Source organism: Moschus berezovskii, chromosome 11 (assembly GCF_049115385.1).
Source record: "Moschus berezovskii isolate FMDL1 chromosome 11, NW_MosBer_1.0, whole genome shotgun sequence".
Taxonomy (NCBI): domain Eukaryota; kingdom Metazoa; phylum Chordata; class Mammalia; order Artiodactyla; family Moschidae; genus Moschus; species Moschus berezovskii.
Genome location: NC_142470.1, coordinates 104,746,457 through 105,180,164, shown reverse-complemented (window position 1 = coordinate 105,180,164; position 433,708 = coordinate 104,746,457). Strand labels below are relative to the sequence as shown.

Genomic DNA, 433,708 nt, shown 5'->3' with positions numbered 1-433,708 from the left:
GCTTGGAGTATAGAGATGCATAAAGTTCAGAAGGGGGAGACTCCACCCTCTGTGGGTTACAGTTTAACACTTTTCAACACTCCAAAAGGAAATCCTGCACCATTTATCAGACATTTTCTTTTCTAACTCCCCTCCCATCCTTGTCCCTGGCAGTCACTAATCTATTTTCTATCTCTATGGATTTGCCTATTCTGGACATTTCATACAAATTGAATTATACGATATGTAACATTTTGTGTCTGGCTTGCTTACTTAGCATAATGTTTTCAGGGTTCATCTATGTTGTAGCAGGTATCAGTATTTTATCCTTTTTAATTGCCAAATAAAATTCCATCGAAATAACTTTATGTAGATACACCATATTTTGTTTATCTAGTTATCAGCTGATGGACATTTAGGTAGTTTCCATTTGGGGACTACTATGAATAATGCTAGGCTTCAGCAATATGTGAACCGTGAACTCCCAGATGTTCAAGCAGGTTTTTGAAAAGGCAGAGGCACCAGAGATCAAATTGCCAACATCCGCTGGATCATGGAGAAATCAAGAGAGTTCCAGAAAACTATCTATTTCTGCTTCATTGACTATGCCAAAGCCTTTGACTGTGTGGATCACAATAAACTGTGGAACATTCTGAAAGAGATGGGAATACCAGACCACCTGACCTGTCTCCTGAGAAACCTGTATGCAGGTCCGGAAGCAACAGTCAGAACTGTACATGGAACAACAGACTGGTTCCAAACAGGAAAAGGAGTACGTCAAGGCTGTATATTGTCACCCTGCTTATTTAACTTATATGCAGAGTACATCATGAGGAACGCTGGGCTGGAAGAAGCACAAGCTGGAATCAAGATTGCCGGGAGAAATATCAGTAACCTCAGATATGCAGATGACACCACCCTTATGGCAGAAAGTGCAGAGGAACTAAAAAGCCTCTTGATGAAAGTGAAAGAGGAGAGTGAAAAGGTTGGCTTGAAGTTCAACATTCAGAAAACAAAGATCATGGCATCTGGTCCCATCACTTCATGGGAAATAGATGGAAAAACAGTGGAAACAGTGTCAGACTTTATTTTTTGGGGCTCCAAAATCACTGCAGGTGTTGATTGCAGCCATGAAATTAAAAGACGCTTACTCCTTGGAAGGAAAGTTATGACCAACCTTGATAGTATATTAAAAAGCAGAGACATTACTTTGCAAACAAAGGTCCGTCTAGTCGAGGCTATGGTTTTTCCCATGGTCATGTATGGATGTGAGAGTTGGACTGTGAAGAAAGCTGATCGCCAAAGAATTGATGCTTTTTAACTGTGGTGCTGGAGAAGACTCTTGAGAGTCCCTTGGACTGCAAGGAGATCCAACCAGTCCATTCTAAAGGAGATTGATCCTGGGTGTTCATTGGAGGGACTGATGCTAAAGCTGAAACTGCAATACTTTGGCCACCTCATGCGACGAGTTGACTCACTGGAAAAGACTCTGATGCTGGGAAAGGTTGGGGGTGGGAGGAGAAGGGGACGACAGAGAATGAGATGGCTGGATGGCATCACCGACTAGATGGACATGAGTTTGAGTGAACTCCGGGAGTTGGTGATGGACAGGGAGGCCTGGCGTGCTGTGATTCATGGGGTCGCGGAAAGTGGGACACGACTGAGCGACTGAACTGAACTGAAAGAATAATGCTGCTATGAACATTGAAATACAAGTAGTGTGGACATATATTTTCATTAGTTATCTGCCTATGAGCGGAATTCCTGGGTCTTATAGCGACTATTTGTAGCTTTTTGAGGAACTGCCTAGTTGTTTTCCAAAGTGGCTACACCATTTACACCATTCCTACCAGCAGTGTGTGAAGACTCCAGCTTCTCCACATCTTTACCAACACTTGTTATTGTCTGTTTATTTCTTAATTATAGCCCTTTTAGGCAGTGCGGTGTGATATCTCATCATGATTTTGACTTACATTTCTCCATAACTAAATATATTAAGCATTTCTTCATGTGCTTGTTGAACATTTGTGCATCTCCTTAAAGAAATATGTATTCAAGTCCTTTGCCCATTATTTAATTGGGTTACTTGCCTTTTTATTATTGAGTTGTAATAGTTCTTTACATATTTTGGGTACAAGGCCCTTAGCAATATATAATTTTAAATTATTTTGCCATTCTGTGGGTTGCCTTTTTACTTCTTGATGGTGTCATTTGATGCCCAAAGGTTTTATTTACTTATTTTTTATGAAGCCCAATGTTTTTTTTTTAGTCCATTATACTTTTGATGTCATATCTAAGGAACCACTGTCTAACCCAAGGTCATGAAGATTTACTCCTATGTCTTCCTCTAGAAACTTCATAGTTTTAGCTCTTATATTTAAGTCTATGACCTGTTTGGAGTTAATTTTTATGAATGGTATGTATTCTTTTACATACCAGCAATATTTGATGAAAATACCATTTATTCTTTCCCTCATTGAGTTATCTTGGCACCATTGTTGAAATGAGTTGATCATAGATGCCCTTAATTAGGTTGAGGACATTTCCTTCTAGTCCTAGTTTATTGACAGTTTTAACATGAAAACGTGTTGGATTTTGTCAAACGCTTTTCTTGTGCCCATTGAGATGAATATGTTTTTACCCTTTAACCTATTAATACAGTGTACTGTGCGTTGTTGTGCTTAGTTGCATCCAACTGTTTGTGACCCCATGGAATATAGCCTACCAGGCTCCTCCGTACATGGGGATTCTCTAAGCAAGAATACTGGAGTGGGTAGCCTCTTCTTTCTCCAGGGGAACTTCCTGACCCAGGAATTGAACCCAGGTCTCCTGCATTGCAGGTGGATTCTTTACCAGCTGAGCTACCCGGGAAGCCCAATATGGTATACTAGGCTGATTAATTTTGGATGATAAGCCAACTTTGCATTCCTAGAATAAATATCACTTGACCATGGTATAAGATACTTTTTATGTATTACTAGATTTGGTTTGCTAGTATTTTGTTATTAAAATCTTTGCCTATTAATATAATCTTCATCTTCTCACATTCAGTTCTGATATTTAAGTTGTTTATACTTGTGCCATGTCCAGGGAATATTGACATTATATAGTTGCTTCCCCTTTCTGTTTTTGAAACTCTGGAATATTTTTATCTCCTCCATATAGGATCACATTCGTAGAAAATAGGAGAGGACTATCAGGTACAATATTTGCACTGTAGAGTTTTGTCCCATCATGGAAATGCTGAAACAGAAGGCCCTTTAGTAATCTACTGGGTCCTGGTTTGTAACTCTGTTCTACAGAGTTCCCAAAGGTATTCTACCTGCATTTTAAGGGCTTTCTAAAATATATATTTAAATATTTTAAAACCCCAAATGAATAGAGATAGTATTGGTTGGTATGCTGTGTTCCATACCTAACTTTACTCTTTGGATATTATGGTCAAAATTAACTTATATCCCACTGATTGTCTTTATAAAAATTATCCTATCAAACATTTAAATAGAACACTACAAGTGAATGTTTTTTGAATTGGGTTTCTGTGGAAGATTTCATCTATGTGCCATAGTCTATGTCCCATTATTAATGAAGAAACTAAAGTGCTAGGTCACATGCCCAAATCTAAGGCTGAGCTGAGATTTAATACAGTACACATGACCTTTCTCCTTAATACAGTACACATGACCACCTATATTGTCTTTCCAATGTCATTTGTTGCAAACAAAGGATATTTCTCTTAATACAGTACACATGACCACCTATATTGTCTTTCCAATGTCATTTGTCGCAAACAAAGGATATTTTACTCAGGGAACTGCTTGAAAACACAAAACCCTTATCGTTGAGTTCATGTACTAATGTCTGCTCTGGTCCCTGTGTTTGTTCTGTGGCTGGCTCACATGTCTGAGTGATTCAGTGACTCAGCGTTAGAGATTTTCCCTTCTACCCTGAAGTTCTCAGATGAAATAGGAAAGAAGGGAAAGGCAATTAGAAGTGTGCTTTAGATAAAAGTTCCAAGGTGTGCAGACTTTGTGGGAGTTCCTAACTTATCTTTGGAGTTTAATTTGACAAAATGAGCCCACCCAACCTCACACTTACTGAGAATTAGCTCAGTGCTTTTTGCCCAGAGTGATGCTAGGTAAGTTGAGTTGTGGAGGCTTGAAATGGCTGAAGCCCAGAGACAGGTTACTTCTGAGAAGATCAAAGACCCCGAGTGGTAAAAATGGTCCCTCCCAGCTGGAGAAAACGGAAGCCTGGGCCAGGTGTGTGCTCAGCGCCACTGCAGGGCTCTCCTGTGATGGGGATCCCCATCTGCTTGGCGTGGCTCTGTGTCCAGACTTGGTGCCTCACTGATCGGACCTGCCGGACCCTGATTGAACAGGAGTCATCACCCGGACAGTGGTCATTCACAGAGGCCTCACACCTCTCTGTTGGTGCGCTACACCCAGCTTTTGGAAAATGACAATGTGTCAGCTGACACACATGGAACCAGGACTGGTTTTCATGTTTAAGCCAGAATGAAAAAGAGGACAGGACATGGAAAATATTTTTTTAGTGTGAGAAGTTAGTCATCACAAGTGGGGACCAAGATTTTTATTTCAGAAGCACATTTCGATTTAAAAAATAGAGCTTTACATGTTTTGACTTCCTTTGTGGCTTCCTTGCACTCTCCCTCCATAAATTCCCCTCCATTCTTAAATAGGACGCAAATGTTCAGCATGACTCATTCACAGAAGTGTTAGGAGGATTAAATGAGTTTAATACAACTTAAGTTATCAAGAAGAGTACCAGGCAAAGAGTAAAGGCTAATAAATACACCGTTGTAATTATCATTGTCATCCTCACAGTTACTTGCCTGGATCTTCCTCCATTTATGACACTACTTTTTATTACCTACCATGAGTATATGATGGGTGTTTCGGAGGATAAAATATTTTGAGTAAAGTTTATTAACTCCTTTAAGTCTTCTGGAGTTAATAAGGGAATGAGAAAAACACAAGAATAGCTGGGCAAGTTGTGTTAGATTCCTGTCCAAGCCGAGAACAGTGGAGAGAGTTAGAGCTATGCACAAAAGACAATCAAATCCTTAAAGGTGCATAGCACAGCGGTTCACACGTGGTAGACGTTGAATAACGTTAAATAACTATGGTGATTGCCCCTCACATAAGGAGTCTTCTCAGACCAGTTAGTCCCCGCCATCTGCACTGCTTCCCGTCACGCCTCTGTCTCTGTTTCAGCGCCTCTCTTTCCTCCCACTGCCGTGTACGTGCCCGTCTCCTCATGCAGTTTTGTGTCTTCAAAGACGGGGACCTGTTTTCTTCATCTTCATACTCCTCAGGGCCAGGTGCAATGTTTCGGACACTGAAAGGATCAGTAAGTGTGTCAGTGGGAAGAAAACACATTGGATTTAGTGATGCTGTTAAAAAAAAAAAAAAAAAGAGGAATTGTCTGAAACAGTGTGTCCTAAGTTCCCCAGTCAAGCCCTGGAAAACACACATGGATCTGGGAGATGATCACAAACCACTCACACCTGGGATCCGCTTCAAGGTCACCCTAGTAGTTGATAGGATGTATCTTCTTCCCATGCTTGAAAATTAAAATTATATTTGTGCACTTCTAATCACCGACTCGATGGACATGAGTTTGAGTGAACTCCGGGAGTTGGTGATGGACAGGGCGGCCTGGCGTGCTGTGATTCATGGGGTCGCAAAGAGTCGGACACGACTGAGCGACTGAACTGAATCTCCTGCAGTGGGTGTGATAAAATAAAACAAACCACAACACGGACTTCTGGGTCAGAGAGACCCTAACCTGCATTTCCTCTTCTCCAAAATCAGCTTCACTATTACCACTTAAGCTTCCTGAGGATGTACAAATAATGGTTATGCAGGTGTCCCACACTCAGGGGTGGATGGAGGTTTCCATTATCAATAGAGCCTCAGTATTACTGATTTTAATTTCATGATCTCATCTGTGAGTTCTCCTGGAGTTTATGGGACCAAGAGATGTGAAAACACTTGGGCAGTTGGGGAATCACTTGGGTTATCATAGCTTGAAAGCTGGTATTAATGGAAAAGAATTAAATGTTTATCCTGCCTTTCCTGGGCTTCCCATGTGCCGCTAGAGGTAAAGAAACTGCCTGCCTATGCAGGAGACTTAAGAGACACGGGTTTGATCACTGGGTCAGGAAGATCCCCTGGAGGAGGTCACGGCAACCCACAAAAGTGTTCTTGCTTGCAGAATCCCGTGGACAGAGGAGCCTGGCAGGCTATACAGTCTGTAGGGTCTCAAAGAGTTGGACATGACTGAAGTGACTTAACATGCATGCACCTGCTTTTCCTGTATGAGTCATATTACTGAGCAGCCAAATAGTGTCAAATTTTCTTTTTTTAAGAATGTTTCAGCTAACTTATGAAGATGGAATGGTAGAATATCACCAATATGCAATTCCTAATGAATCAATGATCACCAATGACTGCTAAAATCACCCAAAGGAATATTCTTGCAAAAAAAATATGGAACCCAAATTTAACTACATCCTGAGTACAGCTACCAATTTACAGGAAACAATGTAAACTTGGAATTGGCAAAAATCCATACTGTGGGAAACTCAATAGTATGAGCAGTTTTGTTTTTTTCCATAAAAAGAAAGAAGAGAAATTCATTGAAACTTTTTAGATTTAAAAATACCAAAGAGATACATCAAGCAATCAGAGTATATAGACCTTGTTTGGATCCTTATTCTTTTAAGTAATTTTAAAAAGACAACCATTATGACATTTATGAAACAATTAGGGGGAACAGATCTTATGATTTATCTTAAACTAACATTTTCCTTTAATTATGTACATTTTGCCCTGTCCTACCCAACCTCGTTCTCTCTCCTAGACAAAGAACACAGAATTAAAAAAAGAGAATTAGATTACATCTAACCCTTGAGAGGTCTGGGTCAAGGGCCCACTTACCATGTCTAAATAACTAAAAAGCATTTTCTGAGTTGAGGTAATTCCCTCTTCTCACCATAAGAACCCACAGAATTTTGGGTAAGGGCATACTGGCAGGCAGCTTTTTGGGGAAAGTAGTTCCAAGGAAGAGAAGTAAGAGTCTTGGAAGAGAAAACAAGGAAAAAATGGGAAACCACCCCAAGTGTAGATTATCAAACTTATCACCACTATGAGCAACTGGTTAGGTCCTTCAAGGGCTTCTCCAAAGAGCCCTGTAGAATATAGGTCTGATTTGTCTTCCGGAGGGGACAAAAGAGGGAAAATCTATCCTTGGTTCTGGGTTCTATTAGTCAAGGGTTGCCCAAGGAGGGTTTGCTCTCTAGCACTTCTGGGTTTGCACGTTTCACAATGGCCTCAGAACATGGTAGCATGGGGAGATTTGAACTCCGGCCTCCCATCCATGGTTTGCTCCATTCTTTTCCCTCTGGGTTTATCCCAAGTCACAGGGGTGACTTTCACACATGCACGTGGACATTCTCCCCACGCCTCCAAGCTCCATTTAACCCTCCCACACTGCTCCTCCTGAGCCACCTGGAAGTCTAAGGGCGTGCACACTGACACACTTCTCAGGAAGACAGACCTGGGAAGAGGCCCCAGCAGGCTCTGGAGCCAGTCCACAGCCTGCTGGGCAGAGAATTTGGGGATCCAGGGCATCCAGAGCATCGCCTAGGGCAGGGGGCAGGGGGCCCTGAGTGGGCATGTCCCCTTGGCCATGGGCTGTGGTTGGAAAGTGGTCAGAGTGGGTCCTTTAAAGAATGGGACTCCCAGGCAGGGGCCCTAATGCTTAGGCCAAAAAGCGGTGCCAAAAAACCTAGTTCTTTTCTACCCACAGGCTTTACACTGTCAGGCTCTGGAATCAGATTTTTGTTCATCTTGGCCCAGGTCGCAAGCAACAACATTAGGGAAACTGCTCACCTGTTCAGTTTCTTCATTGGGAAAGGGAAGGAAGAGGGAGGCTGCTGGGAGGGTTAAAGGAGACAGTGTTACGCAGGCACCCACTCTGTGCCTGGCACGTAGAAGCTCCCCCGAGTGGGCAGGTCTGTGAGGGTCCAGAAGTGCTGCCTCCATTCGATGGCATCAGGGTCAGGGTTTGAGCCCAGAGTGGAGAGGGCAGTTCAGGGAAAGGGCCCAGGCTGGAGGTGATGAGATTTTTCTCTGCCTGGTACAATTTTCCTGGAAATGTACAGAGTAATTTTGATAGGTTTTCGACAGAGTCCCAAACTTCTTTAAGAGTTTCTCTAGATCCCATTATAAGCTCCTTGAGGACAAAGCTGCATATTGTTTTCTAATAAATCCCTAGCTCTTAGCATATTGCCTGGCACATAACTGAGTACAGTCAGGGCTCAGTTCAAAAATCACTGGATGGATGATTGCAAATTATAGATGTATTTCTTTAATGGGAGATTCTTGTTTCATATGTTGGCTTCACAGTTTCCACAGATATCTCAAACTGGAACCATTCTCTTCCTCAGCCCTCCTCCTTCTCCAGTCCCCACCTCAGCGGGCAGCACCACCAACCCCACACCCTCGCAGTCACGGCAGCATGACTCCCTCATTTATCCTTGATCAGTTGCCATGTCCCCATGCTCCTATCCATTTCGTTTTTAAATTTATTATATTTGACTCACTACCACAAACCTAGTTTAGGCAACGATTGTCTCTCCCATGAGATACTGCAGCACTTAGCTGCTCATGTTCCCTGAATATATCCTCCCCATTGCAGCCAGAATAACCTTTACACATCTGACCACATCCCTACTGGGCTTAGAGTAGAATCCAAGCTCTTGACACAACCAGCAGGACTCTTTGGCATCTGTCATCTGCCCCACTTGTAAGTTCCTTGAGAACTGTCTTTGCCTTATATTTCTTTGTATCTCCTGTGGTCAGCCAGAAACTAAGTTACATAAATGAACATAGTTTTCAAAACCATTTTTTTATCTATTGAGAAAACTATAAAATTTTAATTAAATCATGGACTTAAGCTATCAAAACTCAGAGATGAACCAGGACTATCTAAGCCAATATCTTCCCCTCCCTGAGTAACTTGTGATGAGCACAGATCACATCTATGTTGGGTACTTTGGTGCAGTGCTCTGGGCTCCTTGCACTGACCTTCCTTTGGATATGAAATTAATTTAGTTCTGGAGTGAACCACTGGGCTATTTCTGGAAATCACCATTTTTCTCTGGAGTGGTCTCAGCTGACTTCTGACACACTTAAGCCATGCAGCTGCTCAAGAGAGCCTGTGCTCATCTGCCTCAGAAAAACTATCCTCAGGAATTTATTTTCCTCCTGCAGAATTTTGATCAGAAACCATGCAACTGGTCTGCTGTTTCCATCATGCTAGCTGTGCACTCACATCAGTTTTCTTTTCACATCGATCAGAGGGGCACCTTCCAGAATGTGCTGAAGGGAGAGTATTCATGGTCAGATTTCTAGCACTGGGATCTCAATTTAGTCATCTTTAAATAGAGACAGAAAATGTATGTGTCTGATGAGGTTATGTTGAGGATTAAACGAGATGAAGTGTGTATCAGGTTGAACATCTTGTTGTAAAGGTTTTTATAAATGTCAAGTATTTAGGCTTTTTATGCTTTGTTTTAAAACAAGATTTGAGGGAGCTATAAAATGTGCAAAATTATAAGATAAACATAGGCAAATGACAAAGCCAGACTTTTTAAAAAAATTATTTATTTTTGTCTCTGCTAGGTCTTCACTGCTGTGAGGGCAATGAAGTTGCCCTAGTTGCAGTGCAAGTTTCTCATTGCAGCGGCTTCTCCTGTTACAGAACACAGGCTTTAGGTTGCGGGCTTTAGTATTTGCAGCATGTGGGCCCAGTTGCAGCTCCTGGGCTCTAGAGTATAGGCTCAGTAGTTGTGGCACCTGGGCTCAGTTGCTCCACAGTATGTGGGAATCTTCCTGGATCGGGGATTGAACTGGTGTCTCCTGCATTGGCAGGTGGATTCTTTACCACCGAGTCACCACAAAGTCAGAGTTAAGAGGGACACTGCATCATTGAAGAGAATCATGAGGGTTTAGCTTTCTTACATCGGATACCAAGTTCATTCATTTGTTTGATCAGCATTTAATTTTGAGCAGTTCTTGGCATGCAGCTTATACAAAGGAGTAAAAGACCTTGTTTGTGCTTCTGAATGGGAAGAAGAACCCAGAGAGAGCCTACTAAAACACTGTGGCAGGAGTTGTGAGAGAGATGGAGGAGGACATGTGTTCCAGGGCTTGTCTGGGGAGCAGCCCTCCCAAACGAGCTGGGTGTTCAGTTACTTCCCCATCCTGACGACATATCTGGTTCATGTTCATGTTTCAGCAGCCACCTTGGGGTGGAATGTGACACAGCATGAAGATGGCCAAGATTAGCACCCAGTACTCCCACCCCACCAGGACACACCCCTCGGTCAGGACCACGGACAGAGATCTGGATTGCATTGAAAACGGTCTCAGCAGGTAGGATGGGCTTTAACTTTATGCCTGGAACAGGTTGTCCCCATAGCTGCTCTTGACCGGGGAGAAAGAATGCCTTAGCCTGTGGGCAGGACAGGTTGGAGAGTGGAGGCTGTTCACAGCACTCCTAACTGCATGACTCCTCCCAACCCACAATGAAGTAGTTTTTATTCTTATTTTAGAGATGTGGAAAAATGCTCCAAAAGTTATATAGCTTTGGGAAGGCAAGAAAATGAAGATTAAAATGCAGCAGATCAAACACAACTGTAAAAACGTCCCCTCGTGTACATCAAACATTTATCAGGCTCTGTCTGCGCCAGTCACTGTCCTGGGCACTGGGGTGGAGTACCAAGCCAGTGCCCTGCCCCTCATTTCCAGGGGAGGGTCAGGGCTCAGTCATGTTCGTGGACTTGGGGGAAGGGGCCATGCCTGCCAGCAAAGCCGTCAGCACCATCGATGTTGTCCGGCATAAGCAGTCGCCTGGAAATCTGGGGCCTCTCCTTCAAGCCCTGCTCCTAACTTACTGGGAGACCTGGGAAAATGCACTCAACCCTCTTTGCCTCAGATTCTTCAACTGCAAAATGGAGCAGCATTAAGAAATGGGAGTATCTGTTTGGTACAGACGGACTTACCTTTTTTTGATGCTTTTTAAATTGTCAATGAGTTGATTGAGTCGAACCAGGAGAAACTGTGTTTCCAATATTAATGCTATTTTTGTCCCACGTATATAGCACTGAAAACTTCTCCCACCCATGTAAAATTGCACGTTATCCAAGGCCCAGAAATACAATGACAGTCCCCCGTCCTTGCAGCCCCGGCACTGGCCCTCCTCCATCATTTCTCCTCACTCACTTGTATGTGCCTCTTCCTCTCTCAGATGCACATTTCATTTTTTTGTGTCCAGGTTCTTTGTCCCAGGTCATTAGCAAACTCTGCTTATGAGTGATGGACAATAGTTTCCTTATCACTGCAAACTTATGCAGTCTTTGGATCCCCACTTTCTGGGATTGAGGCAAAGGAAGGAAAGTCTCAAAGCATGCCAACAGATGTTTATTCCCTCCTAGTCTTGCAAGTTGGTGCTGAGACCCAGGAAATTTTATATGACTCAGGGGCATCAGAAATTCTCACCCTACTCAAATCTCTCCTTGCTAACTGGCTGACGGTCAATATCTGTGTTCCATAACTGAGGGCACCTTCCTTTAGCTTAAGGCATTGCCCTTATTTAAAAGGAAAAAGAACACTGTTAGGACAGTTAACTGCTATTAAAACTTTGGTATGTATAATAGTTTCTTTCCCACATCAGAGCTGATAAAACTCCCTGAAGAAGGGGCTGAAGAGGGGCTTCAAAGAGGATTGCTTCAAAGAGAGTTGCAATAAAATGGAAAAAAGGCCCAAGGGGAACTTCCCTGGTGGTCCAGTGGCTGAGACTCCCAGCTCTCAATGCAGGGGCCCTAAGTTCCATCCCTGGTCAGGGAACTAGATCCCACATGCTACAACTAAAAAAAAAAAAAAAATAGGTCCAAGCATGGCACACAAGAAAGTCAGGCTCCCTGGAGACATGAGGCTCCTAGAATCTTGGGCCCCAGGGAGAAGGACAGAGGCTGTCAGGATCAGGAGCATATGAAGCAACATGGAACTTCTCCCCATCGCTCCCTTTTGCCTGGGGCAGAACACAGCCAGAGCATCTCTGGGATTCGAGCTCCCTGGGGTCTGTCTGGCTTCTCCCAGTGGGAGAGTCAGGAGACGGCAGCCCCAGCAGGTGGGCTGAGGCTCCTGCCCAGAATGCTGCTCGACCCACACTGCCACCACACGGGCCAGCTCTGCCCGACTCATCCCGGCTCTGCCTCAGCAGGTGGCCAGCAAGCCCCATCTGGTTTGCAGGCTGTTCGAGAGCCTCTGGTTTCCCAGAGCCCCTCTGTGAGCTCAGGTTGGGCCCACGCACACTCAGAGAACGGGTCCGCCACACAGCAGGGGCTCTGAAATGCTGCCCTTGGACAGTCCTCTCTGCCATCTCCCCCGGGTGATGCCATGCCCTCCCCTCCCCTGCTCTGCATCCCCAAGCCAGTGTGGTGACCAACAGCACAGGCTCGGGGTCATTCTTCTGGGTTTGAAAACTGGCTCTGAAAAGCTGATCAACAGCTCCAAGCCTCAGTTTCCTCATCTGCAAAATATGCTAGTTCTGACCTCAGAGAGCAGCAGTGAGGTTAAAACAGGGTAAAGCTCATGGCACAGCCCCTGCCATGCAGTAAGCACTTGTCACCGCTCCCTGCTGGTCTTGGAGATGCTCACCTCCACGGGCCTTCTCTGTGTCCCAGGCTGAAGCCTTTTCTGACCCCTCTGCCCTCCGATCACCCCAGCTGCCCTGATACCTGGACGGGCCGTTTCCTGCCTGTGTCCCCATCAGGCTGTCTCAGCCTGACCACCAGCCAAGTCTCACTGAGCCCCACTGGGGGCCATGCCCCACAACACATGTGGTAAGAGCTTGTTGACAGATTAGTACAGAATCCCGTGGAAACACTAGCAAGATCTCAAAAGGAGAGAGAGGAAAAAAGCTTCCTTCATGAGAAGCACTATCTCACAGAGGCAGGAGTGCATTAACAGAAGTTTCCAGAATGGTTCCTTAGCATCACTGAGGATTGAGAATAGGAGTTCACACTGGGGCTGGTACAGCCTTGGGCCAGAAAGCTGCGTCCAGGCCCCTGCCCTGCTTCTCAGAGCAGCCTAACATCTGTCTATGGACAGGCCAGTTTTCCCTGTAAGATTTATTTGAGCAAAGGACTTTGACACAGTCACATAAAATTTTTAAAGTTTCCAATCACTATTTTGAGGGAGGAAATGGAATCTGAACGAATCATAGATCTTTGCCTTGAAATTCCATCCTTTTAGAAAGCTTTTGAAGAAATAATTACAAATGTGTGTCCTTGAATATGAATCACTTTTTATCCTCAGTGATATCACACAGCTGTGCTGGGAACCTGTATGTTGGTTGGCCCTTTGCTGAGGGCCCCCCAAAGAGGGAAGATATCATCTCCTGTCCCCTGAGACATCTCTCTTCCCAGCTCTTTCACCAAATTAGAGACCAGTTTCCATTTCTCTTTTAAATCACTGAGATCATTTTGCTAGTGAAGAGTCATAAGGAAGGATCAAAGTGTTTCCTTTGAACAACAACAAAAAAATTAAATTTACACCTTGAAAAGACCAGAAATAAAAACATCTTGCATTTTTCTCTTTCTATTTAGATCTGTTTCATTAACTCAATTATTTAAGAGCTCTCTGGCATATTTTTGCAGATAATGCAATAAAGACTTCAGAACCTGCTGCAGAGAATCACAGCTAGCACCAAGGACACCTCAACCCCCAGAGCAATCTCCTGGTGTAGCTATTTTAGATGAGCTGTTGGCCATAGGGGGTCATGTCCTACAGAAGAGGAGACTTCTTCATGCTGCTTCTTGAGCAGAGCCCAAAGCAATTATCACAAAAGAAAACCATTTGCAACCTGCTTCCCCAGGACTGAAAGCAAAAATGCAGTGACCTCAGTTCCCTAGTCACATGCGGCTGGGGCAGCGCTTCCTCGGGGCTTGGGAGGAGAAGAAAAATAATGTGTCACACTCTCCACCCTTGTTCTAAAAGGTCCCTTCTGTTCACTTGCATGTCCCCAAAGTCACTAGAGAAAGACAGCAAATCCACAGAGCACAAAGTTAATTACCGGTTTCCATTCTGATGAGAACCTCTGCTTTCTCCAGTGGACATGAATTCCTCTGTATAAATAAACACAGAAGATGAGCTTTACACGTTGAAAAAGACCTTGTCTTTCAAAACAGTTGGTTTCTTGTGCTTCACCAGTTGTCCTTGTTCTTGCTGATTACCAGCTTCACAGGGCTTCTTCCTGTAGAGGCAGCATCACCACCAGGAACGAGGTTGTCCTGGCCTGATCTGCTCGTTCTATAGAGCCTGAGGCCTGTCAGGTCCTCAGCTAGCTCCTGGCGGGACGGGGCCTGGCCCCCAGTCTCCACCCTCTGTATTTCCCTTCGAGGTTCTGAATCTCTGGTCTCGCAGCGATTGCCAGAAGGTTCTCCCTCTCAGCAGTATGTGTGTCCCTGGGGACTCGAAATGTCACCGCAGACTTTTGTTTCCTCTCCTCCCACCCCATCTCCCCTTCTGTCTACCTTGTGAAATCAGTTTCTCTGAGGAGTAACTCATTGGATTTGCTATTATTTAGGTATCTCCCAGGCATTTAAAAAGGGTGGAGATTCTGGAGCTAGAAGAAAAGCATCAGGGTAGAACTTTGGGCATCAAGAAACAATTAGGGAGATGCATCCAGAAAAAAAATGCCCACTGGGTCCCTTGAACTTACATCATATAAGACCCTTCCTGTTCCTCACAACTAAATGTTTGAACAAGTCATTATGAAATCGATTTTTCCTTTGTTTCCTTTTTGAAGGCCAGGAAAATTAAACTCAGGGAGGGTAAGTGACAAGCCGGCAGTACATCTAGCTAATAGGTGTTGGGGTAGGGACTCAAACCCAGGCCTCCAGGTTCCCCACTCTGCTGCTTCCCTTCCAGTGGATGTCATAGGTCCAGGCCACATGCAGTGGCTCTCACTGCTGCCAGCTGCAGGCCTGCTTTGAAATCTGGGGTGAGTTCTGCCCTTCTCACTCACCCATAAGCCCTGATGTCATGCGCACGGAGTCCTTAGCTGCAGATGCAAGTAAATCTGCTCTCAGGATGTGCTCCCACACAATTAGCAGAAACCAGGCTAGGCAGAAATGCTGGGCTGACTGCCTGGCGCCTGGAGCTCCCTGAGGAGCAGGTGGGGACAGAACACCTTCATCCTAGGGACCACCTCCAGATCCTCCGGGCACACAGGCCATGCAGAGCTCCAGCCCAGCTGCCAGTTGCTGCCCCCACCTCCAGCTCCCCACCCCCAGGCAGGCCGGCTGCTCGGAACCAGGGACTGGAAAGATGGATTCCCTTGTCCCCCTGCCTTCTCCTGTAACTGGCCTGGTGCCTTGGAACATGCATTCCCAGCTTTGTGGTACACAATATTAGAAGGGCAAGGGAACTGTATCTTCCTAATTGTAGCAGGGCCTCTGATAGGGTCTCTGTCTTTAACTTACTTTACTTTTGGTTCCACCGGGTCTTCACTTTGGCCTGCAGGCTTTCTCTAGTTGCAGCAAGTGGGGCTCCTCTTTGTTGCAATGCCCAGGCTTCTCACTGCAGCTGGTTCTCTTGTTGCACAGCATGGGCTCCAGGTGCACGGGCGTCAGTGGTTGCAGCACGCAGGCTCAGCAGTTGCGGTGCATGCGCTTAGTTGCTTCGCAGTATGTGGAATCTTCCTGGACCACGGGCTGAGCCCATGTCCCCTGTCCCCTGTATTGGCAGATGGATTCTTTTCCACTGTCAGGGGAAGTCCTGACAGGGTCTCTTATATGTATAAAGTTGAGGTGTGAGTGGTCTCTTATGAGATTGGAGAGAGAATTCAATTAGGTGCTTTGGCAATGAAAAAAAAAAACATGCCCACATAGTGCAACTAGGGGAATCAGAGTCAGGTCTCTAGTGACATGCTACAGAACTCAGTCCTCAGTTCAGTTTAGTCCCTCAGTCATGTCTGACTCTTTGCAACCCCATGGACTGCACCACGCCAGGTTTCCCTGTCAATCGCCAACTCCTGGAGCTTGCTCAAACTCATGTCCATCAAGTCAGTGATGCCATCCAACCATCCCATCCCCTGTCATCCCCTTCTCCTGCCTTCAGTCTTTCCCAGCATCAGGGTCTTTTCCAATCTGTCAGTTCTTCACATCAAATCGAGAAAGTATTGAAGTTTCAGCTTCAACGTCAGTCCTTCCAATGAATATTCAGGACTGATTTCCTTTAGGATGGACTGGTTTGATCTCCTTGCAATCTAAGGGACTCTCAAGAGTCTTCTCCAACACCACATTTCAAAAGCATCAGTTCTTCGGTGCTCAGCATTCTTTATAGTCCAACTCTCACATCCATACATGACTACAGGAAAAACCCTAACTTTGACTAGATGGGCCTTTGTTGGCAAAGTAATGTCTCTGCTTTTTAATATGCTGTCTAGGTTGGTCATAGCTTTTCCTTCAAGGAGCAAGCGTCTTTTAATTTCATAGCTGCAGTCACCATCTGCCTCAGCCATGTCCTATTCAACTTTTGCTTTAGTTAGAAAATACAGAAGGCAGATTCATGAGTGGGTGACAGCAGGCTTTGAAACAGAATGGAATGGCATTCAAATCTCAGTTTTGCCAGTTGGCTATGTGAATTTGGGAAAGTTATTTAATCTCCCTGAACCTCAGTTTCATCTCTTAAAACGTTGTTATATTATTTAAGTGATAAAATGTATGTGGCTGACGTACAGTAAGCAGTCAGTAAATGGCAGATACTTTATGTATCACTCTGTGTGATTTCAGCAAAAAAAAAAAAAAAAAAGTATCCTCTATATGGGGAAGCTGAGGGAGAGAAGAACCTGCTAGCTATCAGGGCTGAGCAGAGACTGCCTGGAGGAGCCACGGTGTGGTAGTGAGCTCCCCCCATGCTGGAGACAGCAGGGCTGTTGCAGAAAGGAAGAGGCAGCAATTTGGCGGCTGGGTTGTGGAATTCTGACTTCTGATCACTCACTGGGGAGACACAGAGCCTTTACCCTGACAGTAATTCTTGCTTACTTCTTCAGCCGTGTTGCCACCTTGTTAAGAAGGCTGATTAGGTTGGAATAGGTCATGTGATCGAATTAATTTGTCTTGCTTGGACTCTTCAAGATGCGAAGGATGAAGTGCAAATCCTTAGAGGCCAGTGCCTGGATGGCTTTTAATCAGGCTGATTAGACTTCAGCCCCAGGAAGTTTTAAAGGGAAAGAAAGGAAAACCGGCCCCAACAGAGAGATCTTATTCCAGGAAATTCAACAAACACCAGGCTCTGCTAATGCTCAGACTTTTTGCCCTGAATTGCACACGGGAAGGTCCTCCGCCTCTACCTTGGCAAAAAGGCACAACAGAAGTGGACTTTCATTAGAAAGCACTATACAAATATGAAGCCAATTCATTACAATATTTCAGGACCCTCCTGTTAATCAGTGGTTTCCTGCCGCACTTACACACTGGGACAGAGGGCAAGGAAGGCCTCTTGAAGGAGGCAGCACTTTGGCTTTAGAAGATAGGCTTTCAGCATGCAGAGATATGTGTGAGCCAAAATCCTTGTTCTGGAATCCTCATGTAGAAACAACTGCTCTGACTCCAGAGGCAGGCACGGTTCCTCCCCCACCCCAATCCCCGGCCCTCGGTGCTCTAATAAGGACCATTTACTGCTGGCTTGCCCCTTTCATCTAGGCTATGGGCAGTGGCCTCCTTGCCATAAAGGAAAGGCCACATTATCCTAAAAGCCAGGATCTGCTGGCTGAAGTGTGGAGCCCTGGGGTGAGGATCTCTGACAGCGGCGTTCCTCTTTAAGCAGAGCATCTGGCCATCTCGGTCCTCAACATGTCCAAGAGGTGGATGAGCTGGAAATCAATTTCGCTTGCTGTATATCTGATTTCCTAGGACCCACTTGCCATGCGAGGAGACATCGTCAGAACTGCAGGAAGGCATTGCCATGGAGACTAGAGGACTGGCTGAATCCAGGCAAAGCTCCCTCACCAGCCAGGGTCCCACCAGGTAACTGACTTTTCAGCCCTCAGCTTGGAGAGGAGACAGAGGCAGAAGGAAGATAAGTCTTAGGAAGAAATGGTGGATGAGGGTGGGTTTGCAGATTTGGAGAAGAAAGGGGCAGGAGAGGCAGAGTCAGAAATCTATCAGGGAGTAATTTCCTCTTGGGTCAGGTGTTCTGAGCTCAGAAAAATCTAAGAAAAACTGCCTTTATCTGAAATTGCTGTCATAAAAAGTGATATCAAGGTACTTGTTCAATTCTGAAAGAATTCAAGGAAAAAAAAAATGCGAACCAGAGAAGTTTCAGAAAAGAATTCAGAATGAAGACCAGCCAGCCAGGGGAGACTATGGAGTGGACCACGGTGGCAGGCAGATGGCAATGGCGGCTCTGTCTGAAATAGCCCCTGGCAGGTCCTCAGTCATAAGTGTCTAGACTTCATAGCACACATCCTTGCAAAAGCATTTGAAAGATTAACTAGGCTCTGAGCTCTGTCTCCATTCTGATGACATCTGTCCTCCAGCGTCAATAGCTGTACCACATGGAGAGTGTCATTTCACCTTTCAAATCTTGTCTGAAGATGCATCTGGTAACATGAGGGCTGCAGCAGAGCCCACACTGGACAGTCAGCAAATGGTGGGCTCATTAGTTCCTTCCACTGATTTTTTTTTCATCCAAAGCCAGAGTTTCATACAATAGTGTATTCTACAGTTTCTGCTTAAGAGTATTTCAAAAAAATTAGTTTGTCTAGTTATTCTTCATGTTCTTCATAGTGGAGGATAATTTATTTCACTAGCTCCTTGTAGCTGGGCACTTAAGTGATTTGCAGTGGTTTTTTTCATCTTATTAATAAAATGCTCTCTTGAGGCCTGTTGATTATAAGGAAAAGAACACCTTCAGCTGGCTCCAATGGAAAGGGGAAGGCTAGAGCAAGGCTGGTGTAACCTAAGATCCAGGCCACCTCATGGAAATGGAGATGGTGGGGTGGATGAGGGGCCCTGGGGAGGCAGCCGCTTTCCCTGTCTCGTTCCGCTAGCAGCATTTCATGGTCCAGGCGCTCTTTCCTGCGTGCCTCCTCCATGTCTGGCTTTCTCTTCTCTTACCTCAGCGGGTACAGGCTGAAAACGGCCAACCCCATCTTGGAGTGGTTTTTAGTTCAGAGGCTTGAGTGACTGAGTCTCTGTGGGTCAGTCGTCCATTGCCCATCCCTGAGCCTGTTGGCTGAGGCTGGAGCTCCAGGGAGTATGACCTCTGTTCCACCCCTCAGCAGAGGGAAGACCTGAGGGGATGGAGTGTCAGAGCAGAGAGGCTGAGCCAGGCAGGCACCTTGACATTCATCTGCAGCAGCAGCTGTAAGCCTCTCTGTTCTGTTCATGAGATATTCTTCTGCTTCATCTATTTTTAGGCTAGAGTCACAAGTGTGTGATGGGGATCAAGGTATGTGACAATTCATGACTCCATACCAGGTTGCTCAGCGCAGATTTTGGGGGACAGTGCCTTGTACTGTGGGTGCCGAGTCAGGGAAACCAGACACCAAGAAACAGAGTTGAGTCTCTCGGCCCAAACTCCCCCCATCCCCCTTCACCTCCTCCAAATGCCCCCTGCCACTGCTGAGACTCAGGAGGTGGGACTGAGGGAAGGTTTCACAGGGAAAGCTGGAGCTGAGATGAGCTCCAGGCATGTGGGCTGCCTGGGTTCAGGTGCTTGAGGCCTGGACCGAGTCTGCTCCAAGACAGCGGTCAGTGCACATTGCAAAGGGACTTCTGCACAGGCCTGGAGAGAAAATAAGAGTTTGTATGAAAAGCAATTCATAGGACAAGGGTTGGGGAAAGAACCTAGGTTGTATCTGGGTGCTTGCTCCATTAAACTTGTTCTGAATTTTATCCCTTTTGGAAATTGTATTTTTTTTTTTACTGTTCCTCTGCTTACCAGTCATAACAAAGAGCTCTACATAGGGCACAAGGAAAAATGAGCAGAAAAACTTGCTAAGACCCCAGCGGAAGGATCATGCCTTTGATGGAGTCCAGGCATTAAAGTGACAAAGCCACAGTGAAAATAGTATCTCTTATGGAGGAAGCTCCATCCCAGGTGGCAGAGGAGGGAGGAAGAAGCAGTTCTGGGGAGTGGGAGGCAGGGGTGGGGTCAAACCTGAGCCTGCTGCCTGCCAGGGGATCCTGTCCTGCCAGCATCACTGCCCCTGCCCCCACATTCTGGGAGGGGGCTTCCGCCTCCTTCCATTGGCTGCCCATCTGTGCCCTTCCAGGTTGTCACGCCTCATCATCTCGCTCCGTGCCTGGACGGCCAGACACTTACACCAGGAGGACCAGAGGCCCGACTTTTTCCTGGAGCGTTTCCACGGAGCTGAGCTCAAAGAGGTGTCCAGCCGAGAAAGCCATGTCCAGTTCAATGTGGGCAGCCAGGAGCCACCAGACAGAGGGAGAAGGTAAGGGAGATGGGGCCACCTGTACCAGATGGGGCTGGAAGCACTTGCTGCTCGTGTGGTCCATGTGGATTAACCCATCATGTGGCCTGGAACACCGGTGCCCAGGTATTCCCTGAAGAAAGGGTCTGTTCTGGAGGTACACTGCATGCTCTAAGCATTTCTGTCAGACTTCAAGAAGCCCTGCAGGAGATGAAACCCTTTCACCTGAGGCCCCAGCCTCAACTGAGCTCTGAGCCTTTCCTCCGCAGAGGATGGTGCCTTCAGAATCGCACCTTCAGGACGCTGGCCTCACCAATCTCTCCTTCAAAGGACCCTCATCCTACACTGCACTGTGACATATCTTGCTAGAAAACTGAGGCTTTTGTACCACGAGCCTCGGGGAGTACCTACATGGTACCCACTGAACTGAACTGAACTGATAGGTGCAGTCTTCTGGGAAAAAGATCTGAAGGTTGGTTAGAACTTTCAAGGGGAACCTTCCAACCCCAGGTTAGGTTGAGAAAAATGAGGGGACAATAGGTGGGCCTGGGGGGAATGGGGAGAGTGTTTACTTTTCTTTAGGAGAAGGGTCTGCAGAACAAGGGCTCTGAGCACCTTGCCTGGCCCCCTACCCAGTGGGGGGCTTGTGGCTGGGCTGTGGGGTGCAGGCATGCAGAGAAATTTGCAGGGCCTAGACTGATATCCCCTGCTCCCCCTCCCCACACAGAGCTGCTGCCGCCCCACCCCCTCCCCTCTAGTGAGTGCTCTTGAGAAGCACCCAGGTTATGGTCAGTGGGAGACCACTAAGCCACCACGGGTTGAATCAGTTGTCACTTAACCGCAGAAGGTCTCTTTAGGACTCCGTGGCAGTAGGAGAGGTAAGCCCGCAGGGGAAGCAGACCTCGTCTCAGCCTCATAAACAGGAGGACACTTGCTCAGAACCTGCTTTAAAGGAAAGGGGAGCTTGAACAAGATCTTTAAGCTGAATTCTCTAGGTCATGCCAGGATTTAAAAGACATAAAAAGAAGGGTGAAAAGAAGCATGGTTGTCACAGAACCAACAGTCCCTATGTAATTTGATAGAGAAAATGCTGTTTTTGAGTCAAAGGAACAGAAGGGCTCAGATGTGGCATCTCAAAAAGGCAGAGAAACCCCCTGGGGAGTGAATGCTCTGAAGCTTTGGGGAGGACAGGATGGATCTGCTCAGAGCTTCAGTTTTATTTCCAGATGGGGGGGTTATTTTTATTACAGGTTATGCAGTACATTATGAAATGTGCAAGATATACAAGTATGCTTAAGAAAAAATATGACGTTCAAAGAAATGTTTTGCTAGTGACATTAGGAGGCCAGCATTAGTCTTCCCTGCTGAGGAAAGGCATGAGAATTGCTGGCTGAGAGGCAGAGGTCCAGTGGAGCAGCATTTTCCGGCTACTGTTTCACACAAGTTTGGACAACAAACCCTTGGTCTCCTGGGCTGTGAGAAGGGTGCTGTGGAGGGCCTGAGCGCTGGGACATGTGCAGGTTCCCAGAGCTGAGCACCCCTGTGAGGGAGCTCTAGGACCACAAGGCGCACGTGCTGTTCACTGCCGAGCCAGAGAGACAGGAGGGATGGAAGCTAAGGAAGGAGGGAACGTGGAGAAGCAGGGTAGGGCAAAGGTGGCATGTGGCAGGGAGGTAGGGTGCAGGGAGCAGAGAAGGGGTAGGGAGGGAGGGAGATTTGCTAGCAAGTCAACAAACTGGTTCAGTTCCTTTTCGGCAAGCAAAGACTTCCTTGGCTTAACTGATCAAACAAACTGTCATCTCCGCAACTTGAGATTCATGGAGACGAACACTAGACTCTATCCATTCCCCTGTGTGACTAAATAAGTGGAGGGTTGAGCTAGGACCCCATCAGGGCCAGGCCCCAACTTGCCACCAATGCCTGGTTAACTCACTGGAAGGTTCAGGGTGGGCAGGTGAATGCAATGGTGCAGGATGGGAGCAGAGTAATCAGGGAGGCTTCCTGGTGGAAGAAGACCTTGAATTCTCAAGGCCAAGTCCTATTAGCAAAGCAAAATGTGTGCAGAAATGGGTCTTAGTTCTCCTATGGGTTTGGCCCAATGAGATTATGGGCACAGGGGTGTGGCAATCACATGCCATTGCACCCCAGAAACCTAAACCTTCCTTTGTAGTAGCACAGTTTTGATTTTTTGGGGGATTTTCAGATGATCTAAATTAATGCTGAAAAAAGCAATTAGAGCCACATTCTGAATGGAGGGAGGGAGGGAGGCATGGGCAGGGCATGCGGAAGTACCAAAAAGGTGTTTGGCTAGATGTTCGACATCACAGGAGAGGTGCTTTGAGAGTCAGTCTGGAGTGTCTCAGCCACTGGCTTTGGCCCCCAGACCTCCTGTCCTATGACTGGTCTGCAGTGACCACAGACAGCAAGCCGCCCCTAGCCCTGTGAGGCCAGGCTGGCTTTCTTAAACCAGCTGTCACACACGTGAACTGGCAGTTGAGCTCACAGGATCACGCCTTTTCCTAAAGAACACCATCAAGCGCTGCCCAGTTCAGCTTTAAATAAACATCACTGGTTGCAAAACCAGTCCCCACTTTCTACAAGATTCTCACATAGATCTGGATTATGGGCCCTGAAGTTTTAAGGTGAATGTTGGGGATAGGGGTGGGGAGGATGGGCTGAGCCCTGGGGCAGCTCTGCCCTCGGTCTGTTTTTTGCCCTAAGAATCGGAAGCGACCCCTGTGATGGGGTGTCCGAGGGAGGGGCCCTGTGAGAACCTCGTCCCTGCCGACCCTCTCAAAGTGCTGCTGCTGCTGCTCAGAGTGAGCGCCTTGGCCCAAGGCACTCAGCCTGTTCACCCAGGAGCACCCGAGGGCGGGCACCACGCTGGGGGGTCCCTGTGCCCGCCATAGCGTCTGTGCACTGCCTGGCACGTGCTAAAACGTGAGAGGAACTGAGGCCAGGGTGCTGGATGGGATTCAAAGAGGTGCTCCTCATTTATTCAGAATCCCCACGTTACCCACGTGTTCATCCTCTCCTCTACTCCGAGGCATTCACCAGCACAAACTGGTCACACACACAAAAGAAGTGTGTCCCCAACAGTAACAATTCCCTGTGTTCAAACTGCGTGGAAAGGCCCAGGAGACAGGGGATGGGAGTCCCAGAATAACTGCCTGAGGGCACGGGGTCCCCAGCAAGTGGACCGAGTTCAGCCTCTCTTTGTCTCCCCGCAGTGACTGGCCCCTGGCCAGGAACAACACCAACACCTGCAACAACGCGGAGGAGGAGAAGGCGTGAGTACCTCTGCCCTCCCTCCCCAGCGCCCCTGCTCCTGTAGACTCCCCGGCGTCTCCCCCTCAGTCTGCTGCCGCAGCCTCCCCCACCAGACCCTGCTAGAGCCCTGCTCCTGGCATTGGAAACCGTCCCCAAGGACAAACGTGGGGCGGGAGCTAATCTGCGTGACTTCCTCGGGCAGGCCCTCTTTTCTCTCCGCGTGTTGCACTGTTCTTGTTTACTGAGCGAAGGAGTTGGGTGGGTAAGCGTTTTCAGTGCCTCTGTTGCTGTGTATCTGAAGGTGCAAAGCTGGATCCCTTTACTGAGCAGTGGGTCTTCTCCTTCATGATAAGAATGTACTTTTCATTCTACGTCCTCAGGCTCCTGTGTGCCAGGGGAATGCTCTTGTCTTAAAGCTAATTTGGGCCTCTTTGGAGGACGTGATCAGGATGTAATCAGTGGAAAGAGGAAATTTAAATATTTCCAGAGAGCAACCTCTTGAAACACTGGCCCCCTGCAATTGTTTCCTACCACCTGATGCTGAGCCGGCAGAGAAGTTTGATGTGGGATTCTGGTAGCGCCATCCAAAAGCCCAAACAGGGAGTGTGTATGTGTGTGTGTGACCATTTATATGTGTGAGCACATGTGCATGTGTACCCCGTTCTCCAGCCTTCCTTTATGGAACACCACGGGGATAGGTAGGGAAGGGGGGTCTCAGTTGGAGACTAGGAGGACAAAATCAGCAAGAAATGCCAATTTCTTGACTTCCAGTTGACAGAGAACTATGCCAAGGCTTTTTCTTGTTATTTCCCTTTGTTCTGATGGAATTTTTGTTTCTGTTTCCCTCCATGAACATCAGTTGCATTGGGGTATTTTTTGGTTGTTGTTGTCTTTTAAACTTATTTTTTAATTGAAATAAGTTTACAACATTGTGTTAATTTCTGGTATACAGCAGAGTGATTCAGTGTTATATATTTATATATTCTTTTTCAGGCTCCTTTCCATTTTGGTTTAATTACAGGATATTGAGTATAGGTTCCTGTTCTATGCAGTAGAAACTTGTTCTTTATCCATGCTATATATAATCGTTTGCATCTGCTAATCCCAAACTCTTAATACATTTCTCCCCTGAAGTGAAAAAATGAAGGGCTTCCCAGGTGACTCAGACAGTAATAATGCCTACCATGCAAGAAATCCAGGTTCAGTCCCTGGATCGGGAAGACCCCCTGGAGAAGGGAATGACAACCCATTTCAGCATTCTTGCCATGGACAGAGGAGCCTGGTGGGCTGCAGTCTATGGGGTCACAGAGAGTTGACCTGATCTCAAACTCCTAATCCATTCCTCCCCCTCAGTTGCAATTTGTTTACATAAATTGGGACATCAAATCCAGAGACCCAAATGTCAGAAAAACGAAATGATTTAATCTGAAAAATGATAGCTGTTTCGAAATGTGCTTAATGTCAAGGCAAACCTGACATCAAACACCCTTGAAAGTCCTCCAGTTGAGTGAAGACTCAGGACACTGGACGGGGCGGAGGTCCTGAGGGTGGGTCTCCAGGCTTCTCCGACCTGGAGCTAGGATGTGGGCAAGGATGGGGGTGGATGCAGTTGGCTGCATCAGGCTCTGATAAATCTTTTCAGATGGGCTCATACCATGGGTCCAAGGACCAAAGGACAAAACTGGGAGCTGTTCCCAGATGGGGCCACCTGGGCACAAAGATACAAAAGTAATTCTTATGGACTCCTTCCCCTACTCTTGCACCACATTTATGGCATTTTCGCTTAGTGCATGAGTTCTGAAAATTTCTTTCTCCTGATCAAATTGTTCTCAGTCAAAGCCACCATCGATTCATAGCTCTGTGCAGGTCCCCTGGGTCAGTGCTGGGTGCATTCTGGGACACAGCTGGATGGCACGGGGTCTTCCCTAGGCCTCAGCAGGTTGGTAGCCAGAGGAAAAGTCAAAGCTTGTAACCCAGGCCACAAATCCTGAAGAAGGGTGGCAGAGCCCAGCAAGGCTCAGTGTGCCCAATAAGCTTGTGGGCAGCGCCCTCTGCTGGTGTCTTGGCATTAAGCCTTCAGCTGCTGAAGATCAGTAGATTCAAGAGAACAGAGGCTGGGGTGACTGTCCTGGCTCTTCTCATTTACCAATTATGACTTTTTGTTTCTACTCAATTTATTAATATGCTCATTGTCAAAAACTTGGGGAACAGAAAAGCACCCATGAGCACACACCCACAAAAGTATACTCTATGTTAATAATTGAACCCCGTTATCAGAGAAACCCCTCTTTACATATCGGGAAATACACCTCCAAGTTTTCTCTAGGTTTGTGTATTGAGAATCTAGATGGGTAGATAAATACATACATACATACATGCTAAGTCGCTTCAGTCATGTCTGACTCTTTGTGACTCTATGGACTGGCTCCCCAATTCTCCAGGCAAAAATACTGGCGTGGATTGCCTTTTCCTTCTCCAGGGGATCTTCCCGAACCAGGGATCAAACCTATGTCTCTTATAAATCCTGCATTGGCAGGCAGGTTCTTTACCGCTAGCACCACATACATGGAACACATTTAATATATATACTGGTTAAGAACGTTTGTATCCCAACTCAGCTACCTAAGAGCTTTGTGATCTTGGGCAAGTTACCTGACCTCTCTGTGCATCAGCTTCCTGACATTATTGTTATGACTGCAATCAGTAACCTCGCTTCATCCCAGTGTGCTGGAAAGATGCGTTTCCTGCACCGCGCCCTCTCCTTCAGTCACTGTGGCCTGCCCTCTCCCCGTGGTATATGAAAATTGCTAAGTGTCACCCTGTGTCATCCAGTGACAAGGCGATAAAGGAGGAGAAAGAGAAAAAGGAAGAGAAAAAGGAAAACCCCAAGAAAGAGGAGTAAGTACTAAGAGAAACTGCCCCAAAGAGGGGAAGTTCTGGGGTCACAGTACGCCTGGTCCCTCCGCGGGGAGGAGAGAGATGCTGTGGGGCCTCAGGGTCAGCCCTGGAGAAGGGGCTGCTTAGGGCTATGGAAAAGGACTTGGTCTCAGGCAGGGATCAGGCCTGCTGAGATCATGTGAGGGTCTCACTCTGCAGGGAAAGTCAGGGACCTCAGAGTGGGGCTTGTAGGTAGGCCGGGTGGTCTGCAGCCCCAGGTGAGCAGTTCAGGCTTCCCTGGGAGCCTGTTCCGGTTCCCTCTCCTGGGGCGTTCTGTTTGCCCACCAGGTGTCTTCACAGTTGAGGTATGTGGAGCCCCTCTCCCAGGCACTAGAAAATAGCATGTTCACAAACTATAATTCAAACCCAGTGACGATGAGTGTTGGTGGTTGGGAATGTCCAAAGCCCTATCAGTGAGAAGCTGATGTTGCATTTGCTGAGTTGAGGTGCAAGCAGAGAGACAACCCAGGGTGTCCTCTGGGGCACAGGAGCAGCTCTGCAGGCCTAGTGGGCATGGCGGGGAGTTGGCATGATGGAGAAGGCAGGTGGACCCAAAGAGAAGATCTCCAGTACCACCTATAAATTCTAACCCTCTGAAAATCCTAAAAGTGAAAGCAGAAAGCACCCTAAGCTATTTCTTCCACTCAGTCTTGGCTGACATAACTGCAGTGATTCCCAGGTCGGTGGTTTTCAGTGGGAGGCAGGACCCCAGTGCTTGGAAGTGAGGCTTTAGAACATCTGCACAAATGTGGTTAGGGAAGTGGACAGAGCAGCTTCCTGAAGGGGAGCCCTGGGATCCCAAGGTCAGTCCAGAAAGGAGCTGCCTCAGAACTGCCTGGGGTGAAGGTCAAATGCACATTTCCAGACCCCAGCCCTGGAGGGGTCTGGGCGGGCCTGGGAACTAGCATTTTCCCCAAAGCTTCCCTGAGGTGGTTCCAACATCACAGTGCTCCACTTTCCTCCCTGGCATCCTGGAGTGCCTGGATGATACCACAGGGCACGTGGGAATGTCATCACCATGGTTTTAGAGTTACCGTGACTTCCTGGGGCTGGCAGAGATGGCCCTCTACAGGGACACCCACATGACTCCCGCTGAGATTGATAGCACCCTATCTGGGAAGTCATCTCTTCTGCTGCAGCCCACAGCTGCCCTGGGGTCTGTAAGCTAGACCAGGTCTCTAAACCCCTCCAGAACTGCAGACTTCCAACGCAATGTGCTGTTTGTGTGGGCGTTCCCAGGAAGAAGAAGGACAGTGTTGTGGTGGACCCTTCCAGCAACTTGTACTACCACTGGCTGACCATCATCGCCATGCCTGTCTTCTACAACTGGTGTCTGCTCGTGTGCAGGTAGCGGGGAGGGGCAGCTAGGGCAGAGGTCTGAGTCCCTGGTGGCTACCCTCCGGCTGGATGTGCCTCAGTTTCTCTGTCCATTGTCACTCAGTAGTATCCAACTCTTTGCGACCCCATGGACTAGTTCATCAGACTCCTCTGTGCATGGAATTCTCCCCGCAAGAATACTAGAGTGGGCTGCCATGCCCCTCCAGGGCTCTGTCCATAAGGAAGGGCAAAAAAAGGGAGCACCGGTGGGGACCTGTGTTTGAGATCAAAGCAAAGGTCCTGGCACCCTGGAGCCTTCCTAACTGAGTCACAGGAGGAAGATGCAAGAGCGAGTTATTGTTCTCCTGAGGGGAAATGGGAGGGGTGGGTCACTCCTGAGCTGACCTGCAGGACGGTGGTGTTCTCCACTGGCTGTGGGCTTTGGGCTTTCTTGTTTGTTTTCTATTAATTCTTATTGGCATATAGTACATTTACAATGTTGCATTAATTTTAGGGGTTCAGCAAAGTGAGTCGGTTACATATATACATATATCTATATTTTTAGTTTCTTTTCCTATGTAAGTCATACAGAGAGTTGCCTGAGCTATACTATAGGTCCTTGTTAGTTGTCTTATTGGTTATTTTATATATAGCAGTGTGTATATGTCAGTCCCAGTCTGGACCAACCTCACCCACCAGGTGGCAGACACCAGAGGGGGGCTTTGGGCTTTCTGAGCCGTTTGGGGTGCATAGTGAGCTACTATTTTGTGTGGGGAGATGTGACTTGTTCCATTGTTAATCTCTGGAAGTTGTTGTATCTTTGTTGGCATTTGGCCCCAGAAAGGGCAAGTTCTCAGCCCCTTCATCTGACTCTACCACTGAGGCCTGGAAAAACTGCCCTCCCCCCAGTGTGGGGAAGGGGCCATCATATTACTTACTGTCAAGAGGCAACAGGGCCCACTCTTTGGGGTCAGTCTCAGCTCTTCTTAGGAGCTCTGTGACCTCGCCCCGAGGCAGAAAATCTTCTGAGCGCCCGGGTCCCTCATCGAGGCCAGGGTGAGGTGCTGGGTTACAGCCCTGCATGGCGGGATGAACTGAGCCCCGGTTTGTAGCACAGCGCTGCTGCCCACCACGGCCCTCCCCCACATGGCCCTTCTTGCACTTTTTTAGGGCCTGTTTTGATGAGCTCCAGTCCGAGCACCTGATGCTTTGGCTGGTCCTGGACTACTCGGCAGACATCCTCTATGGCGTGGATGTGCTGGTCCGAGCCCGGACAGGTGAGTGGGCCCGGGCCCAGGATTCTAGATCCCACAGCATGTAGCAGTGGGGGGCCCTGGGGCCTGTGGGCAGGTTCAGGCAGATCCAGCCCTTGGGGTTCTTCTTCGTGGACAGTCAGAAGAGCCAGGGCATGTTACCCATGGCTTTCAGAGTAGGTGTAATATACAGAGAACTAAAATCTGAAATAGGGCCTAGGAGGGTGTGACTTCCTTCAGATTAAGACAGCCTGTGAGCTGGGACCCTCTGCCAGAGTGCTTGTGCAGCAACAGAATACAAAGGATTTATGAGGAACGAAAAATAACTATCCCAGATGCAGACCACCTAAGCCACACCCCCACCCCACCCCACAGATCCACCCCCACCCCACCCCACTTTAGAAACCAGCCCAGCCTCAGGGAGCGAGCAGGGACGCCTGTGACTTGTCTCTCTGCCTAGTGCTGCTGCTGCCCGAGCCCCAGAATTCCTGATCTGGCCTCTCACCAGTTTCTGTTGATTAAAGAGTCCAAGGACCCCAGTCAGTAACAAGACCACCTCTAGCTGTGAGCTGGGTCTAAAGCCACACCCATGCCTCAGTCTCCAAGCTGTGCCTCCTTGAGGATGCTCTTGCTGATTTGCACAGAGACATCACATAAGCTGGCAGAGGCCCTGCTTGTCACTTTCAAGGTTTTTAAACTAAAAACTGTGCTGTGGTTGTGGATACAAACACCACCAGATCACAGCACAACCTTGGGCAGCTTTATAATATACAAAGCATTCCAAGCACGTCTTGTTTTCTCGTGAGAACTGCTGCAGGAGACAAGAAGCTTGGGCGAATTATGTCCATCTTACTGCTTTAGAAACCAGGGCCCAGAAGCGCTGAGTGACCGGCCTGTGGGATCCTAACTCCCCAACCAGGGATGGAGCCCACATCGCCTGCATTGGAAGGTGAAGTCTTAACCATTGGACCACCAGGTCATGCCCCATTAGTAACTGGTAAAGTCAATTTGCTAGGCCATGACCAGTGTTTTTAAAGTTTTTATTGTTAATATTTTCAAACATATACAAAACTGAGAGAGCACTATTATGAATCCCCATGTACCCTCATCCAGCTCCAGCTGTTATCAACACTTTGCTAATTTTGGCTCATTTATCCTCCCACACCCTGTTCTTGGATGGAGGTTTTTTAAAGTGAATCTCAGACGGTAACCATGTTAGCATGTAGCTTTAACCAGGACCCATTCTTTAAAATTTAACTTCCATTTATCTCTTAAAATTTAATAATCTTTCTTCACTACTATCAAATACCCAATCCACATTCAGATTTACCTAACTGATCTGTATTTTTAATTGAATAAAATAGATTAGATGATCTGATAGAAAATACCAGAGCACGTTTCCTGTAATAATAGTGAGTATGGTTTTTGGAAATTGTTTCTATTATATACATATAAAACCACATCTTGTGTAGTCACAAGGTAAAATATCTTTCTGTGGGCCATGACCATAAACAGGCAGCTTCTTTGATGCCCACATGATCTGTCTTCTTCCTTAGGCTTCCTGGAGCAAGGCCTGATGGTCGTGGATGCCAGCCGGCTGTGGAAGCACTACACGAAGACCCTGCACTTCAAGCTGGACATGTTGTCCCTGGTCCCCACAGACCTGGCTTATTTTAAGCTGGGCATGAACTACCCAGAACTGAGGTTCAACCGCCTACTGAAGTTGGCCCGGCTCTTTGAATTCTTTGACCGCACAGAGACCAGGACCAACTACCCCAACGTGTTCCGGATTGGGAACCTGGTCTTGTACATCCTCATCATCATCCACTGGAATGCCTGCATCTACTTTGCCATCTCCAAGTTCATTGGTTTCGGGACCGACTCCTGGGTCTACCCGAACATCTCAAACCCAGAGTATGGGCGCCTCTCCAGAAAGTACATTTACAGTCTCTACTGGTCCACCTTGACCCTGACCACCATTGGGGAGACCCCACCCCCCGTAAAAGATGAGGAGTATCTCTTTGTGGTCATCGACTTCCTGGTGGGTGTCTTGATTTTTGCCACCATCGTGGGCAATGTGGGCTCCATGATCTCAAACATGAACGCTTCACGGGCCGAGTTCCAGGCCAAGATCGATTCCATCAAGCAGTACATGCAGTTCCGCAAGGTGACGAAGGACTTGGAGATGCGGGTGATCCGCTGGTTCGACTACCTGTGGGCCAATAAGAAGACAGTGGATGAGAAGGAGGTGCTCAAGAGCCTCCCCGACAAGCTGAAGGCCGAGATCGCCATCAACGTGCACCTGGACACCCTGAGGAAGGTCCGAATCTTCCAGGACTGCGAGGCGGGGCTGCTGGTGGAGCTGGTGCTGAAGCTGCGGCCGGCAGTGTTCAGCCCCGGGGACTACATCTGCAAGAAGGGGGACATCGGGAGGGAGATGTACATTATCAAGGAGGGCAAGCTGGCCGTAGTGGCCGAGGACGGCATCACTCAGTTCGTGGTCCTCAGCGACGGGAGTTACTTCGGGGAGATCAGCATCCTGAACATCAAGGGGAGCAAGTCAGGGAACCGCCGGACGGCCAACATCAGGAGCATCGGCTACTCGGACCTATTCTGCCTCTCCAAGGACGACCTGATGGAGGCACTCACCGAGTACCCTGAGGCCAAGAAGGCACTGGAGGAGAAGGGGCGGCAGATCCTCATGAAGGACAACCTGATTGACGAGGAGCTGGCCAAGGCCGGGGCAGACCCCAAGGACATCGAGGAGAAGGTGGAGCATCTTGAGACCTCCCTGGACACCCTGCAGACCAGGTTCGCGCGGCTCCTGGCCGAGTACAACGCCACCCAGATGAAGGTGAAGCAACGGCTCAGCCAGTTGGAAAGCCAGGTGAAGATGGTCCTCCCGCCTGATGGGAATGCTCCGCAAACGGGGGCCAGTCAGCCGTGAAGACACAGGTGCTGTCTCCTGCCTCCCCGGGACAGCGGTCAGTGCGACGCTGCATGGCACAGGGCTCGGCCGGGACTGAGTTCTAGCTTTCCCCACCCTCTGTGAGCTGCGTGGCCTTGGGAGAGAGCCTTGGTTTTCCTCATCTAGATAATGGGACTTTTTTTGTCTGTCCCAGTTAAGTGACAGGTTGCTGTGAGCCAAGCAGGGTTTTGTGAAGCATGAGATGTATCCAGGCCAAGAGTATGAAAATGTGAGCACGGAAGTTTTTTTGTTTTTTTTTTTTTTTTACTCCGTGGGGAATATTTAGACTCCTGAACTTCATTTTTTTGTAAATGGGAGATTATTTACTTACCCAACCCTCCTGTCCCTCACTCCACCACCTCCTGATGAGGGACAGGTAACAGAAGCTGAGAGTACACGTGGTGACTCAAATTGGAGACACGAGGCAGCTTGGGCATATTTCTGATTTGGGTATCTCCTCGTGTGCTCTTTGATGTTGTGACAGCACAAAGAATGAAGCCAGGTCATCCCAGCTGAGGCCATTTCAAGTCTGAGAAGCAAATCCAGGTGCCCTTCCATCAACTCCTGTGAAACCAGAATCTGTTTCCTGGCAAAGAGCATCTCCATTAGGGAGAGGGACATCTCCTAACTCCCCAACAGGCTTCAAAGACAGCCTCTGTCCCAGTCCCTGAGTCGGGGCCCTGGGCAGCCTGTTCTGGCCTGAAGGGGAGAGTCGTGTTGAGGGAAAAGTTTCCCATGTTGGAGGTCGGAATGGGGTCCTAAGGCAAACAAGCTGACCACTAGAACTTTCAAGAGACAAGACCCTTAGACCATGTCTTTTCAATCTGTCCCTGCACCCTGGAACAGGAAGCCTCATTCTCCCTTGGAATTACATCCTGAGGCAAAGCTCTTAGACAAAATTTTGCAGAGTGTCGACCTGGCTCTTTTTGTTTAATCCAGCATATAAGATCAAGATTACATTCAGATTTTAGAAGGTATCTATAGATTTGGGTTCTATGACTGAATTATTACCTTAATGGTCCATCCTCTGCTTCATACACATTGTAAATTACCCAAAGACAAGTCACTCTCCTGATGCAGAAAAGCCATACATGCAGGTTTTCCTGCTCCTCTCTCCAATCTCGTTTCCCCTTCTTCCTTCCTTCCATCTCTTCTCTTCCTCCTCTTCTTGTTTCTTCCTACCATCTTATCTTCTCAGAAAAGATGCCACGTGTCCTTTGGAAACCTCGAAGTCTCTGTGGTCTAAGTTATAATCCGTATGCTACATAACTGGGCCCTAATGTAGTTCATACAAAAGGTGCTGCCTTTTCAAGTATGCATTTTGGATTTACATGGGTCTGTTCTCGTTTCTACTGTGGATCATTTGACCATTTTAACTTTTTAAAAGAAATTTCAAAGAACTATTAAAGATGTGATCCAAGCTCTTATCATCAGCACAATGTAACTAGCAACGTGTTACCAAAATGCACACATTTTAAAAGCCTTAACTATTAATTTTGCCTACATTCATAGTTACACAGGAAAAATAGAGACCTGGATTTAAAAAACACTGAATGACTCCTGCTTCATGTTTTGTCATAAGGGAAAATTCACATGGTCCCATACCCTGGGGTCTGTTTCTAGGGCGATGAGCCTGGCTTCCCCAAAGGGATGGGCACTGGTGAGCAGGTTTCACAGAGGCACCACGTGAGGGGATGTGTACAAAAAGCAGGTAAGGAAAGGCAAGCAAAGCTGCAACATTCATCAGAGTGAATAACTCAAAGCATTCAGTTATATGAACTGTATATTCCAGGCGGGATGCGAAGCCCATTGGCATCTTTTGTCCCAGGTCACCATGGGGGTGGTGGTCGGGCAATCAAGGAAGACATGGATGTTCAGGAAGCCAGGTAAGCATTTCCGCAGATTTGTCCAATGCTTACACCCAAGAAGTCTGGGTAATAAGTTAGAACATGGGCTTCAGTGTGAGGGGGTTAGGACTGCTCTTGTTCAAGTCATGACTCTTCCCCTCAGGCAGGTTATTTGACCTCACTATACCTGGCTTTCCTTACCCGAAAAATTGGAACTATGTCGCCCACCTGGCAGAGCTGCTGTGAGTAAACTTTAAAATTACACAGTATAACAAGGATGGCCCTTCAACCTCTTGGGTGCAGAAAATGTCACATTATTGTCCTGGAGGAATAAGTGAATACAATTTCATCTAGTTAGCCCTTGGCTGCCTAGATTGCTGGGAAGTTGAGTCTCAGGTTGGTTTCAGGACTTCCATTCACTGTCTTGGAACCTGGGAAAGGGCTTGTGGGCTCCCAGCCCATGTGCTGCCTCTGCACCAGGTCCAGCACGAGGGTCCACACTGGGAGATAGCTTCTCTTTGTGCCGTCTCTGGGAATCTAAACTCATGGAGGTGTGTTTGTGTGTATGTGTTTGTGTGTGTATCTGTCGGTCTCAGGAAAAACAGTCTCTGAGACAAGAAAGGAAGAAAATGCTGGTGAGTACCCCTCCACGTACAGATTGATTGCAGGCTCCATGGCAGAACCCTGGGGAGTGGGGAGCTGGCCAGACCTTGGATGAATGGGCTGGAGCTTTGGGTCTGAGGAACCCAGCCTGGTAAAGGTTCCGATACCTCAAACTTGGAAAGTCCCAAAGCTTCTAGACCTCAAGGAACCACACTGAGCTGGGCACAGGATACCTTGGCAGTAAGCAGTATGAAGAGCATCTGAAATTATTGGTAACTCAATGGGTTCAACATGAGAGAAGGCTGCTCCATCCCCCGGAAGCACTAGCCCTCAAATATCTGCTGCTACCAACGCCCTAAGTTAGGCAGGGCTGGAGACCTATTATAACTTTGTTAAGCAAGCTCTGGTCTCTCTAGAACCTTCTTCCAGAGTTCTGTTAAATGGAAGCCAAGGCAGCTTCCTTTTCTGGGTCTGGGGGTCCAGAAAGTACCCCAAAGAAGGAAATGCAAAATGAAAACTGTGAGGAATAAAATGGAGAAGAAAAATGCTTCTCTGAAGTGCAGGGAGTGATTTTGCCTAGTAAAGTTGACAACTCAAACCTGTGATGTGGCAGCCCTACTTCTGGCTCCATATTACAGGAAAGCTCCCACGTGCGTATACCCAGAGACATACACAAATACACAAATGTTTACTGTAGCATTATTTTAATTAAAGAAAAGGAAAATAACCGAAATACCAGAATCTAAGAACACCCTTGTAGCCCACAGTTATTACATGAGGGAGGGTGGGGAGCCTTTCTCCTTTCAATTTAAAACTGGAAACATCCTGCAGTCTCAGTCCTAAACTATGCCTCGGGACCGTATCATGGATCCGGACCTCAGGTATGCACCGAGACCTGACCTTGGTCAGGATGACGCGTCTGCACCTCGGATCTTAACAGAGAGGCTGGACATGGACCTTGGATCTAGACGTGTCTACTTTTTTCGACATGATGGTGGAAATGAAAGTCAGGGTCAGGAGAAGGTTGCAGTGAGGGTGACGGCCACTGTAACATTAGAGGGAGACTGAGGGCACCAGGGTGAATGAACAGAAGCTGGCGAGTCTGGTGAGAGTGAAGGGGAGACTGAGGTGTGGAGCAGGGGTGACGGTGAGAGTGAGGGCCAGACGGGGTGGGAGCAGCGCTGAGCCTGACAGTGGACGTGACGTGGAGGCTGAGGGCGAGGGCTGGGACGAGCGTGAAGATGGGGAACGCGGTGACAGTCCTGAACCTGGACGCGGACCGTGAGCCGACACTTGGGCCTTGGACCTTCATCTTTGACCTGGATCTGTCCAAGTGCTTACAGTTCACTAGACCAGCCAGTGGCCAAGACAGAAGAAAACTAACTGATAATTCATTGCTATAATTATGTTTTCTTCATCCAACCCAATGAGAATTATGATTTTGGTGTTAATAAACTGTCAGTCCATTTTGAGGTCCTGGGTCCTGGGTATCGATTCCTCCCCATGTCCCCAACATTCTATATTGAACATTTTCAAACAAGTAGCAAAACAGAAATAATTATGTGGTTAAACAACAGTATACCCACCACCTGGATTCTACCATTTATATTTTACTCTACTTGTTTTATTACTATCCATCTATCCATTCTTCTGTCCATCCATTAATGTGCCTAATTTTCAAATACATTTCAAAGTAAATTGCAGCTGCCATTATTCCTCCCAAATACTTCATGATGTGTGTCATTAGAGGTTTGTGCTCGCAGGTTTGTTTGTTTGTTTTCCGACTGAGGCAAAATGCACGTGTGAACTATTAGGTACACAATAAGTGCATGTCCTCTGAGTTTCGATCGTTGTATACCCTGCAACAGATGTAGGACATCATCAATACTCCACGAAGTCCCACACTCTCCTTCCCAGGCAATCTCCATTCCGCCCTCAGAGGAAACCACCATTCTGGGTTGTTTCTATCATAGACTGATGGGTTTTGAAAAATAACAGAGACTTCCCTGGTGGTCCAGTGGCTGAGACTTCTCCTTCCAATGAGGGGCTGTGGGTTCAATCCTTGGCTGAGGAGCTAAGATCTCACATGGCACCTGGTCAATAAACCAAAATATGAAGCAGAAACAATACTGTAATAAATTCAAGAGTGACTTTAAAAATGGTGTACATCAAAAAAATCTTAAAAATAATAAAAATATCTAAGAAAAGTTTTATACCAACCTTTTATAATATATGCAGCCCATGTATCAGTGGTCAAGGCTCTGAGTGGCTTTTTGTGACTGGTGATGGGAAGTGAGACCCAGGATGGCTCGGGCCCTGATGGCTCAGTAAGAGAATCTTGCATTGCTGATGTTGTTCAGTCACCAGTCATGTCCATCTCTTTGCAAACCCATGGACTACAGCATGCCAGGCTTTCCTGTCCTTCAGTATTTCCTGGAGTTTGCCCAAACTCATGTCCATTGAGTCAGTGATGCCATCCAACCATCTCATCCTCTGTTGTCCCCTTTTCCTCCTGCCTTCAATCTTTCCCAGCATCAAGGCCTTTTCCAAAGAGTCGACTCTGCATCAGGTGGCAAAAGTATTGGAGTTTCAGCTTCAGCATCAGTCCTTCCAATGAACACCCAGAACTGATCTCCTTTAAAATGGACTGGTTGGATCTCCTTGCAGTCGAAGGGACTCTCAAGGCTCTTATCCAACACCACAGTTTAAAAGCATCAATTCTTCCATGCCCAGCTTTCTTTATAGTTCAACTCTCACATCCATACATGACTATTGGAAAAACCATAGCTTTGACTAGACAGACCTTTGTCGGTTAAATAATGTCTCTGCTTTTTAAATATGCTGTCTAGGTTTGTCATAGTTTTTCTTCCAAGGAGCAAGCATCTTTTTAATTTCATGGCTTCAGTCTTGATTCGCAGTGATTTTGGAGCCCAAGAAAATAAAGTCTTCCATTGTTTCCCCATCTATTTGCCATTAAGTGATGGAAACAGATGCCGTGATCTTAGTTTTCTGAATGTTGAGTGTTAAGCCAGTTTTTCCACTCTCCTCTTTCACCTTCATCAAGAGGCTCTTCAGTGCCTCTTTGCTTTCTGCTGTTAGGGATATGTCACCTGCATATCTGAGTTTATTGGTATATCTCCCAGAATCTTGATTCCAGCTTGCGCTTCATCCAGTCTGGCATTTTGCATGATGTACTCTGCATATAAGTTAATTAAGCAGGGAGACAATATACAACCTTGACGTACTCCTGTCCCAATTTGGAACCAGTCTGCTATTCCATGTCTGATTCTAACTGTTGCTTCTTGACCTGCATACAGATTTCTCAGGAGGCAGGTAAGGTGGTCTGATATTCCCATCTCCTTAAAGAATTGTGATCCACAGAGTCAAAGGCTTTAGCATAGTCAATGAAGCAGAAGTAGATATTTTTCTGAAATTCTCTTGCTTTTTCTGTGATCCAACGGCTTTGCTGATGAGTGACCCAGAATCCAGGAATGGGAGCTGGCTTAGGACCAGAAAGTACCAATTCGCCTCAGGCAGGCATAGAACTGGTATTTCACGGACCCAGGCTCTAATCAGCTAAGCTAATAGGAAGAGACTGGAGACATGTACAGTAATACTCCCTGACATGTGGAAGGCACCTGCTTGGTGTCTGGTACAACATCAGATGCTCTGCATTTTTTTTCTATTCAATACTTGGAGGCAAGTATTAGAATCCAGTCGGGAGCTGGCGTGAGAGACCCCGCCCATGACAAGGACTTGGCTTGAGGAGCTGGCACGCAAGTCCGTCCAGACCTCAGGGGATTTCTCGGGGCCGCCCCATCATCTACTCCCGGGCCTCCGTCTTTTCTTCTTCTGATGCTTGGTAGTCCTCTGTGCTTTCTAAGAATTCTGACTCCTGCTCAAATATCCCCCCTGAAGCCTTTATATGGCAGCAATGCAGTCCCTGAGGGTGTATGGGCCCTATAAACAGGCCAGGAATGAAGAAAATATTATTACACAGAACATCCTACCCCTTCTGGCCCTGTTGGGGTTATAAATGTCAGTTTAGAATTTGGAATGCTCAAGACTGCACAAAGCGCCCCTGGCATAAAAACTAAGTCTGCTAACAATAGGCCTAAACACTCCACAAGCAAAATAGATACAAAACCTTTCACGAGTTTAGAAGGGCCCCTTAGAGTGAGATATGGAGGGAGCTCATGAGACTCTTGGCCCTCAAGGTCACGTACCAGTGCTTGCTGATATGTCTCCCTGCCCCCTGTCTATGGTGTGCCTGGGAGTACACTAGAAGAAAATATAGAGATAAAGGTTGATAACAAAATGAATAAGCATATAGTATTAGTGTAGAAAATTGTCTCTGCAGATGTATGGGGGTAGAGCCCCAAAACAGATACCACACTCCCTAGGGAGTCACAAAGTCTGCCCAGAACTGAGGCTCCCAAGATAAGGCTTGCTAATAGTTTTTGACTAACTGATACACAAATAAAGCCATTTCTCATGCCTTGTGGCCTTGATGTCTTAAGAGTCCATTGTTTAAGAGTTATGCATGAGGGTATTGACTGTTCTGGAAGATGGTTTATGACTGCATTCCTGGCACAATTTTATCAAGCCAATCCCCCCTCCCTTTTCAGAATTGTTGGTTTTAAGTTATATAAACACTGATGCATAAAAATAAAGCAGTCTTGATTTTGCACTCAACCAAGACTCGACTCGCCTTTTTTTTCTTTCTTTTCTCGCCAACACCGCTCATCCTGAGGGTATCCCTGGACTCTGCTGAGGCTGGACCCCGGTAGAATCCCCATCCTGCAAATCTGGAAACTAAGACTCAGAAAATTTGAATGTCACACCTGGTGTTAAATCAATTGAGATAGAGAAAAAAGCACCAAGTGTTGGCATTGTATTCACTAATATAAATTACCTGCCATCAGAGAATAAACATTTTTTTAGCATATATTTTGTGGTCAATTTTGGATTAATCGATTTTTCTTAGCAGGATAGCATGCCTGCTAACAAAAATGAGGTTAGATGCAGCCCAACAAAAACCAGAACTAAGGAGAGCCTCACAATCTCTTAATGATTTACTAGGAAAATCATAGCATAGTAGAAAGACATTCACCTGGATTTAAAGTTTTTCCTTGACCCAGTCACTGGATGAGTCTGTAGCTCAGTGGTTCTCACCCTCACCCTCACCAAGAACAAGGAAAAGAGCATTTTCTTACATAACCACGGTGCAGTTATCACAAGCAGGAAGTTTAACACTGATTTAAAGATTTTATCTAATTTGCGGTCTGTCTTCACATTTCACTGAGTCCCAAGAAGTTCTACTCTTTCCTGGTCCTCTTATCTAATCCAGACTCGCGGACCGTGTGCGTCATCACATCCCTGCAGCGTCCTTTCATCTGGAGCATTCGGCTCCTTACTCTTCTTTGGTCTTTTGCTCTGTTTTGAAGAAGCCGATTATTCTGCAGAATTTCCCTCCTTTTTGGTTTCTCAGATGTCCCACATATTCTCAGTTGTGCGATTTTGTGTCCTAAGATTTAAATGGTTAAAGGTTGAACATCAAATAGGGCTCTGAGCACCCAAAGAAAATAGAAAACACTGACACATGACTTGTTATCGGAAACCAAGAGAATATGCCATTCTTGTTCAAGAGGCTCGTACATTTAGCATTTTTATGCATTCTGTGTGGGCGCCCTCAGAACAGCTCTCTCAGTGTGTGTGCCCACCTCCTGCCTGAAAGAGCAAAATTTCCCAGCCTTTCCAGTGGTGAGCGAGGTCAGTCTTTAATCACCCATGTTTCCACTATTCATTTCTTATTTGGTGAATGATTTTTTATTCTCTTTGTTCCTTTTTCTATTGCGGTTTCATCTCATTACCGCCTACACTAAATTCCATTCTGATAGATATCTGGCTTTTTTTTTTTTTTCTTACCACTGTATACCCAGCAAAGGACCAAGCATAATAGGTGTTCTATAAATATGTGCTGAATGGTTAAGGGATTAATCTCCTGAGGGTAAATTCCTGGAGGTAGAATCAGTGAGTCAAAGTGTAGGAATTCTCAAAAAGACTTTTGATGCACATTAAGTTGCTCTCCCAAAAGTTTATATCTTTTTACAGTGTATAAGAGTAGCTGGGTATTATCATCATTTTTATTCCTTATCAGACTAATAGTTGGGAAATTACCTTATTTTAACATGATTTAGTTCACTATAAATAAATGGAGCATGTATATAATAATTGGTTATTTATGATTCTTTTAAAACCCCTGTTTATAATTATTCCTATATATCTGCTTTTCATCTCTTTCATATTCGTTTCTGAGGAGATATTAGGAAAACAAATTGGTGTTCCTTTGTCAACATGTGATACAATTTTCCATCTACTTCATTTTTGTTCACAAAGATTTCTATATTTTTATGTTGTTGAAGTTATCAATGTCTTATCTGTTTTGGCCTTTATATCACAATTAAGTCTTTTCATTCAGAATATAGAAATATCCACCCATGTACACCTCTAGGATTTTTGTGGCTTCATTTCTTATATCTGAATCTTTTATCCATTTAGAAAGAATTCATTTTACAAGGAGGTAAATGAGGTTGAGATCTGAAAGTTCCAGACAAATGATTTGTTGTGGATAAGACACACATGGGAAGTATCTTAAATGTAGAGGTTGATACATAGTTACATGTGGATATGAACTCACTCGCATAGAACAGCTCCAGCATCATGGGAGGCCCCCTTGCGCCCCTTCCCAGTCAGTAGAACTCCCTGAAAGATAACCATTTGACTTCTGTCACTAGAGATTAGTTTTGTCTGTTCTCAGACTTCATATAAATGGAATCACATCGTATTTGCTTTCTGTAGCTGACTTCCCTTGTTCAACACAGTTATCAAAACTCATCCATGGTGTATGAGTAGCTGTAGTCCTTATACTCTTTGCTGTCTACTCTTTCATTGAGTGAACACAACATGGTTTACCTAGCCATTCTTGTATTCGTGGGGATTGGAGCTGTTTCTCTTCTTGTCCACAATGAGTAACATTGCTGTGAACTTTCTTGGGATGGATGTATGCACTCATTTCTGTTTGGCATATATACCTATGGACCATACTTTTTTTTATCTCTCAAACTGCCCTCTGCATGCTGGCTAGGATTGTGTTAGGTCTGGCATGCCAGTATCTCAGCTTACTCTGGCTGAGAATCAGAGGAAAGTGTTGGCTTATTTTAAGCGATTACGTTCAGGGCTTTGCCACATATGCTTGCTCTAGTTGTGAAAGTGAAAGTTGCTCAGTCGTGTTCACTCTTTGTGGCCCCCATGGACTATACAGTCCAGTATTCTCTAGGCCAGAATACTGTTGCCTTCTCTGGGGGATCTTCCCAACCCAGGGATCAAACCCAGGTCTCCTGCATTGCAGGCAGATTCTTTACCATCTGAGCCACCAGGGAGGCCCAAGAATACTGACGTGTGTAGCCTATCCCTTCTCCAGGGAATCTTCTCGACCCAGGAATCGAACCGGGATCACTTGCGTTGCAAGCCGATTCTTTACCAGCTGAGCTCTCAGGGAAGCCCCACTGCCCAAAAGTGTCCCTCCTCAAGAGGCATCTTGCCTTGTCAGAATTACAGATTTTTGTTTTTATTATGATGGATTTCCTGCAGATGGCAGCAGAGGGTCTTGTTCTAATAGAGTAAGTATAGTATGACATGGTAACCCACTCCAGTATTCTTGCCTGGAGAATCCCATGGACGGAGAAGCCTGGTAGGCTACAGTCCATGGGGTCGCAAAGAGTCGGACACGACTGAGCGACTGAACGGAACGGAACGGATAGTATGACAATTCCCCAGCAGGGGGAGCGAAAGAGTCTTCTCTGGACAGGGCAGCTGTGTTTCTTTCCCTTCCAAATAACAGAGATGTGAGCTCTTAAGACATTTTTGATTCCGACAAGAGTGTCGCAGCATACTTGCAGCAATGATTTACCTGATTCATTTCTGAGTTCTTTTGTATATATTTATATACAAAATCTTAGCCAATGTCACTTGTCAGTAGAAAGCTTCTCTACAACGCCACAAGAAAACTGACAAAAGGAGTGATCATTTTTATAGAAAAGAGATAAAGGACACACCAGCATTAAAACTGACAAGGCATTTCATTTCCATGAAAGCAATATGTGTATCTGTTTCAAAATTAATTTATCTGAGTGATTTTGAGTTCCCAACTCATTAACAATTCAAATTTTCTTTGATAACTTCATATAATTTTTACTTAAAAAAAATTTCGCTGGGACTCTGTGGTGGTCCAGTGGTTGAAAATTCACCGGCCAATACAGGGGACATGGGTTCAATCTCTGGTCCAGGAAGATCCCACATGCCTCAGAGCAACTAAGCCCGTGGGCCACCACTGCTGTGCCTACACCCCTGGAGCCCACGCCCCCAACAAGAGTGCCCCGCTGCTCCCACAAGAGAGACAGCCCTTAGACGGCAACAAACATGCAATGCAATCCAAAATAAATAATTGTAAAGAATAAAAATTAAGTTTTCTTTACTGAAGTATAGTTGGTTACAATGTTGTGGTTCTGGTGTGCGGCAAAGTGATTCAAATATATAGATGGATAGACAGATTCTTTTCAATTCTTTTCCGTCTAGGTTATTGCAAGATACTGAATGTAGTTCCTTGTGCTACACAGTAGGACCTTATTATTTTTCTATTTTATACGTCATAGTGTGTGTCTGTTAATCCCAAGCTTCTAATTTGTTTCTCTCCCGGCCCTTCCCCTCTGGTAACCCTGTATTTGATTTCTACGTCTGTGAGTCTGTTTCTGTTTTGTAAGTAAGTTCACTGGTGTCACATTTTAGATTCCTCACCTAAGTGACACCATATGGCACTTGCCTTTGTCTGACTTACTTCGCTCAGTATGATAATCTCCAGGATGGTTGCAACAGCCCTCCAGTGTTGCTGCAGATGGCGCTATTTCATCCCTGTTTTTGCTGAGCAGTATTTCATCGTGCACACGTGCCACGTCTTCTCCGTCCGTTCGCCTGTCCGCGGACACTTAGGTTGATTCCATGTCTTGGCTGTGGTAAATAGTGCTGTTGAGAACATTGGGGTGCAAGTACCTTTTAGAATTAGACATACACCTAGGAGTAGGATCGCTGAGTGATATGATAACTCCGTTTTTAGTTTTCTAAGGAACAGTCATGATGTTCTATATAGCAGCTACACCATTTTACATTCCCACCAGCAGTGTAGGCTGCTGTTGCTGCTGCTGCTGAGTCGCTTCAGTCGTGTCCGACTCTGTGTGACCCCCATAGACAGCAGCCCACCAGGCTCCCCCGTCCCTGGGATTCTCCAGGCAAGAACACTGGAGTGGGTTGCCATTTCCTCCTCCAGTGCATGAAGGTGAAAAGTGAAAGTGAAGTCGCTCAGTCGTGCCCGACTCTTATGACCCCATGGCCTGCAGCCCACCAGGCTCCTCCGTCCACGGGATTTTCCAGGCAAGAGTACGGGAGTGGGGTGAACAGTGCGGGAAGGCTCCCTTTTCTCCACACCCTCTCCTGCATGTAGTATTTGTGCCATTCTGACCGGTGAGGGGTGCTACCTCATTGCAGTTTCGATTTTCCTTTCTCTTATAAATAGATAGTGGTATTGAGCATCTTTTCGTGTGCCTGTTGACCATCTGTATGTCTTTTTTAGAGAAATGTCTATTTAGGCTTTCTGCACATTTGGGGGGGCTTGTGGATTTTTGTTGTCATTATTGAATTGTTTGAGCTGTTTTTATATTTTGGAAATTAAGTCCTTGCTGGCCACATCATTTGCAAATATTTTCTCCCAGTCTATAGGTTATCTTTTTCTTTTGTTAATGGTTTCCTGTGCTTTGCAAAAGCTTATGTTTTATTAGGTTCCATTTTGTTTATTTTTGCTTATATTTCTTTTGCCTTAGGAGACTGACCTAAGAAAACATTGCTACGATTTATGTCAGAGAATATTTTGCCTATGTTCTTTTCTATGAGTGTTATGGTGTCATATTTAAGTCTTCAAGCCATTTTGAGCTTATTTTTGTATGTGGTATGGGGGAGTGTTTTCTAACATCACTGATTTACAAGCAGCTATCTAGTTTTCCCAACACCACTTGCTAAAGAGACTGTCTCTTCTCCGTTGTATATTCTTGCCCCTTTTATTGAAGATTAATTGACTGGAGATGTGTGACTTTATCTTGGGCTTTCTATTCTGTCCCATTAATCCCTACGTCTGCTTTTGTGCTAATACCATGCTGCTTTGATTACTGTGGCTTTGCAGTATTGTCTGAAGTCTGGGAGGGTTATGCTTCCTGCTTTGTTCTTTTTTCTCAGGAATGTTTTGGCAATTCTGGATTTTTTGTGGTTCCATATAAATTTTATGATTACTTGTTCCAGTTCTGTGAAAAATGTCATGGGTAGTTTAATATTGTGTGCGTGTGTGCACGCTCAGCTGTGTCTGACTCTTTGCGACCCCATGGACTGTAGCCTACCAGGCTCCTTTGTCCATGGAATTTTCTAGGCAAGAATACTGGAGTGGTTTGCCATTTTCTTCTTGCATTAAATCCGTAGATTGCTTTGGGTAATATGGTCATTTTAAGGATATTAATTCTTCCAATCCAAGAGCATGGTATATCTTTCCATTTCTTTTAGTCATCTTCAATTTCCTTAATCAATGTTTTATCGTTCTCAGCATATAAGTCTTTCATCTCTTTAGTCAGGCATATAGTTTTCAATAATGGCCTTATGTTTGTTATAATTGTTGAGACTGAGAAACAAAAAATCTATTAACTGAAAAAAGTGTTTGCCTTGTCCTGGCACATCAACTGTGCTGCTGAGATGCTCTTGGGATCCCTGCCCACTTCAGCAGCAGAAGGACAGGCAGAATTTCCCACATCATTCAGAGTGCTCCCCTCCTCCCCTCTCTCCTCTTTAGCCCCAAAATCAGTTGGATTTGCAGAAGTTTAATGAGCAAATGCTATAGCTCCACCATGTTTCTGGATGTTTTGTTGAGAAAGGCTACCGTGTTCAGGGCCCCGGGGCCGCAGTGGTCAGGTAATGCTGCTGCCAGCAGGGTGACTTCACAGCTATTGCATCTCTCTGCACTGGGCTTCCCCAGTGGCTTAGCAGTAAAGAATCCGCCACAGGAGATGCAAGTTTGATTTCTGGGTCAGGAAGATCTCCTAGAGGAGAGCATGGCAACCCACTCCAGTATTCCTCCCTGGAGAATCCCATGGACAGAGGAACCTGGTGGACAAATAGTCAGACATGCCTGAAACAACTTAGCACACACTGGGGCAGAGCCCGGGGGTGGGATCAGCCAGTTTCCAAGGCCCCTCCACTTCTGCCCTTCTCTGATCCTGCCAGTAGGAAAAAGGGAGACTGTGGCCCTCTTGTTTTGTATGTAGAGCCTTTGATTACTATTGCCATGACAATTAAAATGGACCTTATGTTTCCAGAAAACATTGAAAACATAGTCATCACAGATGGAAACAGGAACTGTAAATGGTTGACTCTAAATTATCAGTGTCATCTGGGGCAGGACAGCTCCTTCTTGTGTTCAAAGCATAACACTGAGGACATCTGGCCCTTCCCCTGGCCCGCACACTAAGTGCCTTTGGCACCTGCAGTCACCTTGACAAGCCAATACCCTTTCCAGACACCTCCCACTCCCCACCCTGGGATGGGGAGCCTGGTCAAGAACTACTGAAATTTTTAAAAATTCTTTTTGGTGGAAAGTTGTATTTGCTAACTATAGTTTAAGTTAGATTTATGTTGTATCACACAGAGTTCAATCCTTGTACAAATTCACTTTTGTTCTCTACAAGCTATTCAGTAATTCAAGTCAAACACACAAGGAATACCATTTTCATCGAAAAGCTCCCTCTTTAGAAAATTTGCTCCCCTTTAGATCAAGGCCGACTTGTTTTGGGCAAAAGGCAAATCTAAAGGGTTTAGGGTACATGAGAAGAAAGGAGAGGTTGCTGAGGGAGCCCACATCTCTTGCTTGGCCTCCCTTCCCCACCCCTGACCCCTCCTTGGCCACATTTAGTTTCACATCCTCCTAGCTGCCCTCACCCACAACACTCCTGCCACCACCAGTGGTGCAAAGCTGGGGTTGCACGTCTTCCCAAGGCAGACAAGGGTGATGGTGGAGGGTAGAGAGGAGAGATCCTGACTGCTGCAGAGGAGAGAAAGATTCTTATCATCCTGATGGAATTCTGGTTTTATTTTCTAATAGAAACACTGTTTTAATATCAGTGAAATAGAAATATATAGGCTCCCTGGAAACTTTATCTTCATTTGTAGCATTGATTCTCTAGCAAAAGAAACCTAATCCTAACTCCAAAACACTTTCCAAACTTTTCTTTTTGGCAACTCTTTATAGGCTTTATTTGTATGAAGGGCAGTGAAAAAGAAAATGCCTACAGTGAATGACTCTTGTTTTCTTCCCCTAAGGCAGAGAAATTTGTACAGGAATGAGCTTTGCAATGTACCCAGAAGCAGCTTACACAGTCTTCAATGAATGGGATGGTTCTACTTTTAGGACCTGGGAGTTCAGATGTATACATTCAGTTCCCTAGGTGAGTCACCAGCTTTTTCAGTTTGTTCTTTGGGCTCAGAAGCATGTAGCAACAAACCGCCAACAAATGTGGAGGGGAAAGTCATCGACCTGTGCCCCTCTGCCCCCTTTCCTATCTCCTCCACACTGGATAAGAAGCCAGCACCGTTCCATGCCAGGATTCTGGGCACTGCCCTCCAGTGCATTTTCTGGACCAGTCTGTAGCTCAGCGCAGCAAACTGAAGCAGCTATTCAACTGAGTGACGAGAGGCTGCTGCCTGCATTTCCCTGGAGCTTGGCCTCGTGGATAGAGATGCTGGAGCTACCGAAATAAGGGTGAAAACTCGAGTTCACCCTTATTTCAGGCCACCAGCATCACTTATTCGTTCATTCCACATCTCATGATGCTAGAATATAACAGTTTAGAGTGGCTTGAAATGAAGTAGGATAGACAGGCAAGGGCTTCCTCACCTTATTTCTTGGACATCTCCCTTCTCCCGCCTGTCAAAGCTGGCGATGCTCCTTGTGGGATAGGAAGTCATCCCCCTCCGCCAATGTTATCTCCTGAGGATTCATATGCTAAGGAGTTTTGAACTTCGCCTGTGGCAATAAAGAGACACTGGAGGGTTGTGCTGCCTCCTAAATAAACCCCTGTTATGTGGGAGTTGGATTTGGAGGCCCAGAGAGGGGCGTTGTCCAGGCTGGGGGAAGGGTCTAGGTTGGGGAAGGGGATGGCAAGCTGAACAGTGGAGAAGTAGAGACAGAATCAAGAAACAGTTAAGAGGTCAACTAGTCAGCGGTATTTTAAAGCCTGGAAGGCATAACCATTTTTGAAGGAGAAAGAAGACTTGCCTGTGAAAGCTTCAGGGAACTGAGACAAGCAAGTAAGTAGCCGGGATATGGTAAAAGTCAGAGACGGAAACTCAAGGAGGAGGGTGTGATTGATGATGTCATGTTCTGAAGAACTGTGAAGTGTGCACTGAATTTGGAAACACGACAGACACTGGTGACCTTGGCAGGTGCTCCTGTGCTAGCTCCTTCTTTCATTCTAGAAGGAGTAGTAGCTATGACAGCCACAGGTGGAAGGATACATGTGTTAATCCTTGATGCCACTGTCTCCTGGTAGAATGGAAAGATCCTTTTGTTATTTGCTTATCTGTACCATCCAATTTTTTTCAACCCACCAGCATGTATTACTTTTGTTATTATTTATGAAAAAAACAAAAGAGACGTGAAAGAGGCAGATCCTCCGGCCAGGTAAGCAGCTTTCATATTTCAATCCTTGTCTTGGCCAGAGAGGACCCTACACATCTAATATTCTTTAGTCCTCCAAGTCTTCTGTTTTAACACTCTGCTTTAAGGTTGTATTTGCTAAACCATGTCAGGAATACAGAGACTGAATAAGTAGGTAAACATGAATGAAACCATTAAAATTAAAATTATGGACTATTTTTTCTATATGCAAGAATTTTATGATGAACGGGTTTCACCGAAGCACAACAAAGCAAAATTTTTGGAGAAAAAAAATACACATCCATGGCATTATACTTGAAAAGTTGCCTGTCCCCAACACAAAGCAGTTATACAGAAACCAGACTTTGTATCTAGCAATTGCTATACTGTGGCAATTGCAATCCAGAAGAATCTAATGTCAGTGATCTTGAACATAACCATGTGTTTGGCTCCCCAACCTGGGAAATGATACTTCAGATACTGAAGAGCATCTGTCTTGAAAGAGTAGGTTACAAAAACTTCAAAATTCTTTTGACAATTCCTTCAAAACAATCTGAGTTCTGTTTCACTAAGGCAAGGATCTTAAAATGGGAATTTCAAAATGATCTTTGGAAATTTTTGAAATTTCAGATATACTTTCAAATATTAAGATTAAACTTTGGTCAATACATTAATAGATATATCACCAATGAAATTGCCTAAGATTAGACAGTTACAAATGACACATTATAAATCATTTGGGTGGTATTTCCCCCATGGGACTGGTAAAGCCACTGAAGCAAGCCGATATGGCTGCTGGCAGTAGTGGTTAACCCTAGACCCAGATGAAGAGTTGGCTTTGACAGAATTATTTCATTCTTCCATTTAATTCAGGTGGGTATGCGAGGTGCATACTGTTAACAGACATAAATGTTCACAGACTTGGCAATGTTGGACTCTTCTGTGGTTTAAGTATAGCCTGTATCTTTCCTAAATGCTTTAGAAGAGAAGTCGTGTGTGTGTGATTATAGAGTTTAGGTTAATAATCAGGGAAGCGAGGGATCCAGAGGGCACGGCTATCAGTACTTGGAGCGGTTTTCCAGGGAAAGGTTAGGCTGAACTGTGTACAGCCCATACCCAGGAGATCTACCCACGCCTCAGAGACAGAACACGTCAGAGTGGGAGGTACAGGGCTTTCCTGGTGGCTCAACGGTAGAAGAATCTGCCTGCAGTGCAAGAGTGGGAGGGAACAGCTCTTTTCTGTGCAAACGTCAGCCTTCAGGGCTGGCAGCAAGGTATGGCTTGGCCTCTTTAGCACACTGCAGTAATCAAGGTGCCAAAGCACGAATGTGGTCGGAACCATTTGTAGAATTTAAGATGCAGTGACTGATGATAAATAAACTCTTAGGTGTTTGACCCTCTGGGTGGGTGGCTTTTGATGATGGTCACCGTCTCTCCTTCCTCGTCTCTATGGTGATGTCCCGGTGAGGGTGCCCTGACAGACACCAAGGCCTCACTCTGCCTCCCTTGCAATTAGGCTGACGAGGGAACCAGTTGTGGCCAGAGAAGTGTGAGCGGAAGTAGCGTGTCTGCTGCCCCACGCTTTCCTCCTCCTCCTCCCCGTGACCTGCAGGCCTCATGATGCAGAGCCTGTGCCTCCAACCCCACAAGACTGAGGTACAAGTGAGAAATAGGCCTTCACTGTGTGAAGCCAATGACATTTGGGTTTATGTGTAATATTTTATAACGTCTGCCTTTGAATCAGGAAGGAAGCACTGTATTTCCTGTGCCAGCAAGTCGGGGTTCTCTTTCTATAAAACTCGTTTCCAAACCTACCTCCCGGCCCATGATGCTCCTGAGGGTGCTATCTTCATCCCCATATTCCTGCAGTGCCGTTCTGCTGGTGGTGACAGAGGCAACCGTGGGCCCAGAGGCACATCTGTTATCTTGCCATCTTCGGGATAGCCAAGAGTGAACTCAGTTTTAGAAGCGATTTAGGGAGGGGGAAGTGGCTGTCACTATTCCCATTGTCAGATGGGGAACCAAGGCCGAGCAAGATGAAATCACTTGTTAGAGCACACAGCTAGGAAACCAGGCAGGTTTCCGGAAGCCCATATTTTAACCACTTATGCTAAACTACACCCTAGGAGTTGGGTTAGCTTGACCAGTTCAGAGAATGTCTAACGCTTTCACTGCAAATTTACTATGATTCTGTGAAAAGCATTTATTTATTTTTTCAAATTGTGGACTGCAATCCATGATCGGGTCATGAAACCAATCTATTAACAAATTTTAGGGGCGTATAATAAAAATAATAGACTGCATTGGCACCATGCACAGGAGTATGGCTCCATGGAAACCGTGTTTGTTATACTCACATGTCATGTGTTTGATGGGGACACAAATTCAATCTTTTGCTACAGATTGTAGTCAGCAGTCTGATAGCACCACAAAAATTAGGTTTCAATTGTTTGTGAGTGTCATGAGAAAAAAATGTTATATTGTGAATAACCTGTGACTCCTAACCTGCCAGCCCTCAGAAATGCCCCACTATAGTTTTTTAATATAACATTCCTTTTTGGGCTGTGCTGGGTCTTCATTGCTGTACACAGGCTCTCTCTAGCTGTGGCCCACAGGCTTCTCATTGCAGTGGCTTCCCTTACCGCAGGGCACAGGCTTTAGGGTGAGAGGGTCTCAGTACTTGTGGCGCATTGGCTTAGTTGCCCCGCGCATGTGGAATCTTCCCAAACCAGGAATGGAACCCGTGCCCGCTGCATTGGCAGTTGGAATCTTAACCACTTGGACCACCAGGGAAGTCTAACCCGCCATACCTTTTATCACAAATTGAAGTGTAGTTGATTTACAGCATTGCATTAGTTTCAGACACACAGCGAAGGGATTCAGTTATGCATACATACGTATATCTATTCTTTTTCAGATTCTTTTCCATTATAGGTTATTTAGTTCAGTTCAGTTCAGTCGCTCAGTCGTGTCCGACTCTTTGCGACCCCATGAATCACAGCACGCCAGGCCTCCCTGTCCATCACCAACTCCCAGAGTTCACTCAAACTCATGTCCACAGAGTCGGTGATGCCATCCAGCCATCTCATTCTCTGTCGTCCCCTTCTCCTCCCGCCCCCAATCCCTCCCAGCAACAGAGTCTTTTCCAGTGAGTCAACTCGTCGCATGAGGTGGCCAAAGTATTGGAGTTCCAGCTTTAGCATCAGTCCTTCCAATGAACACCCAGGATTGATCTTTAGAATGGACTGGTTGGATCTCCTTGCAGTCCAAGGGACTCTCAAAAGTCTTCTCCAGCACCACAGTTCAAAAGCATCAATTCTTCGGCGGTCAGCTTTCTTCACAGTCCAACTCTCACATCCATACATGACCACTGGAAAAACCATATCCAACCAGTCCATTCTAAAGGAGATCAATCCTGGGTGTTCATTGGAAGGACTAATGCTAAAGCTGAAACTCCAATACTTTGGCCACCTCATGCGACGAGTTGACTCACTGGAAAAGACTCTGATGCTGGGAAAGGTTGGGGGTGGGAGGAGAAGGGGACGACAGAGAATGAGATGGCTGGATGGCATTACCGACTCTGTGGACATGAGTTTGAGTGAACTCTGGGAGTTGGTGATGGACAGGGAGGCCTGGCATGCTGTGATTCATGGGGTCGCAGAGAGTTGGACACGACTGAGCGACTGAACTGAACTGAACTGAACTGACTAGACAGACATTTGTTGGCAAAACAATGTCTCTGCTTTTTAATATTCTATCTGGGTTGGTCATAACTTTCCTTCCAAGGAGTAAGCAACTTTTAATTTCATGGCTGCAATCAGCATCTGCAGTGATTTTGGAGCCCAAAAAAATAAAGTCTGACACTGTTTCCACTGTTTTTCCATCTATTTCCCATGAAGTGATGGGACCAGATGCCATGATCTTTGTTTTCTGAATGTTGAGCTTCAAGCCAACCTTTTCACTCTCCATTACTAGATATTAAATACAGTTCCCTCTGCTACACAATAGGTTTTGTTGTTAATCTATTTTATGTACAGTAGCGTGTATCTGTTAGTCCCAAGTTCCCAGTTTATCTCTCCCCTGCTTTCCCTTTTGATAACCATATGTTTGTTTTCTGTGTCTGTGAGCACCACTGCACCTTATTCCCCAAAGCACAAGATGAGCAAGGCTGCTTTATTTATCCTATCAAGAAAGGCACCAATGCCAGCGTGCTCCCTGGCAACCAGATCTTCTCCAGGCCTCCAGCACATGCAGATCATTCCCACTGAACTGGCAACATCAGACAGGGGTCATCCCTTCCAACAGCCCACCCCCAAGGCCTCCAATACACTGATCTTCAGTGTGCCAAGGAATGCATCCATCCCTCTCTCCAAGGGCCAGCCTCACCTTCCCTCTTCCCTCCACACTCAGGGAATCCACTAGCTCATCTCTCCCTGGCCTAGTCCCGGCCAGCTTTGGATGAGATGTTCCATTTTAGCTGGAGAATAGAATAGACTGGGGTACTCCTTTGCCCGCATGCATGCATGCTGAGTTGCTTCAATTGTGTCCGACTGTGACCCTATGGACCGTAGCCTGCCAGGCTTCTCTGTCCATGGGATTCTCCTGGAAAACTACTGGAGTGGGTAGCCATTTCCTCCTTCAAGGGATCTTCCTGATCCAGGGATCGAACCCACATCTCCTGCATTGCAGGCAGATTCTTTACCACTGAGCCACCTGGGAAGCCCTATGATACTCCTTTACAGGAAAGCAAAGCAGAGTGAATAAGAAGTGAAATAAAATTCACAGTGAGCAAGCATTTTGACATTGTGTGATGGTGACAGCACTGTTTCTCAGAACTCAATATGCATGCGAACCACCCTGAGAATCTTGTTAAATGTAGATCCTGAGCTGGTAGATCTGGGATGGAGCCTGAGACTCTGCATTGCTAACAAGTTCCCTGATGATGCTAGAGCTGCTGGTCCATAAAACACACTTTGTGTAGCAAGGGTAGGTCTCCACGATGGCTGGCACAGAATGGGTGCTCAAAAATATCTGCTAAATTGAATCAAATCTCAGAGGAAGCTGGTTTTATGGCAGGACTCAATGGCAAGAGTAAGTGTGATAAGGTGAACCCATCAATTAAGCCAGTGATGTGCAACCCTGACTGCACATTAAAACCATCCAGGCAGGCCTTTAAGCATCCTAATGCTTGGGCCCCATCCTTGGCAATTCTGATTTAATTGGTTTGGGGGTAGATGCTAGACAACTACAATTTTTTCAAACTCTCCAGATGATCCTAACATGGAGCCAAGTTAAAGAATTTCTAGAATGAAAATTGTTGAACACACACTATGCACCAGGTGCTGGGCCCACTGAGTGAGGCCTTGACATAGGCCCCTGCCCTCTGTGAACCCGTTGACTAAGAGGGAAAGGGATCCGTGTGTGACGATAATGTCGAACAGTGCTGTAGTACCTTTATGTGTACTTGTTTTGGGAGTACAGATGAGAGATGGACTGATTCATTCTTGGGGAAATTGGAGGGGAAAAGACTGCTCAGAGGTAATGATATTTGAACCTTATAGGAGGGGACTGATGCTGAAGCGGAAACGCCAACACTTTGGCCACTTGATGCGAAGAGCCAACTCACTGGAAAAGACCCTGATGCTGGGGAAGATTGAGGGCAGGAGGAGAAGAGGGTGGCAGAGGATGACACGGTTGCATGGCGTCACCGACTCAATGGACATGAGTTTGAGTAAACTGTAAGCTCCAGGAGATGGTGAAGGACAGGGAGGCCTGGCGTGCTGCCATCCGTGGGGACGTGGCTTAGCTCCTGAACAGCAACAAGAAAGGGTGAGTGGGGGATTGTCAGGCAGACGAGGGAAGGAAGCTTTGTGCTCCCTCATTATTAGCCGTAGTGAGATGACGTTTGACCAGGACCCAGGATCCCCACACTGCTGTTTAGGAGCTTTATGAGAAAGATCTCTACACAGGGAAGAAGGTCAGTCAATGCGTGCTCTTTCTTTTTAGCAGTTAGGGATATTTGGAAGAAAGACAACACGTAAGCTGTCAGCAAGGTGCAGTCAGGAAAACAGACTACAGCAGATACTCAATGGAGGGAATCTGGTAGAGCAACTCGTTACATGATTGAATTGCTGGAACTCCAAACATAAGACAACTCAGAGATGTGCAGAGAGCCCAAAAGCTGAAGGGTTGTGAGGAGGCGGTGGAATTATCAGAACCCAGAGGCCATAGTTTCCTAATGAGAGCTGGAAACATAGCATGGATTGCTCAAAGGGAGCTGGGCTGACCAAGGAGATGCAGTCAAGGATGCACACATGGCCAGCTCTGCGCCAGGGAGGGAGGGGATGCCTAGATGCCCCCTTCCTCCTGTTCCTCAGTGTCCCCAGCACATGACATTGGAAACCCAGCTAGGAGTCAGTTGGCAGAGGAGCTTAGGAGGAGTAGTTTTCAGGGGTCAGCCCCTAAAGGGTGGGAAATTAATCTGGTTCCTTACAGGCTGCAGAGGGCCATATAGTCAAAGCTATGGTTTTTCCAGTCGTCATGTATGGATGTGACGGCTGGACAATACAGAAGGCTGAGTGCCAAAGAACGGATGCTTTTGAACTGAGGTGCTGGAGAAGACTCTTGAGAGTCCCTTGGACAGCAGGGAGATCAAACCAATCAATCCTAAAGGAAATCAACCCTGAATATTCATTGGAAGGACTGATGCTGGAGCTGAAGCTCCAATACTTTGGCCACCTGATTCAAGAGCCAATTCATTGGAAAAGACCCCGATGCTGGGAAAGATTGAGGGCAAGAAAAGCAGGCAACAGAGGTTGAGATGGTTGGATGGCATCACTGATTCAATGGACATGAGTTTGAGTGAACTGCAAGAGATGGTGAGGGACCGGGAGGCCTGGAGTGCTGCAGTGCGTGGGGTCTCAAAGAGTTGGACATGACTTAGCAACTGAACAACAACAAAACAGGCTTAACTGATACATTCTGGACTTATTGCCTGAGGCCTATACCAAAATCAGACTGGAAAGACTCTTTGTCCCTCTTTCCTACAACTAACACGTTATCTTGGCCTAGGGCAAAGATGCTCAACTGATGTGCTGGATATACTTTCCTGATGGGGTCTGGGGAGGCCAGAATCCTTAAGGCATTCACCTCCACTTGCAAGAGGCTTTCTTTTATTCACCCCAGCATCTAGGAGGAATGAGTGCCCTGAAATAAAAATATTTGATGTGCAATGCCATGGGAAGAAGCAAAGAATGGAAGGTATGGGAGGAAGCCCACACTTAGGAAGAGAAGGTGCTTCTAGAGCAGAGGCCTGCCTTGAGGGTCTCCAGGGTGAGGCAGCTCCAGGCTCATCGGCTGTACCAGCCAGGAGAGAAGCCATCAAAGGAGGGAGCCAACACCAAAAAGAAGTATGATCAAAATCCACCCCACATTCACAGAATCCTGAAAATGGAAGACAAAATGAAACCGAAAGTTCTCCCACCCTCAGGTTTTGAAAGAAGTAACAAGACCCTGGAATGTCCTGCCTCTTACGTACAGGTTCCTCTCAGTTCCTCTATGCAAAGAAACAGGAAAGTGTGACCCAGACACAGGAATACAAAAGCAAATGAAAAAGCAGGCAATAGAAACTGCCTGGGAGAGAGCCTAACTTGTACTTAGTGGAAGAAGACATCAAAGTCATTATAAACATATTCAAAAAATGGAAAACATGCTTCAGAGAAGTAAAAAAAAGGTTATGACACTGTTTCATGAAATAATGAGTATCAATAAAGGGAAGTTTTTTAATTTTTTCACTTATTTGACCGTGCTGGGTCTTCACTGCTTTGCAGGGGCTTTCTCTAGTTCTGACGAGCAGGGGATGCTCCTCGTTACAGCGTGAAGCCTTCTCATGGCGGTGATTTCTCTTGTTGTGGAGCATGGGCTCTAGAGCCAGGGCTTTAGTAGCTGCAGTGTGAAGGCTTCTCATCGTGGGGCCTCTCCTGTTGCAGAGCACGGGCCGGAGGGTACGCGGGCTCAGGAGTCGACCCTGGGCCCTAGAGCACAGGCTCAGTAGTTGTGGCATACAGGTTTAGTTGCTCTGGGGCATGTGAGATCTTCCCGGATCCGGGATTGAACCCATGTGCCCTACATTGGCAGGTGGATTCTTATCCACTGCACCACCGGGGAAGTCCCCGAGACAGAAACTATTAAAAAGTTAAATAAAAATTAATCTGGTTCCTTACAGGCTTAACTGATACACCCTTTCCCTGCAATAAACTGTAACCTTGAGCAAAACAACTTAAGGGTCCTGTGGGTCCTTCTAGCAAATGATTGAATTTCAGGGTGATTTTAGATATTATAACAGGGTTTTTTGAGGTATCAATTCATACACCATAAAAACTACCCTTTTGGAGTGTACAGTTCAATGGGTTTTACTCTCTGCACAGAAGTGTGCAGCCATCACTGCTATCTAAATACAGAATATTTTAATCACTCCCCAAAGACTCCTCTACATACTAACAGCCACTCCGCATCAACCCCTCCTCCCAGTCCCTGGGAACTGCCTATTTACCTTTGTTTCTGTGGGTCTGCCTATTCTGGACATACTGTAGAAATGGAATCGTACAATGCGTGGCCTTTTTGTGACGAGCTTCTTTCATTTAGCCTGTTATACAGGTTTGTCCATGTATTGCATGTATCAATACTTCACTGTAAATCATATTCTACACTTTATTTATCTATTCATTCAATTGATGTTCTTTGGGTTGTTTCTACTTTTTGACTGTTATAAATAATGCTGCCATGAACAATCCTGTAAAAGTTTTTTCATGAATGTATTTTCAGTTCTCTTTATTACATATCTAGGAGTGGAATTGATGGGTCATATGCTAACTACATTTTGGGAATTCGCTGGTGATCCAGCGGTTAGGATTAAGCACTTCCATTGCTGTGGGCTGGGGGTTCAATCTGGAAACTAAGATCCTGCAAGCCACGTGGTTCACCAAAAAAAAAAAAAAAAAGTCTCAACTACCAGCAATGTATGAGTCTTCCAATTTACCTTGATCATCTTAGAGGCTATGACATGGTGCCTCATTGTGATTTTGATTTGCATTTCTCTGGTGACTAATGAGCTTGAGCATCTTTTCATGTACTTACTGATCATTCATACATCTTTTCTGGAGGAATGTCTGTTTAGATCCTTTGCCATTTTCAGCTGGGTTCTCTTGTCTCTGGGTTGCTGAGCGTGAATCTCCATGATGTACTGTGGATAAAAGCTCCTTAAATATATTTGATTTTGAGATGTGTTCTCCTGTTCTGTGTGTTGTCTTCATGTTCCTGATGACACTCTTTGAGTCACAAAAGATGTTGATTTTGGTAACGTCCAAGCTATTTTTGATGCTGTTGCTTGTACTTTTGGTGTCACTTCTAAGGAATCATTCCCTGGTCCAAGCCTGAAGAGGTTTATTTCTATGTTTTATTATGATAGCTTTACAGTATTATCTTTTACTTATAAGTTTATGATTGACTTCAAGTTAATTTTTGCATATAGTATGAAGTAAGAATCCAATGTCATTTTTTTGTTTTTGGCTACACGTATCCAGTTGTCCTAAGATAATCTGTTTAACAGGCTATTCTGTTGAACTGTTTTGGCATCAATAAAATCAATAACTTAAATATAAGTCTTTATTTTTGGACTCCCAAGTCTATCCTATTGATCTTCATGCCTATCCTTATGTTATCTTGATGACGTAGCTTTATAGTAAGCTTTGAAATTAGTCAGGGTAAGTCCTTCAACTTTATTTCCTTTTTCATGATTGTTTTGACTATCTGGGTTTTTTTTCCCTATTTCCATATACATTTTTAGACCAGCTTGTCAATTTCTGCAAAGAAGCTAGCTGGGATTTTGATAGAGATTATGTTGAACTGAAGATCAATTTGGGGGAATATTGCCGTCTTATAAATGTGAAGTCTTCTGATCCATTAACAAGGGATATCTTTCCATTTACTTGTATTTTCTTTAATTTCTTTGAACAATGTTTTGGATTTTCAGCATATACAATCCTGAACTTTGTTAAATATATCCCTGACTATTTTATTATTTTGGGGCTATTGCAAAGGGAGTTTTATTAATTTCATGTTTGGATTGCTTGTTGCTAGTTTATAAAAAATATTGATGTTATATTCTTCATCCTAGCTGAACAGGTGTACTTTAATTAAAAAAGAAAATGATTCCTTAGGCTTTTCTATATACGTGAAGAAGTGGAAGTGTCAGTTGCTCAGTTCTGTCCAACTTTTTGTGACCCCATGGACTGCAACCTGCCAGGCTCCTCTGTCCATGGAATTCTCCAGGCAAGAATACTGGAGTGGGTAGCCATACCCTTCTCCAGGGAATCTTCCTGATCCAGGGATTGAACCTGGGTCTCCGGCATTGTAGGTAGTTTCTTTACCATCTGAGTCAACTCTGCAAATAGTTTTACCCTTTCCTTTTCAGTCTGGATGTCTTTTCTTTTCTCCTTGACTACTTGCCCTAAATAGACCCTCCAATATGATATTGCATGGAAGTGGAAAGAGGAGACATCTTTGTCGTCTTCATTTTCTTAGAGGTAAAACATTCAATCTTTCATCAAGTGTAATCTTTGCTGTGGGTTTTCAAAAATATTCTTTGTCAATCTGCTTTGTCAATCTGAGGAAGTTCTCTTTAATTCCTAGTTTGTTGAATTTTGTCAAATCATATGGGTTTTTTTGTGTCATTTATTAATATGATATATTTCCTTAATTGATTTTCAGATATTTAACTTATATTCCTGGGATAAATCCCACTTGGTCATGGTATATAACCTTTTCCATTTGTTACTAGGTGAAGTATGCTAGTATTTTCTTTGCAGGGGGGAGGACTGTTTTTTTATATAATAACGAATATAGATTTGGAGTTTTCCTTTATTCTAGTGTCTGTGTCTGGTTATGGTATCTGAGTAATACAGGCCTCATATAAAGAGTTTGAAAGTGTTTCCTCCTCTTCTAGTTTCTGTGAGAGTTTGTAAAGAGTTTTCTAAATGCTTGTTAAAATTCATTAGTCGAGATATCTGGGCCTGAGGATTTTTTTAATGGAATGCCACTCCAGTGTTCTTGCCTGGAGAATCCCAGGGACGGGGGAGCCTGGTGGGCTTCCGTCTATGGGGTCACACAGAGTCGGACACGACTGAAGTGACTTAGCAGCAGCAGCAGCATAAAGTTACTAAATAAGTTTCTTTCTTATTAAAGTTCTATACAGATTTTCTACTTCTTTTCAGTTAATTTCATTTGTTTCTGTCCAGGGATCGTTTCATTTCATCTAAGTTTTGTAGCTTGTTAAAATTGCTCAGTTTTCTTTTATAATCCTTATTATTGCTATAAATGGTCAGTAGTGATGTTTCCTCCCTTACTCCTAATTCTAGCAATTTGAATCTTCTCTTTAATTTGTTTCATGGCCAAGCTAGCTAAAGGTCTGTCAAAATTGTTAATATTTTCAAAAAACCAACTTTTAATTTTATTGATCTTTCTTTTTTTTTCTATTCTGCATTTCATTAATTTCAATTCTAATCATATTTTTTCCTTCTTTTTGTTTTTGTTTTTTTTATTTTTCCAACTTCTTAAGGGGAAAGGTTAGGTTACTAATTTTAAGTCTTTTTTAAAATATAGCTGTTTCCAGCCATAAATTTTCCTCTAAGCACTGCTTTAGCTGCATTGCAAAAGTTTTGATATATTGAATTTCCACTGAAATTTTTCTGAAAATGTTTTCTCACTTCCCTTTTGAGTTCATTTTGACCCCTTGGTTATTGAGTGCTGTGTTTTTTAATTTCCACCTACTTGTAATTTCCATTTGTCGTTGATTTCTATTTTAATATTATGGGTGTCCGAGGACATACTTTGTATGGTATCAAGCTTTTTTAATTTATTGAGACTTTTTAATGGCCTGTCAAACAGCCTATCCTGAAGAATGTTTCATACATAATTGAGCAGTATCTCAGGTCTCTCCAAAGTTCCCCCATGTAAGTCTTCCTCATTCTTTCCTTTCAGGTTAATTGGTCAGCCTTTTGCTAGCTCCACCTGGTATCACCACCTTAGGCGGTTGCACTGTTAAATAATTACTACTGATTCCTTCCAGCAAATGCTTTGTGGATAGGGCCATTTGCACCAATAAACCCTAAGTCGGGTCAATTAAAGACATTATACAGAGCGAAGTAAGTCAGAAAGAGAAAAACAAATATCACATATTAACGCTTATATATGGAATCTAGAAAGAGGGTACTGATGAACTTATTTACAGGGCAGCAATGGAGATGCAGACACGTAGAACAGACTTGTGCATGCAGTGGGGGAGGAGAGAGTGGGACAAACTGAGAAAGTAGCAGTGACACATATATATTACCATTCGTAAAATAGACAGCCAGTGGGAATTTGCTGTGTGACACAGGGAGCTCACCCCAGTGCTCTGTGACAACCTATAGGGGTGGGATGGGCTGGGAAGTGGGAGGGAGGTTCAAGGGTGAGGAGACGCATGAATTCCTGTCGATGTATGGCAGAAACCAACACAATATTGTAAAGCAATTATCCTCCAATTAAAAAAAAAAAAAGACAAGCCCTGAGAATGGAGCTTTCCCAGGCAGCTGTCAGGTCAGTCAAATAGTGAGGACTCCCTGGGGACACGGCTTTATGAAGTGCTCCAAATCCTTTTTTGCCCCTCTGGTGCCTGGGAGGCTGCTGGCTTTCACAGCTACCACAACAGCAGGGCTGTTGGCTTTCAAGGCTACATATATCCTCCAGTGAAAGCACATATAAGCACAAATATATCTTGCTTGAAAGTGAAAGTGTTAGTCACTCAGTTCTGACTCTTTGTGACCCCATGGATTGTAGCTCATCAGGCTTCTCTGTCCATGAAGTTCTCCAGGAAGAATACTGGAGCGGGTTGCCATTCCCTCCTCCAGGAAACTTCCAAACTCAGGGACCAAACCGGGTCTAATGCATTGCAGCGGATTCCATCTGAGCCACCAGGGAAGCCTTCTTATCACGCTTAAAGGGCCCCAGAGAAATTCTCATGTAGGTTGGTTCTAGTTCCCCAAATAGCACTATAGATGATCTAAGTCCACGTTTATCAGAATCCCTGGTCAGTTTGTTAAAATGTAGATTTCTTGGCCCATTTTCAGAGTTCCTGATTCGGTTCTGGTGTGGAACCTGGGAACTTGTGTTTCTAGCAAGTTTGGAGAAGATGTTAATGCTGTTGTTGTTGTTTAGTGACTCAGTCACGTCCGACTCTTTGCAACCCCATGAACTGCAGCACATCAGGCTTCCCTATCCTTCACCATCTCTCAGAGTTTGTTCAAACTCATGTCCATTGAGTTGATGAGGCCATCCAACCATCTCATCCTCTGTCGACCCCCTCTCCTCCTGCCTTCAGTGTATCAAGGCCTTTTCCAATGAGTCGGCTCTTCACTGACATCAGGCGGCCAAACTACTGGAATTGCAGCTTCAGCATCAGTCCTTCCAATGAATATTCAGGACTGATTTCCTTTAGGATTGACTGGTTTGATCTCCTTACTGTTCAAGGGATTCTCAAGAGTCTTCTCCAGCACCACAGTTTGAAAGCATCAATTCTTTGGCACTCAGCCTTCTTTATGATCCAACTCTCATATCCATACATGACTACTGAAAAAACCATAGCTGTTGTTAGGGAACCACATGTTGAGAGTTTCTAAAAGATGGCGAAATCTTCCCACAGATACGCTTCTAGGATACCTTCTTCTATTATGTTGTGATGCTTAGGGAATGCATAGTACCATACTTACTAACAAACTTGGCCCCCTTTTCTCTTGATAATGTTTACTCTACACTGAAACTGCGGTCTCATTCCTTGCCGTACTGAAAATGTAATTAATCTTTGTAAGATTAAAAAGTGAATTACACAGCAATCAAGTGACTAATGTTATTGGAAGCTGGACTGTTTTTAGATGTTTGTGAATTTAAATTTGTTACATTTTAATTTTTTGTTGTTGCTGCTTTCAAGTCAGTGATTTAAACATTCTCTTGGCTTGATTAAAGTTTTGCTTTGCTTTGCTTAGTCGCTCAGTCCTGTCCACTCTTTGCGACCCCATGGGTCTGTGTCCAAGTGGATTCTCCAGGCAAGAATACTGGAGTGGGTTACCATGCCCTCCTCCAGGGGATCTTCCCAACCCAGGGATGGAATCCAGGAATCCCGCATTGCAGGCAGATTCTTTACCAGGGAAGCCCTGATTAAAGTTAACAAGGCCATAAAATGTATTGTCTGAACACTTTTGAGAACACTTTTTAGAATGAAAGGTGTGAACTGAGACTGTCCCAGCTATACCAGGTTTATAATGGTCATCCTAATTTTAGAAAATAAAGTACAGAAGTATTTTTGCATTTCCACAAGTTTGATTTCTTTTTGACTTTAATTTTATACTAAGGTTAAAGTTCTGTTGATATTGCTTTCCATTTATCTGAAGAAATAATAGAAAGCTTTTTGTGAGTAAATTTCTTTTTGGAAGAGAAAAAAGTCAGAAAATAAACTTCAAAAATAGTTTTATATTTACTTATTTTAATTCCAGACTGTTGTCCTCGTTTGGCTGTTGGTGACATAGGGAAGCTCAGATCTAAATGTTAGAGGAGTTTTTTTTTTTTAATTTTCGTTTCTAACAGGTTAACATCTGCTCTTTTTAAAGTAAATTGTACATTGCTTTTATACCTGAGAGATGTGAGCTCCGACTAAGTGTTGTGGTTTATTGAACTAGTTTTCATTAAAGAATTTTTTTTCTGGTAAAGACAAAGATAAATGTTCATATCCAGTACATTATTTCCCTTCCTCAAGAGAAATATTAAGTCTTAAAGTCCTATTAAAGAGAAATTTTTCTTTTAAAACTTCAGACTCCTCTATATTTGCCTCCTACGGAAAAATAGAACTTTGGGAGAGAGGTGTAAGGAGCTGATATTTCGTAAGAGTCTATAAATGTATATTTAAACAATATGCCAGGACAGTCTGGAAGAGTGTTAGCAGCTCCTGTCTTCTTTTTGTTTATGTGCATCATCAAAGTATGATTTTAATTTTTGCTTATTTCCAGGTTGCATGTTCAGCTTCCTAGATGTGGCCGAAGGACCTCGGGAAGCGCGCTCCCCAAGGGGCCAGCGCGGTTCCCGGGGTCGCGGCTCTCTCCGGGGCCTTCTTCCTCGGGAATGCGTCAGGGCCTCCAAGCCTCAGCATACTTGAGGACGAAAGCGCCATCGTCCAATTAAAGTGCAGACGTTCAAGAACTCCTTGCAGGCGATTTCGTCACACCGGACAGCGACTTTTGGAGGCACCCACACGAAACGCCGCGCAGGAGGACCCGCCGGGTGAGGGCGGGGCTGCCGGGAGCCGGGCGAGCGCGCATGCGTGGCGAGGGGGCGGGGCCGGCGGGCCCAGGAGCGGCGGCGGCGGCGGCGGCGGCGGGCTGGGAGCGGCGGCGCGGGCTGCGGGTTCGCGGCCGGGGTGGGCGCCGCGGGCCGGGACAGCGGGACCGACCCCTGGAGCCAGGCCGCAGCCCACCACTTCGCGACCCAGAGGCGGCGCTGCTGCTGCGCGGCTCGGGCGCGCGCCCCGGCGGCACCGAGGACGGCGGGGAGGCAGGGCGCGGGCGCCGCGGGCCCGGACGCGCCAGGTAGGTGGCCGGGCCGGGAGCATCGCGGCGCCGCGAGCCGCCGGAGGCCGGGATGCTCCCCGGGCGGAGCCGGGGCGAGGCGCACGCCTCGACGCCGGGAGCGCACGGCGCCCGCGGTTGTCATGGAAATCGTACAGCCTAGCGGTTCCCGGGCGGTGGCGTCTTCGGACAACAGTCTGACCCCGGCGACCCCCAGCCGGATGCCGCCTCGGGCAGCCTGGGGCCCAGGGCAGCGCGGCGCCGGAGTGGGCGGCGGGGAGCCGGGGTGCGGGGACGCGGCGCCTGCTTGGTGCGTCTTCAGGACTGGATCTAGTGACTCCAGACGCCGAGGCCTCGCGGTGTTTCGGGTGTAAACAGAACCGGGTTAAAATAAACATGCCCCTCGATGTAGGAAATCTGGTCCCATCCTCCCAAACTCTGACCTTTTCTGCCGGTCCACAGCCCCCGACAACGTTTCTGACATCTTTGCTTTTGATATTTTCTTTCTTTATGGCTTTGCTACTCAATGAATTGAGGCCCGAAAGACCTGCAGGGTTTCTGTGACCGGCTCTTGAAAAGCCAGCCCTGAATATGTAGGCCATAGGAGATTGAAACACTCAAAACGTCAACGGTAATTTACGTCTTTGTGGGCTAAGGGAGCTGTGATGGGGTCTGATGGGCTCCGCTCTCCCTCCCCTTGTCGCCTGCCCTCTGACATTACATAATCATGTATTCCTCCTGCCCCGAGTTCATCCATAATGACAGGTCATGAAAATAATCCTCTGGGTAAGAAAAAAATATAGGCAGTTGTAAAGCCCATCTTACCTTCTTGCTTTGCCACTGAATAGGTTTTGTGTTGGGAGACTGCTTAAGAGTGGAATTTGGTTTGCCACCTGCCCATTTGGGCATCTAAACCGAGGCAGCAGGGGGTGGGGTGGTAGTTTGAATGTTGCAGTGAGATTCTGCCTGATTCATCTCTATTCACGGTGGATGGTATGGACTGTGGGCAGTAGGGTTGGCGATGGAACGAGCTGTCTTGTATGCCAGTCCTGCATCTGCCAGTTGCTAACTCTGTTTTTCGATTTTCTCATCTCTGGAAGGTGAGAACAAAACCTACTGTACTGAGTCTGTTTTGGAATCTAGATGCTGTTGGCATTGGTAAGTGCACATAGGCTAGCTATAGGTTGTCCTAGAATGAAGCCTAATTTTTCTTTGAAAACAGGCTTGCTTTATCAGGAATTTTTGCCTTTGGATTTAGGCTAGGACCTTTGTTTGGGAGGGATCTTTGTGGAAATGCTTATTTCTGGAAGAGTCAGTTCACTGGTTTCTTGGAGTAAAGTTGAAATGATGGTGGCCATGTGGGAAGGTCAGTGTAGTTGTGTAGAGGTTTGGTGTCAGGAGGCCGAGGTGCTGTCCCAGGGGTGGCATCGCATGTGAATGGAGTCCACAAGGCCTTGTTCTCTGTGGTGTCTTATAAACAAGCCAAAGTTACAGTTATAGGGAGAGTTTGCACTGAAGACAGGGCTTAAAGAAATAAGTGCTGGAAAAATTCATAGAAAGGAAGGCCATATTTCCACTGAGCTCAGTGGTAGAATCATTTGTATTTATTCTACTAGCTACTTTATTTAACTTTTTCATTAGGCTTAGGCCATCTCAGAATGTTAGTTTGTTCAGGTGCAAGCACTACCTCCCTTCTAGACTCAAAGCCAAGAGTAGAAATTATATTCTATCGTTTTTTGAAAACTGGATATTTTGTTGTATTGCTGTTAGACTTTAAGCCATTAGTAATTAAAAAAAAAGGGAAAGGATGAAATCAAATAACATACATGAGAGGTTGTTGTAAGCTGTAAAGCGCTCGAGAGACAGGTTGTATCTGATAGAACTACTGGCCCTTCAGATCACTTTAGGTAGCTGCCTGCCTGGGAGCATTCTCCTCAGCCAGCAAATCTACAAATGCACCCGAGGAACGGAACTAAAAAGCCCGTGGGACAGATTGACCCTCCCACCCCCTATCTATGGCGTAACATGTCAAGAATTCAGTGAAAGTAGAGGTGGAGACATGGGACCAAGACTGTTTTATCCTGGTTTCTTATGAAAAGCTCCGTTAGAGATTATGTATTCCAGGAAGGGCCCTGTAGCATCATCAGCTGCTCACAGCATCAGGAATCTTTGGCTTTCGCCGAGGAAAGTAGCACATATATGCAGAGAAGAAGGCTTGATTACGTTGTCACTGCTTCTTTGGAACTTGATTAAGGAGCTAGTCCTAGTCTTGAGAGATCCTTCAACACATTTTTTTCCAGTGTCCTGGAGCAGAAGCTTTGTGAGGAGAGCCTTTTCTGGGGGAGACCAGTATTAACACTGGGGCAGGGCGGCTTCATTTTGTCTCTCTGTACTTTTAAGAAAAATACCATCGTGAACTTAATCCCCAGGAATTTACCTGTGTTTCTGTGCATATGCACACGTTGGTCTCTTTTAATGTATTACTTCAGATTTGCTGAAAAATTGTGAGAATAATCCAGAGTTCCCAAATACCCTTTACCCAGATTCTGCAAATGTTGACATTTGCTTTATCCTCTCATGTTTGTGTGGGATCACTCCTCTCTCAGGACTTCCCAGGTGGCGCTAGTGGTAAAGAATCTGCCTGTAATTCAGGAGACGCGGGTTCAATCCCTGGGTCAGGAAGAGCCCCTGAAGGAGGGCATGGAAACCCACTCCAGTATTCTTGCCTGGAGAATCCCATGGACAGAAGAGCCTGGTGGGCTATAGTCTATGGGGTCACAAAGAGTTGGACACTACTGAAGTGACTTAGCACGATGCACGCACTCTTTTCTGAAATGTTTAATGTTGCAGACTTGATACGCTTTTACTTTATTGTGTGTTTCATAAAAATAAGGACATTTTCTTACAGAACAACAGTGTGGTGATTAAAAATCAGGAAATTAAATATCGACGCAACACTAATCATCCGCAGATCTTTTTCAAGATCTTGCCAGTAGCCACTTTAGAGCAAAAGGAAATCCAAGATTATGTGTTGTGTTAAACTCTACTGCCTTTTTAGTCTCCTTTAATCCGCAACAGTTCCTGAGTCTTTCTTTGTATTTCCTGACTTTGACAGTTTTGGAGACAGTTACCTGTGTTTTGGATAATGTCTCTCAGTTTGGGTTTGCATGCGGTTTCCTACTGCTTAGATTCACTTTATGTGCTTTTGGCCGATGCGGCACAGGACTGATATTGCAGGCATCTTAGGTGATGGGAGGCAGATGCTGTTGATGAGTCCCCTTCCCTAGTCCTAATTTTCATCACTTGATTAAGAGGGTGTCTGCCTGTTTTCCTCACCGAAAGTTACCATTTTCCCTTTGTTGTTAACATGTATATCATAGTAAGATCGCTTGCGACCATGTAAATATGCTGTTTTAGAATCCATTGATGATTCTTACCCAGATCAGTTATGATAGTTGACAGACGGTGACTTTCTAATTCATTGTTTCTTTCCATGCTTATTAGTTGGAATTGTACTAGAAGGAAGATCTTTACTTTCTCCCTCATTTACGCTAATTTACATCTCTTCACTCACGAATACCTGTTTTATGCAGCTCATTATTCATTTTTAAAACCTGGCTGTGCTGGCTCTTCATTGCAGCTGGTGGGCATTTTCTAGTTGCCTCATGCAGGAGCTTCTCTAGTTGTGGCTTGCAGGCTTAGTTGCCCCCCGGCATGTGGGATCTTAACTCCCTGACCAGGGACTGAACCTGTGTCCCCTGCTTTGGAAGGCTTGTTCTTAACCACTGGACCACCAGACAAGTCCCCTCTTTATGTATTTTTCTGCTTAAATTGTCCCAGACTTGGCTTGCAGGAGCCCCTTCCAGCTTGCTCTTAGGTCCTTGTGACATGTCCTCCTCATTCTTTGGGAACTTCTTTACTTTCTGGCCCCAAACTGCCAGGACTCAGCTTGTACTTTCTAGTCCTGAATTCAGCCATTTTCCCTGAGAGTTCCAGTCCCCTTTCATGGAGAATGGAATCTGAAACCCAGATCTGGGTGCTGGGTGTGCTCCTTGAGCTTCTCGGCCTCCTCAGTGGACGGATGTTCTCACTGTAAATATAAATGGAGACACATTATACAAAATTTTCTCTGATCTGCTTTACTGCTATGTCCTGGAGACCTGTATGTACTGACGTGAAAAGTTTGCTCTGTATTCCAGAGTGTGAGTGAACCGTAATTTACCTAACTATCCTTTTTGATCGACATTTAGGTTGTTTCCAGTTTTCTGCTCTAAAAATAGTGTGGAATCTGTGAACCACATCATTGTCAACACAAATGTTTCAGTCTTCTAGATTTCCAGAAGTAGATTTCCTGGGTTCAGTTCAGTCGATCAGTTGTGTCCAACTCTTTGTGACCCCATGGATTGCAGCATGCCAGGCTTCCCTGCCCATCACCAACTCCCAGAGCTTGCTCAAATCCACGTCCATTTAGTTGGTGATGCCATCCAACCATCTCATCCTCTCTTGTCCCCTTCTCCTCCTGCCTTCAATCTTTTCCAGCATCAGGGTCTTTTCTAAAAAGGCAGTTTGCCCCATCAGGTGGCCAAAGTACTGGAACTTCAGCATCAGTCCTTCCAATGAATATTCAGGACCAATTTCCTGTAGGATGGACTGCTTGGATCTCCTTGCAGTCCAAGGGACTCTCAGGAGTCTTGTCCAACACCACAATTCAAAAGCACCGGTTCCTCAGCGCTCATCTTTCTTTATGGTTCAGCTCTTACATCCATACCTGACTACTGGAAAAACCATGACTCTGACTATATGGACATTTGTTGGTAATGTCTCTGATTTTTAATATGCAGTCTAGGTTGGTCATAACTTTTCTTCCAAGGAGCAAAGAGTCTTTTAATTTCATGGCTGCAGTCACCATCTGCAGTGATTTTGGAGCCCAAGAAATAGTCTGTCACTGTTTCCATTGTTTCCCCTTCTACTTGTCATGAAGTGATGGGACTGGATGCCATGATCTCAGTTTTCTGAATGTTGAGCTTTAAGCCAACTTTTTCACTCTCCTCTTTCACTTTCATCAAGAGGCTCTTCTTCACTTTCTGCCATAAGTGTGGTATCATCTGCATATCTGACGTTGATATTTCTCCCTGCAATCTTGATTCTAGCTTGTGCTTTATCCAGTCCAGCATTTCTCATGATGTACTCTGTAGGTAAGTTAAATAAACAGGGTGACAATATACAGCCTTGTCGTACTCCTTTCCCAACTTGGAATCAGTCTGTTGTTCCATGTCCAGTTTTACCTGTTGCTTCTTGACCTGCATACAGGTTTCTCAGGAGGCAGGTCAGGTGGTCTGGTATTCCTATATCTTTAAGAATTTTCCACAGTTTGTTATGACCCACACAGTCAAAGACTTTGGCGTAGTCAATAAAGCAGAAGGAGATGTTTTTCTGGCACTCTCTTGCTTGGAGAATTTTGAGCATTACTTTGCTAGCGTGTGAGATGAGTGTTAATTGTGTGATAGTTTGAGCATTCTTTGGCATTGCCTTTCTTTGGGATTGGAATGAAAACTGACCTTTTACAGTCCTGTGACCACTGCTGTTTTCCAAATTTGCTGGCGTACTGAGTGCAGCACTTTTACAGCATCATCTTTTAGGATTTGAAGTAGCTCAGCTGGAATTCCATCACCTCCACTAGCTTTCTTTGTAGTGATGCTTCCTAAGACCCACTTGACTTCACATTCCAGGATGTCTGGGTCTAGATGAGTGATAACACCATTGTGGTTACCCGGGTCATTAAGATCTTTTTGTTTCTGGGTTAATGCATAATATTAAATGCATAACTTTGCCAAATTTCCCTCCTCGCCCCATCCCATTTCCAAGAGGCTTTATCTCTCTTTTCATCAGAGCACAGATGATGTGTGAAATTGCCTTTTCCCCTTTAATTCGGCCAGCACTGAAGAGTACAAATATTGTTAATTTTTGCCAAACTAGTGGATTAAGAATGTTACTTTTTAAGTTATATTTTCCAAATTACCAAAAGTATTGAAAACCATATCTTTCTAGTTTTTATTTTAGCTGTGAGTTACCTGGTCATATCCTTTGTGGGCTTCCCTGGTGGCTCAGACGGTAAAGTATCTGCCTGCAATGCCGAATACCTGGGTTCGATTGCTGGGTGGGGACGATCCCCTGAAGAAGGGAATGGCAATCCACTCCAGTATTCTTGCCTGGAGAATTCCATGGACAGAAGAGTCTGGTGGGGTTACAAAGAGTCGTACATGACTGAGCGCCTTTTTTCCCCCATCCTTTGTGGATTTACCTGGTCATATCCTTTGTGGATTGCCTATTCACAGCCTTTGCCCATTTTTCCTTGTTAGGTTGTTGATCTTACTGTACTGTGGAACGCACTATAAGTTTGGACCTTATTCATGACAGCGTTTGACATCTCCTTTAAGGGCAATGCCTTTTTCATCCTTAAGGGAGAAAGAAACTAATATTTCCTGAGTGCCCCTACATACCAGGCCCTTGGCAAGGTCCTGGGAGAAGGCATATGGTGTCCTGGGGGAGGCTGAGGTGAGGTGTGGGTAAGGCATCACCTGAGGGTGGTTATAAGTGGTTGAACCGGGATTTGAACCCAGGCCTACCTAGATCTAGCACCATTTCCATGAAATTACATAGCTTTCTTCATAGGACTTTGAAATGAATGCCTTTGTGTATCAATGTCAGGATGAACATGAACTACCTGGAGTCCCCAGTAGCAGCAGTTTTGTTTTTGATGTGTCAGTGAAGGATTTTTTGACTCAGTCCTGTTTGGTGAGCATACACATCTCTCAAAACCAACTATTTTATTCCTGAAAATGTTGTGGACCCTCCATTTGGCTGTGTGACTTTGGGGAAATAGTGTCATCTTTCTCTACCTGGTTTTCTCATCTGTAAAACTGGGCTGAAGGCAGTGGCAACCCCAGAGGCTTGTCGTGGGGGTGAACGAGGTAAGACCCGTCGGGTGTGTGGAGTGGCGCCTGACGCCAGCAGAGCTCCCAGGGACTGAAGCTTAGGGTTACATGGTGAGCATGTGCGGGAGCCCACGTGGATCTAGAAATCAGAGCAGCTTCTTGTTGGGTTCAGTCTCTTACCCATCCCTTTCGACATAACCCAGGTGGGAAACGGGAGCCCAGGGCTCCTGGGTGCTCGTCTCCTCTGTCTTTGGACCTTGCCTGTACCCTGTCACGTGCCTGGGCCCCTCATGTCTGCCCACAGTCCCTCACCTGGACCGCTGAGACAGTGCAGGCCCTTCAGTGTGGAATCTGCTCAGTCGGGGTCACCTGGCGCAGGTGTCAGGAGCAGGCAGTGTCTTGCGGGGGCATGCTATGGGGATAAAGATGAGGTGTCCATTTTCTGGAATGGGGTCAGGAAAACAGACGGGTGTCCTCTGGCCTCCAGGAGGAAGGGAGGGGACTGCTGGAGGCGCCAAGAGATCCGCTCCCCCCAGCTCCCTTCCTGAAACCTCTCAGAGCCTTCCCCTCAGACACCTGGTCATTGTCCAGAACCTGAGATCCTGCATTGCCCCACCTGTTCCACTTGCAGGCGGGATGCTGGGGTCTCCCGAAAGCCTCTGTCTCCCCTGCCTGCTGCTCTGCACCTCACCAGTGCCCTTGAGGGCTGTTTCAGCAGCCTCTGGTAAAACCCCCTCACTCTCAGATGTGGGCCTCCTTTCCTTCCCTGTGCTGGGTTGCTCGCATTTCAGCGGTCCTTTCTCTAGCCCATTAATTAGAGCTTTCAAGAAGGATGACCTTGGTGTGCAGATCCTGGGAGTGTGAAGGAAATGCACGTGGGCGGGCGGGTGTTTCTAGAGAGCAGGCCCTCCTAGGAGATGTGGATGCCCAGTTCAGGAGTCTCCCTGGGGTTGTGGATTATGGGCTGTGTCGGTTGGGGTGCTGTTGGTTGTAAGAACGTTGAGTGTCTCATCCAGAGCCCTCTCTAGCAGCAGTTTCATCGAGGACCTGGATTCCACATCCCAGGGTCAGCCTCCCAGTGGTTATGAGATGATCCTTAGGGTCAGCGGGACTGTGTGAAGGAGACATGCCAGCCAGTCCCCAGTCCCAGCGTCTGCCCAGCCCTGCTCTGGCCTGTGGGAGTGGTGAGGGTCACACGGCCTCCCCAGACCCAGAAAGCGAGGCTGCGGGCTGACTGACCTAGCCATGCTTCTCCGAGCCTGGTCTCCAGACCAGCGGCCTCAACATCACCCAAGACTTATCTGACATACAGTCTCAGGCCCCAACCAGCCAACCGAATCAGAAACTCGGGGAGGGCCCTGCGGTCTATTTTTAAACTAGCCCACCAGGTGATTCTCCTAGATCAAGTATGAGAATTGCTCTCTTAGACTAATCAAGGCCACCTCCCACTCCTCAACTGGAAATGGGGCTGCTGTTTCCAGAATCCAGAGAGGAAAGTTCCCAGAAAAGGCAGGCAGCAGAGATAAAGTTGGGAGATCAGCCCATGGTGTCAGCCATGGGGCGTGCAAAGTGTCTAAGGAGCCTTGCCTTCCTTGCTCCCCCCGCCCCAGGGTATGGACCTGGCTGAGTGCCCAGCTCCTGCCCGCAGCCTCTCCAGCCTCTCTGAGTGAGACCCCGACCTTCCTCCAGGACCGTGTTGATAACACCAGCCCGCGAGGGCGTGGGGCCCGGGGCCCTGCTGACTCACTTCCCCAAGCAGGTCCTGGAGTGTTCAGGTGTGTGGGGTCCTGCTTCTCACTCGATTAGGAAGAAGCGGAGAGCCCTGCCATTAGTAGGGGCTTGGGGAATGTCGGAGGAATTGGCCTGCAGGGACAGTGGCCTCGGGGGCCCTCTGAATGGCAGCAGGTCCTCTCCCTGGCCCCCCCATGTATCAGCGTTGTCATCCCCTTGGGCAGGCACAGCCCTGCCGCACGTTTGCGTGAGTGGAACAGCCATCTCCCCCATGGGGTTCCAGGTTTCTCCTGGAGCTCGGGAGCTGAGGTACTTCTGGATCTTCTTGACTTTGCAGGGCTTTCAGGGTCCATCCTAATATGTAAAAATGATGGACAGGAGCCGTCTCAGGGGAAGTGCCACTGCTTTGGTGCTGATGGCTGAGGAAGGAAGAGCAGCAGAGGGGTGGACGGGCTGGGAGGGGCCAGAACGTGTTTGCAGACAGCAGTGGTTGGTGAAGTCAGCCTGAGGTTGTGACCAGGATTTAAACGATTTTTGAAATAGAATACTGAATATCCAAGTAGATTTCCTACAGGGAGGGGAAGCTTTTTTTTATAAAACACCTAGTTATTTGCATGTGGTGAGTGGGTATCGTGATTGTTTCTTCCTGTGGTTTTTTGTTTTTGTTTTTTAAAATAAATCCAAGAGTCAGGCACAGAAAGGAGAGGGCTCCTCTGGACACGTACATACATGGGGTCTTTTCCTGGGGAGGGGGCCGCAGGGGTCCATGGCTCATGCTGGCTGGAAAGCCACTAATCTGAACCGAGAGGGCCCTTTCGGTGGTGTGGGCTGGGGTTGTGTAGCTGGCCGCCCAAGGACGGCAGGGCAAGGGCCTAAGCTTCCTGGTCTTACTCTGGTTTATTTTTTGTGGTGTTTGACCGTCCTAACAATGCTGGGGGTCATCAGCAGGGCCACGCGGAGACCAGAGTTGGGTGGGGTGTGCAGAGGCAGTGGCAAGGAGCGTGTCAACTTGTCAGAGGTCTAAGATCTGACTCTGGATGCCTGACGCATCCTTCCAACAGGGCGATCAGCATACAGCGGCCTTCCGAAGGAGGGAGGGAACGGGGATGGAGGCAGAGATAGATGTGGACAGGTATGAGTGTCCGCCTCGTTTTGAGGCCAGCCCCACTTTGCCTGTGACACCGCCTCACCTTTGTGGCTTGACAGTGACGGGACAACGCCTGAGTCACCGTGGCTGCCGTCGAGTGTCGTGGTTATTTCAGCAGGGGTGAATCTGGTTTGTGTCACAACCTCTGCAGCCATGTCTTCGGGCTGTCTGTGTCTGGTTTCTGAGCTGGGCAAGTTGGAATGTGGGAAGAGAAAGTGCTGGACAAGAACCTGAGTCAACTCTCATGTGTCAAATGGGGAAGGCGCCTGGCTGATGGGGATGGGGTGGGTTGTGGGTTAAATAGTCCAGGCAGCAGAGGTCTGTGCGCTGCAGCTCTGGGCCATCGCCCGTCCAGGGAAGGTACCGTCTCGCAGGAGGCCCGGCATCTTTGCTGTCTTGATAACCCCTCTTCCTACTGTGTCCCTGTTCTAAAACGTGTATTCAAAAGGCTGGAGTGTGTCCCATCTCTGAGTCCCGCTCAGGGCACCTCTGAGGGGAAATGTTGCAGAAGGAGGTGGTTTTGAGAGGCAGGGGACTGCCAGCAAAGGTCAGGGAAGGATGTGGGCAGGAGGAGGAAGAGAGCAGTGGGGGAGGGGTCTGGACTCACAGAGCTTTGGTGGTCACTGACCCAGTTGTCTTCTGCTGACGCTGTTTTTTCCTAAAGCACACAGAAACTTGTGATTGTGTGCAGCGGAATGTTAAATATTTTCACATTTCTTACTGATTGCTTTGACTGTGTTCTGCATAAACACATGTAAAACAGTGATCACGTTGCATAATTGGGTGATAATCAAATGATCTATAAAATGGAATCTTTGACAGAGTCCACTTAGAATGGGGCTGTGTGCCAGGAAATATCAAGATGCCCCAGACTCTTCCAGACATTGTCATTGCTCTGGTTTGGAGGAGAGGTGGCTGAGCTGGTTAGCGCTGGGGAAACACCGAGCTGGTCAGCGCCCACCTGGGGAGGAAGTGAGATGCGGAACGTTCATCTTCTCTCCGCACTGGTGCTGATTAGATCTCGAGGACAGGGTTTTGCGTGAAGTAGAAAAGGATCCCTTTACTGCCTTGCCAGGCAAAGGGGGCCACAGCGGGCTAATACCCCCAGAACCCTGTGTCCCAACATGGGGCTAATAGTGAGAAGTTTTATCGTAATTGTTTGGAGGTGGCGTGATCAGCTTGTGGACATTCTTCTCATGGGTTGGTGGCGAGGTAGGTAGGAGTCAGCATCATCAACCTTCAGGTCCAGCTGGTCTGGGTCTGCGTGCTTGTGGGCCGCATGCCCTCATTAATTGTGAATTCTTTCCACCTGGAAGGGAGTTCGGTGTTTGCCGAACAGCTCCAAGGTATGGTTGCGTATACCCTTCGAGAAGGAACCAGGACCTTGCCGCAAAGCTCCTCTTGCCTGTTTCTCCCTGATCTTGCATCCCCGCTCTTCCCTGATAACTGCTTGAATCTGCCCGTTGGAACTCAGGGAACATCACGGAGGTTGAGTGAAGGCTGTTTCTTATAATCCCGGAGCTGTGGGGCCCACAGGCCTTGTGCTCAGGAGCCCCACAGCGCCCTGCGTGGGCAGCTGAGTTTCGCCCCCAGTTTGCAGGTGACGCGGTGAGGCTGGGCCTGACCCTTATCCCCTCCTTCCTTGTGCATGTAGTGAAGGTCATTCCCAGCATTTCCGCCCCTTGCCCCATCCTGCCTCCCGTAGACTGTGATGGTGCCTGAGGGCGGTGTGGGTGAAGTCTTGTGTGTGCTTGGTTTGGCTGGCCTTGGGCCCAGGCACACATGCACACACAGTCTATTTAGGGAAGTGCATCTTGAGTCTGTGGCCTTGGGAGTCCTCCTCCTGCCTTGTGCTCTCACTTTCCCACCCTCGGCAGTGATTCAGCAGCAGCTTTCTAGAATGGAGAAGCTCCGCGTCAGAGGCCTGGGAGGATGCCTGGCGTGTTGGTGGAGGTGGAAGCTCCCTGTGCGCCATGCAGACCAAACGCCTCCTGGCCCGTGTGGAGCATCTGGTGCCTTCCCTGACTCCTCCCCCTGCGCCCTGTCCCCACACCTCAACTCTGAGGCTCTTTGCAGAAAGCCCTGCAGTACAAGTGCACTCTGTGCTGAAGCCCAGATCCTTGTCGTTCTCGTTGGAAACCACTCTACTACTCCCTAATCGTTTCCTTTTCTCCGATAATTTATGGACTTACTGTCCCAGCATCTCTGGGTTCTCTCTGACAACGTCACATCCTTCCCTAACTTCTCTGACCTCCTTTTACTCTCTTTTAGGGCTGTTTTATTTCTTAGTAGACATTCTTGTCGGACACGACTGAGCGACTGAACTGAACTGAACTGAACTGAGACATTCTTGACCTTTAACTCAAAGGGTACATGGATTTAAAGTTGCCAGTCAGAGCACAGGCTGACTGAAAAGGAAGAGCTTCAGGTGGATACAACTGAAGGAGGACTGTCCCTTCAGAGTCCTCCTCCTCGCTCAGGGCTGCCCCCGCTGGTGAGAGCTGTCACATTCTTTATTTGTGTGTCTTCCTGAAACCCTACAGAGCCCACGAGGACAGGAATCCATTTTACTTGAAAGCACTAATAGTCTTGGAAATAGTTGGTGTTCTGCTAGGACATGTGTTTTGTGATTGTCATTATAGGTGCCTTTGAACTGCTTGGTATTTTGAATAACGCCAGCAGAAGGAGGAAGATCTTTGCATTTTGAGTCCACTTGATTGTTTAATCATTCTTTAAGTAGTCAGATATCTTTACCAAACTGGTATTCACCTTGTTGGTCAAAGACAGAAGAAAAGCCAGCAGATGGGTTGGGAAGCAATGAGGGGCCTTCTGCAGGGTTGGTTCACTGGCTCAGAGAGAAGGGATTCTCCATGATAGCAGTACTGCCATCTTTAAGGAGACCCAGGTTTTAAAGTTAATTCCCATCAGTTTCTAACCTGATAGGCCTTTTGCACTGGGGACTTGCCGGTTGGGCTGTGAGCCTGAATGCGCCCCAGCCCCGAGGCTCCTGGGGCTCAGGCCACACTGTCTGGTGTACAGGTTCGTCCTCCTCATAGCAGCCAGCACAGCCTCAGCCCCTTCCGTGGCAAAGAGGGTTCTCAACTGTCGTCGATATGGTTCATTTCAAACAGGATCGGATGAGCTGGGATGTAATTGATGTATCAACCTTGGAACTGGGCATGACAGGATCTGACCTTGTTACAGACCCGTAGGTTGGCTGTATCATAACCTGTTGGTTGTACCAGTGTTTGTCACGGCAGCTCGCAGCCCATGGCTTAGACTGCGAACCTAATTTAATGGACGAACTGTAATGAATAAAAACAAGGGCTATTTTTACCTCATAACCTAGATTTGTCTGTGCTGAATATGCAAGCCACGCTATTAAATGTTTGGGGTAGTAAACAGGAATTCGGTATATTAAAGCTTTTTAAACTTTCTACTCAAGCAGGCCTGGAAATAGAGTTTGTTAGCTTTTTTAGGATTATAAGTGTTGATTTTGTTGGGAAGAAGCTGTTCTATGAAATAATTCAAACAAAATGAATCTTCTTCTGCTTATAAGTTCTTGTGAGAATACCCAAGCCTGGAGCCCAGGGTAAATTTGAGAATGCTTTGTCTAAAGTTCTTTTTCTGGGAAAATGGGACTGTTAATCAACTTAAATCTGAAATAGTATCCTTCCTTATCCCCAGCTCTTAGCACTCCATGATGGTGACATTGTCCACCATGGATTTAAGTGGGACATGGTACAATTGTTAGGATTAACGTCTAGCTGTGTGTAACGGCAGATCCGAAGGCAGAGAGGCTTAGTCACAGGCGGTGTTTATTTCTCCCTGTACAGGTGTCTGGAGGTGGGCAGTCAGATCGAGTGCCCTCCTGTCCCCCGGCCCAGCCCTCCTGTCCAGGAAGGCAGCTAGAGGCGCACGCAGCCTTTGGGCCTTCTGGGCCGCAGAAAGCTGAACTTCCTAAGAGCTCCTCACTAGTCTCTGTTCTTGAGTCTTGTTGGCAAGAGCTGAACCCTTGGCCACACGCAGGGAGGTGGGCGGCCCCATGCCAACCGAAGTTCAGGGTCCTGGGCCTGTTACTAAGGAGGAAGGGAAGAATTGACATTGGAGGCAACTCGCTGTGTCTTTCTGCAAGTTTTTATCTGCTTTGAAAGATAAGTTTTTGTGCTTGTTGGGAAAGTGTTGGCAAAATGGTGGGGAAATTTCTGTGGGGAGACGAGGTGTGGGTGGCTATTGTAACTCAACTCAAGGGCCTGAGACCTTCCTCTCTTTCACGTGGGTCTTAACACTCGAGCCTGAAATGGATCCCGGATCCTTTGGGCCTTAATTCCTCATTTAAAGGACAGAAATGGTAGAGGTCTCATCTGAGTTCTTGGGGCACCAGGTGCCAAGGCTGTGGGCTGGATCTGCTTTCCCCACTAGGCCCAGTGGGTTTCTGGAGCCCTGGGTGTGTCCAGATGCAAGGGCTGCCCAGGTGGGGGGACTTCAGGCAGGGTGTGAGATCCGACAGGGGCCAGTGGGCGAGATGCCCTGGGTGGGAAGGGGCCTGGTGTGGGGGCCAGGGGGGCAGACTGCTTCTCCCGCCACAGTGTCTCCCTCTGAGTGTGGGGGGCCGGCCTTCCCAGCAGAGCTGAGAGACACCTGGGTCTGCTTGTGTCTTTCCTGCCTCCTCGCTCATCCTGCTTTTCCTTTCAGAGGGGTAATCTCCAGTGCCCTGCCATCTGGCCAGTGCAAGGGATCTGAGAATCAGCTCACTCTCAGTGTCCGTGAAATGGACTGCGCTCTGCTTTTAGAGGTGTTTGCATTTCAAGAAGGATACGTGTTCTTACTTAGTCGCTTCAGTAGTGTCTGACTCTTTGTGACCCCGTGGACTGTAGCCTGCCAGGCTCCTCTGCCCATGTTATTCTCCAGGCCAGAACACTGGAGTGGGTTGCCACGCCCTGCTCCAGGGGTCTTCCCGACCCAGAGACTAAACCTGCATCTCTTGTGTCTCCTTCACTGGCCGGCGGGTTCTGTACCGCTGAGCCACCTGGGAGGCATGAACTACGTTAGTAGTGCCTACACTCAAAGCCTGTCGTGTGGCAGACCCCAGAGCAGGAGAGGCCTGGGGCCCTCCTTGTGCCACAAACCGCTGGGCACGAGCCTTTGTCTGCTGCCCCTCTGGGCATAGCTGGCCAGATCCGCTGCTCCTGTCACCTTCCCTCCATGCAGCCCAGCCCCCGCACGCAGTGTGTGCCTCTTCTGCCTCTCGCGCACTCATGGTCATGCTTGCACACACCACGCACAGCTGCACTTACCTCTGCCACTTGCATCCGTGGATATACGCTCTTCGTACACGCATGCGTGTGCCCAGCCCTCACTCCTTCGCCACCCCCCACCATGGAGGCTGTAGCCCCCGGAAGCTGTGCTCCTGGAGGGGCCGTGCATTGCTTTCTGGCTGGCTGAAACCCCTGGGAGCTCGGAGTCTGGACGTGCACACGTTCAAGGATCTTTACCAGAAACATCCCCTGAGTTCATGCCTCTGAAATCAGGAACTTCCTTTTGCGTTTCTAAAACTCATGATGAAAATCTGCTCATGGGTAATGGCAGCTTTTCCTCACCTTTGGAAATGTGTTCACTTCCCATTTTGAAACGGGAAGGACTTTGGCCTCTCCCACAGCCCTTCCCTGCCTTCTCTCCCAGGGCAGCTCTGCAGGCTGGGGATGAACTCACTGTCTTTCCTAGCACCCCAGCATCGTCGCTGTGTGAGCTGGTGCTGATCTTCCAGATTGTTTTGCCGTCTGGTTCTTTCTCGGTGAAAACGTAATTCTTTTTCTCGTGTTTGAGAGTAAGATATTCGAGATGCCCATCGAACTTGTCAGAGCCACCTTTCCTCCTGGGCACGGGAGTGTCCATCCCCGTGTCACTTGGGACTTGCCTTCCCATTCCACAGGTGCCCTGGTAACCAGATGCTGCACCTGTGTTTGAAGGAAACAGAGACTGCTGGGACACGCTGAGTGCTGAGTATTGCAGGGTGAGTGGGAAGTGTGGCCTGGCCCCGAGGGAAGTGGTTCTGATTTCCAGGTTTCAGCTCGCACTCTTAAAGGGGCAGGCACTGTCATAGAGTGGGCGGCGGGGGGGGAGGGGAAGGTGGAGAGACCTGGAGTCCTCAACAGCACTACTGCCTATGGGAGGTGGTGGCTGGCACAGCTTGTGAGGCCCCTGGCCTGGGCAGCCTTGCCAGGGACACAGCGGATGCTTGGGAACATCCAAGTTCAAGATGGCGCCACTGCTGGCCCAGAGACACCCAGGTGTGAAGGGAGCCTCCAGGGGCTCGGGATATGGCCCTCAGTCAGGGGCGCCTGCGCCCTTCGGGATGGTGCCCACGTGGGACAGAATGGGCGGGGCAGGGGCAGGAGTCTGCTGACCTGCGACCTGGCTCAGCACTCACCCCTGAAGCTGGGGACTAGGCACTCGGATTGGCTGGCGTGGGTCTCCCGCGCACCCCTGCCCCTCGGATTGAGAGAGGGCAGGTGGCCTGGTCACTCTAGTAACAGCAGGCACCTCTCGTTAGGAGGACGGGAGCGAGTGCTGGGCGGTGAAGAGGAGCAGCAGCTTCAGGGTACGACTGTCTCCCGTAGGAACCCTGAGGGGCTGCGTGGGGGTGCTGGGTGGCTGGACGCCTGCCCTGCTCCTCTTTCCTTCTCAGCGTGTAGTTCCTTACCAGTAGCTCCTTATGGATCTGGAGGAATTGCTAAGAGGCTCACTTCTGCTTTGCTGCCTTGTGTGGGGTGTTGTGTTCCGCGTGGCATTCACCAGTGTGACGGTTGTTCTCAGGGGCCATGCGCAGTGCCCATGGTGGGCCTGGGGTGTCCTGGGACATCAGGGTTCTTCAGGGCAGGGCCAACAGCTCAGCTTTCTTTGTATCCCCAGAAGTGTCCTACAGTGCCTGGCACACAATCAGTGTATAATTGATGTTTGTTGAATGAATGAAAGGGAAAGTCACTACCTCATTGTCAGAGGGAAAGGAAAGCCTCAGGCTGTTGTGGGAAGATGGCCGTTTCCCGGAGGTCACGTTGGGGTTCAATCTAACTTAGGAAAGGGAGGTGAGAGCAGAGCCCGTGGTCGTCCCAGTGAGTCCTCAAGGTGAAGCCAAGCCCCTCAGCTTGTCCCCCTGCACCTGATGTATGCTGGGTGCCTGGCCCCCTCACCCACTGATGAACCTGGGGCTGCTTCTGCACCTCTGGGAGGAAGGAGCCACGCCTCAGGGCTTGGTTACCCTGGATGTTTTCTTCCTAAATTTAATCAACCTGAAAGAGGAATTCTGTTTCCATGTGTGCAGGCTTGTGAGCAGACTCCTGGGGACCAGAAGATTGAGAGAAGCTGGGAGGGTGGGGCGCACAGGACAGGGGCCGCCTCCTCTCCTGGGCCTTGGGGACACCACAGGGCTTCACGGAGAGATGAGTTGGATGTCAGGGCTGTGAGTAGGGGCTCGAGCTGCTGGGTTCAGGGAGACATGTGGGCAGGGTGGGGGTAACTCACCAGGAAGGAGGCTCAGGAGGGGAGGCCAACCCAAGATTTGAGACTTCATTCATCCCACACTGGAGTTTCTTCAGACTTTAAAATTCTGTTTTGCTTGTATCTTACTGATTGGTTGGTTGGTTGAATCATTGTTATTGTTTTAAATGATGAAAGCATAGTCTTCTAAATGGTCTGAGGAGGCCCTTTCTTAGATTGCCGTGGTTGTTACGACCACCCCTGTGTCCTAACAACTTTCCTGGCGGTCTGGTCTCCGCTCAGGGCTGGGCCAGCAGGCATGGACACCTGTTCCCTGAGCCCTGCATGGCCTGACCATTGGTGGCCAAAGTGCCAGCCACAGGCAGGGTGTCCCTCAGAGCCTGCGCTGGTGGCACTGAAGCCATGCCCCTGAGATGATGGGAACGAAACCAGCCCTGGAGAAGAATGGGATAAACTGCCTGTGAAGACTGGGCCGTGAGGAGGAGAAAGCACTGGGTGTGAACCCAGAGCTGTGTTCCTAGAAGTGGATCAGTGTTCTCAGAGTCCTCTCTCTGCGGTAAAACAGCTGAGTGGTGGCCTCAGCCTTCGGAGGTCTCCCTCCGCTCCAGGGGCCCGGAGCCGCCAGGAAACGTGGTTGAGCCTGTTGGCCGGAGGCTGCGGAGCGGGGTTGGCTTGCGTCTGCCAAGCTATGCTGTAAGATCCTGGGGCTTCGGGACCCAAAGCATTTGTGTCCCCGTGCCATACAGTGTCGTGATGTGGTCAGGGAGGAAGGCACGCTAAAGGCGCCCAGCTGGAGGAAGGGAAGTGAAGGCAGAGCGAGCGGGGGTGGGTGTACTGCCAGGCACAGGCGCGGCCCTCCATTCCCTCACCTGCTGGGTGACGCCACCCCGGAGTAGGACTCCTTCAACCCCCGTCCTGGTTCTAGTGCCACGTGGTGGTGACGCTTAAGTCGCTCAGTGCTATCCAACTCTTTGTGACCCTGTGGACTGCAGCAGCCAGGCTTCCCTGTCCTTCACCATCTCCTGGAGTTTGCTCAGACTCATATCCGTGAGTCAGTGATGCCAGCCAGCCACCTCATCCTCTTATCACTCCCTTCTCCTTTTGCCTTTGATCTTTCCCGGTGTCAGAGTCTTTTGCAGTGAGTCAGCACTTTGTATCAGGTGGCCAGACTTATTGGAGCTTCAGCATCAGGCCTCCCAGTGAATATTCAGGGCTGATCTCCTTTAGGATGGACTGGTTGGACCTCCTTGCTGTCCAGGGGGCCCTCAGAGAGTCTTCTCCAGCGCCACAGTTCAAAAGCGTCAGTTCTTCGCAGCTCAGCCTTCTCTATGGTCCAAACTCACTTGGTGGGAGTGCTCAAAACCTCCCTGTTCTTGGCTTGGTTTGTCAAATTTGATGGCAGCGTTTCATGTTATGTTTCACAGCAGCTGTTCACTTCGGTGGTTCATAAATAATACGGTGTGGTGGGGTGTATGGTAAAATCAGCCCCCTACCCCCTCTCCAGCCACCCAGACCCCTCCCTGGAGACTGCAGCACCACGGGCTTCTCGTGTCTTCTTCCCCAGGTGTTCCGTGTGCGAGTTAGCACGGGTGTGTCTGTCTCATTTGCAGACAGACACGTTCACAGTTACCCTCGTCCTGCACCGCTGCTGGCCCGCCCTTGCCCACGGGTCCTCCCCTCCTCCCCTGACTATACCCTGGTGCCCTCCGTTCATGGGGACATAGTCTCTCTTTGTTTGGCCCAGCTGCATGGGGTCCCCCTGCCAGGCTATACTGTGGATTCTTTAAGCAGAGCTCCCTTGATGGTGGGGGGCTTTTGCCAGCCCGTGGTTGGCACGCGTGTTAAGTGTGCTGCCCTGCCCTGAAGCGTGGATGGAGTACCCTGGCTGGAGGGAGAGTGGGGCCTTAGATGATGTTTGGATGTTCCTCCCCATTTCCTGCAGTTCTCACTTGGCCTGTAACTTTTCCTTGGTCAGATATTATCATCTGTAAGATAGACTTCTTTAAAATACTGCCGTCTAGTTACATACAGACCTTTCAGACTAACCCATAGCATCCTGAATGAGGCTTGTCAAGGCCACCTGGACCCAGCTTCTAGAACAGTGGTTCTGAAGGGCTCTCCTCTGCCTGGCTCACCACAGGGCCGAGCACCAGGAGCTTCAGAAGGGTCTGGAGGGTCTCTTCTGATAGCCAGGTCCACACTGCATGGGGAGTGAGCCAGTTTCCAGCTGTAATGTCTGCCTGAGGCTGGCCCTGGCTGGGCCCTCCCAGGGTTTCAGCTGCTCGCACCATCATGCTGGATGTCTGAGGGCGGGGCGGGGGGGAGGAAAGGCCTGGACGTGGGCACTGTACACGTGGGTGTCTTGGAGTTGTGTTGGATGGCTGTTGTCAGCTTCCCAGTCTGCAAGCCGGCCCTGGTGGTTTGTCACTGTACTGGTTATGTGGTGACATCGCTGAGGAGCGGCGAACAGGCAGGGGCATCTGCAAGGCCCCCCTTCTGTCCCAGGAGGTGGGGTGGTGAAGGCTTCTGGCACCTGTGTGCCCGCTCATGTTCCCTCCTGTGTGAAGTGGCCCGGAGGTGCTCCAGGGAGAAAGACGTGGGGATTACCCCCCTCAGAGTTGCCCCAGGAGTGTGTCTGGGAGCCTGCATACGAGCCCCTGCGGGATCTCCGAGGAGCAGGCCAGGCTGCGAGGCCTCCCCTGGGAGTGAGGGCGGGCAGGTGTTAGACGCAGGCACCCAGGGGCTCCCCAGGCCAAGGGCGCCGAGGGGTCCCTCCTCCTGCTGGCTCAGTCCCAAGGCCGCCGTCTGCTTTCTGGCCTGGTGGTGGCTGGCCGGGAGCCCAGCCCTTGTGCCTGTAGAGGAGGTCAGAGAAGAGGGGTGCAGAGAAGACAGCTTGGGGCTGGGAGGGAGGCACGTAGGAAGCCAGTGGGGCTCCTCTTTCTGAGGTTTGGAGGCTCCGCCCTGAGCCTGCTGTGGCGGGCTGCTTGGCCCGTGAGAGGGATGGTCTTCCCGTCCCTCGCAGGCTGGAGTCAAGGTGGGGGACTCCTGAAAGGGGGCGGGGAGGGCAGAAACACCCTGGGATCCGGCTTTGTCCGTGCAGAGCCCAGAGAGCGGCCGCCAACGCCAGAGGAAGTAGGATTGCACATCATGCATTTCCAAACTGGGACCCACCCCGCCCCCAAGAAGGAAAACCGGGAGCGGGGCGGCCATGGAGCCAGGCTGCAGAGATGGAGAGCAGGGGAGAGGGGGCCCGGGGTTAACACTGCGTCCTCTGCGGCCCTGCTGGCCCTTCTTCCAGGCTCGCGGGGCGGGGGTTGCAGGTCCCACACCAGGGACCCGCCTCCAGCCGCTGCTGTGGCAGCTGCAGGGCTCATGGCTGAGGGAGGTGCTCCTGCGTTTGTGGAAGGTAAGGGGCCTGATCACCGCTCATGGTTCCAGCAGTCAGGGCCCTCCTCTGTGAGGTCAGCAGCAGCAGCAGCGGTGTGTGTGAGGGAGGTTTTGAGCATTGGCGGGATTGTGGCAGCGTGAGGCTCTGCGCACAGCGCGCAGGACTGACTGGTGGTCCCGGGCGGAGGCGGGAGCCTCTTTGCTGACGGAGGTTGGCTTCCTGCTGGGTGCCCGTGGTGCCCGTGTGCCCGTGGTGTCCTGGCGGCCTCACTCATGGTTCTCATGTCATCCCCTTCGTCAGTGTCCCGGGGTCGCTGTCACCAGTTCCTACCGACTTGGTGGCTGAAAACAACAGAACTTCATCCTGTCACAGCTCCAGAGGTTAGGGGTCCACATTAGCATCACAGGGTCAAGACCACGGAGTCAGCAGGGCCGTGGTGGCTCAGAGAAGGATCCAGTTCTTGCCTCGTCCAGAGAAGCTGCTGGCTCCCTCGGCTCGTGGGCCCGCCCCCATCTAGGGCCAGACTCTGTGACTCGGCCTCCCTCTGCCTCTGTCACGTGGCTCTCCTCCTCTGAAATCTCCCTTCGTGTCTGTCTTCTCAGGACGTTTACACTGACTTTAGGGCCCACCACATAATCCAGGATGGCTTCCTCCCTCAGGATCCTCAGCTTAATCATGCCTGCAGAGTCCGTGCCATGTAAATCGCACTCATAGGCTGCATGCAGGGGCTAGAACAGGGACATCTTTGGGGGGGTAGGGGGCGTTATTGGACCTCCCACACCCCACAGCAACCTGCTGAGGCCGGCACTGCCCAAGACAGCAGATGGAATGAGGAAGCGCAGGCTTGGCCAGCTGAGGCTGTTGGGCGGCTGTGGTTCTTCCTTCTCCTGAGCCCGTGAAGCTGCAGGAGGGCCATTTATACACTGAGATGCACTCAGTGATTAGAGAAGTCCTGTACTCTTCCTGTGCTGTTACATTGGTTTGGAAAAGAAAGAGCTTTGGATCAGGGCCTGTGGTGCACCTCACTGGGGACACGTGTGGCAATGCCTGGATTCACTGTTTCACTGTGGCCAGATGGCCCTGGGCAGCCTCATTCTCCTCATCTGTACATTGAAGACAGAACAGCCCGTGGCTTAGATGATGTCTCCTGGGTGAAATGGCTCAGCAAGGGTCAGTGTATGGGTTTCTCATTCAGGGTGAGTTCCTGGCCCCCACAAGGAGAGCAAGGTCAGGAGACATGAAGGATGGGGTGTGTTAATACCCAAAAGAAACTGCGCTGAGAAGTGTGCAAATAATTGACTCATTGATACGGCACACATTTATCGAATGCCTGCCTGTGCCAGGAAGTTGGGTTAGGGAAGGGAAAGAAGAGCAGATAGCACATAGCCCCCCTGCTGTGGAGGAGGGGAGCCAGAGGACAGACTTGTGACCCATCGTTTCCAGGTTGTGTACTGAAATGAGGAGTCTGAATGCATCTCACACGTATTTATTTATATTTTCATGAGTAATGTGATAAAAATTCATGAGGGTCTGTGTACCTGAATCTGTTCTGTATCTCCAGCTCACCTTCCATTTCTCCCCCCAATTGGTGGCTTGTCACAGGTCCCAGAGCCCCTCAGTTACTCCTTGTAGGTCTCTGAAGCCCCTCAGTGGCTGGGCCTGGGTTCCTGCAGTCCCTGGGGGACGGGGTCCCTCAGTCCCTGAGTCCCTGGCGCTCAGGCCCTGGTTTTAATAAGTGACCAGGCTTGGTTATGTTCTTTCCCAGGGAACAGGCCTGCTTCCTACCCTCTGTGTACGCTGAGCCCCCGCTCCCTTGGGCCTGTGGTTCCTCCTGGTATAGACCTGGCCTCCCCAGCCCTTGGGTAGACAGGCTGCTTGGTCTCCAGGCTGCTTCTGATTCTCTGGCTCCAGGCCCAGGCAAGCCCCTGCCCTGCTCGCTGAGTCCACGCTTCTCCCATGAGTCCTGCTCCCCCAGCTCTGCAGGAAGGGACCTTGTGTTGTTAGGTTTCTCACGCTGACCTTACCGAGCACTCCTTGTGTGCCAGGGCCTGTTGGCTCAGGGGAGCTGACGCACGTCACCCCTGTCACTGATTCCACGAGCCGCCCGTGCTCCTGGGGCCTGGCTGGGTGCCCGCTGCTGTGCTCTGCCTGCGTGTGCATGGCTGCCTTTCACACAGCCCGAGTCACGCGTGTCTGTCCTCCCATTGGGCAGGTGACAGAATCGGGGTGCAGAGAACTGAGGCCACCCAGTGGTCAGTGGCAGAGCGGGACCCACGTGCCCTCTTGCCTCACAGTCCCTCGCTTACAAAGCTACACCGGGCGGGGGGGCAGGCCCAGGGGTGGGCCAGCCACCAAACTCACAGGGCCGTGGGGCTGCCAGCAGGCGACAGTGTCCGCCTGCGTTCTCTCTGATGGGGACTCACGGTTTTGTTTCCCTGCCCCGTCTCCCTCTCTGATGCCGTCTCGCAGCCCCACAGCCCTTGCTTGTGTGTACCCCAAGGACACCTGGTGCCTGTGCGGCGCCCCCGCCCCCGCCCAGACACACGCACACCCTCCTCTGCTTGCGTTCCCCCCTGTGTGGCCTGGATCGCTCCGTCTGCTTTCTCCTTGCCCTTCCCTGTGCTGGCCGGCAGTACTGAGACCTGCCCACAGGGGTGGCTGGTGGAGGGAGACCCGGTGTCTCCCCCTTGGCAGTGAGCAGAAAGGCTCTTCTCAGCTTAGTGGACCCCCTGCTGTGTGCCCCTTGTAAAACTTCTGGTTCTTGAGTAACAGAATTTTTGCATAGACCCCCCACACGGAAACTCACATTTGATTTTCTTGTACGATTATAACATTTTTCCTATTTTAAATCAGCAAAAGGACAAATGTGTTAAGTAAGCATTTGCTTATTAGCTTGGAAACTTAAGTTTCATTTTAATGGTGATTTTATAGGAAAAGAAATACTCTCTAGGTTCCAATTAACTTATAAATGGGCTTTAGGGAAGCAACCTGTTAGTTGAACTGCTCATAAGTTTTTCGCCTTGGTAGAATTCTAGAACTGAGGTTAAAATTCATCATCACTGGTAGTGCTTTGTTTACTTTCTAATCCAGTGAGACCGTGAACTAATTTAACAGGTGAAAACTCGTAAGTCAATGAGATAAATAGTACAATTTTGAGATTGGACAGAAAGGAGGTGAGAACCTTCATTCAGTTCAGTCGCTCAGTCGTGTCCGACTCTTTGCAACCCCATGGACTGTAGCACGCCAGGCTTCCCTGTCCCTCACCAACTCCCAGAGCTTACTCAAACTCATGTCTATCAAGTCAGTGGTGCCATCCAACCATCTCATCCTCTGACGTCCCCTTATCCTCCTGCCTTCAGTCTTTCCCAGCATCAGGGTCTTTTCAAATGAGTCAGCTCTTCGCATGAGGTGGCCAAAGTATTGGAGTTTCAGCTTCAGCATCAGTCCTTCCAATGAATATTCAGGACTGATCTCCTTTAGGATGGACTGGTTGGATCTCCTTACAGTCCAAGGGACTCTCAGGAATCTTCTCCAACACCACAGTTCAAAAGCATCAGTTTTTCAGCGCTCAGCTTTCTTTATAGTCCAACTGTCACATCCATACATGACTACTGGAAAAACCATAGCTTTGACTAGATGGACCTTTGTTGGCAAAATCATGTTTCTGCTTTTTGATATGCTGTCATAGCTTTTCTTCCAAGGAGTAAGTGTCTTTTAATTTCATGGCTTAGGTGAGAGCCTTAGATATCTCAATTTGACGTCTCAGTAAAGAAACAGAAGATGTAAAGGTGCCACGAGGGAAGGGTAAGGATGGAAGGAGAATAAAACCAAAGCAGAGTCAGTTCTGTGTGGGGCGAGGCTGGCCGCTCCCGTGTCTGCTCCTCAGACCTGTGGCGTTTGTCTTTTGCTGGTCTCAGTCCTGACCCCAGTGAGCCTTGAGTGGAATGCCACAGGCGGGTGGTTCCAGACCGAAGCTTCACAGGCTCACAAGCACACAGAGTGCAGCTGAGACAGACACAGAGCTCCTCGAGGGCCCGGGAGACACCACCACGGGGACCTGCAGTGAGTGGCAGAGGAGGGGCTGGTGTCACAGCACAGACGTGGGAATTCCCAGGAAAAGAAACTGTTGGGGTGGAGGTGGGGATTCAGGGGGAAGCAGAGCAGTGATGCGAGCCCCCCCTGCCCCCCACCACATTACTCTTGGCCGGGACTTTCGAGGAGGCCTGCTTTCCACCTCCTTGCCTCCGCCCACGGCTACCGGCCAGTAACACGGGGTGGGGCCAGCACAGGTGACTGTCACCTTTTCCACTCCATGACTCTGAGTTGCAGCTGGGCCAGAGAGGGCTGGGCCCCGAGGTTCCGACCTGGATTGCTCTGTTCTGAATCCCCGCGTAGCTGCGCCGAGCTCTACCTTCCCACCTCTCAGAGACTGCTGAGGCAGGTGAGTGATGTGTCGGGCGCAGTGTGCTCTGCTGGGCGCCAGGGGTTCCATGGCAGGAAAGGCTGACTGGTGTGAAAGGGCCGGTGGCAGAGGGCCTCCCTGTCCCCTCTCCCTGCAGGGTCTCACTGGGTAAAACCGCAGCCCTGGCTGTGACTGCTGCTCGACGTAGTAGGAGGTGGCTGGAGAAGCGCAAGCACAGGGGAGGGTCTCTGAATTCACAGCCGCAGCGTGCCCGGGCCCACGGCTGGCCTTGGTGAGGAAGGAGGGTGCAGGGTCCTGGCTGGGCTTGAACCCAGCGCCTCCTGACAGTACTCTGAAGTGTGTCCAGAGCGGAAAGATCAAGGATGTGGACATCACAGGTGGTGGCACCTGGAGCCTTGGTTCCTAAGGCTGTTCCATACATGACACAGTTACACACTGTCAGGGCATTTCTACCTGTGGCCTCACTCAGACATCACAGGGGTGTGGAGAGAAAACCATGGTCCTCTCTGATTGTCCTGCTCCCCTCTCCAGAGGCTTGACATGTCTGCGCATCATCCTGGGGGTACTGTCTGCCCATATGAGACATATGTCTGTGAAGCGTGCTTCCAGTTAACGAGGCTTGTTTGGAAAGCCATGTACACAGGGTATGAATCACTTGTGGTTTTCATTTCAGTCTCCTATTATTTCCCTCTTCGTATTCATGGTATCTGATATCACCCTGTTAGACTCGAGGTCAGCCTGACGTTGGCTGTCCACGTGCAGTGGGGAGGGCTGCCTCCAGCCTTCTGGGGGTAGGTGAGGTCTGTGCCACATTTTGTATTTTTCAAGCAGGTTGCCTGAACGTAAGAGTGTACTCCAAAGGGGCTGGAGTTGGAGGTGTGTGGTGTGGTGTGGTGTTGTGTTCTGTGTGACCTGGAAATGCCGCAGAGATCTAACTGCATCTGAAGAGCCCCAGGTGCAGGGAGCCCAGGCTGGTCTGGCCTAGCCCCTCACTACACAGAGGTCACCTTGGGGGCCAGGGTGAATCAGGGGCCTGCTGAGCGTCTCCTGGCTGGTGAGCAACTCCGGGCCCGGCCCTGCTGTGTACTGCAGGGCCTGGGGGCTGCAGAGCCCACGCCAGCCAGGCCGCCATCTCCCCGAGTGCCATTAGTGTCATCCTAAGTGAAGTGCGGGAACACCAGTTTCGTTATTTCATAGTCATTTTTGTTAAGGTAATCTTTTCCACTGATAAAAAGCAAGTAATTTCTCTTCTGTGCTGAATTTATCTTGGGGCACTGTGTAAGCTTTTCTGTCATGCAGTCATTTAAGGAAAGCTAGTTTCTTCAACAGATCAGTTTTGTGATCAGCATGGAAGGGTTAGAGTTGAAGATGACGCAGTCCCTTAAGGAGCTGGGGAAAAACAGGGATTTGCAGTGTATTAAAGGTGTTTTCTTTGTGCTCTACAGAGGACTGTATCATTAAGAGCAGAGAATGTTTATTTCTGGCTTTGAGAAACTTCACAGGAATTGCTGTTTAAACATGTCTTGAAGCAGAAGCATGAATTGCCCACAGGACAAGAACAGAAGGGCATCAGAGGAGGGGACAGCCTGAGCAAAGGCCAGGAGGGTGTGTGTTTGAGAGCCTCCAAGAAGCAGTCTGTAGGCGTGGTTCTCAGAACCCTGGGGAAGGTAGGTAGGTCAGCAGGCCCCACCTCTGGGGTGAAGGACCTTGGACTGCTTCCTATTTGTGCTGAGAACGCAGAGAAAGGGATTTAAGCCGGGGAGTTTGTCCCTCAGATTTCCAGGTTACAGAGTGTCTGCTAAAACCCCATGGGTTCGAGCTCCAGAGTCCCCGTGTGTAAATTCATCTCTGTGATCCAGGACGATAGATGAGATGGGAGAGTGAGACTGGCCTTGGACAGAGCAAAATCACAGATAACACGGAAGGAGTCAAAACTTGATACAAAATGAGTTTAATCTGCCTAAAATTACGTGTAAAATTTAGCAGCATGTTGAACTTTTACAGATATATTGTTTTATACTTTAAGCCTCAATATTATATTACGTGATCGAAAATGGTCCTGATGGCCTGTCCTTGGCTGTGGGGCAGGAACTCAGCAGCCCACCCCAAAACCATTTACCTCAGACTGGGACTCGAACCCAGCCACAACCCAGTTTGGGACTTGAGCCCACGAGGCCTGGACTCAGACCCGGCCTGAGAACCCTGCTTAGAACTTGAACCCACACGGCCAGGACTCAAACCCCGCCAAAACCCACAGTCTTCCAACTGAGATCACAGACCTGGTTTCAGGACCAAATGAAATTCAGGTTCTTGATGTCTCATCGCAGAAACAATTCAGTGAGAGACAGAGTGATAGGTAAGAAGTGGATTTATTCAGAGAGAAACACACTCCGCAGACAGAACGTGGGCTGTTGCAGAGGGCGAGTGCAGCCTGTGTGGTGCGGTTGGCGTTTAGGGGCTGGGTGATTTCATAGGCTGATGCAGGGGAGGGTTATTCCAACTGTTTTGGGGAAGGGGCAGAGATTTCCAGGGGTTGGGCCACCGCCCACTCTTTGGTCTTTGATGGCTGGCCTTGAAACTGTCATGGCACCTCTGGGTGTGTCATTTAGCTTGCTGAAGTGGGCTTGTACTGAGGATCAAGACCTAGTCAGGTTGACTTGTCTGGGTTCTTGGACCCGTTTGGCTCTGTTCAGCTTATGTTGTGCCCTTGGGCTGTGCCATGCTTTAAACGGTGTGCCCTGCTCCCTTCCCTCCTGCCCCCCCACCCCTGCAGGGGTGGCGTTGGGGAGGGGTGGCCGTCTCTAGGGGGCCTCGTGTGTCCCCATTTGTGGCCAGTAATTCCAAATAACAGTATGGAGAGCACTTACCTTGGTGATTCCCTTCCTTCCCCCCGCAAGTGCATTTTCCCCACAAATCCACTATCTTCTCATTGTTTCCCAAGGCTAATCCAACAAATGTTTAATCCACCCACAAGTAGTCAAGGTTTGAAGGCAGAATCTTACTAAAATCAACCCTAAATAGCTTGGTGGTAACCAGCTTTCTCTGCAATGAGATTTTGCCCACATTCTCTCCTTTAATGTAATGGTCACACTTGCCACTTGAAACATTTTTAATCTCAGAACTTTGCAGAGAAGTTAATTAGAATGGGTGCACAGGACAGTGAGGATTCATAGTGGAGAAGCTTTTTTTTTTTAATATTTGAGTTCCGATCGTTCCTAGAGCTTGGCTTTTGCTTCTTCAGGGCCTGGTTAGATGGGTGGTACCGAGACTGCAGTCAGGTCTTGCCGGGATAGGCGCCAGTGCCGACCGCCTGCTCTCAGTGCCGTGTGGCCTGACCTGGCTGGGCTCGCGGGCGGTGTGCCGGCTCCGTGCTGGGTGGAGCTCCCCAGAGCTGGAGCCCTGTCCAGCTGTGGTGGGCCCTGTGCCCTGGGGATGAGCCTCTTCCTTCATCACCAAGGCCCGCCGGGCGTCCAGTCCCCGACCCTGGAGTCAGGGCCCCACTCCGGGTGTATGTGGGGGGAGGAAAGGCGCTGCAGCAGGAACCCTGGGGAGGGTGGGCTTCCCTGGGGTCTCCTCTGTTCACAGGGCAGTGGGGCCCACCATGTTTGAGCTCCCGGTTACCGAGGTCGCTTCGGGGTGCCCTGTCACGGGCATGGTCACAGTCGCCTGGCCTCTCCGCTTCCAGCCGTCTGCAGGCTCTCATGGGACTCGGGGCCATTCCTCTTCGGGCCAGCTTGTTAGTGGGGTCTTTGAATAGAGATGTCGCCCTTCATCGAGGCCTCACTTCCTGCTGCAGGTGTTCCTGTTCTCTGTACTCCGAGCCCCTCCGTCGTCCTGGATCCAGCCGCTCGGCCTGAGTGCTCCAGCGCCTTGTTTCTAAAGGGCCAGGAGTCGCCGGGCCTGAGGGCATGGGCCGGGCTTGCAGCAGTGCTGGCCGTAACTTCGTCTGGGATCACAGTCATCCTTGTGACAGCCGGCGGCAGAGATGCTGGTTACCCCCAGGTCAGAGGGGAAACTGAGGAGCAGCAGATTAAACCAGTTACCCCGACCGCCGAGAGGCAGAGCCGGGACTGGACCATAGGTGGCGTGGCTGCGGGCCTGTGAGGCAGGATCCCTTCCGGGCGTGGAGGCGCAGCCTGGGTGGGAGACGCCAGGGCCCCGGCAGGTAACTGCTCCAGGCCCCGCTGTTGCTGTGGCCTCTCTCTCTCTGAGGTGCTGGCACCCGGCGGACCCAGGGCACAGGCCCGCGGGGCGAGGACTCACCTCCGCCTCTGCGTCAGGGGGCTCTGCCTGTGCCTCTGCCCATGTGAGAGGCGGGCCGGGGCAGCCCCTGCCCTCCGTGGAGGTGACTGCCCGGCCCGAAGCTGGTGTCTGCCCAGCAGGGGCTCTCCCCCACACCCTCCTCTCCCGGTGCCCGTCCTGCTCGGACCACAGCTGGCGGAGGGGAGAGGCTGAGGGCCCCTCTGACTCGGCGGCCCAGCCCCGCAGGGGCTGGCAGCTGCGCTGAAGGAGTGGAACGAGAGGTCAGGCTGGGTAGGGACGATGCAGGCGGTCCTGTTCCTGTTAGCCCCTGGGCCTCAGTGCGCTGGTCCTGGGAGTGGGCTGCCTGGAGCTGGTCAGGCGGCGTCCACGCCCTGCTGCTCCTCACCCTCTCTCATTACCCAATCCTGATTGTCCAGACTCTGGGGCTATTTTGTGGCCCATTTAAGAGCTGCCTTTAATCTTCCTGAAATAAGGTGTGCTATTTTGGATGTTGCTGTCTGTAAGAGGGATGTGTGTTTAAAGCTAAAATAGGCCGTACTATTTAATTTGTGGGTGTTTCCTTTTTCTGTGTCAGCCACACTGTGTTTAAGGCACAGTGTCACAGGGTCCTTCCTCCCACCTGAGAGGGCAGCCCCAGGCCAACCTGAACCCGCAGACCCGACTGCTGAAGGCTCTGCCCACTCAGGGCCTGGGCCTCCTCCATGTCAGGGGAGCTTCTGCAGTGTCTGCCCTTCATCCCCCTGCCCGGAGGACCAGGTCATTTGTTCAGGAGCTTGGGTGGGCCCTGGGTTTAAGCATCCGAGGACGCTCTTACAGGCCAGCTGGCCGGTGGCTTCCCATGGCCTGGGCTGCAGTGAGAGTCCGCCCAGGGGTGGGCAGACCCTGGCCCCGTTGTGGGTGAATTGTGGACAGCTGTCACACACGTGTGTACACACACTCACCAGATGTGGAGACCTCTCTCTCGGCTTTTTATAAAGTTTATTTTTGGCTGCACTTGGTCTTCTTGCTGTGGGCATGTGTGGGCTTCTCATCGAGGCGACTTCTCTTGTTGCGGAGCAGAAGCTCGTGGGCTTCAGTCATTGTGGCACGCAGGGCTGTGTGCCCCTCGTCATGTTGGATCTTCCAGGACTAGGGGTTGAACCTGCGTCTCCTGCATTGGCAGGTGGATTTTTCACCACTGAACCATGAGAAAAGTCCCTCCCTTGGCTTTTTTTGATGGTCCCCAGCGGCGGTGAAGAGGGAGCCCGTAGGGGAGGTTGAGCTGGGTGGAGGTGGGAGGTTGGGCTGGTACTGCTGAGGAGGGTACTGTTACTGCCGCTCTTCTGCCTGCTCAGTGTGTGCAGTCTGCTGTCACTGCATGTGGACGTGGCCCACACCCTGTCTTTCTGCCATGGAGCCAAGTTTCAGTTTACTGGAGAGGGAGGCCTGATTTTTCATAGAGCATTAGGAGTTAATTGGAAGCAGTTGTGTGAAGCTTCCGCCTCTTTCTAAGAGCAGCCTGGATGTGGTTTCTTCAGCTTCAGCTCCTCCCAGTCACCTGGAGGGCTTGTTCCAGGCTCCGCCCTCAGCGAGCTGTGATAGGCTGGGTGCTTCCTACAGGGTCAGGGCGATGCTGATGCTGCCTATCCCTGGACCTTAGTTCACACTGTCCTGGAGTCCTTGGTTCTGTCCCACCCCCCACTCAAGATACTAGCTTATTTTTAGCACCTTCCCTAAACTGGGCTACTTCTTTTAGTGTTAATTGATAGCAGCTCTGATTCAAGGGCCATGGGGAGGGCTTCCTGTCCCTGCTATAACTGGCAGCGGTTCTCATGGGAGGGGAGGGGAACAGAACCTGCTGTGCTTTTGCCAGGAGCCCCTCTGTGCACCCCAAGGCTCCCCCCACAGTGAGTTGAGCAAAATGTTATAAAATCCAGGAGCCCCAATGTTTCACCATAATGATTACATGCCAGAGCCTAGTTTATGGAGCCTCGGAGATCAATGAATGGTTTGATTGCTCTGGGGATGCCCGGTCTGAACCAGCTTGTCCTAACCGCGGGGACCAGAGCCGTGACCCTGCTGTTTATGGATTAGGGTCTTCTCAGGTACGTCAGGAGGCCTGTCAGCCACGGTGTCTGTGACCGGGCATTGTGGCCGATCGGCAGGACACCATGTGGACAGGCAGTATGTGAGGCTATGGGTCCAGTTGGTTTACCTTGACTGATGTGTAAAATGGCAAAGGCCAGCTTCTCCAAAACAAATAACCGTTGCAAATGGACTTTAGGGGCAGAGGATAACAGACTTGTCCTCCTGTCTGCCCAGCCCAGCCTTCTTGGTTCCTGGTCGGCCGCTTGCCTTGTGCTGTTCCCATGAGATGCTCTTTGGAGTCCTTGAGCCTGACTGTAGGCTGGGCCCCTTCTTCAGGGTCTTCCTCGGGCTGGATCTGGATCTGAAACTGCCCGAGTGTGGGGCTTCCCAAGGCCTTAGGCATTGTCTCCAGGCAGCCCAGTGTGGGCGGGGGCTGCCCCCAGGGGGTCTGGCTGAGGAGCTGTCCTCCCTGCCCCTGACCGCAGTGCTGTCCTCTGGCCACAGGGCAGCCCCTTGGCTGACTCCCCAACACCCAAGGAGGTAGTTATAACTCATTTCCAATTGCAGGGACAGGGAAGGTGCAGGGACTTGCCCAGGTTTCCCCGGGGGTCCTGTCATGTGTCCTGTGGCTGAGTGGAGCTCTCAGGTCATGGTTTGGCCCGTGAGGAACATCGTCACTGGCTGGGCTCCCCTGCACTGTCAGTTCTGGGGCGTCTGGGCCAGCTCACCTGGGGATCTCTGCCCTCTCAGGCGTCCCGGGCCTTGGTGGGCTTTCCGTGAGCTGGAGGGTAGGCGGCCCCAGCGGCAGCCAGCTTCTGTGCCTGTGCAGACTTGAACTCTCACTCCTGGCTGACGGACGGACCTCTCATGCAGCCCCTAGAGTGACCAGCAGTCTCAGGTGTCACAGGGCATCAGCCAGCCCTCCTGGCTGGCTGTGGCCCCTAGAAGCCCTGACTGTCTCCCCAGCTCAGCTCCCTTGCTCTGGACTTGGAGGGTGAGTGGTGGGCAGGGCCTGGAGGCCCCCAGCCACAGGAACAAGGAGAGGTGTGCTCTGAGCCCCATCCTCACGTGCCAGTGAGGCCGAAGCTGCACTGGGGGCCCTTGGCAGCACACCCCCTCCCCATGTACAGACAAGGGAACTGAGACCTGGGAGAGGAGAGCCCTGGAATCATCAGGGTTCACTGGGTCACACAGGTGTGCTCTTTGGTACCTGCTCGTGACCTTTCAGCCTCAGAGCTCTTTGGAGGCAGGGGTCCTCACAAACAGAATGTAACCAGTGAAATTTTCCTGCATCTGCTTCCATCGCAAGGTCATGGGTGTTGCTCAGTGTGAGCTTTCACCCCATGGAGAGGTCAGAGGTCGTGAACATCAGGGGTCGGAGGGTTTTCTGGAGACCTGGTGGGACCCTCTTAGTTGGGAGAAGACATCTTCCTCTGACCTGCCCAAGAGGGGAAAAACTGCATGCCTTTCCCCAAAGCCTCGCAGCCGGTTCAGTCACCTGTCGTTTTTGAAGTGGACCGCTCTCGGCAGCTGGAGCCGTTCTGATTGCTGGTGGCTGCTGGATGAGCCGGTGGGCTGGCGAGGGTGCTGACTTCTTTGTGGAACCGTGTTTGGCTGTGTGTCTGGCATATGTTCTACCTGGTAGGCGTGGGTTCAGGTATGAAGATCCAGTGACACAGTGCACCGTGTGATTTAATGCCGCCGTTCTCGGTGTCAGACGGTCTTACTGCACTGAACCTCACGAACAGACTTACGGGGAGGCTTTGTTGTATCTCTAGGTGACGTGGCAGGCTTGTGTGTGGGGCAGACTGTAAGCATTGGACAGATCCCCAGCACATGGGGTCTCATAGAGCCCCAGGAAGACGAGGGACCCTCCCGGCCTACAGGCTGGCGCTTGGCTGGACTCGAGTGTCTTGTTGGGTGTCTGCTCTCGAGGGTGCACCTCTTCCCTACCTCCACCTCCTCCAGGCTGGGCTCTCTGTTCTGTGGCGAAAGTTCTCGTCATCGGTACTTTCTGCTGCTTTTCCCTTAGCAGGACTCTGTTGAGGTTTAGTTAGGTCGTGGTGTCCTTCCCTGGGTTAATAGCTCAGCACTGTTTAAATGTCCTAAACTTGAAACATTTAAACAGGCAGATGCAGTGTTAAAGAAGGCGGCGTGGCAGGTGATGTGAGGGATCCTGTGTTCTGGCCCCTTTCCTCTCTGCCTTTATGCCTGCAGCTACTGCATGAGCAGATTTTAGGGCTAAGACTTTGGAGGCCTGGGTGAAGTCCCCACGAGGGACCGCAGGTTAAGTTGTTCCATTGGCCATCTTGAACAGATGTTGTTTAGCTCATTAGCATGAGTCACGGGAGAGCCTTGATGGATGTCAGGAGTCAGTCACACTTGGTTCAGGGGTGAGGATCCTACAAGGAGGGCAGGCTGGTGGGTGGCAAAACATGAGAGTGGGCCCCTCTAGACAGGGCTGACCAGCTCTCCTGGGAGATAGACAGGACAGGCTGTGGGCAGCTGTGAGGGCCACCCTGCCTGAATGGGGTTGACTCCCAGGGGGCCTGTGTGGGGGGATGGATGCCAGCCCGTGCTGACAGTGGGAAGGTGTGCTTGACGTCCAGGGATGCGATAAAAAGTGATAGGTGGCCTCTGATCTAACCAGTAAGAACTATTTTTCTTAGATTTATTTTGTTTTTGAAAAGAATGAGTCAAACTATAATACAGATGGTGATTTTTTGATGTAATTTATTTTTATGATAGTAAAAATACTTAATGAGGTGATACTTCATATGAAAAAGCACAGGAAGAGTAGTACAGTGAATGTTCACTCAGCTTAATGACAGTTTCACCTCCCTGCTTTGAAACTTCCTGGTGTTGGGCTTCCCTGGTAGCTTAGACAAGAAAGAATCCGCCTGCAGTGTGAGATACCTGGGTTCGATCCCTCCTCCCTGGAAGGAGGGCATGGCGACCCGCTTCAGTGTGAGAATCCTATGGACAGAGGAGCCTGGCGGGCTGCAGTCCATGGGGTCGCAGTCAGACACGACTGAGCGACTAGCACACACCCTGCCTGAGATGCTTTTCTTGCCCCTGGCTGCCTGGGGAATTGCAGCATCGAAAGCAAGCCTGTGTGGTGTTGCATCAGCCCTGTGTGACACCCTGGGCCTGCAGCCCGCTGTGGTGAGGTGACCCCAGCGCGTCTCCCCCGCCGCTGTGGAAGCTGGGCCCTCCCCTCTGAGGTCGCCGTCAGCCTCAGTTTGCGTTTTATTGTTCCCATCTGCGCAGCCCCCTGTGTCTTGTGACCCAGTCCTTGTGTGTCTTCTGTGCTGGGGGATGGGAAGCAGTCAATTCTCAGTTTCAGGCTTGGGGTGCTTATGGTCAGAGGCAGCTGTTTCTGAAATTTAGGCTTGTTGCTCCCTGCTGTGCAGGTGGTACAGGAATGGTCAAGGCCAGGATGGGGCCAGCTGTGAGGCTGGGCCCTGAGGATTGTCCCCATTTGCCCTTCTGCCTGGCTGTGGCTGTGTGCCGCGGTGGGCAGGCCGGCCTGGTTCCCAGCGCAGAGCGCAGCCTGCTCTGTGCCCACCTGAGCTGCAGACTTGGCTTCATGCGGTCAGGCGGTCTCTACCCTAGGGCATCCCCATGGTCTCTGCTCCAGACGCCTTGTCATGAACATTGCTCAGGAGCCCAGTGATTTCCATTTTGAATGTCTGCGTAGTATCCCACCACGTGACGAACCATGATTTGTTGTTTTCCTGACAGGCAGTTAGTCTGCTACTAGATCTTGCAGTGTATGTTATAAGATACGATACAGTGATGGTAAAGCTGTGGTGGGCGTCCTTTCCACAAACGTCCTACCTCTCCTACCCCCACCCCTGCCAGTGGCTGAGTAAATCCAGCTGCTGCACATCTGTCTTGCAGATGGACAGCCAGACCTGAATAGGTGTGACCTCATTCCACAAAGAGGTCTTGCCTTCCTGCTATTGGAGACCATCTGGCCCCTGCTGACTACAGTGTCAGAGTTGCTCTGCCAGTCAGTCTGTGCCTAGTTAGGAGCTGAAGAAAACTGCCACATGTTATCTTGTTTGTTAGACAGTTAGGTCAAAATTTTAAGAAACGTGTGTGAAGAGTTGCTGCAGTCTTGAAAATATGATAGTCAGCTCAGCAACAGCGTGAACTATGTTTACAATTTAACAGTCAAGTGAAAAAGCAGGATACTACACTTCTGAACCCCCTGATCTCATCTGTGTAAAATATGCAAATAAAAAACTCTGACTTTAGTTAAGGTGTGATTATGGGTGGGGTTTCCCCTTTACTTTCCAGACTTTCAGTGAGGGAACCGTGGTGGCAAATTTTCAAATTTCTGTGCTGTCTGTCCTTGGTTGAGTACTAGTCGGATTCCTTGGAAACCCCCGGGCGGTCCTGGGGCAGGCAGAGTGTGTCTGATTGTCTCTGCACTTCGGGCCAACCATTGCTTAGGAACCACTGCTGTGGCTCTTAAGGGGGTGGGAACCCAATTGTGGGGTCCTTTCTTTTGTTGATTTCAGGGTTATCAGCATCTTACTAACTTGGCAGTATTTTGTTTTATTTTAAAATATTTTTATTGCAGTATAGTTGATTTACAGTGTTGTGTGAGTTTCAGGTGTCCAGCAAAGTGAAACGGTTAGTCATAGACATGTGTCAACTCTTTCAGATCCTTTTCCCGTGTCGGCTGTTACAGAGAACTGAGGAAAGTCCTTGAGCTACACAGTAGCAGGTCCTTGTTGGTTTTCTCCTTTATATATAGCAGTGTGTGTTCTTGTCAGTCCAAATTTATCCCTCCCATGTATTTTGACTTTTAAGTGAGAAGTTTGACAGCTGCTTCATTCATCTTCCTTTGAATAGTTAATCCAGAGTTTTTTTGTTAAGAGTCGAATACTCTTTTCCTGAGGTAAATCTGTGGGCTTCCCAGGTGGCACTGGGAAGAATACTGGTAGTGGTCAAGAATCCTCCTGCCAGTGCAGAAGACGTAGGTTTGATCCCTGGATTGGGAAGATCCCATGGCGAAGGGCATTGGCAACCCACTCGAGGATTCTTGCCTGGGAAATCCCGTGGACAGAGGAGCCTGGTGGGCCACAGTCGATGGGGTCGCAGAGTCGCACACAGCTCAGCACACACACAAGAGGCAAACCTGTAGCTGAGAAGATAGAAGTCTGTCGGAAACGCTTCAACACTCTGTTTGCTGGCCGCCCCCAGGAGTATGTCTCTTCATGAAGTTCTGTCAGAATGGTTATTGCTTACTAAAACAAGGGGCGGAGGCACCTTGATGAGAAAGTTAAGTTAGAAAGAGGACTTCTGAGACGTTCTCCATCTCGGCCTTCAGCGAGAGGCGTGCTGCCGTCTCGCTCCATGGACCACGGCTGATTCCCCGGTCCCTCACCAGGTGGTTCCTCCTCCTCATTGCTTCCTCTAATGGAAGGCTCAATTTCTAGCCTTTCCTCTTTTTTTCCTCTGAGTCTGTTCTTGGGGTACTGTAATTATGTTGATGGTCTGTGTTGTTTCCTAGAATCTCGTTAGTAAGCTGGTCTCCGTTCTTCCATCTCGGCTCCTCCTTCCCTTGCCCCTGGTCATCTTCTGACAGAGGAGAGCCTCCCCCTTCTCCTGCCTGCCCCCAGCCTGCGCCCCCCCCTCCCCCGCCCCAAGTTAACAGGCTGCCCTACCATGCGGCACATGGCTCACAGTGATGAGCCGACACCCATACGTTATCGTTAACTTAAGTCCGTGCTTTCAGACTGTCCTTTTTTTTCTTTTTCTTTTCTTCTTTAACCAAATGTCCTTCTCTGTCCTGGGACGCTCAGTTATGCTTGTTTGTCTTCTTTCCTTAGGGTCCTCTTGGTCGCGAGTCTTTCTCCAGCCTTCCTTCCTTATCTGTGACGACCTTGATGGTTTTAGGTAGTAACGGTCCACATTTGTAGAATGCGGGTTTGTCGTTTTGGGTTTGTTTCGTGTTTTCTCATGATTGTACTGAGATCATCAGTTTGAGGGAGGAAGACCACAGAGATGAAAAGCACATTCTGGTCCCATCCTAGCAGCGCCCATTCTTCCAGCATGACTTGATCTGGGGTGGTGTCTGTCAGGTAAAGTGTTTCACTCCCACCTTCCCTAGAATGTTCTGTTTGGAAGGCAGTCGTGTGCAGCCCACAGGTAGGGGGTGGGAGGTAGGCCCCACCCTACTGAGGCGACAGGGTTGTTTACGTAAATTGTTTGGAATGAGATTTGTCTCTTCTCCAATTATTCAGGCCCTTTTTTATATCAGAGTGGACTCTTAGATGCCTGTTTTCCTACTTGGAGTTATAACTCAGCACTGTGTTATTTATTTGGTTGTTCAGATTGTTCCAGCTTTGGCCACAGCAGCTCTTTCGGTTGCTCCTGTGTCCCTTTGACATGCCCCCATTATTATGGGTTTTTAAATTTTTTTTTTTTTTAAGCATGTCTGTTTTTTGTTTTTGTTTTTTTGGGGGGGAGGTCACTGCAAGATGCCCTGGGCTCATCTTGTACCTTTCCTGCCCCAGGCCTAGAATTGGCCCCTTCTCCAGAGACCTCTCACTCCTTTCATTGGAGAATTGAATTAGAAACCAAGACCTGGGCACCAAGTGGTTAAATTGTTGTTATTTCAGTGTCTGTGTCCTCACCTGAGCAACGAATGCAAAACACATGAGTTGTGGTACTATCAAGAAATAACTGAAACTATCCATTACTGGCCCTGCCCCTCTGGGGCTTCTCAGACCCCGTCCCACGGTTGTCAGCCTGACGCGCGCCTCGTTCTGCGTCCTGTTTCTGGAGCCGTTTCCGTAGTAGTGATGCTTTTACGTGCTCTCACTATGACTCAGGTCATCCACTGTTACCCCTTCATGGTGGAGATGCGGTCAGCAGATCTTGAATGAATGCTTCCTGCTCCCTGAGTCCTGTAGGGGCTCTTGGTCAGAAGGAATAAAATCTAAATTTGAGAAGAGAACCTGATGGAAGAGAAGTTTATGTGGACAGGGAGTACTGCTGAGCTCCTTAGAGGGAGTGCCCCAGCTTGAGGCTGGCGTCCAGAGAGACGATCAAGAGATGGGGTTGGAGCTGGTCCTGCAGGCGGAGTGGGTGGGCTAGGTGGGTGGGGGGTGTGTGTTGTGGGAATCATACTGTGGCAGCTACAGGTGCAGGGGGCCACACGGAAGCCATCCTCTCCGACCTAAAGACCCTGGACCCTTACCTTTAAGTAAGTGTGTGCATGCATGTGTCAGTCCTGTCATCTTTGCTCTCAGCCCCCTGGGAGGCCAGATCACAGCTTGTTGCCTTAGCCCTGTGTGGGCTGGCAGTGGGAGTAGAGAGCAAAGGGTTATGAAAGCAGAGAAATCTTGAAAGGAGAGTGGCCAGGACTTTGTGAGTGCACAGTGTGTTTGATGGTTGGGAAGCTGTGCCAGAAATGTCTGAGCTCCTGAGAATGGTGGGAGAGGATGCAGGAGAAGCCAGTTCTGAAGGGAATGTGAGCTCAAGTTTCAGCGGGTGCCAGGAGTCTGCAGCGGGTGACTCGTTGACTTAGAAATGCTGGATTTAGCCTCAAGAGAGGAGGGGAGGGATTTGGTCATCATCTCCTGGCTGGCTTGGTGGCTAAAAGTGTCGAGGTGCAGAAGGACGCAGGCACACCCCGAGGACGTGGCCCGGCCTGGCGTGTTGTCCTGCCTGTTGGCACAGGGAGCTGCCCTCAAGCTGAGTGATGGATGGACTCAGGGTTGTCCAGGCGCCACCATCAGTGCTGGGTTATTCAGGGTCTTTTCTCTTGGGGCTTCTGTGTGCAGTGCTGGGACTCCTCTGACAGTCTCCTCCTGAGGGGTTTTAACCCTCATGCTCTCTGCCTGCAGAGCAAACCCTGCTTCTCCCCTTGCTGAGGCTGAGAGGGTGCTTACGAATGTGGCCCCCACCCCAGCTCCGGGTGTGACTTGTTTCTGGGAGGGAGATGGTGTGGGGGCATCTTGAACTATTTGAGTTTTGCCTTTGGATGACATGGTATTTTGTATAGGGCTTTTCCATCATCACTCCACACAGCCACCAAGTTCTGCCTGCCTTTTCCACTCCTTCTGCATTGAATTAACATCTTTGTGGGATCCACGTGCCTGTGGGGTGATGTGGACAGTCTAGCAAGACCCAGGGTGATGAAACTTACCCAGAACTCATGTGACCCTGCGGGGGCTGTGGTGACGGTAAGAAGTGTTCCAGATCTGGGCTGGAGTTGGAGCGGGAGGGACTGAGAGATGAAGCGAGGAAGGCACCATGCTTCTGGCATGAACTGTGTGGAGGATGGGGATGCTGATGCTGAGATGGAGAAGACTGGGGGAAGCAAGAGGGAAGCCGAGGTGGTGCCGATGGTCCCAGGGAGGGGAGGACGTCCTCTTGAGGGGCTGGGTTATTTGGCCGGCTCCCTTTGTCAGACTGGGCAGCTTATCTCACGGGGATCTGTACAAAGAGAGGAGAGTTTTGTCTGAGTGTTGTCTTTGGGTCTGTGGCTGGGGGCTCATGAAACCCTCCTGTGTCAGGGAACCAGGTTTGCAATCAGGAATGGTACCTGCTCTGGAGAACGGAGCCCGTGTGGGAGGGCCTGGGTCCCCCCACAGTAGTCCTCTCCGTTGGCCCTCACGTAGGCCCCCGTCCCTGGCCTGTGGTGTCATGGTTACATATGGAGGAAGAGCTCGGGTTTCGGGGAATGGAGTTGGATACCTCACTGGTCTGACATGAGGTGCTTCCAGAGGCACTTGGGGTCGGTCCAGTCCTGACTCCTTTATCATCCTCATGGAGGTGCCTGCCTTCTCTCATCGCGTTTGAAACTGGGGCTCCACATCTCCTTTCCCTAGAATCAACGTTACCCCTTGACACCAGTGCCTCCTCGTCAATGAGGTGGGAACCCAGGGTGCTTCGCCTCCTGCCCTGTTGGGGGCAGCAGCAAAGTGGTGGGTGGGAAGACTGTGCTTGCAATGGCTGAAGAACACATTGATGTGAAATATTTGGTTCCTTGGTTGTCAGAACAGCTCATGGAAGGTTTGTTTTCCAAAATTATTGTTTTATAGTACAGTGTACTCTTACTTAGAACAAAACAAAACACTTTCCAAAGAAGAGAACCATTTTTATGCCAACTTATTAACTAAAAAAAAAAAACAAAAAAAACTATGGTGGTAAAAAACAAAGTTGCATTTCCTTATGTGATGGAGAAAAAAATCAAAGCCCCAAACTGGATCACACAGACAATAGCAGGAATAGTGAGTTCCATCCATAGCGAATTGCAGCTGAGACCTAGTTCATCACAAATTGTGTTTCCACAAGGGAATGGGAGGTGATCTTTGTGCACTTTCAGAGGTTTTTCATACATGGCTGTAGTAACATGGCAGGGCCGGTTGTTCTTACATTTGAAGTAAGTCCTCTTGTTTTCACAACTGGTTCCCTCACATGGGAGCGTTTCATGAACCCCAGCCACAGACCCAGTGCTGGGTGGGGCCTGGACACACACACAGACACATACGCGTTTCATGACCCCCCAGCCACAGACCCAGTGCTGGGTGGGGCCTGGAGAGACACACACACACACCTGCATGCACACACACACACTCACACACTCACTTTGGTTTCCAAGCCCCCTAGTGAGGGAGGAGCAGCAGATTTCGGTTGACAAGACCTCTGGAAGCTGCTCAACCTGACCGTAGGTGAAGAGAGCAGAGCCAGCATCACAAGTAGACATAGCTGGAAAAGGAGCAGTGAGCTGGGTGCGTTTCGGATGGAAGCAAGCAGCCCTTGTGCCCCAGGTGGGAGGCCCCTTTCAGCCCAGTCATGGACGTATTTAGTGGTGTTCATCCTCTTCCCCACACCACAGATGGGGTGGCAGCCCCAGGGCTGTTGCAGGGTATGCAGGTTCAATCCCTGGTCATGGCAGATCCTGCACGCTCTGTGCTGCAGCCAAAAAAAAAAAAAAAGCGTCAAAAGCTGCCACCCCAACCCAGCACTCCATTCATAACGTGGGGGGTCACTGAGAGAATTGAGCCACTGCCCTTGACCCCAATCCCAGAGCAGGGACTCAGAGACTTGCTGAGGAAGAGAGGGTGGCTGTAAGGACAGAAAGCTCTGACAGTCTCCCCAAAGGTACTGAATTTATGTGTAACAGAGTACGGGAAGTTCAGATGTAAGCATGCTGTCAGGAACAAGACGAGATCTTGGTCGTCAGTAGAAACAAGAGGCCAGTAACTCCATGTTAGCAACAGCCAGAGCTTGAGCAAAAACCAGAAAGAGAGATAGCCAAGAAGAGCCCTCCTGGGGTCAGAATAAGCGTCAAACACTGACATCAAGAATTATCCCTGCAAAAAGGCCTGCATTTAACTGATCAGGCTGCACAGCAATTGATGCCCCAGAATATTGTCAAAAATAATAATCAGCCAGCAATTCATGGATCCTTACAGCTGGGTGTAATAACCTCAGAGGCAGGGAGCTTCACAGAGAGCTCAGGGAAGAGAAAAAGAAAGCCTCATAAAACTGTTGTCGTTGCAGGGAGACTGTGCACATATGTCCCCGAGGAGTACCATCAGAGGCTGCACACTGGGGACTGTGGGGAGTCATGAGGGCACACACTTGCCTAAGCTATTAATAGTTCAGCTGAGTCACTGGAAAAATAAGCACTCAGAAACAAGCCCTGCAGGGAGAAGTTCAGTATTCAGAACTGCCTACAAGGTCTAATTTTTAAGAGAAAAGAATAACTTGCAAAGAAATAATGTGACTTTTTTAAAGCATCAGAAATTACCTGAAAGAAGGCCCAGATGTTGGGTTTAATAGACAGAGACTTTAAAGCAGCTGTTATAAATATAACAGAATCCCCTTGAAATGCAGTCGACCCAGGTTCGATCCCTGGGTCGGGAAGATTCCCCTGGAGAAGGAAATGGCAACCCACTCCAGGATTCTTGCCTGTGAAATCCCATGGACAAAGGAGCCTGGTGGCCTAGTCTGTGGAGTCAGACTAGGATGACAAGAGTTGGATGCAACTTAGCAACTAAACAACCACCAAGGGAAATCACACTTAAAGAAATAAAGAAAGGTCTGATGACAATGTTTGATCAATTAGAGAATACCAATTTAAAAAAATTTCTGTGTGATCCTGTACAGAGAAAACCCTAAAGACTCTACCAGAAAATTACTAGAGCTGATCAATGAATATAGTAAAGTTGCAGGATATAAAATCAACACACAGAAATCCCTTGCTTTCCTATACACTAATAATGAGAAAATAGAGAAATTAAGGAAACAATTCCATTCACAGTTGCAACGAAAATAATAAATACTTAGGAATGTATCTACCTAAAGAAACAAAAGACCTATATATAGAAAACTATAAAACATTGGTGAAAGAAATCAGAGAGGACACTAATAGATGGAGAAATATACCATGTTCATGGATTGGAAGAATAAATATTGTGAAAATGAATATATTACCCAAAGTAATTTATAAGTTCAATGCAATCCCTATCAAGCTACCAGTGGTGTTTTTCACAGAGCTAGAACAAATAATTTCACAATTTGTACGGAAATACAAAAAACCTCAAATAGCCAAAGCAGTCTTGAGAAAGAAGAATGGAACTGGGGGAATCAACCTGCCAGACTTCAGGCTCTACTACAAAGCCACAGTCATCAAGACAGTATGGTACTGGCATAAAGACAGAAATATAGATCAATGGAACAAAATAGAAAGCCCAGAGATAAATCCATGCACTTATGGACACCTTATCTTTAACAAGGGAGGCAAGAATATTCAATGGAGAAATGACGATCTCTTTAACAAGTGGTGCTGGGAAAACTGGTCAACCACTTGTAAAAGAATGAAACTAGAACACTCCCTAACACCATACACAAAAATAAACTCAAAATGGATTAAAGATCTAAATGTAAGACCAGAAACTATAAAACTCCTAGAGGAGAACATAGGCAAAACACTCTCTGACATAAATCACAACAGGATCCTCCAAGACCCACCTCCCAGAATATAGGAAATAAAAGCAAAAATAAACAAATGGGACCTAATTAAAATTAAAAGCTTCTGCACAGCAAAGGAAACTATAAGCAAGGTGAAAAGACAGTCTTCAGGATGGGAGAAAATAATAACAACTGAAACAACTGACAAAGAATTAATCTCAAAAATATACAAGCAACTCCTGCAGCTCAATTCCAGAAAAATAAATGAACCAATCAAAAAATGGGCCAAAGAACTAAACAGACATTTCTCCAAAGAAGACATACAGATGGCTAACAAACACATGAAAAGATGCTCAACATCCCTCATAATCAGAGAAATGCAAATCAAAACCGCAATGAGGTACCATTTCACACCAGTCAGAATGGCTGCTATCCAAACATCTACAAGCAATAAATGCTGGAGAGGGTGTGGAGAGAAGGGAACCCTCTTACACTGTTGGTGGGAATGCAAACTAGTACAGCCTCTATGGAGAACAGTGTGGCGATTCCTTAAAAAACTGGAAATAGAACTGCCATACGACCCAGCATGGGCATATACACTGAGGAAACCAGAATTGAAAGAGACACATGTACTCCAATGTTCACTGCAGCACTGTTTATAATCGCCAGGACATAGAAGCAACCTAGATGTCCATCTGCAGACGAATGGATAAGAAAGCTGTGGTACATATACACAATGGAGTATTACTCAGCCATTAAAAAGAATACATTTGAATCAGTTCTAATGAGGTGGATGAAACTGGAGCCTATTATACAGAGTGAAGTAAGCCAGAAAGAAAAACACCAATACAGTATATTAACATGTATATATGGAATATAGCAAGAGGATAACGATAACCCTGTGTACGAGACAGCAAAAGAGACACAGATGTATAGAACAGTCTTTGGGACTCTGTGGGAGAGGGTGAGGGTGGGATTATTTGGGAGAATGCCATTGAAACATGTATCATATGTGAAACGAATATGATGTGGTTGGGGGCTCCCCACCTCAACACTCTGTGGGTTCAAGAGGCCGTTCCTTCTGGAAGTATATAAATTAGCCTGGATAGAACCTGCATGCTGAATTTACTAATTAAGAAATGAGAAACCAGAACTATAAAGGTGGCATAGAAATACAGGAAACCATTCTTAAGTAATCTTTTAAAACTTTGAACAGAGTTACAGATTTTACTATTTGTTATAAACTGGTATATATAATTTAACCAGAACCAAAAGAAAATTAGTATTGTGTGAATTCTGAAGCATTTTTCAGCATGTTGCAGGAATAATGTGGACTTTCTTGAGTTTTACACATTCATAAGTGAATGGTCTGTATCTCGTGCCTTTGTTGGTTTTCTGTGAGCTGTAGTTTCTGGGAAGTGAGCAGCTCTCATTCCTGTAACTCTTGTAACCCAGTCATTCGTGTGCCTCCTTCATGAGGATTCAGTGCGGCTGTGGTGCTGTTGTCCCTCTGATAGGAACTCTAACTCAGTGTAAAGCCCCAAAGGTCTGTTACTTACTTTTATTTTATATTGTACTATATTTTATTTACAGTGTTGTATTTGTTTCAGGTGTATAGCAAAGTGATACAGTCATATATATATATATGTGTGTGTGTATATATATATATATATGTGTGTGTGTGTGTATATATATATATATATATATATGAATTAACAAAAGCAGTTCCCGTCTTTTGATGGGGTGCTCATGGTTTATAACATAAATGGCATTATTTTGAGAGAGGGATAACTTAGGTATGGCATTGGGTTTTTTTCCTTTTTGCAGCCTGAGGCAGTTGTAAAATAACTTAATGTAGCTTTTTACAACTGTGTATTCTATAGTATTTTTTCTTTTGGTGAAATTTTAACAGTTAATGTTTTTGGCATTGTGCTTTGTACCATTTATTAAATAAAAATTTATAAATAAAAAAATAAACTATAAAATGAACTAAATGGAAGTTCTGGAGTTGAAATGTAGAATAACCAGGATGAAGAATTCACCAGAGGACCAAAACAGTAGATATTAACTAGAAGAAAACAGAATAAGTGAACTTGCAGATAGAGTGATAGAGATTATGCAGTTCAAATGATAGAAAAAAGTGAAGAAAATGAGCAGAACCTCAAGAAATGTGGGACACCATGAAGCTCAAGAAAGTGTGTGTAATAAAAGTTTTGCAAGAGGAGAGAGAGGAACAGAAAAAAAAATATGAGAAGAAATCTTGTTGAAAACTTCCCAAATTTGATGAAAAAACAATCTCCACATCCAGGAAACATAATGAACTCTCCCAAGTAGCATGAACACAAAGAAATCCACACCCAGGCACTTCATAGTAAAAAAAAAAAAAATGTTGGCAAGACAAAGAAAAAATTCTCAAAAAGCAGCAGGAGAAGAATGACTCAATTGTACTGGGAATCTCCGTAAGATTAACAGACTTCTGTTTTTGGAAACAGTGGAGACCAGAGGCAGAGTTGTGGATGGCATATTCAAAGTCTTGAAAGAAAAAAAAGTCAACCAAGGATCTTATATCCAGCAAAAATGTCTCTCAGAAATGAAGGTAAAATAAAGATATTTTCAATGGAAAAATAAGCCTAAAACCCCGCAGAGAATTTGTGGTCAGTAGACCCACCTTACAGAAGATATAAAGGAACTCCTTTGGGCTGAAAGCAAATGACCACAGATGATTATTCAAATCCATATGAGGAAGACAAGGAGTGCTGAATTATATAATAACATGAGACAATGTAAATGCATGTATCTCTCCTTTCTTAACTGATTTTAAAAAGCATCTTTTTAAAGTAAAATATATGTAAGTTTGTTCTTGGACCTAGGACATTTGAAAAGGTAATGTATTTGATAGTAACAGCATAAAGGAAGCAATGAGAGCAAAACTGTATTGGTGTAAGGAATTTCCACAGGACAGTACGAAGAGAACCAGAAACAGTGAATAATAAGGTGACTGTAACAAACTCTGTAAATATGTACTTGCTTCCCTTCTCTCACTTCTTTAAAAATATGAAATTAAAAAAAGAAATGATAACAGTCTATTTAGGGGATTGTAATATATATACAAATAATATGTACTGGCCACCTCATGAGACGAGTTGACTCACTGGAAAAGACTCTGATGCTGGGAGGGATTGGGGGCAGGAGGAGAAGGGGACGACCGAGAATGAGATGGCTGGATGGCATCACCGACTCGATGGACATGAGTTTGAGTGAACTCCGGGAGTTGGTGATGGACAGGGGGGCCTGGCGTGCTGTGGTTCATGGGGTTGCGGAGAGTCGGACACGACTGAGCGACTGAACTGAACTGAACTGAACTGAATATGTATAACAATAATTGGACAGAAAGAAAAAGAAACAGAGCAGTATAGAAACAGTGTTTCCGTACCTCACTGGAACCGGGCGGGTAGAGGAGTTAAAGGTTACACTGGAGAATATTCGCTTAAAGTGAAGGAGAGCACTCAGTGAGGGAGAGAGGACTGAGAAAGCAGAGACGCCTCTGCCCTTGCCACCTTCAAACGGTGTTTATTATAAGGGCATAAACTAAATATTAGAGCTTGCCTGTGTTTCTTTAATTCTACATGAAAAGAAATTTTATTCGCTTTCTCTAGATAGAGCCCTCATCTGTCTCCCATTTATCCTGGGTCTTTTGGTCAAAAGTGTATTTTAAATGTGACCAGGGGGCTGTGAAGATAAAAGGAGCAGCTCTGCAGTGAGGGAGGTCTGGAGTTTATGACCTGGGGTTGGTGTGACCTTGTGACCTAGTATCGGTCACTTTTCCATCTCTGACAGTGGGTTGAAATGTTAGAAAGGTCACCTTGAGCACTCAGATAATGACTGGGAAGTACTTAGCCATGGCTCCCCGCACCCATAGTCCGACGTGGGGAGGAAAGAGAGGGGATTCAGGGCCTCTGCAGCAGTGTCAGGGCTGTACCCTTTGTGAGCAGAAAGGGGAGGGGGTCGCTTTACCAAGCCCGGCCCTTGCCTTCTTCCTGGCAGCACCCACCAGCATAGCTGCTGGGCTCGTGCAGTGTATTAGATCAGAGAGTGCCGGGTGCCATCTGGTGTGCAAGCACATTGTCATAGACTGAATTGTGTGTCTCCCCCAACCCCCGACCAGACTCACATGTTGAATTCCTAACTCCTAAGGTTTGGAAGGCAAATCTGGCACTTCTGAAATAACTGCTGCCAGGTGACCCTGTGCACACCAGACCCACAGCCACTCAGAGGCTTCTGCCACAGGCTAGTCATTAAGCAGAGCTGAAGGAGGACAGGGAGAAGGCCATTTCTGGTATTTGGAGATAGCATCTCTAAAGAGTTAATTAAGTTTAAATGAGGTCATGAGAATAGGCCCTAATCCAGTTGGATTGGTGGAGGAGGAAATAGCATCCCACTCCAGTTTTCTTGCCTGGAAAATTCCCTGGACAGCAGAGCCTGGCAGGCTACAGTCCATGCAGTTGTGAAGAGTTGGACATGACTGAGCACGCACACGCGCCTTATAAGAAGAGGATGAGACGCCAGGGAGGTGCACGCATAGGAAAGTCTATGTGAGGCCATGGGGAGGTGCCACGTGCACACCAGGGAGCGGGGCTTCAGGAGAACCTGCCAGCAGCCTGATCTTGGACGTCCAGTCTCCAGAGCTGTGAGGAAGCGTGTCTGTTGTGTAGGTCCCCCCTTCTGTGATACTGTGTTACGGCCACCCAGGCAGACTGCTGCGTGGCTAGTGTGGAGTCTCAGGGTTCTCTGTTGATCCCCACCGTGTTATTGCCAGATTTGCCCACTGAGGAGCTGGGAAAGTAGTCCCACTCAGAAATACAGACGTGCAAGATAATTACGAGTAAAGAGGCTGCTTTGGACACAGTCTTCTCTCTGACCTCCTTGAGATCTATGTAATGACCAGCCTGGGGGCAGAAGCCATCTGAGAGACTGAGTGGTGGGCACAGTAATGCGCCCAGAACAAGGTCAGCTGGCAGCAGTTTTCCCAGAAATGCCAGGTTCACCTTGCATTTTGATCCCGTTTTTCTAAAACTCTAAAACTGTGGCGCACAGTATTTTTAGAGCTGCTTTGCAGTTTCTCTTTGTGAACGTTTCTTTGGGTACATCATTTAATCCTCTCATCCAGCCTTGTTTAAGATCTGCAGAGTGCTATATTTATTTGACTATTTGAAATTTCAGGGCTTTTCAGAATGTTGCTCCAAGAAAATCGGATGAATACGGAACTCTAGAATTTATGTCTTAAAAGGCTTAACTGTTAATCTGTGTGTACGTTTTCTCATGATTTTTCTCCCTCTCTTTTTTCTAGGCCATCTAGGGCAGGGAAGTTACAAACTCCTATGGAGTTAGTGTCAGAAGATCTTTTTTAAAAAAATTAATTTCCTTTTTTTTTTTTTAGAGCAGTTTTAGATTTGTAGCAGAGAGTACAGAGCATTCCCATATATGCCCTGTACCCACATAGAGAGTTGTAACTTTTCAAGGACAAGAGGGACAGTTCTTCTTTGTAGAGAAGTAGTATCTTTCTTGACAAGATTCATGACTTTTAGTGATCAGGTGGAGGGTGTCAGACCACACCCTCAGGCTGTTGCTTGACTGAACTTGGACCTGAGGCCCAGCAGAATCTCACCACATCTGCCATGGGCCCGAGGGAGCCGCAGGAGGTGTCACTGGCAGGCCCACAACCCAGGCTGTGTCATCCTCCAGAAAGAAGGTGTCATTTAAAGATTTAAATCTTAACTCCTACCTTTTCAGTGCATTTTTGCCTTTGTATCTCATTTGACTCTTAGCAAGGCATCAGTTCAGTTCAGTCTCTCAGTCATGTCCGACTCTTTGCGACCCCATGAATCGCAGCACGCCAGGCCTCCCTGTCCATCACCAACTCCTGGAGTCTATCCAAACTCATGTCCATCGAGTCAGTGATGCCATCCAGCCATCTCTTCCTCTGTCGTCCCCTTCTCCTCCTGCCCTCAATCCCTCCCATCATCAGAGTCTTTTCCAGTAAGTCAACTCTTCGCATGAGGTGGCCAAAGTATTGGAGTTTCAGCTTCAGCATCAGTCCTTCCAGTGAACACCCAGGACTGATCTCCTTTAGAATGGACTGGTTGGATCTCCTTGCAGTCCAAGGGACTCTCAAGAGTCTTATCCAACACCACAGTTCAAAAGCATCAATTCTTCGGTGCTCAGCTTTCTTCACAGTCCAACTCTCACATCCATACATGACCACTGGACAAACCATAGCCTTAACTAGACGGACCTTTGTTGGCAATGTCTCTGCTTTTTAATATGCTGTCTAGGTTGGTCATAACTTTCCTTCCAAGGAGTAGGCATCTCTTAATTTCATGGTTGCAATCACCATCTGTAGTGATTTTGGAGCCCAAAAAATAAAGTGTGACACTGTTTCCACTGTTTCCCCATCTATTTGCCATGAAGTGATGGGACCAGATGCCATGATCTTCGTTTTCTGAATGTTGAGCTTCAAGCCAACCTTTTCACTCTCCTCTTTCACTTTCATCAAGAGGCTTTTGAGTTCCTCTTCACTTTCTGCCATAAGGGTGGTGTCATCTGCACATCTGAGGTTATTGATATTTCTCCTGGCAATCTTGATTCCAGCTTGTGCTTCTTCCAGCCCAGCGTTCCTTATGTACTCTGCATATAAGTTAAATAAACAGGGTGACGGTATACAGCCTTGTTGCACTCATTTTCCGATTTTGAACCAGTCCGTCGTTCCACGTCCCCTCCTAACTGTTGTTTCCTAGCTTTCATGCAGGTGTCTCAGGAGACAGGTAAGGTGGTCCGATATTCCCATCCTGTTAAGAATTATCGATAGTTCATAGTGATCCATATAGTCAAAGGCTGTAGCATAGTCAGTGAAGCAAAAGCAGATGTTTTTCTTGGATTCCCTTGCTTTCTCTACACACAGCATGGCTCGTGGCTGCACTTAGTTATTGAGCCCCTTTGCCATGACAAGACTGATCCCTGAAGGGAGATGACAGGTTACCTTCTCTCAGTATACGTGGATGGAGACTGGGCGTGATGCCCAAACAAAAGCTCCCGGTTTAAAGGAGGAAGCCCCAGAGACCTGGTTCACACAGCTCTCATTGCCACCTGCTTCCTAATAGTGGAGAAAATGTCTTTGTCCACCAATTTGTCTTTCCTGAGTTTCATCGTCTTGGAGGGTCTTTCTCTTTGCTTTTCATCCAAGGTAGTCAGTGGGGGTAGATTCTGTTCAAGCTGTCTTGTATTTGTCTTACTTAAGTGATTTTCAAAGGGAAGGTCCCACACATGGCAGAATGCCTTCTCAAGGCACACACACTTCCTTCACTGAGATCTGCTGCAGGCCTCTAAGGTGGGGTTGTGTCCCTAGCTTGATGACAGGACCGGGCCTCTGAGAGGAGCTGCCCACAGTCCAGCCACGGGTGGGGGCTGGCGCTCAGGTGCCTGGCTCCAGGCCCTGTGTCTCCTAAAGGGGCCTGTCTGCCCCTGGATGCCAGCCTTGAATCTGAATAAATTCGTTTCTATACAGTTGAATGTTTAACTAATTCAAGATGTTATGTGTGGGAAATTTAAGCTAAAACACTTATTTAAAGGAAAACCTCTGAGCCAGTGGCACAGTGCAGTCATGACAGAAGTCATTCCCCCCACCCAGCCCCGAGGGCCTGCTGTTCAGAGGGTGCTGTGGCCCGTGCTGTCTCTGCGAGGGGACCAGAGAGGGGCTGGAGTCCCGCTGTGCGGCCCGGACTTGCTGCGTGTCCCCGGGGTAGTGGGGAAGGTGCCACTCTTCTCTGCCCCGTGGTGTCCTCGCCAAGGCAGGAGCAGTCAGTTCCCCGGGCTGGGGAAGGCTTTGCTGTGAGGTGCACGCGACAGGCAGAGCACACACAGTACACAGTGTGGGGCCGCCTAGCGGGGCAGGAAGTAGATTGGGGAAGAAGGCGTGGGGAGGCCGGGGCCTCACCCAGCAGGAGGGGCACACAGCTGCCCAGAGTTGGTGATTTGCCTGAGGTCTGATGGCTGAGTTAAAACCCGGAGCAGCCAAGGCCCTGACTGGGTCAGGTGTGTTTCCCTGAGCTTCTCTGCCCTCGTTTGTGGTTGGTGAGGGTCTGACACTCCGTGCACTGCTCAGTGGTGCGGTGCTGGCAGCCGCACCGCCGCTGTGAGCTTTGGCCCCGTGCAGGGTGTCTGAGGGACCCCAGACTTCAGCTAGAGGCACTTGTGCCTGCTCCCTTTCAGGTCAGTCCCTGCCCGATGGGTGTGCATCCGACCCCTTCCTGGGCTGCTCTGCTTACTCCAGTGAGTGGGTGGGACGACGGTCCTGGGCTGCTGGGTCGTGCCTGTGTGGGTCTGGCCGAGTCACCCAGTGGAGGAGGACATTCCATGCGCTGGAGGCCCCGGCTCTCTGCCAGGGTCCTGTCTGCTCCCCAGGGGTCAGGGCCTTACGTGTCTTGGAGGATGCACCTTGCTCTAGGCCATCTTTCAGTTTTTAGTTTTTCTACACATTTCTTCTAGTGGGAGATAGGAACAAATCTAAAACATGAATTTTGAAGGCACATTTTCCCTGATCTCTAGTATACAACTCCCAAGAATGTTAAAAAAAAGAGTGAAAGCACAAGTAGAGATTTTAATTAGTTTTCACTGTCGCTGGTGTTGGCGATGGTAATTTTGCACGAAGTCTGTGCCAGGGAGACACGTTATGGGGGCCTTTGTCTCAATGCGTTCTCTGCACCATAGAACTCACTGTGAATTTCAGAGAGAAAGAAATAATCCTGAACGTTCTATCGGACTGTTTTCTTATTTTTACACAGCTATTCTTGTTAGCATTCTTTTTCTAAACAAAAAGCACAACCACCCGAGGGGTCTTTCTGGAACAAGGGGACAGTGAAAGAAAGGAAAGATGGTTCTGGTAACTTCCTTGAGGGGTCACATCCCTCTTGGCCTAGGGTGAGGTTGTGGAGCGGGGCTCTCAAAAGCGAAAATGGCTCTAGTGTGAGGTATTTGCTAATAGACCAGAAATTGCTTGGCCTCTTCAGTTACCAAGTGGTTTTAGTTCCTTTTGTGGTTGTTGTCTTGTTGGGTTTCGCTTTGTATTTGCAGAATTGAATCGCGCTTCCCTCAGAGCTGGGGAGCCTGTCCTGACTCTCGTTGTCCTGATGACAAAATGGCCTTTGGATCCCCTGAAGACCTGCTGGATCAGAGAGCTGTCCTTGATGTGTTGGTCCCCACCTTGGCCCAGCCTTACGAGGCCTGAGATGGTTTGTACTGAGGGAGCAAAGGGTTTGTTTTCAGAAGCCCAAGATGAGAGCTCAGAAGTATGCAGGAGAGCTCTGCATCGCCTGCAGTCTGGATCCCAGCGCTGGGGCCTGGTGTCAGGGACTCCCTAGCACTGACCCCGTCCTGGCCCCGCAGCCCGTGCGGTCCGTTCCTGGCAGCACAAGGCTTCCCTGTCCCCCTGGAGTGACAGTCTCTGAGCGAGTCTGGGCCTTTGCAGTCAGCGCTGTCCGCGCTGCGTCTGGACCGTGTCCCTTCTCACCACGCCCGCAGCCCAGGGCCTGCATTTCCTTTTGTCTCGGTGTTGTCTGAATGCCTCACTCCTCTGTTTCATCGCTGAGTGCTTGTAGGCAGGGGCACTGACGCGCCTGGTGTCCCTCAGAGTGCCTGTCGGACACAGAAACCAACAGCTGCTGCTCCAGGCTGCGGGCTCCAGGATCGCTCGGCGTGTGTGTGTGGGAGGGGTGCTGACGGAGGCGGTTGAGGGCCGCCGGGCCAGGCCTGCCAGTGGAGGACAGAGCTGCCGTCTGCCCCGGCCCTGGTCTGCCCCTGTCGGCCTGCTCATCACTGGAGGTTGGGGTGTGGTGGCACGGCTGGCCGGTGTGCTGCTGAGCATGAACTGGGTGTGGATGGCGCCTGACCTGCCTGCTGGGGCTCCCCCAATCTGCACTTGGTTGGGGCAACTTTGAGCGCCACCCTGAGAAACAACTGGGGCTCCGGTCACTGCCCTCAGCTCTCTTTCTAAATCACCTTCTTGAGTTCTCATCATCCCTGCCACTGTTGGCTTTGCACTCAGAGCCATGGCCAGACTGCCATGGGAGAGGCCCCGGGAAGGCCTCAGTGAGGCTCCTCTTTGCCCTAGTCAGGATGGGGGATCCAGGCCATCTTTGAGGGGCGGCCTGTGAAGGGAAACACAGTTGGTGGGGGAGCCATGGGACCTCTCCCCCAGGCCAGTCTCCCCCTCAGCTCTGGGAGGGCAGCCCTGGTGTGGGGGGGCTGCTGACCTCTCTGTTGGCCAAGCCACCTCCTCCTGGCCCAGCTGCCTGGGTGAAGTGTGGTCAGGAAAGGACTCTGCTGTGGGCCGTGCCCTCCTGCCTGCCTGTCACCCACACAGTGAGTCCTGTCTCAGTTGCATCACACCACAGCCGAGCAACAGCCGAGCAGCTGAAGCTGGAGAGGTCAGCTGTCGCAGAGGAGCCTGCCCTGTATTCTCAGTGTGAACCCGGGGCCCTGAAGTCCTATCGGGGTTTGCTCTGTGTTCTCCCCCCAGTAGTGTCCATGGTAGCAGCTGGAGGAGCAGCCGATACACCCCCCACCAGACCCACACGTGGTAAAGCTCGCAGGATGAGCGCCCTGCAGGGAGTTCCACAGCGTGTAGCCCGGGACATCTCCCTCCAATTTGGGTTTGTTGGCGCAGAAGGTGAGCTCGGCCTGGTTGGGTGCTGCCCACTGGAAGGCCTGGGGCTGACCGGCCATCCCAGTCTCCTGGCTCACTGCCTTGTTCCCGAAATAACTGTCTTCCCGGCATTTCATTGATCTGTGATGATGTTTCGCATTTCTAGCCCTTTATGGAATAATGTTCCTGCTCAGAAAGTTTTATATTCTCTCATGAATAGAAGGCCAACTTTGACGCTTCTGGCTTAGAAAACAAACTCTCCTAGTGATTTTAAAAATAAACTGAAAAAATAAGCAATGAACTGAACCCGCCCTGCTCATGTCATCTGAAGCACATGGAACTTCCCAGTTAAGGTCAGGCCCGCTTTGGCTGTGGTCGTCAGAAGGTAACGCGGGTGACAGTGGCGTGGACCTGCCATGCCTCGTCAGGCCCACGCAGCATCCTGCAGAAGGTGCTGGAGTGCGGGGCCCAGCAGGAGCCGGCAGCGGCGGACTGCGCATGCATGCGGCTGATCAGCAGCGCCGTGTGGTCTGAGGCCAGCACACAAACTCCAGAACCTGGGGAGAGCCTGAGTCCTTCTGATCGCCTCTGTTTTCCCAAAGTGCCACTAGAATGGAGTTCGGGAAGTTGAAGTCCTGCACTAACAACTTGCTTTCTAGTGACTGGAACCAAAGCCTGGCTTTCTGCTTGCTCACTCGCCAGCAGGTGCAGCTCTGTTGGGTCGGACCTGATGGGAGCATCTAGCTTCTCTGCTGGGAGTGCACTTGGCATTAGGTTTGTGAAAAATACAGGCGGGTCTTTGGGACAGTAGTATCCCTGGGTGGGTTAATGTTGGTCAAGACCTGTGTGTCTCCATGTTGGGTCTGCTGCTTTCATGTGTCAGGCCACTGCCCGAGTGGCACGCTGGTTCACGTTCCTTGGAAAAACTTGAAGGACGTTGTGGGCGTTTTGTAAAGAGGGGAGGAATGTGTATTATTCTTGAAGTGTGGAGTGTGTACCACCAGTGTGAGCTGGGCACAGCCCGGTGACTGTTTCCCCAAGCTCCTTGGCACATTCTTCACTGACTAAACCGGGACATTCTATAGCGAACGAATCAAAGCTGTTGGAGGCAGTACAGAGCAGGAAACCACAGTGGTCACGCAAAGAGCAGAGGAGCCCCTGCTCATCATGTTAATGTGTCAGCACCAAATGTAGGTCCGGAGTGATGACTTGCTGACTTCGGGGTCAGTGCATGTTTCATCCTACTTTCCCAGTGAAATAGAACATGACTTTATGGTATTCAGACCCTGTCTCCACCGTGAGAAATGTGTAACGTTTTATGTATATATACGTGTGTATATGTACACACACACACACATATATGTATACTTTAAATTTCAGTATCAGTATTGTTGGCTAGTTTTGTCTGTTCATCCTGCTCACTTTGTGTTTTTTAAAGTAATTTATTTTGAAATATTTTGACAAAAATAACCTATTTTTGTCAAGAAGCTTAATCTCAGCTTAGGAAAAGGAGTGCAAACATTAAATTATGCCCCCCTCTGCCGAATAAAAGACACTGTTCTCATCGCAGAGTTCTCTCTCGCCTTCTCTAAGAAGACCTGTCTCATTGCTCGTGTCCGTGGTGCTGACCGAAAGCCGGACACGGGCTCAGGACTGATTAACCAGAGACGGCACTTGTAAGGAATGTGGCTGGTGACAGAGAGGAAATTCTGTTTAGTGTGTCTTGAATCTGAAGCATTTTCTTCAAAGGAGGTCCTGAAAAGGGATGGAGTACAGAAAGTGATGTTCCAGATAAGCCTTGCAGAATGAGAGTGATGCCTTGTGAGAGAGCGTAAAGACCGAGGCTGTCTGCACGTGGGCCAGCCCATGCTGTTTGCTAGTGTGTGTCCCTTACAGCACTGGTCCTGCTGCTCTGTGTTGCCTTGGGAGAGAGGCTGGGCTCGAAAGACCCCTCTTCTGGTCTTGACTTCCCTCTGTAGCTCATGACCTTGGACAAGCCCTCTGGCCCCGTGAGCCTGCGTCCTGCCTGTCATACGCTGCCAGACAGCGAGCATGGTCACCTGGGCAGGTTTTCTTTCCCTGGAGACCAGGTGAGGCGGGTGAGCAGCCGTTGCGGGTGTGCACTCTGGGCTGGCGGATCATGGTCGTCTCCTCTCTTGAACTCCTCGCACGTGTTGAAAATGTTACGAGAAGCTTGTCCTTTTGTGAGAATCAGGCAGCAGATACCAAGTCTAGGGAGGGCCTAACTTGGGGTGACGCGTGGGACAGACAGTTGGCTGCCCCATCCCATGGCCACAGTGCTTGCGCCCACTTTGGGGCCCCGAGGGTCCTGCTGGGCACCCGTTCTTACACAGAAGCCCCCAAGCCGTGTGTTTCACTTTTCTCTGCAGCTCTCTTGATTTCAAACAATACATTGGGGTGCTCTGCCATCCCTGGGTCCCCACTCACAGTCCAGGGAGTGTGACCCCATCCCCACCCTCTGCCCAGCTCGACAGCTTCCTCTTGGGGAACCGTGGCTGCGGGCTGCCATTACTGCGACCAGCCAGCTGCTGGGAAAATCTCAGTAGCCATTGCAGGCATTCCAGGCCTCAGGCCAGGGAAGGACGGGGTGGAAGGTATGGCAGGATAGTCCTTCCAGAGTCACTTAAGGTCATGTCTGTGTGATGGCTTCTGTATAGCAGCCCCACCTGTCACGTTAAATTAAGGTACACTTGAGTTCATTTGTGTTGGCGTTCTGTTTGTCGTTAATTTGTAGATCCCTTTTAGCTTTTGTTTAAGAGTTCTAAGAAAAGCGATTATACCTAATTCCTATTTATGTTATCCATTTAAAATAATGTGAAAGACAACGAACCCTGTGAGTGCTTTGACTTTTCTCTTTGAAGGTTAAGAAGCACTTGCTGTAGGGTCTCTCTGTTCGGCTGTGACTCGAGACCATTTGGTCCAGCCTCGCTCTCCCCGCAGGCTCAGGTGTCAGGGCAGCAGTTTTGCTACAGTCTGACCCTCCAGCCAGGGGACACGTGCCCCCAGTGAGGCCTTCTGGTCACCTTCCCTGGCAGAGAGCTGGGGTGGGGGCTCGGGAAGGATCCTTGCATTTGACCTCTTTGGTGGCTCCAGCCGGAGAGCTGACAGTGGGGGCTGTCAGAGGGAGGGGGGACGTGTGTATACCTGTGGCTGATTCAAGTGGATGTACGGCAGACACCCACACAGTATTGTAAAGCAGTTACCCTCCGATTAAAGAGTAAGTCAACAAACACAGGTGGGGACTGTCAGCGCACCACATGCACAGGGTTGTCGGCAGCGGGGGAGCCTGCGCAGGGGCGAGGTGGGGGAGGAGAGAGCCGAGCAGAGTTGTCCATGCTGCCGACGTGGGCTCCACCGGCCGGCTCGGCCATTTTCCTGCCCAGGTTTTGTAAGTCAGCCCAGAACCTTTATGAAGACGCACCTTTTCTGCTTAAACCCACTGGCATCGGATTCTCCAACTTGCAGCACAAGGTCCTGTCTGTCAAGTGTGGTTTTCTGAGACTGGGGGAGGGAAAGCTGGGTCAGCGAGCAGAGGGCGCTGCTGCAGCTGGGGTGTGAGCCACCGCCCTGGGAGGGCACCCGCTCTGTGCACTCTGGCCCCGAGGAGCCTTGAGCAGCTGCGGCCACAGCCACGTTGGCTGCTCTCTTCACTGAGAGCACAGACCTCTCCCACAAGGGAAGGGCACAGGAGCAGGGTCGGGGGTCCCTTCTGCCCTGGTGGCTGGAGGGAGTCAGGCCCAGCCACCAGGTGGCCAGTTCTGGGCGGGGGGAGGCAGAGACAGGCATAGGCTGGGCCCTGCAGCCTTGGGTTCGGGTGGAAAGAGAGAAGAGAAAGCATCTCAGGCAGAGAACAGGGCACATATCCAGTCCAGCGCTGGGAGCCAGAGTTCCCTGCCGGCTGCTTCTAGAAACCAGCTTTGACTGAGTGCCTGGGGGTGGGGCCTTGGGTCTGTGATGACACCTTCCTTCATTGGCTGCAGACAAGCTGAGCCCTGGGTCCCAGGGAAGCCCTGGTCCGCCCCTCTCTGGTCCCCTGGGAGACTCTTGTCTTCATGGACAGTGGGAATCAATAAATGCTGGATGGTTTCTTCCATCCTAAACACATGTATTTGGGGATTTCTGTGGTCTTGCTGAGAGGCCAGCACAGAGACAGACTTTCATTTAATTACGTGAGGGCTTCGAGTGGCCCAGATGACAGGAGCAGGCCGTGAGGCTGGTTGCAGTTGGGACCTTCTGGGAGAGTCCCCAGCACTGACGGCGGCTCTCAGGTGGCCTGTGTGCTCGGAGCCGTGCTGTCTTTGTCCGCAGTGTCCTGGGGAGCTCATGTAAAATCGGGCGGCAGTTGGAGCCTGGGGCGTGGGGGTGAGGGGAGTGGCGTGAAGGACACGAGGTCAGTTCATCCCTGGTTCAGTGCCCGGGGTGCCCCTGCTGGAACTGGGGGAACCAGCCCGCGAAGGTCTTGGGAGATGTCCCGCCCGCGTGGCCCTCAGGTTGCCCTCCACTCGCGTTTTCTGAGGGCGCCTCCTCTTCTTCTCTGGGTCCCCGAGACCTGGCCCCTGAGTTGTTGCTGACGCGATGCCCCACGTGCCATGCGCTTGTTGTGAAACTGTGTCTCCTCTCCCATCTGGATGTGAGCACCCAGGCCTGCGGTGCTCAGCATGAGCGCTTGTCAGCCCTTTATTCACAGCGACTCTGTTTCAGATAAGTTCCTGCAGAAAGTCCCTTGGAGGTTCGTGGTTTGCAGGCGAGTCACTGGGGCTGAGCTGCACTTTTAAAGCGGGCTGTCCCCGAGGCTCCCTGCAGGAGCTGGTTTTTAGGAAGGACTCACAGGAGGCGAGGGAGCTGCCCTGTTGCCCAGGAAAGAGCGGCCTCACAGAGGACAGCAGACCAGGACGTCTAGAGCCAGGAGGCCACAGGCCACAGCCAGAGGGTGGGAGGGGCCACAGCGCTCGTGGGGACAGAAGGGGCTGCAGGCGGCTGTCAAGCCAGGGCCGAGGGGCCCACATGCTGAGGCGGGTTGACGTCTGGACCCCTGGGGAGGGTGCTGCTGGCACGAGTCACTGATGGTGGGGTGTAGGCATGAGAGGAAGAGGCGGCCAGGTTCCCACACTGATCTGTGTCTTGGCTGGAGCTGCTGGAAGGATGGAGCCGTGCTGACTGGGGTGGGAGGATTGAGGGGCTGGGCGATGCGGGGTGGGGAGCAGTGATGGGAAGGGCCTGGGCTTGTCCTGCTCAGGGCACTCCCTCACACCCCCACGCACACCCCGACACACCCAGTCCTTTAGAGTGGCAGGCACTAGCCTGTTTGGCACCAGGGACCGGGGCCATGGAAGACACTTTTTCCATGGAACCGTGTCGGGTGGGGGACGGTTCTGGGATGATTCAAGTGTGCTCCATTTACTGTGCACTTTATTTCTGTTGTTATTACATCAGCTCCACCGCAGACCATCGGGCCTCAGACCCCTGAGGTTGGGGACCCCTGATTTAGAGGAATATCCACGGCCCACCCAGAGCCTCACTCTTCCCACTGGAGTTCAGAGATGCGCATTTGAATCTAGGTTAAGTCACTGAATCCTGTCAGCCGCCATATTCATTGAACTAATGAGGCAGGTTAGTTAATTAAACAGGGTGAACTTACTGCCACACTGTCTGTTCAACGTCACCGATAGCGAGCAGGCCCTGGGGAGATGGGCAGACGCAGGAGAGGACAGGTGGACTGTACCCTGCCGAGTGAGCGCAGGCCCCATGGGGCCCTGGGTCGGCTTCTTTGTGTCTGCAGGTGGGAATATACACCGACTGCAGCACATTTCTTGTTTCCCTGTGCGTGCCTTTCCGAGACACGTCACTTTCCAGCGTTTAAGCACCAGCAGCCCCAGACTGCTGTTTTGAAACTCACTCATGTGCTCGGCCTTGTTCTTAGGGTCCCAGTCAAAGCCTGAGCCCATCCCCTCCGCGTTTCCCTGCTCCGCACAGGGGCTGGAGCAGAAAGTAGGAGAGATCCGGGTCCTTGCTCCGAAGGAGGAGGAGGAGGAGGAGGAGGCGGCCTCCCTACAGGCTCTCTCCAGCACAAAGGGACCATGGGGCCACCCCTGGAGAGTAGGATCCAAGGCTGTCTGGTCGAAGGGCTGGGGTGAGGTCTCCTTCCACACTCCCCTCTGATGGGGGAGAGGGGCATGGATTCCTCCCACTAGCAGTCATATCCTCATCTTACAGGAAGGTGGCTCGTGGAGGTGCCATGGCTCCCAGTGGCTGACCAGGTCTGACAGCAGAGCCTGGCCTCCCCGCCAAGCCCCGTCACCTCCAAGAACGGACCTCCATTCACCAGTTCCTTCCCAACAGCAGCTGTCAGGCCTGGATTTGTGTGATATTGTTTGCTGAAGCACAGCAGAGTGTCATGGACATGGGGGCAGAGTTGTGGCTGGAGAACCCAGGGAGGCTGGGGAGTTGAGACTCAGCTGGAGGGAAGGCCTTTTTGGCTCATAGAGGCCCCAGGGCGAGTGCAGGGCAGACCGGACATGTGGAAGATTAGGGAACACCTGGGGGAGGAATGCACGTGTCATGTGGAGGCTCTGGGTCTCTGTGGGCTGTCACGGGTTTCTTTACATAGGTGCTGCTCCTCGGGGCATCCCACAGTGCTGTTATTCCTGCTTTATAGGAATTGGTAAAACTGAGGCTGGGAGAAGCTCTGTCACTCTCACAGGAGCAGGGGTCTGAAGCAGCAGTAAGCTAGCTGGTGCCTAGGCGCACGGCCCAGCTCTGGGCCTCTGCTTGTTGGCCCAAGCTTCTAGGTCCTGGAAGGGCCGGTGTTGAGGGCCCTGTGGACCAGAGTGTCTGGGGCTGGAGTCGAGGCAAGAGCACAGGGAGCCGAGCCTCAGGCTTGCCTGTGTGCCTGCTTAGAGCCTTCCGCTCTGGTCCCTGTCCCTGAGCCCTCCTGCCTTACCTGCCCAGTTACTCCCTGAGCCTTGGCCTCAGGCAGCATTCCTGGCCTTTTGTGGGAAGGAGGCATATTTGGCTTTGCTTCCCAGGTGGCTCAGAAGGTAAAGAAACTGCCTGCAGTGCAGGAGACTGCCTGTGTGTTAAGGGTTCTTACTCAAGTGAGGCTCAGGGTGGGAAGGGGGGAGGGCTCGCAGTCACGGGGACCTCATTTCCTTCCATCTAGTGACTGCGCCTTTCCTGGGTGTAGAACTGCCCACCAGGCCCCTGTGCAGCCAGGAGTCCAGGGAGGTGAGGATCCCATGACCACTTCACCCTCTGCATCAGCGCTGGTGCGTGTCCCTTCTGCACGGGTCCCCGGCTTTCTCTGCCCCTGCGAAGGGGCTGGAGGGACCTGCTGGGTAGGGGCAGTCTGTCATGGGCCTTGATGTTTTCTTACGCAGTGGGTGCTTGTTAGACCCCTGTTCTGTGTTTAGGCTTGAACTCCGCACCCAGGAGGATATGGAGGAAGCAAGGACTTGTGGTCTGGCCTTCACCGGACACAGGTGCCCGGCTGGTCATCCCACCATCACACAGGAAGTGGATCATCCTGATGTGCAGACTGGCTGGTGGATTAGGGAGCCTCTGTGAGGAGGCGTCACCAGGTTCACCTACTTAACGCCCGAAAGCCAACACTTGAGAGACAAGTGCTAGTAGGAGTGGAAAGGCTGCTTTATTTAGCAGGCTGGAACCCTGGGGGAGATGGCAAACTCATGTTCGTAGTGAAAGTGAAGTGAAAGTCGCTCAGACATGTCCGACTCTTTGTGACCTAATGGACTATACAGATAGTCCATGGACTATACACAGAATTCTCCAGGCCAGAATTCTGGAGTGGGTAGCCTTTCCCTTCTCCAGGGAATCTTCCCAACCCAGGGATCAAACCCAGGTCTCCCGCACTGCAGGCGGATTCTCTACCAGCTGAGCTACAATGGAAGCCCTAACTACAAAGATTCTGCTTGACTGTGATCATTTTTAAAGCGAGAATTATTGAGCGGGTGGGGAGGAGGTCATTCATTATCTTCCACTGTGTGCAGACTTTTCTGATTGGCTGATGGTGAGATATTGGGGCAGTGCTCCAGGAATCTGGTGCTCAGCCTGAAGTCCTCCCCTTGGGTGGGGGCCCTAGTTCCTACAGAAGAACGCAATCATTTTGTTATAGATATTCCTTGAAGGGGATCAGGACCCTGCCCCAAGGCTGCACTGTTGTTTCTTGACTGCTCTGCCCTGTTTTTTATATCCCCTCTCTGATGAGCAACTTTGGAATCTGTCCTTTGGGACTCAGGGAAGTTCACGGAAGCTGAATGAAGCCTCTCTTCCTACAACCAAGAGACAGGGGACACGGGAAGGACTTTCACCTGGGAGGGGCCCGCAGGGTCCTGCTGTGCTGCGGACAGGCTGTTGGCTGCAGGGGAGGCTTCATGTGGAAGGGGCAGCTGACCCTTCTTGGGTTATAAGCAGTGATTTTCCTGCCTGTGAGCTGTTTGGCGTTTCATCCATCAGTGACTGGCCATCCTGGATGGGGATATGAGAGAGAGTGCTTCCTCTAGCTGGTACCTGAGCCAGCCTCCTCCTCAGGGGCTGTGCTGACTCGTGACCTTCCCTCTTGGAGAGCACAGCGCCAGGAAGGTTTGCTGCCTGTGGTGCTGGCGATAGGGTGCAGAGGGCTGGGATGGGAGAGGGAGTGGCCCCAGGTGGTCTCAGGGCTTCTTTGGGTTGAGGCTGGTCATTCATCCTTTACCCTCCATGTGACCTTGAGGAAGTTGCCCTGCCTGGATGACTGCATCCGTGCAACTCCTACATTTTTAAGATGATTTTGAGAGGACCCTCCCCCTGCACCCAGTGTTCTGACAGATGCCTGTGGGGCTGTCCTCCCCCTCAGCTCCTGCTCAGTAGAGGTTCCTGAGCCAGAGTGGCCTCCAGACCCTTCCCAGGCCTTGTTCTATGGTAGGGGGCACGGGGAGGCCTTCCCCGAGACCAGCTCCTCCAGGACAAAGCTGTGAGAGCCGTGGGTCCTCCCCGTCCTTGGCCATGTCTCCCTGCCCCCGGCAGTGGAAGGGACGTTGGATGGAGGAGGTTACACGTCTCTTCACAGAGTGAGGAGCCGAGGCATTTAGTTTCAGGAGTTCTTGCTTCTTTCCTAAAAATTCATGTCCTTCTAAACAATTCCCCTGCCCTCGCTGTCCTCTTTAAATGTCATTTTTCTTGCTAATGAGCACTGGTCTTCAAATGGGGCTAGGAGGAAAACCAGGGACCTTGGGAATATCAGAATCCTAGGTGAATTACCTTAAATTAATGAGACTAATGAGGGAAGTCGAGTTCAGCTGTGAAGATTAGCTTCGTGTTCTGGGTCTTGATGACTTAAATTGCTGGTATTAATTAGATGCCCCCCTGCAAACCATGAAGCGGCTTCTGAGATCCTTTTGACCTAAAAGCTTCTCTGATCTGTTCACTCTGTAAAATTAGCCTAGAGATGTTCCTCTTTAAGCTATCCCCAGAGTCTCACAGGGCCTCTGGTATCTGCCACGCTCCAGGGGATGGGGCGGGAGGGTGCGGGGGTGGGCACCCGGCAAAGCGCAGGGCCGGGGTGGTTGAGGAGCCTTCGTGGGGCGGCAGGACGTCGGGGTATGGGTGTTGTCCTCTCTTCTGTGGCCTGTCTCCCCTGTCCCGACGATGAAGGGGATGATGCAGCTAACGCGCTGCGCAGGCAGCGGGGTGGAGTAAGGGGATTTCTGGGTGCCACCTCTGCCTCTGGCCAGTGCGGGGTGCAGTGCTCAGTGATTCAGGAGGATGGCAGTAAGCTGAGAAAGAAAATGCTTCTGGCACACCCCCAGACGTGGCCATCATTATGATGTGGTCCCTGACTGGCTCTGTCCCTCTGGGCCCTTCTTTTTAAATGTCTTTAGCCAGAGCACAGGTAGAACATCACATTAAAAACACACAAGGTGCAGAGCTGACATAAACACTTTTTCACGCTGTGTTGTTTTTATTACAGTCATTAAAAGGATCAGCCTTTTTATTGGGTGTAAAGACCATTCACAAACCGCTCAGTGAATTTTTCCCACAGTAAATCCACCTAAAGAACCATCCCCTACAGCAGGAGAGAGAACACTCCAGAGGGCATCCCACCCCCCACCAGCCTCTCTCGCCCTCCCCAGCCAGTTCTGCCCCTCAGAGATACCAATACCACCGTCCTGACTTCTCCCACCACACGCTCGCCCGCCCAGTGCTTGAACTTCAGAGAGATGGCATTGCCCCAAACGTGCTCTCGTGGGTCTGCCTTTTCCCCCTTGACGCTGTTCCTAAGAGTCGTCTGTGTTGTTTGGTCTGTTCTGCTGTTGATGGACACGTGGATTGTTTCTTTTCTTTTTTTGAATATAGAAACATCCATATTCTTTACTTTTAATTAATTTGTTTGTGTCCGGTCTCAGCTGTGACACGTGGGATCTTCATTGTGTCACGCGGATTCTGTGCTCTGTGGTGTGCAGGCTTAGTTGCCCCGAGGCATGTGGGATCTTCCCGGACCGGGGCTCGAACCCACATCCTCTGCAATGGCAACCAGTGCACCACCGGGGAAGTCCCTCTAGTTTTTGAGTATTATAGATGTTACTGCTTTAAGTGTTCTTCACATACTCTTTGGGGAACCTGAGTGTGCATTTCTGTGACTGGTTGCACTCTGAGTTATATGTGTTAAGTGTGGGTAGACACCGCGGGCTTCCCGTACGGCTGTGCCATCTTACACTCCACCAGCAGTGTGTCAGGGCCCCATTTATTGCACATCCTTGTCAGCACTTGGTACTGCCGGACTGTTCCAGTTTAGCTGTTCTGGTGGGTGCACAGAGGTGTCTCATGGTTACAGTTAATATTTTCCTGATGACCAGTGAGGTTGGAGAACTCTTTGTGTGGATGTTGCCTTTATTGTAATCATTTCAGCAGCCAGATAGTAGTGTGTCTTATGGATGTTCCGAGATGCACTCACCTGTAGCTGGGCATTTAGATTGCTTCCTGTGTTTATCATTACAAATGATAGGCATCTCTGGACCCTTGGTGAGAATTTTGTATTGTTTACAGACTTTGATAAATAGTGTCAGATTGCTTTCTAGAGTATTCAGACCTTTCCAGAATGTTAACAGTAGTACAGGAGAACTCTGTCAAGTTTCCCCTAAGTCAGCAAGCCAAGCATATTCTCATTAGAAGAACAAGCAGTACCTCTTTAAGGAGCCTACTTTGGATAATTCTAGGTGCGCTTAGCATTCTTCCATTGCTGTGTCTGAGTTCGGTCACTTTTCTGCGAGCGCCCCGCTTTCCTGAAGTCGTACCTTTGGCCACTTGCGTCTTAAGTGGTTTCGTTGCTTCGTGTGGGCGTTGCTGTAAACACAGGTCTCAGTACTGCAGGACCTTTCTGTCTGTCCCACTGTCATAGCACAGTTTTGACTTGATGCCTTTTGATGTCGGCGCACTGTTTGGTCTCCCCCTTGGTGACCTCTCTGGGGTGTCCCCAGCAGGGCCATTGCCCTTCTCTGACATGCCCAGGCCCAAGGCCCCTGGGTGCCCCGTGGGAGAGAGAGAAGCTCAGCCTGCAGGGGAGAGGGTTTGCAGCTTCAGATGTTCACGCTGACCGCTGAGGTCCGCCCAGCAGCCTGCAGTGCCGCGCTGTGCTGGAGCCCTAGTGCTGTGCTCTGGGGGAGGCTCGCAGGGCTGGGCAGCAGCGCTGGGCTACCGCGTGTGGTTTTTGGTGCCCACTCCCGTCCTTGCAGTTTCTTACTGCCACCCTGAGAGGTGGGCACAGCCCCCCTCATCTTAGTCACCAAAAAGCAGAGCCTCTGAGGTGCCCAGCTTCTCCCAGAGCCTGACGTCTGTAGCGGAAGCCTGGGGCTCAGCCTCTTATCTCCTTTCCCTGAGCCACATCCCAGGTCCCCAGCAGGCCCTCCAGGGCTGGCGACCCCCTTCCCCTGATCACCACAGGAAGGGGGATAGGAATGAGCACTAACTAACTGTTTCTCACTCTTTGGGGCTTTGAGCAAAACATCTGTTTTTGAGGTAAAAGTTTAGATTGGTGTGTGGAGCACAAAGGAGCGTGTAGTAGTGCTTGGCTTCCCCCCATTTTTAGGCATGAAGATAGTAACATACACATTATAATAAGCATTCCTGAGAACTTCATGTCTGCTCAGCTTGTTAAGTTTATACTTTTCTACTTTTAGATGATGGATTTGGATGTGCTTCTGTGAAGAGATGCCACGTGTCTCTACTGGCCCAAGGACAAACATGTCCAGTAAGTTGCCGGGTGAATTAACCCAACAGCGGGAACTCAGGCCCTTCAGATGCAAAGGTGTTGACACCCTTTGAGAAGACGGGGTATCTGGATATATGGGGACCTTTGAGGGGATTTTTAAAAAATTATTTATTTTTAATTGATGATTGCTTTACAATTTTGCTTTGATTTCTTTTTTGAGGCCTGGAGTCTTCCTCTATCGTTTAGAGGTTGCTCTGTAGGAGCTGGTCCATATTTTGATGAGTTATTGATGTATTTGTGGGGAGGCAGGTGGTCTCCCCAACTTACTCCTCCGCTGTCTCCTTCCACTCTCTAAGGGGATATTGTAAACCAGCTTTATTGCCTGGTCTAATTATTTGAACTTCTAAAGGTTGGTTCCTTCTAGAGATAGCAGGAATGGCAGCATAAAGGGTTGGAAGAATTTGAAACTCATTCCTCGCTGAGTACGCCACTTCTTAGAGCAGAGTGTGAGCTCTGTGCTGGCCAGAACATGTGGGCAGCTCAGCCTGTGGTGGCTCTTTGCCCAGAGACCGCCGTCCCCTCAGTACAGCACTGCCCACTGAGGCGCAAATTGTCATGCTTTATGGGAAAGAAAGCCTGAGTGATGCACGTGACATTCCTGTAGCTCTGAGGAGCAGAGAACAAGGCTGGAGACATGCCTTTGGTCCCCATGTTCTGCTGTACTGTTTTGGCCAGTGGGCGGCAGACCTCTCTCTTCCCACACCTCTTATCCTAAATGAGCTGATTTATCATTTTAAAGCTCCTCTGAGATTCGTCAGTGGGAAATCATAATAAAGCCAACCCCAGCCATAGTTTATGATTATGTTTGAGCCATCATTTAATGTGGTACATCTCTGTGGAAGAGACTGTGATCTCTTTATGGAGTCCTGTGGGTGAGAGCAGAGGAGGTGATTAGACAGGACCTGGATCGTCAGACTCTCCCCTCCTCACCTGCCAGGGACCCTGGCTTCAGCGAACCTTGCCCGTGTAGGTCACGTGCCCTCTTCGTGAGGCCACATGTCTCTCTGTCACCATCCCATCCCCGTATTTTGAGTCTTTGTGTTTGTTTAAACCAGTGTTTGCTCCTGTTTCTCAGGACAGCTGCCGCCTTAGGGGACGAGGGCGAGGTGACGGGGCTTCTGGGGACTCAGGCGTGGTCAGACCCAGGAACGGGAAGTCATCCTCACCAATGACATCATGACAGCAAGAGAGCACAGCCCTCGCCATGGCGCCAGGGCCCGTGCGATGCAGCGGGCTTCCACCATTGACGTGGCAGGCGACATGCTGGGCCTCTCTCTGGCAGGTGAGCCTCAGCAGGCTGCCTGTGGGCCCTCACTGTGGCAGTGCTAGCGGGAGCTGGGCCTGGCAACCCCCTGTCTGAACTGGAATAGGGAAAGTCAGCCCTCTTCCTGGGACTTGCATCCCCTGGAACCTGCCCACCGGGGTTTCCCAGGTTGCGTGGGCACCCCCAGGGCTCACTGGCCAGTAGGTGATGCAGGAGTGTCCACAGTTTCTGTGTGACAGGTGCCCAGACCACAGTAAAAGCCCTTCACATTTTGGATGTGCAGGCCTGGGGTGGGGGGGGTTTAGTCTCAGGATCTGCGACTTCTTAGGAATCTCAAATCATCTCAGGCAGCATGTTGGGTCCCCCCACATCCCATTTTATTGAGGAGTAATTGACATATCAATACATCACTGTAAGTTCAAAATGTAGAGAGCTTGCTGGTTTGGTGTATGCATACTGTGTCGCCCTGGTGATTGGGCTTTTTGCGTCAAATCTGAAAGCAGGGAAAAGTTGATTAAGGCTGATTTTTTTCTGTCATTTCTTTTTTATCCAGGAAATGTACAAGATCCAGATGAGCCCATTTTAGAATTCAGCTTAGGTAGGTGTATTTTTAATTTTTTTGTGTTAATATACGTGTAGCTTAAAACCCAAAACAAAAGCACCACAACCGGCAGGAGTTTGTACAGAGACCTTGCCACTGCCAGCACGGCTGCGGGAGCCTCCTGTGGGTGGGAGGGGCCCTGAGCTGCCTGGCTCGGGACCCCCGGTCTGCTCTGCATGTGCTCCATCCAGGAGGGTGGTGAGGACACGTGGCTTGGCGCCACGCCGCTCGCCCTCCCTGGGGTCGTCTCGCTCCCCAGCGCTCAGATCCTTGCCTCACGAGTGGAGGCGCTGACGCCCACATGCTCCCCGCTCTTGAACATCAGTGAGGGCGTGCCCGGACTCGGGCAGCATGGCTCACTGTGGGCTCACCCGCAGGAGCTTCTTCTCCAGGGCCCGACAGGTGCTGGTATGCCTCCCCTTGTCCCGTCCCTGAAAGGCTGCTGAGTGAGGCGTGCCCACCCTCCTTATTCCCATCCTGATTCTGCCTGGCTGCTCCTCAAGGCTGGGGGCTCTCTCTGGTGAAAGTAAACTCACTCCTCCACAGAGATGCAGAAATGCTGGCCTTTGGAACCCAGCCAAAGCAGGCAGCTGGCTACCGGTTACTGTCGGGGAGCCTCCCCAGGCCAGCATGCCCCGCAGTCTCCTGAGACCACCTTCTTAGAACCAAATGTACGTTTGCCTGTGCTCACAAGGACGGGTGTATGTGTGTGGATCGCAGTCTTATTCGTAATAACCAGCACTAGAAACAGCGTCCATCAGCTGGAAGATTAACTATGTTGTGTGCATACAGTGGATGGCTGCTCAGCTGAGAAAAGGACCAAATCCCTGATACACCCCTGGGTGCATCTCAGAAGCACTGTGAAAAATGAAAGAAGCCATAACAAGAGACTGGGTGTTGTGTAATTCCATTTTCGTGAAAGTCAGAAGGACAAGTCTGTAGTGAGAAAGCACGGGTTAACGCTCACTTGGGAGTAAGGTGAGGACTGACAGGGCAGCAAGGCCTTTGGGCGATGGAGATGCTCCCTGTCTGGACAGTAGCGGTGGGTCGAGGCGTGTGTGCGCTGATGAGACCTGAGTGCCACACTTAAAGTGGATGTGTTACACATACACATTATTCCTCAAAGGCGATATAAAGCGAAATGAAAGAACAGATTGCTGGACCTTTGTGGAAGGCTCACAACATGAAAGAAAAACAAGATTAGAAACAATAGAACCAGGGCTTCCCTGGTAGTCCGGTGGTTAAGAATCCTCCAGCCAGTGCAGGGGACACAGGTTTGATCGCTGGTCCAGGAAGAACGCCTGTGTTGTGGAGTAACTAAGCCTTGTGCATCACGACTGCTGAAGCCTGCGTGCCCTAGAGCCTGTGCTCCACAATAAGATAAGCCACTGCAGATGAGAGACCCACACACCGCAACGGGAGAGCAGCCCCCGCTCGCTGCAACCAAAGGAAAAACCTACACAGCAGGAAGACCCAGCCCACCCAGAAATAAATAAGACTATCCAGAAGAGGGGGTAAACCGAGGAAGAGGAGGATTGGGAAACAGAGCCCAACACAGGAGAGAAGTAAAGAAGTCCTTTAATGAATAGTGTTTCCTTAGCTCTAATAATGTAGGACATGGATGTAACGAAAACGTTGAGTTAATCTGACTAAAGAGAGAGAATGAGTTGGTCTAATGGAGATAAAAATCTTCAACCTATAATAGAGATCTAGAAATCAGGACATTCCTGAATCTGACAAGTCAAGGGCTATAATATAGTCATATTAATTAGACAGACGGAGGAAGAAACAGCTTAAAAAGGTGAGGGAGAATTTTATGTTAAATGAATTTTACTACACATACACACACACACGGAGACACACACACACGGACACACACACACACACACAGGTGCACATACACACGCAGACAGACACACACACCCACCCACCCACCCACCAGAAGGTGAGGAGTAGGAGCCAGATAATTGAATGGTCAAATATTTTATCTTAAAAACAGAGTTTAAAACTGAAAGCACTCATTTAAAAACCTTTATTAGAGAAACTCTTAGCGGGAAAGAAAACCCTATCAGAGAGGCCCACAGTCACCATTTTGGTATATATCCTTGCAGATATTTTTTTACACCTACACAGTGCTATATGGAAATTTTTAGTGATTTCTGGTTGTGGAGGTGATGGAATTATTTACAGAATTACCATCCTGGTGTTTTTTAAAAGTCATTTTAGAAAGTCTTTATTTAATTTGTTAATTCCTTCTGTTTTATGCGTTGTGGTTTTTTGGCCATGAGGCATATGGGAATCTTAGCTCCCTGACCCCGCGTTGGAAGGAAAAGTCCCAACCGTGTACCACTACCCCTGGGGAAGTTCTATCATCCTAGTGTTCTTAATGTGGTTTTTTCATGTAGCAGAATGTCACCGGTGTCCTTTAATTTTAGTCTGCATGGGTCTGCCACCTCATCATTTTAGATGCCTGCAGAGGTCTGCTGTGTAGCCATGCCATGTTTATTTTAACTAGTCTCCTGTTGCTGGACACTTTGGTCTTCTCAGTTTGCCATCGTGAACACCAAACAGTGAAGGTGCTTGTACCTGGGTCTTTCACATGTTTTGTTGCCCCTTTCCTTAGGATAAATAAGAGGATATAGAATTGCTGAGTCAAGTGATACGCACCTGAAATGTGTTGTACCAGTTTACCTCAGTAGTGTTTATTCAACTGGACCACAGATTCTCTGGTTGGAAAGACACCGCATACACATCAGGGATTAATGGTTTCTATGGAAATATGCCAGAGGAGTTATGTAAGTGATAAACAGGAGGTATGGCTGTGGGCCGCTGTGAGGAAGCTTCATGGAAGTCATGGAACTGAGCTAGGGATTACACCTTGGGTGAGATTTAGACAGGTTGGATAGGGACAAGGCCAGGAGAGAATGTCACCTGTAGGGAGGTATTTTCTGAGAGTGGCAGTTGGTCCATCAGCCCTTAAGCTGACCGCAGTCTTTCCAGCCTTGGGCCGTTGCTGTATCTCAGTCTGCCTGCCATCACTGGGCTTTGGGAGACCAGGTGTGCCAGCCTCACATGATGAAAGGGCAGGCCGAGAGACTGGACCAGGGTCTCCGTGGGGTGTAGCTTAAAGGAGAGAGAACAGTGGCACGGTCATGTCTCTGATATGGAGGCAGACATCATAGAAGAAGTAGAACAGAATTGAAAAGGACAACAGGGGCTTCCCTGGTGGCTCAGTGGTGAAGAATGCCCCTGCCAGTGCAGGAGACATGGGTTCAGTCCCTTGTCTAGGAAGATCTCACAGCGGAGCAGCTAAGCACATGCACCCCAGCTACTGAGCCTGTGCTCTGGAGGCCGGGAGCTGCAGCTGTTGAGGCCCGCACGCCTGGAGCCCCCGCTCTGCAGCAAGGGAAGCCCCTCACTGCAACAAGGGGAGCCCCTCAATGAGACAAGGGGAGCCCCCGCTCTGCAGCAGGGGAAGCCCCTCAATGAGACGCCCGTGCACGCAACTGAGGAGGGGCCCCCACTCTCCCCACAGCTGGAGAGAAGCCTGCACGGCAACAGAGACCCAGCACAGCCAAATATAAATAAATCACACTGTGTTTTAAAAAGATAGTAAGACCTTAAAGCTTCTGGAAGAAAAGAAACTGAAGAACTCACAACCACAACTTTGGGTTAGGCAGAGATTGATTACTTGGCAGAAAGTACTATATGTTTTAGTTGTCTACTGCTGCTGTGGCAAGTTACCCCAATATAAGACCTTAAAACAAGCCAAATTTACTGTCTTACAGTTCCCTTAGGTCAGAAGCCAAAGGGCTCAGCCAGGTCTCTACTTAATCTTATAAACACCAAAGTCAGAGCATCAGCATGACCGCAGTCCTCCCTGGGGACTCTAGGGGAGAAGGTGGTTCCTTACTCATTCAAGTTGTTGGCAGAATGAATTCCTTGTGGTTTGAGGACTGAGGTCCCTATTTCTTCGCTAGCTACCAGTCGAGGCCTGTTCTCAGCTTATAAAGGCCGCTCACGCTCCGTGGCTGTGGCTCCTTCCTCTCTACAGCCAGCAACGGCAGGTTGAGTGCCTTTCATGCTTGGAACTTCTCTGGTCTTTTTATTTCAATTCACATCTTTGTAACTCACCCTTCCATCTTCCTCTTGTACTTTTAGGAGCTTGTATGATTAGGTTAAGTTCACCTAGATAATCTGCAGTGATCTTTCCATGTCAAGATTCCATGACCTTAGTTACATCTATGAAGTCCTTTTTGCCTGTATTGTAAGATTTTCAGACGTTCCTGGGATTAGAATGTGGGTACTTTCTGAGGGGAGGGACATTTTTCTGCCTGCTAGTCCCTAAAATTAAAAATCTAAAATAAAAAACTCTAGAAATCTTTGAGAAAATGAATAAATAAACCACAAACTGGAGAAAAATATTCACATATACCTGACAAAGGACAGATCTAGGATAAAATGCTTACAAATTGACAGTAAAAAAAATCAATTTAAAAATGAGCAAGACTTGAGCAGACTCTTGACAAAAGTTATAAAAATGAACAATAAACACATGGTGAAAAGATGCTTAACATCATTAGTCATCGCAGAAGTGCAAATGAAAACATGTTCTTTAGAACAACTAAGATAAAGGCTAACCCCACCAAATGTTGGTGGGATTCAGAGCAACTGGAACTCTGGTAAATTGCCAGTGAGATTATAAAGTGATGCAGCCACTTGGAGAAGGAAATGGCAACCCACTCCAGTGTTCTTGCCTGGAGAATCCCAGGGACGGGGGAGCCTGGTTGGCTGCCGTCTATGGGGTCACACAGAGTCGGACACGACTGAAGCGACTTAGCAGCAGCAGCAGCCACTTTAGAAACCTGTCAGCTTCTTACAAAGCTAAGCATGTTCTTCTCTACTATAACCTAGAAGTTCCACTCCTAAGTGCCTATGCAAAAGAAAATATATTCACAAAAAGATGTGAATATGAATGTTTATAGCACCTTTATTTATAACGGTTCAAAACTGCAAACGACCCAACTGTCTATTAACATACAGTGACTGGTAAGTAAATTTTGGTATATTCATACAATGGAATATAATTCATCAGTTTTTAAAAAGAATGAATTGTCAGTATATAAACAGTACAGATGAATCTTAAAAACATTCCATTTATGTTCAAGAAATTCAGGGACAGACAGAAATGGTAAAAATCAGAAAGTGGTTGCACTGGCAGGGGAGTTGGCTGGGAAGTGGGAGGGGGGACTTTCCTGTCTGATGGACAAAGTCATCTTGTTTTGTGAGTGTGTTTGATTGTGAAAGCTCACTGAGTGAAAACCTAGGCTCTTTGTATCATTACTTATATCCAATAAGTAATGAAAATCCATAAAAATGTATGAGAAATATTACAAAGAGATCAATTTTCAGAAGTAAATTAATTTTCAGAAGTAAAAATCAGTTTCTGAATTTTAAATCACCAGTGAGCATTTGAAATATAAATGAGAATGACAAGAACAGGAGTAAAGACCTCTAAAAATCCTCTCCTCCATAAAGGCAGTGAAAAAATGGTGCAGATCAGTTATTTCAGCTGCCAAGATGCTGAAACAAGCTAAGTGCCCACCAGCAGCTGAATGGATGGAGACGTGGGGGCGTGTGTACGTATACGTGGTGTGTGTGTATATGCACATGTTACAGATGTGAGTGTACACACACACACAGAAATACAAACGATGGAATATTACTCAGCCATTAAAAATGGATGAAAGTTTGTCCTTTGCAGCAACATGGATAGACTTGGAGGGCATTATGCTAAGTGCAATAAGTCAGAGAAAGATAAATACTGTATGATATCACTTATATATGGAATCTAAAAAATACAGCAAACTAGTGAATATAATAGAAAAGCAGACTCAAATATGGAGAACAGACGTTTCTAGTGAAGAGGGCAAGGAAGGGGCATATTGGGCTGGGCATTGAGAGGTGCAGATACTGGGTATGAGATGGACTCAGGGCTGTATTATACAGCATGGGAAATAGAGCCTACGTTTTGTATTAACTAAGGAAAGTAACTTTTAAAATTCTATAGAAAATTAAAAATTTAAAATAAAAACAATTGTTTCAGAACTCTGGGAATTAAGCAAAGGCTTTCAGCACTCTGGGGCATGTTCATTGCCTCTCCAGAAAAGCCAGTTCTTGTTATGAGTGTTGGACTTTGATTTACCATGTATTTCATCAGTCACAAGGTGGATATCTTTCTCATCTTTTAGTATCTAATCAGAAAGTGTCTTATAGTTAATGGCATATCATAGGTTAATGGCAGTGGGCCTTTTTTTCTTTCATAATGCATTTTACAATAGATAGTGTGTTAGATTCAAAGAAGTATGATCATTTTTCTTGTGGGTCCCTTGTATGATTGACTTACCTGAGTCTTACAATCTATTTCAAAATGCCTAGTGCAATACATTTTCTAACTGAAACGGTTCTATGAAGTGTCTTTAGTTCTAAAAAGCCACATGTTTAGTAATCTCGCATTTGATATGAGTCTTACAAGGAAAATGAATGAGCAATGATTTTCTTAAAAAGAAAAAACTTTATTTTGCAATAGAATTTTAATTAGCTTCCAGCATATATCACACGCAGGCCCAGGGATACTGTGAGCTTATGAGTGCAGCAGCCCTGGATGCAGGCGTATGCAGCTGGGTCTTGATTTCATAGACTCTGTGGCTGCTTAGTTCCAATTAGTTATTAAGGTCAAACTTCAGACGTTTCCTGTGTCATCCATTCCGTGGATGAAGAGAGCCTTCCATTGGCAGTTATGGCATTGCTGTCCTGGGGCCAGGAAGCTGGGAGGAATGGGAAGGGATCATTTCTGATTTAAAAAGTCTCCTCCCTGTAACAGCAGTCAAGAGTGATTATCTCATTCCGTTGTGTGGGTTTTACTTCTTTTACCTTCTTTGGGTGTGTTTGGAACAGAGATCTAACTGAAGTCTGATTTTTAAGATCCATTTCTACTTTATTTATTTTATTTCTATTCTATTTTAATTTTGTAGCCTGCAGTGAGCTGCATACTCCGTCACTAGATCGAAAACCAAATAGCTTTGTGGCAGTGAGCGTGACCACCCCGCCCCAGGCATTCTGGACGAAGCACGCACAGACGGAGATCATCGAGGTGGGTGCTTCTTGCCCCCAGTGGCTCCAAGACTGCTTCTGGTCCCGGTGGGAGGTCTGCTCAGTGGCCTGAGCACCCATAGCTGCCGCTCTTCTTTCACGCGTTCTCAGCACGTTGGTATCTTTCATCACACTCACTCATCTGGGTGGTGCCTTCATTTGCCATGTTGTTTATAGTCGCTTAGCCATGTCCGACTCTTGTATGACCCCATGGACTGTAGCCCGCCAGGCTCCTCTGTCCATGGGATTCTCCAGGCAAGAATGTGGAGTGGGTTGCCATTTCCTCCTCCAGAGGATCTTCCTGACCCAGGGATCGAACCCAAGTACCCTGAATTGGCTCTTTATCACAGAGCCATCAGAGAAACCCTTTATTTGCCGTATCCTTTATAATTGTTGGTTATCTACTGGCTGGCTGTTTTTGAACAATGACCCTCTAAGGTTGATTGCTCTTTAAGAGGTAAGACCTCATACCCGCTTCTCATCTCTAGTTGGCTGCTACTTTTGGACACCTGTGGTCTTTAATCAGAGTTTAGAGAATGTTAACTGTCAGCCAGCCCCCTTGCTGGCCATACTTATTTTTAATGGTTTGTATTTTTATATCCTTTTTTGAGTTGTGTGTTATGTATTTACTCTTTATATGAAATGAAATGTTACGCAGTCACCTCAGGAATTTTACCAGATTTCTTTAGATAATTGAGCACATTACATAAGCTATGAAACTAAGTGTAGGAGGTGGCTGGTGTGAGCTCCTTTAAGATTTTGTTGGTGGTGTGAGTTTCTGTGTGAATGATGCCCTCCCTGGCAGTCTCCAGCAAGCAAACTGCATTTCTCTTTCTTTCCAAGTTTCACATTTTGCCTGATAGACCCTCTCATTCCCTTGGAAATTTATTTCCAAGTTCAGGCCAACAGTTCCGATTTCTAAGCATTTGTCTAGCACTGCCTACACATGAAGCACAGCACTGGGAGCTGTGAATGACACAGTGACCCTTGAGCCCCTGCCCCTGCCCTCAGGGAGTCTGCCAGGCTGGGGCTGAGGGGGCTGAAATGAACGTGGCTCCATGCAGACAAGCTGAGTGTGGGCCGTGTGAGAGCAGAGAGTCCAGGACAGTGCGTGGGGCCGGGGTCCTGTCCTGCTCACTGTGCGGTTTATACTGTATCATGTGCGCACAAGGCACTGCAGGGGAAGCAGGGGGTCTGGTCGTGCCATAGCCAGCTGGTCTACAGGTATGGGGGAGTGATCTGGGGCCTCACTGGCAGCAGGGAGGAATGGAAAGAAGGGGGCATGAGAGGGAGATTCTGCAGGTGGAACTTGCAGGGGTGAATCGTCTCTGGTTGGTTCAGAACAGCAGAGAAGGCAGCACAGCAGGTGCCTGGGTCTGGAGCCTCCTTGGAAGGAGAGTCAGAGGGAGTCTAGCAGATGGAGTGGCTGGGTGGGGCTGACCCTAGCAGGTCACGGCGGGGTGGGGGTGGGGAAAGAGGAGACGAGACTGTCCGGCAGATGGCGAGACATCGGATCTGGAATTGCAGGTATAGACAAGAACCGCTAACAGTTTGGCTGAGATCACTAACCACCACCTGAGGAAGTGAGTTTAATGTAATGGCATTTGAGGTCAGGGCTGGGCTGCCAAGAAATAGTGACCTATGATCTAGAGACTCACAGCTCATCCTCAGAAAAAGACAACCTTAAAAAGGCTGGACCTCCATTATTACAAACCCAGGATTCTAGAAATAAACAATTCTGACCATTCATTTCCTCTTTCCTCTTTCCATCTGCCAGCCTACAGTAGTAGATCCAAGTACATCTGAAGTTGTAAGAGTAAGAATACATGGGGATATTCAGCTCATTTCAGTTACAGAGAGTCTTTGCTGCTGGGGGAGGAGCCCTTAGGGTGAGCTCATGGGCCCAGCGTGTGGTGGTATATGGGCTTACAGGCTCGCTCTCTCTTGGAGAGCAGAGTTTGGCTTGTCTGCATCCCTGTAAAGCCTGTTTGCATTCCTGTTGATCCTGGTAAGATGTCAGTTAGTTTCTCCTTCTGAGAATGTTGGTGTATTTCAAAAACAACCACTTTAGAAAAATGCAGCTCTGTTCTGATTTTTTTTTTCTGTTGTAGGGAACCAACGATCCTATATTTCTAAGCAGCATTGCCTTCTTTCAAGACTCTCTCATCAATCAGATGACACAGATCAAGCTGTCCGTGTATGATGTCAAGGACAGATCTCAGGGAACAGTTAAGTACCATGTTGTGGTTTGTGGGATGTTCTTCCCTTCTTTTTTTAAAGCTACATAATTGTCTGAGAGGTGAACACAGACTGACTTTACTCCTGGCTTGCGAATTAATGTCCAGGTGTTTTTGTCTTTGGGAACATGTTTCTGAGCCTCCTATTGGGCTCCTGAGATGAAGTCAGACATGTTGAGAGAACCAGCCAGCTGGACCCACCCCCTCCACCCCCCCGGGCCTGAAAGCTGGAGCAGAGGCATAGCGTGTGCACTAATGCTGTCTCCCCCTCTCCCTCAGATGTACTTGCTGGGGTCTGGAACTTTTGTCGTCAAAGATCTGCTCCAGGACAGGCACCATAGGTTGTATTTAACACTAAGGTTGGTATTTAATTTTTCTGTCTGCAAGGATCTGGAATTACAAGATCCAGGGACGGATGGGGAAGGTCCGACCCTATATTGAGAGAGTGTCTTACCCTCAACCCCCATCCCGGAAGCCAGTCTTAGGGGGAGGTGGTTGTCACTGAGGAGAAAGAAAAAAACAGCCTGTCAGAGGGCCTGTCATGAAATGGAAGTGTGCAGTGTTCATGGGAAGTATGAAGCCCTAAAGGAAAACCTTTGTGTGCATATAATAATACCAAATGTATTTGGCTGTAATCTGTGCCCCCCTCCCCCAGTAGGATGTGACCTGCCAGAGAGCAGGTATCCCAAGACTTAGAACAGTGTCTGCTGCTCAGAAAATATTTGTGGAAGGAACAAATGAGGGGAGGGAGGGGCCGCCCCCACTGGGCTGGGGTCAGTATGTCAGTCCTTCCCAAATTCATTTTAGGGGCAGGTCCCACCCTGATGTAGTGTTCTTTCTGTCCCTCCATCTTTTCTTTTCCCCCCAAATAATGTAAAAATTGGGAAAACAGTCCGAACTGGCAGACAGTTTTGATGTAGGAGATGAATTCTTGACCAGCAGTATGACATTCTGAAGATGCTGAGATGACAGTTTTGCAGGTGTTGGGGAGGGCTTGCCCTGCAGTGACCCTGTGTGTGTGGAGAGCCTGACTCAGGACGAGAAGGGTCTTGGGAGAATGGGTAGGTTCACGTCGGGGAAGGATGGTTAGAGGAAAACACTCAGGTTCATGCATTGCCAGAGCCAATTCTGGTTGGACATCATTCTTTTTAAAAGGAGGTAGAGATGGTCCTGAACAGTGACTGGGGTTGACCTTCCCAGGCACGAGAACCATGAGAATTAGTCACACAGGATGGTGGATGGGTGTGGCCATGCAGAAACTTAGAACCTGGCTGAGCCCCACACTTCAGATAAAAAACCCAAGGCTTCACAGTATTGCTTTATGAGTCAGAGCCTCACCAGAGCTTCCCTGGATGAATCAGATGGGCCCAGGCAGCCGGCAGCCTCCCTGAGGTGTCTTGGGGTGAAACTGACTAGGGCTAGAGGGGCCTCAGCCGTATCATGAAGGATTCAGAGGCTTTGGGAATTCCCAGATGACCTCCGCTAACTGAGGTCCAGGCCTAGGCCTTGAGGCTAATCAGAGCTTGAGGATGGAGTGGATGGAGCAGAAAGGGGTCCTGTGCCAGAAGAAGATGCTCTGGGTCCTGACTCTGAGATGTTTCCCCGTCACTCTCAGGGGAGGGGCAGCCCAGGGCTGAGGGGCCCCTGCCTCCCAAGCAGGCAGTGGCTTCTCCCCTCCTGCTCTACTGGCACATCCGCGCTTCCCCGTGGGGCCTTGCCCCTCCCAGACGCAGCCTTCCCTTGCGGCCCCACCTTTGCTCACCTGCTGCCCTCAGAGCCCCCGCATGTGGTAACTGCTGTTGGACTGGCCAGCTGGCCCCGTCCTGGTGCCCCCAGGACCCCTCGACCATCCGGGATGCTGAGCTTTGCATTTAGCAGAAAATGAAGCACAGTCACAGCACCAACGCCGAAGTGCGTTGCTGGTTGCAGGTCTGCAGAGAGCGGCCGCGTGGGCACCATCACTGTGATGGGCTGGCAGGTGGAGGAGAAGTCAGACCAGCGGCGCCCAGTGACCCGGTCTCTGGACACCGTCAACGGGAGGGTGAGCATAGCGCCTTCCCCCTCTGGGTGGACTCAAGGGCCCTCCCAACAGACGTGGCCTCTGAGTTCGGGGGTTGGGGGACAGTGGGGCCCCAACCGGACATGCCTGCGCCCCCAGGCACTTATCCAGTGGACAGGGTTCCCCAGCCTCTGTTCCAGGTCACGGCTGGCTCCTCAGTAGCGGGAGCTGCAGGCGGGAGGGGAGAGGTGGCCTGCGGCCTGTGGGCTGAGAGCCAGGTTGTCTCTGAGGGTGGGGTACAGTCTTCCTCTCCCAGACACTCCCTGCCCTTGGCCGCTTGGGCCCCTTCGCACACCTGCGCCCCCCACCCACCTCTCCCTGCCCCTGCCATGCAGAGCCGCTCACACACTGTCAAACAAGAGCTCTAATATAAGAGCCCAAACACTGATAAGTAGTCATTATAAAATACAGAGATCTCTCATTGTACCCAAAATAAGTCTGAAACGTTAGCTCTGGAAATACTCTCGGGCCTGTCTACTGCCGCCCTTTCATCCTACACAGCAAAACACTCAGAGACAAAGGGAAGTGACTCGGTCAGAAGAGTGCATTTCTAGAAAACTGTGTGGGTGGAGGGCGTTCAGTGTCCCAGGCGGTGGCTTCTCTTGTTTGTGGCTGGGGCTGGGTGTTTCTCATAGAATTAACTGTGGCTGTTAGTTTCAAGGAGTCTTTTATGGTCTCTGATGCGCCCTGGAGTCATCTGAGTCAGTTTCGTCATGCTCGTGTGTATGTGTTTTTAGATGGTTCTGCCTGTTGACGAGAGCTTGACCGAGGCCTTGGGGATCCGATCCAAATACGCTTCGTTGCGAAAAGACACTTTACTGAAATCGGGTAAACAGCTTCCTCTGTGGGTACTCTTGCTGCTCTCGTGAGTGTCCACTTGGGCTCGCGGTCCCCTCCCCGACCTGCTCTGATCGTCTCGGGCATGTCCACCAGTGGTCACCTCTGTGCACGTCAGCATGCCATTCTTTGGTTCAGCATATTGGGAACTGGTGACCCTCCAGGGAAGGGGCTCCTCCTTCCTTTTGCCCTGTCTTGATGACCCGATGACCAGTGGCCTCCCCACCCAGTCCTAGCACCTCCAAGCCAGTGACGTGGTCTGGGATGACAACACTGCATGTCTCAGGGTGGGAGCTTGAGGCTCAGTCACTCGGTGGGCTTGGGTGTAAGTGTTCTGATTCCCTGCAGATAAACAGTAAGGAGACCTGGGGGTGAGGGCACCATGTGCGCCAGGGAAGGGGGCCGTGGCGGCCTGCACCCGCTCACTGCAGCCTGTCTCTCTCCCGCCTCAGTGTTTGGTGGTGCCATCTGCCGCATGTACCGCTTCCCGACCACCGAGGGCAACCACCTGCGGATCCTGGAGCAGATGGCAGAGAGCGTGCTGTCCCTGCATGTGCCCCGGCAGTTTGTGAAGCTCCTGCTGGAGGAGGATGCAGCCAGGTGAGGCCCAGGGCTCCTGCCGGCCACCCCTTCCCGCAGGAAAGCTCGTAGACGGGGCGGGTGAGCACGAACCTCAGACAGGCCAGGTTGCACACCCAGCCCTGCCGCCTGCCTGCTCCTCAGCCTGGGCTCAGTTTGCTCAACTGTGTCCCCCGTTTGTGTGTGAGGAAGTCACAAGATCGCATGCCCGACAGGCCAGCTGTGCCAGTGCTGAGCACGTGTTCCCCCGCTTCAGCATTCCTTTTGCTGATTTAATAATGGTAAAATGGTATGACTTTTTAACTTCAGATAATGTATTAGATTCCTAAAAACGTTTATAAAATTAGCCCCCCAGAGGAAAAAGTGCATAGTGTAAAAAGTGAAAGAGTGCAAAAAGGCTTCTTACAAAAAATATAAGTCTTGCGATGCTCAACTTTCTTATTTCCCAAGAAACAACCACCTCAGCCACGTCAGTGTTTTCTGCTGTGTTTCTGTGTATATACACAAAGCACTCAGTCATTTTCAGGGATTAACTCCTGATGAGGAAAGGAAAATCCTCATAAGTGATGAGGACTTTAGGTCTTTGATACTCTCTCCCCAGTTTCCTAAAATGGTTATCCTTTTTAAAAATCCATTGTGTGTGTTCACTATTCTGATCGTGTAGCGGTTATTTCCTGCTGAGCTGAGATCATATATCATTTCTGTTTCTTCAGCCATGCTGCATGGCAAGCAGGCTCTTACTTCCCCAGCCAGAGATCGAACCTATGCCTCTGAAGTGGAATCGCAGGTTCTTAGCCAATGGACTCCCAGGGAAGTCCCATATATTTCAGTTCTTAAACAGCTTTCATTTTCGTGGCGAGCCCAAGTCCCCTCTTTCTTGTCCTCTCCCTCACTCACCTCCACCTTTTACACCTGGGCAGCTCATCACCTGTATGGACAGTGATGGGAGCGATGGCTGAGGTTGCCAGTTTCCCCAGGTCCTTGTCCCAGATCTGGAAGGGACGCCACTGAGACTCAAGGGCCTGGCGGCTGTGGGGTCCGCACTGCTGAGCAGCCCAGCTGCAGACTCGTTGGACAGCTTTATGTTTTGCAGCTCTGCTCTGGGAGGGTGGAAAGGCCCGTGCTTCCCAGAACCCAGGGGGCAATGACAGACCCTGGTGCGGGTGAGGAGAGGGGAGAGGGTGGTCTGGGAGGATTGGACCTAAATGGACTGCAGCTCAAGCTCTTGTGGCCTCTGGATACGTGCATGGTCACAGGGGCCATGGCAGAGCCACTCCCCTCTCCAGTCCTTCGCTGAGTTTTCCCTGAACATCTAGGTTCCTACGGAAAGCTTGTCTGTGTGGTTTCCATGCGGTCAGTGGTTGCCCACCTTTCTTATAGCCGCATGTGGAGCCCTCTGCCATGCTGCCCTGCTGCTGGCCCTGCAGACCCACAGGGCCTTCCCTGGGTGTCAGTGACACGTCCACGGCCATCTGTCCTCCTGGTTGCTCAGGACTCCTGAGCCTCTGCCGGGAGGGAGTGGGCGCCATGGCCTGATGTGTGTGTTTTGCTTGCAGAGTGTGTGAACTGGAGGAGCTGGGGGAGCTGTCCCCATGCTGGGAGAGCCTCCGGCGCCAGATTGTCACACAGTACCAGACCATCATCCTCACCTACCAGGAGAACCTGACCGACCTCCATCAGTACAAAGGTGGGCGCCCACTCCCATTTCCCAGTTAAAAACCTGGAATCCAGGGTTGCTCACATATGCCCACTGACAGACGCTATAATGGATTTTTAAAAATAGATTCTCATGTAGATGTCAGTTCTTTCAAATATGGAGTTTTCAGATCTTAATTAAGACAAATGTGTGAATTGCATTGAAAGTTCCTTCCCTGGTGTCATCTGCCAGAACAAACCACTGTAGGATGAAATTGAGGAGACACAGAGTCCCAGGCTGTCGGTTCATGTTACTGCTTCATCTTGGTCCTGCGTCAGTGCAGTGCCCAAAAGGATGTAGGCCTTGTGCCTTGAGACCAAGCAAGGCAAGGTTTTCTAGATTTCCTAGTTTAATCATTTGGTGGTCCTTATACTGATATATGGGCTTCCCAGGTGTCACCAGTGGTAAAGAATCTGCCTGAAAGTATAGGAGATGCAAGAGATGTGGATTCTATTCCTGGGTTGGGAGGATTCCCTGGAGAAGGAAATGGCAACCCACACCTGTATTCTTGCCTGGGAAATGCCATGGACAGAGGAGCCTGGTGGGCTACAGTCCGTGGTGTCACAGAGTCAGAAAAAAACATGAGTGTACGCGCGCACACACACACACACACACATATTGACATACAAATTGTCTGGGTGAAGCTCTCCATTTTAAGGCTCAAAAGAGAAAATGAAATACAGGCACCTCTTATTAAAAGGTGCCACTTGATTTTCAAAGCATGTTCTGGTAGATTTAGAAAACGATGATAAACTACTCCCTTTTGATTCCAAATGGGAATGACTTTGGTTTTCTATTACTTTATTCTCCAAATTCTTCCCTTCTTTCCCTTTTTATAATAGAATTTCAGGTTTTCAGGAAACTGATAAGCCCTTAATGTGATTTTGACACAGAACATAGGAACCTGTCCATGAACTTGACTGGGAAGAAGCCAGATACAGGAGGAATGATGACAAGACGATGGTGCCCTGGGTTTGGTTTGCGTGTGAAGGAAAGATCTAAGTGTGTTTCTGAGAGAAACGGCAGTGTTTGCCTAAAGGGACGTAGGGACCTGCTGGTGCCGGTTGCCTGTTACCTGGAAAAGTCTGAAGCGCACACACCTGGGCGTTTCTGCAGCAGAGCTTCTGAGATGTCATTGTGCATCTGTGTCCCCTGAGAATCTTGTTAACAGCAGATCTGGGGGTTGGCATTTCTAACAGGCTCCCAGGAAGCTGGTGTTGCTGGTCTGTGGGCCCCCCATCAGTAGCTGGGGAACAGTTTCCTGGGCCAAGTGCAGAGCAGATGGTGGCCAGTCTTCATTTTCTACCCTGGCAAAATTAATGTGCCATTTTTCACTAAATGAAAAGTTCATTTCTCCTCATTTCCACTGTAATTTATAACCCCTTTCTTTTCTCGGCTTGTAATCCTTCACTTAGTTAAGCATTCCAGTTAGAGAAGTAAGATTGTGAGCATCTTGTTAGAAAACATGGTCCAAACTCCTGAGCCACCCAGGGTGTACGCGAGGATGTGTGAGTGTGTGTTTCAGGGCCAGACAAGGTGCCGTGTGGTGTCTGCTCACCTTGATCGACCTGGGGTGACGAGTAGACCTTCTCATCCCTTTTCAGATTTGAGATGTGTCGCTGCTGTCACGCAGTTTCTTAGATCTTAGATGCTGGAAGGCTCTGCAGTGGAAACAGGCACTTTGTGGCACGGGCCCACCTTCTTTTTATAGCAGTGCTGACAGCGTGCTGCGCACAGTCCCATCCCTGAGTCAGACCTCTCTACTGAGAGCTGGTGTAGGCAGGCCTGGTGTCGTTCCTCAGCTTCTGAGGGTGGCTCCACCTGCCTCCACTCACCCCTGGGACCTGAGACCAGTCTTCTGGCCAGGAGTCACTGTCGCTTAACGTTTCATACCCCCTATCATCAGGGAAGGAAATGTGCCCGTGGGCAGCTTGGAATTTGTGAGGCCTCTGCCGACACATACCTGCTTACCCACAGCAGTATCCTCACAGTCTCCCTTCTCTGTGTGCCTTTCTTGAATGCTAGATACGGGCTGACCATCTTTATCTTCTCCCCTTCTGATCCTTAGGTCCCTCGTTCAAAGCAAGCAGTTTGAAAGCAGATAAAAAGCTAGAATTTGTTCCCACTAACTTACACATACAAAGGATGAGAGTTCAGGATGATGGAGGAGCAGGTAACTGTCCCGTGAATCATGTTGCTTCTTTCCCCCACTGGCCCTTGGCCCCTGAACTGTCGCACGTCTGTCCTGTGTCTGCTGTGGCTTTGGGCTGAGAGCACAGCACAGGGACCGCCGAGGCCTTTGTGAGGAGCTCTAGCACCTTCCTCTCGCTTGTCCTCCCTCCAGCTTCCCTTGTGTTTCTGGGGCAGAAAGCGGCCCACAGGTCATCCTTCTGAGGCAGGGGCGCAGGCTGAGTGTTGTCGGTCACTGTGTGGCCCCAGCCTGAGACCCACATAGGCCCCTCTGAGCCAAGATGAGGGTGATGGGCTCCAGAGGCCCTCGGGCAGCCTGGATGGTGGGACTAGGGTTGCTACAGGCTGCTTGGAGCTGGGCTGGCGGGGGACCCCAGAGCTTCGTGCATATCCCCGTAGCCAGCTTGTCCACAGGCCTGAGCCAGAGTGACGGAGGAGAGCTTTCTGTCATTCAGATCAGAACTATGACATCGTCACCATCGGGGCTCCAGCAGCACACTGCCAGGGCTTCAAGTCAGGAGGCCTCCGCAAAAAGCTGCACAAGTTTGAAGAGACCAAGAAACAGTAAGTTCTCAGAGGGTGCCTGTCCTTGTTCTGCTGTCTCGGGCTTCCTAGATTTAAAAAAGAAAAAGTCACAACGGGACCGCAGAAACATCCAGCGTGCGATCTGCTTTTGCGGGGTGAGGGGAGCTGCCTGAGGACCCTGTGCTGCTCTTTGTGCACGTCCAAGCTGGGCGGTGACGAGTGCCCGAGGGCCTGTCCCTGCAAAACGGCAGCCGATTGAAAAGTGCGCCCGGAGAATGGTGCCCCTGGCCCTTGCGGACTTGGTGGGCTCCGCTGCCCTTTAGAAACCCTGGTTGAAGATCACAGAGTGTGAGGCCTGGGAAAGATGGTTTCCTCTCCTGGAGGACACTGGTGGTCAGTGTTCCCAGGGTCAGAGAGGCTCCAGGGGCTGCAGGGAGTGACCGATCAGAGCGGGAAACAGCGAGGTGGGCGGGGCGCGTGATAAGGGGCGGGGCCTCGGCGCCCCGGCGAGAGGGGCAGGGCCAGCTGGTGACTGGAGCTGACAGGTTGAGCAGGTAGGTCGACCCCAGTGCTAGGAGCCTGCTGGAAAGAGTGTTCAGGGGTTGCTGCAGGGCAGGGGTGACGGAGAGAGCACTAAGCCGAGCTGCCGCGTCTGACACCGGAAGGCATTGATCTTCCCGAACCGGAGGGCTTGGGTGTAGCAAGTAGATGGTATGCATGCAGGCGATGCCGTGGGCCACTCTGACATAGAGGTGGAGGAGGAGTGGGACCAAGACGAGCTTGTCTCAGGCTGGTAGGAGAGATGGTACAAGCGAGGGGAGATGGTGGAGGACACTGCTGGAGCGAGGGTCTGGAGAAGACGGGGAGGCAGGACCGGGCGGTGATCCTGGGAGGGCCAGGAGAAGAAGGTGGTATTGCAGAGAAAGAAGAAGCTGGAGCCACAGCAGAGCAGCCTGTGCAGAATGTGGAGTTGAGGGGCCAGAGCAGAGCGCTTTGAGGGGCCCCAACACCATGGCCCCCAATCCTCAGGAGGACCCGCGGAGCAGCCGTGGAGGCCTGGTGACTGAGTGCACACACGGTGCTGGCCGCAGCCTCAGGCCAGAGCCTGGCTCTGTGTCCTGGGCGGGTGTCAGGACAGGGCTTGAGCAGGTTGACCTTGGACTGCACGGGCTGGGGAGAAAGGACAGGTGCAGTGGGCTGAGGGGTGAGCGTGTGGACAGTCAGCACCCAGGGACTCAGGGTTCAGAGCTGTCCCCAGGGCAGAGGGTGGGAGGTGAGCCTCAGACTGGGCAGCATCTCTGGGATCCTGCCCACCTTCCTGCAGCCCCCTTGACCCTGATTTGGCCCCACCAAGGGCTCCTCAAACCAGGCCACTAGACCCACCCGAGGATTCGCCAGCCTGGTGGTACCCTGGGAATTAGGGCAAAGACAGCTTCCTGTGCCGCCGCCGCGCTGCACGGCCAGCCGCATATGTGTCGCTGCACTGCATGTGGCCGTGTGGAGGTGTGAGCGTGCGACTCAAGCTGGCATGGGGCCCTGGAGGAGAAAGCCAGTCCAGGAGCTGGCCCTGTCCCAGGAAGGTCGGGGTGTTGATACCTAGTTATTCTGCATGTGAACTTCAGGACACTTATTCCCCAAAGGCTTTTGTAATATTTTTCAAATATATAATTTACATGTTTATGTATTTTCCTACTAATGGCACAAAACCACCTGCAGGAATGGTTTGCACCAGGGGAGCTCTCCTAGGTGCAGGTGTAACCCACCACACGGGGCGTCTCCCTGGGGCTCAAGCGTACGCGCAGACGCTGCTCTGACTAGGGAGCACGCTGGGCTCCTAAGTTGAATCCTCCCTGTAGTCGGGACCTCCTCATGTTATCTCCAGAATTTTGATGAAAGAGAACTTGGTTTTTACGTTTTTTTGTTTTGCATTTGCCATTTGCTAACAAGCTGCTAATATTTCGTCTTGGTTCTTTTCTTTAGCAGTTTTGAGGAGTGTTGGTGAGTTCTCTGTCTGTGGAGGGTGTGCGTTTGGGTCTTGCTCTTGTGCAGAGAAAGCCTGTCCCCTCCTCTCCGAGGTGCTGTTCCCACTGTGCCCCACAGGCTCCTCGCTGTAGCCGCATAGACAGAGCTCTCCTTCCAACTGCAATGTTCTGTGATAATGAATAGCCTGTCTCCAGCCTGCTGTTTCAAACCCTCCCAGTCTGGCTGCGTCACTCGGAGCAAAGACCCAGCTCTCTCTCCGTGACGAGGAGGCACTTAGGCCAGCAGGTCCCAGGTGCTGAGGCTTCCAGCCAGTACAGTGGTGTGTTTGGGAGTCCCCTCCTGGCTTCTTTTACTGCCATCTAAGGCTCTTCTGTTTTTACTTCCCCTTCACCTCTCGCAGGAATGAAACCAGCTTACTTTTTTTTTTTCTTTGGCCATGCCTCACGGCACATAGGGTCTTAGTTCCCTGACCAGGGATTGAACCCCTGCCCCTGCCATCGAAGTGCAGTGTCTTAACCGTAGACCAGCAGGGAAGTCCCCAGCGTACATTTTTATATTTGATGGTTAATGGAGATTTGCAAAACGAATTACTAGGGTCAGTTTTACCCCTGGAGGGCAAACCAGAGGTTAATATAACCAGATGACTTTCTCCACCAAAGAATGAGATGGCAGCCGGAATTCTGGTGCCTGCTGACCGGGGTCCCCAGGTGCTGCTCCAGGCCTGCCCAGGGTCACCCAGAGTGCAGCCCTGGTCCAGAACAGGGGTTCTGCACCAGGACTCGTGAGGCTCCCTCTGCCCTCAGAACCGCTACCTTCATGGAACTGGAGCAGCTCAGGGCCCTGGCCAGGAGGGCCAGGGTGCCATGGGGACGTGGCCCTGTCCCCCAGCCGAGGCGCTGCAGCCACCCATTTTCAGGCTTTGGTTGGGCTCACATGACTGCTGTTCAGTCGTCCATGAGCAGCCGCTGCTCGAGGTGTGTCCTGTCTCACTCCCGCCACGTGTCCCCTCCTTGAGCCCCAGTTACTGATGGAACCTGTGTGTGAGGACTTATGGGGAGGTGATTCCTCTCCGGATGGCTGGAGGCTTTGTATTTGCTGAAATGGACACACCATTCCACACACACACGAATGCACACCTCATGTCACGTGTGTTCTCTCAAGACTGGGGCCTGGGAAGAAGAGATTTGAAAACTGCCGTCCTGAGCCTCGACTCCGCTGAGTGGCAGCTATTCATTGGGCAGAGTGATTGCAGCTTGGAGAGCAGCGTGCACGCCTCATGCTGCGCAGGCCTGGCCACGGCCTGCTGCATGGGCTTCTGACCCCTCCATCGTTTCTCACCGTGACGTCTGGGTTTGGGGCATTGTTTGTTTTGGGGTGCTGCGGTTTTTGTGTGTGCATGCTGACCCCGTAGTCTGTCGGGGCAGGGCAGGGCCGATTCTTGGTGACCCGGCTTCGGGTTAGCCTGGAAAGAGCCCAGTAAGGCAAGCGCTCGTCCCTGATCACGTGACCCTCATCTCCCGGGGCAACGAAGGGGGGTGTGGTCCTCCACCTTCTCTCTCCTCCCCCAGAGCCAAAGGGCAGTTCTCTGAGGGCTGTCAGTCAAAGCCCCTCATTCCGTGAGAGATGGGTGCCTCACATGTCTTCCCCCTGCTTCCCTTGCTTCCTCAGGTGGTCTGAAAAATAAGTTTGAATATAGGGTTGATTTGGCATTTTAGCCAAGAGACATCCAGTTTATGTCCCCATCTAGAAGGTCCCAAGATGGAGCTGGTTCCCCAGAGACTGGTGTTTGTGCCGGGCAGTGGCTGAGCTGTGGCTCTGATGTTCCATCCCAAGAGGCACACACGTGTCGCTTGGCGGCAGCGGGGGAGGACCGGTTCCCTGAGTCACGAGGTGGCCGGGCCTGGCCTCCGGTTCGGCACACTCACCATGCCCCCTTCATCCCATGGCACAGTATTTTTAAGCAAGGGAGTCCCAGAGCAGGAGAGAAAGGACAGAGGCCCAGTTTTCTGGGGACTTGCCGAGGTAAACACACGAAGGAGGGGGTGGGTCTGTGTGTACGAAGGTTGAAGTCCTCATCGGCCAAATGAGAAACCAGGAATCTTTTGGCAAAGTCCAGCCCCCACTGAAGTCTCCTTGTACTGTGACGTGGCCCCCTCCAGTATTAGCAGACCCCAAGTTTCCACTTAGGTAACACTTAGAAAGTGATGAAAGGAGTTCTTAGGTGAAAGATGGTGGATGTTCAGGTGACTGCTGGGCTCAGTATCTGTACACATGTGTATAAACACGGTAGAAATACAGATACGTGGGAATACAGATAAAAGACTTAATTGTATTTTAAAATCTCAAGCCTCTACCATATAGACAGGGTGGATCTCCTGAGATTTAATCTTGGCCATCAACAACTTGACTAGCCTAGGAAAACACCCCTGAGGAACAGGACGCTTCACCTTGCGTTGGGTGTGGGCTGGGGTTGGGAGGGTGTCTCCAGCCTTGTTAACTTGGGAGAACCCTTTTGAATCTGTTCCAATCCTTCCTAGCACGTCATCCAGCTGCCAGTCCATCATCTACATACCACAGGACATCATCAGAGCTAAGGAGATCATCGCCCAGATCAATACCCTCAAAACCCAAGTGAGTTACTATGCCGAGCGGCTCTCGAGGGCAGCCAAGGACAGGTCTGCCACTGGCCTGGAAAGAACACTTGCCATCTTGGCAGACAAGGTAGGAGGGACTCCCCTGCTGCAGGGGTGGGTCCCTTGGGTGTCTGAAAACCCCTGGACACCTCACATGTGCTGAGAGCTGTCCACATAAGTGGTGACGTTGGGGTAACCTTGAAGGTCTGTCTGCCTTCAGGTCTGTTTCCCACTCGGCCTGGAGTGGAGGTCTGGGACTGGCCTGTGGTCATAGAGCTGGAGGTGGGGCAAGGTAGTGACAGAGCCCAGGGCTCAGAAACCTTGGTGACGGCTTCAAGTGCCAGGGGGCTTGTTGACGCTGGGCCGGTTCCTCCGCCTCCTTGGTGATGGCCTGCTCAGCGTGTTTTGGGGGCTCAGAGGCTGGGTGTGCGTGTGTCCCTGCAGACCCGGCAGCTGGTCACCGTGTGCGACTGCAAGCTGCTGGCCACCTCCATCCACGGGCTGAATGCCGCCCGACCTGACTACATCGCCTCCAAGGCCTCGCCCACCTCGACCGAGGAGGAGCAGGTGATGCTGCGGAACGACCAGGACACGCTCGTGGCCCGGTGGTCGGGCCGGAGCAGCCGGTCTTCTCTGCAGGTGGACTGGCATGAGGAGGAGTGGGTGAGTCCGCACTCCCCCACCCCACACCCCGCGCTGAGCTGGCCTCGAAAATGCAAGGCTGTGCCCTCTCGCTGGCCATCATCCTGGAACTGAGGGACCGAGGACTTGGGAGCCGTGCTCTGACATCGTATCATGCTGCTCCCGAAGGGTGGGATCCAAGAGCAGGTCTTTCCCTCTTGTAGTGAAACATCACAAAGCCAACTCTGTCACTTGTTGGGTCTGCTCCCCAGAGGCACTGGGCTCCCTAGCCCCACCCCAGTGTCCTGAATTCTGTCTGTGTTTCTGGAGACACCCCCTCCCCAACCTAAGTGATCAGCAGCTCCCCCGCCAGAGGACCTCAGTCTCCTGTGACGGTCATGTGAGGTTTGCGGTGGATGGAGGAGGGGCCGAGACTGTCCCTTCTGCCTGCCCTGGCCTCTGGGATAGCGACTGGCAGACTCTCCACAAAACAGGACATTGATTTGTCTTTGGAAAAGCAAATGCACCTGTAATAACAAGCTGTGAATTGTGGGCTTTAGGGAGCATGGGGCCCAGGTGGGGATCCAAGTGAAGGGGGGGTGTCGTGCCTTGTGTTCTGTTCCACCTGCGGCACTGACCCTGTGCCCTTGCTCTGGAAGGAGAAGGTATGGCTGAACGTGGACAAGAGCCTGGAGTGCATCATCCAGCGGGTGGACAAGCTGCTGCAGCGCGAGCGCCTACAGGGCGAGGGCTGCGAAGATGGCCTCCTGGGCGCCGGCAGCGGCTCCAGCCGGAAAGGTAACCGGGGCAGCCAGGCCTACTGGATCCGACCGGAGGATGCCCTCTGCGATGCCCCCTCCTCGCCATGCCTCTCCGCTGCATGCTGCCCTCACCCGACCACACCCACATGTGCGTATGCAGCCCGGGTCCCACGCATACTGTCCGTCTGTCCGTGTGTCTCTAACTCCATGACCCCACGCAGACTGCAGGGAGGCCTCTCAGCAGCGGGGGTGTTGCAGTGCCCGGAGCAGCAGGCGGGGGGTGGGAGTCTTCGCGTTTTCATGGCTTTTTGGCCCTCAGCCCTCCCGGGTCCCCCTGCCGTGTCTGGAGGGTCGGGCTCCTACGCATTTGTGGTTTGTCCACCTGCCTGGGAACCTGAAGGAAGAGGAGTGGTAGACACCTTTCTGATGAGATTGCCTGTTGCATCAGGGTGAGGGAACAGGCGCAGCGTGCAGGGAGAGAGCCGGTGCAGGCCCAGCGCACTGTCTGTAGAGGCTGGTGTCACTGGCTGGCAGCCCCTTACCTGCTGCATCTTGCTGCTCTGGCCCGCACCGGGAGCTCCAAGGGTGGGCCCCTCTCCCGCGTCTGGGGGCCCTGCTGGGTTTATCTGTTCAGCGTCACCTCCAGGTGGGTCTCTCCGTGGACGGCAGGACAGCGGCCTGAGCAGCCTGCTTCATAAAGAGCCCACTGCCTGTGGAGACGGAGCCTAACCAGGCACTCCGTCCTGCTGGCTCCTAAAGCTGGCGGTAATGTGCTTTCTGAACATGCAGGTGCTTGGTTCCTACAGCTCCGGCCTTTCCTAAGAGCTGGTGGGACTGTGGGCCGGGCAGCCGAGACTGGCCACCGCCGCCTCCTTGCTCCCCTTTGGGAGCGTCACGCGGTGGGAGGCGAGGTGCTGACAGGCCTCCTGCAGCAGGACCTGTTTGCACACTGGGCAGCGTTCCCTTGGGACAGTCAGGCTCCTGTCGCAGCGTCTCGGTTTGTCAGGCGCCCCCGCTCCAGCCCTCCTGCAGTCTGTCCCCAGGCCGCCCCTCTAGCGAGCGTGCCTCCAGCGTCTGCGTCCTCCACTGTCCATCTGTGAGGGCTGTGACTTCCAGTGCCCTCGACCTGTGTTTACTTCATGGAGCTGTCTTGTCGTCGTCCGTGTTCTCATCTTTTACCGTAAATTGTGTTGCTTTTAACAGTCTTCTGAAAGTTCATTGCTCATGTCTCTTTAATATTGTCCTGCTTGCAATTTAAACATTTTTCTGGAGATAAAAAAGTTATTGATTGGAGTTTTAAAAAATGCAGGAGGTAGTTTGTTTAATCAGGTATACTGTTATGTTCATAACTTATTAAATGTCCTCTTTTTCTAGGCACGTCTCGTAATGTTCAAACGTACAGACACATTTAAGTGCCGTTTTGAAGTGATCTAAATGAGCATTTATTTAGGATATCTAGGGCTTGGCTGGTACCTGTGTGTGCCTGACAGATGAGCTCTGTTGTGCTCACAGGAGTAGGAGGTGTCTTGAGAGTCTGACTCTGCTGATCAGCATCCAGAGAAACACATGAAGCCACGTGCCTCCAAAGCACCCGCCCGTGACCCTAGGCATGGCTGGGACGCCTTCCGGACCCCGCGTGCTGAGGTGGATCAGGGAGAGCCAGACGGAGACATCTGTCTTACTCCATCTCTTGTCCTCAGGGGCCAGAGCTGGGCTCTGTCATGCTTCCTGATGCCCTTCCACGTTCCCAGGGTGGTGGTTTTGGCCTAACGAGCAGGTTGGGTTCACACCAGTGTATTTATTGCCTGTGAACGAGAACTCCTGCTTCTTGGGAAGATGTTATTATCCCTTTTCATTCCAGTTAGCCACCCTGTGCTGGGTCCTTGGTTTTCATTTTTCATCAGGAATTTGCCCTGCCTCAACCTTGCCTGGTGGGCGGGGTTCATCCAGGGCCAGGGCTCAGCAGGACCCACTGACCAGTCCCCACCAGTAGGAACCACAGAGGCTCCACTGGCCTCCTCCTCCTGGTTGTCTCCCCACGTGACCCATCTTCACCCCTCCCCACCAGCCTGCCAGGATCCGCTAACTTCCACGACATTCCGTGCATACACACTCCCGCGCTCCTCGTCCCCAGAGTTATTCCAACCTCGGACCTGCTTTCTGTTAACCCAAGGTCCACGGGTCACACCCCAGGTCGTGTGCCCTTGGGATTACGTGCTGCATGTGTGTGGAGCAGTCCACTGTGGTCAGCAGATCTCAAGGGACTCAGTGCCCTAATTCCACCAGAGGAGATCCCTCCCTCTCCCTGTTACTGAAGATGAGTTTACCCAGCAGGTTTAACCCCTGACCTCAAGCGTAGTCCCAGCCCAGCTGCTTGGGATCAGTGTGGATCATGAAAGCAGGCTTCTAGACCCTTCTCCTCATGGAGATTTGGGATCTCAGAGGTTCCGGAGAGGCAGGAGTTGGTATTCTTCGCAGGTCTGAGGTACTTCAGGTTTTAACCAGACAGATGTCCTGTGTCAGACATCCCATGGTGGTTTCCCTCCTTAGGAAGCAGATGGTCTCAGGAGGTTTGAGCTCTGGTGATGACACTGAAGTCTTCACCACATACAGGTCTTTAACGTTGCTCTGTTTTCTGTCCTGCTGGCCAGTTTAAGAAGTCATGGCCAAAGACAATTAGAGGGAAGATCCTGGCCACCACCCTCCTGATAAGTCCAGGGTGTCAAGTCTCCATCCAGCTGGTTCTGTCTGCTCTTGGGGACCTGAAACTGCCTATTTCAGGATCTGAAAACATTCCTGGAAATCAAAAGTTCAGACGTAAAATAAGCTTTTACCCCCAAACAGTCCCTTTTCAAACTTGTTTCTTAATAAGTGGCACACACAGTTAACCAGGAAAATTTTAGAGTTTTTAAGGGAAAAGTGAAATTGAAGTGAGTACTTCCCGATGCTACTCAGTGAGAGTGAAATCAAGTTAAACTTGGTATCTTTAAGGGACCCAAGGGGGTGTTCCAATTGTAGCCCTCCCTCAATCATAAAGGTTTTGTATTTGGCTTATGTGGTAAAGATTGGCATGGAAGTGTTTGGTTTATGGGTTTCCTGACCGGACCCCAACCTTTTGGATCTCAGCAGTTGACCTCTAGCCCAGGCTCGACTGCCCATCAGGGCAGTGGGCTCCGAACTGGATGCTTATTTACTGGTCAGTCTCTCTCACTACACGTCTGCTTCCAGATGTCGTGAGTCAGCATGGGCTCTGGCACATGCCATGCGATGGACGTGGGGGCGTTATCGCATTGTGACACGTTAGCTTGCTCTTCCTGAAGAGCGTGTCATGTTGAAGTGTCAGCAGTGTGAGTGCTGACCCTGGTGTGATGGGCACTGTGCTCCCAGCGGCCCTACCACCTCTGCGGGACCCCTCAGGAAGAGGCGGGCAGGCCCCCGGCCTCTTCTCTGCTCAGTTTAGCCAGCTTACTGCCAGCTGCTGCCGCAGTTGCTGTAAGCGTTGAGTTGCTGGTGTTTGAACTGTGTGCGTGCCTTAATCATCCATGTCACCTCCATTTCTGTGCAGATTGCAGCCCCCCTCCTGAAGAGTCCAGCCCAGGTACGTGGTTTCCGTTCAAAGCTCCGCAGACCTCTTCTTAATATCCAGGTCGTGTGTGTAGCTAGCTCCATTGTCAGATTACTTGAAGGGTTTCTTCCTTGTGAGGGATGTAGCAGCTGTTCTTAGGTGTGGTGAGGGGCCAGGCCAGCTGGGCACTGAGGCATCCTGCACCCTTTCAGACGGTTCGTATTTGAGTGCTCTGGGGGTCCTGAAGTCAGGGGCAAGTTAAGACACGTTCACGTTTATAAATGATGCTTCCTGTGATTCCACCCGACCCTGCAAACATCCCATGAAGGCAGGGAGGCAGATGAGGTGTAGCTGCCCAGGTGATGTGACCTCGCAATCTCACAGCATCCTCTCTTCTGAGTCTGGCTGCGGCCTCAGACTTCCTGTCAGACACTGCTGGGGCCTCAGGTGGAGTTAGTGCTAGAAATGGAGTCCTTTCTGCTTTATTTGCATGGAGGAATCGGTGTTCATGACTCTAGTTCAGGGGTCGGCCAGCCACAGCTCTGAGGGAATCCCATTCACCTAGATACCATTTTCCTGAAATGAGTCACACCTGTTCATTCACACAGTGTCCATGGCTGCCCTGGGGCAATGCCAGAGTTCAGTAGTGGACAGAGACCGTCGGAGCCTTCAGAGCTTAAAATACAGACTCTCTAGTGCTTTACAGAGAAAATGTGCCGACCCCTGCTCTAGTTCATATTGAGTTTCCTGAATGTGGCTTGTGGTTTTCCCAGAGGGAGCATGAGACCCCCAAATATGATGTTTGTTTTTGTTTTGCTTACAAAAGACAGCTACCCGGTCAGTCTGAGGATTACATACCTCTGACTTCACATGTAGACACGGCAAGACAGCCGCTTCTTCCCTCGAGGGCAGCCAGCCAGGACAGTGGGGCTTACCACTGTGCTCCTGTGCACTCTGAGAGCATCCTGTCACTCCCAGGGCACCGGGCACTCAGCTCTGCTCACGGCGGTCCCCCCAGAGCCCCGGTGCGGTTAGCTCCTCACTGGGCAGTCTGATCAGGCAACTTGTAACTGACCCACCAGCCTGCTCTCAGCCCCTCAGTTTCTCTCCCCTACCCTGCCCCAAGTCTAGTTCGGCCACGAGCAGATCGCCAGTACCAGCCCCCTGGGCTCTCCGAGGCCTGGCAGCTGCTTGGGCAGTTACCTCGGTGCCCCCCTCCCCAGACTCCCAGCCCCGCTGAGCTTACCTGCACGGCAGGTTGGTGCCTTCACGCTGCACTGTCTCCCCAGGCTCTGTGGCAGTGACGGTCCCCAGAAATTAAGATCAGGGGACGCGGTGGTGGCCCTGGAGCAGCTCGGGCTCCCCTCAGCTCTGCACATCCTGCAGTTTGCAGAGCTGATGGGCGGGCCTGTGCTTCCCAGGCAGCAAACAGCCCAGCTTCTGCGCTCTCCTTGTCTCCTGTCAGCTCCGCTGCTTCCCTGACGCTCAGGTGGCTCATCCACAGTTGGCGTCAGGTGAACACAGACGGTCCTCTGCCAAGAGTCCCCTCAGCTTTTCTCACAGAGCTGTGTCGAGTCTGAGTTAGAACACACACATCCTCTTAGCTCCCTACTTCCTCCTTTCCCGCCCATTAATGAGAACACGCAAAAGCACAGCTGTCTGAAGCCGCCTGGCCCTGGGCTGGCCCCTCAGTGGGCACGCGGGTGAGCAGGGAGACGGGAGCTTGTCCCACAAAGGACGCTGCTTCGTCACTGCTGTTTTTTTTCATGGCCAGACTTTCTCAATGAAGGAGGCCGAGTAAACCCCTTCACCGGCCCCAACGTCCCAGAGTCATGTACTTAATCAGGTTCCAGGAGAAATCTCGTTATTGCCCCTGAAGTTCACTTTGTTTGGAAGTTTTAAATTTTGGTCTGTCTTCATGTTGACCCACAATGTCTTGTCCCCAGCCACTGCTCACTTACATAGTCAGACATGTATACAAATGGCAGTTCCTTTTGTGTGTCTGGGAAGAGACTTAGCCTCTGTGGTGCTGTTTCCTTACCCATATCAGTCACCCGCTCTTTGTGGATCAGATGAGAAAACAGTTAAAACGTGAGGTCTCACAGGTATTCACTAAGGGCTGGTCGACACTCTCCGTGAACCCTGGAGACACGCCGAGCCCTTCTCTGGGCGATGTCAGGCTCGTCTCCCGTTCAGGGCTACGCCTCTTCTCTTTGACAAATTCTGAGTGCTTTCTATTTTTTAAACCATACTTCCAATACTACAGTTTTTTCCAGTGGTTTTTTTCCCTCTAATGCAGCAAAACCGAGCCATTCTTACATGAGTTTTGTTTAAGCAGAAGTAAGGCAACGTCGAAAAATTGTATGCAGACAGCTTGTTCAGTCAAATGAGAGCACTTGTATATTCTGCTCATTTTCAGGTTACAATGATCATAAATTTGCATATTGCACATATATATTTACATTAAGTGGAAAAGTCAAGCACAGTTGGCAGCATTTGCTCTCAGAGCATTTACTTCTTAGGTGAAGGATGGTCTGAATGCCTGCCTTCCTCTCCCCATAGGACTTGACTGTTAAAACTTAATGACTATTGGCCTTTTTTGATAGTTGTTGAATATAATTGACATGGATTCAACAGAGTTATTCAAAGAAACAAAAGTACAGCCTTGGAGAATTTTAGAGGAAGGAAGAGACATGGATGACATTTACTGCAGCTGTCCCATTTTGCTGCAAAGGCCCCGTGGCTGAGTGGTGGGGGTCTGCCCTTGGGCATACCCACCGCCACTCGGCGGCAGCCGGGCCTGGGGCTCACGCTTTCCACTCCTCCATCTAGGGTTCCTCGTCACCATGATATACTTACTTAAGACCTTTCTGCTGTAGACTTTCTAAATTTAAGCCTGCTTGTTTTCCATGACAGATATAAATCCTTATGCATGTACAGTGTGAATTGCTGTGTACACCTAAAAATCTGGGTAGACCATACAGGGAAGTCCTTTTGTAGGTTTTAGTCATTTCTCTAAATTTGTTTCTCAACAGAGTGTGATGCACACACTGGGCAGAGCTGTGGCCCCCTTTTCTCTTGTTTAGATTCTGTTTATCTGAGACAGAGTTGACCATCCTGGCAGCTGCCCTGCTCACGAGGCCTGGGGCCTGTTCCGAGTAGGATGATGGCCATGGGCACCCAGTGACCCACACCCTTTCCCAGGAGGGCACCCTGCCTGGGCTGCATGCTGGATTCTGGGGGGGGCTTACCCAGTGTTAATGAGCCAGAACCTATTTCTGGGCTTGGTGGCCTGTTAAAAAAAATAACTGATAGGGGCATGGCTTCTATCTGCCAAATGTCTTCTAAATAGAAAAGACAAAAAGAGCTAAGGCCAGAAATACCTTTCACTCTGTTCTTTTTCCCCTGAGCATCTATTTTTAAAAAATTGTTTTGGTACAGGGTCAGAGTTTCCTTATATTCCAAAAAAAGAAAAACAACAGCAACCCAGTATGCTAGGAACAGATGACAGGAAGATGAGGATGGGGTGCAGGGACACTGAGGGCTGAACAGGTGGGTGCCTTGGGGAAGGGTCTGTCCCCAGACGTGGGCCCGGGCCTCAGCCCGCTGAGCAGAGGCTGACCTTGCTCCAGAAGCACAGGGCTCGCTGCCCTGCTGCCTGGATCAAGAGAAGCCAGGTAACAGGTCCCCCGGGGGACAACCGGTGGTGCCCTGAGAGGGACTGGCCTCAGCAGACACCATGTGCTCTTGGAGCCTTTCTGTCATCATCCTGGGAGGGAACAGTCAGGAGTGGTTGCGTGCAGCGTCCCCAGCGGTTCGGGAGAGCGGGCGGGCAGGCCCCCTGGAGACGCCTCAGGCTAGAAGGGCGGAGACGGGCTGCACTGGGCGCCAGCTGTGGGCCTCCTGGAGTGGGCAGGTGTGGACAGGGTGGCAGGGCTGGGCTGGGGCCTCCTGAGCGCTGCCTTCTCAGCCTCCCCTCCCCTGTGCCAGGTGAGTGGAGCGAGGCCCTCTACCCGCTGCTGACGACCCTCACTGACTGCGTGGCCATGATGAGCGACAAGGCCAAGAAGGCGATGGTCTTCCTGCTCATGCAGGACAGCGCGCCCACCATCGCCGGCTTCCTGAGCCTGCAGTACCGCCGCGACGTGGTCTTCTGCCAGACGGTACGCGCCGCGAGCGCACCCAGACCTGGGCCTGGCCGCCAACCTGGCCCTCTTGCGCCCTGGAGGAAGCCAGCAGGGCCGTGCCCTCCTGCCTGTGGCTTTGCCCGTGCGGCCCACAGCCCAGATGTGGGCGGGGGAGGGAAGCTCAGGCCCATGGGTGCTCAGGGGCTGCCAGCCCTGCTCCCCCGAACCTGCCCGCCGGGGCCTGGGGTCGCACAGGCATGGGGTCACCTTTGTTTCTCCCTGCAAAGGAGACGCACAATCTGTGTGTGAAACAGCAGGTGGTACACCTGCTCAGGCACCACTCTGTTCTCCTCTGGTGATTTCCTTGCAGAGGAGGCAGAGCTTAAATGAGCACCCAGTTTACAGATGCCAGTGATGTAGTGGGAACAGTGGCAGCAGCTGGGCGGGTTTATGCGGTTCCTGTCCCCTCAGGGCTTGGGGTGCCTGCGAAGGCGGAGTGTGACGGGAGCCCCTTCCCAGGAAACTCTTGAGGGCCCTGTTCTCTGCTTCTGCTCCTTGTCATGAGCACCCCAGTTTCCATTCAGCACTGGACTGGATCTGTGGGCATAAGAGGGCCTTCCCCGCACCTTGGGGAAGTTGTTCTGGGCTTCCAGAAGGTTCTGGCCCAGGAGTAACCCCAAGGTCGGGTCAGGAGCTGAGTCAAAACTAGACCAACCTCTAGGAGCAACAAGTCTGGAGCGCCTTCCCTGCAGCCTCCGTCCCCTGTGGCCTCTGCGCTCCTGGCCCCAGGCCCCGAGGGCGCAGGGCTGCTGCGGGCAGGGCCGTGTGGGCGCAGGATGCAGCCGGGCCAGGAGTGAGGCGAGGTGGTGTCTGTTCCCGCAGCTGACGGCGCTCATCTGTGGCTTCATCATCAAGCTGAGGAACTGCCTTCATGACGACGGCTTCCTGCGGCAGCTCTACACCATCGGGCTGCTGGCGCAGTTCGAGAGCCTGCTTAGCACCTATGGTGAGCCGGGGCGGGGGCAGAGGCCTCCTGTGGGATCCCTCCTGTGGCGGCCCTCCTGTGGGGGCCCTCAGTGGCTCTCTGAAGCAGGGGTAATACTCGCTGAGTAAAATGTATAGCAGAGAAGTAAAAACAGCCCCACTGTACACACAGACACACACACCCCCACCTGACCCCGATGCCTTTGTTACACATCTTGAAAGTTTTTCTAGTTGAGGATAGATGACAATTTTTAAAGCAATAACTTCCTGCGGAAGATGTGGGCCCTTTCAGAATTGTTCCTATTAAAACATCTTTGCATATTTTTGTGCACTTTTTGCCCATTTTCACACCCAATAAATCATTTGGAAGGAAAGTTGGTGGATCAACAGATAGGATTACTTTAAAAATTCTGGTATTTCCAAATTATCTTATAAAGGCTTTCTTCTCCTTACCTTCATTTTCTGTTTATTTCTTCTTAGACGGTAAAAGTAGGTAAATTTTTTTATTAACGTTATCTGTTTATCTTTGGAGTTAGAAGACACTGAAGAAATACCAAAATCCTTGAGATAGAAAATCTAAAGAATGTGGACAGATTAAAACATCTGAAGAGATGGCTTTTGCTCTTGCAGTTCCCCACATATGCGCCCCTGCCCTGCTTCCTTCACCAGGAGAGGGCCAGGAATAGGAGCCGTGCCAGCTGCCCTTCCTACCATGGCCACAGGACAAGCTTAGTAGGGTGTGCTCACGGAGAAGTTGAAAGGCACTCGGGAAACCTCCAGCTCCCCTACCCTCACCCCGTGTCTCAGCGCCCTGAGCCCGTTGCCTGCCTTCCATGGCTGGTCTGAGCGCAGGGCCCCTCTGCCTGACAGCCCCCTCCCTTTCTGGCCTCCAGGGGAGGAGCTGGCCATGCTGGAGGACATGAGCCTTGGGATCATGGACTTGAGGAACGTGACCTTCAAAGTCACTCAGGCCACTTCTAACGCATCCACTGACATGCTGCCTGTCATCACAGGAAATCGGTAGGCAGACTTTTCTGATTCCCAGAATCAGCGCGGTGTTTGCATTTGTGTTCATCACACGTGGCACGCTCTTCGTTTTTGCTTTCTTCTGTATTGTTCAGCTGCTCACCGCCTGCGACGCTCATTTCACAGCCCCGGGCCAGTCGGTGCCCAGCCGCTTGGAGGTCACCGAGCCTGGCCTGCCCTTCCTCTTGCTCAGCCGCCTCCCGCCTCCTGGTCACAGGCCCAGCCCCTCTTCCTCTCTGTTGCAGGGATGGCTTTAACGTGCGGATCCCGCTGCCGGGCCCCCTGTTCGATGCGTTGCCCCGGGAGATCCAGAGTGGGATGCTGCTGCGGGTGCAGCCCGTGCTCTTCAGCGTGGGCATCAACGAGCAGCAGACGTTGGCCGAGAGGTGCGGGCCAGGGTGCGGGCACTGGCTCTTGAGCTGGCAGAGCGTGTGTCCTCAGTCGTCTTCAGGGCCCCGTGGACCTGGCACCCTGCCTTCAGGCTCACCCTGGGCCTGTCTTTGGTGGCGCTGGGACACAAAGACGAGCCAGACATGGTCCGTGACCGCTAGAGGTGGGCTGGTAGCAGGGAGTAGTGGCGCTTGTGAGGTCTGAGAGCGTCTGGGGGCGCTTCCTGGAAGTGGGTTTTGAAGAGTATGTAGGAGTTGTTCATCTGAGGAGGTGGAGGAGAGACCTGGGGTCCCAGGCCGAGAAGCCTGAGCAAAGGCAGATGGGGAGACACCACGTGAGGCCTGTATGCCAGGTGGAGAGCCACGCCTTGATGCTAACTCCTGTGCCTTGAAACTTCTTCAGGGTCGCCTGGCAGGGCGGAGTCGCGCGTGCCCATGGTGCAGGCACGTGTGCGTCTGTGTTGGCGAGGGGGAGGCTGGGTGTGTTTAGCTGCTGATGGCCTTCTACTGGCACGTGAACATTTCCTGTTCTGTCACTACATGCATGTGGTAGGTGTGCTTTAGAATTAACAGCCATTGTAAAGCACCCACTGATAAGGACATCTGGTCTCCAGGACGATAGTTCCTCTTGGGCCTCTCGAGCCCAGTGGTCAGCGTCCACTGACCCCCAAGGTAAAGGGTCTTCCCCCCATGGTCAGAGACCTTTTAGTGGGACAGGACAGGAGCCAGTGCACACTTGAAGGAGATTACCTGCTGGCCATGTGCTGGAAAGACATGAGGTCCAATGTGACGAGGTTGTTCAGAAGAGTCCCAGCCAGAGGCTGGGTCAGGCCAGGACAGTGCAGATGGGAGGACCCGATGGGAGCTGAGGCGTGGTCCACGGCAGGCTGGGTGCGAGAGCCAGGCTCCCTGTGGGTGGCAAGTGGCTGGTTTTCCGGAGCCGGAGGGAGGGTCCACTGGGGGCAGAGGGCACACCAGCCCAGGAAGCAGAGAACTGGTGGGTGTGGGCAGCACTGAGGCGTCCACCTCAGGGAGAGTGGGTGGCGTTGGGGCCCCCGGCAGGGAGGAGATAACGTGCTGGTGTCTGCAGCTACTGTTCCTGAAGCAATAGTGGTTTCTAGAAGAGGTGTGTCTGGAAAGGTTTCTGCAAAGGTTGAGGCCAGGCCAGATGGGAGGACGTGGCATGCACAGGGGGCAGTGGGAGCAGGGTCTAAACCAGCACAGCCCCTTCATGTCCCGGGGTGACCCTGAGGGAGCGGGGCCTGGAGGAAAGGCCATCGTGGGCATCTGGGTGGGTGGGCCGTGGTGGACCCACGGAAGGGCGTCCTGTCCCAGGTCCATGAGGATGACCCGGGACTGGGACAAGGCTGATGTGCACGGAGGTCCCAGGGCAGCAAGTCCTGGAGGGGATGGGCATCCAGGCCTGGGGCTGCAGAGCTGCGTGTCTGACAGCACCCATGGCTCTCTCGTGGGTGGCTTTCCTCCCCACCCCCTGCAGGCCTGGTGCCTACGTGGAGAGGGATGGACTGTTCAGCAGAAATAGCCAGTCGGGAATGGTCCCTCAGGGGCAGATTTGAGGACAGGACTGTCGTGACTCCCCAGCCGCAGCCCCGCTGCTGTCCTGCTCTGGGCACCTTGGGGATGGGAGCACCTCAGCGGAGCAGGAGGCGGGGCAGGGCTGCCCGAGGGCCAGGCTGCCTCTGAGGCATGTCTGTCCCAGGTTATGCCTCCTGCTAATAAAACATGTTCAGACTTGTCACCAACATGGATGGACATATGATCGTAAGCTTAGGGGGAGGAACGTGGCTTCAAATTTAGACACGTAGGGATTGAGAGAATCAGTGCTGTTGCCTGTAATGCAGTCTCCTGGTGCTGGAAGCAAGTCACATCAGCAAACTGATGGTGTCCCCTTGTGACTCCAAAGGTTCGGCGACACGTCTTTACAAGAAGTTATCAACGTGGAGAGCTTGGTGCGGTTAAATTCCTACTTCGAGCAGTTTAAGGAAGTTCTGCCTGAGGACTGTAAGTTTTTTTTCCTTTTCACTCAAAGCAGGTTTTACCTGCTATCCTTTGTCCCCTGGGGCGGCCCAGCTTCACGACCCCTTCCCTCTTCCAGGTCTACCTCGATCCCGGAGCCAGACTTGCTTGCCCGAGTTGTTGCGCTTCCTGGGTCAGAACGTGCACGCCAGGAAGAACAAGAACGTCGACATTCTGTGGCAAGCTGCCGAGGTACATGCTGTGGTGGAGGGGGAGTGGTCACAATAATAATAATAAAACAGCAGCAATAAATTAAAGTCTCAACAAGAGTGAGGACAGATTTCTCCCCAAGAACATGGGTGAATCCCTAGATGTGTGCGCGGGCCCCAGGAGATACTGAGAGTTGCTCATGAACTGATTACTTTGGGGCTGCCTGAGGGCTGATGAGCATGACTCAGAGTCTTTCCCTGGGCATGTGGTAGCCTGGCTTATGAGCAGGTTGTCCCGTCAACAGCCTGCACAGTCCATATGTGCTAAAATTCATGGCTCACTGCAGCTTTAAATAGGTTCAAAGGGAGACCACCAGGACCTGTGTCATCTCTTTCAACAGTGTTTCCGGTACACTGCTGTTCCAGTCTCCTCATTTCTCCTGAAGGGAAGTCCTTATATATCAGATGTTTTCTCAAGAATTTGTGGAGCTCCAAGTCCCTGTCTGAGCCCTGGGTACCAGGGCCGTTTCAGAGCTCGTCATTCACTCACCCCTGACAAGGGGACGTGTCCACACTGGTTCTCACAGAGCTGAAATATTATTAGGCCTAATCCCCTCATGAGAAACCTGTATGCAGGTCAAGAAGCAAGAGTTAGAACTGGACATGGAACAATAGGCTGTTTCCAAATCAGGAGAGAAGTACATCAAGGCCTGTATGTTGTCACCCTGCTTATTTAACTTACATGCAGAGTACATCATGAGGAATGCTGGGCTGGATGAAGCATAAGCTGGAATCAAGATTGCTGGGAGAAATAGCAGTAACCTCAGATATGCAGATGACACTGTTCTTATGGCAGAAAGTGAAGAACTAAAGAGCCTCTTGAAAGTGAAAGAGGAGAGTGAAAAAGTTGCCTTAAAACTCAACATTCAAAAAACTAAGGTCATGGCATTTGGTCCCATCACTTCATGGCAGATAGATGGGGAAACAATGGAAACAGTGACAGGCTTTATTTTTTCGGGCTCCAAAATCACTGCAGATGGTGACTGCAGCCATGAAATTAAAAGACGCTTAATTGGAAGAAAAGCTATGACTAACCTAGACAGCATATTAAAAAGCAGAGACATTACTTTGGGTCCATCTAGTCAAGGCTATGGTTTTCCCAGTAGTCATGTGTGGATGTGAAAGTTGGACTATAAAGAAAGCTGAGCACTGAAGAATTGATGCTTTTGAACTGTGGTGTTGGAGAAGACTCTTGAGAGTCCCTTGAACTGCAAGGAGATTCAACCACTCCATCCTATAGGAAATCAGTCCTGAATATTCACTGGAAGGACTGATGCTGAAGCTGAAACTCCAGTACTTTGGTTACCTGATGCAAAGAACTGACTCATTTTAAAAGACCCTGGTCTGGGAAGATTAAAGGCAGGAGGAGAAGGGGACAAAAGAGGATGAGATGGTTGGATGGCATCACTGACTCTGTAAACGGGAGTAAGCTTTTGGAGTGACACGCTTCAGTCCAGTGGGGTCGGACGCAATTGAACTGAACCCCCTCATTTCACACATGGGGAGACCCTCCAGCACCCACAGTGGCTGTTAGCCTACCCAGGACTGGGGCCTGCAGCCAGATGCGGGCAAGGATGCACCTCGCACCTCTGGCCACTCCGGCTGCCCTCCAGAACCTGTGGTGCTCAGCCCCAGCGCTGGGGAATATCACTGTCTTTGACCTGCTTGTAGTTCTGGCTTGTGCCCGATGTTTCAGCCGTGAACTCTCCAGCCTGTGGGATTCAGTGATCTTGTCCATGCTCACCCTCACCTCATCAGTTATGATTTTATGAATTTGGGTTAATTCACTCTTTCCCTAACTCAGGCTGCTCATTTTAGAGTCTTTTTTTTATTTTTTAATGTTTTGTCTGCTCTTATAAGACACCCATCTTCCTCCTGATGGTTTTGGCTGAACTTGCTTGGGTCTTTTCTGTTTTGTCCTTCTCTAGACAGAAAACTAAGATCATGGCATCTGGTCCCATCACTTCATGGCAAACAGATGGGGAAACAGTGGCTGACTTTATTTTTCTGGGCTCCAAAATCACTGCAGATGGTGATTGCAGCCATGAAATTAAAAGACACTCCCTGGAAGACAGGCTATGACCAACCTAGATAGCATATTAAAAAACAGAGACATTACTTTGTCAACAAAGGTCCATCTAGTCAAGGCTATGGTTTTTCCCGTGGTCATGTATGGATGTGAGAGTTGGACTATAAAGAAAGCTGAGCACCGAAGAATTGATGCTTTTGAGCTGTGGTGTTAAGAGAAGACTCTTGAGAGTCCCTTGGACTGCAAGGAGGTCCAACCAGTTTATCCTCAAGGAGATCAGTCCTGGGTGTTCATTGGAAGGACTGATGCTAAAGCTGAAACTTTGGCCACCTGATGCGAAGAGCTGACTTGTTGGAAAAGACCCTGATGCTGGGAAAAATTGAAGGCAGGAGGAGACGGGGACGACAGAGGATAAGATGGCTGGATGGCATCACTGACTCTGTGGACATGAGTTTGGGTGGACTCCAGGAGTTGGCGATGGACAGGGAGGCCTGGCGTGCTGCAGTTCATGGGGTCACAGAGAGTCAGACACGACTGAGCGACTGAACTGACCTGAACTGAGACATGTGTGTTGGCCTGCACTAGGCCCTCTGCCTAGTGGCACCTCTGCTAATAGCTGTGTGGTCTCGCCTGAGGCCTCCTGGCCTGAGAAGCAGGTATGGTGCCATCCGCCATGGTGCCGTCTACCCGCAGCACCTCTGGTGTTTTTCTGAGAGCAGCACGTCCTGGATCCCACTGTCACATGGCTTCTGGTAGAGGAGTGGCCTCTCATGAGATGCTCATCTTGTTCTCACAGTGCAGCCTATTGTACAGGCCTGGAGGTGCTTATCTGAGGCTCCCGTGGGCAGATATTTTAGAATTCATAGGGCTCAGTGCCCCAGAAAGTGACAGGTGTGTAGTCTTCAGTGTGTGTACACGTGTGCAGGATCATCTGTGTGTAATGTGGTACATGTGGATGGTGTCACATTCGTGAGGAGTCTGGGGTCTGGAATCAATTGCTGAATATTGTCTTATTGCAAAGTAAGAATTAGGGAATTTCCCAGCTGGCACTAGTGGCAAAGAACCTGCCTGCCAGTGCAGGAGATGTAAGAGACATGGGTTCGATCCCTGGGTCAGGAAGATCCCCTTGAGGAGGTCATGGCAACCCACTCCAGTGTTCTTGCCTGGAAAATCCCATGGACAGAGGAGCCTGGTGGGCTACAGTCCATGGGATCGAAAAGAGTTGGACAAGACTGAAGTGACTTAGCAAACTATGAATATTCATACAGAGTGGGATAAATAAAAATTATAAGTAGTTTGACATTCCCTCAGATCTGGTCATATTGCCAAGTATGGCCGCCATAAACTTACCCCCGAAAGTCTTTTGTTCTAGGGCTTTCTGGACCTGGGAGCTGTGTATCCACAGTTGTGCCTAGCGGTGCAGAGCTCGTGCTGCTAGGCGCTCTTCCCACGGCGAGTGGAGGTGCTCCAGGGCAAAGGGCTGCCCTCGTGTGTGCCCCCTGCTTGGGAGGGGCTGCAGCCTCACCCTGTGAGGGGCTTCCATCTCTCTGGGGGAGCCTATGGGCAGGAAGTGGCCGCAGGGAAGTGGGTCTGCTGTGCTGTCCCCACCTGTGTGGATGAGGCACGTAGAGATTAGTGTTCTGTGCTTTGACTTCCAGAAAGGCCTAGAAACCAGGTGGGGCCGGGTATCCTGGGAGCTGTGCTGACCTCCATTGAGTCAGGGGTCAGCAGCAAAGGGCTGGTCCCAGCGGAGTTGGGAAGGGGGCAGCTGGTCAGATGGGTACATTGATGGCGGGGCCTCCAGGAGGAAGCCGCCTTCTATGGGGCGACTCCCTGCCCAGGGCCACCTGGGCCGTGGCCTGTCTTGCGACCCACTCCTTGGAGCCGAGGCTGGGCCTGGGTGCGGAGAGGTCGCTGTGCGCCGCCTCCCTGGGTGTGGGGCCCTCCTGTTTCGCTCCAAGCCGCCCTGCTCTCCCGTCGGCAGGTCTGCCGCCGCCTCAACGGGGTCCGGTTCACCAGCTGCAAGAGCGCCAAGGACCGCACGGCGATGTCGGTGACGCTGGAGCAGTGCCTGATCCTGCAGCACGAGCATGGCATGGCCCCGCAGGTGTTCACGCAGGCCCTGGAGTGCATGCGCAGGTGAGTCCCGGCCTCCGCGCCGCGGTTTGACTTTGGAAAACTGCCCCAGGTCTGCAAAGTCAAACCCCTGGCACGGTCCCGCCTGGACAGCGTTCTTCGTCAGGGAGCGGGACTGCGGGAGGGAAGCGGATGCTCCGAGGCGGCCGCATGGCCACCGTCTGGTGCCAAGTGTCCCCAGCCACCCCCCTGTCCTGAGCGTCCCCCAGGCCCCTGCTGTCCCCGTCACAGGAGGCGGCGTTCTCAGACTGCAGGGCCCCGCTTCTCCTGGCCGCGGGCTGGGTTTGCTTTCCTGAGCCAGCGTCCAGTGAGCCTTTTCTGGCAGCCGCCCGCTGTCCCGGCCATCCCCGGCCTTAATCGCGTTCTGATTCCGAGGCCGCAGGCGCGTTTGCAGAGGGAGCCCCAGGGACTAAAACTGTCCGCTGTCAGCGATGCCTTGTTCCCAGCCCTGCTGGGAGCCCCTTGCCTCACACACCTAAAGAAAGGATAAGAAACCCGCTTTCCCGTCTTCTTCCGTGTGTCCACCAATGCTGTTCCGGTCTCGTTTCCCAGCCACTCCTGCTGAGTGTTCTGTGCCATCTGTCCTCTCACCAGACTCTTCAGAGCGTTCGATCCTCTTATCCTTTCTGTATGTCTCTGCCGCTTGACCTTCTCACAGTCTGCGCAAGGGCGAGGCCTGAGTGCCTGCCTCCTGACAGGAGCGGTTAGTATAAGGCAGCCGTTCTGTCCTGTTTGGTCTTTCCAAGTTCCCTCAAACCTCGTGACTTCAGGGCCGCTTCCCGACGCACTTTTAGAAAGTTCACACTCTCCTGCCTTGGCGTCCCGGTGCCATCAGCTGTGAGGTGGTGGGAAGGACTCCTCTGGTGAGATGGAGGCCCCGGGCAGCAACGGAGCAAGAAAGACAGAGGGGCTCACCTGTCACTGTCGGAGCGTCTGGTCCCTCAGAGAGACCAGGCCTGAGGCGGGCGTACAGCTGATAGCGCTCCTTCCAGGCCTCCACAGGCTGGTTTCTGGAACACGTCTGAGGAAACAGTAGTTGGTCCTGACAGCGTCTGAGCACAGGGGTCTCAGGAGGCCGGGGCACATGGCGCCTTAGACATGCACGCGGGCAGCCCACCTGCTGCCTGCGGCCCGCTGGGGACTGTGGGCACTGCCTGCCCAGCACAGGCGACCTGGGCAGCTTCTGACACTCAGAGCACTCTCACACCTTCTGTCACGTGAGTGAGTCATAGTCCTTGGGGGAAAACTGGAGAACACAGATAAGCCCCTACTACTGTGGTTCTCGTACCCGCCCCACACCCTATAGGACAGCTCTCCATGTTCTTACTGTTACAAGGAACAGTGCTAATAACATCTTGACACACAGCTTAGAGCCAGTTACACACAGCTGTGAGCGTGGTTACTCCACACCCTGGCTAGCTCAGCCAGCCCCTAAATAACATGCGCAGATCCATGCAGTTACAGGTGGAACTCCGCCCTTGCTCTTAGCCTGTCATTCTCACTTGACTGTCTTGTGAGCATTTTGGGGGGTTAATAAATGGAGGTCTTACGGGGGCTTCCCTTGTAGCTCAGTCTGTAAAGAATCCACCTGCAATGCAGGAGACCCCGGTTAGATTCCTGGGTCGGGAAGATCCCCTAGAGAAGGGAAAGGCTACCGACTCCAGTATGCTGGCCTGGAGAATTCCTTGGATTGTATAGTCCATGGCGTCACAAAGACTTGGACACAAGTGAGCAACTTTCACTTTCACTGGAAGTCTTCCCATTTTTTAGCACACTATAATTTATCCAGCTTACTGTCGTTGAATTGTTGATAATGGTACAGTGTCAGCACTTTGAACAGGGGTGCAGCGAACACCCTTGTTTTCCCCTGCCCGCGTCTGCCCTGTTGAGCCCCATGGTTAGGAAGTGCACACCTCTGTAGGGCTGTTGGTACAGACTGACAGAGTTCCCAGACCAGGCAGCCGCCTGAGCGCCCGGGTCTGGGGAGCCGGCCGCTCCCCTGCGTTAGGGTAGGGGCCCTCCTCCCACGGGCAGGCCTCAATGCCGCAGCCTGCCTCTGCTTCTTGGAAACCCCCGCCTGCCTCCAGTTATGAACGTCCTATGTTTCTTATTTGCGCTTTTCTGAATTTTATAAAATCTTAACGGTGAACGTGTGTTACCTTAACACTTGTTTAAGAAGTTAGTGAAAACTGCTTGCCTCTGCCGCCCCCGGGATCCTCACGGCTCCAGTCCTAGGTGCCATGCTCGCCGCCACCCCGTTTGCCTACCTGTAGGCTCTGGCCACATGCATCTGTTTCCAAGTCACGGTGACCCCTCCTCCTGTTTTCTGGGTTATCCCGTGTCGGGAGACGTGTCTGTTCATAGGCTACAGGTCCAAGGTGGCAGGCCCGTAGCTGGTGTTTCTGGCTGTGGCGTGGCCAGGACCTGCGGTCAGCCCGGCACCCTCAGGAGGCAGCAGGAGCTGTGTCCGTGCCTGACAGTGGTTCCCTTGCTTTCCCACTCGTATCTTATGCGATGGAAGAGCAGAGCATGCAGCAGGGGTGGGGTGGATGGAGCTGGGCTGGCAGGCACCCAGGCTGTCTGTGTCCTGGAGGCCCAGGGTGAGCAGTGGCCAGTGCTGTGCTAAGTGTTCGACAGCTAGCTCTCTCCTGAAACAAAACCAACTACCCGCAAAGTGACCTGTCTGGGCTTTCCATTTCTACGGCATAAACACTCTCACTGGGGCCTGTTTCAGACTGCCGAGCGACACCAGGGAGCTGGGGAGAGGTGTGCCTGCTTGGCTTTTGCCAGCGGAGCCAATCCAGCTCACTGCTGGTGGTGCCCCGCTGTCCCCAGCGCAGGGGCTGGAGTCCAGTATCAGCCTTCCTAGGTAGCCCAGTGACCCCCAAGACTGCCCTGGCTGGGGACGTGACAACTAGGGCTCACAGCCTGAGAAGTGTCCGCAGTCGTGTGGCATCCAGGCTCCTCCAGGAACCTCGCCTCTCAGCACTGCTTCTGTAGCTCCAAAGGGTGACGCACCGAGTTTCCAGTGAGTTGGGCTCTTGGTAGATGCCGTGTGGTAGAACAAGGCGTCCTGCCGCTGCTCAGCCTGAAAGCCACAGCGGGTCCCTTGTGGGCTCTGCCTCCAGGGCAACTTGAGGAAAGCGGGTGTCATCTGGGTGCTTCATCAGGAGCCAGCCGTGGCGGAATCAGTTGCGTCCTGCCACTCAGGCATCTGTGAGAAGGTCAAACGCTCCCATGGTTCTTCATGTTCAGCCTGCTTTCTGGAGTCCACGTCCAGCCGCATGTGCAAGCATGGCCGGGCAGCATGGCGTGTGCTTGGCAGCCCCGGGAGCGAACATGGAAAACCATCTAGTCAGCCTCCATGTGTGTGTTCTCAGTGGATTATGGTATTTTTTTCTTATTTTCACTTCTCTTTCTCTCTCTTTCCTTGTAACTCTGCTTGTTTTGTTTCGGTATCCCTTTCACACCCGTTTCTGCATATCATCTTTTCTTTTTATTGTGGCTTCATTCCATTTTTTTTTAAATCTTATTTTTTGGTTCTTGTCTTTTTATTCCCCCATACTTTTGGAAAAAAAAAAATCCATTGCATGTGTCTCTTTTTTCTTTATTTTCCCTTTTTTGTTTCCTTTCTCCCAACCTTCTTCCTTTTCACAGCATTGGAACTCGGGAGGTAGTCACGCAGAAGAACTTGAGCGGCCTGGTGCCCGTCCGAGACTTAAGACTAGACCCCAGCCTCCTCTGTTCCATCCCCTTACTTGCTCTGAGCCCCAATTTACTGATTGTGTGGCTCTTTCTGAGCATAGCGTACCTGGTGGCCAAATTGCGTTGCAAATGAGTATCTTGATGAAAAATTAGTAAGTCACAAGGAAAACAAAAGTGCCAGAACTTGTCCAGCCACCATGTACCTAACAGGACAGAAGTAATGTGTCAGAGCATGGTCTGCCAAGAAATATTTCATGCCTTACAGTTTGACATTTTGTTGTTCTGAACTGTAAATACCTGCTAAATTATTTCACCAGAAGGACGTGTCCGTTTCAATTCTGTAGTTTTCAGTGCTTGTAACATGTTCTTGCAGAGCCCTGTTACTGCTTTGTTTAGCTGGCGTGGAATTACTTGTATCAAACTTCTTACCTTCTGATGTAAAACTCTTTATATTACCTGTATATCTCATGTGCCCTGTCTCCTAGAGAGAAGAATTCTGTCAGAAGAGAATTTGTATATTTGATACTATTCTTTAAATGTACTGCTCACCTTTCCTTTCCTTCTGAAGAGAAATGAAAAGGGTAGATGCTTTCTCACTGGCTCATCCAGATACACCTATTCAATAGGACATGTACTTTCTGCTTTCATTTCAAAGCGTAGTCCCTAAAATTACAGTAGCAAACAGTTTGCAGAATCATCACATTCCCTTCTCATGCTATTCCTTTCAAGTTGGGATGACCCAAAGCTGTGAGTACGGTAGCTCATTGTATCACATCAGGCACATAAAGATAACATGTTGCACATGGCTTTAGAATTACCCTTTTAAATCTTTAATGGTCACTGAACTGTTATGGGAATTAATGCATATAGTAACAAAAAGCTTTTAAAGTTAGATATATATATTTTTTCCTGAAGTAACAGTTTTCCTTTAAAAATTGGATATATTTATTTTTCCGAAAGTAGTGATTTTCATTTTCAAAAAAACCCTTCACTTTTAGTATTTTAAATGTCAGTTTCAAGTCCTGATATAGTTTCTCTCGTACAAATCAAACATGGTTAATTAATAACAACAACAACATCAAAATTTACCCAAACACGAGACCTAACTTTTGGGCAGCTGTGCCAGGTTGAGGTGTGAGAGAGAAAGGCTACTTTGGTTTCTGTTCTTGTTACTCTTAACTTTTACATGGGGGGTGCACTGCGAGGCCTGCAGAACCTTAGCTCGGGATCAAACCTGGGCCTCGTGAGTGAAAGTGCTGAGTCCTAACCACTGGCCTGGTTAGGACTTCATCACTCTTTAATGTGAAATGTTAAATGTCTATAAAATGGGAAGATGTGTAACCTTAACATTCCCATGTGGGAAAAGGTGGCCAGACACCTCTGAAGGTAGCAGAGGGAAACCCCACCAAGCCTGTGTGAGAAACAGGCCGTGGCTTCTCGGCTTTCCAGCTCAGGTTATCTTGTGCTTCTGTTTCGACCTCTAGCCGGCTTCTCCCTACACTGCATTCTATGGAAGTGGGTTTCTCTTCACCACCCTAGAAACACTGGAGGGAGTTCAGAGAAGCTAGCTTTTCCAGAAGCTTTCCATAGGCATACACATACCCCGTTCACCAGAAAATCTGGACCTCTCCATTGCCTCCCCCAGACTTCTAGAACTTACTCTGAGGTTTCTCTGGTTTGGCCTCAGACCTGAGTCTGGGTTCTGGGAACAGCAGAGGCAGGTGTGACTGGAGAAGCAGTGGACAGCAGACAGCAGACACAGGCTTTAAATTCTAGGGTGACGGGGCGCCCTCCTCGCACCCAGAGGCGGGAGGCCCCTCTGCCACCCTGCCTCTCCCAGAGTGGATGTGGCGGTGGCCCCGTGACAGTGCCCGCCCTCCTTCAGGACACAGTCACTCTAGTGAACTGTAGCAGCATGGCCCTGGTCACAGCCGAGGTCCTGCCAGCCTGTGACCCTGGGAGGGCTGCGCCCACCGCTCGTCCCCTCCACATGGAAGGGGCGTGCTCTGAGATCACCTCGTCGCGTTACTGCCTGGCTGCCAGCCCTGTGTTGGGCGTGGCTCTCCTGCTGCCCCTGGAGTGGCACTCTGTGCTCGCCTCCAGGCCAGCAGAGACCGTGTGTGGGTGAGGGGGCCCTTCTGACTACAGATGGCCTCCCTCCTCTTCCCAGGCGGGGCCCACCAACTAGCCAAGGGGGGCTGCGGCCAGGGGCCTACACAAGGCCCCCACAGGAGCCTCACGGACACCACGGCCTGCCCCTGGACGGAGTGTCACCTGCCAGGCCTTCCTGCCCACTGTAGACTTGGCCGCTAAGAGAAGAGAAGCAGATGGGGGGCCAGTCAGGAGGCAGTACATTCGCACTCTGTAGTCATGAGGCTGGGTGGAGAGAGGAAACATAAGACCAGAAGAGGCTCGGGTGGCGGCGGCGGTTTAGCACATCTGCGGACAGAAGCCCAGTGTGCCTTGGGGCTGAGTGTTTTAATGTCATGAAGGCCTTGTGACATCAGGCTAAATACACATGTGAAGTCTCTGCTTTAGTGAGAAGCAGGCAGGATAACATAAGATGGGGAGATGGTTCAGGAAAGGGGAGTCACTGATATACTTGACGGTTTTGGGCTGATTCTGAGCTTAATGCTAGCTCCAAGGCAGTTTCAGCGCTTGACTCTAGGTGTTCAGGATCACCAGGACACTCACGTGTCCAGGTAAGTCCTAAATTCTAAAGGGGAAGATCTGCCCCAGAAAAGAAAAACCAGAGCCATCATTAAAATGAGTTGCCATGTGAGGTTTCAATACTAATTTTTTATTTAAAAAGTAGATGTTCTTAATTTGTCAATATACTTAAAGAAATCCTGAAACTTTGAAATAATTCAAGCCCTCTTTCTAAACGTCTACCCAAGACCTTCTCAGTGTGCACTGCGGATTCCTAAACATCATTCTGCCATCGTGGTGGGTTTAAGTGGCTCTACCTTAGGACGAGGCAGGCCGTAAGTGCCAGTTACCACTGCACAGAACCACCCCTCCACACCTGAGCCAGGCACCTGGCTGAGCTTGTCTGAACGCTGGGTGATAGAGCTGGTGTGCAGTCAGCCTCATCAGTCAGATTTTGTAAATTCACACTAAATTCAAAGGAAAGTAAACACGACTTACAAATTAAATGTAACCTTGCCTGTAATTTCAAGTGTATTCTGCCAGCTAAACCAGTAATTAGCCTCTTTAACATGTACATAAAAGGTAATGTTGAAGTTCACAAATTATTCTTTGTTCCTCAAAGCAGTTTGACGTTTATTAGTGATAGGTGGTTTCCAAAAAGTGTGTACATTTCTTTGTAAATGGAGAAGCCATATCTGAAATAGTCTGATAATGAAAGTTTCCAAAGATTAAAGAACCACATCTATAGCTTCTGCTTCAAATAGAATATTCTTATCCGATTACTGGATGTGAAACCAACATAATCTTTACTTCCTCTGGGGGCTCTCTGCTCATACGGCCCTGGCACTCAGCACAGATGAGACATACCTGGCTGAAGGCTTGGAGGCTCTGTGACAAAGCATATCTGAGCTACTAAATTACTTTGTAACAGGTGGATATTTTTCTAAACTACCTGCATTTATCTTTTGAATAAAACTGCTGTCTTACCAAAATTATTTTACATGTTCTTGATAATGAGATTGTCATTTTCACCTTAAAAGGCTTGAGCAGTCGCCACTATTTTTTTAAAATGCGTGACATAATGGTCTTCATACAACTTGAAATACTTTTTTTTTAAAATCAGTTTCTTGGTAACTGCAAATTTTGCATCTCATAAGGGGATTTTGTACTAAATTTGATAACTAGTTGATTTAACTGTTAGGATAGTATAAAACTATCAACTCCTCCTACTGTGCTACAGGAAGTCATTCCTGTTTGGAATCGCTTTGCCTTTGGATCTGCTGTTGACCAGAACATCCCCCAGAGAGCTCCCCTGAGGTCCCAGTGGGGACGTGAGGCCTGTAGGAGGCTCATCCTCCTGCAGAGCATCTGCTTTGCCCACTGGGTTGCCCAGACAACCTGTGATCAGTGCAGGAGAGGCTGGTGGCAGACCCTCTAGGAAGGGCCCCCGCAGGCTCTCACTGGCTCAGTGGAGCTCTTCAAAGAGGTGACCTTGGTGGGGTCACTTCTTTAGGACGCTCCAGCACCTGGAGCTGTGCAGCCGCCACCCAGGCTCACGGCATGGCTGTGTGCCCAGGACGCATCTCCTAGGTGGTGGCAGCATTTGAGAGCCACCTTCTGAGCCAGACGGTTTTGCTACACGTTAAAGGAAGGAAAGTCAGCATTTTGAATTTGAGACTGTTAACAGCCTTTGCCCACAGAGAAAAATGCAGCTAAAGTCTCTCAGCAAGAATAGCACTGTTCCCACTGAATTTTCTGTGTGACAGACCCTTTGAACCACGTTAGGATCAACTTCTCAGATAAACCTGATGTGAAATACATGAAACCATTATCTCAAAAAAAAAAAAAAGCCATCCTCCACTTGGATACATGCTGCTTTCGGAAGGGCAACCTCGCAGTCCCAGACAGGCCATGTCCATCTCTTTGCTTCTTAACTACCTTGTTCAGAAACCTGCCATCTTGCGTGTATTGTTGTAAATGAGTCTGGCACCCATTTAAACTAATCAGTTTTTCTTTAATGCTATGAAAATAATCATTTCATCTGAGTTTAAGTCTTTTCTTTTTTCCTTTTTTACTGCTGTCATTTCTTGTGCTTGTTTTTTTCCCCAGTGAGGGTTGTCGAAGAGAAAATACAATGAAGAATGTTGGAAGTCGCAAATATGCGTTTAATTCCCTGCAGCTGAAGGCTTTCCCCAAGCATTACAGGCCTCCTGAAGGGACTTACGGAAAAGTTGAAACATGAACACACGGTTTCCTCTAATTAGCTGTTACGTAATAAATGTGGGTACCCTCTAGTGTCATACATGAATTCTTCAAGAAGACCTGAAGGATTGGTTTTTACTTTTGTGTTTTTAAAATATTTCACTAAAGAGTCTATGGAGCATGTTTTTTGCGTTGGAATTCATAGCAGGTACTGTTGGGCTCACTACCATGGATAGTAACAACTGCCCCTTCAAAAGTAGCCTCAGCCGTCACCACATGGATATCAGTAGTTACCTGTATGCACCAAGCCAGGTGCATCTGAAATGCTGAAACTTTTTAAAATGCCCACTTAGGCAGCTGCTCACCTTATTTTTCTACTGAGTAACTCAAACTTGAACATTGATTTACAACCTGCTTTTTAAAAATCCCCATGGAAAATAGTAAACAGTAGTTTAAATGAGTGGATCCTGGGCAGACCTCTAAATGTGAAACGTTAAAGGGAAGTTTGGGGAAAGAAGCTTGCTGTCTCATGAGGGCAGGGCAAGTGCGTCTGATGCATCAGCCCGCCAGTGCCTACACAGGTGGAACCAGCAGTTGAAGGAAAGGCTGATAAGTCAGCCTGAGGTAAGATTTATCAGAAGACTGCACCTGCAAAGCCACCCATGGTGGGGTCACTGCTGTCCCTTAGGGAACAAGGTGTCTGGGGAGGTGGCGAGGCCAGCTGTCTCTTGCCCTGGCTCCAGGCTGCAGGACCGCTCCTGTGGTATGTCTGATGCCTGTCAGTCAACAATGGGGTATTTTACATAGAGACAGTGGACACCTAAATATTTAACAAATAGGTCTCTGGTGGGTTTCTCAAATTTTTTTGGCCTTCGAGAAGATAATACAATCATGTTTGAATGTCTGATGAAAGTATCTTTAGGTTTGCAATAATTGTTACTATTCTCCACTCAATTCTATTATGTAAGATGGCTGTTGAGAAAGTTGAACTGTCTCCTGAAATGAGATTCTGAAAGGGATTAATGGGCCATAAGACTTAGGAATTTCATAGACAATTATGTTTGGTCATCTATTCTAAGATGATGAGTCATCTGCACAGAGCAGAGTTTTTTTCTTAGTTTATATGTTTTATCAATTGTTTTTTATCATTATTATGTTTACATGTTATTTAAAAGGCTGTAAAAGAAATACATGTGGCACATATTCATGATGCTGCTCCTAAAGATTTGTGAACCCTTAGGAAGTTCCTGTGTCTGCAATTCTAAATGTTGTTCTTTGGGCTCCCTTAGAAATGCCGCCGGGCAACAGGTAACAGACTTGGGCCTGGGGAGCACAGGCAAGACCACCCCGTGCAGGGGTGGAGGGTGGGCATCAGGTGCGGGGAGACCAGGGGGCCTCATGGACCCCCTCCTCCTCAGAGGTCAGTTTACACACGGAGCCTGCTGTCCCCCGACACCCACTGGTGAGTGTGGACTGGTGTGGAGGGCAAGTCAATGAGGCGCGTGGAGGCAGAGAAAGTTCCCCAGCAAGCCCACTCAACCACTGGTGTTAGCTTCTCCCGCTGTGTCCATCCCCATCCAGAGATGGCTTCGGGATGGCAGATTTAGTCTTTCACCTCCACCACTTCATTGTCTGGTTAGCTCTACATTTCCATCTTCACTCACTTTAACATCACTACCTTTTAAAAAATTCCCTTGAATTTTTAATGTTATTCATACAACTTTCATTTTTTTTTTTTGTCTGAAGAGCATTACCTGCATTTATCAAAAGGGAATACAGCAAATGCTGGGTCATGTTAGCAGTTTTGCATGTGGCACCTTTTTGTGAATATTCTCCTAATTTTGTCTACATATTATGGATCACCAGAAGAGTCTAAGACTTGACTAATCACATAGGAGATACTCTGGTTGCAGTATTCCACCTGAGCATGACTCCCTGGCTCCTGTGTGACCGTGGGTCTCCCAGCAGCACTGGGCACACTCGCCAAGGGGGCCACGCTGCTCGCCGTGATAGCCACAGCTCCTCAGGTCACACGGGAGGTTTGAGTTTCCCGTGGCAGAAGACAGGCAGTGGTCCAGGTTTCTGTAAAACAGGGGTTCCATCCAGTGTTCCTTATAAAGCCCCCACTTAGAGATGTTGTACTGAAAACTCAGATGGGTTCTGTTGAAGCGTCTGCGGCACAGCTGTCTTTGGTTCCCTTTAAAAATGTACAAACATTGTACAATAGTTTTGTCCCTATACGATTGTATTTGCCAAGCTTAGTGCATTAAGGTACTTTTATTTATTTGTTTTGGACAGTATTAATAAACATATAGTTACTGTTTTGTATATTCTTAGCTCATTCAAAGCCATGTATGCTATAAATGTGCGAGTCTTTAGAATGACAAATAATAAACAACTGACAACATGAAACCTGGCCTGAGTCATTTTGTTACCTGAGGACGGTTCTGGAGCCAGCACCTGGCTGGACCATCCCTGATGGGCACTGCACTGAGTGGTGTCTGTAAACATGAGGATTCTTGTTTATAGCCCTGTTTGCATGTCAGATTTTGTGTGCACCCTGTTAAGAGTGGAGTTCCTGCCCTTAAGCCCTGCTGGCTTGTAAAGCCGAATGCTCTGGGGGCTCCTCTTCCCAAAGCTGGAGCCCCAGGCTGGGGAGCCTGACCTGGGGCTCAGAACTCACTCTTATGGGGGGAGCCTCTGCAGTGTGTGAACTGTGGGCTGCCCACTGGGGACACGTGATTTAATTGTACTGCTGGTCACCTCTCTCCCTGTCGTGCTGCGGTTCCTTCTTCGTCTTTGGTTGTGAGTATCGTTTTTAGGCTCTGGTCTTTTTTACCGATGGCTGTTCAGCAGGCAGCTGTGGTCTGGGTGTGCTCATGAGGGGCGGTGAGCGCGAGGCCCTTCTGCTCTGCCCTCCTGTCCCAGAAACCGAGGGACACGGAAGCCATGGTTACCGTGCCCTCCACAAGATGGACCACGTGTGCACAGCAAGTACCAGAGAAAAAGCCCCTCACGCCCCCAGCAGGAGACGGGGGACAACTGCTCAGCTCTGTGTTGGGTGCAGAGGTGGGGCTGGCGTCACGCCTGAGTGTTGGCCAGCTCTGCTCCTGCCCTCCCCTGTCCGCAGGCGTGGCTGGCCGGCCGTCGGCGACTCGCCGAAATGCTGCCCCGTGGCCTGCTGTCCACGGTGCTGCACCCTGCGCTTGGCACACCTGACTGGGATCGCCCTCGGACAGAGTCCTGGCAGTAGAAATGTACAGCTAAAGGATAATTTCAATGTTCTGAAATGTTTGGACTTTTAATATCACCACAGTACTCACAGAACATTAACCTGCCTGAACACCAGCCTTTCCCATCGAGCTGGAGGTGGCACCTTGTTCCACTTCTATTTCTCTGATGACTCTGAACAGCTTTTACACTACATTCATGCTTCTGCAATTTTGACTGTTGGTCTTTTTCATGTGACTGTTTTTAATACTATATTCTTGTTATATTTTGCAGTTTTTAGAAAAACCTATTTGTCAGTTGTCTTTTGATTTCACTGATGGTAGGTATGGGGTCTGCGTGCTAAGTTGCTTCAGTTGTGTCCGACTCTTTGTGACCCTATGAACCATACCCCGTCAGGCTCCTCTGTCCATGGGATTCTCCAGGCAGTATTGGGATGGGTTGCCGTGCCCTCCTCCAGGGGATCTTCCTGACCCAGGGGTCAAACCTCCAGCTCTTACGTCCCCTGCACTGCAGGTGGATTCATTACTGCTGAGGTACTGGGGAAGCCCAGGTAGGGGTCTACAGAAGTGAAAACATACTGTGTGATGATGTACACCTGTCTTTTCATTTTGCTGCTTATTCTGAAATGAGTCCTGGCTTCCCCAGTGGAGGTGACCACTGGCCCCCATCCTTGTCCACGAAGAGGCTGTCATGCTGGGTCCTCACTGCGGGAGGGCACTGTGCTCGTCTCCTTGCACACCCATGGTTTAAATCCACTTATGGTTCCTGCCTTTGCTCTGATACTAAGGTTATGTAAAAAATATTCACCTGTTCTACTTCTAGAACTTTGACGGTTTGCTTTACATTTGGAGCAATTCATCTGGAATTATTTTTGGCATAAGGCATGCAGTCAGCATGACTCCCTCCTCTAAGCCAGCCCAAATGTTGCTTCTTTAAAGAGAAGGTAAGAAGTTTTAAGACACTGGCCACAGTCACCAGGCACTTCCTGCTGCCCCTCCTCAATGCCACCCTGGGTTTGTGTTCCAGCCTGTAGTGGGTGACGTGGTTCAGCCAGGATGCTTGGTTCTAGGGGCAGTGACCAGGGAGGTTCTGATCTGAGGAAGCTAAGAGGAAGTGGCTGTTGGGAGTTCTCCTTTGTAATTTTGCTGAGGACAAAAACAATCCTGCTGAAACAGTGCTTTTGAAAGGGCCCTTACTTTTGTTACCTTCCTGAAGGCTGTTCTAACCAGTCTTTTTTAAAAGCCTTTTCTGGCACAGCTGACCCCCAGCATTGTGTTACTTTCTGGTAGCAGCACAGTGACTCAGTCATGTATCTGTCTACATGTTCTTTCGTATTTTCCACTGGAGGTTTTCAAGTTACTGAATATAGCTCATTGTACTGTATATAGCAATGTGTGTATGTTAATCCCACACTGTCCCTCGCCCCACTTCTCCTGCAGTAGCCCAGGTTTGTTTTGCATGGCTGAGAGTGTTTCTGTGTGCGCTTTGTAAGATGATGGCTGCACTGCACTTTGTGCAGTCTAGTCCCCTGACCAGGGATCAAACCCTGGGCTGCCTGCTTTGGGAGCATGGAGCCTTAACCACTGGACCATCAGGGAAGCTCCTATTTCTGTTTTCTAAGTTTATTTGTACCATATTTTAGATTCCACATATAGGTGATACGTTTCTGTCTGACTTTGATCATCTCTAAGTCCACCCATGTTGCTGCAAATCTCATTCTTTTTTATTCTGAGTAGTATTCTGTGTGTACACACACACACACACGATATATTTACCCATTCATCTGCTGATGGACATTTCGGTTGCTCCCTTGCCTTGGCTATTGTAAACAGCGCTGCAGTGAACACCAGGACGTGTGAATCTTCCTGAATTTGTTTTCTCCAGATATATGCCCAGGAGTGGGACTGCTACATCATATGGTAACTCCGTTTTTAGTTTAAGGACCCTCCACACTGCTTTGTGCTGTAGTCCTGAGGTCGTGCTTCCTGCACAGGGTGACCCCTCTGTCAGGTGGCAGAGCTCCCAGCGTTGCCTTCTGTTCTGGGCTGGCGAGTGCCAGCAGCTGTGCCAGTAGAAGGGCCGGGCCTCACGTCTGGACATCCTCTGGGGGCCAGCACCTTCCGGTAAGAAGCCCTTGTGAAACTCTTCCTTCCTCCAAATGTCTTCCCTTACAAGCCTCTCTGAAGTTTTTTCTCCACTGTGGGTACTGCTCTGCAGTATATGAACCCTAGTCCAGGAGCACAAGGTTCCCTGAGATTGCACAGCTCAGGGTGCTTGACCTGCCCCATACTGCTCACGGGGGCAGCCCAGAGGGAGGGCAGGGCTGCCCTACAGCTGGTGATGACTCTTTATATTCTTTTAAAGGTACTTCCTCTCAGAGGCCCTTTCCAAAAGCAGGAAGTAATTTACAGTGGATCAAATCAAGTATCTGAGTAAGGAAAATAGAAATGAAACTTCAGTCCCTCAGAGGTAAGATGTGCCTTCACGTCCCACGAGCACCCCGCAGCACCGGCAATGGGGGAGGGTGATCGGAGAGACAGAGACGTCTATCTAGCACACTCCACGCTCCCAACAGGATCCTGGGAACAAAAGCGCACCGGCCAGAATAGACCATCCAGAGCTTCGTTTATACCGACTGTGGGTGCCGACACCCAGGGGTCGGCCCAAGGGTCAGCCCACAACGTGTCTGGATGTCAGATGGTGAGCGCAGGTGGGGGCCTTGCTGTGTCCTGAACTGCAGCAGGGCCCTGTGAGGGGACCTACACAGGGCGCCTCCCGCGCCCACAACTTAGCCTGTGCCACTCAGGGGAGAATCCTCTCCCCAGTCTGAGCTGGGGCAAATGGGTAATAACTGTCTCTTTTTATTACCGCTCTCACTACCTAGGCTCTGACACAGATTCCACACTCCCAAGCCCCCCTCTGGGCCTCTGCACTACTTGGCCCTGGCTCCTTCCTGCACCAGACTTCCAGTGGGCCTTTTTGGCCAGTCCAGGCAGGTCTACATTTAATCCCTCTCTGCTGCACCCTTTAACACACACCAGCCAGGCTGGAGAGAACAGGAAATGTGCGTGTTCTCAGGAGGAGCCTGTCTGTGTTGGAGAGAGGAAGGCGGGGTGCGGCACTTCACCCCCACCTCCCTAGTGCTTGCCTCGCTCTGGGCCTCTGGTTCCCTCTCCTGGTTCTTCTCTACCTCTGACCAGCCCTCTTCACTTCCATTGGCTGTTGTCTTCCACCTATCACCAACACTGTGGCAGTCCCTAGGTTTCTTCTATCACACTTCATATGCTCCTCCTGAAAAATCTTGTTAGTCATTCACATAGAATAAATTACCAATTATTTGGCAAGCAGTTACCAAATAATTTGCTAATGACCCTTAAATTTCCAGATCCATCCTAGACTGCCCAGACTCATCTGAACATCACCAACATGCCAGCCATTTTACCTAAGGGTCTTGTTGGTGTCCCAAACACAGCATGTCGAACACCAAACTCACATTCTGTCCTCCAGACTAGCTGAGCTCTCCTAGGAAATGACCTCCCCTTCCCATCAGCCACTAAGAGCCTGTCTCTTCAATCCATCCCATAATTTCCATCCACATAGTCACAGCCCTGGTCCAGGTCTTGAGTTCATTCTGATCTAGACCACTTCCCCTTAGCTTTCTTGTTTCTCTTTTCAAGGCCCATTTCAGACAGATTGCCCTCTTTTATGGTAATTTCTATCCACAAAATGAGCTGACCCTTAAAAAAAAAAGTTCCTCTAGTCAGTCTTGAACATATAACTGTTAAATTATGCACATCTCGTTCATGTTACATTCATCCTGTTACTTACCTTTTACTTTGTCCAGCATATTACTCTGAGTTACAACAGCAAGTATAATGCCTCACACAGGAGATACTCAAAAAAGCTTACTGAAGGGAAAGATGTTTTTGATCAATTGAAATCTTACCTGTTTCATTACTAGACTATTGCTTTTCTCTATATATTCAGCTAAATACATTATAAGGAATCAAATTCAACAGGCTCAAGGGAGAAGGCAAACTTAACAGCATACATGACAAACACCAGGACAGTGGTTTTCTCTGGGGGTGAGCAAGAGGGTCTCTGAAGACTGTCAGGCATTACTGAGGGTTCAGACAATATTCCATTGATCTGGATGCTACTTATACATGATCTACTTTATAGTTAATCGATAAATTATAAAAATACTCTTATTGGGACCAGCCTCCCACACCCAGTGGGCAGGCCCCAAAATTCTGCAAGACAAAAGGCAGTGGCACAATATATTTAAAGTGATAAAAGGGAAAAGCCTACAAACTAATAATAATCCACCCAGCAAAGCTTTCATTCTGGTTTGATGGAGAGATCAAACGTTTTACACACAAGCAAAAGCTATTTAAAGAGTTCAAGCACCACAAAACCAGCTTTACAAGAAATGTTAAAAGACTTCTCTAAGTGAAAAATAAAAGGCTAGGAGGAGAAAAATGAAAGTCACGAAAGGAAAAAGCTCACTGCTAAAGTCAGTAAATTAACACCTTACTGACTAGGGAAATTTTGCAGAACTAACACCCGTGGCTGGTGATTTGTTATTTAAGTAAATGTTGAAATGTCTCTGGTCAGTCTGTAACCTTTGGGTGACAAAAGAGATATTAATGTGTCTCTAGTCAATAATGTGTTAACCATGTACAAAGCTAGTAGGAGGTTAAAGTAGTAAAACCATCTATATCCTCAATAAGTACTTACTGGTTACATAAATATTTAAAATATGAAAACTGGTAGTTGTTGAGGGGGAGGAGCAAAAATGTAGGGTTAGTTACAATGCATTTGAAGTTATGAGATTAGCAACTTATATATAAAATAATGTACATACACAAAAAATAATGTACATACACACAAAAAAAGAGGAATCATAACTCTAAAGACAGTCATCAAATCACAAGGGAAAAAAACACAAGAAGGAAGAGGAACAAAAAAGAACTACAAAAACAATCCCCTAACAACTAATGAGCTAAATTCTTCAATCAAAAGACAGTGATGGATATTTCTTTAAAAACTAGAACTAAAACTTCCATATGACCCAGCAATCCCACTACTGGGCATATGCCCTGAGAAAATCAAAATTCAAAAAAGATAAATGTAACCCAATGTCCACTGCAGGACTGTTTACAACAGGACATGGAAGCAACCGAGACATCTGCCAACATATGAATAAAGATGTGGTGCACATATGCAGTGGAGTACTCAAACACAAAAATGAACACACGTGAGTCAGTCCTAGTGAGGTGTATAACCCTAGAGCCTGCTAGACAGTGAAGTAAATCAGAAAGAAAGAAACGTATTAATGCACACACACATATATATGGAAATCTATAAGAATGGTGCTGACATACCTATCTGCAGAACAGGAACACTGAGACACAGAAACAGACTTGTGGACACAGCAGAGGAAGGAGCGGGTGGGACAGACTGAGCAGCGCTGAAGCACATATTACTGTCTGAAACAGACAGCTCATGGGAAGCTGCTGTATAACACAGGAGCTCAACCTGGAGCTTGGATGACCAAGACGGGCGAGGTGGGCTGGAGGGTGGGAGGGAGGCTTAACAGGAGGAGACACAGGTATGCTTATGGCTGATTCGTAACTGCTACAGGAGAAACCAACACAACATGGTGAAGCAATTATCCTCCAATTTAAAAGGACAAGAGTGGCTGAGTAATAGAAAAACAAGACCCAATGTATATGCATTGTCTGTAAGATACACACTTCTGACTATAGACGCACACAGACAGAAAGGAAACGGGAAAAGGTATTTCATGAAAATGGTAATTAAAACAAAGATGGGGTAGCAATACTTAACGCCAGGCCCCCAAAAACCTTTAAAATGAAGACTAACAAGAGACAAAAAAGGACATTTATAATGACAGTGAGACCAAGAAGATATGACAACTGTTAAATATGCATCCAAGATAAGAGGGGCTTCCCTGGTGGTTCAGATGGTGAAGAATCTGCCTGCAACGCAGGAGACACAGGATTGATCCTTGGGTTGGGAAGATCCCCTGGAGGAGGGAATGGCAACCCACTCCAGTATTCTTGCCTGGAGAATCTCAACAGTCTGGTGGTATACAGTCCATGGAATCACAAAGAGTTGGACACTACTGAGTGACTAACACTTTCACTTTTCACCCAAGCATAGAAGTACCTAAATATGTAAAGCAAATACTAACAAAAAGGTACAAATCATCATCAGTAACATCATAACAGTAGGGACTTTTATATCTCAACTCCATCAACAGATCATCCAGAAAGAAAATCAATAAGGAAACACTGGCCTTAAATGACATTAAACCAGATGGACTTAATATATATAGAATATTCTAGCCAAGAGGAGGAGAATGCATTCTTTTCAAGAGAACATGGAACATTTTTCAGGACAGATGACATGCTAGGCAATAAAGCAAGCCTTAGCAAATTTAAGAAAATTGAAATCCCTAAACATCTTTTCTGACCACAATTCTGAGACTAGAAATCAACTACAAGAAGACTGCAAAAAAAACACAAACATGTAGAGGCAAAACAATATGCTACTATACAAGCAATGGATCACTAAAGAAATCAAAGAGGAAATCAAAACATAAATGAAAACAGAAAGCACAGTGATCCAAAATCTATGGGATACTGCAGAGTTCTAAAGAGGGAAGTTTATAGCAATAGCTTATCTCAGGAAATAAGAAAAATCTGAAATAAGCAACCTATCCTTACACCTAAAGGAACCAGAGAAAAAACAAAACCCAAAGTTAGTAGAAGGAAAGAAATCTTAAAGATCAGAGAAGAAATAAATGAAATTGAGACTAAGAAAAAAATAGAAATTATCAATAAAATTAAGATCTGGTTCTTTGAAAAGACAAAACTGATAAGCCTTTAGCCAGACTCATCTAGACAGAAGACCCAAATCAAAAAAATAAGTGAAAAAGATATTACAACTGACACCACAGAAATACATAGGGTCATAAGACTATACCACAAAGTATACGCCAATAAAATGGACAACCTAAAAGAAATGGAAAATTTCCTAGAAATGTACAATATCCCAAGACTGAACCAGGAAGAAATAAAAAGTATGACTAGACCAATTACCAGTAATTAAGTTAAATCAGTAGTAATAACTCCCCAAAAACAAAAGTTCAGGACCAAATGGCTTCACAGGTGAATTCTACTTAACATTTAGAAGAGCTTCACAGGTGAATTCTACTAAACATTTAGAAAAGAGTTGACACCCATCTTTCTCAAACTGTTCCAAAAATTTGTAGAGGAATGAATGCTTCCAGAATCATTGTAGCCAGCAGCATCACCCTGATACCAAAAGTAGACAAAGATATCACAAAAACGAAAATTACAGGTCAAAATCACTGATGAAAACAGATGTAAAAATCCTCAACAAAACAGCAAACTGAATTCAACAACACATTAAAAAGATCATACACCATGATCATATGGAATTTATCTCTGGAAGGCAAGGATGGTCCACTATCTGCAAATCGTTCAATGTAACATACCCCATTAACAGACTGAAAAATAAAAATTACATGACCAAAAAACAAAAAAATCATATGATCATCTCAATACACACAGAAAAAGCTTTTAACAAAATTCAACATCATTCATGATACTCTCTGAAAAGTAGCTACAGAGAGAATAACCTCAGTGTAATAAAGGCCATATATAATAAGCCTATAGCTAATATCACACTTGACAGTGAAAAGCTAAAAGTATTTCTTCTAAGATCAGGAATAGGAAAATGCACAACTATTATTCAAAATAGTATTCAAAGTCTTACCCACAGCAACCAGACAAGAAACAGAAAATAGAGATTAAATTGGAAAGGAAGAAGTAAAACTCCCTGTTTGCAGATGACATGACACCATATATAGAAAATTCTAAAGACACCACTAAAAAACTACTAGAGCTTACCAATGAATTCAGTACAGCTGCAAGACAAAAACCTACAGAAATATATTTCTCTACACTAACAATGAACTTTCAGAATGAGAACTTAAGAATTCCATTTACCACTGCATCAAAAAGAGTAAGTAAAGTAAGTAAGTAAAGTCGCTCAGTCGTGCCCGACTCTTTGTGACCCCGTGGACTGTAGCCCACCAGGCTTCTCTGTCCTTGGGATTCTCCGTCCTTGGGATTCTCCAGGTAAGAATACTGGAGTGGGTTAAGGTACCTAGCAATAAATCCAACTAAGGAGATAAAAGGCCATTACTCAGAAAACTGTGAGACAGTGAGAAAAAAACTGAAGACAACACAAATAGATGGGACAATATACTGTGTTCATGGACTGGAAGAATACTGTTAAAATGACCACACTACCCAAGGCAATCTACACAGTCAGTGCATTCCTTATCAAAATACCAATGGCATTTTTCACGAACTAGGACAATTAATTTAAACTTTGTATGGAAAAAAAGACCCCAAATAGCCAAACCAATCTTGAGAAAGAGTAACAGCTGGAGTTATACTCCCTGACTTCAGACTATACTACAAAGATTCAGTCATCAAAACATGACGGTGCTGGCACAAAACATACACAACACAATGGAGCAGAAAAGAGAGCCCAGAAATAAACCCCACACATATGGTCAATTAGCCTATGACAGAGGAGCCAAAATATACAATGGGGAAAAGATAATAAGTGGTGCTAGGAACACCTGGAGAAGGAAATGGCAACCCACTCCAGTGTTCTTGCCTGGAGAATCCCAGGGACGGGGGAGCCTGGTGGGCTTCCGTCTATGGGGTCACACAGAGTCGGACACGACTGAAGTGACTTAGCAGTAGCAGAAGGAACACCAGACAACTACGTGTAAAAGAATGAAATCAGCATACTTTCTCTCACTGCATACGAAAGTAAAATCAAAATGGATTTTGGATTACCTAAGTGTAAGACTGGAAACCATAAAAAAGAAAAAAATCCTAGACCATAGAACACTCTTTGACAAACTGTAGCAATACTTTTCTAGATCTGCCTTTTAAAGCAAAGGAAACAAATAGAAGAATAAACAAATGGGACCCAATTAAACTTTTGCAGAGCAAAGGAAAGTACTGACAAAATGAAAAGACAACCTTCTGAACAAAATACTTGAAAATAATATGACCAAGCAGGGGTTGATATCCAAAATATATAAACAGTTCCTACAACTCAACATCAAACAAATAACCTGATTTAAAAATGGACAGAAAACCTGAATAGATATTTTTCCAAAGACAACATATAGGTGGCCAACGGGCACATGAAAATATGCTCAATATCAGTAATCATCAGAGAAAGGGAAATCAAAACCTTAAAGATAGACTTGGCATCATCAAAAAGAACACAAGTAACAAATGTTGGTGAGAATGTGGAAAAAAGGGAACTCCTGTACACTGCTGGTGGGAATGTAAATGGGTGCAGTCACTATGGAAAATAGTATGGAGACTGCTTAAAAAACTAACAATAGAACTACCATATAACTCAGCAATTCCATTCCTGAGTAAATATCCAAAGAAAATGAAAACACTAATCTGAAAAGATACATGTACCCTAATGTTCTTAGCAGCATTATTTACAATAGCCAAACTATGGAAGCAACCTAAGTGTTCATCAACAGATAGATAAAGACATGATATATATACACAACAGAATACTACTCAGCCATAAAAAAACAATGAAACTTTGCTATCTGTAACAAGGTAGATGAACCTGAAGGGTATTAATCTTAGTGAAATAAGACAGAGAGAAATACTATATAATTTATATGTGGAATCTAAAAAATAAAATGAATTAATATAATAAAACCACCAGACTTACAGATATAATAGAGAACAAACTAGTGGTTATCCCTGGGGAGACAGAAGGAGGAGGAGTAAGACAGGTAGTGGATTAAAAAGTACAAACTACCAGTCCATTCTAAAGGAGATCAATCCTGGATGTTCATTGGAGGGACTGATGCTAAAGCTGAAACTCCAATACTTTGGCCACCTCATGAGACGAGTTGACTCACTGGAAAAGACTCTGATGCTGGGAAAGGTTGGGGGCGGGAGGAGAAGGGGACGACGGAGAATGAGATGGCTGGATGGCATCACCGACTCTGTGGACATGAGTTTGAGTGTACTCCGGGAGTTGGTGATGGACAGGGAGGCCTGGCGTGCTGTGATTCATGGGGTCGCGGAGAGTCGGACACGACTGAGCGACTGAACTGAACTGAACTGAACCATGTATAAAATAAATACACTACAAGGATATACTGTCCAGCACAGAGAACAGAGCCAATATTTTATAAAAACTTTAAATGGATTATAATCTATAAAAATTCTGATCCCTGTGTTGTACACTTGAAACTTACAAAACATTGTAAATCAACTACACCTTAGTGAAGAAATCAACATCCTATTGACTTTTCTGATATATTTAACAGTAAAAATTACCTGTTAATCCATCATTTAATGAAAACTTTTAAAAGAAAAAAATTAAAAATTCCACTTACAATAGCATCAAAAAGAGTAAAATAATTAGGAATAAACCTAGCCAAGGACATAAAAGTCTTATACTCTGAAAACTACAAAATGTTGCTGAAATTAAAGACAGAAGTAAATGAGAAGACATCCTATATGAATGGATTGTTAAGACACCAATACTATTCAAAGTGTAGAGATTGAAAATATTCCCCATCAAAATCCCACTGGTATTCATTAAGAAATAGAAAAGTCCATTCTAAAATTTACATGGACTCTCAAGGGACTCTGAACAGCCAAAACAGTCTTGACAAATAACAAAGCTGGAGGCCTTGTACTTCATGATTTCAAAACAGAAAACTACAATAATTAAATCAGTGTGGCAATGGCATAAAGACAGACACCTAGTGCAAAGGAATAAAGAGCCCAGAACTAAACTCTAGCATTGATGCGCAAATAACTTTCAACAAGGAAGAAGACCATTCAATGAGGAAACAACAATCTTGTCAATGGTGTTTGGAAAACTGGACATCCATGTGCAAAAGACTGAAAATGGACCCTAACCTTACACATATCAACTCAAACTGAAGCAGAGACCTAGACATAAGAAGATGACACAACTCCTAGGAGAAAAGTTAGGAGAAGAGCTTTCTTGGACTGGAATTATTTCTCGGCACAGGCAACAAAAGTAAAAACAGATAAACTGGACTATATCAAAAAACTATACATCAAAAGAACATAATCAACAATGAAACGAAGTGGGAGAAAATAAATTCAAATCATATTATGTGGCAAGGAATTAATATCTAGAAAATGAAAAGAACCAGAATTTAATAAAAAAAAAAAAAGATCAAGCAACGCTTTTTATATAAAAGTGGGCAAAGACCTTGAATAGACATTTCTCCAGAGAAGATCTACAAACAGCTAACAAACATTTGAAATGACAAAAAACAGTGCTCAACATAAGTAGAATTGGAGGACAAGGAAATGGGGAATTGTTTAATTCGTAAAGAGTTTCTATTTTCCAAGATGAGAAGAGTTCTGGTGACTGGTTGCATAACAAGGTGAATTACTTAACACTACTGAACTGTATCCTTAAAAATGGTTTAGAGAAGGAAATGGCAGTGCACTCCAGTATTCTTGCCTGGGAAATCCCATGGACAGAAGAACATGGTGGGCTACAGTCCATGGGGTCACAAGAGTTGGGACACCACTGAGGCAGCAAGAGGCACTTGCCAGAGGCCCCAGAGCTTTTGACGGCAGAGCCGGAACTGTGGCTGAGGACTCCCAGCTCCCAGGCCTCTTGATCCTAGCCTCTCTCACTAGATATGTGTGTAGAAAACTAGAATCTAAAACATGACTGAGGGCTTCCCTGGTGGCTCAGTGGTAGGGAATCCGAGTGCCAATGCAGGAGACATGAGTTCGATCCCTGTTCAGGGAAGACCCCACATGCCTCAGGAACCTAAGCCAGCACACCACACTTACTGACCCTGTGCTCTAGAGCCTGGGAGCCAGAACTACTGACGCCCGTGCACCCTAGAGCCTGTGCTCCACAAGAAAAACCACTGCAACGAGAGGCCCATGAACCACAACTAGAGAGTAGACCACAACTAGAGAGTGTTTGCCGCAACTAGAGAAAAGCCCAAGCAACATGAAGACCCTGGACAGACAAAAATAAATAAAATCGTTTAAAAAAAAAAAATTAAGATGGTAAACTTTCCATCATGTAGATTTTACCACAACTAGAAATTTAAAATATAGGTACTAGGTATTATTTAAATGCATCATAGACCCATATGTAAGCCAAAACCATGAAGCACTCATATGAAAACAGGAATAAATTTTCACAAGCCTGGAATAGGCAGAGGCTTCCTTTCAGTTCAGTTCAGTTTAGTCGCTCAGTCATGTCCAACTCTCCGCGACCCCGTGAATCACAGCACGCCAGGCCTCAAACTCATGTCCATCGAGTCGGTGATGCCATCCAGCCATCTCACTCTGTCGTCCCCTTCTCCTCCCGCCCCCAATCTTTCCCAGCATCAAAGTCTTTTCCAGTGAGTCAACTCTTCGCATGATACACCAAAAAGAAAAACTGGAATTCATCAAAATTAACAATTGTGCTCCAAAAGACAGCATTAAAAAAGATAAACCGCAAACTGGGAGAAAACGTGTTTTTCAAAGGCCAATCATTTGTCTTTAAGTAACCTGTATACATAATGTATCGAATAACCTCTTAAAACTCAACAATAAAAAGACTCACTTAAAAGAAAAATGGGCAAAGGATTTGAATAGACATTTCCCCAAAGATAAACAAATGGCCAATAAGCACACAAAAACATGCTGAATATCATTAACCATTTGGGAAATGGTAGTCAAAATCCCAGTTAGATACCACTTGGTATCTAGTAGAATGACCTCAATCAAAAGCATGAAAAATACAATGAGGTGCTCCTATGTTGGGTGCATGTATACATTTACAATTGTTATTTCTCCTCGTTGGACTGATCCCTTGATCATTATGTAATGTCCTTACCTCTCCTGTGTCAGTCACTCAGTTGTGTCCAACTCTGTGACCCCATGGACTGTAGCCCACCAGGCTCCTCTATTTATGGAATTCTCAGGCAAGAACACTAGAGTGGACTGCCGTGCCCTTCTCCAGGAGATCTTCTCGACCCAGGGATTAAACCCAGGTCTCCTACATTGCAGGCAGACTCCTTACCAGAGTCCGAGCCACCAGGGAAACCCTTATCTCTTGTAACAGTCTTTATTTTAAAGTCTATTTTGTCTCATGTGAGTATTGCTACTCCAGCTTTCTTTTGATTTTTATTTGCATGCAGTATCTTTTTCTATCCCTTCTCTTTCAGTCTATATGTGGCCCTAGGTCTAAAGTGGGTCTCTTGTAGACAGCATACACACGGGTCTTTTTCTTGCACTCAACATAGGAGCACCTCAATATATAAGGCAGAGTAAGGCAAATGCTAACAGCCATAAAAGGCGAAATCAACAGTAACATATTAATAATGGGAGACTTTAACACCCCACTTACACCAATGGACAGATCATCCAGCTAGAACATTAATAAAAAATGCAACCCTTAAATGACACACTAGACCAGAGAGACTTAATTGACATCTTATGGGACAGTCCATCTGAAAGCAGCAGAATACACTATCTTCTCAGAGGCACACAGGACATTCTCCAGGACAGATCACATCTTGGGTCACAAATCAAGTCTTGGTACATTTAAGGAAACTGAAATCGTACCAGGCATCTTTTCTGACCACAACTCTATGAGATTAGGAATCAATTACAGGGAAAAAAACTAAAAAACACAAAGGCATGGAGGCTAAACAGAATAACCAATGGATCACTGAAGTCAAAGACGGAATAAAGAATGTAGACAAGTGACAACAAAACATTATGATCCAAAACCCAGAGGACACAGCAAAAGCAGGTTTGAGAGTTTACTGCAATATAATGTTACTCAAGAAACAAGAAAAATCTCAAATAAACAACCTAAACTTATGCCTAAAGCAACCAGAGAAAGAACAAACAAAACCCCAAATTAGTAGAAGGAAAGAAATCATAAAGACCAGAGCAGAAATAAATGAAATAGAGACAAAGAAAACCGTAAAGGTCAATGAAACTAAAAACTAGTTCTCTGAGAAGATGAAATTAAACCTTCAGTCAGAGAACTGATAAACCTTCAGCTGGGTTTAGAAAAGGCAGAGGAACAAGAGATCAAATTGCCAACATCCATTAGATTACACAAAAAAATTCCAGAAAATTATCTACCTCTGCTTCATGGACTTTTACTGTGTGGATCACAACAAACTGTGGAAAACTGTTAAAGAGATGGGAATTCTAGACCACCTTACCTGTCTCCTGAGAAACCTGTATGCAAGTCTAGAAACAACAGAACCAGACATGGAACAACAGATTGGTAAAAATTGGGAAAGGAGTTGTCACTCTGCTTATTTAACTTACACGCAGAGTACATCATGCAAAATGCAAGGCTGGAAGAAGCACAAGCTGGAATCAAGATTACCAGGAGAAATATCAACAATCTTAGATATGCAGATGATACCACTGTAAAGGCAGACAGTGAAGAGCAGCTACAGAGCTTCTTGATGAGGGTGAAAGAGGAGAGTAAAAAAGTTGGCTTCAAACTCAACATTCAAAAAACTAATGAGATCGTGGCATCAGGTCCCATCACTTCATGGCAAACAGAAGAGGAAACTGGAAACAGTGACAGACTTTTATTTTCTTGGGCTCCAAAATCACTGTGGACGGTGACTGCAGCCATGAAATTAAAAGACACTTTAAAAAAGAAAAGATGCTTGCTCCTTGGAAGGAAAAATATGATAAACCTTGATAGTGTATTAAAAACCAGAGGCATCACTTTGCCGACAAAGGTCCGTATAGTCAAAGCATGGTTTTTCCAGTAGATGTGAAAGTTGGACCATAAAGAAGCCTGAGTACTAAAATATTGATGGTTTTGAATTGTGGTGTTGGAGAAGACTATTGAGAAGCCCTTGGACTGCAAGGAGATCAAAACAATCAATCCTAAAGGAAACCACCCTGAGTATTCATTAGAAGGACTGAAGCTGAAGCTCCAAAACTTTGGTCACCAGATGTGAAAAGCTGACTCACTGGAAAAGACCCTGATGCTGGAAAAGAGAAGGCAGAAGGAGGAGACAGCAAAGGATGAGAAGGTTAGATAGCATCCCTGACTCGACGGACATGAATCTGAGCAAATTCCAGGAGACAGTGGACAGGGGAGCCTGGCATGCTGCAGTCGATGGGGTCGCAAAGAGACATAACTTAGTGACTGAACAACAGCAGCAAGACTCACCAAGAATCAGTTCAGTCGCTCAGTCGTGTCCGACTCTCCGCGACCCCATGAATCACAGCACGCCAGGCTTCCCTGTCCACCACCAAATCCCGGAGTTCACTCAAACTCATGACCACAGAGTCGGTGATGCCATCCAGCCATCTCACTCTCGGTCGTCCCCTTCTCCTCCCGCCCCCAACCTTTCCCAGCAGGAGAAAATTCAAATCAATAAAATTAGAAATGAAAAAGAAGTTACAACAGATACCACATAAATATAAAGCATTTTAAGAGATAATACAGGCAACTACATGCCAATAAAATTGACAACCTGGAAGAAATGGACAAATTCTTAGAAAGTTACAACCTTTGAAGACTAAACCAAGTTAAAAATAGAAAATACAAACAGACCAATCACAAGTACTGAAACTAAAACTGATTAAAAATCTTCCAACAAACAAACAATCCAGGATCAGGTGACTTCACAGGCGAATTCTATCAAACATGTAGAGAAGAGTTAACAGCTACCCTTCTGAAACTCTTCCAAAAAAATTTCAGAGAAAGGAACATTCCCAAGCTCATTCTACCAATACAAGGCCACCATCATACTGAAACCAAAATCAGACCAAGATATCACCAAAAAAATTACAGGCCAATATCACTGATGAACATAGAAGCAAAAGTCCTCAACAGAACATGGTCATATTGAATCTAAAAACATATTAAAAGGATCATACACTATGATCAAGTGGAATTTATACCAGTGATGCAAAGAGTTTTCAATATCTGGAAATCAATCAGTAAGATACAACATCAAGAAGTTGAAGAATAAAAACCATATGATCATCTCAGTAGGTTCAGAAAAAGCTTTTGATAGAATTCAACACCCATTTATGATAAAAACTCTCCAGAAAGGGGGCATAGAGGGAACCTGCTACCGCTGCTAAGTTGCTTCAGTCGTGTCTAACTCTGTGCGACCCCACAGACAGCAGCCCACCAGGCTCCCCTGTCCCTGGGATTCTCCAGGCAAGGACACTGGAGTGGGTTGCCATTTTGTTCTCCAATGCATGAAAGTGAAAAGTGAAAGTGAAGTCGCTCAGTCATGTCCGACTATTAGTGACCCCATGGACTGCAGCCTACCAGGCTCCTCCATCCTTGGGATTTCCCCAGGCACGAGTACTGGAATGGGTTGCCTGCCATTGCCTTCTCCGATAGAGGGAACCTACCTCCACATAATAAAGGCCATATACAACAAACCCAAAGCAAACATCATTCTCTACAGTGAAAAACTGAAAGCATCTCTTCTATGATCAGCAACAAGACAAGGATGTCCACTCTCACCACTTTTATTCAACGTAATTTTGGAAGTCCTAGCCATGGCAATCAGAGAAGAAAAAGAAATAAAAGGAATCCAAATTGGAAAACAAGAAGTAAAACTCACCCTTTCCAGATAACATGATACTATACACAGAAAATCCTAAAGATGCTACCAGAAAACCACTTGAGCTCTTCAGTGAATTTGGTAAACAGGGAAGATACAAAACTAATTAACATAAATATCTTGCATTCCCATACACTAATAACGAAAGATCAGAAAGAGAAATCAAGGAAACAATCCCATTTACCATCACATCAAAAAGAATAAAACACCTACCTAAGGAGGCAGAAGATCTGTACTCAGAAAACTGTAAGATACTGATGAAAGAAATAAAAGATGATACAAACAGATGGAGAGATATGCCATGTTCTTGGACTGGAAGAATCTATATTGTGAAAATGATGACACTACCCAAAGCAATCTACAGATTCCATGCAAACCCTATCAAATTAACAATGGCATTTTCCGCAGAATTAGAACAAAATATTTTGCAATTTGTAAGAAAACATGAAAGACCATGAATAACCAAAGTAATCTTGAGAAAGAAAAATGGAGCTGGAGGAGTCAGGCCCCCTGACTTCAGACTACAAAGCTAGAGCAGTCAAAATAGTATGGTACTGGCACAAAAACAGGAATATAGATCAATGGAACAGGTAGAAAGCCCAGAGATAAACCCATATACCTATGGCTACCTAATCTATGATAAAGGAGGCAACAATATACAATGGAGATACATTGTATATACAATATACAATACAGTCTCTTCACCAAGTGGTTCTGGGCAAACTGAACAGCAAATGTAAAAGAATAAACACCATACACAAAAATACTCAAAATGGGTTAAAGAACTAAATGCAAGGCCAGTTACTAAAAACTCCTAGAGGAAAACATAGGCAGAACACTCTGACATTAATTACAGTAAGATCTTTTTCAATCCACCTACTATAGTAATGAAAATAAAGAAAAGGGACCTAATTAAAAGCTTCTGTATAGCAAAATGAAACCATAAACAAAATGAAAAGATAACCCTCAAAATGGAAGAAAATATTTGCAAATGAAGGAACCAACAAGAGATTAATCTCCAAAATGTACAAACAGCTCAATATCAAAAAAGCAAGCAACTCAGTTTAAAAAAAAAACAAACACAGCACATAAGATCTAAATAAACATTTCTTTAAAGAAGACAGATGGCCAAAAAGCACATGAAAAGATGCTCAACACATCACTAATTATTAGAGAAATTAAATCAAAACCAATGAGGTATCACCGCATACCAGTCAAAATGGCCATCTAGAAACAATAAATGCTGGAGGAGGTGTGAAGAAAAGGGAACCCTCCTACACTGTTGATGGGAAAGTAAATTGGTACAGCTACTATGGAGATTCCTTAAAAAACTGAAAATAGTAGAGCTACCAAATGACCTAGCAGAGCTTCTCTCATAGCTCAGTTGTTAAAGAATCTTCCTGTGATGCAGGAGACCTGGATTCAATTCCTGGGTCAGGAAGAACCCCTGGAGAAGGAAATGGCAACCCACTCCAGTATTCTTGCCTGGAGAATCCCATGGACAGAGGGGAAGCAAGAGTCGGACACGACTTAGCAACTAAACCACCACCAGCAACCATATGACCTAGCAATCCCACTCCTGGGCATGTATCTGGAGAAAATCATAATTCAAAAATATACATGCACCCCAATATTCACTGCAATGCTATTTACAATAGGCAAGACATGGAAGTGTCGTAAATGCCCATCAACAGAGGAATGGATAAAGAAGATGCGATACATATATACAGTAGAATATTACTTAGCCAAAGAAAAAGAACAGAATTATGCCATTTGCAGCACCATGGATGGTCCTCGAAACTGCCATACTGAATGAAGTGAGACAGACAAATAACACTATAACACTTACTTGTGGAATCTTAAATGATACAAATGAACTTATCTTTAGAAAAAGGAAGTTGTAGATGTAGAAAACAAATTTATGGTTACCAGGCAGTAAGGGAGGAGGGAATAAACTGGGAGATTAGGATGGACATATATACACTACTATATATAAAACAGATAATAAGGACCTACTATACAGCACAGGGAACTCAATACTCTGTAATGGAAAAAGAAACCTACAAAAGGGAAATATATACACACACACTCACAACTGATTCATTTTACTGTACACCTGAAACTAACACAACATTATAAATCAACTATACTCCAATAAAAGCTTCAAAAAATAAAATGACTTAAAAGTAGTTATAAAAAACAAACAAAAATATGAAAAATAACAACTGTTGGTGATATGGAGAAGCTGCAATCCTCATACATTGCTGGTGGGGATGTAAAACGATGTAGCCACTGTGGAAAAGTTTGGCAGTTCATCAGTTAAAGCTGGCATTATCATATGACACAGAAATAAAACATGTCCACGTAAAATTCATTCATGAATGTTCATATCATTAGTCATAATAGCCCCAACGTACAAACAACTCAAAAATTCATCAACTGATAAATGGTTAAATAAAATGCGGTATATTTATACTATGGAATACTATTCAGCAATAAAAAGAAATGAAGTACAGATGGAAGCTACATATAGATGAACCTTGAAAACATGGAGAAAGAATCCAGTCACAAAAGGTCACATATTACATAATTCCAAGTTTATGAAAAGTCCAGAATAAGTGAATCTATAGACAGAAATATGTAAGTGGTTGCTAGGAACTGGGTACCCAAGGAGAGAAGGGAGTACCTGCTAATGGGGATAGGGCTCCTCTCTGGAGTGATGTAAATGCTCTGGAGTTGGACAGTGGTGACGGCTTCATGACTCTGTGACTACTAAAAGAAAAAAACTGAAGTTTTACTTTAAGAGTGAATTTTAAGGTATTTGAATTTCTCCCAATGAAGCTCCAAAAAAAGCTATAACTAAGAAAAGATAGGGCTCTATAACATAATTTGAGTTTCTTAACAAACTTAACCTTTAATAAAAGTTGTGGCACTTAATATACAAAAGTTATTGAAAAAAATTATCATTTTCTCTTTCCCAATGAATAATATATAAAATAGACCTCAGTGATGTTGTGCAACAAGGACTAGTGCTGATGTACAATTTTCACTTTAGGTGAACCTTTAAGAAAGCAAAGAGCTACAGAATACTTTGAATGCTCTAACTCCAGTGAACTGCAGACCTATGAAGAAGCAATGGCTCTTCCATCATTCTTCAATCCTGAAAATAAAACTGGAAACTCGGATTCACATCTGGCTCTACTGTATTATGTGACTGGAATAAAATCACTGTGATTCTAAACTTTTTCAGGTATTTCATAATTTTCAGTCTTGCCTCCTAAAATCAACAGCTGCTGAAGTTTGCTCTGAATCCCTTCCTTTTAGGATAAAGCCCACCACTCAACCAGGTGATTCTGACATGAATTACCAAATACAGTGCATAAGACCTCCAGCCCTGGCCAAGATCATGGGGTCCTGTCCCTTTTCCCACAGGGTCTGGTCCAATTCAAGGGCAGGTGTTCCAGAGAAGACAAGAGTCCTTTTGTGGAATCTGATTAGTGGACCCCAGAAAAGGAGGTTATCATTCTTCTTTTTGGATCACAGACTTTAAGGATGGGGGGACACTGGCCTTTTCCACATTATGGAGAGAGGGCCAGCCTGAAAATGAGGTCAGGAAACAGAAAAACACTCAGGAAAGGGAAGCCAGAAGGCCTGGCAGCCTAGTCCCAGCTTTGGATACAGCTTTGCCTAATGAGTGGCATTAACGTTTCAAGGTTGTTATTGAATGAATCAGTGCAGGGGAAGCATTTCTTCACCAAGGAGTCAAACGCAATTTATTTTAGAACTAAATAGTACAATCTGAATAAAAGAAAGTTTTACCCTAAACTTTCCAGATGGATATTTTCTCCCAGGCTGCATGTTGATTTTCACAGTCCCATCCCTGGCCTCCACAGTATTGACAAAGGATGCACAAATTGTGTCATCTGGTTGGGTAGTCAATGGAAACTAACAATCTTTCCATTCCCTGTGCTTCAGAACAATTTTTAAAACACATCTATTATGTTCTCAGCTCATAACTATTCAATTAAATTTTTATTCTAAGAATAACTTAGAGCAAGAGAGTCATTTATACCTACTGAAAACCAGAACTCATCCATTTTGTTGTTTCATGGAGGAAAAAACTGGTCCACCTGAACAGATGTAACAAAAAGTACGTTTCTTATTTTGGCTTCTCTGGATTAATGACCAGAGTCCTTTGTTGTTTTCATCTTGGTTTCAACACAGTAGTATCAATATCCTTTTCTTCCCCTGAATCTTGATCTGGCATCCAACTGGAAATAAATACACAAGTGAATCATACTTTGGACACCATAATCAGACACAGCCCTGGTAACAGGTGTCACTACATGAGAGGAGTAAACCAGCTCCCAGCACAGTCAAAAAGGCAACTGTCACAGCTCGGGGGGGATAACAAGGAGGGAAAGAGGCCATGGAAACAACAGTTCCATTTCGCTCACAGTAAGAGTTTCTTCCTCAGTCCAGCTCACATTCATCTTCTTTTCTGGAGTACACTCAATATACATTATTCTTCTAACAAAGCTGACTTTCTAATTAAGCTTTATTTCGGTTAATATTCAAATGTTTTTAGAATCTTTAAATAGTAACTGAGAAAAGAGCCTTGAAATATATGTTACATACAGCCATTTTGAGATTACAAATCCTTAAATTACTACTCATAGGTCAACTGCATATTCTCTGACTTAAGCCTCACAGTACAGCCATTTCTTAAGTGGTACCACAGGATGGGGGGGTCCTACTCAGCACAGAAGGCAAAACTGCACAGTCAATACCATTCCACAGAAATCCCAGAGGAATGAATTAGTTTAGAGCTAAACCCTATTAATGAGGACAACACAGCCAGCGTGGGACAGACCACTATTTCTTCATCTGAGCACTAGATAACAGTAGCTAAGAGCCACATTTTCAAAAAAGTAATCTTCAAACAGGGAAATCATGATCAGAATGATGAGATGCTATTTATTAAGAGGGCACAACCGATTCAAACCTACCATCTCACCTTCACTCTGAGTTACATACCCACTGTTTGAAATATTAAGCAAAATTACCAGCACAATTTAAATAATTTTATTTCAGATTTTTGCCAACTGAAGTTGCAACAGTTAGTTCCTCACACTGGAGGACTAACAGTGAGTCCTAGTCTTGAAGAAAGGTTGCAAGGATCTCTTAAATCTGCTGAAAAGTTCCCAATACTGCTCTTTCTGGAGTCAAAGTGTAAGTGAAGTTCTGCCTTGTACTGATATTTAGAAATGGTCAGAAGCATGTTTACTTTTTACTAAAGATTATTACAAATGTCTGCAGAAGGCAGATAAACTGTGGAAAAGTTTTATATGTTCTGATTTCTTAATGTTATTTGGAGATCAAAGCCTGAGCTTCAGGATGGGAAGAGTTTATTACAAATCCAGTCATTGTGATTAATAACACCACCTCATCACCTCCTACACTAACTGTTCTTTATGACTTCTCAATTATATAAACATGATTTAACATTCGTGAAAGGTCTAAAGGCTTGCATTTTACAAGGGTAACAAAACTGTGTGGGAGAAGGCAAGAAAATCCTCTTTTCCTACATTAAATGACAGGAAAATATGGCAAACAACTGTGTCACTTGAGAAAGCATTGCCAAATTTTATCTCACTTTACACCTCCCTGGATCTGATTAGTTAGCAAAGTTTTTCTCTGGCCTCCCAGATTATAATATCCTGTATGCTCTGCTTCTCCTATCAACAAAAGGAAAGGGATTTAAGTGCTGCTGACCAATCGAGAGCATGTTCAAGTTAAAGTTACTGCTGTTTTTAAAGGGGTGTTCATTTTTGTGATTTCTTATTTTCTTTTCACAAAGACAAGGCTCCTGGCTTCTATTCCAAAGACCTTTGTAGATCTTTGAATCAAAGAACACTAGAGTAGAAACCATGAGATTTGTAATGTCCTTTAGGCTGTCTCTCCATAATTCATCACTACAGATTCAAACACAGATGCCAACATTTTTCTAATCACATCAACATATAAGGCACAGTGCACACACTTTAGACCCCCACATTATGGCTGTGTAATTGCCAAATGACCCAAATACACAGTAACCAACATCAACTTTTTTTCATTTATACTTGCCAAGACCATGGTCTTAACTCTTTTTTAGAAATTCATAAAGTTCAGCTGCTGTGATCAGCATAACAATCAGCTATGGGTTTCCACGAACCTCACATTAATTCACTGGGTGAGAAAAAATACATCTTTTTTTCCAAGTGACATCACTGTAACCTATTTATAATTACTAAGTCACTCACATATTTAACTCCACAGAGCTAATTTTGAGCATAAGTTTTTAAAAATCTTTAGCCACTTACCATTGATCTTTTACATTCAAAAAATGAGTATTTCAAAGCTTTGCAGTTTCCTTCCTTCAGACACTGCCGAGGGGATTTTCCTTCCTATGACACAAAAACAATATAAATACATGGAAAATTCTCTCACAAGTACAAAGTAACTGTCCAGTTTTTATTTTTAAACTAAGCAAAAGGAGAAAACAGTAATTTACATAAGAAATAATTTATAAATCATTTTAACTGTTGGTTCCTAAGGAGAAAAGGATAAAATTAAAAATGTGTAAAATAATTTGGGGGCACTTTAAAGATATCCTTGAATTCTTGAAAACACTGGTTTCCATGAGACACTTTTCTTTAAAATGTTTATATAAAAATCTAGAAACTGAAATCTCTAGCTCCTTACGTGTAACTTATACACTCAAGGAGTCCTAAAGACAGGGAAGACAGTGTGTGTGACACAGCGACAGAGGGAGGGAGAAAAAGAACATGCGGGTGAGAATCCAAGAACACTGGGGCAAAGGGGAGGGGTGTGTCCTAGAAGCCAGGAGCAAGCTGCTTTAAAGTCTCCAATTACATTATCCTTTTATACAAGCAAGTCTACCTGGAACACATCTTTGCATTTTCCCACCCCTTACCTTCAAAGTCAAGTTCTCTGAGAAGCTCAGTGAGTAAGAATTAGAAAAGGAAAGTAGAATTTTTAACAGAATTTATATATACTGGTGAGGGAAGATCTTCCTGGGCTCAATGTGTAATTAACTTGTCTTTAAGCAGTGAAAGCTCATAAGAGTTTAAGAAAATTGGATTGAACCATTCCCTTTCTGCCAACAAGACAGGATATTTATTGTTCAAGTTCAGTAGCCAGTACTGCTATTTCTGACTCTTAATGGCAACCCACTCTGGTGTTCTTGCCTGGAGAATCCCACGGATGGCGGAGCCTGGTCGACTGCCGTCTATGGGGTCGCACAGAGTCGGACACGACTGAAGCGACTTAGCAGCAGCAGCAACAAATAGTAAGACTTTAAAAATCACACTTGATAAAGTAACTGTGAAAGTAGATAAGAGCTAAATTTTAGTATTTTAGTAAGTAAATCCCAGTTTTTCAGACAACCACTTTCAGCAAGCAGTGGCTGCGCGAGCTGGAGCGGCTGAGAGGAGATAATCCACGTCCAAAACAAGGAGCAGCGGCTGAGCTTTGCTGGAGCAGCCGTGAAGAGATACCCCACGTCCAAGGTAAGAGAAACCCAAGTAAGACAGTAGGTGTTGCCAGAAGGCATCAGAGGGCAGACACACTGAAACCATAATCACAGACAACTAGCCAATCTGATCACATGTACCACAGCCTTGTCTAACTCAGTGAAACTAAGCCATGCCGTGTGGGGCCACCCAAGATGGAGCTGACTGTGGGTCAGATCGTGAAATCCTTATTGCCAAATTCAGACTTAAATTGAAGAAAGGCAATGCCAAAGAATGCTCAAACTACCGCACAATTGCACTCATCTCACACACTAGTAAAGTAATACTCAAAATTCTCCAAGCCAGGCTTCAGCAATATGTGAACCGTGAAATTCCAGATGTTCAAGCTGGTTTTAGGAAAGGCAGAGGAACCAGAGATAAAACTGCCAACATCCGCTGGATCATGGAGAAAGCAACAGAGTTCCAGAAAAACATCTATTTCTGCTTCATTGACTATGCCAAAGCCAGTGGTCACGTATGGATGTGAGAGTTGGACTATGAAGAAAGCTGCTGCTGCTGCTAAGTCACTTCAGTCGTGTCTAACTCTGTGTGACCCCATAGACGGAAGCCCACCAGGCTCCCCTGTCCCTGGGATTCTCCAGGCAAGAACACTGGAGTGGGTTGCCATTTCCTTCTCCAGTGTGTGAAAGTGAAAAGTGAAAGTGAAGTTGCTCAGTCGTGTCTGACCCTTAGCGACCCCATGGACTGCAGCCTACCAGGCTCCTCCATCCATGGGATTTTCTAGGCAATAGTACTGGAGTGGCTTGCCATTGCCTTCTCCAGAAGAAAGCTGAGTGGTGAAGAATTGATGCTTTTGAACTGTGGTTCAAAACTGTGGGACTCTTGAGAGTCCCTTGGACTGCAAGGAGATCCAACCAGTCCATCCTAAAGGGGATAAGTCCTGAGTGTTCACTGGAAGGACTGATGCTAAAGCTGAAACTGCAATACTTTGGCCATTTGATGCGAAGAGTTGACTCATCTGAAAAGACCCTGATGCTGGGAAAGACTGAAGGCAGGGAGAGAAGGGGACGACAGAGAATGAGATGGTTGGATGGCATCACTGACTCAATGGACATGAGTTTGGATGAACTCTGGGAGTTGGTGATGGACAGGGAGGCCTGGCGTGCTGCAGTCCATGAGGTCGCAAAGAGACAGACAAAACATAGCGACTGAATTGAACTTTTCTTTTCTGGAGTTATTTTTTCTTTTGGATGCTTTTGTTCATTGCCTCCTATAAAATGTTACAGTAACAACATAACAGAAGCAGAAGAGATTAAGAAAGGGTGGAAAGAACATGCATGTGGAAGAACTATACAAAAAAAGGTCTTTATGACCTAGATAACTACAGTGGTATGGTCATTCACTTAGAGCCAGACATCTTGGAGTGTGCAGTCAAGTGGGTCTTAAGAAGCGTTACTATGAACAAAGTTAGTGGAGCTAACAGAATGTTAACCTAGTGAAATACTACTGAATTTTAGCTCTTACCTAGCTCACATCATAAGCTCCTTACTGGAAAATTCAGGCTTAAACTGAAGAAAGCAGGAAAAAACACTGGACCATTCAGGTATTACCCTTTTGATTATACAGTGGAGGTGACAAACAGATTCAAGGGATTAGATCTGCCTCCTAGATTTTTAAATGAACGATGCAAAGAAAGAGAGGAAAATAGCAGAATGGGAAAGACTAGGGATCTCATCAATAAAATCGGAGATATCAAGAGAACATTTCATGCAAGGATGGGCACAATAAAGGACAGAAATGCTAAAGACCTAACAGAAGCAGAAGAGATTAAGAGGAAGTAGCAAGAATAAACAAGCAAAACTGCACCAGAAAGGTGTTAATGACCCAGAAAACCCTGATGGTGTAGTCACTCACTCAGAGCCAGACATCCCGGAGTGTGAAGTCAAGCGGACCTTAGGAAGCATCACTACAAAGCTAGAGGAGGGAGCGGTTCCAAGATGGCAGAGGAATAGGAGGGGGAGAGCACTTTCTCCCTTACAAATACATCAAAAGATCATCTGCGTGTGGAGCAACTTCCACAAAACAACACAAAGGATAAAGACAAGAAGGGAGTACAAGGATTTCCCAGACGGAGACTCGTCCTGGGGAGGGAGTCGAGAAGAAGTTTCCACACAATAGGAAACCCTCTCATAGGTGGGATCAGTGGGGAGCTTTGGAATCTCAGAGGCAGCATAAAAAATCACCATAGAAATCCTGCCAAAAGGCAATTACTAGCCAAGAAGCAGCTCCCACACTTGCAACCGCCCACAGTGAGTGGGGCTGGGTGCAGAGGTGCGTGCTGCAGTCGGTCCTTAGGGAAAAGACCAGGGTTGAATGCCATGAGGACTCAATGAGAGGACCAATGTGACACAGCACAGACAGAATGGGGAAAACCCAAACCATGGAAAGGCCAGAGAAACAAAGAAAAACAAAGGACCTTTCCCTCAGGAAGGCTCTAATGCCACACCGTGACCCCTGATGCACTCACAGAACAAAGGGTTGCACCCTTGCAAGTATCAAAGGGGAGCTGTTGTTTGTGGCTCTCCCTGGAGGCAGAGAGACAGGTGCGCGACAGCCAGAGGTGAAAGGCAAAGGGTCACTGCAATCTCAGCCCCAGGGACCATATTTCCCACCAAGCACTGAGCAGGCTGCCAACCGCTAACCATGTCTTCCTGGGGTCCAGGATAGTTCATAGCTGCCAGTACTGTCATAGCCTGAGACCAGCTCCCCTGAGGAAATGCACAGCCCACATGGGACTGTGCCCTCACAGTGCACCCGGGGGCCTGACCAGCTTGGACTTGGGAGGTACATGCTGCCTTGGATTGTGGCAACCCCCATGTGGTCCATCCGCTGCAAGTGCTCCCCACACATGCCAGTGGTGTTTAGTTTGTAGTACCCCTTCCCCTCCAAAGCACAGCTGAGCAAGTGAGCCCAAATTCAGTTCAGTCGCTCAGTCATGTCCGACTCTTTGCGACCCCATGAATCACAGCACGCCAGGCCTCCCTGTCCATCACCAACTCCTGGAGTTCACTGAGCCCAAATTAGTGGCCACTTTCACCCTCTTATGTCAGGGCAGAAATCAGACACTGAAGAGAGACCTGCAAACACAGGAGGCCAACCTAAGCATTGAAAAGAAGGGGGAACCGCTCCAGAACTGGCAGGTGCAACAGATTAAAATCCTGTAGTTAAGCTGTGACAGTACATTTGAGGGGCAACTGTAGACTTTGAGAACAAGTACAAGCTGGAACAAGGGAGTATCTGACACTGAAATGACCCCGCACCACACACAACAGCTCCAGAGACATTTCTAGGTATGTTTTTCTTGCTATTATTTTTAAAGTTTTTATTATTTTTTAAATTCCTTTTAATTTTTATTATTTTATCTTTTTTTCCCTTTTTCCCCTTCCTTCGCTCCTTTTCTTTTTCCCTCATACTGTCCTAATATGCTTCTTTCCGTTCTGTTCCGTCCCGTCACTCAGTTGTGTCCAACTCTATGCGACCCCGTGGACTGTAGCCTACCAAGCTTCTCCGTCCATGGGATTCTCCAGGCAAGAATACAGTACTCATTAAAATTTTTTAATAGCTTACTTATATCTTTAAGAAAACTTACTTTTTAAATAAATTCCACATTCTTTATTTTTATGTTTGACTCTCAGCTCAGCTCAGTCGCTCAGTCGTGTCCGACTCTCCGCAACCCCATGAATCACAGCACGCCAGGCCTCCCTGTCCATCACCAACTCCCGGAGCTCACTCAAACTCATGTCCACAGAGCCGGTGATGCCATCCAGCCATCTCATTCTCCGTCGTCCCCTTCTCCTCCCGCCCCCAACCTTTCCCAGCATCAGAGTCTTTTCCAGTGAGCCAACTCGTCGCATCAGGTGGCCAAAGTATTGCAGTTTCAGCTTTAGCATCAGCCCCTCCAATGAACACCCAGGACTGATCTCCTTTGGAATGGACTGGTTGGATCTCCTTGCAATATAAGGGACTCTCAAGAGTCTTCTCCAACACCACAGTTCAAAAGCATCGATTCTTCGGCGATCAGCTTTCTTCACAGTCCAACTCTCACATCCATACATGACCACGGGAAAAACCATTGCCTTGACTAGACGGACCTTGGTTGGCAAAGTAATGTCTCTGCTTTTTAATATACTATCAAGGTTGGTCATAACTTTCCTTGTTTGACTCTGGCTTTTTGTAAATTATACTTTTGAGAGTCTAATTTTTACTTTAGGTTTTTAACTTTTGCTTTATGAGCTTTTGTTATTAATTTTGTATCTTTAAGAGTCTAATTTTCAGTATCCATTTTCACTTAGGGATTTCATTACTGGCGTGATCGGTCCCTTCCCTTCTGACTCTCCCTTTTCTCCTTCTGATCACCTCTACTCCTTTCCCCTCTTCTCCTTTCTGTATAACTCTGTGACCCTCTCTATTTCTGCCTGTGGAGTGCTGTTTCACCATTAACCTAGTGGTTGTGTCTTCTGTACTGTGTGGCTGAAGTCCTGATGCTACTGTAAATGGTGGGGACTGAAACCCAGAGGCAGGAGGTTCACCTCCAGAACTCTGGACCGTAACAAAACTCCTGAGCCCAGGGAACATTAACAGATAAGGACCTATCCCCAAACCTCCACACTACACTGAGATCAAGGTCCACCCAAGAGCCAGCAACCTCCAGTGCAAGACAACCCATACTAATCCTCCAGCAAAGCAGGAACATGACATTGAACACTAAAAAAAAAAAAAAGGCTGCCCAAAGGTATACCAAACCCGTAAACTCACTACTGGACACTGCACAGCCCTCCAGAGAGACAAAATCCAGCTCCATTCACCAGGAAACAGATACAAGTTCCCCCAACCAGGAAACCTTCACAAGCCACTAGGCCAACCCAACCCACAGGGAGCAGACTTCACAATTAAGAGAAACTATGACCCTCCAGCCTGCAGAAAGCAGACTGTAAACACAGTACAATAAATAAAATGAAAAGGCAAAGAAATACCCAGCAGGTGAAAGAGTATGAAAAAAACCACCAAACCAAACCAAAGATGAAGAAATAGGGAGTCTACCTGAAAAAGAATTCAGAATGATGATAGTAAAGATACAAAACCTTGAAAACAAAATGGAGATACACATAAATCGACTAGAGACACATTGAGAAGATGTAAGAAAGGACCTAGATGGAATAAGAACAGCCAATCAGTAATGAACAATGTAATAACTGAGATGAAAAATACTCTGGAGGGAAGCAACAGTAAAGTAATTGAGGCAGAAGAAAGGATAAGTGAGCTGGATGATAGAACGGTATAAATAAATGAAACAGAGCAAAAAAAGAACAAAGACTAGAAAGAAATGAGGACAGCCTCAGAGACCCCTGGGACAATGTTAAGTGCCCCAACATTCGAATCATAGGCATTCCAGAGGACAGTAAAAGGAAAAGGACATGATAAAGTACTGGAGTTAACAGTCGAAAACTTACCTAAAATGGGGAAGGAAATAGCCACCCAAGTCCAAGAAGAAAGTCTCATACAGGATAAACCCAAGGGGAAACACACCAAGACACATGTTAATCAAACTAACAAAAATTAAACACAAAGAATAAATATTAAAAGCAGCAAAGGAAAAGCAAAGGGGATCCTCATAACAGTTCATCTTTCAACAGAAACTCTGCAGGCCAGAAACAAATGGCAGGATATATTTAAGTGATGAAAGGAAAAAAGCAACCAAGATTACTCGACCCAACAAAGATCTCAGTCAGATTTAAAGAAGAAATCAAAAGCTTTACAGACAAGCAAAAGCTAACAGAATTCAGCACCACCAAATCAGCACTTCAACAAATGCTAAAGGATTTTCTCTTGACAGGAAACATGGAAAAGGTTTATAAAACAATAAGGTAAATGGTAATGGGATCATAGTTATCAATAATTACTTTAAACATAAGTAGGTTAAATGCTCCAACCAAAGACAAAGACTGGCAAAACGGATACAAAAACAAGACCCCTATATAATGCTGCCTACAGGAGACCCATCTCAAGCCAAGCAACACATACAAACTCAAAGTGAGGGGATGGAGGCCAAAAGAACGCTGGAGTAGCAATACTCATATCAGATAAAATACTTTAAAATAAAAACTGTTATAAGAGACAAAGAAGGATACTACATAATGATCAAGGGGTTAATCCAAGAAAAAGATGTAACAACTATAAATACATATGCACCCAACATAGGAACATCTCAATACATATGGCAAATTCTAACAACTATTAAAGGGGAAACTGACAGTAACACAAAAATATTGGGGGACTTTAATATCCCACTCACACCAACGGGCAGATCATCCGGACAGAAAATTAACAAGTTTTAAATGATACACTGGACCACACAGACCTAATCGATATCTGCTGGGCATTTCAACCCATAACAATGGATTTCACTTTTTTCTCAAATGTGCATGGAACATTCTCCAGGATAGATCACATCTTGGGCCACAAATCAAGCCTTGGTGAGTTTTAAAAAACTGAAATCATTTCAAGAACTTTTTCTGATCACAATACTGTAAGATTAGATATCAACTACAGGAAAAGAAAACTATAAGAAAACACAAACATATGGAGGCTAAACAACATGCTTCTGAATAACCAACAGATCACTGAAGAAATGGAAAAGGAAATCAAAATATGCATAGGAACAAATGATAATGAAAACACAATCCAAAGCCTATGGGACTCAGGAAAGCAGTGCTAAGAGGGAGGTTCACAGCAATACAAGCCTACCTCAAGAAACAAGAGAAACATCAAACAAACCACCTAACCTTATATCTAAAGCAACTAGAAAAAGAACAATAAAAACCCAAAGTTAGTAGAAGGAAAGAAATCATAAAAATCAGCAGAAATAAATGAAAAAGATATTGAGAAGATAAACCAAACAGACAAATTGTTAGCCAAACTCATCAAGATAAAAAAGAGGGAGATGACTCACACCAATAAAATTAGAAATGAAAATGGAGAAATTACAACAGACAACACACAAATACAAACAAACATAAACTACTATGAGCAACTATCTGCCAATAAAATGGACAACTTGGAAGAAATGGACAAATTCTTAGAAAAGTATAACCTTCCAAAACTGAACCAGGAAGAAATAGAAATTCACAAGCATGGAAAACAGAACTATAATAAAAAATCTTCCAACAAACAAAAGCCCAGGACCAGATGACTTCACAGTGAATTCCACCAAAAATTTCAAGAAGAGCTAATACCTATCCTACCCAAACTCTTCCAGAAAATCGCAGAGGAAGGAAAACTTCCAAACTCATCCTACAAGGCCACATGAATCACTCTGATAGCAAAGCCAGATGAAGATGCCACACGCAAAAAAAGTAAACTACAGGCCAATATCACTGATGAACACAGATGCAAAAATCCTCAACAAATTCTGGCAAACAGAATCCAATGACATATTAAAAAGATCATACATCATGATCAAGTGGGCTTTAGTCCAAGGATGTAAGAACTCTTCAATATTCACAAATCAATTGATGTGATACACCATATCAACAAACTGAAAGATAAAAACCATATGATTATTTCCATAGATGCAGAGAACGCCTTTAACAAAATTCAAAACTCACTTATGATAAAAATTCTCCAGAGAGTAGGCACAGAAGGGACATACTCAAGATAATAAAAGCCACATATGACAAACCCACACCAAACATTATTCTCAGTGGCTAAAACTTGAAAGCATTTCCTTGAAAATCAGGAACAAGACAAGGGTGCCCACTCTCACTACTGCTACTCAACATAGTTTTGGAAATCCTAGCCACAGCAATCAGAGAAGAAAAAGAAGTAAAAGGAATCCAGGATGGAAAAGTAGAAGTAAATCTCTCACAGTGTGCAGATGACGTGATTCTCTACATAGAAAACCTGAAAGATGCCAGCGGAAAATAACTAGAGCTAATCAATGAATGTAGTAAATTCAAAGGATATAAAATGAATACACAGAAATCCCTTGCATTCCTATACACCAACAATGAAAACAGAAAGAAAAATTAAGGAAACAATCCCATTCACCATTGCAATGAAAAGAATAAAATATTAAGACTTACAGACACTGTAAAACACTGATGAAAAAAATCAAAGATAACACAAGTAGATGGAGAAATACCATGTTCTTGGATTGGAAGAATCAATATAGTGAAAATGAATAAACTACCCAAAGCCATATATAGATTCAATGCAATCCCTATCAAACTACCAATGGTAGTTTTCACAGAATTAAAAACAATAATTTCACGATTTGTATAAGCTACAAAACATCTAAAATAGCCAAAGCAATCTTGAGAAAGAAGAATGGAACTGGAATCAACTTTCCCAACTTCAGACTATACTACAAAACTACAGTCATCAGGACAGTACTGGCACAAAGAAAGAAATACATATCAATGGAACAAAATAGAAAGTTCGGAGATAAATCCACACCTATGGACACCTTATCTTTGACAAAGGAAGCAAAAGTATACAGTGGAGAAAAGACAGTCTCTTCAACAAGTGGTACTGGGAAAATTGGTCAGCTATGTTTAGAAGAATGAAACTAGGACAGTTGCTAACACCACACACAAAAATTAACTCAAAATGGATTAAAGACCTAGATTTAAGACCTGAAACTATAAAACTCTTAGACAAAAACAGACAGAACAGTCTCTGACTCACTTCCAAGAGTAATGGAAATAAGAAAATAAATAAACAAATGGGACCTAATTAAGCATAAAACCTTTTGCACAACGAAGGAAACTATAAACAAGGTGAAAAGACAGCCCTCAGAATGGGAGAAAGCAATAGCAAATGAAACAACTGACAAAGGACTAATCTCCAAAATATATTTAGCAGCTCAATATGAGAAAAATGAACAGCCCAATGAAAAAGTGGGCAAAAGACCTAAACAGACGTTTCTCCAAGAAGACATACAGATGGCTAGTAAACACATGAAAAGATGCTTGACATTTCTCACTATTCGAGAATTGAAAATCAAACCACAATGAGGTATTCTCTCACATGGGTCGGAATGGCCATCATCAAAAAGTCTACAAACAATAAATGCTGTAGAGGATATGGAGAAAAGGGAACCTTCTTACACTGCTGGTGGAGAACAGTATGGAAATTCCTCACAAAACCAGGAACAGAGTCGCCATGCAACCCAGCAACCTCACTGTTGGGCATAACCCCAAGGAAACCAGAACTGAGAGAGACACAAGTGCCCCAGTGCTCACTGCAGCACTGTGAACATAGGGGAGACATGGCGGCAACCAAGATGCCCACTGGCGGGTAAATGGACACGGAAGCTGCAGTACATATACACAATGGAATAGTACTCAGTTATCAAAACTAATGCATTTGAGTCAGTTCTGATGAGGTGGATGAAGCTGGAGTCGATTATACAGAGTGAAGTATATCAGAAAGAGAAAGGCAAATACTGTATATTAACACATATATGGAGTTTAGAAAGATGGTACCAACAAGCCTACATGCAGGGTAACAAAGGAGACACAGATGTAAAGAACAGACTTTTGGACTCAGTGGGAGAAGGCGAGTATGGGATAACTTGAGAGAATAGCATTGAAACATATATATTACCATATGTAAAACAGATGACTAGTGCAAGTTTGATGCATGAAGCAAAGCATCCAAAGCTGGGGCTCTGGGACAACCTAGAGGGATAGGGTGGGGAGGGAGGTGGAAAGGGGATTCAGGATGAGGGGGGACACATGCATGTCTATGGCCAATTCATGTTGATGTATGGCAAAACCCATCACAATACTGTAATTATCCTCCAATTAAATTAATTTTAAAAAAATACAAATAAAAACATAAGAAACAAAGAACGAACAAACAAACAAAAGCTAGAGGAGGTGATGGAATTCCAGCTGAGCTATTTAAAATCTTAAAAGATGATGCTATTAAAGTGCTGCACTCAATATGTCAGCAAACTTGGAAAACTCAGCAATGGGCAAAGGACCAGAAAAGATCAGTTTTCATTCCAATTCCAAAGAAAGGTAATGACAAAAAAAGTTCAAACTACCATACAACTGCACTCAGTTCACTAGCTAGTAAGGTTATGCTCAAAATCCTTCAAGCTAGGCTTTAGCACTACATGAACCGAGAACTTCAAGATGTGTAAGCTGGGTTTAGAAAAGGAACCAAAGATCAAATTGCCAACATTCATTGGATCATAAAAGCAAGGGGATTCTAGAAAAACATCTACTTCTGCTTCACTGACTATGATAAACTGCTGACTGTGTGGATCACAACAAACTTTGGAAAATTATTAAAGAGATGGGAATACCAAATCCCCTTACCTGTCTTCTGCTGTCTCCTAAGACACCTGTATGCAGGTTAGGAAGCAACAGTTATAACCGGATAAGGGGAGAAAAAGATGGAGGAGGAGTAGGTGGATGTGGAAGTACATCTCTCTCCACGGATACATCAGGAATACACCTTCAGACACAGAAGTGCTTGCAGAACACCAGCTGAGAGCGGGCAGGAGTACCTGACCACTGGGAAAGAATATATAGAACCATGCAAAATTCGGTAGGATGAAGGAAGTAGGGGAAAAAACAGGAGAGTTAGGAGAGTTAGGAGGACTGGACCTGCCCTCAGTGGGTGGGGGAAATGAAGCAAGGGTCTGACTCCCACATCGGGGCAACTCTTTGGGTCAGAGGAGAAACATTTGATGCTGAGAGTGAAGCAGCTGATCGGTGACAGTCTAAATGGAATGAGAATTGCACAGACAATCCTTGTTGTAGCCATACATATCCCACACAGGTGCCCTAGAAGGCACAGTGGCTGGGAGCTGGAGCGCAGGGATTGTAGAGCAATCCCAGGGTAAGGATTTCTGTTGACTGTGGGGAGACAGCCCGAGGGGAGGGGAGGAGATTGTGGTAGGAAAAGCCTGTGGAGGAAAACCAGTCATTGAGGGAACACAATAAGCTCAGTCATGTGTAGGGGATGGAGCCATTACTGTAGCATCTCTCTTGCCACGTGCCAACACCAGTAGCTGAACAATAGAGAGACTAGCCCTTCAAGCTCTTGACTCAGGAAACAAGAGGAGGACTCCAGCTAGGGGAGTCCCTTTATATGCCTGACTTGAGGAGCTACAGAAAAGGACCCAAGCCAGGGAGCCCTCTAAGACAACCCACATGCAGAGGTGGAGACAAAACCCAATTGAAACCCAGGGCAGTACGGCTAAGGAAGAGGACCCAAAACCTTCCCACTAGCTGTACAAACTGTGCGTTAAATCCATACAATCAACTACGCAGACTCTGTATCTGTGGAATATATAAAAGGACATTGAGAACTCTCACAAAAGAAAATGTACTAGTTCTGACAGCTGTGGACACTGGAGGCAAGAACACAAAGGAGTAGGACCAGATTAGAGTTTGAGCTACCCGCACAGCAGATCCAGACACCAGCCCAGTGCTGGAGTGCATTCTAGGGAGGCAAGGTGGACTGCGATTCCCAACGAGGTAAAGGATGCTGACAGCAGAGACTCAAAAAAGACAATTTATTATTCTTATATTTTGACTGTTCTGTGGCTGCTTCTGGATTTTTTTTTCTTTTTCATCTGTTGTTGTATCTTTTGACTTTATCAGAACTATTAAATCTATTTAAGCTTTTTAGAACTTTTTAAAATCACACTTTTTATTTCTCTTACATACTTCTACCTCTACATTGGCCTTTCATGGTTCTGTGGGGTTTTCTTTTTTTTCTTCTTCCTCTTTTTTCCCCTATCCTTTTCCTTTCTTTGATTTCAGCTTTAAAATTTTAAAATATTACTATTTTTTCTACTATTTTTTTTCTATTTATTCTTTTGTTTGCTTTTCCTACTGTTCTCTTCCCATTGCAGTTAATCTTTAATATGTCTTCTTCATCTACCTCTATTTAACCTTGCATTTCTATCCTCTTTCTTTTTCTCACCATATTTGTTAGTTTGTTTTGTTTTTGTTGCTTTATTCCCCAATTGGCACTGTTTTCCAGTTTGTACTTTAGGTTAGTTTTGTTCTTAACTGGTGGATATTATTTTTGGTTTCCTTTGTTCACAGATCAATCCATTGTACTTATTTTTTTTTTTTGGACTATTTGGATTTGCTTATGGGTGCATATTTATATATGTATATTCCATTATTTTAGTTATCAATTGCCTGATTTTGTAACTGACATTTGTCTGTGGTGTGTCTTTTGTTTCTCGTTTCTGTGTTATTTGTTTTAATCCCATTTAATGTCATAACAAACTACCTGTGGAATTTCCATTCCCAGCAAGTGATCAAGCCCTGAGCCTTTGGAGTGGGAGCGCTGACTCCAAGACCCTAGACTGCCAGAGAACTCATGACCCTAGGGACTATCAAATAGTGAGAACTCCCACAAAGCCAACCACGTGTATACAAGACCCAGCATCACCCAAATGCCAACAGAACCCTGTGCAGGACGCCTCATCCAAACAACAAGACAAAAATACAAACCCAGTCATCAGCAGACAGGATTACCACCTCACTCAGCCCTGCCATCGGGGTGGGGGTGGGGGTAACTTACCTCCCTCTACCAGAACACAAGCACATGTCACACCCTACACAAAACTTATACAAACCACTGGCCCAACCTCAGGAGGTCAGAAACCAAAAGGAAGAAAGAATTCAACCTGAAGTCTCAGAAACAGATACCTCAAACACAATAAGTTAAAAAAAAAGAAAAGTGAAAAGAAAGAGGAGTACTGTGCAAAGGAAGAAACAACCGAGAAACACACAGTCCAAATAAATGAAGAGAAAGTAGGCAAACTATCTGAAAAAGAACTCAGGATAATGACAGTAAAGACGATCCAACCCTCAAAAGGAGAACAGAGAAAACGCAAGACTCAATTAACAAAGACCTAGAAGAAATAAAGAATGAACATACAAATGATACAATCACTGAAATTAAAAATACTCCAGAAGGAATCAATAGCAGAACACCTGAGCCAGAAGGACAGCCAAGTGACCTGGAAGATAGAACGGTGGAAATAACTGCCAAAGAGCAGAATAAAGTAAAAGGAATGAAAATAATTGAGGATCGTCTCAGAGACCTCTGGGACAATATTAAACACACCAACATTCGAATTACAGGGATTCCAGAAAAAGAAAAGAAAAAGGAAGGGTATGAGAAAATTTTTGAAGAGAGTCTAGTTGAAATTTTTCCCAACATGGAAAACAAAATAGTCAATCAAGTCCAAGAAATACAAAGAGTTCCATACAGGATAAATCCAAGGAGAAACATGCAAAGACACATACTAATCAAACTAACAAAGATTAAACACAAAGAAAGAATGTTTAAAGCAGCAAGGGAAAAGCAAGAAGTAATATACAAAGGAAATTCCACACTTTTAACAGCTGATCTTTCAGCAGAAAATCTGCAGTCCAGAAGTGATATATTTAAAGTACTGAAAGGGAAAAATCTACAACCAAGATTACCCAAAAAGGATCTCATTCAAAATTGATAGCAAAATAAAAAACCTTACAGACAAGGAAAAGTTAAGATAATTTAGTACCACCAAACCAGCATTACAACAAATGTTAAAAGGACTTATACAGACAGGAAGTACAAGAGAAGAACAAGATCTACAAAAACAAACCCCAAACAATTAAGAAAATGGCAATAGGAACGTATATATCAATAATTACTTTGAATGTAAATGAATTAAATGCTCATACCAAAAGACACAGACTGGCTGAATGGATACATTCAAGACCTATACATATGCTGTCTACAAGAAACCCACTTCAGACCTAAACACACATACACACTGAAAGTAAGAGGATGGAAAAATATATTCCATGCAAATGGAAATCAAAAGAAAGCCAGGGAAGCAATCCTCGTATCAGACAAAATAGACCTAAAAGTAAAGAATATTATAAGAGATAAGAAAGGACACTACATAATGACCAAGGTATCAATCCAAGAGGAAGACATAACAATTGTAAATATGTATGCACCCAATATAGGAGCACCTCAATACATAAGACAAACATAAACAGACATAAAAGGAGAAATTGACAGTAATACAATAATAGTAGGAGACTTTAACACCCCACTTATACCAATGAACAGATCATTAAAACAGAAAATTAATAAGGAAACACAAGCCTTAAATGACATATTAGACCAGGTGGATCTCATTGATATCTTCAGGACATTCCATTCAAATGCAGAAGAATAAACTTTCTTTTCAAGTGTACATGGAACATTTTCCAGGAGAGACCACATCTTGGGTCACAAGTCAAACCTCAGTAAATTTAAAACTAGATATCAGTTTAATCTTACAAGACTGAACGAGGAAGAAATAGAAATTATGAACCACCCAATTACAAGCACTGAAATCAAAACTGTGATCAAAATCTTCTCAAAAAACAAAAGCCCACGGCCAGATGGCTTCACAGGCGAATTCTATCAAACATTTAGACAAGAGCTAATGGCTATCCTTCTAAAGCTCTTTCAAAAAATTGCAGAGGAAGAAACACATCCAAATACATTCTACAAGGCCACCACCACCCTGATACTAAAACCAGGCAAAGACAATATAAAAAAAGAAAATTACAGGTCAATATAACTGATGAACATAGATGCAAAAATCCTCAACAAATCTCTAGGAAACAGAATTCAATAACACATTAAAAAGCTCACACACCAAGATCAAGTTGGGTTTATTCCAGGGATGCAAGAATTCTTCAATATATGCAAATCAATCAATGTGATACACCATATTAACAAATTGAAAGATAAAAACCATATGATCATCTCAATAGATGCAGAAAAGGCCTTTGATAAAATTCAGCACCCATTTATGATAAAAACTCTTTTAAAAAATGGGCAGAGAAGAATCAACCTCAACTTATATATGATAAGCCCACAGCAAACATTATTCTCAATGGTGAAACATGGAAAGCATTCCCTCTAAGATCAGAAACAAGACAAGGGGTTCCATTCTTACCAATATTATTAAACATAGTTTTAGAAGTCCTAGCTAAGACAATCAGAGGAAAAAAAAGAAATAATGGGAATCCAGATCAGAAGAGAAGAAAGAAAACTCACTGTTTGCAGATGACATGAAGATACTGTCAGGAAAATTACTAGAGCTAATCAGTGAATTTAGCAAAGTCACAGGATACAAAATCAATACACAGAAACCACTTACATTCCCCTATACTATCAACAATAACAAAAAAATCAGAAAGAGAAATTAAGAAATCAATCTCATTCACCACTACAACAAAAAGAATAAAATATCTAGGAATAAACCTAACGAGACAAAAGAACTGTGTACGGAAAATTATAAGACACTGATGAAAGAAATGAGATGACAAAAACAGATGGAGAGATATTCCATGTTTCTGGGTTGGAAGAATCAATATTGTGCAAATGACTATACTGCCAAATGCAATCTACAGATTCAATGTGATCCATATCAAATTACCAATGGCATTTTTCACAGAACTAGAACAAAAAACTTCACAATTCATATGGAAACACAGAAGATCCCGAATAGCCAAAGCAGTCTTAAGAAAGATGAAAGGAGCTGGAGGAATCAACCTTCCTGACTTCAGAACATACTACAAAGCTACAGTCATCAAGACAGTATGGTACTGGCACAAAAACAGAAATATAGACCAATGAAACAAGATAGAGAGCCCAGAGGTCAAACCCACGCACCTATGGGGACCTTATTTTTAACAAAGGAGGCAAGAATATACAACGGGGCAAACACAGCCTCTTCAATAAATGGTGCTGGGAAAACTGGACAGCTACATGGCCACGGGGGCGCAGACGCGAGAGACGCCAGCCCAGCGCAACCGACCATGCAAAGAGGCCCGGCCGAGAGGAGCTACCCCACGTCCAATACGCGGTGGCTGCACGGGCGCAGGAGGGCCGAGAGGCCAGGCCTTGAGGAGATACCCCTCGTCCAAGGTAAGGTGCAGCGGCTGCGCTTTCTTGGAGCAGCTGTGAAGAGATATCCCATGCCCAAGGTAAGAGAAACCCAAATAAGACGGTAGGTATTGCTAGGGGGCACCAGAGGGCGGACAGACTGAAATCATAATCACAGGAAACTAGCCGATCTGATCACATGGACCACAGCCGAATGTGGTCCACTGGAGAAGGGAATGGCAAACCACTTCAGTATACTTGCCTTGAGAACCCCATGAACAGTATCAAAGGGCAAAATGATAGGATACTGAATGAGGAATTCCCCAGGTCGGTAGGTGCCCAGTATGCTACTGGAGCTCAGTGGAGAAATAACTCTAGAAGGAATAAAGGGATGGAGCAAAAGCAAAACCAATACCCAGTTGTGGATGTGACTGGTGATAGAAGCAAGGTCCGGTGCTGTAAAGAGCAATATTGCATAGGAACCTGGAATGTTAGGTCCATGAATCAAGGCAAATTGGAAGTGGTCAAACAGGAGATGGCAAGAGTGAACATAGACATTCTAGGAATCAGTGAATTAAAATGGACTGGAATGGGTGAATTTAACTCGGGTGACCATTATATTTACTACTCTGGGCAGGAATACCTTAGAAGAAATGGAGTAGCCATCATGGTCAACAAGAGTCCAAAACGCAGTACTTGGATGCAATCTTAAAAACGACAGAATGATTTCTGTTCGTTTCCAAGGCAAACCATTCAATATTAGAGTAATCCAAGCCTACGCCCCAACCAGTAACGCTGAAGAAGCCGAAGCTGAACGGTTCTTTGAAGACCTACAAAACCTTTTAGAACTAAAACCCAAAAAAGATGTCCTTTTCATTATAGGGGACTGGAATGCAAAAGTAGGAAGTCAAGAAACACCTGGAGTAACAGGCAAATTTGGCCTTGGAGCACGGAATGAAGCAGGGCAAAGGCTAATAGAGTTTTGTCAAGAGAACGCACTGGTCATAGCAAACACCTTCTTCCAACAACACAAGAGAAGACTCTACACATGGACATCACCAGATGGTCAACAGCGAAATCAGATTGATTATATTCTTTGCAGCCAAAGATGGAGAAGCTGTATACAGTTAGCAAAAACAAGACCAGGAGCTGACTGTGGCTCAGATCATGAACACCTTCTTGCCAAATTAAATGAAGAAAGTCGGGAAAACCACTAGACCATTCAGATATGACCTAAATCAAATCCCTTATGTTTATACACTGGAAGTGAGAAACAGATTTAAGGGACTAGATCTCATAGAGTGCCTGATGAACTATGGACAGATGTTCGTGACATTGTACAGGAGACAGGGACCAAGACCATCCCCATGGAAAAGAAATGCAAAAAAGCAAAATGGCTGTCTGAGGAGGCCTTACAAATAGCTGTGAAAAGAACAGAAGCAAAAAGCAAAGGAGAAAAGGAAAGATATAAGCATCTGAATGCAGAGTTCCAAAGGATAGCAAGGAGAGATAAGAAAGCCTTCCTCAGCGATCAATGTAAAGAAATGGAGGAAAAGAACAGAATAGGAAAAACAAGAGATCTCTTCAAGAAAATTAGAGATACCAAGGGAACATTTCATGCAAAGATGGGCTCGATAAAGGACAGAAATGGTATGGACCTAACAGTAGCAGAAGATATTAAGAAGAGGTGGCAAGAATACACAGAAGAACTGTACAAAAAAGATCTTCACGACCAAGATAGTCACGATAACGTGATCACTGACCTAGCGCCAGACATCTTGGAATGTGAAATCAAGTGGGCCCTAGAAAGCATCACTACGAACAAAGCTAGTGGAGGTGATGGAATTCCAGTTGAGCTATTTCAAATCTTGAAAAATGATGCTGTGAAAGTGCTGCACTCAATATGCCAGCAAATTTGGAAAACTCAGCAGTGGCCACAGGACTGGAAGAGGTCAGTCTTCATTCCAATCCCAAAGAAAGGCAATGCCAAAGAAAGCTCAAACTACCACACAATTGCACTCATCTCACACGCTAGTAAAGTCATGCTCAAAATTCTCCAAGCCAGGCTTCAGCAATATGTGAACCGTGAACTCCCAGATGTTCAAGCAGGTTTTAGAAAAGGCAGAGGCACCAAAGATCAAATTGCCAACACCCACTGGATCATGGAGAAAGCAAGAGAGTTCCAGAAAAACATCTATTTCTGCTTCATTGACTATGCCAAAGCTTTTGACTGTGTGGATCACAATAAACTGTGGAAAATTCTGAAAGAGATGGGAATACCAGACCACCTGACCTGCCTCTTGAGAAACCTGTATGCAGGTCAGGAAGCAACAGTCAGAACTGTACATGGAACAACAGACTGGTTCCAGATAGGAAAAGGAGTATGTCAAGGCTGTATATTGTCACCCTGCTTTATTTAACTTATATGCAGAGTACATGATGAGGAACGCTGGGCTGGAAGAAGCATAAGCTGGAATCAAGACTGCCGGGAGAAATATCAATAACCTCAGATATGCAGATGACACCATCCTTATGGAAGAAAGGGAAGAGGAACTCAAAAGCCTCTTGATGAAAGTGAAAGAGAGTGAAAAGGTTGGCTTGAAGCTCAACATTCAGAAAACTAAGATCATGGCATCTGGTCCCATCACTTCATGGGAAATAGATGGAAAAACAGTGGAGACAGGTGTCAGACTTTATTTTTTTGGACTCCAAAATCACTGCAGATGCTGACTGCAGCCATGAAATTAAAAGATGCTTACTCCTTGGAAGGAAAGTTATGACCAACCTAGATAGTATATTAAAAAGCAGAGACATTACTTTGCCAACCAAGATCCGTCTAGTCAAGGCTATGGTTTTTCCCGTGGTCATGTATGGATGTGAGAGTTGGACTGTGAAGAGGGCTGATCGCCAAAGAATTGATGCTTTTGAACTGTGGTGCTGGAGAAGACTCTTGAGAGTCCCTTGTACTGCAAGGAGATCCAACCAGTCCTTTCTAAAGGAGATCAATCCTGGGTGTTCACTGGAAGGACTGATGCTAAAGCTGAAACTGCAATACTTTGGCCACCTTATGCGACGAGTTGACTCACTGGAAAAGACTCTGATGCTGGGAAAGGTTGGGGGCGGGAGGAGAAGGGGACGACGGAGAATGAGATGGCTGGATGGCATCACCGACTCTGTGGACATGAGTTTGAGTGAACTCCGGGAGTTGGTGATGGACAGTGAGGCCTGGCATGCTCTGATTCATGGGGTCGCAGAGAGTCGCACACGACTGAGCTACTGAACTGAACTGAACACTATACACAAAGATAAACTCAAAATGGATTAAAGACCCAAATATAAGACCACAAGCTATAAAACTCTTAGAGGAAAACATAGGCAGAACACTCAGTGACATAAACCAAAACAAGATCCTCTGACCCACCTCCTAGAGTAATGGAAATAAAAACCAAAACAAGTGGGATCTAATTAAACTTAAAAGCTTTTGCACAGCAAAGTGAAAGTGAATTCACTCAGTCGTGTCCGACTCTTTGCGACCCCATAGACTGTAGCCTACCAGGCTCCTCTGTCCATGGGATTTTCCAGGCAATAGTACTGGAGTGGATTGCCATTTCCTTCTCCAAAGGAAACTATAAGCAAGGTGAAAAGACAACTCTCAGAATGGGAGAAAACAATAGCAAATGAAACAACTGACAAAGGATTAATTTCCAAAATATACAAGCAGCTCATACAACTCAATGCCAGAAAAACAACGCAATCAAAAAGTGGGGAAAATATCTAAACAGACATTTCTCCAAAGACATACAGATGACTAACAAACACATGAAAAGATGCTCAACATCACTCATTATTAGAGAAATGCAAATCAAAACTACAATGAGATACCACCTCACACTAGTCAGAATGGCCATCATCCAAAAGTCTATAAACAATAAATGCTGGAGAGAGTGTGGAGAAAAGGGAACCCTCTTGCACTGTTGGTGGGAATGTAAATTGATACAGCCACTATCGAAGATGGTATAGAGTCCTTAAAAAACTAGGAATAGAACCAACATATGACCCAGCAATCCCACTACTAGACATATACTCTGAGGAAACCAAAACTGAAAAAGACAACAATGTGTGTGCACCCCAATGTTCCCTGCAGCATTATTTACAATAGCTAGAACATGGAAGCAACCTAGATGGCCATAGACAGATGAATGGGTAAAGCAGCTGTGGTACATATATACAATGGAATATTACTCAGCCATAAATTGAACACATCTGAGTCAGTTCTGAGGTGGATGAAACTAAGACCTATTATACAGAGTTAAGTCACGTCAGAAACACAAAGATAAATATTGTATACTAACGCATATATATGGAATCTAGAAAGATGGTACCGATTAATTTATTTACAGGGCAGCAATGGCATCCCACTCCAGTACTCTTGCCTGAAAAATCCCATGGACGGAGGAGCCTGGTGGGCTGCAGTCCATGGGGTGGCTAAGAGTCGGGCACGACTGAGCAACTTCACTGTCACTTTTCACTTTCATGCACTGGAGAAGGAAATGGCAGCCCACTCCTGTGTTCTTGCCTGGAGAATCCCAGGGACGGGGGAGCCTGGTGGGCTGCCGTCTACAGGGTCGCACAGAGTCGGACACGACTGAAGCGACTCAGCAGCAGCAGCAGCAATGGAAAAACAGACATAGAGAACAGACTTACAGACACAAGGGGCGGGGAGAGGAAGGAGAGGGTGAGACGTATGGAGACAGTGACATAGAAACTTACATTACCATATGTATAATAGAATGCCAAAGGGAATTTTCTATATGACTCAGGGAATTCAAACAGGGGTTCCGTAACAACCTAGAGGGGTGGGATAGGGAGGAAGGTTCAAGAGGGAGGGGACATATGTATACCTATGGCTGACTCATGTTGGTATTTGGCAGAAAACAGCAAAATTCTATAAAGCAATTATACTTCCATTAAAAAATAAATTAATTAAAAACAAAACCGAATCAGACATGAAACAACACACTGGTTCAAAACCGGTTAAGGAATACAAGAAGGCTGTATATTGTTACCCTGCTTATTTCACTTCCATGCACAGTACATCATGCGAAATGCCAGGCTGAATGAAGCACAAGCTGGAATCAAGATTGCTAGGAGAAATATCAACAATTTCACATATACAGATGATACCACTCTAATGACAGAAAGTGAAGAGGAACTAAAGAGCCTCTTGATGAGGGTGAAAGAGGAGAATGAAAAAGCTGGCTCAACATTCAAAAAACTAAATTCATGGCATCCAGTCCCATTCAGTTCAGTCGCTCAGTCGTGTCCGACTCTCTGCGATCCCATGAATCACAGCACGCCAGGCCTCCCTGTCCATCACCAACTCCCGGAGTTCACCCAAACTCATGTCCATAGAGTCGGTGATGCCATCCAGCCATCTCATTCTCTGTCGTCCCCTTCTCCTCCCGCCCCCAACCTTTCCCAGCATCAGAGTCTTTTCCAGTGAGTCAACTCATTGCATGAGGTGGCCAAAGTATTGCAGTTTCAGCTTTAGCATCAGTCCTTCCAATGAACACCTAGGATTGATCTCCTCTAGAATGGACTGGTTGGATCTCCTTGCAGTACAAGGGACTCTCAAGATTCTTCTCCAGCACCACAGTTCCCATTACTTCAAGACAAATACAAGGGGGGAAAGTGGAAGCAGTGACAAACTTTATTTTCTTGGGCTCCAAAATCACTGTGGATAGTGACTGCAGCCATGAAGATGCTTGCTCCTTGGAAGAAAAGCTATGACAAACCTAGACAGCATATTAAAAAGCAGAGACATCACTTTGCCGACAAAGGTCCATATAGCCAAAGCTATGGTTTTTCTAGTAATGTACAGATGTGAGAGTTGGACCATAGAAGGCTGAGCACTGAAGAATTGATCCTTTCAAACTGTGATGCTAGAGAAGACTCTTGAGAGCCCTTGGACTGCAAGATCAAACCAGTCAATCCTAAAGGAAACCCACCCTGAACATTCATTGGAAGGACTGGTGCTGAAGCTGAAGCTCTAATACTTTGGCCACCTGATGTGAACAGCCAATTCACTAGAAAGGAGCCTGGTGCTGGGAAAGACTGAAGGCAAAAGGAGAAGGGGGCGGCAGAGGATGAGATGGTTGGATAGTATCATCAACTCAATGGACATGAATCTAAGCAAAATCTCGAGATAAGGGAAGAGTAGAGCCTGGCATGCTGCAATCCATGGGGTCAGAAAGGACTCAGTGACTGAACAACAACAAATATGGGACATAAATCCTAACACTACACGTTCATTATCTTAAAATAGTTTGAACAAATATACAGCCATGAATTGAACTTAACACAAAGGCACTTAAACATATGGGACACATGGAAGCACCTACAGAAAGTATTTAGCGAGGCAAGACTAAAATTTAACTATTTTAAAATTTCTTTTTGAATGCCATACCCTTTAATTTGTCTAGTAACTAAACACCCATAAGGACTACTCTATTAAAAAAAAAAAAAAATCAGAACTGCCCCAGATCAGTTTAGCAGGAGGTTAAAAGTAAATACAAGATATTCCTGCCAGGGTTTCCCTGGTGCCAATGTAGGAGACAAGGGTTCCATCCCTGGTCCAGGAAGATCCCACATGCCGAGAAGCAACTAAGCCGTGCACAACTACTGAAACCCGTGTCCCAGAGCCCACATGTCACAACTTCCGAAGCCCAGTCTGAAGTCAGTGCATCTAGAGAGCAGCCCCTGCTCACCACAACTAGAGAAAAGCCCACATAGCAACGAAGACTCAGCACAACCAAAAACACATAAATAAAATTATTTTTTAAAAAGACATTCCTGTCTACACGAGCCTCCAACAGCAGGTAGGAGGTATGCCCATGTTAGTGTTCCCTGGCACTGTGAGCAAGTCACACAACATGGTGGGGAGGTGACAGAGGGGAACAGGGGTGGTGCTGAGGGGGTTCCAGGTCCCAGGAACGTGAATGTATACAACACCACCTGGAAAAAGGAGACTGAACTTGGATTTTCTGAATCACATGAGGTTTAATGACATTAAACTGTCAATTCATGAGGGGGGGAAATTAAAACCTAACATCTTGTTACTATTAAAGAAATAACAAATAAATAAAACATATACTGCCTATAAACATTAGCTTCACGAATTACTTGACAATATAAAAGAAGATCGTGGAATCTTCCTCATCAAAGAGAGTTCCAATGCAAAATGAATCAAACATGTATGTCTGAGAACAAAAATGATTCTGCTCTATGTTAACTTTAAAAGCCCAAACAGCTACAATTAGGTGCTCCAAAATCTGAATAACTTTAGTGCCAGTTCCCAACACTTCAGAAAAATGTTAATGAGGTTGGCTGGAGTAGTACTAAAGTAGAAACACCTGGTGTTTAAATTTTGCCTGCTCTTCCATCATCAGGGATTTCCCCTCAAGCAGATTTTTTGACACCACAACCCCACCAGTACAGTCATTCCCCAAAACCTTTATTTTGCAAGTGCCAGTCACACTCCTAGTTTTCTCTGTGAAAAAAGTTACAGGGTACATCTATGGCATTCCTGATCCCAGGAATCTTGGCCACATTCCAGTCTTTATGTCTGCTTGGGCCCTAGATCTGAATGGTCATTTACTGTGTTGGCCAAAAAGTTCATTCAAGTTTTGCAACAGAATGGTATGGAAAAGCCTGGACCAAGCTCTTGGCCAACTCAATAAATATCAGAGTGAACCTCAAAAGTGAAGCAGAACAGCGCAGTATGCTTCTCTACACTGTTCCTCCTTTAGACTCTGCAATGAGGCTGCCAACACGAACAATGTGGAAAGAGAGAAAGGACTGCAATTATACAAAAGACTGTTCTATAAACTGACGCTTCCTTAAAATCTATTTAAGATGCCGTCTTTTTCACAAGCTTTCAACCCATACTGCCAACTGCCTAGTTGGGAAGATCCATCTAGATAAAACACCTTCCTCCAACCCCTTAACAATCACTCTTTTATGGCTGAGCCGGATTAACCAGCCATTTTGCAGCTGGGCAATGTCATGTGACTAAGTTCTAGCCACTGGAATATGTAGGGCACTGGAAAGTAAAACTTCCTGGTTGGTCCTTAAAGGAAAGTGACTTGCCCACTCTCCCATTCACTCCACCATGTTACCAGGCTTGATGACGTGGCAGCATGGCATTCTCAGACCACGAGTGTGAGAGTAACATCCTATCTCTCATCATAGCACCTAACCCCAGGGGTCAACAGAGTTTGGATCCATGAAAGACAGAATCAAACTAGACCCCAATTACAGGCACAAGAGCAAAAAACAGAATTCTCTATGGTATTTTAAGCCAGTGTTATTCCCGTCTCTGTAACATTTACCTGAATCTATAAACTAATTGATACACTCCCATGCTTATTTGCCTTCTGAGGTCAAGATTGGTGACTCCCAAACATGGCTGTGTCCAAAAGCCAAGCTGGGACACTTTTAATTTATAAGGGAGACGGGAGAGCAGTGAAATCTGTACTTTTAAGGGTTCCATCCCCAACGCCAGGTGATTCTGATAAAAAGCCAGCAATCAGGAAGCTGTTAACAGAGATACAAGGGAGATAAGTTGTACTTGAGTCTCCTGGGCACAGTTTTCAACCTTTTTGATCTCCCAGGAATCATAAAATCCTAAGAAGATCTGAAAGGTGCCTTTTGAATATGCTTTTTCCTTGTGTCTCTTCTCCAGCCCCACTGGAGTTTACATCCTTATCACCATTATCTGGCATTTCTCTGAGCTCCTACAGTTGCTGGACTATCTCTCACTGCAGCCCCAAAACTAAATATTTTATGTTGAATTCTTCTCTAAAGTGAGGTCCAGAAGCTTTTCAGGTGGGGCTCACTATCTGTCAAAAGACTGGGTTAACTTCCTTACTCAAGAAACAGAGAAATCAAGAACCTTATCACGAATGTGGTTGCCACACACAGCAGGCACAGACTCAGCAGAATTTCCTTTGGTTCTGAGTCCCCATGGGGAGGGGTGGGCTGGAGCTGCCAGTGACACCTTGGGAAAAGGGAGGATAACCTCCTGGATTTGCATAACAACGTTTTGCCTCACTACTGCCCCTTTACAGTCCAGTTGAAGTGACTGACCATTCAGGATGAATTTAACACAAACTATAAATGCACTTCCATTTAAGAGGCTGTTTACAAATATAATACCACGTTCTCCTAGTTGACCACATTCAGCAACAAAAAGGCCATGTACTCAGTGGGGGTAAGGAACGTCTGTGCCTCACGTCCTGGTCATTATCTCTGCCTAGTTTTCCAGCTTCCCAGAGATCATTTATCTCTATGTCCCTGCAATCAGACTTGGCACTCAACTGTTTGCTAAATCAACCCATCACTGTAAAAAAAAGAATTCAGTGTTCTCCTTGCCACCAGTGTCCACTTTCAGAGTTTCTTTCCTAGTCCTACTCTGCGCCCAAGCTCCTCACTCTGACATACCAGGGCCATCATCCATGGCAACCTTTCTCTCCCCTCCAGCCCAGCTTCTGGGTGGCCCTCCCACACCTCCCTGATTTTTCTGTACATGCTGTTCTTTCAGTCTCCCCACAACTACCAGAGCCTCCACTCCTTTACTTCATCAACCACTGCTGTTGTTGCTGCTGCTAAGTCACTTCAGTCCTGTCTGACTCTGTGCGACCCTATAGACAGGAGCCGACCAGGCTCCCCTGTCCCTGGGATTCTCCAGGCAAGAACACTGGACCGGGGTGCCATTGCCTTCTCTGTCATCAACTACTGCTCAACCTTTAAGACTCAGAGCAAAGGTCATCTCCTCTGGCGAGAAGTTTCCAAACTCTCAAGCAAAATAAGCTGCTCTCCCTTGGGCACCCAAGGCACTTTGCTCCTCTACTCATTAAACAAGTATTTACCAAAGCTTACACAGGCCTTCCCTTGTAGCTCAGCTGGTAAAGAATCTGCCTGCAACGTGGGAGACCTGGGTGCAATCCCTGGGTTGGGAATATCCCCTGGAGAAGGGAAAGGCTCCAGTACTCTAGCCTGGAGAATTCCATGGACTGTACAGTCCGTAGGGTCCATGGGGTCGAAAAGAGTCAGACATGACTCAATGACTTTCACTTCACACAGCCCCTGCCAACACCAGGGAACCAAATGTAAATCATGAATCAGCAGAAACACCAATATCTCCAATATCACTGATGTCCATATTTGGGTAGTTGTCTTTCCTTTGAAATAAGGGCAACTTTCTGAAATTACATCTCCAAATGCAAGAAAAACCACAAGCAACTTGCTGCAGGGTGGGCAGCACTGAGTGCAGCAGTGCATCATGGGGCCTTTGTACAAAGGAGGTCGCCATTATCTTCACTGCCTCCACCACAGTGTGGCCTCAGGTCAAATAACGGAGGGAACACAGACGGGATCATCAACAGAAAACTGGATTAAAGAGTTACTGAGCATGGCCCCGCCCATCAGAACAAGACCCAGTTTCCCCCCCAGTCTCTCCCACCAGGAAGCTTCCACAAGCCTCTTATCCCTCACCATCAAAGGGCAGACAGAATGAAAACCACAATCACAGAAAACTAATTAATCTGATCACATGAACCACAGCCTTGTCTAACTCAATGAAACCATGAGCCAAACCACGTAGGACCACCCAAGACGGACGGCTCATGGTGGAGAGTTCTGACAAAACACAGTCCACTGAAGAAGGGAATGGCAAACCACTTCAGTACTCTTGCCTTGAGAACACCATGAAAACTATAAAAAGGTAAAAAGATAGGACACTGAAAGATGAATTCCCCAGGTCGGTAGGTGCCCAGTATGCTACTGGAGATCAGTGAAGAAATAACTCCAGAAAGAATGAAGAGATGGAGCCAAAGCAAAAACAACACCTAGTTGTGGATATGATTAATGATAGAAGCAAGGTCCAATGCTGTAAAGAGCAATACTGCATAGGAACCGGAATGTTAGTTTCACGAATCAAGGCAAATTGCAAGCGGTGAACCAAGAGATGGCAAGAGTGAACACTGACATTTTAGGAATCAGCAAACTAAAATGGACTGGAATGGGTGAATTTAACTCGGACGACCATTATATCTACTACTGTAGGCAGGAATCCCTTAGAAGAAATGGAGTAGCCATCACAGTCAACGTAAGAGTCTGAAATGCAGTACTTGGATGCACTGTCAAAAACGACAGAATGATCTCTGTTTGTTTCCAAGGCAAACCATTCAGTATCACAGTAATCCAAGTCTATGCCCCAACAAGTTATGCTGAAGAAGCTGAAGTTGAACGGTTCTATGAAGACCTACAAGACCTTCTAGAACTAACACCCAAAAAAGATGTCCTTTTCATTAAAGGGGACTGGAATGCAAAAGTAGGAAGTCAAGAAACAACTGGAGTAACTGGCAAATTTGGCCTTGGAGCACAGAATGAAGCAGGCAAAGGCTAATAAGAGTTTTGCCAAGAGAACGCACTGGTCATAGCAAACACCCTCTTCCAACAACACAAAAGAAAACTCTATCCATGGACATCACCAGATGGCCAACACCAAAATCAGATTGATTATATTCTTTGCAGCCAAAGACGGAGAAGCTCTATACAAGTTAGCAAAAACAAGACCGGGAGCTGACTGTGGGTCAGATCATGAACTCCTTATTACCCAATTCAGACTTAAATTGAAGAAAGTAGGGAAAACCACTAGACCATTCAGGTACGACCTAAATTAAACCCCTAACGATTATACAGTGGAAGTGACATACAGATTAAAAGGATTCAATCTGATAGAGTGCCTGAAGAACTACGGACAGAGGTTTGTGATATTGTACAGGACACAGTGATCAAGACCATCCCCAAGAAAAAGAAATGCAAAAAGGCAAAATGGTTGTCGGAGGAGGCCTTAAAAATAGCTGTGAAAAGAAAAGAAGCGAAAGGCAAAGGAGGAAAGGAAAGACATATCCATTTGAATGCAGACTTCCAAAGAATAGCAAAGAGAGATAAGAAAGCTTTCCTCAGTGATCAATGCAAAGAAATAGAGGAAAACAACAGAATGGGAAAGACAAGAGATCGCTTCAAGAAAGTTAGACATACCAAGTGAACATTTCATGCAAAGATGGGCTCAATAAAGGACGGAAGTGACATGGACCTAACAGAAGCAGAAGATATTAAGAAGAGGTGGCAAGAATACACAGAAAACTGTACAAAATAGATCTTCACGACCAAGATAATCACGATGGTGTGATCACTCAGAGCCAGATATCCTAAAATGCAAAGTCAAGTGGGCCTTAGGAAGCATCACTAAAAACAAAGTTAGTGGAGGGGATGGAATTCCAGTTGAGCTATTTCAAATCCTGAAAGATGATGCTGTGAAAGTACTGCACTCAATATGCCAGCAAATTTGGAAAACTCAACAGTGGCCATACGACTGGAAAAGATCAGATTTCATTCCAATCCCCAAGAAAGGCAATGCCAAAGAATGCTGAAATTACCGCACAATTATACTCATCTCACACGTTAGCAAAGTAATGCTCAAAATTCTCCAAGCCAGGCTTCAACAGTACATAACCGTGAACTTCCAGATGTTCAAGCTGGTTTTAGAAAAGGCAGAGGCACCAGAGATCAAATTGCCAACATCCGCTGGATCATGGAGAAAGCAAGAGAATTCCAGAAAAACATCTACTTCTGCTTTATTGACTATGCCAAAGCCTTTGACTGTGTGGATCACAATAAACTGCAGAAAATTCTAAAGAGATGGGAACACCAGACCATCTGACCTGCCTCCTGAGAAACTTGTATGCAGGTCAAGAACAACAGTTAGAACTGGACATGGAACAATAAACTGGTTCCAAATCAAGAAAGGAGTACATCAAGGCTGTAGACTGTCACCCTGCTTATTTAACGTCTATGCACAGTATATCATGAGAAATGCTGGACTGGATGAAGCACAAACTGGAATCAGGATTGCTGGGAGAAACAGCAATAACCTTAGACATGCAGATGACACCACACTTATGGAAGAAAGCAAAGAACCAAAGAGCCTCTTGATGAAAGTGAAAGAGGAGAGTGAAAAAGTTGGCTTAAAATGCAACATTCAGAAACTAAGATCATGGCATCTGCTCCCATCTGCTGCTACTGTTGCTAAGTCACTTCAGTCGTGTCCGACGCTGTGTGACCCCATAGACGGAAGCCCACCAGGCTCCCCCGTCCCTGAGATTCTCCAGGCAAGAACACTGGAGTGGGTTGCCATTTCCTTCTCCAATGTGTGAAAGTGAAAAGTGAAAGTGAAGTCGCTCAGTCGTGTCCGACCCTTAGCGACCCCACGGACTGCAGCCTACCAGGCTCCTCCATCCATGGGATTTTCTAGGCAATTGTACTGGAGTGGCTTGCCACTGCCTTCTCCGATCACTTAATGGCAAATAGATGGGGAAACAATGGAAACAGTGACAGATTTTATTTTGGGGGGGCTCCAAAATCACTGCAGATGGTGACTGCAGCCATGAAATTAAAAGATGCTTGCTCCTTGGAAGAAAAGTTATGACCAACCTAGACAGCATATTGAAAAGCAGAAACATTACTTTGCCAACAAAGGTCCACCTAGTCAACAGATTTAGTTTTTCCAGTAGTCATGTATGGCTGTGAGAGCTGGACTATAAAGAAAGCTGAGCACCAAAGAATTGATGCTTTTGAACTGTGGTGTTGGAGAAGACTCTTGAGAATCCTTTGGACAGCAAGTAGATCTAACGAGTCCATCCTGAAGGAAATCAGTCCTGAATATTCATTGGAAGGACTGATGCTGAAGCTGATAATCCAATATTTTGGCCACCTGATGCGAAGAACTGGCTCATTGGAAAAGACCCTAATGCTGGGAATGATTGAAGGCAGGAGGAGAAGGGGACGACAGTGATTGAGATGGTTGGACGGTATCACCGACTCAATGGACCTGAGTTTGAGTAAACTCCGGGAGTTGGTGATGGACAGGGAAGCCTGGAGTGCGTCAGTCCGTGCATCACAAAGAGTCGGACACGACTGAGCGACTGAAGTGAACTGAACGGCAGAATCCACGTTTGCCAGTCGACTTTGAACCTCACTGGGCTTCCCAGGTGGCGCGAGTGGTAAAGAACCCACTTGCCAACGCAGGAGACACAAAAGACACGGGTTCGATCCCACGGCGGGAAGATCCCCTGGAGGCAGGCAGGACAACCCACTCCAGTATTCTTGCCTGGACCAACCCATGGACAGAGGAGCCTAGAGGGCTAGGGTCTACGGGGTCACAAAAAGTAGGAAACGACTTAAGGTACGCATGCTATCAGATTGGCTCCAGAGAAAACCTGTGGCTGTACTGAGGGAAAGATAGCAAATTCCAGTCTCCCATCACAGCACCTAAAACCACAAGTTCAACGGTAGGGGGCGCACGATACAAAGTGGTGAAAATAAAAAAGCTGCCTCTTTTACAGCTTATCCTGGAATACACAGAACTCAGCAACAAGTTCAGACCAGCACAGAGTAAACACAGCATCTATTCAGCCACAACTGAACTGAGAAAGGCGGTTTCACGAGGCAACACAGTATGCCAGGTTCACGTAATTATCTGCTAATTTACTGGTTCTCATTTTCGCAGAACCCAGCAGAGCAACAGCATTTCGTGTTTCAGGACCCGAGATGGTTTAAACTTTACAAAAACCCAATAGAGCAGCACCGTTTTCTCCAGTTTCACCATTGGGAAGTCAGGTTCAGACAGCGGACTCGCCCAAGTTCATTAAGTTGGTGGACACCTAGGACCGCGAATTCGGAGGCACAACTCAGCCACCACTGGGGCCAGCCAGGGACCCTCCGCCAGCCTCGCCTCCCCGCTTCGGGCCTCGGTCATCCGAGCGCCCGGCCGCGCTACCTTGAGCACGCAGTCAGACTGCAGCAGACACACGCCCAGATCCTCCTTCACGCCCGCGCACGCGCCGCCCTCCGGCTTGTCCTCGTAATACCGGGGCATGACTGCGCCTCCAGCTGGCCGCGGCCTCTACCCGCTCCTTCCCAGACGGCCCAGACTCCTCAGGACGCCAGTGACGCGACGGCGGGCGGAACCGGAAAAAGAGCGGTAGCAACCACTTCCGGTGGGCGCGCTGCGAGAGACGTAACGCGAGCGGTATCGCGCGCGGCGTTTGTGGGTCACGTGACGCGACGCGCCCCCCACGCGCTGGACGTAGCGGGGAGGGAAGTTGGCCCAGCGGCTGCTGGGTCGGCTGCTGGGCGGTGGTGGAGGGTGTATGAAGCCAGTGGACGCCGCCGCGGGGCTCCAGGTGAGGCCTGCCGACGGCCCCGTCTGCGCGCAACTCGGGCTCTCCGGGAGGCCTTTTCCTCCAGCAACTTGCGGCCCCACGTCACCCGGACCTGGAGTGACCGCGCCCGGGTCCGGCTGCTCGGCCTGCGGTGGGGCTGCCAGACACCATCGCGGAGGCTGGTTACAGCCGAATTTCAGATAACATCGAATGATGTCTGCATAGGTGTGGGTCTCACGCAGTGTTTCGGACCTGCGTATATTACGAATTACTGTTGTATCAGTGATGCAGTTGTAATTGGCCGCCTTACCGGAGGCCCCGAGCAGGCGGGGAGCAGCTGGCGTCCTGGAGGCCTGGGAAGTGGAGCCCGACATTGGGCTGCCGGGGCGGGACATGGAGGCCGGACGATGACCAGCGCCTCCCTGGCTTCAGACTGGTTGGACTGGACCCCCACGCTGTCGTTCCCCTGATGAACTATTTAGGAAGTAAAACACTATGCGTTTGAGTTTTGCCTTGTTTTTACATCCCATGCTAATGAACGAGTTGCTTGTTGGTGAGGCGCTGATGGACTTGTGTGATAAGCCATTTACCTTGTCGGGAACATCGTTTCTGTTTGGCTTCTTCAAAGGGTTTTCCTTAAAGTCTTGATTGTTAGCACAGATGACACGTGGACTTTTGATTCAGACTGCCTGAGTTCGAATTTGGCTCCATCACTGTCTGTTTCTGGAGAAGGGGTGGGAGGGGGTGGGGAGAGGTGGAGCAGGTCTGAGGATTGACAGAAGCGAAGTAGGGAGAATGGGTGGACCTTGTAAAAGTGTTATTACGAAGGTTCAGAAGGCCACGGGGCAGCCCTTTCCTGAAGTGCAATGGTCAGATCTCCAGCTCCCAAATCAGCCTCAAAACCAGCTTTGCTCTCTGTTGAGTCCTGCCTCTTCTCAGGGATTGGGGCCAAAATGTAAGGTGACTTCTCTCCTAAATAACTCACAAGAGGGGTGCTAGAGGCTGGCAGTTTCTTCTGATGATTTGTATTAATATAATTTTTCCTCCCTTCTATCTAGGAAGATGTTACCAAGTACTTCGGTGAATTCCCCAGTGCAGGGGAACGGAGTGTTGAGTTCCAGGGATGCAGCCAGACACACAGCTGGAGCAAAGCGCTACAAATACCTGAGGAGGCTTTTCCGTTTCCGGCAGATGGACTTTGAGTTTGCTGCCTGGCAGATGCTCTACCTGTTCACTTCCCCACAGAGAGTTTATAGAAACTTTCATTATAGGAAGCAGACGAAAGATCAGTGGGCCAGGGATGACCCGGCTTTCTTGGTCCTGTTAAGTATCTGGCTCTGTGGTAAGTGTTTATCTGCAGGAGAGTTGAGAAATCAGTTGAGTGTTTCAGGTTGGACTTGTCATTTGGAGAATCCTGTTGTCAGCGTGTTATGGGTCATAATTTGGGGTTCTCTGAAGCCGTTGTCTTCCTTTCTGAAGTCTCCAAAATCTCCTCACAGGAAAGAGAGTGGTATTCTTCCTGACGTTAAAGGTCCCAAGCAGATGCCAGAGTAAACTGGTTCCTCGGAACTTGGAAAAGCACAGGACAGAGTCACTCCATGTCTTTCAACTGCCATGATAAATACGTAGGGCTTCCCTGGTGGTTCAGACGGTAAAGAATCTGCCTGCAGTGCTGGAGACCCAAGTTCGATCCCTGGGTCAGGAAGATCCCCTGCAGAAGGAAATGGCTACCCACTCCAGTATTCTTGCCTGGAGAATTCCATGGACAGAGGAGCCTGGTGGGCTACAGTATATGGGGTCGCAAAAGAATCTGATATAACCAAACGATTAACACTTTCACCTTTTTCATAAATTCATTGATACCCGAATGCAAACTTACTGTGAAAAAGGACAGCTGAGATTGGAAATTACATTTCACCATCAGGCTGATCCAGGGCTTCCCTGGTGAGTTGGTAAATAACCTGCCTGCAATGCAGGAAACCCATGTTCAATCCCTGGGTCAGGAAGATCCCCTAGAGAAGGGAATGGCAACCCACTCCAGTATTCTTGCCTGGAGAATTCCATGGACAGAGGAGCCTGGTGGGCTACAGTCCATGGGGTCACAAAGAGTCAGACATGACTGACGAACTAACACTTTCACTTCCATCAGGTGGATTCAGAGTGAGGGTTCTGAAAGTACTAACGTGCTGTTGAGAAACTGCTTTAAGTTCTCCAATAGTGCAGTGAAAGGGTCTGAACCATTTCTGGTGTCTCAATCGTGTCTGACTTTTTGTGACCCCTTGGACTGGAGCCTTCCAGTCTCCTCTGTCCGTGAAATTCACCAGGCAAGAATACGGGAGTGGGTAGCCATTTCCTTCTCCAGAGGATCTTCCTGAGCCAGGAGTCAAACCTGGGTCTCCTGCATTGCAGGCAGATTCTTTACAATCTGAGTCACCAGGGAAGCCCACCTTTAGCTGGGTTTAAACGTGTGAGTGCCTTCTCAGGAGTGGCCGTATTCTGAATGCTGGGGCTACCCCGGTGCATCACAGATACACAGGGGCCTCCTCAGTAAACCTCAGGTATCCCAGTGGCAGTCGTGTGTTCCAGGGTGATCTGCGTTTCTTAATCATTTATGTCTATTAATAAGATAGTTTAGGGGTTTTGTTTACATACCTGCATCCCATTCTGGAGGGGGCATCTGAGAGGCAGAAACTGATCTCTATGCTTAGAATCTAGCAAAGTGCCTGAATGCATCTTGTAAATCTTTCTTGCAGTGTCCACGATAGGATTTGGCTTTGTGCTGGACATGGGGTTTTTTGAGACGATAAAGCTGCTCCTTTGGGTGGTATTCATAGACTGTGTAGGCGTCGGTCTTCTCATATCAACCTTAATGTGGTAAGTACGGAAGCTTTGGTTTTTCAGATGCTACTGTAGAGCCTCCCTCTGTTTGCTTCAGAGAGTAGCTGATGGAAACAGAAACTGTATGAACTGAAAGCACTGATTCTGTCCGCCAGGATTACCATAACTCATTGTCCTGTGTTGGCACCTAGAGCAGAAAATACTCTTCAGGGGATGGTCTGTTTTGTCAAACTGCATCAAATAAGTGAATTGAAGTCATGATTATGTCATATTAACAAAACCCCTGATTTTGCAAAAATGTTTCACAGCCAATTCTGCTGAAGTTGTCTGGATGATGGCACCGTATTCTGCTGCCTTGGTCAGCAGGTCATTTCTCGATGGGTAGAATGTGGAGGGTTATGTCATGGAATCTAACTTTGAATCTTTGACGTGAGATGAAGCCCATGAAAAAGGATTGTTTTGGTTGAGCTTCCTTCCTGCTGAGACACATGAGTGGGTTTTATTTGACTGAGTTCTCAATCTGACTCTCTCTGGGTTTGCTGTACCAGTAATCGTGTGCTGAGTATCAGTTTGGCATTTGATTTTTTGATGGGTGCTCTTGTGTGGTTGGCGGAAGGGGTGGACATGTGGGTGAGCTCAGCAGGGGGCTGGTGGTTGTGTATCAGAGAAAACACTGGAACCTGAGTTGCAGAGAGACCTGGGTTCAAATGCCAGCTCAGCCATTTACCCTGTCCTTCTTGGAAGATGGAAGTTAATTATCTATTTGTGAGGTATTTGAAAAGCTTGTACTATGAAAAGCACCTGGCATACAGTCTGTGCTCAATACATGGTAGCTGTTAACATTTTGAGCAAGATTGTGAGATGCTAACCTCTGATGATACCAACCTGTTATTTTGCTTTGTAACTTCTGACCAGTCCAGTAGGTTTTGTATGTGCTGGGTAGTCAGAAAATGCAGTGCACCAGTAATCTAAAATTCTAAGTGAAAGTCGCTCAGTCATGTCTGACTCTTTGCGACCCCATAGGTCCCATAGTCTGTGGAATTCTCCAGGCCAGAATATGGGAGTGGGTAGCCTTTTCCTTCTCCAGGGGATCTTCCCAACCCAGGGATCGAACCCAGGTCTCCTGCATTGCAGGTAGATTCTTTACCACCTGAGTCACAAGGGAAGCCCCTTAAATTCAAAAATCTGGCCTACAAAGGATAATGCTAACTAAGATGGCAAATAGATGGGGAAACAGTGGAAACTATGGCTGACTTTATTTTGGGGGCTCCAAAATCACTGCAGATGGTGATTGTAGCCATGAAATTAAAAGATGCTTACTCCTTGGAAGGAAAGTTATGACCAACCTAGACAGCATATTAAAAAGCAGAGACATTACTTTGCCAACAAAGGTCCTAGTCAAGGCTATCGTTTATCCAATGGTCATGTATGCATGTGAGAGTTGGACTGTGAAGAAAGCTGAGCACTGAAGAATTGATGCTTTTGAACTGTGGTGTTGAAGATTCTTGAGAGTCCCTTGGACTGGAAGGAGATCCAACCAGTCCATCCTAAAGGAGATCAGTCCTGGGTGGGTGTTCATTGGCATGACTGATGTTGAAGTTGAAACTCCAATACTTTGGCCACCTCATGCGAAGAGCTGACTCATTTGAAAAGACCCTGATACTGGGAAAGATTGAGGGCAGGAGGAGGAGGGGACGACAGAGGATGAGATGGTTGAATGGCATCACCAACTAAATAGACGTGAGTTTGGGTGGGCTCTAGGAGTTTGTGATAGACGGGGAGGCCTGGCATGCTGCAGTTCACTGGGCCGCAGAGAGTCAGACACAGCTGAGGGACTGAACAGAACTGAACTAATGAAAACTCTTCTGACTGTGAAGGAGGAGGAGCTGGAGAGAGTGGTGAGGCTGGGTGCAATTGTGTGGTCTGCGTTTGAGCAGAGGAGGCCCAGACTAGTGTGGTGATTCCAGAAGTAGAGGATGGTAGGGAAGAGGGGGAGCCCAGGGCCCTGAGGCCTGCAGGGTGTGGGCTTAGGAGTGCCCATGTGGGCTTCCGGTGCAGGGCATTGCATGTGGGACATGCTGAGCTCAGGAGACTTGTTCATAATGAAATAAAGGTTCATTAGACACTGGGGGAGGGAACTTGCAAGCTGCAGCAGTCTGACCAAAATGAGGATGTGACTGGCATTCTTAATCTGAAGGTGGGAGGGGAGGACTCAGCTGTCTTTGAGCTCTCCCGGGAGGAGTGTCAGTGTTCTAGAGGTGAGACCTGGATGAAGGCCAGAAGCCTGGGAAGCATCTGTTTAAGGGCTGAGCAGAGGGGTGGGGTTAGCAGCAGCACCACTGAATGGGAACCCTTGGATGTTGAGCTAAATACTTCTTACTCCATTCATGTTACAGCACAGTCTTGGCTCAAGTGGAAGGTGTTTTGGTAAGTTCCAGTTTGTTCTAGCAAAGCACTCGGATCTTGACATTTTCAGACAATTGAGTATAGGACTATTTTATTAGTACTATAACACCTCTCGTTTCTTTTTCTAGTTTTATTTCCACTGTAGGCATAGCATTTCTCTTAACGGTATCCTTGAAATCACATGTAGAAGTAACCATTGAATTTCCGTTAACTGTCTACAATCCTTTTTGTTCTTTTCCTTTGAAGACCTGTCTTTCTGTTACTGGATGTCTGCCTTTTCATTTATTCATCATTTAAAGGAACCACGAGACCATGCTGCTGAACAGAGGCATGAGCTTGAGTGATTGTTCTTGTGGCTGGAGATGTCACTGGCCACTCTTTCCTTACTGGTTCCTTCAGATTCCCTGAACTTTCCACAGAGGGTCAGGGGTTGGTGGGGTGTATGTGACCCCAGTCTTAGGCCGCAGACCTGCTCTCTATTTGTGTTCACTCTCTGGGATCTCATTCAAGTTCATGGCTTTTAATACCATCTGCACACATGAATCTGTATATCCCCTGTGTGAACTGCTCCTCTAAGCTTCTGGACCTTCTTTCTAGATTTCTTACGTCTTCACCATAACAGGACCAGGTCCAAACTCCTGTACTCTCCCCTTCCTGCACCGAAATCACTCTTGGTGCAGCCACTCCTACCTCAGTGGCCCCTCCGTCTTTCACTTGTTTTAAGGCAGAAGTCTCTAAGTTGTCCTTGACTAATCTTTTTCTCTGGTACCCACTGTCTAGTACTCAACTCTTTCAACTCTTTTTGTTCCCGCCTTCCAGCTGTACTCGTCCCCAGGCCAGCGCCTCCGCTGCTGCCACCCGCTTCATCTCCTCCTCGCAGTAACCTCCCTCCTGCCTCTTTGCTTCCATTCTTGTCCCCAGGGTCTGTTCTCAGACCGCAACCAGAGGAACTCCGTCAAAACGTCAGACGTCCTTTTGGGAACTCCAGTGACTTCTTATTCCCCCAAGAGTAAAAGCCAAACGTCTGACAGTGGCCATGGGGTCTATAAGATGCTCCTTTTTCTTTTCCCATTTCCTTCGCTGCTGTCTTCTCGCCAGTTGCAGGTCCTCTGAGCCCCTCCCCCATTCCCGAGCAGGCCATGCCCTCCCCCATCTCTGTGCTCAAGACTCCTCTCTGCTTGGAAGGCTCTGCCCCAGGGGTTCCCACCACTGCCCCTGGTTCTTTGACTGTCGTCATAGTTAACATTTCACCTTTGTAGCCTCTGTCCTTCTGTCCTGCTCAGTTTTTCTCCATAGGGCCATCTGACTCTACTGTTGTCAGTCTACTCCCACTAGATTGAAGGCAGAAATTTGTTTACCACCATGTCTCCAGTGTCTGGAATAATGCTTGAGCTATAGAAGATAGTCAGTAAATACGCATGGGGTTAATTTTATTGTATTATGAAAGAAATGTTATCTTTTTCTTCAGGTTTATCTCCAATAAGTATTTAGTGAAACGGCAGAGCAGAGACTATGATGTGGAGTGGGGCTATGCCTTTGATGTCCATCTGAATGCTTTTTATCCTCTCCTGGTCATTCTGCATTTTATACAGCTTTTTTTCATCAACCGTAAGTAGCAGTTTCTTCTAAATTTGTCATCAGAATGTCTTCATTGTACCCACTGAAAAAAGATTCATTGTCCCTGTCTCTTCGGCAGATGTCATCCTAACAGACACATTTATTGGATATTTAGTTGGAAATACCTTATGGTTGGTTGCTGTTGGCTACTATATCTATGTAACTTTCTTAGGATACAGTGGTAAGTAATTGATTTTTTTGGTTGACTACAGGGAGGGGAGAAGTTGTAACAGTAATACAATGAACTTTTATGGAGCTGGCACTGTCCCTGGTGTTTTACATAAATTCTCCCAGTTAATCTTTAGTTATATGATACAGGTTTACTATTCTCCATTTTTCAAATAAGGAGACAAGCCCAGAGAGATTAAGTAATTTATCCATGGTCCCGTCGTTCCAAAGTGGCATAGCTGGTACTTAACAAACTATAATTTCAAGGAACCATGTTAAACCGTACTAATGCTTTCCAGGTTTCTTGTAGGAACTCATGATGAGGTTCTTTTCTCTCAGACTTCTGGGTTACCAGCAGTCAGTCAGATGAGGAAAGAGTTGGGTCCAGTGTATGGGCATGTTTAAAACCTTTGCCATATTTTCTGTTTTATGATTGGGGGACGATTCTGAAATATTCTTCATTTTGTAAACATCTATGTTGGTCCCAGGCCACCTGCTGGACTGGAGAAGCCTAGGGGTGAGAGGTACTGTGGATAATCACAGAAGATCAAGCCCGGCTTCTGCTGAGCTCAGGATACATTTATAAATTCATTATTCAATTCTGCTATTGGTTCATCTTCCATAGTATGAATGAGAACCATATTTATTTTTCTTCATGTATGTTGAGAAATGACTGCTATTAAGAGTTAACTTTAGAGATCTTATGATTTGTTAATGTTATGTATTTCAGCCCTTTCCTTTCTTGTCCCTCTAGATGATTGGGATCTTACTGTAAACCTAAGTCACTTGGACTCTCATGTGACTGATTCCACTGGTCAGAGTGTCCCCTTGGCTTATGCCCCCCCACCTCCAAATTGTAACAACTCATTTTGGGCATTGGGGCGGTCCTGTCTCTAGTTCAGGGGAAATAGAAGTGGATTTTGGATCGCTGTCCTGGTAACTCCCTACAATTTAGAAGATTCTTTGGGCACAGCTCAGTTTCAGTTTGGGAACTAACTGAATGAGAAATACTTAGGTTTGAATGCATGGGGTATGGACCCACTAACAGGAAGCCACAAGTGAGAAAGAAAGAAACACGGGTATCTGGGGGTGGGTTTTATATTTGAGAGCTTCATGTTTCCTAAAGTCTGGGATACTAGTTGAGAGCTCACCTTCTCAAAGTGGAGGTGTAGCACTCCCTCGGTTGGAAAATCTCAAACAGCTGAAAGTTGGTTTTTCCCTATAACGTCATCCATCTCTGCTGGTACATTAAGATGGCAAGCTTCTGAAGCATCACAGGTTTAAATCCACCACTTCATCCATGAATAACTGGCAGTGTTGACTCTCACCCTTAACCTTAATCCTGGTCCTTTTCCAGCGCTGCCATTTTTGAAAAACACAGTGATTCTTCTCTACCCGTTTGCACCGCTCATCCTGCTCTACGGACTGTCACTAGCACTGGGCTGGAACTTCACCCACACGCTGTGCTCCTTCTACAAGTACAGAGTGAAGTGAGCCAGGGAGCCCTTACATCTCAGCAGCAGCAACAGTATTGGTGAGGTGGTGATTTCCTGTGAAACCTGTAAATAAACTATCGTTGTAGATATCTTAAAGGCATAAAGTTTGCAAATTTGAAGAACTATAAATGTTAATACTTAGTACATTCCTTAAAACTAATTACATGTACATTTCTACAATAAATATTTTTTAAACTAAAGTGTTACCTTTTATTCATAAATATTTGCACACAGAATGATACACAAAGTACTAAGGCTATGAAGAAAATAAAAAGGTAAAACTTTTTAAAATAAATTATTTTTGAATGCATATCCACATGGTAATAGTCATATGTGTCCCATCCTTTCCCCAGCTGTTACTGACAAGGTACAGAGTCACCCCATTTCTTTTTTTCCCTCAAAAGAAACTATTTAGAATAAAACAAAAGCAGCTCAACTGTGAGCGCACGTTTGAGTGATAGCTACTTTTAAGCTGTGTGAGCCATAAAAAGGGTTTTTCTTTTCCACAGCACAAAGCAAGGTCATTTTTTTTTTCCACTTAAAACACCGGCATTGGCACCACAATAGCAGATACACAACTGTAAGCTGCCATTTTAGTAAAATGCACAAATTACTAAACAGATTAGCTTTCTTCCATCAAGAGGCCCATGTAAACTTCACATTAGCCACAACTTCTCTTCAAAAACGTCCATTAAAGCTTTGAATTCCATGTCTTCATCTGTTGTTTACCAGTTTTGCTTGCAGTGGGGGGAAAAAAGGTTATTCAGTACAAATGTTTACAATATTAAAAATATATATATTTCCCCTATGCCATTATAGATGAACATAACATTAACAAGACCTTCCTGGACAATCCACCTTGACTTCAAAAAGCACCAATAATACCCACTGGCACAAACCTTGAAATGAACTTACTGTGAACAGACAACAAGTAGAACAATAGGGTGAATTGATTTTTTTTTAAAGACTGCAATTAAGGATTATAAAACTGAAAATATCCTTTGTACTCATGTAACTGAGTAAAACATGTCCAAAGAATTCAGAAAAAAGCAAGTTTATAATCAATATATTCTATATAACTTAAAAAAAGTGAAACTATAAAAAGGTGGCGTTTAGTCAAACTTATACCCCCTCTAATTTCATTTTGTAATTTATATGGAGCAATACAGACCTACTCCATTATTGTAGAAAGGGCTCAAGATACAAAACCTTTTAAAAATCCACCTTCATTTGTGTTACCAAAGACAGCAGCTATTATTTTCTTTAAAACACTCATACAAACGATCGCTAAACGGCCAAACAACACTGTGGGACTTTAACTAACTTTCCAACTGTTTAAATCATACATATAAAACTCTTCATTAAGCTAGACAGTTCACCGTGGTCACCTGAAATCATTTTCTCCCTTTAGGCACATCACAGGGTCAGCTCCATTTCTCTTCCTGTTCTCATACCTAACTCCTATCCAAACCAAACACTGTGGCAGAGACAGAAAAAAAATGTCCAGAAATTCTCTGCAAAAACTTTTTCACAAAAAGGTCATTAAGGCCCTCTTCTCAAGAGGATTTCCTAGTTCTGTTACCACAGAGTTTTTGGTGAATGGTTCCTATATGGACCCAAACTACAGTTTAAGCTGTACCTGCATAATGAGCAATTTCACTGTCTGAAGAAACTATTAAAAGAAATTAAAAAGACAAAACAACAACAAAATTTGTCAGTGAAAATCTGCTCATAAAATAGTTTTTAAATAAACTAAACAAGTGTTAGACTCTGAAAGCAACACACCCCTTACTTTTACTATTGTACCTCAAGTGGTCTAACTGAGCTAAGGGCCAGAACATATTACCTTCAAAATACGACAAAAGCTTTTATCAGCCAGAGAATGGACGTTTTAAGACGTAATCCTTAAAGGGAAAACTCTACTTACTCTCGGGTGAGAGTCAAAATAGACATCTTAAACCAGGAATTTAAATTTTTTCGTGGAAAACTCTTCATAGGAATCCCAGTAACAACCAACAAAATAATACTAAAAAAAAAAAAAATTGGCTAGGAGCTGAATGATTAATTTTTCATAAACTTTGAAATTGTGATTAAAAATCTAAATTAGCTTGATAGTTTTTTTTTCTCCAGTAATACTTAATGAGTCATTTAATGATATACTTAAGAAATTCCATTCACTTGAACTTGAATTCCAGAAAAATCAATTAAATACATTTAAAAAAAAATAAAAGCAAAAGAAACAACTGGCTGTCACAAAGAACATCCAATTGAGATTACAAATTCTGGCTAGGGAGAATTAGAACCAGATTGTTTTAGACAAATGTTTTCATTCCACTCTTAAGTTTAGGTAGACAGTTTACCAATGTTATAAACCTGAACAGCAGAATGAGCAACACAAATAGATTCATCTGAATGACGGCTCTGCAGGTGAGCACCAAACTAAACGTAATTTTGTTATAATACATTTAGAAATGGTATCAAGCCATTGTTTCAAAAACACTGAAGTGCAAATTGCCCAGATCTAACAAAAGCCATGATGTCAGATAAAGATTCAAACAAACATGGAGCAAAACCCACAGTACTCTACTCTTCGATAAGCTGGCATATCAACTTAAAAAAAAAAGCCACACACACTTTGGGTAAAAGTAAAATTAGATAGCCAGGACTTCAATCTCTAAAAGAGTAATTTGTCCACCCATCTTATCAAAAGGTATTCAAAAGTTAATGGTTAGTGAGACTATTTAAACTGGAAAAAATGTATCTAGCCACAAATTGTACTTTGTCCCCATTTATTAATGCATAGACTGCACACTGACATAAGTTTCTGAACAAGTGTCTATTCCATCTTAGTGTGTCAAGCAGAATTTTTTAAAAGCAAAAGGACCAAAAGTGTTCATTGTAGGAGTTCAGGTATTTTCCCTACAGGCACACCAAGGACCTCTGTGCTCATAGCCTATTATCTTCCTTCTCTCAGAATGGCTAGTTTTTTCAGTTTAAAAACAAAAAACACGAAAGTCTCCAAACTTAGAAAGAAAACTTATAAATGCATACTGAAAACTAAAAAGGATGACACAGCAATGATGAGGCTTTCATGCTAACATGCATTAGACACCTGTCATAACGGACAATTAAAAATTACATGACGTTTCCCTGGGTTATTATTGGTGCTATTTCAAAACTATCAGCTTTGATAACAGAAAGAAAACAGCTGAGTTCTACCAGGCTTTCAGTAAGTCACTTACATAGCATAGAAACATGACCATGATCCAAAGGTCCTCAAGTTTCTAATCATAATTAAATATCAAGGGTTTTAGCTAAAGTCCTCAACATTTAAACCACAGGGGAAAATACACTTATAAATGATCTGAGAAACTAGGGGTTGTGGTCACCCCCATTTTTAACAGGCCACATTTTAAACTTTTATATAAGCCACAGGGTCCTGGTTTAAGCTTTAAAAGTCTCCTTAGGAATCACTGAACTATAGGCTGTAAATGTCACTAATAGCCATTATTTATGCAAAAAAAAACAAAATACTCAACCAACAAAAATGTAGTAGATTGAAGAGGCCCCCAGAAGCTGTTCTTACTCCGGGAACTGTATAGTACACATAAGGTATGAGTGAACCTCTGTAGAACACTGATAATCATGGTCTTAACAACTAAGGCTTTTTTTTTTTTTCTTTCTTTAAAGATTTTCCAAAACACACAAATCTACTATTGTTTTCTAACTGAAAATAGTCCCCGTAAGCTATTATTATATATCAGTGTTAAACAAAACTATAATAATAAAAAAGCTTGGTACTCATGAAGTTTTACCTGTTTTTTATTAGAAGGAGTCTTGAATTCAACATGGCTTTTTAAACTTCTTTATTTCAAATACACATGAACGGTTGTGGCACAGAGAAACAGTGATGAAGGCACAGTCAACGGGACCAGTTATCAGGTTTTCAGTTTTAGCAGCAAATTAGAAAATAAATAATCTGCCTTTGAAAATCCAACAGGACCTAAAATATTACTACAGTTATTACCAATCCGACCAATGAAGATGTTATAAGGAAAATATGTACAATATATTTCAGGGGAAAAAAAAACATTGGTACAACCTGGAAAAGCAGTTCTTCAGGCAGCTTCTCCCAGGGGTGCTTCCAGGAACACCCCCAATCGCAAAGACAGCCTTTCCAAACGAAGTTTGTTCTCAAGGAGAAATGCTTGAGTCTTTCATCCCATAAATGAAACAGCTGATTTCTAAAATCTTTCTTAGAACACATGACCGACTACACTGAAAACGTCAAATCTGCTGGCAGTGCATTTACAGTACTGTCAATACCGGCCATCATTAAGGCTCAGAGACTATGTCTTCAAAGGGTATTTTCACCCACATTTCAGCAAACTGAGCATTTTGAACAAATAATGGAATGCTTATCAAACTCAAGTAGCAAATCTTTGATTCCAGGGCAATTTGCTAATCACTAATGCTCTGAATTAAACAGTCTTCCTCGTGTCCAAGAATATGGAATGTTCCCCACAACAGACAATCCTTATTCTAGAACAGTTTTAGCACCACAGTTCCTAACGTTTTTCCACACAAAGTGTTTCCAGTCCAACACTCAGTTTACATTTTTTGAATGACATCTAAATTCTCCACTCACATACTCTGAAGCTCCAGCCCTTTCTGGTTTGTTCCTCTGGAAATGTTCTAGCTAGCACCCTAACAGGTGAAGCGAGTGTTTCAGGTAAGAAAAGTCAAGTTTCTGTATAGATCTTGATGATATGGGTATATAAATATAAAAAATGCCTTTTTTTTTTTTTTTTTTAGTAATACTCTTTTAGTGGTCTCTTCAGCACTGTAGGTTCACATGCATTGAAGAAATGAAGCATATTAGTTATGCCATATATATGTTAAGGTTAATAAGTAAAGATACACAATTGTCAAACAAAATCTCACACACTATAAACGCTGCTGCATAGCTTGGAAATGTTTCCTTTTCTTTAGGACTTCAGATACGATTATGACTCAAATCTTTGACTTTTTGATAACTTTAGCCTCTCATTTTCTTTTTTCTCATTCAACTTTTCTTATATAAGGGCTATGGCAAGATAGTAAAAGAAACAAAAAATGTGGATACCCAGAATTAAACCAGCAATTAACAGTTTGGGAGCAGAAGTATTTTGGAAAATAAATGTGAACTACAAAACTTTGTTTAGCACATATAGGATCTGACTTGTGCTTAGATTATAAATACAGAGTAGATTATTTGATCTCTACACAAAGGCATACTTTTTTTTCCTCTTAATAGCTTATTTAAAATACCACTGTTCATTCTTAATAATAACTGACAGGCTCAGAACATCAAAATCAACATAAAGTGACGCTGATTCCAGGAAAAATATGCCTTACTGCATCCTGCTCCTACAACGTCATGCTAGCAGTTCTTTTATGAAACACGCTACTAAGCTGCTGCAAGTTTTTGCCAACAACCTTCCAATGAAAATTAACTGAGGTCTTCGGGAAAGAATCCCAAATGAGACTTAGATATATAATCTGGTAGGATAAGATTTTATTCATGTGTTTAACAAGAAATAACCCAACTATGTGTTAAAAAAATGAAACTAGAACACTTACTAACCATACACAAGAAATAAACTCAAAATGGATTAAAGATTTAAATGCAAGGCCAGAAACCATTATACTCTTTGACATACATCACAGCAAGATTCTCCATGACCCACCTCCTAGAGTAACAGAAATAAAAACGAAAGTAAACAAATGGGACTTAATTAAAAGCTTTTGCATGGCAAAGGAAACAATAAACAAGATTAAAAGACAACTCTCAGAATGGAAGAAAATAAACAAAACAATAAGCAAACAAAACAACTGACAAAGGATTAATCTCCAAATATACAAGCAGCTCATGCAGCTCAAAAACAGAAAAACAACCCAATCAGAAAATGGACGGATGACCTAAACAGACATTTCTCAGAAGACATACAGATGGCCAACAAATATGAAAAGATGCTCAATATAGCTCATTATTAATGCAGATCGGAACTACAAGGAAGTATCACCTCATGACAGTCAGAATGGTCATCAGTAAAAAACCTACAAACAATGAATGCTGGAGAAGATCTGGAGAAAAGGGAACCCTCTCGCATTGCTGGTGGGAATGTAAACTGATACAGCTAGTATGACAATTCCTTGAAAAACCAGAACTACCACATGACCCAACAATCCCACTACTGGGCATACAGCCTGAGAAAACCATAAATGAAAGAGATACATGTAATCCCTATGTTCACTGCAGCACTTTTTACGATAGCTAGGACATGGAAGCAACTTAGATGTCCATCAACAGATGAATGGACAAAGAAATTGTGGTACATATATATAGTGGAATACTACTCAGCTATTAAATAAAAAAGTACACATCTGAGTCAGTCCCAGAGATGGATGAACCTAGAGCCTATTATGCAGAGTGAAGTAAGTCAAAAAGAGAAGGACAAATATTGTGTATTAACGCATGCGTATGGAATCTAGAAAGATGGTACTGATGATCCTATTTGCAGGGCAGCAGTGGAGATGCAGACATAGAGAACAGATCTGTAGACACAGCTGGGGAAGGAGAGGTGGGATGGATTGAGAGAACAGCATGGAAACATACATTACCATATGTAAAACAGCAAGTGAGAATTTGCTGTATGACTCAGGAAACTCAACCCGGTGCTCTGTGACAACCTAGGAGGGTGGCATAGAGTGGGAGAGGGTTTCAGAAGGGAGGGGACATGTGTATACCTGTGGCTGATTCACGCTGATGTATGGCAGAAACCAACACAATATTATAAAGTAGTTATCCTCCAATTTAAAAAATGAAATAACACCAGAAGGAATCAAGTAGGAAGACTTTTCTGCTTCATCTCTTTTAAATATCATATTCACTTTCTATTGCTGCATTAAATCATGGCAAATTCAAAAGCTTAAGACAATATCCATTTATTATCTCACAGCTCTGTAGGCCAGGCAGACAGGACTGCCCTCTCTGCTCAAGGTCTCACAAGGCTGGAATCCAGGTGCTGGCAGGGACCAGGCTCTTGGCTGCTGAAGCAGAGTCCATCTGCAGACTCCTTCAGATAGCTGGCTGAGTTTAGTTCCTGTGGCTGCAGGACTGCAGTTTTCATTCCCTTGGCTGCCAGCTGGGGCCTCTCAGCTCCTTAAGAGGCATTTCTCCTTATGTGGCTTCCCCCATCTGAAACTAGCCATGGTGTCTCAAGTCCTCCTGCTTTTAATCTCTGACTTCTGCTGACAGCCTGAGAAAACTCAGGGCCCACATGATTTGGTTAGCTGTTCCCGGATAATCTCTCTTTTGCTGTACAACATAATTATGGATCATACTCACAGGTTTCACATATTCAAAATCTACAAAGTCACTGGGGGTCATCCACAGAAGTCTGGCTGCTACAAATACACACTGCTATCAGTTAGAGCAATCTTTCCAGACATGCTGTTTGCATATAATCACACTTGGCTTCACGGACAGCACTGTTGGCAGACAATTTTTTCATTGCTAGGACACATTTAAGAGAAGACTTCACAGCACTGCTGAAGTTTTTCTACTTATTTACTGATGCAATTGTTGATCTAAAAAAGCTATAAAAGACATCTCCAACAGTTGAATTAACCTATACATGCATGTCTAGAGCCTGCGTGCTAAATAATCCACGTGCATTCATGTTTTCCAAAGCTTGTCAATCACAAGCTTTGGAACCTCAACTTCAAGTTGTAGATCTTACTGGACTCCAACAGCAGAGATAGTGAATGCCATAAAGCATGCATGAGACTGAGGGCAAAGACTTTAGAACTGGATCTCAGAAACCTGGAAATAGGTCCTCAACTTTCTCTTCTCCTTGCAAATACTCATCATCATTTACACTATGACATATTCTGCATGTCTGCTTTTAGCTTCATGATTGCAACTCATTATTCTGGATTCTAAAATGTTCATATTAGCACTCCTGACACAGTGCTGTCCTACAGAATTTTCTGGGATGATGGAGATGTTCTATATCTGTGCTGCTTGATCCAGTGGTCACTAGCCATAGGGAGAGCCAGTGTGACTACAGAGCTGAATGTTTTATTAAGTAGCTGCCCAGTGTCCAGTGGCTACTGTAGAGGACAGGAGAGCTCCAGTGACATTATGCCATAGACAAACAGAAAAGTAAAATTGGTCCCACCACTTGACACACTTTTCCCCACTCACTCTTTGGGCAAAAGTGGTTCAGCATTCATTCAAGGTCAAGTATTTACTTTCTCTCTGTTCCAGGTTCCCTAATCTTCTGTCCCAATACTTCAGTCCCTAACATGATTCTTAAGGGCAACCACTAGAATTGCCTGTTCTTGGCAAGCTTCTAATTGTCTAGAAATCAGGGGAGGAGAGCTCAGCAGACAAGAGGCTCCATGGACACCTGTACAGCAGGGGATGGACAGGAAGCACAACGTACACGCTTGCCCACAGGAGCTTGACGTTTGGTCAGAGTGAGTACATGTGTGTGCACACACACACCCCACAAACAGAAACTAGACCGTTGAGACTGTGTGTGTGTGTGCACGCGCACACAAGTGTGTGGCAAGGACAGCAGCTGAAGAGAGCTCAGGAAAAGGAAGAGGAGTGTGGGCTGGAAGAGTTGGTCCCCTCCCCCAGACCCTGCCTGGGTACCCGCCACATGTCAGGCAGTGTTCTGGGCTCAATGAGGCACTGGTAACAAATTCACAGGAAGGAAGGGGGTGCACAAGGGAGTCCTTGAAAGATAAGACGTGGCTAAAACTCTTCTCAGGAACAAGAGGGATGAGCTACTAAGTTTTCAGCCTCAGCTCTGCAGAGCTGCCTGGATAAGGCTCAGTCTCAAGACATACACCCTGACAAAGAGCCAGGAGCCGCAGTTACTGTCACCTCCGTGGACTCTCAGAGCATGGCCTTTCTTCGTCAAGTCAAAGTCGGCTACTTGGGAAGCAGAGAAACAAGAGGGTTCTAAACCCACCTCCAGATTTTTGCCTCTTGACACTTAGTTGTTAGAGCAGCAATTTAGTATGTGAAGCTGGTTCCAATGTTTTATAAGGAGAGGCTATGCTTTTCCAGTGGAATTTCCCTGCCAGGCACTGGGCCAAGGAGTCGGGAAGAAAAGGTAAATTAAAGAAAATACAAAGTAAATTTTAAAAACCTTGAGGAAAATGTTTAACTGGACTTTGACATAAAAATAATCATTGTTGGCAAGGTGTAACTTTTAAATCAAGAACCATTCAAATAATGGAAAAAGTTGTACCCTATCTGTGTTTTCCATCTTTTTTCACTGCATGACCCTGTACAGAAAATAAGGCTGTTTGAAACCTATTTGTTCAGCCTACTGAGTACAGGTGACACTTCTCCAAGCTAAAGGCAAGAACCTCCAGTGCCCAAGGCCTCAGCCATGGGCTATTCTGAAAGCCCAGAGGATTTAACCTCTGCACACCTGTAACTGCCTGCAACCCACCTGAGGACAGCACAGTGATTGGGAACTGACGTTGATAATTCATAATTTTGTAAAAGACTTCCGTTAAGATCGTTGACTGCTAAGGCTGATAATATTTTTGTCTACAGTAGTGACATCATGTGGAATTGCAGGTTTAAGAGTAATAAATACTCTTTGGATGTGAATTTACTTACAAGTTCATATTGCAACAGAATAAATTATTTTGAAAAACATACACCTGTTACAATATCTTTCACCAAACCCCACCATTACAATTACATTTTTCTTTAAAATTAAACCAATTGTGACTCGTACAACAGCATTACCTAGAAAACATTTTGTCAGAACTCAGAATGAGTGCAGATATAAAAGCATCAAGAGAAAATGCATCTAATTCATGGATTTTAGACAAAGATTAATACAGAAAGAAGAGTTTGTCATTTTACATATCAGAGGAAATGTAATGACTTCAGTGTATGTGTATGGTAATTTGGGTTGAAATGCATCACCCTTGCACATTAAAATTTATCAGACTGATTTTTTTTGTGGCTATACACCATACATAGTATAGTAAAATAACCCTCAAGAAGGACATTGGTCTTTGAAATCCTGGCTTTAAGGAATGACAAACAGCTTTGAAAATATTTTGCTCAGAATCATTGTGATTATAAAAGTACTTCAGTTAGGAAATCAATCTAGAATCATTCTTAAATGGCAGTGCATTTGAAAAATGGCATTAACTTGTAATGTTGCATTTCCAAAGAAAAATATAGAAAGAACTTAAAGGTTTTCAAAAAAAGTATTGATTCAAAAATTTACTGCACAAAAATATGTACTTCTTAAGTGTTTCTAATAAATTAACTCCATAACATTTTATGTATATTTATATATTTATATATATATAATCCCTGATCATCTATAAAAGAGGGTCTATAATACTAAAATAAATGACTTCAAAAGTACCCCCTTCATAAAATGTATTTAACATTAATTTTTCCCAAATTTAATGAATGTAACAATATGTACAACTCTTATGTATTAGTATAATACCAAAATAGTACAAGTCATATTAACAGGCTGTCATAACTGTAAAACGTTTGAGTTGAGTTAAAACTGGAGGACAGCTTAGATTCAAATGAATACAATTATCCGTGGGAGATTCATTTTCCAAGTGGAAATATGACAATCATTTTATCTACAGTAGATTTCACGAGAGGTAGAATTCAAGTTACCAAAAAAAGGTACGTGCTCAGCTGTCTTTAATCAACAAATTCACAGGGAAAAAAATGTGTTGGTTTCTTAGGAGATGGTCAGTTGGTGACTTTTTTAATATGGATCTGAAATACAAGATAGTGAACAGCATGATATAGCAATCAATTTTCAATTTGAAAAAGATCTTAAGTATGAAATCCAAATGTTGTTAAAAAAAAAATGTAGAATCTAAGCTGTTTCACTGATTTAATGTATTGTCTTACCTCATTAAGAATGGCCCAAACAGCAGAATTCTGAATAACTGAAAGTCGGAAGGCTGAAATGGGGTTTAGGTTGGGATCCACCATCCCTTCCGCAACACCGTTTTCAAATTTCCCTGCAAAGGAAAAACCAGCACTCGTTGGGGTAAGACCGAAACAAGCACACATAAACTGATGTAAAGCAGGGAAGGAAAACACCAAAAAAATATTTCCAGTAGGTGTTTTTACACAAAGGCTGGGTGAATTTTTTTTTCTTCCTACTACCTTTATTCCAGGTTTAAATTTTTCACGAAGTAGTAGGGGCGGGAGGAGACGGGGACGACAGAGAATGAGATGGCTGGATGGCATCACCGACTCGATGGACATGAGTTTGAGTGAACTCCGGGAGTTGGTGATGGGCAGGGAGGCCTGGCGTGCTGTGGTTCATGGGGTCGCAAAGAGTCAGACACGACTGAGCGGCTGAACTGAACTGAACCGGAGTACATATTTTAAAACATGAGCAGCAACCTATTTAACAGGCAGAGCCATACATTTTCTTATTGCAAATTTTTAAAAAGTAAATATACTTATTCTGACATCAACTAACACAAGTTCTTAGTAAAATATGACTTACAGGCCTTACAAAACATACTCCTTACCATCTGTCAGTACACTTTGAGGATGGAGTCAATAGTAATAACAAATTTCACTGCTTAATTAGACACACACACAATGGCTGGCCTTGAGTGATTTCCAAGGTCAAATCTAGGAGGAATTAAGATATGACACATCCTCAAGGCAGGTCTACTACAAAACTCCATTATAAATGACAAGCTCACAAAGCTCTCCTGTAAGGATAAGGACCAAGACCTTCTAGAAAAGATAATAAGCTCTCTACTCTACTTTTCTTGCTGTGAGGAAACAGCAAGGAAACAAAACAAAAACACTGTTGAAAAAGCATCAGAAAAATGGTTGTTCTGAGTCACACTGCTCTAACCCAGAGATTGGCAAACTTCCTAAAAATAGTAAATAGTAAATATTTTAGGCTTTGTGGGTGAAGAGGGCATTTGAGAATATCAAACAGGTACTCGTATAGGAAAAGAGAAAAACTAATTTCCATAAAATTTTTATTGATGAAATTCAAAATTTCAACTATTTTATCTTTTATTTTTATTTATTTATTTACTTATTTTACGTGTGTCCATTTATTGATTGCTGGGAATACAGCTTATTGAGAATACATTGATATGCATTTGAGGGGAGAAATTAACCAAACCTGAAAGAAAGCCATTCAATAAGCCTGAGAGTTAATAAGGTAGGAGAGATTAGATCTAAAGACACAGTGTGTGGGGTGACACCAACAGCCACGGAGGGCTGCCCTAAGATGCCAGCTATTTTGAAATTCAAAATAACTCAGTATCTTATTTTCTTTGCTAATACAGGTGTACTAAGGAGAATGTAATTCCTTTTGGAGGAATTCAAATTAACTGGGACTCAAATTCAATGTTCCTTATCAAAATTGATCACAAATATTAATCTGTTAATGTAGATCTATAATGAGGCTTCTTTTCATGAAGAGATTTTTCAATTTAAAATATTTTTCTCAATCCATATGTATTTACTATTAAACATTTGTGCAACACTCTTTGGTAAAGTAAAAAAAGTCCTGAAATAATCTGGATAGCATTAAAAGATATGCTTTTTTAAAAAAAGTTTTTAAAAAACTTTTCATTTTAGAGTATAGCTGATAAACAGTGTTGTGGTATCTTCAGATGCACAGCAAAGGGACAGCCATACATATACATGTATCCATTATCCCCCAAACTCTCCTCCCCTCCAAACTGCCACATAACACGGGAGATTTTGATATATCTTGAAGGTTTCCTTTCACACAGCCTAGATAAGATCCTGCCAAATAATATTATTAATCCATAAGCACAAGGTCTAATGGAGCATATCCATGACTTGAAAGGTATCTGCGTCAAATTCTATTAAGAGTCTTTTCTTCAAAAGATATCTACCTTATCATAACATTACAGATGAATCACTTCCAATCAAAGGTTAGGTGGAACCTCCGCAATTAGCTTGATATTTCTTGTAGTTTGGTATCACCAAAGTGACTTGAATGCAATATAAGTTTTGCACATAAGAACTTTTATTTTAATAATTTTAGGTTGCATTCCCTAAGAAACATTATCAGGTCTGAAGCAAAAACTAATTTTCAAAAAGATAACAGTAATTGAAGGCACTCAAAAACTTTCTCACTTGGAAAATTTTCAATTCTTATTCTAGAGCTTAAAAATAAATAAAATTTTATCACTGCTAAGTCCCAGAACTGCTGTTTGGTAGGGCAAGTCAGAATATTCAAGTTCTTATTTCTGACAAAAATTCACAGAACTGATGTTGATGAAGTCAGAGAGTGAATAAAATTCACTGGCAATACTACTAGTTCAATAAATTAATCATACAGGACAGATTCAAACACTCTGTAAAGCATCTATTGACGTATAAGATAAACATAGGCTTGAAACACCTTACGGTGTTTTTAAACTTTTTATTTTATATTGAAGTATAGCTGATTAACCATGTTGTGACGGTTACAGGTGCACAGCAGAGCAACTTAGCCACACATATACATGTATCCATTCTCTCCCAAACTCCCCTCCCATCCAGGCTGCCACATAACACTGAGCAGAGTTCTATATGCGATACAGTGGGTCCTTGTTGGTTATCCATTTTAAATACAGCAGAAAACACTTAGTTTTGCAAGCTTTGTAACTCTGTCCATCAAACCCGTCTCCTACACAAGTATTATTTTCACCACCATTCACTGTAACACATCCTAGCAGATTCCACTTCAGATTGTACAAATTTTGTCTTCTCAACTTGTTTGAAAACATTCTTGCCTGCACTTGTTCTCTACAGACTATTCGCAGAGGCCAATTCTTCAGTCACTTCAAACCTGGCATTGACTCCAAATAACAACAAGGCAGTAGTTGTTAACAGATAAGGCAGTAGTATCTGTCAACTGAAGCCAAAAAAAAAACAAAAAAAAACTACTCAAATAATTTGCTTGCCTTTTGATTACTGACATTGCTCTCAAGGTCCCCAACTCCTCAATCAAAAGTTATTACTGAAAGTCTAATGGTCTGAAATAAGATTATTTTCTCTGTACATGTATCTCTGGCTGTTACAGCTAAACACTGGTGAATGGTTTTCTTGCTTGCTAACATGTGAGCCACTTTGGTTACAGCCTCATTAGAATCTTTTATTTTTGTGAAGAAACTCTCAGTGAGGAGATATATTTTAAATTTTCTAGTTCTTCTGACCATTGCTTTACTGTGAGCTGGGGATATTGTTGTGAGTGGTTAGTTTGGTAACATATTCTTTAGTACAGCTCCTTTACACAGTGAACACAATGATCTGCCATCTAACTATAAAAAGAACCCATATTCCACTATGTTAAAAAGCACAACATTCAAAGTCCACTCTCTGTTTTTACCTGAAGGGTAATCACTGGTAATTATTCTTAATGTCACAACAGAGTGATGTGTGTGGCGCATCAAGAACTGCAAATTATAATGCGTCAGTGCTGTTGGTAGCTGACCAGCAGTTCAAAGCAATGCAGCACCGCCTCCATCTCTTTGGCAACTGCTCGCTTATCTCTGCTGCTGTAGCAAGAAGACACACTCAGACGACACAGAAACAAATGAGCACGGCTATGCTCTAAACAAACCATTCATGGGCACTGAGACGGGAATGGTTCCTAACGTTTACACGTCATGACACAGTACCATTCTTATTTTCTTCAACCACGTAACAATGAAAATAAACAATGAAAAAAGTTTCAACATTCTTTGCTCACAGGCCATTCAAACCAGCAGCTAACCCTTGTGCTGTTAAGTGATGTGTCAATTCTAAAGTCTTAAAACATAATGACCAGGCTCAAAATAAGATAAGACACATTCAAGTTGAAAACCATACTGGTAAAGTTTATACTCATTTTCCTGAATAATCATGTCTAATCTTGTTTTTAACTTAATTTTTATTTTATATTGGAGTATAATTTTTGGCTTTCCCAGGGGGTGTTAGTGGTAAGGAACCCACCCACCAACTCAGGAGATGTAAAAGATGAGGGTTTGATCCCTGGGCTGGGAAGATCCACTGGAGGAGAGCATGGCAATCCACTCCAGTACTCTTGCCCGGAGAATACCATAGACAGAGGAGCCTGGCGGGCTATAGTCCACAGGGTCACAAAGAGTCGGACACGACTGAAGCAACTTAGCACACAAGCATAGTTGATTTACAGTGTTCAGGTATACAGCATAGTGATTCAGTTATGCATTTACATATATCATTTGCATAGGAAAAAATCAACATATGAACTTCCTAAGTAATGATTTTATTAAAAATTATTAATACTTGTTTCATAAAAGTATGTCCATATTTGGACTGGGGTAGGGAGTGTATGCTACAAAAATAGTACTATTTAATATTTAGTTAGGAAGTGGATTCAGGGCTGAAAAATACTGTAGAACTTGAAATATTTTAACTTATGAGATATCTGAATCTGTCACCTGATCAGTTCAGTAGAAAAATAATTAGTTAATAAGACTGGTCTTATTAAAACCCTCTCGCCCAGCAATTTTATGCTGAAGAAATACTCTCTCATGTGTAGAAAGCATATACAAACTGCAGCAAAAATTGCAAATGATTTTAGTAGCAAGATTAGCAGACTGACAAAATTAGGACATGCTAATACTAGGGAATATTAGGCAGCCAATTAAAAGAATGAAGAAAGAATAAAGAGAATGAAGTAAAGTTGCAGATGATGCAGTTGTGAGTTACTTCCACTTCTAAGCATACACTGGAGAGAAATTCTAGTACATGTGCATGTTTTTAGACCAGCAAAAAGATGAAGACAAACTTTTTGACCAAACAGAAGAAAAGACAGTTCTCTGGAGATCTATCCAACAGTGAAAATGAATGATCCATAGATCCACAGATCCACATGGTTGAATCTCACAAAGGTGAAAAATTATAGATTACAGAATGACAATTGTTTATATTTTAAAATAAAATAAGACTATGCATTATCAGGAGTATATTACATGTGTATTAAAAGCATAGATGGAAACAGTAACCACAAAATTTAGGATAGTAGTTACGTTCTTTTTCATTTTCTTTTAACTTTTCGGCTATACCCTGAGGCATATGGATCTTAGTTCCCTGGTCAGGGAACGAACCTGTTCCCATTGCACCGGAAGGCGGAGTTTTAACCACTGGATGGCCAGGAAAGTCCCAGGAGGATTCTTATTACCTATCTCTTTCTCTGGTTCTCTCTGTCATGACCTACTGTATGGACTTCAGTTTAGCTTGAATGTAGCTACCAGTTTCCTCCCAACTGTTTAGCATAAATCTCCATCATATTCCACAGCACCCTTGGGCGTGACCTTCCCCAAGCTCCCTTCCGAGTCAGTCCCCTTAGGGCGAGCTACGGAGCTTCCTGTTCTGATGGGCTGCCTCTCCCCTGGAGCACACCTCTGCACCACTGCTCAGGATCCCGGCAAGGACAGCAGCTGGGGGAAAGTGACACTCCTGCTGTTCAAGCAGAGGTGTACACCCTCTGGGTTGTAGCAGTCGCCCTTCATGTCCTGCTGACTTCTAACAGCATGAGGGGACCAGTGGGCAGGGAGAGGCAATGGGGACCAAGAATTCATGCCCTGCCAGGCCTGCAGCGAAACTTTGCCCTAGGAATGGCGGTAGGGTGGAGGAAGGGAGCCTCAGGTCTCCGAGGGTCTGGATAGAGCTTCTGCAACAGGGGGCTGGGGTTGGGTGCAGGGAGATGACAGGTGCTGGTGGCCTGCCTTTCCTAGTGAGATGCCTTCGCCCTGGAGCAGGAACTGCCAGGAGGCGGACTCAGCAATCATGGCTGGACAAGCGGAGAGGAGCTTCTGTGTCACTGAGCTTGGCCAGAGTAGGCAATGGTCAGAGCTCCAAAGCCATAAACAATTTTTTTTTTTTTTTAGATTTTTTGATGTGGACCATTTTAAAATAAAGTCTTTATTGAAATCTGTAACAATACTGTTTCTGTTTTATGTTCCCATTTTTTAGCCAAAAGGCATGTGGAATCTTAGCTTCCTGAGCAAGGATCAAACCTGTATTCCCCTGCAATCGAAGGTGAAGTCTTAACTGCTGGAACACCAAGGAAGTCCCTCTAATGCCACAGACTCTTAATGTTCTTACTGAGACTCAGATGTTATAAGTAAATGGTTCCCCATTTGCTGTGCTTTTATGAAAAATAACTGTTACCAGTTATGGTAGACTCACTAGGAGAAGGTCTGTGAAGCCCCTCACACTTTATTCCACTAAAGCATGCTTCTTAAGGGAGCAGATTTTTTTATATTCGGTTGAAAAAAAAAATCAGTTGCTTTTGCTTCTGATGCATGCTTTTGTTCCACAAGTTCCTAGGTCTCATCACCCAACAGTTCTCTTCTGGTTCTAAATATGTATGAGTTGATGTTTTAGATGGCCATTACCTTAAAATTACTGCAGAGACATTTAATCATAAATGTCTCTATTTTCTATGCTACTTTCATAACCTAGAACATTCTCAGAAATTAAATAACTGACAGGTAATAGGGTTAATAAATGTCTCATATATACGGCTAATTTTATGAACATTTCTAGAGTGGGATAAAATATAACCCAAATATAAAAGTAATTAAACTCATCAATCCACTAAAATGACATAGAAATTAGTCAGGGTTATTGTACAAGCCTTGTAGCAAAAACTGAGTGATATTCACTGAACATAAAGATGGCATCACCGACTCAATGGACATGAGTTTGAGTGAACTCTGGGAATTGGTGATGGACAGGGAGGCCTGGTGTGCTGTGATTCATGGGGTTGCAAAGAGTCGGACACAACTGAGCAACTGAACTGAACTGAAAGCTGCTGGAGGGCTTCCCTGGTGGCTCAGTGGTAAAGAATCCACCTGTCATTCATGTCAATGTATGGCAAAACCAACCAATATATTAATGTAAGGTAATTTGCCTCCAATAAAATAAATTAAAAAAAAAAAAAGAATCCACCTGTCAGTGCAGGAGATGCGGGTTTGATCCCTGGTCCAGGAAGATCCCACGTGCCTCGGAGCAACTAAGCCTGTGTGCCACAACCATTGAGCCTGTGCTCTCAAGCCTGGTAACTGCAACTACTGAGCCCACGCACCCTACAGCCCATGCTCCACAACAAGAGAAGCCACCACAATGAGAAGCCCACACATTGCAACTAGGGAGCAGCCCCGACTCTCGACAACTAGAGAAAAGCCCACACAGCAGCAAAGACTCAGACGGCCAAAAACAAATAAATAAAATTATTTTAACAAAACAAAACAAAACTGCTGGAGAGAGTTATAAGAATGTATCTGTTCTGTATACCTACAACAGTAACTGACCAATATAGTCTCTTCTGCATACCACTAGGAAAAGCATTAATTTGAGTAAAAGAAAATATCTAATCATTCACTGAGTTGATGTCTATCAAGGGACGGGTTCTATTATTATATACCTGGTAGCTCAGGTGATAAAGAACTGCCTGCAATGCAGAAGACCCAGGTTCAATCTCTGGGTGGGGAAGATTCACTGGAGAGGAAATGGCTACCCACTCTAGTATTCTTGCCTAGGCAATCTCATGGACAGAAGAGCCTGGCAGGCTATAGTCCATGGGGTTGCAAGAGTTGGACACGACTTAGCAACTGAACAACAACAACTATATAGCCGATTGTGTTAGGCACCTAGGCTAACTTTGCTGGACTTAACAAACAAACTGGACTTATGAACGCACTCTCAGAACAGAACTCATGCACATGTAGGGGACTTAATGCAGATATTTTATGCTGCTGCTGCTGCTGCTGCTAAGTCACTTCAGACGTGTCCGACTCTGTGCGACCCCATAGACGGAAGCCCACCAGGCTCCCCCGTCCCTGGGATTCTCCAGGCAAGAACACTGGAGTGGGTTGCCATTTCCTTCTCCAATGTGTGAAAGTGAAGTCGCTCAGTCGTGTCTGACCCTTAGCGACCCCATGGACTGCAGCCCACCAGGCTCCTCCATCCATGGGATTTTCTAGGCATGAGTACTGGAGTGGCTTGCCATTGCCTTGGGATTTCAGGGTGTCTCCCAAGGTTAGACCAGCCAGCTAGATGAACACTGATGGCACAAACCATGGTGATCAATAAAGAAATGCCCAGGGTAGATGGCCACACAGCCTCCAGGAAGCTTTTCAACGAGTATCTCAGGAGAGCCTTAAAGCTCAGGAGGAAGGCAGGGCTAAAGACATGGATTCTGACGCTCGGGTATTGTCAAGACCATGAAAGGAGCCTGCAAAGGACAGCCAGTATGAGACTGCAAAAGGTAGCTGAAGATGGATTATCTGCCAGTGACAACGATGAAACAGCAGAGAGAGAGAAACAGGAAATGAACCATTGCTCTGAAATCCTAGTTGGGTCGAGATAATAATAAAAAAATGTACCAGAACATGAGAACAATAAAAGAGTACGCTGGTATATATAATCCTAAACCTGCTTAACATCTGAAAAGAACTTAAAATTACTTTAGGCCTAGGTCCAGAAAAAGAAATGACATTCTCCTAGTATAAAGTGAGTCTTACCTATTCTGAAATAGCCATCTTCTAATCGTTTGTCTTTGGTTTCTTTGCTGATTTCCAAACCTTCACTCTAAAACAGAACAAAAACATGAATAATTACTTCTATTTAAAATAAATCTAAGTCATTAATCCATTTTATAAACATAAAAGTGACATCTGTGGCACAGCTACCTCTGAAGAGAAAATGCCATTTCAGTCTTGAACCTCAAAAGGCTCGTCAATGTTAAGTGCTCTTTTTTTAAACCACCGTCTGACTCTGTATATGATATGCTGTTGGCTAGGAATTTTAAATTTTAATTATTTCCCAATTTAGATCAATTTAATAGAATGCAGTTTTCTGTTAAAAACAGACGGAAGTAAAGAACTGTGTGTTAACTAGAAAGATATTAAGCTCCCTTGTGAAAGTCACTCAGTCGTGTCTGACTCTGTGACCCCATGGACTGGTAGCCCGCCAGGCTTCTCTGTTCATGGGATTCTCCAGGCAGGACTACTGGAGTGGATTGCCATCTCCTTCTCCAAAGCATTCCTAAAAGACCAATAAGTTAATTTTCTGTATTATTCAACAGGCATTGAAACTACATGGTCTTTTGGGATTCAGAATACAAACAGCAAGTAAGCATTAACATAAAATAACGATTCGTTTATTCTCCCAGTACAAATATCCAAGTAATCTTCCAATAGGAAACAAAATAAAGGCTCTTTCTATGAAAAAGGCAAACAGGACAATATACTAGGTGTTTCATAGTTCCAAAAACAGTCAGTATGACTCACCACCAAGGTCCTGCAATCATGAGAATTTTCTTTCATACGCAAGGAGAGCCTCAAATCAAGTCTATTATATTAGTTCTCAAAGGAAACTGAGGGGGAAACATAGTCATACCTTCAAAGGCAAAACTTCCACAGTTGTGTTGAGCAGAATATCCCCTGGATGTTCCTGGTTGCCACTATGAAACAAATAACTGGAACAACAAACATAAAAATAAGAATATGAATCAGACTTGACGAAGATTCAGGAAGATGGCCTTTACCTTAGCATAAGGTCGACACTAGAGTTTGTAATTATACATCATGTGTTCTGAATAGCTGCATGGATATTAAAAAACTGAGGAGGATACGTCAACTCCTCTGTCAGAGGGGCATGCTTACTGCTAACATAATAATGCACTTAACAGACAAAAAAAAAAATGATGACAGTTTTTTGTTGCTGTTTACACTGCTTTAAATATATAAACTTCCTGATGGTAAATGACAATTGTAGCCGCTATAGAACACTACTGTATCTTTTTTTCTATATTTATTTGGCTGCATTGGGCCTTAGCTGCAGCATGGAGGATCGCTCATTGTGGCACGCAGCCTCAGTAGCTGTGGTACGCAGGCTTAGCTGCCCCACAGCACATGGGATCTTAGTTCCCTGACCAGGGTTCAAATCTGTGTCCCCTGCCTTGCAAGATGAACTCTTAAACCACTGGACCACCAGGGAAGTCCCACTACTGGATCTTGTATCAGACAAAACGTTCACTAGGACAGCAAGTAGTTGTGGGAAGTTCAGAGACTAGTTTTAGCCAATATAAAAATTTTGGTATGGACAGATAAAGTGAATTAACCAATTCCAAATATCAGAATCACTCCATTTGTCAACATTAACAAATCTTTGAATATCATGACTGATTACATGATATTGTTGTTTAATTGCTAAGTCCTGTTTGCAACCTCATGGACTGCAGCACAGCAGGTTTCCCTGCCCTTCAGTATCTCCTAGAGTTTGCTCAAACCCATGTCCGTTGAGTTGATGATACCACCCAACCATTTCAAATACTCTCTGGGTATAATGTTCTAGTGTTTTGATACTTTGAAAACTAGTGTGTACGTGCAAAGTGTGTGAGAGAGGGTGGGAGCTGGATGGGGTGCAAGGCATATCTAAGCCTAAACCTAAGACTTGAGTTCACTTAGTGAAGTTCAGTTGTTAAAAGCTCATGCTAAGGAGTCAGAAGTTCCTCCCTGGATCTCTCATCTCCGAGAATTCTCACCTTGTGCAAGTTTCATTAAGTTTTCTGAGCCCATGTTTCCTCAATACAATCAGCTATTTCCATCTAACTCACACAGCTATACCAGAAAGTTCCTGAGAATTGACTAAAACTACCTTATATGTTAAAAATAGTGAGTAATAGTCACAGAATAGTTATGATACCCTTATAGTATGGTATTTGTGGGCAAGAATTTGGTTTTCAAATGTCACACAGACCAGGGGACCCTAATAAGAAGCTGCTTCTAAGCTAAATATACTAAAACTAACTCCCAGAGTTCCCAAATGAGATACAATTTTTTAAAGGCATCTTTGACTCAGAATGTCATATAACCACAGGCCATTAAATAACTCAGCTATAGATGCCAATCATGGGACGGGGAAGCCACTTTTTAGAAAAGAGCCCATGAATATAATCTGGAGTTAAGACAGACTGATTCTGAATGTTCCCTATGTAATTATTTATAGTGAAAACCTCCATACCACCTAAAAAGTTTAACACTGGAAGACGTACACGATGGTAGAACCACACAACGAGAGACTGTGCAGTCATCAAACTACTGGATTGGCCTAAAAGTTCGTTTGGGTTCTCCTGTAAGATGCTATGGGAAAACCTGAATGAACTTTTGGACCAACTCAATACTTGTGAGTCACAACAGAGTATAATGGAAAATGTAAGATACAAAACTACATGTAGACCATGGTCTTAAGTTCGAAAATACACAGAATTACCAAGAAAAAAAGGTGCCAATATGGTCATAATGGTTTCCTTGGGGTTATGATTTTTTCCTCAGGATATTTTAAGATTTTTTTTTATGTGAACCATTTTTTAGTCTTTATTGAGTTTGTTATAGTATTGCCTCTGTTTTATGCTTTTTGGTCATAGAGCTTGTGGGATCTTAGCTGCCTGACCAGGGATCCAACCCACATCCCCTGCATTACAAGGCAAAATCTTAACCACTGGGCCATCAAGGAAGTCCCTTTCCTCATTTTCACACTTTAAAATTTTTTTATAATGCACACATATGTTATAGAAAGAATATTTTTAACACTTCATTTCTGTATTAATAAATTTTGCTACTTCCCCTCTCAGCGACTGAATTATGCCAAAAATCAAGTAATCCCTTTTTTCTGTCCTAGGAAGGTCAAGAAAATTCTTATATACTGTAATTTTAGAAGACTTGTGTTTCACTAGGAAAGTGCCTGCAATAGAGTCATCATAAATATTACTTCACAGAGGTTTACTGTAAATATATTTGTTACTAAGTTTGATCTCCAATATACGAGCTCTTTAGCAGATTCTTTGATGGAACTGTTTTTATGTGCTAAAAATAAACCCATAAATTGGTTTCAGGCTATTCTTGTTGAAGTGAAAACTGTTGTTTCTAATTCTAGGATGACTCATGAAAATGTGGTTAACAATACCTCTCAGGGCAGAGTTCCACTATACAGTATAAAATAAACATTAAATAACAATAAAATGAATATTAAATACTCATATAAGTGAAAAATATTACTCATAAGTTTAATATGTTTTGCCAGTGATTTTCCCAATGCTTATAACATTTTTATGCTTAAATCCCTCTTTAGAATCAGCTTAGAGTAAGAAAAGAAAATTAACAGCTTTACATGTAGCTATGCATTGTTACTGATCACCTGAAAAAGAATTGTTAAGGTGGTCAAATATTTGACAAATTCCAAAAATCAAACAGCCTTCACAGGAAAACACGTAACACCATATGCCACAGGCTAGGAAATTATATTCTATTTTCGGGATTATATGTAAGTATGGCACAGACAGTCTGGGGAACACACCCCAAACAGGGGAAAGACTGAAGGAATTGTGACTGTTAGGTGAAAAATGGGAAGGAAAAAGCCCCAACTTTTTCAAAGTGAACATAAACCCCAAATCACAGAAAAGGGTTGTAAGACACATAGACCCCAATGTTCACTGCAGCACAATTTACAATAGGGAGGACATGGTAGCAACCTAGATGTCCACCAGCAGATGAATGGATAAGGAAGTTGTGGTCCATATACACAACAGATTATTACTCAGCCTTAGAAAGGAACGCATTTGAGTCAGTTCTAATGAGGCGGATGAACCTAGAGCCTATTATACACAGGGAAAGAAGTCAGGAAGTAAAAGACAAATATCGTATATTAATGCATACATACGAATCTAAAAAGATAGTACTGACAATCCTACTTGCAAGTCAGCAAAGGAGACACAGACATTTTGGACACAGTGGGGGAAGGAGAGAGTGGGATGAAATGAGAGAAATAGCACTGAAACATATACATTACCATATGTAAAACAGACAGCCAGTGGGAGTTCAATGTATGATGCAGGGAACCCAAAGCCAGTGCTCCGTGACAGCCTGGAGGGGTGGGGTGGGATGGGGAGAGGGGTGTTCAAGAGGGAGGGGACACATATATACCTGACGCTGATTCATGCTGATGTATGGCAAAAACTATTACAATATTGTAAAATAATTATCTTCTAATTTTAAAAAAAGAGAAAAGGGTTGTAAATTCCTCCATGGCACATACTAAAAGTCATCCAGCACTTGCAAAATCACTACCTAGGAATAGTCATACTCTGCTAAAATTATCATTTCAGCCAGTTGCTGGGCCGTCCACCAGCTCACGGTCAAATCTTAAGGGATATTCTAAGGTAAGGGCAGGAAAACTAATTGGAGATTCTGAGGAAGAGTTCTATATAAAAGTATTAGAAATCTCTACTAGGGACTTTCCTGGTAGTACAACAGTTAAGACTGCACGCTCCCTACAATTCCACAGGCCACAACTAAAAGACCCTGCATGCTGCAACTAAGACCCAGTGGGACCAAGTAAGTTAATAAATAAAAACAAGTATATTTTAAAAAATCTATACTAAATATACTTTCAGAAATACCAACAGAATTTATCTAACATACTAAATGCCGGTGTTCTATATGGAAGCAACCCACCCATGATATTACTGAGTTGCAGGAAATGTATTTTATGTGAGTGCCTCAGTGCTCAGTCACTTAGTCATGTTCTGCTCTCTGCGAACCCATGGACTGCAGCCAGCCAGGCTCCTCTGGCCATGGAATTCTCCAGGTAAGAATACTGGAGTGAGTCCCATTTCCTTCTACACGGGATCTTCCTGACCCAAGGATCGAATCTTCATCTTTTACATCTCCCGCCTTAGCAGGAGAATTATTAACTGCGCCACCTGGGAAACCCCACATATTTTATAATCTAACATTTAGGACTCATTGATTCCTTATATGTGTTACATATAAAAAAAATTCTACCATAAATCACATTGTGAAGAAAAGGTCTAAACTGTAAGATCAAATTTTATTTCGATAAGGACCTACCTTTCCACATTGACTGGCTTGTCGAATTTAAATAGGATGTAGTCTCCAGCTACTGGGGTTATAGCCCAGAAGAAGTCCTCACCCATGTAAGTTTTCTCCAGTGTATGACCTTGGTAGACCTTCAAAGAAGTAGATACCTCTGCAGGGGGGTTTACATGGATTTTGAGCAGTAATGGTTTCATATAATCTTTATCCTAGGAGGAAAGACATATATGCTATTAAACAACATACAGCTTATTTTTTTATTTGTTCAGAATCGCTTCTTTTATTTTTTATTGGAGTATAGTTGATTTACAATGTTGTGTTAGTTTCAGCAAAGTAAGTCAATTATGCATATACATATATCCACTTCTTTTCAGATTCTTTTCCTATGTAAGCCATTATAGAATATTGGATAGAGCTCCCTATGCCATACAGTTCAGTTCAGTTCAGTCACGTAGTCGTGACCGACACTTTGCGACCCCATGAATCACAGCACGCCAGGCCTCCCTGTCCATCACCAACTCCCGGAGTTCACCCAAACTCATGTCCATCGAGCTGGTGATGCCATCCAGCCATCTCATCCTCTGTCGTCCCCTTCTCCTCCCGCCCCCAACCTTCCCAGCATCAGAGTCTTTTCCAGTGAGTCAGCTCGTCGCATGAGATAGCCAAAGTACTGGAGTTTCAGCTTTAGCATCAGTCCTTCCAGTGAACACCCAGGATTGATCTCCTTTAGAATGGACTGGTTGGATCTCCTTGCAGTCCAAGGGACTCTCAAGAATATTCTCCAGCACCACAGTTCAAAAGCATCAATTCCTCGGCGCTCAGCTTTCTTCACAGTCCAACTCTCACATCCATACATGACCACTGGAAAAACCATAGCCTTGACTAGATGGACCTTGGTTGGCAAAGTAATGTCTCTGCTTTTTAAAATGCTATCTAGTTTGGTCATAACTTTCCTTCCAAGGATTAAGCATCTTTTAATTTCATGGCTGCAATCAATTTTTGGAGCCCAAAAAAATAAAGCCTGACACTATTTCCACTGTTTCCCCATCTATTTCCCATGAAGTGATGGGACCAGATGCCATGATCTTTGTTTTCTGAATGTTGAGCTTTAAGCCAACTTTTTCACTCTCCTCTTTCACTTTCATCAAGAGGCTTTTGAGTTCGTCTTCACTTTCTGCCATAAGGGTGGTGTCATCTGCATATCTGAGGTTACTGGTATTTCTCCCAGCAATCTTGATTCCAGCTTGTGCTTCTTCCAGCCCAGCGTTCCTCATGATGTAACTCTGAATATAAGTTAAATAAGCAGGGTGACAATATACAACCTTGATGTACTCCTTTTCCTATTTGGAACCAGTCTGTTGTTCCATGTACAGTTTTGACTGTTGCTTCCTGACCTGCATACAGGTTTCTCAAGAGGCAGGTCAGGTGGTCTGGTATTCCCATCTCTTTCAGAATTTTCCACAGTTTATTGTGATCCACGCAGTCAAAGGCTTTGGCATAGTCAATGAAGCAGAAATAGATGTTTTTCTGGAACTCTCTTACTTTCTCCATGATCCATACAGTAGGTCCTTATTAGTTTTCTGCTTTTTTTTTTTTAATTGGAGTATAACTGCTTTAAAATGTGTGTTAGTTTCTGCTGTACAACAGTGAATCAGCTATAACATACAGCTTATTTATATTTAAGAAGAACAATGATTATATATTAAATAGCAAATTGTCTGTGCATGAGAGAAATAAAATTAAATCACTAACCGTGAGTTTCTGAATTTTTCCTGTGAGTGAAGAATGCAAACCAACATGTTGGAAAAGGGACGGTCTGAAACGAATTCGCAGATTTGCCTTCTGTCGATCACAGTGTTTCTAAATATTAAAGAGGAATGTTAGTGTTACATTACAAAGTGACATCTTGTCCTCCTCTGAAAGCTGAGACATCCTTTAGAAGAGTAAATATTAAAAAGAAAACCCAATTGCATCTCATAATTCCAAATCATGTTTTCTTTTTAGGGTCCTTATGGAGAAGTTAATAGATTTTCTACCAACTTGATAAATAGACATGAAAGAGAAATTTAACATAAGCACTTCTAAAGGAAGAGATAAGGATTTAATTTCAACCACCTTTTACAAAGTGTCAATATCAATTTGGCTTTTAATATTAAAATGCACCAACCCTAAAGGCTTGGTTCAAATACCCAAAATAGCTACACAAAACAATACAATGAAGAATTTGCAGGTAAGGCCCATTTTGTTGCATCAAAGCAATGTGAAATGGGAGACAGTAAGTAGACTACAAGCAAGGAAACTGAGGCAAAACAGACAAATCCATCTCGACACAGCCGAGGGACACCTGCATTTCAGCTCCAAGTATCCCGTGGCCCAGACTTCAGACTGCAAGCTGCCGTCATGGTGATCACACCTGGCGGACCCAGAGTGCTGGCCGGGCTCCCACGTGTTCACTAGCTCAGTGCTTCAGGACAGGTGTGTCCTGAAGAGTTGTATAAACTTCCATTTTCAATGACTTTTAATAAGTTTTGGGTCAAGAACATAGTGAAGAAGACAAATGTATAAGGCATTTTGTTTTGAAAAGCCTCTGATAATTTTCTGGGTGTTAAAATGCCTAATTTTTCTCAAGAGCTTTACTTCATTAGCATTATTGCTAACGGGAGAGTAGAGGTGAACATATACAAACATTTTATAAACATTTTATACAAAATGTTTATATACAACATTTTATACAAAATGTTTATATACAACATTTTATACAAAATGTTTATATACAACATTTTATACAAAATGTTTATATACAACATTTTATACAAAATGTTTATATACAACATTTTATACAAAATGTTTATATACAACATTTTATACAAAATGTTTATATACAAACATTTTATAATTTTTCTCAAGAGCTTTACTTCATTAGCATTATTGCTAATGGGAGAGTAGAGGTGAACATATACAAACATTTTATAAATATTTTATACAAAATGTTTATATACAACATTTTATACAAAATGCTTATATACAAACATTTTATAAGATAAAACCTTATAAATTTTTACTTACATATTTTAATTTTATAAATTATTATTAAAATTTATATGTTTAATAAAATAAATAACATTTATTATTGATTAAAATTAATAAAATTTTATTTTGGAATTATAAAATAATTTTATAAATTATAAAAATAAATTTTATTTACACAAACATTAGAATTTTTTTTTACACAAACACAAGAGTCACGAGGAAGGAGAGGACAGGGAGGGGAGGGAGGAGAGGACGGGGAGGGGTGGGCAGAGGAGGGTGGTGGGGCGGGTGGAGGGAGCAGGGCCTGAGGCCAAGCCCATCACTCAACACACAGGCAAACAGATAACACATTTGGGCCTGAAGAGTCAGAGCAGGTCCATAAGCCTTCGGAAGAATGTGTGAATTGTTTTTTACAGTGACACCAGTCTATAATATAAGTTTCATACATGAACATTATATTTCCACTATCTCACCTCCCCTCACCCCCGGCCCTTGCCCGTCTGGTAACCACTCCTCTCTTTTCTGTATCTGCTGCTGCTGCTTCTGCTAAGTCACTTCAGTCGTGTCCGACTCTGTGTGACCCCATAGATGGAAGCCCACCAGGCTATTTCCTCCTCCAATGTGTGAAAGTGAAAAGTGAAAGTGAAGTCGCTCAGTCATGTCTGACTCGTAGCGACCCCATGGACTGCAGCCTACCAGGCTCCGCCGTCCATGGGATTTTCTATGCAAGAGTACTGGAGTGGCTTGCCATTGCCTTCTGTATCTACATGCTTTTATTTGGTGCTACTGGTGGGAATGTAAATTGGTGCACCAACTATGGAAACAGTATGGAGACTGCTCAAAAAATTAACAATAGAAGTTCCATGTGACTCAGCTATCCCATTTCTGGGTATTTATCCAAAGAACAAAAAAACACTCATCAGCAAAAGCAGAGGCAGCCCTATGCTCATCACATTATTTACAATAGGCGTGACATGGAAGTAACCTAAGTACCCATCAATGGATGAATGGGTAAAGATGTGCTGTGTATACACATACACAAATGGACTACTCCTCAGACATATAAAAGATGAAATCTTTTCATTTGCAACAGCAAGGGTGGCCCTTGAGCGTATTACGCTTAGTGAAATAAGAGTTAATGCTTGGAAGAGTCTCCTAGACCACCCTCAAAGGGACTGATTCTGGGGCAAGCAAGCACATGGTGACAGCTTCCTCGACATCCTAGTGGAAGCAACTGACATACTATGGGCCACAGAGAGAAGAGTGAAAGAATGGGTCTTCATGGTTTTAATTTTTATTTTCAGAGACTTTCACCTCACAAGCTCATTATAGAACCTAACCACGTATTATATAAAACTGCATGGAAGCAATTAAATGCAAGTATGTTGTACTAATGTAAAGATGACATTAACGGTTCTGTGTCCCACAGTAAAAATTCCTGTAAATCCACAAGGAAAATACAGGTATGGGCTTACATCATAAAAATGAGTTGATTGAATCAATTTCTATCTTCAGTAATTGTTGGAAAGTAGGCACTCTGTTATTTCGCTACATTCTATGAGTTGCTCTAAGAAAGCGGTTATTTTTTTTTTAAAGAGAGAGAATGCAACAATAGCTTACAAGCACTGTTTTCAGCTACCTATTTAACTGTTCCTTTACAAAATCTGCTTCCCTAGAAGTCATCACTTTCACTAAATACATAAAATAAGCCTGTTCCATTCTCTTAAGAAATAAGACTTACTGCATCTTTTTCAGGGTTGCAGACTTTCACCCATAGAATATGGTCCAAGAGCCAGTCAATGGGTTTCTCCTTATAGAACATAAATATGAATTCCACAATCAGAGTGAGGTCGGGTGCTTGAAACATTTTACCTGAAAAGATACTCCCAATCAGTAACTATAATAAGAAGCCAACCATCAATTCAACGAGTGAAGTCCATGCAACAAATACACTGAAGTTTGTGCTTTCAACTATAAATCATTATGAATAATTGTTAATAATAGCTAAGTTTAGTTGTCACCTGATATAAATGGAACTCTTGATTTTCTCTACTACAAAATCAATCATACCACCACCAGCTCAGAGGACTCAAGAAGAGATTGGAGATGTTTCCTTCATGTCTCATTAAACTGCTTCTCATAAAAAAGGAACTTAAGTTTAAGTCTAAACAAAATTTTAACTAAATTAATAAAAGCAAAACACAAGGACTCCTAATTCTGTCTTCACTGAAACCTTCACAAATATTTTTTGAGTTTTGAGATAAATGATCAACAAGGTCAAAGACTCAGCCTCTAATATTTACAGATTTAAAGCATTATAGGAAGTGAAATATTACTCTCTGGGGTGTTTTCTAAAAACCCATAAATTTCCTTCAATCTTCAACTTTAAACATATCCTCTTTAGTTGGATGATTTAGGAATTTTAATAAAAAAAAACTTTTAAAATAAGCACCCTGACTAGTCCATGAAAGCGCCCATGAATACAAATTAATGACTGAACAAGAACTTCATGTACTACACTGAATACCAGGAATTCCTATTAAAAAGCCATTAATGCAGCATTCTTTTTAAAAGGACCTCAATCTTGCAAAAGCTCTGGGCTTTAAAACAGGAACTGAAGGCATCAGAGAAGGAACCAGACGTACTCCCAAGGACCCTGACTGGTTCAGTCAGCATGGAAAGTCAGCAGGGCTGCCTTGTAGAACTCCAGAGTAAATACTGCCATGTGAGACCTCTCCAAATACTACTCTGAGGTGACTTCAACATTTTATACATGGAAGTCTGCCTAACTTATTAGGTAGTTATCATAACTACTTAAGTTATTAGTAAATTTCTTTAAAAGCAATCCCTTTCCAGAGAAAAAAAGAGACAATCTTTTTAAGGTGAAAAATCAGTCCAAGATTCTAAGAATCAGTTATTTCTGAAAAGTAAATAAATCTGCCACTTTTCTTACCAATGAATCCCAGCTGGGAGAACTCAAGTATCATCCATTCCTCAGAAGAAAGTTGAAGTGCAAAATTTTTTATGGTGTTAAAGTAATTCTGCTTGACAATAATATCATCTTCAAGCTAAAGAAAGTTGAATAATCATATTAATGAACCAGAAAGAGAAGGGAAGATTTAGATGGGACACTCTTTGGAAATACTCAAGCACACTTTTATAATGACAACCAAGAAAACAACGGTCAAAAATGATGAAAATAAAAATAAATTTTAGGATTTTCCTGGTGGTCCAGTAGTTAAGACTCTGAGTTCCCAATTCAGGGGACCCAGGTTATATCCCTGGTCGGGGAAGATCCCACATGCCTCGTAGTGTGGCCCAAAATAATAATAATAATTTTAAAAAATAATAAAATTAAAAGGAAAAAAACTAAAAAATAAAAAGAAATTTTATTAAAGGGAAATGAAGAAAATAAAATGGCAGATGCTCATAGCAAATCAATAAAACCACTCCCTCACCATGAGAAATTACAAAACATTCCATGAATTACTCATTTTGGCCCTTTTATGGCTTCCAATAGGGATTTCACATTAACCTGTTTTCTTTTCAAAGGAAAATTATTCTACAGGCCTTTTAAATTTTTCTTTTTTTTTTTTGCTTTTTGCATAATACATGTAACAAGTCATTAAACAAGCCAAACACCTAGTTTTCCTTCTTTGCCCTCCACCCTTCTAGCGGAGGCGACTCCAGTCCAAGGTTGGGTGTGCACCCACTGGACACCTTTGGAACGCGCACACAACACAGGGAGAGAGGACAGGCAAACCTACCCGAAGGTTCCCACCCACCTTCAGGTTTTTATTAGACTGGATTTTTTCCTCCCAATATATCATGAATATCTTTCCAGGTTAATAAGTATATACTGAAAGCAGTCTCTTTAACAGATTTATACTATCTGCAGGGATCCACGGACAAAACATCTGTTTGTTCACAGGCAGACACCCAGGCTGTTTCTCATTCTTTGTCAATGCAAACAATGCTTACACTTCTCATCAGTGCTATTCATTTCTGTAGAATTGGTTCCTACAAGTTCTCTTTTTATATTTTAAAAGATAGCCTCGAAATTATTAAATAGCTGTAGCAACGCAACTCAATGCAGCCGCTGACCCCATGTGCTCTGCCATCACCACGTGTGTTACTGGCAAGTTTATCAGTTCAACAGGGAGTTGACAGAGATCGAGGCTCATGAGTGTCTGCAAAGACTTCTTCCCCCAAAATGTTCAGAGAATTTTAAAGTCACAAGATGATTTTTTTTAACCTATGCATACATTCTTTTAAAAATATTCTTTACCACGATGACTTTAATATCCCAGGAAAACTCTTCCTTTTTCTAATGACACGTTATCATTTCCAGTTATCTGCCAAGTAATTTTTACTTATTTCAGTATTTGGGTTTTCATAGATTTGAGTCCTATAAGCTTTCTTCCTGTCTGTGAAGAAACAGTTGCCGTATTTGGAAAGGCATGATTTTGACTGGGGCTTCCCAGGTGGCACAATGGTAAAGAACCTGCCTGCCAATGCAGGAGATTTAAGTGATGTGGGTTCCATCTCAGGGTCGGGAAGATCCCTGGAGGAGGGCATGGCAACTGACTCCAGTATTCATGCCTGGAGAATCCCACGAACAGAGGAGCTTGGACATGACTGAAGTGACTTAGCACACATGCATACAATTTTGACTCACCAGTATTTACAGAGCTTTGATTATGTTCCAGACACAATCCTAAAGCCTGGGAACTCATCAGTAAACAAAAAGACAAGTTTTATACACTCAGAGCTTGTAGGGAAGGAAGCCTGAGGGAAAACCAGACAGGGCACAGAGTTCCCACTAGCACTTAACCTTACTCTCCCAGAGAGGTCCACGCTCACACCAAACATTGACTGCGGATGCCCAAAGAAAAGATGACCCCAAATGCCAGGCAATCCAAAGTTTTCCCAACAAGCAGATAAAAAAACAGGCTTGGTACTGACTGAAATATACAGAAGTGTAGATGAAATAATTAAATGCCTATTTACATTCAGTACACTAAACTTGGCTATCTCTTTCAGAATTTAGAGAGGGGAATACCAGACCACCTGACCTGCCTCTTGAGAAACCTATATGCAGGTTAGGAAGCAACAGTTAGAACTGGACATGGAACAACAGACTGGTTCCAAATAGGAAAAGGAGTACGTCAAGGCTGTATACTGTCACCCTGCTTATTTAACTTCTATGCAGAGTACATCATGAGAAACGCTGGGCTGGAAGAAGCACAAGCTGGAATCAGGATTGCTAGGAGAAATATCAATAACCTCAGATATGCAGATGACACCACCCTTATGGCAGAAAGTAAAGAGGAACTAAAAAGCCTCTTGATGAAAGTGAAAGAGGAGAGTGAAAAAGTTGACTTAAAGCTCAACATTCAGGAAACTAAGATCATGGCATCCGGTTCCATCACTTCATGGGAAATAGACGGGGAAACAGTGGAAACAGTGACAGGTTTTATTTTTTTGGGCTCCAAAATCACTGCAGATAGTGATTGCAGCCATGAAATTAAAAGACACTTACTCCTTGGAAGGAAACTTATGACCAACCTAGATAGCATATTAAAAAGCAGAGACATTACTTTGCCAACAAAAGTCCATCTAGTCCAGGCTATGTTTTTTCCAGTAGTCATGTATGGATGTGAGAGTTGGACTGTGAAGAAAGCTGAGCACCGAAGAATTGATGCTTTTGACCTGTGGTGCTGGAGAAGACTCTCGAGAGTCCCTTGGACTGCAAGGAGATCCAACCAGTCCATTCTAAAGATCAATCCTGGGTGTTCATTGGAAGGACTGATACTGAAGCTGAAACTCCAATACTTTGGCCACCTGATGAGACGAGTTGACTCACTGGAAAAGACCCTGATGGTGGGAGGGATTGGGGGCAGGAGGAGAAGGGGACGACAGAGAATGAGATGGCTGGATGGCATCACCGACTCTATGGACATGAGTTTGAGTGAACTCTGGGAGTTGGTGATGGACAGGGAGGCCTGGCGTGCTGCGATTCATGGGGTCACAAAGAGTCGGACACGACTGAGTAACTGAACTGAACTGAAACTTGGCTATCACAGAAAAGTTCACTTTTATATTAAATTAGAAATATTGCTTTGTTCCACTCTCAGCAAACAACTTTGCTTTCTAAAAGGACTTTTAAAGATAATTGTATATCATATAGAGCTATGAATAAATAACACAGAGAGACCCCAAATAGTCCCAATATACATCTTCTGATGTAACTACAGGATGATATCACCATCAGTAAATTGACTCTGACACAATTCACCCACCTTATTCAAATCTCACCAGTTTCACACAGACTTAGTTGTGTGTGTGGTTTGTGTGTCTCTGTGTTTAGTTCCATGCAATCTGAACATGTGTGTGTCTGTCTGCAGGAGCACCACTAGAGCTGGGATTCAGGACAGTTCCATCACAGGGATTCTCACGCTACTCTTTATATTCACAGCCACCTCCCCCTCCCTTCCCGACTTCCAGGCCTCTGGAAACCAAGAGTCTGTTCTCCATCTCCATAATTTTGTCATTTCAAGAAAGCTGTATAAGGACTTCCCTGGTGGTTCAGTGGCTAAGATTCCACCTTCCAATGCAGGGGGTGTGGATCTGATCCCTGGTTGGGGAACTAGGATCCCACACCCAACAGGGTGCAGCCAAACATATTTTTTTTAATAAATAAATAAAAATTTTAATAGAGACTGGATTTTTATTACTTTACTTATTTTTGGCTGTGCTGGGTCTTCGCTGCTGTGCAAGCTTTTCTCTGGTTGTGCGACTCCTCTAATTGTGGTGCACGGGTCTCTCATTGCAGTGGTTTCTCTTGTGGCAGAGAATGGGCTTCAGGAGCTGTGGCACACTGGCTCAGGAGCAGTGGCTCACCGGCTCTAGAGCACAGGCTCAGTAGTTGCAGCAGGCAGGCTTAGTCGCTCTGCAGCAGGTGGGATCCTCCCAGATCAGGAATTGAACTTGTGTATCCTGCACTGGCGGGCAGATTCTTTACCACCAAGCCACCAGGTAAGTCCAAAAACTGGGTTTTTAAACTGAGCATAATTCCCCTGAGATCCAAAATGCCATGTATCACAGTTCTTCTCTTTGCATTAGTTGACAGTCCCTAGTATGGAGGCACCACAGTTTGTTGAACCAGTCACCTGCCAAAGAACATACGGGTTGCTTCCAGGTTTTGCTACTATGAATGAAGCTGCTATGAAGCTTCATGTATAGGTCTTTCAGTGAACATATGTGCTTCTCTGACATCAATGTTTCATCACAGCAAGACCCACTCTTGGAAAATCTAACATACACCTCATTAGGGATCACTAATTTATACAGGAAAGTGAAAATACAAAGTGTAAAACACTGCTTTTCCACTATGTACCTGCAGAGTCTGAAAGAGGTGGAATATTACATTTTTGTCCCAATTTTTAAAATGTACAAGGAGAAACCAAAAACTCACGGGTGGCTGCCCATGGGGGAGGGAGGAGACACGGGAAGACAACAGGGATAAGAAGGAGGCCTCTGTAAACATATCTTGTTTTATATAAGTTGTGATTTGGGAATATTATACTTTTTACAACTAAAAAAGAAAAAAAAACTGCTAACCACTGAATACAAACGGAAAAAAATGAACCTACTTTCACATCAGGTTGTTATTAACGTGGTCACATAATATGAAGAATTTTATCAACTGATTTTCAAACATGGAATTTTGACTATATATCCACATCAGGGTATATTCTTTGGGAGGGAAACAAGAATAAAAGATTTTTAATTGCATTTAGTAGTTTAATTGACACTGTTATTTTGAAACTGTTCTAGGTATTGTTGTTGTTTAGTCAGTAAGTTGTATCCGACCCTGTGACTCCCTGGACTGTAGCCCACCAGGCTCCTCTGTCCATGGGCCTTCCCAGACAAGAATACTGGAGTGGGTTGCCATTTCCCTCTCCAGGAGATCTTCATGACCCAGGGATTGAACCCACATCTCCTGCATTGCAGGCAGGTTCTTTATCACAGAAAAGCCCATTCTAGGTGTACTACAGAATAAAAGAATGATGTTATTTAGATAATTTTACTAAAACCAAAGCTTTGAATATAAGAGAAAATAATATACATAAAATTCAAAAAAGTTAAATAAAAATATTATAATCTTACACTTGAATTGGGATTATCAATATAAATGTGATTTTTTGTCCTCTGAGAAATCAGATGTTCCTTTCCTTACTAAAACACCTAGAAGCAAAGACAGTAGCCATGAGCATCTCCAGTGTACAGACTGTGGTTCTAAATACTGTCTACCTCTAAAACAAACAGGACTCCTTAAAGAAATGGCTGGTTCTACATCTGGGACAGGAAATGTGCAAGATGTGCCAGTCAATAAGGAAGTGATCCAAGTGATTACTGGGCTTACATGAAAAGAATACAAGAGCCCATTTGAAGAAATTCTCACTGGCTTAGGAAGGGCCAATATAAACATCAATATCAATAATGATTGCAGAGATTTCCCTGGTGGTCCAGTGGCTAAGACTTCGTGATCTCAATGCAGGGGGTTCAGGTCTGATCTCTGGTCAGGAAACTAGATCCTGCATGCCCACAACTAAAAGTTGTCATGTGCCACAGCTAAGACTGGTGGAGCCAAATAAATAAATAAATGAACATAGAAATAATGATTGAAAGACTGAGGCAAACCAAATCTAGTTTTAAAAATCCATGAGTTCACAACAATACTTTAAAAATGGTCACCACTGCAGACTGCCAAGGTGTCAACTTAAAAATTAATAAAGAGAAAGAATCAAGCATTTAATCTTCTTTTCCTTTATAAACTATTTTTCAACATCACCAAACAGTTAAGAAAGGAGAGTTCTTTTACAGAAGAGCTCTATTTATAAAAACAATACAATTTATAGAATTAGAAAATTACCAGTTGGCAACCTCTAATAAAAAAAGCAATCTGGGGGAAAATAATTACAGAAGCTCAAACCGTGCAAGAAATGGCTGCTGGGTAGCTTTTTAATAAAGGAGAGATGAGACTGACACCCCTACACCCATGGATTAAATCTCAGCATCACTAAAAGTGGGACAAGCTGACACTGTGCGTCATGATGTGATACAGGAAGAACGATGCAGTACCACCTACGAAGTGTCTGCATCACAGAACAGTTTTCCAGAAGACTGTCTTCAAGTCCAAGTCATTTGCAATAGAGCACTTTATGAATCCGGGTTTGCTGCTGTCATGGAAAACTTCGTTACAAGCCACAAGCAAAGCAGTAAGGCAGGTGGCATTTTCTTTTCCCTTTAGATGTACATCTGTGATGACCACAGAGTAACCACTGAGTCTAAGATAGACCTACTGGACATTCTAAAAATTACCCTATTTGTCCAAAAATTATGCCTCAGAAAAGGTCTCTATAGCACGTTAACTTCCCTGGTGGCTCAGAGGTAAAGAATCTGCCTGCCAACGCAGAAGACATAGGTTGGATACCTGGGTCGGGAAGATCCCCTGGAGAAGGAAATGGCAACCCACGCCAGCCTGGAAAATCCCATGGACAGAGCAGCCTGTCAGTGGGCTACAGTCCACAGGGTCACAAAAGAGTTAAGACCTGACTGAGCGACTAAACAACAATTGTACATTAAGTGACAGCAAAACACACTTTGATACAGTATGTACAGCACATTCCTGTTATAAAAAGGGTTATACCAAATGAGTTAATATGTGGAAAGCATGAAGCATAAAAAATAATGCCTGACAGGATAAGTGTCCAATAAATGTTAGTGCACAGCAGTTATTGTTATAATATCTCATATAATACTGTAATATCTCATATATTGACCTTACTTAGGGGAAATTTTCCTTACCACCCTCTTTCTTAACCCTGTCCTTTGCTCAATTTCTTAAACATGAACTTTTCCTACATTCCCTCCCAAGAGCTTTATTGGTTCCATTAATTCTTCCCCTGGAAGAAAACTGAAAACAAATTTCAAAAATAATACAGCTGCACTTTTTAATGCTGTGTATAACGTTCTTGACCACAATGTAAATAATTATATACTGGGCCTTGAACAAACAGCAAGGTTCAACCACAATAATATTGTGTGTGTGTGTATTAGTTGCTCAGTCGTGTCCTACTCTTTGAGACCCCATGGACCACAGCTCTTCAGGCTCCTCTGTCCATGGGATTTCCCCCAGGCAAGAATACTGGAGTGGGTTGCCATTTCCTTCTCCCGGGGATCTTCCTGCCCAGAGATTGAATCCAGGTTACCCACATTGCAGATTCTTTACTGTCTGAGCCACAAGGGAAGCCCACAATAATATTGGGGATATGTTAAACTGCTTCAAAATTATTATTATTTTAAAATCAGACTTCTCTGAAGCATTTGGAGGAAACGCACTACCTATATCTAGGATACCGTGTTTTTATACACACAGCTGTTGTGTCCTGTAATAGACACGTCATACCCTATCACCATTTCTGTTTTTCATCCTGTGACTCAAGGAAGGGTTCATGCCCACTTGAACACAGCTGGCCCAAGGTACAGCATCACAAGAGACAAAGAGTCTGCCCTCAAGAAGTCCGCCTTTCCACGTGACGCCAGCCCCTTTCCTTCCATCTTTCTTTCCCTCCCAAGTCCCTGCCAGCAGCCGCCCAACCATTTCCTTCCTAATTCAGGGACTCAGGGCTGCTTCTTGCCACTCTTATCCACACATCCTCCCAGCACCCAATAAACTTATACTGAAAAACAAAAACCTGACACACTTCATGTGCTATATACCTCTCAGGGGTATCTGCATTTTGAACAGGGATAAAGACATCTGACTGAAGAAGTGAAATCCCAATGCAGAATTTAAGCTAAAGTATTAACTGAAGAACACTTGGAAGAAATAAGAGCTTCCTACAGTTACTTAAGCTGTTGCCCACCTGGCTCACTGAAAATCTGCATCACGATGGACTCACTGTTTTAGCCATGCTACTGAAAGTTGCACATGTGTGTGTGTGCGTGTGTGTGTGTGTGTCTGTGTTAGTCACTCAGTCATGTCCGCCTCTTTGCAGCCCCATGGACTGTAGCCCGCCAGGCCCTGCTGTCCATAGGATTCTACAGCCAAGAACATTACAATAGATGTTGACTTTATAATCCTGAACTCAAATGTAAACGTATTACTGCACAAAACAACTATCTGCCTTAAGACCACTAAATCATTACGAGATAAACCGGGGAGTGCAGCTGCAGAGCCCACGCTCTTAGTGATGTGACTGACCCTTCTGCTCTGGTACACTGTCATCATCTTAAACATTTTAGAGGACTCATGTTTTTGAAACTTCATTTTAATGAAAATATACCCTTGATATTACTTTTTCTTTAAAAAAATGTGAAAAAAAACACTAAAGGAAAAACTTACCTGGATATAGTATGTGCCTTTTTCCTGAGCATACATCATCAGAAAACAATAATCTAGGTTTTGCTTTGTTCTCCATCTGAAATAAAAATGTTCAAAAATAAGTTAGGAATCAGACTCAAAGTTAGCAAAATAAACTTAGATGTATATTTTATAATATATACGAATGTTTTAATATATGCAATATATATCACATATATTGTATATATGATAATATGATATTATACAAAATGTACAGTTATAGATTGGATTCCCTGGTGGCTCAGTGGTAAAGAATCTGCTTGGCAATGCAGGAGACATGGGTTTGATCCCTGGATTAGGAAGATCCCTTGGAGAAGGAAATAGCAACCCGCTCCAGTATTCTTGCCTGGGAAAGCCCATGGACAGAGGAGCCTGGGGGGCTCCATAGGGTCACAGAGTCAGACATGACTTAGCAACTAAACAATAGTCATACATTAGATAGATAGGTAGACAGATAAATAAAGGGATGGAACCACACATACACGGTGTATCCACTTAGGAAAGAGTGCAAGAGAATTCACTTTTCTTTAAGAACGCTTTATCAAAATACATTCTCAAAAACACTAATCCTCAAGATGTCCTGAGGGAAAAAGGAGTCTAATGTCTTGTAAGTTTGGGAAGGACATATATTTCTTTTCTAGAGACACATTAACATATTAAAAGCATTGAAACATTCAGCAGTAAATAGCGTCTGTTGAAAAAAGTTTTTAATTCAATATTTTCCAAATTTTCTTGATGACAGGCCCCTTTTTCAGTAATATCTTAATGTCTCTAAGAACTAGTGCTTCATATATAGGTAAAAGTTTTTTTAAAAAATCTAAAACATTGTATTAAAACTTACAATGTTAGGTCCTTTTGGTGAATTCTTGGTAGCCTACAGAAACACACTGACCAATGCTGAATAAAGAGAAGTGGTTTTTTAAAAGCCAGTTAGAAAAACACACACACACAATAGAACTAAAGCTCTGAACCACTAAGTAAACTTCTCCAGAAAATGCCTTATAAGCTGTTCTGAATTTAATGAGTCTATTCACTGGGTTTTTTTTTTTTTTAAACAAACTCAATCCTAAATGTTTTAAGTAACATATTCATTGAGAGACAATTAACCAATTATAGATACATATCTGTCTTTGTGACAAATTAACGACTCAAAAAATACAATAAATCTCTTCCCCAAACACTATTTTTGTCCTTTTTTCTGGTTATCCGTCCGTCCCATCGCTCAGTCGTGTCTGACTCTTTGCGACCCCGTGGACTGTAGCCTACCAGGCTTCTCCGTCCATGGGATTCTCCAGGCAAGAATACTGGAGTGGGTTACCGTTTATAGACAATCCAAAAATGATGCTAACATCTCTTACTTTAACAACAACACAAGGAAAGCTTTTAACTCCTTCAGTGTTAGAGATTTAGAGATAAATAAATTAATGGGCTATTTTATTGCAATATGATTCTGCAGAAGACTATTATTGTTTTTATCACTTTTATTGAATCAGTTCTCATTTAAGTTTCATACAGACATGAGATTTCTATCTGGACTAACTTTTGAGTTATATTGAATACACTCTTAAGAAAAATTATAACAGCACAGAGTAGCACGGTTACAAAATTCATTAGGTTGACCAAATTCAACCTCTCATCAGGAACTCCAAAGAATTTCCAACCAAATAGTCAAAAAGGCATTCAGTTCAGTTCAGTCGCTCAGTCGTGTCTGACTCTTTGCGACCCCATGAATCACAGCACGCCAGGCCTCCCTGTCCATCACCAACTCCCGGAGTTCACTCAAATTCATGTCCATCGAGTTGGTGATGCCATCCATCCATCTCATTCTCTGTCGTCCCCGTCTCCTCCCGCCCCTAATCCCTCCCAGCATCAGAGTCTTTTCCAGTGAGTCAACCCGTCGCATGAGGTGGCCAAAGTATTGGAGTTTCAGTTTTAGAATCAGTCCTTCCAATGAACACCATTTAGCTCTTACGAATTAGGGTTCCATCCCTGGATTGGGAAGATCCCCTGGAGAAGGGAATGGCTACCCACTCCAGTATTCTTGCCTGAAGAATTCCAAGGATAGAGGAGCCAGGTTATAGTTCATGGGGCTGCAAAGAGTCTGGACACAACTGAGTGACTTTCACTTTCAAAATGAGTAAAGTTTTGATAAACAAGGATGACAGTTATTACATATTATACTCACAAAGGTGGGAGATTTTAAACACCACAGGCTCACCTTACTCTCTCTTTAGAATCTCCAAATGTCTCCTTTAAGTTTGTCAGGTCAGGATAATAGCTTTCAGGAGGTGATATTATTTCCACCAAGCCAGAACTGATTTCTTTAGAAAATCTGTCATGAGAAAGGTTGGCTGAATTATAGAAGTTCTGTGGGATTTTATAACTTAATGACCAACTTAGGTATTTAACAGAAAAATACACCAATAAAGTATACTGCTATAGTCAAAATGTGTTAAGTAAAGCAGCTCATCATTGATTCATTGCTAGAGAATACAGATTTTTTCAATAGTAGAGGTTGTTTTTTTTTTTTTAAATCATGCTTCAAACAGAGTAAAAATACTAACATCCTTAGAGTAGCAGAGAAATTCTAGGCCAACTTCAGGGACTGAAGTCCTAAAAAAATCAGAATTCTTAAAAAGCAATCAAGGTGCCACAGAAAATAAGAAAAAAAAAAAACAACCTAATGAATGTGTATGCATACCAATATACATATATATACATATATATTAGCAAAACCAGTTTTTTTCATTTTCACTTTCAGGAAGTTGTGGGATACAGACTGTATGTCATTTTAAAATAGTATTTCTCACCTGGGGGTGATCTTGTCCTGTGAGGGTACATCAAGCTATGTCTCGATGTCTGCAGGTTGTGCAAGAATAGGAAAATTTGTTCTAAAGTTTTTAAAATCCATCTTCACTGATTCACATGTAATTTGCTTTGCATCTGCCTTCTTCCTTACTTCAGGTTTGCAAATCTCCACGAAATACAACTACCTGCCTTTACACAAGGTTCCTGGTGCTTCACCGCCCTTTCTCCTGGGCTTGGTTTCTTGCGCACTGAGAAGAAAGGAACCAGCAGAATCCTTGCAGAAGCCCCTCAGACCTGCCCATGTGGTCTGTGGGAAGGGAGACCAATGACTGCCTGGTGCCTATATGTAAGGATTCTACACCAATTTGTGCTTGTACGAAGGCTGCCAAGAAATTGAGCAATTGAGGGAAAATCTCACAAATGCACAGTTTAATCCTGAACTATGCATATGTTTGTAAAAATCTCTGGTTTTAGCATACTGACAAAGATAGAGCCACATTATCCTAGAGTTGGCAAACTCTTTGGCTTCTCTTTTGTCTTGCCTAATTTACATAAAAAATATGTCTTTTGGGGGCAACAACAGATACATTTCAATCAAGAAACCCATAGCAGGACTAATTTTATGATATCATTATGAAATCTACAACGGCAGTATTATACAAACTAATGGTATTGGTATTGGCGATGATGAGTCGGATAGCATCACCAACTCAATGGACAGGACTTTGAGTAAACTCAGGGAGATAGTAGAGGACAGGGAACCCTGGTGTGCTGCAGTGCATGGAGTTGCAAAGAGTCGGACATGACTCAGTGACTGAACAACAATGGTATCTGCAACTTACTAAGCTGTCCACCTATTACCTGCTATGTGCTCCACTCACAATAAACTATTAATAAACCTTTGCATATTTTTAGGCATTATTTAGCATTGAGGTTTGAAACTGCTCCCTGACTAGCTACCCTGACAGCAGAAAATTTTCCTCTTGGTAAACAGAGGGTGAAAGATTTAAGGGATCTCACTGAGTGTCATTGTTATTCAGTCGCTAAGTCGTGTCCAACTCTTTGTGACTCCATGGACTGTAGCATACCAGGCTCCTCTGTCCTCCATTATCTCCTGAAGTTTGCCTCAAGTTCATGTGTGTTAAGTCAGTGATGCTATCTAACCATCTCACCCTCTGCCACCTCCTTCTCCTTTTGCCTTTCATCTTTTCCAGCATCAGGGTCTTTTCTAGTAAGCCGGCTCTTTGCATTAGGTGGTCAAAGTATTGGAGCTTCAGCAACAGTCCTTCCAATGAATATTTGGGGTTGATTTCTTTTAGGGTTGACTGGTTTCATTTTCCTGCAGTCCAAGGGACTCTCAAGAGTCTTCTCCAGCACCACAGATCCAAGGCATGAATTCTTTAGCACTCAGCCGTCTTTATGGTCCAATTCTCACATTCATACATGACCACTGGAAAAACCACAGCTTTGACTAGATGGACCTTTGTCGGCAAAGCGATGTCTCTGCTTTCTAATATGCTGCCTAGATTTGTCACAGCTTTTCTTCCAAGGAGCAAGTGTCTTTTAATTTCATGGCTGCAGTCACCAACTGCAGTGATTTTGGAGCCAAAGAAAATAAAGTCTCTCACTACCCCCACTTTTCCCCCTTCTATTTGCCATAAAGTAGTTGGGCCAAGTGCCATGATCTTAGTTTTTTTAAATGTTGCCTCTGTCTCTACTCACTGTCTTCAAGGTTAAAGATAGTTATTTGATAGTGTTATATATGACATTCGAGTCTTTTCTATAATGAAATACACCAATGTATCCCATCAAGTAACCTGATATCCATGTGTATACTTTATGATAATTTACATATAAAAGACCAGTGGTAGGTGTTCTAATGAACACTGAACTCCACAGAAAAATGAACTATAAAAGAAGGCATTTTCTTTTCACAAAAAGCAAGAGATCATAGTAACTAAAATATTTTTAATTCCATAATTAAGAACTTACTCTTTCTCCAGGTTGGCTACAACACCATTTACATAATCAGTATCTGTCTGGGAAAGAAAAAAAAAAATTACACCAACATTCATGTTTCTATGTTTTTATATCTTTATTTCATATTTAACTTTTAAATCTGAACTTAAAATTAAATAAATGATTAAAACATTCATTGGAAACATGAAATTTTCAGACAACTTATGGGATTTGCATAAGTTGTACTCTACTTTATGGCCCTGCCATATAACACTGAGGACTTACCAAAACAATAAGCAGACTCTTAAGTTTTTATTGCTTTCAATTGTCTCTGTCTCCATTCAATTCAGTAGAAAAAAGTGAGCACAGAAACTATTTCTACTTCTGCAACATCCAAACTATAAGTAGTGAATAAACACCAGACACAGCATGCAATAAGGAAAGAATTTCCACTTGGAATTGTAAAATCTAGGTTCAAGATCTGTCTCCCAAGCTACTGGACTATGTAATCTAGTCACTATGCTGAGCTTCAGTTTCCTATCCTATTTAAAAGAAAAAAGGGTGGGAGGAAATAATATCTCAGAGACTATGACATTAAATGATAAAGCTATGTAATAAAAAGCTGTGTTATTCTTTATTACTGTTATTATTTTATTTTTAGGCTGATAATGAGAATCCAAGTCAACAGCGTGTGAACAAATCAGAAAAAAAAGTTTAACAAACCTGTCAACTTCTAAATTATATACAAGCGGACAGCCAATACTGCCAAACAATTTTAACTACAGTGACAGCTTAAAATGCTCAACTGTTAAAAGGAGTCAATGATATATATAGTATGAGCTATGGCACAAAGACTGCCAAAACACTTCATACTTGAGGAAAACAAAACACACCAAAAAAGATAAAACTTTAAGCCTGGATATTACAAAACCACTGAGTTTTCAGGGGACGTCTTTTTGAAAAAATATTTCAACTGTAATTTCTGTTCATTGAAAGTAACTCCTATTTTACTGTTAAAGACATAAGAGTGAGGCAACTTATTAAGAACACAGCCTCCAAATTCTTAACAAAGAATTATGGGAATACAACTAACACACAACTCAAAACCCTCCACCCTTCCCCTACACAAACCCAAGCACATCTCACCACTCAGCAGGCTATGATTTTGGAGAACACAACCAATTCTGGTTTGTACAACCTTTAGTGAGTTTACTAATACCCGAAATTCAGTTTGATAAGCATTTATTAAGAGCCAGTGATTTGCCTATCCAAGGAAATGGGAATACAAGACAAAGAAGAGCAGCTCCCTATCCCAGGAGTCTGTCCAAGAGGCTGGCCAAGGAGAATAGGCTTATATGAACACAGATCTATCATGCAATGTATAATAAAATATAAAATGCAAGTGATCCATATCTAACAGTACACATAACCCTTATGTTGCATATTAACTCACATTTAAGTAGCAAAAGATTCATTTAAAGGACTATATAGCCTCTGAGATTTTGGAGGCTTCATTGCATTAAATTTAAAGAACCTTTTTCCTGAAATCTTTTTTATAAAGGTCTATGGAGATTTTTTTTTTAAGATTTATTTTTTATGTGGACCATTTTAAAGTCTTTATTGAATTTGTTACATACGGCTTCTGTTTTGTTGTTTTAGTCTAAGTTGAGAGGCTTTGTGGGATCTAGCTCCCTGACCAGGAATCAAACCCACACCTCCTACACTGGAAGGTAAAGTCTTAACCACTATACTGCCAGGGAAGTCCCATATGAAGACTTTTTAAAAGGTAACACTGTCACCCAACTATCAGAACGTATCTCTGAATCTATGGCTGAAATCCGTTTATTCCAAGGGTATGTAAGTGATATATGATTTGACTGAGATCGGTGGGGGAAAAGACTGGACATACACTGAAAAGAAGAAAGAGCATTCCTTCCCCCGCTTGGAATACCAAGTCTTTTTTATGGTTCAGCAAAATTATTATTTTTCAATTAAAACCAAAAGATGTATAAATACATACTGAAACATGATGAACCCTGAAGACACTATGCTAAGTGAGAGAAGCCAGTCACAAAGGACCACACACAGTTCATAACTGTACTTTTAAAAACTGTCCAGAATTAAAAAAAAAAATCTACAGAGACAGAAAATAGATTAGTGGTCTACTAATTAGTGTCTAAGCCTAGAGGGAAAGCAGTATTAATGAGTAATGGCTAAGGGGCACATAATTTCTTTTTTAGGTGATAAAAAATCTTCTAAAATTGATTGAGATGATGGCTACAGAACTCTGACTTTAAATAGGTAAATTGTATGTTATGTGAATTCCAAATAAAAATCAAAAACATAAAACCAAGAATAAAGATAAATGTAGATAAAGAAGGATTTCAGACTGTGCATACTGAACTGTGGGTCAGCTTCTCTTAGGGATATATAAGGAAAAGTTTAAGAAGCACAGAAGCAGGTTCAAATAAGTCACTAATACTGATAATCCACCACTGTAAAGTCACACATACATAACAATTCATCAACATATATGCGTGGCTTAAGAATCAACTTTACCAGTAGTGTATAGATAAAATGAAATGAAAGTAACAAATTCCAATCTTTATCTTAAATCAATAATTTATAAAGTCCAATTTAAAAAGAAATAATTATTTGCCAAATGTCATGGCAGTCAGGAAATTGCAACAGAGTCAAAATATTTCACAGAAACTTTTGATTAAACTCAATTAATATATAAAATATCATATCACTTTTGAATATGCTATAGCTGTTACGTTCTATAATACTGCAAAGAACAAATATGTGAAACAGAAGTCTGAGTAAAAAGATACTTCTAAAATGGTCTAATGAATAAAACAGAATGTTAGAGGCAACCTCCTACAAAAAATAAACGTTGCAAATGTCAGAGAATTTTAACAGATACCAGCTGTAAAACAGCTACTTGGATAAAAAGAAGAAATTTTAAGCGGTAGATCAAAAAGAACATAAAATTTAAAAGACTGAATTTTAAATCACTTGAAGGTAAAAACTGTGTTTAAAAAACTGATTTTATGTTTAAAGAACATTTTTCAAACGTCCTTTATATATGGACAGAGGGGCCTGGCAGGCTATGGTCCATCAGGTTGCAAATAGCTGGACACGACTAAAGCAACTTAGTACACACACACACATGTAAATTTACTATCTTCTTTCTGTTCACTTCATTCCACAAATATTTACACCATAAGCAGGGACATTTATATCCATAGCATATCCATATCGTCAAACTCTGAGTGCACGCGTGCTCAGTTGCTAGGTTGTGTCTGACTCTTTGCAATACCATAGGCTGTAGCCCACCAAGCTCCTCTGTCCTTGGGATTCTCCAGGCAAGAATACTGGAGTGGGTTGCCGTGCCATCCTCCAGGGGATCTTCCTGACCCAGGGATCAAACCCAGGTCTCCTGAATTACAGGAAGATTCTGAGCCACAAGGGAAACCCTTAGACAGAGTATGTGTAAGATAATCCACTGGAATACATCGCAGTGTAAATTTTTCTATTTTGGATATATTTTAGTGGGTATAATATACTATTATTAGTATACACGTGTACAGCCTGGGAGTACGGGATCAATGAGATGCTGAGCAGGAAGGCTGGGCTCGCAATGCTATACTGGGTGAGATATACCTGGTGAGATAGGAAGGTTGAACTAGCCAAACAGGCCACCAGGTGATAATGAAAATAGGCCACAGAAATAAGGATGCTATCAGCCACTTTTTACAGTTACCTTCTAAATAACCCCTGCTGGCTCTCCATCATTCCGTTCACAGCTTTGCTGAAGTCCTCTGTCCTTGTTCCTAGTGGCTACATTTTCTTCCAGTTACGGGTCACTTTTTTTGGCTCCTTGGCATGCAGGATAACAATAATAAATTCTTATTTGACACTGGACATCACAAATGGACAGGGCTTCCCTGGTGGCTAAGTAGTAAAAAAAAAAATCTGCCTGCCAATGCAGAAGATGCAGGTTCAATCCCTGGGTTGGGAAGATCAGCTGAAAAAGGAACTGGCAACCCACTCCAGTATTCTTGGCTGGGAAATCTGGGAAATCAAACCAGTCAATCTTAAGGAAAAGCAACCCTGAATATTCATTGGAAGGACTGATACCGAAGCTCCAATGCTTTGGCCACCTGATATGAAGAGCTGACTCATTAGAAAAGACCCTAATTCTGGGAGAGATTGAAGGCAAAAGGAGAAGAGAGCAACAGAGGATGAGATGCTGGACAGTATAACTGGCTCAACGGACAGGCGTCTGAGCACACTCCGGGAGATAGTGAAGGACAGGGAAGCCTGGTGTGCTGCAGTCCATGGGGTCATAAAGAGTCAGACACGACTTAGTGACTGAACAATAACAATAAACAACTAAAAAGCTGGGCAAAATATATGATCCAGTTGTTCTCAGGCAGTGGACAGCAGATTGTGCAGGGTGGGATTCTCCGAGAGAGAACTGAGCATCACGACTGTCCTGACTTTTGCCTGGAGACATTTCCAGATCACGCTGCAGGAAGGGAAACCTGAAGACAGCAGCTGGAGAGTGCAGAACAGACTTGCCAAAAGGAAACTGGCAGCTGCACAGAAAAGGACGGTGCCCTTGCACGTGTGCTGGGTGGTGACACAGTGGGAATTCCAGAAAGATAACGTGCACAAGTGACAAAAGGATTGAAATGACAGGCATGTGCCACAGTGGGATTGGCAGCTCATCATAAATCGCAGATCTACCAATGAAGGTAACAAGTACCACAGTTACCTTGTAGCTTCTAAAATAGACAAGCTGTCAACCTAAAGGAAATCAGTCCTGAATATTCATTGGAGGGACTGTTGCTGAAGCTCTAATACTTGGGCCACCTGATGCGAAGAGCTGACTCACTGGAAAAGATCCTGATGCTGGGAAAGACTGACGGAGAAGGGGGCGGCAGAGGATGAGATGGTTAGATACCATCACTGACTCAACAGACATGAATTTGAGCAAACTCTGGGAGACAGTGGAGGACAGAGCAACCTGGCGTGCTCTGCATATGGGGTCACAAAGAGTTGGACGCAACTGAACAACTCATGAAAAGTCTCCAAGTTCGTGAAACACAAGAAAAGGCTGAAGAGCTGTCACAGATAGGAGGAAACTAAGGAAACAGAACAACTAAATGCAGCGTGCTATCCTGGCCTGTACACTGGAACAGACAAATGGCCTTAGGTGGAAAAGAGGGAATCTGAATCACATCTACAGTTTGGCTAACAGCACTATGTCAAGCCTAATTTCCTGGTCTTAGTCATTCGAATGTGGCTATGTGAGACATTAACATTAGAGTCAGTGCAGTGAAGGGGATATTCTGCATCACTTTTCCAACTTTCCTGTAATTCTAAAATTATTTCCAATTAAAGTATTTTACAGTGACTTATTGGAAAAGACCCTGATGCTGGGAAAGATTGAGGGTAAGAGGAGAAGAGGGATGACAGAGGATGACATGGTTGGATGGCATCACTGATTCGATGGATATGAGTTTGAGCAAACTCTGGGAGATGGTAAAGGACAGGGAAGCCTGGCATGCTGCAGTCCATGGGGTGGCAAACAGTCAGACACGACTGAGCAACTGAACAACAACGAAAGTGCCTTCAAAGAAAAAAAAGCCAGTAAGGCGTCTTTTCTACTTGAAGCTCTCAAATGACTTTCTACATCAGCAGTTTGCAAAACAGACCCACTCTTTTGTTTTCATAAACTAAAACTTCACTGGAACACAACCCCACCTTTTATTTACATACTGTTTCTGGCTCTTTGGGGGGCACAACAGCAGAGTTGAGCAGTTGCAACAGAGACTGAATGTCCTTCAAAGCCTAAAACATTTGTCAGGTGGCTCTTCACCAAAAATAAAAACTTTGTCAGTTCTCTGACTAAGGGTAAAAGTCACATTCTCATGATGGCCTGGAGAGTCCTAAGCGATCTGGGCCAACCCACTCCTCCACCCGCTGCCCACTGCTGAGCCCCTTGCCTTCTCTGCTCCAGTCACACAGGCCTCTCCTTGCTGGCTCACAAAACGTGCCAAGCAGAGCTCTCACCTCAGGGCCTCTGCACACACTGTGAGTCCACGTGGACTGTTCAGCTGCTGCACTCTTCAGGTCTTTGCCCGAAGGTCCTGATCACTCAAATAAACCATCCTTTGTCAACCTGGTACTTCCTTTATTATTCACTCTGATTTATTCTCCACTACCAGCTAACATATTATTCACTACCAGCATTCACTACCATCTAACATATTATTGATATGTATTTGCTTTTTTATCTCTCCTTCTTGACAATGTAAGTTTCACTGGGCAGAGGCTTTGCCTCATTCAATGATTTGTCTAATACCATTGTTTCGGTAAACAACTACAAGCAACTTTTATAGGACATATAGATACACACACACACACACACACATTCTTCCTGACCAGCATTTGTGTGATTTATAATCAATGCATAAGTGTGTGTAGGTGTGTGTGTTAGTCGCTCAGTTGTGTCCGACCCTTTGTGACCCCATGGACTTAGCCCACCAGGCTCCTCTGTCCATGGACTTCTCCAGGCAAGAATAATGGAGTAGGATGCCAAGCCCTTCTCCAGGGGATCTTCCTGACCCAAGGATCAAACCCAGGTCTCCCACATCGCAGGCGGATTCTTTACTGTTTGAGCTACCTGGGAAGCCCAACATCTTAAAATCTAGCTGCTAAAAAAATTACAGGTCAAAAATACTTCAGAAGCACCAAGACAGTTACCTGTGATTTAAATTCAAGAAGAGAAACAACTAACAACTAGACAGATCATCAGCAAGTCTGCAAAACGCATGAACACTATATCCAATAATGGAAAAGATTGTGAAAAAGAATATACATATATATATATATGTATCATTGAGTCACTCTGCTGTACAGCAGTCATTAACATAATTCACCTATACTTCAATAAAAACTAATAAAAATAAAATGAAAATATAGAAATGATAAAGGCAATAAAACTAAGAGTCAGTTCTTTGAAAAGATCAAAAATGATAATCAACTGCACAGCATAACAAGAAGTATTTCTACTTTCCCTGATGGCCAGTGAGCTGGAGATCTCAGAGCGGGAGGAAATGGGGAACAGAAAGGAAGGGAAATGGGGGGAGGGAAAAATGCAGATAGGAGATTGCTGTTTAGTATAATAAACCTTGAGGAACTATTGGACTCTTGTGCATATATAACTTAAATGCACTTAGCTTTGTGCGTATATAACTAACACAAATTTTTCAAAAAAAGAAAATGGTAGAGAAAAAATTATTCTTGTGTAATTCCAGACTACAAGTTAAGGGCACAATCTACTGTCTAATGGATTTTTTAAAAAATCTCCTCCAGTACCTTCCTCATTTTAGTACTTCAATAAATACTAGTTCAATGAGTGAAAGCATACTTAGAATGAAATCTATTCTTTTGCCTCTATTAAAAAAGACGACAAACAGGTAATGATGCTAGTTTGAGAAAATGTTAAGTCTAGCGATGGCCACTGTTTCTGAGGAAACTGCACTTGTCAGGTGCTTTGGGGTGGAAGAAAGTTCCGAAGCATTCAGGTCAGAAATCCTGGCTGAAAGCACACTGAAAGGTCTAACCAATGAAGACTAAAGCACTCATATGGAGTTCACTCAGGAACACAGCACTGACATTACACACACTCACCAATGAGAAACAGTTACGACTGCAAACTCCATTTTCGGTAAAACCAAAATTAATAACCAAGATTCTCACACTCAAAAGGAACCTAGTTTGATTCCAGTAATCCAAGGTAACATGCAGAATCGTGAAGACTAGCTATTTGCAGGAAGCAGCCAGACTCTGTGGCAGTTACAATGGCATGGTCTTTGATCAAAAACTAAAACAAATCACCAATTAGCCTGTTCCTCCTCCTCCTATAAATCAGGAGTCTAGAGAAAAAAGCCATTTCCTTCAATGATGATTCACAAAGAAGGAGCCAACACAGCAAGTATGGAAAAATAAAAGAAATAAAGAAGAGCTTCAACAAAACCTGTGAACAAAAATAACTATGTCAATAGCCACAAAACAGGTGAGAAATAAGGACCAAATACTTCTTCATTAATTTAAAAGAAAAACACACCCCGTTGAAGTTGTTGTGAAGCAATTGTAGATAGTAGAAATGATTGGAATGATTCTAAAATATATACAGAAATGCAAAAGACCTAAAGTATCTAAAATAATTCTGAAAAGAAGAGAATTAGAGGACTTAATCTTACCTGACTTCAATACTTGAAAATTATAGTCATTAAGATAGTGAGGAGTTTGTATAAGGATCAACCCACAGATCAATGGAATAAAACAAAAAAAGACTCACACTTAAATAGGATCACTGGATTTTCAACCAAAGCACCAAAGAAATCCAATGGGGAAAGGAAAGTGTTTCAATACCTGGTACAAGAGTAAATGACATCCATAAAAAAAACAGTGAACTTTAACATGACCAAAAAATTACCACTAGATGGACTGTAGACCTAAAGCAGAAGTTGAAGCGTGAATTTTTCAGAGAAGAAAATCTTTATGATTTAGGGGGAGGCAAGGGTTCCTTAAGTCATGGAGAGCAACAGTCATAACAGAAAACATTGACAAATTAGACTTCATCAAAATGAAAAAGTTGTACTCACTAAGACAAGGCAAAAAGACGCACAGACTTCCACAGATTGGGAGAAACAGTCACAAAATCAGGTATTTGACAAAGGAATGGAATCCATTATACACAAAGAACTCTGAAAAATTCAACACCACCATCCAAATTTTTAATGGGCAAGGTTCAAATAATGATGGATAAACAGAAACGTGATAAATAAAAACACTAAATCATTAGTAGAATTTAGGTAGTATGCAAATAGGACTTACTGTAAAATTCTATCAATTCTGTTGTATGTCTTAAAGTTTTCATAATAAAAGGTACTATCCAAAAGTTCTTCCTTGAAATTAAAGAAGACTTGACTCTATATACCTAAAGACTATATCGTGTGCCAGGGAAAATGATCCACACATAGTGGTTAAAATCAAGACATATTATAGCAAAATTAGTAGGCTTTAAAACTGAAAAAGAATTTTTTGGGCAATCAGACTAAATATGGATTCAGTTCAGTTCAGTCGCTCAGTCATGTCTGACTCTTTGCGAACCCATGAATCACAGCACACCAGGCCTCCCTGTCCATCACCAGCTCCTGGAGTTCACTCAAACTCATGTCCATTGAGTCGGTGATGCCATCCAGCCATCTCATTCTCTGTCGTCCCCTTCTCCTCCCGCCCCCAATCCCTCCCAGCATCAGAGTCTTTTCCAGTGAGTCAACTCTTCGCCTTAGGTGGCCAAAGTATTGGAGTTTCAGCTTTAGCAATCAGTCCTTCCAATGAACACCCAGGACTGATCTCCTTTAGGATGGACTGGTTGGATCTCTTTGCAGTCCAAGGGACTCTCAAGAGTCTTCTCCAGCACCACAGTTCAAAAGCATCAATTCTTCGGCAATCAGCTTTCTTCACAGTCCAACTCTCACACCCATACATGACCACTGGAAAAACCATAGCCTTGACTAGATGGACCTTGGTTGGCAAAGTAATATCTCTACTTTTTAATATGCTATCTAGGTTGGTCATAACTTTCCTTCCAAGGAGTAGGCGTCTTTTAATTTCATGGCTACAATCAGCATCTGCAATGATTTTGGAGCCCAAAAAAAAAAAGTCTGACACTGTTTCCCCATCTATTTGCCATGAAGTGATGGAACCAGATGCCGTGATCTTAGTTTTCTGAATGTTGAGCTTTAAGTCAACTTTTTCACTCTCTTCTTTTACTTTCATCAAGAGGCTTTTTAGTTCCTCTTCACTTTCTGCCATAAGGGTGGTGTCATCTGCATATCTGAGGTTATTGATATTTCTCCCGGCAATCTTGATTCCAGCTTGTGCTTCTTCCAGTCCAGCGTTCCTCATGATGTACTTGTAGCAAAAAATAAGAAACCTGGAATAACATCTGTCTAGTTTCAGCAACAGCACTATGCTACTCCCCTAACCTCTTAAGGAAAAAAAAAAATTCCTCACATGAACCTTTCTTGAGGAAAACGAGAAAATGAACTTTAATCAACAGATTTAAGTAGGTTAAGCAAGTAAGTAGATGGGGTTCCCAGGTGGAGCTAGTGGCAAAGAACCCATCTGCCAATGAAGAAGATGTAAGGGACACGGGTTCAATTCCCAGGTTGGAAAGATCCCCTGGAGTAGGAAATGGCAACCTGCTCCAGTACTGTTTGAAAAGTTCCGTGGTCAGAGAAGCCTGGCGGGATACAGTCCCTGGGGCTGCAAATCGGACACAACTGAGCATATACCAAGTAAGTAGATACACTATGAATCATGAGGACCAAACTTCTCACCGCTGGAGAAAAGGAGATAAAATTAAGGAATGAGTTCGGAGGCTAGAATAAAACGTGTGGTATTGGGCTGTACCTACCAAGAGATGCACCCAGGATGTTCACAGATGTACATGTGTGTGAATGCCTGTGCATGTATGAATACGCATACATTCTAGTTCTGGCCACTGAAAAGACCAGAAGCAATGATTCCTCGGGAACAAGGAGCATATCTGGAACCCAGGTCTTGGTTTCTATTACCATTCTCCAAAAAAAAAAAAAGGAACCAGCTATCTTGGGGACATATTGCATTGGCCAAAAGTTCATTCAAAACTTTTCATCCATTATGGCCATGTAAGATGCTGACATTTGGGGAGATCAGCTACAGGGTACCTGGGAACTCAGTATAACTTCTACAATTTTCGTACAAGTTCAAGATTATTTCAAAATAGGTTTTAAAAATGAAATGTGAAACTTCCCCCCAAAATAACCAATGCAAAAACAAAAAGCCCCTACCAACAAGAAAATTTAAGAACACTCTTGGTCATCTCCGTGGTCAAAAAGGAAACACAAACCAAAATCACAGATGGTGCAGGGTAGGGGTAGGAAATTAATAGATACAAGGAATATAGTCATTTATAATAACTTTAAATGGGCGATAATCTGCAAAACACTGAATCACTATGTTGTATACCTGAAACTGTAACACTATAAATAAACTAAGCTTCAACTTAAAAAATCATGGACTAATAAGAATTGAAACATTTCACATTAGAACCTATGGGATACAGCTAGCACAGTACTCAAAAGAAAATTTATATTATTTCTTATATCAGTGAAAGGAAATAATAAATAGCAAATAATAAATCAGTGTAGCATCTGCGTCAAGATGTTTGCAAAGTATAAAATGGAACCAACAAAAGCAAAAAAATTAATAGTGTTAAAAGCAGACATTAATAAATTAGAAAACAAAAAAGAGAAATAATAAACCTAAAAGATGGTTTATATCCACTAGCTAACCCATTAAAGGGGAAGGGCATACAAATACAAACACATAAACAAAGAAATTAAGGCGAAATCATCACAAAAAGAACAAGTAGTTTGCTCCACTCTATACCAAGCAAATTTTAAAACTTTTATAAAATGAACCACTTTCTAGGAAGGCATTTTATCAAAACTGACAAGAAACCTAAGCAGCTCTTACTGTTCTAATATGAAAATCTGTTAGTATTATATCATCTATGTAGAAACGGGGAGAAAAATAATACACCCCCGCCTACACTCATGAAATCTCTCTGAATGGGTAAACCATGGTAACAGGCGAGGGGGCCCACAGAGCGTCGTGCTGAGTGAAGTAAGGCAGATGGAGAAGGGCACAGCACACGACACCCCTTATGCGCAGAATCTAGAAGAAATGATACAAACGAATGTATTTACAAAACAGAAACACACTCACAGACTTAAGACAATGAACTTACCGTTGCCAGGGGTGGGGTAGGGGGGATGGAGGCGGGAGTTTGGGAGGAACACATACACACTGCTATGTTTAAAATGAATCACCAACAAGGACCTACTGTACAGCACAGGGAACTCTGCTCAATGTTATATGGTAGCCTGGATAGGAGAGGATTTTGGGGGAGAACAGATACATGTGTATGTATGGCTGAGCCCCTCTGCAGTCCACCTGAAACTATCACAACATTGTTAACTGGCTAATGTCCAATATAAAAGCTTTAAAAAAATCCAACAACAACAGGCAAGGGGAACAGCCTTAGAGGAGAGACTTTTTGAGGTATATAACACACATTTATAATTTTTAAACCATACAATCCTATTACCTGACCAAAAAAATTAACTAAGTAGCAAATAATTTTCCCTTGCAAATAAAATATAGAACAAAAAATAAAAACCCACAGCACCTGGATCAATTCTCTCTGGTTAATATTCAATTTGTTTTCATTTACAAATTTACCTGCTCTGCAAATCCTGCCCATAGGCCTGCTAACCAACTAACCATCTGCCTGTTCTGGAGGGGTTTTCCATGTCATCTGAAAAAAATGAAGCTCCACCGAAGTCAGGGAAAGGAACAGCCACATGGCTGAGCTTAGGTCACATGACTGAATGGGTCAAGCAAATATCTGGCACTTTTTAGTTTCCATAGTGGGAGGAAGACACTCTTCCAACAAGATTCATTAAATGGGGAACTCTCCAAAGATAAGAAGGAGCATGAAAAATTACTTTTTGCTAAAATTCAGAGTATACTGCAGGAAAACATTCTGTTAGAAATGATGGTGACAGAAATAATATTATAGAAATGATTGTGAAATAAGAAATATTATAAATTAATAATAAAATATATACATAAAAATAAGGAGGCACACAGACAACCACAGATCATCGGGATACAAAAATAAGAATCATACTCTAAGTAAAAGGAAGCAAGAATGACACAATCTTAAAACAGGAATACCGCCCTTTGTTGGCATCACAGATCCTTCAGAGCACGTGGAATTCATTCCTCTCTACTCCTCCTGCAACTGCAGAATGCAGTTAGTGAACTCTCAGTAATGCACCAAGAGCCAACTGTTCAAAACCTTGAATTTTCTGAAATGTCTCATCAAATTAAAACAATGGACATTTAAGGAAAAATCATCAGAGAGGAGCAAAGAAATAGAAACACAGCAAATGATTACTTTTCTGTCTCTCCTTTCTTCCCCAAGGGGCCTCTTACGGTTCCCCACTTCATGGAAAAAACACAAAGAACAGAAAGTCCAACAAGGATGAAGAGACTATGATCTTCTTCACTGTCTACGTGTATTCTTGTCTAGTCCTTTCATTTCTAATTTTCTCCTCACATGTTAAAGTAGACCCATGGAAATTCATACTTTTATAAAAGCTGAAAATGTTAGCAAAACACAAATTTACTTTGGCCAATTTACTCTAGGTTAATTTCAAATGGGAGAGTAGGGGAAAGTTTCCTAAAAGGGATGAGCTGGGAGCTGAAGGAGGAATAAGAAAGAAAAAGGAAGAAGCAACGTTTAGGGTGAGGAATAACACAAAGGGAACCAAGAACATGCAAGGTCTATGCAATAAACTGACAGCAGAATGACTACAGCCCAGACCTACTAACGCTATGATGTGACGTGACAGTGAAAGTCGCTCAGTCGTGTCCGACTCTTTGCGACCGCATGGACTATACAGTCCACGGGATTCTCCAGGCCAGAATACTGGAGTGGTTAGCCTTTCCCTTCTCCAGGGGATCTTCCGAACCCAGGGATCAAACCCAGGTCTCCCACACTGCAGGTGGATTCTTTACCAGTTCAGCCACAAGGGAAGCCCACACTATGATGTAAAGAACCTTTAATAAACAGACCAGAAACCTGGAAGAGAGGCAGTTGGGAGAAACCAGATTAATTTAGTTATGGACAGATTAAGAATTGCCCATAAAATACGTCAAATAATGTTATCAAGTCAGCAGTTGAAAGTAGAGACTCAAGAAGAAGCTAGAGATCTAGGTTAGGAACCATCTTACATGAAGATCATGGTCAGAGTCACAGAACATGCATTTGGGAATAGTATTAAATGAGTCCCAGGCTACCAGACACTTAGGTGAAAACTCTTAATCAATGTTGAAAAATGTGGAGATTAATAATTTTATACTGGGACTTTCCTGGTGGTATAGTATCTCCCCAAAGTGTGATCTCATTGTAGCTCCCTGCAACAGTGTTGACCTCAAAGGCATTATTATTCCCCTTTTAAAGATGAAGAAACTGAGGCTGACCAAAAAAACTACCTGCTTTGGTGGCAGAATCCAAACCCTGAACACAGGTCACGTGACTCCAAACCCAGCATTATTATATCTTAGTGATCAGAGAAACAGCTACAGTAAGAGGGTCCTGAATCTTCATAGTGTTCAAAAGCTATACAAACCTAAACAGCACATTAAAAAGCAGAGACGTCATTTTGCCAGCAAAGGTCCATACAGTCAAAGCAATGTTTTTTCTAGTAGTCATGTACAGATATGAAAGGTGGACCAGAAAGAAGGCTGAGTGCCAAAGTATTGATGCTTTTGAACTGTAGTGCTGGAGAAGACTCTTGAGAGTCTCCTGGACTGCAAGGAGATCAAACCAATCAATCCTAAAGGAACTCAATTCTGAATATTCATTGGAAGGACTGATGCTGAAGCTCCGATATTTTGGTCACGTGATGCAAAGAGCTGACTCACTGGAAAAGACCCTGGTGCTGGGAAAGACTGAAGCAGGAGATGGGGGAGACAGAGGATGAGATGGCTGGATGGCATCACCAACTCAGTGAACATGAAGTTGAGCAAATTCCGGGGGACAGTGAAGGACAGGGAAGCCTGGCGTGCTGCAGTCCATGGGGTTGCAGAGAGTCGGACACAACTGAGCAGCTGAACAACAGCAAGCGTTTATCTCTGTCTATAAGCTGAGTACAATTTTTCAAACGAATAAGGATAGTTTTTTATTCTATAGTTTTAAAATTTAAAGGCTTTTTTCCCGATAAAAATCAATGCAAGCTCATTGCAAAAACGTTCTAATCTTAGGTCTTCCCTGGTGGTACAGTGAATAAGAATCCACCTGCCAATGCAGGGGACACAGACTTGATCCTTGGTCCGGGAAGATCCCACATGCCGTGGAGCAACCAAGCCACACCTCACAACCACTGAGCCTACACACCCTAGAGCCCATGCTCCCCAGTGAGACAAGCTACTGCAATGAGAAGCCCATGTACCTCAACTGGAGAAAGCTCCCACACAGCAACAAAGGCTCAGTTCAGTTCAGTCACTCAGTCATGTCTGACTCTTTGCGACCCCGTGAATCACAGCACGCCAGGCCTCCCTGTCCATCACCAACTCCCGGAGTTCACTCAAACTCATGTCCATCGAGTCGGTGATGCCATCCAGCCATCTCATTCTCTGTCGTCCCCGTCTCCTCCCGCCCCCAATCCCTCCCAGCATCAGAGTCTTTTCCAGTGAGTCAACTCGTCGCATGAGGTGGCCAAAGTATTGGAGTTTAAGCTTTAGTATCAGTCCTTCCAATGAACACCCAGGATTGATCTCCTCTAAAATGGACTGGCTGGATCTCCTTGCAGCCCAAGGGACTCTCAAGAGTCTTCTCTAGCACCACAGTTCAAAAGTATCAATTCTTCGGCGATCAGCTTTCTTCACAGTCCAACTCTCACATCCATACATGACCACGGGAAAAACCATAGCTTTGACTAGACGGACCAGTCCCAATCAAACGGTCATTTTTTTCAGTTTTTTAATTTTATAAAACTACAAGGAATATAAAGTGGTATCTTCCCATAATCCCCATTCTCAAGATATCTGCTACTAACAGTATCAAGTCTAAGAAAATCTAAAAAAGAGGGGATATAAATATACACACACACACATATATAAAACTGACTCACTTTACTGCACAGCAGAAACACAACACTGTAAAGCAATGAGACTTCAATAAAAATTAATTTAAAAAATGGTTCCCAGTCTGTTTCATGAGACCACTTTCTCTGTTCATTTTATCAGTGCACATTAAGAGCCGTACGAATGCGTCACGTGCTGGAACATATTTAAATACTCACAAATGTTTCTACTGGATCAATTTTTAGAAGCAGGATGTTAGCTCACAGAGGAAACCTGACATTTTAACAGCTATTGACAAACTGCTTTCTAAAGAGGTTGTACCAGTTTCTACTGATATACAATATGTGATTGACAAATTTGATTAACTAAAATGTAAAATTTCTGTAACAGACAAAAATATCATAAACAAAGCTCATGCAAAAGACAAACTGGACAACAGAATTAATGAAACAGTCAGAGTTCAGTTATATGAAAATTTCTTTATAAATCAAAACTTGCAAATGAAAAGAATGAGCAGAGACTACTCAACATCACTCATAATCAGAGAAATGCAAATCAAAACCACAGTGAGGAACCATCTCACACCCGTCAGAATGGCTGCCATTGAAAAGTCTACAAACAATAAATGCTGGAGAGGGTGTGGAGAAAAGGGAACCCTCTTACACTGTTGGGAATGCAAACTAGTACAGCCACTATGGAGAACAGTGTGGAGATTCCTTAATAAACTAGAAATAGAACTGCCATATGAACCAGCAATCCCACTGCTGGGCATACACACAGAGGAAACCAGAATTGAAAGAGACAAGTGTACTCCAATGTTCATTGCAGCACTGTTTACAATAGCCAGGACATGGAAGCAACCTAGAGGTCCACTGGTAGATGAATGGATAAGAAAGCTGTGGTACACATATGCAATGGAATATTACTCAGCTATAAAAAAGAATGCATTTGAATCAGTTCTAATGAAGTGGATGAAACTGGAGCCTATTATACAGAGTAAGAAAGAAAGTCAGAAAGAAAAACACCAATCAGTATAGTAACGCATATATACAGAATTTAGAAAGATGGTAACAATGACCCTATATACAAGATGGCAAAAGAGACACAGATGTAAAGAACAGACTTCTGGACTCTGTGAGAGAAGGCAAGGGTGGGATGATTTGAGAGAACAGCACTGAAACACCTATATTACCATATGTGAAACAGACGACCAGTTCAAGTTCGATGAATGAAGCAGGGCACTCAAAGCCGGTGCACTGGGATGACCCAGAGGGATGGGACGGGGAGGGAGGTGGGAGGGGGGTTCAGGACGGGGGGACACATGTACACCCGTGGCTGATTCATGTCAGTGTATGGCAAAAACCACCACAATATTGTAAAGTAATTAGCCTCCAATTAAAATAAGTTTAAAAATAATAATATTATAAATACAAATGGCCCAAATATATATAAACCATTTAATCCCATTCAATAGACAAATCCAAATTAAACAAAAGCAATGTATTATCATTACCCATCAAATTAGCCAAAATAAACTTAAAGAATAATAATATTATCTCACAGAGCCTGGGGACAGGGTACAAAGCTCTCACCCAGACTTCTGAAAAGGGACATGAGCAGCTCAACTTCTGCAGGGCATCTTGCCCAGGTGTGAACATTTAATGTATGTGGACTCTACCCAGTAATTCCACGTTAGTTAGGAATTGATAGTTATTAGTTAGGAACTGATGGTTATTAGTTAAGAATTGATAGTTAGTTAGTTAGGAACTGATCCTGCATCAGTACCAGCAAAGTGCACAACCATTTATTTATAGTAATGTTCAGTGCAGTGTGAAAATAGCAAAGGTGTGAAACAGTCTAAATAGGTCAGTCAGAAATTAAATCAAGAATATTAAAAACCATACAGTGGAATGTTATGAAGCCATAACAATGATGTTGTGGTAGGTATCTATTTTAGCTTGGGAAAATGTCCATGATACTAAGAAATATACATAACAATTCCACTTATATATATGTATACAGCCAAGGGAAAAATTTCTTAAGATATATGTATTTCATACCTCAAAAGATATATATGTATTTCAAAATAGTGACAGTAGTTATATTTATATGGAGGAATTACAGGCAATTTTTCAATATACATTTCTGTAATGTTTTGAACAATATACATGTGTTTATTCTTTATATATAAACAAGAACATTTTCATTTAAAAGGAGACAGGAAACACTGAAAAGCTGGGAATCGGTGGGTCAGAATCAGATGAGGTTATAAAACCTTCTTATGTTCTGAAATTCTATATTATAATTAAGGAAATATTTATTCCAGGGTGCTTCTTCCTTCTTAAAACAAAAAGAAATCTAGTATTTATCATTAACATGATGTTTGATTTTTCATTTTTTGACTTTTTAAAATTTGTTTTTAAATGAAGGACAATTGCTTCACAGTACTGTGGTGGCATCTACAAAATATCAACATGAATCCGCCACAGGCTCACAATAATGTGGCTGTACCTTGGGAGTACGGGGAAGGGGTAGAGAGGATAGAAATGAAGGAAACCCCAGCCTAGGCTAAGCCTTTCTCAACTTTCAAAGCTCCCAAAAGACATCCATGCAAATCTCCAAGTTCAGTTCCTAGAGCTAAAAATGCAGACTCGTTTGTAAAGGATCTATATATATAGTATCATCCAGCTGACAGCAGTTATTACCATTCCTGGATTGTGAATACAGAAAGGAAGTGAATGCAAACATTACAAGTTAGATTTATATTTAACTGTCAGATGGAATAGACCACCTAACCTTTACTCATCACGTTTTATACAAAAAGTTTACAAGAGCATATTCAAAATACGGTCTCAATTCTCACAGAGTATATGTGGTAAAAATATATATATAACAAATAATTACCTCTCCTATGAAGACTACTATAACACAGTCCAACTTCTCTTCAGGATACAGATTATCAATAAGGGAATGAAGAGTTTCTATGAGGTAAGATTTAACTTCTCTCTTCACTGTAGGAATTCCCATTACTATTGAAACTGAAACAAAAAAATGATAGTAATTATATTAAAAGATGTCACAAAGACAATGCATAAAAACTCCACTAATTCAAAATTATACCCTCTCAAATTGATAGAAAGAACTGGGTGATCAAAATATACTACATTTCAGAAAGAAAAGTAATCAAAGATATGGGGTATACCCATTACACAGTAATTCTTTTCCATATGGCTTCTTCATAAGAAAAGCAATAATGTCAAAGAACTGATAAAGATGAAAGACATTAAACCACACAGTAAAACTGGACAGTAAAGTGTAAACAACAGATTTTATTATACAACTGAAACCTAGAAATATTAAACACATCCTGAAAATTAATGTCTCACATGTTATGTATGAGGAGGCCTAAGGACACAACAGCCCTTCTGTGGTTCTTTTCCAAATTCATAACCTCAATCTAACCATGAAGAAACGTCAGACAAATGCAAACTCAGGGGATACTCCACCAAGACCAGGAAAGAAAGGATGAGGAACTGTCCTTGACTGGAGAAGACTAAGGGGATCTGACAAGTACATGAAATACGGAATCCTGAGTTAGCTCCTGGAACAGAATCACAGCAACAACAACAATAAAATGACAAAATCTGAGCAAGAGCCAAGGTTAACAGCATTAGTGCTAATTCCCTGGTTTTGATCATTATACAACAGCTACATAAGGTGTGAATAGTTACAGAAGATAAGTGAGGTAAGAGGAAACTGTGCACTATTTGTGCAACTGTAAATCTAAAATTACGGTCAGGTCGACCACAATGCTTGTTTTCAAGCATTCTTCCAACATGATGACTACACGAGAGAACAATTTGAGCATGACGTGGATTTTATGTTGGCTTTTATGCAATTTCCCCCCTGGGACAAACACTTACTAGGTGAGCACAGAAAACTGTACCCATTTGGACTGAGTTCAGAAAAGCGAACCAAGCCGGGTAAAAATAATGCACAGCTGTCTTGCTTCACTGCACGCTGAGAACCACACCCGTCTATTTCTGTCCTACAACTTTCCACCAGATTTCAGTTCACCCACTTTGCACCACTCCACAGAAACCTTCCAAGCTGCAGTCCCTCTGAAGCCCACTTTAACAAGCAAACCTCAAGTCTTTTTCACAGGTAATGATGGAATATTGTATTTATTGTAGTATTTATGCACATCTCCTTCACTGAATATGCGTGACACTGTGCCACTGCTTTTATTAGCTTATCTTTTCTTCGTGTGAAACTGACAGTGTTCTTGAGTGTTGTGATCCTAACCCCATTTTTAGCATTTTATGACACAATTCTGCATAGCACAGTAATATTTAGGAACACATATATGACAGTATTTCATAATGTTTTTAAAAATAACATCTTTCAAAGTCTTAGTATCCTAAGTGTTATTTATCATTGGACAAGTAGCTTGCAAAATTTTAAATGAAGCTTTAATTAGGTAACAATTTATTGGAGATTCAGTTCAGTTCAGTTCAGTCGCTCAGTCATGTCCGACTCTCCGCGACCCCATGAATCACAGCACGCCAGGCCTCCCTGTCCATCACCAACTCCCGGAGTTCACTCAAACTCATGTCCATCGAGTCGGTGATGCCATCCAGCCATCTCATTCTCTGTCGTCCCCTTCTCCTCCTGCCCCCAATCTCTCCCAGCATCAGAGTCTTTTTCCAGTGAGTCAACTCGTCGCATGAGGTGGCCAAAGTATTAGAGTTTCAGCTTTAGCATCAGTCCTTCCAATGAACACCCAGGATTGATCTCCTTCAGAATGGACTACTGTACTACAAAGCATCAGCTTTTTCCATAATCCAAATGAACTTTTTGGCCAACCCAATACTTAGAGGTCATAGACTTCTAAAGCTAGAAGGAGGCTTAAAGATTATGGATTCATGATTTTACTACTAGGATTGTGCAGTTCAGAATACTAAGGTCCAAATAGCTTAAGGGAAGGCCCCAAGTGTGAATATCATAATCCTCTCTCTCATTCTGGGCTGAAGAGTTTTCAATGACTCAAAAAAAGATGCGCTATATTTGTTTTGAACATACATATTGAACACATTAAATGCAAGGCATTATTCTAGGTGTTAGGGATATAAGAGTGAACAACATAGCTAAGGTCCTTGCCTTCATGGGACCTTTCTTACTGAACACATTCTAGAGGATGGAAAAAGATAAATACTTTTTAATAATCTTGATGTGAAGAGCCAATTCATTGGAAAAGACCCTGATTCTGGGAAAGAATGAAGGCAAAAGGAGAAGGGGGCGGCAGAGGATGAGATGGTTAGATAGCATCACCAACTCAATGGACAGGAATCTAAGCAAATACCGGGAGACAGTGGAGAACAGGAGAGCCTGTTGTGCTTCAGGCCATGGGGTCGCAAAGAGTCGGATATGACTTAGCACCTGAACAACAACAAAACAATAATCTTAAAATGTGGCAATATTAAAAATGTGCAGAGGACAGGGGAAGGAAAGGTACATCTACAGATAGTACAGTCACGAACAGACTCTCTAATATCAACTGAGCTGGTAATTAACAATGAGAGAGAGAAGATGACCAAGATGAGCAAACAGCTGGGTGCTGAAGACAGAATGGTCTTAAGCTAGTCATGCAAGAGCAAGACTAGAACGTATCCAAAGCAGAATGAGATCAGATTCAGAGGAATCAGTTCAGGATCAGGTAACACATAACTTTAAATTTAGTTTCAGTTTTGTGCAAAGGAAAGCCATTGTAGGGTGGTAAGTGGGCAAGTGACAGTATCCAACCTGCAATTTTAAAAGGTTACCAAACTTTGTGGAGAACAGACACAAAAGTTTAGAAGGCATCTTTGGAGAAGAAGCCATTTTTCCCCGATAGACTGTTTTGGACCTGAAATAGAAATTCTTTAGTTTAAACCAAGGCACTCAAGGTCTTCAAAAGCACGGAAAAGGAAAGCACTAATTTCAGCTAAATCTACAGAATTAAGAGTATCCATGCCAGTGGTAATTCACAAAACACCATGAAAACAGGACAGCTCTTTCCTGCCTTCTGGACATGTGGTAAGGTCCTCTTTGTGCGTGCTGTGTGCTAAGTCGCTTCAGTCGTGTCCAACTCTTTGCGACCCCAAGGACTGTAGCCCACCAGGCTCCTCTGTCCATGGGATTCTCCAGGCAAGACTACTGGCGTATCATACCCTCCTCTAGGGGCTCTTCCCAACCCAAGGATCCAATCCATGCCTCTTATGTCTCCTGCATTGGCAGGAGGGTTCTTCACCACCAGCACCACCTAAGTGGCTGGGGAAAGAGGATAGGACTAGAAACAATGAGTCACCAGCATGTGTAACTCAGGTCCTGAGCACCTGGAACTGTAGTATGAAATCTTTTCTGCTCAGCAGAGCAGCCAGTAACATTTAACATGGCAACCGCTCCATCAGCCTGGATCCTGAGTGGTTAGTGATGCATGAAGTCCCCTGCTAACCCTAATGAACATGTACTTTGAGCAGAAATAAATAAACCTTCAATTAATTAAATTTGGGGAGCTGTTAGTTACCACCGCATAACCCAGCCTGTCCTGTTTGCTACAACTCTTCTTCTATGGTTTACAAGGTAGAAAATCAAAGTGTTCTAAGGGGTCAGAGTTTGGAAGAAAAACATCAGCAACATGAACAATTAGGCCGTATCATCCTCCTGGTGGGGGTTCCCTCATGGCTCAGACGGTAAAGAATCCTCCTGTGACTCAGAAGACTTGGTTTCAATCCCTGGGATGGAAAGATCTCCTGGAAAAGGGAATGGCTACCCACTCCAGTATTCTTGCCTGGAGAATCCTAGGACAAGAGGAGCCTGGTGGGCTGTAGTCCATGGAGTCACAAGGAGTCGGACGCGACTGAGCAACTAAGCACACACGTCATCCTGACATAAGGAGCAAGGTGAATCGAGCAGCCAAACAGAAAGAGAGCCCAAGGGCTGGACGAGGTACTCTGTTCCACTGATTCACTGTCCAGTATTTCCCATCCAAATATGAACTGTGCATCTGTAACACATCTGTAATGTACCAGACAATCTAAAACCACAGTTGCAACTTACAACATAGAAACTCTCAGACTTAGAGAAGGAACTCATGGTTGCTGGGGGGAAGGATGGGAAGAAGAGAGAGGGAGTTGGGGATGGACATGTACACATTGCCATACTTAAAATGGATAAGCAACAAGGACCTACTATATAGTACAGGGAACTCTGCTCAGTGTTATGTGGCAGACCGGATGGGAGGGGAGTTTGGGGGAAAATGGATACATATGTATGTATCACTGAGTCCCTTCACTGTTCACCTGAAACTATCACAACGTTGTTAACTGGCTATACCCAAATACAAACTACTGTTCATGGGGTTCTCAAGGCAAGAATACTCAAGTGGTTTGCCATTCTCTTCTCCAGTGGACCACATTTTGTCAGAACTCTCCACCATGACCCATCCGTCTTGGGTGGCCCTACATGGCATGGCTCATAGTTTCACTGAGTTAAAACAAGGCTGAGCCAAAGACAGAGCCAAAGCAAAAACAACATCCAGTTGTGGATGTGACTGGTGTGGAAGCAAGGTCCGATGCTATGAAGAGCAATACTGCATAGGAACCTGGAATGTTAGGTCCATGAATCAAGGCAAATTGGAAGTGGTCAAACAGGAGATGGCAAGAGTGAACATCAACATTGTAGGAATCAGCAACTTAAAATGGACTGGAATGGGTGAATTCTTGCCTTGAGAACCCCACGAACAGTATTTTGTATTTGGGTATAGCCAATTGACAATGTTGTGATAGTTTCAGGTGAACAGCGAAGGGACTCAGTGATAAATACATATGTATCCATTTTTCCCCAAACCCCCCTCCCATCCAGGCTGCCACATAACACTGACCACTATATCTACTACTGTGGGCAAGAATCCCTTAGAAGAAATGGAGTAGCCATCACAAAAGAGTCTGAAATGCAGTACTTGGATGTAATCTCAAAAACAACAGAATGATCTCTGTTTGTTTCCAAGGCAAATCATTCAATATCATGGTAATCCAAGTCTATGTATGCCCCAACCAGTAATGCTGAAGAAGCTGAAGTTGAATGATTCTATGAAGACTTACAAGACCTTCTAGAACTAACACCCAAAAAAGATGTCCTTTTCATTATAGGGGACTGGAATGCAAAAGTAGGAAGTAAAGAAACACCTGGAGTAGCAGGCCAATTTGGCCTTGGAATACAGAATGAAGCAGGGCAAAGGCTAATAGAGTTTTGCCAAGAGAACGCACTGGTCATAGCAAACATCCTCTTCCAACAACACAAGAGAAGACTCTACACATGGACATCACCAGATGGTCAACACCGAAATCCAATTGATTATATTCTTTGCAACCAAAGATGGAGAAGCTCTATACAGTCAGCAAAAACAAGACCAGGAGCTGACTATGGCTCAGATCATGAACTCCTTATTGTCAAATTCAGACTTAAATTGAAGACAGTAGGGAAAACCACTAGACTATTGAGGTATGACCTAAATCAAATCCCTTATGATTATACAGTGGAAGTGAGAAATAGATTTAAGGGACTAGATCTGACAGACAGAGTGCCTGATGACCTATGGACAGAGATTCGGGACACTGCACAGGAGACAGGGAGCAAGACCATCCCCAAGAAAAAGAAATGCAAAAAACCAAAATGGCTATCTGGGGAGGCCTTACAAATAGCTGTGAAAAGAAGAGAAGCGAAAAGGAAAGATATACCCTCTTGAATGCAGAGTTGCAAAGAATATCAAGGAGAGAAAAGAAAGCAGTGCAAAGTGATCAGTGCAAAGAAATAGAGGAAACAACAGAATGGGAAAGACTAGAGACCTCTTCAAGAAAATCAGAGATTCCAAGGGAACATTTCATGCAAAGATGGGCTCAATAAAGGACAGAAATGGTATGGACCTAACAGAAGCAAAAGATATTAAGAAGAGGTGGCAAGAATACACAGAAGAACTGTACAAAATAGACCTTCACGACCCAGATAATCATGATGGTGTGATCACTCACCTAGAGCCAGACATCCTGGAAAGTGAAGTCAAGTGGGCTTTAGGAAGCATCACTACAAACAAAGATAGTGGAGGGGATGGAATTTCAGTTGAGCTATTTCAAATCCTAAAAGATGATGCTGTGAAAGTGCTGCACTCAATATGTCAGCAAATTTGGAAAACTCAGCAGTGGCCACAGAACGGGAAAAGGTCAGTTTTCATTCCAATCCCAAAGAAAGGCAATGCCAAAGAATGCTCAAACTACTGCATAATTGAACATATCTGACACGCGAGGAAGGTAATGCTCAAAATTTTCCAAGCCAGGCTTCAACGGTACGTGAACTGTGAACTTCCAGCTGTTCAAGATGGTTTTAGAAAAGGCAGAGGCACCAGAGATCAAATTGCCAACATCCGCTGGATCATGGAGAAAGCAAGAGAGTTCCAGAAAAACATCTATTTCTGCTTTATCGACTACGCCAAAGCCTTTGACTGTGTGGATCACAATAAACTGTGGAAAATTCTGAAAGAGATGGGAATACCAGACCACCTGACCTGCCTCTTAAGAAATCTGTATGCAGGTCAGGAAGCAACAGTTAGAACTGGACATGGGAAAGGAGTACATCAAGGCTGTATATTGTCACCCTGCTTATTTAACTTATATGCAGAGTACATCATGAGAAACGCTGGGCTGGATGAAGCACAAGCTGGAATCAAGATTGCTGGGAGAAATGTCAATAACCTCAGATATGCAGATAACACCATCCTTATGGCAGAAAGTGAAGAAGAACTAAAGAGCCTCTTGATGAAAGTGAAAGAGGAGAGTGAAAAAGCTGGCTTAAAGCTCAACATCCAGAAAACAAAATTCATGGCATCCAGTCCCATCACTTCATGGCAAATGGAGAAACAGTGGAAACAGTGGCAGACTTTAGTTTGGGGGGCTCCAAAATCACTGCATATGGTGACTGCAGCCATAAAATTAAAAGATGCTTTCTCCTTGGGAGAAAAGTTATGACCAACCTAGACAGCATATTAATAAACAGAGACATTACTTTGCCAACAAAGATCCATCCGGTCAAGGCTATGGTTTTTCCAGTAGTCATGTATGGATATGAGAGTTGGACTATAAAGAAAGCTGAGCACCGAAGAATTGATGCTGTTAAACTACTGTGTTGGAGAAGACTCTTGAGAGTCCCTTGGACTGCAAGGAGATCCAACCAGTCCATCTTAAAGGAGATCAGGCCTGGGTGTTCATTAGGACTGATGTTGAAGCTGAAACTCCAATACTTTGGCCAGCTGATGCGAAGAACTGACTCATTTGAAAAGACCCTGATGCTGGGAAAGACTGAAGGCGGGAGAAGGGGATGACAGAGGATGAGATGGTTGGATAGCATCACAGACTCAATGGACATGAGTTTGAGTGAACTCCGGGAGTTGGTGATGGACAGGGAGGCCTGGTGTGCTGCAGTCCATGGTGTCGCAGAGTTGAACATGACTGAGCAACTGAACTGACTGACATAAAAAATAAAACGTCTAAAAAAATAAAATAAAACACAGTCGTAAGATAGCTAAGGCCACTGCCTCATGGAGTTTATAAATTGACAGAGATATCAACAGTTGTATCAGTTTTCTTCCACTTTCCAGGAAGTTTTCAATCGAGTACTTATTTCCTTTAAAAATCAAGAACAACCTTAATTTGGCATTTCTTCAATTACTCAGTTTGTCTTTGTTAAAAACTAAATTACTCATTGGAAACGCATAACAGAGCAACTGTGTGGTTTCCTTTACTCACAGAACTACCTGTTAGATCCGTGGGAAAAAACTACACGACCTAGCTGCCAAGTAAACTGTGAAAAGCCTAACAAACATTTTTTTTTACCTTAGGTATTGGCATATCCCAATGATCTGTACTCCCTGGAAAAGACTCTGATGCTGGGAAGGATTGGGGGCAGGAGGAGAAGGGGATGACAGAGAATGAGATAGCTGGATGGCATCACCGACTCGATGGACATGAGTTTGAGTGAACTCCGGGAGTTGGTGATGGACAGGGGAGGCCTGGTGTGCTGTGATTCATGGGGTTACAAAGAGTCAGACATGACTGAGCGACTGAACTGAACTGAATTGAACTGAATGATCTGTACTGCTCTAAGATGTGGCAATGAAGCTAAAGGTCACATTCAGGGGGAAATTTGAAGATGCTATGCTCTGAAGATAAAAGGGCCCACAGACTAAAAAATGTAGGTGTCTCTAGGAGCTGGAAAAGGCAAAGAAATGGACTTTCCTCCCGAGCTTCCAAAGGAAACACACTCCTGTTGACACACTGATTTTAGGACTTCTGACCTCCCCAACTATAAGGTAACAAATTTGTGTGGTCTCAAGTCACCAAGCTTGTGGTAAGATGCTACACGGCAACAGGAAACTAACTCACCCATCTTTACCAGTAAACGACCTATTCCTCTGATCTCAGGTCAAATGTATTTTTCAAGACTAAACTCTTTAATTAATACTCTTTCTATTCATTCTCAAATCATCCTTCACATCATTAACATTGTTTAACCGTACACCTGTTTATATAATTGATTATCTGACTAAAGCATTCTTCCTTTAGTAGCATGAGGATCACAAGACTAGGAATCACATCTGATTGTGTGTAACGAAACTCACAGAGGGTGCATGGATGTTTTTTAGCTGCCGTGGGTCTGTCTTGGTTGCAGCCTGCGGGACCTTTAGTTGTGGCATGCTAACTCTTAGCTGAGGCACGTGGGGTCTAGCTCTAACCCGGGCACCCTGCATTGGGAGCACAAGAGTCTGAGCCACTGGACCACCAGAGGAGTCTCCCCGTTTTTTCTTTTAACTTCAGCAAGTATCTAAAGAATTATCCACTGTCCTCTACCAATCAGTAGTGCCATTCTGACAGGTAACCTGGGGAGGGTCTTTTTTCAACCACCTTGCCCAGCAGAGAGTTCTTCATCTGAAGACATGTGCGTTTCTTCAATCAAAGAAATTTTCTTCTACTATTTATTTGATTATTTCTCCCCTCACTCTCTCTGTTCTCTTTCTCATATTCCTATTAGATAAATGTCAAAATCCTTGTCTGAACTCTTTGCATCCTTTATGTTGCATCCAGAAGAACTCCACAGCCAGCTCAATCTTTCTGATCACTTATTTGATCTTCAGCTATATCTATCCTTACAATATGGAAACTTAAAATACAAGTATCAAAATAAAAACACAAAGATGTCTAACAGATCCTTTTATAAATAGTCACTTATGAGCTGTCACTCCTAATCCCTCTGAAAACATGTCTTAATATTATAGTCTGCTTGCTCTGTGAGTCATTAAGTCATTCATGATGTTGGTTTTCTTAAATATCTGGGAACCCTAGTTATACAAGATGGCCTTTGACCCATCTGTGATCACTGTGCCTGTTTATTGCATTCTGCCTTTGTAAATCTGTGGGAGGATGGGTGGATGTGAGAATTCCTTTCTCGAGGAGGTCAGTAGCTGCCTTGACCACTCTTCTCCCTCCTTACCCTTAGAAGGATGCGCTGATTTGAGTAGTGTTCTTTAATCAGCCTGATTTTAGAAGAACAGAATTGTAAGCAAAAAGTAGTTTTCTCTGACCTGAAACAACTGAAGCTCCTGGGGACTTCTCTGGCAGCCTAGTGGTTAAGACTTTGTGTTTTCAACACATGAGGAGGAGGTCCGGTCCCATATGCCAAGTGGTGGGGCCAAAAAGTTTAAAAATTTTTAAAAAGGCTCACTGGGGAGCCCACAAAAAAATAATTAAAATAAATAAATAAACTGAAGTTCTTCATGTACAGTGCCTACATAGGTTCTGCTGCTGCTGCTAAGTCACTTCAGTCGTGTCCGACTCTGTGTGACCCCATAGACGGAAGCCCACCAGGCTCCCCTGTCCCTGGGATTCTCCAGGCAAGAACACTGGAGCGGGTTGCCATTTCCTTCTCCAATGTGTGAAAGTGAAAAGTGAAAGTGAAGTCGCTCAGTCGTGTCTGACCCTTAGCGACCCCACGGACTGCAGCCCACCAGGCTCCTCCATCCATGGGATTTTCTAGGCAAGAGTACTGGAGTGGCTTGCCATTGCCTTCATAGGTTCTAGGGCTCCACAAAACCCCAGAAATTACATATAAAATTACTTTTCTAGGAGCATGTTTCTAAGTAGAAAGTTGATAGCTTTCCTAAAATAACTAAAGGGTTCTATTACTTTAAAAATATTAAGAACCACTGCCTAAAGATTTAGGAAGAAAGATTTTTAAAGAAAATCTGCAGGTTTTCTTGGTTGTTTTCCCCCAAGTTGTCTGCTTTTTCTATCTTTAGAAAACAGTTTCAGTTTAATAAGAATGTCAACTACTGAGAGACTGGTTGACTAAGATTTTATTATATTTATGAAGAAAAAATCTTTAACAAATGGGATAGAAAAAGCAACATCAAAAAAGAAAGAGAATGTCACATTCATGAAACAAGAACTGACTATAAAAGAACCTATAAGAGACCTTGGAGGTTTTAAATGACTTTAAAAGTACTTCTACTTTCTTTTGATTTGATTCTTATTAATAAATAAATAGTCTAAAGCAACAAATGATGAAATGGCTATGGCATCTTACCCAGATGGTGATTTTTTTAAAAATAAACTAAAACTTTTATTAAAGTTTTATTAGTAACCATATTGACTGCAACAAGATTTACAAATGGCTCTTTTGCACGAGGATGCTGGCATAAATTAATTTTATTTATATAATATACAAATACTTAATTTGCTTGTAACTATTTAAATGGAGACCATTCATACTAATGTGCATTTTTCTTTTTTCCTCTTATTTTTAAATTATTGCTTAAGTACATAAATTAAGATTTTTAGTTGGAGTTAGAATATCAAACTCTCAAAAATTAACAGAATGAAGAGACAGAAATGTAGAAGGATACAGTAGACCTGAAAAGCACCATGAACCAACTGAACATAATTAAGATTTATACAATTTTCACACAACAGTAGGATACAAATTCAAATTCCCATAGACCATAAACTAGGAGACACTGCAACATATCCAGGGATAAAAAAACAATTTTATGGTCTAAAGGTATTGAAATCATACAGTGTGTGTTCTTATCACTGTGGATTAATGTTAGAAATCAGTATCAAAAGATATTTGAAAATAACCTGCATATTTTCAAATGCAATGTGACATTTACAAAGAGATATCTGACTTAGCCATTGAAAGCCTCAGTAAAGTTAATACCACATAATACTCCAAGACACAATTCTGATCAGCAATGCAACTACAATAGGAAACAAACATACCTCCTGTTCGTCCATTTCCAATCTGTACGGCAGGTTGAAGGCTTCCTTCATTTTGCAATAAATGAGGCAAATGATAATAAATACTTGGCACTTGAAGAGATTTTTTGCTTGTCAACTCCTTTAATATCTTTAGGGTATCATCTGAAACACAGAAGTATAATCATTCTATGGTAATATCTTACTTTTAGATGTTACAGATGCTACCAAGACAGCATTAAAAATATATGAAAACTAAAAGAATTTTCTCTCCTAAATTTTTCTCTCATGCTGTGGTGAGTAAGATTTCCATGGACACTTGTAACCAGAGTCTCACAGAGTCATGATGTTGAGCACAGCCTAAATAAAGCTAAGAAGGTGAGCTAAAGTACTACGAGAAGGTGGGACATGAACTCCTCATCTTCGTAATATGTCAGAACTCGAGCTCAAGGGGACAGACTTTAAACAAGTGACCCGTTCATAAAATGCAACAATAATAAATACAACCACCACCAGTAGCTTCTACTTTTTTATGCTACTACATTTGCCCAAAACTTCACATGGAAGATTTTTCTTTTAATTCAAGTACAATAATTTAAACAACACAAGTTGAGAATCTTTGGTACTGTTCATAACTTTCAAATCATCTTTCAGTTTTTATAAGAGGAATCAATGAACCATTTAATATAATATAAAAATAAAACCTTGATAGGATAAAGAATATTGTTTTAAAATTCCACTGAACTAGAACTTAACTTTTGACATAAGAAAGTAAGCAGTAAGGACTGGTAGCCTTGACAGTAATTTCGTATAGAACAATATGAAAACTCCATTAAAATATTCCAAAAATTCAGAACCAAAAATTCACAGAAGAAATGCAAAAGGACTATCATACATGATATTCAAGTTTAATCTTACATTAAAGCAACAACAACAAATTATAAGACAACAATATTCACCTTCAAATTAAATTAGCAGATTATTAAATTGTGGTGATAATATATGTTTCAGCTATTCAGAACAGCATCAAAAACCCTAAAACATTTCATCCTATTGTTCAGTAATTTCCCTTTTAGGAATTTAACTTTTATGCATTCAAAGTACCCATTGTAAAACTATGTCTTTTTTATTTCTTGTAAGTCATGTTAAGAGCAGTAATTGCTTCAAATAGCTCAAAGATTCCCCGGAGTTCATCTGAAGTCCACACAAGTCACAACAGAAGTGATCATGAACACCGAGTTAAATTTTAGCCTCATATTGTATGTTTTTAAAAAGATGCTGTTTCTTCACTATTGTCAATGAAATGTATATAACTGAAATTTAACTTAATACTGCTGCTGCTGCTGCTAAGTCAGTTCAGTCGTGTCCGACTCTGTGTGACCCCATAGACAGAAGCCCACCAGGCTCCCCCATCCCTGGGATTCTCCAGGCAAGAACACTGGAGTGGGTTGCCATTTCCTTCTCCAATGTGTGAAAGTGAAAAGTGAAAGTGAAGTCGTTCAGTCGTGTCCGACCCTTAGCGAGCCCATGGACTGCAGCCTACCAGGCTCCTCCATCCATGGGATTTTCTAGGCAAGAGTACTGGAGTGGCTTGCCATTGCCTTCTCCGAACTTAATATTACTCTCTTTAAATCAAATTTAGCAATTAATAGAATTGTTTTATAATTAACAACAACAGAAAGAGTTTTGCATGGTGATTTTTCTCTCTGTAAAGGTTAACAAATGCTGGCTGATAAGCAACCATAGACAGCTTTCAAAGAGAATAGTTCACAAAACTCTCTGAAAATATAATCTTTCCATAAAACAAAAAACAGTGCCTGTACCTGAAAACTTATTCACTGTATCCTTACTTCTGTTTGTCTCTGCTTCCACACGTTTGAATTGCTGTACGATGGCACTGAGTTCAGAAGAGCGCTGAGAGATTCTATGTTCAGCTATTCGGAGACGTTCTTTGAGAGCAAGAAATTCTCGTTGATAAGCAATCACTTTTTCTAAAAACAAAACGACGTTATTAGTGCATTTCTTAAAAAAACATAAAACACCATTATAATCAAAACTGAACTGTAACATTTCAAATTTTAAAGCTGCATTTTTCAGAAACAGATACTCATTTTTTAATTCACTGAGACAGAACTGAAAATAAAAAAGTAGTCACAGAGCCTCCAGTAACACAGTGCTATCAATATCTGTAAGAATGTGAGCACTTTCTAATCAGCACTTTGGAAAGTTAAAGATAGGGGGACAAAGACAACGTTTTTGGAACTAGTACTTCAAGCATGATACCAACATCACTTCTTAAAAGGTACAGACAACCGTAAACACCCTATTTGTATGAAAGTAGAGACGAATCAATGGCAACCCACTCCACTGTTCTTGCCTGGAGAATCCCAGGGACGGGGGAGCCTGATGGGCTGCCGTCTATGGGGTCGCACAGAGTAGGACACGACTGAAGCGACTTAGCAGCAGCAGCAGCAGAGACGAATCACTGAAACTGATGATAACATATCTAATAATATAATGAATATAACATTTATAGCATAACCATCCATTTCCATAGGCTGTTTCTTCTGTACTTTCTATTCTGCAAAAATTTCCCCAGGCCAGACTTGGGTCAAATTCCTAATGCCTACCAAATCACTCACGTAGATGTAAGATGACAACAGAGTCAATTATTTCAAGGACTTCCCTGGTGATCCAGTAGCTAAGACTCCACTCTCCTAATGCAGGGTGCCTGGGTTTGATCCCTGATCAGGGAACTAGATCCCACATGCTGCAACTAAGAGGTGTAGCCAAAAACATAAATATAATTTTTTTAAAAGTCAATTACTTGAATTTGAGACAATCACACACCAGGAAAGCCTACCCTGGGAAATAAACAGGGATAAATGTAGACACTGAAATAACAGAACAAGACAGCTCAAATATGAAGTACACTGTGTGTAGAGGCCCCAGGACAGAACTGGACACCAAACTCTAAGAGATCACAGAAAAGAAACCATGCATTTATCTTGATCAGCAGTGCTGAAAGGAAGCTGAGGCTGGTGAAGCAACTTCCACAACCTCATTAAACAAGAGAAATCAGAACGGTTTTGGCATCTTTATCAAGCTAGGCTACTACTAATTTGACATCTAAATGAAACAAATCTTGGAAAGACTACTTTTAATTCATATTGTAATCTCAGTTTTACTTAAGGATGGACTCAGTAAGAAACAGAATTAAGGAATAGAAATCTGCCTGTTTCATCAAGCTAGTCTTAAAAACAGTCAATTGCCTTATTCCTTGTCCCTTACATAAAGGACCACACAGTAAATATCGTGTGTGAATTTTGTGGCAGATAATAAGGTCTTCCTGCTTAACTGTCATGTTTCCTTGTATTGAACAATGTAAATAGCTTTAGTTTCCTTAATTTGCTGTCTGTAGGAGGGAAGGAAGGAGGCAGGAGTTGTGATTAGGAAAGGGTATACAGGGAGTCTCCAGGTGCCAACAAGGTTCTAGTTATTGGCCTGGCTAGTGGTTATATAAAATTCATTACTATACATTCATGGTCTACGTACTTTTCCATACATGTACATTCACAACAAAAGAAATGTTATACAAATACTATTCACAAACACAAAACTATTAACAATTATACTGTAGGAAGCACTCAAGAGTTATGTGATAAAAAGCTATATGCCTAAAAAATTAAATTAAAAAAAATCTATAAGCCTTTTCCTAGAGCCTGTAATGGGAGAAAAAAAAAATTAACTCAGTTATTAATTCTAAGTGGGAAAACCCAATCTTGCAAAAAATAAAAAAGATAAACCCTACCCTAAGCTAAATAATAAATGCAACCGCTTTCAAAATAGCAAAAAAATTTGGAACTTCACTTTTGACATGTCATTCTAAAATTCATATAGAAGAATGTTTTTAAAAGTTCAAAAAGATTCTAGAAGGGAACTTACTCTGAGATCAGAATGCATTATATGGCTCTAGAAACGAAACCCGTGTTGACTGCCAGGTGCAGACAGTGGGGACAAAGGCTGAGCACACCAAGCAGACTGTGTCCAAAATCAGCACGCATGAACTACCCTGTGAGTCCTTTCTTCTTTACCTCTTACCACCTACAAGGTGCCACGATAGTGGCTTCTAGACACCTGCCACTAACAAAGGATTAGAACCCTTTGAAGAAATAACTTTAAGATAATTTGGAGCACACTTGGGTCAAGTAAGAAAATGTTATTTAAAAAAGAAAAGCAGGCCAAGGGAATTCCCTGGTGGTCCAGCAGTTAAGACTCTGCACTTTCGAAGCAGGGGGTTTGATCCTTGATTGGGGAACTAAGATCTCACATGCTCTGCAGCATGACCAAATAAATAAATAAAGAATATATTTCAACTTAAAAAACAACACAGGATATGTCAAAAGGACACAGGAAGCTCCCTGAGGGCTCTCACTGGACAAATTCAGGGCAATTTAAGTATCAAAACAAATATTGATGGTAATGACTTTCAACTTACTAAATAAAGTAAGAATCTGTGAGTCCATTTTAATAAATAACAATTAACAGATGACAGAAAAGTGTTTCTTACAGTGGAATGCCAGCTTATAAATTATGAAAAAGGATGAATGTTAGAAAATCACCCTTTTGCAACTGTCCAAGCAATAACAGATTTGAGTGAGAATCAAACATGGATGCAGGACAGAGAAAGACAAACACTGTATGATACAACTAAACACAAATGACAGTCCTGGATGGGATCTGGATCAGAAAAAATGATAAATGCTTTAAAGAACATTATTGGGACAAACTAATAGAAGACGGACTACAGGACTTCCCCAGCAGTCCAGTGATTAAGACTTCACCTTCCAATGCAGGGGACACAGGTTCCATCCTGGTCAGGGAACTAAGATATCACATGTGTCACAGTGTGGTGAAAAGATACAGAGTATGCAACATGGTGCAGAAATTTTTAAAACTTGACACCTGACTGTCATAAAGTAAGAGAATTCCTGTTCTTAGGAAATAAAATTATTCAGGAGTAAAAAGACATGATTTCTGTAATGTACTTTCACCTAGTTCGGAAAAGAAACAAGTTTCTGCAGATAGATAAAACAATAAGAGGCAACATGTTCACAACATGTAAAATGCATAGAGAAGTTAAAACTTCATCTTAGTTGAAACTTTTTAAAAAATAAGAAGTTTTTTAAAAGTAAGCAGGATGATGGGATGGCATACAGGTCTGGTCTTTCAGCAGCTCTTTTGTGGTAGGAGGGATGTGGCCTTGAGGCCACCCTCTGCCCTACATGCATGTCTTGGTACTTTTGGAAACTACCTTCCCAGAGGCCAGCCTCACCAAGCAGGGAGACCAGCCAGTACCAGCAGAGGAATAACCCCCACTCCAAATTCCAGTCTGCCTCCCCTACTTTGAGGTGAAGTGGCCATGCTTTTGAAAAGATGTCTTGGGTTGAGAGTCACACATATTTTCTTTCAGATTCAGATGCTACTGCTACTCTTACTCCATAGCATATAGCTATGAAAGTGCTCAAAATGGGTCATTTCCCATCTCGTTCCCATCTGTTCTTTGCTTCTAACTCCACCCTTTCATATTAAGAGTGTTCTCTCTTGGGAGTTTGGGATTAGCTGGTACAAACTATTACAGAGAATGGATAAACAATAAGGTCCTACTGTAGAGCAGAGGGACTTCTATTCAATATCCTGTGACAAACCATAATGAAAAAGAATACTGAACAGGAATGTATATATAACTAAATCACTTTGCTGTGCACCTGAAACACAACTGTAAATCAACTACACTTTAATAAAATAAAGTTTCAAAAGTGTTCTCTCCACGACATCAGAGCAAGTCTACACTGCCTAAGTCAAGACTGTGCAGTAAAGCTCTCAGCTAGTCCTGCTTGGAATTCCAAGGGACACCACTGACTCTTGTAACCAGGGAACAGTTACACATGGCTTTCCTACAACCATCCCTCCCAGAGTATCCTCCACTGTCCACCTGAACACAGCATTACTAGTGACTTCCAGAATTGTCTCCATGCGTATTTTCCATAGTACCACCTTACTCTCTTGGAGAGAGTGGCTTACCAGCTCTCAGAAAAAGTTCAAACTCTATCATAATCGACAAAAAACTCCATCAAATTAGTGACATGTGTTTGACAATATCCTATTTTCAATGTTACTGACAAAATGTTTATTTTTGTATTTCTTTGAATGATGTCAATCAGTTTCTATGGGAAAACCTGGCAGGAAACCACGAGGGAACTTTTACACAACCTCACTGAAAGCCCCTGGTTTTGGTCACTGGTTTGTTTTTATTGAAGACCAAATCAAGCTTTTTTTTTTTTTCTTAATTGTATAAAAGCACATACCCACATTAGACATTAAAAGTATGAATCACATTCTGTGAACCTAAGAATCTGAAACATACAAAATTTCTAAAGAAACCACGTTCATTTCTTCAAATCAGTAATCAAGTCAGGACCTTTAGGTTTTCAAAGAATTACTAGCTGAACCATATGAAATTGCTGGTATTTGAACATTTTTGACCAAAAAAAAAAAATGGTAATTTCATATGGTTCAACAGTAATAGCCTCAGACTCAACAATTTAATTTAAAAATCTATAAATAGTACAGATGAAAACACAAAGAAACACTAATAACTAAGGTTGGGGGTGGGAGGAGAAGGGGACGATAGAGAATGAGATGGCTGGATGGCATCACCGACTCTGTGGACATGAGTTTGAGTGAACTCCAGGAGTTGGTGATGGACAGGGAGGCCTGGCGTGCTGTGATTTATGGGGTCGCGGAGAGTCGGACATGACTGAGCGACTGAACTGAACTGAACTGAATATGTAGTACATAAAAGTCAAACATAAAACATTTTTTTCATTGTTATCAGCAAGATGTTGGGTGGTACTACTTAATTCTATGAGCTAACATTTAAAAACTGGCTTTTTATGTTGAAATTAAAATTATCAAAAATTAAACGTACTTTTAAATTATTTAATTTTAGTATTTATTAAATAATAAAATTCTGACACTGGAAAGAAGGTTGACAAACCATCTGATCCATCCCTCTGTTCTTTGGTACTACACTGAACTATTTCATACAGAAAAAATTTTTCTTAAATACGTGAAAAACTCCCTGTAACAGATTCTAAAATTTAACAAGCTACACATTTCAGGAAGTCACTGCTTTTGAAAACATTTTATTCCACATTCACCATTCTTATACAACCATTTTTAAACAGAAAGGCCTACATGAAATTATGGACACTTTCCCATGAACAGATCTCTTAAAGAAAAAAAATTAAAGAACTGGATTCAGAAGACAGTTTAGGAGACTAAAAGCCTAGAAAAAGTCAAAGACAGGAGAGCGAATGAAACAGGCTAGAAGAACAGGATCTGAAGACACTTCTAAGGAGAATGGATAGCTAAAAATTACGAACAAGATTTGGTGCCTCACTGCTTCTCTAACTTGTTTGTGCGTAGGAACCACCAGAAAGAGCCCGTCAAACATAAAACTCGGGCCCCGCCCTCCGAAGATTCTGACTCAGGAGGTCTGACGTGTGTGCTCGGTCGTGTCCGCCTCTGTGTGATGCTATGAACTGCAGCCTGCCAGGCTCCTCGGTCCATGAGATTTTCCAGGCAAGAATACTGGAGTGGGTTGCGACTTCCTCCTCCAGTCTGACACATGGCTTGGGAATGTCTAACAAGCTCCAAGTTGATGCTGAGCCACTGGGTGAGTAGCACTGAGGGACCCAATAATGTCCTCAGTGTAGGTCTAGACTCCAGCAGCCTGGAAATTAATGCTGTTCTGTTCCCTTCCCCCCTTCTCCCCTCATGTAACAAGCAAAAAAAAAAAAAACACAGGGCACTCACTGTTATGTAATTCCTTGGGTCCCAAGATCTCTTCTCTCATCTCTCAAGAGATGAGATGTTAAGAGCTCCGAGGAGAAGAGGGGTTCATCAAAAATTTTAGGTCCATAATCCTCAATTCAGGGACTGCCCTGGTGGTCCAGCGGTTAAGAATTCACCTTCACCTTGCAATGCAGGAGATGCAGGTTTGATCCCTGGTCAGGGAACTAAGATCCCCCACGCCGGGGAGCAACTAACCCCACACACTGCAACTGAAGACCCTGAGCACCACAGCTTAGAGCCCACGGGCCGCAACGGAGACCCCACTTGCTGTGAGCTAAATAAATACACCGCTCTAAAAAATGCTGAAGGTACACTTGGAGACAGAAAAGATTTTGAAATATTCAGCCAACATCTATTTCCAAGGTCTCTTTGAAGTTACAGGAATGAACAAGATCACTGCCTACTTTTGGAGTCTTTCAGTCAGAATCCATGATATAAACATGAACTGTGAAGAGAGCTTGTACCCTTCTAAACTCAAAAGGGAAAATGGGGCTCACAGATACATAGAATCATATATTTTATTTACACTAAGACAAAGACTATGAGTCAATTTGTTCCCTTACATGATGTTTTCACTAGGCTCATACAATAGGACCCTAAGTAGTGAATAACAGATAGGCTACGGTTAAAGAGTCTTCTGGAACATGATCTACTATTTGTAAGTTGTCCCCTAAAGTAATATAATTATTAATGCACAAACTTCCAAGTGGAGGTTTAACAAGAAAAAAATCTATCCACTGACCTTGTAAAGCGCAAAACCTTAAGATATAAAATGATGTTGCATATACCTATAACCCACACTTTCTTAGAAATATTATCTTCATTTAAATAGTTGCAATCACTTCCCTTGATTTCCCTTGAAGACAGGGTAGTCTCTTTTTAGGAATTTTACTATCAAATCCCAAATTCCATTATCACTGTGAAATGAGAAGAAAAACAATAATTTGCATAACCTAGGATAAAGGTGGAGAAGGCAATGGCAACCCACTCCAGTACTCTTGGCTGGAAAATCCCATGGGCGGAGGAGCCTGGTAGGCTGTAGTCCATGGGGTTGCTAAGAGTCGGACACGACTGAGTGACTTCACTTTCTTTCACTTTTCACTTTCATGCATTGGAGAAGGAAATGGCAACCCACTCCAGTGTTCTTGCCTGGAGAATCCCAGGGATGGGGGAGCCTGGTGGGCTGCCGTCTATGGGGTCGCAGAGTCGGACATGACTGAAGCGACTCAGCAGCAGCAGCAGCAGGATAAAGGTACTTAGCCATAACAACAGTTCTTTACTTCTAAAAAATATAAATGATTTTATGCAACCTGATTTTTTCAAATTCAATAAGCCATAAGGAACTCAGGGTAAAAATCCCCAGATGGTTATTAACTATTTTCCTTAAGAACTTAAATTTATTGGCAGACATTTTCCATAAAGGTGTCGCTTTGCTCCAAAAAGGAAAAAAAAAAAACATTTGTATTCTAAAATATAGGGGCTTCCCTGATAGCTCAGTTGGTAAAGAATCCCCCTGCAATGCAGGAGACCCCAATTTGATTCCTAGGTCAGGAAGCTCCTCTGGAAAAGGGATAGGCTACCCTCAACAGTATTCTGGCCTGGAGAATTGGCAGAGTCAGACACGACTGAGTGAAATGTATAATGGTATATATTTTTCTACGAAGAATCTTTCAAGACAGAGCATTTTATTCACCAGAATCACCTTTACTTCAAAAGAAGAATACTGGTAATTAATCAATTCTACCCAGTGGACCGGCTCTACTAATGAACGTGCTAGCCGGACATGACTACTCCTTTTATGACCAATTTCATGATTCCTTCTTCCATCTCCTCACTTTCCTCTTTTCCTCATTTTCCACCTTTTTCCCCTACTATTCTTCTGTAAAACTCTTTTCAAATTCTCTTCTTTGTGTCTTTTTGGACTTTTCATTTTCAACCACAAGCTTCACACCTCTCACTTCTTCTTTCACATATTTATGCTCTCCCATCCACCCCACGATACCCTTCTCTGTTGTCTGTTTCAAATTACCAAGGACTTTATTCTCCAATTGACGTACATAGGCCACTTGCCTGGAGACCCTAACTTTGTAGTCTTTCGTAATCTTTAATGAATACAAATGGAAATTTAGGATTTTTCCTTCTTGTACTCATCATGGCAAAGAGAAGAAAACTGCCAGAGGAAAATGTTTCATAATGATTAAGATAAATCAGAACATGAATGTGGAACTCTAAACTCTAATGATGTTGGTCAATTCAATCATAAAAGTGAAATCTCATAATACAAGTCTTCAGATGACAATAACCTAAATGACTTTTCTCAGGTTCAAGATCAGGATTTCCAATTATAGACCAAAACAGAGTAGACACATTTCTCCCTATCCTTCACACTAAGTACAATGAAAACCCTGTACATTATATATCAAGCATACAGAAAACTCTACACAGCAGGAAGAAGACAGCAGACAGAAGACATCTTGGGACCCAAGGAATTACGTAACAGTGAGTGCCCTGAGTTTTCTTTTTGCTTCTTACATTCCAGACTGGTATCAAAGAAGCCAGCATCCTGGAAACAACAACAGGAGGGCACAAAAATGCCCCAAGAAAATTTCACTCTGTCTAGCCAAAGTCCAAGGATGAAGGGAGCCTAGACGTCCATCCCCGCCTAACTGTAACAAGGACACACACACACACACACACACTCTTTCATTACCTGCAGCAGTAATGAATACCCATTTGAGGTGTCAGTGGGACTTCTCCCACTGCCAGCTAGAGTGGTATCAGAAGAGGCCAAGTAAGAAGACTGGACTTCTATCCTCACCTGGTGGTAACGAGGTAGCATTCCCTTTTTCCCCTCCCCAGAATGGTATCAGAAGGGGGTCAGTGAAAATGGAGAAATTAAATAAGACCCAGATTCTCATAATACCCCAAATGCCCTGGATACAACTGAAGTCACTTATCATGTTAATAAACAGACAAAGCTCAACTTGAATGAAAAAGGACAATCAATATATGCCAGCACTAAGAAGACACAGATGTTGGAATTATCTGATAAGGGTCTTAAAGCAGCCATCATAAAAATGCTTCAACAGGCAAACTAAATAAATGGAAAAAAATAGAAACCTTAAACAGAGAAACAGAAGATATAAATTATAAAAACAAATGAAAATTTTAGAACAGAAAATACAATAGCTGAAACAAAAATCTTAATGGATGAGCCCAATAGAAGAATAGAGAGCGCCCCAAAAAATATTGGTGAATCTTGAGAAAAATAATCAATATAACCCAATCTGAACAACAAAGAGAAAACAGACCGGGGAAAAAAAAATTAACAGAGCCTCAGAAACCTTTGGAACTGAAACAAAAGATCTAAAATCTAACATTCCTATCATCAGAGTCCCAGAAGGAAAAGAGAGAGGGCAGAGTGGGAAAAATATTAGAAGAAATGATGGTTAGAATTTCCCAAATTTGGCAAGAGACAAACCTTCATAAAGATTCAAAAAGCTGAGAAAATCCAAAACAGGATAAAGCCAAAGAAACCCATGTGAAGAAAATGCCACAAATAAATATCAAAAAACTAGGAACAAATAAAAACATCTTGAAAGCAGTCAGAGAGAAACAACACATTATCTACTAGAATCGCCAGTTCAGGGTCAATGCATGATACAGGATGCTTGGTGCTGGTGTGCGGGGATGACCCAGAGGGAGGATAAGGCGAGGTGGGAGGGGGGTTCAGAAAGGGGAACTCATATACACCCGGGGCGGATTCATGTCAATGTATGGCAAAACCAACCAATATAATATTGTAAAATAATTAGCCTCCAATAAAAAAAATAAATGAAAGGAAAAAAATAAAGAAGAAAAAAAAATTTTTTTAATGCAGATTTCTCATCAAAAACCATGGCAGCCAGAAGGAAGTGGCACTGCATTTTCAACCACAGATCTTCCTCGAATTGTAATGGAATTACATTCCAATAAAGCCAGTGTAAGCTGAAAACATCATTAGTAGAAAGTGCATTTAATACACCCAACCTACTGAACATCATAGCTTAGTCTAGCCTACCTTAAATGTGCTCAAAACACATTGGCCTACAACTGGACAAAATCATCTAACACAAGCCTATTTTTTAACAGTGTTGAATATTTCAGGAAATTTGTTGAATGTTGTACTAAAAGTGAAAAACAGGATGTTTGTATGGATACAGCATGGTTGTAGGTGTATTGGTTATTTACCCTCATGATCCCGTGGCTGATTGGGAGCTGCGGCTCACTCTTCTGCCATTGCCCAGAATCGTATGAAAGTATTATACTGCATATTCCTAGCACAGGAAAGATCAAAATTCAAAGTAGGACTTCTAATGAATGTGTATAGCATCTGTACCACCATAACGGAGAAGGCAATGGCAAGCCACTCCAGTACTATTGCCTAGAAAATCCCACGGATGGAGGAGCCTGGTAGGCTGCAGTCCGTGGGGTCGCTAAGGGTCAGACACGACTGAGCAACTTCACTTTCACTTTCACCACCATAACATCAAAAAGAAGACTCCTGAAAGTCCCTTGGACAGGAGATCAAACCAGTCAATCTTAAGGGAAATAAACCCTGAATACTTGTTGTAAGGACTGATGCTGAAGCTGAAGTTCCAGTATTTTGGTCATCTGATGTAAATAAACAGCCAACTCATTGGAAAAGTCCCTGATGCTGAGAAAGACCAACAGCAGACGGAGAAGGCGGCATTAGAGGATGAGACGGCCAGATGGCACCACCGATACAACGGACATGAATTTGGGCAACCTTCAGAGACGGTGAGGGGTGGGGAGACCTGGCCAGCTATAGTCCACGGGGCCACAAAGAGCCACAACAACATCAAAGAATCGTCAAGTAGGACCATCATAAGTTGGGGACCATCTTTACTGGGAAAAAGAAAAGAATATCAACTTCAATTTCCATATCTGGAAAAATTATCCTTAAGGAACGAAGGAAAAATCAAGATACTCTCAGACAAAGAAAAACTAGTGGAATTTGTCATCAGCAAACGTACCCTGACATGACTGCCAGAGAAAGTTCTTGAAAGAGAAAGTAAATGATATAAGAAATCTTGGAATATCAAGAAGAAAGAAGGACGAAAAAGAGCAAAAACGCAGGTAAACACAATAGATGTTTCTTCTGGTTTTGAGTTTTTCTTAGTTATGTCTGATGACTGAAGCAAAAACATCTGATTTGATTCTCAATGTGGAAGAAATTGTTAAACCAGTTATAAACTGTGGAGGGAAACGGAGTTTTAAAGGAGGTAAGGTTTCTACATTTCACATAAACTGAGAAAATGCCAATGGCAATAGACTATGATGTCATGTATGTGGGTCGTATACCTAAAGCAACCAGTAAAATATCTGTACAAAAGGGACACATTCAGAAAAACTATAAAAAAATATTAATGGGATTTTTAAAAAATGTTCAAGTAGCCCATAAGAAGTCAGGAAAAAGACACAAAAACAAAAACAGAGAGGACAAACAATGAACAAAATAAAATGACAGACTTTAAGCCTAACATCACTAATCACACAGAATGTAAATATTGTAAATATACCAATTAAAAGAGGGATTGGAAGAGTGAATTAAAATACACGATCCCTCTATATGCTGTCTACAAAGTTGACATCCACAGCATGGAATCTTACTCAACAATGAAAAGGAATGAACTACTGAAATAGCCAACAGCTTGGATGGACCTCAGTTATGCTGAGTTATGCTCACTTTCAACAGGTTACATACAGTGTGATTCCACTTATATAACATTTCCAAAATGACAAAACAACAGTGATAGATAACAGATTACTTGTTGCCAAGAGCCGGTGATGGTGGGGGCTGGAGGAGCAGGTGTGAGTATAAAGGTGGTGCAAAGGGAGATCTTTGTGACAATGAAACTGGTGTTCACCGTGTTAGCAGCAGTGGTTATAAGAATCTGCACATGTGATACTGTGACACAGAATTATACACACCCATAGTACCAATGTCAACTTCCTGATTTTGAATCTGTACATGATTCTATATAACTGTCACAAGAAGTAACCGTTAGAGGAAAATGGGTCCAAGTTACCTTGCAACTCTCTGAACTGCCTTTACAGCTGCCTCTATTTCTATAATTCTTTTAAACAGTTTTTTTAAAGCAAAACAAAAAAGAATCAGTGAATGAATAATCATTTCTGAAGACTAAAAGGAAGCACAGCATTTTCATCAAGTTAGTCATTCATCTGGGAGGACTTCATCACAATGAACCATAAGAACCCAGAACATCCTGTTTCGCTAAAAGGATGGGTAACAGTATTATTTTGTCTATGATGTGACTGTACAATGGGATTTACTGAATAGGTTCACAAGCAGATAAATGATAAAGGCTTGTAGGCATACTAGAGTGATCAGAAAGAGAGGATTTTGAAATGAAAGAACTTCATTGGACTAATCATTCTAAATTTGATAATGAAAAAGCTTTCACAATCAAGGTGCAAAGAAGATGGCCGTACTCTCAACGAAATACTGAGCTACAAATGTTTTCAGAATTTTTATGTTTTGATAACAGAGGTCCAGAAGAACTTGAAGCAATTAACGATGAACCAGAACCCACTAGATGTGTATCTGAAATCCATAATTAGAATTTACTGGCAAGATGTGTACCAGGGTCACATCCTGTATTCAAAGGATATCGTCCATTTTAGTTTATACACCTAGCAAAGTAGAAACAGGATAATAAAAATTTGGCTTTGCCATGTTAAACTTCTTGTTAAAATTTACAACAGAGTTGTTTTTCACTGTCTTTTTATTCTTATTTTGTATTATTTATAAAATAACTTCCAATAAAAGTAAAGATGTCCACAGGACCCAGATGGTAAACACTGATGTCTATTTTTCCTGGTAGAATCAGGACTTTTAAACTGAGTTTAAGGAACGACCACTTCCCTCCATTCACAGTTCAACCCTTCCCACGTTATCTAGAGCAAACCTCAATGGATGGGGGGGCCAGTCTTTAGAATTGCACTGGACAACACAGAAAGGACCAGTGAGTTCACCAAGTTTCCCATGACCCCACCCACTCTAACAGTTCCTACAAGGTCATCCACACGGTGAAGCCACTGTGACATCTCCTACATCTGGGGAGGTAACGGGGATGGCGGGGACAGTCATCCTCTTAGAAAGAGCAGAGGCTGCAGTTACTAAGAAAATACCCACATCCTGAAGTTCTCACTTATAGGCTGAATACACCTCTCAAAAATTCCTTAGGCCCCACTCATCCACCCTTCTGAATGCTGAAGCTTTTCACAGGCTCTGAAATTTCACCACCTTTGCCTACCTTAGTGAATGGCAAGCACCTATCCTTGTCTTCACCCAGATCCCATTGTAAGACCTCATGTTATCCCCCCCTGGATCAGAACACAACTGCTCCCCATGCCTTCTTGCATCCCTGGACTATCACAAAGCATATTTTCTAAACTGAAAACCCTTAAATATCTCTCTGCTTAACTCTCCAACAGACTCTCTTACTCTTGCCCAAAATCATGTATTGTGTCAACATTCTCATACTGCCTGGAGTTCTCCAAACACACTAAGAGTTCTCTCTCTTATAGTTCAGGCTTAACAGACACACCCTACTTCTTTCTTCATTTGATAAAATTCCATTCATCCTTCAAAATACCCTCTGTTATCTTCTCCTTGAAGCTCTCTCCAACTCTTCAGCAATCCCATGGGCTGTAGCCCACCAGGCTTCTTAGTCCATAAGATTCTCCAGGCAAGAATACTGGAGAGGGTTGCCATTTCCTCTCTATGGAATCTTCCCAACCCAGGGAAGGTATTTAGTAGAATGCCAGTGAACTAAGGCAAATCCTCTAAAATTAAAAAAAAAAAATTCATAAGAAACTGATCAATGATATGCACAAAATCTATCATAGTATTAAGACTGAGCTAAAGATGGTTATTATATAATGGAATATTATGGACCTACTAAAAATTATGACATGGGAAACACTGGTGATATATTAAGCAAAAATGTACATTATACAACATTCACAGTATATCAACTACATTTATACTTAGTTCAGTTAGCTTCCAAACTATTTGGTCTCACAACCTCAACAGTTTATTGCTGTTGTTTAGTCGCTAAGTCATGTCCAACTCTTTGTGACCCCATGAATTGTAGCACACCAGGCTCCTCTGTCCATGGGATTTCCTAGGCAAGAATACTTAAATGGGTTGCCATTTCCTTCTCCAAGGGATCTTCCCAACCCAGGGAATGAACCCGCATCTCCTGCACTGGCAGGTGGATTCTTTATTGTTGAGTCACCAGGGAAGCCCCTAAAGACCTTTTGTTTATATGAATTATAACCCATTGCATGTTAACATAAAAATCTATCAAATAAAACTATGTTTTCCAAAATAAAAAATTTGATAGAGTGAAATCTGCTCAAACCTCTTTAATATTTGGCTTAAAATAAAACTGAATTATTGTATCTGTTTGTGCTATTTCTTATGAGAGTGAAAAAGGGATATAACCAAGTAACATATCAGTGTTGATAGAAAGAGTCTTAACTTTGTAAATCTCCTGAAAGGGTCTCAGGAACCCTCATGGGTCCTTGAACCAAACTTTGAGAACCACTAGTCCAGAAACATGAAGCTTATGTACCCAAAAAGTTACAATTGCTCTAATTGCTAGACTCCATTGATTAGCACTTATTTAAGATTTTCATGCAGCTACATTCTATTAAGTAAGACTGATACATTAATCTCCTTTTTAAGCTATTCTTTTTCACTACTGGCTAAAGGGCCCAGAGCACCTTTATCTGTGTATTTCATTAAACAATCAAGTCTGGAGCTGGACAATTACTCACATCCTTAAAGTCTGACTGGCAGTATTTCTAAAGCAGCACACACATGCAAAAAAGTCAGTTAGCTAATGTTCTGTAATAACCCAATGTTCTCAATTTAGTCTCCGCTAATATGTCAGCCATGAATAATATCCTCTCAGGGTTAAGAACACCTCAAGCACAGATTCCAGACAACCTCTGAGCAGAATACATTTCCTGCTTTCCAACCTGGAAAAATTAGATTAGGAAACCATTTTAGGAAATGGATGCTGGCCAACTGAGCTGAACATAAATACCCCAGGCAAGTCCAAGGGCCAAATCTGCCCACTTTAATATATAAACAAGAGAGGCTACTAGCTAACTAGGCAGAAAATGGGTCTACACTGTAGCCCTCTTTAGTTCCTATTTTAAAATTAGGTCCTTATTTATAAAATCTCAGATGTTAAAGACTTTTTTTAAAAAGTTCAATATGGCAAAAAACTTTGCTATGCTGTGATTTTATGTGTATGTATTTAGAGCTTGAGGGCTTCCCTGGTGGCTCAGACAGTAAAGAATTCACCTGCAATGCAGGAGACCCAGGTTCCATCCCTGGGTCGGGAAGATCCCTGGAGAAGAAAATGGCAACCTGCTCCAGTACTCTTGCCTGGAGAATCCCATGGACAGAGGGACCTGGTGGGCTACAGTCCATGGGGTTGCAAAGGAGTTGGACATGATGGAGCAACTAAACAACAGCAACAATTAGAACTTGAAGAATCGCAGGTCCTCTATGCTGGCTGAGTATCAGAATCACCTGAGGGAACATTTTAAAAATGCTCAGGGTGGAACTCCTCTGGTGGCCAAGTGGCTAAGACTCTGCTTCTATTGCAGGGGACCCAGGTTCAACCCCTGGTCAGGGAACTAAGTTCCCACATGCCACTTGGTGTAGCCAAAAAGTAAAAAAAAAAAAATAAATAAAGTAAAAATTTTTTTTTTCTTAAATGCTCAGGGGATTTTTAACTTACGGCATAAAAGACTGAAGCACCCCACAAATTCAGTGCTTTCTCCAAAAAGCAACTACAAAGCTAAAAGGGGTTGGGGGGCGATCCCACCATTTCAGTGCTATCGGAAATCCACCAAAGGCAGAGCAAAGTGAGAAGAGTTTATTCATGATGACGGCACTTCGGGGGGAGAGCAGGTAGGTCTGTGACTGTCTTGGCGGCAGGTGCCCTCTTGCCTCCCCAGCGATATGACTTCAGAGGTTCAACAGGACAGAGGTAGGTCTGGACACGCACAGGTTCCCCGGGGTGTGGCGGGTAGGTGTGGGATAGCGACTCATTAGATTCAGAGTATTGCTGGTCAAAGTGTCATCGAGAGGCAGATGCACAGGGAGGGCCAGAGGCCGTGCAAGCCTGAGATGCTGTTCTGTTTGGGGAGAACACTGGACCTGGACACTGCAGACCAGCCGGAGATGGGGCAGGGAGCTCTGGGCACTGAGACAGCCGTGGGGGCTTACAGGGCTCTTCCCATCTCCCAGGTTGACGGGGGACTATAAGAATGCACAGCAGAGACCAGAGAGGGGCCTGGCCACCCACACACACCTGCACGCAGAGGAACGGAAGGAGGCCGGAGGAGAGGAGAGGAGAGCCTCACGTCTGACGCCCCACCGTCCACCTGCACCACCAGCAGGGTAGGGAGCCCTGTGCTTCAAGCGCTTGACCATGACCTCCGAGCTGCCCGCGGCCGGGCACAGTACTATGCAGACATACGCGCACTCCCTCAAGGGAACCAGGCTTAAAAGTAAAAACCCACCAAGACAAAAGTGTGGCGCATCCGTAGTCACACTGTGGAAAGACAGACTCGAGAGATTTAGTCCACTCAAGGTACTGAACAAATGAGCAAAGAAAACCACTGCCACCACTGTCAAAGGTGAAAAGTAAGAATCTAGAGCTGCGTCAATATACTTTAAAAAAAATGCACGCATATGCTCAGTTGCTCGGCTGTGTCCAACTCTTTTGTGACCACACGGACCCCATGGACCCCATGTAGCCAGCCAGGCTCCTCTGTCCATGAGATTTCCCAGGCAAGAATACTGGAGTGGGTTGCCATTTCCTCCTTTAGGGAATCTTCCCGACCCACAACTCCTGTGTCTCCCACACTGGCTGACATATAATTTACTAAAGAGCCATCTGGGAAGCCCAGGTAAAATATATAGTAGTCAACAAATACATGCAAGACAAGCAAAGAAGAAAGGAAGGGTGACCCACAGTCAAAGTGAGAAGTGTTTGGTGCTCAGCTGTATCCAACTCTTTGCAACCCTATGGACTGTAGCCTGTCAGACTCCTCTGTCCATGGAATTCTAGGCAAGAATACTGGCTTGAGTAGCCAATCCCTTCTCTAGGGGATCTTTCCGACTCACGGGTCAAACCTTGGTCTCCAGCATTGCCTGCAGATTTTTTTACTGTCTGAGCTACCATGGAAGCCTGGGTGGAATTAAACAGCAGTCAATGGCAATGTCTCTGAGTATTCCCAGATGTTGGATTTAGCAGATGAAGATTTCAAAACAGCTACTATCAAAGAACTAAACAAAACCACAACTGAAGGATTAAAGGGAAGTGTGATGAAATTGATGCTATGAACAGAGAAAACAGAGAGGAAGAAATTATAGAACAAAATGGAAATTCTGGAGTTGAACAGTAACTAAGATGAAAACTTCGTGGCAGGGCCTCAACAGCAGACTTCTGGTGGCAAAAGAATGAGTGGATTTGAAGTTAGAGCAGGAGAAATTAACCAATCTGAAGAACAGAGAGAAAAAAAAGATTAAAGAAAACTGAAGAAAGCCTTATAATATGAGATATCACCAAGTACACCCAGACAGAGAGAGAAAATATGTGGACAAATCAATGGCTTTCCCACAAACTAAGAACACAGGGGGACTTCCTCAACTTGAGAAAGAACATCTACAAAAATTCTACAGCTAACACTGCACTTAATGGTGATCAACTAGATGCTTTACCACTATGATCAGGAAAAAGGGAAGGACGTCTGCTCTCACTACTCCTATCCAACATCATATTGGAATAAAACAGAAAAAGGAAATTAAAAGCACATGTATAAGGACTTCTCTGGTGGTCCAGTGGCTAAGACTCCACGCTTCCAATGCACGGGGCCTAGGTTCAATCCCTGGCCAGGGAACGAGATCCTGAATGTCATAGCTAAAAGATCACATGCAACAACTAAGTTCCAAGATCTCACACACTGCAACTAAGACTTGGCACAGCCAAATAAATAAAAATGAGTATTTAAAAAAATAAATAAATAAAGGTAATTGCACAAATTGAGACAAAAGAAGGAAAAGTGACTTTGTTTGCAGATGACAACTGTCTATGGAGAAAATCACAAACATCAACAAAAAAACTCCTGGAAGTAATAAGCAGTTATAGCAAGGTTTCAGGATACAAGGTTAATATACAAAAACCAACTGCATTCTTATAGACCATCAACAATTGGAATTTAAAATTCAAAACACAGTACCATGCCACCTCATGCGAAGAGTTGACTCACTGGAAAAGACTCTGATGCTGGGATGGTTTGGGGACAGGAGGAGAAGGGGACGGCAGAGAATGAGATGGCTGGATGGCATCACCGACTCGATGGACATGAGTTTGAGTGAACTCTGGGAGTTGGTGATGGACAGGGAGGCCTGGTGTACTGTGATTGAGTCGGACACGACTGAGCAACTGAACTGAACCATGTACATTAGCAGTCCCCAAAATAAATACATCTAACAAACCATGTCCATGATCTCTACGCAGAGAACTACAAAACTTTGCTGAAAGAAATCAAAGGAGATCTAAATAGATATTTCTTGATATCAGTTCTTCCAAATTTAATCTATACAGTAAGATGTCTGTTCTCCCCAACTTAATCTACAAAGAAAAATCAATAAAGCCAGAAGTTAGTTCTTTGGTAAAAATCCTCCCAAAGGAAAAAATCCCAGGCTCAGATGGTAATGAATGCACGGTTGGTTCAATATCATAAATCAATTAATACAGCATATTAATAGAATAAAAGATAAAAGAACATGATTTTGAACAGATGCATTAAAAAGCAATTGACAAAATTCAACAATCGGTACTTCCCTTGTGGTCCAGTGGCTAAGACGCCCGCACTCCCAAATCAGGGAAGCTGGGGGTTCAATCCCTGGTTGGGGAACTAGATCCAACTTGCCACAGCTAAGAGTAAGAGTTTGCATGCTGCAACTAAAGACCCTGCATGTTGCAACTAAGATCCAGCACAGAAAAATAAAATATTTTTTTTAAAAATCCAACACTTATGATTTTAAAAACTATAATTCACATCACATTTAATGGGAACATGCCAGTTTTCTTCAAAGTTGCACTGGGTTGTCCAGCCACTGCAACACAGAACAAGGGAGGGTTGGGGGAGAGGGGAAGGAAGAAAGCAAAAAAGGAAGGTAAAATACATTTTAAAGGTTTCTAAAGGTTAAAGGCAACAGGAAATATACCAAGAATACAGGACTCCACAGCCTTACTGGCTGCTAGAAGACAGTAAGAGCATTTTCTTCTTAATTCAGAAGAAACATAATTTTCAACTTAAAATTCTTTACCCAGTCATCAATGAAGTGTGAAACTAGGATTTTAAAATATTCAAACACGGACCTACTCAGGAAGCTGCTGGAGAACATGCAAAGGAAAGAAGCCAAGAAAAAGAAACACTCGGGATCTGGAAAACACTCCCCAGAGGGTGGAGGTGGTGATGCTTTAGTCCCTCAATCGTGTCCAACTCTTTTGCAACCCTGCAGACTGTAGCCCACCAGGCTCCTCTGTCCATGGGATTCCCCAGGCAAGAATTCTGGAGCAGGTTACCATTTCATTCTCCAGGGGATCTTCCCAACCCCAGGATTGAACCCAGGTCTCCTGGACAGCAGGTGGGATTCTTTACCACTGAGTCACAAGGGAAGCCCTTCCCAAGAGGGAGACAAAGGGATAATAGTGACTGCAAACCCAAAAGACAGCTCTGCAGAGGCCTGGTGTGTGACCAGTCCAGATTGGAGAAGGACAGGGAGTCTCAGGAAGGAAGTAACTGGGAAGAAAATAAAACTGGTAAGTTATCTGGTGTACGAAAAGATTTGGAGAGAACTACTGACAGACATATGGCACAGAGAATCAACTGGAAGAAAGCAGGCACTCAGAAAATGATACCAGAATAAAAGCTGTTTAATACCAGGGAAACAAAAGGTTGTACAAGGTACACAAACAATATGTGGTTCAGAAGGAAGATATATTTATATTCAGTCACAATAATGTAAATATGGTGTCATGATTTAGCTAAAAACTGTGATGTGATTACACTGGAAGAATGAGAAGGAAAGAGGAAATCAGAGCTAAATTTTCATCTTTAATAGGAAGGCCACAGATGATGTCTAAAAGATGACTAAAAAAATTAAAGTAGTATACACACACATATAATTTATAAATATGGAACTGCCAAAAGAACAGCCAAAAGAAGTGAATATATAATAGGTTCTTTTAAGATTTAGGAGATTTAGGAAACTAAGAGACTAAAAACGAATGAAGCCGGATGTCAGTCTTCCAATATCACCTTTCAGGGTTATCAAAAAAAATTTTTTAACTACGGGCATATTTTACTTTAATAAACAATTTGACTTAATTTAAAAGCACACAACACATAAACATGCAGCAATAATACTGCTTTCCCTGAAGGACCTAGAAAACACAACTGGAAGATCCACTCTGCAGTACAGGAGGATGAGAAGAGACGAAAGCCTGAGAAAGGCATGAGATGGTAGAACTCGGGAGCAGAGCCCGTGGGAAGAGGAGCATGCAGAGGGCCAGATCAGGTCACGAGCTGACATACTGGCTGGAAGGTGCCATAAGGATGTGCAGCCAGAGATTATGGGGCTGCTGAGTCACTGCAGCCAAAACCTATGGAGCAGATACAGTTGCAGCAAAGGGGGCTAGGGGAGGGACATTCACAGGAGTAAAGAAGGTCAACAATCCAGGGTTAACATTAAGTACTCAGCATGGAAGATGAAGATGAACTAGATCCTGGAGACCTCTGACATGTCAGGATGAGAAACTCAAAACTGCACAGAAAATGGGTCTGTCCTCATCGTAAACAACCATTCCAAATGGCTGATGACTTTTCTCCACCTGAAATCACTCCCCTCAAGGCAACCTTTCACACCACGATCCCCTAAGATTCTTCCTACTTCACTGCTTTTCCTGCTGCTCTTGACCTCAATGATGGAGTGTGCCAGGACTCAATCCTCTCAGTTTTCTTGTCCATCCCCAGGACTCTCACTTTGTCTACATGCCAAGAACACTCAAACTTCTTTGTTTTTAGTTTTTGTATAGGAGTATAGTTGATTTTTTGGTTTGGGGTTTGTTTTTTTTTAATAGGCGTATGGGTGTACAGGGCTTCCCAGGTGGCGCTTGAACTCACTTGCAAATGCAGGAGACTCCAGAGACATAGATTGGGAAGATCTCCCTGGAGGAGGAAATGGCAACCCACTCCAGTATTCTTGCCTGGAGAATCCCATGGACGGAACAGCCTGGTGGGCCGCAATCCATGGGGTGGCAAAGAGTTGGACGTGACTGAAATGACTTAGCACACATAACATAGTCGCTTTACAATGTTGTGTTAGTTTCTGCTATACAGAAAAGTGAACCAGCCATAGGTATACATGCATGTGCTAAGTCGCTTCAGTCGTGTCCAACTCTTTGCAACCCCACGGGCTGCAGCCCGCCTCTGTCTCTAGGCTCCTCCGTCCACGGGATTCTCCAGGCAAGAATACTGGAGTGGGTTGCCATTCCTCCTCCAGGGGGTCTTCCCAGGGATTGAATCTGTGCCTCTGGTGTCTCCTGCATTGGCAGGTGGGTTCTAGTGCTACCTGGGAAGTCCTATATGAATACATCCATCTATCCCCTCTTCTCTGGACTTCCTCCCATTTAGGTCACCACAGAGCACTGAGTTCCCTGTGCTGTATGGTAGATTCTCATTAGTTATCTGTTTTATACATAATATCAATAGCATATATGTGTCAGTCTCACTTTCCCCACTCAACCCTCTTTTTTTTTGGCCACACCATGCAACTGCCAGCAACCCCCAAATGTCTATCTCTGGCCTAAGCACTTCGCGTTCATCACAGAGTTCAAGGATCTCTCCCCATCCCGACGCCCATCCTCTCACCGGGCCTCACCTGCACTCACTTTCCCTGACGCTCTTTCAACACGCCAAGCTCGCTGTTGACTTGTACACATCCTGATTCTCCTGCTGGGACTCCCCTTTGCCTGCTTCTCTGGCCTCTGATCACTCAGGCCTTGATTCACCTCCTCAGAGAGGCCTTGTCTGACTACCTGTATGTAAACAGGCGGGCCCTCGGGCCCACCTCTGTCACTGTCCATACCACTCCCGTGTTTTACTGCCAGGACTACGTCACCGAGTCTGTTCAGCTGCTCAGCCGCTCAGCCATTCCTGTGCAACCTCTCCCCTCTGAGCACCTCTATTATCCACAGGCACCATGGTAGCAAGGATGTTGACCCTGATGACCACACCCTGTTGGCCACCACACTGCCAGCAGCTGGTGAAACACTGCCTTGTCCACACGCAACAAACACGAGGTAAATAATAAATTGACTGAGCTAAAGAGACAAAAACGAAAATGTGAAGAAAGCTACTTTCAAACCGAAGTGCGCTGTGGCAATAAACCACCATTATCCTATAACTGGGGTTAGCACATCACCTTCAAGATTGAATTTATCACCAAGCAGTGAAAGCTGTAACACTCAGCGGGTGCACTGTTCAATTCCTCGGCGAAAGTTTGCACATTAACTTCTGGCCAGTGTATCGAAAGAACACAAGAGGCACAGTTCACACGCAGGAAGAAGCGTCCCTTACAGACGGTGACGAGGGCATCTGCAGTGTTCTATTTCTACCTTGCCTTTATCTTAAGTTTTCTGTTAAGGAAACTCCTGTTAAGGAAACAGTGATCTTTACTCTTTTTTATCAATCAGATGAAAGGGTACAGCTTATTTCCCTTGAGAAGAGAGTTGATTAACCTTCTAAATTGCAATCAACACACTAAAAAGTAACTTCCTTTCATGACTGCGTCAGCACATGTTTGCCACCACCCAGGGAACAATTTCCCCCTCTTGCTGGTTATACTTCCTTCTTTAGGAATTAACTGCAACCCTGGGTCGGTTCCTTGCAGTGTTTAATGAGTGCACTGGATCACACACTCTCTCAGGTACACAGGTTCACAGTGATTCTGAGAACCGCTGAGAACTTCGCTTCCCATCACGAGCAAGTCAGGTTCCCTGTTGTGCTCAAACGTGGCCAGTCATTTTCTTTGTGCATGCTCAGCCACTTCAGTCGTGTTTGACTCTCTGTGACCCTATGGACTAGCCTGCCAGGCTCCTCTGTCCACGGGTTTCTCCAGGCAAGAATACTGGGGTGGGTTGCAACTCTTATCCAAGCTTAATTGTTACCAGTAATAATAATTACTCTCTAGTTCGTCGGTTTGGACAATAAATTATATGACCACCCTAAGTGTTGAGGAAGTAAATGATGCCCATTAAAAATATTATCCACAGTTGAACAACTGATATGTAATCTTGAGTTTGACCTTAATGAAAATCAACTAGCAATAAAACTCTCCCAAGACTCAATCCCAAGAATGAAGTGTACGCAAACACTGAAATGAGGACTACGATGCGCATGTTGAAGACATCAGTAAAACGAATAATTCAGAGGTTTTGTTATCATGTGCTAAACAGTATCCACCATGTATACAGGGACAAAGCAGTCAAGGCAAGCTGTTGAATGAACAAGGATGAAAATGTTATACAGCTAGTTCAGAAGAACTTGGACCAATCTTACAAAGAACAGAACAGTGGAAAAAATGGCTGTAGAGTAACAACTGCAAAAATGATGGAGTAGGGAGCGCCAGGTGTTTACGGACCTCAGAAACACTGAAATGATGTGATTAGAAAAAAGACAAGATGCTATTATTATACATGTAGAATAATACTTGCACAGTACTGTTACACAGATCACTATACAATTTGTGTAAATGTTATAAAACACAAAACAGTTATGTCTATACATACATATAATTTATGGATATTAACATACATAAATTCATGTATAAAAAGTGGACTAGAAGAGCACAGAGACATGATAGAGTTTTCCTGGGTCAAGGCAGGGGGCAGGGGTAAAAAATGGGTGAAAGATTTCAGAGAAGTCTGCCACGCTTCATTTATTAAAAGTTAAAAGACTGGAAGTAAATACGGAAATCTAGGGGGGATACTTCTGTATCATTCATTATATTTTTTCTCTATACTTCTAAATTTTCAAAAATGGGGTCAGGTACAGTGGGGACATGGTCACTGTCCTTTAAAAGGCTCACTGTCTAGACTCAAGCCTAGTTCATTTTTGCTGGCTGCCAGCAGTCACTGCTTCTTTTTATAAATATTCATGCTCTGAAACTACCCAATTAACGTCTGTCCCCAAATGGCAAGTTCCATAATTGACAGGATCCACCTTTTTGTCCTTGGAGGGAGAAAAACCAAAAAACCTGTTTGCTTACATTTTACTTTCAAGCATTTCACCCAGTCTTCAGAATTCCTCCATGACGTTAACAGGAAAATGAGAGGCAAAAAGAAAAACAAAAACTCAAACCCAAAACAAAGCCAGAAGGCTAACATGACTTTTCCAAAATCCAAGAGCAAGCTCGAAGAGAACCAAAGGCTCCAAGCTCTTGTTTTCACCCGATGATAATACTGACATCGTTCCTCAGAAGAAAATACTATCAACAGCATCTTCAGACTTTTTAAATATTCTCTACATTCACCTGGCCTTTCACTTCTAAAAAGGAACCAAGTCCTACTCTGCCAGAGGAAGGCTGGTAATTTATCATCTCCAGAATTCTTTCTGGACCTTCTGTTAATCTAAATATTTAAACATTTGTTACAAGTCAAAACTTTCACATATTCCATGATACACCTGACCTTCATTATAACTCACGCCAGGAAAATGGTTTCACAGTAACAAGTTCCACACTGAAAACTTACATTTTCTAAATACCTATAAATCTTTTTGCCAGCTGCCTTCAGTTCAGTTCAGTTCAGTTCAGTCGCTCAGTCGTGTCCACCTCTTTGCGACCCCATGAATCACAGCACGCCAGGCCTCCCTGTCCATCACCAACTCCCGGAGTTCACTCAAACTCATGTCCATCGAGTTGGTGATGCCATCCAGCCATCTCATTCTCTGTCGTCCCTGTCCTCCCAGCATCAGAGTCTTTTCCAGTGAGTCGGTTTACCTTAATCAACTCTGTTATAAACCAAACTATATAAGTCAAGTTTAGGACATTCTCCTCTGTGATTTACTCAACGTCAAGGTCCCTTCAGTTAGCACAACCGAAATAGCCTGCTTTTTAGGTCCATAATAAAAGGAAACATACTAAATTTGATGTTTGATAAAACACATTGACTATGTGTTTTATTTGCATCAAAATTCCCTAGATTTATGTGTCCTCTTCATCAAACCAATAACCTAAACTCTGAAAGTTTAAGATTCTGTGTAGTTGTATCTGGGGAAAAAGAAAAGGTTATAACCATCCTAAACTATGGCAACATGTTGCTCAGTTCTGTTCAGTTCAGTCGCTCAGTCGTGTCCGACTCTCCACGACCCCATGAATCACAGCACGCCAGGCCTCCCTGTCCATCACCAATTCCTGGAGCTCACTCAAACTCATGTCCACAGAGTCGGTGATGCCATCCAGCCATCTCATTCTCTGTCGTCCCCTTCTCCTCCCGCCCCCAACCTTTCCCAGCATCAGTCTTTTCCAGTGAGTCAACTCGTCGCATGAGGTGGCCAAAGTATTGCAGTTTCAGCTTTAGCATCAGTCCTTCCAATGAACACACAGGATTGATCTCCTTTAGAATGGACTGGTTGGATCTACTTGCAGTACAAGGGACTCTCAAGAGTCTTCTCCAACAGTTGCTAGGAAGACTTTAATGCACCAAAATAAAACCCCACCATCATCAGTCAAATGAACACATACTTCCTCAGCAACCAATAACACAGACACTGCAATTTAAAGGGAATTTGCAACAGATTATCTGCATGACCTAAGTACCCTTTAACTAAAGGCAGAGTGAACTGACTTTTTAGCTGAAAAACAATCAAATTAAACTTGAGTTTTTTCTAAATTTCTTAACATCGAAATCTCATGCTCTGAAAGAAAATTGCAACATAAATGAATAGGGCTAGAACATGACTAAATACTATCAAAGAACGTGTTATTTTAGAAAAACCATATGAAAGAAGCCATATTAGGTGACCAACAAAACGGGACTTCCAGAAGCTCCTCTGTGGAGACTGTTCTCTGTTGCAGTGGGCAGTCGGCTTCAGGTGGCACAGGCCACAGCATCAGACACACCTGCGCTTAGATGCTATCATTCTCCAATCACAGAACAGTATGGGATGAAGTAATTTACTAATTGCCTGAGTGTCTTCACGACAAACATGGGTTTCATACCCACTTATTTCCCCAGAACTGTGGTGAGGACTGAATGAAACCATCAAATGGCATTCTTTACCATTCCCAAATGCCAACTCTATGCTTATCTTCAGTTTTGAAACTACAGGTTTATTTCTCCTGAAACAGCAGCAGTAAATAGCAATTGTTGTTAACCTATTAAGTAACGTCTGACACTTTTGCGACCCCAGGGACTGTAGCCCACCAGGTTCCTCTGTCCATGGGATTTTCCAGGCAAGAATATAGAAGTAGGTTGCCATTTCCTTCTCCAGGGGACCTTCCCAACCCAGGGATCAGACCCACATCTCTTGCATTGAAGGTGGATTCTTTATCACTGAGCTACCTGGAAAGCCCAGGAAATAGCAGTAACAGAGATCTAATCAGTATTATTCTCGCTCTGCAAACTGCTTACAAATTAACAGAACCTTGGGTTTGTGTTAGTTGCTCAGTCACGTCCTACTCTTTGCGACCCCATGGACTGTAGTAGCCCACAAGGCTCTTCTGTCCATGTGATTCTCCAGGCAAGAATACTGGAGTCGGCAGTCATTCCCTTCTCTAGGGGATCTTCCTGACCCAGGAATTGAACCCAGGTCTCCTGCACTGCAGGTGGATTCTTTACCATTTAACCATCAGGGAAGCCCACTGATTAAAAGGGGGAAAAATAGGAACGGATAAAAGATCTGGACAAATGTTGCAGTTATGAGACAATCTGAGATAAATTCAAATTATGGGAGGCAACAACAACAACAAAAAACTTCACAACAAATCTTGTTGTAAAGTTTACTTTCAAATCTTGAAGGTCAGATTTTTAAACTTAACCTCCACTGACTTAATAAATCAACCACATGGTATCAGGGAAAACTCTATCATGGCTGTAAGCCACCACACATTCTGTTTAGGGATATCATATTTCCGGGAACATTTAGGTTCCTTTTATATAACTCATACACAGGATTTGTGAAGAAACTTTTCTCTAAGTTTTTTTTATTTTAGTACTTTGAAATAGTAATCAAGGCATCAACATAAGTTTCTTTACACTGAAGATGCCCAGGATTAACAAGTAAATTCAAGTAACCACCACATGAGGAAAGAAACTATTGACAGTTTGCAAACTTTTCCTAGGGGGCTTCCCAGGTGGCACAGTGGTAAAGAATCCACCTGCCAATGCAGGAGATACAAGAGAGGCAGAGGAGCTTGGCAGGCTACGTCCATGGGGTCACAAAAGAGTCGGACATTACTGAAGTGACCTGAGCACACACACACACTTTTCCTATCCCACACATGACTTTTCACATTCTCCTTTAAGTAACAAGTCCCAGGCTGCCTGGTTGCCCTACAAAACTCCAATCCTATCAGAATGCCTCTTTTGAGAGCTGGAGTTCATGAACATAGAACAAAGTCTTAGAGGTCAATAAAACTTCATAAAGAAAGCAGAGGACGGTACCACGATGAGTTAAATTGGAAAAACCAACCAACAACCATCTCCTAAGAATAACAGCAACACTTTTCTTCATCATGGGAGTAGCTATACAGGGAGTAGCCTGTACCCTGACAGGCTCCCCAGTCCATGGGATTTTCCAGGCAAGAATACTGGAGTGGGTTGCAGTGGGTTTCTTTATGAAGTCTTCAGTTCAGTTCAGTCGCTTAGTCGTGTCCGACTCTCCGCGACCCCATGAATCACAGCACGCCAGGCCTCTCTGTCTATCACCAACTCCCGGAGTTCACTCAAACGCATGTCCACAGAGTCGGTGATGCCATCCAGCCACCTCATTCTCTGTCGTCCCCGTTTCCTCCCGCCCCCAACCTTTCCTAGCATCAGTCTTTTCCAGTGAGTCAACTCGTTGCATGAGGTGGCCAAAGTATTGCAGTTTCAGCTTTAGCATCAGTCCTTCCAATGAACACCCAGGATTGATCTCCTTTAGAATGGACTGGTTGGATCTCCTTGCAGTATAAGGGACTCTCAAGAGTCTTCTCCAACACCACAGTTCAAAAGCATCAATTCTTCGGTGATCAGCTGTCTTCACAGTCCAACTCTCACATCCATACATGACCACGGGAAAAACCAAAGCCTTGACTAGACGGACCTTTGTTGGCAAAGTAAAGTCTCTGCTTTTTAATATGGTATCTAGGTTTGTCACAACTTTCCTTCCAAGGAGTAAGCGTCTTTTAATTTCATGGCTGCAGTCAGTATCCGCAGTGATTTTGGAGACCAAAAAAATAAAGTCTGACACTGTTTCCACTGTTTCCCCATCTATTTCCCATGAAATGATGGGACCAGATGCCATGATCTTTGTTTTCTGAATGTTGAGCTTCAAGCCAACCTTTTCACTCTCCTCTTTCACTTTCATCAAGAGGCTTTTGAGTTCCTCTTCACTTTCTGCCATAAGGGTAGTGTCATCTGCATATCTGAGGTTATTGATATTTCTCCCAGCAATCTTGATTCCAGCTTGTGCTTCTTCCAGCCCAGCGTTCCTCATGATGTACTCTGCATATAAGTTAAATAAGCAAGGTGACAATATACAGCCTTGACGTACTCCTTTTCCTATTTGGAACCAGTCTGTTGTTCCATGTACAGTTCTGACTGTTGCTTCCTGACCTGCATACAGGTTTCTCAAGAGGCAGGTCAGGTGGTCTTGGATTCCCATCTCTTTCATGAAGTCTTAAGGAGACCCAAATATTGGTCTTTAATATGATCCCTCCTGAAAGGAATTAGCACTCTTAAGGCACAGCTTATTCCACACATTCTATTTCAGAAAAAAATATTAGGATTGTCTGCAAGCATGGAAATTGGATTAAGAAAGCAAGCATGCTTCCAAAGCTGTCAGAGAGAGTTTTAAAGAGATAAAGACATCAGCTTCTTCTCTTTTTTTTAAAAAATCTTTTGGCCATGCTGCATGGCATGTGGGATCTTAGTTTCCTGACCAGGGATCAAACTCACACCCCCTGCACTAGAAGGCCAAGTCTTAACCACTGGACCACCAGGGAAGTTTGAAGACAAGAGCCTTTTTAAAAGGACCTTCAGTAGACAAGTTGTGAGAGTAGAAGGAAAAAAAATATTAAGTAGATGTAAACTCATTTTGTGAATAGTACTAGAAAAGAAAAAACTTCAGAAAAAGGTTGATATGATGAAAAAAGAGGTAAAGAATATATGGTTAATTTTTTGTTAAGGTAAATAAGTAGGAGACTGTCAATAAAGCTGAGTATTCACTTTTTCTAATACAGCATAGCTCCTTATAAAGTATGTATGTAATTTTGTATCTATCTGTGTATACCAAGAAATGCAGCAGGGAGAGATTTTGTGCAAGTCCAAGAGTCTTCAGTCAACATTAAGAAGCGTAACAAGAATGGGAGAGGGGAAGGGAGGATCAGAGCAATGGTCACACAAAAAATTAAAAGAAGGATTTGTCCTAAAATGATCACACTTCTAGCCTAGATTCCCTCATCTCAGAGGAAAAAACTCTAGCTGGCCTTATAATCAGAAGATGCTAATTAAACATGCTTAAGTTTACAACATGTCTACCACGAGGACCATCAAGAATCCTACTGCAGAGGGAAAATACCAGCATGGAAAAAACTAACGCCATGAACAAAGGGTGCTTAAAAGGCCTTATTAACCTAACAAGGTATATTTCATTGCAAAAAATACCCAAAAGGATCACAAGCATCTCGGGTGTAAATAAAGCATCCTCAGAGAGGCAAGCAGGCCTGCCAGTGCAAGAAACACAAGTTCAATCCCTGGGTCAGGAAGATCCCCTGGAGAAGGAAATGGCAACCCACTCCAGTATTCTTGCCTGGGAAATCCCATGGATAGAGGAGCCTGGCAGGCTACAGTCCATGGGGTCGTAAAGAGTCGGACGCAACTGATGCGACTGAGCACAAGCACACTAAAGAAATAGGATATTTTACTGGAAGTAAAACTTAGAGAAAGTAATAGAACAATCATACTTTTCATCATGAACTCCTCCCTGGCCCTGCAGATCTCTCACCACCTTTCCTGCTCTTTCACCGGCTCTTATCATATCTGCTTCTGATCCCCAGAGGCTTCTAGTCCCCAGACTCGCCTACTCCCTCCATCTCTTCCTGCTTGACTTCCACCCTTTATGCATCTGGGTCTCTGATCCATCAGGCCAAATGCTACCGCCATCCAAGGCTTCTCTGCCATCTGCACACACCTTGGTTCAACCCAACATCCATCCTCTCCACTACTGCAGGGAATCCAATCCTCCTGTTATCGAACTCCTATTTGATAGGAAACTGCTCTGAAGACAATAAATACTGAAATCTGCTGAAATGAAGATGGGATACACATGCCATCTTTCCTTCCTCGTGGCTAAAAAATATCTTATCATCTCAACTGGGGAGAAAGTAAAATGTCTGACGTGAATATTTACTACTTTTTAAACTGCAGAAATAAACTTTAAAAAATGAACAATGATTGCAATTTGCTTTAACATGCTATTGACTGGGGGATTTTGCAGAAATTAATGCCTGTGGCTGTGATAAGTCTCTGGTCAATAATGTGTTAAGTCACCTTTCAGGTTCCTGTTGAAAAAGTATGGAATAGAGCCTCTAAAAAACTGGCCTACCTTCTGTCTTCTAGTTTTGAAAACTAAATATTAAGTTAGATAGGCAAACAAAAAATACTCCAGCAAAAAAAAAACTCTTCCTGCCTGAATAAGGTATTTAAATCTAAATGTTAATCAAAACTATTCTATCCTCAGACTTTAATGTTTACAACATAGATGACAACTCCAGTTTTCTTCCAAAAACTTAAGACCTTGATTTCCCATCATCTGGATAAAAAATTAAGGCTAAAATTAAACCAACAAACAAAAGCCTCTGTATCAGATGTCCACTACTCAAGGCCCTGCACGATGCCTAGCAGAAAGCATACGTACACACAGACACACTGAATGGACGGGAGATGTATAAAACCACATGCACATGTCCCTGGAGAGGAGAGCAGCCGGAAATCTCATGGTTCATCCACACAACGGAGCATTATGGAATTGTTTAAAAGAGAAAAAGCAATGAAGATTATTTCTATGAAATGAAGTGACATGGAATGACTTCCAGCATACGCCGCTGAGTGAAAAAGCAAGCGTTATCTGTGGCGTGTTATCCCTCATGGAAGAAAGCAAAGGATATGGGAAATGTCTATGTATCTGCTCAGGGGTGCCCCAAGAAATACAGGAAGGAAAAAGCCAGAAAATAATGAGATTATTTACCTGCAAAGGACAGGTGGGAGCAGTGGAGAAAAAAGGAAGGGATGGAACTGGGGCAGACGGAATGAGAACATTTCTCTCAGGACACAATTTTTTCCTCAACTGGTGAGTCTCAGGAACCAAGAAAATGTTTCACATATCCAAAATGTACATGACTACAATTACACAGGATATGCGGGAAACCCAAAATAGAACATTCACAGTAATAAATGGACCTGTCTGTGTTATAAATAAACAATATAACCACACTGAAGAGAAAGTGACTAAAACAAGGAATAATGAACTCTGCAAAATATCTGACTATATAACTGCAAAAGTAAATACAAAAAGAACCATGTACAAATGTTACTTTTCACTTGGGTATGGGCTAGCAATTCTGAAACTACTAAGAAAAGAAAGTGTAAGACACTCAATTGTGTCCTACTCTTTGTGACCTCATGGACTGTGGCCCACCAGGTTCCTCCTGGAACCTGTCCATGAAAATTTCCAGGCCAGAATACTGAAGTGGGTAGCCGTTTCTTTCTCCAGGGGATCTTCCCAACCCAGGTCTCCTGTATTACTGGCAGATTCTTTACCATGGGAGCCACAAGGGGAGACCAAGAATATTGGAATTCATAGCCTATCCCTTCTCCAGCAGATCTTCCCGACCGAGGAATCGAACTGGGGTCCCCTGCACTATGGGCAGATTCTTTACCAGGTGAGCTACCGGGGAAGCCCTTGAAACTACACACACACCCTGAGATTTAGCTAATAATTACTATACTGGGATATTAACAGCCATGATTTTTATGGATACAGGGAAATGTGGAGGCAAGAATGAGCACTATAGCACTGGATTAAAGTCAGAGGGACCAGTATGAACTCATGGTAGTTTTATATATATATATAGCCTCTCTATATATACACATATAGGTTTCCCTGGTGGCTCAGTGGTAAAGAATCCGCCTGTAATGCAGGAGCCACAGCAGACTCAGGTTTGATCCCTGGGTCAGGAAGATCCCCTGGAGGAGGTCATAGCAACCCACTCCAGTATTCTTGCCTGGAGAATCCCATGGACAGAGAAACCTGGCAGGCTACAGTCCATGGGTCACAAACAGTTGGACCCTACTGAAGCAACTTAGCATGCATACACACATACAGAAATAGCCTTGCACTAAGAGGGACAAGAAGTGCTGGTACCACAAAGGAATGAGTCCACCAAGAATCTACTCCTCAAGAAACTAGAGGCTCCTTGAAGAAACGATGACTTCCAGGGCTGGGGCAGAGAAATTACAAGGTGATCCTGGAACATATTATGGCAATAGAAAATTAAAAATTGCTCAAAAAATGAATGGAGACTAAAGCTGGTGGTTGCACATTTTGAATGTACTAAATTACTCACTTTAATAAGGTTAATTCTGTTATGTGAATTTCACCTCAACAAATTTGAAATTGAAGCAATGCTTAAGTCACAGAAGCCAACTCAAAGAGCTCCCAATGGCCACCTCTGGGCAATCTAACAATATAATAATTAGCGACTGTTAAGGATTACAACCCATAGGACAAAATACATACTCATGAGTTCACACTCATATAATAAGAAATAAATAAATGAGAGAGAATAGACATCTCTTCCTTTCAGTCAAGTTCCAGTTAATAAACACAGAAGGAAAGACGGAAACAGAAAAATCATATTTGGCAGACAGCACAGTAGTAACCGTCGCAGACAAAAATCATCAATACTTGTTCAAATCTGTGAGCAAACGCATGACGAGAAACAGGACATCTGCTTAGTTTTAAAAATGCTTTCACAAAATACTTATTAATTACAAAGGAAAAAAACAGTAACTCAACAGGGGAGAAGCTTGGCAGACTGCACTTTACCCAGGTGAGCAGGGCTAACATAACCAGTGACAAGACCTGTCAACTTGAGGCACCTCTTGATATAAGGCACTAAGAACACGATGTCGTTGCTCTGGTTTTCTCACCAAAAACGCGTTACCTCAGCGTAACTGTGAGGAATACTCAGACGAATTCCAATTAAGCAACATTCTACGAGGTGACTGACCAAATCACTTCAAAAATGCTGAGAGCAAAATAAGGAAATTTTCCATGAAGGAGGAGGCTTCTAGGAAGACGGCAACTAAATGCAGTGTGGGGTCCTAGTCTGGATCTCAGAACAGAAGAAGGACATTAATGGGAAAAAACTGGTGAAATCAAAACGAGGTTTGTAAATTAGTTAACAGTTTTGTATCAAAGTGAACTTTTTTGGCTTAGAAAATTGTACTCTGTGTTCATGTAAGCTGTTCACATTAGAGGAACTCTGCATACTACTGTGCAAATTTTTGGAAAATCTAAATTTCAGAATAAGACAGTTTAAAAACACATTATTCTTTAGCTTATTGTTTAATTATTATTATTATTTTTTTGGCTGTCTTCCCTCTCCTCCCAGTCCATGGGTTCACAAAGAGTCGAAACAACTGAACGACTGAACAACAACCTCTCCTCCCTTACACTACATCAGGAATATTTCTGATATACTCACTAAAGTAACCCAAACTGCTAACCATGCCTGATACACAGAAAGCACTCAACAAGCACAATTACACAATTCTGGTGAGCCAGAACCATGAAAGGGCTTCCCTGATAGCTCAGATGGTAAAGAATCTCCCTGCAATGCAGGAGACTCCGGTTTGATTCCTGGGTTGGGAAGATCCCCTGGAGAAAGGAACGGCTACCCACTCCAGTATTCTGGCCTGGAGAATTCCATGAACTGTATAATCTATGGGGTCACAAAGGGTCAGACACAACTGAGCAACTTTCAGTTTGCTTATTCCATAAAGAAAAACTAAAAAAATCTACAAGCTCTGTTTCACTGTTTTGTGTCTAATGAGAATCACAATTTTAAATAAAATGACATAAAAATACAGACACCAGATACAGCAAACAAGATATGACCTCTGACCCTCTCAGGCTCCAAGGCTCCACCTTCAGTGCAGTGTGCTAAGAACACTGGGGTCCCCACAGATGTTCCTCCAGCCAGTGAGGCAGACCCAAGGCTATTGGCCCCTTCTCCTTGACTAGGGCTCAGCTCCTAAAGTGGGGGTGCCACCCAGACAGAAGCCTGTCTTTTGTCCCCACCCCACCTCCAGAGCCCTGGCTCAGAAATTCTGCCAGGAGGAAAAGTGGGCCATAAAACGAATAGCTCCTAATTTTTCCCAAGGAAATCAGCTTCATTTGCAGCAGAGCACAGAGTTGTTCAAACTAGATCCCTCTGAAAGACAGCAGAGGTTGGGGTGAAGGGAACGGAGAGAGCCACGGATTTAATGAAGAGGCAGCCTATGGTGTAGGCATTTGTGGCTAGTTAGCTTAAGAGAACCAAGAAAAGTGACAGCTAGGAGGAGCCTTCCTGTGGTCAGAACAAATATCGAACACTGAACTCAGGAAGTTTCTCCAAGGGAGCCACAGTTGGATTAGTTTGTAGCAGAATGTATGTTCCAGTGCACTGTAATAAACAATTAGTCAGTAATTAGTGTAGTGGTCACCGGAGAAGTTATCCCAGGATGACTATGGGTGCACCCAAATCATGCACCCGCATCCCCAAAGGAAGCACCAACAGAGACTTAACCTTGAGGGGGTGAGAAGTACAGATTCCACTGAAATAATCCAGCCAGTCATTAAACAAATGGACAAATATTAATAAACAAGCCCTGAGGTAAGGAAGTACCCAGTGTTACTAAAATATATCACCTAAAAAATGTCCAGAGTCAAAAAAAATATATATATATGATGTGCAAAAACACAGGAAAGTAGGACCCATACACCAGACAAAAGCAGGCTGCAAAAGCTGCCTGTGAGCACAACTAGATAGAGGATTCCACATAAATACTTCAAAGCAGTCATTATAATTATACTCAGAGATCAAAAAAAGTGCCACCAAAGAAATAAAGGAAGGTATGACAATGCTACATCAAACAAAGAATATTAAGAATCAGCAATGTTAAGAAAGAACCAAATGAAAATTCTCTAGTTGAAAAGGCCAATGACAGAAAGGAAAAAGTCACTGGAAGTCTTCAACAGACTGGAACCAGCAAAAGAAAGAACCAGCAAACCTGAAGACAGATCAATAGACATTATATAAGCTGAAGAAACAGATAGGGAAACAGCGTCAGGCTTTATTTTTGGGGGGACTCCAAAATCACTGCAGATGGTGACTGCAGCCATGAAATTAAAAGATGCTTACTCCTTGAAAGGAAAGTTATGACCAACCCAGACAGCATATTAAAAATCAGAGACATTACTTTGCCAACAAAGGTCCATCTAGTCTAGGCTATGGTTTTGCCAGTAGTCATGAATGGAAGTGAGAGTTGGGCTGTGAAGAAAGCTGATCGCCGAAGAATTGATGATTTTGAACTGTGGTGTTGGAGAAGACTCTTGAGAGTCCCTTGGACTACGAGGAGATCCAACCAGTCCATCCTAAAGGAGATCAGTCCTGGGTGTTCACTGGAAGGACTGATGCTAAAGCTGAAACTCCAATACTTTGGCCACTTCATGAGAGGAGTTGACTCACTGGAAAAGACCCTGATAATGGGAGGGATTGGGGACAGGAGGAGAAGGGGACGACAGAGAATGAGATGGCTGGATGGCATCACCGACTAGATGGACATGAGTTTGAGTGAACTCCGGGAGTTGGTGATGGACAGGGAACCCTGGCGTGCTGCGATTCATGGGGTCGCAAAGAGTTGGACACGACTGAGCAACTGAACTGAAGCTGAAGAGAGAGAAAAAAAACGAACAGAGCCTCAGAGAAACACTGAATACCATTAAACATATCATCCTAAATGGAATGGGAATACCAAAAGGAGGGAAAAGGTTGAAAAAAATTCAAAGAAATAAATGACTGAAAAAACAATAACCTACACTTCTAGGAGGCAAGACCCATAAACAGATACATCATGGTAAAAAGGATGAAAAGTCAAACACAAGAGAATCTTGAAAGCATCAAGAGAAAAATGATTTATCACTTACAAGGGGACCCCAATAAGATTAATAGCTGACCTCTCAGCAAAAATAACAGAGGCTAGAGGCAGTGGATCACACAAAGTACTGAAAAACAAACACACACACACACACAAACCCTGTCAACCAAGATCCCCACATCCAGGAGAGCTATTTTTTTTTTAGAAAATGAAAATAAAATTCACACATTACAAGATAAACAAAAACTGACAAGAATTCATTGCTAGCAGCCTTGCCTCATAAGAAATACTAAGGGAATTTCACCAGGCCGGAAACAACTGATACGAGTGATTCAAATCCACACGTCCAGTCAGCAATTATATAATTGCTGATGCCCGTTTTCTCCTTTTCCTCAACTGATTTACAAACTTCATAAAATGAGATGTATATAATGCATTGTTGAATCTGTAACACATGGGAATGTAATAAAGTTGCTAAAAACAGCACAAAAAAAGGTAGAGGGGAAAAAAGCCACTCTGTGCTAAGCAAAGAATAACAGGTGGTGTAATAATTAATGATTGTAACAACGTATTGCTGGGTTTATAACATTAACAGATGTAATGTGTGTAACAGCAGTGCAACAAAACAAAGGAGAAAAGGAACAGAGCTAAATCGGAGTAACTTTCTATATATCACTAGAATTAACCAGTATAAACTCGAATTTGAATCCAATAAGCTGAAATGTACACGGTGAACTCTAGAATAATCACTAAAAGTACTCAAAAAATAGTGAAAAATGTCACTAACGAAATGAAAATGCTACATTAGAAAATATTCAATCAATGGGGGAAAAAAGTAAAGCGGGAATAGAGAAACAAAAAAAACATGATTCATATGAGAACTAAAGAGTAAGATGGCATCTGTAAATCAAACTACATTCGGATCATATAAATGCAGATGAATAGTCCAGTCAAAAGGCAAGACACTATTAGGCTGGATTTTTAAAAAAGCATGATCCAACTATATGTTATTTACAGTAAACACAACAAATGGTTATGGGACAACTGGACAGTCACACGCAGAAAAACGGAATGGGTCCTTGACACCACATACAAAAATTAACTTAAAATTGATTAAAGACCTAACGTAAGAGCAAAACATGCAGTCCACGGGGTCGCAAAGAGTCAGACATGACTGAGCAACTGAACTGAAGAGCAAAACAAAACACAGGAGAATCTTCATGATTTTAGATTTGGCAGTGGATTCTTAAATATGATGCCAAAAGGACAAGCAACAACAACAAAAAATAGACTGGACTTCATCAAAATTTAAAACTTTTGCACTCCACAGAACACCATCAAGAATATGAAAAGACAACTCACAGAATGACAGAAAATATCTGCAAATCACATTTCTCACAAGGAACTTGTATCTAGAAAGGACTTTTTCTTTTTTCCCTTTTTAAATACTGAAATATAGCTGATGTACAATATATTAGTTCCAGATGTACGACACAGGGATCTGACAATCAAATACATTATGAAATAATCATGACAAGTCTATGACATTACCATACAAAATCAGTACAATATTGTTGACTATTTTCCTTATGCTATGTTACATTCCTACGACTTAACTGTAAGCTTGTATCATTGTTGAGTATGTTAGCTCTATGTCATATACAGCCTTTATTATACTGGTAGGCTGCAGTCCGTGGGGTCACTAAGGGTCGGACACGACTGAGCAACTTCACTTTCACACATTGGAGAAGGAAATGGCAACCCACTCCAGTGTTCTTGCCTGGAGAATCCCAGGGACGGGGGAGCCTGGTGGGCTTCCGTCTATGGGGTCACACAGAGTGGGACAAGACTGAAGTGACTTAGCAGCAACAGAAGCATGTTCCTCTATGCCCACTCTGTTGAGAGTTTTTATCATAAATGGATGTTGAACTTAATCAAAATATTTTTCTGTATCTGTTGAGATGATCATATGACTTTTATCCTTAATGTTTCTAATATGGTGTATCATGTTGATTGATTATGATGTATGAAACTTTTAATGTATTGTTGATTCAGTGTGCTAATAATTTGTTGAGGACTTTTACATCTATGTTCATTCAGGATATTGACCTATAATTTTTTGTGTGTGATATTTTTGCCTGGTTTCAGTACCAGGGTAGAACTGGCCTCATAGACTGAATTTGAAAATGTTCCTTCCTCTTCAACTTTCTGGAATACTTTGAGAAGTATTTAAATGTTTCTTTAAACGTTTGGTAGAACTCACCTGTGAAGCTATCTGATTCTGGACATTTGTTCTTTGGGAGTTTTTTAATTACTGATTTAACTTCATTAAGGAAATCAGTTTGCTCAGATTTTCTACTTCTTCCTGATTCAGTCTCGGAAGACTGTATGTTTCTAGGAACTTATCCATTATTTCTAGGTTGTGCAATCTGCTAACATACAAATTTTCATAGTAATCTCTTACATTTTGTATTTCTGTAGTATCAGTTGTAACTTTTCTTTCATTTTTAATTTTATTTGGGCCTTCTTTTATTCTTGAGAAGTCCAGCTAAAGGTTTATTGATTTTGTTTATCTTTTCAAAGGACCAGATTTTAGTTTCTTTCATTCATCTTCGCTGTTGCTTTTTTCATCTCTATTTCATTTACTCCCAACTCTGATCTTTACTATTTCCTTACTTGTACTAACTTGGGGCTCTGTTATTCTTTCGCTAGTTCCTTTATGTGTAAGGTTAGATTGTTTGAGATTGTTACTGTTTCCCAAGGTAAGCCTGTATTGCTATATATTTCCCTCTCAGAAATGTCTTCTCTGTGTCCCACAAATCTTGGAATGCTGTGTTCCCATCTTCATTTGTCTCAAGGTATATTTTTATTTTCTCTTCGATATCTTCAATGACCCACTGATTGTTTAGTAGCATATTGTTTAGACTCCACATATTTTTTTTCCAGTAGTTGATTCCTAGTCTCATACTGCAGTGGTCAGAAAAAGTGCTTAATATGATTTAAATCTTCTTAAATTTTCTGAGACTTGCTTTGTGGCCTAGCATGTGATCTATCCTGGAGAATGTTGATTATGTGCACACTTGAGAAGAATGAGTATTCTGCTCTTTTGGAGCTGAAAGTCCTATATATATTTAATCCATCTGACCTAATGTGCCATTTAATGCCAATGTTTCCTTATTGATTCTCTGTCTGATCTATCCACATTGATTTAAGTGGGGTGTTAAAGTTCTCAACTCACTATATTGTTAACTACTCCTTTTATGTCTGTTAATAACTGCTTTATGTATTTAGTATGTATCCTATGTTGGGTACCCCATGGACAGAGGAGTCTGGCAGGCTACAGTCCATAGGGTCATGAAGAGTTGGACATAACTGAAATGTCCACTTTTTTTTATTCCACCCCCAGTTTTTTTTAGCACACTTTTTTTCATTCCACCCCCTAATTTTATGTTTTTGATCTCATCTTTTATATATTTTTACTTTATCCACTCCCTAATTATTATGTGTATAATTTTACTGATAGTTATATGATTTTACTAGCTTTGTCTTTTAACCTTCATATTAGGTATACAGGTGGTTGATCCACTACCCTTACTGTATTTTTGCCTTGGAATAGATAAAGAATTCTTAAAGTTTAAATTTTTAAAAAAATTTTTAAATAGGCAAAGACCCTGAATAGACATTTTTTTCTGAAGAAGATATACAAATGGCTAATAAGTACATAAAAAGATGCTAGATATTATTAGAAATGCAAATAAAACCACAATGATATACTACTTCACTACCACTAGGACAAGTAGAATCCAAAAGCCAGGAAACATGCTTCATCAAGAATGTAAAGAAATGGTAACCCTCATATCCTGTTGGAGGAAATGCACAATGGTCCAGCTTCTTTGGGAAAATAGTCTGGCAGCTCCTCAAGTGATTAAAGAGAGAGTTACCACATGACCCAGCAATTCTACTTTGAGATAAAGAGAAACGAAAATACATGTCCACACAGAAACACATACATGAATGTTAGGTATCCCTAAGGACAGGGGTCTAAGATGTCCAGTTTCTACACTGTGCCTGACCAAAACAGGAAATTCATCAGGAGAACCATCCCCCCTCAATACACACACACACACACAGACACACACGAGTCAGACGTGCAATTACTCTCGTCCCACCCTCACACCTGCTTACAACTTTCCCACTGCGCTTTCCACGTACTTGAAACTCTGTCTCATTTTCTTATGTGAGCATCCAGGGTACCCTGAAGAAACTTGTACCCTGGCCTGAACGCCAGCTTTCCTAGTGGAGTTACTGATATCTTCCCCACATTATGCCAATCCCATGGACCAACTCATTTATTCTTTTGAGTGGTAAGTGAAGACCTAGGATAAATATGATAGGGACCACACTGGGATTACCAGCTAAACCCTGGGACAGTCCTGGAACCCTATCTGCCAACCACAATGAATATCTTACAATTCCAAAGCACAAATACTCCACACTCTCTCAGAGCTTCATGAAAGTCAAGGCAGCTCCCTCTACCTGCCACGCCCACTCTGCCCTAAACTGCCTGGTCTCTGCTCTTCTGGGCAGCAGACCAATAGCTAAGAGCATCATCTCTGGAACCAGCTTGACTGAGTTTAAACCTCACTCTTGACAAGTTTCTTACACTCAGCCTTGGTTTCCTCATCTGCAGAAAGCGAGTGATCACACTTCCCAGGGTTGTGATGAGGATTAAGTGAGACTATGCTATTGTCACGTAACATGTAATGTGCACTCTGTTTCTGCCTCTAACTCAGTCTACTGGACGGTACCACATTTTTTTACTTGCACCTTCCCCCGCTGGTCCCTGAGACTCCCAAAGGTGAGTACTTTCTTCTTCCTTTTCATATTTACAGCATATAATACAGAGATATGCACAAGGGAGGTACAGGAAAGGCAGTGATGCGTGCATGAAAAATAAAACTGAGTCCAGCAACGTCCAGCGATTACGGAAACCACACTCAATATAAAAAGCAGAGCATGTGGTTTATGAGTATACAAGAATTAAACATCTGAAATGAGGCCGGCTCTGGAAAATCCAGGCCGACTGCCAGAACCATCTAGAAAGAATCCAAATGCTCAGCAGTTAGAGTGGTTACATAAACGATGCCATTAAAGCACAGGGGATTTTACATAAGCTCGACAGGAGACCTCTGTTGATACCTCAAAGAGTTCAGACAGAACACCAAGTAGACAAACAGAGCAGAAAAACATGCACAGGAGGATTACAGAACTGCTCAGAGTGATAACCAAAGAAAAGAGACTGTGTGTGTGTTTCCAAAACCACATTCTGGTCTCTAATACCACATTCTTTCCCATTCTGGTGACAAAATCTGTATATTCTTTTTAATTAATATTGATCCTAAAGACAACCTAACACACACAAAAATAGTGCTTATTAATGGCTTTACATAAGAAATAAGATAAATGGAATGGAGATTCCAAAAGTGTTAACACTTTTAATAAGACACAGTTAAAAGGGTCAAGTTTCTGTTACTATAACTTTCTGGGTAGATAAGTTTCCTGATAAGAAAAAATTTCATATACTCTTATGATTAACTCTCTTATTTTCTAAGTTGACCGCTAAAGCCAGTCATCTGTTCTGCTCACATCAGGGCCAAGCAATAGTTTGATTAACTACTCTAAGTTCTTCCTAAATAACTCTTCTCCTTTTGGTATGATTAAAAAATGAAATCTAAAATGTATATATTTGTCTGCAAAGAAGAAAGATCTTCAGTAAGTGTTTCATTCATTTCCCCCACAAAGAATACCTTCCAAAATTAGAGCCCAACTCAGAGAAAGAGAAAAATAATACTAAACTTGCTCAAAGCACAGAGCACATTTGCCGGCTTATATCAGCTTATTTCATGAATATACGCACACCGACACAGATACATACATACCTACACATACACCAGAGAAAAATTAATAAAGTTACCTTTCCTGCAAGTCAATAATGCCAACAATAGCACCTTTTGATAACCAAGTGATACACACACACCAGAGAAAAATTAATAAAGTTACCTTCCTGCAAGTCAATAATGCCAACAATAGCACCTGTTGATAACCAAGTGATAACTACTACTCTACCCTGACTCTAACAAATCTCCATTCTTCTTGCCATTAATATTTCTGAGATTAATATGAGGAAAAGAGATACGTAAAAAGAAGAAGTAGGAGACTTCCCTGGTAGTCCAGTGGTTAAAAATTCACCTGCCAATGCAGGGAACATGGGCTCGACCTCCAGTCTGGGAAGATCCCATATGCTGTGGCACAGCTGGGCCTGTGCAGCACAGCTACTGAAGCCTGTGCGCCTGCAGCCCATACTCTGCAACAAGCCGCTGCAAGAGAAGTCCATGCACGGCATCCAGAGTAGCCCCTGCCAACTGCGACTAGAGAAAGCCCACAGGCTGCTACCTACATGGCTGCAACTAGGGCAGCCACAAACAAATAACTTATTTATTTAAAAGTCTACAAATAATAAAAATAGGGGTAGGAATTTACTGTAAATATTTTCCAAAAGAAGCAAAGAAATGCATTATCCTTCAATACAGTTCCAATCTCTAAACAGATAACCTTCCTTAAAAACAGAGTTCAAGAGTCTCAAGAGAATTAATTTTTAAAGTTTCAGATTGGAATTTCTCACCCACTTCAAAAATACTTTTGCCTAAAGAGCAACCTATCAACACATGCAGTTTAAATCATTAACTACACAGCACCAAATCATTAGGATAATCAGCATATAAATTTCACGAAGCCACTGTGTCCTTTTAAGTGTTTCATACAACAGCCAGTACAAGGAAGCTTATTAAACATTGATGATGTTTAATAATAAAAAATAAAATGCCAAAATGAAAGTCTTCATTACTCAACTTGGCTGTCATTTATAATACAAACCGCTGATGAGCATGTTTCTATAAGAGCAATTACAAGAAATCAAGAAACAAAGCAAACCCTATTCAAATGAGAAATTTTGTCTCCTCTGTCCAAGAATATTGTTTCATTTCTGTGTCAGAAAGAAGCTGGCAGGCAGCCAGCAGATAGCATGAAACATGCCGACTGTAGGGGCATTCAACTCAGAGCATTTATGCACCGCTGACAAAGCAAAAAACCAACCACATTCCATGCACGTTTTTTGGAGACGTTTTCCTTACCTTTCCCATTTTGCCATGTTGTATACCAAGATAAAGTGAGGAACGAGGTGATAAATGCTAAAACAGTGGCTACAGTTCCATTTCGGAGCCTCATCTCATTTCACCATCACACTGGTTCATATGTTTACGATGATAACCAAGACAGTTTCTTTTTATCCTGAAGTCAAGCAAACCCAGTACTCCTGGCTCGGGGCCAACTGAAACAATCAATAGGAGAGGTTCATTTCAGATGCTCAGCAGAACTCGTCTGGCAGCCACACCATCCACAATTACTATTCAGGACTGTCTGCACGGTCTTCATAGGTGGATGCTTCTTTCTCCCTATTCAAGGGGAAAAAGAGAAAAAAAAACTTGCTCAAGGATGCAAAATGCTAGTTTCTTCATTTATCAGTCACTGTTACAAACAGATTCTTGGCTGGGATATCCTGTATCTGTAAAGATTACCCCCCACATTCACATGACTCATGTGATATCCCAGAGTGATATGGTTCTTCTCCTCCAGGGGAAAAAAGCTCTCAACTATACTCCCTGCTCGTTGGTTCTGTTGTGTCTGTGGAAAGAGAATCATGGTTACTTATGTAAAGGAAGAAGTGGTGGGGCCCGTGAGAACTCAATGATCACACAATGGTTCCTGAGTAACATTCTTCTCTCTCTACAATCCTCCTATTGCACAATAATAGTTAATGGTTCAAAATTTTTAAGGAAAACAGACTACAAATTACAAGGGTCAAAAGCCCTGGGTCCTAGATCTAGCCTCACCATTACTTGAGTGACTTCAGGCATGTCAATTATCTTGGCTTTGTGGTTTCATCCAGGAACTGAGAAAGCTAACTGTCTCTGCTTCTCCTGTTCTCATAAATAACAAAAAGGTTGTGATGACCGCTACTGATCATCATCATAAGACAAATGTAGTTTTTCCAACAATTAACCTACTCCCCAGGTGTAAACTGGGATTATTTTGGCATTTTGAAAACATGGCAATCCAACCAGGATACCACAGGACCCAGGACTGACCACTGAGCATTGCTTTAACTCAGGAAACCTGGAGATCACCTTCCATCTAGCAAACCTTTTCAGAAAATGAAATGAGGTGGTCTAGTGGCTGACAATCTGGGTCAGGGGTTTGATCCCTGGTCTGGGAGGATCCCACGTTCCGCAAAGCAACCGAGTCAATGCACCACAACTGCTGAGCCCACACGCTCCAACTACTGATGCCTATGAACCCTGAAGCCCATCCTCCCCAAGAACAGGAGCCGCCTCAACGAGAAGCCCGCACCGCAGCTAAAGAGGGTAGCCCCCACGGCCACAGCTAGAGAAAGCCTGCTGGAAGCAACAGAAACCCAGCACAACCAAAAATAATTAAATCTTTTAAAAAGAAAACAGAATGAAATCATGTCCCTGGAAGTACTTAAGCATAGTCACCTAGTACAATCCCAGGTTCTGAATAAATGTTAACTGTATTAATAAAAACAACTAAAACCAAAGACCTGCAGCCAGTCACTGGTTCAGGCCTCCCTGCACAGAACCAATTTCATTCCCTCTGGGCATGTCAGGCCAAACAAGATGTGCATTGATTACTGGTGGGCCCAGGGGACCACGAGATGCATTTGGCAATCCACTAAGTGTCACTCCAGTAGGGTGAGTTAATGCAACACCAAAAAGGCCTGGGAAGCCCGAGGGACAATTCTCTCTGACTAAAGCAGCCATTTGTAGGCAATTCAGAAATTACCATCTCAGCTGGTTTGTAAAACTGACTGTTGCTAGAAACCTCCACTAGTGAGAAAAGATCATCTGGATCAATAACAGTGATGACAGACACTACAACTCACTGAGCATTTCCTCAAGCGCTCTAAATCTTCACCAACTCGGGTGAGGCAGGCCCTGCTAACCCTACTTTACACACAATGAAATGAACCCAGAGAAGGAACCCTAATTTGCATGACTCCAGAGTCCAAGTTCTCAACTCCCACTCTGCCTCTGCACCGCAGTCCTGTGAAAAGAAGCTCCAGGGGCACTCCAAGCCTCAGGTTACACTGGAGAATCTTTCCGAGGTGTTATCTTTACCCAACAGTTTAAAGTGTGAATTAAAAAAAAAAAAAATTAGACTCTACAACAAATACGGATCTACTATGGAATAAACTGCAAAATTCACAGGCAACTTCAAACTTTCAACTCAAAACCTGAATGAATTTCTCACTTCCTGTACCCTGGGCTGGGCCCTCCTCTCCCCCACTCACACCCAAGCAGCCTGTGAACACTCCTTGACAAGCAGCTCTGTAGTATTGATAAAATATTCTAGAGGCACTGGACTTTTCTACTTCCTTGCTTCCCCTTACTCTCTGCAATCAAGAATTTCCAAAGATACTCTCGCGTTCAAGTTATGATTATTTTCTAAAACTAAAGCTATTCACCTAATATATCCATGTCAACAGTCTTCATGGTGAAATCCCAGAATTTCAACTCAATTCCATAAGTACCTAATATACTGTCTTATTAAAATATCAATAGGCACTCAAGGGACTTCCCTGGTGGTCCAGTGGCTGACTGTGCTCCCAATGCAGGGGGCCAGGGTTTGATCCCTGGTCAAGGAACAACTAAGACTCAGCACAGCCAGATAAATATTAAAAAAAAAAAAAAAAAAAGCACTCGATAATGATTGTGATTATTAAAAAAATGAAGGGCTAACTCAATGAATTATGTGACTTGGAATTTTAATTTTTTCATGGCATTATATGAAGATGCATATAACTTTTTGTTGCTATAGCCCCACCTGAGCCCCACTTTAGTTCAAAAAAGATACTGTCCTGATAAGAGATCCAGAAGTATACAGATTATTAGAATAAACATTCAATCAGTAATCACAGGGAAGGGGAAGTGAAGAAGTAGAAAATGAAAGATTTTTGAAACACATTTTTATTAAATACTTACTTGTATGAAAGTCAGTATAAACAGGTAGAGAGACAAGTAAAATTGAATGAACTCTATAATTAAAGTAGATTATAGATACAGTATTGGTAACATGAAAAACATAAGGAATATTAAATATTGGATCCAGGAAGCTATTCATCTCTGGTTTGAAGAAAATGCAAATAATGAACTCTACCAACAAATAGGACCTGAAATTTGGCAAGAGAAATACGAGGGCATTTTACTCAGAATATTGTCATACATTTTTAATCAGGGTTTCCACACTAATGAAGTTTAGTTGCACCATAAAAGAGCAAAACCAGTGATCCCTATGCTCTCAAACCAGGAGAGGTAGTTCAGACAGCCAAGAGCCCTCTGGGTTGACTGACTACCTAAGGCAGGAGAAGAGACCCATATTTGTTACCAGCGTCCATACTCAAAAAAATTTCAATCTAACACCTTGACGCTCTCTGAGACTATGATTTAACACATCGGAATCCTTAACAACAAAAAGGCAGTAGCTAAAGTTACTGGTCATCTTCTCCATCCTGACAAAGATGTTTCGAACTTTCAACTCCAGATCTCAGACTGGAAAAAACCTGTTTTATTAACAGTCTTTTAAGGGCTGCAATCCTATGTTATTATTAGATACATAACCTTTGATTTTAAAGTGTTCTCCGAAATAATATGTTCCATTGCTAAAAATGCTTGCCATATGATTTCACTGCCATTCCAGACAGAACAGGGGTGCCCGAAGGAAAGGCACCCTCATGAATACCATGATGTAAGCCCTGTAACTGTATTCATCGCGGTTTTATTAAAATTCATTGGTTTTATATTTATAATAGGATTTCTATGTTTCCTTAATACAGCTTACATAACTTCATCGTCCTGTGCGTTTTCAGATTTACACGGTGCGGGCTAAAGAAACCTTTGTTAGGATAACCTGTTAATGACAGTGTTGTTGTTTTTTAACATTCAGAAAAAAGAAAGGTAAACCATTAAACACATATTTTTCACTTCTAAATTTAGCTTCTAAATTCAAACGAACGACGTTGCCATTTTCTTTGGCCAGAAGTCGTCCGACAGCAAAAGCACAACAGCAAAATATATGGAGAGGACTGAAAACAGACACTGCGCCTGCTTCTATTTCGCAATCCAGATTGTAAGCAATGAACGGGCTCCAGAGAAACACTCGCTGCGAGAAATAAAAAGCGGGCGCGCGAGTGGTCTGACTGCCAGCTCATAAAACACGCCTTCCCGCTGTCACCTGGTGGTACCCTCAGTGGAGTCACCTGGCCCCGACCCGAGGATCCCACTCGCAGCTTCCTCGATAGCGGGTAACTGAGGCCTGGGTTGGGGGTGCGCTTACACATAGGACCCGAAGGTCTTGACTCAGTAGGAAAATTCGCCAGAACGGTGCACGCCTCGGGAGCAACCCCGGCCCGCCTCGCCCCCGCCCCACCTGCCCCGCGGCCCCGGGACGCCGCCGACTCCGGGACGGGCGTGAGCCCTGGGGCAGTCCCGCGAGCCACTCTGCCTCAGCCCCCAAGCCCCCACTTTCCTTCACTTTGCCCCAAAGTCGGCGAGCCCCGCCGCGCCGCGGAGCGCCGAGAGCGCAGCAGGCGCCCGGCCGGCCACCGAGAGCGCGCGCGGCACCGAGGGGCTGCGGCGGCGGCGGCGCGGGGCTGACGGCGCGCCAAGGGCGGCCCGGCCCGCGCCCGCCCTCGAGGCCCAGCGCGCCCGCGCCCCGAGACGGCCCCGCAGCAGCCGGAGGCGCACGAGCTCCGGGCCCGGCCGCGGCGCCCGCGGCTCCGTTACCAGCAGGTGGATCTCCCGCGACCCGGCGCCGCCCCTCCATCCCGCGCCCTCCGCGCAGCCGCCCTGCGCCCCCCGCGAAGCTGCCCGCACGCCGCCGCCGCGAACCCCTCACCCGCCGCCGGCGCTGCCAGTCGTGCCGCGGCCACCGCCGAGCCGCCGCCGGGCGCCCCCGCCTCCCCGCGCGGCTCCGCCCCGCCGCCGGAGCGCCGCGGCCCCCGCGCCCGGCCCCGCCCGGGGCCCCGCCAGCCATTGGCCGCCTGTGCCGTCCCCCGGGCGCCCCCGCGCGGCCCGGCCGCCGGCCCGAGGCCCGCCCGCTTGTCACTTAGGGGCGCCGCCTCGCAGCCTGTGCCGTTCTCGTGAGATCTCCCCGCTCCGCTCACTGTCACCGCCGGGTCTGGAGCGGCGTCTGGGTCTCCGGCCCCGGCTCTGAGCGCTCGGCGCCGCCACATCTGGCTTTAATCCTCTCGGGCGTGTGCGCGGAGGCCGCTCAAGCTGCCAACAAAAAGGCCGCCGGGAGCCCCCGGCCTCCGCCTGGCGCGCGACCCGACCACCCGGGCTGCCGCGGCCTCAGCGCCTTCCCCCAACTGCGGTCCGCAACCCGCCGCACCGCCCTGGGCAGCGTTCCCGGTGAGCGGTCCCGGGCCAGCTCCCGCCCTGATCCAGCGATAGCTTCCGAGGCTCCGCGGGTCCAGACGCCTCCACTGTCTCTGGCCCTCGCGACTTCCCCAGTAATGGGCATCATTATCGTCAGTTTACCGACGAAGAGACCAGGACTTTAGCAACTAGGAAAGAGATAAATAAACTAGGGTTTAAATGCAGATCATTTGAGTGCTAAAGCTTCTGATTTTTCCACTACACCACGCTCTCCTGTCCCTTTCTCACCGAGCTCCATGTCTTAATCTATCACCATTTCTGTAAAGTTGGAGGTTAACTTGAGGACCAAACAGATAATCATCTATTGAGGCCAGATTTCCTATATAGTCTATAACAAAGACAATTCCTAGTAGCAAACTGGCAAAAGTTTCATGACCAGATGTAAGTAACAAAGGCTAAAACCTACTCGAATACAACCTTTGATACATTGATATATCTTGCCTGACATATGTCTTGGGAAGGTGTACGATGCTCAATGACAGGCAATTTCCATGCAAAAGAAAGCACTGCTGCTGCTCCTGCTGCTAACGCGCTTCAGTCGTGTCTGACTCTGTGCGACTCCATAGACAGCAGCCCACCAGGCTCCCCGAAGAAAGCACTAGCATTTAACAAAGCCATGTCCACAAGACTGGCCAAAAGATTAAATTGCCCAGGGACTGGAGGCCCTGAGAGATTAACAGTACAAATAATAATACAATACAGGACTTCTCCGGTGATCCAATGGTTAAGAATCCACCTGCCAATGCAAGGGACACGGGTTCGATCCCTGACCTGGGAACTAAGATCCCACATGCCGCAGGGCAGCTAAGCCCATGAGCCAAAACTACTAAGCCCCAGTGCCGCAGCTACTGAAGCCCACTTGTAGAGCCCTGTGCTCTGCAACAAGAGAAGACACTGCAATAAGAAGCCCCAGCACGGCAACTAGAGAAAGCCTGTGGGCAGCAACGAAGACCCAGCATAAGCAAAAATAAATAAATAACACAATACAAACTGACACAAACAGTGATGTAGGTACTAGTAAGTGATCCAACCAGAATTCAAACCCAGATCTGTTTGACTGGGTCAGTCCCTGTAGCATTCCTGTACCCCTCTGCTTGTATCTTCAGCAGCTGACAAAATCTTGTTGAGTGGATGAATATTAAAAAGATACATTTCACTCCACTTTCTCCTTTTTTTTCTCTCTCAGGAAGGAAATGAAAGCATTCAGAAACATTCTAGAAGCAAAGGCATATGTCAGAGAGAAAGGACAGCTGCAAAGGGCAAGCTTCAACGATGGACTCAATGGGCTTATCCAGGAAGACAGCAGAATTCCCCCTGGACGAAGGTTAGTGGAGAACTGACACCGAAAGACAAAAGCAGGACAAACAGAACTGCCTTCCTTTGGGGCCCTTCTTGATAGCTTATTGCTACTCCATCTGGCAGCAGCAGGACAGGTTTCAGGAGAAATCTGGTGTTACAGTTAAACTTGTCGTAAACCAATCACTTTTAGCTGCACAAAGTCTGGATTTCAGTTTGTTGTCCTAAGAAGTGAGAACATCACAGATGCCAAGGTATGGGTTAGAATGGATTTGTCATTCACCTTCACTTTGCAGAGTATGTGATCCTGGATTTTCCAATCGCTTCTGTCCCGAGTGGCTCAGATGGTAAAGAATCCAGCTGCAATGTGGGAGACCAGGGTTCAACCCCTGGGTTGGGAAGATCCCCTGGAGAAGGGAAAGGCAATCCACTCCAGTATTCTTGCCTGGGAAAATCCCATGGACAGAGAAGCCTGGCGGGCTACAGTGTACGAGGCCACAAAGAGTCAGACACGACTGAGCAACGAACACTTTCACACAAACTCCAGAGTCTCATCTAGTTCTTTTCTTCATCTTTTCTGCAAAGATTCTTTTTTTTTAAAGATGTTTTTTATGTGGATCATTTTTAAAGTCTTTACTGAATTTGGTACAGTATTGTTCCCATTTTACGTTTTGGTTTTTTGGCCCCGAGGCATGTCGGACTTTAGTTCCCCAACCAGCGATCAAACCAGATCACCCTGCTTTGGAGGTCAGAGTCTTACCCCCTGGACCACCATCGAAGTCCCTGTGATACTTCACTAGTTTCATTATTCTGCAGCTTCTCTTTTTGCCTTCTCCTGGCCTTTAAGTCCACACAATCAGTGGAAGCTGGGGAGGTATCTAGGCTAAAAGTTTTGCCTGTAACTTCACCATTCTACACTCTGTCTCCAACAGAACTGTGATGTGATGGCTGTTCTGAGTTCCTCAGATGTGTGGAGGCAGCTCGTGCCTACCCATAGATGTTCCCAGACTAGTGAGAGAGCTGCATAAGGAATTAGACCACAAGCAGTGCCAGAAGCTCTGGTTACTGGGACAGAAGACAGAGCGGGGCCCTCTATCAGACTGTCAGGGCGGGGAAGGCTTCCTGGAGGTGATATCTGACCTAAAAGCAGAGTACACACAGGAAGCTCATGTTTCATCACTTTGATGGTGGGGCTGTGCCTATAGCAATCAGCTTCTAAGAAATCAAACACAGGATCTTTAGTTCTTTTCTGCTCCAGTCCCCTCCATGCATGAACAATAAAACTTGCATCATTTTATGAGTGTTGATGAATGTTGTTATTCTGGTTTCTTGGCTACTGACTCAAATGAGATCTTTTTCTTTTCTTTTTTGCAATTGTAAAACCTTCATGAGAATCACACTGGAGGGTCTTCCTGGTTTTGACTTTTTTGTAAATGGCTCATGCAGAGGTGTAAAGACTCTGATAGTCTTTACTTTTATAAAGACCCTGATACTGGGAAACATTGAAGGCAGGAGAAGAGGGTGACAGAGGATGAGATGGTTGGATGGCATCACTGACTCAATGGACAACTTTGAGCAAGCTCCAGGAGACAGTGAAGGAGAGGGAAGCCTGGCGTACAGCAGTCCATGGGGTCGCAAAGAGTCAGACACAACTGAGTGACTGAACAACATGTACAGGTGGCAGGAGCCCTCCCATTTTCCTTCGCAAATTGTGTGTTTTATCCCTTTCGTCTGGAAGATAGAGGGGGACTAGGACCCGGCTGGGCAGTAAGAGTTTATTAACTCTTTCTTAGCCACAGAGTGTTTCAGACAGAGTGTACAGAGTATTTCTGTTGTGTAATCAGACAGGGCACATAAGGTCCAAGAAATTGATGGGAGAATTCAAACAGAACTAACCACCATATTTAATATTCAACTCTAGGTGGCCATTAAGGTTTATCCAGATAAAAGATAGCAGAGAGCTAGATTTAGAAAAATTTTTCACTTCTACATGTTCTCTCCACACCTTTGCTCATCTCTTTGTGAGAGAACCCCTGAATGATCCCTTTCCTGTTTGTCCACATTCACCCCCTCGGGGTAGATGTACCTGTAAGGTTATTCAACAAAAGCCAGGCTGTGTGGCTATAGGATTGTGGGATTATAAGCCCGTGCCATACTGAATGGGCTTCCCAGGTGGCCCTAGTGGTAAAGAACCAACCTGCCAATGCAAGAGACTTAAGAGATGTGGGTTCAATCCCTGGGTCAGGAACGTCCTCTGGAAGAGAGCATGGCAGCTCACTCCAGTATTCTTGCCTGGAGAATCCCATGGACAGAGGAGCCTGGAAGGCTACAGTCCATGGGGTCGCAAAGAGTCAGACAAAACTGAAGCGACTTAGCATGCACACAAGCCATACTGAAGTGTTGTGGTCAGTGGTGTTTACATATGTTTACAGGGCCCTGCAAAACATTTTTTTCAAGAAAATCCCAAAACAAAAGGGAATCCAACCATCTTACTGGGAACTGGTGCCCTCAGCATGCCAAGTGGCAGGAATTTTAGAAGGCTTAGAAAGATCTCTCTTTCCTACTAAGTGACTTGGCCACACCATTAAAGCTAACTCACTGGTTTCATTGTATTTGATGTATATTCCAAAGGTTAGATGGAAAATAATTATGTGCCAGAGGATTTCAGAGCCTTGGGGATTTTTTTCTTTTCTAACTCTTCCTCTGTGAATCTGGTACTTGGAAAAGATCCTGGATCAACAGCCCTGCATCTGAAATCCATTCACACATGAAAGCAATTTGAGCAGCTCAACTGTGCTACTCCATCAATACATTTCAAACGGGATAAAAATCTTTACTTGAATAATACACTCAGGACCATGACTGTCCAATATTAGGCCATTTGGAGTTCTAGATAACAGGAGAATATAATCTATGTCATCTTTTTCATAGATCGAGTGCTTCTTTACCCTTTTTTATATCAACTGATTTCCTAAAGGAAATCAACTCTGAATACTCACTGCAAGGTCTGTTGCTGAAGCACCAGTACTTTGGTCGCCTGATGTGAACAGCCGACTCACTGGAAAAGCCCCTGACGCTGGGAAAGACTGAGGGCAGAAGGAGAAGAAGGCAGCAGAGGGTGAGATGGTTGGATGGCGTCACCGATTCAATGGAAATGAACTTGGGCAGACTCTGGGAGATGGTGAGGGACGGGGAGGCCTGGCATGCTGCAGTCCATGGGGTCACCAAGGACACGACTCGGTGACTGAATAACAGCAGCAGCAACGGCAGCTACTGAACACAACTCTGCAAGTGTCATCAGCCGTGGACCAGACAGGAAAGAAAGGACGAGAAAGTGAGAAGGGAAGGAGAAAGGGAAGGAAGGAACAATTCTAGGTTTTTTTGGATGGAGGGAATATCACACAGGAAATTGCTTGCAAACGTGTCGGAAGGGTTGAACGAAGAAAGAAGGGTCACAAAGAGCAAACAGAATGCAGGACTGATACCCAAGGATCAGAGGCTGCTAGTGCCCCTGGGTGGAGCTTGCGTCTGCTGATACATTGTTGGAGAACTGTTGCTCTTGCTCTGGAACCCTGAAAGATGCTATCTTAGCCTAGGTGGCTGGACACAGGAATCACTCCACAACCCACTGTTTCTGCAACTATTGGCAACAGCTTCCAACAGCTGCCACAGTGTTGCAGGCAGAAGCAGGAAGCTGCTCTCTTTCCTCTGCCTTCTAACCTCCAGCCACTGCCTTCTATGGGCAGCTATTATACTAACAGAAAGCCCATTCCAGGAAGCCCAGCAGCTGTAGCCTACCCACTGGCAGCTCCAGCATCACACAGCAGAGGATAGAACGGCAGCAACACGGGAGGCTCAAGACAAGAGGTGAACAAGCAAATCAGTTTTCAGGATAAAACACCGCGTTAGGCCCTCTTTAAAGCGAAACCAAAGCTTGTCCTGGAAACAAGAGGGAATGGCACCTGTCAGGTCTTTCCGCCCCAGTGGGACTCCTAGGAGCTCTAGAAAACACCTTTCACATTCACAGCAGTCTTCTGAGAGACCTGTCCACGTGTCTCTTGGCAGCCATCTTGCTACTGTCACTAGGAACGGGAGACTTTTCTGTCAATCGGGGATGCTGTATTGAGCCCTTCTGTGATCAGGCATTTAGAAGACACAGGCTTGTGAAATGCGGTCTTGACCCTCTAGGAATTCACAGTCTGGTTGAAGAACACACACAACTCTCCTCATCTCGTGCCTGCTTGCCACAGAAACCACATTCTAGCCTCTGTCCTGCAAGCCCAGTGACACCATCCTGGACCATTCTCTGCCTGCATCTTAGCCTGGTTTTTTCTAGCAACTCACTCCACAGCCCCACCACACCACCCTCTGTGGCTAACATTCTTTTTTAAAAAAATACATTCATTTTTAATTGGAGGATAACTGCTTTACATTGTCGTGCTGGCTTCTGTCATACATCAGCATGAATCGGCTGTAGGTAGACATGTGTCCCCTTCCTCTTGAATGCCCCTCATATCCCTCTACGTTGTCACAGATACGGCTAACGTTCTTCAAAATTCAGCTTGATGCCAACTCTGCAGGAGGATTTCCCTTTCTGCCAAGACTGGGAGAGGGACCCACTGTACTCTGTTCCTACTCCTACCAGTGGGTTTATCACACTGGAGTATCACCCTGAGTTCCCAAGCTGGTGTTAGTTAAGAGCACGGGCACACCTCAGTGCTTCTCAGCCTTTGAAGTGTTTGGTTCAGATCTGGGCAGCTGGAACCTTCCAGTTACAAGCAGCCTGGGAGTCATGGCAAATATAATTATCTCTGTGTTTTATTTAGTGAAAGAAAAAAAAAAAAGCTGGGCAGCACCAGATATAATCATCTGCTGACTTATCTGCCTCATTCATTCAGCTGCTACACTGCTCGAGGTCAGGAACCATCTTATTCATCACTGTAAGGCAGGCACATGGGAGCCACTGCCAGCATTCTCTGACAGAATGAAGGAAGGCTTTGTGGGAAAGGACACACTTGCTCTGAGCCTTGGAGAACGGGTGTAGGATCTGCGCAGATGCAGGGGGAAAAGGAGATCAAACCAGTCAATCTTAAAGGAAATCAACCCTGAGTGCTCATCGGAAGGACTAATGCTGAAGCTCCAATGCTTTGGCCACCTGATGTGAACAGGTCATCTCATTGGAAAAGACCCTGATGCTGGGAAAGATTGAGGGCAGGAGGGCAAGGGGGACAGAGGATCAGATGGTTGGATGGCACCACCAATTCAATGGACATGAGCCTGGGCAAACTCCGGGAGGTGGGGAGGGATAGGGAAGCCTGGCGTGCTGCGGTCCGAAGAGCTGGACACGATGACCGAACAACAACAAAAAAACGGGGAGAAGGAAGTAAGCATGAAAGGAGAAAGAGGAGGACACACAGAGGGCGGCGTGCCAGTCTTCATGGCACCTGGGCAGGGGGAGTGAGCAGAGAGGTCATGGGAAACAAGGCAGGAGCTGAACACTGTACAGAATCCCAGGCTCTGGTGAGAGGAAGACACTGAAGACTGCAGAATATAAAAGCAACATTATCACAGAAATCCTCAAGGCCAATCCTTGTGTCACTGGCCCCAGCTACAAAGTTGCTGTGGTATTTTTACCTGAGTGAGAAAACAATATGTCTTATGATCATCCAGCAAATATTTGCCGGGCTGCTACTGTCTGCCCCGTCTACATACTGTCACTAGAAGCTCCCAGTAAATATTTGCTCACTGCTTTGTTTTTGCTTCCTATTTTAAATTTCACGCTGGCCTGGGATCAAAACCACAAGGCGGTTAAGAATCTGCCTAAGAAATGCAGGTGACATGGGTTCAATCCCTGGTCCAGGAACTAAAATTCCCACATGCCATGGAGCAACTAAACCCGTGCGCCACAGCCACTGAGGCCTGCGCACTGCAGCCCGTGCTCCGCAACAGGAGACGCCGCTGCAATGAGAAGCCTGCACACTGCAGCTGGTGAGCAGCCCCTGCCCGCCACAACGAGAGCAAAGGCCACATGCAGCAATGGAGACCCAGCACAGCCATAAATAAGTTAAAAAAAATTTTAATTATTTTTAAAATCACAAAGCTTCAGATAAGATGGAGGGTAGAGAAACACATCAATCAATGGACAAGCTAACTTTAGTGTCTCAGATACAACTGAAAATGTCCCATCGCTTAAAAAATGTAAGAGAGTGAGATCTAAGGTGTCTCTTCAGTGAAAAGCATCTTCCAGAATTCTGAACACTCCATTCAATAGCCTTGTTCAAGTTGGTCTCTATAGAAGGCATTTGGGAAAGTATAAATGGTGTAAGAAATCAGGAATGTCCTTGGAATAGAAGATCTTGGTGCACGGAAATGTCAATAAAACATTCCAAGACAACCTCCACAGAGTGTTTCATAAAATTAATTTTGTCAGAACTCTCTAAAATGCTTTTGGACGGCAATTTGCTTTGTGAATTTAAAAGTGCTTATTGAAGTGACACATCATAAGACTGACCCGCCTCTGGTTCTGCATGGGAAGGCCTGGAGGGGCCTCAGTATGTATCTTATCCTGGAGGTAATGGAGAAGTAAGCAAATCCTTCCCAGGCTAAGGGACAAGAGAACAATTTTAAAAGACATGCCTGAACATGTATGAGTACAATTACAGAGGCCTCCTTCTAGAGGAACTCGAGTCTTGTGCCAGTCGGGTTCCTGTTTGTTTTTGTTGTGGGGAGGTGAGGCAGGCCTGGTTCACAGCCTAGAACCATCTTCCTTTCCCTCGATGTTGACTTCTTTCACCAGTTGAATACCTGCCCCATCCTTTTGTCATTGAGAACCTTCTGTTCCTGGTTTTCCTCCTGAAGGCTCCAGCTTATCTAAAGCCTCCCAGGTGGCTCCGTGGTAAAGAACCTGCCTGCCAATGCAGGAGATGCAAGAGATGCACATTGGATCCCTGGCTAGGGAAGATCCCTGGGGTAGGGACTGCTTACCCACCCCGGGCTTCTTGCCTGGAGAATCTCATGGGCAGAAGAGACTTGCGGGCTACAGTCTACGGGGTCGCTAAAAACCGTACACAGCTGAGCAGCTAAACAACAAGGCTTCCACACAGCAAACCAGCTAAATGAGTATTGAGTACTCATTATCCTATTGTTAATCAAGTGATACATGGGTAGGCAAAAAATCAAAAGTTCTGATTCATAACAGTGAGATAGATGTTTTACAGACTAACCAATATCCCAGGATATAGGGCCCTGACACACAGACCTCTCTGTAGGCGTGACTTAAACAGAGCTGAGACTAGGGGGACTCATCAAGTCTCTTCTTCAGACATCTTTGAAACAAAGACATGTGGTCTCATCTGCTGTCAGGGCAGAAGTGGAAAGACAGGAGATGAAGTAGGCAGAAGCCAGGAGCAGAGAGGGAGAAGCAGCCAAAAGATAAAAAGTAAACAGAAGTGGGGGCTTCCCAGGTGGCTCAGTGGTAAAGCATCCAGCTGCCAGTGCAGGAGACACAGTTTAGATCTCTGGGTCGATCCCCTGGAGAAGGGAATGGCTACCCACTGCAGTATTCTTGCCTGGAGAATCCCAAGGACAGAGGAGCCTCATGGGATATAATCCATGGGGTTGTAAAGAGTTGAACATGACTGAGAGACTAAACAACCAAACAGAAGTGAGTCCATAAAAGAGTAAGAGCAGCAGGCGGCGGAGGAGAAGAGGCTGAGGCAGGGGCAGGAGCTGCCTTTGGGACCCAGCTGCTGTGGGGAGGGGGTGCCTGCTGCTGACAGGTCAGCAACAGACAGACTTGAACTTGTCCATGAGGCTACAGGCTTGAGTTCCTGCTCTTCTCAGAACTTTCCATCACATGACTTTGTACAAAGGGCAGAGCAGAGGGGTCAGGCGTTTGGGGAAGGCAGCTCAGGTCTTCATAAATAGGACTTGATCATTGTTGTTGCCACTTTTTAAATGTTTTGGGGCCATGTGCTGTGAGGGATGAGGGATCTAGTTCCCCATGCCCCTTCAGTGGAAGTGCAGAGTCTTAACCGCTGGACTGCCAGGGAAGTCCCCAGGACTCGACTGTTTTCATGAAGGAAACTGAGCTCTTAAAAGATGAGATACTCCCATTCAAATGGGAAAGCTAAAACATTTTGGAATCAAAGACATAAACAGGCTTTTTAGATTATCCACAATGCGTTTCACTCTCCATTATGCCATACTCCTGTCACCTACTAGCCGAAAATCCTAGGTTTCTGTTGTTAGTCACTTAGTCATGTCCAGCTCTTTGCGACCCCATGGACTGTCCATGGGGTTTTCCAGCTAACAATATTGGAGTCAGCTGCCATTCCCTTCTCATGGGATCTTCCCAACCCAGGGATCGACCCCATTTCTCCTGCAGTGGCAGGCAGATTCTTTACTGCTTAGCCATCAGGGAAGCCCGGAAAAAGTAGGTAGCTATACTTATTTTCAGTTTGAAACTTGAATTTAAGACAGTTGAGCATGGATTGAAGGGGTAAAGAGACCAAGATGCCAAACCTCATTGAGGTGGCCCAGGATGCAAAAAAGGTAAAGTTTCAATCAATGCATGACTTACAGATATACATGTTTTAAACCATCTTACCCTTGGACTGCAAGGAGATCCAACCAGTCCATTCTAAAGGAGATCAATCCTGGGTGTTCATTGGAAGGACTGATGCTAAAGCTGAAACTCCAATACTTTGGCCACCTCACGCGACGAGTTGACTCACTGGAAAAGAGTCTGATGCTGGGAAGGATTGGGGGTGGGAGGAGACGGGGACGACAGAGAATGAGATGGCTGGATGGCATCACTGACTCGATGGACATGAGTTTGAGTGAACTCCGGGAGTTGGTGATGGACAGAGAGGCCTGGCATTCTGTGATTCATGGGGTCGCAAAGAGTCAGACACGACTGAGCGACTGAACTGAACTGAACTGAAACCATCTTAGGATAAAAATGACCTATTTCTAATCATGATGATCACAGTTTCCCCATTCTGTTAATCCTCCCCAAACCCAGGACATGAGATTACCTGGATAAATCCTCTTGCATTTCAGCATTTATAGAACTCCCTACAGGATATACATATATTTTATCAGTTTTCTAATTTTCCACCCTGAATCCTATCTCACTGGCCACATTTACGTTGCCATTCAGCAGCAACAGAGAGGCAGGGAGGGTGACGCTCAGCAGTGTCGGAGAATGGAATCCTGACACTTCCAGCAGGATGTGGCACTGCGGGTTTCTAATGAAAAAAAAATCTAAGAACTTCTCCCAGATAATGGAAAAATAAATTGGAATTGTATTGGGAAAGTGCCCAAAAGAACTTGCCTCAAATGAGAATGGAGTCTTTATTAGAAAAATCTGATAAAGAGGGAGAAAAAAAAACTCCTTTCCCATCATCTAATGGTCCTTATAATTCACCGTTTCATTGCCCTCCTATAAAGGCACATTACATTTTAGTGTCTGTCTAATGTTATTGTAATTGTGAAGGTACCTTCTGCCCAGAAACCTGAAATCATTTCTCCTTTCAAGTGAAAGCCTCAACTTAGCGGGGAAAGTACGTGCCAGTTTCTTCCTGTTCCAAGCTCTAGGGGAAAAAGTTATCATCATCTTGGCCTCTACAGAAAAGAACAAATATTTAGGAAGCTCCTTCCTCGTGAATTTTGGCATTTGCCATAGCTGCTATCTGACAATGTATCGTATTTCCTTCCTGTTGGACAAATATTTGTGGAGGGCTTACTGTGTTCTGGCACTGAGCACCATGTGGCCCAGCCTGAACTCAGCTCTGCCATTTGTCTGCAGTGTGGGGCTAGAACAAGAAACGAGACTGCATAGAAAGACTGGGCTTTGGGGTCCCCATTTTTGCAGGGGGACCCTCGGGGGGAGGATTCAGCACTCGCATAAGGAGTTTGGGATGGGGGTGGGAGGGAGCGTCCAGAGGATATTTATATATGTACTTACAGCTGATTTGAGTTGTTGTACAGCAGAAACCAATACAGCATTGTAAAGCGATGCTCTTCCAGTTAAAAACATTAAAAAAAGTTTTAAATAAGGAGTTTGGACTTAATTCAGTAGATAATATGAAGTCACTGGACATTTTTGAGAATGACTGGTCAGAGCTAAGGGTCAGGAGATCTTCCTGGTGGCAGCCAGGGCAGTGGGTGGCAGGGGAGGGAGGGTGGATCCTCCAAGTGAGAACTAATTGACCCCAATTTAGGGCTGTTACAGGGACAGGTGGGGCTTCCCTGGTGGCTCCGATGGGAAAAGAATCTGCTGGCACTGCAGGAGACCAGGGTTCGATCCCTGGGTCAGGAAGATCCCCTGGAGGAGGGCATGGCAACCCACTCTAGTATCCTTGCCTGGAGAACCCATGGACTGAGGAGCCTGGCGGGCTGCAGTTCACAGGGTCACAAAGATTTGGACATGACTGAAGCAACTTAGCACACACACAGGGAGAGGTGAGTGGAGGAAGGCAAAAGTTGCACTGAGATTTTGAGGCCAGAGATGGGGCTGATGGCAGCTCTCCAAACCAGAGCAGAGATCACAGGGAAGGAGATATTTAGGAGGAAGATGACTTGACCCTACTGGACAGGAGTTGTTAAGAGACACAGAGAACGTGCTCTATGGCAGGAAGGGGACACGAACGTTAGAATATAAGAGAAAGATCAGGTGACATCAGCAAGATCAGAAGGGATGAGGGGTGAGTAGAAGCTATTGGGGTTTACCATCTAGGTCATCAGCCACCTTCACAAGGGACATTTTAGAGGAGTGGCGTCAGCAAAGGCGACATGGCCATTTGCCAAGGATGAGTGGGTGGTAAGGAAGTGAAGACAGTCTGGACTGTGTTTTGCAGCATGGTGTGAAGTAATTCTGGTTTTATTTCTAAGATCAGAAACATCTGGAGAGCAAGAAGGGGATCTAAATGGTAAATCACGATCGCCCCCCATCACAGGCTACCTCCTACTGAACATCCCCTTCTGGATTTGCCAGCCCAGTGTCTTTAAACCATTCTCCAGGCCTCTGCTATTTTTCTATAATTGCAAATAAGATTGAAATAATAGTAAATATAGCTAGCACTCCCGGAATGTTCACGTTCTGTCAGGCATCCCAAGAAGAGATTCATACATATTAATTAATTTAATCGTCATGACGACCCTAAAATGTTGAGACACTGATTTTACTTCTTTACACAGGAGGAAACTGAAGGAAGAGATTTTAAATAAGTTGCTTAAATTCACAAAACTAGGAAGTAAGTGGGTTTCCCTGGTGACTCAGTGGTAAAGAATCCAACCTGCAGGAGATGCATGTTCGATTCCTGGGTTGGGAAGATACCCTGGAAAAGCAATGGCAACCTGCTCCAGTATTCTTGCCTGGTAAATCCCATAGACAGAGGAGCCTGGAGGGCTACAGTCCACGGGGTTGAAAAAGTTAGACACAACTTAGCGACTAAACAACAACAATGAGAAGTAACTGGGCTAGGATTCAGTCCTGACAACCTGCAGGCATCTGTGCCCTTGATCATGATGTTGGCCTCCACCAACCACTGCAAAACCACTTAAAGGAGTCCTAGGAATTTTGCAAAAACTAAACACAATTGTCGAAAACATTTTGTCATTTTGTTTATCTTAGCAAATGACATCAGCTAAGTTTGGGGCAAATAGCTATGCAGGTAAACTGAAAAATATGCCAGTATCATAAGCCCAGAACTGAGGGCTCTTGGAACTAGGAGGAGCCCTAAGTCCCTTCTGATCATTCTTTTCACTTGTACATAAAAAGAAACCACCACCATCCAGAGCAGCAGAGTGTCTGGGTCGAGGTCGTATCCCGCCAAGTGCCAACAGAGACTGGATCTCCATATTCTGAGTCTTTCCAATGCACCCAGAGGAGGTGAAGAGCGGGAGATGGGGAGAGGGGTTCGGTGAGAGAGGAGCAAGTGGCAGGTAGTGCAGCAAATCTGCACCCCAGAACCCAGCTCAGAGTGAGGGTGACAGGTACTGACCTATCCACAGGCTGCAGCCCCCCTCAGGCCTTTCCTCGAGTTTGCATGTTCCTTTCAGCCTTTTGGCCTGACTCCCACCCCCAGTCCCACTCCAACTCCCTACCTCTGGGTCCCACGATCTGCACCCAGATGTTGGTGAGGCCCCAGCACATGAATGCTTTTAGACCGACTTTAAATTAGTTAATTAATGAAACATGCAAATCTATGTTCATAATAGTACTATGTACAATAGCCTAGGCATGGAAGCAACCTAAGCATTCACTGAAAGATGATTGGATAAAGAAGCCGTGGTGCATATAAACAATGTAATATGACTCAGGCACAAAAAAGAATGAAATCATGCCGTTTGCAGCAACGTGGATAGACCTAGAGATGATCACAGGAAGTGAAGTAACCCAGACAAAGACAATACCATTACGAAAGCACTTATATGTGGAATCTAAAATATGATACAAATGAACTTATTCATAAAACAGAAATAGACTCACATAGAAATCAAACTTACGGTTACCAAAGGGGAAAGGAAGCGGGGGAGGGATAAATGAGGAGCTGAGATTAACAGATACATACTATTATATATTAAATACACAACGAGGACCTGCTGTACAGCACAGGGAACTGTATCAATATTTTCTAATAAACTACAATGAGAAAGAACTGTTGTTGTTTAGTTGCTAAGTGTGTCCAGCTCTTTTGTGACTCTGTGGACTGTAGCCCACCAGGTTCCTCTGTACATGGGATTCTCCAGACAATAATACTGGAGTTGGTTGCCATTTCCTTCTCCAGGGAATCTTCCCAACCCAGGAATTGAACCCACGTCTCCTGCATTGGCAGGTAGATTCTTTACTGCTGAGCCACCAGGGAAGCCCATGAAAAAAAGAATATACACATATAAAACTGAATTTCTTTGCTGTACCTCAAAAACCAATACATTGTAAATCAATTATACTTCAGTATAAATATTATGTAATTGATCTATAGATAAGAGAACAATCAGAGGAGAAACATGCACAGGAAAAGTAGTTTCATGGATCTCCTCTAGATCCACTGCTGCTGCTGCTGCTGCTAAGTCACTTCAGTCGTGTCCGACTCTGTGTGACCCCACAGACGGAAGCCCACCAGGCTCCCCCGTCCCTGGGATTCTCCAGGCAAGAACACTGGAGTGGGTTGCCATTTCCTTCTCCAATGTGTGAAAGTGAAAAGTGAAAGTGAAGTCGCTCAGTCACGTCCGACCCTTAGCGACCCCACAGACTGCAGCCTACCAGGCTCCTCCATCCATGGGATTTTCTAGGCAAGAGTACTGGAGTGGCTTGCCATTGCCTTCTCCAAGATCCACTAGGGAAGCAAGAAAATAACCTCAGCAGAATCCTCTTGGATCCAACAGGACAGAAACACGTGGTCATACAAAAACACGTGACTTGAACTGTGTCATGTTGGTCCTGGTTCTCTTTAGGATCTGTCTACTTCTTTTCAACATTGAGGCTCCGAGTATCTGAGCTGCAGATGCTAACTCTCACCTTCCAATGGCATTTCATCTTGCTGCCAACAGGGAAGCAGCACTACGAATACACTAAATGAGTGTCTCTTGCAAAAACAATTTTCCACCAAAAACCTGACTGTGCAAATATGGCTGTTCCCTAAATGGCCCCACCCGCAGACTGAGAAACAAAAAGCACATTTTGCAAAATAACGGCCTCTCCCCAAACCGGTACAGCTTTTTGAGTGGTGTTAAATCTGAGGCAGGAGAGGGAGAAGTTATCACTACTCAAGATCATCTTTGGCATTCAGCTTGGAGACAGGTTCTATATTGAGGCCACTCGTCTGTATAATTAAATTAAATGACTTATAGAAAATATAAAAAACCTTACTTTCCACATTACAAAAATGTTACTTGTTTCCAGCTTGAATTTGAGACTCTGTAGAATAGGCCCTTATTTATATGGGTTTGATTTTATGGACACTGGGGGACAAAGATACTTTTCTTGGTGATGAGTACTTTGTTATGGCATATCACTCAGTTTAAGATTTTTCCCTTTGTTCATTATCTTGATCTTCTACAATCATTCTACAATGTATAATCATTCTATAATGATAATCATTCTACAATGTATATGTGTATCAAATCATGTTATACATTGTATTTTTCTATTTGTTTAAACTGGATTTTTCTTTTAAACTGTTTATTTGGGAGATTTTTTGGTCATGCTGCATAGCATGTGGGTCGTTAGCTCCCTGACCAGGGATCAAACCTGTGACCCCTGCACTGGAAGCTCAGAGCTTTAACCGCTGGACTGCCAGGGAAGTCCCTATACACTTTAAATATATACAATTATATTTGTCGATCATTCCTCAATAAAATTTTTGTTTGTTCTTTTAAAGTGAAAGATCCTAGCAAGGACCCTGCCTTACACCAAGACTGACTCAAGTCTGTGGACCCAGACAGGCATCAAAACAAGTGACAAGAGCTGAGCTGAGAACGGTTCCCGCTCGGCCACCATTCTGAATGACAGCGGGTCTCAGTCCCTGATGCAGGAAGGAGGGGGGAGTGATGGGGCGGTGCGAACAGGAGGGCACTCAGGGTGTCTGAAGGGGTGGTCACCGCACAGTCTGATCACTTGCTGTCTCCTGGGGACCCACCTTTTTACAAGAAGCTGAAATTCTGATTCTCATGTTAATGATCCTATTTTAAACTAGCAGGAGGACCAAACAAGATACATTTTCTAGCCATATCTGGTTTGTGGACCTTGGCTTCCAACCTCTGTGACACCCTCTTAGTCATCATTGCCTTGATGTGAACCAACAGATGTGGTCTTTGGACTTCGGGTTTCCATTCAGTATATGTGTTATACATGAATTTGTGGCATATATTTTAATAATGTGCATGTTACATATTAGAATATGCTTTATATATTCTATATCTATTCAGTTCAGTTCAGTTCAGTCGCTCAGTCGTGTCCGACTCTCCGCGACCCCATGAATCACAGCACGCCAGGCCTCCCTGTCCATCACCAACTCCCGGAGTACACTCAAACTCATGTCCACAGAGTCGGTGATGCCATCCAGCCATCTCATTCTCCGTCGTCCCCTTCTCCTCCCGCCCCCAACCTTTCCCAGCATCAGAATCTTTTCCAGTGAGTCAACTCGTCGCATGAGGTGGCCAAAGTATTGGAGTTTCAGCTTTAGCATCAGTCCTTCCAATGAACATCCAGGACTGATCTCCTTTAGAATGGACTGGTTGGATCTCCTTGCAGTATAAGGGACTCTCAAGAGTCTTCTCCAACACCACAGTTCAAAAGCATCGCTTCTTCGGCGATCAGCTTTCTTCACAGTCCAACTCTCACATCCATACATGACCACGGGAAAAACCATTGCCTTGACTAGACGGACCTTGGTTGGCAAAGTAACGTCTCTGCTTTTTAATATACTATCAAGGTTGGTCATAACTTTCCTTCCAAGGAGCAAGCGTCTTTTAATTTCATGGCTGCAATCAGCATCCGCAGTGATTTTGGAGCCCCCAAAAAAAAAGTCTGACACTGTTTCCAATGTTTTTCCATCTATTTCCCATGAAGTGATGGGACCAGATGCCATGATCTTTGTTTTCTGAATGTTGAGCTTCAAGCCAACCTTTTCACTCTCCTCTTTCACTTTCATCAAGAGGCTTTTGAGTTCCTCTTCACTTTCTGCCATAAGGGTAGTGTCATTTGCATATCTGAGGTTACTGATATTTCTCCCAGCAATCTTGATTCCAGCTTGTGCTTCTTCCAGCCCAGCGTTCCTCATGATGTACTCTGCATAGAAGTTAAATAAGCAAGGTGACAATATACAGCCTTGACGTACACCTTTTCCTATTTGGAACCAGTCTGTTGTTCCATGTCCAGTTCTAACTGTTGCTTCCTGACCTGCATACATGTTTCTGAAGAGGCAGGTCAGGTGGTCTGGGATTCCCATCTCTTTCAGAATGTTCCACAGTTTATTGTGATCGACACAGTCAAAGGCTTTGGCATAGTCAATGAAGCAGAAATAGATGTTTTTCTGAAACTCTCTTGCTTTCTCCATGATCCAGCGGATGCTGGCAATTTGATCTCTGGTGCCTCTGCCTTTTCTAAAACCTGCTTGAACATCTGGGAGTTCACGGTTCACATATTGCTGAAGCCTGGCTTGGAGAATTTTGAGCATGACTTTACTAGCGTGTGAGATGAGTGCAATTGTGCGGTAGTTTGAGCATTCTTTGGCATTGCCTTTCTTTGGGATTGGAATGAAGACTGACCTCTTCCAGTCCTGTGGCCACTGCTGAGTTTTCCAAATCTGCTGGCATATTGAGTGCAGCACTTTCACAGCATCATCTTTCAAGACCTGAAATAGCTCAACTGGAATTCCATCACCTCCACTAGCTTTGTTCGTAGTGATGCTTTCTAAGGCCCACTTGACTTCACATTCCAAGATGTCTGGCTCTAGGTCAGTGATCACGTTATCGTGACTATCTTGCTCGTGAAGATCTTTTTTGTACAGTTCTGTGTATTCTTGCCACCTCTTCTTAATATCTTCTGCTTCTGTTAGGTCCATACCATTTCTGTCCTTTATTGAGCCCATCTTTGCATGAAATGTTCCCTTGGAATCTCTAATTTTCTTGAAGAGATCTCTTGTTTTTCCTATTCCGTTGTTTTCCTCTATTTCTTTGCATTGATCACTGAGGAAGGCTTTCTTATCTCTCCTTGCTATTCTTTGGAACTCTGCATTCAGATGCTTATATCTTTCCTTTTCTCCTTTGCTTTTCGCCTCTCTTCTTTTCACAGCTATTTGTAAGCCCTCCTCAGACAGCCATTTCGCTCTTCTGCATTTCTTTTCCATGGGGATGGTCTTGGTCCCTGTCTCCTGTACAATGTCACGAACCTCCGTCCAGAGTTCATCAGGCACTCTATCAATCAGATCTAGTCCCTTAAATCTATTTCTCACTTACACTGTATAATCATAAGGGATTTGATTGAGGTCATATCTGAATGGTCTAGTGGTTTTCCCTACTTTCTTCAATTTCAGTCTGAATTTCCCAATAAGGAGTTCATGATCTGAGCCACAGTCAGCTCCTGGTCTTGTTTTTGCTAACTGTATAGAGCTTCTCCATCTTTGGTTGCAAAGAATATAATCAATTGGATTTCGGTGTTGACCATCTGGTGATGTCCATGTGTAGAGTCTTCTCTTGTGTTGTTGGAAGAGGGTGTTTGCTATGACCAGTGCATTCTCTTGGCAAAACTCTATTAGCCTTTGCCCTGCTTCATTCCATGCTCCAAGGCCAAATTTGCCAGTTACTCCAGGTGTTTCTTGACTTCCTACTTTTGCATTCCAGTCCCCTATAATGAAAAGGACATCTTTTTTGGGTGTTAGTTCTAAAAGGTCTTGCAGGTCTTCATAGAACAGATTAACTTCGGCTTCTTCAGCATTACTGGTTGGGGCATAGGCCTGGATTACTGTAATATTGAATGGTTTGCCTTGGAAACGAACAGAAATCATTCTGTCATTTTTAAGACTGCATCCAAGTACTGCATTTCGGACTCTTTTGTTGACCATGATGGCTACTCCATTTCGACGCGAGAGACGCTGGCCCCGGAGCAATGAACCACGCAAAGAGGTGCGGCTGTGAGGAGCTACCCCACGCCTGAGGCCAGGGCCGGCGGCCAAGAGGAGCTACCCCACGTCCAACAAGCAGTGGCTGCGCGGGCGCAGGAGGGCCGAGAGGAGCTACTCCGCATTCAAGGTCAGGAGGGGCGGCCTTGAGGAGATACCCCTCGTCCAAGGTAAGGTACAGCGGCTGCACTTTGCTGGAGCGGCTGTGAAGAGATTTTCCACGACCAAGGTAAGAGAAACCCAAATAAGACGGTAGGTATTGAGAGGGGGCATCAGAGGGCAGACACACTGAAATCATAATCACAGAAAACTAGTCGATCTGATCACATGGACCACAGCCGAATGTGGTCCACTGGAGAAGGGAATGGCAAACCACTTCAGTATACTTGCCTTGAGAACCCCATGAACAGTATCAAAGGGCAAAATGATAGGATACTGAATGAGGAATTCCCCAGGTCAGTAGGTGCCCAGTATGCTACTGGAGCTCAGTGGAGAAATAACTCTAGAAGGAATAAAGGGATGGAGCAAAAGCAAAACCAATACCCAGCTGTGGATGTGACCAGTGATAGAAGCAAGGTCCGGTGCTGTAAAGAGCAATACTGCATAGGAACCTGGAATGTTAGGTCCATGAATCAAGGCAAATTGGAAGTGGTCAAACAGGAGATGGCAAGAGTGAACATAGACATTCTAGGAATCAGTGAACTAAAATGGACTGGAATGGGTGAATTTAACTCGGATGACCATTATATCTACTATATCTATTACAAATACATATATATGTACTATGTCACTCTGTCATGTCCGACTCTCTGTGACCCCATGGACTGCAGCCCACCAGGCTCCTCCACCCATGGGATTCTCGAGGCAAAAATACTGGAGTGGGTTGCCATGCCCTCCTCCAGGGGATCTTCCCAACCTAGAGATCGAACCCAGGTCTCCCACATTGCAGGTGGACCTTTACTGTCTGAGCCAATAGGTAAGTCTATATATATATATATATATATATATATATAAAATGCTCTATTAAAAAAAAAAAAGGAAGGGTATACATATGTGCGCAAGTCTGAAAGCCATCCTCTGCGGAATACACCGAAGTGTGGAGGGGAGTGTTCCTACTTTCACCTTTATGCCTGCCGAATGGGCAGCTTTTCCCAGGCCCACAGACTCCCAAGTCTGACAGTCTTTCCAGTGTGATTCCCAGCCCCTCTCAGCAGCCTTCAGCTGGCCGTTGCCCAACCCCTCTGCTCTGCATAGCATCTCACGATTCTGCCCCTGTCCTCCTTTCAGCCTGTCGACCCTTCCTTGTTTCCTCCTGACTTTGTACCTTGCTCCTGCCCTGTCATGTCAAGGCACGCAAGGTCTGGTCCTCGGCCCCTCCCTCCCCACCTCCCTGAGCGCCCTCACCCTTTCTACCAGCACCTCCTCCATCTGCGTTCCTGCCCCCGTGGAGCGCTTGGTGAGCTGGGACCCTGACTTGGGCCAGCTGGCCTCACCTTCACCTGACTGTCCCCTGACTGTACACCAGGGCTCCCTGTACGTGTTACAAACTGGTTCCTGTCCTTGGCCTTTCTCAAACCAAGCTCATCATCTTTCTCCAAAATACATCTCCTCCTCCTATGTCTCCATTGACGGCAGGGCTTGTGGAGGAGATGGTACCCTCTTGCTCCCAGGGCCTGAGGCTGGAATCTCAGACTCAGCCATGGTCCCTCCCCGCCCCCCCATGTCTCCCCTGCACCTGGGGTCCGCTGCCCACTCCTATCTGTCTGCCTTTCACAAACTCTCCAAGTGTTTTGTCTCATTTCTCCTGTCTCCTCAATAGAACCAGCCCTGGTGACCTCAGCCTCTGGGAAAGTGTTACAGAAACCTCTGCAATCGAACATAAATGTAAAAACAGGACAATATCTGGGCTTTGTGAGGGACTGAAACCAAGAACTAGAACCGAAAAATGAGGTGCACCCAGAAATAAGCAATCAGTCTTTATAGGAAAGGAGGCCTGGGGAGCGGAGGGTGTGTGGAGTGCTCCATCTACTGTAAGGGGTGAACCGCAAACTCCGCAGCCTGGCCCTCACACCTGCCCCCGATCCGCAGCTTCCTGCCTCACCTGCGTCACCTCATGGTACTTTCCCTCAAAAGCACCGTGAACAGGGACTTCCCTGGGCGTGCAGTGGTTAAGAATCTGCCTTCCAATGCAGAGGATGTGGGTTCCATCCCTGGTTGGGGAACTAAGATCACACGTGACTCAGGGATACCGAGCCCATGTGCCACAGCTAGAGGGAAGCTCCCACACCACAACAAAAGGTCCCACATGCTGCAGTTAAGGCCTGAAACAGCCAGGTAAAGAAGCAAATTTTTTTTAAAAAACTCGCATCGTGAGCATTCCTGCTTCTCCTTCCTCATACTATTCAGAAAACTGTGATTTTAAATCATAAGAGGTGTTAACAAGAGAGAGCAGGCCCAAAGTGGAGTCACTTGTTCTAAGCCCCATGTCAGCAAACTTAGTAACTAATTGCAGTCTCAACTCCCCTCGGAATATAGCCTTTAACCAGTCCACCTGGAATTACCTGGTTAATACTACTGAGATAATCTGCCCAGCAGGCCCTTTGGTCCCTATAGGATGGAGACCTTGCCAGAAACAATGCATTCTTCAATAACGATTTCTTTTTTCTGCCCTCTCTCTACCTTTGAAAACCTTTCCTTTTCCAGTGTTTGATGGAGTTCCTTTCTATTTTCAAATGGGATGCTGCCTGATGCACAAATTATTTAAAAAACCAAGGACATCCCTGGTGGTCCAGTGGTTAAGAATCCACCTTCTGAAGCAAGAACAGAGGTTCAATCCCTGGTCCAGGAAGATCCCCACACACCGTGGGGCAACTAAGCCTGTGTGCCACAACTGCTGAGGCCATGCACTCTAGACCCCGTGTTCTGCAACCAGAGAAAGCCTGCACGCCGCAGTGAAGAACCAGCACAGCATTTACATACACACACACACACACACACACACACACACACACACCGAATATACCGAATCCAATTGGATCTTTACATTTACTCAGTTGAAGTTCTGTTCTTTAACAGACCTGGTGGCAGCAGCGGGACCAAAGAAGATTTCCAAGGGCTTTGGGGTCAATAAGAAACACAGAGAGAAACACATCTCTTCTGGGTTCACTCTCTCTCTCACTGTTTCCGGGGCCATGGTTAAGCTCCCTCTCCATTCTGAGCTCTGCTCTTTTTCCATCAAACTCTCCCATCTAATTGGTTTTCCAGCCCAGGGCTTAGCAGGTCAGCTGGAGGTAGCAGAGAGTTCCATCTGGGACCCTATCTGCTAGCCTTGGTTCAGTCTGCAACTCCCCATGTGTTTGAAATCTCTTTCCCCAGTTCTAGCCTGCTTACTGGAGTCTCCTGGGTTAGTCCATGCTGGGAATTACTGGTGATGTGCCTGGCCTTCTCTTGGCCAGGCTGTAGTAACATCTTGTGGTTACCGCTGGTGTGTTAAAGTGCACATTTGTCTTGTTTTGTGCAGATAAAGGCTATCATTAATAAGAACGTATGCTCATTTGCTCAGTCATGTCCAATTCTTTGCGACCCCATGGACTGTAGCCTGCCAGGTTCCTCATCCCATGGGATTTCCCAGCAAGACTCCTGGAGTGGATAGCCATTTCCTTCTCCAGGGACTCTTCCTGATGCAGGGATCAAACCCGCATCTTTCGTGTCCCGCACTGCAGGCAAATTCTTTACCTCTGAGGCACCACTGGTTTGTAGTGTTAGGAAGGATCTCAGAGGCCAGAAAGCTGCACACCTCGCTGGGCATGGGTCAAACATTTAAAAGCTGTTGGAGAGTCTGAGGCCAAGCCCAAAGATGCCTGTGTTGGGACTGGCTGTTTACAGGTTAGACACTGGATCACCTGCCAACCTCAAGAAAATGTGTGTGTGATGATGCATGCTGTAAAACACCACACCATCCCCTAGTTACACAACCCTTTGGGGGATTAGTTTCTCTCTGAATAACCCAAAGACTTAGTTAATGGATCCTTAGGTGCCCTCACTTCTGGCACTCCTGCTTATTTTATGTCTAAAAACTGTGGTTCCAGAAGCTACAAACAGCTTCAAAAATGACCCCACACTTACTAAAGACAACCTAGAATTTTGTGTTGGGAACTTAGCTTGGTAACTGTCAGGCTGGGGCCCAAAATTATGACTGGACAGAGATGTGGGTTGCACCCCATTTGTGGTTAAGGGTCCTAAGAAGCTACTACCAGCTCTCAGGGGAATTACACCCTAGAATTACAATGGCCATCAGGAGGAATGTGCCAATTAGGTGAGATCATTTAAGAAGTACATTTAAACGTAAGAGTTTCCAAATTAAATGAACAGAATGAGCTACCTATTTTAATTGGTATGCAAAAGCTTCCAAAAGGCTTCAAGATTCCAAAATAGCTGCATCAAAAGATTCATTGTAAAAGGCTGAATGGGACTTCCCTGGTGGCTCAGTGATAAAGAATCTGTCTGCCAATGCAGGAGATATGAGTTTGATCCCTAGTCTCCAAAGATCCCACATGCGCAGAGCAACTCACCCCTTGCATCACAACTACTGAGTCTGTACCCTAGAGCCCGGGAGCCGCAGCTACTGAGGCCTGTGCGCCAAGAGCCGCAGCTCCACAAGAGAGGCCACTGCGATGGAAGCCTGCGCGCCACAGCTAGACAGCAGACCCTGCCCTCCACGACTGGAGCGGGCCTGTGTGCAGCAGTGAAGACCCGGCACGGCCCAAAGTAGATAAAACTTAAAAGAAACAGAGACTCTCCCTTCCGGTGCAGGGGACACAGGTTCAGTCCCTGGCTGGGGACACTGACTTCCCACATGCTGTGGCGGGGCTGAGTCCGCACACCACACTAGAGAAGACTGCGTGCTGCAACAGAGACCCAGCACCGCCAACATTTTTAAATTAAATAAATAATAAAGTCCAGTTCCTAATTTCTAAGGGAAAAAAAAGCTGTTGATAAATTCAAGGTATATGAGACACCTAAAAAGAAAGACTGTAAGACTGAAGTAACTCCTATTGTTCCCTGCTACCCTCCTAATTTTAGCAGTCATTCTATTAATAGTAATCCTGGTCTAAACTGCCTTTCTACCAGAAAGAGACTATATAAACAGTTACCTTTATTTTTAAAATTTTATTTATTTTTTAATTGGAGGATAACTATTTTATAATATTGTGGTGGTTTTTTGACAAACATCAACATGAATCGGCCATACATATACATGTGACCCCTCCCTTTAAAATAATACCACCTGAAGCTATAGAACATTCTCTTCTTCATCTTTTACTCCTTGGTCCAAGGCCAAACCAAAGGCCAGAGTTTAAAAATTTCTTAAACTCAGGCAGGATCTTTAAAGTGAAAGAAAGTGAAAGTGAAGTTGCTCAGTCGTGTCTGACTCTTTGCGACCCCATGGACTGTAGCCCACCAGGCTCCTCCATCCTTTTAATTTTCTAGGCAAGAGTACTGGAATGGTTTGCCATTTCCTTCTCCAGGGGATTTTCCCAGCCCAGGGATCGAACCCAGGTCTCCCGCATTGCAGGCAGATGCTTTACCATATGAGCCACCAGGGAATCCCAGTATCTAAAAATATTTGTAAATGGATTACTTCCTGAGATTAATGGGTAGATTTTTTAAAAATACAGTAAGATGGAAGGCAGGCCACTGATCTAACTGAACTAAGACCCTGATAGGAATTTTTGTTTTCAGGCCTTTTTCTAAGCTAAAATAAAACAATCTACCTAGAGGGAAAGAAACTAACAGGGGTTAATATAATTGGGCCAGTAGATCATTTATGGTTATCATTTAAGTTACAATCCAATTCCATGAGGCATTAGAAGCAATTGTCTTGCAAAGCTCTACAAAACCATAAATGCAACTCTAGAAGCAATTCACAGCCCATTTATATTTACAATCCACCAAACCTCATCTATTCTTCTCAAAATGCCTGTAGACATTATAAAAGATCAGGATATTGGAAACAAAATTGTCCTATACTTATGAAAAGGAAGAAAAATATTAACTATAATTATCCTAGATTTCTAATGCTAGATATACTCCAAAACTCTGAGGGAAAAAACTTGCATTCTTTCTCTGTTCCCTGAACTTGTAAATCTTAGCATGTCTTTGAAATGTAAACACAGTCCATGATCTCTGGAGACTGCAGGAAAAATAAAAAGGGAAAGAGGCATTTTAAAAATACCAGCTGCTGTAAATGCTCCCTTGCCACATACTACATAAGATGACTTGTCCACAGCAAATAGATATCTTAAGTCTTCTCCACGAATAGCAAAAAACTAGCCATCTGAGTGGATAATCTTAGCTGATTCCAACTGCTATTTATAAACCAGTGAGTCTTTTCATTGTTATACTTGATTCATGGCTAAAATTTTTGAATGAGCATTATAAGATCTCTGTCTGTACATTTATGATGTATGTTTTTCGATGGTTTTTCCAGTAGTCATGTACGGATGTGAGATGGAGACCATAAAGAAAGCTGAGCACCGAAGAACTGATTCTTTCAAACCGTGGTGCTGGAGAAGACTCTTGAGAGTCCCTTTGACTGCAAGGAGGTCAACCCAGTCCATCCTAAAGGCAGTCAACCCTGAATATTCACTGAAAGGACTGATGCTGAAACTCCAATACTCTGGCCACCTGATGTGAAAGAGGGGACTCATTGGAAAAGACCCTGATGCTGGGAAAGATTGAAGGCAAAAGGAGAAGCAGGGAGTAGTGGATGAGATGGTCATGAATCTGAGCCAACTATGAGAGAGAGTGGAGGACAGAGGACCCTTGGCATGCAGCTGTCCATAGGGTTGCAAAGAGCTGGCCACAATTTAACAACTGAGTAACTACAAATGTTTTCAATATGGTATTTTTCAACTTCTGAATGGTTACTACAATTAATTTGTAAAAGAGCTCAATTGCCTTAAACAAGCAAGCACCTATATAAATTTACTATTCATAAAAACTTTCAAAAATATAATAGAAACAAATCCAAATATTTTTCAAGTTCACATGATCCAGGATGATTTTCAATACATGAAAGCAAGTTTGTATTTGTTGGTTTAATTAATACAGACATGTCTTTGGAGTTATCAGCATTAAGTATGATTTTATTCTACCTAGGTTTACTAAAAGTCAAATAAGCCCATGTTATATCTGTTATAAAATTTTTCAGAAAAATATGCATATAACTTGGAATGATGGCTAACTGCTTTGATGTCTCATGAAATTTTCATGCGTAATCTAAGTATGCTCCTTAAGAACAATAGATATAGATGAGATAAAAGTTTTTAGATGAACTCTTTAGTGATAATTGTTTCATATGTCTATTTACATAATTTCTTTCCCAAATCTCCTTGGTAACTTACACCATTAGAGTTTTCAGAGTTAAATTAAATGATGGAAATTCACTGAATACTTGGATTATTTCCAAGTAAGATAAAATAATGAAATACTAATTACCAAACATAGGTTTATTCATTTTTGGCTTCCTTTTATAGAAAAAGTAAAGACATTTGGGATTATTAGTAAGCATGTTCTATAAAAATTGTACTATGAAGAGATGTATTTGTAGAAATTATAAAAACTATTTCTGAATCTGCCAAGTCAAAGAATGCTAAAGGTCAGAAACAGTTCAAAATTATTTACTTTTTTATTTTCACTAGAAATTAAGGTTTATGAGGGTTTAAAAAAATCTAAAAAAAACCCCTAATTATTTCTAATTATAAGAAATAATAAGGGCAATAGATCTGCATTCAAAGAAAGCAGAATATATGTTTGGCCAAAAGAAGATATAAAATATGGAGATGTGTCTTGTTAAGGAAAATGAAAATAATTTTGTCCTAAAACAAAGTTGGTTATTTCAGATTGGGAAGGAAGAAAATGAGGGAAAAACTATAAACAGAAAGTTGAGAGGAGAGAGGAAGAAAAAGAAAAAGAGAGGGGGAGAGGAGAGGAAATCCCGTGTGGCCAAGTCGGCTAAAAAGTGAATTGCTATGACAAGAGTTTAAAAAATAAACCTTAATATCGTAGTGTACTTACAGAAAGCCAAAGCTTAAGTTTCTCTCATTGCTAACAGGACAAATGCTTCTTCGACTATTGATCAGTGCTTGATAAGAGACTATGAAAGGTTTTCCTTCACCTTCTAGACAGCCTACTTAGAAAACAAAGATTTTATGTTTTACCAAGTGTCTTCACCAGGTCTTTGATTAATTAAAAAAATGGAATCTTCTTGATATTAAAAGAGCTAAGTTTTACTCACAACTATGTAATCTCCCATATATGTCTTTGAAATCTTTTATTGCTATTTTGGTTAAGTAGCGAATTAAGTGTTATTTCATAATGATGTGTGATCCTATTTAGTCAAATGTCCAAATCATTTTTTATTTTATTTTAATTTTTTTATTGGAGGCTAATTACTTTACAATATTATATTGGTTGGTTTTGCCTTACATTGACATGAATCTGGCCCCGGTGTACATGTGTTCCCCTTCTTGAACCCCACTCCCACCTCCCTCCTCCCCATATCCTCCCTCTGGGTCATCCCCATGCACCAGCCCTGAGCATCCTGTATCATGCTTCGAACCTGGCCTGGTAATTCATTTCACATATGATAATATACATGTTTCAATGCCATTCTCCCAAATCATCCCACCCTCACCCTCTCCCACAGAGTCCCAAAGACTGTTCTATACACCTGTGTCTCTTTTGCTGTCTTGCATACAGGGTTATCGTTACCATATTTCTAAATTCCATATATATGCGTTAGTGTACTGTATTGGTGTTTTTGTTTCTGGCTTACTTCACTCTGTATAATAGGCTCCAATTTCATCCACCTCATTAGAACTGATTCAAATGCATTCTTTCTAATGGCTGAGTAATATTCCACTGTGTATATGTACCACAGCTTTCTTATCCATTCGTCTGCAGATGGACATCTAGGTTGCTTCCATGTCCTCGCTATTATAAACAGTGCTGCAATGAACATTGGAATACATGTGTTTCTTTCAATTCTGGTTTCCTTGGTGTGTATGCCCAGGAGTGTGATTGCTGGATCATATGGCAAGAATTAATCTCCAAAATATACAAGCAGCTCCTGCAGCTCAATTCCAGAAAAAAAACGACCCAATCAAAAAATGGGCCAAAGAACTAAACAGACATTTCTCCAAAGAAGACATACAGATGGCTAACAAACACATGAAAAGATGCTCAACGTCCCTCATAATCAGAGAAATGCAAATCAAAACCACAATGAGATACCATTTCACACCAGTCAGAATGGCTGCTATCCAAAAGTCTACATGCAATAAATGCTAGAGAGGGTGTGGAGAGAAGGGAACCCTCTTACACTGTTGGTGGGAATGCAAACTAGTACAGCCACTATGGAGAACAGTGTGGAGATTCCTCAAAAAACTGGAAATAGAACTGCCATATGATCCAAATCGTTTTTTATAATTTTGACAAAATTTCCCGAATTCAAATTCTAAATGAAATTTTTTTGACCTAGAAGTAACCTTGGGATTTTCCAGAAGGACCCCAGAACATCTCAGAAGATTTGTTCTCTCTCTTTTATAAAAAGAAGGATACTAAACCAATTAGGCTTATTTGATTTGTTAAATTATGTGGAAGCTTTATCAGACCAGTAATGCTAAACCTTCTTAGATTATATTTGTGGGGATATATGTTATTAATATAAATGTTTCAGAAATTATATGAAATTTCTAAAATTCTGGTATGTCCTGGTATAATGCTATTAGTCATAATTCTAGTTATTATCATAAAATGCTGTGCTATAGAAATAACCAAATTTTCTCTGTCAATTCCACTACAATGAATTTTCATCAAATCTTTAACAATGGACATTTTTAAGAAGTCTTTTGTCATTTATAAAGAGTTATTGCTTTACTCTGATGTTTTTGCAAAAATGCTTCATCTTCATGAGGATTCATGGTAAGAACTTTTGACAACTACAGGTTTCTCATAAATCAGTTCAGTTCAGTTCAGTTCAGTCGCTCAGTTGTGTCCGACTCTCCGCGACCCCATGAATCACAGCACACCAGGCCTCCCTGTCCATCACCAACTCCCGGAGTTCACTCAAACTCATGTCCATCGAGTTGGTGATGCCATCCAGCCATCTCATTCTCTGTCGTCCCCTTCTCCTCCCGCCCCCAACCTTTCCCAGCATCAGAGTCTTTTCCAGTGAGTCAACTCGTTGCCTGAGGTGGCCAAAGTATTGCAGTTTCAGCTTTAGCATCAGTCCTTCCAATGAACACCCAGGATTGATCTCCTTTAGAATGGACTGGTTGGATCTCCTTGCAGTACAAGGGACTCTCAAGAGTCTTCTCCAGCACCACAGTTCAAAAGCATCAATTCTTCGGCGATCAGCTTTCTTCACAGCCCAACTCTCACATCCATACATGACCACGGGAAAAACCATAGCCTTGACTAGACAGACCTTTGTTGGCAAAGTAATGTCTCTGCTTTTTAATATACAATCAAGGTTGGTCATAACTTTCCTTCCAAGGAGTAAGCGTCTTTTAATTTCATGGCTGCAGTCAGCATCCGCAGTGATTTTGGAGCCCAAAAAAATAAAGTCTGATACTATTTCCACTGTTTTTCCATCTATTTCCCATGAAGTGATGGGACCAGATGCCATGATCTTTGTTTTCTGAATGTTGAGCTTCAAGCCAACCTTTTCACTCTCCTCTTTCACTTTCATCAAGAGGCTTTTGAGTTCCTCTTCACTTTCTGCAAGATCATAAAACTGAACTGGGTAAGAATTTCCAGAACTAATAGACAAACTGGATTCAAGCAGAACAAAAACCGGTAACATGGAACTGAATGAACTGAGGAATATACTATAACTTTCATGACTTTTTAACATATTGCTGGTTCCTTAATGTTTTGCTTTTCTGGATTTCAGGAAAGTTCTTCTCTCATGCTATCTATAATTTACAACAATTTGATAAAACATATCTTTGTAAAGTGAAAATCACTCAGTCATGTTCAACTTTTTCTGATCCCATGGATGGTAGTCCGCCAGGCTCTCCTGTCCATGGAATTCTCCAGGCAAGAATACTGGATTGTGTAGTCATTCCCTTCTCCAGGGGATCTTTCCAACCCAGGGATCAAACATGGGTCTCCTGCATTGCAGGCAGATTTTTTACCACCTCAGCCACCAGGGAAGGCCATACCTCTGTAAGCAAAGCTGAAACAGTTACCTTTGTCCTTCCCTGACACCTTCAGAATTTGGAAGCTCTTAAATAACCTTTTCACGGCAACATAGCTATTTGCATAAGTTCAATTAAAAAATCTGTTCTCCTTGTAACAGGACCCATCTGGAAATACTGGTTACATTACCAAGGCTTTCACAGAATTGTCATATTTGAGAAAGATGCACAGAGACTCAGATATGACCTTTAAGGAACTAAGGTTGACTTCATGGAACTAATAAGAACCCTTGGAAAACTGACCTGATACCTTGCACACAAGGTTCTGGCAAAGCAATCATAAAGAGAAGCTATATGGCCAGTCGCTTTTCTTGCCACACTTACATAGTCAGACCAAGTTTAACGCAAACAAATTGGTTTTATGGTGATTATCTTTGATAAAGAAATGGGGGTAATTGTAAAGAGAAAAATTATATTCGTACCTTTGTCTACATAAGATTCTAGGCCTGATAACTTTCTTTGAGGTTTTGATATATACCTGTAAATTGGAATGGATCCTAAATTCTAGTTTCTTCAAGTATCTAGCCAGGACTTTCGAAACTAACTTTTTCAGTCTTCTCCCACTCTTGATTTGGAATCAATAAGAACAAAAATGGGCTTCCCAGGTGGAACTAGTGGTAAAGAACCTACCAATGCAGGAGATATGAGACACGGGTTCGATCCCTGAGTCGGGAAGTTCCCCTAAAGGAGGGCATAGCAACCCACCCCTGGAAAATTCCATGGACAGAGGAGCCTGCCATGTTACAGTCCAGGGGGTCACAGACAGTCAGACACAACTGAAGCAAATTAGCACACACACATATGAACAAAGATGGCCCGTGACTTTCCTTCAAAGAGGCTAGACCAGGTCCTCCTCATCCCCAGATGGCAGCCGAACTTCAGGGATGTGACCTTTGGATGCACACTTTGACTTCTGTCCTGTGCAGACCCTAGAGACCTCTGAAAGAAATGGATGGGGAAGAGAAATAACTGGCATCGATGTAGACTGCTTCCTCCCAAGAGGCTGAATCAAGACTTCATTCTTCAACTAAACATGAAACCATTTATTCTTCTCTTTTCTCCATTTACACTGGCATTGGCTTAGAAAGACAGCATTACCTGTAACTCCCAGAACACTGCCAGTGAGGGAGGGGCAGAACCTCCAGAATTTAGAACAACTTTTGATTTCAGGCCAGAAGAAAAGCTAACTGAACTGTGGCTTGAAATGGCCAATGCATTCATCCCTGGGTGAGTCCATTCACAGTGTCACCTGAGCAGAAGTGGCTTGTGCCCTGACAGGATTTATCTTTGTGGTGATTATCACTCTCCTTGAACCTATGAATGTCCAGATGCTGTTCACGGTCAGGCAATGACCCTGAGGTTCTCTAACTGTGACCTGGTGCATGGCGCTAAGTTGCTTCAGTCGTGTCTGACTCTCTGTGATCCTATGGACAACAGCCCACCAGGCTCCTCTGGCATGACCAACACCACTTTCTCCACCTAGATTAATATTTCTGGGGAGCTTGAAACTCAGTGACATAAGCTCACCACGTAAGCCCCTTGGCTTTAAAGGTGACTTTCATTTGAGTCTTTCTTTGGCTTACGTGACTTTGATCAGTTTGGGTCTTAAGGACCATGGCTCTGAAGTGCACTCCAGACACTGGAAATTCTTCTGCTTATAATAACTATAGCAATCTCTGGTGCGCCATAGTCTCTCAAAACCTTTAAATGCATGTTTGCGGCTGCCCAGCACCAAGCGATGACCTCCCTAAGAACAAGACATCAGAAAATGGATGCAGACAGTGACCAGCTTCAACACTGTACACCTGAAGTCATGGCTTGTGCATATGACAGAGACTCAGGAGAAAAGGGGCCAGATCTACAGATACACACAGAGGATCAACAAGACCTGTGAGAACGACAAAGCAGCAGGTAGGAATGCTGCTGCAGCTTTAAATTTTGAGTCCGTCTCTCAGCTAAGCTGAGTGTCTGAAAGAGAGAAGAAGACAGTCATTGTTTAGTCACTAAGTTGTGTCCCACTCTTTTTGCAACCCCCATGGACTGCAGCCCACCAGGTTCCTCTGTCCATGGGATTCTCCGGGTAACAATACTGGAGCAGGTTGCCATTTCCTACGCCAGGGCATCTTCCCAACCCAGGGACCAAACTCATGTCTCCTGCCTTGGCAGGTGCTGTCTTTATCACTGAGCTGCCGGGGAACCAAAGAGGGGAATTGTTAAACGGGAACAGCGGGCCCGAAATGGAGTCACTGTGCTAAACCCCAAGTCAGCAATATAAAACTCGACACCCAAGCTAACTGCAGTATCAACCACTCAGGAATACAGACTTTAACCAATCCATTTGGGGTTAACTGGTCAGCACTGGTGAGGCAATCCACCTGACAGGCCCTTCCATTTTCCTTAGGAAACCTTGCCTGAAACAATGCATTCTTTGCCAATAATTTGCTTTTCTGCCCCATTTATGCCTTTAAAAACTTTCCATTTCGACAGCTCACCTGAACGCCTTCCTATATTGCCAGGTGGGATGTTGTCCAATTCGTGCATTATTTAATAAAACCAATTTGATCTTTAACTTTACTCAGTTGAATTTTTATCATTTAACAGGGATCTAACGCAGTAAAAATGTCCCAAAAAAGAAAAACCAAGCAGGGCCGTATAGGGTCTTCTTGGACCCCTCCCTCACCCCCAATGTCCTCTGTCTGCCTCTTGTCTGTAGGAAAACTTTAAACCCCTAGGTCTTTCTAGAGTTGGGAAGAATAGTCTTAATCAGAGAAGTGAGAAAATGCAGAAAGAAAGGAAAACAATCAAGACGAAATAGTAATAGTTTAGCCATTAAACAAAGTCAAGGACCTTTGTTTCCTCCTCAAGGACTACGGATAATATTCTGAGCCATGTCCTTTGAGCTGTTTTGCAAACACTGAAACCCCACAGGGTGGAAGTTAACCCTATGCTTCCACAAGCACATACACCCCAGACCGGTTGAACCAGAAGGTTGATAATGTTAACTGCCGGTTATCTCATCACCAACCAATCAGTTGATTGATTGGTCAACTCCCACCCCTGTCTTTAAAAACTATTCTCTAAAAGCATCAGGGAGTACAGATCTTTTAAGCACCAGCTGCCTGGACTCCTTGTTTGGTGCCTGCAATAAACTCTGTCAATTTCCTTCATCACAACCTGATTTCAGTAGATTGGCTTTACTACACATGGACAAATGGACCCAAGTCAGGTTTGATAACAAAAATATATCTCTTTAAGTTGAAGACCTCTTTTTCAGTAAGACAGATGCAAAAATGAGACAATATATCTGAATCTTTCTAGAAAACATGCTTTGATTTATAATTAGACTATATGGCATAGAGGTTTCTCCCACTACAGACTGAATGGATCCTAGGAATGAAAGAATTCTAATGGGCAGCAGTTCTTGTTTTGTTTAACAAGAACTCTTGGAGCAGAAACACATAGTTGCCTATTCTATGTCCTCCATTCTTCTTGTTAACGGGACCTCAATGTTATTGGGAATGACGACGTGGCCAACTAAATTAATACATTCCCCACTTTCCCTGACAAATCAGGTGACAATATGATGATTTTCCTGCCATTGACAGTCAAGCAGAAATTGTCAGGTAAGGCTTTTACCTTTGCCTCTTCCTCCTTCCTTTTGTGGGGAATGTGAGCCTGCTGGTTGGAACTTTAGTTGCTATTTTTATGACTCTGAGGACAAAGGCTTCACCCACAGAGATAGGAGAGCTGAGGGCAAGGTGGAACCTGGGTCCCCAGTACTTAGTGAAGCTGCCACACCTCGCTTGAATTGCCTAACTTCAGATTTCATATCATTTAAAAGAAATGAACCAATAAATCACCCCTAATCAGTGGTTCCCAAAGGGCTGCCCTTTGCACTCACCAGAGATTAAAAAATTATTGCTGCCTGGATCTCACTTCAAAAGATTCTGATGTAACTGATATGCAGTATAGTCCAGGCATGCAGTTTAAAACAAACAAAAAGCAACTTTAAAGCTTTCAGATGATTCTAGTGTGCAGCAAATGGTGAAAACCATTGCCCTGCTTTGTTTAATGCAGTGTTTTTTGCTGGTTTTACATTTTGTTGTTTTTTTACAAATTCAATAGTCCACAGATACAAGTTTATTTCACTAGGGAACTGCCTGCCCTCAGACTCCCAGTGTGTTTCTAGTTAGAATGATAATTCAGTGCTATTGATGTGGACACACAAGATAGTAGCTAGAACAGAAAAAGGGGTGGTTGCACAAGCTAACCAGGGCCAATAAAACAATAAAACTTGTAGAGGACAAAATAAAGAGAATAACTTCATGACCTTGGGGGCAAAGATTTCTGAAACAAAATATAAAAAGCACTAGCCATAAAAGAAATAATCAAGAGATTTCTCTTTTCATTTTACTTTCATTAAAATTAAAAACTCCTGTTCACCAAAAGATACTGAGCAATTGAATAGGAAAACCATGTGTGGGAGAAGATATTTGCACTAACCCTGATATTCAGAATATACAACGAACCTCAATCCATCAATAAGTAAGAGGAATGGCCCAATAGGAAAATGGGCAAAAAAGAAAGAAAGAAAGTGGGCTAAAGACTGGAACAGGCACTTCATGAAATGCAATATCCAAATTGCCATGAACTTATGAAAAGCTGCTCAATCTCCTTAGTCACTGGGAAGATGCAAAGTAAGACTGTAATGGGAGGCCACTCTCTACCCACTGTATAATGGTGCAAAATGACGAAAATGAATCAGACTGACAATATCAAATGTTGCTGAAAATATGGAGTAACTGGAAATCACCACACTGCTGGGGTGATTAACACCATTACTTTGGAAAACTGTTTGACATCATCCAAAAAAGAAAAAGCTAAGTCTTAAATCTTTTGATGGGAGAAATGTGAAAGAATTTTTGAATGTCTTCAGTAAGGGCCCCAAATTCCCCTCCTCACCCCCAAATTCTAAATACTAAAAATGGAAGGAAGGAAAGAAAGAAAGGAGGGAGGGCGGGAAGGGCAGGAAGGAGAAAGACGAATTCTGCAAACTTTGACATGAGCAAAATCTGTAGGGCCAAATGAATTGTACACTCTGTTTACAGTAATGGTACACGGCAGTGCCCTTGGTTGGAAACTGGAAATACCATCCAGTATAAATTATAACAGGTCTTTAGGAACACACCCCCAACATCAAATGCAATTCTGTTGTCCTTGCTCCTATGGGCAGCATGTGACCCAACTTCACTATAATCATTAGGACAATTTCACTGCAGGTGGTAGAACCCAGCTTCCCTGGTGGCTCAGATGGTAAAGAACCTACCTGCAGTGTGGGAAACCTGGGTTCGATCCCTGGGTCTGGAAGATCCCCTGGAGGAGGGCATGGCAACCCACTCCAGTATTTCTGCCTGGGAGAACCCCATGGACAGCGGAGCCTGGTAGGCTACAGCCCATGGGGTCACAAAGAGCTGGACACGACTGAATGACTAAACACAGCAACAGGCAGAACCCAATTAGAAGAAAATTTAGCAAAAAGGGGGGTTGGGGGAGACTGCTGGGTCACAAGCTGTGGGAGATGAGCCTCAGAAACAGCAAGACACAAACATCCCCAGGATGCCCTCCCTGCTGGCTCCACATCTCCCCAACTGCAACTCCATCTCCCTGCTAACAACACGCCTGCCACCAACTACAGAGTCCTAGGTTACCATTTCCTCCACTGGGAAAGACACTCATTCTTTCTGATTTCCAGTTTCAAAATTCCAGAAAGGGAGGGGTCATGACGCCCCTTTGGCTGGGTGTCCATTGCTGTCCATTTGTCGGTGACTGGGAGGCAGGTTCTCCAGAGACCTGCTCCTGAGTTATGGCGAGGATAGGATGGGTGTGAGGGGAAGCAATGGCAAGAACAGGGAGCCCCTGGTGACTGGGCCACATTCACTTTAGGGAAATTTAGATTTTATTGTTAAACACCAAGGGATAGGATTGTGTTGTTCGGTAGGACCCTTTCTCCAGTGCAGCCTCTCTGGGGACTAGAGTTAGAAGAACAGCAGCCACAGCCCCCAACCACTGTACACTTGGAGGTTTACCCACAGAGAGCCTGGAATGCCTCAAACAGGAGACTTTCACACACCATAAGCTATACACTGACACTCAAACCATGGGAAGCTACGAGTGCCCAGAACACAAAATGTCAAGATGTCAAGATGTGCCTGGCATCAGAACATGTGGCCCATGCTGTGCGCCCTAAGGCAGAACTCAACAAGTGCTAGATGAAACCCAGTTACACAGTGTGGGGCAGCAAAAGTGTCCCCCAAACACCAAAGGCAAGTCAGTGTATGTTGCCCAACACAGAACATGGAGGCAAGAATGTGTGCCCGCAGACATGGAACACAGTCTCTGAATGTCCTGTATCCTCAAAAGTAAGGATCCGGCTGCTCCTCTGTTCCCTACAGAGAATTTTGAAATCTTTATGTTGGCATTATTAGCTGTAGAAACCTCAGAAAATCCCACAGGCTTCAAGACTGGGTGGATAAAACATTTTTAAAAACTTATATTATTAAGGCATTTGTTTATTTTTATTGATGTATTTGCAATGTTGTGTTGGTTTCCACTGTATGGCAAAGTGATTCCATTATATGTATGCATAATTCATTTTTATATTCTTTTCCTTTATGGTTTATCACAGGACATTGAATATACTTCCTTGTGCCGTACAGTAGGACCTAACGCTGTTATTTACTAAGTTGTGTCTTTCTCTTTGCGACCCCGTGGACTGTAGGACGCCAGGCTCCTCTGTCCATGGAATTTCCCAGGCAAGAATCCTGGAGTGGGTTGTCATTTCCCTCTCCAGGGCATCTTCCCGACCCAGGGGTCAGATCCACATCTCTGGCGTTGGCAGGCGGGTTCTTTACCATTGAGGCCCCTGGGATGCAAAATCAGCTGTATGTATATGAAAAACTCTTAAACAACAGAGTCTGTGCATGCTGGACCTCAGTGAACAGCAGTGTAACTTTACACTGTGTACCGTGTTTCTTCTACCAAGTAGGAGTGTTTTACAGGAAACTGCTCTTCCTGTGTTGCTGCCAGTAGACGCTGTGGCAGAACCCGGTCTGACCCCTGCCATCATCACGGTTACAGGTGCTCCTGGCGCGACCCCAAGAGTACAGAATGGTGGCCAAGCGGCTGCGTGCCTGGCTTTCCACGTGAGTAGAAGCTAACGTTGCTTCACCCAGTGTTTCTCAGTTCATTTCCTGAAAAGACAGCTGTCTTCCTCCAGTTCCTGAAAAAGTGCTTTAGTATCTTTTTTAAAATATGTATTTATATTTATGTATTTGACCGCACTGGGTCTCAGCTGCAGCACAGCATCTTCAGTCTGCACACGCAGGATCTTTCGTTGTGCCCTGTGAACCTGCAGTTGTGCCTTACGGGACATAGTTCCCTGACCAGCGATCGAGCCCAGGTCCCCTGTACTGGGAGCACAGAGTCTTTGCCACTGGACCACCAGGCAAGTGTCACAAGTGCTTTAGTATCTTTTCCAGCTGTCTTGTAGTTCTCAAAATGTTGACTTCATCAATAAAGAAATGGTCTGGATCTGCTCTCTATGGACAGTAAGCCAATTTGTGACTTTATCAATACTACAGAAACAAATAAAAATAACTAAATAAATGGCCTGTTAGACTCAAAAGAGCCAGGGACGTCACTGAATTCTACTTGAAGCTTCTGGTTACTTGAGGGTTCTTCAGACCCATGGGACCTGCCATCAGACACCAAGTACTGGGCTGAGTGGGGGAGAGCATAAGGGAGCAGTGGACCCTCACCACAGAACAAGGCCCAGAAAAGGGAAAATGTTCCCACAGATGGTGGCATGTGGGACCTGGGAGCACGAGGGGCAGAGGATGCTAGGAGGTGAGTCAGACATGCATTAACTGTTCAGAGCCGCCTTACACCTAAGGAGAGGCCTTCTGGACTCTACCCTGGAATTCCTCCCTTTTTCTCTGCTAAACTCCTGCCATCTTGGCAACGACCTGGCCTTGAAAGAGAGGAAATAGTGTCTTACAGATGAAGGCATGTAGTCGGTAGAAAGTCATTACTGACTCCTGTTCATGCTGCCTTTCCTTTCAAGGTGTTTGGAGGCCTTTGAGAAACGAGAAGAGGACCCAGAAAGCAATAATGAGGAGGAAAAAGAATCTGGAACAGAGTCTGGGACACCGAGGCTTAAACTGGTGACTACGGTTGAAGGTCATAATTGATACAAATGCCACACACTGTGCAAAGACGATGAGGCGTGAGAGAGGACAAGAGAGGATATGGGAGAAAGAGTGACGGGCGACCCTTCACAGGGAAGCAAACAAGATCAGAGCTTACACACAGGCGAGTGAGCTGGGCCAATGGAAGGATTCACTCAGCACTTAAATTTCAAAATTGGCAGATTTCCACATTAAAATCTGGGAATCCGGCTTCTTGTGAAAAATCAGAAGATGCAATAGCCCAAGACGTGCGTCCTCAGGAGGCAACAATCTGTGCTGGGTCTGCAAGGAGCTGTCCAGAAGGATGGGACAGGCAATCTCCTCTTGGACAGTCCCCAACACTCCCTATCATCTTATTCCTTTATTTAAAAAAAAATATTTATTTATTTATGACTGTGCTGGCTCTTCATCGCAGTGCACAGGCCTCTTATCGTCATGGCTTCTTTGGTTGCAGAGCACGGGCTCTAGGAACGAGGGCTCAGTGGTTGTGGCACATGGGCTTAGTTGCTCCGTGGCATGTGGAATCTTCCCTGACCAGGGATCGAACCCATGTCCCTGCATTGGAAGGCAGATTCTTAACCACTGGACCACCAGGCAAGTCTCTCACCATACTCTTTCCCACTGTGACTTCTGGGCCCCTATGGGACATGAATATGTTATTCCTGACTAGGACATCTGAAACATTAGATGAACAATTAGAGGATGATTCTGTACTTGCAACAAAATGCCACTTACGCAGTCCAGCCTCCATGCGTTCTCATGGCAAGAGGAGCACCATAAATCAATTTCATACATTGTCATGACTCTTTTGCTCAGGGGTATTGGGCTGGCTGCTGAATGAATCCATCTGTCTCTGGCAGTTGGACAAGGAAGCCTAGTTGCCGTGGCCAGCCTTGCACTGGGGGCCCCCTTGGAGGACAGAGTGGATTTTAGGATGGGGTGTTGACCCTGTACACTGCTGCTCAGCTCCGGGGAGGGCAGAAGAGGAAGTCGGGATTTTGTCCTGACATCAGCCTTCAACATAAGGGTGCTGTGGGGGAACGCATGAATAATTTACGTCACAGCCAGACCGTGCTCAGCAAGCTTCAGTGGCAATGAATTAACCTTGTGTGCACTTCCTGTCTGTACGTCAGTTTCTTTTCCACCTCGTGTCTGTGGCGAGCTTATGAATGAGTGCATTCTCTGGTGCCTCTGCTTTCGGACAGGCAATCTCAGGATCCTGGCAGGAGCCTCCAATTTCTGACTCGCCATTTACAAACTGTACATTATAAGAGTTCTAATAACATGATGCCGGGAGCCAGCGAGGGAAATCCTACCCATGGCAAAGGTCAATTGGGGAAGAGGCCTGACAGGCAAAGGCTAATCAGGACTCGAGGAACCCCCTGGACTTACCTGAGCATCTACCCCAAAGAAAACCAGAGTCTGACTGCCTTACTATCTTACGCCTCTTACCAAGTCCTCTAATACTTACAGGGGCTTCCCCCCAACCACCTTTCTCTGAAAACATTAATTCAGAGCTGTAGTTAAAAAGTTCTCCTTGGCTTAATAGAAGTGTTCTAATCCAAGCCCCTCTGATAGCTTTCTAACTTGCCTGACAAGTTTGTCCGGGCTCTTACAACTACGAATGTGACTGTTTACAGCCTCCCAGCCATGCAAGGACAGAAAGCCTAATATTCTAAAATACAGGAATTTGTTGAAGAAGTTAAAATCATTAGAATAGTACTAAAAAAGATTTCATTGTTGAATCAATGCTTGCTGCAAAGTTTCCTCTATCTATTGTATCCTTGGAAATATATTAATCACATATAGAGAAAATAAGTAGTAGCCTTTGATTTAACCACATCAGATATTAAGTTAATAAATTGCTGTCTTATAGCTCACTACACCCTTGCCTTATAGGAATGTAACTTTGTCATGTGTCTTTGGAGAATAGCGCCTGACTTCAGGAAAATCACCTTGAAAGAATATAAGCCTTTTTCTAGCTAACTCGCCTGGAGAATCCCAGGGATGGGGGAGCCTGGTGGGCTTCCGTCTATAGGGTCACACAAGAGTCGGACACGACTGAAGTGACTTAGCAGCAGCAGCAGCAACCTCTGTTAGGACAGAGGGCCATAAACTGTTAGCAGGCCTCCTGGCCAGAAGATGATGTAAACCACCTAAAACTTTTGTATATCACGAGACATACAAAAATAAGCCCTGATCCTGATAAGGGTCAAGACTGCTGACCCTGCGTGATTTTGGCGTGACTCTATACCTCCCTTTATTTTTATGTGCACAACTTAGGGTATAAAAGCAGCACTGGAAAATAAAGTTTTGGGCTTGCTCACTGAAGCTTGGTCGCCCCGTGTCGTTCTTTCTCTTTTTCCGTCCTTTTCTCTATTCTCCTTTTTCTGGTTGAGATCCTTGGAGCGCTGGGCCCTCTGCGTTTACTTATCTGTCTGAGCTTCTAAGACCCACTCGAGGGGGTGCCCTGGTGGGGTGCCTCCAGTGATTCGAGAGGGCACCTGCGGCCTGCGTAAGCAGAGCAAACCCCATGCTGGGGTTTTATTGGTTTCCTGCGTAAACCAAGGAATCATCAGCCCCTGTCTCTCTCTCGCTGATGCCGACGCCGTTCATCCCGAGGATACACTGGCCATATCGAGGCAGGTCCCCGATAACACATGACTTTAAAACTGCCTCTGCTAAAGAGGAGTCTGGATGGAAGTGGAGAAACAGTGGTTCTTTTAGAGTTTCTGAACATGTGTGCATGTGGGAATCAGGAGACCTGGGTGTTCTGGTGAGAGAAATTGGGGGCAGGTTCAGTGGGAGGAATGTAAACATTTCAAGAACATTCTCTGACTTGGGCACTTTACATGTGTTTTCATTGCTTAAAGCACTTTATAGTGGTGATGGACAGGGAAGCCTGGCATGCTGCAGTCCATGGGGTCACAAAGAGTCAGATAGGACTGAGTGATTGAACTGACTGATAGCATTTTACAGATGAAGAAACGGGTTCCTCCAACCTGAATCCCTAGAAATATAATGTGCATCACATTTGCAACTTCAGATTTTCCACAAGGACCTACTGGATAGGACAGGGCACTCTATTCAATACTCTGTAATGAGCTACATGGGAAAATAATCTCAAAAAGAAAGAATATACATGCATGTATAACCAAGTCATTTCACTGCACACCTGAAACTAACACTACATTGTAAGGCAACTATACCACCACAGAAAACAGAAACTTTTTTCCAGTAACCATGTTTTCAAAAGGTAAAATGAAATGAGTTTTGATGATGTATTTTATTTCACTCAAAACTCCAAAATAATTCATGTAAATATGCACGTGACAAGTCATTTCAGTCATGTTCAACTCTTTGCGACCCCATGGACTATAACCCCGTCAGGCTCCTCTGTCCATGGAATTTCCCAGGCAAGAATACTGGAGTGGGTTGCCATGCCTTCCTCCAGGGGATCTTCCTGACTCAGGGATGGAACCCGTGTCTCTTACCTCTCCTGCATTGGGAGGCAGGTTCTTTACCACTAGCACCACCTAGGAAGTCCCTTTAAATATATAGTCAGTGTGAAAAATTATGACTGGGATATTTCACTTTATTTTTTCAGATTAATTCTTTGAAGTTCAAGAGGGAGCTCACATTTAGGGCACCTTTCACTGTGGACCGGCCATAGGAAAAGTGCTTAAAAGCCACATGTGCAGCAGCATGAAACTGTTTATGCAACAGTACAGCCCTGGGCAGGTGGGTGCACTCAAAGCTGAGTGACCTTGAGCAAATTGCTTAATATCTCGGGCTTCCTGTTCCCTTATCGTAAAACCTGAAGGACAGTAGTTGGACTTTGTCCAGCTCGCGCATGTATACTCAGTCCCCCCTGGTTTTATGACAACAGATTAGTAGGACACCATGGTCACTGTGTCAGAGGCAGGGAAGCCACAGGTGCAGACAGATGGCAAAATGACTTCTGTGACATAATTCTGAGTCGTTTCTGAAATTGAGGTGACGCAGTGTGTGACAGGCAGTTTTCACGACCATGTGGACAGTGGGTCACGCCTAAGAGTATCTGAAGCCTGGTCAGCCCCTCCACCCTTCAGTGCCCCAGGGGGCTTCCAACAACCTGTCAACTGGCCTTTACCCAGACAGAGGGTACTGTCACCACCAGCCATAAGCATTTTCTATGAGACACTGGGGAGATGACAATCTGCTTTAACCTTATCACAGGACACTGTAATTTCTCTGAGGTTCATGTGTCGATATTTGTTGACAATGATGACTGTGCCAAAGCAAGAAGGCATGTGCAAAAACGCTGCATGCAGGCTGTTTGAACAGCTTTTCTGTTTTATTCAGACCAATCAGGCTGAATTTCTAATACGAGTATTCAAAGAATTGATGCTATTTAGCCAAAATCTTGGGCTTCCCAGGTGGTGCTAACGGTGAGAAACCACCTGCCGATGCAGGAGATGTAGGAGACGCGGGTTTGATCCTGGGGTGGGAAGATTCCCTGGAGGAGGGCATGGCAATCCACTCCAGTATTCTTGCCTGGAGAATCCTCATAGACAGAGGAGCCTGGTGGGCTACAGTTCATGGGGTCGCAAAGAGTCGGACACGACTGAAGTGACTTAGCACAGCACACAATGCAAAATCTTAGCTAGGGAAAGTTAACTAGAATGAGAATTTATGGAAAGCAGAACATCTTCATTAACCAAAGGGTAAGTTTATTCTGATAAAATCAGGTTGCTAAGGCACAGAATAAGATGCAACTTAAAATTATCACAAGAAGGGACTTCCCTGGTGGTCCAGTGGTTAGGACTGTGCCTCCACTAGAGGGGGCCTGGGTTTGATCCCTGGTCCAGAAACTAAAATCCCACATGCCATTCAGTGCAAGCCAAAAATTAAAAAAAAAAAAAAATCACAAGAAGAAATAGCACAGAAGTGAGGAAAACTTGCCTTTGGACCAAACAAATTCCGTCATGTCTTGGTTTTCCCACCTTTTTCACCGCGACTTTGTTTCCTTACTTTTAAAATGGGAAAAATATATACCTTCCAGAAATAAGGGGTGAAGTTAGATTCTCAGCATGATAAACGTTAGCTCCTCTTTTATCTATATTACTGAGAATAGATGCGGTGAAACAGATAAGAAAAAAAGGCAAAGATTTTGGCGATTTTGGGTGCTTTTGCCTTTTTGTGGCTTAATTTCTTTGAATAAAAAGAAATAATTGTTTCTCTGATTAGGAAGTAACACATCGATTGTTGGATACTTGGAAAATACAGAAACATGTACTTTTAAAATGACCAGTAATTCTATCACCATCCAGAGATAAATACTGTTAATACTTTTGGTTCGGTCATAAGCATGCCTGCACGCAAACATTTTTAATTTCTTTTTACAAAACTGGAATATTATTACAAAAAATGTTATAGCCCAATTTTCACTTGTATGCTTTTATTTTTAAAAAAATTCTTAAAAAGTTTTGGAATTTCTCTTATTTTAAAAATATTGTCTGAGAAATGACTTAATAGTTACATAATATTTCACTATTGGGTACAGCATATTTTATTTAGTCCTATTTTTGGAAAAGTGGGCTGTTTCCAAGATTTTCAGTATAGAAAGTCTGCGTGATATTCTTGCACACAAATTTGGGTGCACTTCTGTTGATGTCTTTAGGATAAATTCCTAGGAGTGGAATGAAAAATTCTAAGGGATTTTAAGAGGCCCTGACACATTACTGGGCTCCCCTGGTGGTTCTCCAGTCTTCTTGCTGGGAAAATCCCATGGACAGAGGCGCCTGGCAGGCCACAGTCCTGGGGTCACAAAGAGCCAACGTGACTGAGCGACTGAGAAGCAGCAGCAGCAGACACAGCACTGACTCGCCCTCTGAAAGAATGGGACAACTGACAATGGCTCTCCCTGGGCGAAGGATCATTCTTGTACCATCTGGCCTCAGACCCAAAGGATCAACTCCAATTTGAAAGCAACAGATTGTGAATGGATGGGTTGTAGGTATGTACAGGAGTTCTAGCTTTCTATGAGTCTCGATATATGATTTCCCAACTTTTGTAATTGGGATGCAGGACTCAGAAAACTGAGAGTGGGCCAGTTTCCAGAAATGAGAACTTGACTGAGAATGGGAAGCACTCGTCAGCTCTGGGATCAAATATAGTATTGTACTAAGAATGAGGAAGGTCCATACAAATGGCAAGATGCTGGGTCAGTTCAAATTCTCTAAGGGGTTTGCTCTAGACTTGACTTCCGCCCTTGGCGGATGAGGCTTCTGGCTGTATGCCAGCTGTAATCAGCTAGAAACAGAGCAGCCAGGAAAATCAGAAAATCAGGCCGGGGTTGGGGTGGGGGGCGCAGCTGGAAGACAAGGGCCTAGGGGCGGGAGAGTCCAGGAGAGGAGCTCGGGGCTGCGGTACAGCCACACCAAGAGTCTGCTGGAGACTAATGACAAGCTTTCCACCTTTATTCAACATAGTTTTGGGGACGTCCCTGGTGGTCCAGTGGTTAAGAATCCACCTTGCAATCAGGGGATGTGGGTTTGATCCCTGGTTGAAAGCTAAGATTCCCACATACCACGGAGCAACTAAGCCCACAGAGCAGCAATTACTAAGCCTGTGCACTCTGGAGACCACTTGCTGCAATGGAAGATCCTGCATGCTGCAACCAAGACCCAATGAAGCCAAATAAATTATATATATATATATTTTTTTTTTAAAAAACATAGCTTTGGAAGTCCTAGCCACAGCAATTGGAGCTGAAAAAGAAATAAAAGGAATTCAAGTGGGAAAAGAAGTAAAAATGTCATTGTTTGCAGATGACATGATACTATACGCAGAAAAATCCTAATACTTAGAAAATCCTAAAGATGCTACTAGGAAACTACTAGAGCTCATCAATGAATCTGGTAAACTTAGAGGCTACAAAGTTGCTACACAGAAATCTCTTGCATTTCTGTACACTAACAATGAATGATCAGAAAGAGAAATTAAAGAAACAATCCCATTTACCATCACATCAAAATAAATATACCTAAGGAGACAAACGACCTGTACTCTGAAAACTATAAGATGCTGATGAAAGAAATAACTAATTATTGTAGTATAATTGCTTTACAATGTTGTGTTAGTTTCTGCTGTACAACTAAGTGAAACAGCTATACGTACACATGTATCCCCTCCCTCTTGGACCTCCCTCCCTGCACGCAGCCCACCCCTCTAGGTCACCACAGAGCACCGAGCTGAGCTCCCTGTACTGTACAGCAGCTCCCCACTCGCTGTCTATTTCACACACGGTAGTGTATGCACGTCAATCCTAATCTCCCAATTCACTCCACTCTCTCCCCCCGACCCCCAGGGGGGTACCCACACACCCACTACATCTGTGTCTCTATGCCTGCCCTGGAACTGCACTCACCTGTACGATTTTTCTAGGTTCCACCTACATGCATTAATACACAATACTGTATGTGAAGCACAACTTGACAAAGCTGTACTCAAAAAAACAAAACAGGTTGGCAATGTTCTGAGGACAGAAAGAGACAACATCTGAACGGGGCTGAGGAGGGCGGGAGGGTAGGATGGGCAGGGGGGCTGGGGGAGGAGCCAGCCATGCTAAGATCCCCCTCCTCTCTGAAGCATCCTTTGCCCCCTGAGATGGGCAGGGGGGCTGGGGGAGGAGCCAGCCATGCTAAGATCCCCCTCCTCTCTGAAGCATCCCCCTGAGATCCTGCTGGGCACCATCTCCTGTCTCCTTGCCTTCCTGTCCCTGTGCCTGCCTGAGACAGTTCCATGGAATCAGATATTTCCTATTGACTCTGGTTCTAAAGTGCAGAGCTGTTCAAAGCCAGGCTCAGAAGTCAGAAAGACCTGGGTTTAAGGAAGGGTTGTGACACAATCACTGTGATATTGGACACATTTGGTACCCTCCCCAAGCCCGTTTCTTAAGACTGGGGTAATATCTATTTCAAAGAGTTGTTCTGAGGCTTAAATGAGGTAAATCTCAGAAGGTTGCTTGCTTTGTGTCTGACTCACAGCCAGTGTTTGAAAGAATGTTGTGTCTGGGAAGAAGAGAGCGAACAGATTCTAAGGAAAATGTCATCACGGAGGAAGCCAGAGTCCTCAGAACGTGGCCTCGGTCGTACTTATTTTGGCTACTTGGTTGTGTTTAGATGGGTAAGGACACGGGTGTCAGCAGATGTTCCTGCCGAGTGAGGTGTTGCTAAATTATCAGCTTCCCTTAAACAGAAGAAGAGGGAAAGCAGTAAACAGTAGCTGAGCTTACTATATACGAAGGCTTAAAACTCAACATTAAAAAAAAACAAACAACTAAGATCATGGCACACAGTCCCATCACTTCATGGCAAAGAGATGGGGAGAAAGTGGAAGCAGTGACAGATTTTATTTTCCTGGGCTCCAAAATCACTGCAGACAATGACTGCAGCCATGAAATGAAAAGAAGCCTGCTCCTTGGAAGGAAAGCTATGGAAAACCCAGACAGTGTATTAAAAAGCAGAGATCTCACTTGGCTGACACAGGTCTGTATGGCCAAAGCTATGGTTTTTCCAGTATGTATGGATGTGAGAGCTGGCACATAAAGAAGGCTGAGTGCTGAAGAATTGATGCTTTTGAATTGTGGTGCTGGAGAAGACTCTGGAGAGTCCCTTGGACTTCAGGGAGAGCAAAGCAGTCCATCCTAAAGGAAATCAGTCCTGAATATTCATTGGAAGGACTGATGTTGAAGTTGAAGCTCCAATCCTTTGGCCAACTGATGCAAACAGCCAACAGACTGGGAAAGATCCTGATGCTGGGAAAGATGGAGGGCAAAAGGAGAAGGGGGTAGGCAGAGGATGAGGTGGTCGGATGGCATCACTGACTCAGTGCACATGAATCTGAGCAAACTCCGGGAGACAGTGGAGGACAGAGGAGCCTGGCGTGCTGCAGTCCATGGGGTCATAAAGAGTAGGACACGACTGAGCAACTGAAAGACAACAAAAGTGCTTGACATTAAGTATCTCATTTGCTACTTATAACAATAGCTCTAAGTCACAGATGAGGAAACCAAGACTCACACAGCTAATCATTACAACAAGGCCACTAAACACTCTTACCATGTGTGCAAATCATGTACTAACTCATCCAATCCTCACTATCCTAGAAGGAAGTGTGATATTGTGATTTATAAGAAGTAAATATTTGGTCTCGTCCCTGGGAGCACAGAGCTCCCCCACTGACTGTTGAGACTGAAGGTGTCTTTTGTTATGTTAATAAGGTGTTCAGCTTTGTATGAGAGGGAGACCCAAGAGGGCCTCTCCCTGCTCCACAGTTATGAAACACACTTAGGGGAGAACTGAACTCCATGCTAATTTAACAGTTATTAATAATTTATAACACTTGTTCCTCAAGGATTGTTTTTCCATGGTGCTCAGAGCTCAAGAATTAGAAGATAATAAAATTTTAGCATTAAGATAAAACTGGGTTAAGAGCTTTTCTGTCTCCATTTTAGGTTATAAAGTAATAAACAAAGATGCCCCTGTAGGCTCCCATGTGCAAAACTCTAATGCAACCATGTAAATCAAGAAAAAAAGTAATAAACAAATTAGAAGAAAATGATCATCTGGTACACAATGAATAGATTATTAAAGTAATAGGTCAACATGAAGAATCAGAATGGGGCTGGAAGGGGCTGGTGTCCAACACCAGCTCTGTCGCCTGCAGTGACGTGTGACCTGCAGGTCTGGCTTTACTGGTGTCCACTGGGCAGCTGTGACTTGATCCCACTGGGCTAGTCTTACCAAAATCAAGGAGATGCCTTCCGTGTGAGGTTCTCACCCACCTTCCTGCCCTTCTATTTTAAAACAATTCCAGGGACTTCCCTGGGGATCCAGTGGTTAAGAATCCACTCTGCAATGCAGGAGATGCAGGATTGATCCCTGGTCGGATAGCTGAGATCCCACATTCCACAGAGCCACTGTGCCTGCTTGCCACACCTAGAGAGTGCATGCGTCAGAACAGGAGATTCTGCATGAGGCAACGATGATCCCACGCGCTGTGACTAAGACCCAACGTAGCCAAATAAATGTTCTTATAAAAGTTGTACAATTAAAAACAAAATTCCATTTAGAAAAAAAGGTAAAATGCAAATGCTTTTACTGCTTGGGGCTTCCCCGGGACTCAGTGGTAAAGAATCTGCCTGCAATGCAGGAGACCCGGGTTTGATTCCTGGGTCAGGAAAATCCCCTGGAGAAAGAAACAATAACCCACTCCAGTATTCTTGCCTGGAAAATCCCATGGACAGAGGAGCCTGGCGGGCTACAGTCCATGCGGTCACCTGCCCCGCCTTTCCTACTTGAAGGTTCTAGTGCTGGTGATGCTGGCGGTCTCTTGGCTCTGCTGCTGTTTTCTCTGAAGTGAAGTTATCAGTCGCTCAGTCATGTCTGACTCTTTGCAAACCCATGCACTGTAGCCTGCCAGGCTCCTCTGTCCGTGGGATTTCCCAGGCAAGAATACTGCAGTGGGTTACCACTTCCTTCTTCAGGGAATCTTCCCAACCCAGGGATCAAATCCACGTCTCCGGCATTAGCGGGTGGATTCTTCAAAGCTGAGCCACCAGAGAAGCCCTAATTGAAATGCTTGCACCTGGACGAACACTCATTTCCTTGAGAAATAGACTACAAAGAAACTACAAGGAACTAAAAACAACTTAGCACAGTCAGGGCAATTATCAACCATAAGATACAAAAAGGCCACAAACTAACTGCCAACTCTGAGCAATAGCAGGCTCCTGGGCATGCCACCATGGGGGCGGGCAGACCATCTCAGCCTCCCCTTCAGCTGGACCCACTGAGCCACAGCCACCCTCACCCCATTTAAGGGACTAGCCCACCCGACTCAGGGAGCAAGCAAGGGCACCTGCTACTTGTTTTGCTACCTTGTGCTGTAGCCCTGAGCCTCAGTAAAGCCTTGCCTGAATTCCTCTAGGGGCCCACTTATCAATTTCTATTGATTAAAGAGTCTAAGTCAATAGACTTAGAGACCTGTGGGAGACCTGGTTCAATCCCTGGATTGGGAAGATCCCCCGGAGAAGAGAATGGCAACCCACTCCACTATTCTTGCCTGGAGAATCCCCATGGACAGAGGAGCCTGGTGGCCTACAGTCCATGGGGTCCCAAAAGAGTCGGACGTCACTGAGCAACTAACACTTACAGAGAGTCCAAGAATCCAGGTTGGTAACAGAAGCACCATACAAACGGCTTCCAGGTCTGTTGACGACCATCACCCCATGGAAAGTAAACCCCCCGTGACCTGGCATCAGCATTTCCTTTCATTTCCTCTAGAGCCGGGGTCCCCAACCCCTGGTTTGTAGCCTGTCTTGAGTCCCTTTCCATCGCTCCTCATCTGCTCGCATTACTGCCTAAACCACTCACCACCACCCCCACTCGCCTCCCCCCGTCCCCCGGGGAAAAACTGTCTTCCATGGAACCAGTCCCTGGTGCCCAAAAGCTTTGGAACCCCTGCCCTAGAGTGCTCCCCACAATGCTGTGATTATGTTTCTTCCCGGGGTGCTTGTCTTCCCCACCAGAATGCTGGACAAGGTCCAAGCCCATCTCCGTCGCCACTGTCTGCAGCTCAGGGCCTGCACATCAAATCCTGTCAAAATGAGTGCTCTGGATGCTCATGTGCAAATCCGGCTCCCCACTTTTCCGCCCTGCCCAGGTGGTACATGTCCTCCCCTGCCTTCTCGGCTGTCCCCGCGGGCCTTGCATCCACTTGCTCTGCTCTGCACCTCCCAGCACTTCGGTTTCTAAGCCCAGCTGGTTTGGATCCATGGTACTAGGCTTCTGTCCTGTTCGGCTTCTTCATGCAAGCAGCTGACTTCAGAGAAAAGTGGAAGTCGACAGGAAGATAAAGGTCTCATTGTCTCACCATGAAGTCCACAAATCTACCTGAGTTTGCTGTCCTTTCCTCCTTTCTGTCTGCCAAGATGACAGCATCACCCTCTTTCTCCATAGGGTGCTATTCGCAGTCCTCCAGTGGTGCTGGAAGATGTCTAACAACTGGTTCTCTGGGGCCACTGAAAGCTCTGATGTGCAGAGGCCCCTGATTTCTGTGGTGTCAATACACCTATCACAGCCAATTTCAAGCTCCCAACTTGCTATCTCTAAATGCAGAGATGGAAGAGATGCACAGAAGTGTGTCATCTGTGTTATTCTCACCCTATGGGCACAATGACTTCCTGGTGGCTCAGGGTAAAGAATCTGCCTGCCAGTACAGGAGATGGGGGATCCTGGGATGGGAAGATTCCCTGTAGAAGGAAATGGTAGCCTATTCCAAAATTCTTGCCAGGAGAACCCTGTGGACAGAGGAGCCTGGTGGGCTACAGTTCATGGGGTTGCAAAGAATTGGACACGACGGAGCAACTGAGCATGCAGCATGCAATCTACGCTCCAACCTTCTGGGTACAGTCTGGGTTTCCTAGAATTCACTTCGATCCCATCCCTATCTCCCTGGAGCTGCAGTCACAGCCCTCAAGTTCAGGGCTCAACTCCACAAGACTGCCTCCAATTAGACTCCAGTTACCAGTCACAGGCCTGCTGCGCTTCCGACGTACTAGCCATCAATCAGAGGTCCCCACGACTGTCCCCTCAGGGTCAACAGAGTGCTAGACTGAATCACAGATCTCAGGAAAACAGTTTCCATATATTTGCCAGTTTCCTATAAAGGATACTGGCTTCCCTGGTAGTTCAGACAGTAAAGTGTCTGCCTACAATGTGGGAGATCCAGGTTCAATCCCTGGGTCGGGAAGATCCCCTGGAGAAGGAAATGGCAACCCACTCCAGTATTCTTGCCTGGAAAATCCCATGGGCTGAGGAGCCTGGTAGGCTACAGTTCATGGGGTTGCAAAGAGTCGGGCACGACTGAGCGACTTCACTTTCACTTTCATAAAGGATACAACTCATAACCAGATGGAAGAGCTTCCTCGAGAGGGGGTATGTAGAGCTGTAAGGGGAGGCATGGGAGGGGCACACAGATCTCTCCTGCCTTCTCTTGAACCCCACCCTTCCCTTGGTGTGTTCGCCAACCTGACAGCCCCCAAAACCTCTTGTTAGGGTATTACAGACATTCCATGTTTGATTAAATCACTGACTATTGGTGACTGAATGCAACCTCCACCCCCTCCTCTCCCTACGGTGTGGGGATGAAGTTGAAAGCGCCAATCTTTTTTTTTTTTTTGGCTGCATCCCAAGTGGTATGTTAGTTCCCTGGCCTGACCAGGGATTGAACTTGCGCCCCGCCCCCCTGCCCCCTGCAATGGAATTGCGGAGTCTTAACCACTGGACCCGGAGAAGGCAATGGCAAGCCACTCCAGTACTCTTGCCTAGAAAATCCCATGGACAGAGGAGCCTGGTGGGCTACAGTCCATGGGGTCGCTACTAGTCGGACAAGACTGAGCAACTTCACTTTAACTTTTCACTTTCACACGTTGGAGAAGGAAATGGCAACCCACTCCAGTGTTCTTGCCTGGAGAATCCCAGGGATGGCGGAGCCTAGTGGGCTGCCGTCCATGGGGTCGCACAGAGTCGGACACGACTGAAGTGACTTAGCAGCAGCAGCAGCAACCACTGGACCTGCTGCTGCTCCTGCTAAGTCGCTTCACTCGTGTCCGACTCTGTGCGACCCCATAGACGGCAGCTGACCAGGCTCCGCCGTCCCTGGGATTCTCTAGGCAAGAACACTGGAGTGGCTTGCCATTGCCTTCTCTGGGATGATCCCTTCGTACTCGTTTTTTCTACAGTTACACCTAGATTCCTGAGCAGGCAGAGATAACCACACCATTGGGCCAACTGGTGTAGCTATATATTCATGAATAATACCACTATAAATTCAAACCTCTCAACATTATGCAGAAATCCTCTCCCTGCCACAATCTGACCTCTCTCATTTTAACAGACGTTTCAACAGCATCTGACAGCCAAAAACCTTCCCATTCCTTCCACATTAAGAAATCCTCTCTCCTGGTTTTATTCCATCTCTGGCCCTACCTTCCCTTGTTACCTTTACTGGTTCATTTTCCTTTACTTATACATTAAATGCTCCTCAGAGTTCTCTTCCAAGCCATTTTCTTTCTCGTTTTCTTACTCTGGATATCTTATCTATTATGATGACTTGAATTATCTCCCCTGGCTGCTGAATTTATGTCTCGCTTCCAAATGAACATCTAGGTACCAAAATCCCAACATGTTGAATGGCATCACCAGTGCAACCAGTTGCTTAAGCCAGAAACCCAAGATCTGCTTCGGATTCCTTTCTCTCACCAAGCCTCAATGTCCCACCAGTTCTACCAACTGAAGTTTTCCCGCCTGCCCACTCCTTGCATCGTCACTAGTGACCTCATCATGTGGCCAAACTTGGGTTCCTGCAATACCCCTGTTTCTCACTGGTCCACGAACCCTGTCATCTTTATCACCTCCTTAGACGGATCTCAAGTGACCAGCTCTGGAAATGCAAAGATAAATATGAGCTGAGAAGACTGCAGCCTAATGTGCAAAACAATCGCCACACAGTATTTAAACACTGCAGCTGACCTCTTCCTGTAGTGCTTTGAGAATGCAGATGAAGAAATTAGTTCTGCTTTGGGAGTGATGGCGTAGGAAACATCTAGGCTGTCTGCAAGGATGAGTAAGACTCTGCTAGTCAGATGGGTTTTCAGCAGCGAGAAGCGCGTGCAAAGGCACTGAACGGTGTCTGCTAGATGGTTCACAGCCCAGCCTCCAAACATTCCCTCTGGCCTGCACAACCTGCCTCAAAACACCCCCTTACTGAGGCACTCAACTGGTGCAGAGTCCCGGAACCTGTGTGCCAGTGGTTCCTCTCAGTTCTTGTTCTTGGAAATAAGTCTTTACCGTCTGAGCCAGCAGGGGAGCCCTTAGAAATAGGTAGAAGAGACTGCATCTTTATTCCTGGGCCCATGGCAGATGCCTTTGGGAAGAGGCCAAGGACTTGTCATCCCAGTCATCTTCTCCCAGAACTAGTCTTCTCTGCCCATAGTTTGGCCTAGGATGTGCTGAGCTGGGTCCACTGCAAGACAGAAACAACAGACACACTCTTCTGCCAGTTCCCACCCCAAATGGCATCAATCAGTTGTGATTTATGGAGACCCAGCTCCCACATCACCCCCACTCAAAGAACTACTCACAATCTATTAAGAATTTCTAAAAATCTTATAAAATAAGGCTGTTGAAAGGCCTATCTGGAGCTCACCCAGAGTCTTCCTCAATCAAACAAATTCATCCTTTACTCTTCAACCCTAATCCTGCTTAGGGAAGGTCTTCAGAAACAGTAAGGCTTACAGCACACAACAGCCACAGCAACAGTTACTGAGCACTTCCTATGTGCCCAGCTTTGGCTACAGATTTCCTCATTAACCCATACAACAATCCTATGAGTCAGTAATTCTATCATTTACCAAATGAGTAGCAGGACATTCAAAGAGTCAAAGGCTCTCGGCAGTCAACGGCAGGCCTACCTGATACCAATATCTGTGCTCTCAGCCAGAAAAACACCAGGGCCCAACAGAACAACAGAGGCTAGGAGGGTTAGGGCCATTCAGCTCCAAAGATGGAGATGACAATCAGAGGAAAAAAGTACTCAGTACAAGGACAATCAAACCATCTTGACTGAGATGTCCAGATGATGTTGGTGGACTAGAGCCAAGTTGCCTCTGCTGATGTGAGGGCTGCTGCACTTGCTGTAGAGCCAAGCTGCCCTACAGTCAAGAAGCAATGCCTGCCTGCAGCCTTAAAGGCCCGAGCAGACCAAAGCTGTAGAAGCTTTGGGTGAGCAGAGGGATCCGGTGTGCAGACAGGAAAATCAGAATAGAGAGTGGAGATGCCAGACCAAGATAGTATATTAAAAAGCAGAGACATTACTTTGCCAACAAAGGTCCGTCTAGTCAAGGCTATGGTTTTTCCAGTGGTCATGTATGGATGTGAGAGTTGGACTGTGAAGACAGCTGATCACCGAAGAATTGATGCTTTTGAACTGTGGTGTTGGAGAAGACTCTTGAGAGTCCCTTATACTGCAAGGAGATCCAACCAGTTCATTCTAAAGGAGATCAACCCTGGGTGTTCATTGGAGGGACTGATGCTAAAGCTGAAACTCCAATACTTTGGCCACCTCATACGACGAGTTGACTCACTGGAAAAGACTCTGATGCTGGGAAGGATTGGGGGCGGGAGGAGACGGGGACGACAGAGAATGAGGTGGCTGGATGGCATCACCGACTCGATGGACATGAGTTTGAGTGAACTCCAGGAGTTGCTGATGGACAGGGAGGCCTGGCGTGCTGTGATTCATGGGGTCACAAAGAGTTGGACACAACTGAGCGACTGAACTGAACTGAACCACTGGACCACCATGGAAGTCCTGAAAGCTCCAGTCTTGAATCTGAAGCTTCATTCCTCTGGCAACCTGCCCCAAACCTCCAAGAGTCACTTTATTAGCACAAACTTTGAGGTGGGGCTTTGTTCTGAATAATGATAGCTGCTCCTCTCACCCCATCCGGAACTTGCAAGGGTTTTAGCAGCTCTTGTGCCAGAAACAGTACAAAGACCAAATACACCTATTTCTTACTATATCACTGTATTTCAGGGACGATGGCAGGAAGAGCAGATCTGTGCAGGAATGTGGTCTAGAGCTGCAGGCAATTACTCTACTGGGAGTCCAGAGATGTTGAGGAGGTTGATGGGGCCAGAGGACTGGCCTGGGATGCTGTCAGCATGTGGATGGTGGTCATGTCATATAGATTAAAAAAAGCTTTTCTGTAGTCCAAATGTAACTTGTAAATGTATGGTTTCAGTTATGTCCGGCTCTTGCTGCGTCTGACTCTTTGCCTCCTCATGGACTGTAGCTTGCCAGGCTCCTCTGTCCTTGGGGTTCTCCAGGCAAGAATACTGGAGTGGACTGCCATGCCCTCCTCCAGGGGATCTTCCCACAGCAGTTGTCACACTGAGTCACCACACAAGAGGTCACGGGTCCCGACCCCCTCCCTGAGTATCCCACTCCCCATCCCTGTGTGTACCAGTGCCTGGCTCCTGGTGGATGATCAGTAAATATCTGTCAAAAGAAGACGTTATGAAATGAGCTTCCTGAGGCTTGGGAACCAGCCCCAAAGAATGAAAATCCCAGTGCTGCTGCTGTTGGAAACGTCTGGTCCCTGGAGGCTGGCCAGTCTCTCCTAGATGCTAAGAACTATGTACTCAGGAGGCAGGAGGGCATTCAGAGATGCCAGGCTCCCAGGGATCCCAGGAAATGTACCTGCTTATTTCCTCGATGGCAGCCTCCCTTTCTCCAGCCCCATTTCAAACATGTCCCCAAAGCCCGACCCCTCGGTGAGACCTTCCTCAGCCCCACCCTGGATAAATACACAGCTGCCAACACTCTCCTGGGACTGTCTTTGGAGCACAGGCTCTAATTTAGTAGTATTTTATATCATTCATCCATTTATGGCTTGGTTGCATACAGAAAAGTGCTGAAGCGCCTCTTCACGGGAGTGACTGTGAACTCCTTGGGCAGAGAGATGGGGAAGTGACCTTGGGATTTAGATGTTGGCACCAGGCCTTCTGGGCTTCCCAGAAGGTGCTAGTGGTAAAGAACCTGCCTGCCAGTGAGGAGACTTAAGAGACATACGTTCGATCCCTGGGTTGGGAAGATCCCCTGGAGAAGGGCATGGCAAACCACTGCAGTGTTCTTGCCTGGAGAATCCCATGGACAGAGGAGCCTGACTGGCTACAGTTCATGGGGTTGCAAAGAGTCAGACAGGACTGAAGAGATTTAGCACGCATGCACACACACGAGGCCTTCTGGAGTGACTCAAGGATCCCCTCGGGAGAGTTACAACCATGGTGACAGGAAAGAACGTTCCTTTATTTCAGATTTACAGTCCAGGGCTGTGCCAAGTGAGGAACAGAACAGATCTTGTCATGGTCCCCCAGCCAGGGGTCAGCTATTCCAATCGGATGTGAATCTCATCCGGAAACATCTTCACAGACACGCCCAGAAATAACATTAACCAGGCATTGCATGATCCAATCAAACTGACACATAAAATCCACTCTTCCCGGAGGCCGTCGTGTTTTTTTCTCCCTCAAAGTGGCTGAAATAAAGGTTAGACTGTGTCCACTTTACACTATTATGAAACGCAAACCAGTGAATGCACACATGCTTTGGCAGTTTTGAAACCAGTTTCCTAGCCCAGTGTGTCCCTGCCTTTCATGACACCAGCCCCAAAAGTAATAAAAGGGCAAGCCAAGCAGTGATAGTTTGCAGCTGCTTTAAGTGGTGCGTTGTTTCTGTTGTTCAGGTACTAATTTGTGTCCGACTCTGCAACTCCATGGACTGCCGCACGCCAGGCTCCTCTGTCCTTCACTATCTCTCAGAGCTTGCTCAAACTCATGTCCATTGAGTTGTTGATGCCCTCTGTCATCCCCTTCTCCTCCTGCCCTCAATCTTTCCCAGCATCAGAGTTTTTTCCAATGAGTCAGCTCTTCAAATCAGGTATCCAAAATATTGGATAAGTCCTTCCAATGAATACTCAGGGCTTTCCTTTAGGATTGAGTGGTTTCATCTCCTTGCGGCCCAAGTGGTGCATTATAGGAAAAAAAAAAAAAGTTTGGTTTCTTTCTTATATTAAGTAACATTCTCAGCAACATGTTTATGCTTTTTGGGCTGGGGACATAAATAAATATTGTGGAAAACACATTTGCATACCTTCCAAGGCCTCAATCATTGTGGCAGATATCAAAAGCTCCAAAAGATGTCGGCACTAAATCAAGTGGCTTCAGAAATGCAGTAATAAATCTGTAGTCGAGCCTTTCCAGAAGAAAAGTGAACAACAAATCAACTGGCCTCACATAGTTCATTTATTTAATTTATCCTCTGGATTTATGAAGGGATCCAATTCATCTAAAGATGCTTCATTAGAGGTGGCTGATCAGATGGATTTTCATTGAGAACATAAAGTTCCGGGAACCAGTGACTCACATCTTATATTTTCCTGCATCCTGTTCAGCCCCTTGAACCTAGTTTTCTCCAACTCAGAAGGTCAAGGGATTAACCCCTTCAGCACCTTTAAAGGGACACTTACTCAGTGCCACTGAGACTGTTGACTTCAGTTGCAGCTTTCCAGGCTCATAAAATGATCAATAATATCCACAGACGGGAGGGAGGAAAAACTGGTTCTACCTAACAGATGAATAATATTCTTTCAAACACCCCTAGAAAATGAAGAATCACTTACTCTTTAACCTAGGTTAAAATTCTGTCTTGGAGACCTCTCCAAATTGGCAAATCTCTTTTTTAGAAGTACTATTCGGAGCTTCCCCAGTTGGCTCAGTGGTAAAGAATCCACCTGCCAATGCAGAAGACATGGCTTCGATCCCTGATCTGGGAAGATCCCACATGCTGCGGAGCAACTTAGCCCCTTGCACCACAACTTCTGAGCCTGTGCTCTGGAGTCTGAGAGCCACTGCTGAAGCCCACATCCCTAGAGCCTGTGTTCTGCAATAAGAGGAAGGCTGCACACTGCAAGTAGGAGTAGTCCCCGCTCACTACAACTAGAGAAAATCCCATGTAGCAACGAAGACCCAGCACAGCCAAAATTAAATAAATAAAATTATATAAAAAATGAAGTAATATTTCTTCTATTCAACCAATGGAAAACTATTTCTGTTTTATAAGATTATCCATATTGTCTATTTGTAGGAATTGTCTGGTTTAAAATTTTGCCAAAGGTAAATTGACCTTGTGTATTTCATCCAGTGGACAAGTGTACTTTCTGGCTTCAGGGTTTCTGGGCTGCCTCCTCCCCACAATTCCACTGAGAATGCTGTGAAATGGAACTGAAAATGGAGTAATTCCGCGAGAGAGCTGAGAGTGGTACCCAGTGGCAGATTAGATTTTGATATACTTCTGGAAGGTGGAGAGGGCATGTGCTGACACTACTGAGTTACCCACAGCAGAGTGAGCCACAGCTCAAAAGATGCATCAGAGAAAATGGCCTGGAAACAGAACCCTCATCTTTGTTCCCAAAGACGTTGAGGTTCCAATTTCACAGACACAATCCACACTGGTGAAAAGAGGGGCTGAAATTAAACTGGTTCTACTGTTTGTGTAGTCGCTAAGTCATGTCCAACTCTTTGTGACCCCATGGACTGCAGTACATCAGACTTCCTTGTCCTTCAGTATCTCCCAGTTTGCTCAAACGCATGTCCACTGAGTCTGTGATGACATCCACCCATCTCATCCTCGGCCGGCCCCTTCTTTTGCCTTCAATCTTTTGTAGCATCAGGGTCTTTTCCAACAAGTCAACTCTTCACATCAGGTGGCCAAAGTACTGGAGCTTCAGCTTCAGCATCAGTCCTTCCAATGAATATTCAAGATTGATTTCCTTTAGGATTGACTGGTTGATCTCCTTGCAGTCCAAGGGACTCTCAAGAGTCTTCTCTGGCACCACAACTTGAAAGCATCAATTCTTCAGCGCTCAGCCTTCTTAATGGTCCAACTCTCACATCCATACATGACCATGGGAAAAACCATAGTTTTGACTATACGGACCTTTTTCGGCAAGGTGATGTCTCTGATTTTTAATACTCTGTCTGGCTTTCCTTCCAAGAAGTAAGTTCTATAAAAGTCTCTGAAGAACGACAGCCCCTCTGGGCAGTCCCCTCACAGTTCCAGCTCTGGACATTATTCCTGCTAAGTCAGCAGAGCTTCCCTCTGAGAATGGCATGGTGAGTGGGGGTGGGTGGGTTAGGGTTAGGCCCCAGTGTGGATGTTGGCAGCCCACTCCTGAGGAAAGTCCTCCATGTGTAGGACTTTGTGCAGGTGGGAGGGACCAAGCATCTGCTTCCTGACCGTGCTTCCGAAAATTGAACCTATCAGTTGAATCTCCCTGTCCATGGACTTGGTCTTCCTGTTCTGGGAGGAGAGTTTGGGGAGGAAAGGGTTTTGCATGTACAGAGGTGTCCACAATGCACATCCTCCTAGATCAACCAGTCTGGTTTTCATCCATAAATACAATGGACACCCAAGATAGCCTTGAGGAAATCCAAGAGCTTCAAAGAAGGGGACCAAGACGAGGAACCTGAGGATGGACCCCAGGGGAAGGAGAGAGAGTTCGAGAAATGGAAGTCTCAAAGTAGATTAGTGGACTAGAGTAGAGAACCTGCAATAAATCCATCCACTTACGGTCAATTAACCTCACAAAGGAGGAGACAATATACAATGGAGAAAACACAGTCTTATCAATAAGCGGTGCTGGGAAAACTGGACAGCCACATGTAAAAGAATGAAATTAGAACACTCTCTAATGTATATTTTGTATATTTTTTTAAATACAAAAATAAACTCAAAATGGATTAAAGACCTAAATATAACACCAGAAACAGTAAAACTCCTAAAGGAAAACAGGCAGAACACTCTTTGATATATATTGTAGCAACATTTTTTATCTGTCTCCTGAAGTTTAAATACAATAAGAAGTAAACAAATGAGATCTAATTAAACTTAAAAGCTTTTGCACAGCAAAGAAAACCATCAACAAAAAGACAACCTACTGAATGGGAGAAAATATTCTCATGACATGACCAATAAGAGGTTAATATCCAACATATACAAACACCTCATACAACTCAACATCAAAAAACAAAGAACCCAATTAAAAAATGGGCAGAAGAACTGATCAGGCGCTTTTCCAAAGAGTAAATGCAGATGGCCAAAAGACACATGAAAAGATGATCAAT

The 433,708-nt window shown here is 45.1% G+C and overlaps 5 protein-coding genes and 1 long non-coding RNA gene across 19 annotated transcripts; 3 read left to right on the top strand and 3 right to left on the bottom strand.

The window, feature by feature from the left end:
- Nucleotides 1–10,310: 10,310 nt before the first annotated feature.
- CNGA3 (cyclic nucleotide gated channel subunit alpha 3) lies at nucleotides 10,311–34,246 on the top strand. The gene is made up of 8 exons (XM_055400113.2): nucleotides 10,311–10,445; nucleotides 17,993–18,106; nucleotides 20,359–20,538; nucleotides 23,748–23,807; nucleotides 26,620–26,685; nucleotides 27,964–28,071; nucleotides 29,212–29,318; nucleotides 30,851–34,246. Exons 1-8 carry the CDS (start codon nucleotides 10,339–10,341, stop codon nucleotides 32,239–32,241), a joined length of 2,133 nt encoding a protein of 710 aa, XP_055256088.1. The 5' UTR covers nucleotides 10,311–10,338; the 3' UTR covers nucleotides 32,242–34,246.
- A 9,421-nt stretch (nucleotides 34,247–43,667) lies between these two features.
- Nucleotides 43,668–50,512, bottom strand: LOC148776251 (uncharacterized). Its single transcript, XR_016038701.1, has 4 exons — nucleotides 50,329–50,512; nucleotides 48,372–48,399; nucleotides 47,752–47,844; nucleotides 43,668–43,793 (listed from the first exon to the last, which is right to left on the bottom strand). It is a non-coding gene; the product is annotated as an uncharacterized LOC148776251 (long non-coding RNA).
- Nucleotides 50,513–63,941: 13,429 nt separating this feature from the next.
- On the top strand, nucleotides 63,942–203,910 carry INPP4A (inositol polyphosphate-4-phosphatase type I A). 12 transcript variants are annotated; one of them, XM_055400546.2, is made up of 27 exons: nucleotides 63,942–64,181; nucleotides 130,445–130,515; nucleotides 131,612–131,818; nucleotides 132,354–132,398; nucleotides 139,436–139,554; nucleotides 141,665–141,781; nucleotides 142,070–142,149; nucleotides 143,720–143,831; nucleotides 144,587–144,677; nucleotides 145,139–145,286; nucleotides 146,822–146,952; nucleotides 149,030–149,134; nucleotides 149,607–149,715; nucleotides 154,197–154,380; nucleotides 154,737–154,955; nucleotides 155,573–155,822; nucleotides 159,240–159,272; nucleotides 163,230–163,402; nucleotides 164,249–164,372; nucleotides 165,244–165,370; nucleotides 165,622–165,762; nucleotides 167,690–167,787; nucleotides 167,882–167,994; nucleotides 172,025–172,179; nucleotides 185,957–186,086; nucleotides 186,328–186,432; nucleotides 203,775–203,910. In XM_055400546.2, exons 3-26 carry the CDS (start codon nucleotides 131,713–131,715, stop codon nucleotides 186,397–186,399), a joined length of 2,982 nt encoding a protein of 993 aa, XP_055256521.1. In that variant the 5' UTR covers nucleotides 63,942–64,181; nucleotides 130,445–130,515; nucleotides 131,612–131,712; the 3' UTR covers nucleotides 186,400–186,432; nucleotides 203,775–203,910. The 12 variants fall into 12 exon arrangements, with proteins under 12 accessions (XP_055256521.1, XP_088697782.1, XP_055256526.1 ...); XM_088841656.1 differs by lacking the exon at nucleotides 203,775–203,910 and adding an exon at nucleotides 186,539–187,874; XM_055400551.2 differs by lacking the exon at nucleotides 203,775–203,910 and having other exon boundaries at nucleotides 155,573–155,711; nucleotides 185,957–186,392.
- A 693-nt stretch (nucleotides 203,911–204,603) lies between these two features.
- Nucleotides 204,604–239,326, bottom strand: COA5 (cytochrome c oxidase assembly factor 5). Its single transcript, XM_055400554.2, has 3 exons — nucleotides 239,138–239,326; nucleotides 207,085–207,168; nucleotides 204,604–204,990 (listed from the first exon to the last, which is right to left on the bottom strand). The coding sequence occupies exons 1-3, from the start codon at nucleotides 239,234–239,236 to the stop codon at nucleotides 204,949–204,951; spliced, it is 225 nt and encodes a 74-aa protein (XP_055256529.1). The 5' UTR covers nucleotides 239,237–239,326; the 3' UTR covers nucleotides 204,604–204,948.
- Nucleotides 239,327–239,402: 76 nt separating this feature from the next.
- UNC50 (unc-50 inner nuclear membrane RNA binding protein) lies at nucleotides 239,403–248,247 on the top strand. Of its 2 annotated transcripts, none has more exons than XM_055399192.2 (6): nucleotides 239,403–239,543; nucleotides 240,581–240,864; nucleotides 242,276–242,396; nucleotides 246,235–246,374; nucleotides 246,463–246,564; nucleotides 247,909–248,247. In XM_055399192.2, the coding sequence occupies exons 2-6, from the start codon at nucleotides 240,585–240,587 to the stop codon at nucleotides 248,043–248,045; spliced, it is 780 nt and encodes a 259-aa protein (XP_055255167.1). In that variant the 5' UTR covers nucleotides 239,403–239,543; nucleotides 240,581–240,584; the 3' UTR covers nucleotides 248,046–248,247. The 2 variants fall into 2 exon arrangements, with proteins under 2 accessions (XP_055255167.1, XP_055255168.1); XM_055399193.2 differs by lacking the exon at nucleotides 239,403–239,543 and adding an exon at nucleotides 239,561–239,747.
- A 1,550-nt stretch (nucleotides 248,248–249,797) lies between these two features.
- Nucleotides 249,798–373,061, bottom strand: MGAT4A (alpha-1,3-mannosyl-glycoprotein 4-beta-N-acetylglucosaminyltransferase A). 2 transcript variants are annotated; one of them, XM_055399189.2, is made up of 16 exons: nucleotides 372,937–373,061; nucleotides 368,097–368,417; nucleotides 324,217–324,384; nucleotides 322,418–322,558; nucleotides 310,959–311,092; nucleotides 292,299–292,345; nucleotides 289,717–289,830; nucleotides 287,481–287,556; nucleotides 279,021–279,135; nucleotides 277,809–277,939; nucleotides 274,790–274,897; nucleotides 273,053–273,246; nucleotides 268,542–268,620; nucleotides 267,665–267,731; nucleotides 259,020–259,132; nucleotides 249,798–258,881 (listed from the first exon to the last, which is right to left on the bottom strand). In XM_055399189.2, the coding sequence occupies exons 2-16, from the start codon at nucleotides 368,188–368,190 to the stop codon at nucleotides 258,855–258,857; spliced, it is 1,608 nt and encodes a 535-aa protein (XP_055255164.1). In that variant the 5' UTR covers nucleotides 368,191–368,417; nucleotides 372,937–373,061; the 3' UTR covers nucleotides 249,798–258,854. The 2 variants fall into 2 exon arrangements, with proteins under 2 accessions (XP_055255164.1, XP_055255166.1); XM_055399191.2 differs by having other exon boundaries at nucleotides 324,244–324,384.
- Between the last annotated feature and the right edge of the window lie 60,647 nt (nucleotides 373,062–433,708).

Bases quoted from the DNA above. Each gene is read 5' to 3' on its own strand.
- CNGA3 (XM_055400113.2), top strand. From the start codon at position 10,339: ATGAAGATGGCCAAGATTAGCACCCAGTACTCCCACCCCACCAGGACA. The intron at 20,539-23,747 runs GTAAGGGAGATG...GTCTCCCCGCAG, and splicing joins CCACCAGACAGAGGGAGAAG to TGACTGGCCCCTGGCCAGGA. The intron at 28,072-29,211 runs GTAGCGGGGAGG...GCACTTTTTTAG, and splicing joins TGGTGTCTGCTCGTGTGCAG to GGCCTGTTTTGATGAGCTCC.
- INPP4A (XM_055400545.2), top strand. From the start codon at position 131,713: ATGACAGCAAGAGAGCACAGCCCTCGCCATGGCGCCAGGGCCCGTGCG. The intron at 167,788-167,881 runs GTAAGTTTTTTT...TCCCTCTTCCAG, and splicing joins GGAAGTTCTGCCTGAGGACT to GTCTACCTCGATCCCGGAGC. The intron at 167,995-172,024 runs GTACATGCTGTG...TCCCGTCGGCAG, and splicing joins TTCTGTGGCAAGCTGCCGAG to GTCTGCCGCCGCCTCAACGG.
- COA5 (XM_055400554.2), bottom strand. From the start codon at position 239,236: ATGCCCCGGTATTACGAGGACAAGCCGGAGGGCGGCGCGTGCGCGGGC. The intron at 207,169-239,137 runs GTAGCGCGGCCG...TTTGTGTCATAG, and splicing joins AGTCTGACTGCGTGCTCAAG to GAAGGAAAATCCCCTCGGCA. The intron at 204,991-207,084 runs GTAAGTGGCTAA...ATTTATTTCCAG, and splicing joins TTGAATGTAAAAGATCAATG to TTGGATGCCAGATCAAGATT.
- UNC50 (XM_055399192.2), top strand. From the start codon at position 240,585: ATGTTACCAAGTACTTCGGTGAATTCCCCAGTGCAGGGGAACGGAGTG. The intron at 240,865-242,275 runs GTAAGTGTTTAT...TCTTTCTTGCAG, and splicing joins GTTAAGTATCTGGCTCTGTG to TGTCCACGATAGGATTTGGC. The intron at 246,375-246,462 runs GTAAGTAGCAGT...TCTCTTCGGCAG, and splicing joins ACAGCTTTTTTTCATCAACC to ATGTCATCCTAACAGACACA.
- MGAT4A (XM_055399189.2), bottom strand. From the start codon at position 368,190: ATGAGGCTCCGAAATGGAACTGTAGCCACTGTTTTAGCATTTATCACC. The intron at 292,346-310,958 runs GTAATTATTTGT...TTTCTTTCCCAG, and splicing joins TAGTAGTCTTCATAGGAGAG to ACAGATACTGATTATGTAAA. The intron at 277,940-279,020 runs GTAAGAAAAGTG...GTATCTTTTCAG, and splicing joins CTCCCAGCTGGGATTCATTG to GTAAAATGTTTCAAGCACCC.